Source organism: Muscardinus avellanarius (assembly GCF_963383645.1).
Source record: "Muscardinus avellanarius genome assembly, chromosome: 9".
In the NCBI taxonomy this organism is placed as follows: Eukaryota; Metazoa; Chordata; class Mammalia; order Rodentia; family Gliridae; genus Muscardinus; species Muscardinus avellanarius.
Window position 1 is genome coordinate 92309115 of NC_137795.1, and position 449942 is coordinate 92759056.

The following is a 449942-nucleotide window of genomic DNA, read 5'->3' on the forward strand; positions in this document are numbered from 1 at the left end:
GGCTGCATGTGTGCCCAACTTGATCTAAACAGGTGCAAGAGTGGTTGTCCGCCACCCAGCATGCCCATAAAGACACTGGTTCTCAGGAATGCAGCCAAAGCCCACATTCACTGAGATGGCTGGGACAGGACAGGGCCACCTGATACCTCAGAGCCAGAATATCAATCGCATGGCTCAAGAAAAGCCACCTTGACCTCAAAGTGCATCCCAGAAGTACTGAGTGCTTCTCTCTGTCTGTTCTTGAATTATTCTCTTTGAAAAGAAGTCCTCTTTAGGGTTCAAAATGAGGTTTGGCCTCATTTTTGTTATGTTCTCATTAACATATATGTATACACACATACATACAACATGTATAAAGGTATATAGTTTTACATCCCTAACCAAAAAAAAAAAAATTAAAACTTGAAATTTTTTGAGGACTGGCTGGCAAGACACTCAAAAAATTTTGGATTTTGGAGCATTTTTAATTTTGGATTTTCTGATTAGGGAAGCTCAGCTGGCAAAGGTTCCATGCAAATGTAATCGTGTGTCATTTCATGAAGAAGGGGATATGTTCTGAGAAATGTGTCATCAGGTGATTTCAACAACGTGCCAACATCATGGAGTGAACTTTTTCAGTCACCATTCTCACTGCTGTGACTCCAAATGCCTGATGACCACAACTTGGAGGGAGAAAGATGTATTGTCTCACAGGTCTGGAGAGTTCAGAGGTTGCAGTCCATGTTAAGCCAGGTAACGACTGTGGAGCTCAAGGCATAGCAGTGAGAAGCATGGAGAACAAGCAAGGGGCAGGTATGAGGGACATATGTCGCCCCCAAAGTCACACTCCCAGTGACCCATTTCCTCCAGCCACACATACCTACCTACATTGCCACCCAATATACCCATTAATCAATCAATGAATTACCCACTGATGAGACAGAACCTTTATGATTCAATTATATCACCTCTGTACATCCATACATGAGCTCTTCCAGGGCATATTCTATATCCAAAGCATAACATGCACTTGCAAAAACTAAGCTACAGCATCACTATGTGATGAGAATTTTTCAGCTGTTATAATCTTATGGAACCACCATGATAGAGGCGGTCTGTAGTTGACATCATTATGCGGCAAATGGCTGTATTCCAAATTCCAAAGAACTCTGAAATCTGAAACACTTCTGGCCCCAAGCATTTTGGCTAAGAGATACTCAACTCGTATCTGTGTATAAATATATTTATTGAAAAATATGTATGTGTATAGTTAAAAGGCTTGAAAGAAATTCACAAAAATGTTAACAATGGTTATTTCTGGATAATGGCAGATGATATTTCTATTTTGTGTGTGCTTTTCTGTCTTTTTAAAATTCTTTCCACAATGACATATTATTGTGGTAAGATGCTAAAGCATTATTTAAAAAAAAAAAAAAACACCAAACCTCTTGGAGAAGATTTATCATTAGCCTAGAACACTGACTGCTTACCAGCAGGATGCTCTGCAGGTGTGGAAACTGCCCTGACAGCCAACTCAGTCACCTCCTAGGAAACCCAGACAGTAGAGAGGGCAGAGGGCAGAGAGAAGACAGACAGGTGAAAGGAAGATTTAAAAGTCAGACACAGTGCTCTCCCCCAGGGTACACAGGTGCACTGGGGTGAAGAAGAGGGCTAAGAGAAGAGAGACAGGCCCCCCAAGTACTGTACAGGCAGGGGAAGGGTGCACAGGCTATATGACATGGATGGAAATTGGAGGGGGAAAGGCCTCAGGTTTTAATAAAAAGCCAAGAAAGAAGGGATTGGCAAAACCTCAGCTTTCATAAAGCTGCAATAAATACCTTAGGTAACATTTTTCTCATGTGTGTGGGTGGGGGGGGTTGCCTTAATTGTGGAGTACTAAGAACAGGAGTACTTGTTCCAAGACCACCAGTTCACTGATAGATTTGGATTGAGCACTTTTGTTCCAGCCCTTGAGCCCCATGAGTCCCAGAACCATGATAGCCTTACTCACTATGGTCTCCTCCACCAGCTATTAACACAGTAACTTGTAGGTATACAATAAACAGGTTGAATGAGCAAATACAGCCAGCATCCCACTGCAGATAAGAGAGGCTGTTGGTCTGAATGGAAAGACAATTAGAAGACAATTAGTCTTTGTCTCTACCTTTCCAGCAACCCTCCTCATGACCTTTGGCAAAGGTGTGATTCAGTTTCCTCAAGAGGAAGAATTTACCCTAAAGGAAAATTCAGGTAATCCATCACCTATTACATACACATCTTTGCGTCTAACAATATTATATAGTATTATTTGGTATAGAAAGTTGAAATAAATGGAGAACATAAATTAGTCCTGTCCTCAACTCCTAAAGCTTCAGGAGTGTCTGAAGGGGTCATCCAGGAGGGTCCACAGGTCACGAAGACTACTGAGATGTAGGCAGAGGTATTGGGGGCTGGGATGACACTTGGGCTGGGTGTGGATCTTTATGCTTTTCTTCAGTGGTTTCTCCCCTGGGACCCTACAGTCTTAATGGAGGCTGCATTAGCTAATCTAGTGATTCAATTAGTTCTAAATGCGCCTGGCCTGAGAAGGAGGGACCAGCAAGGTGGGGATCTGCTGACTCCTATTTGCTGGAAAGGGTTTCCCAAGACAATGGAGATGCAATTTGAATTCCCAAGCCCCCCACTTCCTTCTCCATTCAAGAGCCCCTGGGTCATCCACCCAAATGAGATCATGCCTGTGAAAGCACTTTGTAAACTATTTTTATTATTCATTCCCTTTTGGGAGGGGGCCTCCCTTCCTTCTGTAGCCACCCTGTAGGTCCTGGGCAGAAGGACCAGGAAGCTTTCGAAGGCAAGCCCCAGGTCTAACCCTTAAGGAATCCCAAGCCAGTGGTCTTACTGAGAACCAAAAATATAAACAATATTTTGATCCTCTGCAGCAAATGTCAGCTCTCTATAATGACAGTTACACTCAGCTTTTGGCCATTTTGCTTGAACCACTCACTAGGGACACAACCACAGATTGTCCTGACCACTCATATTTTCTCCAATGACCTTGTTCCCCAAGGACACCTTGCTTTGAAGATAAGTATCACGTCTTAGATTTCAGGAGTACTGCTTGGTACCTGGCAGGAAGGGCCAAATAAAGGTAACTTCTGTTGAAGAGAGGACAGGTGGCAAAGAACTGAGCCTGCCATCTGCAGGTCCTTCTTCTCTCTGGAAAAAGAGGCACTTTTTCTAATGTCCAAGCATCTCTCCTCGCTTTCTGGAAGCTGTTGGAATTGGGTGGGGTCACTTTACCCCTTTGATCATAACCCTCACGGGTCAATCGGGAGGGTTGGATTGGAAGGGTGATTTTAACTTTGATTTCATATTGGAATCACCTGGGAAGCTTTGAAATCTATTCATGCCAAGGCTAGGGATGCAGCTCAGTGATAAAGCATTTGTCTAGCGTGCACAAGGCCGTGGCTTCAGTCTCCAGTACAGCAAAATAAAATAAAAATAAATCTGAAGATCCCAATTTAACTGGTCTGAGTGTACAGCCGGGACAACAGATGATTTTCATCTCCGTAGGCAATGGCATGTTGGTAAACTGGCTCTCCAAGTAAAGAAGATCTGATTCATAGAGTATAAATTTGCTAATTTCATGGTGTATATACTCCCACAATGGTCCACTATGTTTCAAGCAACCAATAGCATGAGGGGCACGCCACTCTCTCCTAGTGGTTCTGAGCTGAACTAAAACGGAGACCCACTATATCTGGCCCCATGACCTACTTTAGAAAGAGGCATTTATCTGGAACCAGGGGCTTCCAAATCCCCAGGGCAGAGGTAAGAAGAAAGGATCTGGTCATAACTCACGCAGAAAAGCCTTCAACGTACCCTTCCTGCTCTCTCCACCAGCCACAGAAGCCATCTTCTCATCCCATTGCCCTCGCCAAAGGCTCTCTACAGTGGTTGCAGAGATAAAGAGCAAAACAGAAAAAGAGTGCTAGTGGCCTCCAGATGTTGTCATGACCCTTTCCAGGAAACAACCTCTTATCTGTTCATCTCCTGTCTTATTCATTCAGAATACCTCTTCAGTACTGAAAGCAGTCGGCCAGGTCAATTTTTAGCATGTTATCCACATTCCCTGGCAGTGAGATCGAGAAGACACTCAGGCCCTTAGATGGAGCCAGGGAGGGGAGGGGGAGAGCAAGGAGGGAGGGAGACAGCTGCTTCTCCAGGCAACGGTGGGCTCTTGGGTATGTTGTTTCAAGCCAAGTCTAGGCCACCTTTCTTCAAACAGCATTTGTTCAAGTACATTCACAAATTCAGTTCTGTGCTAGCCATCTTGAGAATCTGATTTTTAAGTGGAAACTATTATCCTTTGAGGTACTTAACAATCAATAGAAGGAGAGTCCTGAGCCAAGGAAGAAACAAACTTTGGACCCCTAAATCACATGGAAACCAGTGTGATAGTTGGGTTCAGGCTATAAAAATGAGTGTTAGTGGAATTCAGAGGATATCTTATATAAATTTTCTTTATGCCCCCATTAATTTCCCAAACAGCATTAGTTGGTGATATCCAGAGAAGGACAGAATTAGTACAGATTCAAACAGGAAGTCCTCAAGGTAGGGAGGTGTGTGGTGATACATAAAGCCCAGGTCCATTGGACTCTGGCATAAGGAAAGTCAGTTGTTTCAGGCAGTGACAAAATGGCAGAAAAATCTTGGACAGCCATCTCTTAGAGGATCATCATACACACGTGTCAAACCATGAGCAAGGAGTGTACTCAACTCAGAGGGACACCTTTGTCTAATTTGCTCAAAAAGATCCAATTGGCCAACATGAGCCCCAGAATGAGTCCACTGAACACCAACGTCCAATCAGATCTGAGGTCTGGGTTCTAGTTCCCACTCCATGATGAATAAGCTTTATTGCTAAGATTCAAAGATGCCCTACAGGAGAGGGGCGCATACACTTAGATAGTCAACAATACAATCAACAAGTACTTGGTATTGGGATCTTTGATCATTGCTAGGTCAGCATTTCATATCCTCCAAGCCCGCATTGACCTGGTGCCTGTCAGACACATGGGCAGGTCACCTACCTCTGTGTAGGTAATTATGAGTATATTCCTTCTATAGCTTGAATGTTGACTATCCCCCATGTGTTAAAGGCTTGGTTCCCAGGGTGGAGCTAATGGGAAGTGGTGAAACATTTAAGAGGCAGAGCCTATCAGGAGGTCCTTAGGTCACTGGAGGGGCATGACCTTGAAGAAGATGGCAGGTAGTACCCTCTTCTCTCTCTCTTTTGCTTCCTGGCAATGGGGTGAGCAGTTTGCCCACCATATACTCCATACTATTGCCAAGGAGCACCCCACCAGAGGCCCAAAGCAATGGGTCTGTCTGATCTTGCACTGGAAATTCCAAAGCTTTGAGCTAAAAAAATATTTTCTCTTCAAAGTTCAATATCTCAGGCATTTCATTATAGTAACACAAAGCTGACTAACACTGCTGCTTCCCCATATATTAAAATAGAGTGAGTATTTGCCATCAGCCCAGTTCCCTGAACCATAGAACCAACCAATATTAAAGCTAAAGGGGAGCTTAGAAAGGATCCTTTCAGATCATCCAATTTTACGGGCAAAAAAAACTAAGAGTAAAGAAATAAAGTTCCTGGGCCGGGTCCATGGCTTAGACATGGACCTTAGTCTTGGGGTATCTGTGAGAAAGCAGGCACAGCCCAGGCAATCACCACCGTTCACAACCCACATGCTGTGCCTGAAAGGATATGATGGGAAGGAAAGGCTGCATTCAAAAGAAATACAGAAGAAGACAGTAACACTGACGCAATCCAAGGGTGAACTGGGTGGGGGGTGGGAAGAGGAAAAAATAGATTTGGGAATTAGACAAGGGCCAGATCAGTCAGGAGTGAACAAAGAGAATTGTGAATGGAAGATGAATGGGGCCCAGAACCACGGCGGGAGATGAAATAAGCCAAGTATGAAATCAACCCTCCTCCGGCCGCATTGTGTAGCACAGCCTTGAGATTGGCCACTTGCGGTCTGATTCTGGGGGTGGGGGATCAGGCCAGTGCTGAGTTAGTGGCACTGGGGATGGCTTCCTGTGTGCAGCCAGGACCCAGCTCAGGGCAGAGCTTTCTGGAATGAACGGGGCTCCTAAGGAATAAGGGGTTATACTCATCTGGATAAATGAGCCAAATGGGAAAGCATCTGCCCCTCTTCAATCCCTGCAGAACCTCCTTCAGCAGCACCCTGTTTTCTTCTCTGGCTGGTTCTTGCCTGACTGAGCACTGGGTTCAAGTGCTAGACCAAGAACCCAGTGCGAACGCTGCCTCCTCCTGACAGGGCTCTCTTGCTGCACAGAAGTTACACACCAGGCCCAGGCATGAGTTTAGAGTGCCTCAGAAGGAGCTCTTGGAGACCCCGGAGCAAAGCAGCCTCCATCTCTCAGCTGCTGGCCTGTCTCAGCCCCTGCCTGCCTGGGTGTGAGAACAGACCTCCTTCACACTGAGATCAACCCCAAGAAGGGAGAATGGAGTCACATGTCCCTGTGGGCAGATGCCATTCAGAGGGTGGGAAACCTGACCCTCTGCATCCTGGGTGGGCCTCTGCTGACCCATGGATGGGCCACTCAAGCCACATGCTGCACAAGGAGACAAGACACAGACTTGAAGACTGGAGTGACCACTGAGGAAACTAAGAGAAAACTAGGAGCTAGGGGCAGGGAGGACAGACTGTGGTCTTCAGCCCAGCCTCATCCTAAGGATCCAAGCTGCTCTCCTGACCATGTGGGAGAAGCCCCAAAACAGAGAGCTCAAGATGCCAGGAAGGCAGAGCCAAGCCTGGCCAAAGGTGTCCACAGTCAGCTGGCCCCTGCAAAAACCAGACACAAGAACCCAGAGGCCTATTTGCTCCCTCAGCCCTTCTCTCCCAAGTGAAAGAAAGTGGGTGTTCCACCAATGAGTTGAGAAAACCCCAAGAGCCAGGGCATAAGAATCGTCCATGGGGTAAGTTGCAAATGCAGATTCTGGACTCCGCCCCACCCCAGTTTCTGTTTGAGTAGTTCTGGGGGACACCTAGCAAGCTGTCCTTCTAGCAAGCACTCCTGTCACCTCTAGTGTGGGTGGTCCCTGGACCACAATTTGAAAAGCCCTGGAGTTTTATTTGAGAAACTACTGGAAGGTAAACTTATCAGAGAGGAAGTGAGAGCCATGGGGTTGACATTGAATTGCCTCAGCACCTGCAATATTTTATCATAGCAATAATGATGCTGTAGGTTCCAAATCACTCTCCTACTCATCTGACCTGGTCTCTCAGTCCCAAGCATGCAGCCCGAGCACGTTAACCTCGGGTTCACAAAGAGGAAACCGGGGCTCTGAATAAAGTTAGGTGGTGGTACTGGGACATTTGTTAAGCTGTATAAGCGGTGGGGATTTGTTACTAGGGCAGATCCATCTCTCTTCGGACTTCACCAGTGCACTCCCACACCAAAAAGTAAAATAAAACCAGCAGTCAAGTTGACACTTGACACAGATGGAGGTAAATTTATGAAAGAAATATCCCAGCCAGGTGAGGTGGCACAGGCCTATAACACCAGTACTTAGGAGGCCAAGACAGGAGGATTGCAGGTTCAAGGGCAGCCTCAGCAACTTAGCAATGCCCTGTTTCATAATAATAATAATAATAATAATAATAATAATAATAATATAAAGGTCTGGTGGGGTAGCTTAGAGGTAGAATACCCCAGGGTTCAATCCCCAATCCAAAAAAAAAAAAAAGGAACAACAACAAAAAAGAAATGAATATCCCTTTTGGAAGCCATGATACATCATCAACAAGACGCCCACTTACTTAGCCTGAGCAACAGTGGGGTGCAGCTGTCCCCCCAGGTGCCCTCAGTTGCCTCTTCCCTAGCTTCTGCTGTGACATCAGACTGTGCTGCCTGTCTCCTCCCAAACAGAGCCAGCTCAGTGTCAGCATCACCCAGGGGACTGGGGAGAGGTGCGGGCTTGGCATTTCCCAGGAGCATCTAATAAGGAGAAGGCTGTGCTAAGTGACATCAGCCGGTCTCTGAAAGTCGAGGGTCCGATGCTTTCTCTCATGTGTTGAAGCTAGAGAGAAAATAAGAAGCAAAACAAACTTGAGATAAATGAGGGGAAAGACTGGTAGAAGAGTGGGAGGGGATTGGGAAGAGGTAGAGAATGGGGAAGGAGGATAGAGGAAAAAAACAGTACAAATAATGAATGTCCATGTATGGAGTCAATACTACAATCTTACTCACATGTGTAGAGAGGGAGGAGGGGGACCAGGGTGGGATTTGGAGGAAAACACACCATGTGACATGTGTCTGTATGAATGTGCCACTTTGACTCTCGCTGTGATGTATAGTTACAATGAATGCACCAAGCAAAGTATAACAATAAATTAATAAAATGGGTTACTTAGGAAAAAAGGCATCTAATTTTAGATTCCCCGCTCTGCCATTTAACCCTGTGTGACCATGACCAAGAATTTCACCCCTTTGAGTCCCCAGTCTCTACTTGTGAATGAAGACTGAAACACAGATCACTTGGGTTTGTTATGAAGAGTAAATATTATGGTGAAGGAAAACCCCAGTGTGAGGATGCGTTGGGGTTTCCCTTAAATTAGGGCTGGTGTTGCCCTAAAATAAAGAGTCAGGAGTGGCTTTGTGGGCTCTGGTGCACAGAGACGGCCTCTTGCTTAGGAATGCTTTCTCCCCACTTACTCGGAGATTCCTGCCCCCCCCCCACACACCAAACTGGATAATTGGGAATCTGTGCAACAAGATGCTGGCTCAGCAGAGGCCCCATACATAAAAATTATTCTTGATGTCTTCAATGTTGTTTGCACTGTCCAGGCCAAAATGAAATATGGAGACGGGGCAGTGGAGGATAACTCGGAGACACCCCGGAGCGGTGATTGAATGCAGCCCGTGAGTTACATTCAATACTTATTGAAGTATAAAGATGAGGTTACATGCTGACGGGCTAGTTCTCCTCGGGTTCTCCAGATACTGTCACATTATGCGATTGCCTTTTTCTCTGCCTTCTCCCTCCCTCCCAGAGACTAAAACAAGTGTGATGCTTCCCTATACATAAGAATCTCCTTAGAGCTCTTGGTCCTGGTCTAATGCATCTGCCAGAGGTGGTGGGGGTGTGAGCATTTTGGCAATTGTGGGGACTCTAAGTGTGGGGTCTAAGTGGAAGACCTGGCTCCCCTTGTCCATCTCCTGCCTGGTCATGGGACCCTGAGAAAGTCATTCAAGATGGCTGGGCCTTGGTTTCTTCACCTGAAAAATAAGTACACTATCACGTGCTCCGCTGAAGTCCCAGAGGTTAACAGGTAAAATTTTGCAAGTCGGCTGGTAGAGCTGAAGTTTATTGAGACACCTGGAAAAACTAATTGGTCCCTCAATGGTTAATTTGGTGGCTCTTTAAAGAGGCAGCTATAGAGGCAGGGTCTAAGCCCAGGATGATTTTCCAAAAGGGAGACTCTTTTTACCCAGGGTGTTGAGAAAAAGTAAAAAAGAATAATAATAAAAAATAAGTAGAACTCACTCTTTGTTCTCCCTGCCCAGTGACAGATCAAAGGTGAATATCATTAATTTTGGAGGGTTTGTTCACTCAGAAATGAGATGGCTTTTGCCTAATGAAGAACTCTTAATAGGTGTTGTTTTTCCTAAATTATCATATTAACCACAGATAATTAACAACCGTATCCTTAATGCCGCAGGATACTGACAGACCCACTGAACGCATCTCGTTGCCTATAAATCATCCAGCCATCCTTCAAAGCCGCGGTTTAATTACTCCTGCGTTTGGGAGGAGCAGTACTGAGGCTCTCTCTAAATTTCGTTGCCAGTGAAAGTAAAATCAGCAACATTTCAACTCTTTCTCTTCATTGTTCCCTCTGAAGACGTTGATCCCAGTTCTATTAATAATGGTGAGTAACTGGAAACAACTCAAATGTCCAGCAATGGGGGAAGAGCTTGGTTACACCAATTAAAGGGCATCGATTTAATGGGCCAGCATATAGCTACCTAAACGGTGAGACTCAAACTATGTCAATACATGGAAAAACACACATTCTAAATCACGTTAAGTGGAAAAGCAACATAAAATACTGTGTAAACAGTGATTACAACTATATAAAAAGGTATATAATTATTGACAAATAGTGGATGAGGATTTAGAGGGATGTAAAGTCTTGTGTTTAATGCTTTGTTTTCTATTCTAAAGTGGATTAAGTTCATTTTTTCCAAAACAAAATAAAACACTGCTGGGGGCATTTGGCCCAGTTGGTTCTGACTCTAGCCAGGAGTGTTGAGGGGTCCTGAAATCTTGGAAAAGTAGCTCAGCCCCTCTCAGCCCCCTGCCTCCTCCCCTTAGGGCCTCCTTCTCTGAAAGGTGCTGAATGATCACTTGCACATTGCTGGAAGCTGATGTCCAATGGCACTTAGGGGCACCAATCAGCTGAGTGTGATTTGCCGTGCCTCGAGGCTCATGGTATCCTAAGAGTCAGGTAGAAATCTCTCATTCTCAGCAGGAACTTATACTCTGTCTCTTTGGCCAGAATTCCCTCCCAGGAGCTCGGCTGCAGGTCACCCCAGCAGAGGCCTGAGCCTGAGGTCTGGCTACAGGTGGCACAGAGAAGTGGGGAGGGAGAAGGGAGAAGGGGCACCCCCAGCCATCGCCCCCCACATACCCAGCAAGGCACGTGCAGGGCTCCACCATGGAGTGAAGAGGAAGGAGACCCCATTCTTGTCTTTGAATTGGTGAAGCACTCCTTTCTCCAAGTGCACAGGGACTGAATTCTCCATCTGTCCTCTGAAGTCACTTCACTAGGCTCCTATTTTTTCCCCTAAGTTAAATTTCCCTTTTTTCCCCAAAAAGAAAGAGAGAAGACAGTTTAAACAAAAGGCAGAGAGGGGCACGAGGAAGGCCCGCCTGGTTACAACCTGGGTGCTGAGCGGCGGAGGAGCAGCCATGGGCCGGCCTACGTCCTCTGCCTGTTCTTTCTTGATGTCTCTGCACCACCTCTTTGGCGGTCTGATCAGACCCCTGGAGCATGCAAGAAGAGAGAGAAAAGAAAGAAACACAGAGACAAAGGCCCCGCAAGCCTCAGGCTCCCGGGACCTGACCTGGTCCCTCTTCCTGCAGCTTTCACTCCTGAAGGAGCTCACCCAGCCAGGCCTGCTGGGAACACGCGTAGCGCCAGCCTGTGCTGATGCTCGGCGTGGAGCTGGGACATGTGCCCCTCTGTGGAGACAGATGGAGGATGGTGCCTTCTCCCTCCCACCTCCCCGGGTGTTTGGGAGAGGTCTCCATCTCTTCTCCCACTCACAGCTGTTGACAGTCCATTATCTCATGGGCCGTACCTCCCGCTTGCTACCTCCTACTTCTAGTTACAATTTTATTTCTGGCTCTCATTAGCATATGTAAGCAGAGTTAGGGATGAAGTCCTGAGGTGACCCAAGCCACTATGTTGTGTTTGCTCCTGTTCTTTACGATGCCTGTGGGAAGCCTTTAAAGCAAAGCACTCTGACAAACTCTTTACACCAGAAGTACTGATAACAGGCACGGTTGTAAAGAGGAAGGCCAAGCCGTGCTTTGCACATTGCCCAAATCTGAAAAGCAGAAAAGTAGAGCTGACAGGGTAGGATGATGGGAGCCAGGTAGAAGAAGACACCCCTGGAGTTTGAAGTCAGGTCAGGAAAACAGGCGTTCCCAAAGCCCTTGTGGGACCTGGGAATTATTGATATCCTGTTTTGTGCATGAAGAACCTGATGCTCAGAGAAATCGAGTAACTCTTCCAAACTCACACAGGGGTAGGTAATGAAGCCAAGCTGTAAAGCCAAGTGAACTCCAGCGGCACGCTCTTACAGAAGGCTGCGTTCTGCTTTATCAGTGACCGCTGCGGGATAGGGCAAGGGAAGAACAATAGAAACTGACTAGGAAAAGCAACCCAAGGACCAGTCCCAGGGAATACTAAGGGATCAAGGCAGCAACGTGCCTTCAGTGTGGAATCTAGAAAACTCATATCTTTTGCTCAGGTTCTGACCCCATGAAATGAATTCCTAAGCTGCTATTTGGTTTTATTTTTGTTTTTTCTTCTTCTTTTTTGGAATTTGGGATTAAACCCAGGGGCATGCTACCTCAGAGCTCCACCCTCAGCCCTTTTTGTTATTGTTTGTTTGGACGCAGGGTCTTTCTATATTGCCAAGAGTCTTGCTCTGTTTCTGAAGCTGGTCTCCAACCTGCGATCTCCTGTCTCAGCCTCTTAAGTATTAGGATTACAGGTATGCACTACCATGCCTTACTTGCCGTTTGGCTTTCTAAAGGAACCTATTAACTGGGGGAATACCTAGAACAGAGAGCCAGGCAGCTTGCTGGGCCACAACCCACATGGCTTCCTGGTTGGCAAGGTAGCCTTGGATGGCTTGCAGGTCAGTGAAGCCATGTGGCCCACCTCTGTGCGCCTCAGGTGGGGCCAGGTAGCCTTCAGTGCATCTCTTCAACAAAATAGGGGCCCAGGAACTATCCCAGCATGCAGGTAGGCATGCAGCCAGCCCATGCAGCCCCTAACGGCTCATGGCATAGGGCCGGGAATGAATTCTTACTGTGTGTGGGATAAAGGGGCAGCAGGGGAGGGGTGCTCAGTCCTTCACAGGGATCAGTACATCCATGCTGCTGTAACAGAATGCCCAAGACTTGATAGTTGATGGAGAATAGCAATTGATTTCTCACCGCTTTGAAGGCTAAAAAGTCTAAGATCAAGGCACCAGCAGGTCCAGTTGTTGAGGGCTACTCCCTTCTTCTAAGATGGGGAAGAAGTAAACACTGTCTTCACATAGTAGGGCAAAAGAACTAACTCCCTCCACCAAGGCCTTTTATGAGGACATCTAATCCCACTTACAAGATAAACCTGTGTACCCCAATATTACCTCTGAAAAGGCCCATCTCAATTATTACCACACTAGCAATATCTGAATTTTAGAGAAGACACATTCAAACCATAGCAACCTACCTGTCCCTTTCCTCACCTGTCCCCTTGTCTCCAACTTAACTTACTTTTTTGCCCAAAACTTCATCAAGAACTTTTTCTTCATCATCCCCAGACTTCAAATCTAACCACGGAATTCCCACCAGAACACTTCTGCCCCACAAGTACCTCCCCAGTTCCATCCCCAAGAGAGAACACAGCATGATCCCTAACTATAGTCACCAATAATAAACATTCTACAAATTTAAAAAAAATGAGAGAGAAAAAAACAAAACAACAAAAAAAAAAAAAACGTACTCAGGCTAATAGGATTCCATTTATGTAAAATTTTTAATTCCATGCGTATATAACCAGAAGAAGGCCAGGAAACTGGTTGCCTGGGGTGCAGGGTATGGGATTTCAGAGTGACTTTTCTTTCTTTTTTTATACTTCTCCATCATTTGAATGTTCTATAATGAACCTGCATTATCAAACCAAAACATTACCTCAATAAAGGTATAGGAGGTAGATATTATTCTGGGTGCTATAGAAATCGTACCTCAAGGGAAATATTAAGACCAATTTTAAGGTATGAAAAGCAAAGATCCACTCATTTGTCTTATGCATAATGAGTTAATCAGAATAAACTTTACAAAAAATAAGAAATCAGATGTTTTCCCTAATATGTGAGAGTTAGGGGAAAATGGGTCATAGGAGGAACTCTAGATGAAAAAGTAAATCCTATAGAGGAGCAAACAAGGCAACCTAAAGGAGGAGAGAGGAGGGGGGAAGAGGAAAATCTCTAAAACACACAATGTACTTAAACATATCGAAGTCAACCACTAAGCCGAGCAAGGGAGGGAGGGGCGGGGAGGGAATGGGGTGGGAATTGGGTAGGGGTTAAATCAGTGATGTGTGCATGTCTCTACACACAAGTTTTTTACCCCAATATGTTGTATGAATTTAATGCACCAATAAAAATTTTTAAAAAACTATATACAAACATCAAATATACAGAAAGCTATAAATTTAAATTAAAACCTCCCCTTCTTGACAAACCTTTTCACACTGGTTCAGAAAGAACCAATAACTTGCCAAGATTGCCAGGAAATGGGTATTTCCCATCCCACTGAGAGACTATCTTAAAGTCACATCTCCAAACCAGGGCATTTCACACTCCTGGAAATCTAAGAGAGCCAGGGCCAGCTTAGAGGAGACTCGCGTCTCCCGGACCAGCCTGTGCCTCCTCCCTGGTGCCTCCCCGGGCTGTCCTTATCCAAGCTGCTAAGATCCAATGCGTGGACTCTCTTCAGACTATGCACTTCCTCTAAGGGGGATTGCAGCGTGGATGCTTTCCAGAAGTTTGTAAATAATGCCTCAGATGATGTATATATCTTCATTAGCTTCCTCTCCCTCTAAGCATCCTGCTCTTCCCTAAAGCTCTGTGGAGGAATGGCAGCCATCTTCTCCTGTCTCTGCTAGGCCGTAACAAGGAAGCTTCCATTCACTGGTGCTGAACTTGACCCAGGCACTAAGCTCCTGCTCTTACCTCAGCCTGTGGCCCAGGTCTCAGAAGGTACCTCCTTGCAACCCTACACCTATTGGTCACTTCTAATTTCCTCACCCAGTGGTCACCCAGTAGACCTTCACTCAACAGCTTAATGATTTCACACTGAGTGGTCTGTGTAACTTATGGACTGCTGCTTTCATGGGCCCTAAATGTCTGCCCCAGCCTCAGACATCATACCTACAGTCATGGTAGGAAGGAGGAGGACTGGAGGAGCTGAGTCATGCCTTCCTTTTTTTATCAGAAAAGCAAAAATCTTTACCAGTATTTGGGAGGCTGAGACAAAAGGATCAGAGATTTGAGGATAGTACTCTATAATAGACTTTTTCACTTGTGCCTGATCAGCCTTACTGCATTACATGGTCATTCCCAGAAGCATAGAAAACCAGTATTTCCAGCTACTTTAGAGGCTGGAAACGCTACTGTAGAGAACCATGGGGCTCAGCAAACCAGCAATTCTGTTGCAGGGCCAAGCCCTTTCCTTTGGGAAGCGTGGCAAATAGTTACAACAGCAAGTCTTTACTGAGTACTTACTCTGCCCCCGCCTTTGCTCAGCGCCTTCTGGACATTTGCTGTCTTGGATAATCCTAACATCCCGCTGACAAAGGTGATTCTGTTACTCCATTTTATAGACAAAAACCCTACAACTTACAAGGCCTAGGGAACTCACCCCCAAACCACCCCATTTGTAAGTAATAGAGCTGGGATTTAAATCCCTCTTAGCCAGGGATCAACAAACTCTTCCTGGCTGGGGCCAGATAATAAATATTTAAGGTTACACAAGCCACACAGTTTCTGCCACCTCCACGCTGCCATTGTCAAGTGAAGCGGCTGAGCCAGTGTGGACACACCAGCTGAGTACCAATGAAACCTCATTTACGGACACTCAAATTTGAATTTCATGCCATTCTCACTTGTCGTGAAATATTACTATTATTTTGATTTACTTTCTCAACTAATTAAAAATGTAAACTGTGCATGGTGGCACACACCTGTAATCCCAGTACTTGGGAGGCTGAGACAAGAGGATCACAGATTTGGGGATAAACTCGGCCACTTGGCGAGACCCTATTTTAAAATAATAATAAAAGAAATGGCTGGGATGTAGCTCAGAGGTAGAATGCCCCTGGGTCCCATCCCTAATACAAACCAAACAAAATGAGTCGCTGTTACCTGGAACTGCTTCACCCACCCCTCTGAGGCTCTTCCAATGATGACGACAAGAAGTCTCCTCCTAGAATTCCAGAAGGCTCCACCAGCCAAGATCAAAGTACTAGGAATGGCTTCCCAGCTCTAGGTACCACCCCCCTCCCCTCACCCAGTGTGGCCTTGCACATAATTCCCTTGAGGTGGGTGGGGGACTCCCAAGATGATGTGGTGTTGCTTTGTTTTAACTTACCTCTGACCTCAAACAGCCACAGGAGAGAGTTGGCACCCTGGAGAACATGGTAAAGTGAACCTTTTAAGGCCTCCCAAGGATGATTCTGGTAGCGTGGTTAGCCCCTTGTGCTTCAGTTTACTCCTCTGTTAAAAAAAAAAAAAAAAAAGACAGTAATCAGATCTACTTGGAAGGATTCTGGTTAAGAAACACCGGAGGCTATTCTGTGATAGCATACAGCAGGACCCCAACACAGCAGGTGCTCAGTCCGCAGGCTGCCCCTCCTGGTCCATGGTCTGGAGCAATACAATTGAGGTAACTCTAGTAGACCCCCAAGCTGGGTATCCCCAGGAGCACCTCAGATTGGCTTTCTGTCCACAGTTCCACACCATCCAGCCATGAGGGGAACCGGGCTGAGTATAGCTCAGTGATTACAGATGGCCCGCTGACAGTAATGTTGGCTTTGTACAGGGGAGATGGCCGCTTCCGCTGATGGCTAGAGGAAGTGCTATTAGTCAGTTTTCCATGGCTATAATGAAATACCTGAGGGTAGGTCCTTTAAAAAAAATGTTTATTTAGTTCACAGTCCCAGAGGTTCGAGGGCATGACACTGGAATCTGAGAGGACCTCACCAGATTCCAGAGACTGATTAAAGTTTCAGGTTCATTCTTTTATAACCACTTTCTCAAATAAAAAAAAAAAACTGGAATTCTACGGGAGCTACTTAATCTCTTTGGAAGTCAGTACCTCTAAGAATTCCTACTAGTCTCTACTTCTTCATGCTGCTACACTGGGGGCCAAGCTCGCCATATGTGAACCTCTAGGGAGTAAACCACAGGAACACCATGGTGGGAAGAGTCGGTTTACTGACCTTGGAAGTCCTACTTGGCTCCTCCCTAGCTGCTCCTCATGCCAGAGGGCAGGTTTCCTCTAAAGAGACAAAAAATGTGCTGCCCTTTGAAGAAAGCACTGGTCTTGGGCTTGGAAGCTGTTCTGGGTCCTAATTTATTGATAGCCAAGTTATGAATGGAGAAGAATGAAAACAGAAGCAAAGGATTACAGGAAGCAAAAGAAATCGATGGCTCCCTCTGGGCAGGTGGAGTCTTGAGGTTAAGGAAGGAAGAGCTTTTGCCACAAAGAGCTTTCCTTGGACCTCGACTCTGCTTCCGGAACCTCTCACCTCGCCGCTCGGCCGCTCGGCTTCTGCAGCACCCTGGCTCCCTGGACTTGGGCCAGCTCAGTGGCTCTGAAAAGCTGCCCTTGAAAGGAATCTAGAAGGGAGTCCCCAAGAAGAGCTTGTGTGCCTCTGTTACACATAAAAAAGATCAGGGACAGGCTTCTCTTGAGCCCTGGACGGCTTTGGCTTGATGCTCATTCACCCTGGCAGCATGAGAGTGGGCCACACGCCAGGTGCCCAGTGCCCCAGCCCCACGGTCTCTGGAGATGGTCAGGCTTGCTGTAATCACATTGCTTTTCTCAGAGGACACCGCCCCACCACCAGCCAGGACAGAGGTAAATAGGGCAGGAGCACTTGTCTCCATCCTCCCCAAAGGCCCTGGCTGTGATTGTAACCTGCTGCATTTAGCCCCTCAGGGCCCAGACTGAAGCTCCCACATATTTTCTGACAGCCTTTCCTGCCTGGGTTAGGGCCCCGCTGCCTGGGGACCTCGCTTTCATAAAAGGTTGTGATTAGCCCCTGTCCTGACACCAGCACCAGTACTCGAGTGCCCGCTGCGCCACAGCCCTCCAGCACACCGCACAGGTTTCTTGCACTCAGGTTGGTTCCTCAGCAGGTTGGGGCTGTCACCCTGGGAGGCATCAGGTGACACCTGGTTCCCATTTGCAAATGAGGAAACTGATTGGAGAGAGGAGATGTCCCAAGAGAAATCCCAGAGCCAGGCACAGATCCTTATGATGACCGCTAAGGCTTCTATTTTTAAAAAGTGGGTTTAAATACTCTCAACATAAGTTTGTCAGTGTATCCGTGTGTGTGTGTGTGTGTGTGTGTGTGTGTGTGTGTGTGTGTGTGTGTGTTTTATACTGGGTAATAAACTGAGGGGTATTCTGCCTCTGAGCTACATCCCCAGGATAATTTTATTTTATTTTATTTTATTTTATTTTATTTTATTTTATTTTATTTTGAAACAGGGTCTCACTATATTGCTAAGGGTCTCTGACTTGCTGAGACTAGCTTTGAAGCTGCAATCCTCCTGTCTCAGCTTCCCAAGTACTAGGATTATAAGTGTGTGCCACCACACCAGGTTACATAACCATTTCTAAGTACAATTAAGTACAGTGGCATTAAAATAGTTCCATGGTGTTAAGTACATAAACATTGTTGTACAACCATTGCCACCATCCAGCTCCTGAACTCTCTTCATCTTTCAGAACTGAAACTCTGTACCCAAGGATGAAAACTCCCCTTTCCTTCCTCCCACCAACCTCTGGCAACCATCATTCTATCTTCTGTGTCTATGAGTTGACTACTTATTCTAGGTACTTCACATAAGTGGAATCATATGGTATCTGTGCTTTGATGACTGGTTTATTCCACTGAATATAATGTTCTCAAGGTTCATTTATGTTACAGCATGTGTCAAAATTCCCTTCCTTTTCACAGACGTATTAATAGTCCATTGTATGGATATACTGATAGGTCGGGTCCCTCCCTTTCCCCACACGACCCCACAGAGGGGCTAGGAGGTGGAACACCAGAAGCTAGAAGCAGAGATGTCACGAGACTCCAGGTGTCACAGGACTCCAGACATCACCAGACAGACACCAGGTGCTGCAAGAGTCCGGATGTCGCGAGAGAACTGGCATTCCCATGCTGCTAGCTCCGCCCCAAGACCCCAGCTATAAATACTTGTACTTCCTCTCTGACCATGTGACTCAGCCAACCGGCCATGACTCTGCTGACTGCGTGACTCTGCTGCTCAGTCATCAGTCCAGACCGAACTTAAAGGTGACAGTTGATTAAAAAGGCCTTTAATAACTTGGTTGGTGTTTGCCTCCTTCACAAACCCCCAACTCAATTTCAACATTAAATATACCACATTTTATTTATTTATTCATCAGTGGTGGATATTTGGTTGTTTCTACCTTTTGGCTTCTGTGAATAATACTTCAGTGTACAGGTACCTATCTAAACTCTGTTTTCTATTATTTTGGCTATCTACTCAGTAGTAGAATATCTGGACATATAATAATCCTATGTCATCCTTAAAAATCCCTAATTTTTTTTTTTTTTTTTTTTTTGCAGGTCCGGGATGGAACCCAGGGGCATTCGACCTCCGAGTTACACACCCTGTCCTATTTTTTATTCTTTCTTTCTTTATTTTTATTTCTTTGATGGCACTGGGGTTCCTGGAAACCCTTCTACCTCTGGGTTACACTCCCAGACCTATTTTTATACTTTTTTATTTGGAAACAGGGTCTCTTAAGCCAGCTGCACCTGCACTATCCTCCTGTCTCTGTCTCCCAAGCATGGGGATTACAAGCATGCACCACCACGCCCGGCTTTTTTATTATTTATTTTGAAAAAGAGTCTTACTAAGTTGCAGAGAGCCTCACTAAGTAGCTGAGGCTATCAGTGAACCTCTGGTCTCAGCCTCCCAAATGCTGGGATTACAAGCATGTGCCACCACGCCTGGTGATATTTCCTAATTTTTTAAGGACTCAGTATACTGTTTTCTACAGCTATCATACCATTTTACATGCCCACCAACAGTGCATGAGAGCTGCAATTTCTTCACATCCTTACTAACATTTATTTTGTTTTTGTTGCTATTGTTGTTTAATAGTAGTGCTCCCAAGGGGTGTGAGGTACAAAAGCTGCTTTAGGAGCAGCCTGGTATATGAGAGAGAGAGAGAGAGAGAGAGAGAGAGAGAGAGAGAGAGAGAGAGACGAGAAACACACATGTGTATGTGGTGAGATGGGCAAGAACACGTTAGAAAAGGTGTTTTTCACTCTTTTGGTCCCTAAAAGTGGCCACAAATATTAACACAGAAGCTTAGAATAAATTTATATGGTTGTTATAGGTTGACTTAGGTCTCTCTCAAATTCATACAAAGTCCTCACCCCAGCACCTCAGAGGGCGACCTTATTTGGAAACAGACTTTGCAGATGTGGTCAGCTACGATGGGGTCCCACTGGAGTAGGAGGCTCTAATCTGATGACTGGTATCCTTATTTAAAGGGAAGCCATGTTCAGAGACAGAGACACATCCAGAGGGGCATGACACAAAGACATAGAAAGCAAACAACCATCTCCAAGCCCAGGAAGGAACACCTCTGGCTGCCAGAGGCTCAGAAAGCAACCTGCAGCAGGCCCTTCCTGGCCTTTGGCAAGAGCACTGCCCTGTGCTGACACCTTAATTTTGGACTTCTAGCCTCCACAATCATGAGACAATAAATCTCTGTTGCTCTGAGCCATCCAGTGTGTGGGTCTTTGTTATGGCGGCCCAAAGAAACAAATACAGGTGTCAATCCATAAAAGTTTTGGACCGATAGAAAGGACGGAATGCTTTCTGATAAGACCGGGACGGGCCATGTTGCTTCTAAGTGTCAAAGTCACTTCTGTGCTAGCAGCCCAGGCGGCCCTTGACATTCCAGGCTGTCGCAGGCATACTGATGCGACTGTTCAGAAGTGGCCCTGCAACTTGGGACATGCCGCGTGCAGTGGTTTGTCGTTTTGCCAAGGCACAGACTTGAATCGTGCACCCTGAGCCTGGGTCCTTTGATCCTCTCCAACCGTCACAGAACACATGGCAAGTGATGAAAAACGATGCTTCTTTGTGGGATATTGGGTCTGCCAAGAAAGGCAGCCGCTGGTACAGGGGACAGGGAGAAGACACCTAATCATAGGATGTTCCCAGCCACAAAGTAGCTTTATGAATTACTCAAGCCCCATATTTATAGAACCATTATGGGTCTGAAAGAGGCATTAGACTTTCCAATTATTCTTTATCACCTTGTGGGGGTAGGAAATGGTATAACTTAATGTCATTCTTGAATTTGGTAATTCACTAAAGTCTGAGGCCATATCCTTTAAGAATGTCAAGAGTCTTCTGTACAGCAACAAGATTCCACTGTATTTTCTAAACCTTCTCTTGCCTTTAGGTACTAGACTATAATTGCTGCTATATCCTTAAACCCCTGGCAGGATAAAAGGCCGCTTGTGTGGTGTAATTTGGAGAGATTCTGAGAAGAGTCTTGCTCTAAATCACCTGCTCCTCTGCACATTCTTCCTGCCACTGCACACACCTGAGGCCTGAAATTCCACCATTACACACCCATTCCTTTGGGTGAAGAAATGGCCTTGACTTACAGAGCACCCAAGGGAGAGGAGTTACATTACTGATGATGACTTATTCCTCGGTAGAAATGAGTTTAGCCGAGTCTAGCCTGACCACAGTTGTTGAGAGGGGAAGAGGCAGGACACTCATCATTCTGGCATCAAGCAGAAAGGATGCTACAGTCATCTAGACTTTGCCAAGACTGGCCCTGGCAGCAACTGCCCATGTAAGGATGAGAGGCAGGGAGCCCAGGTGCTGACTTGGAGTGTCTGGACCCCTCTCGATGAGACTGATGAGGTGCCAAGAGCATCCACAGAAGGAATTCCTCCAGAAACATCTAATTATTAACGTCATGATAATAGCTGCTTCTTGTTGTTGTTGTTGTTGTTCTTGTTGTTGTTGTTGTTGTTCCAAATAAACTCATAAGCACACAAATTATCTGCAATGCGATCATCCATTGTGGAGAAAGATAACTTACCATCAGATACCATTCAGGCTTGACTGTCAAGATAATATTCATGTATATATCAGGTCTCTGGAGCCCCTACTTTGATGTCCCTGTGGTTGCTTTCCTTCTTTTAGAGTTCTATTCTTTCCTTCCATCCCCAGAAAGTTCTGAAGGTGATTCTAAAACACAAACTCATGTCGATACAGGCCACTACAATAGTTGGTTTGTCAGATAAGCACATTGTTCTTTTTCAGAATGGCTACAAAGAGCATTTTTTAAACATTCTTGGTCTGTGAAAACAAGATGGATTAAGTTCAACATGGAACAGACAGCCAGCGTGTTCAGAATTAGCAATGTTCCCGAGGCTGTGGATGTAACACAATACCTGCAGGTGGATTATGCCCTCAAAATTCAATTCTTGTTTGTATAGTCAAAGAGGTTTTCTCTCGTTCCACATTGCACATTTGTGATTGACATGCTTTCCCAGAATTACAGACACATTCTTCAGATTTGTCCTAGAATGTGGAACTCTTCAACCAGCTGACATTCCTGATGATGACCATGGTGATGATGATAGTGGTGGTGGTAATGTTTGTATGTGTGTATGTATTAAAGCAGCTGACATTGATCAGGTACTTAAATGTAGGCCAGGTGTTAAACCAAGGAGCGAGAGAGCAGAGAAAGAGAGGAAGGAGGGAGGGAAGGAGGGAGGGAGGGAAGGAAGGAAGGAAGGAATAAAGCTGAGGTTGAAAGAGGATGGGCCTGGTGGCAATGGTAGAGCTGGGGTGAAGGCAGTTCTGTCTGACTTTGGAGCTGAGTCTAGCATACATGAAATCCATTGCGAGAGTCTCAAAGGTAATGCAGCTGGAGTTTGAGAGGGGGAGCAAGACAAACATTATTGTGTGGTTAAAATATATTGAAAGGTGCAAGACCTCAAAAGCTGAGTTTATATATCTTCTGTCTCAAATAGGTTTTCTGCAAAAATCATGATATGAAAATTCTACTATTGAGGAAGACAGATCTGGTAGTAACCTGTGGACTGAGGTCTGGGAAAGTGTTCTGTGTTTTAAAGCTCTCTCCTCTGTCTCTTCTCTCTTCACTCTTCTCTGTTTCCTCAGATTCACTGAAGTCCAAGAGGGCCTCTTTGACATCCTCTGTTCTCCAGGACTCAGGTAAATACCTGAAGACTCAAACACAGCCATCTTCGAGGCAGTGAGGAGGTGGTAAAGCCAAGCTAGTTTTGGGACCCCACCCACACTTCCACCATCTACCCCATCCTAGCCCTCTGTCACCAGAGAAAGATATAGTTCCACGTATTCAACCTGACTCAAGGTCATTGGCCCACTATTAACTTGTCTCAGTAGAAGATAGTCTCCCGTGAGGGAGTTTGGCCCTCCCTGAAAATCATTACAACTAGCACTTTGAGAGAGACTCAGAACCCCTCACTACACTACCCTCTTTCTAGTCCCACCCCCTGGCATGGCATATACCAGATATCTCAAATTCCATATTATAGATTCTCCCCCCATCACCTAGTCTTTAAGGAAAATACATTGAGTCTAACAAGAGCCCTTTAATCTCGTTTCTTTCCACACTATTTCCTAAGAGTAACTAATTTCAACAGCCACCCTGGGGTAGAGTCCCAGGAGGAATGCTTGGTTTTGTGCATGAGTGCTAGAGTTCAGTCAACTAATATTAATGAGACTTCTTATATTTTTCTGTCAGAAACCTTTACACATATGCACACCCAACATACACGCACATGCACACACACACACACTCACTCTCACTCTCTCTCTCTCTCTCTCTCTCTCTCTCTCTCTCTCTCGTTCTCTCCCCCCCCATTCCACAGGGAGCATTTATTTTCCCCATAATGCTCTCCCTTTGTGAGTGGTGATGGGCAATAGAGATGATGTAATAATAATTTTATTGGATCAATATATCATTTAGAAAATAAAAGCTCTCCCCTTCATCGGGTGATGACCAAGAGGGGAAGTGCCTGCACTGGTCAGTAATTTATGTCTGTCGAGCAGATGGATGGGCTCCCAAGCTCAATGCACTGTGTCTTTGTGTTTCACTGTATCCCCTATGTTTTCAGCTGGGCCCATAAAACAGCCCTCTGAGGGCTCTTCTTTGAGCAGGAAACAGCTCCTCCCCCATGGCTGTAGACCTCAGTGGTGTGGGAGGGGAGCTGTCTGGCCATGGCTGTTAGATTCTTGGCACAGTAGAAGGTGAGGTCAGTTTATTGGGCTGGGGTTTGGGAAGACATTTCTGTACTTTCCTCAGCAAGTCCCATTTCACAGATGGGAAAAATAGAGAATCAAGAGAGTAAGTCTTTCCTTTAGTCTATGGATGGGGGTCTACTAAGGCCTAGTGGCATATGACTGTAATCCCAGTACTTGGAAGGCTGAGATAGGAGGATCACAGGTTTGCAGCTGGCCTCAGAAATTTAGTAAGGCTCTAGACAACTTAGTGAGACTTTGTTCCCCAGTTAAAAATAAAAAGGGGTGGAGGTGTGGCTCAGAGGTAGAATGCCGCTAGGTTCGATCCCCAGGACGAATAAATAAATTTCAACTGTAATAAAACACTGCCCATGCCTCTCTACAGTTGTAGGTGAGATCAGAAGAAGAGGAAGTAGACAGGAAATCATCACACTGTGTGCACAGTGGCATCCCAGGCAGGAGGACAGAGCAGAGGAGCTCTTTTGCTTCTCAGAGCCCTTGCCAATCCTGCTGCCTAATCTGCCCATGGACCTCCCCTGGCCCATGGCCTTCCCTGGTCTCTAGCCCTCTTCCCTGTGATAACTCAGGACCAGGTTCCATGGGTGGTAGATTCTTTGGACCTGGGTGACTCTTAAACTTCTGTGTCATATTTCTCGGGACTGGGTTCGTGTACCCCTCTGCTTTGGTCCAAGCCAGCTCCCCACACAAGGAAATTAGAACAGAGAGAGCATGTGTGTCAGGGTGGGAGAGTAGAAAATCAAAGGCAATATTCAGTGAGACATGTGTTCAATCAGTAGTTTAAAAAGGGAGAGAGAAATGACAGAAGGAAGAAAAACATTATGTATGTGTTGGATACCACATTAGAACATTAAATTACAGAAAACAAAACCCCAAAGAAATTAATTTTGTTGAAGTGGTATTGGCAATAAAATAGATGCTGTCCTTTTGTGTGCTGTATGTATATGTATATATAGTATTGCTTTTCCTCTCTCCCCTGAACGTGCTTGAGTAGTTTTACCCAGAGCGGAGAGTGGTTTCAGCTAGAACGTCTGCACCTCACAGCCATTTTTCATTTGTGAACAAGGGCATCCATTCATCTATCTGTTCGTCCACTCGACTTTCTGGAGGAGGAGAGGAGATTGGCCACATGTTTTATGTATTCAGGAATAAATCTTCTAACTGGGAAATAAAAGTATCCATGAATTACTTGTGGGCTCTTATGATTTTAATATACAGTACAGATTTCCTTTTATTTAATAATAATTTTGGAGCACTTACTGTGTGTGTGGCACTGTCCTGAGCACAAGGGGACAGGGATAAGGAAGGCAGTGTCCTTATCCTCCAGGGATGTACCAGTAGCTAAGACACAGGAAACTGAGTCAAGTACTCCAGAATAAAAATGGGGTTTTGTTTTGTTTTGTTTGGGATAAGGGTATTCAAACTTAGAAGGACACAAAGCTCATAGTGAAGAAAGGCAAATCCAGACCCTGCATTTTCATCAGTGTGCACATTTTTCCTTCAGTACTAAACCCAAACCTGCAACATATCATCAGGTCTAACCTCTGGCCATTCCAGTAAAAATCTCTGGTTATTTTTAGGACTCTCTCAAGGCTGGTCAAAAATACATACAAATGCCAAGTCTGGTCATGCTAGAAGACCCTCACCCTGGGACTCAGAACAAAGGGTTCCTTCCCCAGGCAGGTAAAGGCCCTGGGTGGGGACAAGAAGAAGATGCTTAAGTAAAAGCCACAGACAGAAGCCAGGTGTGGTGGTGCACGCCTATAATCCCAATACTTGAGAGGCTGAGACAAAATGATTGCATGTTTGAGGTCAGCCTCAGCAACATAGCAAGGCCCACAACAACTTAGCAAGACCCTGTTTCAAAATAATAATAATAAAATAAAGTTAGAAGTACAGCTCAGAGGTAGAGTGCCCCTAGGTTTAATGAAAGAAAAGAAAGAGGGAGAGAGGGAGAGGGGGAGAAAGGGAGGAAGGGAGGAGGGAGGAAGGAAGGAAAGAAGGAAGGAAGGAAGGAAGGAAGGCAGGAAGACAGGCAGGCAAATCACAGATAGCCTTTTTGACAAAGTACTTTAGCTCCTATGTACCTTCCTATCCTCACCCTCAGTACTCAGTACCATGCCTGCTACATGGTACAAGTTCAATAAATGGCTTTGTATGGTTTCAATTTTCTCAAAATGGCATGCATACAAGTAACAAATCAAATCTTACAAAAGCGCTCTTTTGTGCAAAGAGGGCGTGGAGACAGAGGAGGCTAATGGCGGGTGGAGGAACTATAAATCAGGATTACCGAGGGAACATTCACCAGGAGGGCAGCAGCGGAGCACACACCCAGGGGCTCCCGGGTCCTGAGGGGCCTCTGGGCGCCTTGGGGAAGAGCAGGAGCCCGAGGCTCACTGGGGAGAGGCTGGGACGCAACGTCAACCTCGGCCAGTGTTGGTCGTGATTCTTTATTTTTTCTTTCTTCCTTCCTTCCTTTCTTTTCTTTCTTCCTTTTTTCATTCTTTCTTCCTTCCTACTTCTTTTCTTCCTTCTTTCTCGTTTTTTTCTTTCCTTCTCTCTGCCTCTCTCTTCTTTCTTCTTCCTTCCTTCTTTCTCTCTCTTTCACTTTTCTTCTTTTCTTTCTTTCCTTTTTTCTTTTTCTCTCTGCCTCTTTCTTTTGTTTCTTTCTTTCTCTCATCTTTCTCTGTCATTTGACAGAGCTGCCACTCAGCTCTCCTGTGTGCTTTCTTCATAGGACAAAATCTTTTTTAGGTAGAAGGAAATGGTTCTCTCCAACCCTTTGACCATGCCTCCCTCCATCTTCCTGAAGAGGCTGCGCCTTGACGTGCATATCTCATGTTTTGATTCACTGGGGGAAATGTCTTCTCTATTTCTAAGCAGGGTATTTCCACCTCTATAGACTTTCCCCCGAGGTCACTGTACATGTCCTTGATGTATTGCAAGTTTCGGCTGAAATTTCTCAATCTCACTATCAAGCTGTGAATTTCACATCGCAAAGGTGCTGGCTCCTCAGTTTGGAAACTTTTTTTTATTTGTCCTGGAGGCTCTTTCTTCACTCAATTTTTTTCTCATAAGTTTTGAGGTAATTTTTATTTTCTCCTTCAAGTCCTTAAGGACACACATTAAGTTAACATTAAACAGACACATGCCTCGTGTGTGTGTGTGTGTGTGTGTGTGTGTGTGTGTGTGTGAGTGTGTGCGTGCGCATTGCGTTGCTAGGGATTAAATCCAGGGGCACTCTACTACCTCTGATCTATACATCCTGCTGTTTGTTTGTTTGTTTGTTTGAAATAAGGTCTCACTAAGTTGCCAAGGCTGTCCTCTAACCTGCGATCCTCCTGTCTTCATCTCCCAAGCACTGGGTTACAGACATGCACCATGGCATCCATCTACAAGTCTCTTTAAATGAGCTTCTGGCCTCTAGACTGGGTGATCTCTACCTTTTTTTTCTGCTTTGTTCCTTTCTTCCAATTCCAACTCAACATGTATGAGATCTCCGAGGTGCCCAAGCAAACCTGTGACCTTCAGCTCTGTTTCCACCAGGGCCCGAGTCTGGCTCTCTTCACCACTCAGAACCTGCTGCATTCGGGCCTTTTCATTTTGAGCCAGTTTTCCTGACCATCAGTTTAATACTCCGCTTCCATTATGCAGGCTTTTGGGCAAATGGTTGTAGACTTTCCTGAAGGTGAGTGTTTTCATGCAAAGCCCCTGTTATTTTCAGCTGAAGTTGTTCTCCACTGTGCCCAGATGCCTTGAAGATGGTTTGGCCTCAGCCACCTGGGTCTAGAGGATTCTGGTGCACCTGTGAGGGACCGTGTCTGCACTTGAAGGTGAGTCATCCCCATTCTTGAAGAGAAAGTCTAGGATGCTGTCTCTTTTGTCTTCTTCCAAGAAAGTCTACCATGTCCCAAGTAAAGGCTTGTTCGGATTTTTGTCAAGTGCCACCAAACAGCTGCAAAGGATTGGCCTCCACCACGGTGCTCAAGGGTGTCATAGACTTGTGCCACCAGCCCAGTCTTCTCACTGACAACACACCTTAACAAATGTCCACATTTGTTGCATTCTTTTTCTCTGTTAAAGTGTTGACTATAAAAGCCACCATAGCTGTGCATATAGACCAGCATCTTCTGGATTATCCAAAGAGAACTGAGACCGGTCTCAAGTGTTCAGACATCACCAGCAAAGTACTGCACAGCTCCTCCGTAACCACAGGTAGAAGGATGTTGCGGTGGGAGACAGCAGGTCCTCTCTGGCTCAGAAAGGCTCCCCGGCTCTGCCTTCAATTAGCAGTATCCCCTGAGCCTCTGCTGAAAAGTCTTCCTTCAATACCAGGTCCTGCCCACAAGGATAGCTGGGCCATAAGTTCAGATGGGATGGGAGAGAGGAAGGCCAGCCAGGTTCTATAAGACACTGCCCCCTAACTTGGCTCTGTTCCATGCACAGATAGAAAGTCATTAGAGGAAGTGGGAAGGGTTAATTGAGGCCAGAGACCAGCTGGGAGCTCTGGCCACTCTGGGCCTCACCTGGCCCTACAGAAAACTTAGCAGATCAAAGCAAGTCTCTGTTGGTAGTTATTGGCTTAACCAAAATGGTATTTACCCTACTTTCTTTCTTAAGATTTTTTTTTACTTTTATTGGTGCATTGCAATTATACACCACAGTGATATTCAAACAGCACTTGGTGTATGTACATCCCTCTATATTCCCCCTCCCCCACCACTCACAACCCCACTCCTTAGTTTAAAACTTGAAAACATATCCATTGACTCCTCACTGTAAAAAGATAAGGATTTAAACTCATTTAAATGGCTATCCTTTAAGTCTAGCTCTTTGTGATTTCATATTTTCTTTTATAGATATGTTTGGTTATGTAGATGACATTAAATAAGTTATATATATACTATATTTCTACTCAGTATGTATGGAGAACAGGCTGTGCCCTGCTGAGTTAGTCCACGATGAGTCAAATCACTCCTCACAGTGTTCAGGCTGTGCCTCGCTCTGAGCGACCCCATCTTGTAAAGCAGTAGTTTGCCATAAGTTGCACCATTTTGAGTAAGTGCGAGGTAGAATGACTCCATGCCTTGTCTGTAAGAGTACCCAACCACCACCCTCATAGCCCAACTGTAAGGCCCAAACTGGTAAATGAATGCACCATGATCAATAAATGAGCCACACTAACAAATAACAACCACCTGTGAGCGTATTGTATTAAATTAGAAGCATGTGCATACAGGGGTGTGTCACATCCATATAAAAAATAAAACAGGCTTATGAGCTTATCAAACACACCAGACCACCAAAAGGGCAACCCTCACACGACACCTATAAAAGGAATGGCACCCCAAGGCTGGTTGCAACGGCACATACCTACCTGTCATCAGGTCATCTGGTGAACGTGTCATGAGGTCAACGGGTGACAAAGCTCCAACTCTGTCCCAGGCTTCAGCTCAGCTCAACCTCCCTGGCATGGCCCACTTTAAAACTACCAGCCTTGCAGACTAAAACACATTCAATGTTCTGACAGCTCTGCACCCTGAACAAGTCCTTGGGCTGCTCAGTTATCTTATCTGAACACCTGCAGTGACTCTCAATTCCTATCACTGTCTGTCTTTGCTCTTGGCCCTGGATCCCTTAAACCTGCAGCCACCTTAACCCTGTCTTAGTCTTTCTGTACCATAAGTGCCAGCACACGCGCACATGTACACAAACACAAACACACACACACACGCACACACAAATATATACAGATGTTTCTTAAAGTGTGATAGGTGACTTAAGTGTCAGAGCTATTAGAAATTAAGAATGGAGTAAAAGAACTTGGGTTGCCCAGCTTGGGTCTACCAGATGACCCACAAGAACTCTGTGAAGAGCAATGGAAAAAAGTGGTACAGCTTGTGAAGTTATGGTTATTCAATAAATTCTAACATTGTGGAAAGACACAAACATGTCTGGCCTGTGTTAACAGCACCCGGGACACTATTCCATCAACTTGAGCCAACGTTTTATTTCTCCTTCACGTAAGATGAGAATATTTATGCCCCTATTTTTCCTTTCCCCTTCTCTCAGATAAATATTTGAATTAAATAAACAAGGCAACGTTACGTTTTGAAGATACAACTCCATCCTAGAGGATGGAGGCAAATATAAATAATAAACCAGATTCCATAGGTTTACTCTAAACGCCTTGGGGTTTTTGTTTGTTTATATTAGCAACATGTAATTACTGCTTGCTGTCCAAATAAGTAAAGTTAGAATACCAATGCCTTTCTACAAAACCAAGGGTACAGTCCCTAAGCCACTTCCAGAAGAATGGTCTCAGTGTGAAGTCAGTGAGTTCACTTTCAGATAGGGAAATTGAGTTCAGCAATTGCTTAAAATTGTGATACACTTTGCCTGCCAATTGGAAGGCTTCTGGCACAGCTTTTTATTCTCATAGGAGTTTCCAAATACATGTTTTCCCTTGACTCCTTGACTAATGATATATATGTATATATAATCTGATTTCCCATCCTCTCAAAAAGATTACCTTCCCCATGTGACATATTTGTAAAGACTTGTTCCCTTTTTTCTTAAACAATCTCCCTTGCAGAGCACTTCACTCATCTGTTGCAGTCTGGACTGGTTGACTGTCCTCAGAATTTACTGCTGGGCTGGGATCTAGAATTTCCTCACCTATTCCTCTGGGTTGGATCTGTCATTCTCTTATCTCCTGGATTCTATCTCTTTCTCTTTTCTTTCTTTACTTCCCCCATGCTTCTTGGATGCACTCTGAAATACATCCTAAGAAAGAGTGTATGAAAATGAAATGTCCTGATTATGCCTGGATATTTGACAATTGAGCTGGATGTCAAAGATGTTTGAAGTTATATCCTGTTCTCTCAGAACTTTGAAAAACTATTGTTATCTTCTAGAAATGAGGGTTATAGATAAAAAGTTGATTGTTCATTTTATTCATTTGAGGTGTCTTGTTTTATCTTTCTACATGATCTTAGGATCTACCAAATATCCTTGTGCCTTAGAAGTTTTCAGAAGTGTCTAGAGTTAGGTTGTTTGCTTCATGATATATACATTTATGAGTTCCCTTTCAGATAGGGAAAGTGTGTGTGTGTGTGTGTGTGTGTGTGTGTGTGTGTGTGTGTGTTGTATTGGTTAGTATGCATCCTTTAAAATTAAAATTAAGGTCTTTCTTCAGCCCTGAACATTTTTCTTCTACTATTTCTTTCCTAATTTATATTTTTTCCATTTCTCTTTTTTAGGATTCCTTTTCACTTTATGTTTGACCTTTCATATCTTTTTCTTTTCTTTAATACTGTCTTCTCTTTATATTTCTGTTCTACATCCTGAAAGATTCTTTAACTTTATATTTCAAGCTTGTTCAAATTTTTTTGTTAATTAGGATTTCTTTTTAATCTCTGAAAACTCTTCTATCTCTTCCTTTTTTAATTACATATTATTTTTGTTTTGTGGGTACAATATACTTTTGAATCAGGTATATAAGTTATGTACGATTTGGTTTTTTCCTGAAATAATTTAGTTTCCAGTGAGGTCAGTCTGTTTATCTTGGTATATCTCTTTGTTGCTTCTGATTCTCTAATGCTCGAGCTCCTTGGTTGTCCTTTTCTAGTTAAAAGGGATAGGGGTTTTCTGCATCATAATGGAACTCAAAAGATCAATGTTTTTAACCAGTTCTTCCCCACCCCTCTGAATTCTAATTGGGAGCTCTCCATGAATGTGAAATGTAGCCTAGATAGAGGCAGTATTGACTTTAGGGAGAGTATGTAAGGATCTGACTTGACAATCAAGTTAAAAAGATGCCATATGCCAGTACATGGAGAATTCTCTTCTGCCACACCAAAAACTATACCAGATGCCTTCCCTAGAGGTCTGGTTTATTATTTATATTTGTCTCAATGCAGATACTAGATTATCTGTACCCAAATATGCCACATGGATCATACCAACTCCTGACCATTCCTCCTCTCATGAGCCCGTTTCCCAGTACCTGCCAGCTCCTGGTCTCAAATCCTTTTTGCTCTCAAACAGGTTCCCTGTGTACATTACAGCCCCACTTTTATTTAGGTTTTGCTCTTTACTAACTATAGCATGCAACAACAAAAAAATCCCATTCATCCCATCTTTCAGAAAGGCATTGAGGGTTCTTGCATTATGGCAATCTTCCTCCACAGTTCCTGCTCCAGTAGACATCCCAGAAGTCACAGGGTAAAAAAAGCATGCGCTCCATCCACCATCCTGAACCAGAAGTTCTTTGGGGGAAAAATTTTTTGAAACCTACAAATGCTTTTCTGCTACATGCCAAACATTTATATTTGACTTTAATAGGTTGCCGGTATAAATGTTAGATTAAAGATTAGATTGAGTCTGTTTTTATTAAAAAGTTAGTAAAGGAAATTCAAGGTGGACCTGAAAGAACTGTGTCAAAAGTTCAAAGGCTGAAAGGCCAGGTTTGGCAGCTCCTGGCATTTCCCCTGACCACAGCTGCCAGCTCACACAAAGGTCGGAGGCCACATCGGCTCCTGCAGGGAGGATGCGGTGGCTGTCAGTCAAGAGTGAGAGGGCACGCCCCGGGGCTCTTATCCTGGGCTCCCCACCAGTGACTTTTTCTCTGCATCAGCTCAGCTGCCACCTTTGTGCATTCTGCCTCCCCCAGTGGTGCCAGGAGTCTTGCCAGCTCTGTAGACAGGAAGGAGGGAAGGTTGGATCCTGGCTGAGCTTTGATGTCCTGATCCACCACTGCTCTGCAAGTCCCAGGAAGCGCAGAGCTTCTCCAGAGGATTACTTGGGATTCTAACTGCCCAAACAGAAACGGATCTGTGCTAGATGAAAGATGTTTTTGTCATGAGGACCTGATAGTAACTAATCACACAGCAGTGGTGTTAGAAAGACTGTGGAACTGAGGCCTCAAGGACAAGAGAGAATTGACCCCCAGTCCTTATATCTGAGCTCCAGTCCTGTTTCAGAATTCCCTCTTCCAGCAGACTGGCTTTCTCTTCAGTCTACATGGCAGAATGTGGCTACTACTCAGGGTAGGAGTTCACACTGGCTTGGCCCTTCACAAAGACTGACTTCCCCTTAGACCAAGGACAAGCAAACTCCTCTAAGGGCTGGATGTAAAATATTTTCAGCTGTGTAGGCCCCACAGAGGAAAACTCTACCCTTACTTTACAAGAGTATCCACAAGTCTATAACCCTAGTACTTGGGACAGGAGGACCACACGTTCAAGACCAGCCTTAGCAATTTAGTGAGACTCTCAGCAACCTAGTGAGACCCTGTTTCAAAACAAAAAAATAAAATAAAATAAAAAGGGCCAGGGGTATAGCTTGGAGATACCACTAAAAACAAACAAACAATAAATAAATAAATAAATAGAAACACAGCAGGAACATGGCTACTGGTTCCCCAAGCCTATGGTGGGAGATGCGGTTTCCAGAGAAAAGAATCTGAGAGAGCCGGGCGTGGTGGCGCACGCTTGTAATCCCCGCGCTTGGGAGGCAGAGACAGGAGGATCGCGCAGGTTCGAAGCCAGCTGCGCGCACTGGCTTAAGAGACCCTGTTTCCAAATAAAAATGTAAAAATAGGTCTGGGAGTGTAGCCCAGAGGTAGCAGGGCTTCCAGGAACCCCAGTACCACCAAAAAAAAAAAAAAAAGAATCTGAGAGGACACCTCAGTAAGGGCCCCTGTTCTACGTGTCATTATAGACACCATGAGTTGTTCATAGTAGTAAAAATGTGGAATCAATGCAAGTGTCCATTGACAGACAAATGAATAAACAAAGTGTGACCTATACATGTGTTAGAGCTAGATATAAGATGTCTCCTAAAGAGCTCATTCATTCATTGATATTCAGGGTTGATACAGTTAAGTCATGAGAGCTGTCATCTTAGCAGTGGACAAATCTATTTTAATGGATTTATCTGGAGAAGGTTGGTTTCCTAGGGTGCAGCCTTGGGGATTCTATATGGCTCCTTCTTCCCCTGATCCCTCTCTTGCTTCTGGCCCCCATGATGTGAGGAGCAAGCTTTATGCTCTCCCTCTCTCTGCTTCATGCCACCATGCCCTGAGATCCATGGTCCCCGGCCTCACATGGACCAAACCTCAAACTTTTAAGAAGCTGTGAGAAAATAAATCTTCTTTCGTCTAAGTTGTCTGCCCAGGTCTTTAGATGATAGCTGCGAGAATGCTGGCTAATATAACATGCAATGCAATATTATTTTGTCTTGAAAAGGAAGTATTAATAATAAGTAACATATTATGACATGATGTCACTGGAGGACATTATGCTAACTGAAATTAGTCAGATAAGATACTGTACAGACAAATACTGTACGATTCCACTTACATGAGTCACCTAGAACAGGTACACAGAGACAGAGGGTAGAATGGTGGTTGCCAGGAAGGAAGAAGGGCATAAGAGAAGTGGTTGTTTCTTAGTTCCTTAAAATGGGCATGGAATTTCAGTTTTGCAAGATGATAAGAGTTCTAGAGATGGATGGTGGTGATGGTTGCAAAGTCACATAATGTACTTAACACTACTGGATCACACAAATAAAAATGGATAAGATGGCAAATTTTACATTATGTATACATTGCCATATTTTCTTTACATTTCTGTTGGGGGACAGATGTCAATACCCATGAGCCTCCCAGGTAATGGAAGTACACAAATACAGCTTCTCAGGGGCCAAGTGAATGCTGAGACCACAGCACCACCCCCAGAAGCTTTTCTGGAATGAACTTAAATCTTGGATTTCTATTTCTCTATGAAAATAAGAATTGGATGTGTTTTTCTTCTTTCTGTCCACAGAACCAGGGAATAGATACATTTTGCAACAGGAGCAGAGTTCCCTGCCCAGCAAGGCTCAGCGGGCAAGTCCCCTCTACCACCCGCACCTTGCCCTGCTCTAAGATCAGAGCCATAGAGGGAAAGACAATCTCAGGCAATCTCCAGAGCTTCTATGTATCCCAGAGATTTCCAAACTTATTTTAATTACTTCCTCTTTTTTAGGATACACACACACACACACACACACACACACACACACACTTAGCACCTCCCTGAAAAATCTACATTCTTTAAGAAGATAAACAGAAAGATAGCCAGATGTGGTGATACATGCATGTAATCCCAGTATTGTCAAGGCTGAGACAGAAGGATCACAGTTTTGAGGAAAGCCTCGGCAACATGGCAAGACTCTTAGTAATCTAATGAGAACTTGTTTCAAAATATAAAAAGGGCTAGGGGTATAGCTCAAGGGTAGAATGCCCCTGGGTTCAATTCCCAAGACTACAAAAAAAAAAAAGATGCAGCAGAAAATTTGTGTTCTTTTGTTTATCTTTATTTCATCCAGCTCTTCTTGGGGTGGGAGAAATATCTCCCACTTTGGGAACCTATGCTAGCCCCACACAGGAACCATGACTTTAGGTACAAGCAGACATTACCCTCAGCCTCCTGAGACCCTTCTTGCTTTAATCTTGTCCCTTCAGAGCCCGTCTCCAAAATAACCACCTCCTGACCTCTGACCACACATCTGAGTAGGCCACTGCCATGCCTTGACCTTCCCCAGCTCCTTACTTCTCCCAAGAACAAACTCCCTAGCTGTGTGCCCTGAACTCTGTCTACCCTCCCAGCAGCTCCCCATCTTTCTGCTCCGGATCCCCATCTACCCCTAAATTTTCTCAAATGCACAACTTTGGATCCTGATGCATCGATCAAGTCTCCTTTCAATAGAGTTCAGACTGTGGGATTTTTCTCTGCATAGCACGGTGGCCCATCCACTCTAAGTCCTGCTTACTCCTGCAGGGGCCTCCACTTGGCCAACATCCTCCAAACAGCAGGATACCCAGGACAAACCATACTGTTTGCCAGAGGTCATTGCTGGAAACAAAAATTTAGAAATGCAACTGAACTCTAGTCGGCTCTTCATATCTCTAGCTTCCACCAACCACGGACTGAAAATATTCAGAGGAATAATGTGTTAGTACTAAACATGTACAGATGTTTTTCTTATTGTTATTTCCTAAATAATATAGTATGATGACTTTTTTTTTTTTTTTTGCAGTACTGGGGATGGAACCCAGGGGCATTCTACCTCTGAGCTATACCCCTAGTCCTATATTTTTTTATTCTTTATTTTGAAACAGGGTCTCACTGAGTTGCAGAGGGCCTCACTAAGTAGCTGAGGCTAGCTGAGAACTGCAATCCTCCTGTCTCAGCCTCCCGAATGCTGGGATTACAAGTGTGTGCCACCACACCTGGCATATGATGACTTTTTACACAGAATTTCCATTGCATTTGGTATGGAAGCCATCTGGAGATGGCTTAAAGTATCTAAGAAGATTACATAGGTTATATGTAAACGTTGCACCTTTTCGTATGAGGGATGCAGGCATTGTGGGTTCTGGTATTAATAGGGGGGTCCAATAGATACTAAGGGGCAAATGTAATTCTATATTCCTTCCAAGTTTCTCCTTCTGGCAGCCTGGTCACAGCATCTAACCTTTTCTGAGCCTCAGTCTCCTCTGCTGTTAAATGGAGATTCTACAATTAACCATGTGTATGAAAGGCATTGCAAACTCTGATATAAATGCAAGTTTTAAGAAATTTCTAGGGTAAATAAGTTTGATATAAAGCTTAGAGCCTGATTTGTGGGAATAATCTGTGGTCCAAGGGAGACAGAATAATTAATCAGAGAATGAAAAAAAAAAGTGAATCTCCCCTTCTCTCCCAGATGGGTGGAGGGATGGGGCTGGAGTGAGAGCTGAGGGACAACCAATTTGGAAAAAAAAATTGTAAGAACCCATCAATGTCTTAGTTATCCTGAGTTGAGATCAACTCTTTTTTTTTTTTTTTTTTTTTTTTTGGTGGTACTGGGGTTCCTGGAAGCCCTTCTACCTCCGGGCTACACTCCCAGACCTATTTTTACATTTTTATTTGGAAACAGGGTCTCCTAAGCCAGAGCGCAGCTGCTTTCGAACCTGCGCAATCCTCCTGTCTCTGCCTCCCAAGCGCGGGGATTACAAGCGTGCGCCACCACGCCCGGCTGAGACCAACTCTTACATCACCACTAACTCTAGGACTGGAGAAGCTACCTGCCTCAGGACCCTGTCATGGTGGCCATTCCCGAAGGTTAGGCCCATCCATAAGTGGCCACTGTGGGAACACAGACAGAAAGTAGGTACTGATCTTCATTAGATGTGGCTACGATGCAGGAATGCTTCCTCATTTCCCACCTCAAGTCATACCGGGGTTCGTGCTCGAGAGGGAGGTGCTATATCAGGCAGCCAGTTCCCAGTGACCGAGCATTCCCACTCCAGGCCCTTGGGGACTCAGGCAATCACCAAATTCTATGTCCTCTACTCTCCCTTAAGTGTGATAGATGGACTGAGTTTTCCTGGCAGTTTAAACATTTTACATTGATTTGTGTATTAGTTTGTATATTGTTTTGAGAGACCAATTTCAAGAGACGCCTGGTCCATCGTCCATCAAAGCTCGCGGGTGCTTTATCTTCATTCTTGAGTTGGCTGCTCATCAGACGCCAGGCAGGCTGCTGCCAAAAGATCTTGCTGCAGGGGACCGCCATCCATCACAGCTTGGGGAGCACTCTGCCTCGGCTTCATAAAACCCAGCAGGAGGGAACAATTCTCCACACTCACCCTCACAGCTTCTGGGAGAAAGTCTGAGCCTTGGTCTTTGGGATTCTTTTTTTTTTTTTTTTCCTTTTTCTTTTCAGTACTGGGATGGAACCCAGGGGCATTCCACCTCCAAGCTACAAACCCAGTCCAAATATTTTTTATTCTTTATTTTGAAACAGGGTCTCACTGAGTTGCAAAGGGCCTCACTAAGTAGCTGAGGCTGTCCACAAACCTGAATCTTCCTGTCTTAGCCTCCAGAATGCTGGGATTACAAGCGTGCACTACCACACCCAGTTGGTCTTTGAGATTCTTAACATTCCTAGAGATGAGATATGTATAGAAATGCTTTCTGCATTTCACAGATGTTGAAACTGAGTGAAGCACTATGGACCAGAAACAGATACAAAGCACACAGCACCATCACAGTGTCCTGAAGACACGCAGTGAGAAGTAGACATTTTTCCCTTCTGCCAAGCTGTATGCTTAGGGCTGCGCCTGGTGCAGCATTGAAGGAGGGACATGGAAACTGAATGTGAGGCCAAAGCAAACACTCCATCCCCAGCCTTGGCCCCAGCCTTTCTTCTAGGAAGATATGAGAAAAGGATGCTACCAATGTACAGACAGGACAGTGTTGCAAAGGGCCAACAGGAAATATCTTAGTCGCTGCAATGGCTTGGAGAGGGGATGCCCCCAAGAGTTCGTGGCTGGAAGCTTTCGCTATTCCAGTGCAGCAACACTGAAAGATGGGAGAACTTTATGAGCTCAGTGCAAGGTAGCTAGATCTTTGGGGGCACTGCCCTTGGAAAGGATTAATATAATTGTCTTGGCTTTCCAAAAGATCGGGCTGTTGTAGAAGAGCAGGCCGGACCCATTTCTGTTCCCTGGTTTCCTTTACTGTCATGTGATCTCTTCCTTTTACACACATCCCCACCATGATGCCATCTTCTAGGATGTGGCACAGCTAGGGAGGCCCTCGTCCAAGCTGAAACCATATTGTTTGGACTTTCAAACTCCAAAGTGTGAGCTAAACAAACCTCTTTTCTTTACAAGTCTTCCAGCGCTGGGTATTGTGTTATAGCAACAAAAAACGAGTGAAAAGTGAGAAAAACACTGTGATACAAGACACAAGAAAAATACAGTGGTGAAGAGTAAGGCTTTCCTGGTCAGAACATAACCTCCTTTACCCCAACTCTGCAAAGCAAACAGCCCCTCCCGCCACCTGCACAGCTTGGGCTCATGCTCAGATGTTCTCATCACACCCACTTCTAAGAAACATGTCCTGAAGAAGTGAAGGGAGACCAGGGCCAGGGTTTGGGAAGCCCAAGAGGGCTACAGAGAGGCCCCGGGGGCAGTGCAGCCCTCTTCGACAAAGGCAGCCAGAGCCCAGAGACAGGAGACAAGGAGACAGGAGAGAGAGGCTGTACGTGTGCCAGGAGGAACGAGCATGGCTTAATCATTTTTTTCAGACTGTAAAAATCATCACATTTCTGCTTCTCCTGCTTCACAGGAAATACCACTCTCCGAACACCCTTGCAGGCAGCAGGAGCACCTCGCACTCAGCATATGCTGTACATTCATGCAGCACGTCGGGGTCCGCCCAGCGTCACCAACAGATGATCTCATTCTATCCTCATGAAAGCGGTGTCAGTCAAGCAACACTAGCATCCACAAGAATGAATGTTAACATATCATAGCTCAATGAGTGAAAGTGTTTCTTCCTCACATAACAGTCCCACGTAGATGTTTGGGGACAGTAGGTGACCTTCTGGGCAGTGGCATCATGCAGGTTTTCAGGTGTCATGCAAAGGGGCCTAGACACACAAACTTCTCTTGCTGTGTGGTGCAAGAGTAAGGTTCCCTGGGATATTTTCTGGCAGAAGAATGGGTGGCTCCTCTCGGGGTGACTGAGGACCCTTCAGTCCTGTGTCTTCGCAGTTCTCTAGCGCTTCACTGTTCAACATGATAGATACTAGTTATATGGGGCTCTTTAATTTTACATGTAAATGAAGTGAAGAGCGCTTAAACTTCAGTTTCTTGGTTGCACCAGCCACATTCTAAAAAGTCAATAGCCATCGGTGGAGAGTGGCTACCTGTTATGGTGTTGATCTGGAATGTTCCCCCAAGGCTCATGTGTTGATGGCTCAGTCCTTGGTGTAGCCATATTCAGAGGTGGGGGCTGGGGGGAGGTGATTGGGGGAGGTGATTGGATCATGGGGTCTGATCTCATCAGTGGATTGGTCCATTGATGGGTTAATCGCTGAATGGCATTACTGGGAGGTGGTAGAAACTGTAGAAGGTAGAGTCTGGTTGGAAGAAGTGGGAGCCGTGCCCTGGAAGGATAAATCTTGTCCCTGGCTCTCACTCCTCCTCCCTCTCCCCTTCCCAGGCACTGTGAGCTGAGCTTCCTCCCTCGTATGCTCCCACTGCCATGATGTTCTGCCTCAACTTGGGCCCAAAGCAACAGAATCCACCAGCCTTGGGGTGAAACTGTGAACCAAAGGAAACTTTGTTCCTTTCCGTTGTTTATCTCTGGCACTTTCTCATAGCAATAGAAAGCTGACTAATAGACTACCATATTGGAAATGCAAATATAGACATTTGCTTCATCACAGAAAGCACTCTTGGATGCTCCTGTCCCAGCCTCAGTCCAAACAACAAAAGGTTAAAGAGAGAATATATCAGGGGCCCTCGCCTCTCCACTGCCACAGGCTGGAAGTGACACTGCTCCTTTGTTCATCCTCCATCCGCACATGCAACTCTCACTTTCCCATGTAGACATAAGGGGCTGAGGAATGGGTTCCTGGCTGAACAGGTGCTTTCCAGCAGTACCTGTTTACCATGAATTGAAGAGGAGGAGTTGTGGTGATCTGTCAGCCATCTCTGCCTCGGGTCCACCTCTCCCATTTCCAGGTGAGGGAATTGAGGACCATGGTAGTGAAGCAGCTTGGACAGACTGTAAAGAAAGTGGAGAGTAGAGGCTTGAACCCCAGCTATCTAATTCTCCATCTGGATGGTTCTTCCAGGATACAGCACTAATGTGGACACTCCTCATCCTCACCCCTTGTTGGAGTACAAAGAAGAACATCCACAGCCAAGTAAAAGAGCCAAGTCACACTATATACAAAACAGACATTTTCAATCAAGTACCCTTCTCAACCAGATCCATACTGTGCTGTCCCTGGCAACTCCTCCAGGGAGAGGCTGTCAGCAGCTGGAACCTTAACCTCAAATGCAAACTCAAACAAAATCAGAAAGCAAAGAAAGAAAGGTGGCAATGGGCTGATTATCCAGGCACCCTCAGTTAACGCGAAATAAGATGCATTTAAAATGCTTGAATTTCCTCACCCTCTCCCCTTCTTGGACATAGGTCTCCCCAGAGCTTCTCCAAGAGAGCCGGACTTCTGAATCTAACTCGGGAGAAGCATGATGAGGGACACCAGGAAGGGCTACCATAGTGGGAAGCCAGCTAAGGTCCTTCAGCAAAGGTCCCCTTTGCCTGTGTGGTGCTGATTCTGCATCATGGGCTAGTGCTCTGCCAGGATTTTCCCAGTGATTTGAGGAGGCAGGATTGGCTGCCCAGGACTTCTGTCCCTGAACATGATGCTGCACAGCATCTTCTAGCAGAACACATTGGCACTTGCAGTAAGATGATGGGAAGAACAGCCATGGTAGTTCTGGTCCCCATACTGATGCTACCTAATGAGTTAATCTTGGACTGTCACTACATCTTTCTGGGCCTCAGTTTCTCCATCTAAATAATGGCAAGAACCCTCAAGGTTTGATATCTGTGATTACATCAGTCTGAGACGCACAGCTGATTGAGAGAGCACACTAGTGTCATCTCCTTAAAAGCAGATCCCTGTCCCTATTTCTCTTATATCAATGACACGCCTGTCTCTCTGAGCCTGAGGACATGGGGCCAAGTTTTTGTACACAGTAGACACTAAATAAATGCTGGTGACTGAGCACCAAGATGTCCATGGTCCTAACTATTAGTGATGGCAGTGATGTCTGCAGGAAAATCTGGAGGAAGCCACATGTGGTGATGCTCGTCTGTAATCAAAGTACTTGAAAGGCTGAGATAGGGGGATCGCAGGTTGGAGGCCTCTGCAAGTTAGCAAGGCTCTCAGCAACCCAGTGAGATCTTGTTCCAAAACAAAAAATAAAGAAGGCTGGGGATGTAGCTCAGAGGTAGGATGCCCTTGGGTTCAATCCCCAGTACCACAAGAAAGAAGAAAGGAAGAAAAGGAAAGAAAAAGAAAATTCCTGATGAAAATTTCAGGGACCATTCTTTGACACTACCTTGCTCCCCCACGGGGGCTCCTGTCCTCATTCATACCCAGATGAGGCCAGTTTCTCATTCTCCAGGAGCAGATTGGTGACATCTTGGGCAAATGAGTGAGGTTCTTTCCAGTGACAGCTCACCTTCGCAGCCTGGCTCTCAGGACCACTGCGTACAATCTGTCCAGAGAAGATAAAACATTCACGCCCACCCTGCAAGCTTTCCCTGAAACCCACCCCCACCCTACTGTGTAGCACACATCCCAGACTGAGTGGCCCCCAGAAATCAACCCAAATACACCAATAGCGGCTGACGGTAAACCCATCTCCAAGAAGCCAGTATCACCTCTCTGTCCTCTCTTCTCTTCCCACTCTTTTAAGACCAGGAGAGATTTGCTGATTCTTCTCCTACCTTGGCCATGGACAGGGCCTCCCCCTTCGTGACAGCTCCACCTTCCAGTCACAGATTCCCCAACTTACTGGTGTATCAATCTTATTTCAGGAAACAAATTACTCAGTGCTCCCCTGGGAACTTCTACCACCCCTTTATTTTATTCAATGCCCAGATATATCTGTGGTCAGCAGTTCTCAAACCTGATACAGGATGTGGCTCCAAGAATCCAAGATTCTTGGCCCTAGACCAGGGCTCTTGGAGATGCCAACAGACTCCATGCCCCCTCTCAAGCAGAGCACTGGCAATATCTACGAATCAGTAGTCCCTAGTCCCTAACAGAACCCCTGGAATGTGCCGCTGTTAGAAAGTCACAACAAATCTAGTTTTGCTCATCCTAACTGGCTTTATATGTGATTCTAGAATTAGGCAGTTGTTTTGGACCAAAAATGGTTCAGGATGTTCTGCCCCACTACATGGGCAGGGACAAGAGGAAACAAAGTAATGCTCAGACCTTAGAAGTGAGATACAGGTAGCTCGATTGGCTAAAGTATGGCATTTACTCTTGAGCCTGATTTGAATAGCTGGCTGCCTGTGGTTTACAGAAGCTCAGCTGCTGTGATTGGCTAAGCCTCAGCTACTTGCTATAAGAGTAGGTGACAGCCGTTTGCACATCAAGTTAGGTTACAGTATCCTATCTATGGAGAAACAGGCCAAATTTAAAATATGTATGGAAGCAACTTTAGGCCAAACTTATCAATGTTTTAAAAGCTTTCTGAATGAAAATGTGTTGTACTTCCTGTGAGCCCTGAATATATGGTTAATCACTGAACTAATCATAGCCTGAGAATGGTGAGAATCTACATTTTCCAGCCAAGGTAGAATCACATTTTCTTAGAGACAATGAATGGTAGGAAGAATAGCCTAGCAAGAGGGCCCTTAATACCCATCAAGTGAAATGCCATAAGCAACTGTTTGAATTGTGTCTTCAGGCAGAACCAGCTTATATACAGAAGAAAGGGAAGGGAACAACTAGATAAATAGAATCAATGTTTAATATTCTTACCAAGGAACTCAGAAGAAAGGAAATCATTTATCTGCACATAGATTATCCATCAAAGCCAATTCTGTAGGCTGCAGTGCAGTGGTGATGCTTCTTTATAGGCCAAACTTCAACACTTTTGCAAGGTGGCTGGGAGATATCCCCATTCAAATCCTATGATAAGAGGCTCATTGGCTTTATTCTCTGACTACTATCCCACCTAGTCAAGAGAGGCAAAAACTCAGAATCATCCAGAACACAAGTCATCTTCCATAATGGGTGATAAACCAAGTTGTTGTGTCTCAAGGGCTGGGAGAACTCCAAGGGAGATGAGCTAAGTAACGCAGACAACACCTTAGGGAAGTCCCAGATTGAATAAGACCACTGTTGATGAATGAAAGTTTGATAAATCAACAAGATCTGGGCTTATGAAGGGAGCCCAATAAAGAGCTTGTGGTCACAAACTAGAAGCCTATTTGGGTCCTTAGACACGGCTGGGTTGACTGCTACAAAAGGGAACAGGGGCTATCAAAGCCGCCAGAGGGAGAATGGATAAGTGAGATGAATGGAGATCAAATCCCATTATAACCGATTCCATTACAAAGAAATTTTCACCTTAACAAAAATATATCCGAGCCCCAGGCGTTGGCCCATAATAATCATATATTGTTCAAATAACCCAGCGTGAAGCATGCTGTTCTTTGTCCTTCTAGTAATAGTCTCCAGTTATAACAACACCCTAGCACATCCCCATTCACCACATGATGAATTACTTGCAGTACATGACATTACCCACATTCCTTTCCAACCCTCTGCCTGTGGGAAGTGACTTTGAGACGCCCTACTGGAGGGTGACTTTGGGAAAATCTTAAGGTCCTAATAAGAGTCTTTATCGCATCTCATCATTTCCCATCAGACTAGCTGCCTGGACCTAGCATTATTTAGAAGGTAATTTAAAATGTTAGACAATCATTTCCAAATATGCAGTAAAATTTTTTTTGAGGTGTATAAGGACATCAACTTTTTATTTTATTTTACTTTTTTTTTTTTTTTTTGCAGGTCTGGGGATGGAGCCCAGGGGCATTCGACCTCTGAACTACACCCCCTTTCCTATTTTTTATTCTTTATTTTGAAACTGGGTCTCACTGAGTTGCAGAGGGCCTCACTAGGTAACTGAGGCTGTCTGCAAAACCGCGATCCTCTAGTCTCAGCCTCCCGAATGCTGGGATTACCAGCATGCGCCACCACGCCCGGCTTTTTTATTTTATTTAAAAATTTTTTTTTATTTGTGCATTGTAGTCATACATCTTAATGGAGTACAGGATAGTAGAGGCATACATGCACACACCACTCTTAACTTTTTATTTTCTATAAAAGTTGAAATCCAGTGTTTACCTACCTCTTGATTTCTATAACTTTCTCACACACAAAAGTTTTTCTGTTCATAGCATTAGATATAGGATTATTTCCTCTTTCTACTTTTTGCTTTTTAAAATTTGTATTGTAAGCTGGGCATGGTGGTACATGCTTGTAATCACAGCATTTTAGAGGCTGTTCAAATAGCTCTTTGCAACACAGTGAGACCTCATTTCAAAATAAAGAGTAAAAAATAGGGCTGGGCATTTATCTCGTAGGTAAAATGGCCCTAGGTTCCATTCCCAGTACTGCAAAAAAAAAGTATTGTATATATTTAAAATGTACAACATGATATTTTGATGCTCATCTACATAGCTAAATATTTACTATGACTAAGCAAATTAACACATCCATCATTCTACACAGTTCTACGTACATTTTTGTGGGTGTGGTAAGAGCACCTAAAGTCTATTCTTTTATAAACTATTCCAGTTGCATGAAATATCCCAAATACTATAATTTTGCTATTACTAGAAAAAGATAAGAAAAACACGCACATATATGGCAACAGAAGAGTTTGTAAGTTGTGATGCATTCTCATAAAGGAAGAGTTACATTTTGGTTCCTTAATCAAAATTAATGAACCAAAGCTACATGCATTAACATGGCTCTAGGAAGGGCAAGGGAAGCAGGTCTTAGATACACGCGGTCTGATGCCTTGATATGATGTTAAAACTATGTGAGATAATATATAAGGGACTCGTGCAAACTCCAAGGTAACTGTGGTTGTTTTCAATGGTGCTTACAATATTTTGTTTCTTAAACTTAGCAGTCAATACGTGGTGTTCACTAAATAATTCTTGGGAATTTTGTAAATATCGAAAATATTTCATGACTTAAACCAAAAAGGAGCCAGTGGCCAAGACATTTTTGAATATAAAATGCACATCGGTGTTCTTGGCCCCTCTGAATTATTGTGTCCAGACCATATTTATTTGATGGTCCCCTCTACCCATAATCTCAGTCGCTGGTCCCGCCCTGTGAGCACATGTCATCTCCTAGTAACTCATCCTTTTCTTGTATTGTGTAGATGACAGTCCACCAATTTTGGTCTTGAGAAGATGCCAGGGTTCTACTGAAGACAAGTTTAGAGAAGTTCTCTACCATGCCTGTATGGGCATGCCAATTTATCAGCTAGCTATAAAGTCACACCTTATTATTATGATTCTCAGTGTGTCTTGGAAAAGTCTTTTAAGTGTATTTTTATGTATTTACAGTTATAAAGAATTTAGAAAATAATTATCCAGAACAAAATCAAAATCATCCGTATTACCACTATCCAGAGGCACTGTTAACAAGTGTGCACATTTATACTAGGATCCCACTGAAACATAATTATGTACCTTTATTGTTTTTCACTTGGTAAGTTTTCTTTGACAACATAATTTTATTAGCAGCCTAATATTTCATTTCATGGGTGAATCGGTATTTATCAAACATCATAATGTTGAACATCAAGGATTTCTTTTTTTCCCTACAAAAATGTATTTGCATAGTATTCATAGTAAAAAAAACTTACTTTTCCACTTATATTTCAAAGATTTATACAGTTAAAATTACATTATTAAATACAACAGACAAAATAAGGAAAAAATAGAGTAGCCTCTTAGCATGCAGCTCAAGTGGCAGAGACATTGTAGTGTAGCCTGGGGGCATTTCGTGTGTCTCTGTTAACCATGAGTGCCCGTTACTTAAGCAATGGTGTCAGTAAGGAGATGGCTCAGTGGAGGTCCAATGAAAAAGCAGAACTGCGGGGTCAAAAAGTGTATTGTGTGTGTTATAAGACAGGTATTTCCTTATTTCCCTTCAGAAGCCTGTAACTAAATTATATGCAAAACAACAATCTGTGAAAAGGACAATATCTCCATATCCTCATCGGGAAGAACACTGCATTTTTTTAAAATCAGACTCACAAAAGGTTTGCTAATCTAAAAGACAAAAGAAAAGGCATCCTATTGTTTTGATTTCCATTGCATTATTAAGAAAGCTGGGCACATTTCCCTGCTTTCTCTTTATATTTCTTTTTATGTTACCTACTTATTCATTAATGGACCTACTATGTTCACAAAGTCTTTACTCTTCTGATCCACAGTGATATCCCCCAATCTTTTAAGGCTTTATATTTTTTAATTTTTTCTTTTCTCATTTACATGTATTTGGGAAGAGAGGAAAAATAAACTTTTTTCTTCGTTTATTGGTACACTGTAATTATATATAATAGTGATATTCAAAGTAGTACGTTCACCCATGCACGCATCACCTACTGTTTCTCCCAGACTTGGAACTCATAAACTTATAAAACTTAAGAACCAAGGTTACCACTCCTTATTTTACTAAGTTAGGACATTTAGAGGGGAAAAAAAAACTGCAACCACTCACTTTTACTATCATTTCATTTTAAAAAGAGAGGGAGGAGGGAATGGGGGCACGGGGTAGAGGGATGGGGACACATTTGTACATGGCCACAAGTAAAACAAGAGGTTAATTTCAGAGCTAAGGATGGCCTCTCAGGACAGTTCTAATCTTACACCAGGATATTTGCTAAGAAGAACGAAACAAGAAGGAATAGGACCTGTGAGGTGGCACCTGACTGTGGACACATTGGGAACCTCCATCCGAGGAGCCCATGTTGACCCTTCCTCTTCCTGGAATCACTCCTTTTCACAACCCTAAATCCCAATCACAACGGCTAAATGTCCTCATGTATTCACGACTGGGAACAATGGCACTGAGGTTTAAAATACTCAGGCTACCAGGAAGCAAGAAGGTCATTGTCTAGTCAAGGGATTCATCCAGCTGCATGGAGAGAGAAAAAATAACCCTCTATGTCTCCTTAAACCTTCCTGCTGCTGCCTACGCTCTCACCCTGGATCTTCCCCCTGCATTTATTTTTACCATCATTTCATTTTAAGTGATGGCCACACCAGTTCTACTGAACTCCACTATCAGCCCATCCCGTGCTGCTTCTAGAATAATCTAGCCAGCATCTCCTCTTGGCCACTGCACCTGAAGTTTTCACTACCTTCTCCTGACCCCCCCTGCACACCTTATCCTAGCATCCCAGGTTCAACAAGGTTGGCCCAATCTGCTCTTCCAGACTAATCTTCTATGAGATGCTTTTGGGGGCATATTTTATTGCTTAGCAAACATTTATATAGCAGTTAATATATTCTATACTTTTAAAATGCTGACCCTCTCTTTTTTTGCAACAGACCACAGAGGTGAAGCCATGTCCCCATTTAGCAGTCCTGCTCACAAAATCAATCCTCTCTCTCTCTCTCTCTCTCTCTCTCTCTCTCTCTCTCCCCTCCCTCCCTCCCTCCCTCCCTCCCTCCCTCCCTCCCTCCCTCTCCTGGGAACCAACATCTTATTTAGAGATACACAGGCACAGAGGGCCACCACTGGGGCCTGGAAGACAAAGTCCCCTGCACTACCCTGTCCTGGCACAGAACCTGTAGCTAGACCTGGAAATTGGTACTATAGAAGGAAACACAAGAATATACTGATCACCTGTTACATCCAGAAAGTTAATCCAAAATCATTCCCATTTTCCCCACAACCTTTCCAGATAAACATCCAAATAAACAAAAATATTAGAAAACCAAGACAAAATTATGAAGTCCTTGTTCATTAAATCAGTATTGTCTCAGAGCTTTCATTAGAACCTTGGAGCGGGAAGGAAAGCATCTTTAAGGTAATCCAGTTTAACCTGAGCTCTCTCTGAAGCTTAGAGAGGTAACGTGGCTCAGCCAAGTTCACACCACTATTTAGTTGAACAGCAAGACTCCAACTCAGGCCTTCTATCTCCAAGAACAGTCTTATTTTCTACTATGCCCCAGGTATATGATGCATACACATTATGCAAATCCCTAAAGCATCAGCCGGAGTCCCCTGGTCCCTGTATAGGTTCCAAAAATATCAGACCATACCTCTTTCAAGCTCCTGGGGGACCGTGCTCAGGATCCCCTCCCCTGTGAGGTCAGGGCCACACCTACCATCCCAGACTGGGATGGCGCCCAAGCACGCACCATGGTGTACACAGAGCCACAGCCTCCACATTTAGACAATGACTCATCCTTTCGAATGTCACTGAGCTGGAAACAACTTAGAAGAAAAGAAGGATAGGGATTGTTGAAATCCCAGCAGAGTGTGCCAATGGAGACATGTTCCTGATAATGAAAAGCAAAAATTAATGTCTCCATTCCTCCCCAGATGATATTCAATGTTCAATAAAACTCTGGAAGCCAGAAGTGTTTTAACAAGGGAAGGATTAAACGGTACACACAGAAAAATACCTACGAACATCCCAAGCTTGATTGATTCCTGGGTGATACTGATGTGTGCAGATCAGGGAGAAATTCACAATAGATATGAAAAAGAAGTCAGTGGTCCACATGGATGGGGGAGTTTTTATGTTGATCCAGGCAGTGAAGCAAACCTCCCATGTAGACCCTCTGAAAGCTTGTCTTCTACAGCAGATCCAGAATGAGGACTTGGGTCCAATCTAAGACATCTTGGATAAACACACAGGAAAAAGAACATGTTCTCTTGGTGCTAGAGAAAAACAATGATCCAAGGGAGGTGGGGTTAATCAAGCAGGGTGTACTGAAGAAACAGGAGGCTTGAGTCACAAGATTTAGAAGGAAGGAATGGTGTAATGGTGAGAAATCAAAGAAGCAGATGTCCAAGGCACGTGATTGCCTTGCGTGTGCACCCAGAAGGGGAGGTGATGTCAGGGCAAGTCTTGACCTCAGGAGTATAAAGTTGTATACAGTCACGTGCTTTTTTATATTTCTCAAAGTAAGTGATCCCATCCAAGGTAGACTAGGACCACAGGAAAGACAGGGCTCATCACCATTTTACAGAGGGAGAGATGGGCTTAGCAAGACTAAGCAGCCTGTTCTAAGGCTCAACAGACTACAGAACTAGATTATGAATCCATATCTTTAGCCTACAAATATAGAGAATTGGGGGTTTTGTTAATGAGCTTAATATTCAGAAACAGAAACATAGACAAAGTGATAGCTCTTAACCCAGGTGGGTGCTGGTGTGGGGTGAGGGAATATGCTATATCTTTTCATCTTTGTGAATTTAACCCACTTGCTTTATTGCTCAAGATTCATGGAAAATGAATGAATGAGATCTAGGTTTCAGTGTCTCAGGAATCAGAGTTGAGAGCATAGCTCTAAAGCCACTGATCTCTTAGCTTAGCAGGTACATCAGTTGGCAAAAATCTAGGGTGAGGGGAATGATAAACAGAGCCTTCAAGCCTGGTGTAGTGGTGCATGCTTGTAATCCCAGCATTCAGGGGATTGAGACCAGAGGATCACAGTTCGTGGACAGCCTCAGCTACTTAGTGAGGCCCTCCGTAACTTAGTGAGACCCTGTTTCAGAAAATAAAGAACAAGCCGGGTGTGGTGGCATATGCTTGCAATCCCCATGCTTGGAAGGCTGAGACAGGAGGATCGCACATGTTCAAAGCCAGCCTCAGCTACTTAGTGAGGCTCTCAGCAACTTAGTGAGACCCTGTTTCCAAATAAAATATAAAATAGGTCTGGGAGTATAACCTGGAGGTAGAAAGCCTCTTGGTTCCATCCCCAGTACCACCAAAAATAAATAAATAAATAAATAAATAAATAAATAGAATAAAAATAGGGCAGGGGCTGTAACTCAGAGGTTGAATGCCCATTTCCAGACCCGAAAAACAAACAACAAAAAAAAACCAAGAAAACCAGAGCTTTCAAAATTCTTTATGTATTTATATATATTTTTGTGCTTTCATTTGTGCATTATAGTCTTACATCACAATGTAAATCATGTTGACAATGACATATATGCACACGGTGTTGGTGCCCCCCATTTCCCTCTTTCCCAATACAGAGTACCCAAATTGATGTTGATTGACACTGGTATATATTCACATGTATACACATAGTATGACTATTAATGATTCTAAGTCTTCGTCTACCTTTACCCTTATATCTCCTCCCCACAGAGCCTTCAATATTAAAAAAAAAAGAGTCTCTCAATACACAAATTCTCACATGAGGAAAAATATCCCCAAATACCTATTTAACACTGAATAGCCCAAAAGCATCTTATGTGCAAGGACCAGCATTTTATTTTCCAGCTGATATCAAACTGGGCTGGACACTAACTCTTTTTCCTCTTGCAGCCTGACTTCAGGAGCTTCCAGCTGGAATCCAGCCACATCGCTGCACAGAAGCACCCAGCCTCAGAGAGTGTCAGATTCCGATTTGCTTAACTTTTATCCCTAATTAAAAAGGCCAGAGGAATACTTGGTAAATACTTTGGATCTAATTAAGTCTGATTGCATTATGAAATAGAATCAGTGCATTCAACTTTTTTATCTTTTGACATTCCTAAGTGATTCTATGCTCTCCCTGGCCACAGATGATAGCCTCTGTATGCAACATGCACAAACTGTTCTCCCCAGCTGGCCCACAGCTCAGCTGTACACAAACCTCTAGATCAACCTATCCTCAGGCCCTGCAAAGGAACCGTACCTTATGTTGCCTCTCTATCTTTCTGGGACACTGTGCTGTCCTCTAACCTAATACGCATGAGGGTTCCTGGGCTCCCTTCTCTTCTTACTGGCATCTTCTCTCTTGCCAGTGGTTCTCAATATGCTTACACACTAAAATTGGGGAGCTTAAAAAATCCCAATGGCAGGGTGCCATGCCCAGAGACACTGGTTCAATTAATTCGAAGGATGGCCTATGTCTGAATTCTTTAAAGTTTCCCATGTGACTCCACTGTACAGCTAAGATTAAGTGACTACAACTAAGTGATTAATCCAGGTCCTAGGTTCCCAATTCTATCCATAGGCTCTGACTCCCAAACTTCATCTACTGTCTGAGCTCTCCTGAGCTCCAGAATCAGTCATTCTAACTGCATGCGTGATATATTCACTTGGATATCTAAAAGGCTTCTCGCACTTCAGAAGTCGATCCCCCCCTTCAACATGGTTCCCATTATAGATCAAGCCAAAAACCTAGAAGGTATCCTTAATTTCTCCCCTCTCCTCACAGACTACATAAGACTCATTAGCAACATCAATTTTATTCTACAGCCAAAGGAGATTCTTATGCCCACTGTGGTAGTCCACTTCCAAGATGGCTGCCAATGGTTCCCACTTCCAAATTTAAGCCCTTGTAGATTCTCCCCCTACATTTTACCAGGATTGTTCTTTAAGACCTGTAACACATGACAGAAATTATGGTACGCCACTTCAGAGACAGAGTTATAAAAAGATTGTAACTTGTGTCTTGTGTATCTTCCCCTTTTCTCCCTCTTTTCATTGACATAGAGATTGACACAGACATATTCCTCTCACTTTGAATGAAGCAAGCTGCAAGCCACCTCATTGTGAATAGCCCTTGGAGAGGCCCCAGTGGTAAGGAACAGAGTCTCTAGCCAACAGCTGCAAGGAACTGAGCCTTCCAATAACCACATGAATGAGCTTAGAAGTAGATTCTTAAACCAGTTTAGCCTTAAGATGATTGCAGCCCCAACCAACAGATGGAACTTAACCCTATGAGAAAGCCGGGCTTCGGCAAGACCCAGTTAAGTCGCTCTACATTTATAACCATCAGAAACTGTGTGATACAAGTGTTTGTTCTTTTAAACTACTCAATTTGGGAGTGGCTGAACAACAGACTCCAGGCTACCTGCGTTTCTGTACTTTACTCCCTGCTATCGCCATAGCCCCCTAGGAGGTTTCCCTTTCACCACTCTGCTCTCCAACAGTCAGTCATCCACACTGGTAGTTTCCAAATAAAATTAGCTCATATCCCTCCCCTGTTTACCCTCTCATATGGCTTCCTATTTGACTTAGAATAAAAGCCAGCACTCCACAATAATCTTTCCTGTGCTGATTCCAACTAACATCTCTCTTCCTATTTCGAATTGTGTTTCAGTCACATTGGCCCCTCATTTTACATCAAGACTCCTGCTTCTTTTTGCAGTTAAAGGGGCTGGGAGAAAGGGGGCAATTTTTAACATCTTGGGAAACAGGATCTGGGTAGCATTGCTCAAAACAGAAATGAATTTTTGCTAACTCTCTGACAAGTGTTCATCAAGTTTGGAGGCAAAGTAGTATAGAGTGAGGAAAGAACAGGTGTTTTTGCCTTTGGCAATATGTTAGACTAAATGAAGAGAGAACATCTTCCCAGTATAGAACATCTAGAAATCCTGAAGAAAGCATAAAACACATTTTTAGATCATGGCTGAGAGTAGATCATGGAAGAGAGTAAGAAAAACAAAGCAAATAAATATGAGAGTGAAATTCAACGGGGATATGTAAGGTATTTAGAAACATTTTCTCTTTAGAAATTCATGGATTTCCAGGTGGCCTAGAGGCATGCACATAAAATCCTGGAGAAAAAAATCCTCAGGCCCAAACAGAAATGACAGTCTTATTATCTGGAACTCCTGTAGGGTGACACTTCGGTGACCTTACAGAGGATATTTGTTTGGCTTAGCGTTGGCCCTTAGAGTAGGCAGATGATACCGAAAAAAGTCTTCTCTTTCATTCCCTAACATGAGATTATATTCATCAGTATTCAAGTCTGGATTTCACACCACTGGTAAGGCCAGGGGAAAAAAATAAAAGGGAACTCCAAATTTGGTCTAAAGTGGTCCCAGATTGATGGTGCTCCAGACACCTTGCAGGAGTAACACAAATTCTCTCTATAGAAATCGACCCTCAACTCCAGCTCTTACCGTTTTCACAAATAAGGAGAAATACCACTTGTGCACATGGGAATACAAACCAACATGAACAACAGCAAGCAGAAATAATGACTTGCAGAGTCAGACACATGGAGCCTTCAGGTATTGAATTATCAGATAAAGATTCCTAACTAGGTTTAATATAGTTAAGAAATAAAAAGAGCTTATAGTATTACCAAGGAGTAAGAGATTATCAAATTTAGGATGAACAACGCTATTTTAAAGAAACAAATATAACTTCTTGGAATGAAAATTACAATAAATTAAATTTAAATCTCCCTGGATGGGTTAAATAGCATGTCAGAGGCAAAAAAAAAAAAAATGTTCTTAGTAAATTGGAAGATATAGCCAGGAAATTGGCCAGAATGTACCAGGGAGAAAAATGTGAAAATATAAATAAGAGGCTAAGACACAAAAAGAAAGAATGAGAAGATGCAACATAAATATAGTTGATGTTGCCAACAATTTAAATAGATAATAAAAAGGATGAAGGAATATATGGAAAGAAAATGACATCGAATTTTCCAGAGTTGACACCATTTCTTAGTTTCAGGGAATCCAACCAGTTCCAAGCAAGACATATCATAATGAAATTAAAGAAAACCAAAGTCGGAACTTCCGGGAAGATGGCGACCGAGAAAAGCGGGGCTTAAGAGCCCCGCTAACAACCAATCTCCATTACCACAAAATCAGCGCCTTTCATAGACAGAAAACACCATCACCAGTGAAACAAAAAATCACCAGGCTCCAGAGAGAAAAAGGACTGAGAACAGAGCCACAGAGGAGATACACCGGCCTCACGTCCGAGGACGCGGCAGACGCGGCAGCAGCGCCATACTGCCGGAGGCACCGGCGAATTCACGGGACGGCTACAGCAAGCCGAGGTGAGCCACTGTGGAACAGCCAGGCGGGATTTCTCCACGCAGAGAGCATCTAAAGCTCCCAGTGGCCGAGCTCAGCACACGCTGCAGGGATTCAGAGTGGAAATCAAAACCAAGAAAAAAAACACCAGCCCCATAGCCGAGGGCGTAGCAGTGGCGCCATATTGCCACCGGCGGCAGCAGCACCGAAAACAGCGAGGCCAGTACAGCTACATCTGCGTACTCAAGAACAGTGAGTCAAATTGCGGGCCCCAGAGGAGAAATCCCAGTACTGTACTCCCTGGGACTTGACCCAGTGGGGGAGGAGCGGTGGCAGAGATATCACACCATAGGAGAACGTGCAACCTGGCACCCCCCACAGTCTAAAGCAGCCTCTATCGACTCTCTAGGTCGGAGACTCTGTGATAAAACCAGTAAAGGAGTAGTGGGGTCTGAGATACTACTGACTCGAGATCCAGAACACCTTAAGTGAAGTCATAGTGACCCAAGGGAAGAACCCAGAGAAGGCACAAACATCCGAAATCATGGGAAAGAGGAATAATACTGGAGCAATAAATGCCCACAACCCCACAACATCAGAACCCGATAAAACTGAAAATCAGAGATTTCTAGAAAATCAAATCAGGAAAATAACTGTGGAAATAATAGAGGTGCTTCGAAAAGAACTCAGAGAGAGCCAAAAAGAGATAAAGGATGCAATTAATGAAGTAAAGGCCTCAATTCAAAGCACAAACAACCAATTAGAACACATGGAGAACAGAATCTCGCTCTTAGAAGATGATCATTCCAAAAATGAACGCATAGTTTCTAATCTAGAAAAAAATATCCGACAGCAGGAATCTGATATTGAAGAAATATGGGCCCATTTTAAGAGAGCTAACCTAAGAATAATTGGAATAGAGGAGGGAAAAGAAAGTGAAACCAAAGGGATCAACAATCTCTTCAAGGAAGTAATAGCAGAAAATTTTCCAGACATAGAGCAAGAGGTTGATACACAGGTCCAGGAAACTTATAGAACTCCCTTTAGACAGAATCGGAGAAGAGGATCCCCACGCCACATAATTGTCAAAATGACCAATGTGGAAGCCAAGCAGAGAATCTTAAAGGCAACAAAAGCAAAGGGAAAAGTGACATTCAGAGGCAAACCAATTAGAATCACTCCAGACTTCCCAAACCAAGTTATGAGAGCCAGAAGGGCTTGGAGTAACATATTCCAAACTCTGAAAGAAAACAACTTCCAGCCAAAAATTTCCTACCCAGCAAAACTTTCTATCAAATTAGATGGAGAAATAAGAAGCTTCCATGACAAACAGAAACTGAAGGAATTTATGTCTTCAAAACCAGCACTAGAGAAAATACTCAAAGAGATTAACTACAAAAAAAAATAAGTAACACACACCAGAACTAGAGAAACAAGATTTTCCATCCAACAGACAACTAAGATTGGTTATCTGTGGAGATTCATTATTTATGTTAGTCTTTTACCTATCTCTAAAGGGTATTGTTTGCCTTTATTGTTGTTAATTTTTAGGATTTCTAGTTGGAATATTAATATACCTTCAGATATAGCAATTGGAAATATTTTATCCCATTCTACTAGTAACTGTTAACTCTGTTTACATTGTCTTTGGATATACAATATTTTTTAGGGAGTTTGTATACTCCTCTGTTGCCTGTGCCATTGAAATCATAACCAAGAAATCACTGCCAATTTCAATGTTGTGAGGTTTAATGACACAGATTTTCTCCTAAAAGTTTATAGTCTTAAGATTTATATTTAGGTCTATTATCTATTTTGAGTTAATATTTGTATATGGGATTAGGTAAGGGTCCAATTTTATTCTTTTCCATGTAATTATTATTTTTTAACAATATTTAGTTAAAAGATTAATATTTCCACCACCAAATGTTCGTGGAAACCTTGTCAAAAATAACTTGACAATATAGGGAAGAATTTAGCTCTAGGCTTTTATTTAACTCCAATGGTTTATATATCTGCCTTTAGAATAGTACTACATTGTTTCAATTATTATAGCTTTATATGGTTTGAAATCAGAAAATATATATCTTCTAGCTTTGTTCTTTTTCAAGATCGTTTTGGGTACCTAGAGTCCATATTCCATATTAGGATAGATTTTTTTTCTGAAAAATAAATATATAAATATATGATAGTTTCACCTAAAAAATAGAAAAAAAATATTATCTGGTAAGAAAGAAAGCAAAAAGAAATATTGAAATGTTATCTTTAAGTCATCAAAAGCTTGGTATCAGACAAATGAAACTGTTATGTGAGATTATCATTTTTAATTTTAGATAAATTGCCATAATACTAGATGTCAACTACTAAGCCAAGCATGGGAGGGAGGGATAGGGAGAGAATGGGGTGGGGATTGGGTGAGGGCTGACTGGGAAAAGTGTGCATGTATGTCTACAAAAGTATGTATCCTACTATGATGTATGAATACAGTGCACCAATAAAAAAAATATTTCACACTTAAAAAAAAAAAAAGAAAACCGAAGTCAAAAAGAAGATCCTAGAAATACCTGAGTACAAAAAAGAAAAGGAAAATGCACTTCTCAAGGAAGAGATCGCAACTGCTAGGCTGACAGCTGCCCTTACAGTAACAATGAAAGTCAGAAGGTAGTAGAGCGATATCTTCCAAGTACTGAGAGAAGAGTCTCGGTCAGCTCAGATCAGTATTAAAAAGATGCACAGCAACTATTTCAAGAACAAGGGAAAATAAAGCTATTTCCAGACATACAGAACAGAGTTCAGTGCAAAAAGCTTTCACTAAAGGATAGTCTGAACTAAAGGACAGACTGTAGGGATAAGAAAAATGAGACGAGAAAAAAATAACAAATTGAGAGAAGGACTAGTGAGCAACAAAAATAGGACACTGAGGTGCTTGGTGGCGCATGTCTGTAACCTCAGTACTCGAGAGGCTGAAACAGGAGGATTAGAGGTTCTAAGTCAGCCTCAGCAACTTAGCCAGACCCTCAGCAACTTAACAAGACCCGTTTCAAAATAAAAAATGAAATGGAGTTATGGGTGTAACTCAGAGATAGAATACCCATGGGTTCCATCCCCATTAAAACACACACACACATACACACACGTAAACTGTATGTAAATAAAAATGAATAGACTACATACGTGTAATATATATAATGTGTGTGTGTGTGTGTGTGTGTGTGTGTGTGTGTGTGTCTGCTTTGTGGGACTAAGATAAAATCAAGTTAAGCACTGAAATAGAAATCTTGTACTTATGAAATTTGCCTACTAGAAGGGAAAGATGTGGTTATCGTGAATATTAGAGGTGAAATGTCTACATAGAGCCTATGCCTGGCAGAGGACTAGGTTCATTAAGTACAAGTTTATTTTCCCTCTCGCTGCTAAATGACTTTTTTTTTTTTTTTTTTGGCGGTACTAAGGATGGAGTGATGGGGCATTCTACCTCTGAGTGACAACCCCAGCCCTATTTTTTAGTCTTCATTTTAAAACAGGGTCTAAATGAGTTGCAAAAGGCCCCACTAAGTAATTAAAGCTGTCCTCAAACTGTGATCCTCCTGTCTCAGCCTCCCAAATGCTGGGATTAAATGCATGTGCCACCACGCCTGGCTTCTTTTCTTTGTTAAATACTTTTATTGGTGCATTATAGTTTCACATCATAATGTGGTTCATAGAGTTAGTGACACACACGCACACAAGCACTTGGTGGGCTTTTCCCCACCTCCCTCCTACTCCTCCCTCTTTCCTATACAAGGTTAAGATTGACATTGGCGTTCTCACATATGTGCATATGTTGATGAAAGTAATTTCCCCACTGATTCTCTCCCCACTCCACCTCCACCTTCCCCTAAACCACGTCCCTGGCTCCACTGGAGTTTCTCTTCCATTATCTGGAGTCCTTCTGGTATCCCAATGACTCTCCAGCTTCCACATATTAGGAGAAACATAGGACCCTTCACTTTCTGGGATTGGCTAATCTCACTTAACATTATGTTCTCCAGTTCCATCCATTTTCCTGCAAATGACATTTTGTTCTTCTTCATTGCCGAGTATAATTATATTGTGTTCATATCCCATGATTTTGTAATCCATTCATCTGTCGATGGACATTGAGGTTGGTTCCATAGTTTGGCTATTGTGAACTATGTCATTATAAATATGGAAGAGCTATTGGGAGAAGTATGAATGCCATAGAAGAGCAGAGCAAGAACTTCCCCACGCCATAACATATCCCAATGGCTGTTCCTCTAAGTCTTCGCTGGATCTTTGGACTCTTTCTCCACCTCTTTTTTCACATACCATCACTCTCCAATTTCATCTGAACAACTACCTAGTCCTAATTTCTCCCCTACATTTCACACTCTTATATCCTATGCCTACTAAATAACTTACTGACGCAATGAGGATCTTCAATTCAACCTGTTCAAATGAAACCCTTGGTTTTCCACCCCCACCCTGCCCCCTTTTTCTCCCCTTCTCAGTAAATAGCAATTGTTGTCTCCATTTTCCTGGTGGCTCAGCCCAAATTTCTTGGAATCCTTGACTCCTCTCTCCCATTCCACATCTGATCTGCCAACAGGCCCTTCCATCTCCACCTACAAACTCTTCACCCCCGCCCATCACTCGCACCCTTGGCCCTACCTAGACTGCTCTAAGGACCACCCAGCTGCTCTCTGGGCTCCTGCTCTTGACCCCCAGGCTAGCCTGTTCTGCATACAATGGCCAGAGTAATCACTTAAGACACCAATCACACCCCGTTTGCTAGAGACCTTCAAGTGGCTTCCCATGTCAAACCAAGTAATGTCCAAATTTATCACCATGGGCAGAGTGCTCCACACGGCCTGGCCGTCACCTCCTTTGTTCCCCTCCTAACTCTCCTAACTCGCCCTGCTACAATCTTCCTCGCTGTTACCACACCCTACCACACACTCCTGCTCCAGAAGTTTGGCACTGCTGTTATGCTGTCTAAAAACAACCATTCCCAGCATCTCAAAGACGGTCCCTTGCATTGCCTGCAGGCCTTTGTTCAAAGGCAACCTTATCAGAGAGGGTAACTTTCTAGGGCCAAGAATATTCCCAACCACAAGAAGCTCGATATTTCTTAGAATTACCTACCTGGCCCTTGATCTTTCTCCCCATCTAGAATGCCCATTCTCTATGCAAACAAGGGCTTTATTTTCTTGTCTGCTGTATCCTCTGGGCTAGACCCAAGGCCAGCCCATCCTAAAAGCTCAATATTCATTGAATAAATAAATTCATTAACCTTCCCGGCTTTGGGCCCTCTACAAATAGGTTGTGCGTGTCAACTATATTTGTCCAAAGAAATTGATTTTCTTCCATGAGGTCAAAAGAAACAACCAAAAATAAGCTCCTCAGTATGAACAACTGAAGACACCATTGTAAAGATGGATAATCCTACGTCCAGGCTGTGGAACACCTTGAATGACCAGTGGAATATGGATTTGCTTTTCACTGCAGGTAATGGGATGTCATTAAGGTTTTTCTATTTTTTTCCTTTAGTGCAAAATGATAGAAACTGTCTCATAAATAACTTTCACTGGGTACATTTTTTTAAAAAAATTTTCTACTTAGATTGATTTGGAAGCAACTTGACATTTTCTTTTTTTATTAACTGGCTTTTAGAACATGTTGACAAGCCTGCTTTATTTTGAATACTCTTGAGCAATTCTCTGAACTAGGACCTAGACCACCGGGTCATTTATAAACAGATGCACGTACCTGCAAATAAAAAGAGATCTGCCTCTGGGTCTTCTGACTACATTTTCTACTCCTAACACACGTATTTCTTATGTAACACCTGTGCGCAACTATATATAGCATGCACAGAATCTTGTTTTCATATCATACATGTAGGCTCTTGCCAGAACTTTCTTCCAAGCCAGGGAGTCTGAGAAAAAAAAGCGGAGGGAACAGAGTGGAAGAGGATGGGACCCAATCTGGCACCAGCTCCTCCGCGCACACCAAACTCTGACAAGCCCCCATGCGCACATGCCCGTCCCCCACTGCCTGGGGTGACAGAGCAGTGTCTGGGGGTGGCCAAGAGAACAGAAGTCTTTCCAGCCTGGACAGGCTTAGATTTGAGAAATGAACTGAGCCACTGAGGCCATTTCTGGGGATTTGTTCATAACTTCCTTGAAGTTAAGTAGACAGCGGTGGAGGATGGGATAAAGGCTCCGGAACACCGTCACCAGCGCCCGAGGCCACCAGGGGCAGCAGGCAGGGGCTGGTGGGAGTGGTGGCAGCTCCAGGGTGCCAAGGGGCTCCGAAGGCTGAAAGGCTGTTCCTCTTCAGGCCCTCTGCAGTCCCCCATCCCTGTCCGCAACTCCAACGCTCAGAAAGCCAAACCAAAATTTTATCCTTACTGGAAACAGGAAATGCTATATATACACTTTGTTTTTCCCTAATTAAGTTGTACCTGGTCTGGCCTCTAATTTTCTTCCCTGGCTTCCAAAGCAGCATCTAACTCTATATTCCCCAACTCCATCTCTTCCTCCCTCTCAAGTCCCCTTCTTCCCTTCCCTCCCTGATCCTGTCTCCCTCCCACCAACCCTGTTCTCTCTCCTCCAGCTACCTGGCTTCTCCAAGCTCCCCTTGACCTCCTCATCCCTTGTTCTTATTCTCCCGTAACTCACACCTCAGCACAGATCTCTGCTCATTCCAGCAATCTCTTCCCATGCCACGGATGCTCAGTAACAGCCGTGACTTTTCACGTAAACAGTTTCTACTTGGGCTGTTTTGTGGATGCGCGGACTTCTACAGCTGAGAAACCTGATAAATGCTTGCTTACGCACCTAGAACACACATCAGCACCGATATACACGCTGAGAGGACTCAGAGGAAGGGAGGAGGTGAGTGTGAGTCAAGTCTTGCAGACAGACTGAGAGGCCCATGGAAGCTCTCTCCCAGATGCAGCAACTATACACCTGCTATATGTTGTTTTGATGCTGAGCCCCTCCTCTGTGAGATGCAGTGGGGTTGGGGGTTGCAGGATGATTTATGGGAATGCACTCACATCCCCATGCAGCTACCGATATCTGTCTTCACCCATTCCCATTGGAAAAAAAAAAAATCCTCCGGGAGCAACAGGAGGCCAGAGAGGGGCTGTCATGGGGTCTGGAGCACACACATTCCATGGGTTGCCATAGCAACCCCATCAGCACACCCCCTGCCTCCTCACCAAATGTTTGTCTGGGAGGCACTTCTGAGAGATAGAAGTGAGCCCTTAGACCCTGCCTGAACCCGAAAGCCCGCCGGCCTTCCCTGTCTACCTTAGTCCAGGCACAGCCAGAGCCCACTGAGATGACAGAGGGCCCAAAACTTCCATTCCAAGCAAGCTTGAGAAAAAATTAACTATGATTTTGCAGCTTCTCATGCCCAAACAATTTAAGTGGTACTGAGGAGAGTTCACAATGTGAAGGGTCTGTGATTTCAGGAGGCTGGAAAGAACAGGAAGAAATACAACCCACAGGTTTTCAAATCCATGCTTTTTACAGACTTAAATAAAAAATACTGAGGCCCAGAAAAAAAGACAAAATATGAATGAAATACTTAATATCTGTAGCATATTTTGGTTCCTAGCTATTACTTTCTTTAAAAAGCTTAGGGACATTAGTTAACCAGAAGATTTAGTTAGCTTTTTGGCTTGTATCAAGGTTACAAAGTCTAAAGTAATTACTAAGAAACATTTGAACAGAGGTTGTGTTTGATCTTCACAGGCCAGATGTAGGCTTCTAAGCTGTTTCCATTCCAGGTCACTTTGATTTCAGAGACTATTTAAATTGATAAAATGAAAATTTCTCAGCACCAGTTTATCTTTCAAATCACAGGTCAAGAAATAGTAAGTAGCATTTTATGTTGGTAAAATGTATTTTATTTATCCACACATTTCAGCACAAGAATACTATTCTTTTAGTTTCAACTTTTGAGGTCCTATATACCACAATAAGTCATCTATGACATCTTGGTAAATGTATGACAAAATTTGTCTCTCCGGTCATGGGAAATTTAATTAGTTAACTCATCTTCCTTAGAACAAGACGATTTTCCAAGGAGAGTCTACGTCACAGAGGTATGAGAAGTCTTCCGGTCCACTGAAGTAGCACTTCCTGTTCTGTGTTCTTCCTCAATGGTAAAAGTCTGATTATTCACATCTGTCATTTTATAAACTCAGTGCTGACTAACAACATCCTTCATGCCTAATCATTCTTTCCTTTCTTTGGTGAAGTTTATTGTTGAGTTTTAATACAGATTTTTTTATAGGCATTTCTTCTAAAGTCCCCTAGCTTTTACAAGTGATAACACAAGTAGTATACTTCTTACACCTTGAAGCAAATGCATATTTAGAATACATGCAATGTTTGGTACCCATCATGCTGGCAATCAAGTCAACATATCATTTCTGCAGGAGCACTGGAAACTAGGACATTCAGTGAACGTGTTGAAACCTAGAGCTAGCATTCTACGACAGAACTGCACTTTCCAAACATTTTCTCATTTTATTATAATCTTCTCAAGATCAGTTACACTGAGCAACACAGAGAGGTCTGTGTCTTAACCATCTTATATCCCCACCCCTTATCCCACCTCAGAGCTCTGTCAGACATGATGAGAAGAATGTTTGCTTTCTCTGGACCATTCAGTAGAGATTGTCAGAGTCTGAAAACGTGGCCAAGTCTTTGACTCCAGATGAGATTTCCAGATTCTTGGTAGATTAGTGCCTCCTTTTAAAAAAGGGAAGAGGGCAATTTAAGGAGTTTTTTTTTTAATGCAGGAAGTAGAAAAAATAATAGAACCTGTGGTTGTTCAGATCACAGGGTTCACATGCCCCAGTTGCAAGATTTTAGGGCTCATAAGCAAGGTATACCATACCATCATGAGAAGATGGGGCCAGAAGATAACAGCACTGCTCTTTAGTAATGTTGCCCATTTCGTGTTGTTGCTGTGTTACATGAGAAAATGGGATGGTTAATTTCATGTAGCAAACTGCCTAGGCTCTTCTGCCCAGTTGTTAGGACAAACACCAGTCTAGATGTTGCTGTGCATTTTCATTATATTGTTTTATTTTTAGATGTGATTCACATTTAACCCAGTAGACTTGGAATAAAACAGATTGTCCTCCACAATATGGGTGGACCTCTCTCAATCAGTTGAGCGAAGACTGAAGTTTCCTGAAGGAGAAGGAATTTTGCCTCTGCAACATAACTGAATTTGTCAAGAATGTAAATAGAGAGTCTACAGAATGGGAGAAAGACATTTGCCAGCCACTCCACTCTTAGAGAATTAATATCCTGAATATATAAAGACCTAAATAAAACTTAAGAGGGAAAAAATAACCCAATCAATAAATGGGCAATTAAACTGAATAAATACTTCTCAAAAGAAGAAGTATAAATGGCTAATAAATATATAAAACAAAATTTAACATCATTAGCAATTAGAGAAATGCAAATCGAAACTATACTGAGGTTCCATCTAATTCTGGTTAGCATGGCAATCATCAAAAATGCAAACAATAATAAATGCCGGTGAAAATGCAGGGAAATAGATACTTTTATCCAGTGTTGATGGGATTGTTAATTGGCACAACCAATTTGGAGATCAGTGTGAAGATTCCTAAAAGACAAGGAATGGAACCATCATATGATCCATCTGTACCATTTTTTGGCATCTTTACCAAAGGATTAAAGTCAGAATATTATAGCGATACATAGCTATGTTTATGGCAGCACAATTCACAATAGCCAACTCACAGAACCAGCCTAGGTGTCCATAAACAAATGCATGGATAAAGAAGTGTAGTGTATATAAACAAGGGAGTTTTACTCAGTCATAAAGGATAACAAAATAGAGTCATTTGCAGAAAAATGGATAGGTGTAGGGAATATTATCCCGGCCCCGGTTTCTTGCTATTCAGTGTTTAATCTAGTCTGTTGATGGCCAGTTAGCTTCATCCCACAACCACCATTTCAAAGCCATTCAGATGGTGAAGAATCCACCTTCCTGCGCGATTCTAATCCCACTATAAGGGTAGTTCACAGACCCCTCTCACTTCTAACACTGACTGCGAGGACAGAGGGGTTCTCAAGACCATGCCCAGGCTGATAGTTTGCTATAAAGACTTACAGAATTCACTGGAAGCTGTTAACACTCACAATTATGGTTTGTTATAGCTACAGGATACCAATCACAGCCAGATAAGGAAAAAGCCATAATACGGAATCCAGCAAATCCTAGGTTAGAGCTTCAAGTGCACCTCTTTGTATGGAGTTGTGGACAGTGCCAATGCCCCTCAAGCAAGGACCTGGGCTTTGGTGTTCAGAGTTTTTACTGGGGCTCCATAGTTCACCATTTGCAGGATTTGGCCAAGGTCTCAATGGCCTGGAGGCTTCCTTCAGGTAGTTGAGGGCAAAAAACAGAACTCTCTTTTGCACCTAGTAGTACACCACCCCCATGGCCTGTTGGGGGTGCAACTCAGCTCTTCAGCATTCTACAGCCTATAGTCACCTACCACATTCCTAACTACCCAAAGCTTTTCTTTTGAACATAGAAGCTGCGTGTCTCAGAAGCGAGCAGGAGAGGGACTGAAGATGACTCCTCACTGGGTCACCTCTCTGCTGAGAGGCCCGTAGTTTGTCCCTCTCAGTCCTGCAGTAGTATACTCATGCAAGCTTGAGTCCCAATTGTGGGGTTACCCTGAATTCTTCCTGCTCCAATGAGCTAGCTAGACCATCCCTTCCTTATTGTTGCGATCTCAGCTCAAAAGTCAGTGACATCACCACTAACCTAAAAATGCCTCTTCTAGGTTGAGGGGTGTATCTTAGTGGTACAGCACTTGTCTAATATGCACAAGGCCCTAGATTTGATCCCCAGGACTGCAAAATAAGTAGGTAAGTAAGTAAGTAAATAAATAAATAAATAAACCTCTCTTTCCAACTGCCTGGCTGACCACATTTGTTATGTCAGGAGAGGTAATCAATCAGATCTACAAGTCTACAGATTGCTAACATTCAGATTCCTCCTTGGCTCACATAACACATCAAAGAGTAAGGCTGTGCTCTGATAGCAAAGCTCTATGGTGGTGGGGAGGGGCGACTTCAAAAGGGGCCAGTTTCTTTACCCTTTACAGGATGTGAAATTAGTTATACCTCCACAGCATATCTGATAGTTTGTTTTTAGCTGGGGGAGTCTCACTATGGTTGCCCAAGCACTTCCTGGGCTCAAGAAACCCTGCTGCCTTGACCTCCTGAGGAGTCAGGACCACAGTTGGGCAGGTGTCTGATTTCTTTTATGGAGGAGAGAAGCAGAGAGAAATTGGTGAGTGTTGACAGCTTTGTAACTGGTAAAGAAGAGGGATAAAATGGCCTATGTTTTAGAAATGGAGACCTCAGAACCTAGTACTCAAGCCATCTACCCCTTTCCCATACAGCAAAGTGGAGAATCCAGAGTGGGAGGAAGACCTCAGTCACACGAGAAAAGAAGACTGAAGACTGAGACGCAGGCAGCAAAGGAGGAGGGGAGAAAGGCAGAGGTGGAAGTACTTGGGGCTCTGTCTCACAGCCCAGGTGCAGGTGAATGGGCAGGTGCAGGCACAGGGGCCTGATCCACCCAAAGGATGCACATCGGGCATTGCCAACAAGGTGTGTGGATTCTTTCAGCCCTAGTGAAGGGTCTTCCCCGGTCCTCAAGCAAATATATTTTCTACATGAGAAACAGGGCATATGGTCAGTTCACCTTGCAGGTTCCCTTCCCTCCACCTCCCACCTAACTGAAATAAGGCCATGGTCAGGAAGCCATGTATCTGCTTTGCTCAATGGAGCTAACACATCGCTACTAGTAACATCTCTAGATAACATTCTCCCTGTATCAGGCTCCAGTTTTTAACTCAAAGGATACCAGCTGGCAGGAGTTTCTTTGTTCAGAAGGAGTTGCCTCATCTCAACTCTCCCTACAGAAAGATACTCAAAGAAATTGGCTAGCTCAACATCTCTTGCTATATAAAAACACTGCAAGATTTGTACAGATGGAAAGTGAGCTATGGAGATTCTGCAAATAACCTGGGTTTGTCATGATCCAGGAGTTGCACATTCCAGAGAGACCATTTACCTCTGTCTGACTGTGGTAACTCCCCTCTGCAGCAAAGGGTCCCTCCAACCCCCCGATCACACAGCCTGCGTGAGCAGCTCCAACATGCGTGACTTTTTGCCCGGAGGTAGTCTGTGAAGTTTGATGGAGAAGGTAGGGACCTCGTCTTTTTCACTTTTGAGTCCCACAGTGAGCTAAAATGAAATTGCCAGATCCAGGTGTGATTGTGTACACCTCTAATCCCAGTACTTGGTGGCCTGAGACAGGAGGATCACAGGCTCAAAGACAGTCTCAGCTACTTAGCAAGACTCAGCAAACTAGGGAGACCCTGTTTAAAAAAAAAATGCAAAAAGGGCTGAGGGTGTAGCTCAGAGGTAGAATGTCCCTGAGTTCAATCCTTAGTACCACAATAAATAAATAAATAAATAAACAAACAAACAAACAAACAAGTAAGCTGTAGCATCCAAGGCTGGACCAGCCCTGGTCCTGATTCTCAGTCTTCAGAAGAAGGAGCAAGAGGTATCCTGGCTCTCACTTCCTTTCTGAGGGCCAGGTCAGACCCTGTGGTTTTACAGAGTGGGGAGAACTGGCTAGCTGACCTGGGGAAAGGTCAGACACAGAGCTCCAGAAAGGAAGGGTTCGCCAGTACACCAGGCCAAGATCTACCAAAGGTCTGTCTCTCCCACCTAGTACCCAGGGGCCAGGGGGCCACAGCGTGGACTGGCATGCACTTGACACAACCTTCAAGTGTTCTTTATTCATCAGCAGAACAAAGCCCAGTGACCAGGAGTTAGGTACCTGGTTCCTTTATTTGAGAGCCATGAACTTAATTCTTCTCAGCCCTGCCTCTGAGTTCCAGGAGCTAAGGCTAGACCTGGTCGTGGCTAAAACATGCCATCTGGACTTGGTTTCAATTCCATCACCAGTTTTCTGTGACCTTGAGCCATCTAAACTCCCCTCTTCCGATTACTCCTTTCTAAAATGGGAGCAAACTAATTCCTGGAGAGTCCTAGGGAGGAGCAACGTGGCATGTGCCAAGAAGAGCCGGGAACACCTGGAGACGCAGCGAGCTCTATTTTTATTTCATACCTGGAAGCAACAGTCTCTCCACGAGTGGGTGTGTTGGCTTTTCAGCCCATAATGTTTGTGGTCGGATCATGTCTGTATTTAAACCAAACACAATATTTAAGCCACCAGAAATAAGAAAACAAAGAGGGGGAAATTCCATCACATAGATTTTTTTTCTTTCCCTTCAGTCTATTCATCCAGATGGTGATAATTAGTGGAATCGCCTGCCTGCACCTGTTACTGCTTATGCACGTGTCCCACCTATGGGAATGTGTGGAGGAACTTTCTGGAAGAGTCTACCAAGTGAGGCCAGGGGATCAGGTACAGCCTATGGGTCTAGGATGCGCCCTTTAGTTCTCCGGTGGAGTCAGTCAAGAATAGATATTTAGGTGCTAGAGGGACCCATAAAGCCAGAGAAAACCTAGATGGCCAGGCTCAGGATTCCTCTCCCTGCCTAAGCCTCTGTATCTACAGACTTCAATGCCTGCTTATGGCAATAGTAGACCATTAGTCACTGGTGTTAAAGATCCCCACATAGGGGCCCATGCTAGACACCCCCCAACTCAATCCTTTGGGTGGTGTGTAAAATATATATATTTTTAAACATCCAGGTGGTCTGTCACTGGATAAAATTTGGGGTTTTCTGGAAGGAAGTTCAGTCTTGGAGAATTTGTGTTCCAGGCTTTGCTGGTAACTTCCTGTCATTTCTGGATGACTGTGGGTAGGTTGCCTCCCTCTGGGTCTGTTTCTAAAGACTATAATAAATATATTTCCACTTGAGCTCCAGGAACCCTGGGGTTTTCCTTGAAGGTTCCAGACGAGTCTAAGGGGAGAGTGGTATGAAGAGAGTAGGTGAGGGTCCCTGGCTCAGGGGCTGCTAAGAATCTCTTTGCATGGCCTCTCATTAGGCTGGATTAATTAATTGGGAATATCTGCCTGGAATTCAGGATTTACACAGCCCTGGAACCAGTTTAAGGTGGCATGATTAATCCAGAAATCTCATTCCTCAATTTTAACCCCCGAGGGGAGTCAAGGGCTGGGACTGTGACATCGTGAGAGTACCACATTATTTGTATGAATCATGAGTTCCTCATCTTTGAACGTAAGGGGTAAACTAGATTCCGCTTAGGGCTCTCGCGTCCTGCTGACCTGATACTCTGCATTGCATTGACCCCGCCCAATGCTGTGTGCAGACCTGGGCTTGCTCTCACCTTGCCTTGATTCAGGATGAGGAGCTGAGCCCTGTGAGCACGATGCTGCACAGCCTTAGCTTTGCTTCACTGCTATGGTCTGAATCCTGTTCCCCCAAAGGCATACATTGTGACATGACCATTTTTGGAGTTAGAAAGGACCTTTATGAAAGTTGTTGCGGTTAAGTGAGCCCATAAGGGTTGAAGTACTTACTGTTGCCCTTATTAAAGAGAGTGAGGGAGGAAGAGGAGGAAAGAACAAAATCCAGGAAGACCACATGAGGATGTAATGAGGAGGGGAGTCCCTCCAGAACTCTACTATCCTGGCACCCTCATCCCAGTCTTCTAATCTCTAGAAACTGTCAAAAACGAAACAGCTATAAACTCCTAGTCCATGGTGCTGTTACGGTGTCTGAGTTAAGACAACATCACACTGTGACTTACATCCCATGGTCAGAGGGGGCAGCTGCAGAGCTGTGTGTGGATGTCTCAGACACAATAGCTGTCTCATGGCAGCCACTTCATCCCAAGAAAGCCTCCGCTGTAATTTAGAGTGTGCGTCTTGGCTCACAGACTCAAATACAAGACCCTGAAGGCAGGGAGGTCGGCGTCCTCTTTTTGTGGACTTGTCTACAAGTCTTTCATGAGGTTGGTATTGCCAGAAGTTTTACTGGATGAAGAAATGGAGACTCTGGGAGCTGTGTGTGGTTGCACATGCTTGTAATCCCAGCATTTGGGAGGCTGAGACAGGAGGATCAGGGTTCACGGCCAGCCTCAGCTACTTAGTGAGGCCCTTTGCAAATCAGTGAGACCTTGATTTAAAATAAAGAATAAAAAACAGGGTTGGGGGGGTGTAGATTGGAGGTAGAAAAATATAGGACTAGGGGTATAGCTGGGAGGTAGAATGCCCCATCTCCAGTACAACAAGAAAGAGAGGGGGGGGGTAGAGGGAGGAGTGGAGACTCTGAAGTTGGTGGTCCAATTTCTAGGTCTGGACATGTGCCACCATGTTGTTTTATTTTAGGGATCCAGGCTCAGATAGCACTCATGAAGACCCATTGATGGCGGTCAGAGGGCATGGAAGCAAGGTGCCTCAGCTGCTTCTAAGGATCTTGGGTTAACATGGGTGTGGTGACCGTTCCCATGGCCTGGTCTGGGTGACCCTGTGTGATAGGATGCCAATGGAACTGGAAGTATAACCCAAGGCAGGCTGGGGAGGGGCTGGACTAGACACACCAGAGCAGGTGTGTCTATTTCTTCCCCAGGCACCCCTACAGAGAGCAGAAGGGACTAGCCAGGTTAGAGAGGCGCGTGGATTCTGAAGCTCCAGAGCTGAGCCATGTTGTTAAAACACAATGTTATCAAGGTTACAGTGTTTGAATTAGCTCCTATTCTAATAAACACCTTTAAATTACATGTCAAGAGCATTTATATTTGACCAGGCACTTTCATCAGGAATACTGGTTCATTGCAACCACCCTGGGAGGCAGGTCTCACTCTCAGCTTGTAGGCAAGGAAACAGCCTCAGCTGTGAATAACCAAGTTCCCCCATGAATGGTGGCCACGGCGAGACTGACCCACGCTCCACTCCGCAACCTGTTCCATTTCATCCTGCATCTGCTTCACAGACGGCAGTCTAACTAACGACAGGCTGCTCTTCCTCTCAGCCCCAGGCCGCAAAGCCTGTTGGTTTTGCAAAGTAAACAGGTACATAGCTCAGTGTAGAGCAGTGTTTCCCAAATGGGGTCCCAAGGAACCCTAACTCCTTAGCAAGATGTTGAAACATTTTATTTTGTTTTGACACTAGGAATTGAATGCAGGGGCATTCTACTTTTGAGCCACACCCCCACTCCTATTTTATTATTTTTTAAAAATTGGAAACAGGGTCCCTCAAAGTTGCTGAAAAGCCTCACTAAGTTGCGGAAGCTGGCTTCAAACCTGAGATCTACCTGTCTCTGCTTCCCAAGTATTGAGATTATAGGTGTGTGGCACTATACCTGGTTTTTTTTTGGAGGGGGTTCTCGGGGTGGAACCCAAGGGCTTTCCACCTTCCAGCTTTACTCCCAGGCCTATTTTCTATTTTAGTTGCCAAGAGACTCACCAAGTAGCTGAGGCTGGCTTCGAACCTGTACAATCCTCTTGTCTCAGCCTCCCAAGTGCGGGGACCACAAGCGTGCGCCACCACGCCCGGCTTGGTTTTGTTTTGAAGTGTGGAGTTATTTTATAGACAACTTTAGGCAATACTACATACAGTCTTTCTTCATCAATTACGTTAGCATTTAAGCTTAGAAGTGATAGCACACACCTGTAATCCCAGTTCTTGGGAGGCTGAGACAAGAGGATCACAGGTTCATGGTCAGCCTCAGTAACTGTTTCAAAATAAAAATTAAAATAGGGATGGGGTGTAGCTCAAAGGTAGAATGCCGGGATAGAATGCCCTATCATTCAATCCCCAGTACCACACACAAACATATTTTAATATATTATATATGTTAGCATTTAATAGCTCTGAGAAATCTTGCAGTAAAGAAGTTGCCGTACATTTCATCCCAACATTTCCCAACAGCATCTTGGGCCAGAAGAGAAGGTGATGCGGGATGTCCAGGTGTCAACAACGAAGAGTGCAGTGGATACTCATCCACCGTGCTGTGAGGAAAGCACCATTGAAAAGAATGAGAGCCACAATCAGTGCCAAACAAGCCCTTTAGCTCCTCTCCTAAAAATTCAACTAAAAATGCTCTATTAAATGTCCCTTCAAAGTGTCAACTTAGATCACTGTCCACGTATAAATGGATTTGCATTTTTGCTTATAATATTAAGTAAACACCCCTTACCCTTTTATTTTCTATATTTTCTATACTTTCTATACATTCCTTAACTTTATCTATTATTTTCCCGAATTTACAAATAGGTATCTTTTACTAACACACAAAAAAAGTAATTTAAAGTCACTTTATAGCCCATGGTTGGATTTTTAGAATGACTGGAGAGATAGTAGGAGTAGAGAATATGGTCATGGTACAATCTGGTGTTTTAAACCATGGGCTACAGAGTGATTTTATAGGTAATGAAATTTTGGTTTTAGATAAGTGAACTTGTGGGCCAGTCAAGTGCTGAGGCCAAAACACTAGATCTGCCGTTTCTGTGTCCCTGTGTGGACTAGGGACCTGGGAAGGACAGAGACCAGGGTGATGGGAGGGGAGACGTGGCCAAGAGCCTGACCCAGCTTTAGAATCCTAGGTTCACAAAGAGATAGGGCACAGGGTGGCAGTGTAGTTTTGACACCATCTACAATGTTCCAGAGGAGACAGAGATGACTGGGTAACAGAAGGAGTGGTGGAAGTGGAAGCTCATCCAGGTGCAGTGGGACATGCCTGTAATCCCAGTACTTCGGAGGCTGAGACAGGAGGATCGCAGGTTCAAGGCCAGTCCCAGCAACTTAGTGAAATCCTCAGAAACTTAGCAGAACCCTGTTTCAAAACAAAGGGCTAAGGAAGTAGTCTGGAGTTAGAACGGCCCTGTGCTCAATCTACTCCCTCTCCCCCAAAAAAGAAAAAATGAAATGGAAGCTCATGTTTACACCCTACTGTATGCCCTGTCCAAAGGACTTTATGAGTAACTCACGCACATCAACCCCATGGGGCACGTTCAGTCATCCCCATTTAATAGATGGGGAAACTGAGGCAGAGACAGGCTGTTTGTCCAACTTCACAGAGCTAGTAAGTGGCTGAGCCAGATATGAATGCTGGCTCCTGGATCTCCTGACTGATAAGCAAGGGGGCAAGCGCTGTGAGGGCAGGCCCCAGATGCCCTTCACGAGGAGCAGGAGGAGGCAGACCTCCATGTGGACCTGCACAGCGATGTCATGGGAAGTCTGACTGGGGCGGGACAGGGAGGCTCTCATTCCACTCTTTCATGTTACCACATGGCTGAGTGAGGCTCATCCCCAAAGCACCCGGGCTGTTTGGTTCAACTCCAGGTTGGCATTGGAGGGGACCCCATGAGGAGGGCAGAGACTGGGGCTTGATGGATTCACTGCTCTGGGGTGGGAGCCTGGCTGGGGCTCACAGTGGGGTGCTGGGACTGAAAGGTTAGCATGAGTTTGAACAACCAGGTGCATAATATACCCTCTCTCCTGTCTCATCTTCCCCTCTCCCTCCTCAGCCCCATAAGATCCTTGAGGTAACCACATTTATGGAAGTTCTTAAGGTTAAATGAGCTCATAAGGGTTGAGGTCCCAATCCAGTAGTACTGGTGTTCTTATGAAAGAGAGGGAGAAGGAAGAGGAGGAGAGAAACAGTAGGACTGGAGTGGAGCAGGCGTACACCACTGCAGGAGGGGGACAAAGACCCACGAAGAACACATGCACGCACACGCACGCACACACACACACACACACACACACACACACACACACTAAAGGCAGACAAAGACCCAGGAGGATAATTCTCTCCCCTCTCTCTCCTCTCCTCTCCTTCCCTCTCTCTCTCCCCTCTCTCTCCTCTCCTGTCTCTTCCTCCTCCTCCACCTCCTCCTCCTTCTCTCTCTTTTCTCTCTCCTCCTCCTCTTCCTCCTCCTTCTTCTCTCTCTCTTCTCTCTCTCTCTCTCTCTCTCTCTCTCTCATCACTCCTGGTGAAGGAGCTCCTCTGAGCACCTGTGCATGTGGTCTGGTCGCTGCACCTGATGCTGGGTGTGGAGGAGGAGGTGGAGGACCGAGACCCCTGTAACAGTCTCCTCTTCCCCCTCCATTTCATTCTCTGGACATCCTCTCTGCCCTCCTCTTTCACACATGCCATCATTCCTCTCTGTTGTTTCCTTTCTCAACTCCCAGCCCCTTCACTCTCCACTCACCCCTTGTGGCCTCCACCTCCCTCCCTGCGAGGAGACACCGGTAAAGGCGTGGCTGCTGCTACTGCCCACAGCATGGGCTTGGAAGGAAGCACATGAGGGTAAAACACGCAGAATGGCGCCTGCTGCTTAGGACTTAGCTGTTTTCCTGCATGCAGAGCTCTGCCAAGGACAAGAACACAGAGACACAACTTCACTTTCAGCAGTTTTTACAAACCTAAAGTGTCCCCAGTGTGATGAGGCCCCCAATTTGCCAACCAAAGGAGAGAAGAAAGCAGCTACCAGAGATACAGCCGGTTCAGACCCAGAGCTGCCCCTCGGTCTGCTGGCTCTTGGTTTAATACTTCCCGTGCACACCTTCCCCAAATGGCATCTCTGGTGCCACTTCATCTGCTCTGGGAGGTGGGTGTGGGCCCAGGCATGTGTTGACATCTGGGAGCACAATATTAGAAAGGGGTTTGAGTTCATTTCAGTATTTCAAAAAGATTTTTGTATGCACAAAATAAGTAAGTTGAATCTCTTCTTTATTCCTTTCATAAAAATCACCTTAAAATGGATCATAGATCTAAATGTAAGAGCTAAAAGTATCAAACTCCTAGAAGAAAATATAAGCATAAGTCTTTGCAACCTTGATTTAGACAATGATTTCTTAGAATCGATGCCAAAGTCACAAACCAAAAGAAAGATAAATTGGAATTAACAAAACGTAAACACTCTGTGCTATAAATGATTCCATCAAGAAAATGAAAGGACAATACAAAAGAGGGAAACCAATATTTGCAATCTCTCTCTCTCTCTCTCTCTCTCTCTCTCTCTCTCTCTCTCTCTCTCTCTGATCATGAATTTTTTCCCCAGTATGTATAGAAAAATTCTGCCAGGTGTGGTGGTGCACTCATGTAATCCCCGCGCTTGGGAGGCGGAGACAGGAGGATTGCGCAGGTTCGGAGCCGCCGCGCTGGCTTAAGAAGCCCTGTTTCCACATAAAAAGTAAAAAAAATAGGTCTGGGAGTGTAGCCTGTGGGAGTGTAGCCCAGAGGTAGAAGGGCTTCCAGGAACCCCAGTACCACCACCAAAAAAAAATTGGGAACAATAATAAAAAGGTAAATACCAATTTTTAAAAATGAACAGATTCTTTAAAAGGATCTGAATATAAGATAAACAAACAGCTAATAAATACATAAGTGCTCACCAGCATTAGTCACCAGGGAAATGCAAATCAAAATCACAATATAACACTACTTCATACCAATTTAGATAGCTATGATCGAAACCAAGACCAACAAGTATCCAGGAGGCTGTAGAGAAATTAAAGCTCACACACCGCAGGTGGGAATGTGAAATGGTGCGGCCACTTTGGAAAGTGGTTGAAAAGCAACTCAAGATTTTAAATGCAGATACCAAGACCCAGGGATCCCATTCCAAGAGGAATGAAAACTAAAGTTCACACAAAAACTTGCACATGAATGTTCATAGTATTATTATTAATATGCAAAACATAGAAGCCACCCAAATACTCCACCACAAAATGTGGTAGATCCATACAGTGGAATATTTGGCAATAATGATGAAGGTCTGGCACATACTATAACCCTGAAAACATCATGCTGAGTGATGGAAATCAGTCACAGAAAGACCACATGTTGTACACTCCCATTTATATGACATATACAGACAGGCAAATTTATAGAGACAGAAAGTAAATTCATGGTGGCCAGAGAATGCGGACTTAGGGGCAGTGGGGCTGACAGCTAATGGCCTGAGGGGTGATGGCGATGGGCTAAAGCTAGATTATGTTGATGGGGACACAATCCTGTGAACACATTAAAAGACCTGAAATGTGCACTTGAATAGCCCATTCAAATTATACCTAATGCACAATTCAAAGTGCATGCTGTGTGAACGATATTTTGATGCAATCATTTAAAGAAAATAATTAATAAAATTGATATAACCTCATTGTAAAACTGATAAATCCAACTTGCTGCTGGAATCCCACAGTTTTCAAGTATGGATGCTTTCATATGGGTCACATTTTGATCAGAAGAACTAGATACTTTTCACTCCAACATTTGAGTACTTGTTTTTACATGTTCTGCCAAGCCTTGTGTTAAACATCAGTGAGATAAAATGATAAGAAATATATTTAGAAGCAACTGGTTTCCAGACAACACCCCCAAAATCCAGGGCCATTACAGGGGAAAGATCCTACCAGGTAGGACTCTCTGGGCCAAGAGGACAGTGGAACGTGTGGTCTCTCACCTCATTGACAGGAGCGGAGGAGAGATGTCATGGTGCCTCTGGGCTCCCAGCTCAGGCCTGGAGGGAACTTCTCAGCTGGAAAAGAAGGGCCAGGCCACCGGGAGGCACAGGGAGCCCCTCCTTAGCTTCTGTTGACCCTGTGGCCTCTCCCACCTGGCTTTTAAAGAGTTCTGAGCAGAGCCATCTCCATCTCAGCAAAGACCTGCAGCTTTTGGCACTGGGAGCCGCTCCCCTCTGAGCCCATGCAGCCTGGCTCCGTCTCTCTTGCCATGATGGAGAGTGCCTTGCGCTTCCATTTCTGTTAATGAGCCAGGGGAAAAGAAGTAAACAGCCAGGAAAAAAAAATCACAGATGATACTAATTTTGGAAGTGCAGAAAACACCAGGTCTAAGAGCAAAAGCCAACACTCAAGGAGGGAGAGATTCACAACCCAGGCAAATGCTAGCCAGGCCAGGGGGCCTGGGCACACTGTGTGTCCATCAGCAGCACTGGCCACAAAAAGGAGAAACCATGTCCTTCAGGCTTAGGGTACACGGATGTTGACTTGGGTTCATGACAATAACCTACAGAAAATTGGGCAGAGACTTGGCGATGGGAAAGGCCATGAGTATAAGAGCGATTACTCAGTGGGTCAAAGCACAGCGTGCCGCTGTTCTAGCAAAGACCTTGGTTACCATGATGGGAGCGAAAACCTTTTGTTTCAGAGCTATTTCTATGTCTGCTGGCCTCCTGGGTGTCATTTACTGAACTTCTGAGAACATAAAGATCAGCTGGAACATGAGGCTGTTGTGCACTGCAGATTTAGATTGAGCACTCCTGGGTTGTTACGCGTAGCACGGCACCAGTGATGATTGGCATCAACAGATCTCGTCAGTGAAGCTGATCAGGGCTGGAGTAGGGGCTGGGGTGGGGGACAGTGGAAGATCGTGTTCAGCTGAGACCCTGAATGTGAAGTTCGGGTGAGGAGAAGCAGTGTAGACACCCGCTGGAGGTCTAGGGCTGGAGGGGCCGGGTGCTCTGAACTGAATTCATCCCCTTCAAATGTATGTATCACAGCCCTAACCTCCCGATGTCATAATAAAGAAATGGTGAGTAAGGTGTGGTGGCACGCACCTGTAAGCCTAGTACTTGGCGGCTAAGACAGGAGGAGCGTAGGTTCGAGGCCAACCTCAGCAACTTGACAAGATCCTGTTTTAAAATTAAAAAAAAAAAAAAAAGATTTAGGGCCAGGGCTGCAGCTCAGAGGCAGAATGCAGGTGGTAGGATGCTGGAGGTAGACTTCTAATTCTGCCACCTCCTCATTGTTGTTGTCCCTTTACATCATGGCCATTTTGGCATGAAGTGGAATGTCATTGTGGTTTGAGTTTGCATTTTCCTAACGATTAGTGACATTGAACATCTCTCCACGTGCTCACTGACTGTTGGTATGTCTTCTTTGGAGAAATGTCTATTCAGATACATTTGGGTTCAACCCTCAGTACCACAAGAAAGAAAAGACACCCTGTACCCTTTAGCAAGCACTCCTAATTTCTCCTAACTCTTGAGAACCACAACTCCTCTATAATTCTGTAGATTTGTCTATTCTGATATTTTATTTTATGTTTTGTGGTACTGGGGATGGAATTCAGGGGCATTCTATCTCTGAACTACACTTCCAGCCCTATTTTTTATCCTTTATTTTGAAACAGGGTCTCACTGAGTTACAAAGGGCCTCACTAAGTAGCTGAGGCTGTCTTTGAACCGGGATCCTCCTGTCTCAGCCTCCCAAATCCTGGGATTACAAGCATGCGCCACCACACCTGGCTTATTCTGACATTTTATATAAAAGAAATCACACAGTGCATGTGCTCTTCTGTGACTGACTCCTTCCTTTCACTCGTCATGCCATATCCTTTCATTAAATAAGACCCCATTGTATGGATGAACATACATTCTTTGATCAGCAGATGGGGTCTTGGAGTTTTCCCCTGCCTCACTTTCTGGCTATCATGTTTTTGGTATTTTGTGGTGCTGGAACCAAACTCAGGGCCTTGTACATGTTAGACAAGAGGTCTTCCACTGAGTTGCATTCCCAGTCCATGGCTGTTAGGAATTAAACTATGAACAGCTGTGTACATGTTTTTATATGGACCTATGTTTTCCTATGGGTAGAACTGCCGGTCCATATGTTAACTCTACATTTAATCTTTTGAGGAATTTCCAGACTGTTTTGCAAAACAGCAGTACCATTTCTCATTCCCACTAGCAATATATGAGAGTTCTAATCTTGCCACATCCTCACCTGTTACTGTTCTTTTAAATCATAGCTGTCTCAGTGGGTGTGGAGTGGTACGTCACTGTGGTTTGAGTTTTCACTTTCCTAATGATTAGCGAGGTTGAGCATCTATTCATGTGCTTACTGATCTTTTGGATGTCTTCTTTGGAGAAAAAGTCTATTCAGAGCCATTGCCCATTTCCCTTGTGATTCTGATGTGCCTGATGGGGGACTTCATTTAAGTCACCAATTCAATTTCATTATCAGAGACCGAAAGCCTTAATCTTGACCCAGCATTTAAAGAGAAAAAGAGTCAGACTCGAGATCATGAAGTCCCTTGCTGCAGAAAAAGCTAACCTGCAGTTGGTGTCCTGATGATAAGGAAGGAGACGTGGGAGAGGGGGCTGCATCTTTGGTGGTTAGGAGGTTCCCAGCTAAAAGCCGTAGCAAACCCAATCCAACCACATAAATGCAAAGGGAAGGCTCATTGTCTCCCATAATGAGAACTCCCAGGGTAGAACAGCTTTAGCAGAGTCATTCAGCAGCACAGCAAAATCACCAATGGGCTTTTGATTTTAGTTCTCAGATCTGTCATTCCATGATCACCAGTGGCCACCGAAGCTCCAGGTCTTGTCCTCACTCAGCAATGATGAAGGCCATCAGAGGAACAAGAACACAACCTTACTAGTGCCCGCTTTTCACTTTCCCAGAAGCAGGCAACTCACTTCCCTCCCACCTCATTGGCCAGAATTATATCACGTGTCCATGCTTAGGCCAATCACTGGCAAAGGAAGTGGAATTCCTGTGATTGGCTGAGGTTAACCAAGATTTAACCCAGGTTGGAGGGAAGGGGGAGTTGTCTCCCCCTGAGGGACTTGTCTGCCCTCTACTTGAACAAACACAAGGTCTATCGGGAAGGAAAGTATTAGCCCTTGGACAGGCCACAGTGGACAATATTTATGACACTCTGGAGTAAGAGATTATGGAAAAAAGCACTGGAAGAGACTTGACCCTTTTACCCCACCCTCTACAGATTTATAGAGATTTTCCTGAAGGATATTATAGACCACCTGCAACCTTTTTAGTGCCTAGTAATCCTCACTCTAAGGACATTATTTATGATGCTTGAAGCTGTCTATAAAACAAAGGATTGACTCAAGTTCTCCAGGCTCTAAAAAGGCTGTCAGGGCCAAACGGATGGTGCTGGAGGCTGGAGGGGTTGGGTGAGTAAGGGAGGAATCCATGGGCCTTTGGACTTCAGGCTCAGGTGACAGGGAGTGGGGAGTAGGGTGTCATGATGTTAAAGGATTTGGTCTGCAAGAGGTGAGGGATGGAGGGAGAAATTGCAAGTAGCGATTTTGGATAATTTGAGTACGTGGTCAAAATCACTCAGTAACATGTGTATAGAGTTCTCAGATCTTGATTTCCCTTTTTTCCATGTCTGCTGTTTATTTTTACTCTTCTAGCTACAAGAACAGGGCACATGGTGAAGAAATATAGCAAAGGCTGAGCTGGTGATAACTCATGGAGCCCCCTCCGCTGCTCCGAATCTGCGTCATTGAGTAGCTCCAGCATCAAAGCCCGCACATCGGCAACAACTCGCTGCAGAACAAGGCTGGAAAGTTCCATAACGACTGTTACTTTCCTTCCAATCTTTTTGCCTCAGAAGACCTTGGAAACCCAGCAGCCTGGTGAACCTGGGAGTTCTATTTGGAATGGCTGGGCTCTGTGCCCTGCACCCCACACTGACAGCCCACCTGGGGCCTGTGAGTGGCTGCACCTGGGACGCCCTTCGCCTGCCCTCCTCGGGCGCCATCTCAGCGGGTACGCCCTCAGGCTGGCGCTGTCTCTGCATTTCCTGCTTCCTGGGTAGCAGGCTGAGGGAGGAACCGCTCTGCAGTCAGGCAGATGTCTTGGAGCTCGAGAAAGTAAAAAAAGGAAGTGGGGATTTGTCTGACAGACCCCAGTGAGCAAAATTAGCATCAGCCATAGGCAGAGGCTCACCAGTCTCTTTTTTTCTCTGCCTGAATCCTCACTAACTTTGCAAAGGTAAATCATTTTGTGTCACTGCACACGGGCCACGAGGGGAAGCGGATAAAAGAAGGGGGCTTTTGTCCACTATTCATTCAGCTCAATGTCCACTGAAGGTTTCTACAGTAGAAATGCACTGTACCAGACACCAGGGGGGTCGTGGTGGGGATTTGGAGGTTCAAGAGAGGATGCTCTAAAGATCCAGTATTAGAACAGGACTTGGGTGGAGAGGAGCCCATGTGGCAGGTATGAGCTGGATGTCTGGGAAGGGCGGGCCTGGGGTGCGTATTAGCTGTAGGACACTTGGCAAGTTACCTCTAACCTCAGTTTCCTTATCTGAAAAACAGGGACAATAAAAATACCCAACTTAGAGGATTATTGCAATAGGCAGAATGTATATACAATGTCCCATACAGTGCCTGGCTCAAGGTAACTCTCAACTAATGTTAGTTACTGGCAGCTATCATCAAGGGAATGGAAATGACAACCCTGAACCTGTTTCAATTTATTTATGACCCTTTTATTGTGAGATATAAGCTACATCGTGAGGCTTAATGAATTATCCAAAAGTAAATATACCCACCAGATAGGGTGATGTGTGTCTGTAGTCCCAGCTATGCAGGAAGCTGAGGCAGGAGCATCTCTCAAGGCTACAAATTTGAGGTCAGCCTGAGCGACACAGCGAGATTCCACCTCACAGCAAACAAAATTAAATTAAATACATTCATTAACCAGACAGGCAAAGGAACAGATCATTAGCAGATCTCTAGATGTCCCATTCGTGTCCTCTCCCTGTCAGGAAACTGTTGTCCATTTATGAGAACACGTCCTAACTTTTCTTAATAGTTTTACTGTATAAATATCTATTTCTGAACATGAATTTAACAAATGTATATGAATAGAATTATACAATGTGCTCTCTTTAGCATTTAACATCTTTGGCTGAACATGGCTTGTAAGAATATCCATGTTTACATAGGTAGCCATAATCCGCACATTTGTATTAGATAATATTTCCTCTATTTCAGTCTGTTTACCTTTTTTTACTATGCTGCACATTTGATCCTTCTAATTTCTGGCTGTGGTGGATGATGCTAACTGAACACTGTCAAGGTTTGAACCCAGAAATGGTATTGCTGGATCACAATCAGCTTTCATAGGGAATGCCAAATCGCTTCTCAAATCGGTCATACCGACTGATATTCCTACCAGCAATGTGTTAGAAGTTAGTTGCTTCACTTCCTTGTTGACACTCAATATTTTCCATCTTTTTAATTTCTTCCCTGCTAGAGAATACTGCTAGCAGCTTGTAAATTTAATTTGCATTTCCTTAATTAGTACTACAGTTGAGTGTATTTTATATGCGCATTGGTCACTTACTTACATTTTGTAAAGTGCCCATTTCAGTCTCTTGCCTAGTTTTCTGTTGAGTGGTCTTTTTCTTACTGATTTGCAGGCGTTCTTTATATATTCAGGGCATGTGCCCTTCGTCAGTTGTCTCACAGTTATCTTCTTGGTTAAGGCTGGCCTTTCCATTCTTTTCATGGTGCCTCAGTGGACAAAAGTTTTAGCTTTTAAGGCAATCAATGTATTGCCCTTTCCCTTTATGGTTAGGGTTTATCTTTTTAATAAAATATTTCTTCACACTAAGGTCATGGAACTATTCTTCCATAGTATATTTGAGAAGCTCTAGTAGTTTACTTACTCATGTAAATTTACTTACTCATATAAATGACACTTCAACTGAACCTGAATATGGAATGAGGTAGGGCCCAGGTGACCCAGCACCAAATTTCTTTCATTCTTTCTCCTTCCTTCCTTCCTTCCTTTCTCTTTCTTTCTTCCTTCTTTCTTTCTCATACCGGGGATTGAACCCAGGGGCTTTCTACCTCTGAGCTACACCCCCAGCCCTTTTTATTTTTAATTCTGAAACAGGATCTCACTAAGTTGTGAGAGTTTGGTAAGTTTCTGAGGCTGGCTGTGAACCTGCAATCCTTCTGTTCTCAGCCTTCCAAGTATACTGGGATTACAGGCACACATCACCATGCCAGACTAGCAAAGTGCAATTTACTAGCCTACGTATTTACTAGGATACAAATTCTAAGCGGGACTTGACTATTAGACAGGGTACCTTTAATAAAAGTCAGTACTAAATTGTTGAATGAATACAAATAGGTGGAAAGAAGACATTAAAAAAATGTTCTGGGTTAAAATTTTCCAATCATATTTACACATCTCATTGGTAGCCCATTCAAGTTGGCGCTACCCTATCGGTATGTTTCCATCATGTGTTTTCTCTGCCCTGGGCCTGGGGGAGGATGGTATTTAGAAACCAAGATCTGGGTGACTGGTGTGCTCACTGGCACCAAAAGGTTGCTGCTCTCAGCGCCTCTCAGCGTCAGTGCAAGGCGCACATGCAGATACAAGGCATATGTGCCTGATGTATATGTATGTGGGCATGAATATGCACATAAGAACAGACTTGCACATTTATATCTATATTTATTTCAGTAGCTCTATTTTAAAACCACAACTTCACATCACTCTCTCCAAGACAAACCGACATCAGAGTTCATTCTAATTTTTCCCCTTTCCATCTTTGTAACTCGCTTATCTAATAGCAAGCCTGGCTCCCCTTACCGTCCATGTGTTTATCTAGGGGTCAGTGCCCTCTGTGTGGAACCACTTTCCCACTGCCATCCTCCTTCCCCGGTCAGAGCAGCCGCCCTCCAGTCCCCAGGCTGGCACTAGGCTGGACACCTCCTTACCCTGCCGAGGCATCTCACTCCTGGCCGCCACCATCCCTCAAAACTCTCACACAGGCCCGTGTTGCTCGGCTCTACGTGAATTTTTCAGGAAGGAAGAATGGCAGAGAGAAAGATACTCAGGCATGTTTAGTTATTACTAGTAAACATTTACTTGAGACAGTCCTCATGGCTGATCAGAAAGTAGAGGCCATTAGAAGAGAATGGCCGCATCCTTTCAAGACCAAATCTACTGGCCTGACGGCATCCTGCCACAAACACTCCACCTTCTCTATTGCAGTGGATGAACTGTTCTGTTCTGCCCAAGGCTGGATCCCAGGCTCTTGGCCTGCTCCAGGACTGTCCACTGTATTTATGCTCTCTCTGGTTATTTCCATATGAAATAGCCGTCTTAAAAAGAAATCTCCTAGAACCCCCACTTCTTCTCCACCTACTTTACTCTCTCTACTTTTAATAATTGTTTTTCTTAGCAATACTGAAGATGGAACTCGGGGTTGCTCTACCACTGAGCTATATCTCCATCATATATATATATATATATATATTTATATGTAATTAAATATATCTTTATCCCATATAAATTGGTTATATATTTTACATACAATTAAATTATGCAATATGCAATTAATGTAATTAATATATTTATAACACATAAATTATAATAAATTATATAAATAAAATTATATATAAATAAAAAAAATTTTTGCAGTACTGGGATGGAACCCAGGGGTATTCCATCTCCAAGCTACACCCCCAGCACTATTTTTTATTCTTTATCTTGAAACAGGCTCTCACTGAGTTGCAAAAGATCTCACTAAGTAGCTGAGGCTGTCTGTGAACAGTGATCCTCCTGTCTCAGCCTCCCAAATGCTGGGATTATAAGTGTACACCACCACGCCCTGCTCCATTTTTGTATTTTTTTTAATTTTTAATTTTTTATTGGTGCAATGTATTCATACATCATAATGGTATAAAGAAAATATTTTTGTAGATATACATGCACACATCGCCCAGTTAGCCCCTACCCGATCCCTACCCCATTCCCTCCCCATCCCTCCTTTCCATGCTTGGCTTAGTGGTTGACATCTAGTTTTATAGCAATTTATCCAATATTAACGATGATAATCTCACAAAACAGTTTCATTTGTCTGATACCAAGCTTTTGATGAGTAAAAGATAACAGTTCAATATTTCTTTTTGCTTTCTTTTCTTACCAGAGAATATTTTTTTCTTTTCTTTTTATTTTGGGTGAAGCTATCATACATTTATTTATTTTTCAGAAAAAATCTATTCTGATATGGAATATGGACTCTAGATACCCAAAACAATCTCAAAGAAGAACAAAGCTAGAAGATATATATTTTCTGGTTTCAAACCATATAAAGCTACAATAATTGAAACAGTGTAGTACTGTTCTAAAGGCAGATATATAAACCGTTGGAGTTAAATAAAAGCCTAGAGATAAATCCTTCCACGAACATTTGGTGGAGGAAATAATAATCTTTTAACTAAATATTGTTGAAAAATAATTACATGAAAAATAATAAAATTGGACCCTTACCTAACATATTTACAAATATTAACTCAAAATATATAAAAGACCTAAGTATAAATCTTAATACTATAAAATTTTAGAAGAAAATCTGGGTCATAAAACCTCACAACATTGAAATTGGCAGTGATTTCTTGGATATGATTTCAATGGCGCAGGCAACAAAAGGGTAAATAAACTCCCTAAAAAATAAAAAAAATACTGTATATCCAAAGACAATGTAAACAGTTAAAAGTTACTGATAGAATGGGATGAAATATTTCAAAATGCTATATCTGAAGGTATATTAATATTCCAACTAGAAATCCTAAAAATTGGCAACAATAAAAGCAAACAATACAATTTAGAGATAGGTAAAAGACTAACATAAAAGGCAAAAGATTTATACGATCTGAAGAGAAACCAGAGTATGCTCCATTTTTGTATTTTAAGGCAAAGTCTCACTAAATTGCCCAGCCTGGCCTTGCCCTTGTAGTCCGACCTCAGCCTTCCGAGTCTCTGGAATCACAGGCATGCACCATTGTGCCCATCTCCTTTCAGTAAAATGTCTTGAAGTCTTCTTCCTCACTTGGAGTCTCTATTTCCAAGCCCATTGTTTTCTCAACCCCTTTGGACCAGACATTCATTCTCACCAGTCACCAAAACTACTCATTAAGGGCCCTTCACATTGTTGAATTTGCCAGCTATTCTGTCCTCATCCAAGCCCCAGTAGCTGGGCATCCCCCTCCTTGAAGCATTTCTCGCAAAGGGCTTCCAAGTCAGCCTCGGTTTGCACCCCTCCTCGGTGGCCATCTTCAAGCCCCTGGCCAGCTCTTCTTCCCTAGCCAATCTATGCTGGAGAGCCCCTTGTCCCTTCCATAACTGCCCCCAGGGCGGGTGAGCTGGGCTGGCACCAGGGCTCTGTTCATCTTCGCAGGGAGGACACAGATCTCTCTCTTCCTACTTACCCAATGGCCAACGCAGACCTCTCCACCAGGAATCATAATTTATACGTGAAGTGTCACACGATCAAAACTGGACTCGTGTTTTCTGCTCCCCAATCTTACTGATGTTATCTCCATGACAGTAAATGGCACCACTATTTCACTAGCTGCAGTTTTAAGGGGGAGGACCCTTCCACCTCTTTGACTCCTCTCTTACCATCACATACACACTTGTATCTGTCTCACGATCTCTGAGATCTTCCCATTCTGCCCACTTTGGCCCTAGTTCAAGTCACCTCTTGCTTGGATTATTACTACAGTGGCCGGCCTCCTCCTCTCTCTGCTCCCACCTCTCCATGCTGTGAGAAGTTCTTCACCAAGCAGCCAGAGGGACCCTTTATACACTTAAGCCCAATCCATGGATGGCTCTCTACAAAACCCTCTAATGGGGTTCATCATACTCAATATAAAGTTGGTTCTTTACCATGGACAAAACAGTGCTCCCTGCTCCGGCCTCTGCCTGCCTCTCCGAACTCATCTCTAAACACTATCTGCCTTTTTCACTCTACTTGAGCCACGATGATCTCCTTGTTGCTCCCCCAACATAACAAACTTGCCCCTGCCTCAGGACCTCCATGCCTACTGTTCTGCCAACCTGGAATGCACTTCCTCCAGACCTTCATGTGAATGGTTCTCTTACCACATTCAGGCATCTGCTCAGAGGTCTCCTCCTTGTAGAAACGAGTCTTGATCACCCAATCTATATGGTACCCCAGGGCCTATTCTCTCTCCCTGAGCTCTGTCCTTTTGTATTTTGCAGCACTGCCCATTATCTTCATAATTAGTCCCCAGCCAGAATGTAAGCTCTGTGAGGTCAGGACCTCGCAGGTCTCCTTGGTCCACATATTCTACAGTGCATGGTGCGGCAGGCATTGGACATGCAGATTGGGTGAGCTAGTATGGGAGGGATAGAGGCGGTCCCAGGGCAACATGGCCTTGCAGCTGGAAGCCACGTCTGGGGCCAGGAGACTGCAGGAGCCCGGGCCAGGTGGGAGGCGCAGAGAGTGGTTAGGGAGACTCCAGAAAGGAGCCTCTGATGCTCCTGCGGCATCCTGGGCCTCCCGGTGCTTCACAAACCCGCTTACACGACTCTACCATACCATCGCTCCCACTCCACAGCTCTGTTCGTTTCCAGTGGAAGAAACACTCTCAGATTATTTCCGAGCTTTATGTTAAACACCTTAGTGCTCTTTTATTTCTGGGTTTGCATTTAACATGTGGCTGCTGCAATGGTATTTTAAGAATGTAGCTAACTCAACCCCCAGCAGCAGGTGGGCTGGCATCCTATTCACCCTCTGCAGAAATGGAGTCCCTGTGCCCACTCTGTGGCCTGCCACGCTTGACATAAAACAACACGGCCACTACAAGTCTACGCGGATACTGCTTCCATTTGTGGTCATGCTTCTAAGACTGGGGCGCATGGTGCTTCTGGGAGATGCAAAGCTCAGAGAAAATGTGCAGGCTGGCTCTGCTGGCTTGAAACACAGCCCATGGCTACGAAGAATGTGGTTTCACTCTACTGCTATAGACAGCACAGGCAGCAGATAATAGGCAGTTGGCCCCAGTCACTTGGCCCTTGATCCCAATTTTATGTATTTGTAGGCGGGGCAGAGAGCGAGCAGCTACAGGCTTTCAATCCGTGCTGTGGGCACTGACAAGGGCCAGCGGTAGCCTGGCCAAAGGGCAGACCTGGCAGAGAGGGCGACTCTGCAGGGGACACCCCCAAATGTGCACCATGCAGGCTGGAGTGGTTCCTTGCCACCCACCACTGACCTCTGGGTCCCACATTTGCATTTAAAAGCCATCATGAAAATGGAATTTACTTTAAAGGCAGGGCGATATTCAAAGCACACTGCCCTCTCAGCCAAGCTACAATGAGCACAGTCTACTATGGGTCCTCCCAGGGGGGCGGGCAGAAAGGAGAGGTGAAGTCTTCCGGCATGGGATAATCTTTGAGTGTATGTATCCAACTTGCTCCAAGAGTCTGAAGCACTTGGTAAATGAAGGCACCATTAGCTGTTTTCCACTTAAGAGTTGACTTGGTTTGAGGGAGGTTTCAGGGACTGAGCTTGAAGTTTCAATTTTCAGCTTCCTTAGCTGAAAATATGGTTGACCAGATTTTCTGAATCCAAAGAGGATTTAACCTTGAATTGTCCCTAACACACGAGAACATGTTACCATGGTGTAGAGCGGCCCAGAGTCTATCTGGAAGGGTGGGAAGAACACAGGACTCCTTTGACTTGGACACAGCTTCCTTCCTCCCCTTTGGGATTCCCCAGAATCCTGAGGCTGGAGGCACCAGAGGAGAACACAACCTGGAACACACATTTCATCCTCTCCGTTCCCACATCAGCCTGAAGGCAGGAGAAGGGATTCTTAGGTGGTCGCTCACGTTTCCCCAGCAGCTCTGGAAGGTGATCGAATTGAAAGTTCCTGGAACTTTGGCCACAATTCCTGGCATAAAGGATGTTGTGTGAAGAAGGGGATGACTCTCACTCTGGGTTGGGGGCACACATCTACTTTGTTTTCAATCCAATTCATGGAGACTCAGCCAGGAGGGCTGGGGAGCAGCCTGAGCTGGGCAGGGAGGCACCTTTCGGTATACAGGAGGCTCCCACCTCACGGAGACTGAAAGTCACCCCTACTCCTGTCTCCTCAGGCTAGGGGTGATAGTAAAGTGGGTAGAGCTTTGGGTCACCTAAATGGGGATAATTATAAACGATGTTTCTCTTCCTTTGGTCATGGGTTCAGAATGACAGAATAGAAAGGGGTTTCTGGGAATAACGTCCCAAACTCTCCATGCACAGCCTTGATCAGGAGCCACTGTTGCATTTTAGGGGTGCTTAGTGGGTCCCAGTACCCCTACTGTACATACTTCCTTTTGTTACATTATCAGCACCCCCATAAAGGGGGGGTCAAGGAAGGAGAGAACAGACAATGAAACTGGTTATCTGTGCACTCCTTCAGAGGCCCAAACAAATGTCTGTTATAGAACATCTTAAAATAATCTGGGGACTTGTTTGCCAACATACACATTCTTCACTGGCCAGTGAGGCAATGGAACAGTCCTGTGGTAGCCTCCTATTCCTTCAGTGGCTTGGACTGTGGGTTTCATCTGCAAAAACTGGCTCTATGTCCTAAACTGGATCCAGCCTGGACACTGAGTAAATCCCCCATCTAATCAAGATCAAGTGGAAGTGGAGAGGGATCCGGAGGGAAACAAGTGTGGCCCATATGTTCCTATTCATCCCTCAGTATGAGATACCATTACAATGCCCCCAATAAAAAGTATATGAACATAAATTGTAGGAAAGTACAATTAAGGGCACAGGGAACAAAATACAAATATAGGTTTTCTTCCCCCTCCTTCCCAGAGAATTGACCAAGTTACACCTACCTGATTTATAGATCAAGAACTTCAAACATCAAAAATGACTAGATGTCAGGAGTACTAGATACTGACTAAAGGTTTGGGAGGCCGCAGGATAGAAGGGAGAAGTACCACACTGTTGTGGAAAGGAACCAGGGCCAGTCACTCCACAGTGAGAATCCCCAGTGGAAGGTGCTGGGCTTCAGGGGAATCAGGGCGAGAGCTGGGACTCAGCCCTCCACCGCCAGCGATGAGAAGAGCCCACACACCTGAGAGCTGGAGGAAGAGAGGAGGACGGCCAGCACAGAGGGAGCAAGTAGAGCCCAGGAAGAGAACTTGGGGGATGAAGACAGGAAGGAAGCAACGAGGTGTTTGGATGAATCTTAACCTATTAATTTCCAAGTGTCAACCTTTTGTGAATATGCACTCAGACTCCAGTGTTTCAATTCACTTGATTTGAATCCTCATAAGTTGCTGTTTCCCTCTTAATTGTTCAACTGCTCTAATTCTTTTAATTTTTCAAGAATAAACATATTATCAACAGGTCTTTTAAATTTATTCCTCTTATCTAACTGAAAATTTGTTCTAATTCCTAAGTGTGTGTGTGTGTGTGTGTGTGTGTGTGTGTGTGTGTGTATTAGTTAAGGGGATTATACCCATGGATATTCTACCTCTGAGTTACATCCCTAGCCCTATTTTATTTAATTATTTTAAAACAGAGTCTAAGTTGCTGAAGGCCTCACGAAGCTGCTGGGAACCTGCAATCCTCCTGTCTCAGCCTCCCTAATACTAGGATTATAGGCATAAACCACCAAACCTGGCTTAATTCTTAAATCTTAAAGAGTAAGTTCCTGGGGCTCGTGGAAATGTGGGGTATTGGCAAGGCAATCGGACCCATGGGCTGGGAGATATCAAGCAAAGAGCCATGCATTCCCAACTGTTAAGCCAGAGAAGTTGAGGATATGTGGCCACTTGTTTAGTTCTTTTTTTTTTTTCCCCCAGTACTGGGGATAGAACTGAGGGGCATTCTACCTCTGAGCTATACCCCCACCCTATTTTTTATTTTGAAACAGGGTCTCACTGAGTTGCAAAGGGCCTCACTAAGTAGCTGAGGCTGGCTGCGAACCACAATCCTCCTGTCTCAGCCTCCCAAATACTGGGATTACAAGCGTGCAACATCATGCCTGGCTGACACTTGTTTAGTTCTAAGCCAATACCTGCTAAAAAACGATGACAGACAGGAGTCTCTCTGGTTGATCATAAGGCCACAGGCATAAAGTTTTGGTAATCCACATTTGGTACAAATTAGGACTAGTCAATTATTTTTTTTAATTGTTTGATGTTGACAACTTTTCTGTAATGGATCACTGACTTCTCTAAGAGGACTCTTTGCTGGTTCAAGCCAGCTGTCCACTCAAAGTTCAACAAACCCACGCTCAAGAGTCTTTATTCTTGGTTTTGTGAGCTGAACTCTAGCTCAAGGTGTGCTCTGTTTAATGAAGAAATTGGAATACATCGCTCCACAAGCCTCATAGAGATAACCTTCTTTCCAGGTAGTTGTCCCAAGAGCTAATGGAGACCTGGACAGAGCTGGGAGGCCATCAACAGGAGGGTCCACAAAGGTGTTGAAAGAGGTGTTTTATCTTTCGACTTCCCCCTAGGTCTTTCCCCCTTGCACCCATCATGCATATACAAATGAAAAAATAATGGCTGGTACTGCAGGAGAGGTGATCTGACAAACCACCCCCCACCGACAGATTTCAGCAGCCTGCAATGCCTGAGTCTCCAGTGAGGCATTACTCTGCCAGCGGCAAGACTGGCAGCCTGGGATGTGCCAAGTGCTTAGCTCTACATTGCAAAACAAAACAGGATAGGAGGGAATTCGTGAGTTAGCTGATTTGCAAACACTATAGCAAGTCACCGTGTAAACATTTGTTTTGATGTACCTATTATTTCTCCTGGGTAGTTACCTGGATGCCATAATGATGTTGCCAAAACGTGTGATTCCTTGAGTTATCAATGATTTCTTCATTCACACTTAAATGAACTCAGCTTATTTTTGTGCCACTAAAAAAGCAAAAAACTAAAAAATCCAAAAGCAAAACCGAACCGTAAAACCAAACTTAACAACAACAAAGAAGCCTTCATTAGGCAGTAATCACAGAGTAGTTGAGTAATTACCGAAGAAGGGACTCCAATGTCATTCACAATCAACATCTGGCCTGCAGGTGTGTTCCCAAGTGTACATGAAGACGTCATTCAGATGGCACAAACCCAGGGGGCTGGATGAGCAAGAAGCCAGCTCCATACAGGTGAACTGGGTAAAACAGTCTCCTCCTGAGTTAATCCTGACTTTCTCTAAACAGCAGGTATTTGGGTATGTGCATATTTTTTTCCATGCCCCCAACTCCAAATACCAGTTTGTTGAATAATCACAAATCCACATTTTCTGAGTGTGAGAAAATGTATGTGGTAAACATTTGATTCTTCATCAAACTAAACACTAGATTCTCCTGTCGGTCACTTTTTTTTTTAAAATAATTAAAGTGGTGGAGGTGTCATAGGGCATGTGACTTGGTTGGGCCCCTCAGCTGTTAGGTAGCAGAGCTAGAATCTGAACATGGATCCACTTCCTTCCAGAGCATGCATTCTCACTCACTTTGTTAAATTCTCTCTCTGTAACAATAAAACTGAGATACAGATTCTACACGACCAAAGACATTCAGATGGTATATATCGCAGTGCACTAGCATTTAATCCTCCTCCTATTTCTTGGAAGGACCATTGCATTTAGCTTCCAACTCACTCAAATCCAGGGCTGAAGCACCAATCCTTGTGGAAAAAGGAGAGTTATACCCAGAAGTTCCATAAAATTGTACAAAAGACTCCAAGGGTTGATGGTTTAAAAAAAAAAAAAAAACTTCATAATACCGCAGAGTCAGAAGGTTCCAACCAAGGTTATCTCATCTGCTTCTCACCCCAGGCAGGATGACACAGTCATCCCCAAAGAAAGAAAAGTTCGTGCAGTTTGTAAAGATCTTACTGAATTCTATCTGTGCAGCAAGCTCTAAGTCCCTCTGGCCTGTCTTGGGTTCTCATCATGCTTTAGTGCTTTTTAGAGGAAGGTGTGGTGTGAATGCAAATTAGTGATCACAATAAATCAACTCAGTCCCCTCCCATAAGCACAACTGTGTAAGCCAACTAAAGGAATGAGGGAGGCCCCGAGCTACAATGCCAGTCTTTGTCAGAAAATATATTTATTACTGATAGTGAGTAAAGTTGTCAGTATTCATGACGGAGGTTGCATAAGCCAAAGTTGTCATTATACTCATAAAAATGCCTTATTTCACTTGTAATCATAAACATTATTCCAGTAAAAGGGACATTTTTCTTTCCTTTTTTTGCATGATCACCATAATTAGTTAAAATGAAACAACTCATATAATCACAGCAGAAAAGGGAGAAAAGTGACCAGCCGCAGGCTGGCCAATCCCACCCCCACCGGCGCTCTGAAGGCTCGGCCTTCCCGCTCTCTCCTCTCTCCACCCCAGTCAGCTCGGCCCCTCGGCCCTTCCTAGCTGTGTTAGAGAGGAAGTTAACCAAGCGGTGGGGCCTGGTGCAAAAAGAGACATTTCGTGGTCAGTAGAAGTTAAACAGAAAGTATGTCAAGGTGGAGAGGGCCGCCCTTCCCTTTGCTCATCATAAATGGCGTTTAATGCTCAACAGTGTCCTCTGATGACTGAGCCCTGATGGGGTTTTACAAAGTGCTGCTGATCAGAACACGACATGATCTTGTTGAATCCATTTCACGGTGCTTCTCTTGAGTGGTCTTCTCTTTAATTGGGTTATTGTTTTTACTAAAAAGAAAAAAAAATGTTCCATCTCTGGAATTAATGTTGAAGAAGTTTTGCATGTTCTGAAAGTCGATTTTATCCTCCCTTCTCCAGCATGCTCTGCAAAAGACATAGAAAGCATAAGTTTTATCACCAGAAAGACGGGGGGAAAAAATTTAACAGTAGCTCTTTAAGGAAATTTATATTGCTTTTTAAGTATCTATATTAAAAACATAAAACAAGGCATATGCTTCCTCAAAATAGTACCATCTCCCCGCCAGTACCCGAACAAGTGGACACCCTCAGAACACAGCTTGGATGGTGGGGTGGGGCAGGTACATGTATCCACCTCACTACCACACCTGGAAAGGTGGCCACAGGGACAGAGGGACTCTAAGAGGCTCCGAGGGCTCTGAGAGGGAGTCTCCCAGTTGAAGGCGGCAAGACTCTCTCAGAAATGCAGATGTCCATGTGTCCACAATATTGGTCAATGCTACACAGATAGGTACCATCCCGAAATTTCAGAAATGGTCCCTGCTTTCTATTTGGTATTATTATTATTATTATTATTATTATTAGTAGTAGTAGTAGTAGTAGTACTGGGAATTGAACTCAGGGACATTCTATCTTTGAGCTACATCACAGCATTAATTTATTTTTTATTTTGGAGCAGGCTGTTGCTAAGTTGCTGAGACTAGTCTCAGACCTGAGATCTTCCTGTCTCGGCCTCCCAAGTATTGGGATTAGAGACATGTGCCACTATGCTCAGCTTCTGTTTAGTTATTTTTATAGGTAGAAGGTGGTAGATGGTAGATAGAAAACATTCTTAACTACCAGATAAAAGCTCTATATTCAGCTGGGGGAGAGGGTCTACTTTTTCCCTTAGCAGAGACCTTTAAGAAGAGAACAGTGATCCTTTCCCCTGGGGTTTGAAATGGCCCAGAAGAGGTAGGCAAGGCCGAGGCTGCCTCTAGCTCCTCTGTGTCCCCCAACCCCTCTCCCCAGCCATCCTCGCACTCACTCGGCTCTCAGTGGGGCTTCCCCTGGGTTCTACTGGCTCTCCTAGCCTGACTCAGTTAAGTGCTACAGCGAAACAAACACTCATGCTCACGGGAAATTAAAGAGTGCAGGGTAATAACGTACTCATTCTTATTTGCCAAATAAAGGTAAAAAATTCAAAAGGAACAACAATATAGCCTCCTGTTTTTCTTCCTGTTTCCCACTTTCAGAGAAAGTGAAAGGGTAGCCCTAGCACAGAGGGCACGTCTCTGCAGCTGCAGTGACCAGAGAAGGCTTCTCAGATGATCTGTCACTACAGATAGAACATAGAAAACGGAGAGCAGGGCTGGGAGGGCCAGAGGCACAGGCAAGATTCAGAGGGAACCAGCCCAGCTCCAGAGGACCAGGATGGAGCTAAGGCTTGTAGGAAGGAAAGGTGGATACTTAGGATTTAGTTTACCAAGAACAAGAGAATAAGCAGGGCTCCAAATGGGCACCAGGTGGACGTGCTTCCTGCTGTCAGTGACAACAGTGTGGGCGCCTGGCAACTGCTTTTACATAGAAGAATGGCACTGAGCAAGGTTAAGGTGGCAGCCTTGGTACAAAGGCTCCAACGGAGGAGAGCTGGGGGGAGCGGATTAGAAACCCAGAGAGGGCGGGAATAGGAAACACAGGGAACCACAACAAGACAGGGGAAGAGGAAGAGAGAAGGTGGGACTCGAGGTGATGGCCATGTGGGAGTTCAGCAGGAAGGGAGGTCGTGGGAGGCGCCAGTTTGGGAATGAGAAGGGTGACTTATGATTTGAGACATCCCACATGGAAACGCTTGGAAGTAAGCTATCAGTGTGCGGAGGGAGGTCAAAGGTGTCTCTAGAGAGAAAGATTTAAGGTCAAAGATAAAGGAGATTGAAAAATGGGCAGAACAGAGAGCAGAAGGACAAACGAAAGAGGATGTCGGGTCACAGAAGCAAAGACTGGAGAGATTATCCCAAGTGTCCAGTACTATAAATTTCCAGGTATTCTATGTCCAGAGGACACCAGAAAAGAACAGACGGAAAGGCAGGCAAACTCGCTACAGAGAAGTAGAAAGGAAAGACAATGATTCAGACAGGAAGTAAGTTAGAAAAGCTGGGTGTGTCTGCACAAAACAGGGAGGTCAAAGCAGAGGGCCGTCCCGTGGAACCAACCTCAGGACGCGTGGCTTTTCTCAGTCTGAGCATCCCAGGAACTCTGTTTTTGTTGCAAAAAGAAAACGAGCAATTGTCACACCAGAGTCTGACGCGCACTGCCGGGCAGAGCCACACTTCACAGCCGCTCACCCGTCCCTGCTCATCCCTATGACCGTCTCTCCAGTTACACAGTTGGGCACTCTATACATCCCAATCTGTAGGCAACCTCACCCCAATGCTACTAAATGCACAATCAAGCCAGTATTAAAGAGGGCTATTTTAGCCAGGCATGGTGGCCCATGCTTGTAATACCAGTACTTGGGAGGCTGAGACGGGAGAATTGCAGATTCGAGGACAGCCTCAGCTACTTAGTGAGACTCTCCGCAACTTAGTGAGACCTTATTTCAAAATAAAGAAAGAAAGAAAAAAAAAAAAGGGCTAGGGGTGTAGCTCGGAGGTAGAATGCCCCTGGGTTCCATTCCCAGTACTGCCAAAAAAAAAAAAAAAAAAAAAAAAAAAAAAAAAAAAAAAAAAGCTATTCTGAAGATCGCCTGTGAGTGATGCCACTGGTCATTTTGCACTCTGGGGATTATGAGATTTGGGTAAGGGCTAACTGAGCGATCCACACCATTCTTGAACACATCAATGGGAACTTTCAGCTGGTATCTGCCTTATCAAAACTGTTATGGTGTGCCACGCCCTACAATTTCTGTTTTACATTGTAAGGATTGCCATGTGACAATATGCCTCTTTTGAAATATTTTAAAATAATCTGCAGTCACTGCAACATAAAGCGACAGTTACAGGGGTTTTAGAAAGCCCAGGGATTGTTTCTCTGCAAATCTAATCAAATACAGATGAGTAATTTTTCAGACATATCATGTAATGCTAACAACATTAGACTCTTCTGGAAAGAGACAAGATGGGCCTGGATTGGAGACTAGAAGGCCAGCGTAACATAAAGGCACTACTGGAATATACTGTACCAGTATTGGGAATGGCCTAGGAAGATTTGAGAAACAAGCTCTGATTATTAATACAGATATTTCAAAAATGGGGTCACAGAAGATGAAGCTCAGAGTTGTAAGAGGGAAGGGCAAGTCAGGACTTGGTCATGGCCAGGAGTCAGACAGCTGTTATAATGCAAAGTACCCTCACTAAAAGTAATTAGCAAGTGGAAAGGGGAGGGGAGCCAGGACTTCCTCATTCTAAAGATAGGCTTACAGAATGACTGATATCTAGTTAAGAGGATGGGAGGAGGGAACTGACCTTCCTGAAAGGAGAAACCTGGGTGTAAACTAAGAGGCGGGAAAATCAAGGGGATGGACTTTACCTATGCCACAGAATTACATAGGGGAGCAAGATGGAGGAAGTCGTGTCTATAAAAGCTGTTCTGTGTTTTGTAGTTTGGTGACTTCGTTCAGGCCACCCACCCCCTCATGCTGTCCCTGGGTAGTATGAGGCTGTAACTGTCTTCTGTATTTTTATCTCTTTAATAAACTCATCTAAATCTCCAGCAAGAGTCCTGACCAGTGTTCATTGCCCTGAGTTGGGACAAGAGCCTGCAGTTACGGGGAACAACCTCTGGGAGCCTGATCAGGGTCCCTGGGGACAGCTCCTCCAAATGGAAACACTTATTCCCAAACCATAACATATACGTGAACAGCCAAGCGTAGCGGTGCACACCTATAATCTCAGTACTTGGGAGGCTGAGACAGGAAGATCGCAGGTTCATGGCCAGCCTCAGCAACTTAGCAAGGTCTTTAGCAACTTAATGAGACTGTGCTTCAAAATAAAAATTAGAAAAATAGGGCCAGGGCTATGGCTCAGAAGCAGAAGGTCCCTAGGGCTCTACCTTCAGTACCACCAAACAAAAACAACAAGGAAAGACACATGAACAAATACAGAACTTGTAACTCCTCTAACCATTCACAACACACCCTGCTACATGTATTAAAATCCTAATCCTCAAACATAGCTCCATGGTTCAGTGGATTCTCCTGGGACTTCTTAGAGACACAGGAGGCCACAGGAAAGCCCCAGGGCTGGTCTATAAGCCTGCTGTCAAACCATGTTCAACTGCAACCAAAGGGTGGCAGAGGTGGTAGAAAACTACCTTGCTGCTGATGGGGACATTAACAAATACAATGTCAAGTTGAATTTTAAAAAAGATAAATGCATGGATATAAAATTCTATGTTATTACTATATCACAGCTATGCAATAAAACCTGCTTAAATCCAGACTGCAGGGCCTTCTGCAGGAGGATCTCAGGCCTGGAAGGGTCTGCGTTCCACCTTACAGGTTCTCTTCCCAATATCTGTATCGGTTCTGTAAGGAGATGCTGTTGGGCTGAATTTCAACACTGCATAAATTTAACACTGCATAAATTAACATAGGAAATTCCCCGAAGGATGAGGGAAAAGCTTTGCAAGTTATAAAAAATTGCTTCCTTCATTTAAGGAACTGGTAACACTTAATCTTAATGTAGAGAAAGAAATTCCTTGCTTCTGCTCATCATTCACATATTTGGGGCTACAGAAATTCCTTTTGTAAACCGCTGGGTAAATTACCAAAAGGAGAGAACGGCTCTGGCAGCCACACTACTCTTTCGCCACATCTCTTTCCAGCCACCGAGGAACGTCCTTGGCTCATACTGTCCAACGACAACAGTACCCCCGGAGGCCTGAGATTGTGCGTCACTTCCCCTTATTAAAACGATCTCGACCACTTTCCTCAAATACTTTTGTTACGTAGCCATCTTGTCAACTAATTTCTGAATTACGGCGCTCTTGCCAGTTATTGGCTGTCTCAATATACTTAAGAGGAATCATGGCGACCCTGGGCTGTGAAGCAATCTTTACAAAGGGAAGAACTACAGAGATACTAGGGTGCTTGTCTGTGCATGAGCTTACCCCCATCTCCCAAGACTTAGACCCAGTCAAGCTGGGAAGAGATGCGGGAAGAGTCGCGCAACTGCAGGGGAAACACAGTGGGGGCGTGTCCTGGGTCACACATAGACTCAGTCCCTGAACTGCCACTAAAGCAGGATAAGAAAAGTGGCTGGGGTGGGGGAGGTACGGGAGAAGGCAGCTGAGATGAGGAAGACAGGACGAGATGATGTTAGTGAGACGGGGAGGAAAAGTTGTCCGTGCCCTCAATTTCCCAGCAGCACAGAGCCAGCGTTGCCTACGCGCCACACATGGCGCCTCCTGACCTGGAAATCTCATCAGCCCCTTATTTTGATTTCAGTGTCTGAGTAGTCCCCCAGCCAGGGCTGCTCTTTGTTCCTCCTGCTTTGGAGGAAACATAAGTAAACTTTCCTCTGTCTGTATCTTGTTTTATATCTTCTATGACAAATGCTCTGTGTAATATTCAAATTAAGTTACAAGTAATTAACTGTTTATACAACTCGCCGCAATAACAGACAAAACACTAACATATTGCAGTTCTAACTCTTGAAGGATGAGCATTGGGAAAGAAATACCTATTAAGAAAAATGAAAATCTATTACCGTGGTAATATTTCTTCCATTAAATTCAGATTAAAAAAAGAGAAAATGTCATGAAGCAAACTATGACTCTCGGAAAGTGGTTTAGGAAAGGATTTCTATGATGGAAGGCTGGGGTAACCCGTTTAAAGTTTGGAATCTTGTTTGCTTTGATGTGTCTCAAATTCGAAGGGCCGTCCCACAGAAGGGTGGGAATCCATTATGAAGCACCCGCGTGTCGCACTGTGTACGCGGCCCAGCTGGGACATTAATAAATGCCATTAGGTGAAGATAATAAAGAAGGCACAATAAAAACATGCTCCCTCAGGTCTTCCCACAAAGTGAACCCTGATTTATCTTTGTGCTAGCTAAAGTGGGTGCTGTGTGCACCAGCCCCCCAAGCCGCCGTGCAGAGCAGAGTGCCTGGGACCGGGGCTGTCACGACTGTCAGCTAGCCGGGGGATCATGCCAGCTTGGCTCAGAGCCCTTGCTTCCCTCCCACCTGGGACACAAGCAGTGGCTCCTCACTCAGACACCCAGTTTCAGTGCACGCAAGAGAAGGGAGAAGAGGACTTCCTTCCGAGGGTCCCTACTCTCCACACCATCTTCCCATTCATTCCTGAGGCTAAGCATGGATTCTAGAGTTGGCCTGATTAGACCAAGAGGGTAATGACAGCTCATGGTCTCTGAAGGAGGGAAAATAGAGACCCAGTGAGACCTCTTGAAAGGCTGAAGACCTTCAGTGCAGCCTCGAAGAATGGGCTCTAGAGGTATGCTTCTTGGACTGTGCTTACCAAGTCTCCTGAGAATCTGGTGAACATTCAGGGCCCGGGCTTCACCTCTGACCATCCCCTGGGAAGAGGCTGGGCTTGTGCACTTTAAAAAAACTCCCCAGGTGATTGTGGGACCCACATTCCTGGTCTGATGACAGGAAAAGGCCCTGGGTTTGGAGGCCAGACTGGGCTATGGGGTCTGGGCTCTGCTGTATCTGTGGGTCACTTACATTCTCTGGGTATGAACTGTGCAGGGGAAAGATGAAGCTGGGTGACTGTGATCGCTAAGTCCTTCTAACTCCAACAGCATTCTCTCTCTTCTCTTTCTTTCTCTCTCTCTCTCTCTCTCTCTCTCTCTCTCTCTCTCTCTCTCTGAGATAACTGGGGTTGGAACCCAGGGGCATTCTACCTCTGAGCTACACCCCCAGCCCTATTTTTTATTCTTTATTTTGAAGCAGGCTCTCACTGAATTGCAGAGGGACTCACTGAGTAGCTGAGGCTGTACACAAACCGGCATCCTCCTGTCTCAGCCTCCCAAATGCTGAGATTACAAGAGTGTGCCACCGCGCCCAGCCAGCCTTCTCTTCTAAAACATCTCCGTGTTATACAGAGTTCATTTGAAAGCATTTCATAAAATATACCCTGATATGGCATTAGGTCTTTCTTTCAAGAACATCAGTTTCTAGGAGATAGTTACTACTATGTTTTCGGCTCCTCTTCATACTCAAAATAATAATGGAAATATTTGAACCCAATACAAATCCCAGTTATAGGAGAGAAAACAATGCACTGCCCTTCAGAAAGCTGACAAAAATTCTGCCAGGGCAAAGTCATATATATATATATTTGGTGGTACTGGGGTTCCTGGAAACCCTTCTACCTCTGGGCAACACTCCCAGACCCATTTTTATACTTTTTTTTATTTGGAAACAGGGTCTCTTAAGCCAGCGTGGCTGGCTTCAAACCTGCACGATCCTCCTGTCTCCGCCTCCCAAGCACGGGGATTACAAGCGTGCGCCACCACGCCCAGCTTTCATATATATATATTTTGAAGGCTAATATCCTTAGACTATGGATGCCATTTGTCTCTTAGAAACAAGAGAACTGAAGAGAACTGGGTGTGCTGTCCTTGGGATGGAGTAACGTATTGAGATCCAGCCTCACTTAGCAAGGTCTTAATCCCGTATGTCTTTCTGTAGCCAGGTCTTTCTGATCTCCCTCAAGAGTTCAGCAGAGAGCGCAGGTCCAAGGGGGCAGGGGCGCCTCACTTATTAGCCCCACATTTCCCAGACAAGTGCAGCCATTCTTCCAGGGTGACAGCAAAATCTATGAGGCACAGGTATGAAAAGAGGAGGTCTCAAAAGTAGAGGTGCTGCTTACGGTGAATAGGCCATGCTCCTGAGCGTGGCCACAGACACGCGTGCGGATCCCCCACCCCCTGCTCTCATTTATGAATACAGAGCCAGTTCTAGAATAACAGAGCTGGAACACGGACCACCTGACTTCAAACCCTCAACTCATTTTGTTAGAAACTGAAGTTCAGGTCACTGTGATTTGATTAGGCTGGAAGTAAGCAATAGCATTTCCCAATAACCCCATCTTTTGATGAACACAGATTGTTCCTAAGAATCCAGCCAGTTTTGGTATCTTTCTGTCAGTAGCAGAAGGACTGGAAAAAGGCTGAAAGGCTTAGAATCCCTTCCCCCAAGCAGGTCCATTCTGCAAGTAAGTGCCAAGGCTTTGACACAGGGGGCAGGAGCCATGCAGATCTGGAAGCCAGTTCTTACTATAGCTTGCTCCACCTTTTATAATAAAATGTTAGCTCGTTTCAGTCCACTAGCAGGCTAAGACTATTAGCTTTCCATTGCCCCCCCTTTCCAGTGTTTCATGGAAGGAGGGCGCAGAGATAGTGAAAGGGAAGCAGGTTTTAATGGTAAGACAAGATAACTCAATCCTGGGGAGCTTAAGAGGGTTATGGGGCTAAGCAGATATAAGAAATAAAAGATACAGAAGTCAGTCTGTGTCGGTGAATGTGGTTCATTTTTAAATGCCATATCTTATGTAGCCAGCCAGTAGCGTTATGTCTTACAAATAATAATTTACTATCTCGTTATCCTTATAAAAAACACATAACTTAATATACTAGAAAAAAACCAGCCTAAATGTCTCATGTCAACCCAGGAGGAATTGTTTAAGGATCACTGAAGACTGATGTGAATACGTTGGGTGAATGAGAAGAGAGGAGGAGCACGGCTAAGGCACATCCGGACATCTTCCTACCAGCAAGATCGATTAGTCTCTAGGACAGCGCCCAGGGGAGCCGGTGAAAGCCCAATCTTGCGAAGCATTTGAAAGTGGAGCGGATTTGGCCGCTGGAATTATCCCATGGGGGAAGCCTTGCCTATGTCGGAAATGGACAACAGGATCTAATGGGCTGTTGCCGTGTCTCCATGTCCAGCCTGCTCTCTGGAGCTCACAGGAAGCATAGGAAGGGGAGCGGGCGCATCGGGGGCTGGGGCAACCGGCAGTGAGGACCACACATACCACCGAAGTCTCTTCAACAAAGGGGCCGAGGTGGGGCCACCAAGTCAGACTAACTTCACCAGGAGCACAAAGACAACCTGGAGGTAATTATGAAACAGTGGCTCAAGCTTGCTCATGCCATCTCGTGTGACCTTTTGGTGGGGCAGGCGAGCTGCCTACCGCCCCCCTCCACCCCCAGGCTCTACCATCTCACGTCATCTGTGACCTGCGGGCTCCATAACTCCTTCACTAGGGCTGCAGAGCTCCTTTCTCTTGCTGCCTTATTTCTGTATTAGTGGAGGATGGACATCCATTCACACTCTTAACCTGCATAAAAAGCAAACACCACTTATTTTGACTTTTTTTTGCGCCAAGGTATATCTTCATCTAGTTGTTAAATTTACCATCATGACTTCTCTAGGGTTCAACACTTTCAACTGTCAAATGGTAAAGATAAAACCACCTCTATTTACATCTCAAGCTGTCATAAAGAACAAGAAATAGAATGGCTGTGAGATGACCTTGAAGTCTTAAGTCCTGCAGAAACATAAGGTGGTGGTGTTTCTTGGTTCTTGTCTTGTTCAGTGCTGTCCAGCTTAGGATAAAGGTTTTGTGGACTTGTATCTTTTCAATATTAGCTTGTGCCACACATCCCCTAACAACAGAATATATAAGAACTGTGAAAAAAAAAAAAACAGGCACTTCTAACACACTAGCTGCAAATAACACTAAATTATATGGCAGACACAGGAGTAAAGGGGGAGGAAGGAGGGCCTCTTTTGGAATCGCTAGTAAGAATTGAATGTTTTTTTTGGCTCACCTGTTTAGTTTCAGCATGAAATAATACAAACGAGGGAAAAAGGGGAAGAAAAAGAAGATGTATTGAAAACTTTGTATAAATGTGATCACCGCAACGTTATCCCAATTCACAGATGAGGAAAATCAAGGTTTGAGGTTACAGAGCTAATCAAAGGCGGGGTACTAATACAAACTCAGGTCTGCCAGATTCTTACTCTCTCTTGTTATCATGTGGCATATTTGACTCTGTCACCCAGTAATTTTGTTTTATTATAGAAATATGTCCCACTGATCTCCTGGAGCTATTCAACACAACTGAGGCAGGCAGAATAGAGTTAAATTCCAAATGCCCTTGCAGTCACCCCTTTGGTAATTTATAAATCACACTGTGGAAATAGGCATGTGTGTTAGACGTTGGTGTTGAGATGTGCACTTTGTCACCGCCATCCTTTCTACTGACTACTCAGCCCCACCTCAACAAGGCACCATTAACACGTTAGGAAAATCCACGCGTCAACCTACAAGCCCCAAGTGCTTCAGGTAGCGTTCATATTGAAGGTTGGGGCTTGTTAAGAGCATATCAGAAGCTGTTTTTGACAAATAAAATGTACTAACTTAACATTAGCAACATTACCTCTACCACAGACCTTTAAAGAAAGACTCCCTGGCACAAACTAAGAGTTATACAAGTGCTGTTACAAGCAAGAAACAGACAAAAGCCAGAAGCCACCAGGCTTTTAAAGACAACGCAGGCTTTTAATCTTGATTATATTTTTTCCACTAGTGTTACTGTTATTTTCCAGCTATCTAGACAATACCAACCCTCCCACCAGATATTTATGGAGTGCTAGAAATTTACACTAAGTGGTATTATTATAACTACAGCAAATTGGACTGCAGAAAGGCATGCTGTGTAGCTCAAACACTAGATTGAGTTGGGTTAGAAGGTCAACTCTAGGGAATTTGTCAGCAGAAAGCACCAAGGTTTCCGACAGTCTCTGTCTCTCAGAACCACCTCCATCCAACTGTTAAAGCAGTTAAATGATAGGCAATTATGTGACCTGTCGGAATTGTTAATTTGCTTTAGGGTTATCATTAGCTTTCTAAAGTACATAAATTAGAGAAAATACATGTCCTGTGAACATCGTATTATTCTGAGCTGAAAGGTCAAGGGAAGCATGCAGCTATGGGATATGAAAGCGGGGAAATTCTTTCCTGCATCCTGTCTACTGCAGTCTCCCTTTCTCTGCCACAGAGGACTCTCCCAACTGGTCAACGGACTGACTAGTGACTGATGGTGGGTTTCTGTCTTCTCTTTTCCTCTCTTCTCTCCTCCTCCGTTCCTCTGGGCATTCTACCGCAGAGCTACAACCTTATCTCTCTCTCTCTCTCTCTTTTTTTTTTTGTGGTGCTGGGGCTGGAATCCAGGGTCTTTCTACCTCCAGGCTACACTCCCAGACCTATTTTATACTTTATTTGGAAACAGGGTCTCACTAAGTTGCTGAGAGCCTAAGTAGCTGAGGCTGGCTTCGAACCTGTGCAATCCTCGTCTCAGCCTCCCAAGCGCGGGGATTACAAGCGTGCACCACCATGTCCGGCTATTTTTTATATTTTGAAACAGGGTCTCATGTAACTGCTGAGGCTGGCCTGAAGTCTGCAATCCTCCTGCCTCAGCCTCCCACGTGCCGGCGCGCACCATGGTGTCGGTTTTCTTTTTCCTTTTTTTAAAAAAACAAGGCTCTCGGCAAGGCTCTATATTGCTTCTGGTCCTTTAATTTATGCCCTTCCTTCCTGCTGGCCTTGAATCGTGGTCTAGCAGTGTGAGGCAATGACCTTGAGGATATAATTATTAAAATACAAAAGGTGTAGGGCAAATGAAAAAAAGGTATCATTTTTTAAGAGGATCTTTTTTTCTGCCCGTAAATGAGTTCAACATGGGAAGAATCTGGGCTCTTCCAAGAATGACCTGTATGGAAGTCACGCCCTGAGCAGGTCACAGCAGTAATTCTCCACGAGGAGGATATGTGTTTATAAAGCTTCTTCACCCACACAGAGCCCTTAGCCCTGCCCAGGCGCGGGCCCTTCTACTCTCCCCGGCTTGCGCACCCACCTGTTTGGCGTGGTTGACGCAGTGCATGTACTCGCTGGCCAGGGCGGAGCAGCTGAGGGTCTGCTGGGTGTTCTGGCGGTAGCACTGCAGGATCTTGGCCTGCAGATCAGCGCAGACTGGATGGTACTCATACCGCCTGGAAGCAGAAACATGGAGCATTGAGACAAATGGTTTTCATTCAGAAGAAAGGCCAAGGCTAAAGAACATTTAAAACACTAAATGAGACAGAATGTTATAAATCTAGAAAAATGCCCTTTTTTTGTGGTGCTGGGGATTGAATTCAGGGGCATTCTACTTCCGAGCTACACCCCCAGTCTGATTTTTTTATTCTTTATTTTGAAGACCCTAAGTAGCTGAGGCTGGCTGCGAACCTGGGTCCTCCTGTCTCACCCTCCTAAGTACTGAGATTATAAGCATACGCCACCACACCCAGCTCTATAAAAATGTTTAATAGTAGTAATCGTTTTCATTGTTTTCTTTTTTTTTTTGTGGTACTGAAGATTGAACCCAGGGGCATTCTATCTCTGAGCAATACCCCCAGTCCTTATTTTATTATTTTTTGTGGTCCTGGGGTTCCTGGAAGCCCTTCTACCTCCAGGCTACACTCCCAGACCTATATTTTTAAATTTGGAAACAGGATCTCTTAAGCCAGCATGGTTGGCTTTGAACCTGTGCGATCTTCCTGTCGCCCAGGCCTTATTTTATAAAGGGATTTGTTTTTATTCTTTATTTTGAAATAGGATCTCACTAAGTTGCGGAGGGCTTCACTAAGTAGCCGAGGCTGGCTGCAAACCTGCGGTCCTCCTGTCTCAGCCTCCCAGGTACTGGGATTACAAGCATGTGACTGGGATTATAAGTGTGTGCTACCATGCTCAGCCTCTTTTTTCTTTTTGTAACTAGAATCTTTGCAAGACTTCCTGCTGCTGATGGATCCGAAAGCATACACTGTTTAAAGAAACACAGCCAATCTGTTTCCATGATCAAACAAGCATACAGAATAAATGAATTCTAGGAAATGAGTTCCAGCAATTGATACCACAAGTTACTCTGGATACTATAACCTTCTGTATTAAACCCAAACCTAAACTGTAATGGTGTCAGCACTCCGGGCCCAGCCCAGGCAAGCCAGAGACCTTGCTTCTCTCTCCTGTCCCCACGTCCCAAGGCCAGAGAGCCCACTGTCTGTTCCTCCTCCCATCACCGTCATTCCAAATTCCTCTGTCTTAGATTCAAGCAGTGACCTCCACACTGGCCTTTCCTTTGCTTCCCGCTCTGTACTCATGCCTCTGCATGATTTCCAGAGGGTTTTTTCTAATTCATAAATCTGAATCAGTATCTCTTCCTATTGCTTCAAATAAAATTCAAAGTAATCAGGCACAATCCTTCTTGATCAGGTTTTTGCCTCTTTTTTGGGGGGTGGGGTGTACAAGGAATTGAACCCAGGGATATTCTCTCTCTGAGCTACACCCCCAGTCCTATTTTACTTTTTTTAAATTTTGAACAGAGTCTCACTAAGTTGTGGAGGGCCTCACTAAGTTGCTAAAGCTGTCCTCAAACCTGTGGTCCTCCCGTCTCAGCCTGCCAAGTACTGGCATTTCAGGTGTGTGCCACCACACTTGGCTCTGCTTCTTCTTTAGCCTGATTCCCAGCCTGCACGCTGCTGCAGCTGGACAAACCACAGCCAGGGTTTGGTTCATATATGTCCTCATGTTTTTGCTCAAGTTCCTCTTCATTTGGAAATGCTCTACACCCAAACTCCTACCCACCAGTACTTCACCAATGCGCAACCTTCTGCGTGCAGCTTTCGCTAGCTCTAGCTCTCCCCCTCCCTGGGAGAGTCTATCCATCGCTTTAAGGTGATTCACTGATCCTGTGTTCGCGTCTCTCACCACATACACGACTGACTACAGGACAGCCCAGTGCAATTTACTAGCCCACATTTGCTTGAATGCAAATTCTAAATATGACTCAGCTATTGGTTATGGATACTTTTTTTTTTTTGTGTGGTACTGAGGATTGAACCCAGGGGCATTCTATCTCCAAGCTACACACCCCAGCCCTATTTTTTTATTCTTTATTTTGAAACAGGGTCTCATTAAGTTGCAGAGGACCTCACTAAGTAGCTGAAGCTGGCTGCGAACCTGGGATCCCCGCTCCCCGCCACCGTCTCAGCCTCCCAAAGATTGTAATCTCCTCCATGTACTGAGATTACAAGCATATGCCACCGTGCCTGGCTTAGACATGGATAATTCTCACAGAAGTCATGGAATAAATTGGCTGAATAAACACAAAGTGGTAGAAGGAAAACATTAAAAAATTCCCTGGGTTAAAATTTCCCAACTATAGTTATAAATCTCAGATTTCACATAATTGCTTTCAGAGAATATACTATACCAAACATAAATGTTTTCAAAAAGCTTATAATACACACTTGAAAAATAATAACAAAAACTACGTGAACCATACAAACAAAAATAAAATAGTCTTGTTACCACGGAAGGGGAACTTGGATCGTAAGAACTAAATACACGTGGAGAAAATACATAAAATTATCATGTTTAATATAGGAACCCATTTTTTTTCCAAATTAGTTTTGTTTAACACAAAATGCTCCCAGTCTTTCTTATCAGTTCTGTCTTTGAAATTTAAATTTGTTATTTCCATATAATCTTGAAATCGTATTATTTTAAATTTAATGGTTTCTTAAAAAACCCCTAGAGAACTCAGGGGGAATACTTCCCATCAATAAGGAAACCCCTGGGTGACAATTTGTCTCCTCATTACTTTTATCCAACACACTAAACTAATATATATTTGCTGGAATAGAAATGTAAACCATGCTACTGATCCCTGAGGGAGTTTACTTTCCACTACCCTCTAAAGAAAGTAGAGAGCAGGAAAAAAATAATAAGCCCACAAATTTTACATAACATTGCCTTTACTTTCTCATTCATTACCTACTGCTTTGTCAAATATCTAAGAACAGAACTTAAACCCAATCCCAGGAGTTTCAATTGTTTGAGATTTCACAATTCACAGGTCTGAGTTTTTCTGCACACAGACTTCCCTAATCTCCGACTATGACCATCAGCATTTAAAAGGAGCCAGCCCTGCTTCCGAGCACAGGAACAGATACCACTGACTGATTACAGCCAGATCCACATCTGGATGAGTACCAAATACAATGTGATTGAGCAGCAGGTCAGCCAAGTCCCGCAAATACATGACTAATGACTCTAGGAGTCCAAGAAAGCACAGTTACATTCTAACCTACATGTGGACAGCCCAGGTGTCTCCAAAGGATCTTAGATCTAATGTTAGCGAGAAGGAGGGTAGGAGGAGAAAAGGATAGGACAAACCTGACCAGATACATGGCCGTTCCCTGGTAAAGACTGTAAGAGTGAGTGTCCACACACTGAACACAAGAGAGGAGAGGAGAGGAGAGGAGAGGAGAGGAGAAGAGAGGAGAGGAGAGGAGAGGAGAGGAGGAGGAGAAGGAGAGGAAGAGGGAGAGGGAATACACAAAGACTACTTGAAATAGTATAATTTGTCTAATACTATGGACTCCTTAGAAAGAGGTAATGTAAGCTATGAGTTACTATGATTTGAAATGTGTCAAAATATACTTCTATCACCACAAATCCATACTACTACTTGGTTCCAGGGCCCTTGGTTTCCTGTGTGGTAGTCTGTTATGAGTGTGTGTGTGTGTGTGTGTGTGTGTGTGTGTGTGTGCGTGTGTGTGCATAAAGCCACCATCTGAAATCCTTTTTGAATACATTTTACCTGTATTGATGATTAGATGGTAGAGGGAAGGAGAAAGAGCAATGGAAATCAGCCTAATTGTCCCCCAGTTCCTGGAGTAGACTCTGGTACATTTTCCTTGGATTAATCTGTAGGACAAAGCTCTGCCTCTGTATTGATCTGCATGCTCATTAGGCTGCTCTAATGCACTGTTTTCACTTTGGGAAAATGCTAAATGAGATTACCGTCTAACATTAGAAGGCCATAAAGCACACGCCATGGCACCTTCCATTCAGGAAAAGGGTTTCAAAGACATTTCCAATATGCATTATGGTAAGCCCTCGGTGTAATCATAGAGTCAGCAATGGACTGTTATTGACTGCTTTCAATCCTGCTGATGGAAAAAGCCACTATTAGGCAAAAATAACAAAAGGCAGAATTTCAGGATATCTAAGAAGGAAAATTAAATCTTGGTTGCAAAGGACATTTAAACAATTTAATTTCATTCTATGTACAGAAGATTCAACAAAGAATTGAATGATGCTCTAAAGAGCAAGAAATATAGACTAAGAGAACTCAGAGCAATAATCAGACATAATGGTTATCTAAAAGCGAGTTTAGCTAAAAGAAATTGGTAGAATAAGGTTAGTCTTTGAAAATAGACATTTATCAAACATAATCAAGAAAAAAACACCCAGTTTCTCAGTCCCTTGAAATTGTTGGGAATTTTTCATGGAACCCAGCCTATATCCATCTCTTATTCTCTTTCTTATACTCCTTCACTCTCAGTTCTCTCCTTCCCTCGTTTTCAAAATCACTTGCAGTTCGCTTTCGGCTTGACCCTTTCCACCCTGTAGCAGCAGCTATGGCCAATATGCTGACAATATGTGAGGGCAATACTGGAGATCCAAAGATCTGATCCGGGGACAAAAGTGAAGGATGCACGTCTGGTAGGTATTCTGTAGCCAGCAGGACTTTTTTTTTTTTTTTTTTTTTAACGAATGTTCAATGCTAATACTTACTTAGAAGGCACTGAACAAAATAAATCCAATATATATTTCATATTACATGGCCAGATCCACTGTTGAAACTTTGGAAAAGGACAGAAAAGAAAAAAGATACACATTTAAGGCTGTTTCTAATTTTCCAGTGCTTCAAACAACCCAGTGATGGGCACAGATGATGACCATTTCTGATTATCTCCTTGGGAGACTTTCTTGAAAGTTGAATTAATTGGTCCAAGAGAAATGAACACATTTTCGGCGTAAAGACGAAGCTGAGCTAAGCAGTCTCCAAAAGTCTCCTCTCAGGACCCTCTAACACAGTGCTTCTCGCTATCGGCTTCACAGCTCCATGCTGGCTTCACTGACGCCCCTCCTACCTTCATGTCTAGACTCTTCTTTGATGTGGGTCTGAGCTTTAAATTTCAAGGAGACTACTTATCCCTCTTTTTAGTTCTGCTAATATAAATGGCAAGTATAATAAGGTAACTTCAGAGAAGGAAAAAATATGGAGATAGCTCCTCTCATACTACTTTCCACACAGAAGGAGAAAGAAGTCGTGTAATGACAATCAGTCAGCAGCCACGATTCGTAAAGCTCTCATGGAAATCATGACGAGTGCAGGTGCACACAATAAAGGGTCCTTTCTCTGTATTTGGACCAGTGAGTACCTGAGAGAGTTCTACAGCTGTAACAATGAAATGCTAGAGAGGGAGGGAAGGAGCAAGGGAAGAAGGGAGAAAAGAGAGGGAGAAAATTAATGAGAATGGCTGTTGCTAGAAGGAAAATTTTGTTTTTTTTTTCCTTAAGAGGGTCTAACAATACATCTTTCATGAGGTCAGATGGTCTCATAAAACCCTACCTAACACACTAAAAGCGGGCACGCAATTCAGCTTTGGAGGCAAGTCTTCTAACTCTAGCTCCTCTGGCACAATGCAGAAGCTTTTACTTTAGTTTGCACTGAACTGTTCATTAGATATTAAACCCAGTGGCCACTGCTTTTCTTTCAAAATACAAAACTAAAGCACTAAGTACAGTGCTAATACTTAAAATCAGGTAATTATCCACTCATCTCTCATAATAAAATTACTGTAAGGTGGTAATACAAAGGAAGAAAATATTTGGTTAAAATGTATTCTTTATCTTCTTTTAATTTTTTTTCTTTAACCCTATATTAGAGTAGCCTAATGTAAGTTTTCAGAATAAAATGTGAACGGCCCTTTCCCAACAGTGCAAGGTCTGAAAAAGAATTCAATCTCAAGTATTTCTGACATTCCTAATAACTGCAAACATTTCATTAATGATGTTTCTATCCGAGCTGTAATCAAATTTCCATTAATTACACTTCTGAGGCCAAGTATCTCAAAAAGTGCCTGCTTTCTTTGTTTCTTTTTGTTTTCACATGTATTTTGTGATCTAACTTCTTAAAAATATATAAAATCCGAAGCCTCCCCCTCCAAAGACATGACTGAAGTTATTACTATTTCTAACATGATGAACGTCAACTACTATCTTGTCTATTATCATTCTAACAAAAAAATCCAACCTATTATCAGAGAAGAAAACCCTAACTCCACTACCCCTGGTTCACCCTTGGCTTAAAGCAGTCCAGCCAACAGGCAGACGATCAAACACAAGGAGCGCCATAACGCCTCAACCAACACACTCAACTTGGATGTTAGGAAAGACGTTGCCAGCTCTGGCTAGATATACAACAGCGTAGTCAGCCCTCTGCATTTGCGGACTTAACCAATCTCGGAACATGTGTTAAAAAATGCACAAAACAACAACTGAGTCGGTACTAAGGACTACATACCTTTTTGTATTTTCTTCCCTAAACAATACAGTATTGACAACTACTTACATAGCATTTACATTATATTTGGTGTTATAAATAATTCCAAGATGATTTAAAGCATGCTGGAGGACATGTGCAGGTTATATGCAAATACAAAGCCATTTTACACAGGGATTTGAGCATCTGTGGATGTTGCTGTCCGCAGGGGTCCTGGAACCAATCTGCCATAGAGAGAGAGATGCCTACATACAAAGCCCTATCCTGTAAACCCTAAGGTTTGAGAGAGTAGGATCTAGCAGAAAATGTTTTAATATTTAATATTTTAATCTGTTAATTTAGGAAAAGATGCTAGAATCCTGACTGGGTCACCTGGCTCCAGAAGAGAGAGAGGGGGGACCTGAAAGGAGGGAGGGGAGAGCACAGTCTGTCCTCCAGATGTCAGGGTCCTAAGTAAAGGTTTAAACCGGGAAAATCCCAAAGCTTGCATCTCTGCTCACCTACCCCATCCATATGAGCAATGCAGACCTCTTCATGCAAAGATACAGTGTCCTAATGCCAACTGGTATACAAGTACCAACACACCAAAATGAAAGGGAGCGAAAACCTTTCCAATTTCGCAATGCATTTTCATTCTTAGTAATATCAGGTACTTGAAGGAACGATGGGCAGTAGGGAAAACTAGGGAGGAGAGGAATCTTGATAGCATGTGACTGTGTGCCAGATGTGGAGGGTGGTCAGTGGAGAATGCTGCTATCAGACACTATGGGACTCCTTGGACACCGGGGGTATTTTTGCCTGAAGAGGTGGATCTTACTCTTCCCTTCACAAGAACCCTCTTGTCATCTCTCCAGCTAACCAAGCCTCAGTGGGACTACTGCCAGGGCTCACCCAGCACAAATGAAGAGCTGCAGAGTTCCTGCTTCCCATATGGAAGTTTGGGCTTAGAAAATGGGGCCCATTTTCTACTCAGTCTCCAAAGCATGAGGGCCCCACTGTTTTGTTTTATAAATAATCTCTTAACAGTGAGTCACAGAAAAAGGGTTGAGCAAGCTTACTGATGATAAATAAAACTCTTTTGCCCCCAGAAGAAGTTTCTCCAAGTACTTTTTTTTTTTTTTTTTTTTTTTTTTGGTGCTACTGGGGATGAAACCCTTCTACCTCTGGGCTACACTCCCAGACCTATTTTCTTTATATTTTTATTTGGAAACAGGGTCTCTTAAGCCAGCAAGAGGCTTCGAACCTGCGCAGTCCTCCTGTCCCCGCCTCCCAAGCATGGGGATTACAAGCCATGTGCCACCATGCCCTGTATCTCCAAGTACTTTTTGACAAGAAATAAGTTATCTATTGAGGTGACAAGATCTGTGAAGCCAGGCATCTGGTATAAGGCAGAAAAATGAAACATTAGTTGGCTAACTTTTCTACATCATGGCACTCCTGATTGTGCATGTGCTACATATGTCAAAGCTTTTTTTTTTTAACCTGTCAATAACAGATAAAATGGCTCTTACTTACACAAAAGATGTCTAGAATAATGGCAAATGAGTATGAAGAGTTTGAGAACATGGAAAATAACTGATGTCAATATTAACTCAGGAAGGATCTGAGGATGACGTCCAGATCATGCCTCGTCTAGGACAATGAGTCTCAAGATGTTGTTTTCTCAAGTTACCAGTCTTCTCATCAGGCAGAAGTCTACAGCTACCATACTGTACTGTAGTCTTGGTGGGAAGTTGATTTAGTTATATGCCATCTCACTTTCCCTTTTCTTAACAATGCTTGGAATTTTGCTTAAGAAATATCAAGCAGTGGCTGGGTATGGTGGCACAAGACTGTAATCCCAGTACCCAGGAGGCTCAGACAGGAGGATTGTAGGTCCAAGGACAGCCTCAGCAAGTAGTGAGACTCTGAGCAACCTAGTGAGACCCTGTTTTGAAACAAAACAACAAAAAGGGCTAGGTGTGCATATGCATGTGCACACATGCACGCGTGCACGTGCGCGCGCACACACACACAGTCAAACAATAATGTGATAAAAACAGATGCTAATGAATTAACAAGTGCCAGAGCCTGAGACGCAGCACTAGCTCACACACAGTCCCCTAGGTAGAAATGTGACCTCCTGCCGGGCGCACGGTACCAGCATGATAAAATCACAGTTCATAGGAGTAGCTCTTGGTTAAAAGAATGGGAACGTGTGGAAAAGTACTCTCTCTGCCCTTTCATGAGATCCAGGAGCAGTGGAATGGAAGATGTTCAGGGCCATAAGCTGTATTTGTATTTCTGGAGAATGTACCAATGTGTGAATGAAACCAAGTAATCTTACACACCAAACAAATCCCCATTTGAATGTCTCAATAATAGAGTATTTTGATTTCAGGGCCAATAGAAACATTGTTATAATTTATTTTTATTAAAGAAAAAGCATGGTATTTGCTCTCATCTGATTTTGTAAATGTTTAATTACACAACTTAGAAATAGATAACCATAAGAATTTACAATGCATCAACCTTAGATTTCTTTCAATATGTGCAGCTATAAAATGCATAGAACCTACATTGACACAAATCAGAAGACACTGAAGCCTCTAGGCTCTGACAGTTATTTCCATTCCCCTATGCTGCTACTTTGGGATGCTCATAAAACTGTTCCAAGGATGGAAAATATGAGGGTTGGTTAGTTCATGTATTCTTTCACCCACTCAGTTACTCCTACAAATATTGAACTGTAGACAGTTACAAAGCATCTAAGATAACCCATCACTGTGACAGGTGATGGGTAAGGTGTGATCCTTGCCGACAGCTAGCTTGTACTCGAGAGGGGTGAGACAGAGGCGTACATGGGCTCTCCTAATTAGATCAAGAGGTAATACTGTAAACACAGTGCTAGGCAAACAGAAGTCTAGTTTTAGATAGGACCCAAGCTGAATACGCAGTATTCCAGACTAGAAGATCCCATCACTGGTGAACAGAAGGGAGGACTGGCCTCGAGATTCCTTTAAAACAACTATCAAGGCAGCAGGGAGATCTGTCCATTATGTCCAGATCAAAGAGGCTTTGACCTTGGGTTATGAATATATCCACAGCCTCGTGATGACAGTCTTCTCAACTCCTCTGCTCTTCCTCAGAGAACAGTATTTGTGCTCATGATGTGTGCTAGCACGAGCTTTGGAGTAGCTGTGTAGAGTAGGAGCTTATACATTCTGAGTTAACCAGAGAATGAATGAGGAAATAACGAGAAGGCAGAAGCCAAGTTTCACACCTACCCACAATAAGTGAGGCGTGACAGTTGCTAAGCCTCGGTGTGAGGGCTCTGGTGGTAACTTGCTCTTGGTGCCACTATCGTTTAGCCTTCATAATTTTCCTGTGCCTTTTGTCACTATTCTAGACCCTTATTACTGATGTGCTAAGAAGGAGAAAACTGGATAATATGTTCCTGGACCAAAACCCAGATTTAGAGACAGAAGAGAGATAGGAGGAAATGAGACAAGTTGGGGAAAGTAGAAGAAGCCTGGGAAGGGAATATTTGCCAGAATTAGAGTAGAACCCTAAAGGAGAAAAGAGAAATCAGGGGCCAGAGAAATCTGGGGAAAACCAGAGGCACAGGCTGAGCACAACAAGCAAACCAGTAGGAAAGACTTGTGAAAGAAGAGATCGAAAGCTCCAGACCAGGAACCAAAACGCACTGGGGAACTTGTTTTCAAAGGTGACCAAAGAGGTCCTCAAGTTCAGAAGAGAGAACTGGAAAGAGCCCACAACAGGTGTCCCCAGCATGGTCAAGGGCCAGGATTATCAGTCCTGGCATCTACCGGTTCTTCTGACAAAGTATACTTACAATGAACCTAAGACCTCCTGAGGAAATTTAATGAACACTAAACATATCCTCGCAGAAACAACCTTTCCATATTTGGAGAGACAATTACTTCTACAGGCCTTATTATGGTGTTTTAACCAAGAGAATCTAACTCCTATAATGGTACAGAATCAGAATTTCCCTGTTGAGCAGTATAGAAGCAACCCACTGTGCAGACATAAATGTGAGCATACACATTCATGCTAAGCTTCTATTTTTAGGTGCTTATAATTTTTCAAACAAAATTACCCTTTGGGATGAATTTTTTATGCTCCTTCTCAGCTGAGGAGACTTGAGGGGTAAATTTGGCGAAATTACATTTGAGTGACCCATGCATAAAAATATTTCCAGTTACCCCTACCTCCTTCCTACTATGACAAAATTTAAGAGAGTGCTTTTAATACCAAGAGAAGTCAAGAACAGCTTAATTTTACAAATTTACAAACTGTCACACATCTCAATGAGGTCTGTGACACATCCTAAAAAACTAGGTTAAGACCAAAATTTAAGTCTGTAGTGAGAGACTGCGTTACATTACTTTAGGTGGTACTCTTTCTTCCACTACATTTTAAAAGCAAGATCTAAATACCAGATACACACTGGAAGAAACGTGTCTGGCTCACTTATCCGAGAGAACTGCAAATGTATTTATTTTAGTGACAAGTGAAGAAAGAAAAAAATCACCCTTACTGATTTGTCCTTTAAAGTGTCAGAGTGTGGAGAATAAGGAGTGGAGGAGGCAGGGGTTGGGAAGAGGGGTGGGCTCAGCCTTTTGTCTACCTTCCATCCCTCTTGGTTACCGGAAGGGGAGGATGCTTACGCACTGACGCTAGAAGGGCGGAGTTCCCACAGACACAGGGCTGCCAGGCAGGGGAAATGCCACAAGGGCATCAGGGGAAATACCACAAGGGCATCACAGTCTTGGCCAGTGTTGGGGAGTAAAAGATATGTAGAAACAAAAGCGGGAGGAAAGTACTAAATTTACCCCCACAGGCCTATCATCTACTGGGGAGAGCCATACACACCTGTCAAGGTCACAGGTAACACAAAGCCTGTTTCAACTGAAGCCTGTTTCAAGGAGACAGTGCAGACAGAAAGCGTCAGCACAGGTCTCAGGAGGAGCTTCTGGAGGAGAGGACAGGGGATTTACGAAGACCCCGAGTGAAGGGTAGGACCAGAAGTACAGAGGACATTTGTGAGGGCACGTGGGAGCAGGGATCCAGGCCAGGCAAGTCTAGCTTATGCAGGGGACCCAGGCTGTAGTGGAAGGTTGAGGGAGAGAAGCAGTGTTAAGAAGGGCGAGGCTGGGGTAGGGAGAGTTTTCTAGTGAGAGAGTGTGCTAAGGCTCTACTGTACAGGTGAGGTTAGCTACCAGCCCTTTTAAAGCACACTGAAGTCCTAAAGGCACCATCTTAGAAGGCCGACTCAGCACGCATGAGTCAGATGGAGAGGAGTGGAGATCCACGGTGGCTTAGGCCTCCGGGAGGTGAAGACTGAGTGTGCTCAAGTAATTCCAGGTGAAAATGACTCCCCACCCCCACAATCTACAGCGTGCAGCTGGGGCTCAGCCTGAGGGGATGACTAAAATGCACATCACAAATCCCCTACAGGACACAAGGACATGTGTGGAGAGGGCAGGAAAGAAAGCTGAGCCTTGGGGAAAAGCGCGTGGTAGGGAAGGAAAGCGGGACAGCTGGAGACCCGAGTGTGCAGCAGTGTGGTGCAGTGTCTCAGGGCTGGGGCACCAGAGTTTCAAGAGAGAGAAGACGGTCAAAAGGAACGCCCACTGATAGAGGCCATGCAATACCATCCACTGTAATCCGGAGAAAGAAGAATCTGGCAGAAAACTGATAAGGAAAATGAGCAGCAAAGAAATGAAGGCGCTGGGATTAGGTCAGCTCAGCCATCCTCCACGCATACCAGGCACCATGGGAGAGGAGGCAGGGAGGCCAGCAGCCTGTGAGACCTGCTTTAACAGGGTCCATCTGGCCAGGGCGGAATATGAAAGGCAGGAATTAAGCTGGCTGGAGGTGCTTGCAAAGTCTTAGATAAGAGGATGGCATTTCAGTAGGGCCTGCAGGAACAAGGGTGCGTAGGCAGTGAGAGGTGAGGCAGACAGGCGTTCCAGACAGACCCCGCAGGAAGGCAGAGAGAGCAGATGGGGAAGCTGGAGTCAGGGGCCATGTCACTAATGGACTTTATTTTTTTTTTTTAAAGGATTCCTATGGAAATCTACACATAAACTAAAAAGCCAATGGCAGTGCTAAGGAGGGAGGGAGTGATTGCCTCTAGTTGGGGATGGCCTTATGGGGGGGGGGCTTGGAAGAGAGGATATAAGATTTAAAAGACCCAAGTCATGGACATGGTGGTGCATGCTTATAATCTCAGTACTTGGGGGGGCTGAGACAGGAGGATCACAAGTTCAAAGTCAGCCTCAGCAGCTTAGTGAGACACTCAGCAACTTGGTAGACCGTTTCTAAATAAAATATATAAATAGGTCTGGAGGTATAGCTTGAGGCAGAGAGTCCCTGAGTTCTATCTCTAGTACTGGGGGAAAAAAAAAAAAACCCAAGTGAAGGGTAGGACTGTAAGGGGTAGGGAGGACATTTGTCAGGGCCTAGCATGTCCAGGGGCTCAGGCCATAGTGGAGGGTGGGGCGGGGAGAGGTGTAAGCGTGAGGACACATTCTACAAGCCCACTCCCATAAGGCAGAGAAGAGAAGGAGTCAAGGTGTGGTCGGAAGTTGGGCAACCTGTGGAGGACTGTGTGAGTCTGTGTAAGAGCAGACTGTGCCAAAGAAGGAGAGGTTTCAAGTCGTTTCAAGACCCTTGAGAAGCGCAGGGAAGAGAGTGTATTCCCTACACCAAGGCATGGTGGAAGAGCAACACACAGGTTTCTTGGCTCAAACGGGAAGTCCGCGGTGAAGAATATTTTAAAATGAGGCTGATGAGATGGGGAAAGAGTGGGAGGAAATGGTATGCTGTCAGTCTCCAAGACGAGATGAGGCACTGTCAAGGACAGGAATCCTTGAGCAAACCACTCATTCTCCTATGGGAGCTGGGCACAGTTGCCATGCGAAGCCCGGTACCTGAGCAGCCACAGGGAACTCCACCGTGGAGATGTTCAACATGGTAAGGAGTGTGTCAGGCTGCTCCTGTATCTCCCAAGGGGCGCTTTGTACTGCACTGCATACTTTTATATATATATATATATATATATATATATATATATATATATATATATGAAGTAGATCTAAGGCAGGGGTATGTTTTTATATTTACTGATGGCCATAGCAAGTCTCCAGGAAGACACTTCCTGCTCCCCAAAACAGATGTGCACCAAAATTAATAGTCAGTTAATGGTTAATGAAAAAGGGAGAAAGCTTGGCATAAAATAAATAAAAAAAATAAGTTTATGGATGTTGGTCAACTATGATTACTTATTCTGCATGAGCTCATGATGTACATAAGTTCAATTTAAAATAATATATATATATAATATCCATATGGTGATATATGCATGAAATATATCTAAAAAATACAACTGGAAATAGCAGTTGCTTCCAAGCAGAGGGGCTGGACAGGTGGACAAAGAGTTTGGAAGGAGATTTACTTTTACATGATACCTGAATTTTCTGTCATGTGGATATACTGCTTATCAAGAAATAATTTAAAAAAATGCAATGGTACATCATTTACATATATTTTGCATACCTTGAGAAATTGCTATAAGAAAGCTCCCTTTCCCTCTAGATGCCTAGGCACAATTTCTAATGGTAATGCCTTTTCCATGGGCTTTGTGGCACTAAATAGAAAACTGATTGAAAACTTAACCCCGAGACACAGCAGATACGAAATTATACCTGCAAACGCTATGTAAAGACAAAACTGTAAATTGGGAAATAACTCATAATGCTTCCACACACGTCAACCTTCAGCACAAGTTTGGCATGAGCTCTTCTGATTTAATAAATCAGCAGCCTTGTGAGAAAAAAGACAAACGGCTAAATGAGTGAAGTCGTGGGTCAAGGGAAGAAAGTAGAACATGAAACTCTGAAAAGTCTAGAAGCTTTCTCCATCCTTGAAATCCCCCAAATTGGTCTTCTGGCTGTCTTTTTCACTGTTCCTTCCCCACCTGCTCCACTCCCTTAATTCTGATTCCCAAAGCCCAGGGAGATGCCCGTGCTGTTCTTCCAGGTCCTGGTGAAGTCACTTTTCCTTCTTTGGGGTTTCTCTTGCTGCTGTGTGTGATGGAATTGCATTTCTACTCCCTTCACTAGTCAGAAGGTCTCTGAGTTTAGGTTTCCTTTCGCTGGACTTCAGTTCATTTAAAAACTATACAGATGTTTATCTTATCTTTCTGAAGCCAGGGCTAGGTCAGATGATCCCCTTAGATCCCTTCTCCCTCTTAGACCTCCACACTAAGTGCTAGCTGGATGGGTTCAATCTACTACTTCCAATTTCATACCCTGACAAGACTTTCCTTCCATTTTTCATTAACAGGAATACTCTTAACTCATCATTTTGCATTAATCTTCTGTTCCTTTGCTGTTACCATTTTACATTTAAGAAACTGAGATCATTAGCTCTGCCTTCAAAATGCTTTTCATGTCCAACTCTTCCTCAGTTTCCTTTACCATTGCCTACTGTTACTGTAGTCTCCAAATAGCATCCCTGTCCTCAGCTGCCACCTTTTAATGTTCAGGAACATGAATTCTACTCAATGAATAGCCTGCAAAAATGCCAATTTCACCCAGGAGTCCAACCAGGATTCTCCTTTCTTCTCCCCCCCTCAAAGCTAATTTTACTTCCCAAATATTTCTTATATCCCTCGTCTTCTCACAAGCTATTATTTGTGGTGCTGGAAGAAAAAAAATACCCACTGAAACTTCTGTTAAACCTCTATTTACCTATTCTGGCCTCAAAGTGAAGCACAGATGGTGACATTTGCAAGGTTGTTTTCAAACACAATCTAATATGAACCAGCATAACAGCCAAAGAGCACAGCCACACATATTCCTAATGTCCATCTCCCAAGCTGTGTTATAAAATTATAAAATCGTTCTCTGAATTGATTTTATTTTTCACCCGTGGATAAGGGCACTATCTACAGCAGTGATAAGTTTCCATAGGAACTAAATTCATTTCAAAAGGTTGGATATAGAGGCTTTAAAAAAAAGTGTTCCAAACTACATGACAATTTTGTACATAGTGCCCTGTATCCTTGAAATTCAGAGCATTGTAAATGTTAACCTTTTATTCCCCCAAAGTCCCTGGAAATGAAAAGACAGTTTCCTTGCAGTGAAGAAATGGATATGTTTAAAGGAACTTGTAGAGAGGAGAACTTAAGCAGTAAACTACTAATTAGTAATGTTTAATTTCTAGCATTAAGCACAACTCATCAAACATGGTATGGTAAAAACAGTTACTAATTTTTGGCAGCACACTATGAGTTCAACTAGTTGCCAATAAATTCCTACTAACACCCCACATATTAAATATAAAAACTAGAAGAAAATATACCTTCAAAGAATTTTGTAGGTAATAAAAGGGAAACATTTATATGGGCATAAAAGCATATTAAGTTACATGTTTCTCTATAGAACAATCAGAGAGTAACTCTGCAATTTAAAAAATCTAATATGGTTCTTGTTGTTTCTGACTAACCAACATGTTCAGTATTGATGTCATAAGAAGGCATTAAATCCTAACACATCATATAATCTCATCCTCTTGTGTTACATAAATGGATTTAAGTATTTTTCAGAGGACAGGCAAGATTTAGCAAATTGGCTTAACAGTCAAGGCTGAGACTTGAAATGAACAAGACCAAACACGACGTACAGAAAACAACAATCTGCTGCACAAATCCTGCAAATGATTATGATCAGCCACAAACTTGAGTATTTCAGAGGTGATCTCAGTGTCTCCCACATAAAGGCCTGATGAGGTATTATGGCAGGACCAAATAATGCATCTCTCAGTTCCAGTCTGGATCAGATTCACCATGCTGAGCTCCATTAGTTTTACATGTCCCTAAAGGCTGCAATGCGGTAGTATTAATCTTTGCCATTACACAGAGCCCCAGACTACGAATGTTGGCCTTAGGAATACCCCTTCATACAGCTTTCCAGTTGAGTGTTTCTAGAGAAAAACCACAGAACTAGAGATTGGAATCACTATAAATTCCGAAGTAGACACTAAAATCTTTGTACAATGTTAGCACATTTCTGTACTAAGCTCATTCTCCCCTCATTACTACGACTCACAAGCTACTGCCCATCTCAACCATCCTTTCCCTTTCACTCTTGGCTAGTAACTTCATCTCTTATTTCATTGAGCAAAACAGAAACCAAAGGATAACTTTCTTCCCTTTCTATCATCAAATCTGGATCTACACCCATCTTTTCCTTTTCTTTTGAAGCGGAGCATCTCTAATACAAAGGCAATCCTCGAATGCAATTCTTACCTGCCCCTGCCCTTGCCTTCTAGTGTGTTTTTCTCTCCTTCTCAGGTCTTCAACCTCTTTCTCTACTCCGTCATTGTTGCCAGCACGCCAACAATCTTTAGTACAGCACTACTCAACAGAACGTTCTCAAGTGATCCAGCAGAACTTTCTCGAGTGATGGGAGTGTTCTAAATCTATGCTGACAACATAGTGGTTACAAATACACGTGACTACTGAGCACCTAAAGTATGACTAGGACAACAGATTTTACTTAGTTTAAGAGTTTACTTAATTTTAATACATTTAAATCTACATTTAAATTTAGTGGCTGGTGGATACCTTATTTTTGGAAGCATAGTTCTAACAAATACTAACTTCATAATGTCCACCTCCCTTCTACCCACTTCTCCATCCATGCCAAAGTGGTTTTCATGCCACCATTCCATGGAACTACTCCTGCCAAAGTCAGAGACATCACCAAGTCTAGTGATAATCTCCAGAGATTTTTAGTAGACATCTAAAGACTGATCAGCTCAGACTTGTTCTGGTAAGCTACTCCTCTTTCTTGACCAGCGTTTCTTGGTTTCCATAACATAGCACTCTTATGTTCTTCCTCCTAGTTCTCTCTGGCTTCTAACTACTCTCTAAATGTTGGCGTCCTCAGGACCATGGGCCTGGAGGTCTCTCTGTACTCTCTCCCCAGGTATCTCAACCATTCTCATGGTTTTAAATGTCATCGGTATGCTGGTAGCTGTCAAATTTGTATCTCGAGCCTTGTCCTCTTATCGGGGGCTGCCTGTAGCTATTTATACTGGAGGTTTATAGGCACTACATGCTTAAAACAACTCTTAATTCCCTCTTCTACCCCCAATTTGTTCTTTCTTCCCTATCTCAATAAATGGACTCTCTAAAAGCAGGGCATCTTTAACATTTCTCCCTGTTTTATTTCCAGTATCCAAGCCATCACCAAGTCTTGTCAACTAAACATCTAAAACAGATTTGGAATTGACCCATTTCTCACCCTCTCCATTGTCATCAACCTAGTTCAAGTCACCATAACCAGCTACCTGGAATATTTGAATAGTCTCCAAAGCAGTTTCCTGCGTGTGTGCTTAGTCTCCTACCCCCATCTTTATCACAACTCATTAACAAGTTCAGCTTTTAAGAGCAAGATCGGAGTATTAAAATAGTAGACGTGCAGAGAAGTATAAAGGAAAGTGCAGCTGCAGGCCTAGTGCATGTTAACAGCTCACAGAAAGAGCGCAACTCCTTTGGGTTCTGAAGGGAAGCAGTATGGAAAAGCACAGTGGAGAGAGATGAGGCAGGGTGACAACCTGTAGGCCCTAGAAGACCATCATTATTAGTTGGGTTTTTAAATTATTATTTGGGTTTCCAAATTATTATTTGGAAGTTATAAGATCAGATTCGTCACTTAAAAGGGACAATCTGTGTCCCTTTAGTCAATTCCTGTGGCACATGCTTGATAGCACATTTCCCAGTTATCATTGTCAAGATATGTGGGTGACCAGACATTTCTTCCACTGAGTTCCAAGATGGCAGGGAGCACATCTGTTTAGTTACCACAACATTCCCAGTGCCTGGCACAACATTAGCTACACTCAGCCCACCCGAAGCCAGCGGGGCCCCTCTCTCCTCCTCTCTGCAGTGTGTATGTGTGGGGAGAAGGTGGCCTGTGAGCAAGAGTGGCCAAACCATGACAGGGAGACAAATGTTCTTAGTATCCAAAGTGGGGTTGTGGGGACTTTCCCAGTACAGCATAGTTCTACAATAGTTAGCACTTACTCATTAGTGATACTGTGATGGCTAAAATCACACGATCTGGCATCTACAGCACACAGGTCCAAATCTGGATTCTACTTCTTATCTGAAAATGAAGCCTGGGTGAGTTGCTTTGTCTCTCTCAGGGCAACTTTTCCATCAGCTGTCACTATTCAAGAGTTAAGAAGGGATAATGGTAAAGATCGCAACACAATCAATGCCTGGCAGAGCAGGCGTTTTAACAACTGCCAGCTGCTATATTATTATTAGTTTGGCTCGTAAATTTATAAAAGTTTATTCTTTTATACATAATATAAAAGTTATATCTGATTTCCAAAGAAATTATTTCTACTTTCAAAAAAAGCCAATGTAAAAATTGAATTTTAGAGTACAATCCCCCTGAGAGTTGGTTACTGTTTATGTAACTTGAAGGTGCCCAAGAAGTGTCCAGGTGGTATCAAAAGCTGGTTTCTGCAGGTGCTTTTGATAAAGGGATTAAAAAGCTGTAGTCACGTTCAAAATCAAACTTCCAGCATGGGGTATGTAATTAACATAAACCTATATACCTTTTCTTTCCTCAACTAAGTTCGCGTGGGGAGCAACAGTCCTCCCTATGAATAAATGGAATTGTATTTGAAGTAATTATACTCGGCACAGATTTGCCCACTGCCGGTGGCACGGCTGCTACTTGTGATGAGGCAGCCAGGGGAACTTAAGAGAATCGATGGCAAACTGCTTTAATTTGCTTTCACACTAGCAAAATCCAGCCTAAAATAAGTTGGGCATTTTGAGAATAATAAACACCACACAGTTAAAGTTCTATTACCATTAAACCAGTATTCAAACAGGCCAGAAACTGGTTTTCAGCCTCTTTCAGTGAGTTTCCACATCTTTTGGGTCATAAATGTCATTCTGGAGAGTCAAGCTGGCACTCCTCCTCAGGAGACCTAGAAGTGCCAGTGTTAATTAAAAATGTCGGCTACCATGTCAGTCTGTTCGTGCTGTGAGGGCTGTTCCTCCCCTCCTCCACCCCGAGAAGGTGTAACCACGAAGGACATGGAGAAGGGATGGAGTAGGAAAGTACTAACGATGACTTCATTCTCAAATGGCTTTAGGTAGCCATATAAGGACAGCATCAATGGTCACGGCCCTGAAGCCTGGTCTACAGCAGACGTAGAGAAAGAAGAGGGGCTGGAAGGATTCTCCTTTCCAGCATACATGCCCCATGGCTGGTTGTAGAAAACCTTGATACAAGCCAAAGACAGGTTTCTCGGGGCCTGAACTTTGAATGAATGGCTTTTGTGAAGGATGAATGAGAATCTGGAGCCAAATACTTAAGACATCTCTGGTATTTATGCATTGACTTCTGTTTAGAAGTGACTGAGTGATGATGTGAAAAGCCTATAAAATTTGGGACTTTGCTATATCACATCATACGGTAGCAGGTATATAATGACTCAGGTAGATAATGGCTACACAGACAACCATGAAGAGATATTTTAACTCTGTCTGCCTAATTGGATTACTGTAAACTGTCAAATTGGTTGATGAAAGCCAGCAACTCATTTGAATCTGGACTGATGAGTTCGAAAAGAGGAAGATTTTAAGTGCTGTTCAGATTATAATTTCAGTTTAAGCGATGAATAACTGGTTTGACTATCTAAATTGAATAGATTAATGAGATCATTTCTATCACAACCACATATAATGAAATGAAGCAATGAAGCTTTTATCAGAACTTTTCAATACCATGATAAATCAATTATATTAACTTCTACCAAATGTCATCAAATTTAGCCACTTTTAGTATTAGCTCTAAGCACCACCGATATTTGGATGGGAAGAGAAACTGTGTAACAGAATTTTTCTTACTTCTGGTATTTAGGAGAGAGGTCATTTGACCGAAGCCTTATTTTCCTACTTGCATCCTAAGGCTTTACCCATGAGATAATTTTAGGAATGCACTGATGGTTAATATCTTTGCATGTACTACAAATGTTAAGGACAATGGAATGATAACAGAGTCTCTTATGACAAAGAAAATGGCTGCTCTGACTGCACCTGAAAGGCATTTTACCAACAGTTTTTTTTTTTTTTTAAAAGACTTACAAATGCCAGTCACAGTTTCTCTAGTGCTAACATAGTAAAAAATGAATGAGAAAGAATGGGATATCCTACCTGAGCCAAACTGAACCCAGAAGTACAGCTTCGAGCTCGGCACTTAGGTATTTCATTTCACTAAGCCTGCTGGTAGGAGAAAAACTGGAAAGAGAACTGCAGCCTTTCAACCTCTGTCTTCTCTCTCCCCTAGACTTCCTATTTGTGGTTTAGGAACTGTTAATTAAGGGATAAAAAGATACCTGTATTAAGCTTCCAAAGCAGGAAATCCAAATGTAAGTAAAAATGCTTATGCTCAATGCTTATGCCAGTGCCAGACATCACTAATCAATCCTGAGACTCTTTCATGTGGAGCCGAAAAACATCTCGAAAATCAAAATCCTCAAAATGTCAGGATCCTCCTTGAGAAAGCGCTGCAGGAAGCCACCACCACCAACTGCAGTTGATGCCTGAGATAAAATTTATCTGACTGCCCCTTCTTTCTCCTTTCCTCTCCCAGCTTGGCGCTGGCTTGGCCTCTCTGGGCTTTGCACTTTCCTGTGACCCTGCAGTTAAGACCAAGCATTTTGTGATGTTGCACAGGAGGCCTGGCTCTCTTTCAACAAGCACTTTGCCATACAAAACCCAAGGTTTCTGAAAGTGAGAGAGACCAGAGAATGCTCCTTTCGCCATCCCTCCACATCCCTCTCAAAGGGAAGCGAAGCCAAGAGAAAGCCCATTCTTCACTTTCCAGAGAAAAAGAGCTGGCCTCTATTAATGTTTAAGCCTTTGTCTTAAACTATGCCTGTTTTTAAAGCTGGTTCGTGGTTTAGATTCTGCATGCACCCTTTTTTATTTTATTATTATTATTTTTGGTACTGGGGATGGAAACCAAGGGCATTCTACCTCCCAGCAACACCCCCAGCCCTATATATATTTTAAATTATTTTAAAACATGATCTCACTGAGTTGCAAAGGGCCTCACTAAGTATCCGAGGCTGGCTTTGAACCTGCGCAATCCTCCTGTCTCAGCCTCCCGAATGCTGGGATTACAAGCGTGAGGCACTATGCCCGGCTTTGCATGCACCCTTTTAAAAGTATGTGTTTAAAAGAAAGTTTCATGACAGTCACTAAATTTTCTTCACAAACATTCTAGGAGCACCTTCCCCATCTATTAACATACTCACTCATTTGGCTTCATATTTAATTGCACTCTCTCTCCAGAAAGCCCTTAATGACACCATCTCACATCCAACCTTCCTAATTTGGCTCCCCCAAATCAGAGAACAGGGCTTCCTGGGCATGGTCTTCCTGCTGTCATGGGCCAAATGTGCCTCTCCCCAGCTGCTGCTGGGCTTCCTCCTTGATGGCTGGGCTTACCTGCTTGCTCCAAGCCACTCCATGGATAAAGCCTTCCAGGCAATGAGGGTCTAGATGCACTGCCTGGGTGAGGGATGCATGTCTCCACCCACATTCTTTCATTCTATTGCCTGAGAGATCACTGTCTCCCATATTTGCACAGCCACTCTCCTCCAGATAAAGAAGCTGATAGACCAGAGAACAGCAAAACCCTGCCAAAATTTGACACATAAAAGCCTCAAAGACTCTGAATGCTAAAATGGAGGGTTAGTCATCTTATGACCAAAATGTGGCTGTCTGAAAAATAGACACAAGCCAGAGAGGCAAAGGCCACCTCTGGCTGTAGCTAGGGGGGCTGAATGGTGGTTTCTGTGCACACGTGCTCGTCTCTGGCCCCTGCAGCTGTAAGCTCTAAAGAAGAAGCTGGCTGCGGGAGTCAGCCTTATGAAGGATGGCACTGCTCTGGTGCATACGAAGTTGAAAAGATTTAAATCATTTTTCTGGGGTCCTAGACAGCATTATTTGTAATGTACGTGTCCATGGGGATAAACAGAGAACCTAACCCCACAATTCCCTTTGCTTAAAGAAAAGCCCAGCTGCTTTTCCTGCATATTAAGACAAAGTGGAACTAGTGAGCCCAGAGATCTCAAAGGGAAAGTTTTCAGTGCAGAAAAGACTCCACTATACCAAAGCATAGAGACAAAAAACAAAACAAAAACCAACAACAACAAAAGGAGGCAAAATGACTGTTCTCCTTGTGGACAGAAGTCCTATGGAGCCAGAAGCTAGAGGTGCTATTTTCTGGAAGAGCCACCTGCCACCACTTGGAGCTGCTGCAGACACTGAGGAGCCAGAATTTCAGACGATTTCCACCTCTCTGGTCTGTGTGGAAGAGGGAACTCACGCATGCGCCCTGAGGCAAAACCAACAGGTCATTCCTCTGCCACTGCACCTTGGACCAACTGGACCGTCGGGTTCACTACTTCATAATTCTCTCTTCGATGATGAGCACCACACTACTGGCCTCTGTCAAGGAGAACCTTCTAGAGAAACATGTTAGCCTTAGTGGAAGCGAGCCAGTAACCCACTCCTTTGGGAGGATACTGGTGAGCTGAGCGGCCCAGCCCATCCCAAGTACAGCATGTAGCGAGAGAGGGTAACGCACCTCATTAGAGTTAGTTATTATTTGTTATGGTGACAACTGCATCCAGTGTCTCTGCTGCCAGCGATGCTGCTTTATGCGATGTCTTCTTCATGTGGCAACTTTTTCATAAATCAAAGCAAAAGCCAATACCAGACAGTTTCTTGTATAGCTTGCCTGACAATAAAAGTTAACACTGAACCCTAGCTGTTATCAATCTTCATAAATGTGTCCATGATGTGGCAAGACTGCTCCGCATTACAGCGGGGCTGCCGCTAAAGCATGCGAGGCAGTGACCTGCTAGGTTAATGGCACCTGGCAATCAGTGCAGTTTTAATTGAGCCAGAGAAAGGAATGGCTCTCTCCCCCTTTTCTTAAAGGATACAGGAGTTTTCTCCAAGGCACACCTTGGTCACATCAGTGCCTTGCTCGGAAAATGCTTAGAACAAGGTTAAGGTTAACAAAGACCCACATGGTAGACAATAGAGAACTCATGGGGAAAGAAGATAGATGGGCTTTCCTAAGTAGAAAACTTGCTACACAATGCTTAGTAGGCATTCTTAGTAGGGAGCAACCTGACTTGAAGATAACATGTTTTCAGGTTCAACTCGAAAATGATAATGAGACATACTTTGGTTTTGGAAAATATATTTCCATCTATATGAACAGAAACAATACATAGTCCTCAAAAACAGAAAAAGTCAAGAAGTTTTCGAGTGCCAATAAGCTTAACAAAAATTCACAATATACAGATATCTGAATTGAAGGGATTTCCAATTAACGGCAAACCTTAATCTAACAATATTTTATTATGTTTCGAATTTGGCTATATTCCTAACTACTCTATTGATAATGTTAAGAGGAAAGCCCAGCTTCTATTGAGCATGTATTGAAGATGAACTCTGACAATTAGCTAATGTCCAACAAAAATCAACCCTGTATTAATAGCCTGTAATGAAGATCATCAACAGCTAGATAAATCAAACCATTAGGCTGGACACGGAGATGTCAACATAACCACGGTAAGTTGCTTAATGAATTTATTTCAATATGTATTTTCCAAGCACAGTGCATGAGCTAGTTCCTGGGAGAAGATCCGTAAAGAGCATAAAATTTCTGCCCCCAAGAAGATTTCGAATCACAGAGCATGGGGCACACGTCTGTAATACCAGTACCTAGGAGGCTGAGACCTTGGCAGGTTTGAGGTCCATCTCAGCAACTTAGCAAGACCCTATATAAAAATAAAAATAAAAATAAAATAAGGGCTGGGGGTAGCTGAGGTAGAACGCTCCTAGGTTCAATTCCCAGTAACCACTCCTACCCCAAAATGTTTCAATTCAACTGGGAATGAAAACATTCTGAGTGCCTAATCTGAAAACTATGGAGGTTTTATAAGTTTGATTCAATTTTGTAAATAATAACATCTGTATTAACTGAACATCTGCTCTTCGAGGACTACTGCTGTAGAGATGGCTCAGGTACAGACACACAGGGGGAGAGAGATGGGCAAAGTCAACTGTGATAAAAACTAGTTTTTTTTCTTTTTTTGTTTGGTACTGGGATGTCTAATCTTGCTTAGGAAACCTTTAAGCTCTTTAAGAATCTGTAAGTGTGTGTGTGTGTGTGTGTGTGTGTGTGTGTGTGCGCTGAACCCAGGGACATTCTAAGTAGAATGAGTACACCCTCAGCTCTATTTTATTTGGAAACAGGTCAGTACGTTGCTGAGGTTGGCTTTGAACCTGCCCTTCTCCTGCCTCAGTCTCCCAAGTGCTGGGATCACAGATGTGTACCACTGCTCCTGGCTCTAATTCTTACAAGGCTTTTTAGACAAGTTTCCTCTACTGTAAATTCCAAGCTATTGCAGGGCTCCTTCTAGAGTGAAAGCATTCTGAGAGTCTAATCTGAAAACTATGGAAGTCTTATGAGTTTGATTCAGTTTTGTGAATAACAACCTCTGTATTAATTGAGCAGCTGCTCTTGGAGGGCTACTGCTGTGGAGATGGCTCAGGTACAACCACACGGGGGAGGATGGGCAAAGGGAGGTGATTAAAAACTAGTTGCACTGGGCGTGGTGGCGTATGCTTGTAATCCCCCCGCTTGGGAGGCTGAGACAGGAGGATCAGATGGGTTCGAAGCCAGCCTCAGCTACTTAGTGAGGCTTTCAGCAACTTAGTGAGACCCTGTTTCCAAATAAAATAAAAAGGTCTGGGAGTATAGCCCGGAGGTAGAAAGCATTTGGGTTCCACCCCCAGTACCACCAAAAAACAAACAAACAAACAAACAAACAAAAACCTAGTTGCTTGTGTGTGCGTGCGTGCGTGCGTGTGTGTGTGTGTGTGTGTGTGTGTGTGTGTGTGTGTAGTGTGTGTAGCACTAGGGATATAACCTTGGGGCATTCTATCTCTAAGCTATAGCCCCAGTCCTATTTTATTTTGAAACAGGGTCTCACTATGTTGCTGGGGGCCTCGCTAAATTGCTGAGGCTGTTCTCAAACCTGAAACCCTCCTGCCTCAGCCTCCCAAGTACTGGGATTACAAGTGTCACCATGCCTGGCTCAAACTAGGTTGTAATAAGGGCTTCAGTTATACTAACACTTGAGGCTGGGGAGTAATTAACTGTGGCGTTTTAGTGGGAAAGGAGGTGCTATAGACTTCTCAGGGAGAACAGAGGAGTCAATAAGCAAGCGGGTCTTGACAAATGGGTGAGCTCACCAGGAGGAAATTGAGAGGGCCCGCTGTGCTCTGCACACAGCGTCAGGAGCAAAGCTGCAGAATCCTGAAGAGTGAGGCCCGCCCCACCCGCTCTTTATTGAACGCAGGCTGAGGGACAGGAATGAACGAGGGGCAAAGGAAGAGGCTGAGGAGGGGTCGAAGGTTATTTTCATATTCTGGCTTAATATTGTAAGTTTTGGGTGTTTGTCCCAACTTCTACATTATGATTTATTGGATAGTGTCAATTATTCAGCTTTGAAGCAGAAACTTATTTTTCTTTTAATCATCCAGATCAGACTGATGGATGAGTGTCTTGTGATTGCAAGACAAGTTATTTAAAAAAAAGATGATCATTTCCACTTTACTTATCACTGCAAATCAGGATTATCACAACATTGCAACCAAATAAATAAATTTGAGTTCTGAGGCTGAAACAAGGCTGTTGCCGTCATCCTTAGCCCCCAGTTATTAAGTGTTGTGTTCATGAAAATAAGTTTCACTGTCCTCTTTATAATAAGCAAACACTGAAAAAACTTATATAGTTATAGTAATAAAATAGGATGTTATCAATAGTAGGTATTCGGGAGCCACAGGAGATTTCAATTGAAAACAGGATATCATTAACTTTTAAATAAAATAAAAATGTGTAGAAACTTCTTGAATGGAAGATAGGGAGCTACTCTAAGGCTTCTCTAGTCCATTTCATAGAAACAAGGCTCTACCTGTGATTCATTCTCTCTCTCTTTCACACACACACACACACACACACACACACACACACACACACACACACACAATGTCCAGTCTTCCGTGTGTGTGTGTGTGTGTGTGTGTGTGTGTGTTTACCCATGTTATTAAAACCAGGGGCCCATTCGGCATTCTACTTCTGAGCTAGACTCCCAGGCCTATTTTATATTTTGAAACAGGGGCTCACTAAGCTATAAAGGGCCTTGCAAGTCGCTGAGGCTGGCTGTAAACCTGTGATCCTCCTGTCTCAGCCTCCCAGGTACTGGCTTAATGAGTGTGCACCACCATGCCCAGCTCAGCCCTTCATTCTTAACAGTAAACAAACAGGGCTAGGCAGGCTTTTAAGGACTTAACCACAAGTGTCATTTTCATTTCTGTGAAAAAATGTGGTCCAAGTGCCAAGTGGCTAACTTCAGAACAAATTTTAGGGAGAATCTTCTTTGTTCATGAAAGGCCACCAACTTATAATTGCCTATAATCTCAAACAAATATCCTGAAGACATGACGAGGTATTAGATGAGAACTATACCATGAACTAACAATAGCAACATTTATCCGCGTACAGCATTTCACATGCATTGCTAACCAAATTAGGTAGTTCTTCTCATTTGGCACGCTAAAATATAATTAATATTTTGAGCGGTGTTGCTAATTGTTGGTTAATGATTTGACAGAAAACATTCGTCTTTAAGGGCATGCTTTTAGAGACATGGCATTTTCTCAGTTGCAGTTTTATTGTGTCCACAGATTATTCCCAGAGAAATATATGAATTATATGATGGGCATCAATTTAAACAAAAACACAAAATTCATTCGATGGAAACTTGAACTACGGAGGACTCACATAATGAAGCTGACCACTGACTGCTTAGGATATGCCAAGAACATGAACAGACCTCAAGCTAATTCCTATGTAACATCTCTTTCACCAACACTATCTTACAGATGTAGAAAACTAAGCACAGAGAGGGCAGGAGGAGGGAGAGAGAAGTATTTGCTAGACTTAAGTTGATTGCATTATGTAAAATATCTTAGTATTTTTCTGATAACATTTTGTACATTTAGATATTTATCGTTTCACTAATGCTATATTGACCTTGTAGAACAGAAAAATTAAGTCACACTAAGTACCTCTAGTTAAAGAAAAAAAAATCAGGAAGGCCCAAAACTACAAACAAAAATGAGCATATTTCCTGGTAGCTGCTATAGCAAAACCTAAATCATGTTAAAACCTGCCCCTCCTTTCTTAAATCTCCTTCCTAGATACTCTATCACACAAAAGGGGGGTTTTATGGCATGGAGTACAAATAGATGTATCATTAATAAGAATGGATCAGCCTTTCTCCAAAAGCTTAGCACTAAAATCTTTTAAAGATCCCAGCCTTAATGCACTCTCTGGAGCAACAATCTTATTTTCTCTGCATCATCAAGTTCTGAGAATGTATTTTTCATTTGTCTTGTCGTCAGTTCGAAAAGGTGAAGATGTGTATACATTTTGCTTTTCAATTCTCCTATTAAATCTGCTTCTCAGCGCTTCAGTTTCCAAATGCTCCAGAAGAGGTATGGATTGACATTTCTGCCAAAGGACTTTTTTTTTTTTTTTTTTTTTTGGCTCTGTAGTTTCTTGTCAGAGCTAATGGAAAAAGTTCTACCACTAATCTTTTCAATTTACCTCTAGGGAATTACAAACTAGCAACAAAAACTGCAAAAGTTGTGCCAAAATGCATAACTTTAAACTTAACGCAAGTAAAAAAAAAAAGCCTGAAATTTTCATAATACAGGCATTCCTTTTTTTAAAAAAATAAACAAATGAAAGGCTTGGATGGGCAGATTTAGATTCATACTGTGAATAAACTTATAAGGCTAAATTACTTCAACCCCTACAACTCTAACTCTACTAGATCTGCAAAGAAATTGGCCCTGTATAGGGCGGGTGTCTACTAAATATCTGAATTTTTTTTAATGTTTGTTGCTCATTCTGAGCTCATTTATTCATTATTTTGCTCAACAAAGAACTTTAGTACCCCCCTCCCACGTGGATTTATGGGAGGGAGCCACACTATTAGCAAACACTGAACTTTTTTTGTGTATGTGGTGCTGAGAATTGAACCCAAGACCTTGTACATGGTAGGCAAGTGCTCTACAACTGAACTCATCCCCAGCCCACAATATCTGAAATTTTACTACACGATTTTACTAACCCTTAAAACAACCTCATCAGAAATTAGGCATACATTCCCTACACCAGCAAAAAAGTAACTGAAGAGGTAAAGCAGTCTGATGCTACACAGTTGAAAGGGTTGGTCATAATTAAAACCCTATCCATGTTACAAAAATAAAAGTATACACCAATTCCTACGGGCTTATGCATGTATATGTTTGTTTTCCTATAGATTTTTGGTAACAATCTGAGCACTTGTCAGCAGGGGAAGGGCTCAGTAGTATCTTACAGCAGAGTAATGCCACAGAACACTATGAAGAAATAGTTACAAGAACAAGATGGATTTATATGTGTTGACCAGTGGAGATATGTCTATAAATATAAGTTAAAATCCACATGGTACAGTCTCATGTTTCATATAAATATAAAACAAGACCTACATTTACTAATATTTCTATTCATAGAGATCAATATGAAAGGACAAATTCCAAAATACAACTTTACATACTTTTAAGAAGCTGACTCAGAAGAGGAGAAAGTTACATTTCTCTTGTAAGGAAGAACAGAAAACTACCTTAATACTCTAAATAAAAATCCAATAGGATTAACTAATTTTGTATTCTTTTCACTTTCTGGGCTATAAGCCTCTAGGAAAGATTCTCAAAAGGCAAAAGCTGATCATAAAATCCAATGGGAAGGAGAGAGAATTCTTAATAATGATACTAGTATCTGCAAGTGGACTAGCAATAGAAACGACCGAAAATATCAGCTAATTTTACATATTCTGTTTGTGTTCAGAGTAGGACATAAATAAGATTGGACATCAGAAAAATTATATATGAATAAACCCTATAAAATGTCTTCCAACGTATTCTTTGCAACAACATGTAGAACTGTGTTCCATGTGAATTCTGAGGCCACCATTCAGAGGTTGTGTGGCTAGGAAGACTGTCAGCATTCACACTTGGTCTAAGATGGAGGCCCTTCTCTTCTAAAGCCCTCTCGACAGGATTCCACAAACCAAATCTTTCCTGAACTCTCTTTCCTAAGTTCCATTTTCTCAAGGCCTTGAATTTTGTTAGGAGACAGTTAAAATAGTGAGCCAATGTGTGCTTATTTCTGAATGGATATTAATATACGGATACAAAAGCAATTGGTGACATGGCAAATTGTAATTATTATAACGGACATATACAACTTATATGTATCCAATATTTTTTCTTTAAAAAATTTTTTTATTAGTGCACTATAGTCATGCATCCTAATGGAGTACAAAATGGTAGAGACATACACGCACACATCACTCAGTTAAGCCCTTTAATTTTGACAGAAGTCTTCTAAAAGCAACGAGCAACTCAAAAGGCATAATTTTAGTGGTGAAAAATAATGGGCACATCGCATAGGTGAAAAAAATGCTCCCAAGTTGGGAGAACTTTTGGTTCAATCCTTACATGCTATAAATGTTGCCTTTCCAAGCCTGAGTCCAATCTTCTTTATGGCTTCATATTCCATCCTACCTCCTTTCTGTTCATTCTGACCACTGCTAGCATTTGAATCCCTTTCATGGAAAGTCATTCTCCTTCTTAAGAACACCTTGAGGTGAGAAGATCTGGTTCATGCCAATCACCTCTACAGGAAACCCAGAACCCCAGAGACGCCCCTCCTGATTTCGATAACATTCTGTTTGTTCCTTCATGTTCATTGATCATATTTTAGTCACTTTCTGAATTCCCAATATATAAAAACCACCTGGGGTATAAGAGATACACCCCACTTTTTTTTTTTTCCCGGAATAAATGTTTAAGTTTAAACTCTTGTATCATACTTTGACACCTCTACAGGAGAGCCAATGATCTCAATAAACCTAAGACCTCTGAGGACAGAAAGTTGAACTTTCATTTCTGTCTTTTCCATGCCAACAGAGCTTGGAGCATCAAAAGGACCGGTTATGATGATTAAGTTCTTCAAAGAAAAGTTGTCATATTAATACCTTGAAAAAATAAATATATGTCAGTGAGCTCTTCACTGGGAAAAGCGACAAACACAGGAGGACAGGGTATCAAAATTCAATTAAAAAGAACTCCCATTTTGTTTCTTAGCAAAATGCAGTATCTCAAGCCCAGTGCTTAAAAAATAGCCCCAAACCAACATCAAACTGTCAAACCCAAACCTCAATGAGCACAGCAACAAAACATTTGGCTCCAGCTTCTTGTCCACTAAACCCCAGATGCCTGAGAGATGCATTCCACACCCAGTAAGGTCACTTTCTCTTTACAAGAATGCCCTTTGTATTGGTGAAACACGACTGGGCAAAGAACAGAACTGGTTAATGATGAGTAGTACCAAATGAGCTGTAATGGAGGTGTTAGGAATGTAAACCAGCGAGGCCTGACGCAGAAACAGCAGCATCTGGGTGTGCAGCTTGCCCAGTAATGAGGCTGTGACGCTGCACTGGCACCGGCTTTGATCACTTCATCTTGTTCAAGAGCTCTGCTGGGGAGACAAGGTGAGAGGCGCTGGCCTCCCGCCCCCAGCCTGCACCCGCGCGGACAATGGGCAAGGACCGGGGCCGATCGCCTTCCTGCACCTCCTCCTTGCCAGCACACTCCTCCACCAGAACTGATGGTTTCCTGGTTGGGGGCCCAGCAGAAAGCAGGCTGAGCAGCTTCCTACCGTACGAAGGGTCGTGTTGGAACATGTCGACAGTAATTGGCAATTCATTTTTCATCCTGAAAGCAGAAACAGGTGTGTGCTACCTTCGAAATCCCAATCATAAAGCACACTGTGTGCAGCTCTCACACAGGCTTGAGACTGAGTGGTGGGCCGGTGGACAGCTGAGTCTCCGCAGGTGGATCTGTCTCGCAGATAAATAGGTATTTGTATCTGTGTGGTCACAGAAGCACGAGAGAATAAAATGAAAGAATGGCAGTGCATTAAAAAAAAATCCTGCCACACAAGAGTAGCCCTTGGTCTTTCTTGTATAAATACTGTAATTAGCAAATAGCCGACTTCTTTGTGCTGGTAAGATCCCTACAATGCATGTTTAACATACTAAAAAAGAGGCTTTGGTTCTTGAAAAGGAGTGTAAAGCCAAATGCATCACTGCACAATATTTCTTGCCAGCTCCATCCAGAAACACTAGCTGAAGTGACTTGTGAAACGGAGCCAAGAGCAGGAACTTTCCTTAATGAGCACATCTATCAATTTCCAAAGGACACAGCTGATTAGTGGCATTTACACATACATACATACTCACAAAAGGAACGAGGCGACTGAACTGCTGGCCGCTGAATGAGAGCACACGAAGGAACCTCAGGCAGCATGTGAGCAAGTTGGGGAGGGCTGGGGACGCTTGGCGACACTTGAACATGTGAGCATGTGTGCTTTCATTTCAACAGGTAGGGAAGGGCCAAGATGCAAGCTTTGACAAGTTCTCAAGCATCCTGCCAGGACTCGATAAACAGTATGAACAAATCGCTGCCTGAGATTATTACATTAAAAACATACCGGTGCCACCGACTGCACGGATGCTTCATTTACAAATGCTGCTTTCAATTTTTTTTTTTTTAATCAAGAACAACTTATCAAACTTAACTGGACTGACCACAAGACTCTAGGCTGAAGACAAGGAGAATACAACAGACACGGGCAATTTGATAAAGGGGAAAGGACTAATTCTTAAAAAACAAAGGCAGTATGTATTCCTATTTCCACAGGAACTACTTTGAGATAAAAAATTTAAATCAGCCGGGCGTGGTGGCGCACGCTTGTAATTTCCGCTCTTGGGAGGCGGAGACAGGAGGATCTCACAGGTTTGAAGCCAGCCGCGCTGGCTTAAGAGACTCTGTTTCCAAGTAAAAATATGAAAAAAAAAATGGGTCTGGGAGTGTAGCCCGGAGGTAGAAGGGCTTCCAGGAACCCCAGTACCACCAAATAAATAAACAAACAAACAAACAAACAAATCAAACTGTAATGAAAAGATATGGTTAGAATTAGAAACTAAGTTTCTTCAGAATATGATACAACTGAAGAAATATTTTATGTGGGGATAAATACAGTTAGAAATTAGGACTTGCCATTTTTAGTATTATTCCTAATTAAATTATTCAATAATGAATTCAGGGTGTTTAAGATATACTTAACATATAACAAAATACACTGTTCTTAGGAGTTCATCCTGTATTAAAAGTCCTACATACCTGTATGTCAAACATACAACCAGAAGAACAGAAACTATTTCAAATGGCTCAGAAAGTTCACCTGTGTCCCCTTCCAATGAAGGTCCCCTCTATTCTTACCAATCACGTGTGTGTGTGTGTGTGTGTGTGTGTGTGTGTGTGTGTGTGTGGTATTGGGGATAGAACCCAGGGGCATTGTACCTCTGACCTCCAACCCCAGCCTTATTTTTTATTTTGAAACAGGGTCTAAGTTGCAGAGGGCCTCACAAGTTGCTGAGGCTTTCCGCAAAGTGATCTTCCTGTCTTAGTCTCCCAAGTACTAGGATTATGCCCGGCTTGTCACACATTCAGATTTCTCTTTCTAAAAAAAAATTTTTATTGGTGCATTGTAGTCATACATCTTAATGGAGTACAAGATGGTGGAGACGTACATGCACACATCACCCAATTAGCTCTTACCTAATTCTTGCCCCATTCCCTCCCCTTCTCTCATGTTCGGCCTAGTGATTGACTTTGATATTTTGTTAATGTGCATCATGAACACTAGAGAATTTCCCTCTTCCCCCCTCCCATCTCCTCAGGTCACCTTATTTGCGCATCTATATCTCCTTCTATGTCTAGAGTTCCTCCTCCTATGACCCATTTTCTCCCTAGCTTTCACATATGAGGGAGAGCATCCAATTTCTTATTTTTTGTGACTAATCTCAGCATAATGTTCGTGAATTCCATACATTTCTCTGTAAGTTATGTAACTGTGTTTTTCTTTATGGCTGAGTAAAATTCCATTGTGTACATATCCCACAGTTTTGTAATCCATTCATCTGTTGATGGGCATCTTGGCTGGTTCCATAGTTTGGCAATTGTGAATTGAGCGGCTATGAACACAGATGCACATGCATTAGTTTGGTAGTTTGGTTTTTGGTTTCCATTCTTTTGGGTAGATACCCAGAAGTGGTATTAAGTTCATTCCCATTCTTCTGAGGATCCACCAAACAATTAGACCACATAGAGAATAGAATCTCACTCCTAGAAGATGATCACATTCAGATTTCTATCAGTTAATTCAAGTTTTGAACTTCAATATACATAGAATCACACAGTCGTACTGTTTTGTGTCTGATCTCTTTAGGTTTAACATGTTTCCGAGGTCGTCCAGTTGTTACACGCATTAGTGACTTGCTCTTTTTCTCTCTTTTTTAAAAATCTGCTGAAGAGTGTTCTACTGCATGAATACACCACAATTTGTTTATCCATGCTCCCACGGATGACCATTTAGGTTGTTTCTTAGTTTTTAATTACTATGAATAAGCCTTATGTGAACAGTTGTGCACAAGTCTTTTTATGGGTATACATTTTTATTTCTCCTGGATAAATGCTAGGTTTTGATATTGCTGGCTCATAGATCAAATGCATGTTTAAATTCATGAGAAACTTTCCAAAAAATTTTCAAGTGGTTTTGCCATTGTGTTCCTCTATTGGCAAGGGATGAGAATTCTGGTTTCCCTATATATATTTTTAGGACAGTTAGTACTGTCAATCTTTTTGATTTTTACTATTCAGACCATTATAATTTGTATTTCCAGGTAATCAGTGATGTAAAGCTCCTTTTTATGTACTAATTGGTCATTTTGAAGTGTCTGTGCAAATCTTTTGCCCATTTTTAAAAAACTATCTTAATGGTGTCTTAAGATGTAAATAATTTAAAAACCCTGATCCAGCTCATCAATTTTCATATTTTCCTTGCTTAGTTTCTTAAAAAAAAAAAAAATTCAAAAGAGACAGACATAGGAATCCTTGACAGACTGAAACCATGAGGGATGACTTGGTCATTTTTATTCAGGTAAAGAATGAGAATGCCTGTTTGGGTCTAATTATTCTTTCTTTCTTTTTTCTTTTTTGGTGGTACTGGGGTTCCTGGAAGCCCTTCTTCCTCCAGGCTACACTCCCAGACCTATTTTATATTTTTATTTAGAAACAGGGTCTCTTAAGCCAGCGCAGGTGGCTTCGAACCTGCGCGATCCTCCTGTCTCCGCCTCCCAAGTGCAGGGATTACAAACATGCACCACCATTCCTGGCTGGGCCTAATTATTCTGAAAGGCCTGGTTTCCATTCCAGCCTGAGGTCTTACCTCGGGCGTGGTGAATGGTGACTATATTCACCCATGAATAATGGTCTTAGTGAAAGGAGGGTAGAACTGATAGCATATGTAGTGGGATACACCAAACTCTGAAGTAATAAACATAAGAATGGGCGAACCTGTACAACATGTAGAGATTATTCTGAGAGCTACCTTCTTTTTTTTTTTTTTTTTAGTTTTCCTTTAAGATGATGACTTCTTTGGTATAACTTTTAACTAAGCTCAAATCTTCAGATGGTTAACTTTGTAAATTTGACACAAGGACAATTTAAAATCTACCTTCTAGAAGTCTTCTTGGACATTTTCTAATGTGGCAGGTCAGCCAGACAATAATTAACTCTAATTGGCCCTCCTGCAAGCTTCACTGCTTTCTACCTGTAGTGGAGTGGCACTCAAAAAGCAAAATAATGTTTCTCAATCTTTTAAAGCATCAAAGGAAAACTCATAGGCATTATTTCTAACTTAAGCCTTTAAAAAGTAAAAGAATTCTAGCTGTAATCAGTAAGAGGAGAAACCCAGTAGCTCCAGTTAGAAATAACTTCAGGGAACTATGAGCCACGTAGTTAATTACTCAAATAAGGATCAATAAAATACCTTGTACCCTAGAACTCAAAATGCTCTCATTTTATATATTATGATACAAGGAAAAAACAAATGATCACTTTGGCAGAATCTTCATTTATCTAACTAACAGGGTGCAATTAATATTTCATATAACATGTAGTGCATGCTAGATTCTTAATGGATCGTATTGATTAAGGAAGAAAGTTCAATGCTAATGTTCCTGTACGGGAAAACAGAACAATCAGTTATCTCACAAAGATGGAATCACAAATTCCAGAGCGTAGGGCCAAGAACTAAAGGGCAGCAGCAAGACTGGCTTTAATCCTTTACAAGTAACACATAGATTACATTAAAGGAAAGAGGATGCTCAGAGCCCGCCCAACCAATCCCAGTGCCACAGTGAGAGAAGGGTGTCCCAGGTCACGGATCTGTGCCTGGGAGCAGCGCATCCTGTTGGATCTTCACCACACATTCTGACAGCTCGGGCCTGCTTCACATGCTATACTGAACGTTGAGGACATTTCCACAGCGATCCTCTTGATCTGTGACTAAACGCAGATGTTCGAGAGATGGCTGCAGTGTATGTGTTGTTGGAGAAACAGATAAATGCTATCTGGGCCTCGTTTACAGCTCTGCCCCTGCCCTCTTTTGGCCCCAATGTTGCAATCGTTATTGCCATATATTTCTACATTTTTACCATCCTGCTTTAAAATAGTGTGGGAGAGTAATCAGGAAGTAGAGAAATAATACAGATGGGAATCTAATTCCCAATACTATTTCTTAGCATTTCCTTCTTTTAAAAAGAGTCTGTAGACTAAGTATAGAGATTCAACCTAAGGACTTAATTATCATATTTGTTATGATTAGAAGATCTCCACCTTCAAGGAGAAAAAAGTACTAATCATCTATGGTTTCTTTATGAATGTAACCAATTCTAATGCTTATCATAAGAAATATTGTGAAATATTGATGTACTCTAAAGCAGGATTTGCTTTTCTTATAATTATTTTGGTACTGAGGAGAAAATCAACCAACCAGCCAACCAACCAACCAACCAACCAACCAACCAACCAGATTCATAATGAGAGCTAGGTCTACTTCATAGAAGACTGATGCAGAAGGAACGCAACATAGCCTAAAACCTGGAAGTAGCCACTCTTTTAGAGTTAAACAAAACAACATAAGATTTATTTTTTTTGGTTTGTCTTTAAAATAAGGATCAAAATCAACTTTAGTTTGGAATTTTTAAGCTTTTAAGCTTGCATTCGTTCAAGAGTATGGCAGTTATAACTTGTATTTTACTGATAGAAGATACAATAAGGCAAAGATATGTAAAAATAACATGCCTGAAATTGGGTGTTCCAAATAATCAAGTCTATATTTCAGTCTAATGCATATTCAATTCATGTACAAAGTATATTCCTAAGTAACAAACATCATTCTTTAATTTCAGGATTGAAATCCTCTCCCATACTTCAGGGGGCTCAGGAAGTGGGCGTAGCTGAGCTTATGTTGAAAGAACAAAACCCAACACACACCCCTGAACTTCTTCTGAAAGGGCAATTGTAACCAAGAAGCGTAGGCACAAAGGGTACAGGTATATGCACTTTATCTAGTATTTTGCCTCTTCAGTTACTCTCTTACTGAATAATCGAGATGTCACTTGGTTCCAAGGACCATGGGGAATAAAATGTCACCACCACGGCTGCAGTATTTCCTGTTTGCAGCCCTTCAAATTAAAAATGGGGGAAGGCAGGCCCAACACAAATGCAGGATTTAATTAGTTAGTAAAAGCCCAAATCCTTGCCCGAAGCCCCATTCTTCCCGTAATATCGCATTCTTTTCTTCTTGTGTAAACTTTTCATTATGAAAGAGACATCTTTATAATACAATAACTCTAGTTATAATGTAACTGCTGGTGATATAACTCCTGCATCAGAAAAGGCAGCATGTCAGAGTAATGTTGTTTTAATACAATTTGTGTTCAGCAGAAACCAAGTCAACTTGGTCATTTAGAATCTGATCAATGTGAATTAGTGTCTCACTGAGATAAACCATTTGATCATTTCGAAATTGATCAATGAGAATCTGAGATAAAACATTTATCATGTACATTTGGTATATTAGATCCATTCACGCAGCACTAAAGTAGGTTATAAGTAGACATCAATAAGTGTTAGGGATGATACTCAGGGTACCTGTCAGCTGCAGATATAAATACATGTTCAACAGTATATAATGTTAATCCCTTTGATAAGGCGAGTTATTCAATAACGCAGCTGGTATCCCTGAAAAACTGCCAGAGCTCACCTTCACAGAGACTAGAAAGAGTAGCTCTGCAGAACCAATGAGGTTCAAACTTTGGAAGAAACTTTTAATCAAAAGTTGAAGAAGAAAGGAAAGTAACATAAATTTACCTGACTAAACTTCTACAAGAGATTTAAGACTATTAATCAGAGTAAACTTTGTACCCACAGTACAATTAGTCCTATTAATCTAATATTTCCAAATTGAAGTCACATTGACATTTGGGCACACTGGCTTATGCAGCTAACGGAATTATAAATTTGCCAGTCAAAACCTTATTTAATTATTTTACAGCCAATTAAGCAGGATCTTTTAAGCACCGTTGCTTACAACTGTCCGTGATCCACACTGTAATTATACTGAGCAGGAGGAACACCTGCCGACACCAATTGCCTGTCACCACCAGCTTCACCAATGCATTTGTGGCACAACTAGTAGAATCCCGTACCAGAAAGAGAAAGTACAGGTAGTGCCAAGTGAGCCCCCCAAAAATCAAAGTTAAAGGGTTTGATGTTAAAAAATGCTCTGAATACACAGCAATACTTATAACGTCCATTTCATCTGTGTAAATTTTGCACAGTAAGCCCGTGATGCTCTAAGTCACCTACATCACTCCTACAGTAACTACTCTTTTAATAATTTTTAAGGATGACCTAAGTGTCTTCCCATGAGCCTAAATTTATGAAATCAGGCTTCAAAACCTCAAGGAAAAAAGTAAAAACTCTAAAGTCAGGCACAAAAAGGAGTATGTTATCTCTATTCATGTAGGATCTCATAAAATTATATTGCCTATGCATGCTTCATCTTCCAAAACAAAAACAAACAAAAAGCCCCGGAGACAAGTTAGAAAGTCCGAAGTACAATAAAGCCACTTGAAAAATATTTTCAAGGACCTACATCAATTTTATATTTTTTTTCTTTTATTGAATGCAGAAATTGTTTACTTTATTACGTACACAATACAATGGGAATGACATGTCACTGATCTTTAAAATGCCTTCCATATATTTGGCAGTACATTGTCTTTATGTTTATACTGCTTTTTAAGATACTTTGTTACCTTCTTTAATATTTGCTTTATACTTGCTTGATCTTTGCTTCATTTTGGGGGGAGGCAGGATACTGGGTTTCGAACACGAGGAACATTCTACCTCCAAGCTAAATCCCCAGCCCTTTTTTCCCCCTTTCCATTCTAAAACAAAATTGAACAGATTCTAAATGATCAAATTGACTTGGTTTCTGCTGTGTTGCTGAAGCTGGCCTCAAACCTGCAATCCTCCTGTCTCAGCCTCCCAAGTACTGAGATTACAGGCATGCTTCACCATGCTCAGCTTTGCTTTCACATTTTAAAAACAATTTGGGTATTCACTGGTAACACTTCCTTACGTCAGCTCTGGTATGCCCAGAGAGATCCAAGTCTGATGCTGACAGGGGATGGCCCGTACAGCTCTCTGCACTTTGCCGTGACACGTCTCTTACACACCATCTTGTCACAAGGGCTTTATGTGTTGTAATCCTGCCTGCACAATGGACTCTCAGAGGGTTCATATGCCTTCTAATGTTCTATTTGGGGTTTAATGCGCCTAGGTTTGTGTGGAAAGAAATACAGAAATTCTTCCTCTGACACATAGTTTTATAACTTAAAAATAACAGTAAAATCTAATGTGTATTGAACATTTATTTTTTATTATACTTGTAAGCACTTTACATGTAAAGCTTATTTCCTTGTGATGCTTGGGATTGAACTCAGGGTCTCAGCAAGCTGGCCACTCAAGCATCTACCACTGAGATCTACCCCCAGTCCCATGGAATATTACTTAATAAAATGTTTTAATCACTTACATGCAAGGCAGAAAACTAGAGAACATGGTTTTCATTCATCCCAACTATAAAATGGTTACCAAGACTACACAAGTAGGAACTAGTACCATAAGTTACTCTAGTTGGCAGATAATGACAAAGATGGTAAACGTGACACAAAGTGCTGATAATGATGGCTTTAGATCAGAAAAAAGAGGAGCATTTTTTAAAACAAAAACTAGGTATAAGAAAACTTTATTTGCTTAGTGATTTACATTTTAAGGCAAAAATTTTAAAGCTATTGTGGGAAAAAGTTCCTGCAGAAAAATAAACAGTACAACTCTCTAATTTCAAGTTCTATAATTCTCACTGAAATAATGATAAATAATAGTCTAACGATTTAAGAGCTATTAGGTATGTAACTATTCTATCACAGTAGAACTTTGTATTTTTAAAAAGATCATTTTATTATCATCATTATTGCTGTTGTTATTTTGTGGTACTAGGGATTGAACTCAGGAGCATTCTACATCTGAGATATACTCCAAGCCCTATTCCACTTTTTATTTTGAAACAGAGTCTTGCTAAGTTGTTGAGGGTCTTGCTCAGTTGCTGAGGCTGGCCTCACATCAGTGATTCTCCTGTTTGCCTCTCAAGTACTAAGATTACAGGCTGTGTCCCAGCACTCCCAGCTAAGATGTTCATTTTAAAAGTATGTCTTCCTCTTGTTGTGTGATGAACTCTAAGCTCTACACTAGTAAGACCATGCCTGCTTTCTTCATAGATAAATATTCAGAATGCAACAGAAGGCATGTCATGTAGAAGCTTCTATGGATGAATGATGCGTGGATGAAGTAGAAAAAAACTATTAATTCCAAAGTGTTTAGATGGTTTATTGCCTTAACTATAAATCGAGGGACTGAAGCTCGAGTTAATATTTTAGGCACACCCTTTGACACATCCCATCAGCTCTCATGTGGGAAGCACCAAAGTGACTGGTGCTGGTCATGAGCAGCCTCAGATGTTCTTGGCTTTCATCTCCTCTACAGTGAGTCTGGGTGGCCCTCATCAGTCATGTAATACTGCCCTTAAAACTGCAACTTAGATAGCTTCCATTTCCTGTAGCCAAAATGCACCCAACAGGATTTTACTTCCATCAGATATAACTAAGGAATCCTCCTCAAAGTGCTTCAGAGCTTGTTGCCTAAGAGGGATGGCTACGTGCAGGTTTACGGTGCTGGAGATCTGAAAGGTGAAGCCTGCAGTGCTGAGCTGGTTGTGCAGAGAGGAGACACTAAAAATCGTTTGGCCAGGCAAGACAGGTCTGTCATGCCACAGAAAGGATAGAGTGTGGTACCTTACGTAAGACTGAAGGGTTATGCTTACCTGAGATGGTCAAGTTTCCAAGAAGAAACACAGTTCTGCTATGTCATCTTGGCCCCTGCCGTGAGGGTGAGCAGCATCCCTGTGAGCACTGCACTGCCGGTTCCCAGGTGCAAAGCTAACAAGCTCACTGCGAATCCAAAAACAACCCTCGAGGAAGCTCAGGCTAGGTCACAGCTGGGAGGGCGAGGGTGGATATAGGTATAATAAAAGTTGCTCTCAACTTCTTCTGTTTTTCTTTTTTCTTTTTCCCCCTTTTGCTTTCTGCAATTTTGGGAATCAAACCGAGAGCCCCCTGCATACGAAGCAGGCCCTCTACCACCAAGCTACACCCCCGGGCCAAAACATTAGCGCTTGACATTCGTTCGGTGTGTGAAACCTGGGTTGCTGTTTGTACAGGAGTTGGCACCAGCGAAGTCTGAGGCAGCCACAAGAATGCCCGCGCTTCTTAAATCAACAGCAAGTCTAGGGGGTTGAAAACTACTCTGCTGCTCAATGAGTCACCGGAAAGTCTCGGAGAAGGCTATTAACGCTCACTCACAGCTTATTACAGGAAAATGACAGAAAATCAGCCCAAAGAGGAGCTGCGCAGACGCTCTGAGAGGGTTCCATGGGCAAAGCTCCCACTGCACCTGGACCTGTTACCGCCTGGTAGCCATGTGTGACAATATGCAGAGAATGCTGCCAACCTGGGAGATTACCTGTGCTTAGAGGGCAGCCTGGTGACTGGGACCTCATTATATACTTTGATTGGTTGATTGCTATATGACTCAGTTGGTCTCCAGCATCCCGGCCCCACTGATAACACACTGGCCAAGGGTCCACCATGAATAACAGTTTTTATCGCTAGGGAAATTCCAAGGGTTTATTTTGCAGGATCCTGGTACAAAGTCCAGACTTCTTTTTGGTAAGGCCAAACCCCTTAATACATATATACATAATTTTTTTTTTTTGGGGGGGGCTTGTATTATTTTTCTGGTACTGGCAATTAAACCTAGGAACATTCCTTTTGTTTCGAAACATGGCAATGTTGCTGGGCGTGGTGGCGCACATTTGTAATCCCCACGCTTGGGAGGCGGAGACAGGAAGATCGCGCAGGTTCATAGTAAGCCTCGCTGGGTTAAGAGACCCTGTTTCCAAATAAATAAAAAAAATATAAAATAGGTCTGGGAGTGTAGCCCGGAGGTAGAAGGGCTTCCAGGAACCCTAGTACCACAAAAAAGAAAAAGAAAAAAAAAAAAAAAGAAAAAGAAACATGGCTTCCCTAGGTTGCTAGAGTCTGGCTACATTACTAAGGCTGGCCTCAAATCTGTAATTCTCCTGTCTCAGCCTCCCACGTACTGGAACTAAAGACATTTATCACCACACCTGGACCTTAGTACATAATTTAGACAGATGAGAACAGGATCTTACAAAGACTATTACATTAAAAAGAGAAGAACAAGGAATACTAGTGAAGTTCTACGTAAGCCTAAGTAGTCTACCCCGCAGGTCCATGCTGTCTACAGACTGCAACCTATCAGAACATTAGTGTTAGTGATCCATGCGGCTTCTCCTTCTCGAAAGGTCCCGCAGCTGGGCAGGGCGTCTCAGTAAAACCTAACTTCCTTCCCTCTATGAATCCAGCTTCTACCAATTTTCCAATCTGCTAAGCTCTTGGTTTTGGTTCTTTTGAACCTTTTATCGAGTATTACATGCTGAATCGCACCCTCTTTCTCCTTCCATTTATTTGCTGCTGTTCTAGTGGCCAGTACCTCAAAGTGTGACTGCATTGAGGAGTCTTTAAAGAAGTGATTAAGTTGGAATGTGATCATAAGGGTGGGCTCTTGGGAGAGGAAATACCCAGGGATCAGATGGCCATCTCTAAGCCGCAAAGAGAGGCCTCAGAGGAGTCCAGTCCAGAACCACTAGAAGACAAATGTGTTAAGTCAAGTCACCCAGTCTGTAGTCCTCTGAAGCCTTGGCAAAGAGATGCACCAATCACTAGTTCATGTGCAATCTTTCAACAACTGTGCTTGTATCAGTCTCTCTTTTCTCTTTCACTTGAAACGCCCTCCCAGCTGATGCATCAGGCTCCCGTTTTTCATGCCTCTGTCCGAATGTCAAATACCTCCTTCCAAACCTCCCACCCACGGTCAGGTTACTGTTCTTACAGGGGCGCAAGAGTCAGGATGCCCACCCGGTCGACCACCATCTGGCGACTCCCAAGCCAGCAGCTCCGGGGCCCGTTGGCCCCTCCAGGCTGGTCCTCAGGGTCCCGCCATTCATCTTCACTAACGCTGCCACCCACCAACCAGTGTGATTTTCCTCCAGAATCTCGTTCTCTTCTGCCTACAAAGTATGTTTTTCAAGCTTCAACCAAGTCATGAGGTGTTGAGAGATTATTCTAGTCAGAATCGGTCTGGTTTATCTTACGTTTTAGTTAATTTCAAAACTGTCTTATAACGAATACTCAGAGTGCCAAGTCAAAAATTAAAACAGTACACAGAAGATCAGTGTTATCATTAAGGGGAAAGATAAATGCAAATACAAAACATAAAAAGAAATATACAGGGAGAGAGACTTTCTTTTTTGGTGGTCCTGGGGGTTAAACTCGGGGTCTGCTCATGCGAGACAAGCACTCTCTGAGCTGAGCCGTGCCCAACTGTAAAGCACCTTTCAATATCAAGGCTACATCCAATTCTTTATCTAAATTATTAAGCTATCACATTAACCTGTAAGAATAAGGTTTGTGATCCTGTGGTGGGTCTTGTTGTTGTTGTTTGTTTGTTTTTTGCACTGGGGATTGAACCGCTGAGCTATAGCCCAGCCCTTTTTTCTTTTGAAACAGGGTCTAAGTTGCTGGGGGTTTTGCTAAGTTGCTGACACTTAGCAAAGACACTGAGGGTTTTGCTAAGTTGCAATTGTCCTGTGTCAGCCTCTCAAGTATTAGACTTATGCGTGGTTTATGACCCATTTATTTTCCTTTTTTCTCTTCTTTTGGTACTAGGGATTGAACCAAGGGGCAGTCTACCTTGGAGCTACACCCCCAGCCCTTTTTATTTTGAAACAAGGTGTCTCTGCATTTCTGAGTCTTGCTAAATTGCTGAGGCTGGCCTCAAATCTTCAATCCTCCTGTCTCAGCCTCCCAAGTACTGAAATTACAGTTGTGTGCCACCCGCCCAGCTCCAGTGATCCATTTTTAAAGGGCCTCTCTCCATCACCTCTAAAAGAGATAATTGACTAAGGAAGACTACGGGGTTTTGTCTATTTAAAAATCCCTCAAAGCACCTTTTAAAAAAAAATCTTATTTTAATCAACACTAAAGTAACACTAATATTCATTACTATACAAATTGCACTGTAGCAGAAACTAATAACTCTACCTTAGGGTTTAATCATTTTATCAAATGCTTATAAACACGTACAAGGAAGGAGGTCAGAGCCCAATGCAATCTTTCAAGGAAGCCTGTCACAACACCTTTTTTTGCTTCACTAATTTGCACATGTGTTACTAACAGGGGTTATACAAGGGAATCATTTATAGACCCAGGGAAATTCTGAATGGTGTCTTCTTACCTCCCGTGAGAACTGGCAGGAGAGAGAACGTATGAGGCTCAGGGGTCAGGGACACTTTGATCCGTCAATTACAGAACATTCAGTGAAACGACCCAAGGATGAATGGAGGCAGCGATTTAACATCACCTTCATGATCAAGGGCAAGTAACGTCTGTGGTTTAAATGCGTTCAAGGTAACACGTTAAGACATAAGAACAGTTTAAATATGAGAAAGAGGGATATCCAAACTTGCCACGCCCATCACGTTATGACACAGAGTGGATGGTTTCCCTTCATAGAGGCAGCAATTTAACATCACCTTCATAATCAAGGGCCTTCTACGTTATATATTACTCCAGATGAAAATTCTATTACCAGTGCTTTCAATACGCCGGGTTCATGAAATAGATCGAGTTCAGATGAGCGTTCGTCAAATGCCGTTGTGTTACATGTAGACTGTGGAACAGCAGGAATTCAGGAGAAGCAGGGCAAACTCTCCACCACTCCACAACACCCCCAGTGTTCCACACTGAGGAGAGCCGACAGTTACAACAGCTTTAAACACTCACTTGAACTTGGCTTCTACCTCCTCGGCCGCTTTCTGATACTGCTCCGTGGTGACTTTGTAGAACTCTGAGCTCTGTGGACAAAGACGGATAATAAAGTGTTTAATTTCACAAAATGCACAAAATGCCACAAAAGTAACAAGATTTCTCGCATAAGTAGCATGGCTACTTATAGAAATGTAAGCCATACTAAAAAAAAAAAGTACAGTCATTGGTATATGGATCAGAGTCACAGGTAAATTTTCTTAGTTAAAATTCCCCAGTAAATTCACCATCTTTGTAAACATTCCTAACATAATTTTGAAAGATCATTTAGACCGACCTCATTTAGAATCTCCCACTGTAAGATCACAGGATGCTCGACACCAAACAATGAAATCCCAGCATCCACACTTGCCTGCTATTTTACCAGTGTTCCAATTAGGATTTTAAAGAATCCTGCCATTAACATAATATTCTGGCTTCGAGATGGGTTCTTTATGGAAGAGAATTTGTTCTTTCACCGCTGCATGACCAAAAGAGCAGCGACATTTAGAACACATTAGTCAGCAGGAATGGAGAGGCAGCCTTTGGTAATTTCAATACCAAAACAAAACAAAAAAAAACCCCAAATATTTCTGATCTGACATGAACCAAGCTACAACATAAACCAAGCAGCAATGGCAAAATAATGCCTTTCTCAGGGCAGCTGACCCACTACTCTGAAAGCAACCTTACTACAGAGGGTGGCCCGCATGGATGACCCCGCGAGCCCTGGGCCTCAGTGAAATACCCAGCACAACGCAGGCAGGGCAGCACCAAAGCACAGGACACAATACAGTCGCCCATTGTGCGCCTTCACAACCTAATCACTCAGGCTCCACGTGCCTGGCTGGAGGTAGTTTATTTTTTTAATAAATCATTGTTGGTTGGTGAGAAAATGAAAATGAAATCCTCTTTACATCGGCGACCCCTTTGCATTTAACAATCTGGGCTGCCCAATGACAGTCACATCCAGGTTTGGAGGATGTAGATAAAATCAATAGGTATGTGATTAGACAGCAGAGGCGGGGTGGCTGGAGCCACGGACGGGTCACCGTTTGAGATGATGAATGGCTTTCTATCAACCCAGAGTCCCCTATGATGCTAACATTTACTATAATCTTATTTGGGCTACGATTTATCTTTCTTGCACTTGATCAATAAAGATGAACAGAACAGTTGTAAGGATCGATTGCAATTTTTTTTATCATTTTCAAGCACAAAGGTGCATTTCTGACATGAAGACAATACTCCAAGCGTCCCGCTTCTGCATTTTAAAAAATTGCGATCGGGGTGATCAACTGCACGAGTCTATTTGCTGAGTGGCTTTAATTCATCTGTAGGTCTGAAGCTATCAAGAAGCCATTTGTCTTCCCAGCTGTTTTAACTCTGGGCGATGTCACACCTTCCGATCCGTTTCGCTTATAACAGTTTCTTCCCTTAAAAATATGCACCGCTCGCGACATGTCCTTTTGAATGTTTGTCTTAAGCCTTTTATCTCTGACCTTTTTAACAATGAGGGCAGCGAAACAGACAGTTACTAATCTATCACAAGCAACGATGAGAAACTCCCAAATTGCTATGATTAACTGTCGAGTGGGCCTTGTGTTACTGAGTTATCTATTAAAATGCCGGCAAGGCAATGACATCTTGATTAATACTTTATTTTGAGAAGCGGTACCGTCTGGGCAGGATGGGGTCGAAGGATCTGGTTTCTGGTTCTGTTCTGTGACCTTGAGCAGGTCTTTCACCTCCCCCCACGGCTTCCTTCCCAGTGTTATTAGCATGTAAAATATGGACGGTAATATTAGCCCTGCTTGTCTCTACCCAAAGCTGTTGTAGAAATCAAATAAGATATGCAAGAGCGCTGTGAAACCAGTTATATGCTTTTGCAGTTAAGATCAACATTTTAATAAAGTAATCTTGGAAGAAAATAATTTGGGTTATTTCACTCTAGGTGCAAATTCTAAAGGTAAATCTGGAGGTTTTTTTTTTTTTTTAAACAAGAAAGATGTACACAAATAAGAATTCTGCTATAATACAAATTGGTGGGCTGTACTCTCCTTTATAATGTTAAATGCAGGCAAAATTATTACTGATTGTGTCAAAATTTCCCCTAGAATGTTAAACACAAAAGACCTGTAGAACAGAGTGGCCAGCAAATTTGGCATATAATTCTCAAGCTTTAGGCTTTACTTAGGCTCCGTTCTTTCAGCTCAGAGAGCAGTTTCCCATATTGCATAAAGCTGTCTAACAATCATAAGTTCCCAGAAGGCAACACCACTTAAATAAATACCAAAAGACTAAATATAAATGAATATTCAAGATAAGCAGGTGGACAGTGTTTAATTCTTTTAAGTATTTTCTTCCTCATTCAACACCATTAGAGTCTTATTATCCCAATAATGTTTATTTTAGAAAATTAAAATCTCAAAAAGCTTTCCACCTGATATTAGAGAAAAGAAAATGCAAGGCCACGGGTACCAAGAATAACAATTATGGACAGTGTTGCCAAAGATCGGAGAGTACAGAGATCTCCTTTGATTCCAAAAACCACTGGTAAAAGTAAACACCACCCACTCAAAATCAGAAACAAAGACTCCAACGTGTTTGTCAAATGGAGAATGGATAAATACTGCCTGTTCATATAGTGGAAATATATATGGGAAAGAAAAAGAATGAACACAAACTTATTGCAGGGGGGGAAAAAAGCAAGTTGAGGAAATATGGTAGGATGCAATCTCTGCCAATTTTGGAAAGCTGAAAATTAACAAGAATACCAATTAAATTCCACCAATTGTCTCAAAGTAAGCAAGGGGGAACTGGGAAGACAGAATGGCAGGAAGGGAACATACCGGCTTCACTGCATTGCTACATTTCTGAACATAAAGTCTAGCTGCCATACTGGTTTTAAACACTTCACAGTACACACAAAAATGGTATTTATCCTGCCCGCAAAGGGACTAATAACAATTATTTGGAATATAACAAAAAGTATGTTTGGGAAGGATACATTCTGAAGAGGTTGGCTGCATAGAAATTTTATATTGCTTTATACTGAGCCACTGTGTATGCAATTACTAAACACATCATGCACTTTTATTTTTATTTGATTTTTTTTAAAGTGGTGCTGGAGATTGAACCTATGGGAATTCTACCTTTGAGCTATACTCTCAGCCCGATTTCTTTTATTCTTTATTTTTGAAACAGAATCTAAGTTGTGGAGGGCCTCAATAAGTAGCTGAGGCTGACTGTGAACCTGTGATCCTTCTGTCTCAGCCTCCCAAGTACTGGGATTAAATGTGTGCGTCACCACACCCAGCTTTCAATTTTCAGCTTGAGACAGGGTTTTATTAAGTTCCTAAGGGTCTTACCAAGTTTCTTAGGCTGGTCTCAAACCTGCGATCCTCTTGTCTCAGCATCCCAAGGACTATGATTACAGGTTTGTGCCACCATGCCCAGTTAAACACAAGTACTGTTGATTAGCTTTTTATTGTGAAATAATTTTGCATTTATATAAAAGGGGCAAAATATAGTATGAAGGTCCTACATATCATTTAACTTTCCTTCATGTCAACATCTTAATTATAATTATCAAGTGGTAACAAGTTACAGTGCTGGTAACCAGTAGTTGTAGCCACTGGTATGAACTAAACTACAAGCTCTATTGGGGGTTCTCATAGTTGTTTCTCTTCTGTTCAAGGGCCCAGTCTTGGATCCCAGGCAGCACTTAGTTGTCTTGGCCTCTTAGTCTCTCCTAACCTCAGAGGACAGGCTGAGAAATATAATCTTGCTTCTGAAGAACACTGGTTAGGTATTTGGTAGAATGCCTCACAATTTGGGCATGTCTGATGTTTGATTTGGTGGAGTTCATGCACAATGAGGAAGAACACAGAAAGCAATTTGGAAACAGTATGGAGGATCCTCAGAAGAATGGGAACAAATCTACCATTCGATCCAGCAATACCACTTCTGGGTATCCACCCAAAAGAAAGGAAACCAAACTACCAAACTAACGCATGTGTATCTATGTTCATAGCTACACAATTCACCATAGCCAAACTATGGAACCAGCCAAGATGTCCATCAACGGATGAATGGATCACAAAACTGTGGGATATGTACACAATGGAATTTTACTCAGCCATAAAAAAACTACAATTGCGGTATTTTCAGGGAAATGGATGGATCTTGAGGACATTATGCTAAGTGAGATTAGTCAGTCACAAAAAGTAAGGAATCGGGTGCTTTCCCTAATATGTGAAAGTTAGGGTGAATGGGGTTATAGAAGGAACTCCAGGTGAAGAAAGAGATCCTACAGAGGAGCAAATAAGGCAGCCTAACTGTGGGGATGGGAGGTGGGGAGAGGGAAACGATTTAAAGTGTATGATGTACTTATTCATATCGAAGTCAACCACTAAACCAAGCATGGGAGGGAGGGATGGGGAGGGAGTGAGGTGGGGGCTGGCTGGGTGATGTGTGCATTTATGCCCACACAAGTTTTTTATCCCATTATGATGTATAAGTACAATGCACCAATAAAAAAATTAATAAAAATTTTTAAAAATAAGCAATGTGTTCCTCTTCCACCATGACTTCAGGTGCTACGTAGTGTTGACAAATCTTTTCACTGATGTTGATCTTAATCATGTGATTAAGGTAGCGTCTGCAAGGTTTCTCCACAACAAAGCTACTATTTTTCCTTTCATAGTTATCTTGCAAGAGATACTCTGAGATTATGCAAATAGCTTGTCTCTCTTCAAAGTTCTGTCCATCACCTTATTTTCTTTTTAATCCATTAAGGAGCTGCACAAGAAAAGCCTTTATAAAAGAAACTCTTCCAAAAAGTTCTTAGGAAAGTATACATTCTCCACAGTATGATCATAAAGTACAGAACGGGAAGTAAACAGCAGAGGGGAAGTTAAAGAGCTATAGAGGAAGCCAAATGTGGTGGCAGAAACCTGTAATCCATTACTGGGAAGGCTGAGAGAGAAGGAACAGAGGTTCAAGACCAGCCTCAGTAACTTAGTTAGACTCTTTTAGCAACCTAGTGAGACCCTATTTCAAAAAGAAAAAGAAAATGAGGCTGAGGGTGTAACAACTTGGAGGTAGAATGTTCCTGAATTCAATCATCTCCAGTCACACACACACACACACACACACACACGCACACACACACACACGCACACACACACGAGCTGCAAAGGGAAGTCAGGAGAACTGAGCTACCATCAAGTGGGACTTGCCACTCTGTTGCATTGTGGGAATATCCTTCCTGCTGCTGTAGGCCAACATCAGTAGATTAAGAGGTAATAGCCACTATTGAAAGGATATGGCAGACTGGCTCTTGACAGAAGTGGAAAAAGGAGAAAGAGTAGTTTTCAATGTTCCATTAGGGGCTGCCTGTGCACTAGACCCAGGATTTTAGAAAGCAACCCCAACTCTTGCTCTACTCTACTCTTTTTTGGGGGTGGAACCCAGGGGCTTCCTACCTCTGGGCTATACCCCCAGACCCATTTTATATATTTTTTGGAAACAGGGTCTCACTAAATTGTAGAGAGCCTCACTAAGTAGCTGAGACTGGCTTCGAACCTGTGAGATCCTCCTGTCTCGGCCTCCTAAGTGCGGGGATTACAAAAATGCGAAACCACGCCTGACATGCTCTACTCTTTTGTGAGCACTTGGGCAAAGATTTGTGGACCACCTGCTTCGGATTGACCTCACTAAACTGTAGAGTCCTTGGCCACAACCTGATTCTCCAAGGATGGGTCCAGGAGGCTGCTTTTTAATAAGTTCTAAGATGCTTCTGAACACACACTAAGTTTGAAAGCTATTGGGCTTCTAGAATAACATACCATTTAGCTTACTATTCCAAATGAAAAATAATCAGTGTTTTTGAAGAATGATATCAAATACCACTTTATATAATTAAATATAGTTATCATCTTTATGAAGGGGTCTCAAGTTAGTGATTCTGCCAATAGTGTCTGCAAATCATGGGTGGACCCAAACTGCTCCAAGAGCCCTGGCTTCACGCATTGCCTAGCAACCCTGCAATGCAGCCTGATGGAGAGGAAGTGGATGAACGGTATTTTCAGAAAAGCTTCCTTTGTTATCTGTGTTGTCTTGTGATAGTAAGAGGTTACGTATGCTGTTATTTTGTTCATCAATTACAGATGACAGTTACAGTAAAGTCATCACTGTAACTAAATTTGTTGCATTTGGTTAACCCTCAATTTGTAGCACATACATCAATTGTATTTTTATGTGATAATTTTATAACAACTAAATTTGGTCTACATTAACATCTACATTCCCCGTTTCTAATGAAGGTATGTGTGTATTCCCTTGAAATGTGGTTGATACACTACATCCTCATATTGTTTGGGGTGGGGAAGAAATCCAAAGAATAGGGGAAGAAGAAGCTCATGATCCTGCAAGGTGGTCTTTTTGTGTGTGTGTGTGTGTGGTATTAGGTACTGGGGATGGAACTCAGAGGCCTTCTACCTCCAGGCTACACTCCCAGACCTATTTTATATTTTATTTGGAAACAGGGTCTCGCCAAGCTGCTGAGAGCCTCACTAAGTAGCTGAGGCTGGCTTCGAACCTGCACGATCCTCCTGTCTCAGCCTCCCAAGCACGGGGATTACAAGCATGTGCCACCATTCCCGGCCAAGGTAGTCTTTTGATGAATGATTATTGCATTGTATAAAGGTTTATCACTTCTATGTTTGCAAAGACCTTGACAACCTAAAATTAAAAACATTTCCACTCACATTTGTTCTGCATAGTCTCCTTCTGCCCCATTAACACCAGAAAAAATTCCTGAAATGACTTGGCCAGTGGTAATAGAAATCTGTGGCAGATAAATGTGGTTTAAATCAAACATTAAAGGTTTGATTTATTAATTTCTTCCTTTGAGACAGAAACTTTTATTGATATAAACATAAAACATGTTTCCCACCAAGATTTTTTTTTCAGAAGGCAGATCTCATAAATTAAAAGTAGAATGATGCTATCTTTTAACACTATCAAAGAATCTGATAAAGGCTATCTTCCTTGATCAAGGAAAATGAGTTGCTAGAAGGTGAACTACCTCCCAGATAACAATATAATTCCCTATATTTGGGAAATGTATCTGTCACCTATAGTAGAGGACAAGGCATCCCTAGAAACAATAGGCATTTTTATTTTATATATTGAAACATCTTTCAAACTGAGGCACCGGGGACCAATTACCAGAAACACAGTCAGTCAACGCTGTGGGGAGACTATTCCACTGCCCACAATACTTAGTATGCTTCATTCAGAACATGGACATGTTGCCCTCTGTGTTTTGCACTTAGTACAATTCAGGGCAGAACAGTGTGGCAGCTAAGAATATGGACTCTAGGGTCACACGGCCAAACCATGGCTCTGTCCCTACAAAACAAAACCATTTCCTGAACCCTAAGAGTTGCCCCAGGTCTATAAAATGGGAATAGTAAAATTACCTACCTAATAGGATTCCTTGCATATTAAATAAGCTAGTACATGTCTGGGACTGTCACTTTTGAAAAAGCCATTCAAACAATTACATCTTTTCCTTTTTTTTTTTTTTTTTTTGTGGTACTGGGGGTGGAACCCAGAAGCTTTCTACCTCCGGGCTATACTCCCAGACCTTTTATTTTTTTTTTTTAATATATTATTTGGAAACAGGGTCTCACTAAGTTGCTGGAAGCCTCACTGAGTAGCTGAGGCTGGCTTCGAACCCGTGCGATCCTCCTGTGCAGCCTCCTAAGCACGGGGATTACAAGCGTGCGCCACCACGCCTGGCCAATTACATCTTTTCAAGAGTAAAAATCTTCTAGTAAGCCAACCATCACCAAGTGCCGCTCCCTCCGCCCATCTTTCCTATTCCTTAGGGAGAAAGGGAAACGTGAAGACCAGGGCTGGTCAGTGTGGGGAGTGCGAATGGCGATGGGATTAACTGGCCCATATTTAAAAAACAAAACAAAACATGCCAATAACTTTGGACCTTATCAGCAATGAAATCCAATGAACTCAATTAAATAGCAAACTATTTTAATGCCAGGAATTCTTGAGGTCTTAATTCTTGCTCTGCATTATAAATCCCCCCAAAATATGGTTCATGAAGATTCCCCAACTCATTTGCTCATGGGACCTTTCCATCACGGAGAATCTCGAGGGAAGAGAATTCCCTACAGAGGTCCATGAGGAATGTGTTGGGTTAAAGAAAAGGCCAAGGGCGATTTCCAGCCTGCACGTTTGGCCATGTGACTGCTCCTTTCTCATGGGTTATTTTAAGACCAATGTTCAAATGATGAGGAGTGAGAAGGAATCATCAATACTGGAAAATGATGGCCAAACTGATGACTGATGGTACCACTTTTTATTAAGAGCTAATGAAAAAGACCATGACATTACCTTGAATTTTTAAACTGTGAGATTAAATCCTTCTATGAAAATTATTGCTCTACATGCCCCTGTTCTCTCAGAGTCCTGTGCTAGATTACACAAACACTGCCACAACTCCTTTACTCTTTTCTGTATTCATGACCCTTGGTTTCTGAGGGTGAGAAGGTAAAGTGTCTACTTTCCCACCCCGTAGGTCTGGGCCACACTGACTTGTTTGGATGTCACAGGATGTGACAGGGGCAGCTTTGTGGGAGTTCCACACCTGCGTCTGTCTTGGAGCCCTGCCCAGGTCCACGTTGGTAACCCCAGGCTGGTCTGCTGGAGGAAGAGACGCCATGTTCTCCTGGTGAGGACATTCCAGGCCAGCCAAGGAGAGAGTCCAGCTGAGAGCACAAGAGGCCTGCTGACGCCAGCCCAGAACTGGGGGTGAACGATGGTGGCTGTCTTAAGCCTCTAAGTTTGGGGCAGCTTGTTATACGAAGAAGTTAACTGATACGTGTCCTTACCTCATAACTGATACCTGCTTGTAACGAACATAGACTATTACTGAAGCACTGCCCCGCTGTACCAACAGTATGTATCTCCACGTGGTCTTCAGTATGCCCTAAGCAGCCCACAGACAGGTATATTGCTCTGTTCACTATACTTAGGGCACTTAGCAAAATTCATGACACACAAAACTTATTAAAAGAATGTTAGTGGGACACCAGTAATTCTGAACTGCATTTCAAATTCTGTTCTTATTTAAAACAGGATGGGACAGAGAGACTAGCCTAACACAAGTGAAATACTGTTAAAGCGAGGAGCGATGGCACTGGCCTGTAATCCTAGTACTTGGGGGGCTGAGACAGGAGGATCAAGGTTTGGAGCCAGCCTCAGCAATTTAGCAAGGTCCTCCGGAAATTAGTGAGACCCTGATTAAAAAAACAAAAAAAGTAGGGCTGGGTTATAGTTTGGGAATACAATGCCCCGGGGTTTAATCCCCAGTACCACACACCAAAAAAAAAAAAAAAAAAAAAAAAAAAAACTAGAAAATGCTGTTATAACAAGGATAAGATGAAATACCGTATATTAGGTCTCCTACAAATTGCCAACACTTCAGCCTGTGATGCCACGGCAGAAGGACATGGACACTGCGTAAGACTGTGTCCATTACAGCCACGGTACAGTCAGAGCTGAAGCTGCAACCAGTAGCTTAAACAAGCAAGGGATTTAATGTTTCCATGTAATAAGTCTGGATGTTGAAAGCCAAGGGTTGATGCCGCTGCTCGAGTACATCATCAAATAACTAAGGCCCCTTTGCTATCCCTTCCCGGCCTCCCTAAGCACCTAGCCCTTGTTCTCAAGGACCCAGGGCAGCCACTGCGCCTCCAGTTATTGTGTCCATGCTGCAAGGAGGGAAGACGGGGAGGGAAGGAGGGAGAGAAAAATCCTCCAGAAATTTCTACTTAAATCTCTTCGGCCAGACTTACATGGTATGCACGAAAGAGCTGGAACACTGACTGTTTCCCCCCCCCCCCACTTTTAGAGGAGAGAAAGCGAAGCAGGACTTTGTGATGAGTTTTATTGAGCCAATTTGTCTTACCTGCCACAGAGAGTTGAAGAGAAAGCACAACATCATGCACAGAACAGCGTGGCTGATTTTAGATGCAAGGAGTTCTAATCTGCGTTAAATTCCTAATTTGGGATGTGAGTGGCAGGGGGTGGGGAAGTGGGATTTGCCCATCTGATGCCCAGGAATAAAGTTTTAGGCAGTGTTGGGAGGAAACGGGAAGCAAGAGCAGCGGGCATCATTCCCAAGCATTCTTGGGCTGGCCGGGGCCCAAGTCTGTGAATGTGTGACACACTGCCATTTGCCATTTTCAGAATGTCTCCCTTTTAAAAGTTTATATTAACATGCGCATGCACAGACCCACATTATTGCTAGATTCGCAGAGTATCTGTTTTCAAGTTCTAAATTAGATCAAAAGAAAACACGCGCTCACGCAGTGTCCTTGCGATGTCTTCTCAGATTCGGAGTCTTACTTTGGTTCTCCCGTAGCTTACTATGATCAAACCTCTACCAGGCCAGAAAGAACCAATCAAAAAGGTCATTAGGAAAAGCTGTTAATTAGCTCTTGGCAGTTCTTTTCACAAAATGCTACATATAAAGTTTAGGGTATAAGCAGATAGCGCACTAGAGCCAACGTGCAATTTAAATTCTGGGAGCCTGAGCCTATTTCATAGAGGAGACAACACTGCTCCTCGCCGTCCATTTAAGAGCTGTGCAGACCCACCGGTACTTATGCCACAGGGGATGGCAGGAGGGCCAAGTCGGATCCTGAATGTGATCAACCTGACTCTCCTCTTTCTAAGATGACCTACAACTACCATTAACAGCCACAGCCTCTCGCCTCCACCAACCCACCCAAGTCCACTGCCGCTCTACATGGCTAGCCAAGCCACACAAAGGTGTAGGATGGACAAGCACCAAGGCCGACAAGAGCACCCCTGCAGCTGAGTAGCTAGGTTCCAAACAGTTATGTTCCTACTTCTGCCCCAAGACTCACCCAGGAACTAGGTTTAATACATCACCAGCTAGGTGCAGATGCGCATGTCCCCCCTTAAGGTGAAAGCAAGCCTTTAGGAAGCCCAGTGCTAATTGTGGCTCGGACACAGTTCCAGGCACAGAAGCCCTGGCATAGTCATCTACTCAGTGGCATCCAGTGGCCAAAGACTGCATGCCGTGTCAACCACCCTGTCTTCTTGTAGGTTTACTCAAGCCTAGGAGACTGATTTGGCAAGAAAACCACATTTTTATCACAATAATTTCAAGAGCTATAGAATTTTCTTAAAAACAAAACAAACAAAAAACCAGCTAGTGGTCCAAATTGAGTCTGTCTGTGGTTCTAGGATTTTTGAAAAGCACTCGGTCACGAAGCTTAATGATGGTCTTGTACGTTCCTTCACTGGCGTCTCTATCTTCTCTGAAGTCGGCTACAGGTGGGCAGAAGGCCAGTGGAAAAGGGGCCCCTCAATAGGGTAGCTGGTCTCTTAAAGAACCTTTTATTACTGGAACTTGAAAAGCCCATGGCCTGGGTTGCACAGGCTCTTTCTTGACTCTCCTTTTATCCCCTTCCTCCCCTTGCTGGGGAGAATGCTGTCTACAGGACAGAAGAACAAAGCTAATATTCAAATGGCTTGCAAATTGCCAACACTGGCTCGGACTCATGGTTTATCAGATTCAGTATTCTGTGTCGAAAAGGTACACCAAGGAATGGACTGGGTTATTTAAACTGAGCCTCACTTTTTAACATAAAAAATGAGCTGGGATTCTAATCAACAGGACAATAGAGGTTTAGGAGTTGGCAAAGAGCCTGGTTTCTCCTTGCAGAAGGCAGACGTTCTCAATCACAACCCAATTCCTGACAACAATCCTGCGAACCCCAGGGACTCCAAAGAGTCCGAATGTCCACTAATTTATCTCTATGATTATGCACTGAAAAACGGCCATTCTGTAGCATCCAGTGGCCAAAGACTTTTCTTACTGAGATTTACACCGCACTCAGATATTTAGTACTGCTGTTTGCTTTGTGTGTTGAACTCAAAAGGCCAGGTACTTATCCTGAGTACCCCTAAGTTTCTGCTAATATCTATTAGTGAATATCTGTAACTGTATTTTAGTTTTTTCTCAGCCCTATTTTCCAAGTCCATATGACTAGTGACCAATACCAAATGACTAATTTAGCTCTCTCTATTGATAAAAAAAATCCAATTATAATTCTACAGTAAAGAAAAACGAAGGTCTCCTGTAGGAAATCAGGATCAGTGGCTTATTCCAATATCTCTCCAAAATCCTGGCTTTAAGATGGATCTATACAGAACCGTGCACAGTGGCACATGCTAATATTCCCAGTACTTGGGAGGCTGAGAGAGGAGGACTGCAGGTTCCTGGCCAGCCTTAGAAATTTGTGAGGCCCTCCATAACTTAGTGAAACCGGTTCATAATAAAAAATTAGAATAGGACTGGGGGTGTATCTTGGAGGTAGAATGCCCCTGGGTTCCATCTCTAGTACCGCTAAAAAAAAAAATAAAATAAAATAAAGCGCATGGCAGGGAATCTTTGCAGGCTATTTGCCTTGTCTCTTTGTTCCAGTTTGACATGTAGATGTGATGGCCAGAGCTCTAGCAGCCACCTTGGACCATGAGTAGAATTTAAAGAGAAACTGTGATTGGGTACAAGAGAAGAACAATAGGTACTGGGGGTTCTGAGGACATGGAAGCCACGCTGTGAGCCCTGGATTGCTCGCCTCTAGACTTCTATTAAATAAGAGAAAAATAAACTTCTTTCTAAATTAAACCACTATACTTTTATGATATACGGAGTCAAACTAATCAGTGACGGTCCTGCCTTAAGCCCTGCGATGTTTGCTTTTGAGACACCTCATGAATAACTTCAATAAAGATGAACGGGAGGACGGGCAAGGACCATCTTTCAAACCCGTTGCCGTACTGTTTTGCTTCTACTTGTCAGGTTTCCGTTTCCTTCTGCCTCTCTGCTTTTCCAACAAAGAACAGAGAGAATAAAAAAAAAAAAAAAAAAAAACAAAAAAAAAACTGTAGGCCATGTTTAACTCTAGCATCAAATCTTATCTCGAAAAAACCACATTTCATGAAAACCCCATTGTCTCCAGGGTACCTTGGCAAAATTAATAAACTGCTTTTGTAATTACCCTTTCATTCCATCTTTACTATTTCTCATAAAAGAAACAGAGCTATTCAGAGCTTCTTCTGGCATTTCTAGCTTTATTTCGGGAGCTTTAGGAACTTCTCTAATTGGAGTTTCGGGTTTCTTTTTTCTTGCCTTGGCTTTCTAATTAAAACAGGAAGCCCAGATTCACTGACAGCCTTGCTACCCCAAGAGGATAACCTTAGCCAAACCATCTCCTGCCTCAGCTGCTTCGTCCGGGCAATCCTAGTGAACAGCGGCACCAGAAACCAACTCCGTACTCCAAGTTTGCTTTCCTTTGTCTCTTCATTCCACACATACTGATGGTCTGTTCCACACACCAGGCCAGGGACTCGAGATACAGTGGTGAGCAAAGACAGCCATGGCCCTGATCCTACACAGTTCATGGCATAATGGTAGAGAGAGAGACAGACAGACAGACATTAATTTAAAAGTGACATAAATAAGTGTATAATTAGTGAAGTATTGCACTGCCATAGGATTGCTATGTGGAAGCTTTTATTTATAGGAAAAGGTTTTCATAATGAGTCTCTAAAGGCCTATATTTCTCTCTCTCTAGTACTCATATTCATATTAACCTCTTAAGTTAGCTATGATTTTATTTGCTTTAATCTGAGACACTCCAAGCTTCATCTCAGAGTTCTCTCCACCCATTAAAAAAATGTATTCTAAGCTGGGCGTGGTGGTGCACGCTTGTAATCCCAGCATTTGGGAGGCTGAGACTGGAGGAACACGGTTCACGGACAGCCTCAGCTACTTAGTGAGGCCCTTTGCAACACAGTGAGACCCAGTTTCAAAATAAAGAATAAAAAATAGGGCGGGGGTGTAGCTCGGAGGTCGAATGTCCCTGAGCTCCATCCCCAAACCCGTAAAAAAAAAAAAAAATAAAAAATAAATAAATAATGTATTCTAAGCCCATAAAGAATAGGAGAGATCTAGCAATGCACATCTATAATCAATCCCTCCTCCAATCGGAGGCTCAGACAGGAGAACTGCAGGTTTGAGACTAGTTTGGAAAATGTAGTGAGACCCTGTCTCAAAATCAAAAAGGGGCGGGGGAGGCAGGGCTGGGGAGGTAGCAAGGCCCTGGATTCAATTCCCAATGCCACAAAAACAAAGAAAGCAACCTCACACATAAAACGAGAAACCCAGAATAAGAGATCTACTTGTCTTGATATGGAAAGAGATTCAAGAAATAAAGCATTTGGAATAGTGTGCTTTATAAGATGATAAGCATACACACAGCACACACATATCCTATAAGGAACACTTTATGCGGAAGAGATATTTTCCTCCTTATTGAGTAGCCTTCTATAACAATTTAAGGTTTCAGCATGGGCCTGTATACTTTTTACAAGAAAACTAATTGTGTCTCAATCCCCAGCATGCATCACATAAAATTCTTATCATGTAGGGAAGTTACCTCGAGTAGATGGCACTGGGAAAGCAACAGCTCCTGTTTTTCCATGTTTATATTGAGGGATTGAGGATAGATGTGCATTGCTAGATCTCTCCTGTTCTTTATGGGGTTACTTTTCCTTGCTTTTATCCTTTCCTATAATAAGGCCAATAAGGGGTCTTAAATCCTTGCTGGTAGCTCTTTTCCTTGTAGCGAAATGGTATCACTCCCCTACACTCACCCTTCAGACTTCTCTATCACACACCTGAGACCGTTTTGCTCCGGCCATGGTTGTGTGTCTCGCTGTTCCTTCCGCAAGGGTGAGTCAAAGCAATTTCACAGTTATCAGAAGGGTTATCAAGAGAATTTACCAGGATGCCTTGCAAGACCTGTAGTATAGGTCTTCAATTACTGTGCGTTACCAGCGCAGGCACCTCTCACTCTCTCGAGGGCTGTGCAGTGTGACACAGTCCCTGTCCAGGTCATAAGTCTTCCTCTGGAAGTGCGCAATGGGGCGATGCCACCCACACGTTCAGCAGCAGACACTGGACGGCTTCATGTAGAAGCTGTCATATCTGGTTGGCCAGCGCACCTCAGGCTTGTGCTCCACTGTACCCCAGCTGTCTCACAGTACCTCTCCAGGAAAGAAAGTCTGGCAAATGGACTATCTTACTCTCGCTCAGCTCAAGTGCTGATACAAGTCCGTGCTCTTCGAAACTGTGGGCCTAAGAGAAAGCCCCAAATGACAATCCTTACTGTAGAGAAGGCGGGCAGATACCAGCCCCTTTTCTAGCAACTGCTTAGTTCTTCAGTGATTCTCTGCTTTACCCTGATCATCTGAAGGGTTCACAGCCACTGCGCCCTTAGATGACCTTGGCTTACTCATTTAACCTGGTTTCTAGCCTCTGGACTGGCCAACCTAAGAATAATTCATTCAAAGAGCATTAATGTTGATGTGCTGACAGGGCTGTCATAGGGACAGGCCGTGGAGGCACCTTGAAAAGACAGTTTTAGTACATAAAAATAACTGGCCTCGGCTGTGTGGTCCTGTGAGTCTAAGAGCTCTGTATGTGTAAACACCATGGGGAATAGTGAGCCTTGACCTTCAACCCAGTGTTCCCAATAAGCCATCATCCTACTTATGGGAAATATGATCATAGGAACCACAGCAATAACCACAGAAGACACAGATCTTAAAGATAACAGAGAACTCGAAGACCTCTGAGATGACTTTCTTAGAACCCAGGTGGAGTGCACGAGTGAATGCATACATCACTCTTTAGCTTATTAACAGTTAATTTTCTCAAAGAGATTCATAAGCAGCGTGTGCTTAGCGAGGAGGGAGTGGATGGGCTGAGGCAGAGCTTGCCTCCCACCTAGCTTTGCCGCCAACCTGACTTCTAAACAGGCGAGAGCCCACAGATTCTATCTAAGAGCTTTGGTGAAAACGAGCACGACTTTCGACTCATCCGCAGACATGACAGCTGGCTGTGTGGCTCCTCACGCCAGCTGAGCAGTCTCTTCAAACCGCTTCAAGTCTGTCTACGCAGATGTCAGACCTGTCCGACTCCAGAGAGTGGCAGCCAATGTGTCGCGAGGGGTGGGTGCCACCAGCAAGCTCTGACCATAGGGGTCTCTCTAGGGGAAGGAGAGGACAAGACAGTCCTGACTCTCCTTGGTGGGGCTGCAAGATAGAGGATTACTGTGGGCCTCTCCAGTGAGGTAGATAATGCAAAATTTTGTTGAGTTTGGAAGGAGCTCTGCCACTATGCTGAGAAAGAAAGTGCAGCAAGACAGATTTGCTCATGACAGCCATGGCGTTCAATATTTTAACACATTTAACATCCATGTTCAATAAAATATCGGCACCTGTATTAACACCTTTCTTTCTTTCTTTCTTTCTTTCTTTCTTTCTTTCTTTCTTTCTTTTTTTCTTTCTTTCTTAACTTATTTTGTGGTACAGGGGCATTTTTTCTCTGAGCTACTCCCCCAGCCCTATTTTATTTGTTTGATTTTTTTTTTTTTTTTGGTGGTACTGGGGTTCCTGGAAGCCCTTCTACCTCCGGGCTACACTCCCAGACCTATTTTTACATTTTCATTTTTGGAAACAGGGTCTCCTCAGCGCGCGCGCGGCTGGCTTTGAACCCGCGCGATCCTCCTGTCTCCGCCTCCCAAGCGCGGGGATTACAAGTGTGCGCCACCACGCCCGGCTATTTGTTTGATTTTGAAACAGGGTCTCACCAAGTTGCCGAGGGTCTCGCCAAGTTCCTGAGACTGGTTTTGAACTCGTGATTCTCCTGCTGCAACCTCCCCAAGTACTGGGATTACAGGTATTCCGCACCACACTCAGCTAACCCATTTGCTTAATAAAGTTTAGGGATTGGTGCAGGCAATGGGCATGGAATGACCCTCTTGGGCAGTGTCTCCTTCCTGATCTACTTTGTCAATGGTATTGCACACTATCAGAGGTCTAAGAGAAAAACTATAAAACCCAACCAAAGAAAAAGTTTTAAAATTAATTTTATTATTTTCTAGCAGAAATTTTATCTAACAGAAAGTGCCCTTCTTTAAATCTCCTGAATGGGGGCCAGGGGTGGGAGAGGTCTACATTACAGATATTTAGGATATATACTTCCTTGCTAATATTACTTGAAAATTTTTTAGACAAAGATTAGTAAGACCATCTCATTTAATACCTATCAAATTGTCTTTCTTTGCTCTTTTTTTAAAAAAACATGGATATACTATCAGTGACTATATTCCTATATTCCTAAGAATTTGCTAGCGAAGAGTATAAATTGAAACAATTTATGGCAACATGTTTTAAAAATCTTTTAATAATGTATAGTATACTGTCTTAAAAGTTTGATTTTTGGAAGCATCTGAAATAATCACAGATGTGTATAAAAATTTAGCTAAAGCTTTGTTTTCCAGACTTCATAATATTGAAAAACGAAAAACAAACGTTCAACTGCAGATGATGGCAAAAGTGAGTAACAGATCACACATACCAGGTATATAGGTGAGTAACAGATCACACATACCAGGTATATAGGTGAGTAACAGATCACACATACCAGGTATATAGGTGAGTAACAGATCACACATACCAGGTATATAGGTTGTTTAGGTTTTTTTTTTTTCCTCTTGAAAAAAGAAAAGGGGACAAGAAATATTTAACTTACTTAAGTTTTGTCCTTGGTGAATAAATTTAAGAATAAGGGTAGTTACATAACAGTTTCTTATGATGTTACAAATTACCAGTTCTTCTCCAAAACAAAAAATAAGGGCAAAAATCTAGCATTTCCACATACTAGAAATATATCCACACATAAGGTCTACACAGGTGAAAATAGAAATTCTTTTTTTTTTTTAAGTGAGTACGGGGCAAATCTATTTTAAACTGTGAAAGTTAATACCCTAGTTATTCTTGGTACCTCTGAAATTCTGCCGTTTGTTAAGTGGGTCAATGTTCATTCTTTATTCACTCAAATATTTTCTGACATCCAACTCCTACAGGGTAAGCTACTAGTAGTAGCTGAGGGGATATTAAAAGGTGGTAGTTATGCAATTCCAGTGCTTACAATCTGCCAGGATATAACATTCAGATGAAAAAGTCCGGGGAAGGAGTGGTGGCTCGAGATTCTTCTTTTCCAAATGAACACAACTACATCAGAGCAAGAGCTGAGACTACTGGGAAGCTGCAGGAGATGGTTCCCTAACAGCAAAGAGTGTCCGTTTTCAAGCTTTCTCTTTAAAAAAAAAAAAAAAAAAAAAAAAAAAAAAAAAAAAAAAACTTTTTTGATTTTTTAAAAATGTCTCGAATTTTTTTTGGGGAGAGGTGATTCTGGGGATTGAACCCAGGGGCATTCTACCTCTAAACTAAAACATCAGCCCTATTTTATTTCTTATTTGGAAACAGGGTCTCACTAAGTTCCTGGGCCACAAACCTGCAATCCCTGTGTCTCAGCCTTCCAAGTACTGGGATTTTAAGTGTGAGCAACCAGATCAGGCTATCTCTTTAGATTTTATGATTGAAAACTGGCCAAGGAAGAAGCAAAGCTCAGACCTGCTGTCTTCATTTTCCCTACCAGGAATGACATGTTTAACCAAGGTTATACCTTTGCTTGGTGCCCTGCTCAGATTTAGTGGTAGAATCAAATCAATGCAGGCCTTATGCCAAGAGTCCAGGGCCAGAAGGCCTTAGGTCTTGTGATTTAAGAATACTGTAGTTTCTTTAACACAAAAGGTGGTGCCCTAATGAGTACTTACCAAGTGTGTGTTTTTCTTCAAGGATGGCGGTCTAACATTTATCTCCTAAGGGACACATAAGAATAAACTATACTATCCAAACAAAAGATCCAATGCAGATGATTCGTCCCTTTCAAGTTTTAATTTCCTTTCATGGATCCGAACATAAACTCAGATGTTAATAACAACTGTGATAGGGTTTTCCCTAATGCTCACAAAGTGCATAAAACTACACAAGTGAAGAAAAAAAGTCAGTCCTAATTTAAGGGTTAAAAATCTCCGATATGAAATGGAGAAGGATTTCAAAAATGGTAAGGAGATCACCTATCCATTTCAGAGATGTGTTTATCTTTTTGTATTTCAAAGGAAAAGGCCTTTTGAAAGATTTGGCATAGAAATATGCATGTGAATAGAAGCACATTGAAAAGTCTTAGCTTTCAGATATAATGGCTCTCCCTTAGAAAGCACTGCACAGGATTCCTGCCTCTCTAAGGTGCATTTCACAGCCTGCCAAAAACGCTAAGGGCCCTGAACTAGGGGCCTGGGCTCTGTCCAGTTTCTATCTGTTGGCTCACAAGCATTTTCTTCTTTATGATCCTAAACTTTACTACTGCCTAGACGTGTCACCCTTCAATTGCAGAAATGTTCTCATTCGTATGGTACAGAGGACACCAGAATGTGTTGTATTTCTTTAAGAAGAAAAAAAAAGAGGATAGGGTAGAGTGTGTGGGATGGGGAGGAAAAGATAATTATGGACACAATAAGCAAGTTTGATAGTCTTCAAGAAATATTCATGAAAATCTGTCCCTGAAAACGGCTAGTATTTGGTAGCCAATCTTTTCCACGTGACTCTTCTGAAAAATGTTCTTAGAAAGATCCCACAAAAGGGTGATAACAAAATGCATCTCACCAAATGATCTTTTCCCTCTGGCATGGTATCCCACTCTCCCATCCTCCATGCGGGTTGCAACTCTCCTTCCAAGGCCTATCTCATTTACTCCATCTTAATTACACTGCACATTCTGCCGAGTAGGAGCCAGAGGCCCTTCACACAAGCCCCATAGGCAAGAATGCATCCGGCCACGAGGGGCAAAGCGGCCGGTGTTCAGATAGTTCCCACAAAGGCAGATGCTGGGGATTTAGGGAGTCAAGGTACAAAGGTGTTTAAAGAACACCATACTCACCCCATGGCTAACAGGCTCCGGTGCGACTCTGTGGCCAGCACACATCTCAAAGGAAAGAGACTGGATCTTTACTTTTAAAAGGGTCCTTATTAAAAAGATAAATGTGAAATATAAATGGAACCCGGGGTAAGCAATGTGAATTAGACCTTGAAGTGATTCCTTTTCCTGGCACACATTCACGGAAATTACAGAGCGGAGAAAGCCTGCAATAACCAGGCTGAGTTTGAATCTTTGGCTTATTGCTTAGTGTGACCCAAATGTAACCAGACCAAATCCATCAGCGGCCAGATGTAAATGGCTTGGGCTAGGCTTAGTTTCAACAGGCATCCTCTGTGGCTGGTGAAAGCCCTCTCTCCAACTAGAGGCAAAGTTATTAAGAAATTGTTTGTCATCTTAGATTGGATTGATCATTTGTTTCCCTGAATTCTTTTTCTCATCATTTACTCATTACACGCCTCCTCCTGATGGAAGTAGACATTTATTAGCTTCTGCATTTATTGCATTGGCAAACAGAAACATTTTGCTGCATTTCCTGGGGGTTCACTCATTTATCTATTGGATAAGAGACTGAAGTTTTCTACAGGGCAGAAAAATTAAAATATCAGTCAGGTTGACAGCTGGGAAAATGAGGGTCTCTCTGTGACAAGGAGCTTGCTTAAGCTTTTGCTTTAGTGAGAAGCTGCGATGTTATTTCACCAGAGTACCACTTCATATATAACTGAAATTGGGGCTATTAGCTGGTGAACCAGCATTCCAGATGAACAGTACACAGGGCACACGGTAAAGTATATGAGATGTAAAGCTAATTGCTATTTTAAGTGGAAGACATAACAAAATGCTTTGAAAGATTCATTTCTTTAGAGAGCTAAGGAGTCCTGTCTTATTAAATCCAGGAAAGAAAAGCTAGAATCACAAAATGGTTAAGTTGTGAAGGGCCTTACAGGTCATTCAGTCCATCCTTTGGCAAGAATCTTCTTTGCAGTATCCCTGACAAGTGCTCACTCTCCTTCTGCCTGAAACACTTTCGGCGATAAGAAGACTGGCCTACCTCACCAGGCAGCCTATTTGCCAGCTGAAGACTTTGGTTGGCTGGGGTTGCCTGATTGGTGTGACCTGATTTGGTCAGGCCATTAAACCCCCCATCAGGGTCTTTGTCTTAGATATCCATTACCCTTATGTTGAAAGAATCAGAGTTGAAAGAGTGTCAAGTCACCTAGAGACTGGGCTACAGACTCTCTGGCACAGCAGTCATTCTGGGCCAAGCCAGTACCTTCTGAGACTGTGCTTCTCTTCGCGGAGAGGCCGGCTTTCCCACTAGGCCACCCCACCTCATTTATCGCACAGCTCCCTTCATTTCCTTTTCAATTCTTTCTTCTTCCTTCTTTCCCCTTGGCTTCACGTCCCTCAAGCCAACTTTTATTATCCCCCTTAAATGTCCAGCAGTAGCTCGGCAGTCTATGAAGCACAGCAATAAAACCTTCCAGAGATTAGTTCATGTTCTCTTCCCAATATAGTTAGTGTCAACACAAAGTTAGATACTTCATTAAAAAAAAACACCTACCTTTTAAAATGATCAAGATGCCAACGTTTCTCTTATTTGTGCTATCTTTTATATAACCAGGTTAGATAAAAAGCTGTATAGTTTCTTTGGGAATGCCCACAGGTTCAGAGTTCCTACAGATTCCATTACACAACACAGGATGCAAAGATTCTGCAGTTTAGTTTTGTTACTTATTTCATCCAAGTAAAAGTCTTTCTGAAAATGTTTTTGTTTCTTAAAGATATAATAACTTCTTTCAAACACTTTGGTATACATATAAGTACTTTAGGAGAGGAACACCAAGATCCACGCCACACAACCTGTCTTCAACTAATGCAGAATTTGCCAGGGGGACAGGTGTTGGCTGTGTTAACAGTATCATCCACTGATTTAAGCCATGTGCCAGGTATTACACTGTTGCTTTATATGGGTTGTCTTTAATAATGCCCTCAGGTTGGTGTTATTATCCCTAGTCTCCAGAGGAGGAAACTGAGGCCCAAAGAAATAGAATAATTTATCAGATTATTTGAGCTTGTCAGTGGCACGGCTGGAACTGAATCCGTGCAGCCTGGCTTGAGAGACAATATTCTCAATAGCTATAGTACAGTGATTTCCAAATATCAATATAAACTTGAATACCTCATTGCAATGCGATCACATCCAAGACAAATAATCAGAAGGTCTCATGTAGGAGGTGGCATTTAGCCTCTAATTAAATCCTACTAATTTGTCTAGACCTACTGTAAGATATTTAAGTCATATTAAAAATTCATAATTATGTGTTTTACTTAGGGGGACAGATGAGGACTTAAGCTGCTAGTAATTCCAAACAAAAGCAGATATAGGTACCAAGAGCCTATAATACCCTTGTGGATAACCAGGATTTGCTTGAAAATCTCTACATCACACACTAAAGTTAAAAAAAATGAAAAATTAAAGAAGGAAAATTGGTGAACAAGTCAATAAACATGTGACTTCTTTGGCAACAGCAGTTGAAAAGGTCAAAAAGTATTTTTATCCTATACAAATTAACCTTAGGTGAACTCTTAAGCTGTGTGAGACTCAGAATTAAATTTAGGTAAGTCAAAGACCTCGCCGCTTGTAGAAGATGATCTTAATAATCGTTTGCAGTTTTCTGGCCCAAATTCCTGTTTCTTGGATGCTGATAGAGTTCTGCTTCCCCGTATAAAGCAGCACAAGTCCAGCATTATCTACCATCCAATCCCACGGCAGAGTCTTCCCTCTCTAAAGAAGTGGACACCAGTTCAGGCCTTGGGGCTTATTCTGGGCCCACTTTTCTTCTGGACCTATACTTGGTCTCTAAAGGAATTTCTTCTAGTCTTATGGCTTTAAATCCCCTAGCGAGCTGACAAGTCTCAAGGTCACATACCTGCCCTAGACCTTGCCTCTGACTCCATACTCTGTGGTTGATCCAAAGTTTTATTGTCACCATAAACTAGCTATCACAGAGGAACCCTAAATTTAAATCGAGAAAAAACCTGAGTTGTGATTTACACATCTGCAGGTATTTCCTTGTTCCAATGAGAAAATGTGTTCTTAGTCTTCGTAGGCTCAGCGCCTGGTTCTACCCTTCACCCATTTGCTGATGCCAGAAATATAAGAACCTTTGTTCTTTCTTCCTCCTTTCTTTGCTTGTCTCGCACATCCAGCCCATCATATCAGATGTGCCCTGTACTCAGATGACCTTTCCTTCTTCTCTTCTTCCTAAGAGCAGCAAGGAAGCAAAGGAGGGTTCTACACCAAGAAATTCTATAATCACATTTCCAGAAGATCAGTGTTACCTTTGATCAGAGAAAAGACAGTGGTGATGGGGGCAAAAATAAGGTAGGAGTCACAGAAGGAAACAGGAACAAGAGTTCAGATTAGAAGTGATGGGGGCTTGGTCTAAGTTGGAGCAATGGAATCAACAGAACTTTTGCTTTCTTTATTGCCTTCTACTCACTAAACTTTAAACTTACAGCAAGGAACACATTCTTCATGACTACTGCTATTTCCTGTGTGCCTATAATTGGAATTCAATGTTTGTGCGACCAAGTATCCTCAGCAATTCTCAGAACATAACAAAAGATGTCTAAAGCAGTGGTTGACAAAGTTTTTCCGTGGAGGGCCTGAGAGCAAATATTTTAAGCTATACGGGCCATACAGTGTCTACTGCAACTGTTCAATTCTGCTATAGTAAGAAAATAGCTGGAGACAATACACAAATAAATGAGCGTGGCGGTGTTCCAACAGAACTATTTATAAATGCTGAAATTTGAATTGCATAGAATTTTGGTGTCACGAAATTATTCTTTTGATTTGTTTTCCCAACCACTTGGAACTGTAAAAACTATTCTCAGCATGCAGGCCATAGTTTGCTGATGACCTTGCCCATCTAAGATTGAAGCATAAGTTATCAAGGACTGAGAAGATGAGGAAATGTTAAACTGGATAAGTAGTGTAAATTTTATTAAAGAATTTGCCATATTATAAAATAATCTCCATATGTATTTGTTACCCTCCCAGTAGCCTACTGCCCCCTGAAAAACCAGGTTCATGAATCCTGACACCCAGTCCTTAATGTCTGTTCATAAGAAATGAGGGAGGAAAGAAGAGAATACTTTGATGGTATGACTGCCATACTACTAACAGAAAAACTGAATCCTGGTATTTGTCCCTCTGGCACCTCTCAGACAAGTATCAGAAGTGGGTCTCAAGTCTCAAGACAAAAGCTTATTTTTGTTTTGATTGCTATACTAACTGACCACCTTGATAAATAAGTTGATTTCAAAAAACTGAATGGCAGTATAATGAACCTAAGTCTCAAACTAAAAAAAAAAAAAAAAAGAGAAAAATTTAATAAACTGCAAAAACTTGAAAAAAATAAAAGTTCTGAGGGTTTTTTTTTCATTATTCTTTTCAGAATAAACACTGTTTTGGAATGCAGTTGTCAATAGTATCTCTATTAATCACCAGGATAAATTCCAGCCATATACCTCATTCATTAAAACCTCATTTTCTGTAGTCAAAGGGATAAAAGATACCATTAAAATGAATCTTAATGTCAGATAAGAGGGCTATAATACAAATATGTCTTTAAATACTGAGTAAATTATCACCAAACATATTAGAAAACGATCATATAAATGGGTGCCATAACCTGAGAAAAATTACAGAAAGAAGAGAAAAAAGAACGATGAGCTATGCCAAGGACGAGGAACAAATATGGGTTCCAAAGCCCCGGATGAGTCACTCCAGCTCTGACGGCCTACTCAACTGTGCAGCCGTAGCAGACGGGCCTTAGCGGGGAGCCTTCGGAAAGAAGCATCTTGTTCTAACAATGGGAAAGGGGTCAAGGAGGCAGTGGAGAAACAAGGAGCCTGAAAGCAGGAAGGAGAATTTCTTCTCCAACGGTGAGAGGAAAAAAGAAAAACAAAACTGGAGATCCAATACAAAGAAGACAGGTGCAAATCATAGCTATCAGGCCTTTTCCATTTTGACACCCAAATACATCTATGAAAGGAGAGAAGGGAAATGGAGGTGTGAGAACAGAGCGGTGTACCTCACAACTTGTAGACAGGCTAATCGTTTCCAACCTACAGACACTACTAGAGGAGGAACTTCTGCCCTAGTAACATTAAAACACATAATTATCTGTGGCTAATCCACGCGCTGTTTAGCTTTGGTAGGAAGACTGACTCAAAGAGGCCTACTTGACCCCACTGTGTCTAATGTAATCTCATCCCTATTCTAACCTCTCCTTAAGTCTAGACAGCATAGTAGGTGAGAATGTGAACTTTGACTGCCAGGCTTTCAATCCTGGCTCCACCATTTACTATCTCTGTGGTTGTGGATAAAGTACAGACCATTACTCATTCTACGTGTCCATTAAATAAGAATACCAGTCCTGGACAGCTGGAAAGGTTAAATGAAATTATGCAGTACTGCTGCATTGGCAAATGGTAAGCTTACAATAAATGTTATTCCTTATTTTAAACAGCCAGGTGGGATTATTAATGTTGACTTGGGTTTGGGAAAAGCTTGAGAAAATTCACAGGGAAAATCAGGGGTGTAGTGTCACTTGGTATGGAGCGCAAAAATATACTTCGATTCCTAGACTCAGAGTGCTTATTTACCATTCCTTCAGTAGAAAACGGATTATAGAGTTGCTCTTGAAATCAGAGTGCCATTTGAACTCAACATACAAGTGATCTGCTAACAAAGTACAGACCAAAATAAGTACCGTCTGTTGGGCTTGGCAAGACAGATACTGTACTTGAAAAGCAAACCTGGTGCTCTCTGAAAAGAGTGTGAAGAATACACTAGGGCAGGAAATGGCTTGGAGTCAATGCAAGAGATGGGATAAGCAGTGTTCAGTGGGACCTGCCAGGAGCCGTTTGCTCTAGATGTCGGATATGAAAGGCTCCCTCCTGCAAGTCCCCGGCCAAGCAGTATCCAATCAGAGGCCCCTCTGTAAAACAGCACCTCCCACTCTGCTGCATATAGACGTACTGTCAATACGTCTCATCATCAGTCATTTTCCTCCATACAACTCAACACCTTTCATAAAATATATGTGTTGTTGACTGCCGTGCATTAGCAAACTGTCTGCAGAATTTTTAATGTTTTGCTCTCTGCTAAATCCCTGGAGCCTAAAAGGAAGCCTGATCCATAGGAGGCTCTAAATAAATATTTGTGAAATGACTGATTGAGCCTTGCGAGCAAAAAAATGGTGACAAAAGAAAAAGAAAATGAAAAATAAAAACACATGACAGAAGTTCTAAAATGTTAGTAACGAGGGTCCTGAAATAAAATTCACAATTAATAATTATAGTTCAATAATGATTCATTTTTAAAAGTTTACAAAAATCCAAGCATATTATTATTATTATTATTATTGGTGGTGGTGGTGGTGTGTGTGTGGTTTAGGGATTGAACCCAGGGGCATTCTGTCTCTGAGCTACACTTCCAGACCCATTTTTTTATTTTTATTTTGAAACAGGGTCTCACTAGGATGATGAGAGTTTCACTACTTCCTGAGCTTGTCCTCAAACCTCTGATCCTCCTGTCTCAGCCTCTCAAGTACTGGGATTACAGGCATGCACCACCACACTTGGCATAAGCAAATTATTTAAAAGGTGTATAAATCTAAGATGAGACCAATAAATTGGAAAATTAGTTATTCCCGAATTGAACAAAACTTAGAAACATATAAGGTAGGTTTAAGAGCACATGTATTTTAAAATTTTTATTTCACTTGCTAACAAATAATTGAACACTTCTCTCTCCCTTAAAATGCCTACAAATCAAAAAGGTTGCCACTAGAAATGTCAAATAAAAGTCAATATTTCAATCACTTAAAATACTTACCTTGAACATACAGTATTTTATTGTTCTTACTGATTTTAAGATAAATGAATGTTGAGACATATAAGAAAGAATATCTACCAATATCCTGCTTTGCTATGTGTATAAACTTTAAAAGAAGTAATTTCTCAAAAGAAAAATGATTTTCTTTTGATAATGAGGGGAAGCTAGAAAGCACATTATATAAAATGGGCTGCAGGGTGGTTTTCAAGGTGGTGAGATAGCAGGTATTTTAGCGCATTTTGTACCACATAGAAATGAGAACAAAACCAATTTAAAAGTTGTTTATGCCTTTCTCTTGACACTATTATATATATGAATAAGAAAGATGAATAATGACAATTGAGCATCTCTAAATTTATAATTATATATATATACTTCAGTCATTATATTTCATTCAAATAATGAAAAATACAAGATCTGCATATATAAAAGGGTCTAACCAACATTAGTTGTGTTTCTTTTTTTTCAGGTAGGCATAATGCAGTCAATAGGAGACTGTGGAAGAAACAAAAATAAATTTAAGTTACATGAGAAAGATGTTAGAGGTTCACACAGAAAGATCATTTTAGATGGTTATCACTTGAAGACTAAGTGATTTGATTTAAATAAAAACTCTCTAATCTCTGATGCCTTTTGAAGAATTTAGTCAAAACAAGTACACTCCTAAGAAAGGACACACAGCTTACTGTGAATTTTTTTCTGAGCCGGCCAACAAAATGCTGACATCTTGAGTTTTATAATTAAAAAGACCTTGGTAATTTTGCTCTTTGGCGAGTACTCTTAATAGATTCTTGCATAAACTGCTCAAAATGGTGAGACATGCCAGAATTACCTCTGACCTAGTGCATTTTTCTGTAGGGATGAAATTTATAGTATTGATATCAACATCCCACGGTCATTTTCCTGAAGCCCTGACTCCAGAAATGTTTTCTGCCTCCCAGGAATATAACCCATGATAAAAGCCTCATTTTTCAAGAGAAGACCTTTTCCCCAGGACACCTCTTGCCTGTGCATGGCACCAGAAGAAGAGAGGTGGCTGTCACGGAACAGCACTCTGGGTCTTTCCTGAGTTCTCCGTGCTCTAAGCCATCCCTCCACCCTGTGACCCTGCCCACCTGGTCATGCTTCTTCCTGCTGGTCATGCACCATATTTGACTAGATAATCAGAAAAATAAACTCATTCTGCACTTCTTGCTTGATGTTTAAAACACTCTGCGAGACTGGCGCAAATGTCACAATAAAAAAAGGAGATCTTTGTTCTGCGCTGATTTCCTATATTAGAAAATGCCGGAAGAATAAAACAACAGCTCATAGCACATCGTTACAGGGACACCAGTCCATTTTCTCCAGAAAGCAACTTCCTTCTAACTGGTAACCCCAAACTTCAGTGCCACAAGCCCCAGAACCTGGCTTCCTCCTCCCGGGAGGCCTCGTTCCTTTGGCCTGGAGGAGGGGACTTCAATACTGCAATATCACAGGGTTTAGCAAGCAACTATTTTCCACATGGAAAAGTAGGAGCCCAGGTAACTCTTTCTTTTTTTCATGCCCCGTATCCAGGCTGATATTTACTCAACTAAACAGATAAAGATATAACTAGCCTGTGCTCAAAATATGGAGGATGACAGAAAGACCTTCACTTACATTGCACCATACATCAGGTCACAATCCAGAAAGAGAAAAACCTGCCAAAGCTGAAGAGAAATAGACACAAGAGAAACCCCATGTTATGAAATAAAATGATGTACATTTAAGAGGTTTGAAAAATCTGGAAGATTCTATATGTAGGCTTAATTGTAGGCTTTTAAATGTTTTATTTCTCTATCACAAAGCAGTTCTTCAGGTGAGTCAAAGATTCATTCCTTTAGACAATACTCAAAAGATACCTCAGCTGAAATAATGCATAAATAGTTCAAATAGAATCCAACCTGTTTCCATTTTCAAGCCCTCTCCTATTTTTCTAGGGATCCTCCCTGCAAAAAGCAACCTCAAACAGCTGTGTAATTATCACCCTCCTAGATGCAGCTGTTGCTGCTAATGATAATACCTGAAATTGATTCTGATTTCATATACATAAAGATTCACATATAATACTTTATTTAATCTCCACACCCCCAAAGAAGTATATCATGAGGGCACTCTGTTGTTAAAAAATATGAAAGTTAAATAGGTTGTGTGATTGTTTTAAGGACAAAAAGCTAAGAGGCAGGAGACCTAATATTGTATCCATATCCACTTGTCTTGTATGCTATTAGACTTACCTTGAGATGCTGCTTTAGGGGAGGAGTCCCAATCTACTGATGCATTCTAGGGTCCCCTAAGCCTGTCTTACTGAGATCCTGAGACTCGGGTTATTCTTCACCATCACAGGTAATTGTAAAATAGCCAGAAGACAAGCCCTGGAGAATTGTCCCTTTGCAACCCTTGTGAGTGTCTGGAAATTAGCAACTGGAACAAACTAGCAAGTTTAGTAACCCTTTCCTCTTACAGAACAAATCAGGTGAGCTCAAGTGAAAATTTCATTCATTTAGTACAGCAATTAAGTCAAAGATGACATTGCAAGCCTGTCCATGATAGAAACAAACCTAGTAAAAATTTAAGGGTTGCTTGATTTTCATAAAAACCTAAAAGAAGCAATAATCAAAATTCTCATTATTTTAAATGACCTGTGCAATATTTTGGGACACCACAATACTAACTAGTTTTAGGAACCTGCACCGACAAATATTCATTCACTTGCCTACAACCGATTTAATGAGAAAATAACAATGATGAGGTAAATACCACCCCTGTTCCACTGCCAAATATATAAAACCAATTTTCAACCTTCAGTTTTCAATCTGAAAAAAATACATTTGTCTAAGAAACAAAACAAAACAAAAAACAAAAAACACATTTCTGGACTAGTAGAATGTTAAAAGTTCCAAGGAGCAGTAAACTTTTTTTTTTTGGCGTCTATAAGATATTCCAATTCATGAACATATTATTCAGGTTGTGTGTCAATATTGGTTTTAATTGTCAGAAGGGATAGGCTTAAAATATCAGCAGTCTTTTTCTGTTCTCTGGCAAGGCTTGAAACCCAGAATTTCATCGTAATCACTGCTTCCATTTTGGCCACTTCTAAAGTAATATTCATTCACAAACTATGGTTGGCATAATTACTCTTAAACTGCTACAGTATAACTGATATTTCTATAAATTTAGTTACTTTATATAACTTGAGCCTCTACTGAGACTAAAATACTTACCCTTTTGTCTTTCCAGCTTTATTCTTTTGGAAAGCGAGTTCGGGGTCAAATCCAAATGACACATAATATAATTTTTTAATGTACCCAACAGCAAAATGGCAGTCCCTATCTTTAATTACATACTATTGAATTTTAACAAATAGACCAGGGACGCCTGCCAAATTTCTACAATTTAGAGCAAGCACTCCATGGGAGAATGAACAGTTCAGAATTTAACATTTCCCTTAAACTACACAAGCACTTATTGTAGTTCTAGTTACATTTCCATCGTACTGATAGTATAAACAGAGAAACATCCCTCTCAACTGCCCGCCCAAGGAGGTAACCCGAGGACCTTTCCCTCTCCTCCTGGCCTTCTTTTGCTCTCATTTCCACATCTCCTCCCTACCTCATGTCATGTATATATAGTCCATTCAGAAAAGCTGGAAACCACATTATGATTAGGTTTTAGAAAAACTCATAAGAAATAACAGGCAAAGAGGACAGAGGAGATCCTGGAGATACACTGTGCTGATGCGGTCATTCCCTGTGGCACAGGTGCCTACTATGCACAGTACGTGAGCACACAGTAGGGGTCCAACACCTCCTCAAAAGGGGATGTCCAACTTGGGGAAGAGGAATGTCAAAAGCTGAGGCATTTACTGAGGCTGATAAGTTACTCAAGTTAATTCTCAGGCAGAACCTAGGGAAAGTTAAGTTCAAATACCTCTAGGACATGAGAAGGTCTAGGTGGAACCCCAGGACCTATTCCTCCTAATTCTGAGAGGCTAGAAAAGCACAAGCTTGAATCAGGAATGTGCATATAAATATAAGAATGAGATATTTCCTATGGTCTACTGTTGAATCAAAGGCTACAGAGATTAAGGATCATAAAGATAATTCATAGCAAGGGAAAACTAGTCCACCCCAGAGGAGGCTTAGAATCCCTACCTAGCGCCCTTCTCACCTGTCTACCTTCAGCAACACTGCAAAGGGGGCAATCCCAGGAGGCTTGCAGGTCCTCAGAAGGCCTGAGAGATGAAGTCTATCAGTGGAATTCTACTGCTTCTCTGATTTTACACCCTAGGATATGAATCAAGGATTCAAAAATTATGGGCACAAGAATTATGCACGGCACACAAATCTCATGACATACTGGGAGAAACTGATGAATGTTCCTACAACAACCACAAAAACTATCATGTGAGTATAATGCTAAAACAAGGCTTGTAGTAGCCTAATCTTGGAAGCTCTGGACACACACACACACACACACACACACACACACACACTATGAAAAGGTCTGTAGTAAGGAATTTGTTGGGCTTACTTAAAATGAACATTCCTTAACACTTATTTGGCCATAAAATCTATCTACCCCATTCCCTGACAGAGACATTAATTTAAAATTTTTATTCACTGCCTATTATATGCAAGGCATTATTACAAAAATCGAAAGAGAAATAACTCCTGGCCTTCATGAAATCGACATATTTAAGATATAATTTCAGAGAGCCACTTGAGACAATCCAGTGCATACCAGGCACTGGGTCTTTAACTGAGAACTTAACCTGATGGCTACTTCCAACTCAATCAACACCTCTCTAAATCTTACACATGATCTTTTGACCTTTAAGTGAAAAGGACATAGACATTCTTCACAAAACGCTTCTGCTTTGGAAAGAATAGACTGGCCTAGCCACTATATTGGTGAAAATCTGCAGGCCAATTTACTATATTGGTGGAAAGTTATGTGCAAGATATCCCCAGGTGTGTGTGTCATTTGTATTTGTAACTGTGTTTATGTATAGTGCTTGGCTTGTGGGAGGAGATTAATAAATGTATTTCTGAATGAGTGATGGATGCCATGGATTCTTTATAGTCCCAATTCTGATAAGAATGACCACCAAGGGCAAATTCCTATCTTAGACTCAAAGGCCAAATTAGATTGGTGATCCTTTTGTTAAATGCTGACCTTACTGTGTGAACCTATTTTCTATGTCAAGTTCTGGTGCGGGCACTTCTTATTGTATGGCCCTATGAGCTAATATTATTTGCAAATGTTTTAATGACCAAATGTGTCTTTCTAACTGAAGCTAATGTGTTGAAACACGATCCCTTATAGAAGCACAGCTGTCTCATGGTCTGAACATAAAACTGGAATTGAAGAGCATTTTCTATCACAAGCCCTGCAATTTCCTTTAAAAAATTTAATACTCATGTATTTTAATTTTTCAGTCAGTAAAACAGGGAAATAAGCATCGGCTGGTCTCCCTAAATAGAGCACATTTGAAATTTATAAATAAACAAGCTATCAAGAAGCAAAACAATAACTAATTTTGAAATTGGATGTGAGGAAAATTCAAAAGATGTAGCCCATTTCCCAGCGCATACAAAAGAAACGCAGAATGACTTCCTGGCTGCAATATTCTTGTCAATAGCAAAAAAAAAAAAGATTCCAAAGAAAAGGAAAGAGGTATTAATTGTTCTTCAAATAAAACTGCTGCTGAGCCTGCCCAAAATGTACCAAGTCTTTCAAGCTGGAACTAATTTTCCCTGACTTTCCCAATGCTTTATTTCTTACCTTATCTTTATACACTCAAATGACATGTTTTTTTTTTTAATCATCATGGAAAACAGCATCAGATTATTTTATTGTCTAGTTTCTTTCGAAAGGAAAAGGAAATGTGGAGAGTCAAGAAAGGAAGTAACCCTTATTGTTGGCATCTTCGCACTTTTGCTCATTACAAGCACTCACAAAGAGGCAATACTGGGCTTTAAAGCTGAACTCTATATTATCTTTTTCAGAGCCCCGGGGCTATCACTGCAAAGCACAGTGGTCCATTCTAATCTCTGAATAGAGAAAAGGAAGAGATCATTAAATTATAATTTCCATGCACAATTGGTACAAGTATTTCCTACCAACAGGATTAATATGAAAGCAAGATCCCAGAATAAAGCAGCTCAGCAGAGAGGATGGCAGTTTAGTGTCTTGTAAATTTGATTTCACTGAAAGCCCTGACACATCATAATAGTGAAATCCTATTTACTGTAGCAAGCAGGATGGATAATGCTATTTAATACCTGGTGCACTGTGTGCCATCAGCTCCCAGCTTTATACTCCATGTTCTCATCTTACCTTAAGGTTAATACTTCTTGACAGCCGACAAGGTAAATAGAGCCCCAAATTAAGTGCTGATCCCATGATTTGCAAATCTTTCCTCTAAGGTTCTACATAGAAAAACCTGGCTCCGGTTAAGGGGATCACTGCAACAGGATGCACGTTTAAGGCTCACCCCAGAAAAGAAAAGAAAAAAAAGTATGTCTCGTATCCCTAAAGCCAGATTAAAAAAGCAATTCAAGGTTACTCAGACCACATTTCCCGTTCGAAATTTCAGAGAGGTTAACAGAAAAGCCAAAGCACTTGGAGGATTTGTTGAATAATGAATTAAGGATAAGACCCCCATATCCACTAAACTGTATTGATTTTTCTCCCAGAGAATGAAATAGGGGGAGAAAAAGAGCCCATCTTGCTCTCTACTCTTCAAAATACCTACAATAACAAACCTCCAGGAAAAAAGCAGGTAAGAATGCAAAATGGTTCAGTCTTTCTTCCTAAATTATACATAGGTATGCCAATTATATTACGAAAAATTATGGTGATACAGGGCCTTATTGCTTTTTTTTACCTAACAATTTATATCTAAATGCATTTATTTGAACTATCGTTACTTGTTGAGAATAAGAAATTGGGGATGACTTTACATATTCCAAACAGCTCTGCTGAAAGCTCTGTTGCTTTTAATGACATTACCATTATGACACTGGAACCGGGCGTGGGGTCGCACGCTTGTAATCCCAGCATTTGGGAGGCTGGGACAGGAAGATCGTGGTTCATGGACAGCCTCAGCTACTATTTAGTGAGGCCCTTTGCAACTCAGTGAGACCCTGTTTCAAAATAAAGAATAAAAAATAGGGATGGTGGTGTAGCTCAAAGGTAGAATGTCCCTGGGTTCCATCCCCAGGACCGTTAAAAAAAAAAAAAAAAAAGACATGGGTTTCTATTGCCCTCAGTGTCCACACTTGTGGCCCAGAGACTTCATCTCTTTCCTGGAATTCTCTGAAGCTAAAAACACCAGGGCGAATTGTCAGCATGATTGAGGGAGCCAGTATAAAATTTGTAAGTGTCAAAGAATCTCTAGATTGGCAAGTGCAAACTAGCATAACCTACATAGGCATTAGTGTACTGGAAAGTTATGGCTTTACTGTGTTAAATGGGCTAGTTCACATTGCATAGCCAAAATGAGTTACACACATGACCCCAAATCATTGATAACTGTTTAGGAAGCTCTTTAGGGGGAACATAACAAAGTGCCCCCAAATCCTATAAACAATTTTATTAAGTTATTTCCCTACCCTTGCCAAAAGAATTGTTTCTATTTTAGGACCTCGGATGTCAGTGATCTAACTGTGATTTTATCCAACACTAACCCAGCTTTACTCACAAATATTTTACGACAGATGTCATGTGGTAGTAAAACTACATATAGTTTCTCCCTATAAGGAGGGCCGGGGGGCTGACGATAATCTGTCCTGTTGTGATTTTATTACCATTTCTTTATTATCATTTTTTAATCCCCCTCAAGCTTTCCAAGAGGAACACAGAAAGAAAGATACTAATTGACAAAGAAGTCAAGTAATCAAAAAGCCAATTAATCATACAGAGGAACCCAACACTTGATGATGTTATAGAAGACGTGCCACCCACCCAACGAGAGAGACTTTTAAAAATTGCTCATTTGATGTAAGCATGACCTTAGAATTTAATTAGCAACTCTCTCCACAGGTGACAAGCTAGTAATGTACTTTTCTTCTTCTTGACAATTTATTCTTCACCAGTCTCTTTGTATTACTCTCCCTTGCCCAGCTTGTGCAATCCCATCTCCCTTTTAATTCTAGAGGGTTTACTACAGCGTGCATGCATATAGCTGCTGAAATCCAGGAGTCTGCAAACTGAAAGCAGTCTGTGCCCTGCATGGCCACATGGATCTCAACATTATAACTACCTCATTAAGCCCCTTGATCTCCCTCAGGAACTCAAGCCACCAGGGCTTTTACAGCTCTAGACATGCTGGGCCAAACCCAGTGTCCTTAGGAAGGCCACAAGCAAAGTGGATTTGACAGAGCTAATGAATTCAAGTTCATAATTGAGGAGACACATATATGCACGCAAGACACACCAACCCTCAAAGAGCTCAAGTCGTCAAGATGTCCTGGGGAGACAGGAGCCTTCATCCTGGAAGATCCGCGGAAGAACGTGGATGTGACCCTCCCATACTCCAGCCAAGTCCTTCTTCCCCCTTACCTCCCTCATGAACAATGGACCACTGGAAAATGCATATTTTCCTGAAGAGTATGCAAGCATTTCAGACGATAATGAAATAACCACAGAAACAATTTTGCAGAACTGAAAGAAAATGTGTTTTCTTTCTAGAAGAGAGAATGACTACTCTATAGCAACATTGTGAAAGTATGTATGAATGAATGAACCAACGAGCATCCAAGAACATTCCAAACTGCCAAACGGCTACACATTTCTTACTTCAAAGTGAAAGAAGCACAACTAGATAGGGAAATCACTCTCAGATGTGTCAAGCTGTAGATGGTCGGTGATAAGTATCATTCTCCTTTGGTCAGAGTTTTCCGGGAAGTATCAAAGCCTCAAGAGAAAAAGATATATTTTTGAATGCCTAATACTTTTGGGTTACAAGGTGGCAATAATTAAATTATAACATCAGGGCCTAAAAAAGTTAGAAGACAGGAGAAGATAACTTATAACCCAAAGAACTACCATTACAAAAGCAAACTAAAAGAAACCAATGACAAAGGCAACAAAACCCACTACAAACCACAAAATTTAATTTAAGAACAAAACTGATATATATTGAAGACAGCACTAATAGTGGTGAACAGCTCAAGTGTTACAGCTGGCTCAGATCTAGCTCTTTCATGGTTTTACCATATACTCTTGGGCAAATTAATCTAAGCTTTGGAATTTTTACCTAAACAAGAGAATGGACAGCCTCATGGTGTTGTTTGTTAAGGTAAAATGATATAATTCATAAAAAGTGTCTAACACAGTATGGATACTCAATAAAGGTCACCATTAGCTGCTATAATAATCGTGATGCCATAAATTCTTCTAGTTATTCAAAACTAGTCAAAGATCAACTTGACTTTCACATAGAATAGACTCAAATTATTATTTAATTAAGGGAGAAAAAACCTAAATATTTGTGTGCACTTAAGAACTACCAACTTGCTGTTTGGAAATAACTTTATAATATAAGCTTAATAAATTTAAGACTCATTGACTGTGCTCATTTGCAGGAATATGGATGGAACCAGAGAGCATTATGGTGAGTGAGATCAGAAAGTCAAGGGCCAAACGTTTTTCTCTCGTATGTAAAAGCCAGGGAGAAAACAGAAAACTGAAGAGACCAGTAGAAGAGTGGAAAGGGACAGGGGGAGGTAAAAGATAAACCGATAAAGGAAACCATTCACATGATGCTGTCAATATCTAAAGGTATCGCTCCCAACCTCTCTAATATGTATGGGAGGGTCGGGTAGCAGGGTGGGATCCGAAGAAAAACAGAGCAAGACCTGCCTGCACATGTGCATATCACTTTGAGCCTCATTATGATGTATAATCAGAAGGTACCAAGAAAATTATTTTAAAAAAAGGTTCATTCAGTGTATTCCACTATGCATGAATTATAAAAATGCAGAAGAAAATGAACTCTGCTGGCAAGGGGTTTACAAGATAAATATACATAATTAATCGCAATTATTATAAATATAATGTAGCATCATAAAGAGAGGTAGAAAGCATTATGGATTTGTTCATTATACCTTAACAAAGTTGGAAAAACAAAAAAGAATTCCCTGAGGGACTTGGTGAAGGCTCCCCAGGAACAGTTTAAGAGTCTGCTGTCTGAGGTGCGCTGGCTCCTCTCCATAAGCACCAACCCTTTGGAAGCACTCTCCTTCCAGTCTCTGACTTTAACAAGCAGGAACTAACATTCTCCAAGCCTCTTAGGCTATATACCTACCTGTGACATCTTTCATGTTTTTAAAAGATAAAAGTTCACTTTCACACCTAAACCCAAGCTGTTTGATTAAGTTAGCAACATTAGGCTGACTAGGAAAATAGGCTTTGCAAGACTTCTCAAATAACTTTGGTCTTCTTTCTCAGTCAAGAGATGCTGCTTTGGAATACTGGTTCTACGGATGACACTGTGTCTCACTAAATTTTACTTATTACACCTCGTAAGTATAATGAAGGAAGATTATCCCAGTCTCCTGGCAGACTAGACAATATAAAATACCAGGAGGAGAAAGCTACATTGACACCAGAGAAATTACTTAATAAAAAAAAAAAAAAGAGTTTACTGAACGGGCCCAAGAAGCAAGCCAAGCTTCAAATGCTTGGCAGACTTTGATTCATGCAGGCACAAAGAAATTTGCATCAATCCAATGAAAATGAATTGATAAAGTAGTAAGATCATAAGTCACCAAAAAGCAATAATGTAAATGATATTGTTTGTCAATCTAGTTGATGGGGAGACCTCAGGGATCATCCATAGATGGTTCCATCAAAGACCCATTGATGACCTCTCACTCCATGAATGATATACCTCATCTGAAGGTTTCATAATTTCATTTGCTTAAAAGGAAGACATGTGCTTAGATCTACTCTTAAATGACAGCACCTGGATTCCTCAGTACGTTAGATGATTTCGCAAGTTAGTTTTGTCATTACTTTCTCTTACACTGGGCACTGTTGGATTCAGCACTCTCACACCTTCGAACACATATTTAAGTCCTAATAGAAATGGTTACACACAATCCTCCACTGCCATAAAAGTAAGAGAAAATTCCTTTACAATCTCTTTGCATTAAATCTAAAAGATGCTTCATCACTGAAGACCTAAATGTTTCTCAAATATTCCCAGATGAAATCCAACTGGACAAAATTCAACGTAGGTACTCGAGGGATGTCAATAAAGATAACAAGAGCAACAACAAGACATTACAGAAATGGCGGAAGACAAGAGGATGTTGAATAACACTAAAGTAATTTTATGGTTATCAAGATTTCACACAGAATTCCGGGAAGATAGCAACCAAGAAAAGCGGGGCTTAAGAGCCCCGCTAACAACCAATCTCCATTACCACAAAATCAGCGCCTTTCATAGCCAGAAAACACCATCACCAGAGAAACAAAAAAAATCACCAGGCTCCAGAGAGAAAGCGGACTGAGAACAGAGCTCAGAGCTACAGAGGAGATACACCGGCCTCACGCCTGAGGACACGGCAGCAGTGCTTTACTGCCGGCGGCAGTGGTGAGTTCACTGGACAGCTAAAGTGAGCCGAGGTGAGCCGCAGCACAACAGCCAGGAGGGATTTCTCGGCACAGGGAGCATCTAAAGCTCCCAGTGGCTGAGCTCAGCACACGCTGCAGGCACTCAGAGTGGAACTCAAAACCAAGAAGAAATACGTCAGCCTCACGGCCGAGGGCGTAGCAGCAGCGCCATATTGCCACCGGCGGCAGCAGCAGCGAATTCACCGAGTCCAGTACAGCTACATCTGCGTACTCAAGGTCAGTGAGTCAAATTGCGGGCCACAGAGGAGAAATCCCAGTACTGTACTCCCTGGGACTTGACCCAGTGGGGGAGTGGCGGTGGCAGAGATATCACACCTTAGGAGAACGCCCAACCTGGCACCCCCCCACAGTCTAAAGCAGCCTCTATTGACTCTCTGGGTCGGAGACTCTGTGACACAGCCCAGTAAAGGAGTAGTGGGGTCTGAGATACTACTGACTCGAGATCCAGAACATCTTAAGTGAAGTCATAGTGACCCAAGGGAAGAACCCAGAGAAGGCACAAACTTCCGAAATCATGGGAAAGAGGAATAACACTGGAGCAATGAATGCCCACAACCCCACAACATCAGAACCCGATAAAACAGAAAATCAGAGATTTCTAGAAGATCAAATCAGGAAAATAACTGTAGAAATAATAGAGGTGCTTCGAAAAGAACTCAGAGAGAGCCAAAAAGAGATAAAGGATGCAATTAATGAAGTAAAGGCCTCAATTCAAAGCACAAACAACCGATTAGAACACATGGAGAACAGAATCTCGCTCTTAGAAGATGATCATTCCAAAAATGAATGCATAGTTTCTAATCTAGAAAAAAATATCCAACAGCAGGAATCTGACATTGAAGAAATATGGGCCCATTTTAAGAGAGCTAACCTAAGAATAATTGTTGAAACCAAAGGGATCAACAATCTCTTCAAGGAAGTAATAGCAGAAAATTTTCCAAACATAGAGCAAGAGGTCGATACACAGGTCCAGGAAACTTATAGAACTCCCTTTAGACAGGATCGGAGAAGAGGATCCCCACGCCACATAATTGTCAAAATGACCAATGTGGAAGCCAAGCAGAGAATCTTAAAGGCAACAAAAGCAAAGGGCCAAGTGACATTCAGAGGCAAACCAATTAGAATCACTCCAGACTTCCCAAACCAAGTCATGAGAGCCAGAAGGGCTTGGAGTAACATATTCCAAACTCTGAAAGAAAACAACCTCCAGCCAAAAATTTCCTACCCAGCAAAACTTTCTATCAAATTAGATGGAGAAATAAGAAGCTTCCATGACAAACAGAAACTGAAGGAATTTATGTCTTCAAAACCAGCGCTAGAGAAAATACTCAAAGAGATTAACTACAAAGAAGAATTAGGTAACACACACCAGAACCAGAGAAACAAGATTTTCCATCCAACAGACAACTAAGATTGGTTATCTGTGGAGATTCATTATTTATGTTAGTCTTTTACCTATCTCTCAATGGCATTTTTTGCCTTTATTGTTGTTTATTTTTAGGATGTCTAGTTGGAATATTAATATACCTTCAGATATAGCATTTGGAAATATTTTATCCCATTCTATTAGTAACTGTTAACTCTGTTTACATTGTCTTTGGATATACAATATTTTTTTTATTTTTTAGGGAGTTTGTATACTCTTCTGTTGCCTGTGCCATTGAAATCATATCCAAGAAATCACTGCCAATTTCAATGTTGTGAGGTTTTATAGCCCAGATTTTCTCCTAAAAGTTTATAGTCTTAAGATTTATATTTAGGTCTTTTATCTATTTTGAGTTAATATTTGTATATGGGATTAGGTAAGGGTCCAATTTTATTCTTTTCCATGTAATTATTATGTTTCAACAATATTTAGTTAAAAGATTATTATTTCTACCACCAAATGTTCGTGGAAACCTTGTCAAAAATAACTTGACAATATAGGGAAGAATTTAGCTCTAGGCTTTTATTTAACTCCAATGGTTTATATATCTGCCTTTAGAATAGTACTACACTGTTTCAATTATTGTAGCTTTATATGGTTTGAAATCAGAAAATATATATCTTCTAGCTTTGTTCTTTTTCAAAATCGTTTTTGGTATCTAAATTCCATATTAGGATAGATTTTTTTTCTGAAAAATAAATAAATAAATATATGATAGTTTCACCTAAAAAATAGAAAAAAATATTCTCTGGTAAGAAAGAAAGTAAAAAGAAATATTGAAATGTTATCTTTAAGTCATCAAAAGCTTGGTATCAGACAAATGAAACTGTTATGTGAGATTATCATCTTTAATTTTGGATAAATTGCTTTAATACTAGATGTCAACCACTAAGCCAAGCATGGGAGGGAGGGATGGGGAGAGAATGGGGTGGGGATCGGGTGGGGGCTGACTGGGTGACGTGTGCATGTATGTCTACAAAAGTTTGTATCCCACTATGATGTATGAATACAGTGCAGCAATAAATAAATAAAAAAAAAAGATTTCACACAAATGAAAGCAAGCAGACATTCTCTCAAGGTAATAGCTCATACTTGTTAAACTCTTTGTAGTTTTCAAGAAGCTTTCACATATATCCTCTAGTCATAAGGTGAGCAAGGAACAGTATCATCCCATTGGACAGAAGAGACACAAATGCAAGAATAAGTGCAAACCATGACTTTTGACTCTTAGTCTAATGTTATTTCTATCATGTTATAAAACATTAAGTTAAGTAGCTGGGCATGGTGTTGCATGCCTGTAATCCCAGTACTTGGGAGGCTGAGATAGGAGGATCCTTGATTTGTGGCCAGCCCCAGAAACTCAATGAGACCATTGGCAACTAAGTGAGACTGTTTCAAAATAAAAAGGAGCCTCAGCCTACTTAGTGAGGTCCTTTGCAAATCTTTCAAAATAAAGAATAAAAAAATAGGACGGGGGTGAGTGGGGGAGAGAACTCGGAGGAGAATGCTCCTGGGTTTCATCCCCAGTACCGTAAAAAATAAAAAATAAAATAGGACTGGGGATGTAGCTTGGAGGTAGAAGGCTTCTGGGTTCAATCCCTAGCATCACACATAGACACACCCAACACTCCCACACACATAAATGGAGTTAAGATTAGTTAATAGTAGTGTTATGAGTTCACTTTAGGATTCTAAGCTCATAGGTGCTCCTCAGTTTTCAGTTTAAATTCTGAAATAAGTACTTTTCAGCCTGATCCTCAAAGAGAAAGAAAAAAAAAATATTTTGCTATATAAGAAGATACTAGCCAAATGATTGAATCTCATCACACCGTAACCATCTGGTCTTCTACCATCGGTCCACTTGATGCCAAAAACGATACTTCATTTGCCGAGCAGACAAGCTTAATCTGCATCAAACAAATTCTCTCAGTGCCTCGTACAAATCACTTCATTGTTTCAAACTGGTGGATCCATGAGAAATGGGGGTATATTTTGCAAGGATTTTTTCTTATACCCTACAGTGATGTGGCAAATTCATAAGGGACCTAAGACAGCAAAAATGATGGCACAGAAAACTATCACTGGGTGGGGATAAAGCTGGGCTAAGTAAGTCATCTCGAAAACTTTCGCACTCATTCATTTATTCAGCTAATATTTACTGACCTATGTCAGGTACCATGTTGTGAAAGATTGAGGGGTTATTCCGGATTAGACAGTATTAGAGATGATTTATGAGTATTAGTCATTTTAACAAGCTAGGGAGGTTAGTAACTATTATGTCCTCCTTCCACAGCTGAGGAACTTGAAAGGTTAAGAAAAATGCTCCAAACTACACAGCAGGTACATGCCACTCTCGGGATTGGAATGTGAGACATTCAGTGTTGGAGCCTGTGCTCCAAATGAGATTTCGTAGAGTACAACCTATAGTCAAAGCAGGCCTAACACCTATTTTTACATAGCCATAATAATGGTTTTGCATTTTGTAAACAGTTGAAAAAATACTAAAACATTGTGTGACTTGTGAAAATACATAATATTCCAACTTGAGTACATACACAGTGACTATACAATGGCTTTGTTTTCACATTACAAAGGGAGAGAAGCTGGGACAGGGACCATACACGGTCCACAAGGCCTAAAATATCTTCTCATCTAACTCTTTATAGAATCCACAGACCTAGATTATCCTTGAGTCCCCTCTCCTTCTCCTTCTTCTTCTTTTGCAGTACTAGGGATGGAACCCAGGGGAATTCTACCTCCGAGCTACACTTCCCCTGTCCTATTTTTTGAAACAGGGTCTCACTGAATTGCGAAGGGCCTCGCTAAGTAGTTAAGGCTGTCCGAGCAAGGATACTCCTGTCTCTGCTTCCCGAATACTGGGATTACAGGGTGCAATACCATGCCCAGCCTCTATTATTCTTATTCAAAATCCAATAGCCAATCTAGTCAATTCTACCTTTGAAATATTCAACCACATTTCCTTACCTTCGCTGCCAGCACCACAACCCAACCATCACCATCTGGCTTATAATTAACCTCTTAGCACATCCCTTTTCTTCAAAACTGTTGGCCAAGACACAACCAGTTCATTCTTTCTCAACCCCTCTGGCTTTCCTAAGCATGCCAAGTGTTGCCCTGTTCTTTCTTCTTATTAGTACAGGCCTCTTCCCAAACATCATCTCATTGGGAGGTCTTACTTCTCTACCCAAAACATAGACCTATACCTTGACCCTGGGACTTCCCTTTTTCCCTGCCAATTTGCTGTTGCCCACATTGTCTATCCTGCTATACAATATATATAACTGTGTGTGTGTGTGTGTGTGTGTGCGCGCGCGCGCGCGGGCGCGCACTACTGGGAATTAAATCCAGGGACATCCTACTTACTTTCAGCCCTTTTTGATTTCTGTTTGAAACAGGGTCTCACTAAGTTGCGGATAGCCTCATTAGTAGCTGAGGCTGTCCTCAAACCCATGATCCTCCTGTTTCAGCCTCCCAAGTGCTAGGAATACAAGCATACGCCACCATGCCTGGCTCATAATTGGTTTTTGATTGAAATAAAGTTTCATGATCAAGCAGTTTATTTTCTTCACTAGGCTATTTTTTACTAGACTAGGGCTAATATACATGAGGTGCTTAAGTAGATACCTTTTGTTGAATGAGAAAACTAAGTAGAGTTAAAATGTACTTATTCCAATGACACACATAGATGCTCAAACACATTTAACACATATAATAACAGTCCAGAGCAGGGTTTAACAGTGTATTTAATTTGTTCTACTTTCTCATCAAATGTTAGATTCTCAAAAATCAAATTTTGAGACTCAATCAAAAGGAAGAGCTAGTTCATCCGGCAATCTTACAGCCTGTGTATGAAGTTAATCTAGACAACAAATCTACTTTGTTGAATGGGGTGCTGACGAGGTGTAAACTCCACCCTTACATGCACGACCTTCTTTCTTTTCTAATTCTTTCTGCTGCGTTTCCATACAGTTCTAAGTCCACACTGACTAGACACTGCCTCTGTCCCCCTAACTCTTATACAAGTCTTAACTCATTTGGCTCCTGTCACCTCTTAATGGAGACATTCACTTCTTAGTCACAAATGCAGTCAAACTGAGTTTTCACACAGACAATATATTCTTTAAAACAGTAACTTTTCTAAGAACATCCTCAAGTTTGCTCAATGTTTGAAGAAAGTAATAATCACATTCTACTGTTTGATGTGAAGACAATGAAGACTGCACAATGCTGATCAAGGAAAAAGATGGAAGTTGATGGGTGTTAAAATGTACCCATGACTCAATAACATAACCATACCAAAAATAACCAAAGAAATGATATTACCAGGGAGAATGGTAAAAACCTGCCTAAGAAAAGCCTTCTAATTTATTGATTTTTAAACAAATATATCAAAAGCTATATTTCCAGTAAGGTAAGAGAAGCAATGACAAGAAATAGTCATACCCTTTCCTCCAGTCTAGCCAGCTGCTCTTTGTAGAACGCATCCTGCTTCTTTATCACTCGGTCTTTCTCTTCCAGCTGCTTAACCTAAAAAAAGAAACGAGGAACATACTATATCAAGAAAAAGCAGCAACAGCAATGCAAAACTCAAGTATAAATTGCATTAGAAATAAGTACACAGAGCTGACGATTTTGCAATCTATTAGGTCTTTGACAAAAAAATTAATATGATGATGATTGCTGGATTTAAATGTAAAGAATGAGTCTCCATTGTATTTTTTTTTTACTGTAACAGCTGTGTCCTACTTTGTCCAAATGTAGTTGGAAATGACAGAATACAACACATCACATACTGTCTTCTCTTTTCAAGAATAATTTGAAGGATTAGTATTTTCACAATCAAACTTTTATTCTGGGAGTAAGATACACAACTACTGACCTTCTTGAGCAACAACAAAATGCCTATATCATACTTCAGACATAAACCTTATATTTAAAAACTCTTAAATTACCCAGTGAAATCTGCATATAGATACATGCATTGTTCTCTTTCCCTATTTATGAAGTAACAGCCTAGAGGAGGGGAGGTCAAAATGCTGTAATTGCTAATTTAAATAATTTAAGAGTAATAAAAATAATAAGTACTTAAAAAAACCTTTAGTTATACTACTTTTAGAAGATCTTATTTTAAAAAATTAAAAGTAAATCCAGGAGTGGTAGCAAATGCCCATAATCCCAGTACTTGGGAAGCTGAGACAGGAGTATTAAAGCCTCAATACAAGTCTTGACAATTTAGCAAGGCCCTGTTTCAAAATAAAAAATAATATCGGGCTAGGAGTGTAACTCAGAGGTAGAGTAATGGGTTCAATTCACATTATCATACGTGCGTTAAAATGTATGTGTGTGTGTGTGTGTGTGTGTGTGTGTGTGTGTGTGTATATATATATAGTTTTTAAAAAGCAATTAAAATAATTTTGATTTGTTAAAATAAAGATAGCATCACTTCAAATGGTTTTGACAATTTTTAAACATATTTCTTAAGCTGTTGTTAATTTTGTACTATGTTTATTTATTTATTTATTTTTGGTGGTACTGGGGTTCCTGGAAGCCCTTCTACCTCCGGGCTACACCCCCAGACCTATTTTATATATATTTTTTTATTTGGAAACAGGGTCTCTTAAGCCAGCAAGGCTGGCTCCAAACCAGCTTGATCCTCCTGTCTCCGCCTCCCAAGTGTGGGGATTACAAGCATGCACCACCACACCCGACTAATTTTGTACTATTTTTAATTGACTTTTATTCATGATGGAAGGGACTTCACCATATCATGTAGAATGAGGAAAGTTTTTAACACACATCTTGTTCAGTAAATGCTAAGTACATGTCTAAATACTACATATAAGAATATATTTTGACATTCCTATCTTTGTGCATACAGCATATTCTTTTGCCAAACCATCAAGGATTACCTAGTTCAGTCATATCAGGGTGCCTGTTCACTCAACTATCTGCTTAACTGAGGTCAATCTATTTGCATATTTGCAGGTGTTTTGTTACTTACTTTGTCTTCAATATCCTGCAGCATGTTAAAAACAAACATACAGTTATTTAACAACAGAAGTGACATATATTCCTAAAGTCACAGAGAAATCTAATGGACAGTATCTAAAATGCAACAAAAAATGGGGAAATAGCAAGAAGAGATGTTAACTTGGAACACATTTAAATGTCACTGTGCTCTTACAGTTTAAAAACAAAATATCAATGAAAAGTTCATGCTACTTGAAAATGTATGAATAAATAGAAATAAATACAGCGTTAAAATGGAATAAAAATACATTTGAATACAAGTATATAATCTATACCTCCTTGACACAACATGTGAAAACCTTACTAGTCTGTTAGGAATATAAAAGAAAACATAAATGCAAGTGAGAAAAAATAGACATGGCTATATAATGTAAAGAGAAAAGACCTCTTTAAATTCAACACACATGCCCAAAATATAAATAAAGAAAATGAGTAAGAAAGGGCTCATAAAAACCTCCATAAAACAAAACAAAAATATATAAAAAAGCAAAAAATATGCAAATGACAAGAGAGGAAAATAAATCCCAGCATGTAACTGTGAGTTAATGTTACTAATATAGAGAGCACTTAAAAAACAAGCCTCATTCTTTTCTAAAACTTCTACCTGCAAAAAGGCCAAAACACACACACACACACACACACACACACACACACACACACACACCCACCCCATAGGGAGAATCTACCCAGGAAATCAGATTCTGAACTAATAAGATTAGATTATTTGAGCATCAAATTGACATAAGTAGGAAATTAAAATAATCTATATTAGCAAGAATATAGGAAAAGAGACTCCTATAGATTGCTGATCAAAATGCACTTTGAACAACCATCTTTTTATACTTTTATTGGTGCATTATAATTAGACATTATAATGAGGTTCAAAGCGATCCACACAAACATGCACAAAATTCTGATGTTTGTCTTCAGATGCCATTTTGTATATCAATTTGAGAAAATGTAGTGAGTCTTAAAAGGTAGGTATGCACTGACATAGAAAACTCTACTTCTAGAACTTAAGTAATTATGGCAATAGGCAAAAATGTTCATTATAAAATTTATTAAGTTGCAAATAAACAAAAAACAAAAACCATATAAGTGTTAAGTAACATGTATACTCAAAATACATTAAATAAAAATGAACAAAAAAGATTATAAACTGACAAAGCAGTGTGACCTCTTTTTAAGTAGGAAAATGGAGGAAAACAAAAGAAAAGACTAAAAGTATATTTTACAAAATGTCAGGTCACAGCACAGCAGTAGGCTTATAGATGGTTTCTATTTTATTTTTTTTTTACTTATTTGTGTTTTTAGAATTAATAATAAATATACTTTGTATTCAAGGGGCAAAGGAAAGGAATTTTTGAGGTAAAGAATGAATGTTTCTTGGTTTACATAATTACATGCATTTGTCAAGACAGAGCTATATATCAAAGAGTGAATATAACTATATAAAACTTTAAAAGTAAATATAAATTAAGCATACTAAAATTTAGAAAATAACTATAATACATAAATGTGCACATAAATATTATTGTTAATCTTATCATGTGACTGATTTTGCTTCCAGGCATTCAATTGTAGCAAATATTAAAGAAAAGTAGAAAGAAATTTACATAAGAAAATGCAACTAGCATTTGGAAAACAATAAAGTAGGAACAACAAAAGTTTGAGCAAGTAAAATGTGGCCAAACAATATGACATTTATATATTATGGTCCAGTTACATAACCAAATGTTAGGAGTCTTTAAAAACTGATGTTTTAGTAGCGCAATTAATTTTTATGACCCAAAATATTAAGTGGAGGAAAAGTCACAAAGGATCATGTAATTTTGGATAAGGAGTAGAGGAGAGTAAGTACTGGCTGTAAAGTGATAGGAACTAGTATAAAGTACACTGAAATGTTAACAGAAGTTATGGCATATTTATTATATGGAGTGTTTCCTATTCAGTATAATGGAAAGTTATTTTGTAATGAGTAAAAAATCTTTTAAACATCAATATTAGTACATTTATCTTTATGGGATGAAAATGTACCATAGTAGAATCTAGAAGAATAAACTATTAAGTAATTATGGTTTACATCTTCAAAAATTTTAACAAACTGTACAGTTACAAATAGCATAGATACTATATTTACTTCCTAAATCCTTAATATATCAGCATTTGCTTCTCCTTCCTATTCAATGCATTACATTATCCAATATGGCTAGTAAAATTCTAGCACTCCATATTATCTCTTGTTTACACAGTGATATTTTAAAAAGCACAATGAGACCACAATGGGTATTCCATTATAGTTATTGAAAAAATGCTAAGAGGATTCAATGCTGCAAGTATATTGCTTGGGCCTGCTAAAGAAACCACACCAAACAATAAATTTAATTTTAAAGGGCCGATGACAACCTAAATAAAGGGTGGACAGAAATATACTCATTCACTTTCCTAAAATATAGCAATACAACACTTGAAAATTATTAAGGCAACACACCAAAATGTCAGACATGTACATTAAAGACCAAAGAGGAAGATTCTGCCAAATAATATCAAAGCATAGGCTAACATCACAAATCTTTTCCTCAACTGCAAACAAAATCAATAGTTTGAGATCTACTGGGAAGAATAACAAAGAAGAAACATGGCCACCACACTTATATGGCACATTGCTTTGAAACAGTTAATGGGATGCTGGGAGGAAAAGTCACACGATATGAATCCTGAAACTTAAATAAGCCTGGAATACATTGACTGAACTAATAGCTGCTGAGGATGGAGAGTCACACTCAACTTAAGAAAAGGCGGTAAACTAACTGCAAGGAAATAAAACTTCTCCGTAGAACTCTGTAACACACACAGAATCACCATAAGTGACCAAATCACAACAAATAGGATTATGACATTATTTACTGTTATGGCAGAATTGTTTCTGAGGGAAAGATGCATATGAGGTCTTTCCCCCTCTCTGGTTTGCTATTCCTGGAGGAAAGTATGCTGATTAGTTTTCAGATCTTGCTAGATTTGGGATAATATGATTCGGCTTGAAAATGTGACAGAATGCGCTTAAGTGGATCATTATGAAAATCTAGAGCCTCACATATAGCAAGAGAAACAAAGAAAAGAAGGAAATCAAGTTTTTAAAAAACCCAAAACAAACATTTTGATGTCTTAACTCAGTGCTGGTAGCTAGATTAAAAATGAAGTACACATGTATTTACTTCCTTAGACATGTGTCTCTTTCCAGAATGGACGTGACAGTTCTTGACAACAAATGATAGAATAAAGTCAATGCAAGACTTTATTGTCATACTATATAACACAACACAGTAACCGGAGTTATAGATATGCTATGGTATACTCATAGAATGGTACCTTCCCATGTATACCCTTAGGAAAATCTTCAGAGTGCAAACTTTTCTGCATTACAGCGCCCTGGTTGCTCCTGAGGACTGGCGTAAGGCACAAATGGAATCCAATGACATCACAATCAGTCAGCTCAAAGGGAATGGACTGTTACTTCATAAAGTCATGTACAAGTCATCTTAAGGCAAGACTATGCTACGGAGAGATGTGTACATTTTAAATGACAAAGGTTTCTTGAAATGTCAGTGTTCAATTTATAGAGCTCAAGGTATGAAAACCAAGCAGGTATCGCCTCAGTTTTCCATGAGATGATAGTATGAAGCCAGAGATTACAAGGATTGAAAAAAGGCACCAAATCTAAATCACTCTAAATAGGAAATCTCTATAACCGTATTTATTTTTATGCTAAATCTTGTAACATTCTGAAACATATATATATAATGAGCTGGGAAAGATTAATCCTTAAATCGTATCTTAAGCTCATATAGGCAGATAAGCAAATAGGAGAAGGAAAGGAACAATTCCTTGTCAAAACTACCTGAAGCACAATACATATGAACCCACAGAAATATGGCCACATAAAACAGGGAACTGAAATATCAAAGGCAACAGAAACACAGACTTGTAAGGTAATACTACATTTAGAAGTTGTAGAACACAATCACTGAGAATATCAACAACAGAATAAAGTAGCCATGTATTCAGTGAATTGAATACTAGACTTCGTTCTAAATGAGAAATTACAGAAGGTTCACTGAGCACTTATCAAGTGTCATTTATACACAAATAATTATACTTGGAGCAGTTTCCCAACAGATACCAGAAGGTGACCTTCAAGACAGTAAGGAATCTCTGTGAACTTAAATGATGCCACCCCTGTTATCAACATCTTCACACTTTTCAATGACAACGTAGAAGCATATGCAGAGACTATGAACGAATCCCAGGTTGAAATGCTATACGCTAACATCTACTAACGATATCTGACAGAGGTTTAATACAGACCAGAGACGAAATACAAAGCTACTCTTTACAGGCTTCTGTATCTGAGGTCTGGCCCTCAAACCTGTGCTCTCAGGACTGAATCAAGTCAGTTTTTGTTTTATTTGTTTTGTCTTCTCAATAGACTTTCAAGTTCCCAGATCAACATTTCAGCTTTCAATACTAATCACACCCTGCAAATGGCCAACTGGATATATTCTGTGTCACTTCAGGGAATGCCTGCTTATTCTCTTGAAATGAAAACACAGAGACAAAGATCGATGGTTTTGAAATTAAAAAGTTAAGCCAACAATGAATGAAGAGAAGAAACTGGCAGAGTACATAAATTTAAGAGAGAGAGAGTAATCTGGTGGTGGTCTGCTTTAAAACTTTTCCAAAAGTTCTATCATAACTTTAGATAGTACTCAACAAAGAAGCAAAATTAAGCGCTAGATGAAACCTAAGGCAATAGTATAAGCTTTCTCCTATATCTCTGAGAGGGGCAGGATGTCCAACTATCCGTTTACATCTCTAGTTTTCTGGATACTTTATTAACTCTATAACATATTAGAAAGCACATCTGGTACAGAGACAGGCGACTCCAATGTTCATCTGGTCACTGTATGACAAGGTTTCAAAACTGCTCCTGAATGTCTTGTCCTGTAGGTTTTGCCAAGCAACACCCCTATTGCCTCTCCTACCTTTGTTTGCATCTTCTATATAAAGCCTTGCAACACATTTCCCATGGCTCCTGTTTTTGACTTTGCCTTCTCTTACACAAATTTTCTCACACCCTCTCCTCTCTATCTCTCAACTCTTTGGGGCAAGAAAAGGGCTTTACTCTTCTCCGTCTACATCTTTGGTTGAATCTTGGCCTGTACTTCCTGTGAAGGAAATACTCAGTACATGGTGGCTGAACTGAAATGAACTGTGTGGAGAGGAAGAGTTTGTGCAAAGCAAATAGAACACAGCTTCTGGAAAGGAAATCTGTGATTTACTTCAAAATACCACAGCATACACAGTGGGATATGACGCGCACGTGTTGCTTAAGCTTGAGCTCAGAACAAGGTGGTGCCTACTTAGCACGACAAGAAGACACAAGGCAGGAGCAATCAGCAAGACTTATTACAGGCTTAAAATTAGAAGCTAAAAGAACAGAGGGGGCTACTACAAGGGTTCATTTATCTAGGTCTTGATCAACAATGATAGTTTGTTAATTAGCACAATGGCTATTGGCCTTGGGATTTTATAAGTCAAAAGGATTCTTTACCACGATAAGTGTTAGATATGGGTTCTTATGAGTAAAACAAAAGCAGTAAAAGATGGAGGAGCTGGCTATTAAGTAAAGATGCTCTGATGTCTGCTGCATGAATAGCTTATGAGACTCCAAAGGGACTTGTGGCTTTGGAGATTTTAGGGATGGTGTCTCAGAGCTGATCTCTAAGCAGTCCTGCATCTAGCCAGCTGTTTAAGACCGAGGTTCTCATCTGTGGCACTGCTGACATTTCTTTTCCATTTTCCTTTTTTTTTTTTTTTTTGGTGGTACCGGGGGTAGAATCCAGGGGCTTTTCTATCTCCGGACTATACTCCCAGACCTATATTCTATTTTATTTGGAAACGGTCTCACTAAGTTGCTGAGAGCCTCACTAAGTAGCTGGAGCTGGCTTTGAACCTATGTGATCCTCCTGTCTCAGCCTCCCAAGCGCTGGGATTACAAGTGTGCGCCACCACGCCCAGCTTCTGCTGACTGTTGTGATGAGTGCATTCTTTGATGTGGAAGCTGTCCTGTGTGCTGCAGCAAGTCTAGGACTGAACCTGTACAGCTCAGCAGCGCCACCCCTCACCCTGGGTGGTAACAACCAAACATGTCTCCAGACATTGCCAAATGTGCCCTCAGAGGCAACACTGCCCCCTATTGAGAACGGCTGGTGTAAGAGGATTGTGGGCTATCTGAGGCAACCATCAGCAGCCTCATCCACCTCAGGGGAACCATTCCTGCAAAGAAAGCATTAAGAAACAGAAAACTGGGATGTCCCTGGGCTCACATAATGGGCTGTGTGAATCATTTTGTTCTTGCTTGCCAATACATTTTTGTTCAGTAAATGCCTATATGGATTGGACAACTAGGCCAGGGGCTGCCTGTATTACAACCTGATGGTATGGATGAATTGTAAACACACAATGCACAAAAGCAGCCATATCTACGTAAAGTACTGAAGCATACCCCAGTGAAAGAAAATTGAAAATTTCAATTTCTTGTTTCTGAACTAAGGAGGAAAATTATAAAACATGTATATATAAGTACAGTCTTTCTAAAATTGTCTGTAAAATAAAGGTCTACATCACATATAATACTTTGAATCCACTGATCTGATAATGATCTGTTCAGGCAGGACTGATACTCAGTTGATGAGAACTGGTGCCCATTGTTCAACATTTGTTCTGCTTGGGCAGCGACTATGCCACCCCTGATGTTAAATATTTTATATATCATTCCTGAGAACAAGGCATACTGTGATTCCATTATAATGTACACGCTTCATATTACAAAGTAACATGAAATTTCAACATGCAAGCTGCAGAAACACCAGCTCATTAGCTCGGTGCCATAGAGTTGGTGTTCATCTCCCAACAGCCATTTAACATGAAGACACCCATCACCACTGAATAATGCTGAGTCAGAAGCGAAATCAACTATTAGGGTTTCAGAGTACTCAAATAAGCAGGGTTTTGTTTTGTTTTAGGGCAGTGAGGAATTAACCAAGGGGCACGCTACCACTGAGCTATAACCTCAGCTCTTTGGAGACAGGGTTTTGCTAACTCATCCAGGATTGCCTTGAACTTGCCATCATCCTGCCCCAGCCTCCCCAGTTTCTGCAATTACAGGCAGGCACCAGGCCTGGCTCAGATACACAATTTTACCTACAGTATCACCTTTAGCTACTGTGTGTTTATGAAAAGTACAAGTGAAAATAAACATATATCAAGTCTAAAGGGACATCAGTCAAATTCAGCAACTGCAAATAAAACAAAGTTCCAAAAGACCAAGTTCTATACAATAAATAAGGATGCCATGTCAGAAAATCAATAATGAGCTAAAAAAAAAAAGAAACTCTTAAGGATGAAAGTTATAATTGAAAGAGAAAAATGTGGTAGAAGAGAAAAAGAGTCAATGCAACGACTATGTGATTACATAGACATATAGTAAGACGGACTTTTATCATCACATTCGGCTGTGGAGTAGACTGGAACTATCAACTATTAAATACTGCCACTATATATAAAAGCAGGGTGGTTTCAACTCCAAACTATAGCTGTTGTGCTACAGAGTGAGAAGGAGTAGGAAGCATTTGGAGCTGTGTAACTTAAAGTGCAATTATACTAAAATGTGTCTTTCTTCTTTCTCCATATTGTGGGGAATAAAAGTTCCATTTCAAGGCACTTATATATAATCTCGCTTTAGCATGGGCACTAAAAAGCTCAGATACACTCTTACACAGAGAGGCTTGTGAAACTGCACTATCTGTGCCAAGGTATTTGGTGTCACTGATCTGACAAATAAATTGGACAACAACCTGGAGACAATTACCGTACCACTTCTGAATTCCTTTTCTTTGGATTAACTTGTATTTGCTCAATTTAGACTTAGATTTAATGTCTGCTCTACTGCGAGCAATTGGCTAGTCAACTTCTTCCCTGGCAATCTGCTTCACATCCAGAGCTGAAAAACACATCCTGCATCATTCAGTTCATTTTGCACACAGTTAAGTGTGGTTCCGAGTTGCCTACTGGCTAAGGGAATTCTTTAAGGCCGGGAAGTGAATTTGTTCTGGGATTCCGCCTCGACCGTCGTGTACTCTCCATCATTTTGACTTTGTTTCTTTTCATGCTGGCTTGAAGTTAAAGGAGGAAAATACAAAAACGATTAGTCAAACCTTTGTAGTTATTCTCGGCACTATTCAACATAAAGAGCCTTTTAAAGATTTTCTGCAACAGTTAGTGCAGACTATTTTTAAAAGTATCTTCAAAACCACTTGTGTACTATGTCAGTTCAGGTCCTGTGGGATGCAGGTGCTGAGACAGAATTAAAGTATGAGAGATGGCTTGAGGAAGGAAACAGACCAAGTAATAGTATGGCCGTGTATGAAGGTATCACTGACAAGCCTAGTGTGTACAGGAGGGGAGGATGAGGTTAGAAGGGAACCACACCGAGACACTGATGTATAGATGAATGTATCAATTTGAACATCACTATGATGTGTAATTATATTGTACCAATAAAATCTTAAAGGAAAAATAAGTACAAGAGATCAGTGATGGGGGAACAGTGAGAAGTGTACAGCCAAGTGGAAGCCGGAGAAGGCTAGGGCCAGACCAGCAGGCTCAGACCAGGCCGCAAACCAGGCACAGGCAATGGGAAGTGGGAGGGAAGGAGACCAGATGTACCTCTGAGATGATCTTGGCCAGGCTGATGCCCTTCCCAGCAGGGTCACTTTAAAGAAAGAGCTGAAGGGCACACTTGCAGGGCTACCATGTAATCTGATCTGCTGACACAAAACAAAATATCTACAACAAACTCTAGGCAGACCTTAAATGCAACTTCCAGTTCAAATAGAATGTAAGCCCGCAAGCTAGAGTTGGGGCTATGTGTTTGTGTATATTATTAATTCCTTTCGGAATTCCCTGACTTATGCAGAACAAACAGACTGAATAAATCCAACTGGACCACGGGATTCAGCATGATCCACAGGTTCTATAGGTACCCAACAATTAAAGCTTCAATTCCACTTTGACTGCTAACTTACAGTCTTGGGCAAATCGGTTTGTCTTCTGGGTCTGTTTTATTTGTGAAATTCAATAAATGAGCTAAATAACATCTGAGATCCCTCTACCATTCACATTTTGTGAATTACATTTACCACAACATTTCTTCTATTACTCATTTTGAATATACTCTGCAGCTAGGCCAGAGGAAATTGAATAAATGAGTCTGTTCTGCTGCCAAATTGCTGGGATGCAAAAAGCACACATTAAACAACATTTGGAAATGGCCATGTGGATGTGACACCTGGTTGCCAGGGGGAGACACTGCGTGGCAGCAGCGATGCTCCCCCTCTGCCTGACTTGGCACCAGCAGTGGCTTTGCAGCTCCTAGAAAAAGGACCTTAGCAATATTCACTGGGCCACTTCCTGAACCTAACATCACCTGAAATTTCAAATAGACAACACTGGGGCTGGAAGAGGCCTTTTGTCTAAAATAGTACAACTCATTGCTGCTAACCAACGCAAACTTGTTCTCATTTTCTACATAAATAAGATGAAGGCCAGCAAATAAGCAGCCAAGACCACCTCAGCTCTTGCTCTTTACCGAGTCTGGGACAGTAGAATTACAACATATGCAGATCTAGCTTATGCAAACTCAGCAACCCAGACTGAAAGAGAGGATAACTGATGGAGGAGTCAGGATTCTAGCTACCCTGGGTGGATACCTGGACAGGAGATACATGAGCTCTACTCTTGGCTTGTCTCATTCCCCACAAAGCCTTGTTGAGAGGACATCTCTTCCCAGTGAATGGAATTCTAGAGCCTGGTGCTATATAGGTCACACGCACAAATCCTTACATGCAAGCCAGCATTTTTATGTAGTGGAAAACTAAAGAAAACTATTGGTCCAGTAATGGAAGGGGAACTAGCAGTGCTGGACTCTAAAATACAATTTTGAACCAAGGAATACTTTACATGTTGATTTAAAAACTTAATCCTTAAGTTGACTTCAACTCCATTATATTTTAAGGAAAATGAAATTTGGAAAAGTATGAGAGATAAAAACTCAAAAATCAAATCCTCAAAGCCAGGTGTGATGGCACACACTTGTCATCTCAGTACTTAAAAGGCTGACATGGGATGATCTTGGGTTTGAAACCAGCCGTAGCAACTTAGTGAGGCCCTTCAAAATTCAGCGAAATCCTGTTTCAAAATAAAAATAATAGGGCTGGGAGTATAGTTCAGAGGTAGAATGCCTCTGGGTTCGATCTCCAGTACTAGCCACCAAAGTCTTCAGCAATGGCTACTGCTAATGAAAGTATGACAGAGTGCTTGTCCCTTCACAACATCCCAAATGAGGGAACTCTTGATAATGTTTAGCTTCTGTACAAAGCTTCTAATTCATCTGACCAAGCAAATCAGGTTGAGATGTATGATCCTGGGAATAACTAGTGATAACTTTAGACTTCACCAAAACCAGGAGGGAAGGAAGTGTTAGAAAGAAGAGACAGAAGATGAAAATGCACCCAAAATATGAACCACCCAGAGAGAACGCAACCAAGTATGCAGGTAGGATGGAAACGAGCCACTTCAGTTCCTGGATCAAGTTGGCTGAAGAGGAAGGAGAGACAGCCAGTACTGCCCCCTGGAGGCGCCACGCTGCGGGCAGGCAAAGATCAAAGGAGGGAAGCATAGTAACCCCCTGCCCCAATTCATTCTTTGGGCGTGGCTAGTCTAGACTTAGCTTTTTTCTCTTCTGTATCTGTATTCTGGAGTGGGATAATCATAATCCCTCAGTACCCTAGGAGTACTTTTAACCTGTTATTGGCTGCCTGGAAACTGGGTAATGGATGTAAGCAAAATGTCAGCTTACAATCTTAAACAATGCGTTGTAGCTTTTAAAGACATATAATGACATAATTGTACCAGACAGCTTCACTGCTCAGCAATGTGAACTAAATAGTATACTTTCTGTACACATCTATCTATCTACCTACCTACCTGCCTACCTACCTATGAAAATAGTTGCAGACAACAGCCATGCCTGAAACACACAGCTGGAAGAGCTGTCTGGTGGAAGCAGAATCTGGGAATCTTCCCACTGGAGCTCAACAGGCAGACCCTTCTCTAGGTGTGGACCAAGCAATCAAAAGCAGCCTCATGACTTTGACTAGGTGCTACCTGCTGGGAAGTCAGAATATTATTAACTACCTGACATGAATATCCTGTCTGCTTTATGGTTATGGCTACACTTTTAATTATATGTTGTTTTTTTGGCTTAAAAATTGCCCTCCTTTGAGTAAGAGTTATGAAACTCTCATTTGATCTGATGCTAGAAAGCTCCTAGCAACTGTTCAGACTGAGGAGCTAAGTAATCAGATTCCAGCCTAGAGAAAGGCGATCCCCATCCTCAAGACCCTTATACCAAGTGTAAGTTTACGGCATATGAAATGACGTAATGGCAAATCAGAAGTGATATGTGATGCCATATTTCTCAGCTATTAAACACATTCAGATGACAAGAGACAGAATCATATATATCTGAAGCAGAATAGACCTTAGGAACTAAGGTCTTTAGGTATTAAAGCTACTTTTAACATGTAGGACTTTTAGGCATAGTTAAGAATACAGAGTATCTTAGCTCCTATTTTAGAGTTGGTATGCTAAATAACTCAGATATTCATTAAAACTTGCTGGTGAATAAGAATCCAAAAATACAAATACTTAATATATTAATCCCAAAATAATACCCAGCCGCTCCAGTGCCCTACCACACTTGTACACGTACACACACACACACACACACACACACACACACACACAGAGCACCGATGGCCATTTGCACAGAAGATCAGCTACAATGCCTCCAAGACATAATCTCTTCTCAGAGGCGTTCACTATCTGAGATGAGTACTACAGAGTGGACAAAAGATATTGAAGACCACAGATCAACATGGCTGCATGAAAATATAATCACTGAAAGTAACAGATATATGTTAAGTATAAATAACCAAGATGTGTAACTCAATTAGCATGATAAGAGAAATATTTTGCTTACATTTCTGGCTGGGTCCTTTAAAATTTTAAATATTAGCCAGTTACTCAATTTTTTTAAAATGTTAAATGTTTGTGATCTTTGCCATTTGTCACCCTGCACAGAATATTCTATGCTTCAGCAAAGAATTAGTGCCTTTTCTAACTGAACTAAAAAGACAGCGTGTTTGCTTTGAAAAATGGCTACCACCTGCTATTAATCTAAAACTGAAAACAAGCAGTATAATGACATTTAGCAAGTTAACACCCCCTCTGCCACTTTCTCAAAAGAGCATAAGAAACATTTCATAATCTTAGCAAAAAAAAAATTAAAAGGAGAGTTCCAAGAAATAGGTTTATATTTTACTACCAATAATGACATGTGAGATTATTAAAACCAGACACTGTGCCCCTGCGGTGTGACAAGCCTGCTTTAAGCGCTGAAGGAATTCCCTCCCAAGCCCCCTACCTTTTTCCTTTTTGTCTGGTGTCAGATGAATACAGCAGTAACGAGGATATGATCAAGGAGAGCTGATGCCTCGCTGGAATATTTGTAAGAGACAGCCTCGCTGGTCTTAGCAACAAGCTACCTTTTGTCCTACTAGAGCTTTCTGTCACCTGAGGTAGTCTGTATCCTCAAGAGATGAAATGCAACATAAAACTATGAACTGATCTACTGTCCAAATACTGCCTGGTAACCCTTTGGAGAACTCTGCTGATTTTGTTGGTAGAATGGCTGGCCACCAGTAATTTTGCTCTAAGCTGGCACAAAGACATTATCTAAGCAGACTACACAATTCAAAATAGTCTACAAATGACTGTGGGGCATTCTGACTGTGTCTTTGCCTGCTTCGAGAAATAAAGCAAACACGATATACATATGCTAAGTTAAACGCTGAAATAATTTATCCATCTGAAGAAGAAACAAACTTAACATAGCTATTAATTTACTCCAAACACACTAAATGAAAACCGGTGTCATGCAAGACTCATTGGACACTGTTCTGGACACGATAGATAGATAAATAACGGCCCTATTGCATCTCACTCAATTACCATAAACCTCAAGCCTCAAGTTCCCATTTACACACAGAGCTATAAAACAACTAAGAATACGTTTCTGTCTATAAATGCTATGTCTTTCCAATTGGGCTTGAAGGCAGTGCAAGGGTTATACACAAAAAACAACCTTGATAAAGATAATATGTGATAAGCACCATGAATGCTGTGAAGAAAATAAAAGATCTGATCAGCTGGACAGGACTTCAAAACTGACGAGCAGGATCTAGATGGGCAGAGACAGAGTCAGAGGCCAGCCTAAGAAAAACAGAGGACGAGAAATGAAGAAGAACAGCAGAGGAAAAAGAGGGGATGATAAACAGAGGTCCAGAGGAAGAAAGGAAGGAGGCCTCAGCTTGTGTATCAGTTGAAGAAGGAATCAGAGTAAGAGGGCCAAGTGGGACCTGGAGGTAGAAGACTTAACTGTCTGCCTGAGAGGGCTGATTTCATCCTGTGGGCTATGGGGGCTCCCAAAGGTCTCTCAGCATAATAACAGCAGCATTTTAAGATGAATCTTGATCTATAGGATGGATTAGAAAGAAAAGAGAATATCAGCAGAGAAAGTACTAAGGGAGGTGTCTAAAGAATCCAGGAGTCAGATAATGGGACCTCCAGAGGCTGAAGGACAGTTATATTTTCAACAGTACTTTCTTTTTGGTGTGTGTAGGGAGGGGGGTCACATGACTAGGGATTAAACCCAGAAATGTACTAACTGAGCTACATCGCCAGCACTATTTTATTTTTTTGCTTTTGAAATTTTGAAACAGTCTCACTAAAGGCTGGCCTTGAACTTGTGATCCTCAACCTCCCAAGTACCGAGATTATAGGCATGCGCCACCATACCTGGCTTCTACCAGTACTTTTTAAATATCAACTAAAAGTAAATATATAAAGTTAGAGAGAAAACAGTGAACCAAAAAACCAGAACAATACACCATGCTCCAAAACACAGGGCAATCTGTAAGAATTAACATGTTGGCCATGCAACACAAAATTCTTCAAACAAAAATACCTACTGAAATTATGTAACTTGGAGATAGGTCACCGATACATGTAAGCATACAAACACAGTATTCTAAAATAAGAATAAAGACAAAAGTATAATTAACAAAAGAGGAGAAAATACTAGGCTATTTCACCATGTGGTATGAGGAACTATTTTTTTCTAATTACCAGTCTTGTTCCATGATTGAAATTCTGGTATTTAGGAGAGAATTCTGGCGCCATCACATGAGAAAATAACTACCAGTTTTCCCACGTCAAGCTCAACCAATGTCCTGCTATCAAAAATCCAAATCTGCTAGAGTCTATCAGCAAATTTTAAGGCCTTTATATACTAAATGATAGGCTACATTTGCAATATACAACATCCAACATTAGCAGAATTCTTGTGGCTTTCTATTTAAGTTTTGAAATATCCCCATTTTAGTATCTGTTCAGATATTTCACTGAGATGCTTAGTATTCATTAAAACATAAGTCACACTAACTTGTACTCTGTTCTTAATTGGTAATTTAACTAGCTTTCTGATATTAAAGTGTCCTTTCACATCAAAGGCTATTAGTTTTCATGGTATAATCTAAAAGTTAAAACTTGGTATAGTCTGAAAGTTAAAATGGAAGAGATACCCAAAGGGACAGACCCCTGAACTAAGGAGTTTGAGAAAGCCACTGGTGATAACAAAGATTAATAAAGAGTAATAGCTGTGGAGCTCCTCAGAGTTTATAAAGATATCTTTCATATTAAACATATCACTGAATTCAACTCTGAAAATATGCCTGGACTTAACTCCCAAAGCTATACTTACAGAGAAAACAGGAAAGTAAACAAACCCTGCCAAGGTTATTATTACCCCACGTTCACAGTGGAGCACACCGAAGGTCAGGAGTGAAAGGAACCGGCCCAGTTGCACGGCCAATAACCAAGAAAGAGACTTGTTTTAATCAACGGCTCTTTCATGATCATAATGACCATCATCGCCTTCTTCACATGGCCATGCTGGGCTCTACAGGCCGTTTCCTTTAGACACTCTTCCCGGCTCCTACAACCCACAGCACACAATTCACTCGGCAATACTTATGGAGAAACTCCCAGATACGAGATATGGGGCAAAGTGCTTCTGCTTAGGGGCAGGAGCAAGAATGAGAAGTTAATCCGAATCGGGTGAAAAAACTGTCAGGAGCACAACTGTGGGACCCTGAGGGCAGCCAGCAGAGCTTCTCCTCACTGTGTGACCAGAGCCTAGCACCGTGCCTGCAAGACCATACCAGGTCCTGGGGTGGCTGGGAGAGGGTAAAATTTCCCCTGGCTTATTCTTATCTACACTGCTCGTGTTCCTCACAGACTCAGGAAGGTTTAACTAAAACACATGACCTTTATTTCTCAACTTTTTTATACTTATGGACTACCAGGGCTTCAAGAATTAGCTTTTTGACAGAGAAAGATGAACAGGGAAAAGCGTATTTCTGCAGTTCCCCTTTGCAGGTCTGTCTCTCTATTTAATACTCTGCATTTCTATTTCTTCCGCATCCCTAGTGCCAAGAGCTAGCTCTAAGTAATCAGCTTACCATTTCCACTTCTCTTCCCTGACCACTCTAACTTCATCAAGCTAGACAGAGCCATGCATTACGGATGTGGGAAGAGGTAACAAGTAAGCTCCCAAGGCATGCCAGGCAGAGGCAAGAGTGTCACGGTTCCTCCTGCCGGCGCCCATGCAGACCTTCCTCGGTGGTCACTGCCCTTTTCCCCACAGATGCTGAGTGGGGCTGCGCTATCTGCCTCAGCACTGTGCTCAAAGCAAGCACGATCTATCAACTGGAGTGGGCTGGCCCTTTGCCAGAGCGCTATCCTGGCCACCAGACAGGCCAAAGGTAAAAGAAGAGTGAGACAGGAGGAAGGAAGAAAAAAAAAAAAAAAAACAGACAACTAAAAGGAGTGAAGGAGAATAAGTAACGCCTAGCAGATATGATCAGATTCTGCCTAAAAGGAAGCACAGGCCATTCTTGGCCACGAAGAACTGAGTGTTAAAACAGTATAGAGAAAAAGTTAATCTAGAGGAGATGGATGTCTCAGCGCAGTGAGGCAATAGCTTAACGAGGCATGCCCAGTATACCAATAAATACCTCAACACTGAGTCCAAGACAGAGGAAGTGTCCACAATCTGGGAATCAGGGACAGGCTTGGACACTCAGCGGTGGGGGTGGGGGTACAGGAAGTAGCCAGAAGATAACTTATCACCTCCATCTAATCAGAGCTGGGAGACACTCAGAAGTCACAGAAGTACCTACCAATATCGCCTTCAGGCACAAATCAGCAAAGACTATTTTGGGATCACACTGCTAGAAAGGGCAAGGGCTATTTCAGTGGTGCCCTGCTACACCCAGCAACCACCAGGATACAAGTGGGTCAAGGCAGATGCTGACAGTGGGCGCATAAAAAGAAATGCAAAAAATGAGCAGCTTAAACTATTTTCATTCTCTTTCTTGCCAGAAAAGTCTTGTGAAAATCCAAGACTGCCAAAAAAGTGAACAAAGAGTGATTTGCGAAAATAGAAGTGGTATGTATTGTTGTGTTTGGAACTCATCTTGGGTCATCCGAACTTTAGCCTACTTTTACCAAGCAGAAAAACACTTGCCATCTTCCCCACTGATTTAATATCTTTACCCTGACCTCCCAATAACTGACCTTGGGCTCTCTATGACTCTTCTCTTCTTCACCACATTCATTCTCCCAAGCAGGCCAAATATTTACAACCTATATCAACTACTCAACAGAATACTTTTGACAAGAATTTCTGATCCTAAGACAACCTGACCTAAATAACCAATTACATGAGCAATGAAACTGAAAAGCTGAACTTTAACATGCCTCCCCCCATCTCTTCTCCTTTGAATTGCAACTCACTTTTTATCTTTTGGTTCTCTTATCACTGTTAACACAAATAATGGCAATTATATCCGCCACACCGAAATCTGTCCTATCCTAACTCTTCTAAGGTAATCTACTACCCACGGGGGTTGGTTCCACAACCTCCCACTGCAGATACTAAGAGCTTCAAGTTCTCAAGTTGCTTAAATCAAGTGGCACAGTGTGACTATGCACATTCTCCTGTACACCTTAAAATCCTCCCTAAATTATTTATGATACTTAATGTGATACAAATATTATGCAAACAGTTGTTATACTGTACTGTCTAGGAAGTAATGATGACAAAAGTCTGTACATGTTCAAAACGGATGCAACTATCAGACGCCTTACCACATACATAACACAGGAATGCCAGGCCATGTTAGCGATGCTCGGACAGCTGGATAGATCCGGGAGTGCGCGAGGCTCTGGCAGGGCATTCCCATACTTCATGAACACGAATTTAACATTGTGTAGTGTGAAGGAAATCCAAATGCTGCTCTTTTAAACTTTCTGGAATTCTTTTTTTAATTATTATTTTCAATCAACCATTGGTGGAATCCACAGATGTGAAATCATCTAATACAGAGTGGGGACTGCATTTCAAAGGATATTTAGATGAAAATCAGGGGTATCCACAGCAAAAGGCTAACTTCTAACTAATTTAGGGTAGAGAATCCAACCAAAGAAAAGGAGCTATTCATAATTTACTTATTTATTTTTAGTACTGGGGATTTTAAACCTGGGGCTGTTATAACTCTGAGCTACATCCCTAACCCTATTTCAAATTTTATTTTGAAAAAGAAAGGGTCTCACTAAGCAGCCGAGGGACTCACTAAGTTGCTGAGTGGCCCTGAATCTGCAAATCTTCTGTCTCCGTCTCCCAAGTATTGGTATTACAAGCATGTACCATCATATCCAACTCCTCATTTGTGACTTCTTCTAATGCCTCAAATATTAAGACATAATGTTACAACTTCAATCATCCAGAAACAAAGATAAATTGTGTCCATTCAAGGTGCCCCCAAAACTATTATTTCTATAATCAATCAGAAATATATTTTCCTGCAGAATGGGCCAAAAAACCCCACAAAAAACAGTTAAACCTAAACAGATTTGACTCCGTTTGTGTGTTTGTTGCAAGAGATACACCCTAAAATCCAAAAGAGCATAAAGACATTCCTTTTCTAGACTCCCAACTTTCAAATGTTCCACTCACTAAACATGCAAGTCAGAGCAAGGGGTGCAGCTCTCGCCTCTTGCTGAAGTCACTTGGCAGGAGTGTGTGTGCATGCATACACGTGCTCGCACGCATGAGTATGTGTGTGTGCACATGGGAGTGGGAGAACAGGGGCTCTAAGATGATATATAACCAGATACTGACATACATCAGTTAGACACAGTGGGGCAGAAAGCTTCACTAACAAAGCCCAAGCAGAAAAGAGAAAGAAATTCAACAAATCAACAGCCTAAAGTCCTGTCTGCCTCATCAAGCTCTCAAGGGCATCCACTAGAGGGGAGCAGCAAGGAATTGGAGCTGAAGGATGAGTGAATGGACTTGAGGCCAACAGGGGGTCAGGAGAAGGGCAGTCCTGCCAAACCCTGAGAGAGATGGAGCCCAGGCATGAGCTCGTGAGCAAGTGCTGGAGCTGGCCTTGCGGGGAGATGGGGCCAGAAGGCCCCCTCCTTCTCTGTACTCTGATGTGTCCTTTTTGGCTCTTCCCCATATCCATCCCGTTTCTTATCTATCGTTCCACTTAACAGGATTTTGTCTCTTTTTTTTTTCATTTCTTTCTTCCTCATCTTTTATTTCCTCGTTACCCTTGCCCTTGGGGAGTTAAAATGTATGTGACATATTAGAGTTGTTTTGTTTTGAAGTTCAAAGAAGTCAAGTTGAGAATTTCACATTTCTTCCTCTAAACATCCTTAAGTATTAGTTTCACCACCAACTACCTTACTTCTGTTCTGATTTCTTTTCTCCTCAAGACCATCAGTAATACTTTGGAGGAAAGATTCCCTACCTCTAAAGTAGCAAATGCATTCTTAGTTCTTTCAATCTCCACCCATATTGTTGATTTACCAGTCTTTTACTTCTCTGATTTTTAATTTTCTAACCATGGGGAACAAGGGGAACTAAGGCCATAATATAGCTGATGCACTTAATATTATGGTGCCTTTGGGTGAAAATATATATGTATATATAGTATATGCATGTGGATATATATGCACATATATACATATATATACCTAACTTTCCCAAAAAGGTGAAATATTTTTCTTGCCACCTCACTGAAGACACATTTCCAAGTACGTCTTGTTGACTATTTTTCTAGTTTTCCCCCCAATGATCAGGCTAAACAATACTTACCTCTGATATTCAATTAAAAAAAAATCAAACTTGTAACTTTTTAATTCGTTATTTATTCTTCCATTCCTCATATCAATCGGTTTGCTGCTATCTCAGTCCACCATTGCAGTGATCTTTCAGAGAATTAGAAACAATAACTAAATTACTCAATAGGAAGCAATATAACTAATACAAGAGAGGTCTTACGGAGAAACCTCTTTCTCCCTAAAGACATTGCTTCAAATCACCATTCTTTACTTTCCCTAGAATGAAAAGAACATGGCAGAAAATTATATAGGACGAATTCTGGGTATATTATTTATGTCTGAGTGCATTAAAGTGTTTCAAGCTAAACCCATATTTATGATTCCATTTTTTAAAAAACAAACATTATATATAACTATACGACAGATCTAAAACTGTTCTATAGAGTTCCACAGAGAGATTAACCAGTAGACTTTCTTCTACCAGAACTAGTTCTCATCTTTAAACCAAATCCCTCCTGCTGAAATTGAATCCTTAAAAAGAAAATCCAACAGTCAGATGTAGCTAGAAAAGAGCCAGTCATAATCCTCTATATCATCCTTCTACACATACTAGAAGGCAATCCCCTCAATTTCCCCCTCTTAACTAAATATCTGTTATACAGCAAAAAACTTACTCAATTTTTCAACTGTAATGTAGATCTTTTTTATATACTTAGTTCTCTCAGTTCTCGTAAGTTCTATAAACTTTAGTTTTCTTCATCTAAATAGAGCTACTAATACCTGCTTTATTACTTGTCTTTTGAGAATCAAACTAAATCATATACCTAGAAGTATTTTTAAGAAATAAAAACAATATAGCCATTCCAAGTAGGAATGTGAGCAAGCAAAGGAAAAAAGAACAGACTGTAGAAGAGGAAAAGGACAATACACTTAAAAGATGAAAGGTAAGCCTTGTTTGCATTTCCTACATTAAACTAAGGCTAAGTAATTCTTTAATAACCTCCATTTTTAATTCTATTAAAGATTGGCTTAGTGGTTTATTACAAGGTAAAATCTCACTTATTATTATATCCAAATATATCTACTGCATTTAAGCATCTTCAGCTGGCTGCTGGAAAGGGGGAGATATAATTAGGAAAAGAGGGACGCTCAATCTCAGATCCAGCATTTACTAGGTTTAGGACCAGGGGATAAACTACACAGGCAATCTGGCTCTTAGATCCCTCATCAGTAAAATAAGGGTAATAATAATCGAACCCTCCTTAATTGGCTGCCGTGAGGATAGCTAAGTACAGGAAAAGCTCTGGCACGGTGCATGACAGAAGTACTCACATGCAATCAAGACCAGGAAGTAATATACTAAACAGGCAAATTGACAAAGGATTCAAAGCAAGATGTATGATGTACTTTACACACTAAATTGCGATAAAAATCTAAGTAAATTTTTTGCCAATCATCACTTATGAGAATCTTTAAGAGTGGCTCTGCTTGAGTTCGTAAGGAGTTATCTACAATTTGACCTGTGTTTTATTAAGGTAAGAACAAAAGACCCTTGAACAGCAACCTGAGCACATAATCCTTCTAGATTTCCTCCATTTTTCACTCACTGCTAATCCAAAATATCAAGTTTTTTAGTCAATCACACCCATGAATTTTCCCCAAAAACATTAAGCTTATTTCTCATAGAAATAGCAACAGCTGAAATGATGTTTAATTAAATTATGTAATAAAAACAACTGATGAGCAGGTTTACAAACAAAACTGATGCTTGATAAAACATCTGGTTTCACAGATGAGGTAAGAAATGCACAAGAGGACAGAAAAAAACAACCAGTGGTGAGCGTTGACATATCATGGGTAACACAGAACAAATATTAGAAGGGACTGGGGAGTTGTTAACTCCAAAAAGGAGAGTCTGTGGAGGTTAGCTAAGAGTTTATACTGTATCTGAATCACCACCAGCAGCACCATTACCACCACCACCACCATCATCATCTTTACCACTTTTATCCTAATGGTATCTATTTTATGTACTAAGAACATTTCACATAAATTATTCACTTTTCCTTGAGCAAATGATACACTAGACAAGTTGATCTGACACCCTCCCACACAACTATAAATTTCAACATAGCCCAATCCAGTCAAATGTTTTCAAGATGAGTCTGTAGTAATTGTACCTTTCAGGGACAGGAAAGCCCACCAAGTGCTGAGTGCGTGTGTCACGTCCACGCTGAACTACATCATAAAGTGAGACTATATTGCACCAATTAAAGTATTTAAAAGAAATATTTTAAAATATAAAAGAGTATAAAACACAAAGCTTATTGCAGGGTGGCTCTCCTTATTCACACACCTCTACGAGAACACTCTGTGCATCCTGGGTTCTGAGTGGACCCTGAGCCCACTGCTGGTTGAACAAAGATGTTTTGCTTCAGCTTTGAAAATTGTGTCCCACATGACCCAAGCCATTAACTCCAAATAATCAGCACTTTAAAACAAGCCCTTCTCCAAGACCATTCAGCTAAAATCTGCTGCACGTCAGTCACACAGCTGTGTGGTACATGGAAAGGAAGCTTATCCCAGTAATCAAGTATTGAAGGTCTTGGCTGTCTTGTGTATAAACAGAAATCAAAGAAGATTTAAAGTTACCTAAGTTGATCTCATTTCTTGGGTTTCTAGAATATTTTCTTAAGTGAGAAGGAAAGGAGTAGGAGCAACAACTAGAACACTGGAAATGCCTGTAAATCATCACCTCCATATTGACCCTTTCTACATAGAATATGAGTTATCCACGGAACACTGTTGCATACACAAACAGAGAAAAAGAATTACCACTCTAATATACTGGTCAGTAAGCTATTGCCCAAGAGACAAATCTTGCCTCTAGGAAATAAAGGCAAAAACACACCCTATTATGTATTGTCTAGCTGCTTTCAACTACAATAGGACAGAGTTAAGAACTGCAAAAAAAGTTATTACACAAACCCTAAAATGTTTTTGCAACTTTATAGAAAAAGTTTGCTGATCCCTATTCTAAGAGGAACTATGGTGCCTTAACCAAAAAAGAGAAAAAGGAAAGAAAAAAAAAGGAAAGAAAACCTAGCAATCTCAACACTTTGGGAAAGAAAATGAGTAGGTATACAAAGAAAGTGCTTAGCTGACATTCAAATCCTTCCAAAAAAACAAAGAAGCAGACGATTTAAATATACTGTTCATTTTCTAAATGACCTTACAATAAAAACCAGTTAAGTCCTCTTATTACTCTTGTTACTCTAAATATGAGCCATAAATAGAGATTATTTTCTGACTCATGTTTTATTGATTGTCTGTGTCATGAAAAAGCAAAGGTAGTTATAGAATTGGAGGATGGTTTGTGTGTTTTAGACCTACGCAACTTTTGTATTCAACATGGGCACCCAACATGGTCCATCCAACACATGTTCAGGTGATTGGCATTAACTGAGAAGAATCACAGGCTCAAAGTGTCCCAAATAAGAATTGAATAATTGTCCATTTAATTCTATTAGCGTGTATGCATTTTTTTCTTCTTATTTATTTAATGTTCTCAAGTTGAAAAAAACAAAAGAAGCGATCCACAGATGACATTCTTACAAGTCTGGTTTTGAAACACATAATGAAAGCAGCATTTTGAAGCATATATCCTGGGCAAGCTCAGCTCCTTGGCGGGTGATTTTAAACATCATCTGTTTCCTGCCCACGTACCCACACTTACGGCTGGGGAAGGGACACAATGATGGGCAAAGCTTTGGGTGCAACAGCAACTTATAGAGAGAGTGTATTTCCCAGCTATCACCTCATGGCAAATCACTACCAGGAGGAGCAAAAACCACGGACGGGTACTGAATGTGGAATGAGAGGGACAAAATGGTGACAGAGGTAAAAGGAGCAATATTTTAGCTCTATTATTATATTTGAGTAAATTATGGCTCCAAGTTTAAAAAGATTTGAGGGTCTATACATACATAAGCAAAAAGTTAAACTACACTCATAATGATACTCTAATTTTATAAATTTCTTCTCTCCCAAAGAATTCAAAGCAATTATATATTCCTGAAATATAGCACTGTTTCCTCCAGGCTCTGAAATTTCATTTAAGAAATGTAATAAAAGCACGTAAATCCCAAGTCTAGGGACAAGTTTCAGTATTCACCCCTTGAAACAGTTTTCTTCCAAAATAGTAAGATTAATAATCTACAAGTCTCTGTGTATCAAGGTTCATCTGAAAAATAAACAATAAATAAACCAAACATTTCCTTGAAGGGATGTTGGAAATCCCAATTTATAGAGAAAGTAAAAAAGAACTTAAAATTTTTATAAAGCACAAAAATGAAAATATATGGTACATACATAAGCAACAAAGAAAACACACGAGGCTTCTAAAAATCATCTTCTGATACTCCATTCTAAGGCAACTGTTTGCAATTCTACATTTTTTTTTTCTTCTCCCCATTAGAGAATGGTCCCAGGGCAGCCTGAACATCCCACAGAGGGCTTCTTGATATGAGGCAAGGGAAAAGTCTGATTTCCCTACAGAACATATGACTTCTGTAGACACAGAATATATGCAGAGCTAGGGAAAAAAAAAAAAAAATATATATATATATATATATATATATATATCCATACCACATCAAAGGAAAGCCTCAGAAGTGAGGTATGCATACGAGCTAGACTTGATCTGTTCTCTTAAGCTCACAAAGAGAATGAATGTATAAGCAAGAAAATCCATGTTCTGAACTTGGGAGGAATAAGTCAGGACAGCAGGAAATGGAAAGGAAAGGGGGCTTGAAGTGAGTAGGGCTGGCTCACTGCAAACCGCGTGGTGCAAGGGACCTGGCCCAGGACAGACACAAAGTCAGAGCATAATACAAAGAAAGTGCTGAGCACGATGGCACAGGCCTATAATCCCATGACTCAGGAGGCTGAGACAGGAGGACCACAGGTTTGAGGCCAATCTTGGTTACTTAGTGAGATACTGTTTCAAATTAAAAACTTAAAAAAAGGTTGGAAGATAAAGCATAGAGGTAGAATGTTCTTTTATTCAATCCCCAGTACTCATCACCCTGCCAGAAAGAAAGAAAGAAAGAAAGAAAGAAAGAAAGAAAGAAAGAAAGAAAGAAAGAAAGAAGCCAAATCTTCCCTAACCCACAGGTCTTCTCGAAGGCATTAAGTGTGACCTCTCTTAAGCAAATTACTAATATCACCACTAAGAACCTCTGCTTATTAATCACCACTGTTCAGTTCACCTCCAAATCCCAAACACCGAGGAAAATGTCAGAGACTTAAAAACTGCCAGTATCCCACTGTGATGCAACTCCTCAACACTAGCCCACGCCAGGTCCATATCTGCTTTCTGCTTTCTCATTAAAAGAGGCCTCAACCCTAAATCCTTATTTCTCTTCCTACTAATGAGTGTTTTGTTTTTTCTTAAAGGAAACACTACCCGGTACTATTTATACATCTGAACTTTTTTTTTTTTTTAAACAATGTTTAATGCTTGGAGAAGATGCAAATTCAAGGTGGCAAAATATTAAATTGACAAACAAGATACCTCTCAAATACATTAACATTTGACTTAAAGACAGTATAAGCCTAAAAAATATGGAACACTTTATGAGTTTCTGTGTCATTCCTGCGCAGGGGCCATGCTAATCTTCTCTGCATTGTCCTCCATCAGAACTTTGATCAAATGTACATTACAACTTTGAAATGAATAAGTCACATTTTCCACTTGAGCAAACAAACAATTCTAATCATTTGAGTTCATATCCAAGGGGGCTGACCAATTTTTAAGGGGACTTATTTACCTGCACAGTTCAGCCACAGCTGACTCTCAATGTTATTTTAGGTTACTTAGAAACAGCTACCCTGTGTTTCAAAAATGGGGTAGTGAAGCGTGACTTCTTATTTCTCTAAATCATGACTTTAGGCAAATAGTGAGGAGACATAGTTCCAAAGAATCTTACTTCATTAAACTTACACCTATTATAAATCCCTGAACGATCAAAACTGGGTGTCAAAAATAGCTAAATACTTTAAAATTTACAAACCTGTCAATTTCTCACCAATAAAGCCCAATTCATTGTTCCTGACTTTAAATATTGGTGGTGACTTATTTCACCTTACTTCACTGTATCAATACTTCATATTGAGAATAAAACAATCTAGCTGGGCAGGGTGACCCACATTTGTAATCCCAATACTTGGGAGGCTGAAACAGGAGGATCACAGGTTCAAGGTCAGCCTCACAACTTAGGTCCTGTGCAACTTAATGAGACATTGTTTCAAAATAAATAAAACTGTTTTGGGGGTACAACTTGGAGGTAGAATGCCTCCGGGTTCTATCCCTAGTACCAACCAACCAACCAACCAACCAACAAACAAAACAATCTAGAGTTCATTTAAAAGAATCTTACTTGTTCTGGCCAAGGCTTTGAAATACTTTTCTTAGCACTCCTTAAAAAAAAAATTCAAGCAACTGTGTGATATTCATTCAAGTTCTTCTAACACCAGCAAATATTTTTAAAGGGGGATCTTTAAAACTCCCAAGAGCTGGGTGTGGTGCAGGCTCATAATGCCAGTAGCTAGGAGGCTGAGACAGGAGGACTGCAGGTTTGCAGCCAGCCTCAGCAATTTGTGAGGCCCTCTGCAACTTAATAAGACCCCATTTCAACATAAAGAATAAAATAGGGCCGGGAGTACAGCTCGGAGGTAGAATGCCCCTGGGTTCCATCTCCAGTACCAAAAAAAAAAAAAAAAAAAGAAAAGAAAAGAAAAGAAAGAAAAGAAGAAAAAGAAAATAAGATTCCCAAGTTGATTTAAATATATTTAGTAATATTTCAACACAATATATATTTTGAAATGTGTTTAAGACAGGAGAAACAGTATACGAAATACCAAATTTCTAGCTCTGCCTTGCATGCGCGCACACACACACCCCTGCATGCACTAATACCAAGCCATCTGAGTACCACATGCCTGCAGAGAGATCTAAGGCTGCAACAAATTCAGCTAGATCCCATTTCTTGAAGGTCCATCACTGAAAGGACTGCGGAACACCAGGGACGAACCTGTATCCCTTTGATCTCCATCGGGACAAAAGAGCAAGATGACATGCTCAAATGGAAAATCATTCATAATGAATGAAAGAAGGAAAACTCCTTCTTTGAATTCAGCCTGTTTGGAGAAGAGCAGTGAGGGTTTTGAGGAGAAAAATAAATTCCCCAAACACAAAATAATCCTTATGAGATGATAATACCAATAATGTAGTGGGGATAGGCAGGGTTGAGTACATGAAAAGGGTTCAGGATAAATCAAGCCAGTGTGTGTTAGGAAGGAGAGAGCTTCTCATGTTCTAAGAGACAAGAGGAAGACCTTTTCTCATTTAAGCAAGACTAATTTTAAAAGAACCTTATGCAAGCCAGGCAAGGTACTGCCTGCTGTAATTCCTGACAAAAGAATGGCAGGTTCTAGGCCAGACCCAGCACCTTAGCAAGCCCCCCCACACACACACAAATTAATAAAACTCTATTTCAAAAAAGAAAAAAAGAACTGCAGCAAAGTTGCAGGAGTAAATGCAGTAGCACGTCCTATATTCACCCTGAACTGTCATGATTCTGGGATTCATTTCACTATGACTGAATTTCATTACTGCTTCCCAGCAACAATTTATTACTTTATAAGATAAATATTGGGAGTAATAAATGTGTCTAGTTGCTGCCTTAAAATGTAACAATTGAACTTAATTAAATGCCTATTCACAAAGGATGCAGTCCCTCCCTATTTACACCTTCAAGATAATAATGTGAAATTTTTATTTACTTTGACCTCTTAAAGAATATTTTTTAAAAAACCTGTGATAGCTATTTACACCTATGGCACAATCCACCATACCCTGGACACACTACAGAGCTGTTTCAACATCCATAAATATTTTTTGATCATGGAGGATAACTCAAACAAGACCAAAGGTTTAATACTAACTTCTTTTGTTTTTTAAGAATTGCTATATACAAAAGCGGAATAAAAATTCCACAAAAGAACCTTGAACTTAGGGTTAGTTGGTCAGTTGTCACTGGTTCTAGTTCTGTGACCCTGAGAAGTTGTTTATTTAATACTGGTGCAGACTCAGATCCGTACAATGTTCAGTAAACACCCATGGCACACATTTGTGTTCTAGATATGAACAAGGTACTGGAGAAACAGGAATACTGCATCATATTAGTCCCCAAGGAGCCCAGAGTCCACTGGAGAAGGAGAGCAGGAACAGAGGGTAACAACGAACTTCAGAGTGGATGGGGATGTTAACAAAAATGCCCCCAAAAGATGGGGCTCAAGAAACGGGGGAAGATGACGCAGGATATTTGCAGGCAAAGGCATTGAGCACAGGAGCATGGAAAAGGCCAGGAGGTTCAGCAGCCGGCCAGTGCTTTGAGATAGTGGAGTACAAGCTGCACACAGAAAAACAGGCCAGCGATAAGAAACAAAAGCCAACGCAGGGCACACTATGGAAACAGGACCTTTGGCACACTGATGTGCCAGCCTCACCCGACAATCTGGTGAGCCACTCTAGGGTTTTTTGCACGGATGACATGTCGGAGTTTCATTTGAGAAACACTGATTCTGAGACAAGGTAGAACACAGAAGAAAGATTAGTTGAAAAATGCTTCCAGTTGTACAGGCTGGATGCTGGGAGAGCCAGATCCACTTCTAGGGCAGCAGATTTGGATTCCAAAGTTCTTAAGAGTTAGAAGCAGCAAAGTTTGGAAAGGGGTAAGATGGCAAGGGAGACAGCTGGATGTCTGCTGTAGACAGTGGAGCTGTCACTAAGAAAGATCAGCTGAAGAAGATAGCAGGTACTAAGAGAAGACTGGTTCATTGTTACGTGTTAGAAAGGACAGCCAAAGAACAGGGAGCGAGTGTGGGCTGTTGGGTTTATAGCTGATGGCCAGGACCAGGGATGAGTCCACACAGGGAACAGAGACTGAAAGAAAATGCTGCCTGTTTCAAAGGAACTTGTGAGACACAAATAAGATCATGTATGTAAATGCAACATATACTTTTGACAGACAAGTATTTTTGTTTTTAAAAGCACCAGAATTCAATAGTTTACCAAATAAATGAAATACAAAAATACTGAAAACATCAATATCCATTTTGTTAAATGAGTGATGTGTGCATGCATGCCTCTACCATCTTGTACTCCATTAAGATGCATCACTACAAAAAAAAAGAGAGAAACTGATCTTTTAAAGAGCAGCTCTATATGTCATGATATATGGATATGATTAGAATCTAAAGTTGGAGAGAACTTCAGGGAGCACAAATTATTGAAAGGTGTCTTCACACAGGCTACACGTAAATCCCATACCCAGATTAGAGCCATGAACAGCTAACTCTATAAAACAGATAGTAAATTCCCCTAAAAGTGGCATGAAAGCTGCTTTCACTGAAAAAACATACATTTTGCATAAACAACTAATGCTTCTGGTCCCTTCCTTGGCTGCCTTCATGAACCACAATAAAGCTACCTGAGAAAGTGTCTTTGCTTTAAAAACAATCAGTATCTCGCTCTAGCGTGCACTCTCTCTGGAACCTCTGTATTCATTTCTAACTTTTCAACAACTATCAATTAGATTTGCCTCTAACCTAGACAGACGTGAAACAACCTACACGTATCTGTCAAACAGGAAAACCAGGATACTTGATAAGATACAGGAGAAACTTCAGATTTTCCACGTTTTCATCACTGTGCCTTCTCCATGCCTCTTATAAAAGTATTCACCAAGCCAAGGGTGGTGATATATGCCTGCAATCCCAGGATGTGGCGAGGCTGAGACAGGAGGATTTCAGGTTCGAGACCAGGCTCAGCAATGTAGTAAGACCCTGTTTCAAAATAACATAACGTTAGTGGCATGATAGTTCAGAGTATAATACCCCTGGGTTCAGTCCCAAATCCCCTCCACACACACATACACAAAGAAAAACACACAAAGTATTTACCAGTTGTTGCTAAGTTGGATGGAAGGAACTAGTTAAAAACAGCTTAAGTTTCTATAGCAAGTTGTTATTTTTTCAAAAAACGAAAGACAGTTAAAATAGCTCTATCACTTACATATCTATTAAACTGTTTATAACTGATAATCCTTAATTTAAGGCTATTTTTGGAACTGGATGTCCATTTCTGCTGTCAGAAAGTCGAAAGAGATTTCAGAAGCACTGAAAGAAGACGATCTTAGGAGACTCATAAGTATGTTTCAGCAAGAAAAATCTAACCTGACAGAAAACAAATCTGCCAGGTCCTTAAGACTTCATTCTCACTTTTTAAACAGGTCCCATCTTTTTCAGAAAATAATCTTGGATAGCCATATCCTAAAGATTCCTCTAATATATATTCATTTATTCATTTAAGATATACTGATTTATACAGTTGTGAAAAGAGCCATTAAAGCTGGGTGTGGTGGTGCAGGCTTGTAATCCCAGTATTCGGGAGGCTGAGACTGGAGAATCAAGGTTTGCGGACAGCCTCAGCTACTTAGTGAGGTCCTTTGCAAATCAGAGAGACCCAGTTTCAAAATAAAGAATAAAAAAATGGGGCTGGGACTGTAGCTCAGAGGTAGAATATCCCTGTGTTCCATCTGCAGTACCGCAAAAAAAAAAAAAAAAAAAAAAAAAAAAAAAAGCCATTAAGACAACATCAGCCTTTTTCTCTCTCTCTGCAGTTAATAATCAGGGTCGCAAAGAGAGTGGACCAAGACCCACCTAAAGATAAGGATGGGCTGTGAGATGAAGGCCGGGGTCCAGGCTTGATAGGAAGGTGTCCTGCCTTCTCCTTTGCCAGAAAGAAGAGGTCAGAAAATTGGTCCATGAACAAACTGGTATCAATTATTAAAGTAACAACTGAAAGAAATCCAAATTAAGTCAAGCAAGAGCTATCCATACCTGTTACCAACAAAGATGTACTAACTGCATCTCAATTGTCCTAGCTGACCTTGTACACCTTGGCTTGCTACAGCCCCAACTCTAAAGAACAAACGGAAGCTGAGCATGGGAGTATACTTCTGAAATCCTAGTTTTGGGGAGGCTGAGGCAGGAGGATCCCAAGTTTGAGCCCAGGATCAGCAACTCAGTGAGAACCTGTTTCAAAATGAAAAATAAAATAGGGCTGTGGGGATAGGTCTGAGGTATAATGCCTCTGGATTTAATCCCCAGTACCAAAAAATCAAAACTAATGGGCCCATTTTTACATAGAATAATGCAAAATCAATAAGTCCCATTACCAAGAAAATGGAGGCGACGTCCCTTAAGCTGCTCAGACCCTTGCTGCTGTCCTTCCTCTCACTCTGCAGAGTGGGTTCACCTTTCCTTTCCAAACACTATTTTCACCCTTTGACCTGTTTCCTCTCTAAATCCTCAGATATCGCCCCATCAATTCCCAACCCTTGTCCTTGCATTCTCTTCCTCTTCTTGCCATTGATTTCTTCCATTTCTCAAACATATTAATGCCTTTAAAGAAAATCCCCCCTCTAAAACTACTGTTTTTTCAAGTTACATACTCTTTACCACTTTTCATTCAAAGTATAAAGTCTAGAAAGAACACTAAGCACCCAGACCACCACCACCCCTGCGCTGTCAATCACCTGATGGCTGGGTTCTGGTCCTGGGGCTCTGCTTTTGGTTATGTTCAGAACAGAAGCCGCTGGACACTAACAGCATAACTAATGGCCTCTCACAGGGGCTCAGGCCACAGCCCCTTTCTGGACCCTACACCTCCAGCAGACCTCCCCCGCTTCTCGAAACTCTCCTCTAGTGGCTGTCCCCACTCTTTTCCCTCTCCTCCTGCCTTGCTGTTGGCTCCTGCAGTCTCCTGTCAAGTCTTCCTGAATCATGGACATCTGCCCAGGTTCTACCTTCATATCGTGTCTTCTCTCCACACACTATTCCTGGTGACTGCCATTTCTTTGAGAAGACATCCTACACCTCTCTCTGTTCTTGCCCATGCTCCTAGGTCCCAGATCTGTTTCCAATTTATCTAACAAGTGTATGCACATGGACATCTTGGAGGCACCTCAAATACAGCAATCTGAAACATAACTGGTCATTAACACAAGCTAGTGCTGCCAACATCTTGCTAGTGACTGGGCTTCAGGCTGTGGTCACAGGCCAAGGCTAGGGCTAAGATGGAAGCAAGGAGAAGAGGACACAGGGGAGGACACAGGATGCTTCCTCTAGTGATAAAAAGGTAAGTGGCTGGGGGCTGAGAGGGCCCCTCCCTCGGCTCAGCATATCAAAGAAACCACTGCAGCAGGATAACCCTAGGTTCTAAGTGCCGCTGGCATGGCAGGCCACTTCCTCCATGACAGTGGGAGGTCCTCAGAACTCTACTACGCCTGGTCTGTAAGAAACTAGGAGGGCACAAGGAAGCCTCATCTAGTTATCTGGGCCTTCCATGGCCTTGGATTTGCTTGTTTGCTGGCTTAGTAATAAACCAGTTGACAGAAAAATCTTCAACTGAAATGTGCTTCTACCGGTCTTCAAAGCTGGGTGATCTGCGCTCTTGCATGCTGGGTGTGATGGAGCACCCTTATATAATCCCAGTACTTGGGAGGTTGAGACAGGAGGATCTCAAGTTCGGGGCTAGCCTCAGATACTTAGTGAGACCTGCTGCAACTCAGTGAGACTCTGTTTCAAAATAAAGAATAAAAAATAGGGCTGGGGGTGTAGCTCAGAGGTAAAGTGACCCTGGGTTCCTTCACCAGTACCACACACACACAAAGCTGGGGTGATCTGCATGGTGTGGTCCAGTTTACTCCTCTTTCCTGACCTCTCATCTCTAATTTTACTTTCAACTCAGCAATGTCCATCACACGCCACTCCTTTACTTGGATTCCAATCAACAACCTTCTAATTCACAGCATTTCCTCTTGCTTGGAAGGCTGTACCACATTTCTAATAGATTTCCTACCCTTTAATCCATTCTCAACACATCCACCAGAGTGGCAGTTTGCAGGCTAAGTTCTCAGCCTGTCGATCGTGACGAACACTCCCCTCCCACAGCACCCTGAGTTCTAACCACAGGAAGTCACTCATGCTGAAAGAGAACTCACGTTCTCCCATCTCTATACCTTTATGTTCCAGCTATTCTCAATCTGGATGCCAAACACATTTCAAATCCTGACTTTCCCTTGTTTTCAAAATTCTAGATGAGATATTCCGTAGGAAACTGTGCCAGGTTCTCTACTTATTCACCGACAGCCTGACCCCATATCCAGAGCCGGAGCTTCTCATTCCGCCCTGTGGTGCTTTGTGTTCTGTCTGTGTCTGCATCAATCTTCTGAACTAGAATTCAAAACCCAAGAGAGTCTGAGTCATCTGTCAAGTCAAGAGCACCAACACCGCACTGGCCGCACAGAAGGCAGATCACTAGACATGGAGTCACGAGTACTGCAGTGTTCTAGTCAAACTCAGTCCCACAGTATGGCAGCAGTGATTTCCATCAAGCTCCTTAATGTATGGGTTCTCCATTCCCTCGTCAACAATATGTAAAATAATCACTTACTTTAAGTCAGTCAAAGGACCACATGAGATAACTTTTATGAAAGTTCTTTGGAAGCCAGTACAATGAGGACTAATATATAACCCTATTATTATCAGAATAATTTGCACAATGTGTGTTGATTAAGACTGACTCAAGCCAGGCACGGTGGTGCACACCCATAATCCTACTACTTAGGAGGCTGAGACAGGAGGATTGCCGGTTTGAAGACAGCCTCAGCAATTAGTGAGCTTCTCATCAACCTAGCGAGAACCTGTTTCAAAACAAAAATTATAAAGGAGGATGGGAGTATAGCTCAGAGGTAAAATTTCCCAGGGCTTAATCCCGTGTGTGTGTGTGTGTGTGTGTGTGTGTCTGTCTGTCTCAAATTTATCTTTCTACAAAAGAAATTCTGCTATAAATAATTAAGCACTTTGTTACATAAACTGGAAGGAAGAGACAAAAACATCAAGCAAGTTTGCTCACTGGTGATATTTGATCTCTTTAAGGTCACTGTATTGTTTTATTTTACTGGACTATAAAGTGCTAATCAAAGTATTAAAACTAGTTTTTAAAATGCAGTCTTTTGTAGCCTTCTGTAACTTCGGGCATTAATTTGGGTAAACCAATCATTACATTACACTCACATACCTAAATGCTCAGATATATCTTCAAAATAAATGTCAATTACATGAAATAGCCTTTGAAAAAGACCTTCCATATTCTTTCCTTATGATCACCATTAAATTAGCATAACTATCTACATTAATACTGACCAATGTAAATTTCAAGCTCTATAATAAGAATCTCTTCAATGCCGCCCCCAGCACCCCCAACCCCAACATACACATTTAACGCCATCTCTGTATTATTTCTGAAAAGCAGAAACCCACTGTGCAGCAGGCGGTGTGAAATATAATGCAGCTTTACACTGCATTATGAAAGCAAGAAAACAGCCAGCTGTGTGTCGGAAATAGAACAAAATTTTGAGTTGCAAACCCAAGGGGCCTTAGGTAACTTTGAAAGTGCTCCTTAATGATGAATAGCTGATTTTATTTCAGGCCCACTAAGGACACTACAGGATATATTTAACATTTTAATTTTTAGTTTCAAAAGCAATAAACCTGTTGGACAGACAGAAGCCGGGGAGTCACAGCAGCCAATCTATCAATCAATCCAACATGACCAGGCTCCGCCAGCAGCCCCTGACACCAATTAGGAAACTGCAATGGTGAACTGCGGCTCCCAGGTTACAGTTTTGCCAATTAGAGCACATCATGGGTGAGAGGGACCTGGGAACACTGGAACGCTGGGTCAGGACAAAGAGGTGAAAGGCACCTCGTGCAATGTGAAATGAAAAAGGAGGACTGCGGGAGGGACACAGAAAAGACACAAGACAGTCTGGAATCAAACAGCACATTTCATTGTTCGTTCATCACAAACATGCAGACACTAAGACGAAGACAAAGACAAAGCAAAGTGCTACCTGGTCTTTGCCCTGGAAGGCACCGCTCACTGGCCTGCAACTCGGAGCCAATGGCTGTCACACAGCAGGGCTGAGGCCGCCACCGCCAACCGTTCCCCTTTGGTCAGGATTCACGAATTGAGCTGGCTCACACAGGGCCCTACCATCAAAGGCGGACACATATCAAAGTGCTGGAGGGCCACTATTTCAAATCAGGCTCATTATTAATGTGCTGACCTTTTGTGCTACATTTGCCCATTTTTCACAGCCTGCAAAATTTTAGGGACCTCCTTTCAATTTTTTCCACCTGAGCTTGTCTTCTAAACCATGACTCACAATCCTGGCTTAGCAAACTTCATCAAATCTACGGATCTCACAATCCTTCCTCTGAATACCTCGTGGCCATTCCATTTAGATCTTCTGGCTTTGAAGGCTCCTGGCTGGTGCTTTCTGTTCTGTATCATCTGAAAAAGCTAAAGGCCAAAGGAAGGCTGACACAGAAGCCTTCCCCACTATGGAACTTTGGGACTATGAGAATCATTTTCCGATTCAAATGTAAAATCTAGGTCCTGACCAGTTCTAAAAATCTATGAAGCAGAATCTGGTGAGTTAGATGAAACCAAACAGGTACAAAATGTCATAAACTTTGAAAAGAACTACTCGTTTTTTAATGCAATAAAAAAGCCATTATTCATTTATCAGCTGAGTCACCTTTATTGGGACGTACTTTCTACAGGATGTGGTATTAATCTCATTGTTGTGACTCAGACTTAGCTCTGGCAACTCGGTTCTGCTGTCCTCAATTCTGTCATCATTTTGTAAAGGGACTGTGCAATTTCTAGTGGCTTGCTCAGCCTGCTTGCTACACATGTTTGATGATCGGTATGCAATCTTTATGTGTGTGTGAGGGAGGTACTATGGATTGAACCTGGGGGCATTCTACCTCTGAGCTATGTCCACAGCCCTATTTTGTTTTTATTTTTAGGAAACGGGGTCTCACTAAGTTGCAGAGGCCCTCCCTAAGTTGCTGAAGCTGGTTTTGAACCTACAATTCTCCAGTCTCATTCTCCAAAATATTGGGGGTTACAAGAATACATCATCATGCCCAGCTTTGATACACAATCTTAACATCAGCCAGACTTTACTATGAGAATCTTCTAAAATGTCCTATGACCCTAACCACAGATGTGTTTCTTGGCTGCCTTCTGGAATCATTGAGGAGCTTTGAAATATGTTGAAGCCTGCGTCTCAACCTGCAGAGACACTGGTATCACTGGTTGGGAGTAATGTCTGAGAATCAAAATTTCCTCTGAAGATCCCTACTGTGATTTGGCCCACACCTGAGTCTGCTGGTATGTTCCTGCAAAGGTACTAAATGTCAAAGCATGCCACATCTGAGCGAGAGATAGCAAGTAACAGAAAGTGTTATTACCTACTCAGGCATAGGAAAGGTGCGCAAAGTCCCCAGGAAAGGGGCCCACTGGTGAAAGGACCCGATGTCTGATCAGAAGAGACAATACACTAGGTTCCTGGGGATACACATATAGAATTCAAGTGTAAGGGCATGATTTCTGAATAATGCTGGGGGAGAACTAATTTTAGGGGCCTCGTTTTGGGCAGAAGTGAGAAGTGTGTAAAAGAGGCAGAGCAAACTGCCTCTGTCTAGACCACTGGAGACAGCAGAAGTGAGGAGAGCAGAGGCGCCTGGTTCCCAGCCTGGCAGGTTAAAGGTGTGGCTATATATCACTTGGCCGGGAATGACTTACTATACCTCTAAGAGTCAGCTTTCTGTCACTGTAAGAAAATACCTGAGGCAATTACCTTGTAAAGAGAAGAGGTCATTTTGGTTCATAGTACAGTCAAAGACAAAGTGGCTTCATTGCTTTGGCCTCTGAAGAGGCAGCACAACAGGGCAGGATTACTTGGCTGGGTACAACCACTCACCTCATAAGACAAGAAGCATGAGAGGGGAAGATACAGGACCCCACCACTGCCTGTGAGCACCCCTTGGACCTAAGGACCTCCTACTAGGCCCTGTCTTCTCAAAGTTACACCACCTTCCAAGAATTCCACCCTGGGGACCCAGCCTTTATCACATGGTGGGGAACCTACCCGTATTCAGACACAGCCATATCCAACTCTGTTTCTCTACAGCAGCCAAGGTTGAGAATCACTAATCTCATAATCTGAAACACTCTTACTGGAATAAAGTCTATGCAAATATCTCAAAATCCAAAAAGCTCTGAAATCTGAAAAACTTCTGGTCCCAAGGATTTCAGATGAGGAATACTGACCCCTTGCTTCTCCAATTTTGATTTGCATGTAAGAATCCACACAAAATGATCAGGATATATCTCAACAGATCCAAACAGAGCTGTAGTGCCCATACTTTTGATAAGCTTCCAGGTGATGCCAAAGCCCCAAGTCCACTGGGCCTTATTGTTTGAAATATTCTCCCCTTGAGTTACATGCCTTCCACAGTAAAAATCCTATGAAGGTTTTAGGCTAACACCTTCTCAGGATCTTTAGAAGAATCAGGCATCCTAAGGAAATTAACAATTCATGGGGTGGGGCGCAGACGCGGGAAGAAATGTTCTCTTCCCCAACTCCATCATTTTAGCACACATTACTCTTCCATGCGTACTAACCACATTCTGAAGCTAAACATAAACTTATATACCTGGCCTCCTACTTATCGTCTGTCTTCTCCACTAGAATAGAAACTCCAAAGAGGGGCAGCAACCTGTGTCTCACCCCCACCCCCATTTTAACCTTCGGGAATGAAATGTCCTGGCCCAAAGCCAGGGAGGAAGTAGATGAGGTGACGTGACACCTCAGGTCATCACGGTGCTAGCATTCCTCAGTCTACACCAGCAGTTCATCTCTGTAGAGGTACATAAGGCAGGCGAGCCTTCTGGCCAGTACCTAAAACCAGGTCTGCCTGGGAAAGGGCCAAGGTGATGAGAAGATGCTAGTCTGCATCTTCTCAGTGGCTGACAACACATTTGGTATGCAGGGTCCAACACAACACGAGGCAAAATGGAAATGGACTAAGTGGGGACAGACCATTTTTCCACTTTAGTTTCCTTCAACTGATATAATAAACCAGCCTGGCAGAGGAGAACTTCAGGAAGAGGGAGGCAGCCTCTGGAAAGCCAGGTTCAGAGTATAACCATGGAATCTGAACTTCCAGAACCCCCAGAGGACCATGATAGAATAGCAAAGAAGAAACTCTTGCGGCCTCAGGAAAAGCATTAACCCGGCCTCAGAATTCAATCACTCACAAATGCCTACTGGCAAACTAGTCAAGGTCTCACAAAATTAGAAAACTGACAAAATTAGAAGTTGAAGTAGCCGAAACCGTGTGTGAGCAAGAGTAAGGCCACAGGGACACAGATTTCACTGCCAACCAAGAATCCCGAGGCCAGCACTGACCCTCAGCAATTTTCAAATTGCAGGTTGCTACCTATTAGTGGACAGCGAAGTCATTTTAGTAGATCATGATCAATATCTGTAGGATGAAAATGGAATGGAAAATATAAGAGGGCAGAAAATAATGAGTAAATCACGAGCAGCATTATTTCTTATGTATAAATTAATATATGTATTTATACTAGGCCCTGATATAAGGTATATTATTGTGGGTCAAAAAACTTTTAAAACATATCTATCTATACCAAGAACAATAATATGATCCTAAAAAGGAAATGTTTGTAACTATACTAGAAGTATGGATTTATACTAAGGAAGTTGTGTGGCACAGAACCCACAGAATGACTCTGGAGACAAACTCTAGACAAATTATTTAACTACTCTAAGCCTTGGTTTTCCCTATTATAGGGTGAACAAAATAACCACTTCATGCTCCAACAACAGATTAAAATATACGTTGAGATCTTCGCACAGTTTCTGGCATGAATGAGCGCTCGGTAAGGACGAGGTATAACTACTTCTCTTAAAAGCAGATCTGACATTCTTCTTTTCCATCACAGATGCTCCTCGAGTTATAATAATAGGGCTACAGCCTGATAAACCCAAGGTAAACTAAAAATACACTAAGTCAAAAATACACTTCACACACCTAATGCATGGACGTCCTGGCTTAGCAACTCAGTGCACTGCAGAGTTCTGATCATTCCCCCCGTGACTGGGTGGCTGGGTGGGAGCTGTAGCTCACCACCACGGCTCAGCCAGAGAGGGTCAGGCTGCCTACCTTTTTGCTAGGAAACAATCAAAATCCAAAATCTGAAGGCCAGTTTCTACTAAATGAGAACTGCTTTCTCACCACGGTAAAGTAAAAAAAAAAATCCCAAGTTAAACCATTCTAAGTTGAAGAGTGTCTATGTAATTCGATGATAAAATACTAAAGAACAGGGGCTAAGATAATTCTCTTGGGAGCAAAACATGGCGGCTGCTACATGAGTGAAAACTGAGGGAACTCATCTAATTCTGGAAGAATCCATTTGAAGCAAGGAACTTGCCACTGCGAAAGGGCAAAATGGGAGTGCAGTGTGCTCACGGAAATGCCACAAAGTTAAGACACAGCGAGGAAAGAGAGCACAGGTCAATAAAAGCACAAATTAAATTTTCACACCAGCACACCTGAGTCTCTCCCTACAACTCACTCTTCTTTTAAACTGCGTTTTCAATTTGGCCCATAAAAAGTAGGTAGGACCTTCCGCGTGCCCTAATTCCCAATCTTACTCAAGCTGAGCGGAACCACATGCTGTGTTCTTAAGAACAAATTATTAATTAGAAGCCCTGGAAAGCTGGACAGCGCTCATTATTATTAAATCCAATATCCAAGAAGGATGTGGATAATTACTATATTTGCTTCTCCAACTGGTCTTGATGAAACATGTTAGAGTTATTCTTGACACAAGTGTCACCACTGGTAAAAGCGCTCAATTTTCTGGCATCTCATCAATGGCACGCTTGCAGCTTGCTGTTAAACTAACAGTTTATATTAGGCTAAACACAGTTTGGTAGCCATTGTCAAGAAAATTGGAGTTGCTCAGGCATGACAGAGTTACTGATGTTATTTGTTTGGAAGCCTTGTGATTTAGTGAATCACTAGCAATTGTTAAGCAAGTAATTAAACTATAAAGCCAAGACCTGTGATTTTCCATCTTTTCAAAGCAATAATCATCAAAATCCCAAGTACCATTTAACTGATTCCCTTCTAAACATGCTGGCAACACTGATGTTGTCATTCATCCAGTCGTACAGTTTATAAAAACTAGATTGTGGCCTTTGTGGGAATTATATACTGCTTAACTGCTTTGTTAAATACGAGAGGTTTAAAGGGGAAAAGTACAGAAAGTAGTTAATGAGAACTGGGCGTGGAAAGAGCTGGGTTTGCTCTTGCCCGTGGCTATCTTAGGTTTAGTAACAACTCACTACGAGTTATTTTTAGGACAAAATACTAAAATAACTGGACTATTGTTCTTCTAACCTTTTTCAAACATAAAAATGCATTATATAAATTTCACAGTTCCCCTAAGTGCCTTTAAAATTACAAGCAATTTAGTCTATGATTCATGTACCATACTGACTGCATGTGATTTTTTTTTCTACTCCGCATCTCAATTATATTTTAATATTACAGGGGCTGAAATGCATTAAATAAATCATATTTTACAGACTCCTGGTAAAGTAATAATACTTATACGCATTTTACAAGAAATTGGCTTGCATTATAAATGTACTCATAATGTCATTACCTGCCTTCCCACGCGGACAGAAGGGTTAGGCAGCGATGCCGACTTCACGTTTCTGATGAAAGCTTTTAGAGACCCTTATGCTTATTCGTGGCTGGCAATTAGCTGTGTTAGTTAATATAATCCAACGTTTACAAACAGCAATTTGCTCAATATATAAACCAGCTCTTGTAATTAGTGAAACATTGCTACTGATTAAGAGTTAATATGGTGGCTGGTATTTTTGCGCCATGGGACACGAAGAAAATGACTATCTTTCATTTGTCAAAGGACATTGCCTTTTCAAAGTATCTATTACTGCAAGGTGTGTTACTTTCAAATATACCGCAGTTAAGAAAATAAATTCATTAAAATCTGTATTATTTGAGACAATACATCAGTGGTTCTAGGAAGAGGAGAAAAAAATCCCAGCAAATACCTTCAACAATTTAAGAAAATGTATAACATTTCAGAGACCTGTCAACCACAGCTATTGTTCTATATTTCCAACTAGTAAAAAAAAAAAAAAAAAATTGTATCTTTTGTTCACATCCAAACAACTTACATTTTCATGTATACTACATCATACAATGTTCGTGATTACTTTGTAAAGTATGTCTTTATTACACATGCTCCATTTAACAGATGTTAATACTAAAGCTATGGAGGGTGCACAGCTTGTTCAAGGTCACAAAGCTAGTAAGAGCAAGGATTCACTCCCTAGTGTTGTAATCCCAAAGCCAATACTCTCCCTCGGCACTACATTGCCAGGCTCCATACATCTATTCCCATAACTGGGGAAAACTCTGAGGATCTCATCCAGAAGAGACAATTCTCAACGGGGAGATGAACAGCTCCAAAACAGCACTGTGGAAATCAATGGGCTTGCCCATAAAAAGCATGGTCAGGTCTCAAGCAGTCTAGGTAATTTCTTATATAATTCACTACATAGCTGAACTATATCACCCTAAAAACTCAGTAGTTCTGGGAAATTAACTGCTCTTGATTAATACTGTCTCCAAGGAAATGTTTGTTGAATGGAGATTAGAGTACAAGAAAGCAAAGTCAAGAACATGGGAAAGAACCTCCCAACATCATGATAAACTAGATAAAAAGATGCTTGAAAGATGCACAGAACAAAGGAGCATGTGATTTCCGCATCTACACTAATTGCAATCATAACTTCTATGGTTCAAGCTGATTAATCCAAACTTCTTTTCCCCAGAGCCCATCAACTACTAAACAGTCCCCGTGGACATACTCTTTTGAGTAAAACTCTTACATAGTTCCATAAATGTATCACAGGGAATATTACCTCCTCCGAGGAGCTAGTTATGTAAAAGGCGCGAGTGATAGAAAGCAAAAAACATAATACAGTTGTCACTGCCATTAGCAATGCGACTGCTAATGAGAAAGTACATGAACAAGCACATACGCCTCTTAATTTGAATGTGTTACAAATAAAGACTAGATTAATCACAGCTACTTGGATTAAATTTTAGCACTTAACACTGAAATACTACATGAAGCAAGGCTTGTAATGGTTTTGTAGCACAGATTCAGCTATTTAATTACAGTTTTCAAACCATTTAACACCTCTCAGCACAGAGGAGTGAGATGTGTACGCATGTGTGTTAGTCAGATGGTTCAAGATTCTAGGTGTAACTCAATTAGGTAGCTTCCCTGGGAAATGAAGTGTTCTACTGAAATCCAGGTTCTATAAAACCGAAGCTCGGTCTTTCATGTGCCCTAAATATCTGGCTAAATCTGTGGGCACCTATTAGAAAAATCTTTCCTCGGGGTATTTCATTCCTTGCATCCCCTTATTGGCAACTAGGTAGAAAGTCGGGGGGAATCAAGGCCATCATTAGGAATATTCGTCACTGAAGTACCGTAATACAGTTTCTACTTTTGGTATCTGGCCTCTTCCTTCAGAAATGTCAGAGTTTTACCAGCCGTTTCTCCCACAACTACTGTGATGGCTGCTTCTGGTGGCCACAGACTCCACTACTTGCTCAGTCTAAGCGTGTGTTGCGCTGGCTGGGGAGAGAAGACACAAACTTGCTAAGAAGAACATATTCAATGGGTGTCATAAGGTGAGGCGTGGCGCGGGGGTGAGAGCGTTGTCATATTGAACAGATCTTATGACTACTCAGCAGTGGGCGAGTTACGGTGTTGCTCCCACTACCTTGTCGGTTTTCATTTTTAGCAGAAAAGCAGGGAAATTTTACACTCAAGCTTTCTGTATCAAAGATACAAGTTCCACTGTAACTAGAGAAGTGAACTAATAGAAAAATTCTGAAAACTCTGAAACCCTCCACCTTGACCAATTGCTTTCTAAATGGTCAATGACCTCTCAAAATACTTTAAAGCTGCTCCTTCTAATCTTGTGTGCTTTCTCCTGAGGCAGGAGCTACCTGTCCTTTTTCTGTTGTGCTGGAGATTGGACCTAGGAGCTATACCACCAGCTCTTAAAAAAAAAAAAATCTTATTTGGAAACAAGAGTATTGCTAAGTTGCTGAGGCTGAGGCTGACTTCAAACCTACAATCCTCCTGTCTCAGCTTCCCAAGTACTGGGATGACTCATGCCCGGCTTCCCATGCGTTCATACACAAAATTCTACCTGATAAAGCATTAAATGAGCATTCCGATGTAACAAAAAGGTCGTGGTTAGGCAGTAACTCCTTGCATTCTAGCCTCAAACTTGTGAGTATATCTTACCTAATAAGTAGCTAAAGTAACCTCTTTACTCTGGTTATAACAACAGTTCATGGATTCACGGTCATCCATGCAGCACTGGATTTCTTACAGCTTCATGCCAGGCTAGTTTCCTCCAAGGATGCGAGTGCTATATCATCCACACTTATGTGAATACCTGAGGCCATCCTCAGCCATGAGACACCGAGGACCTGCGGGATGCCCAGCACAACCACACTCACAATGGCTTTCCCTGTCCTCTTCAAAACATCCCCACCAACACCCTCAATATGCAGAACAGCCAGTGTGGACTGCTGGACTGCCGGGGTTCGACACTACCCCATCATGTGTAACTCCATCTCTTTCACCACAAGTTCCTTCTCTGCCATCCTTCTCATCTCCAAAACCACATGCAGTTCTGAAACTCTCTGCCTTTACCAGTCAATTGCCCACTTCCTGGTAAAACCGGGCTCCATATATTTCTGGAGACCCCAAATATTAGGAGTATAACACTCTTCTTTTTCACACTATCATCCTTCCTACTTCTCCAGCCACTCCTCCATTAACATCCTGGGATGGCTCAGTGCCCTGGCAGGGTAGCACTGAGTCAGGGAAGCACGAGGCCATTTATAAAAAGCACACGACAGAGTGGGTGATCACAGAAGTTCTCAGCTTCCCAGGTTCAGCCATGGAATGTGTCTATATATTTGCCAGTCCCTGCAACAGGGGCAAAAATAACCACAGCAGTAAGAATTCAATATGAGTACAGTAATTGCAGTTTAAACAGCCCTGTCACAAATCTCTTCAAATTCTCAAAACAATGTCCTGAAGTATATACATAGGCTCATTTCAAAGATGAAAAAACTAAAGTACAGAAACGATGGCTTGTACCCCAAAGAATATACCAGTAAAGCAATCTACATAAGAAAAAAATTTGCTCCTAAGTTATGTAATTCCTAAAAAGTCTTCTTGAGCCCTGTAACAATTCTGGTCCTGTGATCACTGACTAGCACCATCCACTTCTTTCTAGTGAGGGAGATGCAGAAAGTAACACAGGCAGCAGAAGAGGGGAAGCCTATTACAATCCCTATGAAAACTCTCTGCAGTGAACAGTTTATCATCCTTGATGGAGACAAAAACCAGGGTGGATAAAAATTATTTATGATGTGTAACAGTGTAATGGAGTATAAAATAGATTCCTTTTTCTCAGTTAGTAAAAGTTGTGGGGTTCTTAATGTTATCATTTCCAGACCAAGCATGTATCTTACCCATCCAGACTTTTGACAGAAGCATCAATTTGCTAAATTGTTCTCTAACAACTACAAGTTAAGGAAGAAAGAAAATTACTCACAGCGTTAATAATTGCAATTCTCCAAAGATTCTAAAGAACCCACTGTAATTTCACATTATTGAATCCTGTGGCTTTATACGTCTGGAGAATTTTCAAACAGTTTCTCCTGTGTGTTTCTATATTAAAAAGACATGGACATAAAATATACAGAAGAGCTAAAAATGATACGATGGTATCTAGACTGGAATTAGACAGATGATGCTGTGTGTGACATTTGCAAACCATAAGGAAAGAAAAACATATGACACAAATGTCCTCTGAAGAAAACAAGAAATTTCTCTTTCTTTATAAAGAAAACAGGAAAAGTTAGATAATGAATTTCACAGCTGTAAAATTAATACTACTTATTAAGAGCAAAACCCAAACACATATGCACTCTACCACTAGGCATCCCATTGGCTGCAAAGGGTCACCACTGGTCACAAGACGCCCAACCATGAATAAATAATAAAAGATTTTATTGCAAACAGAGAGAAGGAACTCAAGTAAAACATGAGAGAAGAAAAGAAAGTGAAGAATAAACACAAACAGGTTCTGTAAATAAGTAACCATCGAGAACACCTTACACTAGAAGCACACAATTTTGATTTATACATATGTTTCATATACTACATTAAGGTATATCTATAAAAAAGGAATAATTGGGAGAATTGAGTGCTAAATGCTTAATGAAGAGAGACTCATGTTTATTGTGAAGGATAGATAAATCATATTCATGAAGAAATTTTGAAAATTAATGATCATGACTAGGGAATTGCTTTGACAAATATTTTTAAAAGTGAAACCTACAATAATGATGTAGTACAAGTTAAAGAGTTGGCAAATATGCCAGATGAATCGAAATGAAAGACCAGAAACATTCTCAATTGACACTGGAACCTAATCAAAATTAATCAAGACAAGTCTAAGAAGAATGGGTAAAGCATTTATTCAAATGCTACTGGCTAAATTGTCAAAAGAAGCCTGGCTAGACACCATATATCAACATAAATAAAAATATTGGGTAAAAATTTAAAGTTAAAAAATTGGAAAAAAGCAGACATAAGACATTGACTAAATAAATCTTAAAAGGAGACACACTTTATGTATATAATTACTGTGAAAGATAGATCAATTTCACTACCTAAAATTAAAATTTATTAAGGCAAACAATGAGTGGGAGTTGTGAAAATATTTTAAAATAATACAGAAAGGGAAAATGTTATGAATGAGTAATAAGAATTAGCAGAAAAGTACAAAACCTGAAAAGTGGACAAAGAACTAGGCATGCTCACACACTGTTAGTAAGAATAGAAACGGATGTAAACTTTCTGAAAAGTATTATGTATTTACACACATGTGTTTGTGTGTGTACATTACTGTTTCTATGTGAATAATTAAAACATCCTCTTAAACCCTACAATTTTGCATCTAGAAATTTATTGGAAAGCAGAAAATAATCCATAAATATCACTGAGATTTAGCCAAAGAGATATTTTCCCTTTTGGCATTTTGAAAATATTGGGGGGAGGAGAAACACCATAAACATCCCCAAATAGGAACGTGGTCAAATGTTCAAATTCTATATCCATACAAAGAATGCCACAGAAGAATCTAATAATATGAAAATAGTAATAACTTATTGCTTCAATAAAAAAGACTTTAAGATACTCTAGTACTACAATATTAGCCTCAATTTGTACTTCCTTCCACTCCATCCAATCACACAAAGTATAATACACACACACTGAAAACAAGAATCATAAACACACATTCACACACGTAAAAATGGAAATCATACTTTACAAATACAAACTGTAGTCATTACGAGTGGTAGGATGCTATGCTTGTTTCATTCTTTCAAATGTACTGGTACAGATTTTTCTATAGCAAACATTTGCTTTTGTTTTGTTTGAATATAATTGACAAGATATTACATCTTTATTTTGTCCAAAATGGAATGCTGCTCTAAACTTTCTCCTTTGTTCTCATTCTAATGACTTTACAGTGAGTTGCTGTAACTGAATTCTCTTAGGTTTAAAAATCTTTCAGCCCCCTTTCCTGTTTCTCCAAGTATACAATCTTAAAATAATGAAAGTTTTACTTTCTCCTTTCCATGTATTTACCCTTCTTTTTTCTCCTATCTACTCACACTGGTTAGTACCTCCAGGACAATATAAACAACAACATCCTAGTCTGTCCCTTAAGTTAATGGGAATGTTTCTTTTTAAATTAAATTGTCAGGCGTGGCAGCACACTCCTCTAATTCCAGGACTGGGAGGCTGAGATAGGAGGATTGCAAGATGAGACCGGCCTCAACAACTGAGCAAGACTCTCAGCAACCTAGAGAGACTCTGTTTCAAAATAAAAAATAAGGAAGGCTGAGGTCACAGCCCTTTCTGTTTAGGTCACAGGTAGAATGGCTTTATGTTCAAAAATCATGATGGCTTCTTATTAATTGGCTTTATATAAGGTTCAACCAGCACTACCTAATAACAAAAGGATTAATCAAATAAATGCAAAAATGTAAAAATATTCAGAAATAGTAATTCCCAAATAGGGTATGGTATTCCAGAACTGTTTCCTAGGACAAATGAATATTAAGCAATAGATTAAATTTCTTATACTCATAAACACACTCAAAAATGTTATCAAATGGGATTGCTAAGTACCAAATAAATTCCTATTCTCTACTAAAAGTTAATTTACATGTAATTAAATGATCCCAAGTCCTTTGTTTTAAAAGTAAAACGTAAGGGCTGGAGAGAGTTCAGTGTGCAGCACTTGCCTAGCATAAGTACAGTCCTAAAAAAAAAAAAATTGAAAAAAAAGTGATACATAGGAAAAGAGAGTAAGACGGAAAAGAAAGATTTAAAACACATGAGGAGGAAGCTGGAAAGGAGACACTGCCGTGAGGAATAAGTAATCATTTCTATACTATTCATTTTAAAAATATCAACTTGCTATAATAAAATTTTGTTTAAAATAAAACTAATATTGAAACTCAACTAAAATGTAGCCCATTGGTACTAGGAACAAAAATGTACTCAAAAGATTTATCAAATTAAATTTGAAAAAATTAGTGTTTTTTTCTTCCCATGGGACTGTTCAACACAATCTACATAAATACCACTTAACAATTATGCTCATGAACACCAGAAATTCTATGAAGCACAATCTTCAGAGGGTAGACATTCAAAGGTCAGGTAAATAATTTTACTGAAATTGATAAACAGAACCATCTGTATGCACACAGTGTCCAAATATCCATTTAATAATTATAAATGGGATAAAAATTAGATACATTATTATTACATCAAACATTAAAAAAACATGCTGATGATTATTATATTTAGCCTTGATAAAATATGCTCAGTTAATCATTAAGGAATAACTAAGCTTATCTAAAAATTTTAGTTGGCCATTAAATGTTTACTTTTGGAAGAAAACAGTGAGAAATCGAAGACTATCTTACCTTGGAACATACTTAATTTGGTAAAAATATGCACCCATATGCCTGGCACATAACAGGTCCTCAAATAAATAGTTGATAAGCAGGGGTTGGTGGCACATGCCTTTAATCCTAGCTACTCATAGGGCTAAGGCAGGGGAATCGCCAAGTTTAAGATCAGCCTAGGCAACTTAGAAAGAATCTGTCACAAATAAACAAGAAGGTATAGAGAAGAGCCTTGACTGGGGATGTAGCTCAGTGGTACAGCAACCCTTGGTTGAGAGCTGAATCCCTGGTCCTAGAAATGCATGAATGAATGAGTGAATGAATGAATACTTGTTGAATAGAAACCACAGTTTTAGACCACTAGCACTGAACTTCACTGAAAACTCTTCCTGTGATCTTTCTCTTTTTAGTTAAAAGGCTACTCTAGGCCAGGCACGGTAGTGCAAACCTGTAATCCTAGTACTTGGGAGGCTGAGACAAAAGTTCCAGGGTAGCCTTGGCAACTTAATGAGACCTTGTTTCCAAAAAAAAATAAATAAATAAGAAGCCGGTGTGGTGGGGCACACTTGTAAACCCAGCATTTGGGAGGCTGAGACAGGAAGATTGCGGTTCGTGGACAGCTTCAGCTACTTAGACCCTTTGCAACTCAGTGAGACCTTATTTCAAAGTAAAGAATAAAAAGTAGGGCTGATGGTGTAGCTCAGAGGTAGAATGGCCCAGGGTTCTATCCCCAGTACAGCAAAAAAAAAAAAAAAAGAAAAAAAAAAGAAAGAGAGAGAGAGGGAGAGAGAGAGAGAGAGAAAGATAGATAGATAGATAGATAGATAGATAGATTGATTGATTTTAAAAATGCCTGGAGGTACAGTTCACAAGTAATTGCCCCTGGGTTCAATCGCTGGTAACTATTAAAGAAGGATACCCTGGTTAAAACTGAATGAAATCTGGAACTTCAACTGTGAATGACAAATATTAACTTTTTTATTGTTATGGTCATTATGTGTGAATGCAAAAAATTTCTGTCCAAAATGATAGTCTCATTAAAATTTTAAAAATATAAAGTATAAATCGGTACTTATCAGACTGAGTTTCAAAGTGCTAGGATTCTATTCTTAAGCAAACTTGCAGCTCTATTACTGAACTTATACAAATTATATCTGTATATATTTTTCAAATAAGTAGATGAATGAATAAATGAACAACCTACATTATAATATGCCCAGGTAACAACTTTAGGAAGAAATATCTAATATCTAATTTTTATTATATTTATTTTTCCAATCTATAGTAACTTTTACAGCACACTGAAACATTTGCCAAGCCACAGAACTTTACCAGTTGTCTCTTCTACCACAAAATGCATATGAGTCAGCATTCTTTTTTGCTAAGCAGGCATAAAACTTACTAATTCTCAAGACAAAAACTAATGAATATTTATTACAAAACGGATCATTCTGTTAAAGTACTAGAAAATCTAATGAAGACTGATGCTTTCACTGTAAGATAGAAAGGCTTTTTTAAAGCAAAATACAAAAGGATACTGTAACAATATAACCTTAAATATGTGAGACTAATTATTAAGATTAATATTTTAAATTTTTCATGTACTATCATAGTTGAAGGAACAATTTTGTTAACCAAAACTTGAAAGATATAAACCAGGTAGCACAGGTAAAAAGAAACAAAATGTATTTTAATCAGTAACCAAGAATACTTATTTGGGTTTTCTATAAATTTCTTTTCCTTCTTTCATTCCCATCTGCCTTCCTTCAAAAAAAAAAAAAGCAAATTTAATAGCTTCTTTCTGTTCTTTTAAACCTTTATAAATCAAATTATGAAAATAAAAATTCTGATGGTCAATAAATATGTAAGATAAAATTTCCAAATTAAAGCCTTAAAAAAAATAAGAGCCAGGCTTGGTGGCACATGTTTGTAATAACAGCATTCAGGATGCTGAGACAGAAGAATGGAAGTTCGTGGACATCCTCAGCTACTTAGTGAGGCCTCTTGCAATCAGTGAGACCCTGTTTCAAAATAAAGAATAAAAATAGAGCTGGGGGTATAGCTCAGAGGTAGAATGCCCCTGGGTTCCATCCCCAGTAACACACACACACACACACACACACACACACACACACACACACACACACGAACACGCACACACACGCACACACACACACAAAGATGCAATACCAGGTCAAAGGAAACATACCAATGAGAACCATATATTTATGCCTAAAATTCTCCTTAAATAAATAAATTTTATATTTTGTGCTGCTTAAAAGACTTGAATGTTTGATGTAATTGCTGAATATCTCAATTTATTTTTGAAAGGTTATACTTTTGTAGCAAGATAGATTGATAACAGCATAAAATGTAACATTTGATATTATGATAATATCACTGCATTTGATAGTATAGGTCTACATAATTATGTTTAAAATAAGCATTAAAACATTGCTGCCAATTTTAAATGTTAAATTACAAAAGAAAAAACTCTATCAAGTAGCCAATTTATATAATTAAACATTCAGGGAAACTTGATTTTCTCCTGTATTGTGTCACTTTAATTGATATATTTCAAATATGATACAAAGAAATCACTAAAAAAAACTCCCCCAAAGTCTATCATAATAAAATGGAAGTGTAACAATGATACTGCAGACAACCACTGGTAAAATATTGCCACTAAAGAAAGAGGCCCCAAAATAAAATATATGAATAAGTAAATACACAAGGGCTTGGTATAATATAAAAATATATGAACATATTTTATATGGAAAATATGTGAATATATTTTTCATAATATAAAAATATATGAATAAATAATACGCAAGAGCAAGGCAAAGGTAAATCACTTGCCTAGCATGCCTGTATGAGGCCGGTATGGCAATCCCCAGTACCACATCCCCAACAGAAACCCTCGCTAAACTTAGACTGTTATTCTGAAATAGTATCACTACTATATTAATATTATATACATGTATAAATGTGTAGTTATTATCAATATATTCATCAAGGTGAGGTTCCCTATTTTAGAACTCCCTTCTAAGTCAGCCCTCCAAACAAGAAACGTGATCTCGTTATTTTAGAGTTACCCCTTCTATCTAACTGAAAATGTTATTACAGTTTTATCACTCACCAAACTTGACTCCAAATGACTTCTGGCTATTCCCCAAAATCAAATCTATACTCAACTGATGAAGATTTATCAACTGGCAAGGATATGCTATTTAAGGCAATTCTTGAAAGAAAAAAAAAATAGTACTGAAGAGGGAAGGAGAGGGGGAAAGAAAAGGGAGGGTTTCTAGCAAAACAAATGTAACAGCTTCCTAAGAAAGAATGGATAATGTATGACTGGGTTTATTTCTGAAACAATTCTTATTAAAGTACAATCACAGTTATGCAGGCACAAATTGGCTGATGTTAGAGTCTCTTTGTGTCCCTCCATCCAGGAATAATACCCAAATTCAAGAGGTAACTTTTACTATGGAAAATCAGCCCCTAATGTTCAAATAACATACGTGTATTCAACATAATATATAAATGGCTTTTTTCATTTAAGGTTTTTTCCTTCATTATACCACCGACAATTGACTTTCTCACAGCTAAAACTTTAAAAATGGCAAACAGACTTTGAAGACATTTTCTGTAATTAAAAACGGCTGCTTAGACGCTGAGAGAGAATTTCTCCAGGATAATGTTGCTTTTCACTTTTCCCTTGAAAGATTCAAATGAATGAAAAATGTGTTGAAATCAAGTACTGTAATTAGAATTCCATTTGGTCCATCACTCTTTTTCAAAACTTATTTAAAGATTCTAGATTTTACTGACAACATTTTAGCACCACAATATCTAGGAAAATAATAGCATTTGGTGTTTTCAAATGAATATATGTAATAAAAAAGTCAATACGACTTATAATCACAAAGGGGTTGTCAAAAATGTTAAAATATCGAAATACTTTTTTAAAATTGGCTTTGCATCAGAAAGCTCAAATGTCAGTTCTGAAGACCATGTACTTGGGGCAGATGTCATCTGCCTTTATCAATAAGACCTCTGATGTTTAGCTGGGCTCATTATCATCTGAGAAAAAATATCTCCTAAGTTTTCCTTGATGCTGGGCACACACAGAATACGAGGGTAAGTCACACACACAACTTCCAGGACTTCTCAAAAAACAAAGGGGCATGCTCCTCCTTCCCCTCATATTGGTTCTGTCCTTCTCCCTGGAACGAGGGCATGATACTAAGGTATCTTGGACCCTAGGAATGAGAATTGACCAAAATATTTAAAATCATGAGTTCCATTTCATCAGCCTATATTTATGTGTCTAAGAAGCATAATGGGAATTATTTCACAATGCAAAAATACGGGAGAACCCAGGCGTGGTGGCACACGCTTGTAATCTCAACATTCAAGAGGCTGAGACAGGAGGATCGCAGTTCACAGCCAGCCTCAGCTACTTAGTAAGACTCTGTTTCTAAATAAAGAATAAAAAATAGGGCTGGGGGTATAGCTTGGAGGTAGAATACCCCTGGGTTCCATCCCCAGTACCATAAGAAAAGAAAAGGAAAAAAAAAAAAAAAAAACAGGAGATATCACTTAGAAGTGGGAAACACTTCTCTAATTTAACCAACTAATTCTGAAATTACTAAGTAACCAACTAATTTTAAAAAAACAGCTAGGAGTAGTACTGCATGCCTATAATCCCAATTCTCTGGAGGCTAATACAGGAGAAGTATAGATTTGAGGCTAGCCTCAACAGTTTAATGAGACCGTTTCTCAAAATAATAATATGGAATGAATGTTTGGCTCAGGGGTAAAATACCCCTGGGTTCAAACCCCAGTACCAAAAGAAAAATACATAGACAATAATAAATAAATGACCCCATACAGTATAAGCATTTCAAACAAATGAAAACTAGTGTCAGCCCATAAAGCTAATAAAATACATATCATGACATGGGAAAATCAAAGTCTTTGCTTCCCAAGCACCAAGAAAACAGTATCTCTCCAAGAAGGTGACAGCTTAATTTGTTTCTCTAAAGTTTTCCTCCTCATGATTAAATATGCAAATATTTACCAGTGTCATGTAAACGTGATATATATCCTACAGAGCATTTTTCATCTTAAAAGATGAGAATCACAGAGATTCCATGACTGATCATAGACCAGTGTGAAGGACAGCCAATGAGCATCCAAACAGGAGAAGGCCTGATATGGAGTTAAGGGTGCCTAGAAACACAGCGATTTTCTTTTTAATTTGTTAAATTAATTTATTTTTTAAAAATGTAATTAACTATCTTGGAATGCCTGAAAAAATAATTCCTCAACAGTATATTAAATGCTGTCAAATGTGTTATACTCTATAATATGTGGCTACATGGTTTCGGTTTTATCAAAATTACATCTGAGGGAATGAAAACCATTTGTCTACATTTAAAATTCCTCATCTCTACAACTCAATATTTTTCCTTGATGCATTCTAAATGCCCTAGTAGAAATTATTTTGAAAAGAAACCATTAAAGGTATGCTAATGACTCTGAATTGTGACAGATGCTGTGGAAACAGGCCTGTTGGCTGAGGCGCAGCACCATTAACTATCTATCATCAAGTACTCTGGACTCGCTCATTTATTACTGCTGTGTTGCTCAAGGGGGGAGGAAAACAGCAAGAGTTTCTCTTTCTGAGGCAAAAATCATAAGGCACTCACTTATTCTAATGTCATGATCCCCACTGTTTATCTGCATGATAATTAGGGAAATCAGAAGTAGTAAAATATTGTTTTAACAACGTGCTTAGAATTAAACCATTGAAAAGGCCAAAGGAGGAAGCTCTGGATGTTTCCTCCTTCACTGGTGAGCCTCCTACAGAAGACAGGAATGGCACACAGAAAAGTCCCTGGGTCCTGGGCATGACACAAGAGAAGAATCCCAAGCCATACCGAAGGCTCCAGGAGGAGGAAAAAGAACTTGGAAAGAGGCAAGAGAGACACGTCATTGCTCTGACAATCTTTCCAAAACCTGTCAAGAATATTCGTTGTCACCCATTTAATGGGAAAAACTGATTCAGCCATTGTGCCAAAATATGTGTGTGTGTGTGACATGTATACATCAAGAAGTAGAGCACCGCATTTCTACAAAGTGCCTGCCTACACATTAGCTCATTTCACTGTATGAAGGAAGCTATAAGGAAAATATCATCCTGATTATTGAAGACAGGAAACTGAAGTTCAGGTGAGTGAGGTGATGGACTGAGTATCACTAGCTCCTGTGTTACAGAGCTGACAGGCCCCGTGTTCTCAGGCCAGAGCTCTTTTCTCTAGGATCAGAGAAGAATGGGCTCTGAGGGAGAGGGACAAAAGCAGAGTAGGGACACTTTCCTTACAACAATATGAAGACTATGACTGCTGTACAACAGGCCCAGTATAGATTTTTATAATCCTGTGATAGAGAGGAAGCTAGAGTGTTTACAGGTACTGAGGCCTTGGCACTAACAACTGGGCTAGCCAGGTCATCATTAGGCAACATCAAAGCCTCCCCATCACCAGGAGGAAGGGGATGTCTTACCTCTTTTATGTCCTCAATCAGTTATTCACATCACAGGTTGAGCATCAGAAGTGTGTATTGGAAAAACAAACGTGCTGGCTTTCAACCTGTAAGTCTGAATCTACTAGGGCATTTGTACCATGTAATAGCCTAACAGGAACTTAATGATCAGGCAGTCTTGAGAACCTCCATTCCAGAATTACACAACTTTTCCTCTTGCCATCTATGTTTGGGAGAGAACATGAAGTAAGACACAAAATTCACAACTTTAAAGGCTGGCTTCAGATATTACAAGAGCAGGTGAAGGATGGTAAGTGCAGCAAAGAATTAAACACTAAACAATCCTCTCCAGGAATGCAATACCAGGCCTAAGAGGTTTTTAACTACAGAACAGAAAGCACTCAAACCAGCCCTGGGAGATGAGAAGTTCACTTTCACAGCAAACACAATAAACTTAGGCCATATAGAGTTTGCTGATCATAGGTGTCTGACAAAAAATGTTATAAAACCCTAGGCTTAAAAGTTTGCACTAACAATTTGCCAATGGAGTCAAATTATAGACTGCAGTAAAACCAAATGCTCATTACTCACAAAAAGATTTTAAATGTCTACCTTTTCAGTGGGAGTTGGCCCCTTGGCACTAAAGAATAATGACAACAGGGGAGGTGGCAGTAAAATACTGCACCTTTAGAAAGACCTTTGAGGCATCTAAAGAGGTCTCTTGCAGTCGCCTATAAAGTGGAAGTCAAGGTAACCATTATTTACTTATTTTAGAACTATGGGGTAATAAACTCAATATTATATTCAATACCTCACTTCATTATGCCAAGGGCTGCCTACTCTGACCAGTGAAATGGACTGCTTAAATGGCAAGTCCTTCATTTATATGTAAAAGCCCATGAACTAATGTCATGAAGGCTCTTCATCATGGAAATACTTCAGTGACATCTAGTCTATAAAAAGAATTTTACAGAGGCTTCTACCTACATAATTTTTAGCGGTAACCTTACTAAGTGATTATAACCTTCTCAAATGCAAGGAGTTTAATAGATAGCCATGAGGTGTTCAGATTTAGCCAAGACATTGAAGATACCAACCACACCATGTAGAAACAGGGTATATTGTCTGCCTACCTCCTGCCTGCCTTAGAGGAGGATGTACTCCTTACCTCAGCTGAGTTCCTGTGTCCCCAGAGATGTATCACTCAGGAGCCACAGTCCTACAGCCTTCCATAATGCTCCTGAAGACTCTCTGCCTTCACCTGCTAACTCACAGAACAGACATCTGGTTGACCACAACAGACCAGAATGGGTCCAATGTGCCACTATCCCAAGATCTGGACTACGGTACAACCTAAAAAGCCATTGCACAGTTTAGTCACCTTGAACCCTGCTTTGCCTATTCAAAATGATCTACTGCCAGCTATCCTGAGGTTGCAGCAAGCCCGCTCAACTTCTGACATCTATAGTGGATAGCAAATATTCTACAAGTAATTGTGAGCTTCTACTGAGAGTAAATTCAGTATGGACACTCAAGTATAAATGGCAGGTCATTTTTGCCTCTCCTAACCAAACAATGGAACTCAAATTCTCAGGAGAGAGATGCACACATACTTGGCCAGGCTATATATTACTCCAATGGGAGAAAAGATAATAAATAGGTGACCAAATATCCCGGCTTGCCTGGAATATCCCAAGCAAAAGATTGGCTCTTTTCACCTCCCAGGTGTGGAAAATAAATTGCACTATCATAGAGCTATGAACAATGGGTTCTATAAATATGGAGGTGACCATGATCATTTCTGAATTAGGAAATCAGGAATGCTTTACAAAGAAGGAGATGTTTGTGCTGTTCTTTAAAATAAAAGGTAAATCTTGGATGAGAGGACTGAGAAGAGAAATAGGAAAGCAGAGAGGAACATTCTGGGCCAAGAGACCAGCATGAAGAGGGTTAACGAGGCAGATTATGACTCCCATGCTCATGTGCTAGTGGTCAGTCTTATTTTACATGCCACTCTAAGCTTCTTGGAAGCCAGGTCTATGTTCCCTCACTTCTCCCTCCCACCCCCAAATATAACAGGAGGCATGCATAAAAGCCCTGGGTTAGTAAGCATTACTGCTACTCAAATGAACAGAAGGAGGCATGGCCACATGGTGTTACCTATGTCCTAGTACACAGCTCTCCTGTTTCAAGAGGAAGATTACAGCCGTGATGCTCACACTGTTTGCTGGCCTGCAGCATGGGAGAACCTGGCAGGAACTATCAAACCTGAGAGAATCCACACCCTCTACCCCCAGGGCCAGGGCTGTCCTGAAACCTACCAGAGACAAATTTTGGAGTACAGTCTGACAATGCCAACGTGGTGGCACTTCTTCTGTGCCCTATTTGGAATCCACCAAATAAAGGGACTGTACAATGTTCAGGGGCAAGAGGACTCCACAACTCCAAGCCCAGTGGCTCGTAGGGTACAGCCCCTACCATCTACAAAGGAAGTTACCAGGGTAGCAGCAGTCATGGCCACTGAGAGGCAGAGTGAAGGCACGTCTCTATTCCGCTGTGTAGTAGACGTCCCTCTCCAGCCTGCCTGGGTTCCTCTGCACCTCCATACACTCGAAAGAAAAGACCCACTTTGACTTTGTTCACTTACAGCACAACTTTACCCATACATAACCCATAACACCGACACTCAGCTGCACGCCCTTTGTACGCCACAGAATTCCTCTTGAATAGAGGCGTATAATGTGCGGGTAGAGGCTTTCCTCTCCACGGCAAAAACACCAATGGAGTGCAAAGCAGAAAGCCATCCGAAAATGGTAACTGGAACTAGGGAGGAGCTGGCAAAGGCCCTGCTCTAGACAGGGCAGCCTAGCTAAACCGCAGGTTCTAAACTATCACCCTGTACACTCAGGCGCATCAACAACATCAAGCTGTGAAGGACACTCTTCCCCCTCAGTATGCGTGCGCATACAAGTGTGTGTGTGTGTGTGTGTGTGTGTGTGTGTGTGTGTGTGTAAAAGAGAAAGAAAGGGGGAGGGAGAGGGAAGAGGGGGGAAAGAGAGAGAAAGAGAAGGGGACTAACATTCCTCAATACTTACTATTCTTCCCCACCTTTGCAAAAGAGACCCACACTCATGGTATTGACAATAAAAATGCCTCCACATCCTGCAGCTGTCGGTGTGTATGTCACCAATGTGCTTTCTACAACATCATTTAGAAGGCAGGGCAAAAATTGCTTCCGAGGCTTTTCATTAAGAAAGTAAACACACTCACTGTCACAGTTCATTTAATGTGTCAACTTGGCTAGACTATGGCTGTCCAGATGTTTGGTCAAACACCAATCAAGCTGTTGCTGTAAAGGTCTGTCTGTTTTGTTTTGTTTTTTTTAAAGATGTGACTAACATTTAAACTAGTAGATTTTTTAAAACAGGTTAATTAGGAAAGTTAACCTGTTTATTCAATAATACATATTAAATGTGATAGGTAACTCAAAAGACCCCTATACAATAGGGTTCTTGAAGTAGGAGAGAGATAGGACTCAAGCTAAATCTCCAGCAAGGACAAGTGACAACTTATTCCGAAAAGGCAGGGTGGGATTGCTGGACAGAAAATTTCTACAAGGGAACTTCAAGGATAATAGGTTTCTGATGAAACCAATTGATAAGATTAATCCTGAAATTGACCAGATTGATCAGATATCAAAAGAGACCAGATACTGAATTTGGGAGATTTCCCCCTAAACTGACTTAGCAGAATTCTTGCCCAAACTGCATCCTACAAGAAGAGAGAGGGAAACCCAAAGACAGCAATGTCAGAAAGGACTCAAGAGTTTTGGTCAAGGGACAGGCCATCAGGCTTTGTACAATCAGTTTAAGGTCTTTGGGAAAAAAACACTTATGTCCTCTGCGGGTGTGGGATTTAAGCCTCCAGATTGTATTCCCACTCAGGACTGAAAGAGCCACTCCTCTCTGGCTAGGTAGCCTGTCAGCCTGCCCCAAAAAAGCTCAGATTTGACAGCCCTGCAACCACAGAACGCAACTCAGCAATTCCTGAAAAACAATCTTGGTCACTTTCATGCTCCCCTACACACACACACACACACACACACACACACACACACACACACAGTCACACTTCCTCTATGGAGAACCTAATAATATAGGCTTATCTATATTTTTTAAGGCCATAATGTGTTATAGAGTTTAAAGAATGTTTTTAAAAATACTATCTTCTGACTCAATGTCGAAATTATTCACAATTAAATATAAAAGTGTCCTGAGTAATTAGAAACCATTCTATAGGTTTAGAATGGCATAAAACAATGGTCAAAAATTTTTTATTAGAGCACTAAATACTTTGTTAACTTTTTTAATCCTTAGAGTTGGCCCATCACTCCATTCTCCCTAATTCCTGGGCAGCTGAGGCATTAGTATTAACAGGGCACATACTAATTCCTCCTGTAAAATATAAACTCTAATAGGGCAAGGAGTTTTTAATGCATGTATCAGCAGCATATAACCAAAGTCTGGCAGAGTAGGTCCCTGACAAATAATTCTTAGATGAATAGAAATGGAAGTGAAATAATACACTAATACAGAGAAGCCCACTTCTGCTAAATTAATGGCAATCCATCATCACAGGCAAGCCATGTCACAAATTATAAGCCTTACTATCATTCTATACAAGTACAATGTATTGTCTTAATCGTACAATAAAGCCTGGTTTCCCAATGATCATGATTCTCTGTATTTAGTAACCATCATTTCTGTCTTTATTTCAAGGTAAAAACTTAAAGAGGCTGAGGATATTTACTCACTATCTCATTTACCGTAACAGTGCCCTTGAAGAAAATAGATAAACTGTGTAGGTTTTGTCCTCATCGTTTAAGAGAGTTTATGGTACAGGGCATCAGACCCACTGTCTAGAAAGTTATAAGGTTAACCTTTGCCCAGCCAACTGAGGTCAGGAGGTAGGTAGATGGTAGAGAGCACAGCTAAGAAACTGGCAGCATGTTAAAAGAGGCAGAGAACAGCAGGTGTGGTATGCAAATGCAAACGAAGAGCCCCATTTCTCTGTTGAAAAGTCACCATCCCAAATGCCTTCTGTGTACCTGGGCACACTCAGCAAGGGAGCTTTCCCCACCCAGTGTAACTTCTAGTCCCAAGTCAGCCCAAACACGGAGAGAGAGTCCTGGCCTTTGTGTTCTCCGGCCATCAATCTTGGAGCCCTTCTGGAAAGCACCTTGAAGAAGACTGAAAATACCCTCGACAGGGAACCCAGAGATCTGGTTGCTGCTCCTGTCTCTGTGGCTTTATTCCTAGGAGCCCCAGACTTCTTTCTTCATGAGGAGGAGACAAGATGTTCTAAGATCTCTTCAAGTATGTAATATGCGCTGCTGTCTCTTCCAGGGCTAACTGGAGCGTCCAGGAGCAAGAGGCCTAAAACAGCAGGTCCTGGGCAAACTGAACTGGCTCAGATCTGATGAGGCTCTCACAGGACGGGGCATCTGGGCATCACCTATGGCCCACATTTCTCAATTCCCTTTCTTCAATGAAGTTCTAAAGAAGAAAATACCCATGTGGCATTATGGCTCAGGAATTGTTACTGGAAACAACATCAGGCCATGGAGAATAAGGCCCTGGGTAAAGAACTATTGAACATGGTGAACTGAGTACTGTGCATTTAAAAGCCCAGTTTGTTAACAGGCTTTGAAGTTTGCAGAGTCCTACAAATCAACTGAGAGGCCAAATTATCACTTTAAAGTAAGAATTGCATATTACAAGAAAAACAGACATATGGGACCGCCCTCCAAGACATGCTCTTTCTGCAGACAATGTATGTAGAAGGGCAAATCATGACTAGAGGGTTACTTGATAGGATTTATGGTGTAAATGTGTGATGGCACCAAGTGAAAACAGCTTGCTTCAAGCCCTCCACACAATGCGCACACCCAGTTGGACCAGACAGTTGTTAGGCTGGGGCAGGGAGGAAGACACAATCACGGTGTATCTTTCTCAATCTCTCTTTTCCTTCTCTATATTAAACTCCTTCTGAAATAAGGACTATAGGCTGGTAATGCATTTTGTTTTACTACGTAAGTATATGAATTAATATTTATTTTAGAGACTCCAAGCAACACAGAATGTTTTTAAAAGTAAAAGAAAAATCAAAATGTAAATTAAATCATACTGCTAAGCTTCCTGTCTGTGTAGATATGTAGATATTAAAGAATATCCTGATGTTTATAATAGTATCATACTGCAAACACACCACATGCATTAAATAATCATAAAGCTTTTCATAATGAAAATAAGGAATTACGCATCCTTTCTTTAGTCATATTAATATATTCAAATCAGTAACAGGGAATTCTTGCTCGGGAGCCACTTAGGTTTTAAGCTTGGTCACAAGAAACTTTTACTCTTCCTTCCTTCCTTCCTTCCTTCCTTCCTTCCTTCCTTCCTTCTGACCTCCCTCCCTCCCTCCCTCCCTTTCTTTGTGACACTGGGGATTGAACTCAAGGATATTCTACCTCCAAGCTATTTATTATAGCTACCTCCCAAACCTATTTTTTATTCTTTATTTTGAAACAGGGTCTAAGTTGCAGAAGGCCTCACTAAGTAGCCGAGGCTGGACTTGAACTGTGGCCTTGAACTGTGATCCTCCTGTCTCAGCTTCCCAAGCACAAGAATCACAAGCCTGTGTCCCCATGCTTGGTTCACTCTCTGATTCCTAAGTTATTGGAGTGTAAGCATTTTACTACAGTCCATAAGCCCAAAATAGAAATGCCCCAGCCTGTAAGAGCCTTTAGAACTTTTAACATCACCATGGTAACAAGGTAGCAATTTGACAAACTAAGAAATATTATGGTGATAACTGGGAGAGGAGGAGAAGGTGTGCCCTGATTTCTCAATTTTTATCCAGCCTTACTCTGACCCAGGCAACATGTATATGCCAGGAGTGGGCTTGTAACAGTAAATGCCACTGCACATTCCTTCCTTAATTCTATCTTGGAAAAAAAAAAGAGAAAACGGTATTTTAAACCAAAAAGAGAAGAAATAGGGGTCATGCCAAATCAGTGAAAAGGACTTTTTGTGGGACATATGACCTCACAGAAGTATCAAAGCACATCATCCCTCCACCTATAAGCAAAATGAGCTCTAATTCCCCCAAATTCGGTTATGACTATACATCAGAAAGTTTTCAGCCTTCTGCAAAAGATGTGCTACAAATGCAGAGAAACAGCCCCAAAGCCATGTTTCAAACCGAAACATGGTACGAGCATTCCCTCAACACAGCTGCCGGTTACTTGGTTCCATCCTGTCTTTGGTGATGGGGCGACAGAAGTGTCTTTTGTACCGTTGTCGAACGACAGACTTCAATGCATGGATGAATTTAAAGCTGGCATGGACCAATTTTTAGTTATTTTACAATTATTGATGAGAGAATTCAAACAGGCTTTGCTACTTGCCAGAAAGGATAAAAAAAAAAACAAAAAACTAATCCCCCCCACTTCATAAATCTTGAGAAAAAGCCAAAGAAATATAAAAACTGATGTATTAGGAACCAGAGCTTGCCAAGACAAGATCACAAGCCATGGAAAGCTGAGACTGGAGTAACAAACGCATCTAGAGGACATAGCCGATGGGCGTGCGCCCTGCCAAGGGCACTGCCTCCCAGCAGCCACCTTTGCTGCAATGGGAACTGTTGGAGGCTTTTGCACTTGCAGTAAAAGACTGCTGTCATGGAGGACATATGTAAATCCAGTGCATGCATTTGTACCATGTCATTTACAAGGGCAAATTCTGACGACTTCCAGAGTCTGCTTTTGTTGTGTCATTCATCAGGCACAGAACACACATGCCCGAGGATCACAGAACATATGTACAACATATACATATATATTTTTTTTCAAAAAGGGAGGATGGAGGATGTGATATTACAACATAGACGCCAAGCATATGTACTGCTAGCAAGGCGTCTTGGAAATGGTGGTCTACAAGATGGAGATACGGCTAAAATACGCGACATTTGAAAGAAGGATGTTATTTAGAACTTGTTCTTTTTGATGCCTCCACAGTTAAAACGGAGCCAGTCTCTTTATACTACATGGAGTTCTGTAAGGAGGTAAAATAATTAAGTTAGGAACACTCATGTATTCTTCCGTCCCCCGTGCGTGACAGGGAATGACAAAGAGCATTCTAAGATGTCACTGTCCAAATGCTGCAACTTGAACAGGGGGCCAGGGAGTGTTAGGAGAGGGGGAAACACTGATGTCAGAAGTGAGCAAAGCAGAAAATCCCATGAAGATGTTGAAAATTAACGAGCAGAATAAACGGAGATAAGCAGAAAACAAAGTCAAATTTAGAAAGATGAATCTTTGAGCTGAGAGGAAGTAAATGGGGCAGCCACTGCCGGATAGAAAATTAGGTTACGATTTGTTTTCCCCCATGGGTTCTGTCTTTTCCCCCCAGCTATATTGAAAGATATTAAACAAATAAAAATTTTATGTATTTTTTAGATTTTAAGAGATTAATATGACAGCTAGAGGTATGTGTAGACCGTAAGATGATGATTCTGATTACATTAATTAACACATCTGTCACCTGAGTTACCTTTTCATGTATGGAGAAAATGCTTAAGAGCTACTTGCACAGCAAATTTTAATATACACTACAGTATTATAACTAAAGTCGTTCTGTTGTATATTAGATCCACAGAACATCTTCATCACAGAACTAAAAGTCTGTGCTTTTGATCAACAACTTCCTATTTCCCCCAATTTCCAGCCTCTGGCAACCACCACGCGACTCTATGCTTATGTTTAGTTAACACATCCAAAGTCATTCAGTAACTGTCTTTCTGTACCTGAGTTATTTGACTTGGAAGGATTTCTTCAAGGTTCATATATATTGTTGCATATTTAGGGCACTTGATTTAATAGTCATTGTCTTCAGGTATAAAATTGCTTGGTTTTGGTACCTCTTGATTTGGTTGTACGTATTTTTAAATATCAATTTCAGTTTGCTTGCTAACAAAGCTTTGAGGTTTCATTCTAAGCCAATGAACACATATTAACAGAAAGATCCTATCCTCTTAATTACAACGAAGGGACTCATTTCATTTTTACCCTTTCAATTTAGTGACTGTCTAAAAGTATTTTACATTTGTACCTATAATGAAAGTACTTCTACTAATCTGAAAAACTTTTCAATAACAAATATCCAATTTGACCAAGAAAATAGAGGCTTTCAACTTTACTGTTTTTATTTTTTAATAGACTTTTTTATAACTAAAGAAAACTAAAATAGATGTGACCTGGAATTGGTTACCTATTCATAAAGCAAAATTACTTTAAGAAAAGTCAGTTTATAAGTATATAGAACTTTGCATTCTCTAAGAACCCCTGTATTTATATATTTATTCATCAAGGTAACAGATTTGAAAGAGAAGTACATTAAAGACCTTGTCCTCATTTTAGAGAGGTAAGGACAAAGGGCATAAAGAAAGAAAGCAATTTGCCTGAAATTACATGAAGTAGAACCGGGAAGGGAGGGGCAAAGGTATAGAGAGAAGGCTAATTAAGATAAAATTAATGCTCAAAAATCTCTGCAGATACATAAGAAAAGAGTTCACTTTAGAATGATGTCTAATGATAGGACTTGGATGCCTGCTACACAGTTTTTGGTTCATGAAAGGAAAATTTCCAAAATGATTCTTTTTCTTTAATCCACAATATAAAATATTAATCTTTACATATTAATCTTAAGATATATTTATAAAAATAAAAATACATATACCTCTTTTCTTTTTGCCCATTCTTTCTCCTTTCTAAAATCTAGCAATGACAGCAAACATTCATATATTGAAGCTAAAAGAGTATTCTACTCTTCCTTTTTTTGTGTGTGGTACTGGGGATTGAACACAGGGGCATCCTACCTCCGAGCTACTACACCCACCCTATCTTATTCTTTTATTTTCAAACAGGGTCTCAGTAAATTGTGGAGGGCCTCCCAAGTTGCTGAGGCTGGCCAAGAACCTGTGATCCTCCCGCCTCGGCCTCCCAAGTACTGGGATTACAAGTGTGCGCCATCACACCTGGCTCAAGATTCTCCTCTTAATCCTGTTGTTTACAAATAACATTTAAAATGAAATTTTAAAACATGTCAACTATTTGCAACATTATCAGTTATGAGTTCTTTTCCCCCATTCTGCCAAAAACTAAGAGGGAAAAATTTACTTTGGGAGATGAACTAATTTGTAATATATCAGTTAACCTGCCATCAATATAAATTACTCCTGTGATTATACCCTTGATCTTAGCCAAAAGGCCAAGAAGCGATGTGTGATTATAAAATACAAATGACAAACGCACTGATGATTATTTAACTACACCCTTTTTGTTTCATTTTTTTCTTAATAATGTCCAAAATGGTTAATGGCATAGTTTTCAAACTCTACTCAGAGCCTGCGTTTATAAGACATACCTGTGAAATATCTTCAGTTTAAATTTCTCATAAAATTCAATTAAAAATACAAGGTTGATTGAATCCACTGCATGAGTAAAGTGGACACTGCTAATATACTCTAAATAATCTACTGCAGAAAGCATATCGTTGTTCTCAATAACATCCTGCCAGATTAACATATCTTTATTATCCAAGGTAAGAAAAGTAGTTGAAACTATTTCTCCTTCCCTTGAAAAATAGACTTCACACTACAGAAAAAGAGAGAAAGTTTCTCCCAGAATATGACAACCCATAGCAAAGCTTCTTTTTTTTTCTTTTTTGTATTAAGTGCATTCAAATTTGAAAATGAAAGTCATTGATTTAACCAGTATCCACCCACAATGTGGGGACTCCCATAAGACTTTATGTTTTTCTTTTTCTTCTCCCCACCCCCCATACTGAGGATTGACCTCAGGAGCATTCTACCTCCAAGGTAAACCCTCAGCCCTTTTTTTGTTTTTTCGAAACAGAATCTCGTTATGTTGTGGAGGGCCAAAGTAGCTGAGATTAGCCACTGACCTGCTATCCTCCTCTGGCTTAGCCTCCCAAGTACTGAGATCAAAAGTGTTCAAGCTTAAGACAAGTTTTTAAATACTGAAATTTATAACTTAAAAATACCAAAGCTTTTAAAATTCAAAATGGTTTATATTGAAACTTTGGTTCTATTATGTATTTCTATTGATGTCTTGCTCTTAAACAGATTATTCTAAATCACTGGCAGTAGTTATGAATATGAATATGTCATTTCACTAAGCATCAGCACACAGGTCTATTAGAGTAGTTAAGGCTGCCTAATTCTATGCTGAGTAGGTCCATAATGCTATATTTTGGGCCCTCTGTACATAGCATCATATGCATGATTTTTAGCTGCCTTTTTTTTTTTTTTTAATTTCTGCAGTAATTTCTTTTGTCCATGCACCTGTCCCTAACACTCCCCTCACCCTTTCTAATATAATGTGTTAGATCCATTACAGGTTAAAATAATAATAAATTTGCTAAATTGTACCCCAAATACAATCATCTAGGCACTTGTGATCTGAGTTGTAACCCTGGCTTCATTCCTTTGCATTTTATTTATTAACTTTTTTTTTTTTTTTTTTTTTTTTTTTGCGGTATTGGAGATGGAACCCAGGGGCCTTCCACCTCTGAGCTAAATCCCCAGCCCTATTTTTATTCTTTATTTTGAAAACTGGGTCTCACTGAGTTGCAAAGGGCCTCACTAAGTAGCTGAGGCTGTCCTCCAACCACGATCCTCCTTTCTCAGCCTCCCGAAAGCTGGGATTTAAAGTGTGAACCCTTTAGATTCATAGTCTTTCTAAACATCTGATTGTCTCTTAAAGGAATAATAGATGCCCTACCCATAATAAACACCAGGAGAGATACTAGATTCGAAGGCTCTAGAAAAACTAGCTAGGAACCCACTGTGACTCCTTTCAGATTTGGAGCTACAGGTCTAAGCTTCAGCCAGCTGTGTCACAGAGGGTCAGATGTATGACCTATGGACCAGTGAGACACGATTTAAAATAACTGTATATACTGGCCCAAAGAAGCTGAAAAAGAATAATGTCTAATTTCTAGGCAAAAAAAAGAATGTATATTGAGTAGGTTTTATAATTTCTAATAAAACTGGCCCATGACACTGACTGGTGATCTTTCTTATCAAGAGAATATTAAATAAAAGTCTGGAATTAAATTTACAGTCAATGTTCAGGATAAGCAAAGGTTTTTAGATACACAACTAAGTAGTAACCATCTGTCATAAACGACAGTTGGGAGAGAAGCTAGCTAGAAAATTGTAAATGTTTGAACAACATACTTCTATGACAATGAATATATCTGAAAAGTTTACCACAAGTAATCATAAATTACTGGTGCTGATCATTCTATTATATCTTCTGAAATAGCTTGGTGCTATCTGAGTAAATCATATTCGCCTAGGGCTATGTAGCTTACCTCGAATTACTTCAGAATCATCTAAAATGACTCATTTTTCTATTAAAATGATGAATGAGCTAAATGAGGTATGTAATAAATACTGCAGGTTTGTAAACAGATTCCTTCTCCCTAGAGAATGGAGCCTTACTTCATTTGGTAATTCTGCCCCTCAGTATTTTCAAGGAGAAGTCATCCTTAAACTATAGTTAGCAAAGAAAAAGTAGAGTAAGTCACACTGAAACAAAATGGCGAAAGTCTTTACGGTTATAAGGGAAAAACTCCCAGAGTTATCACCTCCTTAACTATAAAATAAATATTTTCCAACACATGACCTGAGCATAGGTCAGATCAGAGAATAAAGAAAAGGCCTAACTCAGTTTCATTTGGGAATCATATCTAAGTAATACAAGCAGAAGACATAGAAGAAAGAAACACAGAGCTGAAATGTTCATTAATGTCCAATGCACAAAATGAAATGGCTCTCATTACACATGGTATATCAAATAGTCAAGGATACTGCTATTCAATTTCTCCTGAATTCACTAGACCACAGGTCCACACACAATAGTTTGAAAGCAATTCACTCTGCCAAAACTGACAGTTGTGAGCCTTGTCATGAAGGTAAACAAGAAACATTGCTACTGAACAAAAGTTCATCTGCCTTCTAGTCCAGTCAAAACATAATGTGCTACTGGGGGTTAGTATGGACTGATAAGTTTGATTATGCTTATGTTACACATTTAATTTGTTACAGGTTAAACCAAACAATAAGGGCCATATTTCTTAAATTCTTCAGTAGAGAATGATGAAGATGTCAGTTCAACAAAATCTTAAGGTTCGGGCCATGAAGCAGACACTGTTAATAGCAAGTGCCAAGTCATTATAAGAGATGGAACCATCACCAGCCTTTCCCTTAAATACCCATGGATTTTTACTCAGTTTTCTCCATACCTCACCTGGACCCCACAAGGGCCAGGTGACAGGATGTCAATAAGCTATTTATGGCAGGGTCACAGTGCAGGACAGAGCCAGAGTTGTCGTGAGCCAACTAGTTTGCAAGCAACTTGGTGAATTTTCTAAAGCACATTTAATATGAAAATATGACAACACATTTGAAACAAGAGTTGTTCCCCACAGCTGTCTATGAATGAATAATTACTCCTAAGAACAAGAATTCCACTCAACTGTGTGGTCTTCTTGAAGAACTTTTACAGTAAGATCATGCTGTCCTAAGATCCTCGGGGAGAGGCAACATAAACCAAGAGCAGTCATCTCTACATTGTGTTCATTAGATAGACGCCCTGATCTTGAAAAACAGATATTATCCCAACTCCCAAAAGAATGCCCAGCCATTCTCTATCTCAAGGCCCCTTGACATCTGGTCAGCAGGATACCATGTTTCTCTAAGGCAGTCTGGTCATTTTCAGGTCCTAGGAATCTCTGCCAACTTGGAATAGAATGAAGGTTCAGGAATGCACATTTAAGAAATGTATTGACCCAGGCGTGGTGCCGCACGCTTGTAATCCCAGCATTCGGGATGCTGAGACCAGAGTATCATGGTTCGCAGACAGCCTCAGATACTTAGTGAGGCCCTCCACAAGTTAGTGAGACCCTGTTTCAAAAAAAAAAAAAGAATAAAAGCTGGGCGTGGTGGTGCACTTGTAATCCCCGCGCTTGGGAGGCAGAGACAGGAGGATCGCGGATCGCGCAAGTTCGAAGCCAGCCGCGCGCTGGCTTGAGACCCTGTTTCCAAATTAAAAAGTACAAAAAAAAAAAAATAGGTCTGGGAGTGTAGCCCAGAGGTAGAAGGGTTTCCAGGAACCCCAGTACCACCAAAAAAAAAAAGAAGAAGAAGAAGAAGAAGAAGAAGAAGAAGAAGAAGAAGAAGAAGAAGAAGAAGAAGAAGAAGAAGAAGAAGAAAAAATAGGGCAGGGGGGTGTGATCCCATTTGCTTGGAGGTCAAATGCCTCTGGGTTTTATCCCTAGACCCGCCCCCCCCCCAAAAAAAAAAAGTATTCTCGTTAAGTCTTCAGCATATGAGCAATATTTAAATCTGTATTTGCAGGCCTATTCATTCCTCGTGATCTTCACATAAAAGCTAGCCTGGTGAACTGAAATATGTTTCTTCTCTTCCACTGCAGCAGCCAATATATCTGAAGCTACCCTGCCACTCTACAGAACATTTGATTAACAAACTCTTCCTGGGTTGTGTGCATTCCAGCTGACAGTAATAATGCTTCTCTAACACACAGGAAGCAGGACCACACACGGTAACAAAGAACACAAAGGAGAAAATAGAGTACCAATGCTTTGTCTTGGAAACTAGAATGGCCTGCAAAACCCAAACGTGCAGGAGGCAGAGGTGGTACAGTGCGGCTCTGTGCTCATCTGTCTGGGGGGAGGCTGACCTTTGAAGTTCCTGGAAAGCTATTAAATGAGCCAGCTTTAGAAAGAATAGGGCTCACAGGTGTGTGTTCCAGACCTCGTTCTCTCGCCTCTAACCTTGAGGAAAATATCTTAAAACTAAATGACTCAAATCCCTCAAGCATAAAGTGGAAATTGTATATCTAAATAGTCCTCAAAAGCAAAAGCTCAAAATTACGAACTTTATTTTTGGCAATCAAAGCCAGCTAATACTCAGTGCACATGCAAATAACTGGGACAAGAAAACCAGCACACGCTTACATAACCAGAGGGAGCGCTGAAGCGGAGGTTATAATCAAAGTACTGAATTGCACCAAAAAAAAATAGGGAAAGACTTTAAATTATCTTTAAGTGCCCAATAAAAGAACCCAGGATTACTACTGGTACTGTGCAATTTCATTCACCTGGTTAATTGAAACAGTACTCAAAATCCCAAGTGATCATTCGTTGTTATTTTATAGAGAACTTTCACGCACCAACCTTGTGGCTCATTTCAAAATTAGAACCACAGCTGTATCCTTCGCCCTTGGGCAGAACCTCACTAATATCTGGGCAGCCATAGTATTCTTATCTATTTCCTTTAATGTAGTCATTTCTCTCCATACCCTAAATTCAAAACCTTTTTCTCGTTTACCATAAAATTTCAACTGTCACAGTTTGAAGCACAAAGAAAACGCAGAATTGAAAAGCACACAGCACAAAATTAATCAATTCTTCCTGATTGCTTCACTGGTGCATTTCAGGCAAAAAGGAAAGTGGGGATGAAAAGTGACATTTTGGTGAAACAGTCACTTAAATTTGCAAAAACTAAATTTATGTATTCACAGTGCCTGTTTTTTTAGTATTACTTATTTCTAAACAGTATAGGGTTTTTACAAATTCAAAAATTATACGTAGAAAAAGAAAATCCCAGGTAATAATGACCTTCCTACAAAAGACTGGACCAGAGACTCTTCCAGGAAAAGCAACCAAATCTAATTGCCCTTCCCATCCCCAGAAGGAACAGTGCCTGCTACACAGCAAGTGCTTCCTAAGTTTGTGATGGAGAAGAACACACAAAGAAACCAAAGTAGCTACTTACCTAGAGCTCTGCCCAACCGGATCATTAGTATAGTGTCTGAAGCCAGGATATTCCCCAGCTCTACACTGAAGGCATACTTCACAAAGTACACTTAACCCAGGACATTTTTTTAAGATTGCTGTTAATTTTTTTTAATTTAAAATAATACAGAGTTGCTAATACTAGAAACTTTGTGGTTTGCTTTGGTACTTCTCTCAGTCTTTTAAATCTAAAATCCTAGGAATGCTATCTCCCAAATATTTGTTGTGTCTCTTCTCTGCCTCCCTGTGAGCGCTACTCTGGGTTAACTAAAGCAAGGCCTTCTCACTGGTCTCTGCTCCCAGCTATGTCCTCTGTTCTAGCCTTCCCACTTCAGTAGCCAGTTATCAAAATGTCTTTTAACTACTGCAGGGACCTGCTTCAAACTTTCCTAAGCGCTCCCCAGGGTTCTTTACAGGCATCTATGGCTCTGATCTCAGCTCTGCCAACCACTTCTGTCTCATCCCTGCATTCTTCTTGCTCTGCATTTCCTACTTGGCAACTCTCTGTAGTGCCCCACTATTCCCATGAGTCCTTGCTTCTGCCTAAACCCAGCTGCAACATCTCCACTCCCCCATTCCAGGGGCAATCCCTACACACAGGCCAAGATCCAGCTCAAGTACCACTTCCCAAAAATCTTCTCTGTGGTCCACTCCCTTCCTCCCATCTCCGGGGCTTCAGGAGATTTATTACTAATTTCTCACTCAACAGTACTTCCTGGCTTCTTACTGTCTGCTTGACCCTGGCTTACATTATGCAATTAAATATGTCACATGAGTGAATACAAGTAGAGCAATGAGTTTCAAGGCGAAGTCCCCACTTGCACAAAAGTGAGAATTCTGCCAAGATGATAAGTAGCATGAAAAGATGTCACCCTTTTAAGCACTATTTTTCATATATGTCTCCCATTATACAGTTAATTCCTTCAGAATAGGATTTCATCTTTTTCATTTATATATCCTTAGTACTTTTCATATAGTAAGCACTAAATAAAACATCTGTTCTAAGAATAAAGGGAAGTATCCCACATTCAAGCTTATATAAGCTCCAGAATACTTAAATGAATATTGTCTTAGGTAAGTAAATTAAGGTTTATTTCAAAGCTTAAATTTAAAAAAGAAAATACTGCAAGTTCTGTGATAATAAAAACTGACTAACAAATCCACATAATAACGGGAAAAAGCGAAACAAACTTTTAATCATTCTTTAATGAAGAAATATAAGTCAAATATAAGTCAAAAAATTATCTTATTATTCTTTAATTTAAAAATCGAATAACACAGCAAATTATCAGGCATCATGTACAAGGTTTTAGTTATTTAATTTTATTTATTTATTTATTTATTTATTTATTTATTTATTTATTGCAGTACTTTGGGTGGAATCCAGGGGCTTTTCTACTTCTGGGCTATAGTCCCAGACCTATTTTATATTTTATTTGGAAACAGCATCTCACTAAGTTGCTGAGAGCCTCACTAAGTAGCTGAGGCTGGCTTCGAACCTGTGCAATCCTCCTGCCTCAGCCTCCCAAGCGCAGGGATTGCAAGCATGCGCCACCATGCCCTGCTCTGTCTACAAGGTTTTAAAAATACACAACATATCAGGCTCTATTAACTTCAGGGGTTCCTTGATCCTATCCTTTTAATGAGCCATTAGTCTTTACAGAAATGCTTTTCTGATCCTAAGACGCATAGAAGTGAATATCCTTTAACATTTTCAGGCAGGTGCTGCCCCCACCAAGCTACCTCTCCAAATGCTATAGATAAAATCACCATATTAAAATACTGGCAACAGTCAATGCAGAGTAGAGAGAAGGCTGGGATACTTTCTAGAGTCTAGAGCAGGATTTACAGCTTGCCCACCTAAAGCAATTCTCTCAAAAAGGAAACTTTTTATCTGATCCTACTGTAAAACTTCAGCTCTGCAATACAGCTAGCTGCTAAAACAACTGTGGGAAGAAAAGCCCCAACTCTCATCTAAGGAGACAGTGATCTAAATTCAATTGCTAAGTGAGTGCAAAGATGGAAAGAAAGAGGTTTTTTTTTTTTTTTTTTTAAGTACAGGTTGGGCATCCCCAATGTGAAAATTCAAAACATTCCACAATCCAGGACTTCTTGTGTGCTGCCAAAAAGCCACAGTGGCAAATTTCATGACTGATCTCGTGACAGATGGCAGTCAAACACAAAAACACTACAAGTACTGGATAAAATTATCTTCACGTTATTTGCATGAGTTGTAAAAGAAACATATATGAATTTTAACTTTAGATCGGGCTCCCATCCCCAAGATACTGTATTATGTATATAAATATTCAAGTTTCAAAAACAAAAATTCTAAAATCCAAAACACCTCTAGTCCCAAGCATTTAGGATGAGGGGCGTTCAGACTGTGCCAACATCACATCAGGCTGCCTAACCGCTCCTACCCCAGTGGTCCTGAAACGCAGCTTTCTAATTGCTGAGATTGGGGAATCCAACTTTACTTTTTTGCAGGCTGCAACACTTGGGTTCTGAACAGGAAGAACAAACTAATGTTTGGTCATCATTCAAAGAGCCCCATATATTAGAGTTAAGAACAGCAGCAGTAGGAACCAGCACTCAGAGCAGAACATTGTTAACATTCTTGGGGTGACTCACATGACTGTGAGTTCTGAAGAGGCCACTTCTCCAGTGAGAGTCAAGGCTGTGATGGTTAGATATAGAATGTTCCCTGAAGAGTTCATTTTTTATGTTCAGGGTTGATGTAACTGAGACATGAGGGTTGTAATCCGATCCGTGGATAAAGCCATGGTAGTGAATTTTGTAGACAAGATGGACAGGTTCAGTGTGCAGAAGAAGGTGGATCCCTGGAGGTGTGGCTTTGAGAACTGTGCTTTTGTCTTTGAATTTCTTTGTGATCTCTCTTGCTTCTGGCCGCCATGATGTGAGAGCAGAGCCCTTGCTCTCTCCCTCTCTCTACCCCCTGTTGCAATGCCCTAGGATCTCAGACCCCGGACTCACATGGGCTGAGCCCTGAATCTCCAAGAAACTGTGAGCACACAAATCTTTCTTCCTCTAAGTCATGTGGTTGGTTGTTTTGGACTATAGCAGTGAGACTACACAACTCTGTTTCAGAGAAAACTGGGAAGCAGAATCTAAACCTCTAAAGCCTATTTGGACTACAGAGAAAGAAGTTTGAAAAATGAAGAAGCACAAAGAACCTTATAAGTTTAAACATTAACAGAAGGTAACAAAATAGAGTATTTATTTCTTAGCAATTTTAATAGTTTCCAAATTGTCTATAATAATTTGTGTTATTTTAAAAATTAGGGAGAAACTTACTGAAATATATTCAGTCATTAGAAAATGAACATACAAAATCATATTCAGTACTATAAAAGGTTTTTTTTGTTGTTTGTTTTGCAGTCCTAGGGATTGAACTCAGGGGCATTCTACGTCTGAGCTACATACACTACACCCCTATTTTTTTATTCTGTATTTTGAAACAGGGTCTCACTAAGTTTCAGGGGCCTCACTATGTAGCTGAAGCTGGCCACAAACCCATGATCCTCCTGTATCAGCCTCTGAAGTACTGTGGTTATAAGTGTGCACCACCATACCCAGCTTAAAAGATTTTGCCACATAGTCTAAAAGTTTTCAAAGGTAAAGGCTACTACAAGAGCAGAAAAAGATGTACGCTATTCTCTATATTTGGGGAAATGTATTTACACACATAAAATAAATGATTCATACAAACAGTAGAAAGTGAAAAGAACTATTCTTTAAAAAAAAAAACCAAAATATTAACATAATTATCTTAGGATAGTGATTCTCTGAGATTTTAATATTTTTTATTTTCTGATCTTTAATCAGTGATTATATACCTCTTCCATGATAATAAATAACAATAAAGGGAAAATTCAGGTAAGTAAATTGGACTTATGCAGTACCTAAATTGCCATAGGCAAGTATGTGGCTCAGGCCATGACTTACCACTCAAATATCTGACAACATTCAAGCTAGGAACTTTAGATTAGCTAACATCCTATTATATAAATTTTACTTTTATTCCCTAAGTGCTTTGAGGATTCTATTTAGCCAATATTGTTATAGGTGGTAAAATTTAGTAGTTGTGAGTACTATAATTTGCAATCTATACCAAACAATTCAAGAATCCTGAGAGATCTACAAAACAGAATGTACAGTATCCATTTCTTATGCTTGAACAATTAAATAAAAAATAAAGGCAGACAAGAGACAAGATTTATTATATCTTTTATTTATAAAAAGGGAAAACAGACTGAAAATATGCTGTACCAACTGAATTATATTACATAATACTTGAGCTACTTTTGGTGAGAAATTTTTTTGTACTTCTGCACATTTTGTGAATACTCTCCTCTTCTTATGCCTTGTTCTGTATGTGTGTGTTTGATGATATTTGAACTTTTGAATCTTAAGCTAAATGAACAAGACAATATATCCAAATTCAGGTGAAAAGAATAGCATGCAAAAGGCCAAAAGGTAGGAGACAAAGAAAAGTGTGAAACAAGGATTCTTCTGCCCACTGAAAGCTGAGAATTTTCCTCCCCTGTTTTCCTCAAACATGAGCATTATTAACCCTCCTTTCCATCCCACCCTCAACCTGCAACTTGGGAGAGAATTTAAAATGCATGGAAATGACCCTTCAACCTACTGGCCTGACTTTTTTTTCTACTTTCTCAAAAAACCCTTAGACATACGGCAGATGTAATCACCAACTGAATTACTCAACAGTTAATGTCTTAAATTCTGGAATTACTTCACTCACGGTGACTGACTACCCTTCCACCTCTCTCAGTCTCTCAAGCCCACTCCATGTGTACTGTGCTAATGGCAGCTGCCAGGCAACTCAATGACCTTTCTTTCTTGGTTGATCCCCACCATTCTGGCTTACCATTTACCCATGCTGCCTGGGTCCTGAATTAATCACTGCAGAAATAGGTTTATTATACAATGACATCCTTTTTTATTTTTTCTATTTGTATCTGCTCATAGGGTGGTTTTTCAAAGAAATAACCAAGATAAAAGAAAGAACAATTTATTGTGTGTATGTGTGTGTGTGCACGTGCATAATATTATGTGCATATATGTGTATATATACACATGTACATATACACATACATATATACATATATATTGAGGGGTGCTGGAGACTGAACCCAGGAAAATTGTACCTCTAAACTACAACCCCAGCCCATTTATTTATTTATTTATTTATTTATTTATTTATTTTGATGCTGGAAATTGAAGCCAGGACTGTTCTACGTCCAGGCAACACCCCCAGACTTATTTTTTATTTTGAAACAGGGTCTCACTAAGTTGCTAAGGCTAGCCTCGAACCTATGATCCTCTTCTCTCAGCCTCCCAAAGACTGGGATTATAGGCATGAGTCACTACGCCTCACATTTATTATATATTTTTCAAAGTACTAGAAGAGAAGTTTCCCACCACAAAGAAATAATGAGAATGGTAAGTAACTTTATTTGACCACTGTGTGCTATAGAGATACTGATTTATCTCACACTACTTCACAGAAAAATAGTCATGTGCCAATTTTTTAAAACTAAAAGAAAGAGCCGGGCATGGTGGCGCACTCTTGTAAGCCCCATGCTTGGGAGACTGAGACAGGAGGATCGCACAAGTTCGAAGCCAGCCTCAGCTACTTAGTGAGGCTCTCAGCAACTTAGTGAGACCCTGATTCCAAATAAAGTATAAAAAAAAGGTAGAAAGCCCCTGGGTTCCACTCTGAGTACCACAAAACAAAACAACACACACAAAAAAAGAAAAAAGCCAATCTTCCCAAAATTAATACATATTTTAGGCAACAAAAAATTAGGTTATGAAAAAAAGATTGAGAGGACAGAAACTGAACCTTTTCTTAGAAAGTTTAGCAATTCCCAAAGGCCTAAGGAACTAGAAACTAGAAACTCTGGCCTTCAAAGTCCTGCAATCAGGTCCCTGCCCCCTGCTCCCGCTCTCTGAGGTCCAGCTGCATTCCAGTGAGAACCTACAGCTCTGAGAAGTGCACGCTGCGCTTTTAGGAAGGCTGAAATGAGGGCTGTGCAGGCAGGACTGCAAGCTGCAATTAGAGCAGCTCCATTTTTATCTAATAATGGACAACCGTTTAATAAACCATGTTGAGTACAGAAGACAGAATATTAGTCAACCATTAAAAACTACATTTCAGCAAAATGCTCTGTGACAGTGGAAAATGCTTAAGATGCTAAGCACAATATGTTGCATTACCCAAATTCTTAAATATGGAATAGGCCTAGAATAAAACATTGTAGAGAGAAACATACTTCAGGGTAAATCACATTTATATCATAAAGACAAATTCATGGGTGCCTTTTCAATTTTCTTTGTTCTATTAATAATTCTTTTTAAAATGTTTATACAATGCTTTAAAATTTTTAAATTTTGTATCAAAAAAATATTGGTTCCCTTAAAATTAAAAGGTTGTTCCCCAAGGCGTTTGCTTGATATTCTCCCCATTTTAAAGCTCAGAGAGCAACTGACCAAACCTTAACTCACCTTTGCTGGAGTTTTCCCAGATGAACACCTAGTAGTTGCCAGCAGAAAGAAAAATGTGAGGCTGCTGGCCCCAGAGGTTTCAAAGATAAGAAAACCAAAAGCAAGGGAGAAGAAAGCAAATAAGCCACACTCCTCTTGGCGTGAGATGTGCGCACACCTGTGTGTTCATCAGTACTCTGGTATATTTGAAGTTACCTGCTTTCGCGTCCTTGGTGGCTAATCTCAAATTGTCAGCTACCTGTCAAAGGCCAAACTCAGGAAAATCTAAGCAAAGAGAACATGAATGTACTCAGCAGTAAGAACAGACACAGAGAACTTAGCACTTCCCAAACATCCAGGATCTGGTTAGAGGCACGAATTCCCACTGAAGCCGGAGGGAGGACTCACCAGGTGCCTGGCCTTCGAGCGCTCCTCCTCACTCAAGATCCGCTCTCGAAGGATAGCCCTGGTCAGCTGCTCATTGGCCGTGGCCCTCTCACGCTCCAGCTCCTTGCTCTGCTTTAGTCTGGAATGACAGGACAGGCTGAACTTAGAGAAATTCTTTGCTCTGTTGTATTTTTTTGTTAAAGGAAATAATTAACTGAAAATAGACAAATATATAACCATGTCAATAGCTGAAACTATCTTGGCCTATAACCTACAAATGCAGGAAATAAAGTAAATTGTCATGCGGCTTCTATCTATACGTTTAAAATAACAAAATTCAATTCTGAGAGAAAGTTTAGTGATATGGCTGCCAAACAACTAAATTTTATAAAGTTCTGCTTAGCTGGGCATGGTGGCACATGCCTGTAATCCCAGTACTTGGGGGAGGCAGAGACAGGAGGGTGGAGGGTTGGCGAACTGCCTCAGTAAGTATTAAGACTCTCACCAACCAGGAAGGCTTTACTTCAAATTAAAAATAAAATAGGCCTGGGGTTATGGCTTAGAGGTAGAATGCCTCTGGGTTCAATCCCCAGTACCATAAAAATTAATTAATTAATTAATTAGTTAGTTAAAAACTTCTGCTTTTGTAAAACTGAAATCTTCCCATATAAAAATTCCACCTCTGGGGCCTCCGTCCAGTCTGGAAATATATCTCATTAAACTACTTAAGAAGGCATCTTTGTGACAAATACTTGAAGGATGGCAGTCAAAATGTCCTCAATCTGATTCCTTACTGAATACACAGCAGGCACTGTGTCAAACATTGAAGATACAGTAGTGCACAAGGTAGATGCCTGTCCTCACGGGGCTGACATGACGGAAGGGATGAACCAGGAACACAATGAAGACATTTTTTGGCCCAAATGCATTATTCCCATTACCCAACAACCCTCATATGCAAATATTGGCAACACCTTTCAGCCGCAGGCTCTCCATTCCTGGAATGTCTCCAAAGTTCCCCCTTGTTCCAAAGTAGACCTAACATTCCAGACAGGGCCTAGCCATAAAAGGCAGCTGAATCTCACCTCACCTGGTCTGTATACAATACTGATTCTATTAACAAAGCATAAGATTGCATTAAGTGTATCAGCAGCCTCATCACACAATTAGAGCATATTAAGTTACAATCCACTAAAACCACTCATTGTACATGATAAAGATAAATTACCTTGGCACCAATTTTTGCCATAGTGCCTGGCACAGACAGGCATTCAGTAATCACTGAATGAGCGAACATTTTAGTCTAATCTCATGGACAAAGATTTTCTGATTGCCTTTTCTTCTCTGAGAGAATAACTCCACTATACCATCATAGCCCCAAAGGAATACGCTATGCTTCAAAAGGAAAAGGTGAAATTGTTATGTTGCTGTGAGTCAGAGTGAAACCCTCCTAAGTGTGAATGATCAGCACCAAATTCTACTCAGTGCTAGTCTATCAAATTTTAGTTTTTAAAAGACTCTTGAAAAGAACTAAGGAAGATAAAACTTCTTGTTACTATTTTTAAACTTCCACATCATCCTGATACTTGGGAATTCTCCGAAATCACTCTCACACGAAATCGCCTTAAAAAATATATTCCAAAATGTTAATGCTTTTTTCCATAAAAACTAAACCTGTGTGGTTTTGTGTTTTGAATAAAAAGAATGGAAACTATTAAGACCTGCACTTTGAAATCTTCTAATGCAAAAGTATCCTTTAGGAAATGTCCCTAAACAACAGGCACAAAGAGGTGCACACAAAGCAAATTTCTCCAGTTGTTTCATAAAGACCACACATGAAATTCAGTGACATCAATGAGATGAAGACACTGACTTCACTGGGCCTGTGAAAGAACAGCAACAACTCCAAGTCCAGCACTTCCTCAGAGCTGCGGTTCTCAAAGTGCAGTCCACAAACCAGCAGCAGTACCTGGGCACTTGTCAGAAATGCAAATTACTGCCAGGCGTGGTGGCACAGGCTGGTAATCCCCACGCTTGGGAGGTGGAGACAGGAGGATCCCACAGGTTTGAAGCCAGCCTCTCTGGCTTAAGAGACCCTGTTTCCAAATAAAAATATAAATAATAGGTCTGGGAGTGTAGCCCGGAGGTAGAAGTGTTTCCAGGAACCTCAGTACCACCAAAAAACAAACAAAAACAAAAGAAATGCAAATTACTGGACATCAGGTGGTGTCCAATAAATCTCATAGCTACTGAATCAGAGAGCATGAGCATAGTATCTAGTAAAGTATCTCTCAATATGCCCTCCAGGTATTTCCGATGCATGCTAAAGTGTAAGAACCATAACCCAACACATAAGTAAATCCTGGAGATATACGAAGAAAAGGGACATCAAAATGAAGTAGCTTGCAATGAGGATAGTGCACTGATCATAGCTGAGGTCACTGAACCAGACTACAAGACTGCGTATGTAAAGCACTTTCATGGGTATATTACTGCAAGCAAAACACATTACCTACGTCACGTGTGAGGTAGAGACTAAAATTAGAATATTCTAGTATTATGGGTTAAAAATATTTTCATATATAGCTGGGCATGGTGGAACATGCTTAAAATCTCAGCACTTGGGAGGCTGAGACAGGAGGATCCAGGTTCGTGGCCAGCCTCAGCTATTTAGTGAGGCCTCAGCAACTTAGTGAGATCCTGTTTCAAAATAAGACTGAAAAAAAAAATTTGAACTGAGGGTGTAGCTCAGAGGTAGAATGCCCCTGGGTTCAGCCACACACACACACACACACACACACACACACACACACACACACACACGACATTATTAATTCATAAATGTAAAAGTGGATTTTATACTACCATATCCTTCAGTATATCAAATTTTGTAGTAAAATTTAACAATAACTGTATTTTTTCCAATTGAGTTAACTTGGATACTAATTTTAATTACAAATGAAGTTATAAGTGGTTAAACTTAGAGAAATATACAAATACAACTTTTGGGAAGTTAATGAAAAAGCAAAAATATAAGCATAAGTCTTCAATATTATAATCAAAAGTTTGCCAAACTTACTACACAGGCAACTCTGTGTAGTAACTCTGAAACTGGATTCCTGAGTGCAAAACAAGTCTCTACACCTACTATCTGAATAAATACCATGTTCTGGACTCTGTAGATATAATCTGGACTAACATGGATTGAAACCTCTGAAATTTAGACCCAAATAAATCTTCCTTACTCTAAGTTGTGGTTGTCAAGTATATGGGTTCACAGCAGTGAGAATGCTGTCTGAAACAAAGGAAAATCCCTAAATTCACTAAATCACTAAATACTATGTGACTGCATAATGGCTCTGTCTTCTCTATCTTCTCTTCCCAATTTTTTTTGGGGGGATCAATAAGGAGTTCTGCTTTACTTTTATTATCTTCAAGGAGTTCCAAAATTAAAGATGTATTCTACTGACTCTAGTTGCCCTTCCCCCTCACATCTGTTCCTTCTTCCCTTCCTTCCTTCCTCACTTGCCCATAAACTCCACAAAGACAAGGAATTGGTCTATTTTGTTGACTGCTATGTCCTCAGTACTTATAACCATGCATGCCTGCCACATAGTAGGTACTTAAGCACACGTGAATTAACAAATGAATGAATGGTCTATTCCCAAACATACACAAAAGTGATTAATAAGGGAGGAGGAGGAGGAGGAGGAGGAGGAGGAGGAGGAGGAGGAGGAGGAGGAAAGAAGGAGGAGGAGGGGAAGAGAAAGAGGAAGAGGAGGAGGAGGAGGAGGAGGAGGAGGAGGAGACGACAACCACGACCACGACCATGACGAAGGCAGAAGGATTTAAGAAATACCTAGAAAGATAAGATGGACCACCTTACCAGGGCCTGGGCACCATGGTATGTGCAACAAATGTAATAAAACCCAGACAGCCTTAAATGGCAGACCAGAGAACGGCACCTACACTCCAGACTCTCCTGGACCCCAACATCTATGTCTAACTCTTGGGTACAGAGAAACTTGTATAAATCTTGGACTAAAAAAATATTATTTTTCTTTCTTAATAAACTCTTATAGTAATTTTCACTTAGCTTTATAACTAGAACTGCATAAATTCTCAAAGTTTATTTTAAAGGAATGTCTGTTCAATGCAGTGACTGTTTAAGAAACAAAATTCTGTATGTTCAAGGAGTTTGGGACTCGGACCCAAAACAAATTCTCATTTCCTATCAGCAACTTAGCTACATAATCTAATAAATCTCAGTTTTCTCGGCTTTAAAATCTGAGGATAGAACCATATAATCTTAAGGTCCCTGGAAGCTTAATGTTTTACAAACACCATACCTTAAACATATTATTCTCTGTTCCTTAACAATTGTTGAAAAGGTAGTCATAGGGGATAAATTAAACAAAGAGGTATTGCCTCCAAATTTTATACTGTTATTATTCTCATTCAATGAACACTTTTTGTGTGTGTGTCTGGTACTGGTGATAAAACCCAGAGGCATTCCACCTCTGAGCTATACCCCCAGCCCTGTTTTTTATTCTTTACTTTGAAACAGGGTCTCGCTAAGTTGCAGAGGGCCTCGCTAAGTAGCTGAGGCTGGCTGAGAACCTACAATTCTCCTGTCTCAGCCCCCCAAGTACTGGGATTACAAGCATGTGTCACCACACTCATATTGAACACTTATATTCCTACTGTGATTCTTACATATCCTATTGGTTAAAAGACCTACATACACACACACACACACACACACACACAGAGTAAGGGTGAAGAGGATTCATAAATCCATTCATTAAATAATTTCTGGGGGACAGACACTACTCTGGTTATTGAGAATAAAGCAGTGCGCAAGAGACATAGTGCCTTCCCTCAGGAGGCTTTATTAAAAGTTGTAAAGTAATAAATGCACCACTTTTTAAAATTGGGTTGCTATGACGCTACACGGGACTGCTATTTGACTTGATGTCTGAAGGACCTTTGCGAGCTGGGTTCACGCCTGTAATCCTAGTACTTGGGAGGGCTTGAGGAGTCTTAGCAATTTCCTCACATCCTCAGCAACTTAACAAGACTCTGTTTCAAAATACAAAATTAACACAAGGCTGGGAGTTGAACTCAAAGACAGAATGCCATTGGGTTCAATTTCCAGTACCTAAAGCAAAACAAAACAAAAAGTAAAGGACATTAGCTGAGCCACCTGGGAAAGCAGAAACTATCTTAAGGGGAAACACCCATAAGGTCCAGAAAGAAATTCCTTTACTTAAGAGTCCTATGGTAGCCTTCAAAGGGTCCCAGAAGTTAAAGCTGCCTCTGCAAAGAATTTGGTTTCTTTCAAAGTACTTTGGAAGGAAAGAGTTTCAGATAAATGGAGCACTTTCATTTTGTCAAGTACGATTAGACATAAAAGCTACAGATGAGAAACTTCTGAATTGTAATCTTCATCTATTTTACCAACTCCCCCCTCCAAAAAAAAATTCACTTACAACAACTTTCCCCTGATAAGTTTCCTCTTCCACTGATTCATTTAAAATCACTTAATGAAACACAACCATTCTACAAAGAAAGAGTGCTTATTATGTCCAAAAGTTTACAGTTCTTTGTACAGACACTGCCCCCACAATTTTATATCCCCTCGAACCACATTGTTCAATGACAGTCTGTGAAAGACATATATGCATGTGGTCAACCAGGTTCATTCTCTGTCTCGGTCTCTCTTTGATTAGTCAAATGAGATGACCCTACTTTCTGGGACCCTGTAAACACTACTGCCTCCATGGGGGAGCTCGAACACAGGAAGCCCTGTTACTTCATCAAAACACCACTGGGGAAGAAGAGGGACACTTGCCCTGGCATGGAAGGCAGTACTTTACTCTTCCTCTTAGATGAAAGAAGATATGGGATAAAATAAGTCTTTCATTAGTAACATGGGTCCCCAAAGATTTAAGAATCATCTCAAAAGAAAACTAAACATACCAAGTGTCCGAGTGAACACATTCCCTTTTTTATTTACTGCCATTCTCTATTTAGCATTTCAGATCTTCTGGTCTAATATTATTCTACATTAAGCCCCTGATTTAAGTTTCATTTAAATTTCCTTCTCTTAAATACATATCTCCCCTCATTTAAATTCTCTAGAGTTTTAAGCAAAGAAGTAGGAGTTTAGTGTAAACTTTTCTTATTTGCATTAAGTAATTGGATAGCTTGCTGAAGCTTAATGAAACAAATACCAGTCTGTGCTGCCCTTACACCTCAAGTCCTGGCAACTTAGCTCTTTTTCTCCGTATATTCTCAATCAGGTGAGAGACTTAAGATATACCAGCAAAATGAATTGAAAAAAATAAAAAAAGACAAATCTCCTATAATAAAAATTACTGCATAGCCTTTCAAAGAGGGGAGGGGCCACTCATATACATTCAGCTCACATACACGTCGGGCATAAAATCTAGTTCTGTTTATTTCAGGCCCAGAGTAAAAACCAGCCAGTATTATTTCATTCTGAAGAACTTAAAGGCTTTAAGAAACTAGAAGGGAAATTTTAAAGATCATTCTACCTAGGCTTTTTTTTTTAACATACTGAACATCATTCTCCAAGAGGATGGCATTATTGTCTCTATTTTTAACATTAGGAAAACTGAGAACTAGTACTGGAGGCTGGAAACACCCTGATCTGATTTCAAAATCCTTATTTCTTAAACTTCTAGAGAGTAGCGCCCCTACAACAATTACTTTCCATTATATATCTCATGTTTGTGATCATACAAAAATAGTAATTAAATCCCATATTATTCATACCTATTTATTTACTTATTTATTTTTGGTGGTACTGGGGATGGAACCCAGGGGCCTTCTACCTCTGGGCTACACTCCCAGACCTATTTTATATTTTATTTGGAAACAGGGTCTCTTAAGGCAGCTAAGGCTGGCTCCGAACCGGGGCGATCCTCCTGTCTCTGCCTCCCAAGCTCGGGGATTGCAAGCTTGCGCCACCACGCCCGGCTTTTATTCATACCTTTTTTATTTGTTTTCTCTATAACAAGTGAGAGTGTGCTGGAGTCTAAAGTATCACCAGCTCTCCCCCCAAGTGCTCTGGTTGCAGCAGCCCTAAATATTTCTCTGAATTTGGATGCTGCTCATTTGGCCATTCACAAATACTCAGATTTATCTTCATGTAGTTGACATGTAAGTAATTCTACACAATTCTAACTAGGAAAATCACCTTATAATTTAATATATAAGGCCATTTTACTACTGAGAAAAAGATAAGAACCTCAGATAATGGATAAAAATAAATGGGAAACTGCAATTGTCAGAGATAAAGTGATCTGACTAAATGATTTATCTAAAATTGAACTATGACCATTATACATTGGCAATACCTACAAAATATTGCAATGTTCTTGATTCAGAAAGACTGTTTCAAACACTAGAAGAGAAAAAGGAGTGACTATAGCCTCAAAGGTCATTTCCAATGCTAATGATAAATTTCAATTTAATGCATTATGTGTCAGACATACTAAACTGGCACTTGAAATACTGTTTATCATTCATTTCTAATCAGAAAAGCTGAGCTGGCTAACTCAAGAAACTAACTGTTAGATTATTAAAAATAATGACAGAACAAGTATATTCCATTCCATTTGTAAGACTTCACAAACATAAAAGTATGTAACAAGCTTAACACTTCTTGGATCAAACTTCTTCAATTCCTGAAAGGAAATGTATACAGATATTCTAAAAAAAATACAGAAACATAAGTGGATGTTAATATAGCCATGTCAAATGCACACATAATATCTGCACTTATGACAAATTAAGAATTGGTTCTAAGCACTTGATGGGTGTAACTCATTTAATCTTCACAGCACCCTATTACATAAGATTATATTTTGGATCAGAAGCAGAGAAATTATGTAAAACTGAGAAGTTCTAAGTAATTTACTGTCACAAAGCCAGAGAGAGATGTGGCCATAATTAAACTCAGTCTGACTTTAGTAGCTCCATCCTTATAGATCTCACACACACACACACACACACACACACACACACACACACACACACCCAACAGAACATAAATGGCATGGGGCTAAGAATCTTGTCTTAAACATCAGTGTCACCCAGATACTTCAAACAATGCCGGGCTCTTAATAGGCATTGAATAAATATTTTTGAGTGCCCTGGAATTTTTCATCACATTGGGGTAGAGTGTTGGAAAAATACATGTTGCCCTCCTACCAGGACCCCCTTCCTCACCTTCACCTATAAGTCTTTGAGATTGGAACTGGCAATTCTACGTTCCTACTGTTGTTTCTACTACTGCATTATTTATGGCCCCGTCCCCAGTTAACCCCTCCCTAATCCCCCTCAGTCATTCCCTTGGTGTCTCTGCTCATCTGATATTGCCTTTATTTCTGAATATCTCTCTAGCTTCCACATATATGAGAGAACATACATCTACTCATTCTTTGGGATTGGCTGTACTCAGTATAATATCTTGACTTCCATTCATTATTCTACAAATGTTAATGTAATTTTGTTCTTCTTAATAGTTGAATAAAATTCCACTGGGTGTGTATTCCAAAGTTTTGTGATCCACTCAGACACTGATGGACATCTAGACTGGTCGATAATTTGGCTGTTGTAAATTGTGCTGCAATGAACATGGATATGCAAGTATATAATATTCTGATTTCATTTCCTTTAGGAAGATACCCAGGAGCACTATCGCTAGGTCATATGGTAGTTCCATTCCCAATCTTCTGAGAAACCTCCACACTGATTTCCAAAGCAGCTCTACTAGATTGCAGTACCACCAGCAGTGCAATAGGGGGTTGCTATTTCCCCACATCCTCGCCAGCATTGACTAACATTTGTGTTCTTGATGACTGCCATCCTAACGGGAGTGAGAACCTCTCACCCAGCACAAAAGTCAACTCAAGACGGTTTAAAGACTTAGAAACTAGACCGGAAACCACAAAACTGCTAGAAGAAGGTATAGGACCAACACTCCAACATTTAGGTACAGGCAGGTATTTCCTCAATAGGACCTGGAAAGCTTAGGAAATTAAAACAAGAATCCATGAATGGGATAGCATTAAATTTAAAAGCTTCTGCTCAGCAAATTATCAAGACTCTACAGAGAGAACTTACAGAATAAGAGAAGATCTTAAGCATCTACTCAACTGACAAAGGTCTAGTATCTAGAATACATAAAGAACTTAAAAAGCCTAACACTATTAAAAAAAAAAAACTCAATTAAAATATGGGCAACCAAACTGAATAGACATTTTTCAAAGAAAGAAATAAAAATGGCCAACAAATATATTTTTAAAAGTTCATTATCTTGAGAAATCAGGTAATGGATATTTTTGAAGGAATGAATATAGTATGAGTATATTTCCCTTTTCTTTCCTCCCAACCCCAGTACTGGGAACTGGACCCAAGGGTGCTCTACCAGTGAGCTACATCCTTCGCCCTTAGGCCTTGGAGTGGCGAACTATGGGTCAAACCTCTGAAACTATATGCCAAATAAAACTCGCCCACTTCTAGGTTGTTCTGATCAGGTATTTTGTGGACAGCAATGAAAAAGCTACATACAACAGCATTGTCTTAAAAACGGAACAACCTTACATCTCGCACACCATATACCGAATAGCTCTCTTAATCCGCATTAAGACCCGGTTCTGAAAATAATCAAGTGGACATTTATTTTGGTCATCGATGTTTCTATGTAAATATTATTTAAAATGGCACTCAGATTTTAACCATCAAGGAAAGTTTCCTCTTTACTGCAAGAGTCTGGATCTTGAATGTCCTAAAGGCCTGTGTATTAAAGTCTTGAGAGCAGTGACAACCTCTTCCTCCTTTTCCTTCCTAGCTCTTCATTAGATGCCACACGCTCCTGCAGAGAGCTCTTACCACAGGCTCAAAGCACCAGGGCTGGACAATTCTGGACCAGGGCCTCCAATACTATGAACCAGAACAAATTCTTCCATTTATTTATTTATTTATTTATTTCTGTACTAGGAATGGAACTCAGGGGCTATCTACCTCCGGGCTACACCCCCAGGCCTATTTTATATTTTATTTGGAAACAGGGTCTCACTAAGTTGCTGAGAGCCTCACTAAGTACCTGAGGCTGGTTTCGGTTTTTTTTTTTTTTTTTGTGGTGGTACTGGGGTTCCTGGAAGCCCTTCTACCTCTGGGCTACACTCTCAGACCTATTTTTTATACTTATTTTTATTTGGAAACAGGGTCTCCTAAGCCAGCGCGCGCGGCTGGCTTTGAACCTGCGTGATCCTCCTGTCTCTGCCTCCCAAGAGCAGGGATTACAAGCGTGCGCCACCACGCCCAGCGTGAGGCTGGTTTCGAACCTTTGGAATCCCCCGTCTCAGCCTCCCAAGCACTGGGATTACAAGCATGCGCCACCACGCCCACTGAAACCTTTCCTTTTCTAAGGTGAGTATTGCAGGTAATTGAAATAGTGGAAAGCTGACTGACACATTTTCCTTTCCACAAGAACATTTTAAAGAAGTAATTTTACTTTAATTCACACTAAAGTTTTGTCAATCTGACATTTACCTGCGTAGCTTCAAAATGATGAAGGAAAAAAACTCAGCCCAAAACTAAAAGGTACAGCTACGGTTAAGGATTATCCACAGCCAAAATCCTAAATGGTTCCCATATCCACCGTCCAGGTAACTGCCTCTTATTTACATATTGTACATTATTTTGTACCTAAAGTTCCTATTTCAGTTCTCATTTGGGAACAAACTACCACCTGCTCTGGAGTTCATGGAACAATATTTTCTCCTACATCACTGAAAAGTACATTTATATCGGAAAAGGATTCTGATTTGGGTTCACAAGTTACTATCACCATATACATGGCATGGCCCTGGTACCCATTTTCCCTCAGCAATCTATAGTCAAATTCTCTTAGAGGAAGACACGCAACCACCCAAAACACTCTTGTTTTCCTCCACTAAAATGACCTAATGACACTTATTACGTGGACTGAATGTTTAGAGGCATCTTAACCCAAGGTAATCAACCTTTTCTCTTCAAGTGTCTACTGGTTGTCATAATACTCAAACTATACCTAAATGGTAGAGAAGGTAAATATACCCACCATTAAGCTGTACCGTATAAGCAGGGCTTGAAACATTTTTTTTTTTTTAGGAGTCGTAGAAGGAAATGCTCAGTCATAACCTGCTGTTTAAAGACATGTTTCCAAAGTATTGACAACCCCGCCCTGTATCATTCTTCATTGGAACAATACTGCAGCTATTTATTAACTAAGACACTGGAGGAGGATACCCATGGATTCAGTCAAAGGAAAAGGAACTTGTGGAGAAATACAGGCACCTCTGTAAAGCCCTTTCACTGGCCCCACTTGGCAAACCTTATGTCCTCCAGCGAGACCATCCAGGGCAGCGGAGCCCTGGGGAGATGACAGCATAAAGTGGAGGTGACCTGAGGGACAAGGATGGATTCTTACAAATGGACACCGTACCTGAGCGACATGGGTGGATTCAGAAAAGGGCACTGTACCTGGAATCTCGGTGTGTTTACATATACAAAAGACGCAAAAAGACTACACATCATTTTGTGCTTATGTACCTTTTTCATAAAGAACACATTTTCCAGGATGCGTATTTGCAATCGTGCCCCTGGTGAGTCTTGGTAAACCTCTGGCCAGAGACAGGGAAGACATTACCATTCTAAGACAAGTGGAGAAACACAATTGATACTTTTATCTCAAAAGACCTTCTGGCTTGAGCCAAACTGCCATCTCTCCTGCTCCTGTTGCACTCAGCCCCTGGAAGGTATGGCTGGCAGAGATGGAGTGGGTGGGCTTGCTACACGCACACACACGCACACACACGCACACAAACACACACACACACACAACCAGAAGTGCACACCAACTCACTCGTGTCCTCTATGGGACACACATGAGCACACACACACGCATGTCCACGCACGCACACACAGAGGTGCACACCAACTCACTCTTGTCCTCTCTATGGGAGGTGCTCCACATCAGAGCTTAGCCTGCTTCTCCATCAAACCCAGAGGAAAGTGTTTTAAGAAAAAAATGACCACACCACATCTTTATTTGCTGTTTTTAAGTCTAGTAGCCTTCTAATTTCTAATCACTTTTATTCATATATTGAACTAATTTGATTGACACATAAAGGTTAATGGCTGTTGTCTTTATAAGCTGTGCTCGTGATCATTACATAATTGTGCTTCTGTATTCTGTTTAGTGTTTATAACCTCTGACCGTACCTTTTCTCATTTCTTTTTGTTTGGTACAGCCTTACTAATCTATTAATTTTTAACCTTTATTAAGGTTACAGCAAATTAGTCTGTCTTAACTGCATTTGATATAATGTGTGTGTGTGTATGTGTGTGTACTTACCTAATTTGGCAGCCTTGATTTTTACACGGGTGATTTACACTGAAATCATTTATTTCCTCCACTGTGTATTATTATTATTATTAATTTTACTTTATTATCTCTTTTTACCCTTTTCTATTTTTCTGACTGTGTCATGTTACTATAGACCCCAACACCAAGGATCCAGAAAAAGATATATGATATTTATCTATTTTATTAGTCGCTTCCATTTTGAACATTCACTTTCCCCCTACTACTGTTTAAAAGCACGGTTCCTATTATTTCCTCAACTACTCCCCAACCAAACCCAGTAAAATGGAATCATTTAAATACTTTTAACTTTCTCCCCAATCCAACACTTGGCTAAGATTTTAGTGCTTTTAACTCATAAATTTCTTAGGCTTTCTCCTTGAGGAGTTCTCTTCAATGTCAAGAATCTTTATTATCACTTTTATGGGATGTCCCCAGCCTATCATTCATTATATATATGAGCCAAAGACTGGTCCTCGTGGGTGCTTTCCCTCCTCTTCCTCTACACTGAGATCTCGGAGACAGTTAGCTGGTTACAGTCCTTTTTTAGGTATTCTCCTCCTAAGATGCACTAGGCTGAGAGATACTGAGCTGACTCCCAGCTTTGCAGCCATCTGCTGCTCTCTTCCTTTTTATAGCTGGTGTCTCTTCAGCTCTGCTGATAGGGGGTGCCAGAGAGCGACGGAAAAGCTGGAGGAAAAGACCCTGGATTTGCTCCTATGAAAGGCCTTGCTGATTCACATCAATAAGGCACTTGGTTCTGCCACAGCAAATGAATCCAGTGTGTCCAAGCTTGCAACCAGCCTCCTGGAGACTTGGCCACTGGGAGTCACTAGCCCTGTCCACCCACCACACACTCCTTAAGCACAGGGCTCAGAGACACCAGCACTAGCCAGGATGCACCCCTCTGGTCTGAGCTGCAGGGTGACAGCCCTCCTCTGAACTGTTACCTCACCTCTTCCCATGGCACCCCAACAGAGATGTGACGACTGCCTCCTGCCATGAGACACGAGTGGCCACCGAACCCTGGAAGTATGGCTAGTCCAAATTGAGAGGGAAGTATAAACCATACACCAAAATTTGAAGGCTCAGTATGAGAAGAGAATGCAGTCTGTCTCATGAGTTCTGTATTGATTACACGTTAAGATGTTAGATAAATAGAATTATTTTCACCTATTTCTTTTTATTTTAGACATAGCTACTAGTAAGTTAATTGCATAGATGATTCACATTATATTTCTATTAAACATCACTGCCTTGGAGTTTAGCTTTTTATTTGTTTAATTTTTGCCTTTAGAGCTTTTAAATGCCTCATTAACAATTCTTACATGAAATTCTCTCTGAAAAAAATAGTGTGTTTTGTCTCTTTAATGGACTCTGCCTACGAGCTGTTTACTTTAACAAGTTTTCTAAATCTTCCCAAATCCATGGCCCTGATTTCACCTCGACAGGTGAGGGAAAGCTCAGCAGAGAATTCTGGGATTTCAGTCCTTTTTCCTGCAAAACTCAAGGTGTCGGTCCATCCTCCAGCTTATAAGATTTTCATTTTATCCTTAGAAGTTTTTTCTCTTTATCCTTCAGAAATTTTAGCAGTCTATGACTAGGTGTGTACCTTTTCTCATCAATGCTGCCTAGAATAAAACATCCTTTCAATTTACAGGCTTCCAGTCTTTCTTCAGCTCAGGGAAAAAAAATGTTTTATATCATTTAATTATCACCTCTAACTTTTCCCTTTGTCTCCTTCTAGAATTCAGTCTATTTCATCAAATGAACCATGCATGGGGTTACTGATCCCCACTCTTTAATATCTATGAAATCAAGATGCATCCTAAAACTGATGGTGTCTTACAATCACACGACAATAGCTCCCAATGCTGGAAACACCAAAGCATAACTGAACTACTTCGAGAATTCTTAGGAGACGCTGTCTTTTCTGAGTGCTTTCTCTTCTGATGCATCTCTCTGGCCAGTGTCCAGTAGATGTCACCTGATTTCAATCTCCCTACTTGCCTATGCACATCCCCGCTGGGCTACCTCAAGGGGAGGAACCTGCTGACAAGTGGGAGACTAGGTGGCCTCGGCCTCTATGACCCGGGGGCACGGCAATGACTGGCGAGGTTAGCCCCTGAGGAAGTCTGTGTGTGCCCATCTCCCCACACCCTGCCCACCAAGCCAGCGGACATACAGAGACGTGTACACCAAGGGGTTCTCCTTGGAATAGTCACAACGACTGGGCCCAGTTCTCCAGATGCTTGAGCTACGCCAAAACAAAGCCAAGGGCTCACACCTATGGTCAGACACTCTGCTAAGAAAAAACTGGAAATTAGAATGAAACTGAAAAAAGATGGCAGAAATGCTCTCAGCCTCCCAACTCCCTAGACTCCTCTCCACTTAAAAAAATTACTCTATTTTTTTTTAACCATTAAACAGTTATTTAAAGAATTTTAGGGCAGAACTAATAAAAATCTGGATGAGGCAATCTAGAGCACCAACATTAATTCTCAGGAGATAATTCCTCTGTATCATCTTTCAATTTTTCACCATCAGCCATATACTCCTAAAGAGAAAGGGTTAACAAAAGCCCTTGTACTGGAAGCACTATGAAGTGTCTGTATACAAACAGGATGAAAACTACTAACATAGGACACAAATCAGAGTCATTTCAACAAGCCAAAGAAGGACATAGTCTATTCTATAGGTCACTAATAACAATCAGACATAATTGGAGGGCAGATTTTAGACAATCTAGTAACAGACGGCCTATATTGCAGATCGCTGCCTTTGACTAAATATTGCACAGTGGCGAGTCTAAGGCTGAACTCCATGGCAAGCCTATTTTATAATGCAGGTGAAAGATGTGGCCGGTTGCCATACAGGTCAAATGACCCAAGGAAGAGTGGCATTCTTTTTTGAAAGTTGAAGAACATAATGAAGTTGCATAAGAAACAAGACAACAAACTGCCAAAGGAATATAGGCTGCAAAACCAATTCTGTTCTCAAAATTACTTGAAATCTCCCTCCAACAAAAGGATAAAGTCTCTTAAGAATCAAATTTTACATCATTGGTTATGACTAGTTTTTATTACTGGCTAGTTAAGCAAACACCTTAGAAAAGAATTTTTATCAATCTCATTTCTAAAGATGGCCTTATGTCTTTTAACTCAACTACTCTGCAACCTCCAAAGGAACACAAAAAGTTGAAGGAGCCTGTCTACTGGACAAAATGCGGGGTTCTAATCGGTCACCTTGGCACACACAGATAACATCAGCAAGGCCCTGTCTGCTCCACATTCTCCTAAGATAACAGCAATCAATTACTGTGGCCCTGACACTATTCATTAGCTAAAACTTCATTCCTTGTCAGATGTTTCACTTCTTGTATCACCTATAAAATCATGCTTTAAAAATCAACAAATTATAATAAAAAAATGTTGATTTGAAAGCCACACAAAGCAGTAAACTTAATTTCATTTTATTTTAATTTTCACCTTATAAACCTAAGATGATATGGCAGAATTGTGTAAAAAGAAAAAAAGAGAGAAAAAAAATTGTAAAAAATTTTTCTGGTGTTACCTGCTCTCATTTTAGGATAACTCATGTTCATTCCCTTACTTGATATTTTCTCTCTTAAAACTACTTTGAGGTATGTTTGCCATGTAAAAAACTGGACATGATACGTGTAGAAACAACCATTAAATTATTACCACTATCAAGGCCCTTAAACCTCCCCAAGTTTATTTACACCTCCTTTATTATTGTGCTGTTTTGGTTTCTGAGGTGAGTGTGTGTGTGTGTGTGTGTGTGTGTGTGTGTGTGTGTGTGTGTGTGTGTTAAGAGCACAATAGAAGAGCGACCCTCTCAACAAATTAATGCATTAAAAACAGTATTGTTAGATATAAACACTATGCTGTACCTTTACTTTATATTTCCTATCTCTGACTCAAATGTTAAACCAAAACAAAAAAACAAAAGGAAAAAGAAATCGACAACAAACAAATGAGGTTGCCTGAATCAAAGTGCATTTTAAAAAAAATAAAAAGCACTTCCTGTGAATCTAATGCGTAGACGATACTATGGAGACAAGGAATCGGCCAGCAGGAGACAAAGCATGGCACCCTGGCTTCGCTCTCACAAAGTCTATCAGAAGCACGATTGCAACTCCTTCCAACAAAAGGCCTCAGACCCATGTGGTCCTTTCACTTTCTACTCCATTTTCCTTCTTGTTAAGAATGTCTTAACATATAACTACTTCATTTAAATTTTGAAAATACATCATATTCTACTATTAATAATGCTATAATAGCCAGCATTTTAAAAGTACCTCCTTAGGCCTGGTATTTCAACAGGTGCTTCGTTAATTCTTTGCAAAATAATTCCTTGTATTACCCTCTGAGAACTAAAGAAACCAAAGCTGAGAGCTGTTAAGCAACTTGCTCAAAATCACACAGGCAAGTATATGGCATAATTCATATTCTAGGTTTATGATTACAAAAATCACGTGCTAGTCATTTGAGCTACACGATCATGATATGGCATGAACCAAAATGCGTAGACTCAAAGTGTTCTGGTTCCAAGAACACTTTCTTGCTGCCCTAACAAAGGCCTTCCATCTGTGGCCCATTGTGCAGGGCAAGGTCACATGGCCTGTTGTTCACTGGGCCTTCGTGCACTTGCAAAAGCGGATGCAGATATTGCTATCACACGTCAACAAGTGACACGAACGTGTTTCCATCTTTTTATTTTTTCTTCCTCAGAACTCTGGAGGTTGAGAAATACTGCTAAAGAGCTATGCCAAGGTACAAATCTGCATGTAAAATTACATTAAGTGCCAAAGCATAAAATGAAAGATTATAGTCAAATTGACTCTGACTACAAAATACCATGTATAATGGTACAAAAATTAAACCAGGTTTATGTTAGGTCTTTTCCCTTCAGAGTTACTAAAATTGAAAAGGTAATAAATTCATGTTGAAGTTGCTTTTGTAAAGGGATAATGTCAATGCAAGTAGTTACAGAGGTGGTGAGGCTTCCAAGCTCCTCTCTACCAATCAGCAACATTAGTTCCCAGTGCAAAAGAAGAGAAATGAACAATCTTGCCATGCAGAACCAGTACACTCACCAGGCTTTTGAAATGGACATTTTACCAGGGAGCAGCCTTTTGAGAAGAAAAGCACTGTGGAGTGGTATTGGAAGCAAGGGGAAGGAACTAGAAGATTAACTGCAGTTAAAAGTATCTTGGGCATACTGCCTACGTGCTACACAAATGTTTAATATTCTAAAGACCTCAAAATGACTAGGTAAACAGCATCTACTTACACAAATAGAACTGTATTTCCATGATGTTAACAACTGTTTCTAAATTTCAACTGCATTACAGGTCTGAGGAACTGAGGCGTTTTAATTATGCAATATTAGTCATTGACATAGTGTTCAAATCCCACGCAGCACGAACCCTGTTAGCTAAACTAACAAAATGAATAATTTAAGTCTGAACCAGCAGGAATTCACTATGCCCACCTTCATTATTTACCTCACAATATCCATTCCTATCATTTTTCAAAATAACAGCGGTAGGTGTTAAAGATAAACCCACGGGCTGCCTCTCTAGGTTTCAATCCACATCAAGGAAAATTGACCTATCCACCATTCAAAGAAATCTAGGTAACCGAGGATGGATTAGGATCAACCCATAATCTCTTACTCATCTCCCCATAATTCTAATCCATTATATGTCAGTAATCACTATGGTATAATATGATGAATATAATCATACTGCAGATAAGGCTCATAAGCTCTGTTACTGCTACAGTACCAAAAAAAGTATCCCCTCTTCAATGTTGAATTTTCATACTTTCTGCTAGTTAGATTTTTGGAAATAGGCAGGGAGAAAAATTGCTCTTTTTTTTTTTGGAAAAACGAGCAATTTTAAAAACAAAATGCCTCTATCATTTTCCTTTATCGGAAGAATTTCATGACATCTCACTGTAACTAACAGAGTTATGAAAAGCAGCAAGAAACCAGATGTGTTCACAGCAATCCAGAACAAATTTTGTCACGGAGACTAAGGCTTGAACCCGATCATTCTCTTCCACTCTGCTGAACATCCAGTGTTCTGGTTACGCCAACATGGGCAGAAAGCCTAGCCAGCTTGGGCTCTGTGCAGACCACAGCCATTATGGAGACTGAACAAGTGGTGCCCGATCAAATACTGACGTTTCATAACCAGCTAGAAAAGTACAGACTCATGTTCAACTCTCAGTTAAAATAACTCTTAAGGAAATACTGTCGAGGAAGAAAATATTTAGAGATAACTACACACGTTTCATTAAGATGTATAGCAGATGTTAGGTGAAGGGTAGATATTCATTCCATCTGGCTTCCACTGCAATCCGTTTTATCTTTACAGTGATTTCCAAATATTCCAACACAAAATGCTTACATTGTACAAAATTTGAACTACAACACGTTTGTGGTACAAACAGTTTGTCATTTTTTGCTTAGTTCAACATGACTAAGTTTGATAATGTATTTTGACAGACTTGCATAACATCCTAAAATGTTTTGAACAATGCAGTTTAGGCTGCAATGCAATATTAATGAGTGAATAATGTTCTTGAATATAAGTTTTAATATTTAATGATTCAGAGTGCTGCCTGGATTTGATGCAGAAGAAAAAATATGGTTTGGAATCGTTGTACGTATCAGGGGACTTGAAAAAAAGACTATGGGTGCCAGGGAAACCTTTAACCTAAAACTGAAACTGGGGTCTTGGGCATGAAATTGATGCTTCACCCACTGAATCTCTAGTGCTTATCAGTATTCACAGGATCACACCATTTATCAAGTGTCATTTATCAGAATTTTTAAATTATTAAGAATTCACATGCCTGTGTGAAGAGGTGAAAAAAAAAAAACCATAGTTGGTGCAAAAAATAACTGGATAGTTTACACTGAAATAGACTTGGAAATCACGTCCATCGGCCAGCTGCATTGACATGCCAATTTGATCACTCCTTGTTTCTAAAATGTGTGAAACTGTAATAAACAGGTTCAGGTGAAATAATGACTGGTCTCCTTTTCTTCTATAAAGGAAAACACTTAAAGTATCACACAGCAAACTTGGTTCAATGTGTCGATCTAATCCAACAGAAAGATGATCTGCACACATTATTGGCTTGTTTCTTTGCAAATGATTGTATGTATTTAAAATACACCTAAGAACAGCAGAGAGCAGGATTTATTGAAATCGGCTAAGTAATGCCTCACACCACAAAGCTATGAAGAACTTTAAAGTACTCCTAAGTGGAATGTTAATGTTACTATGATTTTAGAATAAAACACTAATCAAAGAACAAAGACAAGGCCCAATCTCCAATGCTTATCTGCATTTCTAGTTCACTCTAGTCATGCCAATAATTGTGAAAATTCAGCCTGGCGTCAGAACATCTGGGTTTAAGATTCTGCTCTGAATGTATCAATACTGACTCTGAGGCAATGGTTTTTCTCGTTTTGAGATGGGAAGAGGAAGACTGTCAAATGACGGTTATGGAATCAAATTATGTGGTACTCTGAAGCTCCAGGTTATAAAACAACTATGTAACATGTACTGAGCACCTAGCTTATTTTGCCAACACTGAAGAGCAGGCGATGGCAATTTCAATATCGCCTCAATTCATTTCTACAAAAAGGAAGAAAATAAGCAAAAGTACAAGGGTCAAATACTTTCTAATATTAAACTTTTCTCACCTTCATATTTTGATAGTTTGCACAGTGTCTTCTTACTTTGTAAAAAGGCAAACTGTCAGTGGTAGTTAAAGCTCTTATATTTTAAGTTGACAGAATGTTTTAATCGTTGATTACTGAGCATTTGCTATGTGCTTAGAATAGTGGCAAAGCATTATGTTTTAAAACAATCAGACCAACACTACTATCAAGTCTGGTATCATTCCTTTTTTTACAGCATAACATTTATATAATGCTACTACCAAAAGTTATTCTATCCTGCTTTTATATCAGATCAGTAATTAACTCAAAAATTATTTTAAAAGGACCAAAAAAATAAATGCTTAAAATTTTATACTGCAAAATCCAGAAAAGTCTGCCCATAATAGGTAATAATCTTCATTCAATAGTACAAAACCTTAGTTACCACCATAGTCAGTGAGTTATTCTGATAAGCATCTAAAAGAATTGGTGCTACAAATTCAAAAAATATCTATTAATTATTCCTAAGCACCAGCCCTGATGTTACTACCACAGAGTAGTGTTTCTTTAAAAGTACACAGATTCAAAACAGACCAAATAATGTTATATATACACATGAGTGTACCACTATGAATCTCACTACTATGCACGAATAAAAAAAAATATTAAAGTGGACAGGTTCCATCATTAGATTTTTCTCAAGTGTCAATAACTGAGACACAAAGGCACACAGATATTCACTGGATACTTTTTACCTACCCCAAATCAGTATACCTAGCCAAATTACTGGATGTATGCACAGGGCAATCACTAAGGGCAGTTACTAAAGGGAGTAAGACAGGGACTGGGCTGCAGCTCCTTTTACTTCTGATGTCATTGTTAAGGGATCCTACATTTAAATAACGTAAAATATGGGAAGGAAGCAAACTAATAGCAATGTCATGCAAACTACCTATGTAATTTCAAATTTTCTAGAAGCTATAATAGAAAAGCACAAAGAATCAGTTCAAATTCATTATAACAATGTATTTTAGCCTACTACCTTGGAAATATGATCACCTCAACATTCAATTAGCATAATCAATTATTAAAGAAATGTTTATATTTTTTCGTACAGAGTCTTTGAAATCGTCTACCTATTTTATACTCAGAAGATATCTGAATTGGGATCAACCACACTTCAAGTGCTTAATCGTTACCTGTGGCACAGGACAGCACAGGGCTACAGAAAGTCTCAAAGTCATGCACCTAGGTATGAGTGAGGCGTTTTTCTTCCTGAATTTGAAAGGGATAAAGGGTATTCACTAAAACTTGTATCTCATCAGCTTCTATCTCATGGCTTACAGCTCTTTTACTGTTCATTTAAGATCTTTATCAAGGCTTAGCTTTTGATGGCATCTTCCTCGCTGAAGCAGATTTCATGTCTCTGCAAGGCCTGTATTTAGCTTGCCCTCTGATGCCCTAACTCCTTGCATCATAAATGAGAATCCCTACAATTATGTGTGTGCTTCACCATCGACTGTCTTCCTTTCATATGAGCAGAGCTGCTGCTACCCACCTGGACCTCCTTGCAGAGAGAGAAAGAGAGAGAGGAGAGGGAGAGGGAGAGGGAGAGGGAGAGGGAGAGGGAGAGGGAGAGGGAGAGGCAGAGAGAGAGAGAGAGAGAGAGAGAGAGAGAGAGAGAGAGAGAGAGAGAGAGAGAGAGAGAGAGAGGAGTGTGTGTGTATGTGTGTGTGTGTGTGTGTGTGTTGCTGGGGATTGAAGCCAGGGGCATTCTACCTCCAAGCTATACCCCCAGCTTGATTTTCTATTCTTTATTTCTGAAACAGGGTCTCATTAAGTTGCAGAGGGACTCACTAAGTAGCTGAGGCTGGCTGCAAACCTCTGATCCTCCTGTCTCAGCCTCCCAGGTACTGGGATTACAAGCATGTGCCATCACGCCCGGCTTTGCAGAGTGTCTTTTTTTTTTTCTTTTTGCGGGTCTGGGGGTGGAATCAGGGGCATTTGACCTCCGAGCTACGCCCCCTGCACTGTTTTTTATTCTTTATTGTGAAACAGGGTCGCACTAAGTTGCGGATGGCCTCACTAAGTAGCTGAGGAAGTCTGCGAACTGCGATCCTCCTGTCTCAGCCTCCCGAATGCTGGGATTACAGCAGAGTCCAACACACTGTACCTGATTCTTCTCTCACATGATGCACTGCAGCAGTCTAGTAGTGGAGAACACTGAACTTTCCAGAGTAATCTCCAACCCCTGAGAATGATTTTCTAAGCCATCAAAAAAGTAAAAGCATCAATACACAATAATCAAAGAGTTAAAGCCAATTCAATTGTAAAATTTATATAAACCAAAATGCAATAGTTTCCAAACTAAAGCCTAGGTTGAATTTTTAATTAGTTTTAAATCTGATAAAAATGTCATATCTTATTTTTTAACTGGGCACCCCTAGAATTAGAAATGGGCACAACTTTGGAGAAAGATAATGGTTCCTGGAAAAGAAAAAAACTTTGAGCTTGGCTTGTTTCTCCTGTATTTCAGGAACACAGAAATTTTCTACAGTCCTTAGAAAATGCAAAGGCACGAGAAGATGAAAAAGAACATCTATACGAGAGAATAGATTTTTCACTCTATACAAGGAAACAATTAAATCTCTGAAATGAATGGGTAGATGAATAAAATACATGATCACATTGACAGAGCATTTCTTGTGACTTTCTATGAGTTTCTGTGCTATGCTAAGATCTGTACATGGACTATTCCATTTAATCCTCAAAACAATCCTGAATAGAACCTCACGGTAAGCATTATTATTGCCCTCCACCTTACAGATAACGCAAGTAATTAACCATGTGGACTCAGAGCCAGCAGCCGGTGGAGCTGGATCTCCAACCTCATCAGTCTCGTTCCTGAGCCCATGCTCTTGAGCATCCTCTACTTCAGTTCAAATAGAAAAAATGCTCTCTGAAAGAACAGCATTTTGTACTGAAATTTTAATGTGTGCCACACACTTTGGCTATATGACCTTATCTAACCATCATTTGAAAAGAAGTTTACCAGATAAATATTCTAATTAATCTATCTGATTTTTCTAAATGGAGAAACTGAGTCAGATAAGAGTTGGTCACTTACTCAAGATCACAGGTTACTAAAACCCAAAGCTGGCATTCAAATTAGATCTCTCCAACACCAAGAGACATTAACTTTTGGTCCAGGGATTTCTTTTTCATAATGTAGGTAGCCTTCATATTACTAAAACCCATGATAGTCGGGCTTTCCTAGTAATAATTTTATTTGTAGTATATAACAGTTAACAGAAAGTATTGTCTATATAGAGGTACCTTGAATAACTGAAGGAACTACAAAAAAAAAGAGGACTACTCATATGAAAAGACCATTAGAGCCCACAACACTGCTTCAATTTCTAATTTTTTTAGCTTGACTTAATAGAATTAACTCAGAATGGGAGTACAATTTAAATAGAAACACATTCACAAATTCTTTTTCTTTTCAAATATATATTGAACCCTTACCAAAATTGCTCTTCCATTTAATGTCACATAATAATGACCACTTCCTGAAACCTCCCGCACAATATACTCATCTTAGCAGTAAATGTCGCAATGATATTAACTTACCATTCATTTAAGTAGCAATTGAGCAAGAATAAAAATGAAAATGAGTAACATTGTTAGTTTCATTACAGTTCCCAAGATGAAATAAAGTACCAAAGTTATTGAAAAATAATACATATATTTTAATTTCCAGAAGTTACAGTATGGCATATATGTTTATGAGAAAGGAAATGGAGTAGAAAAACAGGTAAGAAACCAATGAGGTCAATTCAAACGGTTTAAGAAAAACATATCCTAAAAATATTGAGGATAAATAAAGTGAATCAAAAGATGAATCTCACAAGGTAGTATCTCAGATAAGATAAATGGGTCAAAATCAAGTGCAATCCAGAGCGGTGGCACACACCTGTAATCCCAGTATCCGGGAGCCTGAGACAGAAGGATCAGAGGTTCAAAGCTAGCTTCAGCAATTTAAGGAGGCCCCAAAGAACTTATCGACCTTGCTTCAAAATAAAAACAAATTAGAGTTGGAGTTGTAGCTCAGAGGTAGAATGCCTCTGGGTTTAACCTCACTAACTCACAAAATCACACACACACATGCACACGCACACACACCCAACATAATTTGCAAGGCTGCAAATGGAAAGTGAAACTCCCACTATTGCCAATTCTTAAAAATTCCCTTACTATTTGTGTTTACAGGTCTAAAGGAGTATGGGGTTAGCAAACATGCTCTTAAACTAGTTAAGAGACCTGTTTGCTTTTTAAAATGGGCTTCAAATGATGAATTAACCTCTCTGGATTTGGGTCACTCCCATTTTTAAAAGCAGAGTTAAGAATAACAAGCCACAACTGAGCCTTTGTTTTTATCTGTGTGAGACACATAAAATTGAAGGTCTCACGACTCAAACGTGTAATGAGCGAGGAAACGATCATTTTGTCACTGTCCTGCACGTATGACAGTGAAAAGGCACCATGCGGCTGACCATTTTTTTACTATTTCTCTGCACCTTGACAATGCAATCCAATTTATAGTTGCCACGTTCAAATTTCGATTGTCTTCTATTTTACACTTGCTGAGGCTCCATGCTTTAACTCAAGCTCTGGTCCAAAGCAATCTGCTACCTTTTACTGGCTACTTCCTAGCCCACCTAATTTATTACTACAAATGGAGCTGCTCAGATACCGAGACATTGGGAGGGTAGCAACAGAGAGAATAGGACATAGGTCATCATCTTTATAAATCAACTTAAGGTGAAGCTTTTCAAAACTTCAAGCATGTTGGAGAGTGTTTTCATCAGGATTCTTTATTAGAAAATCAATGTTTAGAATTCTGGACTTCAAAGATACTTTAATTAGACTTAGCATGACAATTAATGTGCTCCTAGAGAAGAACTCTGGAAACAAAGTCAGATGCCACATTCTTCCATATATCCTCTCAACCAGTCTACTGGACTCCTAGAGGAGATCAGGAAAGGCAGGACTGCAGAGGGGAGCCGTAGGAAAGCACGAGCTTAATGTCACAAAGGCTATTTTGCAACCCACAAATTAAATGTAACTCGCAAACTAGACCAAGATTTAAAACTGTCCAGCCTGGAGTTCAGGTTAACTAACCCCATGGTATGAACTGAGTTATCACAGATATCTAAAAAGAAACGAGAACACAGACAATAAAGACACTGGCACAATTAAGAGTAGAAAGGCCATGTGAAGGGGAACAGATTCTAAACCAGAGGAGAGAAATGTGAGGGGCAAAGGCAGCTTTGTAAAATAGTAGTAACACAGCCATGAAGAAAAAGATTTCAAATGCCAGCACTTTAAATTTTGGTTCAGTGACCTATTGGGTCTGATCATCATACTGTGGAAAACTGAAAAAAGTGAGATTTAGGTACCACTGATTTAAAATGTGCATCAAACTTCCGCAGGCATATTTCTAATAATGAAGGTGTTTACTCAAGGGTTAATGCTTGGTTATAGAAGTAGTTGTGGAAACAAGTAATCATTCTTAATTTTACTATTAAAATTAGCATTCTTATTAAAGTTGGTTTTTGTTTTTGTTTTGCTGGTACTGGGGTTCCTACAAACCTTCTACCTCCAGGCTACACTCCCAGAACTATTTTATACTTCTTATTTGGAAACAGGATCTCTTAAGCCAACAAGGTTGGCTTCAAACCTATGCGATCCTCCAGTCTCCACCTCCCAAACGCAGGGATTACAAGTGTGCACCACCACGCCCGGCTTATTAAAGTTTATAAGTTTAATGTAATTTCAATATACTATTTAATCTTTACAACAAAAGTAGGAGAAATGTAGTACTTAGCACTTGAACAGTTTCCATTTTTAAATACAAAAAAACTAAGCTTAAGAAAACTGACTTATCCATGCTCAGTAAGTAGATAAAATAGAATTAGAACCCTGATCTTTTTTGGTTCCCAATTCTGGATCATTTTGCTTTACAAAAAAAAAAAAAATATCTTCCATCTCTAGAATGCTATTTCTGGATTCATTATACTACATCAGAATTACGTGTTGTAAGGCTACATGTATTCTCTTAGCTCATCCATCACTCAAGGGTGAACTTGAACAATGTACTAGACTTTTGAATCTACTATTAGCTTGGAAATAAGAGACGTTTCAGAGCCAGGTGCTGTGCACATGCCTGTAGTCCCAGCTACTCACGTGGCTAAGGCAGGAGGGTCGATGGATACCTTGAGCCCACAAGTTCAAGGCCCTCCTGTGCAACACAGCAAGATCCCATCTCAAAAACAAAATTTTTTTCAGCAAAAAATTTACTTCCATCTTCAGAACAAGATCAAAAATTACTTTTTAAAAATTTTATGCAAATTATTTTTTAAAAATTTAAAAACACAATAAGAAAAAACAAAGAAAGAAAGAAAGAAAGAAAGAAAGAAAGAAAGAAAGGGAAAAAGAAAGAAAGAGACAAGAATCTAAGTTTATATTTTTTTAAGAATTGAGTTTGGTCTGGGCATGGTGGCACATGCTTGTAATCCCAGCGCTTGGGAGGCTGAGACAGAAGGATCGCACAGGTTCGAAGCCAGCCTCAGCTACTTAGTGAGGCTCTCAGCAACTTAACAACTTAGTACAGCCCAGAGGTAGAAAAGCCCCTGGGTTCCACCCCCAGTACCACAAAAAATAAAAAATAAAAAAAAAATAATAGAGTTTGGTCACATTTCACTTCCCATAGATTTTTTTATTTCAATATTTAAATTTATTATATTTGCCTATTCTTTTTTAAATTTTTTGGTAGCCAACAAAAAGAAAACATCATGTTATCCTTCAAAAGATGAAATAGTAAAACTCCACATTACACACACACACCACAAAAGAATAGTGCCTACTATGTATAAGTCATAGTTTTACTTCTAATATACTTCTAAAGCTGAAAATATCTCAGTCCACTTTATTGTTTCTATGGTACTTGATCTGATGACACCATCATACATTTGTACGTAACTAAATCATATTTAGGGCAAATCTATTTGGGAAATCTTAGAAACACTAAGCTCCCTCAATGCAACTGAAATGTTGCCACCTATATATTATAGGTACCTATTTTTTGTTTTAACTATGTTGCCTTAACCACAATCCAAAATGATTTGGCAATATTTATTTACTAAGTACTTAAAAATATCTAAAAGGTGACTCTATCTCCCTGCAAACGACCCATCTAAAATTAATGAAAACACTAGCCAAATAAGTAGGTATGATAAGGTACGGTCACACAGACATAACACAGCTCACTACTGTTTTTACTTCTATGTTCCTCCAATAAGAATTCATATTGGTAGTCACTTAACCAGCATGAATTCTTGAGGGTAATTTGGCATTTATTTTGCATAACCTTTGAGGTAGATATTCTGGTTATAGAAATATGCCCTAAGGAAATGCTAGATACAGATAAACTTAATAACAAAGGTTTTAATGCAACAAGTTTATAATAGTGAAACATTCTGAATCATTTATTTGGGAGCATAAATATCTAATAGTGAACTAGCATGTCACCAACTACCAAGAAGTTAGATACTAAAAACATGTTCATGATGTATCTTAGGAACAAAAATAAAGGAGCTCATAAAAATGACAATCATACCAGTTGTGTTAATTTCCACTGTGGATGTATACCTATATATCAGAATATTCACAACAGTTTTATGAGTAGCAGGATAGGCAATATTCATTTTCTTTATCCTTTAGCTAATTTCCTATGCAGTATGAACTGTTTCTGTAATAGAAAAAGCACTTCTTATTTACAATCATTTGCCATATGACTTTCACTCTAGTATCTCTAGGTCCTTGGAAGATATTTATGGGTAGGATGATACTAGAACACAGAAAAGCAGATGAGGCCTTGGTCAAGAATTGACTACATTGGTGAGGGAACAGAAGCTAGGAGAAGCTAACCCTAGAAGAGGACAACAACTCTTCCAGCATCTTAAGTCACTGTCTTGTTCCCACCTTCTACTACAGAATTAGCCTATTGTACAGGTTGAAGAGTCTTAAATCTTGATTTGAGTTTTACTGTTACTTCCAAATTACCTTCTGTGACGCTCACCTTTTACAACCCTGGCAAGCAGTGTACATAATCAGGACCAATAGCTGACCCAACCCAGCAGTGGAGAGAAAGGCAGCAGGCCATTGCTGCTGCTGCTGCTGCCGCCGCCGCCGCCACTACTGCTGCTGTCGCCGCCGCTGCTGCTGCGACAGGTTCCTCCAGCATTCAAGGGCTCAAGGGTAGAGAGAGGCCAGATACTCTCTGGACCTCCTCAGCAGAGCCCTGCTATATCTGCTGAGCCTCCTCCCAACCTCTGTATCCAAGATGTGGATACACATGTGTCCACATCTTTGATTCTTCTGGCTTCTTGATTAATTTACTTGCCCTTTCAAAATGTCCTCTAATCCATTACAGCCTTCCTGGAATTGCTGTCTGGCTTCTCAACATGTGATATCAGATGTCCCATAAACAACAAGACTATTATATTAAAACCATGAATTAGATCCAAGCATCCTATTTCTCCCAAAGCCTATTAACTTGATGTTCCACAGGTTGAATCTCATTTAATTTGCCATTTACCAGATAACCTTTCCAGGTATATCTCTCAAGTCCTTCCTGCTGTTCTGAGTATCTCTTAATATATGTATGTTGAAGAAAATCATGTGAATGAGAAAAGAAAATTAATTCTGAGCTTCTGTTTTTACTTCTTTTTTCCTAACAGAAAAAGTTGGAGGAGATAAGCACAAAGCACAACTGATTCAGGGCTGGACAGCGCCCTGAAGAGGATGCCTTCGCGAGTGAAGTGGGAACGACCCCACAGTGAAAAGCAGGGGCCATTTCTGTCTTCAAAATGACAAGGCGCAGGATCAAAGGGCCAGATAGAGAGATATCCTAATCTTTGACATTTTGCCATCAGCTGGACAGTAAAAGACAGCAGTCTTTATGTATAGAACTGTCACCAAATGTACCCCGACTCAGCAGATTAGAATATGGATGGTTTTCAGACTGAGAAAAATAAAAAATATCAATCAAAATGAGATTTTTATATCTTCTAAATGCATGCAAAAAAGCCAAAGAATAAAAAAATAAATGATTCTAATTTGAAGGGGGGAAATATATGTCAAAACAAGGACAAGGATATTTTCAACAAAAGTTTTAAGAAATTCACTTCATAACCTCCTGAAATCTTACACTGCATAATATGTTAAATTTATACAAATAACACTAGCAAGACATAAAACATGCCTGAGACAAATTTAAATGACCATCATAATAAAGAATTTGATCTTTTCCTTTTATATTCTCCCTAGGCTTATGTCAGTAAACTAGAATAAACATGTTATTAAAAGAGAATCAATAGGAGGCTTTAAAATATACAGTACCACAAAAGGTCAAGCCCTGGTATCGATTTTAATATAACATTTTTGTGCAGCTTCCCAAAGGGTTCTTTTCTAATATTGTTCTTCATTTTTCTCTCACTTTGTTTCACTGACTGGCGAATTTGTTGTTCTTGTCTGCAAAAAGCTGTCGAAGGCTGAGTTCGCTGTGCGTGTGTCACTGTTGTGACAAGCTACTAGAAAATGAAAAATAAAGAAATAAATAAATCGCCCCCCACCAAAAACAAATAATTTACAGGTAATGCATGGGAGGACAACTGAAGAGGTATGAAGCACAAAGCAACTTTCAACTCAACGCAATGCCCAGAGGCTTGATGAACCTTAGAATACTTGGACATCACGGGCTGCCACGGACCCTCGCCTTCCCTGGTTCCTTGGGCAGTGGCTGGGCACAGACCTCCAAAAGCCAAGGGAATCAGAAGAAGGAAAGAGATGATCTCTCCAGTTTCACCAAAAACTCTCATCAAACCAGGAATAAAAGAAAAAAAAAGAAGAAAAAAAGCAGAGCTCTGGATATAAATACATGCTTCTGCATGATCATTTAGACCTTAAAGTCCCAAATGTTCAAAGGGCAGCTGAAATGGGTGTGATCAGGTCCACGGGAACAAGTCAGAGGTATACGGCCAAGGACACTGGAACTTCCTGACTCTGTCCCAATTTTCAAGGCTCAAAAACTTTTGTAAAACATGTTTCGGTTCAGTCTCCTATAAAATAGAGATGCATAATACAGTATATGTTTTACATGCAGTTGCCAATTTTGAATGTGTTTGGCAAAAATTAAAATAGTCTAAAGCTTAGAGTCTGTTGCTGTACTATCAGGTTTTACTTTTGGACAAGACTCACTTAGGACAGGACGGAAAAGTAGATCATTTCTGCCTAAGTCACATGAAACCAAAATAATATTGCCTTTGGAGTTGTTGTTCAGACCCCATTAACAAAAACTGAAAGACGGCAAAGCCTCCTAGAGGGGGAGTCACAGCCACTTCCTAAGAGCTATCTAAAGAAGTATTAGGAAAGAGGCGTGGAGGTGTTAATAGGGAACTGGAGCCCAGAGCAAAGCCAAAAGGCCCCTTTGCTCCCCAGTTCAAGGGAAGGCCATCCTCCCTTGGATCCTGGGAGGGAAGAAGCGGCCACTGGTTCATAGGCTACTTCCAACTAAGGCAAGCCTCGTGAGAGGGCTCCTGGAGAGCTCAGAGCTAACACACAAACATGGACCAGCAGTGGATCCTTAAGTGGTAATGGCTGTCCTCATAAAGTGGCCTCCTCCCTTCCTCTTTTGTACAGATTATATCTCATTTTAATCTACTTAGCCACAACAATCCCATATTATCCTAATTTAGTAATGCATTCCCTTTGGTACCTCCATGTGACTGAGTTTTGCCCTCGTGCACCTTTATATTCCAGGGCAGGAGAGGGACAGTCAACAGATAAAGTGGCGCAAAGGAGTAGGAACCGAGACAAGCAGGGCTGGAGGGAGAGACGAGAGCAGTCAGGTTACTGTGCACCACGTGACCAGGGCAAGGCTCTCGTGGGGTCATTTGAGAAAAACTGTGAATGATAAGAGAGAGTGAGGCACACAGGATACAGGGAACCAGTATTCTGGGCAAGGAGCTGTAGGCACAAACAGGTTTAGCCTGAAGTGGCTAAAGTATTCAATGAGGGAGGAAGAGAAGAGGTCTAGGTGTATAAATGTGCAAAGGCAGACAGGAGAAAAGGATTTCCCTATTTGAGGGAAAAGGCGTGGACTGGATATTAAATCTAATTGAAAAGCTATTTCAAGGTTTGAGGCAAAGAAACCAATGAGAGTCAAAATATATATATTTTTAAAGCACACTAACTGCTTTTTGAAAAATAGAATCTGGGGGACAAGAGTGACTTCCTGCAGGTGACTTTGTAATAAAGAATAAAAGTGAAAAATGATAATGGCTCAGACCAGGGTTTCTCATTCTCGGCACTACCGACATTTTGGATGGAAAGATTCTTTGTTGTAAGAGGCTGTCTTATGTCTTATAGCACATTTAGTTCAGCATCAACCTCTACCTGCTGGAGGGCAGTTGTACCTCAGATGCTGGGACAATATAAAAGGTCTCTAGATGTAGCTAAACGTCCCATGAGGAAAGGAAGCACAATCCCCCACAGTCAAGACTACTGTCAAGAGCCACTGGACAAGACTAAGGTAGAGACAGAAATGATGGGGGGTAATGGAATTTTAATACATTTTCAAAGTATAGGCATTAGGGTCCAATTACTTGGAGAAAGAAAAGTTTTGTTTTGTTCTTTTTAAGACAAAGGCAGAAAGTAGGAATCAAATATAATTAGTAATAAAAATCTGATATTACCTTCATCTTCTTATTAATCTAACATTATTCAAATTTTCAGTTAAGGAAAGTGCTTTCTGAGACAACCCGACATGGAGCAACACAAGTAAGTTATAAACTCTCACTTGGATAATAGTTTGGGCTTCTTTTATTTAGTTCTATAAAAACTGTATTGCAGAGTTGACAGATACATTCATAAAGAAATGCACAATTTCCAACAAATTACAGCAAAATATACAGAAATATTAATCTTCACCCACTATTTGACAGTATTTTGACAGTGTTACTTCAAAATATAGTCATATGAATTAAAAAAAACAAAAACACCAAAAAAGTCCTTTCATTTGCGAATTTCTTTTCAAACTAAATTTCTTATTTGTTAAGCTCCATAATCGAGGCATAGCTGACTGTGCTAAAAACCTATGAAATGTAAACTTTGAGTAAACTACTTCCAAGGAGGCTTAGACGGAACATTCAGACATATTATTATTATTACTGTTGGACCAACAACTTAGCTTGAGGCACAGCTGAGGACTGATGGTGGGTGCAGCCTCAGAGGCAGGACCACCTGGGTTCCATTCCAGATGCTTGTCCTTGCCGGAGCACGTCATCCAGGAAGTGAGGAGCCCAGTGGGTCAGAAAGGGCTTCGCAGGAACGCAATGAAGATAAAATAGCCCAAGTGTAGAAAGTTCTTGGACAAGGGACATATTCAAAAGCTGAGAGGAATTACAATTACAAATGACTGTTCATTGGCACATATTATTACATTAGTAGTGATACTTTTCTTAGGGAAAGTCTTCTTGAATGGTGTTTATTATCCAATCTTAAGTCTAGTTGAGATCTGAATATACTGAGTGGGGAAAAACATTACTCAGTCTTGCTTTGCTTTAAAAGCAGACTATATATAACACTGCTAAGAATACATTTCCCCTTGGAGATGAATATGTTTGTGATTTATGGAGGAAAGGGAAGATAGGGCGAACAGAAGAAGTATGTATTTATTTGGTACATTTTTCTACAAACCTGTATTATTTAAGTTTTCAGGAGTTTAAGGAATGACCTTTCTCAGTCAAACCCACCTGATTCTGTAGAAATAAGAAAAGTTGCAGAAACTCTGCATGATGACAGCTTTTTTTAACTCATGGGTATTTCTCACATAAAATTAGAGACTTCAGTGATTGTTTTGTTTTGTTTTGTTATTGTTTCGAAGGTTTTGGGTTTTGGTTTTTTGTTTTTGTGGTACTCAGGATGGAAACCAGGGGCCTTCTACCTCCGGGCTACAGTCCTAGGCCTTCTACGTCCGACCTACAGTCCCTGGCTTCGAACCTGCACAGTCCTCCTGTCTCCGCCTCCCAACAGCAGGGATTAAAAGTGTGCGCCACCACACCCGGTGATGTGGTTTGGTTTTAATCCATCAACCCCACCAGCGAGGCAAATGCACTGCAATTTGTGGACTTATAAGAGATTTTTGTCTTAATATAATCAACATTCATAAAATGGAACTAGAATAAGGACTCTAAAAGACTTGTTCTAAGAAGTTGTGGTGAAACTTAAATTTAGCTCATTAGCTGAAACATTTACATTGTTAACTTCCACTTCTATACTTCATACTTGACACATCATTTTAAGGGACAAACTGAGAAACTTCTAAATGAAACGGCTGAGGCCTGGAGGAGCTAGATCATTTATATTTAAGGAAGAAACTGTAAAAGGATATAACTAAGAAATTGCTCCCATGCCACCCACACCTATTTTGGTAGAACTCAATATTCTAGTTCCAAAGGCAAATTGGCCCAGCAGTTAACTTTTTAAATTGATTATAAAATATATAAGCTCACAGACTAAATGTGATTACTCTGACTACCATGTTAGAGGCAAATAAATAATAACAACAAACAGTGCAAGCCAAAACCCAGCACATCAAGCAACACAACTAGTACAAAATAACAGAATAAATCAGTCTTTTGTTTAACAAAAACAAATGAAATAAGGTCTAAGGATGGCTATATAGTAGGAAATGAAAAAATTATTTCCATTCTGCAACCAATTATTAAAATAAATGTTGCACTCTTTATTGCTTCCTGGCTCCTAAAGGAAGGCTGACAAATTCCTCCATCACAGAAGGTATCCAAGTTGTTCCACTGAACTAAGCAGGTCACCAATGGACACACGAGCCTCATGACCAGAAGCAGAAATTCATCCCTAAAGATCACAGGGCAGGGTACCATATGCTTCCACATAGAAAAATGTCCCACTCTTAGACGAACAAGAACGAAAAAGAAATTCAAAATGCCACCATCACTAAAAATGTATAAAAAAAACGAGCATTGAACAGTAAGTCATACCTTATATTAAAAAAAAAACAACTAAACACAGATTCCCAAAGTTTTAAAAATATCAAATGAGTGGCTGTTCACTTCTAATAAACCGTAGCACACAACACAGGTCATTTTTAAGACCTCTAATTTAGTAATAGTTTAGAAGAGAAAATCCATGTAACTGCTTATTCACAATAGTAAATGAAAAAATTGAAAGAAGTCATTCCCTGTACACAGAAATTAGTACTATGGAATGGTTGGGTGCAATAATTCTACAACAAATTCCAACAAATTCTTCAAATCACAGTTTACAACTTAGTAGCTATGACTCTGGGCAGGTGTCTCCGCCTCCCCATATTCTCCTTTATAAAGTGAAGACAATGGTAATACCTGCCGGCGGGGGTGTTGTGAGGATGAGTTAAAATATATGAGATGACCTTAACAGTGTTCAGCATACATGAAATAGAAGGAAACAATATCCTTTTTGTTATTTTACTCATCTTGGTTGTACATAGGTTTCTACTCTAGAGTGGTTTTCATTGAAGATACATGATAATATATGAAGCCAGCATATGTATTATATTGTGTATGCCATTTATAAATGGTGAGGAAAGTTTTTAATCAAAGATGAAATATATCTGCTTCTGAATAACAATGGGATGTAGGATACAAAAGAATATGTGTCCACAATAAAATGTTTAACAGAGATAAAGTACTCTTTTTCTTTGGGGGTGGGGGGCGGAGACTGGCAATTGAATCCAGGAGTGTTTTACCACTGAACTACAGCCCAGCACATTTCGCCATGAAGATGTTTCAAACTTCCAATCTTCTTGTCTAAGTCTCCCCACCAATGGGATTACAAGTGTGTGCCACCGCACCCAACCTTAACTACTCTTCTTTAAACAGTTTTCTCTAGCCAGGAAAAGAAGGGGAAAGATGTTATTAAACAGAAAAAATGTACCAATGTTTAGAAATATTATAACCCTGAGATAAAATTTTACATTGATTTACAATGTCATTACCATACTCCTTTTTAACTCAAGGCTCCACGCGGTAAAGCTATTAACCACGTGTGGTGATGCACACCTGTATTGCAAGTACTTGGGAAGGCAAGACAAGAGGAGCATGAGTTTGAGGGCAGCATGTGGTGACTGGCAATATCCTGCCTCAAAATAAAATAAAATAGAGTCGGGTGTGGTTGCACATGCTTGTAATCCCAGCATTAGGGAGGCTGAGACAGGAGGATGGCGGTTCGTGGACAGCCTCAGCTACTTAGTGAGGCCCTTTGCAGCTCAGTGAGACCCTGTTTCAAAATAAAGAATAAAAAACAGGGCCGGGAGTGTAACTTGAAGGTAGGTTGTCCCTGGGTTCCATCCCCAGTACCACAAAATACATACATACATACATACATACATACATACATACATACATACATACATAAAATAGGACTGGAGTGTACTCCCCTAGAATTCTCCTGGCCCCAGTACTCCACCCCCACCCACAATATATACACACACACAAAAAAAAAAAAAATGAAAAAGCAGAGAAGGAAAGGCTTCAGCCATTTCATTTATCTTGTTTATTTCTTCAGCGTTTCCAGGACCTCACATTTTCCTACCCTACTCCTAGCACAGCATGACCAGCAGGAGCAGCAGATGGCCTCCAGGAGGCCCAGGCCTGAGGATCAGCCAGGGCTCAGCCCAGCCTAGTGGACCACTGCCCACAAACACAGACTTCCGGGCTTAAGGGAATGGATGTCAGGCCACTGCCTACTCAACTTCTAAAATGAAACAGAACTGAGTCTACCCAACAAATGCTAGTGGGATTAGAAAAATACACTGCTTGTATGTCAAGTACCGAAATCTGAGAGCAGATGATCCTGACCTAAGGCTGCTCAAACTGAGCCTCAATGAGCATTGGGCAGCAAGGGTGACTCCCAAATCGCTAGGGAAAAGGGGCTGAAAGAGATCTAATCTCCAGTCCTGGCTACAACAAGTGGGTGCTTCAGGCAGCTTTGCACTGGGATCTACGTTGGATTTCCTTTGAAGGAAGGTTTAGGTGATGAGAAGAGACAAAAGGATTCTACTAACGCAGCAGCAGACCTGTGAGGGCTGTGGACATCCCAATTCTAGTTCTGCTGCTCACGGAAAAACTTTACACATGTCTACCTGAGTCACCTGCTTCTATAAAAGAGCAATAATACTGACAATATGCTTTAATGGATTATTTAAGGAATAATAAACGATTCATAGAGTACATCATAACTCCCTCTCCCACCCAAAAAAAGAAAACCTAGATTGTTCCAGGTAATGGAGAAACTTCAACAAGGACTATTACAAAAGAGCATTGAGAAATGAATTCCTAGAAACTTCCAAATGCAAAAACCAGCTTTGGCACAAATTACTTCAAACACTGTGCTTCAAGAGAGAAAACACTATAATTACTGTCAAAAGAAACATCTGAATAAGAAGTGGCTGAACATCACTGCTGCTATTACAACTAGTAAAAAAAAAAAAATTTGCAGATTTCTATGGCATGCTTGATTGACTTTAGCTTTCCAGGTTTGAGAATCTTGCCATGTAAAAATAGTTTCTCAAATAGGGCCCAAAGCAGAATTCTACAACAGCAGAGCATCAATAGGAAAGAAAATCGAATTTGGAAAAAGAAGTAAAAAGATATGAATAAAACACAGACTAGATCATCCAACCTTCTATAATTGTTGGTTATAGAAAAGCAGTTGTCTCTATTAAAAATAGAGAAATGCCACTTGAAGAAAAGAGATGAAAGTAGCAGATGGCACAAGATTACAAAACCTAGTACATAAACAGCACTTCCCATCTTCTTCCAGTGGAAAATGGCAAGGATGTGATCTTCCTACTACATTCAGAAAAGTTAGGTCTTTATCTACCTTAGAGCAGAATGAAAGAGAAAATAATGGGTGTAGTAACACCACACCACACCAATGAGATAAGCAGGGGAGGGGCAAGAAGAGTGGTTCTTTGAGAACAATAGACTACACTAGGGTATTTATATTCCAGGAGGATCGCCTAAGGGTTGGGGAATATCAAGGAATTTTTGGAGTTGACATTAACAAATAGGACACTACCTACAGTGGAGCCAGACATTAGGAAACACATTCACAGAACAACATGGTGGTGCAAGTTCCTCCTGGACTCAAGGTGTGCATGCCTAAAGAGCTACCTCTCAAATTTCCCCAATTAACTTCCTTGCAACTGAGAAGTGAATTCATTTGTCCATGCCAGTTGTGATAAACCTTGATTCCCATTAACATCAACCATACTTGTTCCCATAAAGTGGTATAATAATTTAAGGGTTAAATTATTATATATCTGGAAATTACATGAAGGTTAAAATTATGTGATTTTTCATAACAACTGTGTTCAATGCTACAATAAGACAAAGATTTATAACAGCTATCTATAGTCTTTGGTTCATGTCTAATTTGTAAAGGTATCTTTTGTTTTTATTTTCACATGCATATACATATATATATACACATATACATATGGAACTACATGTATTAGTCTATTTTTGTTACTAAAACAAACACCTGAGGCAAGCTAACTTTGTAAAAAAAATTATCATGCTCAGAGTTCAGGAGACTCAAGAGCATGGCTGCAACATTAACTCAGCCCTGGTAGGGACCTTGTGGCTGATAGCATCATGGCAAAGGGTTGTGATCATCACTAAACAGGAAGCCAGAGAGTGATTCAGAGCTCATGCTGGCTCTAACAACTTGCTCTGGCAAAATCTCAAAGGCCCAGGAGAGCTGCCATAATCACTCCCAAGGATGATGACCTCAGTGACCTCTCACTAGGCTCCACCTTTTAAAAGTTCTTCTTAATGGTGCCTCCCATATTATTACATTAGAACCAAGACACTAACACCTGAACCCTTAGGGGACAAACCATAGCAATGTGCTTTCTATTGAAAAAGTTTGTGGTCAAGAGTTTCCAGTCCTAGTAATTCACTCCATTCAAAAATTGTTTGTGAGAGACTTCAAGGCACCATGTAAAGTGTAGGATTTCTTATCGTATTTTAAATATGACTCTAACCCACAAAACCCTTATCTCTAGCACACTGGTTCCTCCTCATTTTAGCTTTTCCATCCAAAAGCAGAAAATATCTAATAATAAAATCAAGGTAGAGTATTCAGTATAATAATTTAAACAGAGGGTAGCATCCTGATAAATTTCACCATTACTCTAAGAAACAAAAAAGTTTAAGCCCTTATTTGATAACACCCATTTTGTGGTCAATGGAAAACTAAATGGAGTTTGCTGTACTCTCAACCAGACAGCTGATAAAATTTATAATGTATTAAGCACAATTATTTTAAGTCTCACAAACCTAATGTGATTTTTCCAAACAATTAAGAGGGAGAAAAAGTCTCAACTGATGTCTATTTTAAAATATCAGCAAAAATAATCTTAGCTGATGTACAGCTAGTTACATCAAGTAGCTATTCCTTTTCTTCTTGGTTTCCTAAAAAAAAAAGGTTATTAAAACTGAAATACATTCACTTGCCTTTATAAGTAAAGAGGTGAAATTCAAATGCCAAAGGTCAAAGGACATAAGTAGTCACATTTTTCTTGCTGTCAGAGACTGACTTTTGGAGGCAGGACAAGGGGAGAAGTAAATCACATTTGTCAAGTCCATTCTCAAACTGCAGCCTATTACGGTCTTACAGTATTGGCTTATTGGAGTTCTAACACAATATGGTGAGAATCCAAAGGCACAATAGACTAGGAGAGCAAAAACAGTCACGGGCATTGACTCTGGACTCAGTACACCCAGTAACTATTCTGTCCTGTAGGTGGTTTTGGTAAGTGTGTTGAAGGCTTGGACCCCAGGGCAGCTATGTTAAGACTTGGGGAAGTGGTTGGATCAGGACTCTGATTCACGGGTGGATTCATCCCTTGGTAGCTGAGTGAAAGTAGGAAAGGCTGTGAGAAGTGGGACCCGGCTGAAGGGAATGGGTCCACTGGGGACTATCAACTGCCCCCAATACCTTCCTCTCTCTACTTCCTGGCTGCCTCTACCACACCCATCCACCAGGATGTTTCTGCCTCACTACAGGCCTCAATGAGGTCAGGCGACTGTGGACTGCGCCCCTGAAACCTGAGCCAAAATCAATCTTTCCTCCTTTGTTTTCCTCAGGTATCTGTCATAGTGACAAGAGCTAACTAACACAATAAGCAAACTGATTTCAAATTAGATCCAACAATTTTAGTGTGTAGACTAAGTATAAAAACATTGGGGGGAAGGAGGCATGATTTTGTTAACTAAGAAAACTGCTGATTTCCACAAAGGAGAATAAATCTACAACACACTGAATTGAAAGTCCACATGTAAATGTGTTTTTCAAATGGGAAAATATAGTCTTAATGATTATAATTAGCTGGGTCCTCATTCTGGCCAAAGAAAGATATCAGATATACTCAGACCCTGGGGGCAGGTCTAAGCACACACATCTACATTAGACATAAAGGAGGGGCTCCTAAAAGGACTTGGGGTAAATTTTAAATGGCCTAATAAAGTATCATTAATTTGTGAACAGGATCTAAATGCAGATAGCTCTATCTAGGAAGGCCTTCTGCATGAAGTAGAAAGGAAGGCAAGATGCTCAAGGAGCCATTCCAAAAAGCTAAATTTTATGGTCTGGAGCATGTTTGGACTGTATTTCCGCAATTCCAGGATGTACATTTTCCCACATTTTCACACGCCTGAGAGCATCTTGACTGCTGTCTGCCAGGCGCAATCCTGTACAGTTGTCTTAACTTACACATATGCATCAAAATTTGCAGAACTGGTGTCAGCAGCTTGGAAAACTCCCAGGAACAACAGTGGAGTGATCATTTCAGAAATGCCGTGTCGCCAAGGTTTTGACGGCACAGAACATGATACTGTATAAAAAAACAAGTACATGGAGACCCAAGTCCAAAGGCCATCAGAGGAACAAAGCAACATCAACAGGTCTAAAAGGGACTTTAACTCTGGATTTCTTATTATTAATACAACTGGCATTTTAAGTCAGATCATTCTTTTTTTGTTGTAGGGAGAAGGACACAGAGAGCCTAGCCTCTGAATTACAGGATGCCAAGCAGCACCTTTGGCCTCTTGTGACAAGTGTGACACTCAAAAATGTCTCCAAGGCCAAGAGCTCCCCTAGTAGAGAACTATCCCTTCTCCATTTGTTTTGTGACTCTTTCCTTCTTATGAATACACAAGTGAATCTGTGTGTGTGTGTGTGTGTGTGTGTGTGTGTGTGTGTGCTGTGCATGTGTGTGTTTTTTGGCGACTGAACTCAAAGGTATTCTACCTCTGGGACACATCCCCAGCCCATTAGGTTCTTCTGAATCATAGCGCTACTAAGTTGCTGAAGCTGGTCTTGAAACTGAGATCTTCCCGTCTCAACCTCTCAAATACTGGGATTATAGGTATACAACAACATGGCCAGCAACATGTTTTTAAAAATCCAAAATTAGTCTCAATGAGCTATTTCAAAAAGAAAACCCTAAAAAATGAAGCATTATGGTATGATTTGCAGCGCAGCAAGTTTTTCATAGTAATGCGTATCTTAAAATCAGTGGCAATGTCAATCCAAGGAAATTCAGCCACCCACTATCCAGTCTCCTTTGTTATAAAGCCCTCGTCCTCTTTCCTTTTGAGAAATTACTTCTACTGTGCAATTTTAGTAGTAGTACCCAGTTCTTCCCTCGCTAATGGTTCTCCAGTCTTCTTTGTGATTCTTCTGAACTATCAGGTATACTTCTAAAAATTTCCTTGCTTCCTAAGTTAAGCAGAGTTAAGTTTTAGTCTTTCAACCAAAGAAATATAACTGAAACAGGTCTTTATTTCAGCTACCCTGATAGAAGATATTCCAGGATATTTCCCTGCCACAATGCTCATCATCCTGTTTAAAAGTTTCCTGCTTCTCCTCCCTACTCACCATAGGGAAGTAAGACAAGAATTGTTAAAACTGTGTGTGATACATTACAAGGATTCATTCTGGCTTTGAATAAGTTTACAATGTCCCACAAAGCCAGGTGTGGTGGCACACACCTGTAATCTCAGTATCTGAGTCTGAGATAGGAGGATCACAGGTTCAAGGCCAGCCTCAGGAACTTAGCAAGACACTGTTTCAAAATAAAATGGGTTGAGGAAGGGGGTGTAACTCAGAGGTAGAAAGCCCCTGGGATCAATTCCCAGTTACAAAAAGTAAAAATATAAAATTAAACAAAAATAAAATATTCTATGATAAAAAGCTAGAGGAAAGAATTACAAATGTTTCACCACAAAAAAAGATAAATGTATGCAGAGACAGATAGGGTTGCCCTGATTTGAACATTACACAGTGTATGTAATTTATTGAAACATCCCATGGTACTCCATAAATAAGTACAATTTTTATGTGTCAAGTTAAAGGTTAAATTACAATAATAATTATTCTATAAAGAAAAAGACCATAGACAAAAATCATTCCAAAGTCATTTTCATAAAAATTATTTGAAATTTACATGTATATGTGCCTATGTTCAGATCTTACATGTTGGCGATTGACAGCTCTGTATCCATTTGAGGTGAAAAGAGAAATATGATAAACAGGATACAAACTAGTGACAAACTATGGCACTGAGGAACCATCTCCTAAAAATGCTTACAAGTCTTTATTCAAAGTTAGGGAACAGACACAGTGATGTGTAAAAGTTCTGTCAGTCCAAAAAGTTACTTTTAAAACACTGAACCTAAAACTTTATCATCTTTCAAAAATTTCTTCTCTGGTGGAAGAAAAGAAAGACAGCTATTGATTCTTCTAGGAATCATATAGATGAACACACACTTTTTTGTCAAGATTTGACAGCTGGAAGTTTTCATGAAGAAGGCGTCAAACAAAACATTTTTTTAAAGAAAAAATAATATAAAGGCTGTACCACCCTCTGCTCTTCTTAAAGGTGACAAAAAATAAATTCTTTATCAATAGTCATTTGTCCAGGTTACAGCGAGGCTGCCAGGCCCACTCCACATGAGATATGAAATTGGCTCTTGCTGGCACCTCTTATTCATCTCATCTGCCCTTTCCCCTTCATGGACCAAAGCAGAGCAAATAGGAGCTGAATAATGAGGGGGAGAATCACACACACACACACACACACACACACACACACACACACACCACTTATTTTAACAAGAGGTCTGCAACATAAGGGGGATGGAGAAAAAAATATTCTATGTCCAATATAATATGAGTCTAACCAAAAATCTTTATTAAAATATGAGATGAAATATTTCATGCTCAAAGGGGTTAAACTATATGGCCAGTGAGAACTACAACCTAATCCAAAGATTTTTTACATTAGCTCTCTCAAATAAAAATAATAAATTCAATTAAAAGTGATAAAAATTCAAGACAGAAATGCTACTACAATATACTGATTTTCTTTTCTTCTTAAAATGGTTTAATTTTTTTAATATTTAAACTTCACTAATTATATACTCTGTCAGCCTCATATAATTAAATAATTACATAGTGCTACATGGAAAACTATTGAAATATGTACAGACTCTTTTAGCAGTACTAATTATATCTTGATTTTTTTAAAACCCTAAGCCATAAGCCTTTTATATTTCCTGAGAAAACAGTGGTCTTAATATGTAACTCATGTTCTGTTCCATATGTTTTATGCAAACTGTGAGTTAGCTTAGCAGTTTGTCAAAAAAGAAGATATATTAGAATATTTTCAAGCCCCTCATTTTGGAGATGAAGTATTTCATGCCCCAAAGGGTTAAATTATATGTGGAAGATATGGCCAGTGAGAACTGCAACGTAATCCAAAGATTTCTTACATTTGCTCTCTCAAATAAAATAGGTGCACAGTCCAAACAACGCAAATAACACCGAGCATCTACTCACTGGCAGGCAAGTGCTTGGCGCTCAGAGTGGAAATACATTCACATGACCATATAATCAGAATGTGCTGTGCTCTCTGCAAATGTCAGAAATAGCACAGATGGGAAACACTTGACTCTATCTTAGAGTAAAATATATTCACACATTTTTATGAATAAATATATACTTTAAGTCTTTAAAAAGTAGCACTTTTTACCAAAAAAATTATCTGTTCTGTTTTGTATGCTGGTTTGTTTTTTTTCTTTTCAGTTTATAGCTCTTCACCATCCTTTTGAATCAGCACATAAGGATCTACTTGACTATCTAGTATTCCATTGTAGACATGTACCATATTTCATCCAGCCAGTCTGCCAGGATGGTTCTTTGGATTGCTTCCAACTTCCAACTATTACGAGAACACTTCCGTTAGCATTCTTTCAGCAATTATTTGTAGCAGCATTGATAATGTCAACAATAAAATAAAAGCATATACATAGGAAAAAGTCTAGAGTAATAAAATATTAGAGGGGTTCCCTCTAAAGGATGAAATTACAGATCACTTTGATTTAACATTACCAATTTTTCTTACATTTTAATTTTTAAGTGAGTATACTAACTAATTAGTGATACTTATATACTGAGGCACTGTGTATATGACATGGTATTTACCAGCAGCTACAACAGCATGTACTTTAATACATAAGAGCAGGCAATTTAATTTTTCCCTCTTAAACATATAAATTGAGAGATTTAGAGGTTCATGGGGAATCCGCAAAAACTACTTTAAAAATCAAGAAAACACTGCTTACTATTCATGTAGCTAAAAATAATTAAGAGATACAATGAAGCTGGGCACTGTGGCACATGCAAATACTTGTGAGGCTGAAACTGGAAGATAACAGGTTCAAAGCCAGCATCGGCAACTTAGCAAGATCCTGTTTCCAAATAAGAAATAAAATCAGGCTAGAGGTATAACTTGTAGGTAAAATGCCTCTGGATTCAATCCCCAGTACCACAAAAGGAAAAAAAAAGTTATGATTTTTTTTTTAATTTCAAGCATGACTTCATTTTTAATTTTTTGGGGGGAGGGGGTCTGGGGATGGAACCTAGGGGCATTCGACCTCTGAGCTACAGCCTGTGCCCTATTTTTTATTCTTTACTTCTGAAACAGGGTCTCATTAAGTTGCGGAGGGCCTCACTAAGTAGCTGAGGCTGTCCATGAACTGCGACCCTCCGGTCTCAGCCTCCCAAATGCTGGGATTACAAACATGGGCCACCATGCCTGGCTATAATGATAATTTACAATCAAGTTTGGGAAGTAGGTAATATAGGACTCTAAAAGGCACCACCCAGAAGCCAAAAAGGCCAGGTCCATACCCTCAGCACATTCTGAAGTTCAGCCACATGCAAATAATGTGTCTAATTACCATCACTCTCCTCTACAAGTATCCACATAATGAGTCCACCAAAGCTGAGCCGCCGTGAGACTCACCGTTTCTGATGTTCGGATTCCTTCTTGGCTTGCTCCAGTGCCAGCTCCTCAGCTACCCTTCTTTTCAATTCTTCATCAGAAACTAAAATCAACACAGAACATAAGGTGATAAAATAAGTGACTTCCAGAAAACAAGAGCAAGAAATACTCAGGAACACCAGGCTGAGATGGATCTGAACAGACCGAGTTCTGCCGTGTGGTCAGTATCTCCTTGGAACTTCCTAAGCACTGTGGAAAAGGCCAATTAGTGCGCTTCAGGAGTAATTTAATAAAAAGTTCCCTAGTGACCTAGAAATTTTCACACCTGCCAAAATTTATAATAAAGTCAAGGAGCTGCTTACTGCCCAATGGGGACTGAACCATTATGTATAAATTCTTTAAGGTGATCCCAACATTACAGTCTTGACAATCTTGTGTAAAGGAGGTCAGGCTGTAAGGGATTTTAGAGGAAAAATGACACCAAAATCTCCTTAGTTCAATAATTAAATATTCAACTAAATCATTTACTATAATAGATCATCTATATTTTATATACTTTTAGATCATTTGTATTTACATTCAGGTTTCTATGATTTATCAAACAAGGCACTTGTGGCTTATGAAAAATTGTAAACTGTACTTTTTAGAATATATGTCACTCAAACTCAAGTGCCAACAATTAGAGAGAGACAGAGAACAGGGCTGAGAACACAGCTGGCACTTCCTAAATACCTGGTGACTAGATCTGAAACATCTGGCCTATCCAATTAGAAGACTGTGTACAATATGTGGTATGTTTTGTAAAGATTCTTAGGGCTATGATGGTAAACAAAATGGACAAGTTTTACGGGCTTCCTTACGAGCCTTCCAGGAAAAATAAGGAAAACATATTTCTTCTTTAGTAGTAAGTCGAAACTTACTACTAAAATTATGACCAAGAAAGCACCAAACCTATTTGGCAGGATCTCAAAATACATGCAGAACCTAAGCATTATTGCCAATGGCTGAGCCCATGAGATTTAAAAAAAAAAAAAAAAAAAAACTATACAGTTCTGTCTCTTTGGATATACTTTTTGTTGACCTAGACATTTTATGTGTCTTCCCTTGGGAAATGTGGGAAAAGTTAATTAGTAGGCTCTGCAAAATCCTTTTAAATACTTGGTTAACACTGAGTTTACAATCACAAGGAACACATACAAAATGTTTTCTTTCAGTTGTGGACAACCAGAAAGCAACAACAGCATGGTGTTGGGAAGAAATATCTGCAAATCATACAGCTGGCAAGAGACTTGTAGCCACAGTATACAAAGTACACAGAATATACACTACATAAAGAACCCTTACTGCCAAGCAACAAAAAGACAGCCCATTAGAAATGGGCAAAGGAGCCAGGCGTGGTGGCGCACGCTTGTAATCCCAGCGCTTGCGAGGCTGAGACAGAAGGATCGCACAGGTTCACAGCCAGCCTCAGCTACTGAGCGAGGTTTTCAGTAACTTAGTGAGACCCCATTTCCAAATAAATTATTAAAATAGGTCTGGGAATATAGCTTGGAGGTAGAAAAGCCCCTGGGTTCCACCCCTAGTGCCCCCACAAAAAAGGGCAAAGAACATAAATAGGCATTCCTCAAAAGCAGATATATACAAATGAACAATAATCAAATAAAGGTTCCTCAATCACATTACAGTCATAAGTCAAAACCACAATGACATATCACTTCAAACTTCTATGATCAAAATAAAGAATAACATGTGTTGATGAGGATGTGGAGAAGCTGGAACCTCCATACATACATCATACATGATGGAAATGTCAAATGGCATCACCACCGTGGAAAGCAGGTTGGCAGTTCCTCAAAATGCCAAATGGACCACATGACCCAGCAATTCTCCTCTCAGGTACTGTATGTACTCAAGAGAAATTAAAGCATTACATCTACACAGAGATTTGTTCATAAATATTATCAGCATTATTCATAATATTCCAAAAGTGAGAACTGAATGAATAAAATGTGCTATCACAATATACTACTACTTAGTAAAGCAAAGTAACAAAGTACTGATACGCGTTACAACATGGACCCTTAAAAACATGATGCTAAGGGGAAAAAGCCAGACACAAAAGGTTGGATATTGTATGCATCTGTTCCTATAAAATCTCCAGAACAGGCAAATCTATGGACACAGAAAGTGAAATGGTGGTTGCCTCGAGTGGGAGGAAGAGATGAGGACCGACAGCTAGCAGATACAGGGTTGCTTTCTGAGCTGGTGAAAATGTTCTAAAATTGGATTGTGTGATGGTTGTAGAACTCTATAAATCTGCTAAAAAACAATCAACTGCATACTCTGAATGGGTAAATTATATGGTATGCTAAATATTCCTAAATAAAGTCAAAGAGGGAAATAAAAAATAAAAAACAAAAGAACACTGGATAAAGAAATCAAGAACTTGAGGAAACCCTAGTTGAGATCTAATCTCCACAAGGCATTCAACAATTTGGGGCCTTAGGAAAGTCTCTTTCTCTGCCGGCGTGGTGGTAGTGCACACTTGGAATCCCAGCATTCCGGAGGCTGAGACCTGAGGATCGCGGTTCGTGGACAGCCTCAGCTACTTAGTGAGGCTCTCTGCAACTCAGTGAGACCCGGTTTCAAAATAAAGAATAAAAATAGGGCAGGGGGTATATATTGGAGGTTTAATACCCCTGGGTTCCACCCCCAGACAGAAAGAAAGAAAGAAAGAAAGAAAGGGAGGGAGGAAGGGAGGGGGAGGGGAGGAGGGAGGGAGGGAGGGAGGGAGGGAGGGAGGGAGGGAGGGAGGGAGGGAGGGAGGGGAGGAGGGAAGAAGGAAAGAAAAGTCTCTTAATATCTCTGGGCAGCAATTTCCCCAAAAGGCTGTTGTTCTCCAGGATGCCTTCCAACCCATACTATGCTTCTGTTTTTCTTCTCTTGTTATATTCTGTAACATAACAAGGATAGAAGTCTCTGCTTTGAAAAGGACACCCAAAATCTACAAAAACACCAAAACAGAGAATTCTGTTTACATTCAGAGAAATCTTAAAGACGTTTTCCTTATTTTTTTTTTATTTTATTTTATTTTTTGGTGGAACTGGGGGTGGAACCCAGAGGCTTTCTACCTCCGAAAACAGGGTCTCACTAAGTTGCTGAGAGCCTCACTAAATAGCTGAGGCTGGCTTCAAACCTGTGCGATCCTCCTGTCTCAGCCTCCCAAGCGCGGGGATTACATACTTTTTCCATTATTAAATGCTTTAAAGCTATACCAATACCACCAGAGGCATTACAGGCAATAATAGCTCGCAAAGATTCTAAGCAATCTTTGTTCTTCTACTAGCCAGACTGGGTAGATAAATCAATCTCCCAGACCTTGGGTTTCCCATGCAGAGCATCATGGATATACCTCTCAGCTGCGAGGTCCTATGCATTCCACAGAATGATGGTTTCCACATTTTCATCTGCTTTTCAGAAACGAGTAAAACAATGTGATCCTAATGTTATTCAAGTTGTATGCAGCCAGTAGCTCCATTAAAAGCAAAAATGGAAATACTGAATGAAATCAGTACCACCTGATCAAACTATATCTGAAGTCTAACTTAGCAGTTAGGATTAACACACTGTCAATCTATACATGCATAATCATGCTGGTTCTCCTAGATTAGTTCAAACTGCAACTGCAATTTTTTCCCAGACAAAATTCAATCAGACTCTCAACCAAAATCCAATATGATTTAATTAATCAATTAAAACGAGGCTTCTGTAAGACCTAAGACTATACCCAACTCTAACTATGAAGCAGTGAGCTCACACTTGTAAAGGAGCTGATAGAAGAACAGTATCCTATCTTTTATGTTGCTGTTGTTGTTTTGTTTTTTCCCCCAAACTTTATCATGGTACAAATGACCCCCAAAAGTGTGTGTATATTCAAGGTGTACAATGTGATCATTGCAAATTGTGATCAGTAAAGACTGTGTTACGATTAACACTATCAAATTAACATTAATCACCACATACAGTCATTTGTGTATGTGTGGAGTGAGGACACCTAAAATCTGCTCTTAACAATTTTCAAGTAAGTAATACAACATGTTAGAATGAAATCACCATGCTGGAAGTTCTGTACATTCAGAACTTACCTTATCACTGAAGGTTTATTATACCCTTTCACCAGCATCTCCCTCGTCCCTGCCCCCTCCAAAGCCTCTGGGAACCAAAGCTCCAACCTCTCTGCTTCTATGAGTTCTGTTACTCAGATTCCATCTCAGGAGAGATGGAATTGCTGCCCAGAGATATTAGAGACTGTTATTCAGATTCCATCTCTTTGCACATCTGACTTACTTCACCTAGCAGAATGTCATCTCCTCATAGTGCACTTTCTGCGGCTTACATAGGGGCTTCCTACCAGGGGAACTCCAATGAGCAGTGACCTTCGTGTTCCGATGTGATCCGGTTGGCACAAAAGTGCAGACACTGTTACCAAGTGGTGATGAGCCGGGTAATGGGCATCCGGCTAAGAGGTGGGACCACGCAGGGGCAGCATTGTGGGAGGCAGAAGGGAGGGAAAGCCCAGGTCCCTTCTGCCCACCTAGCCGGCCCTGCCACCTGCAGAGTGAGGAGAGAAGAGATGCAGGTAACAAGAGACATCATCTAGATGGGCCATGAGGAGCAGGAGAGAAGTGGAAAGAGCAAAGTACCAGCAACAGAAAGGGCACGAGAAGGCGTGACCCGCCAGGTGGCATCACTCCACTCAGTAAAGGGACCAAAACACAGCCAGCCCTCTGATGCCCTAGCTATTTACAGAAAAGAAAAACGAAAATTCCAACTTTTGGGTCTCAAGTCCGAGGTCACAACTGAAAAAGTAATTACCTGAGCTACAATTGAGAACTGTTAAATAACAAAAGATTAAGTATGACCCAGCATGAAGAGTGTAGAATCTAAAGTAGCAAGTCAAAGCAGAGACAGGAAAAGAAGCCAGTGTGATAATGGGTTTTTAGCAAATCTAAGCTTCATGTTATTTGTTTCTAAATCAATAAAATACAGAAAGCAACAACACATTTCTTCTGATAGGTCTGATCCGAAGTGCATGAGGGAAAAAGACACAGCATTTGGAGATCACCATTTAAAATGGCCTTTCTGAAAACGCTCTTCAGCTCTTTGGGCCTGAACATTTTCTCAAATAAAACTGTTATTAAACTAAAAGGTCAGCGTTTCAGGATGGGCTACTTTAAGGGGAGCACGGGAAAGGCCAACTTTGCCTATTAGCACAGTGAGTCTCCTAGCAGATCTTTGGGAGCTGGCAAAGTTGGGGGAATGAGAAAAAGTAAAATTGAGAAATGTTCACACCGTATAAATCAGATTTGCCATGGAAATTTGCGAAACTATTTCAAGTTCAGTAAGTATGGTGCCGTGGCTTTTACGTACACACTGTCCCTTTAAAAGGTGCTAAGGCAAAAGAATGTGTTCTTCACATGCCTGCATCCTGTACTTTCTGAAATCTCAGAAACCATTTCGATTTTTCTCAATAGTGAATACATCTTAATGAACGTAAATACTGGCGTTTTTGTCAATTAATTATAGAAGATATGACAATGAATAAAACATGGGCTTTGAAAAAGCCAAGCATTGCAATTGCTTGGTTGCAGCAAGCACGGCCCGACACCTTTTATTTGAAACCACTGTAGAAAATAATAAATACTTGAGTAATTAAAAGCACCTCAGGATTCCTAAGAAATTTTTATTTCCTTGTTTTTACAAGACAAGTATTTGGGCTAGGCCAAAGAATTTTCTTTACTGATTGCTTAGAAATCTTCCAGTCCTCATAGTCAGTCACCCAAGTTTCCAGAAATTTGGGATTAGAATCATATAAAAAAAAAAAAATCCGAAATACGCGATTCTGAATTTTCTTGAAAACTGAATACCATGGTTTTATGCCTCAGAGAAAGCGTAGCATACATTCAATATACCTCTTCTATGTCATAGGACTTGTGGCCAAACATCTCTGCTTTCAGATTAAACTAGCTGGGAGTGAGGGTGTGAGAACAGACACTAGAATGCATATAAGACAGATCCTTTAATCACAAACCAAAACAACTCCAAAAAACATGAAGGACTTTAGAAACGCATCCTGTATGACTGAAACTTGCACGGACCCTTGGACTTCAGGCAGCACAGCTATTTCTTTTGCAACATTTCCCACCTATGATCCCTCCTTCCTTCATTTTCTTTGCAATCACTTCCCCAATTAACAGTATTCCTTAAACAATCTCTAAGTCGCTTAATAAAAATTAAGGTGTATCACTTGGAAAAAATGTCAGTTCCTTTGGGAGTTCTCCCTTTCTCTATTTCCTTTCTTACTTTTACTATTTTCTGGTAAATATTATACCCAATTATGTAAAGCCTATTAGTTCCTATGCTAGTTTATAAACACAGAAGAGAAATGATGAACATCTACTAGGAGAAGAAAAGAAACATGTGAATGCTTAAACAAGAAGACCAAGAAGATTTTAGATAGTGATTCTGACTCTCTTAGGATTGAGATAGTTGAGCTAGGGCTATAGGGCTGGGGATTCTTTTTATTTTATTTTTTGGTAGTGGGAATTGCACCAGGCCCTCATGCTTAAGTATCAAAAATAAAATAAAATAAAATAAAATAAAAAGCAGAGAGAGCTGGGCTAAAACTTATAGCATAAGATACACACCCAAATTACATTTTCAGCTCCATAGAAATACCCATTAATCTTATAATTTCAATAAATTCATTAATGTGAAAAAACGTATTGTTTAAAAAAATATTAATGGAAGCATCCATGCAATCAATGAAATATGACACACAGTATATTAGAACTAAATGATTCACAGCATGTGTTTCAGGATAAATCCTGTCCTGGTCCTTATCTCCTAAGAGATGCAGGGGTTTGATTGGGAGGAGAGTCAAAGAGGACTAGGATAAATCTCAGGGGTCAGAAATAAATATACAGTAGTTTACCACTTATGGCACCAATCTCCTTGGCAGACAAATGACCCCAATTTAAACACACATGCAGAATATTAGCATGTTCAGCCAACAGTTACCTTCACTAACTCATAAGCAAAACGTATGCTAAGACTGCCTTCAAAACACTGCCATCTGTCTACATACCTGGCAGGGTAACTGGCTACTGACACATTAAAGTTAATGAAGATGGCAGAATGAAAATTCTTAACTGCTCATTCATAATCATAAATATTCTATCAGAAGGCACAGTGTTACAAAGAGTTTGGCAACCTAAACATTAACAGCATCGAGTTAATGGTTTATTTTGTAGGATTATTGCTCCTTGAGGATTTATGTACCTTCGTAAATTTCTAATTTGAATGGCACAATATGCAAATAATGTCCATTTTATTGTTTGCTTCAGAATAAGCACTCATGAAATCCAGTTCTCTGTTCCATTCTATATGAAAACAAACATCAATACTGAGCTGCAGACGCTATATAGCAGTAGACAAGCTCATAATTCATATTCTACCATTCTCCCATTTCTAAGTAGATGATTCATAAAACCAGTATTGAGAATCAGATACATACAGTATTTCATGTCTTAATATCCTGAGTAATAGTTGCAAGATATTGCAAAGCCTGTAGGAAAATAAGATCTATAATTTAAATTAAAAAATAATAATTACCTCTGGATATTGCTTTTTGATGCATAGCTTAATTTTTTGTTTGTTTCAAAAATGGATACATTTTTTTCACTGAGGATAAAACTCCAAATTAAATAGCATTAACTCTCCAGCTCAAATAAAGAACAAAAACCACCAACCTGATTCCATTTAATTCAAAATGTCTAAGGTTTCTTCAGGAGGAGTCATGAACTGCAGAGGGAACCATCCAGGGGATTCAGGTCAGGCTCTGGCCTTGCTACAATTTGTTTTTGTGATTTGGTTCAAAACACTTCATTGCCTTTTAGGCCAAAGCTGTCTCATATATAAAATTAGGGTCCACACTGGCAAATCTCCAATATTCCTTCCACTTCTACATTTGTGTTAAATGAGAGACTGATGGGTTAAACTCAGACTTGAGTCTCTACTCCCTCTAGAAAGCCACTAAAATAAAAACAAATGAATAATACACTGTATCGCAGACAACATATACTGTTAGTTGTTTTCCTTGGAGTGACAATTGACTCATTTGCAGAATTTTATCTCACGTTCCCTGTCCCCATAGCAAGCCACTAAAAACAGCTCTTGCCTTTATGGACAAAGCAAAAGGGGGAAGGAGGATGATTGTTCAGGCTTCCTAGGCAAATATCTGCAGATGTTCAATAAAGTTTGTCAATTGATTTGTGAAATCAACGCATCAGTCATTTGAAAAAAGAGTCACCATCTTTGGGGCAGGTGGGAGAAGCTTTAAAAGAAATACATACACTATAAAAATCATATATATAACTACCTGGGTGCAGTGGTGCAAGCCTGTAATCCCGGTACTTGGGAGGCTGAGACAGGAAGATCACAGGTTTGAAGCCAGCCTCAGCAACTTAGCAAGACCCTCAGCAACCTCAAAAGACCTTCTTTCAAAATAAAATAAAAAATAAAAAAGGGCCAGGGATATAGTTGGGCGGTAGAACGCTCCTGAGTTCAATCTCCACTATGGAGGGAGAGGAGATCTAAGTATAAAGTCTGTAGCTACAACTCAAAAACCAATCTCAAGACAAGTCTACACCCCAACTCTCCACACCACTGCCACCACAAGGGTTCTGCCAACCCCAAAAGAAAACCTGAAGCCACCACTACTACAGCAAGTTGCTCACAGAGGAGAAGTCTGGGTATCACTAGAAGCACACTGTGTACTAGCCAAAAAGGTTTAGTTTCAGCGTGTGAGCTCTACCTTCTATTCTCTATCATATGCAGTTATTTTTGTTTGCTTTTTAAATCTTTTTTCCAAACCAAGTAACCTCTAGATATAACCCAAATGAGAGAAATCAATCAATTCTCTTTAAGAATCCATGTTGACTTAATCCTATGCTAGGCTTTATGAGAGAGGACATATAAAATGTTCCTTACACTAAGAAGCTAAGTCTGTCTAGTTCAGTAAAATTGTGCTATTGGGATTTAGTATGAAGAAACTTACCAAGGTCAAAAGTAGTTAAAGGAGGTAAATCTTGAGCAAAGTCCAAAATTAAATAGCAAAGAAATACAAAATTTGTTTATAAGAGTTAAAAACAGAAGGATAAACTATGCTCATTTGTGGGGCACTCTGAAAACCAGGCAGGAATTTAAGAAAAAACTGTTAAGAAAGAAGGCATTGTGGATAAATTGGAAACCCTGGGGATAATGTAACTAAATAAGTTATAGAAAATTTTATTTGATAAAGGGCTGCAGATAAACTCAAGAGCTAAAGAATAAAGCACAAGTAGTACTCATATGTAGCTCCACCCTCCCTTCAAAGCAGCAGCACCTCTTGGGAACTTGTTACAGACCCACCAAATCAACAACTCTGGGGCCGGGGCCCAAAGGTGTGTGTTAACAAGGCCTCCAGGTGATCTTGAAGCACTGAAGTCTGAGAGCCCCTGGCAAATGGTGATGAGGACCTGAAGCAGGAGACTGGCCATAAAGATGGAAGTTAAGGTTCGAGTCATTTCACGGGGGGGAAAAAACTGATCACCTGACACAGAGATGAAAGAGAAAGATGTCAAAGGTGCACCCAGATGCCAGAAAATTAATACCCATGATGGTCAATTAAGCAAAGAAGGCAAGGCTGTTTGGAGAAGAAAGATAATGAGCTCAGTTTCAAACATATTCAATTGATGGTAATGGTAGACCCACCCAACAGAATTGTAGGCAATTAGATATTTGGACATGACACTCAGATTTGATTTGAGGCATGACTGGAAATACTGATTTGGGAATGACTATGTAAGATCTGAGCTCAATGAATTCTAGAGAGAAAAATGTGTAAAGGGAAAAAGTAAATGGCTAAGGAGTAGTTCTTACAAATCCATCAGATGAAGGAAGAAAATAAAAGAAATGCATCATTAGAGGCAAAGAAGAAAGGGAAAGGAAAGAAAAAATATGCTAACAGCATTGCAGGAATGATAAATAGATTTCATCTCATGAGCCAATTCTGATCAACTGGCAGAGCTGCCTGGGGTGCTGTGTGTAGGAGGACCCTGAGGCCAGGTCCAGATCCGCTGAATGAATGTCTAACCTGGGCACAGGAGGGAGAACAGGCAGCATGGCTTACAATTACCTACCGTCCCATGGCGTGCATGGAAATCAGACTGTATGAGCATCAGGAATCAGTGGGAGGAGAGCAATGGAAGGCAGCAATTATAGGCCTCTGTTCAACACAAAACAGGAAGGGGTGGAAAAATAGAAATAAAAAATAATTTGCTCAAATAATGGAAATCTGCACATTTGGAGAGCAGTCATAATCAATGATCTGCTACTAAATTATAAGATACTGATGAATGCTAGTTATTATTTCTCAACAATAATATATACTGTATAAATTGCTCAAAGAATAGGTTATATAAGAAACAGTAACATATATCAAGTAATATTTATATGTTATACTCCAGTCCATTTTCCTAATGACCATCCTACTATAAACTTCATAGCACATTTTTGCAAGAATATTTCATACAGTGAAACAGAAGGGACAAGCCTACTTTCACATGCTAAAAAGAGCTTTAAGCAAGACTAATGACCTTATCTAAATAATTTGCTTTGGTAAACAGAATGTCAAATTCCATTCTGGTACTTAAGGTTCATAAATCAATTTTCTCTTTTCCTACTAACATGAACGAGTGTGTGCTTTTTAGCTGTGTGTGTGTGTATATGAAGACATATATACATATACACACAAATCTATTATACACTAATTATACATTTAAAAAATTCCTAAATTCAACTAAAAAGCTATTCTTTAAGCTCTGACCAACACTACTGTCTAAGAGAAACTTTAAATTTACCTTTTTTTTTGGGGGGGGGGCAGGTCTGGGGTGAAACCCAGGGGCACTCAACCTCCAAGTTAGACTCCCTGCCCTATTTTTTTTATTCTTTATGTTGAAATAGAGTCTCACTAAGCTATGGAGGACCTCACTAAGTAGCTGAGGCTGTCCGCGAACCCATGATCCTCCAGTCTCAGCCCCCGGAATGCTGGGATTACAAGCTAATGCTGGAATTACAAGCGTGCGCGACCATGCCTGATAAATTTACCTTTGTATATGATCAAAGTGTAAGAAAAACAAAAGACTTAAAAGTCTGAAAATAAAATCTATCTTCTAATCCATCTAACTTTCTACAGCCTTGGGAAAAGCCAGCAAACCCCTATCATAAAGCCTTTTCTTCATGTGAATGAAAATAAATTTATGACTCAATTTAAACCCTTTTTGTAAGGAAGGAAACTAGAGTCCTATGTCTATATCCTAGACCACTACTAGACAGAAATATTGAAAGGATCCCATATAGTCAGACCTCTTCTGGGTTTCAGTGGCTTCATTTATCGCCCATTAAGGTTGAGATGCCAAAAAGGACCTATTTACCATACTAGCTAATCACCGCAGAACAATGGCTTCTCCTGGGAAGTTTTTAAAAAGCAATTCAGATTTTACACCCATGCTTAATTCATATTTTATTTATGATACCTCAAATATATTAAAATGCCGAGACAGCATAATACATATTGGTATAATATTTTTCATTAAGCTATAGTGCAATATCCTGAGCTTTATTTTTTATTTAATTCACAATATGATAATCAGATCAGCCTCTTTTGAAGCCAGACTGTAATACCTATGGCTCTGTTATTTTTCCCTTCATCTAAAGTAACAAATCTCCACTTAATGTTCAGAAAATGCCATTTCAATGTATCCATAGTAGTTATAATCTTTAATAAAACAAAAATAATTCTCTGTGAAGCATTGTGGAAGCTCTGTGACTTAGCTGATCACAGCTGACTTTACCATCTTTAAAATATAAGGCTGTGCACAAGGATTTCAAGACCAAAGAATGGTTTTGTCTTTCACTTAAAAGAATGTAGTTAACCCTTTTCTAAAAGTAAAATAAATCATCCACAGTAAAGTCACACTGAACAGAGATCACAGCTTAAAAAAATTTGATTACATTCATAGTGATCCAAAAATCACCTTAATGTCAGTGTTATAAAGAGAAAATTGGTGGAGTTTCTCCCTAGCATTATTTTCATTTTTGTAATTCAAAAAAGTGATTCATTTTTGTAAGTTACTCCATGTGCTCTGGAAGGCTTATGGATCTCAGTCCTATAGAATTCCTGGCAATGAAACAGCAATGGAAAGAGGTGCCTCCACTCCACTGGGGCCAGGAGCGCCCATCCTCACCTGCCCCAGTTCTTCTGCTGCTTTTCTCTTGTGATTGTTTGCAGCAGAAGTACCCTACCTCCTAGCTCTATCCCCACCCCCATCTCTCCTATGTAAGAGCAAATATGTTATAATTACTACCCTGAAATGAAACAGATAATGAGCCAATGCAGAATTTTAATCAATAATGCCCTAAGTGTTTCATTTAAAAAGAAATCAAGGGAGCTAATTTATAACAAAATTATGGCATTTCACTAGGTAAAATGCTCAACCATAACTACTCTAGAAAATGTAATAAGACGTGTTAAATCGCCACAACCCAAAAGCTATAGCTACTTCTACAGAATAATTGCCATTTCTAGAAAATTCAGTATACCTGAAAACTACAAAAAATATGTTTATGTTCACACACACACCAAGTTCTGGACTGGGTGAAAAGGCTTTTAACTGCATGAATTTCAAGCAAAAGAGAGGGCACACACAAAAAAAAATGACTCACCCGAAATTAACTTATATAACTAACAGATTACTTTCTGGAATTAAGAAAGTGAAGGTTTTAGTAAGGAATAATTTCTCTATAAATAAAAAATATTTATGTTTCTCATGATAGTATATAACATAAAATTCTCCAGAATAAATGGTAGGAAAAAAAATCAAGAATAAAAACTGAAATATATGTGATACTTTAAAAGAAATGCATTTAGAATTCTTTCCAAATACCTTCAACAATTGAATCCAGTCTTGAAAAATAAATGTTATCAGGTAGAGGACCTTAGGGGAACTGTCTTAATGAAACTAATAATTAGAATACCAACTGATTCTCCATAAATAATAACGTCCAACATACATGATGATTTCATAAAATAATTTGCTAAGTAATTTGAAATTTCCTCTCAGTGAATTTTCTTACCAAACCCTCTAACCATTGCCATCCCAGGCCCCACCTCCATCCAGATGAGTAAGATTTTTAACTGCATGTTTTAACACTTCAAAATAGACAAATCTTACCTTGGTTAAACAGTTTGTGGAAAATTTAACAGTAAAAATTAATCTAGTAAGGCATTTTATATTCATCTATCTATAGCATAACATATATAACATAGTCTTTAAAATAGGATAAAATCTTTGAATTTCAATCTACTTGTATCTGAAACACAGCTAGAAAATAATGAGTATAACATGCCACACACAAAAGACTCACTTTACAGTGAAAACCACTGTGTGTGCATTTTGAGGGGGAGAGTTACAACCCATGGGCTGTGACATAAAATATTGAATTTCATCATATGTGATCCAACTTAAGGGGATAGAAAAACAGCTCAACGAAAAGTTTAGCAAAGTAATTTTAGTAAGAGTCGGGTTTTTCATGAGTCTCTACATGTGTTCTGACTCTGCCCTCTGCAACTTAATTTCTTACCTATAAATGAGCGATGAGTTTTCTCTTGAAGATGAAATGCAGTGAACAGAAGGGGTATATGAAGGTCAAAGATGAACATCATTACACTCACAGAGTAAAAGTATTCAACTGAAGAAACACCAGCATTCCATTCTGGAACTCCTGGCTGACGTTGTTAACATGTCAGTGAGCCAGTCCTAGACTTTGCAAAAGACTGTGTTAAGCTATACATTCCTCAGAATGTCAACATGCTAGGAATTACAGCTTTATTAACCTACAGAAAAGATCATGGAACAAAAAGAATCTGTGGTGCATCTTCCATGAGGATCCAGGATCTGGCTTGATGTCCGGGTCCACTGACACACGTATCTTAGCTTCTGATTTCTAAGGTTCACATATTTACTGTAAATGAATTTGGTTTGACAGTAATGAGAATTAATTTGAATCTCTCTCACTGCCTCTGAACACTGCTCAAGTCCCAGATGATGATGAACGATAAGGAGGCTAAAGGGCAAAGTAAAATTGATGTTGATCAAGTATTTCCTAAAAATTCATTTTCAAGGCCTACTTAAATGCCTATGAAATCTTCCTTTTAGGAACATGAAAGCTGGTAGCAAAGACAAAGATCCAGACAATAAAGTAGAACCACAAATATCTCATATATAAAATAAACACCTGGAGGCAGACTAAGATATCCAAAACAAGGATTCAACTAGTAAAACAGTCCAACTACATAATAAAATACTATGCTAACACTAAGAAACATGCTTTATCCAGTGTTAGTTCTATGAGAAAATCCTCACAAGTGCAAAGGACAAGACCCTAAACTAAACATACTATTGGGTCTTTAATTTTATCTATGTGTCCAGCACAGAGAAAAGCACAAGGCAACTATCACAAGGAAGGTACATATATGCACATAGCCTGCAACACACACCAATGGATTATTGTTGTATTGGGGGAAAAATGTATCACTTTCTGTGTACTTAAATGGTATGTTTTCAAAAATACACTTGTGTTTTCATAATCACTTACATTTAAACATTGTATAAGGTAAAATTCCAGATTTAAAAAAAAAAAAAATCCTTTATCAGGCATAGACCAGCAGGCCCCTGGAGTCCCAGCTACTTAAGAGGCCATGGCAGGAAGGAGGGCTTGAACCTAAGAATTCAAGGCCAGCCTGGACAACATGGCAGGGCCTCAGCTCTTAAAAAGTAAGATAAATAAAAACACCTTTATGAATTCAATCAAGAACATCCAATGTACAAATCATTTTAGTTTAGTTAATATAAGTTCAAATCCAGCGTATAACCAAAAGAGGGCTAGCTGGGGTTAGAGTACTTAAACGTGAGCACCAAGGTCCAAGAGCACAAAACTGCTTTGCTTTTTTCCCCTTTTTCCCCATGTCTCATTATAATAGGGCCATGTGTTCTTAAGAGGTCACTCAAAAGAAAAAAATATAATCACACACTTTTATTACAATAATGTTTGGAGAGGTAGAATTCATGGCACCTTATGTTTGCTATCTAGAAGCCTACCAGGCAAGCGTATAGAGTTCCCCTGTAATTGAAAATGACGAGATTCAAACTGTCTCAAGGGGATATTCAGTGGCCATATTGAATACAGGTAGAAATTGGAAAGCCAAAAATAGTCTCTCTTCACTCTAGTTTTTCAAGTACCATTTAATTTTTGGTCTTCCATTTAGACTTTTCAATTGATAACACCAATCATCCTAGTATGATGAATGATATGTTCCCAAGGACAGCAGATGAAAAATTCTTGGCCACTGACTTAAGCAATCACCTGAGGTTAAGCTAAGTCAGATAAAAGGAATGAGAGATAACCAGATGATTGTATTTTTCTATATCATGCAACAAATACCCTGCAACAGAACCATGGCAAATTCTGGGGAGATCCATTTCTGACACGTAGCAGTCACTGCTACAAAAAGTCATCACATTTTGGGGTGTTCTAGAAACTCACTCTACAGACTGTCCACTTTGACTGTAAAATAGAACTAGAGACCTATCCATTTTTATGCCACACGGGCATAAGCCACAAATATAATTTCAACTAGAATTTAAACTATCTTTTATTCATCATTACATTCTTTGCTGCCACTAGCAAAATAAAACATTAAATGTTTTTTGCTTGCTGATTAGGTTTATACTTGGTAGGAAATACATATCAAAATTTAGCTTTGCTTCCTTAAAATGGAATCTGACAGCTTCTCACTGGGGTTCCATGGCCTAAAGTGTCTCTAGTGAAAGCTATTATTTAACATACTAAAAACTTTTTTTTTTAGTTGTTAGTCCATGAATACAATGCAATCAACTGGCTAAGACAAAAGGATTTTAAATACCTGTTTGTGGGAATTATATCTCAATAACAAATATCAAAACCATCACTCCCCACAAAGCTTCCATGACAGGGTACCGATGATGAACAACAGGACACAGTAAGAGACACTATGTTTTACCTTGAGCTGAATCTTCACCTTATTTATTTGGACTTAAGAAAAACTAAATTATTCATTCTTTATAGTAGCAGAGAAACAGTAAAATACTGTTTAAGTTATTTTAGATACAAATTGAAAATATCAAGTCTTTTCAATTTTTCATCCATGTTCATAAACCTGGAGTAACTAAAATCCCAACAGGAATTCAGACATGAGAAAATGAAGTCTCTGTGAACAAAATATCCCAACATAACTCAGCTCTACTTTGAGAAGAACTTGAGTCTCAGTGTGGCCAACATTTCCAACACTTTGAGTTTTGACTATCCCCTTCTCTACTCTCATCTGAAAATCCAAAGAAAATTATGAATATCAAATAACACAGTGCAAGCTGCCCCAGGCAGCAGTCTCCATATTCATTATCTTTCCCTCTAATAACAGAAACCCAATTTCTGGTTGAGCATAAGGCCGGTCAGAACAGACTACGTTTTTCAGTTTCACCTGCAGTCAGGGATTGGCTGGTGACGGCTGGGGCTAAGAGGATGACGCGTGTGAATATGAGGTATGCAGTTCTAAGTGAACTCCTGCAACAGAGGCTTGACCACAGCTGGAAGTCATGAGGGAAAGACGAATATAGAGCAATAAGACAGAAAAAGGCTGGATCCAATGCTAAGGAATCATCAAATTATTCAAAATATTACATAAAAGTAAAAAATCTTTTTTAAGCCACTATAACTAGGGTCTCCATTAGAACAACAGAACTTATATTCTACCCGATAGATCCTGCTAAAACATAGCAAGAATTCAAATTTCTACTACCCCCACCCCCTTGGTCAGACCTACAAGATTCAAAAATCAGTCTCAAAAACATGGAGAATTAGAAAGAGAAGCAGCTAAAACAAACAAACAAACAAACAAACAAAAATCAGCTATGTTGAGTGAATCTGAGGAGCTGGCAGAGAGCTGAGGACAGAAGTCCCCACTTGCTGTAGAAAGTCTCTTTTGTAATATCCCTACACAGGCATGCATAATAAGAGTAAACTGGAAAACAAATGAGGTGCTTTATCCATAAAGCAAGTTATTCAATCTCTGCAGAAGAGCCATTTTAGTGTCTATAAAATGAGATATGAGTTGGATCACCTCTAATGTCCCTTCCAGTGAACATAATTCTGGGCCTGTGATGCTCTAGCCATGCCATCAGAGCAGAGCATCCAAGAAGCCGATTCCCGGGTCTCTTGTTCTGCTGTGTGTTCTATGTGTCTCTTTGGTCAACCCCATTGCCTTCCCTGCGCCTCTATTTCCTCATCTGTAAAGCAGGCAGAGTAAAAGTGATTAGAGAATAGAACTGTTGTAAGAATTTTATCACCTTCTGATATATACCAATACCTCGTCATATTATATTTTAGCTCCCATAAACCTCCTTTACCCAAAACCCTCTACAAGTAGTCCTCAGACTTCAAATACCAGGGAATGTGTGGATTATACATCAATATGACTGCATTGCCTTTTGTACTCCGTCAATTCCTCAGGCCACACCAGTCATCTACTTCCTGCTTAGTGATGGTCTCAAAGAGTCATACAGACTAGCAACTCACTAACTTTCTGGCCAGCGAAAGTTCTATGTGCAGAAAGTCTTAGCTGTGGAAAAGTCTGGTGAGAACCTGACTGGCTGAAGCAGTGCACTTCATTATTTTCCTTCTCTCTTCTCATGCAGCAAGAGTGCAACACAAGCCCTTGTAACTCCTCCTCCTGTTTTAATTTTTTTTATTGGTGCACTGTAATTGGACATGGTGCTGAGATTCACAGCGATACAGACGTACACACACATTAACATTACACAGCCTGTTCCTTCCCCACCCATCCTCTTCCACTACACTACAATCTCGCCCCTAATTTTCATGAAGTCCCTTTACTCCCTTCTTTCTTTCTAGCTTCCACATAAGAAAACATAACAGCACTCGTCTTTCTGAGTCAGTCTTACTTTCCTTAACATAATGTTCTCCAGTTCCACCCATTTTCCTGCAAATGACCTGATTTTGTTCTTCTTTATAGCTGAGTAAAACTCCACTGTGTGCATATATGTTTTCTTCATCCACTGATCTTGGGACAGACACCTAGGGTTGGTTCTATAATTTGACTGTCGTGCTGATGAAAACATAGATATGCACAGTTGCTACAGTATTCTGACTTTGATTCTTCTGGAAAGATACCAAAAAGTGGTATAGCTGCATCATATGGTGGTTCCATTTTCAGTCTTTTGAGGAACCTACATACTGATCTCAATAGTGGTTATACTAATTTACAATCCTACCTACGGTATAAATACTCCTTTTTCCCTCACATCCTCACCGACATTTATTATTTTCCATATTCCTAATGACTGCCATTCTAACTGGGATGAGATGAAATCTCAGTGCAGTTTGGATTTGCATTTCCCTGACTGCTAAAAATATTGAACATTTTTTTCATATATTCATCACATTTTCTTTTACTGCAAATTCACTAAAAGAATTGACAAGTAACAAGTACATTCTTTTCATTCTCCACCCTCCAGTTATACACACAAAATCTGAATGTGATTTGAAACCATACTAGTTGGGCTGTACCCAACTAAGAACTCACTGCCAATAGTATATGTTCTGCTCCAAAACTATGGAACTTCCTAAATCCCAAAACAAACAGCTGCAATGATTCAACAGACTCATTGATATGCTAACAATCCCTGGGGGGACCTCAACTATCAGATAAAAATAAACATTAGCTTAGGTCTAAAGCAGCCTGCTTAGGTATAAGTTAGGTAAAATATGAATATATTAAAAGGGCTGCTAATTTTTTTTAGCGTTAAAGTTCTGTACAAAAATAATTATTTTATGCATGCAATGACAGATTTGCCGTATTCTTAAGAAATGCAAATTATATCCAGGGGCCCTTTTTATTCCAATAAAGCATGTCCAATTTTATAAAAGATGTAAATGGAGAACTATAATCCACTTAAACATATTCACTTAACAGCAAGCTTGGTTGAAACAAATCTATTTTTTTAATGAGCAGTACTTGTACTTTTACAATCTTAAAAATGCTTCTCTTAATAGCACTGTCATACTATTGCTTCATTTCCCTGAGATTTTCTCAAGCTATCTATATTAGTCCATTTTTCATTACTATAATGAAATACCTCAGGCTGGCAACTTTATAAAGAAAAGAGGCTTATTTAGCTCAGTTTTGGAAGCTAAAAGTCCAAGACAGAGTGGCCCCATTAGTTCATACTCTGGGTGAGTACCTACTGGGTAGATGGCATTAAAATAGCAGGCACACAAATGGGAGAAGAGATCCCATGGCAAAATAGAAGGCGGGAGAATGACTGGGGCATCCCATAGAAGCTACCTTCATCCCTTCCAAGTTCAGCTCCTTCTGCGACCTAAGGGCCTTCTACCAAGACTCACCTATTAAAAGTCCCACCATCAGCTTCACTCCAAGGACCAAAATCCCAACCTTCTGGGGACACGCTCAAACCATATCCAAACCCAAGTGCTATCTTAGGTTCCTCTGTAAGTATCCACAAATACTGATGCCTTAAATCTCCTTGCTGCACAGGAAACACTTCCAAAGGCTTACTGTCAAAAGAACATCCTCTAAGGGTATCACATACTACTTGCTACCTCCAAACAACAAAGAGGTTGGATTTTTTTCCAACCTCTTTTACTCAAATCATCCTTCCCCCAGAAAGACTTAAGGAGCTGGCATCCCTGTTAGGTGATACTCATCATTACAATCAACTCTGCAATAACACAGGAAACCAAGCAAGGCCAACATTGCTGAAGTCATTCAAAGCTGGTTCTGGTTTCTGCCAATGTGTATACATTTCCATAGTCACCTTCTGATGTAGAAACTGAGATGATGTTTCTACCCAAAACTCTTCTCCTTGCTACACATTCCAACAGATAACTGCATTTCTCGACACTTTCAGAAGTGCAAATTTTCTCACAATATTACAATCTTAAGAAACCCTTTGGTACTTTTTAAGACATCTGCAATTTTTGTTATATGATAAGTGATTTTAAGCTTAAAATATTTCACTTGAATTACAAAGGTTATTAATATCATGAAAAGGTTTACTGTAATAACTCTGGCATAGCATTTAAAATATATGATGGTAAAATGTGAATTTCTCTGGTCTTTAATTGGAAAAATTTTCAAAATCAAATTTTTCAATGTCATGGTTGCTTTGGAGAACAAGACTACAGTCATTTCTTGGTATCCATAAGGGACTGATTCCAGGACCCCATCAAAGACAAAATCTGTGCATGCTCAAGGTCTGTATACAAAGTGGAATAAATAGTATTTGCATATAACATTCACACATCCTCCCATATTTTCATTCATCTCTAGGTTACTTACGATACACAATACACTGTAAATATTATGTAAATAGTGCCATATTGTATTGTTCAGAAAATAATACCAAGAAAGACAAGCCTGTATATATTCAGTACAGGGGATTTTTTTCCAAATATTTTCAATAAAGAAGACCAACTATATCTGAAAATATAGGTGAAACTGACTCACCTATCACAGCATCAAAAACAAATAAAATCCACATTCATGACCCAATGCTCAGATTTCTTACAATTTGCACTTAAGGAAATATACTGGTTTAATTTTTAAAACCTTTGTGTTTTATATCTTTGTAGTTTTCTTTTCTTTTTTGTGGTACTGGGAATGGAACCCAGGGGCATAATACCTCCAAGCTACACTCCCAGCCCTATTTTTTATTCTTTATTTTGAAACAGGGTCTCACTGAGTTGCAAAGAGCTGAGGCTGTCCGTGAACCACGATCCTCCTGTCTCAGCCTCCCAAATGCTGGGATTACAAGTGTGTGCCACCACACCCAGCTTTTGTGTTTTATTTCTAAGTAACAAAAAATATATATTTCAGGCTAGTATTTGCAAATGCAAATATATTTGGGGGGATAGTTTTTATTCCCAATATAGGAATAGCAAAACTGATTATAATAATCACTATACCATTCTCTTTTTAACACTAAGCATTAATATGTCAGCTGCACCCCTGATGTGGTATAGGGAATTTTTAGCAAATGAATACATCTTACCAGTGAAGTGAGAAGCATCCTGAAGCTAATTTTCAGGGCCATCATTACTTTTTTGATGCTCATTAACCTGCTTTTCATCATCAGTGTCCCCTATGCTTCCAGACTTCCACCAATAATCCATTGTGGGCATAAATTAAACACTACAGGACTACAAATAAAAATTTTAAACTATGTAAATGGCTAATCACCAGGCCAGGTAGCAGCATGTGTGAAAAGCCAATTGTGTGATAAAGCAACCAAGGGGCTGAAGAACATTTACCTGATCGCCACAAACAATCAGAAAACTCATTAGACACTCACTAAAAATATTTATGTGATGGTTTTATTGATTGATTTTTAATAGAAATTAAAATATCCTCCATTAAAGTCTTTAATAGCATGTGCTCTCCAAAACAATGTCATTTAAGTCCCCCGTTGAGAGTGGTACAAAATACCAACCTAAAGAGACCAGAATTCTTTCAAACATTCCCTGTAATAAGACAAATGCTTATATTTTTAGGCTTTACAAGTTTCCTAATGGAAAGCAGCCAAAAACACATTAATGGATGGAGAGGACAGTGACTCAAAGAAAAAACACCGAAAGAAAAAAAGTGTTACAGCCATACATTTTCTATTACTTTAACAAAATACCCGAGGCTGGACACTTTGCTGAAAAGAGGTTTACTTAGCTCCTAGCTCTGGAGGCTCGGGGGCATGGCACCAGCATCATTCTGGTGGGAGTGCATGTGAGAAAGCAAGCCCGCATGGCTGCTCAGGAAGCTAAGGAGCTCAGGCCGGCACCTGGCTTGCCCTCTCCTCACACCAGCATGGAATGTGAAGTACATGGATTCCTCCCAAGAGTGGCACCCTCAGTGACCTAATACTCCCACTACACCCTGTCTCTTAAAGGCTCCACACTATCTCCCAACATCAGCACACTGGAGACCAACCTTCCAACACATGAACCACTAGGGGACAAACTCAAACTGTACCCAAACCATAGCAAGTACTAACCAAGTACTGCCAAGTACTGGCAGATGGTTCTGCAGGGCGAACTTGGAAAAGAGAATCCAGGAATCTGAATGGCAGTGCACAGGTCTGCAACGTCCTCCTGCAAGGACAAGATGCTGGGGGCTTGGTCACAGGCCTCCCAACAACCCCACCTTTGGGCACAGGAGCCCTGTTGAGTGGTAACTGTGCTTGGTGGGTTTTCCCATCAACCTACAGTTTCTCCTGTATCGACACCATCCAAGTTACTTAGGATACCTGGATCTAAACCTGAGTCAGTCAGACAGGCTTAAGAGTTGAAAAGAAAGAGTTTGCCTATTATTCCCCACCTAAAGAAGGAAATAGAATGCTTTTAAGTGGTTACCTCCTACTTAACTAACGAAAGAACAAGGAGAATTAGATTTTAGGTAAGAACGAAGCAACCACAGTACACTTAAGCTGTCTAGCTGACAACTGATAGAGAGGCTCAGACTGGCCAGGCGAGAAGCAAAGAGGCCAACGTGCTCAGGCTCAGATGCTTGCAGAGGGCTGGGCCATCGCAGGGCTGCTCTGACCTGTTTCAGGCCCTGCGCGGACCTACCTACCAGTGATCACAGAGGAAGACCTAAAACTCACCATGACAGTCAGTCACCCTCCTTATGATAAACCACCCAAAAGGAACTGGAATACAGAAGATAAACCCTTTTTAATGGAAGAAAATACAAAACCCCAATAAAACCATTTTACCTTCAGGGAGAGAAAGGCAGAGAATGGACCGGAATCCTAAGGTATAACCTACAATTTTAATTACAGGGAATTTTGATTTTTATCCTCAAGAATTACACAACATACACATACGTCAATACCTCTTTCCTCTGATGAGGCCTGATATTGTTAGCATATGTTTTTCAGTGGTGTTATTTGTCTTCATATGTGCCAAATCCAGCAGGTGGTATAAATGTATATAAACATGAGAGATGGGATGGTCTAACACTGAAGTTTTTAACCTGGGAATCAAGACATTAAGTTGGATAGAAAAAATAAATGCATCTGTTATTTTCACTAACTTCTAAATGAAACTGAGCATTTCCTTTCATTATGAATGACAAGCCAAAAGCAAGTAAGCATAGTACCTGTGATTGTTACCAACAGACTCAGACAATCTTATACCCCTTACAATGGTTTCAGATATCTCCAAACATTCATGTTCATTACTAATTTGAAGTAACAGTAAAAAAAAACAACAACACCAGATCTTTTGTGTAATATGCTAATAAGTAAACATATACTACAAGTTTAGGGATTTTCTAATAGTTTGAAAATGTCACTTTAATTGGTTTACTTTGTAATGTTATGTAGTTAATGTATTTATTTATTTATTTATTTTTGGGGGGTGGTACTAGGGGTGAAACCCAGAGGCTTTTAAACTCCGGGCTATACTCCCAGACCTTTTTTTTTTTATATTTTATTTGGAAACAGGGTCTCACTAAGTTGCTGAAAGCCTCACTAAGTAGCTGAGGCTGGCTTCAAACCCATGCGATCCTCCTGTCTCAGCCTCCCAAGCACAGGGATTACAAGCGTGCGCCACCACGCCCAGTTTGTAGTTAATGTATTTAAAAACACAACTCTGAAAGCCCAAGCACAGTGGTAAACACCTGTAATCCCTGCTGTCCTAGATGCTGAAGAAGGAGGATCTCAAATTTGAAGCCAGCCTGGACAACTCAGCAAAACACTGTCTCAAAATTTTAAAAATTATTGCCTAGCATGGTGGTGCACGCTTGTAATCCCCGCGCTTAGGAGGCTGAGACAGAGGATCACGCAGGTTCAAAGGCAGCCTCAGCTGGCTTAAGAGACCCTGTTTCCAAATAAAATATAAAATAGGTCTGGGAGTATAGCCCAGAGGAAGAAGGCCCCTGGATTACATCCCCAGTACCACAAAAAAAAAAAAAAAATTAAAAACTGTTAAAGGGCTGGGGATGCAATTCATGGTACAGTGACCTGGGTTGAATCCCCCAGTAATGAGAGTGGAAGGGGGATGGGATTGGATCCATCAACTTTACCAGGATGCCAAAGGAGGCCACTACACAGAAATCCTTATGGGCCACTCATCCAGTAAAATGCACAGTTTTGGATCTAAACCTGGGAATCAAGGGATCTATCAACTTAGATGGGAAAGAAGGCATAAATTTATATCCAGGTATTGTTACCTTATAGTACAAAGTAAATCACTTAATCCAGCAGAACCTCAGTTTCTTCACCCATAAATACGCCAGAGAGCTATAGGGATATGACCCTGCTTGGAAGACCATGGATCAAAGGTGCAGTGGAGATTACAGCAGAAATACTGGACTTAATGACATATGTTCAGTCAAAGTGACTTTTTAAAAAGAATTTAATAAAAACAAATGTTTCAGAGGAAAAAGCATAGGTAAACACTTGAGTTTATATCATAATCCCAAATCTGAAAAAAAGAAATCTGTCCTTAGGTAATCTTAAAAAGATAATAAAAAAAAATATCAAATGACAAGAACTGAGGCAAAGTCAAAGAGCACAGGTTATGGCATCATCCAAACTGTTGTCACAAGAAATGCTACCGACCTCAATTCAACCCACAGGGATCAACAGTTGCACTGAAGACCTATCAAGCAGCAATAGCTTTAATCCATCACTGAGAACAGTTAAAAATTCATCAATATGCAAAACATAAGTGGCAAGTTAAGAAGTAATTAGCCAAGTGTGGGACCCATACCTGTAATCTCAGTACTTGGGAGGCTGAGACAAGAGGATCACAGGTTTGAGATCTGTTCACAGTAACTTACCAAGACCCTGTTTAAAAATAAAAAATATGAAGGGCCAGAGGTGTAGCTGAGTGGTAGAATACCCCTCTAAATACCCAATACTATAAAAAAGGAAGTAATAAGCCTTTCATATGGATAATCAGGGTAGGCTGTCTGAAGTAGCAGAATATTACTGATTTTAAAGACCAATCAGGCCAGGCATAGTGACATATACCTATAATCCTAGTACTTGCAAGGCTGAGATAGGAGGCCTCAACAACTTAGTGAAATCCTATTTCAAATTAAAAAATAAAGTAGGACTGAGATTTAACTCAGAGGTAGGAAGCCTCTGGGTTCAATCCCCAGTGACATAATAATAATAATAATAATAATAATAATAATAATAATAATAATACAACCAATCAGGCCTAATGGGGAAGGGGGAGGGTTGACTGGCCAGGCAGGGGTAAGAAGGCAGAAGACAAGCAAGAATCATAAGACAGGTTTAGAAAGTAGTACGAAGCCAGCCGTGATAGTGCACACTTCTAATCTGAGCATTTGGGAGGCTGAGACAGGAGGATCTGGGTTCGTAGACAACCTCGGCTACTTAGTGAGGCGCTGTGCAGCTCAGTGAGTACCTGTTTCAAAATAAAGAATAAAAAATAAGACTGGGGGTGTAGCTTGGAGGTCAAATGCCCCTGGGTCCCATCCCTAGTACTGAGAGAGGAAGGAAGGAGGGAAGGAAGGAAGGAAGGATGGAAGGACGGACGGACAAACGAACGGAGATGCCTCCTTTCTCCATCCAATCATCAAAACAACTAGTCATAGATCATCAGAGACCAGCTATTGAAGGTAAGGATAGGAAACTGTCCCCCAAAATAATTTGAAACCTCTCGGACATAAAAATAAAAGCACAGTATATGGAAAACAGCAGGAAGATAGAAACATAAGTGTAAGTCTCCCCCAAGCAGGCTTAGAAATATATACATATCCACAAACTGAGAGAGTGCTTCCAAATATCCTGATAGCAAGGAACCACTATGGGGACATTCTCCAAGTTCCTGCCAAAAGAATGCCATTTCATTTTAAATGCACATATATCTACCCTAAAATCACAAAAAATAAATGTGTTGGTTTAAAGTATAGGACACTTGCTATTTTAGCAATAGCTTTTCAATTTTCTCACTTTTTATTTTGTAATCATTTCAAACTTACAGAGAAGTTACAAAAGTACTACCAAAGTCTATGTGTAGCTTTCAATGACATTTCCCAGTTAATACTTTACCAATTATCTTTGTTCTCTCCATATACAAATACACATGCAAATATATTCTTTTTATTTTAATAAATTTATTGGTGCATTGTAGTCATACATCTTAATGAAATAAAAAAACTTGTGGAGATATACATGCACACATCACCCAATCAGGCCCTACAATCCCTAACCCTTCCCTTCCCCTCCCTCCTTCCAATGCTTGGTTTCCTGATTACCTTTGATATGTCTTTTTATTGGGGAATTGAGGCCATTTACATTCAGTGTGATTATTGAGATAACTTTTAATTACTAACATGTTAAGATTTTATTTCTGTTTGAAATACTGTTTATTTTTCTTTGCTTAGTTGTCTGCTAGATGGAAAATCTTGTTTCTCTGGTTCTGGTGTGTAATACCTATTTCTTCTTTGTAGTTAATCTCTTTGAGTATTTTCTCTAGCGCTGGTTTTGAAGACATAAATTCCTTCAGTTTCTGTTTGTCATGGAAGCTTCTTATTTCTCCATCTAATTTGATAGAAAGTTTTGCTGGGTAGGAAATTTTTGGCTGGAAGTTGTTTTCTTTCAGAGTTTGGAATATGTTACTCCAAGCCCTTCTGGCTCTCATGACTTGGTTTGGGAAGTCTGGAGTGATTCTAATTGGTTTGCCTCTGAATGTCACTTGGCCCTTTGTTTTTGTTGCCTTTAAGATTCTCTGCTTGGCTTCCACATTGATCATTTTGACAATTATGTGGTGTGGGGATCCTCTTCTCCGATCCTGTCTAAAGGGAGTTCTATAAGTTTCCTGGACCTGTGTATCGACCTCTTGCTCTATGTTTGGAAAATTTTTCTGCTATTACTTCCTTGAAGAGATTGTTGATCCCTTTGGTTTCACTTTCTTTTCCCTCCTCTATTCCAATTATTCTTAGGTTAGCTCTCTTAAAATGGGCCCATATTTCTTCAATATCAGATTCCTGCTGTCGGATATTTTTTTCTAGATTAGAAACTATGTGTTCATTTTTGGAATGATCATCTTCTAAGGGCGAGATTCTGTTCTCCATGTGGTCTAATCGGTTGTTTATGCTTTGAATTGAGGCCTTTAGTTCATTAATTGCATCCTTTATCTCTTTTTGGCTCTCTCTGAGTTCTTTTCGAAGCACCTCTATTATTTCTACAGTTATTTTCCTGATTTGATCTTCTAGAAATCTCTGATTTTGTTTTATCGGGTTCTGATGTTGTGGGGTTGTGGGCATTCATTGCTCCAGTGTTATTCCTCTTTCCCATGATTTCGGATGTTTGTGCCTTCTCCGGGTTCTTCCCTTGGGTCACTATGACTTCACTTAAGGTGTTCTGGATCTCGAGTCAGTAGTATCTCAGACCCCACTACTCCTTTACTGGGTTGTATCACAGAGTCTCCGACCCAGAGAGTCAATAGAGGCTGCTTTAGACTGTGGGGGGTGCCAGGTTGCACATTCTCCTATGGTGTGATATTTCTGCCACTGCCACTCCCCCACTGGGTCAAGTCCCAGGGAGTACAGTACTGGGATTTCTCCTCAGTGGCCCGCAATTTGACTCACTGTTCTTGAGTACGCAGATGTAGCTGAACTGGACTCAGTGAATTTGCTGCTGTTACCGCCGGTGGGATTATGGTGCCACTGCTACGCCCTCGGCCGTGAGGCTGGCTTATTTCTTCTTGGTTTTGAGTTCCACTCTGAATCCCTGCAGCGTGTGTTGAGCTCAGCCACTGGGAGCTTTAGATGTTCCCTGCGCCGAGAAATCCCGCCTGGCTGTTCCACAGTGGCTCACCTCGGCTTGCTGTAGCCGTCCGGTGAACTCGCCGCTGCCACCGGCAGTAAAGCGCTGCTGCCACGTCCTCGGGCGTGAGGCTGGTGTATCTCCTCTGTGGCTTTGAGCTCTGTTCTCAGTCCGCTTTCTCTCTGGAGCCTGGTGATTTTTTTGTTTCTCTGGTGATGGTGTTTTCTGGCTATGAAAGGCGCTGATTTTGTGGTAATGGAGACTGGTTGTTAGCGGGGCTCTTAAGCCCCACTTTTCTCGGTTGCCATCTTCCCGGAAGTCTCCCTCCTCTATTCTGATTATTCTTAGGTTAGCTCTCTTAAAATGGGCCCATATTTCTTCAATGTCAGATTCCTGCTGTCTGATTTTTTTTCTAAGTTATAAATTATGCATTCATTTTTGGAGTGATCATCTTCTAGGAGCAGGATTCTATTTTCCATGTAGTCCAATCAATTGTTTATTGTTTGAATTAATGCCTTTACTTCAATGATTGCATCCTTTATTTCATTTAGATTCTCTCTAAATTCTTTTCGAAAGCCCTGCATTATTTCTACAGTTATATTCCTGATTTGATCTTCTGGAGATCTCTGAATTTCTGTGTTATCAGGTTCTGATATTATGGGGTTGTGGGCGTTCATTGCTCTATTGTTGTTCCTCTTTCCCATGATTTGAGAAGTTTGTGCCTTCTCTGGGTTCTTCCCCAGGTCACCACAACTTCACTTAGGGTACTCTGGATCTGGAGTTTGTGGTAATCTCAGCTGCCACTACTCCTTTACCGGGTTGTATCGTAAAGTCTCAGACCCAATGAGTTACTCGAGGCTGCACAAGAACATGGGGGTGCCAGGCTGGGTGTTTTCCCATACAGAGCTGCGACTAGGGTGTGGTATCTCTGCCACCACTACTCCTTCACTGGGTTGGACTGCAAAATCATAGACCCAGGGAGATTATCAAAGCTGCGCAAGTCCCTGGGGGTGCAGTGCTGGGATTTCTCCTTTAGGGGCCGCAATTTCACTTACAGTTATTGTGCGCACTGATCTGGAGCTTTCGCGTGCGTGGTGAACTTGCTGCTGCTGCTGGCAATATGGCGCCGCTGCCACACCCTTGACCATGAGGCTAGCGTATTTCTTTTCTAGTTTTGAGCTCTGTTCTGATTCCCTGGAAGGCGTGATGAGCTTGGCCACTGGGAGTTTTAGGCGTTCTTAGCACTGAAAGAACTGCTGAATTACACCCGAGTGATCCGCAGCTGCTCACTTCAGCTCCTTGTTTACCTTTCCTCTCTTGAGCCTGGTGCTGTGAGGCATGATGGTGCCAGTGCAACGCCATAATACAGGCTGGTTTCTTTTCTGGTCTCTGGTTGCTCTTCTAGTCTTCTTTTTCTTTGTCCCTTGTGTTTACATTTTTTTATTTCTCTGCTGATAGTGTTTTCTAGCTATGAAAAGCACTGATTTTGTGGCGGTAGAGATCGAGTATTAGCAGGACTCATAAACTCTGCTTTTCTTGGTCGCCATCTTTCCAGAAGTCCACAATGATAATTCTTACTGGTGTTATAAAGCGTTTCTCTTTACCTGATTAATGAGTTTGAAAGGGAAAATCTGGCCTAAATAGTGTGGCCCCTCTTCTTCCCTTTTAGAAGAGATTTATCTGCAGGATATTTTTGCCACTACTCCTTCCTTCCTTCCTTCCTTCCTTCCTTCCTTCCTTCCTTCTTTCCTTCTTTCTTCTTGGTATTAGGGATTGAATCCAAGGGCCTTGTACCTCTGAGCTACATCTGCAGCCCTTTCGCAAATATATCCTTCTGAGTCATGTAACAAGAAGTAGCAGGCATGTTTTTGCCCTAAATATTCCAAGGTGACTTCCAGAACACAAGGGCAATCTGTGGCCCAAGTACAATGCCATAAGCAAAATTAAGAAGTTAACAGCCACACAACACTAATCCACACACATTATTCTCTTTCACAAATTGCCCTCATATTAATTTTTTATTTCATCTTTATTTTTGATACTGAAGATTGAACCCAAGAGATTTCTACCTCTGAGCCACATCCCAGCCTTGTTTGATTTTTTAGGTTGAGACAGGTTCTGATTGAGTTGCTAAAGCCCTTGCTAAATCACTGAGGCTATCCAAATCTGAGATGCTCTTGCCTCTGCCTCCCTAGTATTGCAATTCCAGTCATGCGCCAGCATGCCCAGCTTCATATATGTCGTCTTATCTTCACATTTTTTTGTTTTTCTACCAAGAATTAAACACAAGGGCATTCTACCACCAACCTACACCAACAGCCTGTTTTACTTTTTTATTTGGAAGCAGTGCCTCAGTAAGTTGCTCTTGCTGTCCTCAAACCAACCTGCGATCCTCCTGTCTCAGCCTCCCAAGTACTAGGATTACAGGTGTGTGCCACCACACTCTGCTTATATCTTTCAGAATGAAAAAAAATGGATTCAAATCTAATCAAAGATCATTTATAATTGTCCTATTTTTTTCTTTCTTTTTTTTTATTTTTTGGTGGTACTGGGGTTCCTGGAAACTCTTCTACCTCCGGGTTACACTCCCAGACCTATTTATACTTTTTATTTGGAAACAGGGTCTCTTAAGCCAGCGAGACTGGCTTCGAACCAGCACGATACTCCTTCTCCGCCTCCCAAGCGCGGGGATTACAAGCGCCCATCACCACGCCCAGCCTATCATATTTCTTTAGACAAATAATTGTTTTAATTTCTTTTGTTCAATGCTGGGAACCAAACCTAGGATCTTAAACACACTAGGCAAGAGCTTTACCATTGAGCTACATTTCCAGATATCTCCCCCTTTTTTGTGGTACTAAGGCTTGAACCCAGGGATATTCTACCTCTGAACTACATCCCCCCAGCCCTATTTCTTATTCTGTATTGGAAACAGGGTTTCACTAAGTTGCAGAGGGCCTCACTAAGTAGCTGAAAATGGACACAAACCTGCAATCCTTCTGTCAAGGCCTTGCTAAGTAGCTGAGGATGGCTACAAACCTGCAATCCTCCTGTTTCAGCCTCCCAAGTACTGGAATTACAAGCATGTGCCACTATACCTGGCTCCCAGCCCCTTTTTAATTCACTGAAGGCAAACTTTAATAAATCCATGATTTAACATGAAAAAGAGTTTTATCCAACTTAATGTTTTTGAGTTTTTACATGCTCCATTGTTGTTTTTAATAAAACTTGAAAAGCCTTATTTAAGTGTATGAAGCACAGCAAACACTTTTGTGCTCATAGTAAAACCCATGAGAGTATGCTACAGTCACGCTGGTTGGGTTGATTCCTGGCGCTCACTGAGCCACAGTACCTAGAAAGCAACAAGCCTCACTCACCTTCAGGTCCCTCAGGATTAACAAGCACCTAAATGTTTAAAGGGCAAAGTGCACATGATGTCTGAACAGTACTTCAGCAGGAGAGGCAGAAAGTTCTTCTTTTCAGGTTCAACTTTCCATTAAAATTCTCCAAGAAAGAGAACAGCGGATTGTACATTAGAATTGGTAAAGTGGTGTCTGATCATGAAACAGTGTCTTTAATTGTGATGTTAACCAGTTAGGCTTGCTGCCTTCAATGTTAAATAAGAACTGGGAATAAACAACTAACAAGACTACCAGGTACCTTTAAGGGTCTCATTATGGGTAAAAAAGCATAAAATACTCCATCTTGCACCCCTCCACTGTGGAGTACGTACAGACCCTTGGTCAAAGCCCTGTTTAAGTTGGTGCGCTGCCGCCATTTTCCACTGATCCTAAACCACCTGTATATTCACCTCTTAACGTCTCTGATATCAATGGCAGCACTGCAAGCTAGGTGCCAGTCCTAACATAGTTCATGACAGTGTCTGTGCACAATCAATACAAACCCAGGAATAGCATCAAGACCTGCAGAATGAGCAGTAGCCTGAGAGAAACCTCCAGTGTAAGCTGCACTGTTTTTAAAAATGCTTCCTCACAGGGGGTGATAATGTGCAAAGAACACTGCCGTGGACAACTCCACGCCAGAAAATGATTCAAAGCCAGACATGGTGGTGCAGGCTTGTAATCTCAGCATTTGGGAGTCTGAGACAGGAGGATCCTGGTTCCTGGACGGCCTCAGCTACTTAGTGAGGCCCTTTGCAACTCAGTGAGACCCTGTTTCATAAAAAAAAGAAAAAATAGGGCTGGGGGTGTCACTCGGAGGTAGAATGCCCCTGGGTTCCATCCTAAGTACCAGACACACACACACACACACACACACACACACACACACACACACACACACACACACACATAAAAAGCAGTGATTCAAGAGATCTGGACTCCTGGACTCCAGATGTGGTGCCAAGAATATCCTTACCGAGCTGCACACATGGCTCAGTGGTAGTGGAGCACTTGCCTGGCATGCATAAAGCCCTGGTTCCATCCTAGCTCCCAAGAGTATGAGTGAGTGAGTGAGTGAGTGAGAGAGAGACAGAGAGAGAGAGAAAAGTTACTAATTCGTTATACTTACTTTTTTTTTGCAATACTGGGGATGGAACCCAGGGGCATTCTACCTCCAAGCTACACTCCCAGTCCTATTTTTTCTTCTTTACATTAAAATAGGGTCTTACTGATTTGCAAAGGGCCTCACCAAGTAGCTGAGGCTGCCCTCAAACCGCGATCCCCCTGCCTCAGACTCACAAATGCTGGGATTACAAGCATGCACCACCACGCCCAGCCTAATTTTTTATTTGATCTATGTTCTTCCAGTAAATATAAAATGAACATTTCAATAGATAAGAAAGCAGTTTATCATAACTTAATTGTCAAGGTTATTTCTTAGCAGAACATAAAACCATGATACATGTCATAGTTACTGGCATCTTAGATACTGTAAAACACAGTATTCCAAGCACAGAGGAGAATGCTGACCAACATCCTTAGAGAGCCCCTTCAGAAACAGACCCAGCCAGGCCAGGAAGTCCACCAACCTGGCACCCCTCCCAGCTTGAAGCTAAGCGCTCCAGGAACCAACAGGGCTCTTGCACGCCTGCAGGGCCCTGCATCATCCCAGTCGCCACTCCCTGAGGCTCACTTCAGAAAGTAGGGTCTGCATCTCCATTAAAGGCTTCTGGCTTATAGCAGGGCTGCAAACCACGTGGGGAGACAGCATGACACAACGCTCCCCTACAAGCCAAAACACAGCTGGGAGGTTAAATTTAGAGCTACCAACCTTGACAGTACCCTTTTAATCACTATTTCTTCTCCTAATTCTCTGGAGTTGATTTTTTTAAAACTCAAAAGCTGCCAAAAGCATTTTTCTGTTGGCCGAGTTATTCTAAGCATCATACACACAAAAATAAATTTTTTAAAGCAACCAATCTTTAAAATGCATATTTTTGCACCTTGATACTTTTTATGTACTTTTATCTGATTTTTAAATTACATTCATTAGATCTGTGCATACACATAAATGCTTGAGTATAGGTTATGTGTAAAATATGTGAATGAATAGAGATAAAAATGTATTTCAGATGGGGACAAACTTCAAAAGAAGACAGTTCTCATTCAGTAAATGTTCACAGATATATACAAATAAGCTCATAATTATAACTATACATAATGAATCAATAAATATACATAGCTGAAAACTCAACCATTCATTCAAAAAATGTTTTGTCCAAGTAGCAGTGTTAGAATACAAACATGAATAAAAATTGTCCTTACTTCAAAAGTTCACAATCAAAGGAATCTTAATGCCATTCCATTATTTCATAGAGGAGAACACTAAGATGCAGAGAAATAGAGAAACTTATACAAGGTCCTAAGTTAACTTGGAAGCCCAAAAGCACTTCAGTTTTTAGTGACAAATATTCTAATGAGTTTGGGTACCACTGAGGTACTGGTGCTAGTTGGTCATAGAAGCATTTTAAATTAGCAGTACAATGATACACTAACTCAGTCTCTATATATTCAACTGTCCTAGGCATTAGGTTAGCCTTGAGGTAAGTATGACCCAATTCATAGGTAAGAAAACCCATGATGACTCAAGACTGGCTGGTCCCAAAATCCAAGCTCCCTCAAAACACCATACTGCCTCCTCACTAACCACTCAACATACAGGCTCGAGCCTCTCCCTGAGAATCCACCTGACACAGTATGGAAGTAGTTCCATGTCCACGTGCTAAATCCTATTGCCTACCTTAAAAAGGGGGGCAAAATTTAAGTAAATACTCTTCAAGTAGAGTATTAACTTGAAGCTCAAAAAAAAAAAAACCTACTACTGTTGCATATGGAAAAAGTGAAAAAACAAAAGCCAACCAAAATTATTTAAACTACTATAAAATTAAATTACCACAATTCCTTCACTTCACTGTCCAGACACATCGGCCTAAGGCAGAACAATTCAGGGGACAGAGGCTTGCTTTGATATCAGCCTGCACTACAAGAAAATGTGGGGAACTACTAAACTGTTAAAATGTTCATTCCAAATGATCTTTGATTGACACATTATTTTTTACAAGTGACACACACATACATCTGTGTGTATATATGCAGATAAATGTGGGTTTTAACCAGTGCTACACAGAGACAATACCAGAACCCAATATTGGAATACAACATTGGTATTTCAAGAAGGGTCATACAAAGAGGAACCAACTGTGACTGCCAGTTATGGGAAGACACCAATACCTCAGTGGTACCCAAGCCCATTTGTGTATTCATTATTAAAAACTGAAATGCTATTAAAGATTCCAAGTTAACCCTGGAACCAAAAGACTTATTTTAACATTATTTCAGCTGTACCATTGTTTCTTTGGGAAAATGTGAGTCCCTCTGTCCAATAAGGAGGATTGCTCAAGAAGCAGTGGATTTAGAAATGAGCCCCAGTCACTTTTGAACATCAAACACACTGTAAAGGGTAGCACTGAAGACCTGGGCTCAGTTAGGTCAGGGTCTCGATATCTACCAATACCCATCACTCCTTCCGTCCAACCACAGTGCTAGGTGGGCATTTATCTAGTAAGTGTCTATAAATATCTCTGGAGGGAAAAAGCCTATGTGAAATTGTTGAGAGAATCTCCTTCCAAATTCTGTAAGCTATGCCTCTTTTTGGTCAAGTAAGCCCTCTCATTCTTACTTGGGAGTAACCACCAATTCAGCACTAGACTGAAGATTGAGCACTCTGTTACTTACAGGATAAGTCAAGAAAAATCAAAGCTGATGCTTTTCCTATTATGGTCTCTGAAGAAACCCCAGTAATGATCGGATTCATAGTGAGAAACCACCCACTGCCACTATTTGTGTTTAATCAGGGTCAAATAGATCACATCAGCCACCCTAAAACATTAATCTGAAGCATTCTACTTTTCAAGATAGTTGGCAATCAAATGAAAAAGAAAAATGTATATATAATAGTGGTAAATGTGCTAAAAAAAATTACTCAGGTGATGGAGTATCAGGAAATAACTGTTTTATTTAAGTTATTTGATGATGAATTCATTCACAATTTTATGTGGATAGATCACATGATGAATACCTTTTGGCTACAATCTTTGTTCATTTTTCAAGAGGGCTAAATTTTGCATGAATGAGCAAAGCAGGGTAGGCACTCCCTGCTGTCTCGTCAAAACAGAAAATACCAGTCCCTACAACGTGGAAGAAAAACGAAAACCACATTAAACAATTTACCTGAGGGTACATGTTTTATTCATGTATATGGCTTCATAAATGCTTTAATACAAAATACTTTAAAAATAAAGTACCTGTTAATGAGGAATATGAAATCAGCTACCTAACAAACAAATCATACCTACCTATCTTATTCTGAAGGTGACAGAAAATAGCACTATGCCTTTTACTTCTGTGAAGGCAGTAAGTCTTTTAATTAAGACAAAGCAATGTATAGCTCTCTAAGGGCAAACTCCAACAACTTCAAAAATAAAAATCAAATATACCCAGCAATGACACTCTGTTAACACTAAAAAAAAAAAACTTGCTGCAGAACAGTGCAGCAGAAAAAATGAAGACATAGTAAGGGCTCATCACAAGTTCCCTCGCTCACGACCTTCCTATCCCAGAAAGGGTTAATGAATTTCCAAAGCTCAAGCTATAAGCGCCTAGTCAAAGTTTTTAAAAATAATCAGCACTATGGGCTAAGGATCTGGTTCACTGGCAGAGTACTTGCTTAGCATGCAGGAAACCCCATGTTGAATCTTCAGCACTGCAAAAAATAATAATAAAAATGCAAGTCCCTAAGTATATATAAGAAACATGGGGACAGAAAAAATGCACCTGAAGATACTTTTTAAGAAGCTGACAAGCCACATGTGGTGGCGCACGCTTGTAATCCCCGCGCTTGGGAGGCTGAGACAGGATGATCGCACTACTGAGTGAGGCTCTAAGAAACTTAGTGAGACCCTGTTTCCAAATAAAATATAAAATAGGTCTGGGGGTATAGCCCGGAGACAGAAAAGCCCCTGGATTCCACCCCCAGTACCACAAAAACAAAAACAAAAAAATCTGACAAAATTTGAAAAGTATTTCAAGAGTTCTATTGAAATACAATGTATTATGCCATAAAATCGCTTGTTTAAATTATATAATGCAATGGTTTTAGTGGGCTCAGAATTGTAGAACCATCAGCAGTGACTCCCTATCCTTCTACGGCCATCACCCCAGCCAAGGCAACCGTGGACCTACTGGATTTGGGATCACATAATACATATTTTGTAGTACTGACTTTTTTTTTAGTCAAACATACTATGAAGTCAAAAGTACCTTGAAGAAGCTGGGGATGCTCATGAAGCCCTTCTCGTCATCCCATCACCAGGTGTGTATCAAACACTTTCTATACAGTGAGACAGAAGGCATGTGAGTGGCAAGGGGACCAAGGGCCCAGGTATGTACTCTGCCCCCAATGAGCTTAATGCATGGTAAAAATGCTAACATAACCATAAGTAACTCTTTTAAAAATGGAGAAAGTAATGACTTCCCAGAGAAAGACCAACAAAATACTATATGAGTTCACAGGAAGGCAAAATAAACAGGATCATCAAGCAGAGCTCTAATGAAGCAATATTCAAGATGGCCCGCCCCCCTCCTTTACACACATGGCTAAAACTGAAATAAAGATATAGAGATGGAGGCCTCTCCTAAAGCAGAAAACTCATACTCCTTACTCCTTGTGCCCTCATCTCCCATTAAGTATCTGCATTTTAAATATATATAACTACTTATAATTCCCAGAAATTACCACGCTGTTCATGATTGTAATCATGGTACCACCTCCACTACCCAAATTTTTTCTCCCAAGAGTTATCCTTCCCTCTACCCATCATCCCCTACCACCAAACCCATTCATCCTGCAGTCTGCAACCCTGACATCACCACCTCCTTCAGGAAGTCAACCTGCCCTTCCCAGGAGGAGTCAGTCCTTAATCAATCCCGTGTCCCATGATACCTCCATTCCAGTTCCTACTGCTCCACTCTGCCTTACTCATCTCTGAAACACTGCACCGACTACAGTGTCTGAAACACAGTCGAGACTACATAAATGTGTGCTGGAACAAGGGCTCAGAACACCCAGGGACAGACAAAGAGGATGGACAGAAAGTAGCTCCCTTTTGCAAAGGTCAACCTGGAGCTGGGGGATGACGGAGGTGAAGCTGCCGCCCCTGGCTGCTGTGTTGAAGAAGAAAGAGACATCTATTGATCTCCTGCTATATTTCAACACCTGCATGTTATCTCATTTAGTCTCTATGACAACCGTGTGAAATTGGTATTGGTCTCTCCATTTTATCTTGGAGGAAAATGAGACAACTTGCCCAAGATCACACAACTATTAAGTGGCAAAACCTCTTTGAACACTAAATACACACACCACAAACACGCCTCTCTTCAGAGGTGCTTCAACAACTGCCTTTTCATTTCCAATCTGAAGAATTCGGGTTCGTTGCCTCTGTAGCCCCGTCTATGAAACCACACAATCACATTATATTAATGCCAACAAAGCAGAGGTGAGGTGCCCAGTCGGCCTTTGCACTGGGGTTTGTCTAGCCTGGTACAAATCATACCTTCAGGAGTACATCAGAAACGATGCTGCAGGCCTGAGTGCCAGGGTAGTCTCTGTGACAGTCCAGCTAAAAGAATTTTACTTGAATGGAGAGAAGGAGGTCGTTTTCAATGAATATATAACATGGCCTTAAAAAGTTTCTGTTCATAGCTCGGTGGGATGGCACAAGCTTATAATCCCACTACTTAGGAGACTGAGACAGGAAGATCAAAGGCTCGAGGCCAGCCTCGGAAATTTAGCAAGATCCTGTTTCAAAATAAAAAATTAAGAACGGGGTATAGGGTTGGGCGTGGTGAGGCACGCTTGTAATCCCCACGCTGGGGAGGCAGAGACAGGAGGAGCACTCAGGTTCGAAGCCAGCCGCACTGGCTTAAGAGACCCTGTTTCCAAAAATAAAAAAGCATAAAATAGGTCTGGGAGTGTAGCCCGGAGGCAGGAGGGCTTCCAGGAACCCCAATACCACCATAAAAAAAAAGAAGGGGGTATAACTCAGAGGTAGAATGTCCCTGGGTTCAATCCCTAGTACCAAAAAAGTTTTCGTTCGAGGTCCTATAAAATATAATGAGCCAAAACAATGAGAAAAAAAAAATCATTTTTTAGAAGTTTGACTTTGTCCTTTTTGCAAAAAGATGAACAGAAATTTTGAAATACTAGCTATGTCAGAGGTATAATGCTCAATAGGAAGGACAAAAAAGAATTAGAAGAAGTAATTTATCATTTGTATGTTTATCAGGCTTGATAAAAAATATTCTTAATTATATAGTTCGTGTTTTTCTTAAAGATTTTTTATTAAAAAATAATAAAATATGTCAAAGGTCAAAGAATAATCATGAAAAGAGGATTATAACTTCCTATAATCTTATAATACTCACTCTAAAAAGTTTCCAAGACAGAATATTAAAGCAACATTTTAGGAAAGCTTTGAAAGGATGTCACAAAAGCAGATTACAGGCTCAACCCCATGGGATTCCCAGAGAAATCAACATGTTATTTAGAAAAATTAAAGAAACACATTGTACCCAATGGGTCTGTGTTGTCCCACAAAATTAAACAAAAGCTGCTTAGCCAGTCTTATTTTTCCTACTGGTGGAAAAGTGAAATATGAATGGAAAAGGTAAACCGAGGTGACTGAGTGTGCGGCCCTGGCATCCTTGCAAACCCCCACGAGCACTCAGAGCAGAAGCCAAGCTTCAAAGGGAATGGCTGTTGGGATAATTTTGTTAGAATAATTAATTTTGTTAAAATAATTTGCTTATGTAATTAAAAGGAGAGATTTGGAATCTACAGCCCAAGTGGCTACATGGCAAAACCCTGTTTTGAAGGAATTGTTGACCTTAAATGGAGCTTTAATGCTTGTGACTGAAATCAAAACTGCCCTGATGATGGTGATAGTGATGGGTTTTCACATTATTCCTTGGTCCATCCTGAAAAGTGGCACATAGCAAGCCATGTGTTACCTTATTTTTTTTTAAAGTCATGAAATGACCACCATACTATGTCAACAACAAGAATAATCACACCTTGATGAATTTAACGTATTTACCAAATAAAGTCTAGCGCAAAGCCAATCTGATGCAGTAAAGCACATAGCAATGAGGCGAAAACAAGAACTGATGGTAAAAGTCCACAGGAGCTAAACTAAATTCTAAGAGCTCTCCCTTTTCCTTTGTTAGGTCTTAGATATTTACACGTGTTTAAACACATATGGAAGCCAGTCTTCCCATCCTCTTCACAATGGCCTTAGCAAACACACGCAGTGAGCTGCCTTTAAACCCTGCCCCAGCATCCAAACCAAACCTTGGTGCTCCTGAGCTCAGGACCCCAGAAAGAGCTGGCCCAGGGCTGAAGGGAGAAGAGAAGAGAGTCTGCCCTTTCAGGAAGAAAAAAAAGTTATAGTCCTTGCACCAGAAGCTGAGGTCCAGCATGAGAACAGCCACACAGGAGAAGGGATGGTACAGAGCTCTACCTTCCAGGAGCCCAGTGTTTTGGCAACAGGAAGCAAGTGGGGTCCTAACAGAGGAGGCAGCCAAGAGTGCTGAGCCCTAGTCCTAGACACACTAACCTAACCTAACTCAAAATTCCAGGGGGAAATAACTAAGGTCAGATTCTCTTTGACCTAATGGGAAAAGGCAGGGAGGACCTTGTACCAGGAACTGAAGGAAGAACCCAATCCCAAATTGCTGAGCCCTCAGTGAACCTTGGCAAGTCTGCACCAAGGACTGTATCCTTCCTCAACTGAATCAATCAACAGATGAATGGATTATAAAATTATGGGGCATACACACAACGGAATTCTACTCAACAATAAAGGACAACAAAATAATGTCTTCTGCAGGAACGGGGATGGGCCTGGAGAACATTATGTTAATTGAGATTAGCCAGTCACAAAAAGTGAAGGGCCATACGTTTTCTCTCATATGTGGAAGCTAGGGAGTAATTGGGATACCAGGGGGATTTTAAATAGTGGAGGAGAAACCAGTGGAGCCAGGGAGGTGGTGTGAGAAGGGGGATGGATGGAGGAATCGCTTTCACAGACATTATTATGTCCACATGTGAGAACACCAATGCAATCTCAATGCTCTGAATGGAGGAGGGAGCGACTGGGGAGGAAGCCTAGGAAAGCTCACCAGGTGCTGTGTACGTTTGTCACCATCACTACAAACTCCATCATGATATGAGACTACAAGACCAATAAAGTATGAAAAAAACTTGAAAATGGAAAATGCAGAGCAAGGCTCAGTCATCACTCATCGAATTAGGAGCAAGATCTGTGGGCATCCGCTGCAGGACTACAGCAATCTTGGGAGGCCTGTCACCAAAAAAGAAAGAAAGAAAGGAAAAAAGAGCAAGGACACATGCAATGAGAGGCTGTTCTCACATATCTGAATATCTGACAAAAGGATCTAGCCTCACCACTAGAGTGCGTGCCTGTGTACCTCCCCACCACATAATCTGGGAGATGTTTCAACCCCCTTCCATCTTTATAGCAAAAGATGTGATGTTGCTACTACCCTGTAACATAAAGTAATTTCAAGCTCCTATCATATGATGCTAGCCAATTATAACCCACATTTCAATTAGCCACTCTTCCAGGGAAACCAGGGCCTGCAGCAGCTGGATGTTCTTACACCTGCCACTACCACTGTGAAAAAAGTTTGAAGATCTGTAATGTAACATAATGTAAGGGGTGCACATGGGGTCCCAAGGCTTTTCAAGGAACCAGAACCCTGACAGCTGTCAACAAAGTGTCAAATAGCCCTGGGGGCAGAACAGGCTTAAAAGGGGTCTTAAGTGCTCAGTGCTCATTGTTCCCTGGTAACTGGGACCTGACCTGATACAGGGCACTACAGCAGTAAATGAACAAACCAGAGACAAGACAGGGAAGGGTAAAGGGAAAGAATAAAACGCTGTGTCAGGCCTTACTTTTTAAAATGTATTTTACAAGGAAAGACATCATCATCAACAACAATAGCCTACTATTTGGCTGACAGCTGGAAAGTCAATGGATTGATTTTAAATACCTCCGCCAGCAATAGAAAAAAATGTACATTTGAAACTCCCTTGGGTGACTTGTTTTAAGAGATCTGGGCCAGCTAGATGATGTTCTCAAAGTCTGTCAAATATCAAGAAAGGCAAAAATGTTAATTGTTTATCTCACAACTGCCCTATAAAATTCAAGCCCAAAGCAATATTTTTATCTACTGTATGTTCCATACTTTATATTCCATTATAGCAACTTATATAACCAATGTCAGATATTTTATTTTCTAACTCTTAACACATGACTACAAAATTCCTACCTTATGGTTGTGCTTATCATTGATGATATTCATGACTTATTTTGCTGTTATATCAAAGAACAAAATTTGTTCTATGAGAAAATGCAAACCAAAATCACTTTAAAGTTATAGTGTTCTATTTCCCCACATCTTCGCCAACATTTACTGTTGTTTGACTTCTTAATGCTTGCCATTCTGATTGGGGTTAATGGAATCTCAGTGTAGTTCTCATCTGCATCTCCTGACTGCTAATGATGAACGTTTCTTCATGCAAGTATTGGCCATCTGTATTTCTTTTGTGAAGTATCTAAATTCAACTGCCCATTTCTTGAAAGGGTTGAGTTGTTGGTGGGATTGCAAATTGGTACAGCTGCTACTATGGAGATCAGTGCGGATATTTCTCAGAAAACTGGGAATGGATCCACCATATGATCCGGCTATTACACTCCTGGGTATCCTTCCAAAGGGACTGAAATCAGAATAATATAGCAATATATGCATATCCATACTTAGGGCAGCACAATTCATAGTAGTCCAGTTATGGAACCAATGCAAGTATCAAATCAACAGATGAATGGATTATAAAATTAGGAGATACACATGCAAAGGAATTCTACTCTGCAGTAAAGAACAAAATTATGACATTTGCAGGAAAACGATGAATCTGGAAAACACTGTTAAGGGAGATTAGAGAGTCACAGAAAGTGTGCGGTCATGTTCTCAGAAGGAAGGCTGGGAGTAGCTGGGGCACAAAAGGGACTTTAGAGCATGGAGGAGAAACCCCAGTGGAGCCAGGGAGGTGGCTTGGGGCGGGGGAGAATGAATGAAGGAAACCCTTCCGCTGACCTTATGTACATCTGTGAGGATACCAATCAATCTCAAAACCATGCAGGGGAAGAGGGGTGGGGAGGGAGCTGGGGCAAGCCCACCAAGTGCTGTGTGCATGCATGTCACTAGATCACTGTGAACTACATTATGATGTAAGACTACTACGCACCAATAAAAGCATAAAAAAAAATAATGTCCAAAATCTGCTGCAGCAAAAATGGAGAGCTTCAAAAGTCAGGCGTGGTGGCGCAGGCTCGTAATCCCAGCATTTGGGAGGCTGAGACAGGAGGATCATGGTTTGCGGACAGCCTCAGCTACTTAGCGAGGCCCTTTGCAACTCAGTGAAGCCCTGTTTCAAAATAAAGAATAAAAACGTAGGGCTAGAAGTATAGTTCAGAGGTAGAATGCCCCCTGGTTTCCATCTCCAATACCACAAAAAAAAATTTTTTTTAATGGAGAGTTTCTTTAGAACAGCTTCCCTCTTTTTTGCTTGTGGTCATTCAGGGTACTCGCAAAGCCTGAGTTAGTGCCCAGCTCCTGCTAACGGTGGCTCCGGTGGCTCCGTGGAGCCACTATAATTCTACAGTTCTAATCTCCATATGCACCAAGCCTCACCCCCACTTCCATCCCCACCCCCCAGACCCAGACACTGCTGCTTAATAAGTCAGGCATAAGCAGGGAATTTCTAACCCACTTGATTTCATTCCACCTGAAAGCACTTATGCAAAGTAACTTAAGCAAAGGCAGTCACAGGGGAAGGCCCCCCAAGATTTCTAAAAAGCAGCTGGCTAGACCAGTGATTAATCCACTAAGTAGAAAATCAGCAGAGAGAAGCTCCTAGATGCTAGCAGCTATTGGAAAGTGAGACTCGGGGACATTTTAGAAGCATCTAAGGTTCTCCTCTTACGATTCTTTTCTTCTATCCCTGCAGATTTTTCTTTCCTGCCCTAATTCCCTTTTTGCTACCTTAAAATGTCATGTTGTAGACACTACACAGTCAATGAATGGTTGTTTTATAAAAAGAAGGTCAGTGTCCTCCTCTTCATGTTAAAATAAAGTAATTTTAAATTTTTGCTGGATTTCCAAAAACAAACACAACACTGATGAACCAAATGGCAAAGAGGTAAGTATCCTAGACCACGGGAGGAGGCCTGAGTCACGGACTGACCGCCACCACCAGCCAACCACCAAGTCCCCAAGTCCTCCTCTGCCTTTGTTTCCAAGACCGTGCGACGTGGCTTACCTTCCCTGTCTCTAGTTTGTAACTCCTCTTTTATGTTCTGCTGCCAAGAACAACTAGCATGACCTCACTCTCCCTGCTCAAAAATCATCTACTACACTGCCCAATGCAACTGAGGGCAAACTTTGTTCTCCAATGGAGTCAATTAAGGACAAATAAAAATGCTTACAGGGATGAAAATGGTTCTATTTATTTCTATAGTGAAAACACATATATATCCTTACCATTCAGAATCTTTTGTTGAATATAAAAATATCAGTGAGAAAATCAGCACTGCATTTTTAACCAGAAAAATGTTATTAATATCTAGATATACTTAAAAAAAGCAACTAATGCAACTTTCTGACCTCGCATCCTAAAATTAGATGGCAGGGTTCAGTAGCTGCCTAGGTCCTAGAGGGTAAGATTATCCTCCTTAATTTCCCTAGCCTACCTGCCCATTAGGCCCCAGGACACCTTTATCTGAATCTGGTCCATGTTTTAAAACTACCAGAAATAGCTTCACACTGACAAGAAGCCTACTCCCCCTGAAGGCAGGCCCACCTGCTCAAGCTCCTGACCCTCTTTCTCTGAATTCCTGAAGTACTTTCCATATCTCTGTCTATATCTCACTTACATATTTATTCCCTTACTCAAAAATATAAACAGGCCAGGCATTACACACCTGTAATGCCAGTACTTGGGATGCCTGATACAGGAGGATCACAGGTTCAAGGCCAGCCTCAGCAACTTAGTAAGCCTTGTTCCAGAATAAAAAATAAAGTTGGTTGGGAGGCTGAGACAAGAGGAACTTGGGTTCATGGACAGCCTCAGCTACTTAGTGAGAACATTTGCAATTCAGTGAGACCCTGTTTCAAAATAAAGAATAAAAAATAGGGCTGGGGGTGTAGCTTGGAGATAGAATACCCCTGGGTTCCATCCCCAGTATAGAAAAAGAAGGAAAGAAGAAAAGGAAAGGAAAGGAAAGGAAAGGAAAGGAAAGGAAAGGAAAGGAAAGGAAAGGAAGCAACCAAGCAAGCAAGCAGGCAAGCAGGCTGGGCATGATGATGCACACTTGTAATCCCAGTACTTGGGAGGCTGAGATAGAAGGATGTAAGGTTCACAGCCAGCACCAACTACTTAATGAGGTCCTCTGCAACTCAGTGATATCTTGCTTCAAAATAAAGAATAAAAAATAGGGCTGGGGGGTGTTACTCAGAGGTAGAATGTTACTGAATTCAATCCCTAGTACTGCAAATTAATTAGTTAATTAATAATAAATAAAAGAGCTGGGGGGTACAGCCTGAAGATAACCAAAAAAAAAAAAAATTTACACACACACACGCACATACCCCCAAGGGAAGAGTATTAAACTAGTACTCATTCACTGCACAACAATGTTAAATATGCTCTGAACAAACTAGTAGTTCCTTGAAGTCAAAGATCACTGCTATGCCAATACTTGTTGACAGATGGAACTAACCATATGAGTTCTTTAATCATCCATTAATGTGGACTGTTCATGGATTTCCTTTTAAGAACAGAATATACTGACTTAGATTTAATACCTTGGAGCTCTCTGGCAAATTACCACTACAGTGCACACACAAGTCCAGAGTTGAGACCGTGACACCAACAAAGGTGCATATACTAAAAGTTAGGAACCTAGACATTGCAACTCCCTTCCTATCTTGTTAACTCAAGTCAAAGGAATAAGCATAGCTTGTTTACTTTGAACTCTCCCTTCAGTGCTATGTCTAAATTAGCCTTAAAGAGCTGTTTAAAAATAACTAGGAGGGCCAGATTCTGGGAGAAAAATACATAGAATATATAGATGAATCTGTTTCCCTAAATTGGCTGTTTAGTTTGGGCTGTGCTATTTCCTGCTCAAATTGGTTTCCTGCAATTTGTTAAGGCTGCCAAATACTTAGTGATCTCAGTGATATACTTAACACAAATTGGCAAATCTTTCTTATTTTTCACAATGACAAGAAATTTACAGAGAAACTTGCACAGTGAAGATAATAATAAAAGTGAGTTCATTTGTCTCTTTTTCCAGATTTATGATTTTCATCTGGTTACTAGAGGCTTAGGAAAGCAACAAATAGCCTCCTAATACCATTTGCTGTCTGGTTTTGTCATATTGATTTGGGGACAGTTTCTTCAGCAGTAGGTTGGGTCAAACATGAGCAGTTTGATTTCATCAGAAGCCAGAAAAACTAAAAGATCAGGGTGGAAAGGGGGAAAAAAAATCAATACTGAACACTGATTTTTTTAAATCAAAAGATGCAAGACATTAATGAAAAGGTAAGTTTATAACTATGTACAATGGCATCTCCTTATGTCAGCCAAAAAAAAAAAAAAACATTATCTGGTATAAAAGCAAATATGGTTGAGATAATGCAGGAAAAAATAGGGGCCGCAAGGACACAGTAAAGTTCTTTAGAGCACATTCATTTATTAAAGTGGCATTACAATCTGCTGTATGTCACACAGTATATTATTTTGCCCAAACAGCTTTACATGCAAATACTTATTGCAACGAGTCATTGATCTGGTTCAAGGCTTGGCAAAAATAGCTTGAGTAAAGTCTTTAGAGGAGCTCACTTTCTTAAAGTATAAATTATATTCTCAAAACTATATATGCAACAAAACTTAGCTCCTATATTCAGAAATCCTAGGGCTCTCAGTCCATCAAATGCGCTGCCCTATATTCACACATACGAATAGCCTAAGGCATATCTGAACGAGTCCTGTGAGAAAGAAAGCATTTTAATAAATATTAAAAATTCAACTCACATTGAATATATAATTTACTTGACATTGAGAAACGTAGAAAAGACTGGTGACATTTTATCAATATATTTCTGTAGACTTGAAAAATTATTTCGTAACACATCTAAATTATAAATCATAAGAAATCTATTAGCATACTAATTCCTCTAAATGAGACATACTTGGAAGAGAGGCTTTCTACTTTTATCAACATACTTTTTTAATTTTTTACATTGCTAATTTACACAATCATGGTCTAATTGCATTCTTAACCCAAAGGCAAGACCACTTCAAATTAGCACGCCAGTCATAGTTCTTTTCTTGGCTTAGGTGGGAATGGTTGATGAAAATCATGTACACACTCGAAAAGTCAGCCCTAGCAGCCCTGCTGAGTCTTTTTCTTGTCATGATGCAGATAGGGAAGAACTTGCATTTGCGTAGCACATGGGACTTGACCGGGCATTCCAAGTCTAAAGAACCAGTACCTTCAGCATCCACTAACACAGAGCCTGGGCAGCTATGCCAGAGACTGAGGTCCTAAGACTACATCTTAGAATGTTCCCAGAAGTTTCCACTACTGATAGTCCTGGGCATACGGAGCAGAAATAACTTTCACTAACACAAAAACATATGGCGCCGTCTAGCTCTGTAACCTCTATTACATCATTAAAAACATCTGATGAAGTGTGCAACGCCAAGCACGATGTATTCCAGACTGGAGCTGTGCGGCAGAGCTTTCCGCAATGACAGAAATGTTCTATATATGGTAGTCACTAGCTACACATGGTTACTGAGCATAAAAATGCAGCCAGTGCAACCGGGAAACTAACATTTTTTTATTTTACTTCAATTAATTTGAATTTAACTTTTAATAGACACAGGTGATTAGTGGCTACTACTGATACTTCCAACCTGACCACCAAATTACAAGGCGATACTCTAAAAGCTTTCAGCACCCAGGCTGGCCACAGCCAGGCATAGAGCAAAGAGTTCGCCCATCATGTCAACCGGAGAGTGGAGCGGGATGGATCCCTCCACCAATAAGAGCTTCTCATACCATCAGTGGCTTCCTCTGCAGGCCATAAATACCAGGGGCATTTGTACAAGTCTGCAAACCCACATCTACTCTCTTGAAGCATCAGTTTAAGAAAAAACATTTTTTTTTTTGCTCTTCTTTGCCTCACTAATGAAAGAGAGGCAGCATGGGAAAAGGCTGGAAAAGCCAACAAGCATTTACATACAGGAGGTTCTCCCCAAGCGCAAGCTGAGCACACTGAGGCAGCTCCTTCCTTCTGACTGGCTTCTGGCACATCCCTTCCACAAATGCAGCGAGACGTCATCTGATCTACAATATAGCTGAGTGGTTGGTTAGCTGTACCTGCTCTAGAGCCCCAGGACAGGAACCCACCTCACCTGTGAGGCAAAATAATCACCTCCAGCCTCAGTTTTCCCCACGAGAAATGGGTTAATCAGTTCCCTTCTTATAGGAGCATAAGGATAAAATATGACTAAGAGATGGGTAAAGGATTTAACAGAACTACCATATAATAAGCATTATTTGTGTTGTCTACTGTTATTTCTTCATCGCCACCAACCCATCTTCTTAATACAGAAGGCAGAAAAAAAAAATCTATCTAGAGCAAATTATTTTTAGAACAAATCTCAATTTTTAGAATTCTTACATATCAAAATCTATTCTTAGGGGCGAAATGGACGATGTGTACATGTATGTCCACACAAGTTTTCTACCCCATTATGATGTATGAATACAATATACCAATAAAAAAATTTTTAAAAATTTATTCTTAAATCAAAATTGATATTATATAATTTCATTACCTTCTAGATTTCTTTCACTTTTTTTTGTGGTACTAGGGTTCCTGGAAACCCTTCTACCTCCAGGCTACACTCCCAGACCTATTTTATATTTTTATTTGGAAACAGGGTCTCTTAAGCCAGTGAGGCTGGCTTCGAACCTGCGGGATCCTCCGGTCTCCGCCTCCCAAGCGTGGGGATTACAAGCGTGCACCACCACGCCTGGAGATTTCTTTCACATTCTATCTTCCTAAGTCTTATTACATATTTGGTTGTATCTACCCAAAATCTCTAAACTCTTTGAAAGGACAAATCCTTTTCCTAATTTGTCTCTTCAAAATGTTCAAAAAAATTATTTTGCAAAGTAAGCACTCAATAAATGTCACTAAAATTTACTTTATAGAGCTGTATTCCAGAATGATCAAAAATAGTTATTTTTAAGTGAAAATGAGATTTGTCCTAAATCAGTTCAACAAACAATAATATACACTAAGAAGCAAATACCATTCCAAGACTTGGGAAGGCACAAAGGCCCTGAGCTTAACTTCTGGTGAAGACAACAGTCACACTGGTAAGGAGAGGGAGGGCGGCGGGGGCTAACAAACACCAAGAGGATGGTGGGAAGGCTGGAGCAGCCACGGTGCGCCTGGGGGGTCGGAGGGAGGGGGGCAAGAGAAGCAGTTCTTACTACACTCTATGTACCACGGAGAGGCACCACTGGGGCAGGACACAATCTGATTTGCTTTTTTCATAAAGCTGTGAGGGTCCTTGTGTGCACAGCACAGGGGGCCAGTTAGGAGGCTGCAGCAGGTATGGTAGGAGATTGTGGTTTTCTGGATTGAGGCGGTAGCAGCAGAGACGGACCCAAAAGGCTGTATTCAAACACATTGCAGAGCCGGGGTAACAACACTAGCTAATGGCCTGGCATGAGTTAGAAAAAAAGGAAACAAGAATGACTCTTCAGTCTGGGGACTGACCACCATGTCTATGTAACAATAAAAAACATTTTGGGGACACATTAAGCTGAAGACATGCTTACTTTCTAACGAGTGTAGCCATGAAGCATCCTCGATTCTGCTACAAAAAGCTCTGAAAGGGCAAGAACTAGTTTTTATTCATCCTGGCACCTGCAACTCTAAACATGTCAGAAGTTCAATTCATGTTTACCTTACTTAAAATCAGTAAGGAAGTTACAACAACCCCCAGTGTACAGCATGTGGGAGTAGCTCACCTTTCTCAACTTCAGTCTATAGCCAGACTTACCCCTTCAAATAAATACAGAAAAATTCTCACTTAGTCCAAAATTAACCATCCCAACCTTTTTTCTATTGTCATTTCACAATAAACAGCACGTCTGTCCATTACTTGGGCAGTATCAAGAGCAGTGCTAAGAGCTGGGGGTGCTAAGGGCTGGGGTGTCTGTAGACTGCTTGCCTAGCATTTGTGAAGCCCTATTTTCCATCCCAAGCACTGTAAAAACAAAAAAAAAAAAAACAAAAAAAAAGTGTTGGACACACAGCAGGAACTCAGTAAAGAATATATGGGTGGGACAGGAGAAGGAAGGGAAGAAAATAGCACCAGGTTTCTTATCTCTTTCTTATCCAACAAGACTTACAGACAAAATGAGGCTAATTCTCTGTGGATGTTATTTAACATAACATTTTCATTAATAACTAGGACCGAGTGTGATCCAGTAAGCCTTTTATAAACTTAAATTTATTAGAAAATAAAATCATTTGGGATTTTTAATAATCTGAAAGCAGTAAATGATTATTTTATAGGTATAATGTTTTTATCAACATTTCCTCCTAAATCTCCAATACCTCTATTAGCAATTCATTTTATACAAAAAGATATGAAGTAACGTTCCTAAACCCAATAGAGGGAACATTCAGGCATTAGACAAGAAAACAAAATTTCCAAAGACTGGCTGATAGTAGGTTCATACTTTATGCCAAACATTTTTAAAGAAATCCTGACACTGATTTCTAACTTTCCCTACAAAAAGCTAAACATTCAAATAACAAAAGACAGCGGGCAGCTCAACTTGACTACTGAGTAAACTTTTTGCACTTACAGTTTTTTTTCAGTTAAAAACCCTAACATTAAAATGTTGCCTACCTGAGGCACCATAAATTCCGGAATACCGCTGAGACTTTGAGCCAGACGGAGAGGATTCCTTCATTCGATCAATCACATTTTCCGAAAGCTGCAAAAGCAACAGCCAAATGAAATCAATGACAAAAGAACAAGAAAGAAAAACAGAGCGAGAACATTCAAGCAATTTAGTCATCCATCCACATCAACGTGGATAACGAATGGCCTAAAGAAATTAGCTAACTCCGAGAGCTATAAAACAAAAGCAAGAAAGAACAGCTTTAAAATTCCAAGCTGCACCCCACTGCACAACTCCTTTATTTTTCTAATGTACTGCCAATTGCACATAATAAATAACTTTTCTGTTTATTTTATGTTGTGCACTAAATTGTAGTCTTGGAGAAAACATAAGGCATCAAAACTCCTTCAACTTCTCGGCTCCAATCCTACAAATTTATAAATAAATTTATAATAGGCCTCAGCTCCTCCCTTCCTTCCCGCCAGTCCTAAACAAAACTGTTCCTTCTTTCCTCCCTCCTTCCCGTTCAAGGCCAACCACAGACAGTCACTCTTTCAACAGATTTTACTACGCATTCACTATTTACAGGAACTAGGCTAGACTTGGAGAATTCATAGTCATCAAGTTGCTTAAAGTAAAGTAGGATACAGAGCAATGGTCAAGCATTTATAATGTGCAGGGTGCAGCTCATGTCCTCCAACCTTAACACAGAAAGCACCTTTGCAAGCGGTGGCAATGGGACTGGAGCAAAGGGTAAAACAGCCAAGCTGGAGGTAGAATAGTGATGACCAGGGACTCGAAGGGGTGTGTGTTGGGTTGGAGAATGGGGATAAATAGGATCAATGCACACTGTATGCATGTATAGAAATATCACACAGAATGCCATTGATGTGTTCAATTAATACATGTTAATTTTAAAAGAAAGAAAAAATGAATTAAAAGACAATGAGTGAATAAATGAATCAGAAGGACAGAGGCTAATGGTTAGAAAGAGAGCGTTCCGGGATGAGGGAGCTTCATTAAGTATACATGAGATGGAGGGTTTGCTACCATTAGACATCCACATGGAGACACCAGTGGGCAGCTGGCAATGGGATGGAGTCTCTGAGGAGTACTCAGCCTGGAGAGCTGAGTCGCCCACCCCACAATTGCTACTGTGTCATCCTTTTTTATTTTCTTGACAATAACTTACCACTATATGATACTTCTTGTTTACTGTCTGCCTGCATCATCCTTCTTTATTTTCTTGACAATACTTACCACCATATGATGCTTCTTGTTGACTGTCTTCCCCTCACAGTGGAGAGAAAGCACCACGGAAGAAGGACTTGGCTGTCCTATCACTGTATCCCCTGACTCAGTACACCAGGTTAATAGAATGTTTAAATAAATGAATGACATAACATGAATGGATGAAGAAGAGAATGGCTAAAGAAGGAAACTGAAGTGGGGCCACAGCAAAAAAAGAAGATGCAAGCCAGGTGTGGTGGCGCATGCTTGTAACCCCAGCACTTGGGAGGCTGAGACAGGAGGATCGCACAAGTTTGAAGCCAGCCTCAGCTATCTAGTGAGGCTCTCAGTAACTTAGTGAGACCCTGTTTCCAAATAAAATACAAAATAGGTCTGGGAGTATAGCCCAGAGGTAGAAAAGCCCCTGGGTTCCACCCCCAGTACCACCGAAGAAGAAGAAGAAGAAGAAGAAGAAGAAGGAGGAGGAGGAGGAGGAGGAGGAGGAGGAGGAGGAGGAGGAGGAGGAGGAGGAGGAGGAGAAGGAGGAGATGGAGGAGGAGGAGGAGGAGGAGGAGGAGGAGGAGGAGGAGGAGGAGGAGAAGCAGCAGCAGCAGCAGCAGCAGCAGCAGCAGCATAGGGAAGATGGAGATTTCAAATTTAAAGACTTTTAGTAAACTCTCTGGAGTTTGAACTGAGTCTAGAGGCAACAGGGCACTACTAAAGGATCTGAAGCAGGGTAAAGACAAGATCAGATTTACATTTCATGAAAATGACTTTGGCTACACTGTAGAGAACAGATTGGAGAGATAAGAACAGAAGAAGGACCCCTGAAGGAGGCTGAAGATGCTATTAAGATGCTATTAAGCATATGTCCACACAAAAACTTACACAAGAATGTTCACAGCAACATTCTTCATAATAGCAAGAGTGGAAACAAACAAATGTCTATTTACTGGTGAATGGATAAATAAAACACTGCATATCTACAGAATATAGTTCAGTAATAAGGAGGAATGAAAGTCTGCTATGAGTTACAATGTGGAGTACCTGAGAATCACTGAGCTAAGTGGAAGAAGGAAGCACCAAGGGCCTCATATTTTTTGGTTCTATGTATAAAATGCCCAAAGGCAACTCAATAGAGAAGTGATAAGCAGTTCCCTACCTCAGATGGAATCAGGGATTCACTGTAAATGGGCACAGGAGACCTTACTAGGGTTAATGAGAATGTTCTAAAACTGGATTCTAGTAGTTTAAAAAAGGCATTGAATTATATACATTTAAAATGAGTAAACCCCATGGCATGTGAATTATTCCATAATTAAGTTAGGAGAGAGAAAGCTGTTACAGTGATCTAAGAGAACACATATTCAAAAGTGATTTTAGGATCCAAAATAGCTAACACCAAGAGCTATGTCCAGGCATGACACTAAGCCAAATACTCATTTAATCCTTAAAAACCTACGATATAAATACTTGTACTCGCTCTCTTTTATAGGTGAGGAAACTCAAGCAGAGCCGGATTCCATACCTTGCCCTAGACCATACAATTTATCAGTAGTCCAGCCAGACTTCAAACCCAGGAATTTTGAAGTTTGAATCAAGGTCACAGTCAAATATCCCTCTTCACTGCCAGACAGGGTCTGACTAAATGTGGAAATAAAGAGGAGGAAGGACCTCAGGGCTTCTTCCAATCTCTTCCAATTTCTACTTCCTCAGCTCACCACTAGTTAGCATTTGTCGCCAGCACAGCAGTAAAAGTATCTGGTAAAAGTCATAAGCAGCCAAATACGTGATAGTTTATATTCATATTTACATACGTGAATATATATTTATAAAACACTACATTCACATGGCTTCCCTTTAGCAGCTAACACCTTGGGTCTCTACCCTCTCTAGAAGTCATCCCTTGGCTCCCACCATGCTGGTCTCCAAGGGCTCTGGCCCTGTCTTTCTTTGCACCTCCCCTCTGCTGCCTTCCCTTAAATGTTCCAGGGCCCCACATCTTGTTCTTTGCCTTTATTCTCTTCCCCTTCCATGTGCTCGATACTCTCATCCAATCCTTTGATTTTTAACTACTGATGATAAATAAATGAGTTCTAAATCCATTATCTCCAGCCCAAGATCAGTACCCGAAGCCAAGCCTTCACACTGCATTGCTTAACGGACATCCTCCCTTGGACAGACCAGAGGCACTTCACAGCCATGTCCCAAACTGAACTCATGTTTGCCAACACCTCTTCTTCCTCCTCCTTTCTTTACTTTTTACCCCCCCCCCTCCAGTACTGGGGATGGAACCCAGGGGCATTCTGCCTCTGAGCTGTACCTCCAGTCCTGTTCTTTATTCTTTATTTTGAAACAGGGTCTCACTGAGTTGCAAAGGACCTAAGTAGCTGTCCGCAAACCGCAATTCTCCTGTCTCAGACTTCCAAATGCGGGAATTACAAATGAGCGCCACCACACCTGGCTTCCTTACCTTGTTAATGACACCCCTGCCACCCAGCTTCCTACACCAAACCATAGGACCTGTTCTCAACTGGCACTTGTCCTTCGTTCTCTAAGCCATGCCTTCCTCAACTCTTGGATATTTAGTGAATTCATCCTCTCTTCTCCCACCTCATTTCTCCTGCCCTAATTTACAGTCCCATCAATAATCCTCCTAAAATGCAAATCTGATTATGATGATTTCCTGCAGCAAACCCTTCAGCAGCTACCTCCTGTTGACAGGAAAGTCTAAAATCTTTTTTGTTTGTTGATTTTTTTCTTGCTGTAGTACTGGAGATTGAACCCAGGGCCTCATGAATGCTATGCAAGCTCTCTACCACTGAGCTACAATCCCAGCCCCTTTGTCATTATTATTTTGAGACAGTCTTGCTAAATTGCCCAAACTGGCCTAGATCTTGCAATTCTCCTGTCTCAACCTCCACAGTAGCTGGGATTACAGGCATACGCCACCACACCCAGCCCCAAATTATTTTAATGGCATTTAAGATTTCATCTTTTGGTGGTGGCCATCTCTCCAACCAACTTCTCGTTTTTCCCTTAATACTTTAACAGTTCTACACCTACTTGTGCCTGTTAGCTGCCCTTTCTTTGCTATCACTGCCTTCTCTCCTGACCCTGTAGGAAGGAATCACCTTTCAAGATCCACTTCATGAGCTGGGCATGGTGGGGCATGCTTGTAATCCCCGCGCTTGGAAGGCAGAGACAGAAGGATCGCGTAGGTTCAAAGCCAGCCATGCTGGCTTAGACCCTGTTTCCAAATTTAAAAAATATAAAAATAGGTCTGGGAGTGTAGTCCGGGGGTAGAAGGGCTTACAGGAACCCCAGTACCACCAAATAAATAAATAAATAAATAAATAAATAAATAAATAAATAAAATCCACTTCATACATCCCAAAGCCTTCCTTGACCAAATCAGTTCCCCATCCATTCCCACCCTGCCTATCCAAAGCTATCCTTCCACTGAACTTACACAAATATCTAATATGGCACTCCAAAGAGAAAACAAGCACTCACCCTTCCATATTCCCCTGCCTTTCCATGAGATTGTGAGTTCCTATATGCTAATATGCCATTCATTCAACAAATGTTTACCACACCAGGTACTTATTAAGGCCCTTGGGATGTATCAGTGAGCAAAACAGTCTATACTTGAACAGGGACTGTGTACTTCAGGGCTCACACTAGCATGAAGGTTAGATGTAGGAAAGACTACAGGTCTTAGTTGTGCTCTTTGAAGAAGTGACTCCTTGGAGACAAGTATAAGAGTCAAGGGATACTTTCTATTTGAGGATGCCATGACCAGCTGCATCTTTACTGACAATAGCCACCAGCAGTGTTACTGCATTCATCTGTAAAGTTGATATACAGGATAGGAAAAAAAACAGTAAGACTGATTCCAATCCCATCAATTTTCAGGTGATAGACCATGAATAATATCCAGTTACCAGTAGTAAAATACCAAAAGCGGTAACCACCAATTTCTAGTCCTATGTTCTATTTAAAAAACACACTCCTTCAATCCCAGGCATATAATAAAAAGTAGATCCTCTAAAAGAGACAGAATGAACTTTTATTTTAGAATCTTAAAAACTATTTGTAGTGATATATATATATATATATATATAGTGATATATAGTAGTATAAAAGCTCATTTATATATACCACATATTGTAAATATACTGTCACAATACACTATATTGTATATCATATACACTATGTATTACAATACATAATATACAATAAACTTACATATCCAATATAATGTATATAAAGCTAATTCAACTTAAATAATTCTTATATATGTAATAACATAATTTTACAATTTATTTTTTATATTTTAGGCAAAACCCATGAACTACTTCATTAAAAATATATTCTACCTCATAAAAAAGTGAATTTTGCTAAAAGAATCAAGTACTGGCTACAAACCTTCAGAACCTTTACTGGAGATAGGCTACCTTCTAAATATCATTATATCTGTTTCTCATCAAAATTCATACTATCTCTGGCCACTACAAAAAGTCCTTCCAACTCCTTAAGTAGCCTTGAAAAAATATTTTATATTCTTATTATAACTTATATTTATATTTATAACTTCTATTTCTGTTAACAATAATTTATATTTATAAATATAATTTTAAAATATATTTATATTTTATAATTTTATGCCTCAGAAAATATAAAAAAATTGAACCCAGTACCTCCAAACTACATGCCAAGCCCTACTTTTTATTCTTTATTTTGAAACAGTGTCTTGGTAACAGTGGGCATCACTAAGTAGCTGAGGCTGGCTGTGAACCTGTGATCCTCCTGTCTCAGCTTCCTAAGTACTGGGATTACGATTATAGGCTACCACGCCTGGTGGAAGAGAAAAAAAATTTAAAGAGTTGGCCCTGAATACATGAAAAAGCATGGCCAACTACTAGCTATGCAGGAAGGCCATCTCAATATTATCTCACTTCCATCATCAAAGTGAAATATTTTCTACTGGAGGTTATGGGAAGCATTACAGTTTATGCCACATAAACTATAACTGGCTACATGACTTTTGGGGGGTTTTATGGCAGTACTAGAGATTGAACTGCGGAATTTTTCTACCTCTGAGCTACATGCCCAGGCCTATTTTACTTTTTATTTTGAAACTGGATATAAGTTACAGAAGGCCTCACTAAGTTGTTAAGACTGGCCTCAAACCTGTGATCTGTCTCAGTCTCCCAAATTCTGGGATTACAGGTGTGTGTCACCAGGATATGGATATGTCACATGGATATTTGTATTACTCATACAGCTCCAGCCATGGGGACTTTGATTTCTTTTTGGTTCATTCTCACCTGACTGGGCCTGAGCTTGTACTGAGCTCTTTTTTTACAGACAGCATAAAAACTAAGCCTAGAGCTATTACCAGTAGCAGCTGTTTAATTCCTGGTATACGTATATAGCTGATCATTTGTCTCTTATGCTTTTTGAATAGTAAAAGTGAAATGCCTCTTTCAACCTAATCACTGTTTCTTGTTAACTTTTCATTTCTTTTTGTGGCTTCTCTGATGCCTCAAAATTTACTACTTAATGCCACATTTTAACATCAATCAAAACAACACTTCCCAATGCAGTCTTTGGTTACATGCAGTTCAATTAATTTAGAAGCATGTCACCCAAAGGAACACATGATAAACATATTGCAGGGATGATAAACATATTGTAGGTTTCCTTGCTGAGAGTCAACCTTCTTCTGTTCTTACAATCATTCCCAAATTGCATCCTTAGGCCCTTTGGAGGAGCACCCATGAAAGTCTACAGCTGAGGCTCTGACTTCAAGAAACATTACCCTGTCCCCAGTCTGTCCTTGCCCATGTCGATCGAGGCAGGTTTTGCTGTGCTATGTTTGTGTCTACCATTTGTGTGCTGTGAGATGACCTTCCAGTTGCAGTAGTAAACTAAGACCTGTAGCTGCACCTAACCTCCTCTGCACACAGGAGTACCACTTGTGAGGCAGCTGGTAAGAGGTAGAGATGCTGGCTAGGGTTATACACAATCTGAAGCTCTAGAACTCTCTTCTACGTGATAAAAATTGACCCAAAAGCAAGATCAAAGCCACAAAAACAGCCTCTGCCAGAGCAGGATAGGCAGCCTTGAAAGAAGCAACTTCTCCATGAACTGTGTCTTTCCTTACACAGGGTGCTTCTTTTAGAAAAGACTTTTCTTCTTTGTGAGTCTATACCTACTACACCTGCTTTCCAGCCATCTCTGGAAATCGCCATGAAGGCAAGTGTCAGGTGCAATTTGTAGAAACTTTTTATCAAAGATGGTAAAATAACCTCCACGCACATATTCATGCTAAGAATTATCCTCAGAGGTCAGGCATCCATGGATTATTTCCTCAACTATATGTAAAACTGCTTCCTGCATCTTTCTCGGCAGAGTCAGTAGCTTACAGAAATGCAGTGGTCTGTGAACTAAAGGAACTATGTTCTACTTTAAGGAGCAATCAAGAGAATCAGGCCTGCTGGCATTCAATCAACAAATCTTACCGATCCACCAAATTCTCTACTGCTCCTAAAGACCAATTTTCGCAAGTGGAGCTTGCCAAGTTGGGATGGATACTACTCACCACACCGGTGAGCTCCAGAGAAGAGGACGCATGTCACCTTCTAGTCCTCCCACCTACCTTGTTTGGTCTTACCCAAAATTAACACAAATATACCACCCACCAACCTGGAATCTGATATTTTCTCCAAAAGACTGGAGGAGGATAGGGAAAAAAATGCATTCTACTCCCAAGGAACCAAGTAAAAGAAAAGAAACTCTTTAAATTGCCCTTCTCTAAAAAAAACTCATCAGGAACCACATGAATCAAAAGAAATCAGACCCTCACTTCATCCCATTAATTGTTCTTATCTTCTTCCAGATGTGTCTCATCAAATTGACTAGTCAGAACCATTTTTCTTTCTTGACCTTCCTTTCATAGAGCATGGGCCATTTTCTGTGAGATTTGGTATGCTGTTTCAACTACCTTAAAAAACAGATTCCAATATCTGCCAGGATTTGGGATAAACTGCTACCAAATACATAAGGGCACAGAGTCAAGTGAGGAATACAACACACACACAAATACCTGTAAAACAGGTAATTCTTGCCTTATGTTTGTAATTGTTCACTTGTGTTTGTCATAAGAAACCATGTCTTTGTTAAACATTAGAAAGTACCCTGCCCAAGAGACTCACAGAACTTACATTTAAGAGACTGGCCATCTACTAATTAAATGAATTACTTACACAACATTCCTCAAAACTCCCACAGGGTGAGCGAATGAATCTGTAGTCTGTGCTAACATAGAATCCTCTACAACACCCCACATTAAATAATCTCCTCACTTAGGGGCTCTCGATTGCCAACAGCGCCCATGTGCTCCGTGTAAGTACCCATCCTTCCATAACTGACTCCTGTGACGTTCAACTTGAACTTCAAGGCTGGTGGCAGAGATTCGTTTATGCCTGGAAACCATGATAAGTATTGCTTTGAAAACTGATACTCATTGAAGTTGACATTTGCTCCAGAAGAGTTCACTCACAACTTTGATGTTTCAGATAACTTGTGAAAGATTGAGTTGTAAGCATACTTTCCAAGCGGGCACTGCAGGTGGTCACAAAAATCCTATTAAGGACATGCAATATAAGTAATAAGACTGCTTAGTATTTCTAGCACTAGAAACTTATTTTAGACATGGAGAAGAGCAAGGCAAGAGAGCTAGCTTCCCTCCATCCCATATGAGTAGCTACAGATTCAGAGTTGGAAAGGTTTATAAGGACACAGGTTATTTATGGAAAAAGGGGGAAGAGTTAATAATTGCTAAGGATAAAGAAAAAAACAAGACCCTGTATATATGTCAGGAAAATAATATTTGATAGGTGAGAAGAAACTTTAAACTTACAATTGTAAATAGGTTCTTTAATTGCTGTTAAGGACTTTAGCAAGAAAAATATTTTTAAAAAACATGACCTATTAATAAACTCAGCCTACTTACTGAAAGTCTTATGTTGCTCACTAAATATAATTCTATATTAAGATAAAGATCAAACTACCATACTATGACTATTGAAGACTTGTTTTACAACGTTCTTTTATACACTCTTGTTTTACAACCAATGGCCTAAATGTCAGAAAACTGACCAAAGTTGGAAAGTTTTTTGGTTTTTGTTGAGAGTGGGGATTGAATTCAGGGGCATTCTACCTCTAAGCGACACCCCCAGCCCTTTTTATTTTGAAACAGGATCTTGCTAAGTTACTAAGGGTCTTCCTAAATTGCTGCAGGTAGCCTCAAACCTGTGATCCTTCTGTCTCATCCTCCCAAGTACTGGGAGTACAAGAGAGTGTGTGTCACCACAGTGGGCTAATGGAAAAGTTTTCTTCAGCCAACTTGAATTAGCCCATCTGCAATTCAAAAGTGAAACTGGGGCCTCATCAGTTTCATGTTTTAACCAACTGAGCTAAAGACAATGCCCAATTACATACTAAGAATGTTTGCCATGACTCTAAAAGAAAACAAGGTAACTGTTTCAAGCCAAGAAAAATGTAAAGATCTACTAAAAGATCTACAGAAGATCTAGAAAAAAATCATAGAGGCAATGGATGTGGACAGAACCCAGGACTCTCATTTCACAGACCTCACCCTTAAATACACCTGAGGGAGCACATGCTCTTATTCTTATCTAAGTATTTTAAGGTCATATAAGTGTATGCACCCATTCTAAAAGTACCACAGTGCTAAATTCCTATATTCATCATCTTCAAATTCTCACCCGTAGGCTATATTACCCAGATACACTAAATAGACAAAATAAAAAGTGACTCATCCAAAGCTCGAGCTATTCAAAAGGTAGAGCTTGAACTCAAACACAAGTCTGTTTGGCTCCAGAGCACACCCTTTTTCTACACTATACAATGCATTCAATCTAGAATTTTAGGTGTGAAAAAACTCTGTCAAGACTCCCTTTGATGAGAAATTTATGTCAAGTAGTTTACATATCTTACCTCATCTTACCCCAGCCAATAAAGAAAAGTGATGATATTCTCCTTTACAGATAAGGATATAACCAGAGAAATGACTTGCCCAACGCCACCAACTAATGCCTAAGATTTAAACTGAGATCTGTTCAATTCCAAGCTGAAGCTGTTTTGACCATGACCTCAAAGACACCAGAATGACCTCTGAGTGCTCAACTCCAACAGCATGCCATTTTTAGAGGAAACTACAACTGACTGAGTAGAGTTATAAGGAACTTACAGTGCTCCTAGGCTCACAGAATTTCAGAACTGGGAAAGATCAGAGATCTAAGAGATGTGCTCAGCGCAATCATCTTGCTGATGAGAAACTGAATTTCAGAGAGGTTGCATCCTTGAAAAAAAAAGTATTTGAAAGCAATGGAGAAGGGTGCGAGGGCATTCCAGGTGAAGGGTACATTCTGAAGAAAAGCAGAGAAGGCAAAAGAAGCTAAGTATGTGCTTGAATTGTAACAATTAGATATGATTGTTAAGTGAGAAAAAAAATGAAAAGAGCTTCCTTCAAGTTGTTTGGCCAAAGGACATAGTTTCTTTTAAAATACATACATTCTTTAAAAAGGGCATCTAAACAACCTATCACTGCAATCGAATACATACCCTATCGTAATGCTTACCCTATTCAACCTAATATCTGATATTTGGTTTGCTATCATTGCTGTGACTGTACCAAAGCATGAGAACATGAATTTACACTTTTTCTAATCAACATGTTGGCACCTGAAACTTAGTCTTTTCATTTATTTTCAACCTCTAGTATGAAATACCCAAGATCTTAAGATTTTTTTTAATTTCTGCATAAAACTGAGTTTATAATAAATTTTATTTTACTCCAAAGATTATCAACTAAGCCATGACAAAGAACGCAGCCTTAGGTACTTTATTACAAAATGTAATACTACCATTCATTAATATATAAATAAATGCTGGTCACAGACCAAAAACAGCTCAACAGTCTGAGTTTCTATAAAGAAAACTTTAATAAATTCTTCTCAAGGTAACAGTTCCAGCGGGAAAAAAGTTTTCAAACACTTTATTTTTAAAACTTTATTTCCTAGTAACAAATGGCAAAAATAATTTATACATTTAGCTTATTAATGTTGGCTGTGTAATAACAGAGAAAGAAAAATATAAAATATCATAAAACTTTTCTGAAGTCAAAAGTGCTTTAATTACTAGATTCAGGCATCATACTTCCAAAAATGTGAATCTCCAAAGTCAGGTGCAGCGGAGAGAGTGTTAATGAAGTTAATGCTGGTATACCGACACCCTAGAGAAAAATCAAGTTTTCAGTTTATGTATCAAGTACGTGCAGAGGGCATAAAAAAAAAAATAAAAAAATAAAAAAAAAAGCTCTACAATTTCGAGGTCGGAACTGAATTACTTTTCTACTCACCTAAAGTATTTCAAACTTATCTCTGCCCTATCAGACTGCCAGACAGTAGGCCGGAAGTAACTGGGACTAGTCCAAAACTTAGGGGCAGCAGGCCACAGAAGAGGCACGTGGAGAAAAGGAGGTAGCAGGTGAAAGTTAGGGAGGGAGATGGCAGAAGTCACCCAGGCAGGCCAGGAAAGTGTGTGTGTGTGTGTGTGTGTGTGTGTGTGTGTGTGTGTGTGTGTGTGTGTGTGTAAGGGGTGCTATCAGAAAGAGCATTAAATAATAGAAAGCAAACAAAGGCGATCCTTAAAATGCTAATTCACCCTGCGGGATGATTTGGGCGTGGAAAAGCAGGGTTTGGGTCTTGAACACAGGAGTAAGACAAGACCTATTCCATATGTAGGCAGAGTGAGGCAGGAGTTTCAAATAAAGTTCTGCAACTCGACAGCAGTGCCGTCAGGACTAGGCTGTGAGCCCCTCGAGGGTCCGACGCGACCTGGCATCCCCCGCTCGCCCCTGCTCCGTGCACTTTGCACACACCAGGAACTCTCTCTGAATGAATGTCCTAAGTTTTGGAGCTCCGGACTTATTCCACGCGGCCCAGCTTTCTGGCGGGACAGCACGCGGCCGGGACGGGAGAAGCCCGGCAGAGCGGTTCCGGGAACCTCGGGTCACTGGGGTCCAAGTTCGAGTGCTGGCCCTCCGCCCTCTACTAAACTCACCCGGATGCCCTTCACCACCGTGATGTTCTCATTCTCGTCCGCCTCGAAGGTGACCCTGCGGGTGCTGGCGTTCCCGCCCATGGCTCCTGCTGCTGCCCTCGCGGAGTCCTAGCGCGGACTCCCGAGCACTTCCAGGGGCCCCCGCGCACTCTCGCGCGTGGAGAAGTACGGACACTTCCCACGCCCAGCGGGAGCAAGGCCACGACCCCGAGAGGCAAGGAGACGGCGCCGGTCCCGAGCGCCCGCCTCCTCCGGTCACGCACCGTAACAAGCACCGCTAGGATTGGTCAGCGGTGCAATAGGCCCGCCTCTACTCAGCAAGAAATCTCTGATTGGTTGGCCCGGACCCGGATGCTATGGCAACAGGTGGTATTTGACAAGGCGTCCAAGGCCCCGGAGTGTAGTGGGAATTGTAGTCTCTGTCTGGCTCGAGGGGTGCTTAGCCGTTCTGGCCTAACTCCCAGGAATGCACCGGGAACTTAGCATTCTGGGAGTTGTGGTCTTGACATCCCGGAAGGCTTCTAACAGGTCAACTTTTAAAGTTTAACCAACCAATCATCAAGCTTTAAAGACATTATTCAAGAAACTTAAGCTAGTGAGTTAAAAGACAGGATCTCTCTCTGCGCAGAACTTATAGTTGGATGAGTGAGACGCATTCCTTTAATGAAACCACTCCTAGGTCCTCCATACAAATCTCTGACACAGATTTTAGAATTTCATTATTTTAGTCTTAGCCATTATTGTTTATTAGATCTTATTATGTTCTTTAAAAAATTATTTATTATTTGGCACCTAAATTATTCTGTTCTTTTGTACTATCTTTATGTCCCTATCTCATGAACTATGAAAATATATTTGTTTTATTTATTTTTTATTAGGATGCTTGAATCTCATTTTATTAAATTAATTTAAAATACACAATGAGAAGCAACGGTAGAGAAATTGAGCAGTGAAATAGAATGGCAATCATTAAAAACACAAATAATAAATGCTGGTGAGAATGTGGAGAAGTAGAAACTCTGATACATCGTTGGTAGAATTGCAACTTAGTGCAATTGCTTTGGAAAACAGGGTGAGTTATTTTTTAAAATAAATTTTTAATGCTGTGGTCTTCAAATCTATGAAAAAAATAGACAAGAAAAATTATTTGCACCAAGCGTGCAAAGCATTCACTCCCCACATTTGTGCCTCCTACTTCAGTGATATAAGTTAGGCCACAGGAGGGTTAGGGGGAGAAAAGTTAAGTGATTACCAAAAATAAATTAGTAGAGAAACTAAATCTACATCAGCTTAAGTTCAGACGATTTATTTTTGGAAAGTTTCTAGTTCAATATTTCACCTCTACAAGAAAGACTTACATCATTTTAGGCCATATAGGTACAAATTTAATTATTTTTTCTAAACAGTCTGATACACATAAACTCACCTTATAACCTTAGACTTTCAGAGGCAGATGCATTTTCTTTAAATATTAGGTGAATGGGGCAGGAAGAGTCCAGGGCCATTAGGTGAATGGCCCTGGAGTCAATCCCAAGCATGGAAGAAAGAAAGAGAGAGAAAGGGAGAGGGAAAAAGAGACAGAGATAAAGAGGAAAATTAGGAAAATGATGATACTTTTTCAGTTGGTCATTTTCAGCATTAAAAGCAATGGGCCTCAACATACCAGGGCATCCTCTTATGTCAAAGGGATCCACAACAGGTCAGTAACATTTCTGAGTTTCAATTATGTGCTGATCTAGTATTATAAGAATATTTAGGGCAAAAACATTTTCTTTTTCATTTTTATACTCCTGGACAAGAGCAGAGAATTTATTAAAACTCATCATTGTGTTCTTTAAAAAAAACATTTTTATTTATTATTTTTAGATCTAAATTATTCTGTTATTTTGCACCATAGAAACTAAAAACAACTTTTCACTTGTTTTGAAGTGATATAATATGCCTACATCTTTCTTCTCTAGGCAACTAAAATTCCTAGGGATTGGCTTTTATTTCTTTGGGACTCCACAAACACATTCCCACTTATTCCTCCAAAACATAGCACATGTTGGAGGTCCTGCACACAACAGGTGCTCAATAAATGCTCACCAAAACGATGAAAGTTTTTCTCAGAGTGAGTAGAGATATAAAATGACACTCATTATTTTGACTATGTTTATTTCCTTAAAATATTAAATATGTTCTTTCAACTAAATATATTACTTGGTGGTGTCAGGATGGAGTCCTGAGTATGTATTAATAATACTCTCCTTCCAAAGCCAGTATTAGTAATTGTCATCTAACCAGAAGGCAGCATTTACTAGTCAGAGACCTATGAACTCGAGTGCAGAGCTTTGCCCAAACAAATCCAGTAGCTAACAGTTGAGCCACTAGGTTCCTTCATCTTTTTTCTCTGTCTCTGTATTGCTTTCTTAAATGTAAATTTGAAATTCATAGTGCACAAGATAGCAAAATGAGAAGCTATGATAGTGTTTGTTTGTTTGTTTGTTTGTTTTGTGTGTGTGTTGTTTTGTTTTGTTTTGTGGATCTGGGGATAGAACCCAGGGACATTTGACCTCCGAGCTACACCCCCTGCCCTATTTTTTATTCTTTATTTGGAAACCGGGTCTCACTGAGTCGCACAGGGCCTCACTAAGTAGCTGAGGCTGTCCACGAACCACGATCCTCCAGGTCTCAGCCTCCCGAATGCTGGGATTACAAGCGTGCGCCACCACGCCCGGCTTATGATAGTGTGTTTGAATGATAAAGCAGATGGAAAATTAAAGATAGGGGAAAGACGAAACCATAAGAAGAATAAAAGACATCCAGATTGGAAAGAGAAAGGGAAAATTATAAACTTTAAAATCCCCAAAACGTCACTAAAAAACATTAGAACTATTTTTTAAAGTTCAGCGAAGTTGCAGAATAGAAGAACCAAATTTAAAAATCAAATGAATACATAGATGTGAAAAATATATGTCATCCAAATTTATGAAGATCCAAATTTAAAAAGATCAGATGTATACATAGATCCGAAAAGTCAAATCTATACACTCGCCAATCGTGAGCCAAAAGTGAAATGAAAAAAATAATTCTATACGTAATAGAAGTCAAAACAACTCAAATGCCTATTGATTGATAAACTGATAAACATAATACAGTTTTTTCAGACAACAGACTACATTAGGAAATAAAAGGAATAAAGTAATGACACATACAACAACAGAGATGAACCTCAACACAGCGCCACGACATAAAACAGTAAGTCAGATAGAAGACAGATGACAGGCACAAAGGATCACATATTGGATGCTTCCACTTGGATGAGATACACAAAGTGGACGAATTTATAGAAAACAAAAGTGACTACACTTGGAGAGCCTAGGAGGAGGTAAGGATGGATGATTTTTAATGTATTGGTGCGTTGTAATCACGTATCTTGATGAGGTACAGGCTGGTCGAGGCATACCTGCACACATCACTCATTTGTCCCGTTCCCAGTTCCCGTCCCACCCCTCCTTCTCCTCTTCAGCAGAGTATGACTGACTTTGAGAAGTTTGTAAATGCACATCGTGTGCATTAGGGAGCTTCCCTCTTCCCCCTCCCTTCTCCCTCAGTCATGTCACCTCTTTGGCTCATCTAATCTTTCTCCTCCTTTGTCTGGAGTGCCTCCTCTGTCCCATTTCCTCCCTAGCTTCCATGTATTAGGGAGAACATCTGACTTTCCACTTTTTCTGACTGACTAATCTCACTTAGCATAATGTTCTCCAACTCCATCCATTTCCCTGTGAATGACTAACTTTGTTCTTCCTTAGGGCTGAGTAAAATTCCATTGTGTATATATATCCCATAGTTTTGTAATCCATGGAATTATTTCTAATTGGTACAAGATTTCTAATTTCTTGGAGGAGGGGTGATACAAATATCCTAAAATTAGATCATGGTGTTGGTTGCAAAAATCAATAATACTAAAATTCAGTGAATTGTGCACTTAAAATAGGTGAACTTAGCCGGGCGTGGTGGCGCATGCTTGTAATCCCCGCGGAGGCGGAGACAGGAGGATCAGGCAGGTTCGAAGCCAGCTGTGCTGGCTTAAGAGACCCTGTTTCCAAATAAAAGTATAAAAGAGGTCTGGGAGTATAGCCCGGAGACAGAAGGGTTTCCAGGAACTCCAGTACCACCAAATAATAATAATAATAATAATAGGTGAACTTATGGTGTATAAATTATACATCAATAAAGCTGTTAAAAGAATGTGTAGTTATCCAAAACATGACTTGAATATATTTATCATTTAATAAAATCTAAAATCAGTTGTTAAAAATGGAAAAAGAGGGCAAGAGATGTAGCTCAGTGGTAGACCATTTGCCCCGCATGTGTGAGGCTCTCGGTTTGAACAGCAGCACTGGGGGGAGGGGAGGGCGAAGAAGAAAGTGGGAATAAAGAAGGAAAGGAACTATGAAAAACTTTAAAAAATGAAAAAAGCCTGTCAAGGAACCAGCATAAAGTAGACCCTTAAAAATTAGCTTAGTAGCCGAGTGTGGTGGTGCACACTTGTAATCCCAGCATTTGGGAGGCTGAGACAGGAGGATCGCAGTTCTCAGACAGCCTCAGCTACTACTTAGTGAGGCCCTTTGCAACTTAGTGAGACCCTGTTTCAAAATAAAGAATAAAAAAATAGGGCTGGGGGTGCAGCTCACAGGTAAAATGCTCCTGGGTTCTATTCCCAGTACCGCAGGGGAAAAAAATTAGCTCAGTCTCCAGCGGGGCATGGAAGTGCACATTTGTAATCCCAGTACTTGGGAGGCTAAGTCAGAAGGATCTCAGGCTTGAGATCGACCTCAACAACTTACAAAGACTCTCAGCAATCTAGTGAGACACTGTTGAAAAGAAAGAAAGAAAGAAAGAAAGAAAGAAAGAAAGAAAGAAAGAAAGAAAGAAAGAAAGAAAGAAAGAAAGAAAGGAAGGAAAAAGAAAAATGGCAGCCAGGCGTTGGTGCACACTTATAATCCCAGTACTTGGGAGGCTGAGACAAGAGACTGCATAGGTTCAAAGCCAGCCTCAGCTACTTATTAAGGCTCTCAGCAATTCAGTGAGACCCTGTCTCTAAACTAATAATAAAAAATAGGGCTGGAGGTATAGCTCGGAGGTAGAAGACCCTGGGTTCCATCCCAAGTACCACAAAAAAGAGAGAGAGAGAGAGAGAGAGAGAGAGAGAGAGAGAGAGAGAGAGAGAGAGAGAGGTCTGGGAGTGTAACTCAGAGATGAAACGTCCCTGGGTTAAATCCCCAATACCACCAAATATAATATATATATTATATATTATAAACTTACTCCCACAAATACAGAGCACTGGAATAAAGTCCCATACATAGATCCATAATCTTCCAGTGTTGCCTAGAATTTCAGAAAGCCTTGCACCTGCAACTACCAGTTTATAACAGATGGCTCTATCAAGACTTCTGTCCTTCCTGATGCCCAGTTTTATCACCTTTCCTAGGTTCTGGGGCATACATAGCCCTACCAAAGACTCATCACATGAACCTAAATATTAACAACAAAAATACAACATGATATTTTCTCCACTTCCACCCAAGAAACAAGTGCTCTCAGTAAAAACATTGGATGCCAACTGTTTCCTTTGATGCAGAGCTGAGCACTGAGTAGTAGTAGCTTGGTGCTTCACAAATCTTAGCTTGACCCTCAAGCTTTATTACCCCCCCGGTTTCTCCATTCTGTATGGTGGAGGAGGAGGAGGAGGAGGAGGAGGAGGAGGAGGAGGAGGAGGAGGAGGAGGAGGAGGAGGAGGAGGAGGAAAAAAGAAACAAAGGAGGAAGAGAAGTTCCAATCATCCATAATTATCCCTTTTACCTGAAAAAAAAAAAACACCTAAACCTAAACCTTCAAATCACTCAAACAGAAGGGATCTCCAGTTGAAAAAATATTTGCACTATATACTCTGATTTTTCAATCCCAACTTTAAATAACAACTTGCTAAAGGCAAAAGCCCTCTTCAGCCACTCCTGCACCCATCACCTGATGCCCCTGATAGCCACGTCTGAGTGGAGGAAGAGATGGATTAAAAGGAAAGATTAAATCAGGAAACACACCAAGCATGGTGGCTCAAGCCTGTAATCCCCGCGCTTGGGAGGCTGAGACAGGAGGATCGCACAGGTTCGAAGCCAGCCTCAGCGACTCAGTGAGGCTCTTGGCAACTTGGTGAGACCCTGTTTCCAAATAAAGTATAAAATAGATCTGGAAGTATAGCCTGGAAGTAGAAGGCCCCTGGGTTCCACCCCCAGTACCATTAAAAAAAAAAAAAAAAAAAAAAGCAGAAAGCACAAGCCATGATGTCTGGGGGAGGTGAGAGAATCTTCCTGTTCCCAGCCAGAGGAGCTGGTTGCCACATCATCCATCACAACCCCAGAGCCCTCTTCCCACTCATCTGAGCAGCATCTCGGCTGCAGAGGAGAGCACTTGGAGTCTATGGCCTGTGCTGAAATAGAATATAGATATTACAATCATCTTTCCTGAGCTAAAGATTGAAGCAATTGCTCTGACTATTATTTGTGTACTTATAGAGACAATTAAATCAGTCCTTGAAATCAGGGTCATCCCAGAAAATCTAGGCCATAGGGTTGCCATAGTTATAGCAAACCAATTAGAATGACTGAAAAGTGCGGGGTGTGTAGTGCAATCGATATCAGCACATTCTGAAAATATGGACTAAGACCTACTCAAGCGCCACAGCAGAACATCAGCTTTACGACTCTCCCCATCAGTGACTGTATACCAAATCATATGAAAACAACGAAAGCCTGAAACCATCCTTCTTACTGTGTGTGTGTCTGCTTGCACATGTGCTTCTGTGACATATTTTGAATACAAGGATTGTGAGCAGAGCCCTTGAAGAGATTAAAAACTCAAAATAAGCCGGGCGTGGTGGCGCACGCTTGTAATCCCCGCGCTTGGGAGGCTGAGACAGGAGGATCGCAGGGGTTCGAAGCCAGCTTCAGCTACTTAGTGAGGCTTTCAGCAACTTAGTGAGACCCTGTTTCCAAATAAAATATAAAAAAAGAAAAAAGGTCTGGGAGTATAGCCTGAAGGTAAAAAGCCTCTGGGTTCCACCCCCAGTACCACAAAAAAAAAAAAACCTCAAAATAGTGCAAAACAAGTCAGCAATAATTAAAAGGCACTTAGGAGTATCCTATAAAGATGGGTCTTTCAGCATATAGCAAAATATCTTCAGTGATAGCACAAATCACGAAGTTTTCCTCTAGGTGCTGAGAGCATAGCTCGGAGGTAGAATGCCCTGGGCTCAATCCCCAGTACCAAAATAAAATAAAATAAGAACACTGTAATGCACTGCCCCTGCAGCTGGTAAAATCCTGAGGCAGAGACCCCACACCTCTCAGGAACTTCTTCATTTTGCCTTTAGATTCCATTTAATGGTACTTCTGCTGCCAGTTCCTTGTTTGTGATAAATCGTATGTGTTGCTGCCCTATTGCGCTGTAGGAAGGGCTCTGGTGACCAGTAGGCTTAAGGAGCATCACTTAACACTATATAGCTCTAGCTAAAATAAAATTTACACACTGGTCATATTTTTGCAAGGTACCAAGAAGATTCCACGGTACCTCTAGCATAAAGTTTATTCCAGAGTAAAACCTCACCAAATGTATAGCAAGTTTCTAAAAGGCCAATCTCTTGTCCTTCCCTAGGTATGCTCCTGGCTGGCTCTTTCTTTTTTCATTTTTTGGGGTTTTCCCTGACACCTCATTTCTTTTCTTCCCATTGTATGTTCATCAAAAACAGCAGCCAACATCGCGAGTGTTGGTGGAAGGCCATGGAAGGAGGGATGGTGGTGAGAGGCACACAGCCTGGCCCCTCTCTTCCAAATCCAAGCGCAGCCAGGTCCCCAGGCCCCTTGGCTTCCATTGTGCTGGATTTAGAGTGATGATCGCTGACGAGCAGAGCACAAGGCAGAAGAGACTCATCCCTCATCTCTGTTCCTTAAACAAGCACAAACATCCCATCCGTCATCCCTCCCGAACGGCTCCTCTGGCCTCGATGAATTTCCGAGCCGTTTTTACTTGAGAGCCCAGGGACGTTCTCCTAACCCTTGAACAATATCTACCTGTCATGGAACTTGAGAGATTTCTGAAATGCAAGCTGTTAGCCTCTTTACTTCCAAATAACAAATGCTTGAAATGCATCAAGGTTATATAAGCACGTCTGCTACGCTGTTGGACAGGCAGGGGAATGCCTGTTTGCTGATGCTAATGGTGTAGAGATGTTCCCGAGTCCGCGTCCTACACAACTGGTCCTCACCCACGTGCTGCCTGGTTTGGTTCCACTTTTGTCCCAGGTTGGGGGAGGGAGAGTGATGCCCAAAGTGAGCACTTTGAAAACCTTGCAGCTACAGTGAAATTCTGTTTTTACTCATGTGTTCCAAAGCAAAGTCTATTTCATCTCTCAGCCCGCAACAAGAGACTAGCCAGTGTAACGTTTGTGTTAGGAATGATGGAATTTCACATGGAAATAATTTTGACAACCATCCCCTCTCCTCTTTATATCACAGATGAAGGAGCTAGGAGCTGAGACGCCAGAGAGGCTGAGTCAGTTGTCTCTGGCCACACAGCCTGGTTACATCCGAGCCTGACAGGAGCCCAGATCTCCAGATACTCAGTCTACGTACGACATTGCCACCCTGGTGTTCCTGGATCATGGGAAGCTGTCCTCGTGAGCCTACCTGCCAGGTCTAATGCCAGATAAAGGAACTGAACAGCCAGCGGGACCAAGGCAACCCTGATTATTGAGGGGAGATGGTAAGACAGCACACAGCTGTGGACGGGCAATGCAGGCAGGCGTTGGGTACAGAGGTGACAAGCCTGGCCGAAATCAGTGTACCTTCCCCATGGGAATACTAGGGGCTTCGTACAGTTCCTCGGCTAATCATGCATTAGCAAATAACCCAGCAGTTCTAGCTCTGGGGACACACATAACAGATGAGTTATGTCTACCAAAAGACATATGCAGGAATATTCATTACAGCTTTCTTCAATTCACAGGATCGTAAGCAGGAATTAACCCAAATTATCATCAACTATATAACAGATAAAGTGTGGTATATTCACACAGTGGCATGTTATACTACAATAAAAAAGAATAAACTATTCTATGCTTAACAATATAGCTGAATACCACAGGCATAATATTGAGCAAAAGAAGAAAGATGTAGAAGAATAACAAAGTTGCATCAAGAAAGCCATTTATTTATTTATTTGTATTGGGGATTGAACCCGGGGGTATTCGACCTCTCAGCTACACCTCCAGCCCTATTTTATTTTTTTATTTTGAAACAGGGTCTCACTAATTTACTGGGGCTGGCCTTGAACCTGCAATCCTCCTGTTTCAGCCTCCCAGGTACTGGCATTAGAATTGTGTGCATCACCTCACCTGGCTTACATAAGACCATTTAAATACTGTTCAAAAACTGGACAAGGGCTAGGGTATGGCTCCGTGGTTGAGCACTTGCCTGGCATGCACAAGTCCCTGGGTTCCAACACCACCACCACACACAGAAAAAAAAGAGCAGGTTAAAACTATTTTACTGTAGCTGAGCATGGTGGCACACACTTGTAATCCCAGCATTGGGAGGGAGAAAGGAGGATTAGGGTTTGCAGAGAGCCTCGGCTACTTAATGAGGCCCTTTGCAACTCAGTGAGACCCTGTTTCAAAAAAAAAAAATAGGTGTGGAGGTGTAGCTCAGAGGTAGAATGTACCTGGGTTCCATCCCTAGTACCACAAAAAAAAAAAAAAAAAGAAAAGAAAAAGAAAAAAAAGAACCTACCGTAATATGACTCGGAGGAGTTACCTTTGTGAGTAGGGTCGAGGTGAAGGGGGCGCTGTGTATAGTCTTTTAGCTTGCTAAGACTCTTCTAATCATGAACTGTGAGGCTACAACATGGGTGCATGCACTTGTGGAAATTTACTGAGCTAGCCAGGCATGGTAGCACATGCCGGAACTCCCAGTACTTGGAAGGCTAAGACAGAAAGATCACAAATTCAAGCCCAGCCGAGCAACTTTGTGAGACCTTTTTTTCAAAATTAAAAAATGAATATGTCTGGAAATGGGTGTAGCTCAGAGGTAGAATGCCCTGTGTCCAATCCCCAGGATCCTCCCCCCCCAAAAAAAAAAATCACTGATACATATGTATACTTTTGAGTACTTGCCTATAAAATGTAAGTACTTTAATTTTTTAAAATTAAATTTAAATGGAAAGAGAGAGAGAGAGTTGCTTAGTAGAATGTCTTATGGGATGAATGAATCCTCTATTGGAAAGCTGGGATTCAGAATACTTCATAATTAACAAGAATATTCTGAATCTATTATGCTCATTCATTTGAGAAGCTAAGAAAATCAGAGGATGGAAAAAAGCAGCCAGGCCGGGCGTGGTGGTGCACGCTTGCAATCCCCGCGCTTTGGAGGCAGAGAAAGGAGGATTGCGCAGGTTCAAAGCTAGCCGTGCTGGCTTAAGAGACCCTGTTTCCAAATAAATAAATAAAAGTATACAAAATAGGTCTGGGAGAGTGTAGCCCGGAGGTAGAAGGGCTTCCAGGAAACTCAGTACCACCAAAAAAAAAAAAAAAAAAAAGAGAGAGAGAGAGAGAGAGAGATAGAAAGAAAAGCAGTCACAGTGGGTCAGATGTGTTCAAGACCATCCCCGGTTGTGGAAAATGTCACAGAGGAATTAAAAACATGAGCATGCTGGAGCCAGCACCCACTAACTAGTGAGACTCGTCCAATACACACTGGCATCCAACTCAATATTCAGAGACGTCATTTCGATGGCTTGAGATTGACCACAGTGACATTATAATTCTGCCATGATGGAAGGAACGCCTCACAAATCAGAGCTCTTTCATTTCTTTCTTCCAATTGGTTATTAAATAGCATGCCATTAAAATGGATTTAAGGGTAATCCATACGGGTTGTCATCAAGAATTGGGCAAGATATCCAGGAATAAGAACAACTGGCCATCTGTATCTGTGGGTACCCGGTCCCTGACTTCAACCAACAGCGGATGAAAAGAAAAAAAACGGTGCCTTTACTGAACACGCACAGACTTTTTTTTCTTATTTTTATTCTCAAAGCAATATAGTAAAACAACTATTTACATAGCATTTAAGTTGTATTAGGTATTTTAAGCAAGCTAGAGATGATTTAAAGTATACAGGAGGATGCGTGTAGGCTATTTACAAATACTGTGCTATTTTATAAAAAATGACTTGAACATTTGGGGCCCTGGAACCAGTCCCTGGTAGATCTCAAGGAATGACTGTACATCGAAATGAAATGTCTCTACACTCTGTTCCTTGGCTACTCAGCAGGTAGGGCCCTGTTATTACCTATTATCACGCCACTAAATTTGTCACCATTTCTAGGCAGCCCAGTGCCTTTCATAGCTCTGAACCATTCAGCCTGCTGGCACCTCCCCTTGAAGGGCTTTCCTTCTAGTCTTCAGGTCCACAAACCTCCTTGATGGTCCATCACAAATGTCTCTTTTTCAGTGACGTCTGCCCTGGCTTCCTAAGAGGGAGAAACTGCTGGGCTGGACTGCTATTGGTTCTCTCCCACCATTAATATTCTCTTTTCCTGTTCGCAGATCCACTCTTTTTCCTTCTCAACCATCAGGTATGAATGAGCCTGTCCTCACTCTCAACTCCAGCAAGAGGAGGAATGAAGTTCCAGGGCTTAAACCTATTGGCAAATCTATTAATGCTTCGAAGGAGAGAAAGATGCCTTTCTTCTACAGAAGCTACTGGAATAGACTCCCACTGCTCAGGAAGGCGAATGCAGCCTGGGGTGTTCCTCTTTGATCCCCAAAGAGGTCACCTTGAAAATGGAGCTAACCAGAGAAAGTGAAGAGCCGGAGAGAGAAAAGGGGCTTCTGGTCTTGTTACTTGACTCCAAACCAAACCTTACCTGTTGCCAGGTATCTTCCTGGAAGTTCAAATTATAGGAGTGAATAAACTTGAGTTTTGTTTTCTGTAAGTTGCCACAGAAAGCATACTAACAGATTAATTGCTTCATACGCAGGCTACCAAGTCACCCACATTTTCTCAACCTTTAGGAGTAGGACAGGGCGGTCATTACTCATGGCCAGGGCTGCCTGGTCCATTTGGTTGCTAGGGGAGGGATGGGGACTAGACTAGAACTCTCTTAGGGCCCCGAACAGAGGGGAACTATGTAGCATGAGTTAGATCCTGAGGAACCATTTGGATTTATTACTTCTTGACATATGGCAGAAAGAAGGAGTAATTTGCCCTCAATATTCAACTGTGAGGAAGGGAGTTTCTCAGAGGGATGAACGTCTAATTTAGAGGCTGTTGTAAGGACTAAAATGCTCTTTGTAGGTATTCCTATTTTTTTTTCTCCTCATTAGCTATTGGTTCAAAGAAAACACAACTGGGTGCAATGGTACCTGCTTGCAAACCCAGTACTTGGGAGGCTGAGACAGGAGGATCGAGGGTTCAAGGCCAGCCTCAGCAATGTGGAAAGACTTTTAGCAACCTAGCAAGACCCTATTTTTCAAAACAAAAACAAAAAGTGCTGGGGATGTAACTTGAAGGTAGAATGCTATCAGGTTCAATCCCTAGTGACACAAAATAAATAAGTAAACACATACATACATATATATTACTACACTGGTTTGGGGTATTCTATTTACACCTAGCTATCATAGATAGCACCTGCCAATCACTAAACAATAGCGATTTATGTTACTCTGGCAGTGTTATTTTTATTCTTCTTTATTTAAAATACATTAAGCCAGGCACGATGGTGTAATTCCACCTGTAATCCCAGTACTGTCTCAGTACTTAGGCTGAGACAGGAGGATTGCAGGTTTGAGGCCAGACCTAGCAACTTAGTGAGACCCTCAGGAATTTAGTGATAGTTCATTTCAAAATAAAAAATAAAATAGGGCTGGAGGTAGCTCAGAGGTAGACTGCCTCTGGGTTCAATCCCCAATACCATAAAATTATTGTTTTCAATCTCTTAATGTTTGTATTTTATTTCTATGTTTCAGATACTAAGCTACTTAAATTGTTTCTATTTTTAAAATCTCAATTTAGAATTATTTCCCTTCATTGTTCTTATGTGATTTCTGCTTATTAAAAATGACATAAGTTCACGAGAGTAAAAATGAAAGATTGAAAACTAAATGCACCCATACTACCTATTATCTATAAATAACTACTACTAATATATTTAGAAGCACATTATCTTTTTCTTCCAAAATAAATGGAGTCATATAGTATATATTATACTTTAACCTTCTGGTATTTCTGCTTATCATTTTGTAATTTTTCTCTTTGTCATTAAATATTCTTTAATATATTTAAGAGTGTTTTTAATGATTGTATAGTATTCTTTTGTGTGATAAATTTTAACTTATTTATCAAATCTATTATTGGACATTCAGGAATATTGTCCCCAATTTTATTTATATATATATATATATATATATATATATATATATATATTTTAATTTTTTTTAATTTTCTTGTGAGAAATTATGTATTTTATTTTTATTTATTTATTTACTTTTTTTGGGGTGGTACTGGGGGTGGAACCCAGAGGCTTTCTACCTCCGGGCTATTCTCCCAGACCTATTTTATATTTTATTTGGAAACAGGGTCTCACTAAGTTGCTGAGAGCCTCACTCAGTAGCTGAGGCTGGCTTCGAACCTGCGCGATCCTCCTGTCTCAGCCTCCCAAGCGCGGGGATTACAAGCGTGCGCCACCACGTCCAGCTTGTCCCCAATTTTTAAAACATCATTAACATTATTAAAAATGACATTGATGAAGATTCTTATGGCAAATCATTGTCTGTCTTTATGATTATCCCCTTGAGGTAGATTCCTAGCAATGAAATTAGCAGGGAAAAGAGTGTGGACGTTGTCAAATCTCGCATGTCTTGCTTGACTCTGTATGCTGAAATAATTTACAGTTCCACCTGTGGGGCATTAGATGGCTGTTTCTCATATTCTTGACTATACCGAATATCGTCATTTTTCAAACAGTTACCAATATGACAAGTAAAAATCAATAGCTCATAGTTTAGTTTGCATTTATTTTATTACTAGCGAGACCGAACATTTTCCCACATGCTATTTTTGATATCTTCATATGCAAATTCATGTTCTTTGTCCATTTTTCTATTGTTATATTCATCATTTCTAAAATATACTTTAATTATACATTAAACTTAATGCTATTTATCTCTGCTTTTTAATTATTAATCTTTGAAATATATAATTAATTATAGTTTTACTTTATAACTAACATTAATTGCAATTTTGCTTTATGCTCTTAATTATGACTTTTTGCTTCAGACTATTTTAGATATATTTTAGTTGTTCATCTTTCAATTCTTTTCCTCATTTTTTAATTGTTGTTATCTAATTTGAGCCTTTCTAAATACTCCTAATCATTCTATTGCTTTCTATAACCCTTCTTATCCCTCTTATTTCTCTTGAAAATCTTTTCTGCTCTTAATTATATTTTTTTAATGAGTTCCAAACTAATAGGAGAAGGGAGAACAGCAATCGTGGGATGGGGAGAGTTCATGATGCTCAGAGAGTTTGGGGGTCACCCTGAGGCTGCTCTTCTATTCCTCTCCCTTCCATTCCAAGGCGGCCCCCAGCCCTCTCCTGGGGTCCTGCTGAGCAGTGCTCCTGGCCACAGTGACAGCCAGCCCGTGCATGTGAAGGAATGCCGTTGGTTCTGGAATTTCCGCAGCCACATGATTCATGGTCAGCGATGGGATGATGGGGGCGTCCCCGGCACATACAGTGGCTAGATGTGGGGCAAGCTGACTTTGTCCGACAATGTCCCATGAGGAAGGAGAGCAGAGCAGGCAGAAGCTAGCTCCTAGGGAAGGGTCCTGCCCAAACTGCCTTCTCCCAACAGTGCTGAGGGAGTAGAGGGGGCTGTGTCTCCATGATGCCTGCCTGCCACTGTCCTTGTACCATGAGCTCTTCTAAGATGGGGACTGTCTCCTTCAACTTTATATTAAGCCCACACTGAGTTTCTAGTCTTTGATGTATGATTGAAAAATGAATTACATAAAATTAATAGAACCAAGTATATTCTATTTTATAAAGAGCCAGCATTGCAATAGAATCAGAAGTCTTAGGCTGCAACCACTACTTTATATCAGTGAGACTGAAAGCGAGACCTTAGATTACATTTGGGGGGTCTCAAGGGGATGGAACCCAGGAGCATTCTACCTCTGAGCTAGACCCCCCCAGGTCTTTTAATTTTATTATTATAATTTTGGGGAATACTAGGGATGGAACCCAGGGGCATTCTACCTCCAAGCTACACCCCCAGCTTTATTTTTTATTCTTTATTTTGAAACAAGATCTCACTGAGTTGCAAAGGATGTTACTAAGTAGCTGAGGCTGGCCATGAACCTTGATCCTCCTGTCTCAGCATCCCAAATGCTCGGATTACAAGCATGCACCACCACGCCCGGCTCCTTTTATATTATTTATTTATTTACTTATTTATTTATTTATTTATTTAATTTTGTGTGGTACTGGGAATGGAACCCAGGGGCATTCTACTTCCGAGCTATACCCCCAGTCCTATTTTTAGTGCCTGTCTCTCTATTTTTAGTGCCTCTCTCTCTCTCTCTCTCTCTCTCTCTCTCTCTCTCTCTCTATCTCTCTCTCTCTCTCTCTCCATATATATATATTTGGTGGTGGTACTGGGGATGGAACCCATGGGCCTTCTACCTCTGAGCTATACTCCCAGACCTATTTTATATTTTATTTGGAAACAAGGTCTCTTAAGCCAGCACGGCTGGCTTCAAACCTGCGCGATCCTCCTATCTCAGCCTCCCAAGAGTGGGAATTACAAGGATGAGCCACCACACCAGGCTTTAGTCTTTATATTTTTTGAAACAGAGTCTCACTGAGTTATGAAAGGCCTAAGTAGCTGAGGCTGTCCTCAAATTGCAATCCTCCAGTCTCAGCCTCCCGAATGCTGGGATTAAAAGCATGTGCCACCAGGCCTAGCTGGCTTTCTTTCTTTCTTTCTTTCTTTCTTTCTTTCTTTCCTTCCTTCCTTCCTTTCTTTTGCAGTATTGGGGATGGAACCCAGGGGCATTCTACCTCCGAGCTATGCCCCCGGCCCTACTTTTTGTTCTTTATTTTGAAACAGGGTCTCACTGAGTTGCAAAGAGCCTCACTAAGTAGCTAAGGCTGGCTTCGAACCTATGCAATCCTCCTGTCTCAGCCTCCCAAATGCCAGCTGGGATTACAAATGTGTGCCACCACGCCCGGCTTCTTTACTTTTACTTTTAGAGCAGAGTCTCACTAAGTTGCTGAGGCTGGCCCTGAACCTGCATTCCTCCTGTCCCAGCCTCCAAAGTACTGGGATTACAGACATGTGCCACCACCCCTGACTGAATATTACTTTTTTTTTTTTTTGGTGGTACTGGGGTTCCTGGAAGCCCTTCTACCTCTGGGCTACACTCCCAGAACTATTTTTACATTTTTATTTGGAAACAGGGTCTCCTAAGCCAGCGCGCGCGGCTGGCTTCGAACCTGCGCGATCCTCCTGTCTCTGCCTCCCAAGCGCGGGGATTACAAGCGTGCGCCACCACGCCCGGCTTGAATATTACTTTTAATTTCTGTAATTGTTGGTCTTCTCATCTCTACAAATAAGATAATACCCAAATGGCCATTTTATAAGGGTACAATGAGGATAACTCTCTGGGTTGTTATGAAAATTCTAGAGGACTTTATTATTTATTTATTTATTTATTTTGGTGGTACTGGGGGTGGAATCCAGAGGTTTTCTACATCCAGGCTATACTTCCAAATGTATTTTATATTTTATTTGGAAACAGGGTCTCACTAAGTTGCTGAGAGCCTCACTACGTAGCTGAGGCTGGCTTCGAACCTGTGCGATCCTCCTGTCACAGCCTCCCAAGGGCGGGGATTACAAGCATGCGCCACCATGCCTGGCTTTAGAGGACTTTTTAAAATGAGCTGAAATTCAAAGCAGTTTGGAAGCTTAGAAGACAAGGTGACTATGCCGCAAGGGCCCTCTTGCTGCATCACTCAGCAGCTGAGTCACACCTAGGCAGACAGAGCCGCTCAGTGGAGCCAGCGGCATCGGGATGTGTGGCCCTCTGTGGGCAAAACTTGGATCCAAGAGAGCCCAGCAGAACAGGGAGAAGAAAAGAGGAGTGGAGGGGAGGAGAGGCCCGGTGGACCAGGAGTGGGCACGACATACAGATGGCTGTGGAGAGGGCACCAGGGCTCAGCAGTGCGGCATAATGCTATCAGGGACTGGGGGACGAAGTGGGCTGAGGATTGGTTCCACTTTACTCTCTCTCAGCAGATGCCAGTTCTCCAGAGATGCAGAACTGGCAGGAGAGAGAGATACAGATGATAGGGATGTAGATGTTGATACATAGATACAGATATAGATAAATGTATATAGATATAGATGTAGATGTCATACAGATATATCTGTATGCATGCATATGTATAGAGAGGTTTGTAGATAGAGATATTTATTTCAAGGAATTGTCTTGTGCAAATGTGGGGCTGGAAAATTTGAAACCCACAGGGCAGTTTTGCAGGCTTTAAACTCTAGGTCAGAGCCAGGCGTGGTGGCGCACGCTTGTAATCCCCGTGCTTGGGAGGCTGAGACAGGAGGATCGCACGAGTTCAAAGCCAGCCTCAGCTACTTAGTGAGGCTCTCAGCAACTTAGTGAGACCCTGTTTCCAAATAAAATACAAAAAAGGTCTGGGAGTATAGCCCGGAGGTAGAAAGCCTCTGGGTTCCACCCTCAGTACCACCAAAATAAATTAATTAATTAAAAAAAATAAACTCTAGGTCAGGAACTGATGTGGCTGTCTTGAAGCAAAATGTCTTCTTCCTTAGAGTATCCTCAGTTTATATATATAATATATATTTATATTTACATTATAAATATAAATGTATATAATATAAATATATAATATTAATATAAATATTTATATTATATATATTATTGGTGCATTGTATTTATACATCATAATGGGGTAAAAAGACTTGTGTACACTTAAATGCACACATCATCCAGCCAGCCCCCACCCAGTCCCCACCTCACTCCCTTCCCTTCCCTCCCACCCATTCTTGGTTTAGTGGTTGAGTTCGATATGAATATCCTCAGTTTTCAGACTTTTAAACCAACGGCCACCCATATTACTGAGGATAATCATCTTTACTTAAAGTCAACTGGCTGCAGATGACAGCACGTTTGCACAATACTTCCACTGTAACACTTAGGTTGGAATTCAGTTAAATTACTGGGTTCTATCACTTAGTCAAGCTGACACATAGAACTGACCACTGTACCAGGGTAGATTGGACATGCTTTTCATTCTTATATTTGGACTGTTTCTTTGAGTGAGACCCTGACCTGAGACGGGACCACACAGTCCATCAGGATTTATTCCTTTCAGTGAGGATAAAGCTTCACACAGAGACATAAGGACCAGCTCCACTGTGAGGATTGAGAGGTGATGTGCAAGTATTCTTACTGACTGCAGTTGTTGGGTTAAGGGGAGAAGAGAAAGCAAATGGGGAGGGGATATTCTGATTCTGCCCTTGCAAGATTCTGGGGGAAAGGTCTTGTCTCAGAATGTGGGCACGCTGAAAGTGGACATCAGAGAATGGAGGATGGGTCCAAAGAGAGGGCGGGGTCTCGATGCCTAACATGCATAGGAACTTAGTCCATCCAGCTGTGTGTGATGGCGCACACCTGAAATCCAGTATTTGGGAGACTAAGATAGGAGAATCACAGTTTCAATGACAGCTTCAGCAACTTAGCAAGCCCCTCTTTCAAAATAAAAAAGAAAAAGGGCTAGGAGTAGAGCTCAAAGGTTGAATGCCCCGGGTTCAATCCCTAGTCTCAAAAAACAAACAAACAAAAAAATAGGAATTTACTCTGGATATCTGCAAAGTCCAAACATTCTGTTTGTAAATGAAAATACCTTCCTAAGGGAAAGAAGAGGACAAGAGCAACACCAAGATGCCAGCTTATTCCAGCAAAGGAAAATAAAAGTAACTACATCTGAGTTTTCTGGTGCACCTTGGCTATCCCAGGCACCTGTCCTATCCACAGCACGGGCTTCATTCTCTGGGTCCCTGAACATAGGCTGCTCAAAGCCATGTGTTCTCCTGGCCCGACAGCGGAGGAGAGAGGCAGCACCTCCAGCATCCCTGCACCATCCTTAGCTGATTCCCAGAGAACCCTGTCCCCCAACTCAAGCCTTGCCTCGTGCATCATCAGGGGTTGCTGAAACCCTTTGGACTTCCCAGAGCAGAAGACCCCTGGGTGGGGGAAGTGATCCTCCTGACACCCTTTCCCAAGTTACATGCCATAACTGAATTCTGAGCAGGGCAAAGGCAAGCTTTGCCAGCTCACAAATCACTTTAATGATCCCCGAAGGAAAGCATCAGTAAAGCTCAGGCAGTGAGCCGGAAGCCTGGAGGTAGCGCTCCAAAAACACAAGGTGAGGAAGGGGACGTAGAAAGGCTCATTTCACCTGGGCAGCTTCTCCGTCGCTTCCTTTCACGGATCATTGTGTCCGCCTCTTTGTCTGCTGTGAGGTGGAGACGTGTCTTCCTGGAACACATTAGAAATTTATAGTTAATCTCGGGCTGTGATGAGCCTTATCAATCTCAGTGTTGGTACCTTCTCCATGACTGCGCTGCCGGTGTGTTCAAAAACAGGACTTCACTTATAAGCAAAATATCTACAGCAAACACCAGCATTAAACGGTCAGTGTAGCCAGGAACTACACAAGGAAGAAGCTGAGCCAACTCCTTTTCTCTCTGCCCTTCATTTCTTCTGCCCCACCTTCCCCAGCCTTTCAGAAATAGGTGATGGTGATGAAACCAAGTTTTCACATTTCCATCCACCCCCTTTCCCCCAGTCATCATCTCCTCTTGGATTTAAGTGGCCTCTGGTACAAGGACCCCATCTGTCTAGGAGCAGAAGAATATTGATGGATATCATCCTAGTTTCATACCATGACTATGGAAAATTATAGTTTTGTGTGTATGTGTGAGTGTGTGTGTGTGTGTGTGTGTGTGGTACTGGGAATCAACCCCAGGGGCACTCTACCTCCAAGCTACACTCCCAGCCCTTTTTATTTTTGTTTTGAAACAAGCTCTCACTAGGTTGCTGACAGTCTTGCTACATGTTGAGGCTGTGCTTGAACCTGAAATCTTCCTGTTTCAATCTCCTAACTACTGGAGTTTTAGGATGAGCCACCATGGCTAGAAAATTATATTTTGAAAAATTAGGCTAGAATTAGAATACGTATTTTATTTTTTTTTTGGGTACTGGAGATGGAACCCAGAGGCATTCTACCTCGAAGCTGCACCACCAGCCTGTTTTTTTTATTCTTTATTTTGAAACAAGGTCTCACTGAGTTGCAAAGGCCCTCACTATGTAGCTGAGGCTGGCCACAAACTGTGATCCTCCTGTCTCAGCCTCCCGAATGCTGGGATTACAAGTGTGTGCCACCACACCTGATTTAGAATACTTCTAGTATTTCTAGTCCTGCATATTTTTCTGGAGCTTTCCCCCTCGTATGAAGAGGTGGGATGGATTTACCCTCTCCTTGAACCCGGCTGGGACTTTGTAGCAGCTTCAGCAAATAGAATGCAGAGGATGAGATGCCATGTGACTTCTGAGAAGCGAGGTCACACCAGGTAATACAGCTTTTGTCTGGTTCTCTTTTTCTCAAAATGCCCACCTTTGGAATGCAGCCACCATGTTGTGAGGAAGCCCAAGCCACACAGAGAGGCCCAGTACGGTCATCCCCACTGCTAGTCCCAGCTGCCAACTAGTGTCACCCGCCAGGCCTGGGAGCCAGGGAGATTGCAAGTCAGGGGGACTTCAGCTGAATCCACTGCCGCTTACCTCTAGTGGAGGAAGGTCAATCCCTTATGACAGAGCCCTGCCCAGGCGGCCCCTGGGGGACAAAATGAGTGCCATATTGTTCCGAGCCATGAAGTTAGAGAATCATTTTGTTGCAATAGCCATAGGAACTGAAACGATTACTCTTTTATGTACCAGTATTAGGAATGGCCTAGAAAGATTCGAGAAAGAAGCTCCGATTATTAATAAATATATTTCAAAAATTGGGATGACGGGCAGATCTGTGAAAGGGAAGGGCAAGTCAGGACTTGGTTATCCGGAAGCAAGCAGCTATTGTAATGTAAAGTATCCTTGCTAAAAGTAATTAGCTTTGGACTTCAGATTCTAAAGACAGGTTTACATAATAATTGATATCTAGTTAAGAGGACAGGAAGAGGGGATCGAAGACAACCCTGGGCGAGTGAAAGGAGAAACCTGGCGTAGACCAAAGTTAGGTGGGAAAAATTAAGGGGATGGACTTTATCTATGTCAGAATTATGTAGGAGAACAAGATGGAGGCTGTCCTGTCTATAAAAGCCGTTCTGGGTTTTGTGGGTTGGGGACTTCGGTCGAAGCACTCCTTCATGTTATCCCTGGGTAGCATGAGGCTACAACTGTTTTCTGTATTCCTATCTTTTTAATAAAGTCCTTTAAATCTTCAGCAAGAGTCCTGACCAATGTACATCTGTCCTCAGTTGAGACAAGAACCCATGGTTTTATGGGAATTGTTTCCGGGAGCCTAACAAAGGTCCCCGGGAAAGTTTCCCAACAGGTAACACTTATCCTCAAACTGCAACATTCTAGATTTAGAATCCAGGGGCCTAGAAAGACAAGACTCCTCCCCATTCAGTTAAAATTAAGAAGAGGAAACACCCCTGCTTTACTTCAGTCAGGGAGCTCTACACAAAGCATGAGCCAGGTGTGGTGGCACACACTCTTAATTCTAGTATTTGGGGGTCTAAGATAGGAGGATTGCAGGTTTGAGACCAGCCTCAGCAATCCAGCAACCTTTTCAGAAACCTAGTGAGACTTTGTTTCTAAAAATATACAAATAAAAAGGGCTGGGGATATAGTTCAGAGGTAGAATGCCTCTGGGTTCAATCCTCAGTTACCCCCCACACACACACACACAAAAGCACTAATACAATAAACAGCATGGTACTTGTACAGTAAGTATAAATATGTAGAACAATGCTTAGAACAACAAACTTACTAAGTTGGTTATATCTGAAGAGAAAAATGGGATGTGAGGCGATGAATTAGGGACTTCAGGTTTTTTTTTTTCTATTTATACTTAATTATTTGAAAAAATACATAAACAAGCATTGTTTTATAAGTTCAGAAAGTCTAAAGTAAATGAGATAGCCAATAAATAAATGGGACTTGACTTTTTTTGTTGTTGTTTTCAGGTAAAAACATGAAAAGGACATGTTCTACTGCCCTCCTTGCCCTTGTTCTTGGCCCCTTTCTGGATGTTGAAGAAAGGATTGGCAGTGGGAATTTCCTGAGACTTACCCTTTTCCCAGGCAGGGCAGGTCTGGTTGTCCAGTACCAGGTGACCTCTGGCCCATAAGATCCTGGGATTATTGACAAACTCCAAATCTAAACATCACCAGCGAGTCTCCTGAGATATCTAAGAAAGTAAATACCCAGATGATAATTGCTCTATTTGAACAGAAGGACAAAGTTTTTCCTTCTTTGTTTTTAGAAAAAAGTTTTTCAAAGGCCATCGGAAGATAATGTACCTTTAATTGGAGATAATTTTCCATACAGTGACTGACAAATACTCCCCAAATTTCCCCAACAGCCTCAGGCTTGAACTGGGGAGACAGCTGGCTAGGGTTATAAGCAGCTGGTGACTTTAGAAGAGAATGTAGACTAAACTTGTGATCCAGGCACAGAGGCAACAGTTGCTGGTCAAAGTGGGTGTTGCTAACCTTGTAGACAAAACCTGGCACCAGAATAAGATGCATCTTTAATCATAAACTTAATTTACTAAGTAAACAAAGATAAGTCACTTGACTTTCTCTTTATTCACTTAACTGAGCTTCTTCTTATACCAGAATGTCCTGCCTCTAGTAAAAAACTAAAGACATTATGGCTAGATGGGTGGCTTGTAAGTATAAAAATGTTGTTTTGTCCTCTGAATATGCCTTTCTGGGTCTTTTGTGACTCAAGTCATGGATACTAATGGTACCATGAAATTGTACTGTGTGTAGAAGCCAAGTTCTCTAGATGGGGCAGAAGTAGCTAATTTGACCAGACAGGCGTGATGGCATATGCCTGTAATCCTAGTACTTGGGAGGCTGAGACAGGAGGATCATAGGTTCAAGGCCAGCCTCACCAACTTAGCAAGGCTGTCAGCAATTTAGCAAGACCCTGTTTCAAATTAAAAAAAAAAAATAGAATTAAGGGTGTAGCTCTGAGGTAAAACACCCCTAGGTCCATTTCCAAATACCAAGAAAAGAGAAAGAGGAGAAGGAGGAGGAGGAAGAGGAGGAGGAGGAGGAAAAAGAAAAGAAAAAATAACTAACCAGCTCTTTTTTTCATGTAGCTAAAGTTATCTAAGGAGAATTCAGATTACAAAAGTGTGGAAGTATACTAAGACTGAGTTTGAAATTATAAACCTCTGTGAAATGCAAGCAAAATGCAGTTTCCAAAAACACACTGCCCACTTGTGAGATAGCTGGGAGCTTACCTGTACAGGGACACACTGCTGTAACACCTGTGGACAGGTAGCACTGGGGATGTTTCTTTGACTAGGCACTGCTTTGAGATGGAGCTATTCCAATAATAGCTTTATCATTTTCACATTTGCAATCGTGTGAGGCTAGCCAGCGGAAAATTTGAACACTCAAATGATACTATAAATATAATTTTCAAAGAAAACCACGTTTAAGTTGCTCTCAATTCTCTCATTTCTGATGCCCTTTGAAACTCAATCTGGATGTTTCCTTATCAAATAAAATTCTTTAAAAATTACTTATCTCATGCTAAGTGTCTCTGGTCCTCTTTCTACAAAGCGATCAGATCGTGAAGAATGACATCGCACTTGCATTGCCAAATTCATTATCTGTTCTTGCAAAGTTTTAGCTTTCCAAGGCAACCGAAAATTTAAGCACCTACCAAGTGCAAGTTTGGGAGGGCGCAGGTCTAGGCATTCATATATACCAGAGTCACCAGGGATGCTTTTTAACAAATAAATACCTGGGCCCTACCTGGGCTCAACCTCAGAGGTCGTGATTCCTTCGGTCTGAGTTGCAGCCCCAGGCATCTGCCTTTTAATAAGCATCCCAGGTGGTGCTGATGCAGGAGGTCTGCAGCCCACACTGCTGCTCCAGCGATTAAAATCTCCTCTGTGGGCTCCCTGTCTTTCTATGCTAGAACCTGTCATCACATAGCATTTGACTCTCACCTGTCATTTGCTTTTCAGAACTGACTGTTTCCCCAGGGTGCTTTATTAAGACTCAATTTTTACCTTTCCTTCTATATCCCACAAGGTCCAGACTTGAGAAAGGCTTGGAAAAGTAAGATTTTAGGCCAGTGAGTGTTTAAAGTCTAATTCAGAATCTAATTTTGTCGCAAGGTATAATGTTCATTCTCTGAAATCAGCTTAGGGATTCTGGGCTGAGAAATAGTCACATGAATAGGAAAAAGAAAATCCACCGTGGAGTGAATTATGTGTCCTTTTCTGTAATACCATCCTCTAATTCATTAAAGCACAGTTTAATGCTGACGGGGAAAAAAAGGCATGAGGCTTGTTTGCTAAATGGTCATTGCTGAAAGCATCCTGATTGAACTTTCTATCCAGCCAACCCCAGGACCCCCTCAACAGATTGACAGAACACACACTTGAACTGAAAAGCTTACCCTATCCTGATTCAAGACCTCATAGCTAAGAAATTTATTGTCATATCATTGGTCCAATTTTTTTTACTTCAATTTTTTACTTCCAGAAGCCCTCTTCTCTCCCTGGACTTCCTTGGGATCAAAGAGAATTGACACAAACTAAGTGAAGTCACAAATATTACTTCCTATCAGTTCTCCGAGCTTCTTAAAGATGGCGGCCAAGGTTAAGAGAGTTGGTATTACTCCCAAACTAAAATGGATAAAGATGTGAAATCTCGTCCCCCTCTGATAATTAAGGGTCTGACCACAGGAAGAGTAGAGAGAATTAGAAAAATGGATGGTAATGGATGATTGTGGTGTCTCCTCCCCCCACTACACACACACACACACACACACACACACACACACACACACACACACCATCCATTATTCCCTCTGGGGATTGACTCCCTCTGCTATGGTAAACCCTTTACATGTGGTTGGAATAAAGTTATCACTACCCACCTCTTCAGTCAGAGCACTCTACCTCTTCTTATCCGCTCCCCAGCCCAATCCTGCAGGGGTTGCTTTAGATACAGGCAAGACCAAAGGGGGGCAGTCAACAATTTCCCCGGTACTTTTCTGATTAAGCTACAAGATGCCTTTTCTTTCTATTGGGATTACTAAACCAGCACGAGGGGAGGGAATCTTGGGGCTAGGACATCATTATCATCACCACAATGAGGCAGCCTACCAGATAGATGGATCCCAGGTGCCCTTCATTGAGTCTTGAAAGCAGCCCAGTCTGACATTTAATTTTGCGAGTCAATAAAACCCTCCCAAGCCTTGTTTGGCCTTGTATGGTTGGGGGTGGCTTTCTGTCTCTTGCAACTGAAAGAGCCCTGATGAATACAGATTTCACATTTATCCTTGAGGACTGTGGTTTGGGGGAGTACATGCTGCTGATTTCATACCCAACCCCCTTTCCAGCCAATGCATCCACCCTCAGCTGCTGTGAGTGGTATCTAAGGACATACCTGTGACCTTCGTGGAGAATTGCCCTTGGTGGACAGAGCAGCTTCCCCTTGAGGTGCCTGGGAAGTTCCATCCCACCTGGAGTCAGGTGCAGACCAAGGCAGTCCTGCCTAAGGGTGGGACAACTCTGCAGAGCAATTTGTGACCCAGAGCTGCCGCAGGGATCTGCGAGGCAAGGAGGCTTCACCTGAGGCCGAGTCCTTGCTCAGATCAGCCCCTTCCTTTTTCTGCTTCGTTTGATCCTTTTGAGAATTTTCCTAGAGAGCCTTCCCTCAGTAGATCCCATGCATGCATCTGTATCCCTGCGTTGGCCTGTCCTTTTAGGAAATACAACCTGAAATATGCAGTCACTTTTTTCTAAATTTGTTTTTATTTTACTTAAAGAAATACATTGCATGGTTAAAAAAATAAAAAGGTATGAAAAACTTTTACTCATAAATGGAAGTCTCCTGCCCAAGCCTTCTCCTCCTCCTCCTCCTCCTCCTCCTCCTCCTCCTCCTCCTCCTCCTCCTCCTCCTTCTTCTTCTTTTGCAGTACTAGGAATGGAACTCGAGGGCATTCTACCTCTGAGTCACACCCTCGGCCCTATTTTTTGTTCTTTATTTTATTTTGAAATAGGGACTCACTGAGTTGCAGAGGGCCTCACTAAGTAGCTGAGGCTGTCCATGAACCTGTGATTCTCCTGTCTCGGCCTCCCAAATGCTGGGATCATAAGCGTGCGCCACCACGCCCGGCTTCCCACCCCCTCTTCCAGTTGCTTAGGCAGTGGGAACTTCATCATCATGCCAACTGAAACAGGCCTATTTGGGAAATCTAGCCGTTACTTCTCTCTCCTGATTTCTTGGAAGGTCAGATAACAACTTAGTTTCAGTTTGGCAATACGGAAATCCAGCATGGGTGACTCCATTTATATTTTTAGTCTGGTCTCTTGGACCCGGCATAAGACCCTGGTCTAAAACAAAGGCCCCCAGTGATTTTTATTCCAGAGTAGTTCCCAAATGTTCCAACTGTTGTTACTGAACCCAGGTTCAGGCGCTCATCCCACAGAAAATCGAAATGCAAGAGCTGAGTGTTGGCAAGAATGAAAGGCTTTGTTCAGAAGCCAGAGAACAGAGAAGAGGGAGGTTTGCTCACTATGAGCTTCTCAACTATAGGGTGTTGAGAGGTTCTAGATAGAGGAGATGAAGAGTGAGGGAGATGGACAGGCTAATAAAGGGGAGAAATAGTCAGACCTTTTCTAGGGATGGGTAGAGATCTCCCAGAAATACTGGTGCCACCTCTTTGTGTTTCTTTTCATGGTTAGGTATTTCAAGTCATAGTGATGGTAGGTATCTTTAGCCTTAAAAGGAAAAACGAAAGAGTAGGCAAGTCCAGGTCAAGTTAACCATATATTATAGGTCTGAATAAAATATTTGGATGATCAACATGTCTATATGCAGAGCTCTAAATAATGGGACCCAAAGGTTAAGGCAACAAAGGAGACCGACACACTATGAAGACAGAGATGCAAGCCTTTCATCCCATCCCAGTCACCCGCAGGCCCAAGCGAAGAAGAGTCATTGTTTTTGGTAAAAGCAGTGTTCAAGTTCCCGAAGAATAACCTAGGCAACTGCCATTTCCCATCCCGTGTGTCAGAGGTGTGAGCTATAGCAAAGCCAGTGTGAGAATACTAATGCACTGCCCAGCCGTGTGACCTCCAAAAATAGAAACCTTTAGGCAAATTAAGAGCGAGTAAAGCTGGAGGGTCTCTTTAGGTTATTCCTGGGTAACACATAACCCTCACACACCCATCGATCATACCGTCAGGCTCAAACCTATCAGCTCGGTTTTCTCTTGGAGATTAGCCTTCTGAGGTCCTTGTCCTTACAGATCTCCATAGCACTCAGCTCATCTGAGAATTCCCTTCACGGCTCTCCCATGCTAGTCCCTATTTTTTTTTTTTTTTTTGATCCTACATTTTTCCTTTTGGGGGTTACTATCTTGTTCTTTTAGGGGATACATCATCCTTCACTGTCTTCCTGAAAAAGAATCTTTCTTCTCGTCCTCCTTCTAGAGTGGTTGTACGTCTGAAAATGTGTGTGTGTGTGTGTGTGTGTGTGTGTGTGTGTGTGTGTTACTGGGGATTGAACCCAGCGGCATCCTACTTTCAAACTACAGCCCCAGCCCTTTCTATTTTTGTTTTTGTTTTTGTTTTTGTTTTTGAAACAGAGTCTTGCAAAGTTGCTGAGGCTGATCTCAATCCTTCTGTCTCAGTCTCCCAAGTACTGGGATTACAGGCATGCGCCACTCTGCCAGACTGAAAATCTCTCTATTATATCATCACACCTGTTAATTTGGGCGAGGTAGGGAATTCTAGAGTGAATTTGGTTTTCACCCGGAGCTCTGTCGGCTCTATGGAATAGACAGCCTCTCCATGTCTCACAGGGCTGCTACCCCTCCAGTTTCCTGCCATAAGGGGAGAAAAAAAAGTCTTGAAATCTATTTACTTTTGCTTTATCGTCTAGCTTTTGGTCTTAATAAATTTATACATTTTTTAAAAAAATCCTATACTCTTTATTATTTTAGTAGGTTTTTAAGAAAGAGAAGAGGGAGAAAGATCATTTCTGGTCAATATCTTAACAGGGTGGTCTGTTTTTAAATAACATTTCCTCATTTCAAAATCAATATGTATTTATTGAACAAAACACAAATAAGCAAAGGTAGAAAAATTAAAATGACCTGTAATCCCACTGCCTAAAGAAAATAGCCGTTATTATGGATTATGTTGTTTTCAGCATTTTTTCCCAAATGTCATACACAAAAACAGTTATTATTGCTATTGTTCTCCATGACCACCTTAGCCCCTAGGGAGTGGGGAGAGGATGCTGGCTGGCAACAGGAGCTCCCTTGGTCAAACACGGCACTGGGAGGAGTCATACATGTATGGGGGTACAAAACAAGCAGAGAAGGCTATTCTGCATAATTAAAAGGGAGACAATTGTATTCAGGGCAGGAGGGTAAGCCAGGATGAAGTGTAGAGAGGCCAAGTATGTCGGTGTTGTATGAAAGACAAGCAGCAAAGTCCTATGGGCATTATAATAGAAAAAAAAAATGGGCTTTCAGATTAGTCCTCACTGATTGGTCAGTGTTTGCTTAGGGAGAAGAGATATAAACCTCCTTAACAGTGTTCACTGATACTTAAATTAGTAGGTTCTTTGATTCGATGATTCTAGAGCTACAGAGACATCTGTTAGATTTAGAATGAAGAACAAGTATGAAGAAACAGGCGATATTTAGGTAATGCACATATATGTATATTTTTGATGTAGCCTCTTAGGCATCACGCTGTTTTCCATTAATTATATTGTGCATGCGTTTCACATTATTAAGAATTCCTCTCTGGGCTGAGTGTGGTGACACACACCTGTTATCCAAGTACTTAGGAAGCCGAGACAGGAGGCTTGTAGGTTTGAGGCTAGCTTTAGCAATTTAGTGAGACCCTGTTTCAAAATAACTAATAAAAAGGACCGGGGGTGGCTCAGAGGTAGAATTTCCCTGAGTTCAATCCACAGCAACACACACACACACACACACACACACACACACACACACACACACACGTTCTTTTACTGCACCACGGTCAGTGGCACACATCTAGAGTTTCACCTACCAGGGAGGCTGAAACAGGAGGTTCACTTGATTCCAGAACTTCAGGGCCAACCAGGGCAATATGATGAGATTTTGTCACAATAAATAAATAAATAAACAAATGCAAATATGCATACATAAGTAAATCTCTAGTGGCTTAACTGGATAGATAGATGCATGCAAATGAAAGTAAAAAGGCATTATACAAAATAGGAGAAAATACTTACACATTATATATGTAGTATTCAGAATATATGAACAACTTTTACAAATTAACAACATAAACAGCTGAGTGAAGAAATGGACAAAGAGCCAGGTGTGGTGACGCATGCTTGTAATCCCCGCACTTTGGAGGCGGAGACAGGAGGATCACGCAGGTTCAAAGTCAGCCTCGCTGGCTGAAGAGACCCTGTTTCCAAATAAAAAGAATATAAAATCGGTTTTATATTCTTTTTAATATGTAGCCGGAGAGAGAAGGATTTCCAAGAACCCAATACCACCAAAAAAAAAAAAAAAATTGTACAAAGAAGCCAGGCGTGGTGGCGCACACTTGTAATCCCAGCATTTGTGAGGCTGAGACAGTAGGATCGCGGTTCGCAGACAGCCTCAGCTACTTAGTGAGGCCCTCTGCAACTCAGTGAGACCCTGTTTCAAAATAAAGAATAAAAAATAGGGCAGGGGGTGTAGCTCAGAGGTCGAATGCCCCTGGGTTTCATCCCCAGACCCACACAAAAAAATGGACAAAGGACTTGAATAGACATTTCTCTTTTTAAAAAAAGGCACGTAAGTGGCCAAGAAGCACGTTAAAAAATGCTCAGCATCATTAGTCATGAGAGATAAAAGAATCAAAACACAAGAATAATACCACTTCATACAAGGATGGCTGTCATTTAAAAAAATTTAATGGAAAGTAAGTGTTGGTGAGGATGTGGTGAAATTAGAACATTCATACATTGCTGTTGGGAATGTAAAATGGTTCACCAATGGCAGAAAGCAGTGTGATAGTTCCTCAAAAAATTAAACATATAATCCAGCAATTCTGCTCCTAGGAATATGCCCCCAAAGAACTGAAAGCAGGTGCTCAAGTATATGTGTACACCGGGTCATAGCTACACTATTCAAAATAGCCAAAAGGTAGAAACAACACAAATTTCTATTGATGGATGGATGAAGAAACAGATTGTGATGTCTACATATATTTTAGATGTGACGAATCCATAAAAAGAATAATATATTAATACATACTACAGCACGAATAAACCTCAAAAACATTGCAGTAAGCGAAAACACCTATATACATTATATGATTTTATTTCTATGAAATATTTAGAATAGGTAAATTCATAGAGACAGAAAGCAAATACATAGCTGCCTGGGACTATAGAGAGTGGAGAATAGGGAGTGACTGCTTAATGGACATTGGTTTTCTGATTTGTTTGGTGTTTGTTTGTTTGTTTTTTGGTACTGGAGATTGAACCCAGAGATGTTCTACTTGCGAGCTACATCCACAGCCCTATTTTTTGTTTTATTTTAAATATTTGTATTACTACATTGCAATTATACAACTTAGTGAGGTTCCATGGGTACAAACATACATATACACAGCTCTCGGTAAATTTCCTGCCACATCCCACCATCTTCCCCCTTCTCCCTTCTCCTTATATTAGTGACACTGCCAATAATACCTTCATATTATCGCCATAGTACTATTAACCCTCTTCTTCCTTTCCAACTCTATCCTCTAATCTCCTTGCACTATTCTACGGGTCTCTTTCCATATTATTTAAAGTTCCCTGTGTTTCCTATTTTCTCCCTAGTTTCCATATATGAGGGAAAACATAACAACCCTTGGCTTCCCGAGGCTGGCTGAACTCAGCATAATGTTCTCTAGTTCCCTCCATTTTCCTGCAAATGACATGTTGTTTTTTTTATGGCTGAGTAGAATTCCATTGTATGTTTATACCAAATTTTCTTTATTCATTTTTCCATTGGCTGGCAGCTGGGTTTGGTCCAGAATCTGACTATTGTGAATTATGCTGCTGTAAACATGGGCATACATGTATCATTATAGTCGTCCAATTTAATGCTTTTGAAATAATACTGAGGAGTGCTTTAGCTGGGTCATAAGGTAGGTTTCATTACTAGACTTTTAAGGAACTTCCATACTGATTTTCATAGTAGCTATAGTAATTATTAATCCCACCGACAGTGATAAGAGTTCCCATTCCCCTGTATCCTTGCCAGTATTTGTTGTTATTTACATTTTTTATGATTGCCATTCTAACCGGAGTTAGATGGAATCTTAATATTGTTAGGATTTGCATTTCCCTAATTGCAAATGATGTTAAACATTTTTTCAACATTGGAAATCATATTTTTGAGAAGCGTCTATTTAGTTCAACTACCCAATTTTTTGTTGGGTGGGTTAATTTTTACTTCTTATATATTATAGATATTATTACTCTATCAGAATAGTAGCTGGCAAAGGATTTCTCCCATTCTGTAGGCTCCCTCTTTTGACTCTCAATTAATTTTGACAAGGATGTTGTTTCTATTTTTGTCATAAATAACTGTAGAAAGTAGCCTACCAACTAAATATTTGTACACAGCTATTTAGAAAAAAAAAATTACTTTCAGGAAGTCGCCTTGGTTAGCCAAAGAAATGCATACTTTAAAAATGTTTAGATATGTTTTTTAGGTTATCTTCAAAAAATTTTAAAAGATTAATTTTCATCTACTCAAAATAAATTATTTGGCCTGGCATGGAGATGCATGCCATTAATCTCAGTACTTGGGAGACCGAGACAGGAAGATCACAGGTTTAAAGCCAACCTCATCAAGTTATCCTCAGCAACTTAACAAGACCTATTATAAAAAAAAAAAAGGTCTTTAGGTGTTTATTAGGGGTAGAAGGTCCCTGTGTTCAATTTTCTGTACACACACACACACACACACACACACACACACACACAGAGGGAGAGAGAGAAGAAAAAAGAATTTATATCAATGTTTTTATAACTGTAGGTAGATTCCTAATAAAATCAATCAGTTCCTCACCATGGCAACCAAATTTTACCCATATCTTCAAATATCAGCTGTTTATATACAATTCTCAGAGCTCTAGCCAGCCCAACTTTCTCTGTTGAATTCTCATCTTCTATAGCCAGCAGTAGACTAGTTTATACACTTAACAAAGTCCAAAGGTTCAGTGCCTTGGTCCATTTTGGATTAACCAGCATTCCTCATAGCCAACATGGGTCAGGAAGTGGAGCTGGGGGAGGCTCCTACTCTCCCCTGTTGCTTAGGGACCATTTAGCTTAGGCTACTGTAAAGACCAAAGAATCACAGCCTGGGTAACTTATGCAACAGAATCTTACCTCCTTCCAGGTCTAGAGGCCAAGAGTCACTGAGTTAGTTAATTCCATATGACCTTATATTGCCTTGATCCCCTCTTTAAAGAGCACAATTTCCCAGCGCTGCTCAGCAGCAAGGGAGCCATGAAGGGTCGTCTTCCATGAGCCCAGAAGGAGGGGAGGCAGGTATTGACAAGCCCCCCAAGAATTATTACAACTCCCCAAGAATACCTGCATCACCATGGCCCACCATTCCCTCATAGGTGATGATGAGCCTGACAGCTACGTGTCTTCTTCACCCGAGTCCCTGGCCCCGCGTCATCCTCCCCCGAGCTGTATCTGACTTTCCCTGGAAAGCCATGCCCTTCCAGTTGACCTGGTTAATATCTCTCTCTCTCCCTCTCTCTCTCTCTCTCTCTCTCTCTCTCTCTCTCTCGCTTATAAAGTCTTTTTGACTGTCACCTTAATACATTTTGCTTTTCCCTCTCCATCCTTAATATCCGTTTCTTCCGGGTCTGCCTCACTTCTCTCCTGAAACACTAGCAGGGACTTGTCCTTCCAGCCCTTGGGCTCCTGCCCGCTGTGGACACTGCGGCAAGGAGTAACCCTCTGCAGTGTGAGCCGTGGTCCTGGAACTCCAGCCCACAAAACACTCCACTGTCTTCAGTCCGAGGTCTGAGCTCCTTCGGGTCATGGACTTGCTAGAGTCCTCTGCCATGTGCTCTAAGCCAGAGCACACCCTCCTCCCTCTGAACTCTCCCATGGCTCCCACAGAATCCCACATATTCTCCCGCATATTGCCTCCATTCCTCTCCCCCCTCCGCCACCCTCCTGCCTCTTGTTTACTCTGCTCTGACCACGCTGGCCTCCTCTCCCCAGGTCAGGACCCAGGCCCTGCCAACAGAGGGCTGTGCATCGCCACACTGTCTGCCTGGAGTCCTTGTTCTCCCAGTATTTGCAGGGTGGACTTTCTCATATCCTGGAGCCTTTCCTTAAAAATCCCTTCTTGGCTTTCCTCGTCCCCTCCTCTCCTTACACTCAGCCCACCACTCTGCCTTTCTTTTCTTGCCTTATAATAAACTATGCAGCCAGGCATGGTAGCACACCCTTGTAATCCCGTCACTTGGGAGGCCGAGACAGGAGGATTGTGCAGGTTCTCAGCCAGCCTCAGCTACTTAGTGAGGCTCTCAGGAACTTAGTGAGACCCTGTTTCCAAATAAAAATATAAAATAGGGCTGGGAGTATAGCCAGGAGGTAGAAAGCCTTTGGGTTCCACCCCCAGTATCACACACACACAAATAAATATAATAAACTACGAAAGTAGCTTTTTTTGAGGGGGGTACTAGGGATGGAACTCAAGGGCATTCTACCTTCAAGCTACATACCCAGCCTTTTTTTTTAAATTCTTTTGGAAACAGGGTCTTGCTGAGTTGCAAAGAGCCTCACTAAGTAGCTGAGGCTGTCCGCGAACCACGATCCTCCTGTCTCAGCCCCCCAAATGCTAGAATTACAAGCGTGCGCCACCACACCTGGCAGTAAGTAGCTTATTTTACTTGTTATTTAATTGTATCTCCTCCTCACTAAAATACCAGATCATGAAGTAATTTTGTCCATTTTGTTCATTAATGCATCCTGAGCCCTTAGCGTGCAACAGTAGGTGCTCAGTGAATACACGAAAGATGGAAAGAATGGATCTCTGTTATATTTACTAGTGTGCATAAAATGCTGTGATTTTCTATGGACATTGCCGCTGCTTCTACCACAATGCGAATTATTCTGCTTTTTTTTTTTTGGTGGGGGGAGGTACTGGGGATGGGACACAGGGGCTTTTCTACCTCCAGGATATACTCCCAAACCTATTTTATATTTTATTTGGAAACAGGGTCTCACTAGGTTGCTGAGAGCCTCACTAAGTAGCTAAGGCTGGCTTTGAGTCTGTGTGATCCTCCTGTCTCAGCCTCCCAAGCACAGGGATTACAAGTGTGTGCCACTATGCCCGGCAATTATTCTGTTTTATAATTCTCACAGGAAGCTGGGTGTGGTGGTGCACATTTGTAATCCCCGTACTTGAGAGGCTGAGATGGGAGGATGGCAGATTCAAGGACAGCCTCAGCTACTTAGGCCCTTTGCAACTCAGTGAGACCCTGTTCCAAAATAAAGAATGAAAATTAGGGAATTAGGGCTTGGGGGTGTAGCTTAGAGGTAGAATGCCCCTGGGTTCAATCCCTAGTACCTAATAATAATAACAATAATAATAATAATAATAATATAATAACAATAATAATAATAATAATTCCTATAGGATAACTGACACATGCATGTTCAATCAGTATGTGTGGATTAAACAAAGTAGGACAAACCTGTCACTCTACCAGTAAAAACACTGAGAACACCAATCTTACTCCATATCACACAGTAAGGAAATGGTGACGTCAATGCTAGGACCTAGCTGTCCTGTGTCCCTGCGGTGGTATCTCTTCACTGTCTCACACAGGTCTACTGAAAATAGCTTAAAGTTCATCTTGAAGCTGGAAGTGGTGGTGTACGCCTGGAATCCCAGTAGCTGGGGAGGCTGTGGCAGGAGGATCTCAGGTCCAAGGCTAGCTATCTCAGCAATTTAGCAAGACACTCAACAATGTAGTAAGACCCTGTTTCAAAATAAAAAATAAAACGGGCAGTGAGTGTAGCTTAAAGGTAGAAGGGCCCTGGATTCAATCCCCAATACCAAAAATAAATAAAGTCCATCTTGGTTTCTGACCATTTTGCAAATTTCTTGAAACAAAGACAAAGCACTAAGCTTCTTGGAAGCTCCTCCCTTAGTGCCTGATACTGTGCAAGGTATACATACTTATTCAAGAAATACTTGTGAGCCAGAGTGGTAGTACACCACTGTAATCCTAGTACTTGGGGGGCCGAGACAGGAGGATTGCAAATGCGTAGCCAGCCTCAGCAACTTAGTGAGAACCTGTTTCAAAATAAAAAAATACAAATAGGGTGAGAATAAAGCTCAGAGGTAGAATGCCCCTGGGCTCAATCCCCAGTACTACCCCAACCCCAATGCATACAAAGAAATATTTATGGTTTGAGTGCTCAGTAAAAAAATTATTATTGTAAACATTGCTTCCCCTTTTAATGTCAGAAATGATAATAACCTCCCAGCAGTCTGCTTTAAATAGGTTCAAGACACTGAAATACAATTTTAACGGTGTCTTTCATCAGCTTGCTCCCCGGAGAGAAGAAATGAGTTCATAATGAGATTCCTGCAACGAGTCAAGACGCAGAAGGAAGGAGGACAAGGTTTTGCTGTGGTCGGCACAGATGTTTTCCCACCATCTCAAGCCCAATTTTCCCTGTGACACTCAGAGCGGGGACCAAGCCATGGAGGAAGGATGGTAGCGTCGAGGCATCCTCCACCCCCCAGGGCTGAGCCCACATTCTCGTTCCTGGGCCCTGTCCCTTCACACCCACGTTAGCTGTGGTGGGAGACTGGTAGGGCATGGGATGAATGCAGCTTGCTACTGACCCATGGAAAACAGCGGAGCCTCCAGATCCCACACAAAACAACACAATGATTAATTGCCAGCAACTGCAGCAGGTCATTTTCTCAGTAAGAGACTGGTGCAAAGATGCTCATTTCAAGTCTCCGTGGTAAGATGTGCGACTTGCTTGGTTTTAAAGTACAGGTTAACACTCTCTGGAGTGTTTTGCTGTTACAAATGTGAACTCCATAGATTCTGGGTGAGAGGTGACCACACAGATACTCGAATGGGTAGGGGTAGGGTTTCTCCATTTTCTCTTAGTCAAGTAGCATGTCATAGGAAAAAGGAATGGAGGATGTAGGAAAAAGCAGCCAAGAGGTCGCCGAGGCCTCGCCAGGGACACAGCTGTCACTCCAAACCGGGAAGGCTCTGATACACTCTCCACCTTGCTTTTCTCTGTTGAGATCAATCAGAATAGCATTCAATGATGATTTTTTTTTTAATCATGGTACTGGGGATTGAACCCAGGGACATTCTACCTCCGAGCCACACCCCCAGCCTATTTTATTTTATTATATTTTATTTTATTATTTTGACACATTGTCTCACTAAGTTGCTGAGGGCCTCGCTAAATTGCTGAGTCTGACCTTGAACCTACCATGCTTCTGTCTCAGCCTCCCAAGTGCAAGAATTACAGGTACGCATGACCATGCCCAACTATAATGACAAACATTGAAAATGCTGTTCCATTGAGACCTACTTCTGTGCCCCCAAATCCAAGGTTCTTCTTGACCCTGAGTAATTCTCTGAAATAAATCCATAAGTACCCTCATTTTCTGAGTACTTCCATGACTCTGTGACTTTCTTTCTGGTCCTGTCTACAGCCTCAAACCACTAAGTAGCTATAGGATCTTGCCAGAGTGACTAAGGTTGGTTTCCTTGGTGACCTGTGGGCTCACTCTTAGTGTCCTACTTAGGCGATCTCAGCACTTTAATGCACCCTCCCATTCCCCCTTCCACTCCCAGTCATACAACAACAAAACCCCATCTGAAATCACTCAGAAGCTGGGTGTAGTGGTGCACACTTGTAATCCCAGTACTTGGGAGGCTCAGCAACCTACTGAGATCCTGTTTCCAAATAAAATATAAAATCAAGTGTGTGGGGGGGTGTGGCTTGGAGGTAGAAGACCCCTGGGTTCAATTATCAGTACCACAAATAGAATATCATAAAATAGAAACTCAGACTCCAAAAGCTCTGGAAAGCTGCATAAACTCTGCCAGTTCTTGAGACAAGAAAGAGGAGAGTGCTAATCAGACTGAAAATTTTGATAAAGTCTCCCTGTAATTTCTGCTGAGAATCCAGTGGCCTATCCCTCCTGCTGAGGGGACTCTGCAGCTATTCAGAGTCTAGCAATTTAGAGCATCTCTTGGTTTTTTAATTTGCATCCTCACAAAGAACTTCCTTGGGCATCCATCTTCCTTAGAAGAGAAGAGGGTTGAAAATGGCAAATATTTCTTTCTTTGTCACATTAAGGGAAGGGGGTAGTTTAAATGGGTGTTAAGTGCTGAGATCAGGGTACTTAGGCACGGAATGATGTATGGTTGTGCTCTGGTTAGAGCTGTGGGCTTCTGGGTCCAGGGATAAGATACTGGCTAGGACTTGAGACACATGGCAGACATCTCTTCATTTCTTTCTTTTCTCATCGGGTCAATGTCGGCCTCCTAGCATCTCTGTAAGGTGGTATAACTGACAAGAAAGCATTGGAGAGAATAGTAAATAGACCCCATAATAATGGCATTGCTGTGGTCAGAGATTCTGTGATCCCATTTCCCCTTTTGCACCATCTAGTGGGTTCTATCTACAATCAAGCTTTCTTTCTCCTTCTCCCAGAGTGACCCAAACATGGCAAGCCAGAAACAACACCCAGACAGTGGAGCTTCTGGAAATTTGAGCAACCACCTTAGCGCAGGGTATCTTTCCCCTCCCCCTCTTTGTTGTTTTGGAGAAAAATGTAGCACCGAAACTAAGAAATCTTCCCTTTTCTATTCCAGATGTAATTTCTCTTCACTGGGACTGTTTTTCCCAGTGTCTCTAAAGAAAGTGCAGGAGGGTAATAGTCACAAGGTAAATTGAATTACATTCTAGTGGAATGAGAATGATGCTCAGGTAAAAAAGAATAAAAAAGTAATAATGTAGGAGATATCTTTTATTATTTTTAGCAAAAATGTTTCTTAAAGGAGATTTTACCCAAGGAGTTTTCCATTAACTTAATACCTGATTTAGCCACAAGAAGATAAAACAGAGGGGGATGGAAAGAAAGCCAAATTGGATTGGGAGCATCTCGTTTCTTGCCATCCCTTTCTCTCTCTCTCTCTCTCTCTCTCTCTCTCTCTCTCTCTCTCTCTCTCTCTCTCTCTCAGGTTTGCTGTGATTCACTGGGTTGATGGGGAGAAGATGATTTTCCATCTGGGCATTTGTTGTTGCTCAGAGAGGGGAAAAAAAACAACAATGGTGGGTGGAATTTTTCTTTGATGCCAAATTCTTTCTGCACAGCCTTTGAGAAGGACATCGGTACTTCATTTAATTTTTGGAAAACTCATCTCAAGAAATTGAGCTCTCAGCACTACCCAAATAATATCCCCAAGGATCCCCGAAGTCACTATGAATTCTGAGACCTCTTTCTAGCCTGTCACTTTCATACTTGATTGACCTGTTGATTCCACAACATGCCAGCACACACACCCATCTGTCATGATGGCATGGCGCCCTTTCTACAGGACGACATGCCAACATCCACCAGCGCTGGTGCCAGCCAAAGTAGCATTAGCAACAATGCCCTGCATGACACAATAAACTGTGTACCAATTCAGCAAGAAGGTCTTCCCAGGGAAGTCATAAGCTGCCAAATGAGGAACATGCTGCTCATTATGGTAAGTCACACATGGCCCATTCCGATGTAGACCTTGTCCCATGGGTAATACAAGCTCTGTCTTACTATCAGAGCTACTGATAGAGCACACTCTGGAGAGAACTGGCAGCCATTGGAATAGCCATAGGGTGATCAGCCGCCCTTGTATCGGGTATTGGCTAAGGCTGTGCTTGGCATGCATGATTTTTGGTGCAAAAAGAAAAAAAAATTCCAAAAAAGTCTCAAACAAACTGGAATGGGTTGGCCATTCTACTCTCCCAGGGCCCTCCAGGCAAATTCCTTCTTCTCCTATATTTCCGTCCAACTTTGTTTTTATTTCTACAGTTATGGGAGGTGTCTGAAATAGCCCCGTGACCCCTACCTCCTGGTATTTACATCTAGTGTAATCTCCTCCCCTAGAGTGTGGGCTGGATTTATGTGTTCACTTCTAAAGAGAATAGGACAGAAATCACTTCTGAGATTATTTTAGAGAAAAGACTGGCTTCCATCTGGGGAACTTCTTTTCTCTTTCTTTACCTTTTCCCCTCTCCCCTCTCCTGCTCTCCACTCTCTTCTCTTTTCTGGGGATAACTAGCTGCCATGTTGAGATCAATCCCATTGGAGATGTCCATGTGGCAAGAGACTGATGTCCCCAGCCAGCAAGGCTCCAAGGTCGCCAACAGCCAACTGACAGAGCCTAGATGTAGATTCTCCCTCTGTCCAGCCTTTAGGAAACTGCAGCCTCTTCTAACCCTTGACTACAGCCTTTGAAGGACCTCCAGCCAAAGCACCCAGCCGAGTCATTCTTGGTTGCCAAACATACAGAAGGAATCCGACTAAGAGAATAAGCACATGTTGCTTTAAGCTACCAACTTTGGGTTAATTTGTTGTGTACAAGTAAATAACTAATACAATTTTTGTTTCGGGGGGAATCACTGGGGATTGAACCCAGGGGTATTCTACCTTTGAGCTATACCGCCAGCCCTATTTTATTTTCTGTTTTGAAATAGGATCTCACTAAGTTGCTGAGGGCTTCGCCAAACTGTTGAGGTTGACCTTGATCCTGTGATATTGCTGTCTGGGATTATATATTATATAATTATATTTTATTATAGTATTGGGATTATAGACATGTGCTACCATGCCTGGCTGAATCAATACAAGTTTAAACTGTAAAAAAAAAATGAGATTCAGTTCAGAAACATATTGGAATTATAAGACCTGAACCTGAAACGTCAGTGTCTTAGTCTTCATCTGACAGGTGAGGAACCTGAGCCCAGGGGCCAAGTGATTTGTTATGAGGTGGTCGGCAGCCACTAGACTGACTCCTGTGATGGTGCAGGTTCTGCCCTGTGCTGCCGTCCAGATTGGCAGCCAGAGGATCAGATTTCCAGGCTGTGTCTGGGTGTCAGAATCCTGCTCCCTGACTTGTTTCCTCAAAGAAGAGTGAGGTGAACAGACCATTAGTGGCTTCTTAATCATGTCTCATGTCTTCCCCGTTGGAAGCCTTCCTAACTCCTATCAGCTGGCTAGCTGCTGCTTTCAAAGATGTTTTAGATGGAGTGGAATGGAAATCTTATCCCCCTGTTTGGTATCTTTTTAAATAGCATCGTCTCTCTGAGATCTTCAGTTCAAGAATTTATCTCCAGCCTTGTCATAAAAAATTTTTTCTGCATGATCTAATAAACACTGCAGATTTCTTTTTCTGGCTCTGACAACCAAGAAGGCCCTTAAATCATATTTCTGCAGTGTAAATAAGCTATCATTCCAATTTAATTCCACAAATATTCCTAGAGCACCTGTGCCATCATTTGTTCTAAAAGGACTGGGACTGAAGAAGTCAGAAATGAGGAAAATACAGGACATGATTTTCATCCTCAGGGAACATTTCTGAGTATAAATAATAATCATAATCACATTTGTAATTATCTTCAGCAAAGGGACTTAACTACGCTTTAATGTTTTAATTCCTTTATTTGAAAAGATCTGTAAAATAATAAAACATTAGTAGTTGTTAATTCTGAATAGTGGGCACACAGTCATTACATTATTTTTTTCTTTTGAAAATACACTGTACTTTAAGCCAGGAACAGTGGCACTCACCTGTAATCCCACTACTTGGGAGGCTGAGACAGGATGACCACATGTTCAAGGCCAATCTTAGCAACTTAGTGAGAAACTATTTCAAAATAAAAAGTAAAAAAGGAGTGTGGGTGAATCTCAGGGGTAGAATGTCCCTGGGTCAATCCCTAGTAATAAAAATATATACTTCACTTTAATAATTTATACTTTACAATATCTCTTAAACATATATCTTAATAATATGTGCATTGTAATTATGTACATAAAATATACATCCTATTTTCTGAAGGTAATTTTTTCAGTTTAAAATTATCTGAGTTTAATGAGTGGTCACTATTCTAAGACTCTTTAACAAGCACCATACACAGTCACTTCATTAAATCTTCACACAATCCTCTGAGGAAAGTACTGTTTTTCCCTTTTTCTTCTGGAATTCAGAAAGATTGAATGAGTCCTTCAAAGTTGCCCAGCTAACAAGTGGAACGTGTGTGTGTGTGTGTGTGTGTGTGTGTGTGTATGTGTGTGTGTATGTGTGCGCTAGTTACTAGGGATTGGACCCAGGGTTCTACCTCTGAGCTACATTCCCAGCCTTATTGTATTTTCTATTTTGAAACACTGTCTTGCTAAATTTCAGAGGGCCTCGCTAAATTGCTGAGGCTGGCCTTGAACCTTTGATCCTCCTGACTCAGCCTACCAAGTACTGGGATTCCAGGCAGGCACCCTGTTCTCTGCTACTGTATCTCTTGATTGCATCAAGAAGTACCGTTGGGTGACGGACCTACACAATCTAGGTCTGTGTAAGTACATTCTATGATGTTCATGCAACAGCAGAATTGCCTAATGACACATTTCTCAGAATACATCCCAAGTGGTGCATGAAAATGCTTCATATAGGCCCTAGGGAACCCTTACCTAAGAGTCTGAGAATGAAGATATTGCACATAACCAACCCCAAGGTCTAGGCATTGGGGTACAAATTGTGTGAGCCCTCCACTGGAAATGCCAGTGTTGTTTTTACCCGGCATTTCTGGAGAATTGAGTTGTTCTGGTCTGACGATGTTTGCACAGATTGCGAGTATGATCTCTCCAACTTTTTGGTTTGGGACTTGCGATGGAAAGTTGATGTGAGCCACTTACTTGGTAAGTGGGAGGATTGCACGTAGGACTTGAGCTTCCGGGGGGCAGAGAGCTGCTGCACAGATGGATATATTACAGAGTACAGATCACAACCAACTCTAGCATTTAGAAAATTTTCTTTCTCACTAAAATTTGTTCTACCCTTCGAGAAATAACAAAAGGACTTTTGCCATATGCCTCAAATATCGCTAATGCTCCAGTACTTTCCAAAGATATTTAAACTACTGTTACTTCTCAGGCTTAGAATTTAAACTCTGTTCACCAACATATATATATTTTAATTAGATTCTGTTTTCAAAGAATAGGGATGTGCCCAAGTTACCTCAAGGGAAAAGAGGGAAAGATGAAGAATTATAAGGATTGCAATAAAAATGGCACTTTCCCCTTGTCAGAATTTGGTTCGGGCATTTGGGTGCAGTGGCACATGCCTAAAATCTTAGTATTTGGGAGGCTGAGGCAGGAGGATTGAAGGTTTGAGGCCAACCTCAGCAACTTAACAAGACCCTGTTTCAAAATAAAAAGAAAAAAGGGCCGGGGGTGTAGCTTGGACATAGAATGCCCTTGGGGTCAATCTTCAGTACCAAACTTTCCAACATATAGGCACTGGTAGAGACTTCCTCAATAACACTCAGAAACTAAAAATGAAAATTAATAAATGGAATGGCATTAATGGAATGGCATTAAATTATAAAGCTTCTTTATAGCAAAAGTAACCATCAAGAGTCTAAATAGCCTACAGAACAGGAGAAAATCTTTGCCAATTATTCCTCAAAGAGAGGACTAAAATCCAGAAAACACAAATAAATTTTAAAACTTAACACTAAGCTGGGCGTGGTGGCACATGCTTGTAATCCCAGCATTTGGGAGGCTGATACAGGAGGATCAAGGTTCGCAGACATCCTCAGCTACTTGGTGAGGCCCTCTGCAACTCAGTGAGACCCCGTTTCAAAATAAAGAATAAGAAATAGGGCTGAGGGTATACCTCAGAGGTAGAATGCCCTGGGCTCTATCCCCAGTACTGCAAAAATAATAAATAAATAAATAAGTAAATAATAAAATAAAAACTCAACACTACAAAAACAAACCCTATCAAAAAATGGACAAGGGATCTAAATAGATTTCTCAAGAGAACAAATACAAATGGCCAGTAAATATATAAAAAAATGTTCAACATTATTAGCAATCAGGGAGATGTCATTCCAAAATATAATGGGATTCCATCCAACTCCAGTTAGAATATCAATGATCAAGAAAACAAACAATAATAAATCCTAGTGAGGATATGAAGAAATAGGAGCCCTTACATAGTGTTAGTGAAATTATAAATTATCAGAGCCACTATAGAGACCAGTGTGGAGGTTTCCTCAAAACTTTGGGATGAAACTACTACATGGTCCAGCTATATCATTCCTGGGGATCTTTTCAAAGGAATCAGAGTCAGCATATGATAGGGATGCATGAATATCCATGTTAATAGCAGTGCAATACTCAATAGCCAAGCTATGAAACCTGCCTCGGTATAAGTCAACAGATGAACAGATGACCAAACTATGATATATACCCACGATGGAATTTTACTCCGCCATAGAGAAGAACAAAATTACATAATTTGCAGGAAAATAGGGAGAACCAGAGAATATTATAATATGCTAAGTGAAATTAGTCACAGAAAATTGAAGGGCCACATGTTTTTCTTCAAATGTGGAGGGGACCTCAGATACCAGCAGAATACTGGAAGGAGAGGGATATGTGGACGGGGAAAGGGAGACTGGATGAGATTAAGGAAACAGTTTAAGAGATGCTGTGTTCATATCTGAAGTTATCAATACAAATTTCAATAATATATCTGGAGAGAAGAAATAAGGATTATAGGATCCAAGCCAGGCGTGGTGGCGCATGCTTGTAATCCCAGCATTAGGGAGGCTGAGACAGGAGGGTCATGGCTCGAGGTCAGCCTCAGCTACTTAGGCTCTTTGCAACTCAGTGAGACCGTTTCAAAATAAAAAATAAAAAATAGGTCTGGGGGTGTGGCTCGGAGGTAGAATGCCCCTGGGTTCCATCCCCAGTATTGAAAAAAATAAAAAAAATCCAAAACCAAAAGGCAAAAAAAAAAAAACCAACAAAAAAAACACAAAACAACAACAAAACAAACAAACAAACAAACACAAAAACCCCAGCAGGATCTGGAGGGAAATACACCACATGTAAGTTTCTATCACTTTGAGCCTCAATATATTGTAAAATTATAATTTCCCCAATAAAAGTATATTTGAAAAAAGAATGGATGTTTGGAACAATAATAGGGCAGTCCAAGGTGTAGATAAAATTTACACCTATATGTTTTTATCCTGTATTTCCAGAAGGATCATTTGTTAGGTTTCTCTTAACTGTAATATGATTTAAAAATTTTATAAGCAAGTAGCTACTTAAAATGGAGTTAGGTGGCTTTTGGAATGAGATAAAATGTTCTTCCAATAAAAATAAGTTTTTAAAAAATTGGTTCAGGCTCCCTAGTTTGCGATCATTGGTACAAACTACTCTTAAATTCTTTTTATTAACAATTTTTTTATTGAACATAAATGGTATACATTTAAACTATATTTGGTGCCCTCTCCCCCCCGCCCCCGTTTTCCCTTCCCCCTTCCCACCAATGGTTGTCCAGGTTAACCATGTCATATTCATAATTTTACACATGTTCAGATGTAGACCCTCATTAATCAAGATCAGCCTTCCTCCTCTCCTATCTTTCCATTCAAACTTTGCTGGTATTTCCCCTCCATTATCTGGAGTCCCACTGGTATCCTCTGTGTTTCCTAGTTTGGGCATATTAGAGGAAACATATGTACCTTCTCCTTCTGTGCTTGGCTGATCTCACTTAACATAATGTTCTCCAGGACTTTCCATCTTCTTGCAAATGATATAATTTTGTTCTTCTTTATGGCTGAATAGAATTCCATTGTGTGTATTCCCCAAAGTTTTGCTATCCATTCATCTGTTAATGGAGATCTGGGTTGGTTCCATATTTTGGCTATTATGAATTGTGCTATGAACATAGGTATGCATATGTTGCTGTAGTTCTCTGAATTCAACCCTTTGGAAAGATGCAGCGCTAGACCCCAGATGCTAGCCAAGCGAAGGGCGTTGCAGAGAGCACTGAGACCGGCATTGGCCCGAAAGAGGAGGCTAAAAGAGAAGAAAGAACCTAGAGGCCAAGAGCTGGGGCTTCTTTGCACGGGGCCATCTCCGCATTGCTCACCACCTCTGCCCACATGCCCTGGTCCTTCTGGCTTCCCTAGCCCACCTACCCACCTACCCATCTAACTCGCCCTTGCCTTTCCTTACTCAGAGTGTTCTCTGGTTGTCAGACCCCAGATAGCTAGTGCTAGAAATGAAGGTCTCCCCAACCCTGACCGGGGGAGGGGGGGCTCCAACCAATATCTTAGAGGAGCTGGAAGATTAGCGCCCCAGGGCCCTTGCCCTTTGGGCGTAATAGATTTTCACTGTGTGTCTTACACTGGCTCTTAACAGTCTACAGCAGGGCTGAGGTGCTGGGTCGGCCACGGTTACTTCCTTTATAACGATTCCTTTGGGGTTACAGGCTTTCCTCCCCCGTTTCCTTCTCCTGCTCATGGGATTCTCAACCAAACTCATCATTTGCACTGGGTTTACTTGTACCCTTTGACCTCCATCTCACCGTTTCACGAGAGGAATTATTTTGTGCGTGTGGTGCTGGGGATTGAAGAGAGAACATTTCTGGTCACTGACTCAATTTCTTTAATGTTTCTAGGACCAACCAGATTTTTAAAAAGCTCTTTTTTACAGTTAGCTTTTTCAAAATACCATCTTATTAATAAACTGCTCTCATTTTTCTACTTTTAAAAATTACAATCTAATTGACACAACATAAAATTTGCCCTTTCAAAGCATATAACCGGGTAGTTTTTAGTATATTCATAAACTGTTTATTGGTGTTCATCATCACTACCTAATTTTAAAACATTTTTATCGCCCTTAAAAAGAAACCCTGTATCCATTAGCAGTGATTTCCCATCTGTCTCCTCCCCCTATCTGTGGCAAACACTCATCTATTTTCTGTGTTTATGGATTTTGCTGTCATACAAATGGAATTAGATAATATGTAGCCTTCATGTCTGGCTTACCATGCTCCCAAAGTCCATCCTCGTTGTATCTTGTATCAGTATTTCTTTCTTTATCATGTCTAAATAGTATTTTATTTATTACTCATCTCTTTACCAGTCAATGAACATTTGGGATTGGGTCTACTTTTTGGAAGCATGTAATTTATTTTTTGTGGTACTGGGACTGGAACCCAAGGGCATTCTACCTCTGAGATAAACCTCCAGCCCTATTTTATTTTGTATTTTGAAACAAGACCTTGCTAGCTTGCTGAGGGTATCACTAAGTTGCTGATATTGGCTTTTAACCTGTGATTCTTCTGTCTTGCCCTCCCCAGTATGGTGACTGCAGGGGTGTACTATGATACCCAGTTAAAACATAAAACTTTAGTTTTCTTGGGTAATATACTTAGGAGTGGAATTACTGGATCATAAGATAACTCTACATTATCTTTCTGACAAAGAGCCAGTTTCCCAAGCCTTTTTTTTTTTTTTTCTTTGCGGTAGAAATCCAGGGGTATTCTACATTCTTAGCCTTCTATATTTTATTCCTTATTTTGAAACAGGGTCTCACTATATTACAGAGAGCATCACTAAGTAGCTGAGATTGGGGGTAACCTGTGATCCTTCTGTCTCAGCCTCCCAAATACTGGGATTACAAGCGTGCACCACCATGCTTGGCTCCCAATTAACTTCTTTTTTTTTTTTTTTTTTTTTTTGGTGGTACTGGGGATGGAACCCAGGGGCCTTCTACCTCCAGGTTACACTCTCAGAGCTATTTTATATTTTACTTGGAAACAGGGTCTCTTAAGCCAGCTGAGGCTGACTTCTAACCTGTGTGATCTTCCTGTCGCAGCCTCCAAAGTAAAGTGCGGGGATTACAAACGTGCGCCACCACGCTTGGCTCCCAATTAACTTTTTAAAGTTAAATTTATGTGTGTGTTTATACAGAGAAGGTCACTGAGTATTGAACTCAGTAGCATTCTACCCCTGAGCTACACCCCCCAGCCCTATTTTATTTTGTTTTGTTTTATTATTATATTTTTAAGCAAGTTCTCTCTAAATTGCTGAGGCTGGCCTGGAACTACCACTTCTCCTGTCTTGGCCTCCCAAGTACTGCAATTATAAGCTTGATCAACCATGACTATCTAAAGTTAGATTTTTACAAAAGTATTTGCCTATTTTCCCCCATTTTAAAGTGTGTTGGCCTAATATTGTTCATAGCATCTTCTTATCTGCTCCTGTAGCACTTATAGCTACGACCCCTTTGCATTTCTGTTTATTTGGACTCTCCTGTTGTATCTCTCTTAGTCAATTTCACTGGAAGTTTTTCAGTTTTATTAGTATTTTTTTTTATTTTTTTGGTGGTACTGGGGTTCCTGGAAGCCCTTCTACCTCCGGGCTATCCTCCCAGACCTATTTTATATTTTTGAAACAGGGTCTCTTATGCCAGCGCGGCTGGCTTCGAACCTGCGCCATCCTCCTGTCTCCGCCTCCCAAGCGCGGGGATTACAAGCATGCGCCACCATGCCCGGCCAGTTTTATTAGTATTTTTAAAATCAACTTTGGGCTTCATTGACACTTTATTTCACAGCATATTATTGTTATGTCATTACTTTCCGTTCTTATTCTAGTTTTCTTCTACGCTACTTGAGTTCATTTGTTTAACTTTTCTAACTTTTACTTTAACTTCCTGGCTCATTAATGTTTCTAATATGATCCTTTAAGGCTATAAACTTCTCTCTAATTTGTATTTGAACTGCATCTCATAGTGCAAATTAACCTGAAATTTCTGGTTTCCAGCCAGACATGGTGGGACATGCCTGTAAACTCATTCTTTGGTGTCTAAGACAGGATTTCAGCCTCAGCAACATACTGAGGCCCTCAGCAATATGATGCCTTTAGCAACTTAGTGAGATCCTGTTTTAAAACAAAAAGATAAAATAGGGCTGAGAGTGTAGTTCGGAGCACCCCTGGAAGAAAAAAAAAATTCTCATTTTTCTGCCAGGCATGGTGGCGCACACTTGTAATCAATCTCCACGCTTGGGAGGCAGAGACAGGAGGATGGTGCAGGTTCGAAGCCAGCCTCGCTGGCTTAAGAGACCCTGTTTCCAAATAAAAATATAAAATAGGTCTGGGAGTGTAGCCTGGAGGTAGAAGGGCTTCCAGGAACCCCAGTACCACCAAAAAAAAAAAAAAAAATCTCATTTCTGTTTTTGTATCATCTGTGACCCCTAGGTTATTTAGTAGTATGCTATGTAGAAATGTGTTTCATAGTACCTGAACAGATGAGGATTTTTATTCCACCTTTCTAATTCTTTTGTGTGTGGAGGATGGGGAGGAAACTGAGGATGGAACCCACGTGCATTCTACCTCCAAGCTACACCCCCCAGCCCTATTTTTACTCTTTATTTTGAAATAAGGTCTCACTAAGTTGCAAAGAGCCTCACTATGTAGCTGAGTCTGGCTGCTAACTTGCCATCCTCCCGTCTCAGCCTCCCAAGTACTGGGATTACAAACGTGGGCCACCACGCCTGGCTATCTAATTCATTTTTAATTTATTTGCCTTGGGGGGTGAGAATCTGCTTGTGTTTTAAACACTGATGCATATCTTCCAAAACCCCCTCAAGGGAGTGCTCAGCTGTGGAGACCTACACAGCAGTCAGACCTCACCTCAGCTCCTTCAGGGACTCTTTTAGTCTTTTAGCTAAGACCAGCTCCTCTGAGGTCACACAGCACGTTGTGCGAGGCTACTGGGCAGAGCAGAAGGTTAGGAAGGCTCAGTGATCTCTCCCAGACCAGGAAGGCTCTGGTGAGTAGTAAAAATTGCTCCTACCACGCTGGCCAAGGCTTGGTTGGGCTAACAATGTATGCAGCTTGGTCCCTGGCTGGGGCCCCTACTCCTTCCTTTCATGGGTGTTAATCCCTAAGTATGGAGCCCACACTTTCTGTAAGTTTCCTATGGGCCCCTGAAAAGCATGATCATGATAAAAATACAGTGCTATTAGGGTGCCATTAGCACCAAGCTTTTATTTTTTTTAAACTGAATTGTTAACTGTTTTAATCGTTTTATTCTTCTATATTCTTACTGATTTTTGTCTGCATTTTCTATGAATTTCAGAGGTAAATGTTAAAAATCTCTTGCTAGAAGTATGAATTTTTCTCTTTCTTTTTTAGTTTTTGCTTTCTAAATTTTGAGATGATGTTATTAGGTGTCTATTAATTTAAGTTTACTATATCTTTTTGATAATTGCAATTTTATCATTAAGAAGTAATTTTATCATCGTTACCACTAGAAATCCTTATACAGAAAGTCTGTTTTACTGGATATTTGTATGGTTAAGCTAGTTTTCTTTCAGCTAGCATTTTTTGAATAAATGAAATTTTGTTTTTTAGTAAATCTAATAAATATAATTTTTACTTTAAAATAACTTTACTGAAATACAACTGACATATAATAAACTACACATAATTAAAGCATACAATTGAAAAAGTATTGACATTAATACACTGTTAAATTATCAGCATAATCAAGAGAATGAACATACCCGTCACCCCAAAGGTTTCCTTATCCCTTTTTCCTTCTCTTGACTCTCCCTACATCTTCCCCATCAGTTCCAAGGAAACCATCGATCCTTTATTCCGTCACTATAAATATATTTGCTTTTGTCAAGGATTTTATATAAATGGAATCAAACACGTACTCTTTTTAAAATTCTGGCTTTTATCACTTAGCATAATTATTTTAAAGTTTATCCATATTGTGTGTCAACAGATTATTTCTTCTTATTTCTTCAAATGTTCTTTCAACTTGCCACCTCCCCCAGAGTTCATTTACACACATTTTAGACCATTTGAAGTTATCGTAGAGTTCAGCAAAGCTCTTTCATTAAAAATATTTCGTGTGTTTCATTTTGAGCCATTTTTCTTGCTATTAGTTTTTAGTGCAGTGATCTGCACTGTGTAATATGCTGTTAACCCATCCAACATGTTTTTAATCTCACACATTGCAACTTTCATATCCAGAAATTTAATTTGGTGTTTAAAAGTATCTTCCATATCTTTACTTAACCTTTGCAAACATATGGAATACGGTGATGATGGCTGTTTTAATATCTTTGCCTGGTGATTGTATTATCTCTGTCAGTTCTTGGTCAGTTTCAATGTATAAATTTTACTTCTCATTTTGAGTCACATTTTCCTGTTTCTCTTCATGCTTGGTCATTTATAATCAGATACCAGATATTGGGAATTTTACCTTGCTGGTGCTCGGTATTTTTTATTACTATAGATATTTTAAAACTTTGTTCTGGGATGTATTTAGATTACTTGGAAACCATTTGATCTTTTCTGCTCCTACATTAAGTTCTGTTAGGACCAGAGCAGCGTTTAGTCTAGCACGCTTTACTCCTCATTGTTGGAACAGGACCCTTCAAAGTACTCCATCCAGTGATCCGAATCGGGCTTCTAGTCCACTGGGAGAAGGTACTCACTACTCCCAGTCCTATGTGAGCATGTACAACCCTGTCATCTTTTTGAATAGTTCCTCCTCCAGTCTCAGTATCTGCCGTGCTCATCAGCGTCCTTCTGAAAAATGCAGCTACCCTCTGGAGATCTGCAGAGTTCTTGGTCTCTTCTGCCTTTTCCCCCCCTCAATACTGTACTTGTCCTGCAAACTCTAGCCACCTTTGTCTTCCTTTCCTGCATCCCAGGAGTCACTGTCCTCCTCTGGGATTCTTCCTCCCTCCCTATCAACCTGGAGCTCTCGAGAAAACAAGCTGGGACAATAGCAGGACCCCTCTCACCTGTTTCCCACCTTTCGAGATGTCTGCTCTTCATTGCCTAACGTCTAGTGACGAAAAAATAATTATTTCAAACACTTGGTTCAAAAACAGCAATGGAAATAAAAAAATACCCAGCACGTAGCAAAGTAAAATTCACAATGTCTGGTATCCAGACGTTTGTTTGTTTGGGGTGGAAGGTATATTTGGCACCTATTATTTTAGCTTAGTTGGAAGCAGAAGTTTCACCCTTTTGCTTTTAATCTTTCTATAGCCTCAGGTTTTATATGTGGAGTTTTTGGGGGTAAATAATATGATAGTTGGATCTTTTAAGTCTAGGTTCAAAGATTTTATGTTTTAGTTGGAAGCACTGGTCCATTTTTATTAAGTAATTACTGATATACTTAAGTTTATATTCTACCATCTTGTCTGCATTTTTTTTTTTTGGAGGGGTCCTGGAGAGTGTTCTAACATCCAAGCTACACTCTTAGCCCTTTAAAATTTTTTTATTTTGAAAAAGGGGCTCAGGGTCTTACTAAGTTGCTGAGACTGGTCTCACACCTGCGATCCTCTTGTCCCAGCCTCTCTAGTACTGGAATTACAGGCATGTGTCACCACACCCTGCTTACCATCTCATTAGCATTTTGTTCCTCTTTCTTACTTTTCTTTATTTTTCCTAATTCTCATTTTTATCTCTTTCAAATTGATTGTTTTTTTATTTTTCGCATGTTTTTACTCTAAACTAGTTTGAAAGTTACTGGGATATTATCCTTTAAGGAAGCAAGTTTCATAAATCTGATGGTTTGGTTAGCCAGATTCAGAAATAGGAATATCTCAGAACCCAGGTGACATAATGAAATCACAACGGGCCTCTGAAAAGAGAATTCAAGGAATGAGAAGTATTCAGCATGGCCAGGAAGTAGAAAATTAATTAATAATGGGGGGGAGATAGCAAAAATAATAACATTATAATCAGAAGAAGTAAAAATAGCAATTGCTGTGGTAGTTTTAATTATTCTTATATGCCTTATGGGGTCAAGGAAGCAATGAATTCCTGAGGAAGACCCCAGCTATGATGGGAAGTGGTGGCATAGGAATCGAAGGTATCTGCACTTTGCTCTTTCCCTAAATAAAATGTCTATCCCTGGGAGGCAACAACCAAAACAACAACAATAATAACAGTAATGACAGAATGACAAGCTGTTTTTGAGTACATAAGTATGATATGCAAACGCAGCACAGCATTACACGGTTTTCTCACTTGATCCTTCCCAAAATCTTTTGACAGGGTGCAATGCATACTCCCTTGGCGTCACCTATCTGCTCCCTGGCCAGCCCTGCAGTACCCACACTACAGACTCCAGCCAGCTCCACTCAGATGACCCCTAGTGATACCTTTGCTTACTCCCTGCCCAACACGTCCTGCTTCCCACCCCGGAGCTTCTCTGTTGATGCTGCAGCAGGACACTGTTGTAGAAAGCTTCTCAGTGTGTCATTGGGATAGATATACTTAGGATTAGAAGAACCCTCATGTTAGTTCTCTGACCTGTAAGGAGCTTTGATGGAGGAAGCACTGACTGCCTGGAAACTCTTATCCCTGCCCGCTCCCCTCACCCCCACTTTCTGGTCAAAATAACAAAGCAATCATGCCTCCCAGAAGAAATGGCAGAGATTAATGCTACAGCAAAGGCTTAAAAAATCCCAGAGTCGTGGTCCCCATAATTATTTCCCTTCATCTGTCTGGCTGCCACAAACAACAACAAGAAGAACAACAAGATAGATCAGGGCATGTGACAATCATACATTTAATCAGGTGGTAGCCCCAAGAGCAGCTGCCATGCCAGCTGTCCTGTCTTTCCTACAGCTGATCATCAGGACAGTCTCGAGTTCTTGGTATGTGGCCATTGACCTGGCAAATATCTTCTTCCACATCCAGATCAGTATGGGGAGGATCACAATCAGTTTGATATTACATGAGAGGGACGGAAATGCATGTATCATCTTGCCCCAGGGCAATATTAACTTTCCTGTTCCCTGCCCCAGTAGAATCTGCGGGGACTTGTCTCAGCATTCCACCAGAACAGTAATGCCATCATTCTAATGAGATCTGGTGAGAATGGAATAGCAAGAATCCTGGATGGACCAGTAAGTGAGCCAGGTTGAGGAGACAGATTCTCTAAGGACCCAGATGGTAAGCACTACTAATGTAATTATTTCCTAAAAATTTAAAGATTTTAATTAAAAAACTTAAATAGAGAAAATTGTAGACATATGCAAAAATAAGCAAAATACTATAATAAATCAACATGTCCTTGACCGAGCTTCAATAACTAATAACTCATAGCCAGATTTTTTTATCTATAACTTTATTTCTACCCCTTTCATATTATTTTGAAAAAAAGCCCAGATATATACCCTTTAATTAATAAATACTTCATATTTATTTTCTCTAAAAAGCAAAACTTTTAAAATCATAACTATCATGTCATTAACACATCAAAAAATACTTAAAATTCTTTAATACATCAAATATCAAGCTTTCCAATTTTCACTTTCATAAATGTCAATGCTTTTGAAAGGTGGTAAGTAGAACCTACATGTTGCAATTGGCTGAAGTGCTTTAAAGGCTCCTCTAGTTTACAAGTCCCCCCCTCCATCTCTCTGAGCTTTTTTCCTTGCAATTTATTTGTTAAAGGAACTGGGTCATTTTTTATGCAGGTTGGAGTTTTCTAATTGTATCCCTGTGGTGTCTTTTGACATGTTCCTCCCTGTTTCTCGTAAATATATAATTGGTGATGAAATTTTTAGGAGTCATGGAGTCTAGGATGTCCTGGGATATGCCTCTAGGGAAGAAGATGAGTTTTTATACTTTGCATCTCCTGTTACTAAGAAGGCACAATGCTTGATGAGCCTCATAGGGTTTTGGAACTAGCGCACCATTGATGCACTTGAACTGGCTTAACAGACAAGCAGAAAGGCATTCTTGAGAGGGATCCTGCTCTCACTGGGGTCTAGAATGTATCTCAAAGGTCTGTGTGTTAAATACTTGGTTCTCAGGGTGGCACTCTTAGGAGAGGATAGGACCTGTTGCAAGTGAGGTATAATGGGAGGACTTTAGGTCTTTGGAGATACCCTGAGGGGATCATGGAAACTTCTACCTTTCTCTTCTTTTTCACTTCCCAGCCATGAGGTGAGTGGTTCTGCTTCACCGTGCACTCCCAGAGTGATATTCTCCCTCACTACATGCCCAAAGTATTGGGAGTAATCTATTATTTGGACTGAAACCTCCAAAACTCAAATAGAAATTTTTCTCTTTAGAAGTTAATTATCAGGCTTTTTTTTTATAGCAACAGAAATATAATATGGATCCAGAACACAAAAAGAACATAGCAACAAGTTGTGGGGAAGAGGTGCTGGCCATTTGAGCCACCTGGTGCTGCAAATCCAACTGTCCCACAGAGATCCCCAGTGGGTGTGATGCTGCCTGAAGTCTCTGGCGAGCCCTGAAACTATAATCCCTGAGGATTATAGCAAGTTTCTGGAGCAAGACTGTGACCTCTAAAGCAGAGAATTGCTTTCCTTTGGAGAAATGTTTTCTGGTGTGCTCCTTAGAGATCTAATACCCGGGGCACAAATTTAAGACTCAGACAGATCATTTTGAGTTCTCTGCTATCAGAACCATCAACACAGAGTCATTTCACACAGAAGCAGTTCATTATGCATCACAAATAGTGATAGGATCATGTCAGAACAGGTCTAGGATCACAAGCAAAACATGATCAATGCTCCTGTCCCAAAGTCACCTACTGTAGCTGTACCACCATCCTTCCCTTAATCCCCACCAGTGGCTTTATTGGGGTGAAGCTCGTCTTAATATTCAGCTAATTGAGGAAGAAACAAGTTCTTCATAAAGAAATTACATCATATGTTGGTTCTGGCCAAAGATATAACATACATATAATATTGTGTATGTAGTATATATATTATGTATATAAATAATATTATACATATACACGCATGTGTGGTACATGTGTATGTGCCATCATGACTGGCCAAACCCAAATTTTATTAAGTACAGTGCTAGCCTGGTATAATGAAACACACCTATAATCCCAGTACTTGGGAGGCTGAGATAGAAGGATTGCAGGTTTGAGGACAGCCCCAACAAATAAGGACACTCTCAGCAACCTAGCAAAACTCTGTTTCAAAACAAACAAACATAAATAAATAAATTCAAAGTAGGCTGGGAGTGTAGTTCAGAGGTAGAATGCCCCAGGGTTCAGTCCCCAGTACCACAATAAATAATTATACCATGTTAGAGGAAAGTTTTCCTAGCAGGCAAAGTAAGTAGGGAGCCATAATACGCTTAGTCATCTCATTTTTTTTTTTTTTTTTGGTGGTACTGGGGTTCCTGGAAGCCCTTCTACCTCCGGGCTACACTCCCAGACCTATTTTTTTTATACTTTTTTATTTGTAAACAGGGTCTCTTAAGCCAGCGTGGCTGGCTTCGAACCTGCATGATCCTCCGGTCTCCGCCTCCCAAGCACGGGGATTACAAGCGTGCGCCACCACGCCCGGCACTAATCATCTCATATTTTCTAATGGAAGGAAAGGTGGTGTAAAGTATAGATTAACATGGGTTCCTGAGCAGCAATGAATGCCCTGACTGGTGGTCAGGGGATTTAAAGGAATAAGACTGTCAAATATGGGACAAGGACGTCTGGGGAAATGGCATGTGGGTAGACTTCTGAGAATAGGAAGAAAGCATGCAGATATTGTGGTGGCACATGGTTATCCAGCAAAGCGTATCCCTGGCAGAGGAGGGGCTCAACAGCCAACTGATGGACAGGATGACTCATCCTATGGCTATTAGCCAACCTCTCTCAGAAGCCACTCTAGCAACATGGTGAACATAAGCATAGTGGCCATGGTAGCAGCTATGGTGACTACTCATAGGTCCAACAGCCTGGGCTTCTTGTCACCAAGGCAACAATGAGTGACCAACCTGTCTACAGCAAGGACTGACTTTGAGCCCTTGATATGGCATCAAGGATACAAGCCAGATACTTGGTAACAGGTTAATTCTATCAGAAAAATCTGCCTTCGAGAAGAAATTTTCCTTAACAGAGTTCATACTGACTCCAGATATGTGTTTGCCTCCCCAGCCCACAGTGTCTCCATCAGAGATACCATTACAGCTCTGTAGCATACTTGACCTCTTAGTAGAGTGCATACAATCACATTGCCTTCGAAGAAGGGTTCATCGTATGGCAGAGAGGTGCAGGATTGGACACATAGCCATGGGATCCTCTGGTCTAACCATGGACCCCGTTATTCAGAAGTAACCAGCCTAATAGAATACTTAACTAACAGAATACTTAACCTTAGTGGTGTCATCCCCAATAAGGCTTCATCTCAGGGATGGCACTTGGCTGGGCTGTGACATTTTGCTCAAGGATGTAGTGTTTACATCTAGAAAAAGAAGATCCATCTGTCTCCCCAAACAACTAGCATATAGTGAGGGTGGGGTGGATGAATGAATGAAAGAGCACCTGACCATTGGATTTGAAGATGCTGCTCCAACCTGACTGCTTTGGGATCCTCACACTGAAGGATAAGGAACCTAAGAAAGAAATTATTATACCAGCAAGGGGATTTGACCCTAATTACCAGAAGTAGCTACTCCTATACAATTTAAATCGAGAGGAGTATGACTGGAACCCCGGTGATTCATTCAAAGTATCAGCCAGTGAGTGGTTAATGGGAATTTCAGTATTCAAGGCCTGGAAAGGCCACTCCTGCCTAGACTGTTTAGAAACAAGTATATGAATCATCCCCCTGCCTCCACACACACCACCACCAGGGAGGCAAAGGGACAGGAACTAAGAAAGAAATGTCTCTCTTCTCCCTCCACTCCCCAGATGCCTGGCTCTTAGATACATTCCATGCAGCTTTTCTGAGAGCTTTGCAGGATCAAGCAGTCAGTTTGAGGCCCATGTGCAGCTATCAGTGGGCCCTTCCTCCTTTCCTGCTTCACATACCCCATTCTTTACTCCTATTCTTTGGAATGACACACCCCACTAAGCAATTACCTATTAGCCTCTGTCTCAGGGTCTATTTTGTGGGAAATCCAGATCAAGACAGGGTCCAACTGTCATGTCTGTTTTATAAAGTGCCCATGAGTTATGTTTACATGGTTACACACTATTGAATGGTGGAGGTAGACGTGGCCCCAGTCTGTCTAAAGCCCATGTTCTAAGCTAGTGCTCTCCAGTAGAAGTTTCTGTGATGATAAGCAGATTCTCTCTTCACTTTGTCCAACACGGAAGCCACTAGGTACAGGGGATTGCCGAAACTTGAAATGTGGTCAATGCAACAAGGATCTGAATTTTTCATTTGATTTAGTTAAAGTTTAAATAATCATTTGTGGCCAGTGACGACAGTATTGGACAGTACAGCTCCAAACCACTCTGTTCAGTTGCTTCCTACAGATGATTTGCTGATCACAAAATTATGAAACAATTTGTAATCATACGAGCTAAAATCAGCACAGGTGCACTTTATTGTTCTGTCTTTTTTGAAGATTTAAAGAAGTTTATTAAACAGATAGAAATACAGAAGATAGTTACAGCCCCGTGCCATTCAGAAATGGCATGGCGGGGCGATTCGAGAGAATACACCCCACTATACTGTTCTTGCTGAGATCTAACTGCAAAAAGTCTCACATCAGAGACTAGAAATTCATTCAGCAAACTAAGGGCAAATTTGGAGGCCAGCATTGCCCTAAGTACTGGGGGAAGTAATAGTAAAGGGATCAGATCTGATCCAGACTTTCTGTTGGATAATATCAAGGCCATATCTCATAGGAATAATATTATCTCCCTTTGTCTTTATTCATTGACAACCAATAACCTATGTAGGCTATCAATGGTCTCACCTTCTTCCTTGACCTTCAGAGTCTTATCACCTAGTTATCATACCAGTATGACTTTGAACCACATGTAGTGGAAGAAACAGGGACCCTGAAATCACATATATTTGGATTTGAATCAAATCCTGCCTTTAGAATAACAAAATTATGCCATTTTCAAGAAAATAAACGGAACTAGAGAATATTATGCTAAGTGAGATCAGCCAGTCTCAGAAAGTCAAAGGTCATGTGTTTCCTCTCATATGTGGAAGCCAGATCAAAAATACAAAGTAAAAGGGGCTTTAGTCAAATGAGGAGAGAAAACAGTAAAATTGTAGAAGGGGTTTGGGGGAGGGAGGTGGGGTGGGGAAAAGGAGGATTGAGGAAGGGAACAGTTCAAATAAGGTTTTTTCCACACAAGGTTTTCCTACGAATCTCACTAATATGTATGGGGAGAGAGAGGGAGGGGGCAAGTATATGGCAAGTAATACACCAAGCAATGTGTATGTGTGTGTTTGTATCATTTTTATGATGTATAACTATATTGTACAAATAAAAGTATTGAAAATTCTACTTCAAAGGACTTGTCCTATTTTAGGTACTTACTATAATAAGCCTTAGCTTTCTCATCTGCAAAATGGGGTTATGAGGATAAATTAAGACATAGACATCTGGGCATAGAAGAGCCCCACAAAAATATAATTTCTCTTTTCTACATGCTGGCTTGTAAATTTCTGCCCAAGGTGCTCCTTAGACATTTAGGAGAACTTTGCACAGAGCAGTCAACAGTACTCAGGAGAAGTTAACTCTAGGAGGTCATTGGCAGCGGTATAGGTTAGCCGCAAGAAAAGCTTTGGAAATAATTTACCTAGGGAGATAAAGCTATAGTCCTCGTGATCACACAGCTCTTTCCAAAGAAAGAGAAAGTTACAGACCCACAATCCTTAGTCCTATCTCATCCCCCATTGAAATAGACTTGGGTTACTAGCCAGATGTGTGCAAATACACGACAATAAAAAATAGATGATGCAGCCGGGCGAGTGGCGCACACTTGTCATCCCAGCATTCGGGAGGCTGAGACCGGAGGAACGCGGTTCGCGGACAGCCTCAGCTACTTAGTGAGGCCCTCTGCAACTCAGTGAGACCCGGTTTCAAAATGAGAATAAAAAATAGGGCAGGAGGTGTAGCTCAGAGGTCAAATGCCACTGGGTTCCATCCCCAGATCCGCAAAAAAAAAAAAAAAAAAAAAAGTAGATGATGCTAGAGGTATGCACACTCCTTTGATCATTTAGGAAATTTTAAACTGTTCATTTTATATGCGTGGCAGTAGTAACAAATGCTCTTTATATTTCCCACTGTGTTTTTTTTTTTTATCACTCTCTTGACCCCTAGCGATGGAAAGATCACTGTGCACTGTTCCCTGTCCTCCAGACTGAGGCGGTGGAGTTTTATATACAATAGAGGTCGCAAGCAACACATGGCAAGTGTCCAGCTGTTGGCACTGGCTGGCCAGTGTCCACTGGCTGGAGGCAGTGATGGGGAGGTGGGGCAGCTCGGCTTCCAGGGTGGCCAAGTGGGCAGGCCGTGGTTGCAGCACGACTCTGCCTAAGGGCCTGAATGGTAGTAACAGAAAGGTTCCAGTCTCTTCTTTGAAGCAAAGTGAGATTTAGTTGCAGATCAACTGAATCCAGTTTCTGGTGGCTCCCAAGGATGTCTGAAGCTGGAAAGGATGCCCATGTCTGGCTGCAGCCCCAGCTTTTAGGTAGGGAATTCTGTGGTTTTTGTTACAGTTGTTGTTGTTGTTGGTGGTGGTGGTGGTGATGGTGGTGTGTGTGTGTGTGAGTGTGTGTGTGTGTGTGTGTGTGTGTGTGTGTGTGTGTGAATGGGAATTTAACCCAGGGACATTCTAACATTCTACCTCTGAGCCACAAGGTAGGGAATTCTGGCAGCAGTATCCTGAGAGCTTCAAGTTAGAGCCTCTGCTGATCTCTTTTCATGTGAAAGGGCTGGTGGCATCTGAACACTGGGTTGGGTTTCCCTATGGTAGCGGCCATGGTGTCCGTGATGGGAGTTGTCTGTGGGTAGCTCGCCATCGATGAGGAGACTGAGTGTTACTAGTTGGGTGGAAGTTCCCTCCTTGGTCCACTCTTGGCAGCTCATCCAGGGTCCTTAGACTTTAGTAATGAGAATCCTTTGGGGGCACATGGTGCTTTAAGGAGACTGGAGTTAGAAGCATGTCTGGTGGCATCTCTGTGTCTCCTCTGAAGGGAGGGAGACCTAAGGACCGAAGCATCAGGAATGGCCTCTCAGAGGTAGAGTTTGAAGGTCTGGAGAGCCACTCACATTGTGGTCTGTGGGAATAAATCCCCGGAGCTATGCGGGGCACCACATGTATGGCTGTATGGGGCATCCCTGTGGCCATCCACAAAGAGGAAGGGGCACGAGCATTCCAGGAAGTGAAGGCAACATGGGCGAAGACCCAGGAGCTCTCATTTGACCCACATTCGTTTATTGCCACTTTAACCTAAGGCACACTCTGTAACTTGCAGACATCTTCACTCCATTATTACTTCATTAGCTCCCTCTACCTCTCTGGGGAATTGGTGTATGGAAAGCATTATTACCCTCACAGCAGTCTCCATAGAGTTAAAAGAAGCAACTTGGATTCTGAGCATGAATTATTGGCAGAGGTGGGGAGGGGTGAAGGTTTTTCATCTCTGGGCTCTAACTCCTCTCCATTCCTGTCTTGGATTCTATTACCTAATTTAAAAAATTTTTTTTAACAACCTGATTTTGTCAAGGACAATAGAAGAAAAGTGAGCTGGCCAGGAGTGCACTCCACCAAACAAGGGCCAAAGCTGGAAGAAGAAATTTAAAAATCACTTACCCTTGCTCAGTGACAAACTGAAGTTGCTATAAATGCCAAGAGAAAACAATACAGGGGAAATGGATGGAGTTTTCTGGACATGTTCATAAATTTATGCAGTAAAATGTGCGGTGTATTCTCCAATTGGCAAACGCCTGATAGAAGACAATATTAAGGTACTGCAAATCTAAGTTAATATAACATTTCCCCACTATACTGTTTAGATTTATTGCCTGAATTTTTATGGGTTTTAAACAGCTTTTTCTTGACATTAAATATTTAGCAGTTAACAGTTAATTTGTCATTTTAATCTCGAATTGTTTCATACTGCATAATGTGACAGGAGTTGGAGAAAGAAGTGTGATATGGTTATGTCTCAGATTTGTGGGCAAGCTTGGAGATCGGGATGCCTGATTAGAAAAATTCAATACTGTCAGAAATCTCTTGTATTTGAGATGATGAGATGAAGTGTTTCAAGGTCTCATAGAAGGTATTTTGGGGGCGGGTACACTCTAGGGTCTCCATTACTGTCACTTCTCATCCCTGTGGCTAGAAAAATAGACATCGGTGATTCTTTCTACATATGGCAGAAATTAGGGTACCAAGAGCGAATTTCACATGGTTGACACAATATTAATCTCGCTTGAGCTGGGAGATGAGTACATAGGTTCATTAGCACATCCCCTTTGTTTTTCTGTTAATTTTAAAGTATTCATAATGGAGAGAGAGAAAGAGAGAGAGAGAGGGAGGGAGGGAGGGAGGGAGGGAGGGAGGGAGGGAGAGAGAGAGAGAGAGAGAGAGAGAGAGAGAGAGAGAGAGAGAGAGAGAGAGCGCGAGCACACAAACCCATTTTGCCCCATGATGTCGACTGAGCCCCAGGGCCTCTCCCCAAGCCACACCTCATTTCACCTGCACCTCCCTGGACTCTTCCTGCAGATCAACCCAACTCATGTCTCAGCATCAGCACTGAAAGACTAGGATTGAGTGCCTTTTAAAGATTTCACTAGGGGGAAGCCATCACAGTTAAGAAGTATCATTATTGCTGCATTTTGAGCTTGTAGGGAACACTAAACCCATGCTTTAAGATATTATCTATTTTAAGTACTCTGACAATTTGCTGGGTGAGGGGAGTATTTCACAATTTTACAGTCAGAGAAAAACTATGCATAGAATGCTAAATAACAAGTACCAAGTTCATGAAAGAAGGCAGAGGTAACATTAGAACACATGAATGTCACCTCTAAAATCCTAGTCTAACTCCCTTGTTAAGGCTTATCTAGATGATTATCTGGAGGAGATAGTCAAAGAGGCCCTTTGTGCTGATCATCCTGATTATCAGAGTCAATTAGACTTAACAGGGGAGTTTGAATCACTGTCCTATCCAATGTTCAACAGCAGCAATGTTCAGACTGCCATTCTCCCAGCGCATTCACAAAAATCCATGATGGTAGCAGAGAAGGGGACATGGTGTAAATGACTTCAAGGATGATGTCCTTTATGGTAAAGACTTAATTTGGACAGTGTTATCACAACTGGGGCTTGTCCTGAAGATGTACTGGGTGCTCTGAAGCAGGCCAAGAGGAAGGGATAAAATTAAGTAGGATTATTTAGGTAGTCTTCGAAGGAGAGCAGCCAGTAGTCTTCATCCCAGTGATATTGGATGGATGGGTGGATGGATGGATGTTCAAAGGGCTATAAGAAATTTAGGCTTAGCCCAGAGTAGCACAAGTGTATGGGAATCTAGCCTCCTGAGTGAGAGACATGCCAGAGGAAGTTTCTATGATGTTGAGATACTTTAAGTGAAAAGACAGCAGTATCAAAGTTCAAGCAGTCCATCTATATCAGTATAATACTAGACAGAATTTTCAAAAGTGCCAGAGAGAATATTGAGACCTCTATCAAACGTCTGAGGTTCCAAGCAGGGCTCTTTCCCCAGCAGAAACCCTTGAGTTCATTCAAGTAGTCAAGGTCATTTGGGCTTGAAACTGATCCTTGAAGTTCTTTTCTACTTTAACCTAAACTTGTCCTTCTTGCCATCATGGTTGACTTAGCGTTTCTAGGAAATAACACCATAAAACAAACTGTGATTTCCACAGAGGAATAATGGTCCATACATTAGCCTTTCATAACTATACTTTATAATGCAATTTTTCATCCAGATTAGATCCACAAAAATGTCTGTTGGGATAATGAATGGAAAGATTCTGAACAGGAATATGATGAGGCACTAGCCTTCTAAAATCAAGATAATTCAAACAGATCAGGCTTGTTAATTAGGCTTGGTTACAATAGTACACTCAGCTCTCTATTTGGTTACCACTCAAAATATCATCACTGAGTCTTTTGAGTTCTTTGTATATTCTGGATATTAGCCCCCTATCAGAGTGGTGGCTGGTAAAGATCTTCTCCCATTCTGTAGGCTTCCTCTTTAGTTTCTTGATGGTTTCCTTTGATGAGAAGAAACTTTTTAGTTTGAAGAGATCCCACTTATTAATTCTTGCTTTAATTTTCTGCGCTTTGGAAGTCTTATTGAGAAAGTTACTCCCTGTACCTATATGTTGGAGTGTAGATCCTATGCCTTTCTCTAATAACTTCACAGTCTCTGGTTTAATTTCTAAGTCTTTGATCCATCTCGAGTTGATTCCTGTGCATGGTGAGAAGTAAGGATTCAGATCCAACTGTCTACAAATGGAACTACGTTAACATATGCATACCCATGTTCATAGCAGCACAGTTTGTAATAGCCAAAATATGGAACCAACCTAGATTTCCATCAACAGATGAATGGATTGCAAAATTATGGGAAATACACACAATGGAATTCTATTCAGCTATAAAGAAAAATAAAATATTAGCATTTGCAAGAAGATGGAAGGAACTGGAGAACATTATGTTAAGTGAGATTAATTAAGCACAGAAAGAGAAGGGACATATGTTTTCTCTAATATGTCCAAGCTAGGGAGTAGTGGTAATAAATCTCAGCAAAGCTTGAATGGAAGGATAGGAGAGGAAGAAGGCTGAGGTTGTGCAATGGAGGAGCTACATACGAATATGTGTAATAGCATAAATACAACATGATTAACCTGGACACTCTCTATTGGGAGGGGGGAAGGGAAGTGGAGGGGGAAGGGCATGAAGCACAATGTAAATGTACACCACTCTCAATATGTTCCACTTAAAAAAATGAAAATTAAAAAATATATCATCACTGAAAATAGCAGGTCAGTTCTCCGCACTTGACTTAAGTTGGAACTTTTTCTTTTTTTTTTTTTTTAAATTTTATTTTATTGGTGCACTGTATTCATACATCATAGTGGGATACAAACTTTTGTAGACATACATGCACACATTGCCCAGTCAGTCCCCACCCGATCCCCACCCCATTCTCTCCCCATCCCTCCTTCCCATGCTTGGCTTAGTGGTTGACATCTAGTATTATAGCAATATCCAAAATTAAAAATGATAATCTCACATAACAGTTTCATTTGTCTGATGCCAAGCTTTTGATGATTTAAAGATAACATTTCAATATTTCTTTTTGCTTTCTTTCTTACCAGAGCATATTTTTTTCTGTTTTTTTGGTGAAACTATCGTATATTTATATATTTATTTTTCAGAAAAAAAATCTATCCTAATATGGAATATGAATTCTAGATACCCAAAACGATCTTGAAGAAGAACAAAGATAGCAGATATATATTTTCTGATTTCAAACCATATAAAGCTACAATAATTGAAACAGTGTAGTACTGTTCTAAAGGCAGATATATAAACCATTGGAGTTAAATACAAGCCTAGAGCTAAATTCTTCCCTATATTGTCAAGTTATTTTTGACAAGGTTTCCACGAACATTTGGTGGTGGAAATAATATTCTTTTAACTAAATATTGTTGAAAAATAATAATTACATGGAAAAGAATAAAATTGGACCCTTACCTAATCCCACATACAAGTATTAACTCAAAATAGATAAAAGACTTAAATATAAATCTTAAGACTATAAACTTTTAGGAGAAAATCCGGGTCATAAAACCTCACAACATTGAAACTGGCAGTGATTTCTTGGATATGATTTTAATGGCACAGGCAACAGAAGAATATACAAACTCCCTAAAAAATAAAAAAAAATATTGTATATCCAAAGACAATGTAAACAGAGTTAAAAGTTACTAATAGAATGGGATAAAATATTTCACAAATGCTATATCTGAAGGTATATTAATATCCCAACTAGAAATCCTAAAAATTAACAACAATAAAGGCAAACAATACAATTTAGAGATAGGTAAAAGACTAACATAAATAATGAATCTCCACAGATAACCAATCTTAGTTGTCTGTTGGATGGAAAATCTTGTTTCTCTGGTTCTGGTGAGTGTTACCTATTTCTTCATTGTAGTTAATCTCTTTGAGTATTTTCTCTAGCGCTGGTTTTGAAGACATAAATTCCTTCAGTTTCTGTTTGTCATGGAAGCTTCTTATTTCTCCATCTAATTTGATAGAAAGTTTTGCTGGATAGGAAATTTTTGGCTGGAAGTTGTTTTCTTTCAGAGTTTGGAATATGTTACTCCAAGCCCTTCTGGCTCTCATGACTTGGTTTGGGAAGTCTGGAGTGATTCTAATTGGTTTGCCTCTGAATGTCACTTGGCCCTTTGTTTTTGTTGCCTTTAAGATTCTCTGCTTGGCTTCCACATTGGTCATTTTGACAATTATGTGGCGTGGGGATCCTCTTCTCCGATCCTGTCTAAAGGGAGTTCTATAAGTTTCCTGGACCTGTGTATCAACCTCTTGCTTTATGTCTGGAAAATTTTCTGCTATTACTTCCTTGAAGAGATTGTTGATCCCTTTGGTTTCACTTTCTTTCCCCTCCTCTATTCCAATTATTCTTAGGTTAGCTCTCTTAAGATGGGCCCATATTTCTTCAATGTCAGATTCCTGCTGTCGGATATTTTTTTCTAGATTAGAAACTATGCGTTCATTTTTGGATTGCTCATCTTCTAAGAGCGAGATTCTGTTCTCCATGTGTTCTAATCGGTTGTTTGTGCTTTGAATTGAGGCCTTTACTTCATTAATTGCATCCTTTATCTCTTTTTGGCTCTCTCTGAGTTCTTTTCGAAGCACCTCTATTATTTCTACAGTTATTTTCCTGATTTGATCTTCTAGAAATCTCTGATTTTCTGTTTTATCGGGTTCTGATGTTGTGGGGTTGTGGGCGGTATTCATTGCTCCAGTATTATTCCGCTTTCCCATGATTTCGGATGCTTGTGCCTTCTCTGGGTTCTTCCCTTGGGTCACTATGACTTCCCTTAAGGTGTTCTGGATCTCGAGTCAGTAGTATCTCAGACCCCACTACTCCTTTACTGGGTTTTATCACAGAGTCTCCGACCCAGGGAGTCGATAGAGGCTGCTTTAAACTATGGGGGGGTGCCACGTTGCACGTTCTCCTATGGTGTGATATCTCTGCCACCACCACTCCCTCACTGGGTACAGTGAGGTACAGTACTGGGATTTCTCCTCTGTGGCCCGCAATTTGACTCACTGTTCTTGAGTACGCAGATGTAGCTGTACTGGATTCGGCGAATTCACTGCTGCTGCCGCCGCCGGTGACAATATGGCGCCGCAGCCACGCCCTCGGCCATGAGGCTGGCGTATTTTTTCTTCTCTGGTTTTGATTTCCACTCTGAATCCCTGCAGCGTGTGCTGAGCTCAGCCACTGGGAGCTTTAAATCCTCTCTGCGCCGAAAGATCCTGCCTGGCTGTTCCGCAGCGGCTCACCTGGCTTGCTGTAGCCGTCCGATGAGTTCGCCGCTGCCGCCGGCAGTATGGCGCTGCTGCCGCGTCCTCGGGCGTGTGTGTCTCCTCTGTGGCCCTGAGCTCTGTTCTCAGTCCGCTTTCTCTCTGGAGCCTGGTGGTTTTTTTGTTTTTCTGGTGATGGTGTTTTCTGGCTATCAAGTTGGAACTTTTTCAAATCATAAGCCCATCCCCCCTGTAGATCCATGACACCAGAGTTTCATCCCAGTCTTAAGGTCTCCTCATGTAGATCAAGGTTCTAATACTGGAGTGAAGAACTGGAAAATGATATCCTAATCTAAGAGTGGTTAAAGTTTCTCTCTGCAGCTCTGTTTCTCATTTCTAGAATCATCTAATTTCATGAGCACCGGTATCATTTACTGGGATCCAGGCTCTCGGAGCTGGGAGCAACATTTCAGAGATGCTAACTTAAGAACCTTGAGTCATCCTTAGCTTGGTAAGAGTACCTAGGGGAGCAATGCCCCAGCTTAGTTCAGATCAGCTCTCATAACATAATACAAATCTGGTGAATTTGCCCTTTGCCACTTACCCCATTCTGAGGCAGCTTGCAGTTAAACCATGAACTCTGCAAGCACAGGTTCCTCAGCACAACAAAGACCTCTTCCTCTGAGTGACATCCTTTCTGAGTAGAATGAACATTTGACACACTGCCTGGTTCCCTACTGCTAGTGACCATCCCCTTTGTAACAGTCAGAAATGTGAAACCAAACAGCAACAAGACCAGCCCATATCTTGCATCATCCATTGCCCATTGGATGGAAGTAAGAAGCTCCTATCAAAGGACTGTCTGAAGGGCTTTGGAGGCACTTGGATATCTGGGACTGCTAGATTGCCCTCCCTCACCTATTTTTCTATTCTTTAGCTAGAATTATCAATGTCTGTCTTAGTATCCCTACTAAGGTTAGATGCTATAATGTACCATCCGTTCCCCTTCATTGTTGGTCATGACGGTGCAGGCCTATAATCTCAGTACTTGGGAGACTGAGACAGAAGGACGGCAGGTTCCAGGCTACCCTCAGAAACTTAGCCAGACCCTCAATAACTAAGTGAGACCCTGTTTCAAAATTCCAAATGAATGAAAGGATTGGGGTATAGCTCAAAGGTAGAATTACCCCTGGACTAATCCCCAGCACCAAAAAGAAAAGAAAAAAAAAAGTGATGAAGGAATTGCTGCACAATTTCTGGGAGCTATTGGCAGCTTGCCAGCTCCCCTTTGGAGATTGCTAGAGACAGCCATCTTGCCCAAGGTCATGCTCCCTTCCCGGGGCAGTCAGCACCCAATGATCACTAGGAAGTTGAGAAGCCAGACCTTCTTGCCCCAACTGGGACACCTCTGAAGGTAACCACATCTTAACAGCTCCCCATAAGTTTAATCAAAACATCATTGAATTTGCATTTCAGGTCAACTTCTCCCATTGCCCAATTCTACTTCCAGAAGTCCCTTCCTTTTCATATATGTTAATCCCAAGAGAACTCCCTAGTAAAATTCTTAACTTTTTGGAGAGCCCAGGCTGTGAAAATTCTCAAACTCCAGGTATCAGGCTTCCAAGCAAGGGGCGGAGAAGGTAAGGCTTAGCTGAATGGGTCATTGTTTCAGGGTGACTGTTAGGGTGTTCTCGGAAGAGTCTAGGCTTAGGAGAAAAGATCATCACACATCCTCGAACCTACAGAGCTTTCCAGTGGCATTGTTTATTCTCTGTTCTTGGGCCAGCTGAAATGGTCTTCACCCTAATTCCAGAGGTTAGAAAACCTGAGCAGGGGAAACTGAGGCCATGCTTCCCTCTGGCAAGCCTGTTTCAGTGAGGTTCAATGATCTTTGTTTGCTCTCTCAGGGTCTTCTCAACTGTTTGCTTTAATATGGATTCAACTGAAATTTGGAAATAATTTTTTGCCTTTTGTTTCTAAATCAAGCCCGTTTGGGCAGCTAGCACTCACAATGTAGCCGATGCAGCAAATATCATAGCTTCCAGGAAATGGGGATGGCAGAGGCACCTTCCTTCATGGATGTCACACATGTGACTGTTCTTGTACCTTCTGGTTTCCTGATATATTTGAAATTTTCAACCAGGATGGGCCTGTGCTAGATTTTGCATTCATATAAACTTTTAAAAATAGTGTAAATTAGAGACAGGGAAAGCAAGAGATCTCTAGAAGGAAACAAAGGATGGAACTGAAGATGTTTAAAATACATTTTTGGTGGGCCTGGTAGTACACGCCTGTAATCCCACCCAGTACTTGAGAGTCTGAGACATGAGGATCACAGGTTTGAGGACAACCTCAGCAATACAGCAAGATTCTCAGCAACCTTAGTGAGATCCTGTTTCAAAAACAAAAATTTTAAAAGGGGCTGGGAGTATAGCTCAGAGATAGAATGCCCCCAGGTGCAGCCCCCAGTGTCTCCCCACACATACACACATACATTTTTA

The 449942-nt window shown here is 41.0% G+C and overlaps 1 protein-coding gene across 1 annotated transcript; it reads right to left on the reverse strand.

Moving 5' to 3' along the window:
- Positions 1-101328: 101328 nt before the first annotated feature.
- Positions 101329-380660, reverse strand: CHCHD3 (coiled-coil-helix-coiled-coil-helix domain containing 3; the record flags this gene model as incomplete). Its single annotated transcript, XM_080701232.1, has 9 exons — positions 101329-101657; positions 104446-104603; positions 149777-149847; positions 194246-194329; positions 195804-195818; positions 272929-273046; positions 317574-317655; positions 368198-368285; positions 380580-380660. The coding sequence occupies 9 exons, from the start codon at positions 380658-380660 to the stop codon at positions 101329-101331; spliced, it is 1026 nt and encodes a 341-aa protein (XP_080557358.1).
- Positions 380661-449942: the final 69282 nt, after the last annotated feature.